General features: G+C 39.0%; 1 protein-coding gene across 2 annotated transcripts; it reads left to right on the top strand.

Annotated features, from left to right (window-relative positions):
* Positions 1-90787: 90787 nt before the first annotated feature.
* KLF12 (KLF transcription factor 12) lies at positions 90788-543744 on the top strand. 2 transcript variants are annotated; one of them, XM_081214998.1, is made up of 8 exons: positions 90788-91183; positions 232852-232915; positions 293571-293660; positions 388190-388736; positions 420028-420163; positions 464838-464900; positions 517084-517241; positions 533786-543744. In XM_081214998.1, exons 2-8 carry the CDS (start codon positions 232883-232885, stop codon positions 533965-533967), a joined length of 1209 nt encoding a protein of 402 aa, XP_081071124.1. In that variant the 5' UTR covers positions 90788-91183; positions 232852-232882; the 3' UTR covers positions 533968-543744. The 2 variants fall into 2 exon arrangements, with proteins under 2 accessions (XP_081071124.1, XP_081071125.1); XM_081214999.1 differs by lacking the exon at positions 90788-91183 and adding an exon at positions 91268-91452.
* The last annotated feature ends 32972 nt before the right edge of the window (positions 543745-576716 follow it).

Here is a 576716-nt window from a genome sequence, read left to right as displayed (position 1 = left end):
TCCTACCAGTTGAGTTGTATGTTTCCAAAAACCTGATAACATTTCTTCCAAACCAGTCGTCTTTGCTATTTTAATTACATAATTAAATTTTATGTTGGAACTAATGAAATACTCTATGAAAAGACAGTTGTTTTGTGATAACATATGTGAATACTTTTAAAAGACTGGATAAAGTTGAGTTGTTAAAAAATAATACTGTTGAATTAAGTATTAGCAAGAAAACTCAAATACTCATTTACAAAACTAATACAACCCCAGGAGGATCTGTGCTCATTACTTTGCATGTTTGTCTAGTTTCTCATTCCACTTTAAAAAATACAAACATTAAACCACATACCTTGCATTATGTATATGGTTTATATAAGAAAAATCATGAAAAGAAAAGGCTTTGACATATCAAAAGATCATTGAATGTACAATTTTATCTTTTAAATTAAAAGGCACTTTAAAATTCCCTCCTACAAGCACATTTTTATCTGGTTAATAAATCAATTTCTAGACCAAATTGCATTAGATAAAAGAGCTTCAACTGAATATAAAAAATCACTTATTTGTGTATCCGCCTCCCCTTCTGGAATGTTAGCTCCTTGAGAGCAAATATCACAACATCTTATTATTCTTTGTTCTCTAGGACTAATGAAATGCCTGGGCAATTAATAAATGTTTCCCTCTTAACAATTTTCAATGGATCTTCCTCAAATGAATACTGTGAAATTTTTTAGCTTTACATTCAAGTGTCCCATGAAATTTTTTAACTCCATAACCCAAATTGAAGCCCATAGGCCAACAGTTTTTGCTTGACTTCCTTCAAAAATAAAAAATTTAAAAAACAGCTATTTATCTGCCTCTCCTCATGTGGTTCTTCTACTTGGAATGCCCTCACCAACTTCAATATCCTATCCAACCCAAACCCTAATGGTGACAATCACCCAGTATGAATGATTCCTCCTCTTAGAGCACTTCTCTGACTCCTTCCAACGGACATGATGGTTGGCTATTTTCATATTTTAGTATTGAAGCACAAGTCATGATAAGTCAGGACCTGTCAAAAGTTTGGGGACTGGCTGATGACCCAAACACTGGACTGAGAGAACTGATAAGGCTCAGAGCTAAATACAGAAGTTCAGAGATGCCTGGCAGCATTATAAGTTAAATCATGTTTCAGACAAGAACCAGCCCAAGATGTCCAAAGATCCCAGAGCATAGCAAAGGCGTTCATAAACTAAGGAACACATAATGAACCTGGATGGAAGGCTACCGTCATCCCTTGGCTGCCTTGTGAGCTTACAGACCTCAATAGGAACTCAGACCCTCTTCAGGCTACAGGACCATGTAATAGGTGTGACCTCTCTCCTCCCAGCCTTCACTGGACAGGGTTACCGGCCCAACTTTGGTGCTTAGAGAGCAGTGCAAAAGCCAGATCAAAATAAGCTACACAGGCCTGTGAGCCGGCAGACAGCCAGGACTTGAAGGTAACATGGACACATAGTGGGATCCCAAGGGAACACTGGATTTCAGGTCTGGAGCCCAACAGAAATAACAATTATTATATGAGCTCAAAAAACCAACCAGATCACCAGGTCGCATGTCTGGAGTAGTGACTAAAGCATAAAACAGAAAGAATGGGGAACTAAAAAAGAGGCACTGAAGCTATAGATACTACTCTCTGTATCGGAAAATGCACAGGAAATGGCTGGATCATACCTTGCATGGAAGGTATCTTTCCTGCCAGATTTTATGACCTTGGAAGAGATATAGATGGAGAAAATAGCATTGCCTCACAGTTAAAAACACTTTAACCTAGAAATGGCTGATGTTATTTTGTAGCATAGTTAACCCAGAGATTAATGGGCAGGTCTTCTAAAGTATATTTTAAAATACAGAAGGTTTTAGAACCTTTGAAAGGTTTTGGTGGTAAGAAGTTGGGTGGAGGGAAGCATAATTCTACTGAGCTGAGCATCTTTCAAGAAGTTTCTTGATTCACCAAAATAACTTTTAAAAATTTGTCAGTTACCAAACCAGCAGGTTTTAGAACCATGTGTCTGGATTCCTAGAGAATGTAGTTTCCTGTGACTTGATAAAAACCTAAATCAACCACTTTCAGATTTTTTAGCTATTAGTTAAGAATGGAAAGGCAGGGCTTCCCTGATGGTGCAGTGGTTGAGAGTCCGCCTGCCAACGCAGGGGACACGGGTTCGTGCCCCGGTCCGGGAAGATCCCACATGCCGTGGAGTGGCTGGGCCCATGAGCCATGTCCGCTGAGCCTGCGCGTCCGGAGCCTGTGCTCCGCAATGGGAGAGGCCACAGCAGTGAGAGGCCCGCATACTGCAAAAAAAAAAAAAAAAAAAGAACGGGAAGGCAGTCTTTCTAAACTTATTGCACTAATGTTTTGAGTTTTTTCATTCTCAATTTTAGAATTTTGTCACCCCAAGTAATTTAGTAAAGGATAACTTTTAACACAATTCTTACATATGCAGCAAAAACCTACCTTCTTCCACAAAATACTATCTGGTTTGAGGCATGTTTTTAAGCGCTACAGATCAATTTCGCTTATTTAATCAAAGAATTGGAAAAAATGTATCAACACTACAGCTTGGTCCTTATCTTTTTATCTTGGTTTTATTATATCTGTTGCTTAGTGTTAGTTGCCTCAAATCTTTTTAAACATAGGCAGGTGGCAAATAAAAATGTAGTTAATAATTATTGAGCATTTATGTGCAAGAATTTATGCTGGGCACTTTATTTACATGATTCAATCTAATCTATACAAAATTTCATCAAATATGCACTCGTATATCTGCCATTTTGCAAATGAAGAAACGAAGGTCCATGTAGGTTAAGTAACTTGCCCAGGATCACACAGGTAGTAAAAGGTAGAGCTGGGATTTTTAACCCAGGTCTCAAATTTTTAACTTGTACATTTAACCACCGCAGGGCATGTGCGTGTGCGTGTGTGTGTGTGTGTGTGCAAGGTGCTAAACTGTTCTCTCTTTCCTTCATTTCTTTATGAAAAATTTATTTTCTCTCACAGAAGTTTACTGAGTATTTTGTGCACTAGCCAATATACAGGGTATTCAATAGGAGTCAGAAAAGGTTAAAAATCAATCTCAGTGCTCAGAAGCTTATAGTAGATATTAAATATTTTCCAATTAAAATGACCGCTTTTTAGTTGGAAAAAATAAAGAGGACTGCATGTTTGGCCCTCAGAGTTAGCCTAGGAGATTCAGATATCACAGGAAGGAAACTAAGTGGCTTTCACTGCACTTTACAGAGAATAACTTGAACATTGTAAAGAGCAGGATCCAGTATCTATTGAATACAAATGGGGTTTGTGTCATTATCCTTGGCTGTGGAACATATTTTTAATATGTTTGTGTGTGTGATAAGATTGTAAGTTCCTTAAGTGTTGAGCCTCTTTTTATTCTTCCACACTGCCACAAAGCCTGGTGTGCTGTTGTGTCACTCAAGATTGTATTTAATTAAGTTGAGATAGGATCTCTTATCAGTATTTAGTGCATTTTCATGAAATACTTGGGAAATTTCTCATCTTTCTTTCTTCCACAGCAAAGGCCACTGCAAAGATAACAAAGCTGGAGTTTGCCCACAATTCTCCTTCCCAAGGCAAAGTTAAACTCTGCCCCTCCTCTCTTTCTTAAGGAAGTGTTTCGTACACTTTTTTTTATATGACCCTTTGCCTGGATTATAACAGGCCTTTTCCATTACATTGAGAATTATGAATCCAAAAGATTTTCTGACAACCCATTTGGATAAGAAAGTAGACATTTGAAAGATTACTATTTGAATTTAGGGACTCTGCCTTTCAACAAAATGATATATAATCTCCTTACTGTTATAATATCACTACCAAAAATATTAACGTCAGAAAAATTCTCAAGCAAAATATGCATCGTTTTTTAAAATATACATTCAATTTTGTAGTGCTTTATTTTTCTTCCTTTGCTAATTACACGATTGGTGATAGATTGGCCACCAAGAGTTCAAATCCTTGAAGCACCATATTGCAGCACTCTGAATTATCTGTTTGCAAGATTGTTACAAGGTTTTAGAGCCAATTCTCTCCTGAGATTTCAACGATATACTCTGGACAGACTTTACAGCAAAGAGACAATCTCTTTAATGTATTTGATTCTACTAACCAAAACTTGTAGGATCACAATATTACTGTGAAAAATATATATATATATACTATATTGAAATATATACATATTTTTTTCAATGTGTCATACATCTTGACTTAACCAACGAGAGTCTTGAATTTGAACATTCATAGTGTCAAAAGAGAATTAACTTCTTTGAACTTAACTAATAGCTGCATTTTTTTCTTTTTCTTTTTCTTTATTCTATAAATTCTTTATCCTGTGTTTTTTGTTCATTGAACTTAAGGTAAAAAAACATCCGATTTGGGGGTTTGGTGATGGCGAAAGTGGGTGAAAGGTCAAAAGGTACAAACTTCCAGTTGTGACATAAATAAGTTCTGGGGGCATAATTTACCGCATGGTGACTATAGTTAACGATACTATACTGTATATTGGAAACTGGCTAAGAGAGAAAATCTTGAAAGTTCTCATCACAAGAAAAAAAGTGTAACTATATGAAGTAATGAATGTTAACTAAACTTATTGTGGTAATCATTTTGTAATATATACATATATCAAATCATTATGCTGTATACCTTAGACTAATTTAATATTATATGTCAATTATATCTCAATAATATTGTAAAAAAAAGAATGTCTAATTCAATGAGGAGTCAAGATCTGTAAATACCCCCGACAAACATACTTATAATTCACTTAATCTCTTGGAGGACAACAGAGCCGCATAGCAGGAATTATATTTTCTACTTTTCACCATAGGCTCAGATGGCAAAGTGATTGACTTTGAATTAAGAGATTCTTATAAAATAAGAAAAGAACAGTTAAATAAGCATATGCCCTAGTGGTATGAAAGTAAACAGGCTGTCACTTGATTTGAGGATGGATGGAAACCTCTTTCTAGCACTTCCTGCATGACCTGTCCTGAGGAACGAGGACCCTTGTACCTCCCTGTCCCATACTGTGTGCTGTGTATGACATATAAGGTTTGCAAAGAACAAAAGTTCATTAGTTCGTTATATTATTATTGGCAAAGAGGCAGATGCCAAATGTTTAGAAACTCTTGAAGACTGGCTTTAGATTCTTAACTGTTCTGGGTTTTGTTCTAACGCACAGGGTTAAATGAATGGCCAATGTGCTGTGTTGTACTTTGTTTTGTTTTCCGTAATCCTATGCATGGTGAGCCTGCTGTCTCCCAAGAAAAACAAAGTATAGCTTAAACTACCACTTCTTACCACAGGCTCTTTCATTCTCATTCTGGAATCCACACTATATTTTCCTTGCTAGGAAATTAGCAATGCAGCTCCTATCCCTTGGATCAGTGGATGAAGGGAAGAGAGCATGTGTATAGATTACTCAGTTTCCTGTGGGTGAATGCAAGCACAAAGAGAAGTGAAGAATACAGAAGGAAAATACCAGAGTAGCCAGAAATAAATGGGCCACTCAAAAGTGGTTGCCTGGAACGTGGGGAATGAAAGCCTGTGGTAATTGTTTGAAACTGAATAAGTCAATTGTTTGATACCATTTTAAAATATTTGAAAGTTCATAACCTCTAAGTAAAGTCAATGTTTTTATAACCAAGATAACCAGAGTAGTGCAAAGCCAACACTCCTTCTAAAAACATTTAAAATATAGTTATTATAGTTAGTTTATAAAATATGTTGTATCAAGCATCCATTGTCAATTTTTTAATGTATTCTAAAATAGGAAGTGGCCTCTAATGGGGAATGAAAACAGGTGAGACCTGCTTTCTTGACAACTATATCCTTAGGTTGTATCATGATTGGGTACCATTATATAAAGTTGAAGTTCTGGGTAATGAAATGGATCATAACCAAGAATAGGAAGAAAAGAAAGAGAGAAAATGATCTCTTCAGTATGACTATTTAATTCAGATGTCCTATGAACAAACCTGTATCTTGTGTCATCTCATATAAGACATTATCTATGAGATAACTAAAAGCCTGATCTACCACATTTGGAAGCCATTAATTTCTGGGGACAGAGTTCATATTTGACAGTTCTTTCCCACTACTGTAATATTAAAATCCCTACAGTCTTGAGGAAAGACTCACCCTTTTACAACCACCATGGCCCTTCATCCTTACTGTAAGCTTCAAATTCAGCTAAGCATGTCCTCACGTTCTGAGACCAGAGTTTCAGTCTCTAGAATTGTTTCAATTCTGTTCAGTTCTGCTATAAATGATATATAGAGAGAACCAAGGCCTTTCTCTCTGTCCACGTGAGGGTCAGGAAAGTTACATGGGCAGGTCAAAGGAAGTTAATCCTTAATCATACATGGTTAGCAAAGCTTTGTGTGTTTGCACAGGTCCAAGAACATGTTTGCTGAGTCAGAGCCAGTCAGCATAATTTTTTAGGTAATTTTTTTCTTTACTCAGTACACTTGGGTAGAAAGAAGGTCTCACAACTTAGAGCCCACATGACTGGCTGAACCTCTCGAAAACCTCGGTCTACATGTCACCTTCCCCAAAAGCCTAGTAAATCTCAGAAATAAAGATTCCAGTTGTCTGAAAGAGTTACTTTTCATTTCACACCATATTTGTTCCTAAAGAACTTCATCTGACGACATTTTCTGATGCAGTAAAATCTGCTGGTTGTCTTAATTATGAATTTATTACACTGGCTTAATTTGACAAACTGTATTTACTGTATTCATTCCACTCTGAGTAAATTTGCTGTCAGCCTATGCCCCTCAGGAATTTACCCTCTGGCTAGTGTAGATGACCACTAGGGAAACAACTTTATAGAATATTTACACAGCAAAATATAACCAAAGACCAAAAAATATAGGGCAGCTATGTCAAGGTCAAGGGAAGTTCACTTTCTAAATATAACAATAAAAGGTAAATGGGAAGATAACTCGATGGTCATTTTCTGTCATCAGCATATGCCCAGTGATTTATTTTAGACTGGCTCTGGCTTTGTAAAAAGCCCAACAGTCAAAGGGCTGGAGAGATTCCTGAAGTTTGCAATAGCAGTAATAAACTTTAAAGAAGTTGCTAGCAAGATGCTACAGAGACCAAAGTAGCCCAAATATCCCAAACACGCAGCAATGGTGGTGTAATCATCCACCCAACCACAAATTCCTGAAGTTCCTCCAGATGCCACACAGAAACCTGGGTTTCTGAATCATCCAAGTAATAGCCAGCCTCATACACAAAATAAGATCTTCAACATGTTTTTAAATCTGAAAATTGCTTAAGATTTAGAGAAAAATGGAAGGCATTCAATTTACTCCTCAAAACTACAGAGAATTCACCACAAATGGTAGGGTGAGATTTCTAAAAATCTAAATAATTTTAGTGGGAAGGATTTTGTGGTTGACAGACTTTCAAACTCAAGGGGAAATGAATTGAGAAGAATGATTTTATAATCATTTATAAGAAAACCAAGAAGAGTTCTTACAGGTATTTTTATATTTGCTAACAAAATGTTTTTAAAATGATAGCTATTATTTCAATGCTTTCCATGTGCCAGGCACTTTGCATACATTTTCTTGGTTTTTACAATGACACCAAGCAACACCCCTGTTGTCTGGATGAAGTTTTAAAACTTGCCCAAAGTCATACATATAGTAAATAATAAAACTAGAGTTGTATCACTTCAAAGCCCATTCTACAGGAGAGATGATGGGAGCACCGCAAAATTTCATATATTTCCCATAATATCTCCATGCTCTTCGAGAGTTTCTTCCCTAAGCTTTTCAGTAACAATGTCCATGTCGTCTCCATGTCTTCTTTTGAATGTCTTTCTGCATCCAGTCATTTAAGCTTTGCTTCTTCTGAGGCTCCACCTATGTGCTGTTCAAAGTAGAGTCTTCAGGGACTGAATATTGATAAAACTGTTTTAAAGTTGGCAACTGCCTCGTATATTGTTCAGTGGGAATGGCTGGGTGATACTGAAGCTCTCTGCCCCTGTAACCTGAGTGCTGGGTCGGCCCTCTACTTGGCAGTCGAGTTTCTCTGCCATAATTAATGTCCTGTGTCCTGTGGGTAGGAGAAGGGCATTTTAACTCTTTGCCAAGGAGAGTCACTTCCTGCTTATACTCCACCAAGCTGAATACAGATTCTCACATTACATAGAATCATAACACTTCCTGTTTTTCACCATTATACATCTCAATGGCAGCTGCAATTTATCAGCATTACCTTTAATTACTTTATCCTAATAACCAGCTTGCTTGGATCCTAACAGGAATCACAGTGAATCATAAAGGTCTTATTAAAACACTTTTTGTTGGGGAATTGAGGCTTGATTTTTACTACTGGTGCCATTAATTTGTAAATCTGAGGAGGGAAAATCTAAAAAGAAGTAGTGTTCCATCCAAAATTCATTTTGCCACCCTCTTTTTTTAATGTTAATTTCAGTATTGTTTAATACAGCACATTATAGAATCTCAATGAATCCTAATGAATCAGAGGATTTATTTCAGTCTAACAATGGCTAAGTACTTTTTTTTAAATTGAAGTATAGTTGCTGTACAATATTATATAAGTTACAGGGATACAATATAGTGATTCACAATTTTAAAGGTTGCGCTCCATTTATAGTTACTATAAAATATTGGCTATATTCCCCGTGTTGTACAATATATCCTTGTAGCTTATTTTATACCTAATAGTTTGTACCTCTTACTCCCCTACCCCTATATTGCTCCTCCTCCCTTCCCTCTCCCTACTGGTAACCACTAGTTTGTTCTCTATATCTGTGAGTCTGCTTCTTTTTTTGTTATATTCACTAGTTTGTTGTATTTTTTAGATTCTACATATAAGTGATATCATACAGTATTTGTCTTTCTCTGTCTGACTTATTTCACTTAGCACAATGCCCTCCAAGTCCATCCATATTGCTGCAAATGGCAAAACCTCATTCTTTTTATGGCTGAGTAGTATTCCATTGAATATTTATACCATATCTTCTTTATCCATCCATCTGTTGATGGACACTTAGATTGCTTCCATATCTTATTTTTACACCATCTTTTTGCATCTGGTCTTATTCCAGGGTGGAGAGAGCAGAGGTTCTCGAGAAATAGACTGAAATCTGCAACCTATGAACAATGACTCCCAAGCCAATTATCTCCAGCCAGATCTTACCCTCAGCTCTAGATTTGCATTAGTACTTGCAAAGGTATATCATCTCCCAGATACTGCCATGCATTCTTCAAACTAAATATACCGAGAAATAAATGCCAAAATCAACTACCTCTTGGTCTCTTAATAGAACCCCATCTAACCTATTAATGTAAACCAGAAACCTAAGTGTTTAAATCGATGATTAAGTTCTATTCTGTCATTCCCATCTCCTAAATAGCTTTCAGTTAAATCCCTTCCTACCTTCTGCCACTTCTTTTGTTGGCAATATCATTACTGAACATGCTAGTCATGCTGCCTGCCGTGCCCACACAGGCTTTTCCCACCTTGCCTCTTTTATGAAAGAAGTATTAGCCCCTATTTTGAACAAGGGCTGCCAGTAAATGGGCCAGAGCAGACACACCTGTGCCAAGAGTCTAGCAGGCGATTAATGAGGTCACTTAACTCAGAACACTCTGTTCAAAAAGAGGTAGCAGCATCTAGCAGATTAGTTCCTGCCATAATTTGGATGTGAACTATGGGAGGAACTGACCTATCAATAGAAAGAGGAGGGCAGAGCAGACATTTCTGAGTGAAGCCAAGAATTGTGTGTCAGAAGAACAGAGGGAGTTGTTGGTCCTTAGAGGTACTGTATCATAGACAGATTGCCGATTGCAAATCTGGCACACAAGAACACGTCAATGAGCACTCATTTGTATTAAGGTAATTAGTCTCTCTTATTAAGGAAATAGTTTCTCTGCCTTGCAACCAAAAGAAAGTAACTAACACAAATAGAGGGGTCAGGAGTATCCTTGCAGTCGCAGTCCCTTACAGGGGGTGCAGATCTGTTGGTAGGGTTGTGGAAGACTGTACAACCTGTTCCAGGATGGAGGAGCAAGCAATCCATGTGTGGCAAAGGTAAAGTGGATTCTGTCCTGGCCAAAGCAAGGCTTGGTGCTTTTGCTTTGGAGAAGTTCCAAGGAAATGGGAAATGCAAGTGAAATTCTTCCTCTCTCTGTATCTTTCTCCTTGTACTGCCTTTTCTAGAAGAATAGGCACCAAGTTGTTAAAAGTGGTTACTTTTGGATGATGGAAATATAAGAGGCTTTTAAGATCTTTCAAGTTACCTGTATTTTTCCCCAACAGTGTTCATGCTCTGATTTTTGATAAAGAAATAAGAAAGAAAAAATGAAAAAAAAAAGAGAAATGAAATTCAAGAATCCCAGAGCTGGACAACCGCCTCTCATACGATTAGACAGTTGCATTGGGAAAGCACATGCTCTGGTCCAAGGTTGCCTGGTTGAAAGCAGATAAAGAAACACAGGGCCACCACATAACTTGGCTTCAGGACACCCTTTCTATGTGTAACTGGTATTCTGAGACCACTTAAAATTAGATCCAAAGCTAACAGTACCCACTGCTGAATTGCAACGTCAAGCTGAATTGTCTGACTTGCCAGGTTTCTATGGTTAAAATTAATGCCCTGCTTGGCAAAGACTGTCATACGAGCAATTGGAACCATCTGAGAGGAGCCAACGCAGTCTGGATTTCCCGACTCCTGGGTCCCTTTGAATTATACCTCTGCATTCATCTGCTTCCCGCAAGAGTGGAATGAGGTGCAGGCCAGTCATAAGGATTCAAACACAGCATTAGATCCAGTGGTGTGCTAAATCCGAAGGTGGAGAAAAAAATACTATCAAAAATATTATAGGAGTTGTCTCAGGAGTATGGGGAAGAGCTTCATGAGAATACGTAGAGATGAATTTTACATTTGCTTAACCAAGGGGTGCAAAACATTGTCCGAGAAGATCTAGCCAAATTCATTCCAAGCAAATGGTTTCACCTCTTCAGGCACATGTGGAGCTCTGTGGTAGGTTGTGACCAGCACAGACAGAAGGCTGAAGTAGGCTTGCAGACAACAGATCTTTGGGGGAAATGTGAACTTGGTTGCAGGGTTGTGGAAGACTGAGGAATGTTGGGGACAGTGCCTCCCAAACATTAGGTTGGGATCTGCCATCTATAGTCAATGACTCTTAAGTCAACTACCTCCAGCCAGACTTCTACCCTGAGCAAACTTCTGTGGTTCCAAAGGTTGCTGGGATCAGCTGAGACCCAGCCAGTAACAGTGAAAAGCCAGACCACCAATGGTCCATGTGAAAAAGGTTTACAAATGATGCAGCAGATAGGAATATTTGAACGCTTCTCTATCTTTATGTCCTACTGAACTGCTCCAAACTAGGCTCTCCATTTGGGCTGGAAGACACACCCTTCTCTGGATCATTAAAAAGAGTATAATAAGAGAAACCATCTTGGCAGTGAAAACTACTTTCCTGATGAGGCTTCACAGACAGGGAAAGGAGACAGCTATTTAAAAAAACCAAATAGATATTGTGAGTAAATCTGCACTAAATAAAATAGTAGCACCCAAGTAGGTATGGCATTCTGGTGCTGTAGGATGAAGCCTAAATCTCATTTGTCTATGCTTTGAGATCCAGGACTATGAAGAAACCAAATTAAAAGAAAGTTCAATAAGGATCATCCTTGTAGGGAAAAGACTAATACGCAAAACATCTTCTAGAAATTGGAATAAAGAAAATGGGAAGAATGGGCTGTTCCATGGAGAGGGAGAGTGTATAACCACAGAGAGGAGAAACTTTCAATGAGATTGAACTCATGTCACAGACATGAGATTAGCCTGTCTTGATGGTTTCTGTGTTCAGTTTGCCTATTAAGACATCCCCCCCTTTTTTTGAAGAAGATCTGAGTGAGTTTGATTTGGACAAACCAAAGATCCAGGCTAGCATCTGTCATTAGGTCTTATGTAACCTAGTCTTATGTTCTTTTATCTTCAGTCTTTTCCCACTCTACCTGCCATGTAACTTCTAGAATAATATTCATCAAAAATAAAAATCCAGTCAGGTTATTCTGCCTTCAAACCTGTCTATGACACTCAGTTTGATCCTGCAGAATTTTCCCGTTCCTACTCTTCACACATCATCACAGAGGCTCTTGGCTCTAGTCACAGAACCACAGAACCATCTCAAATGGCTTAAGCGTATCAACTCTAGTGCCTTGGTAAACTTAGACCTAGCTTTTCTCCTCTCCTGGCTTCAGTTCCTGCCTGATTCTCCCAGCCATGCTTGGTGCACACTGCATGACACAACCCTCAGTCCAGAAGATCACTGCCTCCTTACGAAACCCTTCACTGACTAGGCCTAGAAATAGATGTTTCCCTTCTTCTGTTCTTCTAAAGCTCCCTTCACTCTGGTTAATGGCACCAATTCCATTGTGTCTTTGTTTACCCTCATGCTTCTCCCACTGGAATGTAATCTCCTTAAGAGTGGGAAGAATCTCTTTGAATCTGTAAATTATCTTTAAATATCTTGAAATGCCCAGCACTTGGCACAGTTACTAGGATGCTATAATGTTTATTGAAAGAATGACTAGTGATCATTACCTACCAGATGTCCCCAAAAGGCACTGGCAATGTCCTAGACAGAGCTTGGGATTGTTAAGATGAAGTCTCTGTGTGGAGTTCAGGGGCAAGTCATCCCCCCGCCTATTGTATCCCATCCTTTTGAGAAGCTCAGTGACTCCTTAAAAGTGGATTAAGTTTGACTCCCCTTTCCCAAGGCAGATTCCTGTGATTTGGAAAACTTCCTATCTGACCATTTACTCAGGGCTTTATTGTCAATCAACATGGTCATGACTCTCTTACCTAATTCATTTATTTAATCTAAAATATTGGCAATGGAACTGAAGTGCTTGAGCCACCGAGTGTGGAGTAGATTTGCAGGTCCTGTGCATCCTCTTTCTACTTATGTGTCTATTTTTGAAATGTGACATTTTTTAAAGTTCCCTTTAATATTTCAGTAAGCCTTTATTAAGAGTGTACTATATGCCAGGCATGATTTTTATTGTCACAATTTATTGGGCGTATGGCAGGGCCAATTTATGCACTACCAGTCAGGTGTGAAAGAAATGTAGTTTATTTTCTACATCTAACTTAATTTTGCTTCCAAGCTATCACACTGCTGGGTACTGAGAGAAAACATGACCGTTGAATGACAGTATATAATCTCTTTGGGGCAGTCATTTTAGAGTAAATCCTCAGTCCTTTTGTTCTCTACCCTCATTCCCAGGATGGTTTCTGAATGTATGGGGGATTTTCAAGGCCATGAGTTACTGGGACACAAGACACTTTGGGACTGCCCCCAGAGATCCTGGGAATGGATGACTTGTGGTCCTCATTAACTTCTACAGTAAAGTCTGCCAGTCATGGGATGTCCTATGGGCCCATGGTACTGATGTCTGGGTCTGGTGGAATCATGAATTTTTCTCATACTGGTTCCATGAGTTGTTCTCATACTGGTTGCCTCTCCCTGGCTTTGTGGACTCACCTGAGTGTCAGCCAAGCCCTTCCTCCTGCTCTGGTTTAAGCCATCTATCCTGCAGCCTGTGCAGTGGAGTCTGTTCTTGTTCACATTGCCAGCTCATGGATTCTCATTCCAGGGACTTCCTATGTCTCCTCCTGACCAAGCACACTTACTTCTGGATTTCTCCCATGGCCCATACATGCGGAAGGAGGTGGAGGAGAGTGAGGAGTCTGACCTCCAGCCCTCTATCTCACCCCTCGCTCAGCCACTTGTAATATTTCCTTCAGGACATCACTCCTCAAACTATAGTGGATTCCCACCCCTGCCCCCAATCCACAGCAGACCCATATTTTTGTAAAGTACAATAAAAATCAATTATTAGACAAATAAAATAGTAAAAAGGCACACAATACAAGCCCCAGTTTTTAAAAATAATTATTTGAGTCAACAGGTATAAAATCAGTTGTCTTAGTCCATCTGGGCTCCTAAAAGAAAAATATTATAGATTATGTAGCTTATAAACACCAGATATTTATTTCTCACATTTCTGGAGACTGGAAGTCCAAGATTAGGGTACCAGGAGGGTCAATTCTGGTGAAAGCCCCCTTCCAGGATGCAGACCTCCAGTGTCTCATGTTATCTTCACACGGAGGAAAGCAGAGTGGAAGCAAGCTCTCTCCTGACTCTTCCCAAGGACACTAACCCCACTCATGACCTCTCTACCCTCATGACCTGTCTCATCCTAATCACCTCCCAAAGGCCCCACCTCCTAGTGCCATCACGTTGGGGGATGGGATTTCAACCTATGAATTTTGGGGGACACAAACATTCAGTCCATAACATTAGTCTATCAAATTGGTATAAAATTTTCTAAATGCTTACTCCCCATTTCAGAACTGATCTCAGTGTGGACTGGAGGCCAGCACCTTCTCAGGACCACACTTTGAGTAGCACAGGCCTAGAATGTGCCACGTTGGGCCAAGAACTTGCTTAGGGTGGTCTTTAGTCTTAGGCAGTGCCCAGGAAAGGGAAGAGCAAGTCCCACTACACCAGAATTCTGTACAGTTTCTCTGTTTCATTTTGTCTAACAGCCTTCAAGCACCACGCCCAGCTATACTTACTTTCAACATGCCCCAGGGTTTAGCCTCAGGGGTAAGAGAGGACACCTTCTTTCCTGACCCCGGTTCCTCTCAGCATCTGCCTTTCTGACCAGGAGCCTCTCCATTTTCTCCCCTTGCTTTCCATCTACTTGGGGTTGATAGACAAAACCCTCTGTCTTTGCTTTTCATATGTGACCAGTAGGGGTTTTTTTCCCCTTCTCTTCTTCTTTCTTTCTTGTTTTCTTTCTCTCTCTCCCTTTTTTTCTTTTTGGCATTCTAGAAAACCCTTTTCAGTCTCTAAAAGGCTCAACCCTCTTGCTGGAATTTTTTTTAAGTTGGCTTTGGAACTCAAAGCTGATCAATGCCCTCTTTGTTCCAGCTGGTACCCGCCCTCCTTCTGAGAGGACAACTGCCATTGACAAAGTGGGTGGGGAGCCTCGGAGGCAACAACAAAAAAAGTACAGGGTATGAAAATATTTCATAAAATGCCTATTACACTGACATCTGGGTGATACAAATAGGAGTAATTAAGAAGGATTTTTAAACTCTTCATCAGATCAACATATACACACTACTATATATAAAATAGATAACTAATAAGGACCTACTGTATAGCACAGAGAATTCTACTCAATACTCTGTAATGACCTATATGGGAAAAGAATCTAAAAAGGAGAGGATATATGTATATGTATAACTGAATCACCTTGCTGTGCAGCAGAAACTAACACAACATTGTAAATCAACTATACTCCAATAAAAATTTTTTTTTAAATTAAAAAAAACTCTTCATCACTATTATGTGATACCTGATTGATAATTGCATAAAATGATGCTTTCGATGCAAACATTTATACATTCCTTTACTGTACCCTCATCTCACAACAAGATAGGAGGAGTTTTCAGGATACATATCTTTATACGTATGAAACCAAAAATAATGGCACTAGTAGAAAATACAGTAAAATTTTAAAAGTTATTCAGTGTGTGTGTGTGTGTGTGTGTGTGTGTGTGTGTGAACAACTGGCAAGAGAATTCATTTTTAACTGAGGGATCGTTATGCACTCTTGGGATTTTAACTTCACATACAAATTAACCTCTGCTTTACTCTCAGGAAAACTGAGTTGCCCAAAGAAAATTGGATGGTTCCTCCTGGATATTCTTATATTTCAAAAATTATAATTTTGTAAAGATGCCTGCAAACTTACTTTATAGAATTCAAAATAACCATCAAAAGAAACTAGACAATCTAGACAGTGTTTGTACATTTTTTTCTTCCTATTATCAATTATTTATTATGACCACATAAATAATTCTAGTCATTATTTCTATTTCAATAGCTATTACATACTTGAAAGTGTTGTAAAAACTAAATTCCAGTTTTCTGAGATCTTATCTCTTTAAGACTTAGAGATGAACACAGATCTCATTCACTGTACTATTTGAAATTTTTGCTCAGGGCCTGGAATAGCAAAGAAACCAAATAAATCTTCACCAAATTAATTAATTATTAGAAGCGAAACACCTTCCCCTAACTTCTACTGGAAACACTATCCTTCAATGTGCGCTCATTTTAAATTAAACTAACATTTTAAAAGATGTAGGAAACACAATTTAAAAAAAAATTCTAAACAAATGTTGCCACATATATCTACAGTATCTTTCAACAATGGTATTAGTCAGAGTCCAGGTAGGAAAGAGATGGCACAGTCAAACTGTTTATCTGGGGAGAGCTTAATTAAGGGATTACTTTCAAGGATGTGGTCTGGATTTAGGGAAACTACAAAACATAGTGCAGTACCACAGAGCTAGTTACCAGGAGCGTTGTTACCATCCTCAAGCTAAAGAACCCCAGGGGAGCTGAACCCCAAGACGGAGAAAGCTTCATAAACTGATCATCCTCTGAAGACTCCAGCAAAAAACGGAGAAACCAAGCTAAAGAACATAAACATACATTTCTGTTACAGATACAAGTAGCATTTTAAACAACATGAACATTTAGGTTGTTTAAATGTCCATCAACAGATTAATGGATAAAGACGATGTGGTCCCTATATTCAATGGAATAGTACTCAGCCATAAAAAAGAAGGAAATCATACCATTTGCAGCAACATGGACGGACCTAGAGACTATCATACTAAGTGAAGTAAGTCAGAGAAAGACAAATAACATATGACATCACTCATATGTGAAATCTAATTTTAAAAATGATACAAATGAACTAATTTACAAAACAGAAACAGACTTACAGATATCAAACACAAACTTATGGTTACCAAAGGGGAAATGTGGGGGGAGGGATAAATCAGGAGCTTGGGATTAACTTACACACACTACTATAGATAAGATGGATAACCAAGGACCTACTGTATAGCACAGGGAACTCTACTCAATATTCTGTGATAACCTATATGAGAAAAGAATCTGAAAAAGAATGAATATATGTATAGGTATAACTGAATCATTTTGCTGCACACTGGAAACAAACACAACATTGTAAATCAACTATACTCCAATAAAATTTTAAAAATAAAACAAACATGGAGTTTGTTCTTCTTTCCCACTACTTACTGTCACCTCTCATTGACAATATTGTAAACATTATGTGCCTTTGGATGGAGGGATGCAACCAACCCAAAGTGATCCCTGCACCCTGCAAGCAAAGAGCCTGGGAATAAATATCTGTCTTACTCCCCTTCTTCCCTCAGATGTCCTGCTGAGGGTTCCCACTGGAAAACTCGACCAGAAGTCAGAGGTTAAGGAAGCTGCTACCTTCAGTCAAAGTCCTAGTCTCCAGAGAAGGGTGGAGGAGAACAGAAAGTGAAGACTGAGGGAAAAACACAAGACATCTAACACACTCAGTGTGCTGTCTTGCAATGTACACATGGTTGTGTTTGTGCTCTTTAAAATATTTTGTACCTGATGTGTGCCTTAAAAAGTATGAAAGAGCTAACGAAAGGATATAGGAGTACTTATCAAGAGTAACCTAATTTATCTCATTTTCTTTTCATAATACCTGTGGTAACAATAGTAAATACATTTCTTGAGCTCTCATTAAGTCCCAGGTACCATACATTTTCGGATTGTAGTAGGTCTGTCATGCTTTGTGGTCACCAGCCATAAAAAATCTCCTTAAATTTATGGACTTTCCCTCCTCATGAGTCTTGCTTCCCATGGTCAAAACCAGGGCTGAGTTTCCCAGCCTCAGTCATGGAGCCTAGGTTAGGCTAATCAGACTCCTCCAAACAAGACTGGGTTTGGAAGAGAGCAAGGAGAGAAGGAGACTGCACAGGCCACCCCGTCCCTGGTGCTCATGGTGTGTCAGGGCACAGAGGCGAGAGGAACAGGGTTCATAGCAGTAAGTATCCTTTGCTCAGCCTTGTAGCATGGACTGCTGGGCCCTCGCCCAAGCTGGGAGTGAATTCAATATTTTTCTTGGCTATGAGGCCGCCATGTCTGATTTTCTGGCCTTTCCAAAGATTCTGTAAACCATCTTTAATAACTTTCTTCTCTACTAAAACTAGCTACATTAAGTTCTGGGTTTTGTAAACGTTTTTTTAAAACATCTGGCGGATACAAATTTTCAAAAACATTTTAGTACAGTCTTATGAAATGTCGTTGCCAATAAAGAAACAGGAGCTTGGAAAAGTTAAGATTATACAATTCATAAGCAGCCAAAGGGCTGACCACAGAAATCCACTCCCCACAGTGGCCTCTTTGCCCCCTGTGCCAGCTAATTCACCTGCAGAGTCAACGACAAACTCTGCAGAAGAAGGGAGTCCTGAAGGAAATGCTTTAGAAAGAGTTGAAGAAAGCAGATAATTATCAGCTGAGAGGCTTTTATAGATCAACTTGTCTATGAAAAGAAATAAACGAATCATTATTTTTCAATGGAAGTAGGAAAGGAATGTCATCCGGGAGTGACAGCTACCTCAACCTGAAAACATTAGAGTTTCTTTTGTCTGTTTGTTTGTTTGCTTTCCCCTCTCTTTGAGTATCTTAGATGTCATCCAGACTCCTTTTGGCCCTTGGAGCATAACATATATTTGGTGTCATCTCCATTAATTCAAATTGGCAAAATTGTCCCTAAAATTCTGTTCCATTCACTCTGTTCTTGTTCCTGAATTCATGCATGCTCGCTCGGTACACAGAAATCACCCCCCTTCACCTGTTTTCACTACTCCTTTTGTTAAAAAAAAAAAAGACTTTATTGGAGACCTGTGGGCACATTAAAGGGTTACATCGTGTATCTCGCAAATTTTTCACATCTTACCTCCTTTATTCTTGTCCTCCCTTCTTTCATCCTTCCTTCCCAGATTGCCCCCAGTTCTCCAAGTTATGTTCCCTTCAGGAAAAAAGAGAAATGAAGTCATTCCCTTACAATAAACATTTATATCCAGACCCATTAAAATGTTCAGCAGAACAAAAGATCATCATCCACTTAACGAAACCCATGTCCTCAGAAGGCTAGAACAGAAGTCAAAGAAGTCAAGCTGAAGAACACAAACATACATTTCTGTTACAAATACAAGTAGCCTTTTCAACTATTTAATAAGGATGCATTAGCAATCACCAGGATTTTCCCTCAGACAGAAGAGACCAGAAGAAAGGGAGAGAATCGAAATCCTAAGGGCACTCGGGCAAAGGGGGAAGTGGCCGGGATTGGAGGCAACAACTAAGCTTAAAATCCTGGCTTCCTTCCACATCTTTACTAGCTCTTTAAGAAGAAAGGTTCCTTAAAAGCGTTTTCAATCTGATTCTAACCTAGAAGCCTATCTATGTTGTGTGTGGGTCTGTGGTAACAAAATGTGAGAGGTGACACCAAGTTGTGGGAAATAAGAATAAACTCCATGTCAACAAAATTGGTTTTCTTTGAAAATCTATGTATTTTAAAATTTTTTCAAATTATATGGAGGAGTCCATAGATTTGTCTAGCTGCCCAAAATGTCCACGGCATGAAAATAATCTCGACATTGCAACTTTTTTTAATGAAAGGCATCCAAATGCAGATAATAGCTTTGCCATTGAATTGGCAACTTGGACCCATTTTATAAGTGTGTCAAACTACAGAAATACAAAGTAATGAAACCTAGCTCATGACACATACAAAAACCCACGTCATTACCTTGTAATCACATCTCACACTATGTGAAGCCAAAATATAATAAACATTCATAAATCATATTACAGAGCCTTGACACCTTACAAATTCATAATATCTTTTTAACGAAGTCAATGGGGATTTTAAGATATGCAGAAAGTGATTGTTGTAAAGTAAAACTAGGGGCTGTATTAATACTGGAAAGGGAAGAGCAGGCATCCTAGACTAGTTTAAACTGTAACTTCCACTCCTGGGAGTTTAGCATACTATGTTTTTAAAAATACATAATGTAGTTTGTAAAAGGAATTGAACTGGAACAACCAGTTAAAAGCAACATTTGGGGAGGAGAGAGGATACTGACTAACATATTACTTGGTTTAAGTTTCTTGTAAGTCCAGTGCTGGTAATTTGCTACTGTTTTCCTTTTTCAGAAAGAAAGGATTTTGTTTTGTACACTCATTTTAATAGCAGCAGTATTCACAATAGCCAAAAGGTGGAAGCAACCCAAGTGTTCGTCGACAGATAAATGGATAAATAAAAGATAAAAAGGACAGTTTTTAAAATAAAAAAGTAATTAATAAAATAATTCAAAAGAAAATGACACTGAAAATAAACAAAGAAGATCTAACAGAGATAATGGGAATCCCTGTAAACCACAAAACCAAGTAAAGAGAATCATGCTTAAAAATTATATTTCAAGAAATCTACCCCCCCCGCCAAAAAAAAGGGAAAGGATTTAAATGTAGTCAATATCCAAGGTTCTCTTCTTGATTTGTTCTTCTGCTCTCTGGGGAAGGACACGTTCCTCAAGTGCTCATCCGTTTGCTGCCTTCTGTTTACAAGTCTTAGTTGTCAGAAGTTTGAGTGTGTCTGTTGAGGTTTGAAAATGGACAATGAACTGAAAAGCCATGATGTCCAGTCAACATAGGTGATTTGAAGTGAAAGGAGAAAATCTCAGACCTTAACAATTTCTTTCAAAAAGTGAAATCATAAAAATTCAAAAGAGGGAATTTAAATCATTTGTTTCTCAAGTGGAACTGGTGAAGATAAAACTTATTATTCCTGGGGGGTAATATTTTACAGTTTCTATATACCAAATATCTGCCCTCAATTGGCCAGTCTGACACTCAAAGAAGTTCTGTCTCAAGGGTGTTAAGGCACGACCCCCTGGTGTGAGTCAGGGGCTCTGCGCCTCCTAGCCTGTCCTCTACACAGGCCTGTGGACAGAGCTGGCCAGCCCCCCAGTGAGAATTTCTTCAGGGCGATCCCAGGAAACTCCGAGAACACTTGTTTCCTTGTAGCAAGAGACCTCCTGAATCCCAGATGCAGAAAACATGTGCCTCTTCTTAATCTGAAAGGAATTTGGCTTTTTGTGAGGCAAGCATCTGCAGCTGGAGAAGCAAGAGGAGAAATGAGCCCCTCCCAGGACAGCATCACGATGCTCGGGAGCTAGATTGTTAAACACAAGTGGAAAGAAAACAAATTTAACCCAACCAAAGACAAAGGTTTTCAAAGCTTTGGGTATTTCTCTCCCGTGGCATTACGAGTGGACAAGAAGAAGGAAAATTCTGTCTCGTGATAAAGCAACAATAAAGGAACTTCAGAGGCGGCTGAGGCAGAGAGGAAATGATAAATCAGCCACCTGTATGCCCAGATGCCAAGCTCTTTGACTCTCCTTGCTAATTCCAAAACAGAATATACTGCTTGTCACATGCTTCACATAAAATCCTTTGAAAAGGGAATTCATTAGAGAGAAAGTTCACAATATAATGAAGCAGACATTTATTGCTAAAATGATTGCTGACCTGACTTTTCAGTTATTTTGGTTCACATTAAGATACTCCCAGCTTCTGGCTTCAAAAGCATATTGAGGGATTTTCTGGTGGCACAGTGCTTAAGAATCCGCCTGCCAATGCAGGGAACACGGGTTCGAGCCCTGGTCTGGGAAGATCCCACATGCCACAGAACAACTAAGCCCGTGAGCCACAACTGCTGATCCCGCATGCCACAACTACTGAAGCCCACACACCTAGAGCCCATGCTCCACAACAAAGAGGAGCCACCGCAATGAGAAGCCTGTGCACCTCAATGAAGAGTAGCCCCCGCTCGCCACAACTAGAGAAAGCCCACGCACAGCAACGAAGACCCAACACAGACAATAAATAAATAATAAATAAATTTATTTTTTTTTAAAAAAAAGCATATTGGGGCTTCCCTGGTGGCGCAGTGGTTGAGAGTCCACCTGCCGATGCAGGGGACATGGATTCGTGCCCCGGTGCGGGAAGATCCCACATGCCGCGGAGCGGCTGGGCCCGTGAGCCATGGCTGCTGAGCCTGCGCGTCCGGAGCCTGTGCTCCGCAACAGGAGAGGCCACAACAGTGAGAGGTCCGCGTACCGCAAAAAAAAAAAAAAAAAAAAAAGCATACTGAGTATAAAGTAATGGGCAGTGGTGCCATGTGCTTCCAGAGGTCACATACAGAGCAACCCCAGACCCCAAGAACACATCTGGGAATCTAAACATAAGTGGAGAAAAGGGTCTTTGAACAGTGAAGAAAATAGTTGTCACAAAGCTAGTACCTTTTCTTCTGGAGGTAGGAGAGAGTTGATATGGCCATTGGAACAGTGAATCCCAACTCTGCCATATATATATAGCCTATCAGTAAAATTTAACAGTAAGATGCAAGTCATAATATCTACCGCTAAGGTCTCTATAAAGATTTAATCAGATAACGCATACACACATCTACCTGAAACACAAAAGATACTTAATAAATGGGAGCTATTAGAAGTTAGTATTTTGAAGCCTAGGAACATCTTTCATGCCCTCCTTCAGTTGATAAAATGTTAATTAAGGAACCAGATTTAGAAGCCAAGAAGATATTCACGTACACAAAAAGCTACAGCTGAAAGAAATTAAGTAGCCAGAAAAACAATAGAGGCACAGTATTCAGAGACCAGTCCCACTTCTGGCAAAAAGCCTCTAGTCCTCACTACCATTTAATGTATCACCGCATTAGAGCACAAAATTCATGTCCATTATGATGACAGCTAAACGTCAAAGAACCATTAGAAGAATTAACTTGAATATAAGTTGTACAAGAGGGCAAGAGAAATATGCAATATATTCTTGAATGATTTCTATAAAATTTTTTCAATTAAAAAACCCTATTGCTTCTTCAAGGGATCAATTCCAAATTTATACTAAGATATCGTTTTCACCTATTAGATTTGCAAAGATCAAAAACTTTGGTACAGGGACTTCCCTGGTGGTGCAGTGGTTAGGAATCCGCCTGCCAGTGCTGGGGACAGGGGTTTGAGCCCTGGTCGGGGAAGATCCCACATGCCGCGGAGCAACTAAGCCCATGCGCCACAACTACTGAGCCTGTGCTCTGGAGCCCGCGAGCCACAACTACTGAGCTCACGCACCACAACTACTGAGCCAACGAGCCACAACTACTGAAGCCTAGAGCTTGTGCTCCGTAACAAGAGAAGCCACCACAATGAGAAGCCTGCGCACCTCAACGAAGAGTAGCCCCTGCTCGCCACAGCTAGAGAAAGCCCGTGCACAGCAACAAAGACCCAATGCAGCCAAAAATAAATAAATTAATTAATTAAAAAATTTTTTTTTTTTTTTTTTTTCCATTTTTTTAAAAAAATTTTTTTAAAGTTTGGTACAGTGCTGTCATGGGTGTAGGTGAAAGAAGCACTTTTAAATATTATTGGTGGGAGTGTGTATTGGTACAACTCCTGTTATTACCTTCCACAGGAAGAATTTGACAATATCTATGAAATTACTAATGCATATACTTTGACTGAAAAATGCTTTAAAATGCATACGGCCAACGTGCTCTCAAGGATGTGAGTTGATGAATGTGACCAGGTTACTCTTTGCAACAATAATTACATACATACAATAGCAAAATATTGGAAATAATGATGTTAATCAGTAGTGTACTAGTTAAATGACTTATGGCACGAAGTGTTTGGTGGAATATTTTGCACACAGTAAGCAAAAAAAGAATGAGGAAACTCCTCAGGGGCTGGTCAAAAATAATCTCTGATATAACTTGCTAAGGGAAAAAAAAAAGAGGTGTGAAAAGTATTATAATAGACATTGGTGGGTGGAGAAAATATACATGCATATGTTGCTTGTATATTGCTGGAAGGATACACCAGAAGTTAGCAACATTAATTGTACCGGGTATTTAGAGAACTGACGTGGAAGAGGGATTTTTCACTCTTCTGTACCTCTTGAATTTTGAACCATGTAAATATACTACCTATTCCAAAACAAAAGCAAAACAACTTTTTGTTTCAATAGTCTTCTGTGTGAACAAGCCTAGAAAAAGAGGATGACTGACATGGAGGAAGTTGAAAGGGGGCTGTTGAGTAGGGGTGGTTCCACATACAGGGTCAGGTCCATGGAGTAAGGGAGGTGCAGATGTGTCCGTTGCCATCAACAGAAAGAGAGAGGCATCTCACTGCTCTGAAGAAGAACGTGTGTCAAATACAGCCATTGTTTAGGAAGGAAAACTATTGATCTCAGGTGCATTTTTATTGTCCTGTCATTCATCTTACAAAACAAATGAAAAATTGGTTCCTCATTTTTTTTTCTCTTACAAGTCTACCATTGTCTATAATTCCATTATGCCCTGAAATTACAGAGGAGGCTTGGCAGATATTTTTTTTTTCCAAAATGTGTTCAGTAAAACAATTGTCCAACAAAAGGATCCACTAGAAAGAGGGTTCCATGATCAAATAGATTTGGGAAATCCTGAGTATTAGTCTTCATGCTTGGATATTCAGGAAGCACAGATATATTTTCAAAGTTATTTATGCAGGAAATTCACTTGTTGCTTTTAAACTGAATACCTATTAACAGTTCATGGAAAATAATATTCAAAATTCTGGTTTAGAGAAATCGGCCCCTGTTAACTTTCTCAGATTTTACCGTCATGTTTTTGACAGGCACGATAATTGAGCCACAATTTCATAGATATATTTTTCTAAAGAAATAATAAAATTTTTCAATTATATTTACAATTTAGTAAAGATTATGGGATTTAGAGCCATAGAACATTCCATTATTGAATTTATCAACTTCATGGTATTTTATGAAAAGTATTATGGCACTGAAGTAATGCAATTCTGATGTAAATTTTCTGTTGTGCAGCCTAGCTGATATAATTTTGATCTGTTTTGGTCACCAATGTGTCCTCAACTCCTAGAATAGTGCCTGGCATATAGTAGGGAGTTAATAAGTATTTGTTAGACAAATAAATGACAGCATGAATAGAATACACTAATTAATATACTTAGTAATGCACTAATTATCTAACAATTAAGTACACAAAACACCAAAACTATATTAAACCACTTTTTCTCTTCCTATTTTTGTTATTCCAAAGATACTCCCAGACCTTCTGCTACCTCAGAGGGACAGCACTGTAAACATTGTGTTTATTATATAGACTTTTTTTAAAGGAATTATTGTCATTTAGGAAGCTCATTAGAAAGTCACATGTATTGCATATTGTGAGCAATGTTAAATAACTGTATTTTCTTCTGGCTACGCCCCAATCTGCAGCAACTCTCAGCACCTTGGGACTGACCTGGCTTGGGTTTGTCAGTGTCTAAAACCATGAAATGTGTCAGAGTTGGGATCATGTCAAAGTCAGATGGTGCCCAAGCAGCTTAGCGTATCACTGTCAGATGCTGGAATGAGGGTTTGCTGAGTCATCCTGGCACCCTTCAGGGAGCAGGGAAATATTATACAACCTCTGTGGCCCCCAGTCATCCCTGGGGCAAATCAAACTTGGACAAATTAATTAAGTCATATGTCTATTCAGTCATTCGTTATTTACTTACTATCTACTGTATTCCCAATGGAATGCTGGGTATTAAATCATTCCGTATAAGCTCCCTACTAACAACAAAATTTCATCAGTGGTTACTATGTACCTAGACTTGTGCAAGAATTTTACATGATATCTCGTTTAACCCCACAGCAACCCTCTGAGATCACTACTCTGTAAAACCCATTTTACAAATGAGGATAGGAAGGTACACAGAGGTTTTATAGTTTTCACATGGTCACAGCTAGTAAGAGATGGCAGGATTTTACCCAGGTTGACTAACTGCTGAGCCTACAGTCTTAATCTCAGCAATAACGGACTCTGCCCTCCCTAGAAGTAAACATATACATCAACATTGTTTTAATTTTTATTTTATATTGGAGTATAGTTCATTAACAATGTTGTGTTAGTTTCAGGTGTACAGCAACATTTTAACTAAGGGGAACTAAAATTTGTTGAGCATCTTCTATGCGCAGTCCTGTGTTTTTCATTTTTTGTATGGTATCTCATTTAATAGACTTACACATTGAAACAGTAAAGAGCAGAAATTAAGAGGACAAGATCAGTTAGCTAAACTCCTGGGTTCAAATCTCAGCTCTTTCACTTACTGGCTATGTCCTTAAACAACCTCTTTCATCTCTCTGTGCCTCAGTTTCTTCATCTGTAAAAGAGGAAAGTACATACCTTATAGAATCAATATTATTAAGTGAGTTAATACATGAAAAAAAATACTTAGAACATGGCTGGCTCAAAATAAGCACTATACTTCTTAACTATTTTCCTTTTAATTTAGGTAAAATGTAATTTAAATAAACAAATAAAGGCACTTTAAAAAAAAGGTGGGAAATGCGTGGGTTGGTGGAAAACCAAAAGATAATTTCTCTGCTCTACACACCACCATGGGATGCTGCGTAGCCAATATCTCAGCTCCGACATCAACTAGATGATATGTCTCTAAACTTCAGGATGCTTTTTGTCTCCATGAAATGCACCCCCCACCATCACCCTTCTGAGAATTTCTAGCCACTTTGCCCCAAGCTGTCTCAGGATCCAGGGATACTGCTTGGTCTTTTGGGGAGGACTCTAGCCCAGGACCCACCTATTCATTCTATCACATCTGAAAATAAGGCTCTGGTTAAGTCTTCATGGTCTCGTATAAATATCTGGGAAGGGAAAGATGGCTAAGGAAGAAAAATTGAACCTACTAAGCTTTAAGTGAAATACTTTACAATTGCCACAGATTAAAATGAACATATGCCAGCAAAAGAAACTGTTTACAAATCTTAAAGCATTGTAGCTTCTTATATAGATATCTCAAGGGGAAAAAACTTTTTTGAAAATATGGTCATTAGGATTGTGTTTCTGAGTTATTTGTTGTGCTCATTTTTTGAAGAGTCTGGTGATCGCTGTATGGTTGCACACTTGAAAGAAACAATATCAATTAGTGTGTATAAAAACCTCAGTGCTTTAAAGTCCTTCATCAATCATGAGTCATAGCAACAATCTTAGCTCATCACTTTTCTGATTACAAAACTCCAGGCGACCTACAGCAAATTCAAGAGGTCTTATGAGTCCAAGACATTAGTCTGGCCAGTTAGCACCATTCCAAGCTGAAAGCTCCAAGGCTATCACTTGACTCTTGCTACCTTTTCCCACTGTTCTCTGCAACAGCTCAAACTTCTTTGGCCCTAAACTAAGCCTGTCAACTCACAATGCATAGTAAGCTGCCATATGAAGTTGATCAAGTCAGAAATATATATTGTTGCCTGACTGAAATGTTTGCTGATGAACTAGTTACTGCATTTGCCAGCCTCACTCCATCCTTGGTCTCGTTCGTTGTTTTTGAGGCCTCTCTGATTTAAGTTTATTGCTCTAAATTCTGAGACTATTTAGGAACACTGGGGGATGAGAGAGAAAGATTTCAATAAGGAATTTCTTAGTATATAATTGACTGCACAGGAACAAATATTTATTTTGTTGTATGCAGTTTGTTTCTCAATGTAGCTTAAAAAAAATATTGGCACACGTGTAGAATCTATTGGGAAACTTGACTCCATCTTGCCTGTCCTAGACTAGAATAGTAAAGATAAACATTACACAGTCGATAAGTTCCTAAGAGCATAGGGCCATATTTATCTACATCACTAGTACCTGATTAAAGAGGCACTTCAGACATACTTTTTTATGATGGTGAAGTGTTTACAACAAATCACTATGTAAAATTTGCACCCACGTTGTACTTCAGTAGTAAAATATCCAATCTTAAATAAATTTAGTAAAGTAAAAAATTACTGTATATTTTAGACAAATACTGTAGTTTTTCTACATGAAAACTAATTGCAAAGTTAACTATTGTTTAAAAACAGAGCCAATAAAAATATTTTTATTTCTAGTTTGGCCTTCTGGTCAACAGTATTCTATTGGTTATTGTGCTACTGAGTACTGTGTCTCCCAGCTCCAGTAGATTGTTGCAGCCTTCTGTGAATGCAAACATTAGCCTACTATGTATCGCACTAAGCTTGCATGCTAATTACAAAGTCTCCAGTAATTATGGTTTATCTCTGCATACTTTTGAACATTTTATAATGGAGAAAATATTTGCTGGGGGGAGTTCTCATCCAAACATTATTTGCAAAAATGCTGCTTACACAGTTCTTTCTCAATGCATATTACTGTGTTCCATAAATAACAGTGTTACATATTGCAGCATCCTTGGAAGGTAGTCAAATGGGAATATATTCATTTTTTTATGGTTTGGAAAAACTAAACCTTTTCCTGATTTACCATATTGAGTTAGCCACGCCCATTGCTGAGCTTTCATAGCAGTTTGTCATCCCTAAAAGAAATCATTATTTTTGAAGTACAAAATCTGACACAGAAGCTTTTCTGATAAGATTATTCTTCAACTAATACGCTTTGTCTCTGAATGAATAAAAGAAATGTACTGTATAAACCCATTTTACCACTTAGCATATTATGTATGTCTGTTATATATTTGAACAAAATGGAAGAATTAGTATATCAGTTGGAATAGTATAGATAATTTAAATATCAGTGTAAGAACTAGAAATAAAATAATTTACTCTTATTTATATTTAACAAGATCTATTAAGTATCTACTACGACCTGATAAGGCATTGGAGAGGTAAAGATGGGAAATTATGGTGTCTGTCTCTATAATCTAGCAAGGGAAGAGCTTCAGAAATAAATGAAAACAACAATGTAATAGCTGTGATGATACTACGGGCACATGAGAGGGGGAATGATCCCTCCCTCTTGGGAAGAATCAAGGGTGATGCCAAGATGGGTGACAGCTGATAAGTAACATGTGGATGACTATTACGATTCTGCTATAACTCAGGCATTGTGTTAAGAACTGCCGGAAATGGGATCGTAGAATGGAAAACTTTAATATCTATTCAACAAATGTTTATACTTTATTCACTGTAATGTAATAAGTTATAATCTCTATTTTCAGAAATTTACAGTCTAATTTAGGAGACAAGACATATACATCAGTGAGTGTGTTTGTGTGTGTGTGTGTGCATGGATGTTTGAACACAGAAGTATTTGAGTGCTAAATGAACATAGTGCAAATAAAGGAGGTAACGGAGGGAGGGAGCACTATGAACTCAGCTGATCCAGGAAGGATGCAGGGTGATGGCAGAGCTTGAGGAGGCCCTGGTCAGTGGAAAGGTGGCTATTTTCTTTTTTTTTTTTAAGAATTTTTAAAAAATTAATTAATTTATTTTTCGCTGCATTGGGTCTTCGTTGTTGCACGCAGGCTTTCTCTAGTTGCGGCGAGCGGGGGCTACTCTTTGTTGCGGTGCGTGGGCTTCTCATTGCAGTGGCTTCTCTTGTTGTGAAGCACAGGCTCTAGGCACACGGGCTTCAGTAGTTGTGGCACATGGACTTCAGTAGTTGTGGCTCATGGGCTCCAGAGCGCAGGCTCAGTAACTGTGGCATACAGGCTTAGTTGCTCCGCAGCATGTGGGATCTTCCCGGACCAGGGCTCGAACCCATGTACCCTGCCTTGGCAGGTGGATTCTTAACCACTGCGAAAGTGGCTACTTTCATTGGAGAGAAGGCCAAGGCAAAGACCTGGGCACAGGATTATATCACTTAGGATATTTCAAGCGCAAGAAACAGAAACTTAAGACAAATTGGCTTGAGCAACAAAGGAAATTTGTCCTCAGAGAACTGAAGAGTGAAAAGGTAGGGTAGGCTTTAATGCACTTGGTCCCAGGTCTTTGACTCATTTCCCTGTGCTTCTCTCAGTTCTGCCATCCTTTATATCCTGCTTTGTTCTGGGCTGGGTTTTCTCAGAGTGGCAGAAATGGCTACCGTATATCACCAGGCAAAACATTCCAGGCATAATTCCTGAGATTCGTCCTTCCTGGGCTGGCTCAGGCCATTCGCTGCTCCTGAACTTGTCCTTGTTCAGGGAGATGGAAGGTGCTGACTAGATTAACACTGGTAGAGTCAGCTTCCCAGGAAACACAAGAATTTTTTGATGCAGAAATAAGGGGACCGGGCTTCCCTGGTGGCGCAGTGGTTGAGAGTCTGCCTGCCAATGCAGGGGACACGGGTTCGAGCCCTGGTCTGGGAGGATCCCGCATGCCGCGGGGCAACTGGGCCCGTGGGCCACAGTTGCTGAGCCTGCACGTCTGGAGCCTGTGCTCCGCAACGGGGAAGGGCGCGATAGTGGGAGGCCCGCGTACCGCGATGAGGGGTGGCCCCCGCTTGCCACAGCTAGAGAAAGCCCTCGCACAGAAACGAGGACCCAACACAGCCATAAATAAATAAATAAATAAATTTTAAAAAAATAAGGGGACCATTGGCAAGTGAGGCATAGATATCAGATAGGCAGTCAATGAGTGGCAGCTACAGCTTGTTCACAGGATGTTTCCTTGACTTTGGGACACATTGTCACCATTCTTTGTGTCATCATTGCCAAGTGCCATGTCCATATGGCTTGGGAACCTGGAACCTGATCACTCGCATTGTGTCTGATTCCTCTGGTAGAGTAAGAACTTTCTGAGGGCGGTGACCATAAGTCCTGCTCATCTTTGTATCTCCAGCAGCAAGCAGAGGGTAGGCCCTCAGTAGGCCCTCAATAAATCAGTGCTATTCAATAAATCAATGTACCAAAGAATTTTAATATGGCTTTGGCAGGCACAAAAAGAAAGAGAGACCAAAACTAAGAGCCCGTCGTACACCTGAGGCTTGAGTTGAAAATGGTTTGCTCAAGGGCAGCGTTTTCCAAAGTGTGTTCCAAGAAATACGAGTCTCACATGATGTTCCTGGAAAAAAGAGTCAGTGGTCAAAACAGTTTGGGAATTACTGCATTCAGATTCTGACCCCTGCCCCAACACGCTTCCTAGGAGGCTTGTCATGTGTATTAAGGTATGACCTACATATTACATCATGTGGAAAAAAATGCTTAAGGCATTTAACCAAGCACTTCTCAAACTTATCTGACATATGCCCATTCCTCATGCTTCTCCACATAATGTCTATTAATGTTTGTGGAAGCAGTATCTTGGTTTCTATAAGGAAGTTTATCACCTGTTTCTTTACAGGAATGCCAAGAACATTTCTTTCCCTGTGCGTTCTTACCTGACAGCAAAAAGGAGGTGCTCTTCTTAGATGAACTGTCCATCACAGTTAGAGGGGATTCCTGGCTTCCCCCAGTGGCTGGTGAAGACAGAGAGGGGCTCCCGATCCCAGGCATTCCTTCCCCTCACCTTCCCCACCAAAAAAGGTAACAGAAAAACATTCTTCCCCTCACATCCTCACTGAGGTACCAGAAAGTGAAATAAACCCTGGCCTCTCCCCCGGGATCACTGCAGCCTGGGGCAGACCATGATATATACTAGGTTGCTTGAACAGATTCAAACCTAGTGAAACAGTACTACCATTAGCTCAGCCTCTAATTGCGTGCTAACCGTGGACAGAGAAAATAAAATTACCCATGGACAAAAGTGACTGCAGCTTTATGCGTGGGTCTCTAAAAGCGACCCCTTACTAAGAATGCCTAAACTAAACAACTAATGCAAGGAAAGGAAGTTCCCCATTCATGTATTTGCTCATTTCTAAGGCAATGAATTTAGATGATATTTTTTTTTTTTCTTTTTTTTCTTTTTGTGGTATGCGGGCCTCTCACTGTTGTGGCCTCTCCCGTTGCGGAGCACAGGCTCCGGACGCGCAGGCCCAGCGGCCACGGCTCACGGGCCCAGCCGCTCCGCGGCATATGGGATCCTCCCAGACCGGGGCACGAACCCGTATCCCCTGCATCGGCAGGCGGACTCTCAACCACTGCACCACCAGGGAGGCCCTAGATGATATTTTTTATTGTGGAAAATTTTCAAAAAAATAAAAACAGAAGGACAGTATTAAAAAAAAAAAACCACCTTTGTACTCATCACTCAGCTTGAACAAATATGACATTTGTCAATTTGTTTTTAGTGTTACCCTTCCACCCTTTTTGTTTGTTTCCTACACTATCTTAAAGCAAACTCTGAATATTATGCCATTTCCAGTGTAAATTCTTTGTTCTTCATCTCTGATTTATATAATTTATATAGTGGCATGATATCTATCTATCTATAGATAGATAGATATCATGCCACTATTAAATCTAACATAATTAATAGTAATTTCTTAATATCATCCGATAGCTAGTTCATATTCATGACCCCCAGATTATCTCAAAGATACATTTATACAGTGTGTGTAGTCAAATCAAATCAAGTCCCAAACACGGCTCTCATTCATTTGGTTGTTATTTCTTATGTCTCATTCTCAATTTTAAGTCCCCTTTGCCCTTTTTTCACCTTTGTCATTATTTTCTACATTTCTTTTATGCTAGATGCATTTTTAAGATATTGTTCATCACTTACCATTCTGACATACGTAGTCAAAGGACATGAAAAAATCAAATAGGTGATCATCTTTTAAATTGGGGCAGAGAACATACAAAATTAAATGTGCTTTATATTTTACCCTTTAGGTTGTGAATGTCCCTTATTTATCCTCAGATATTTCCGTGTAGGGGAAAAAAGCAATAAGCTCAGGAAGCATAGTTTCTGAGTAATAGTTATATTTTATGATTTTATATTTATAATTTATTTTATGATTTTATATTTACAATTTATAATTAATCATTCCTGGAGTTGAGAGAAGACTATGACCCAAATCTACTCATTTGTGGGATAACAACACCCATTCTTGATGAAATAAGACAAAATCTTGTGTTCTTCTCAAAAGATTTGTCTGTATGCATCTCAATTTCTTAATTTATTTTAAATTATTAGAGTTGTTTAACTCATGCATGTTTCAACTTTCTTATGCCATGATTGGGAAGAAACTCAAAAATCTGATAACGATTTTCAGAAACAAGATCCAGCCTTCTTAAGAGTTTTGCCAGTTAGTCACCTTTGTTTCAGAAAAGCTGCATGCTAAGTGGGTCACTTCATTGGCAAAGGCAGTAATTTCTGCGGCTTTATTTAGAAGAGATGAGGAAAGAAAGATAAATTGTGAAGAGAATTAGTAACACTATTTTTCAATTGCAAGTATTTCAATTGATTAACTGTCAGACCAAGCATTTCCCTAAACTCAGCAAACCAACTCAATCTGTCTTTTGACATATTCTTTGCAATTTGTTAAGGCTTTTGGCCCAATCGAGAACACCAACCACCAACTATTAGTTTAGGTTTGCTTTGTAGGTTGGAATTATTTTACTTGGAGAAATCTATATATTGCATGATAATTGCACAACCCAGTTAATCAAAATTCTTATAACAACAACAGCAACAAAAAACTCTTATAACATCCAAGGAATGTGCCAGAAAGTCTTATAAAAGCATACCAATGATTTGTAAAGATATCTTTATTACTTTCTTGCCCATTTGTTGCAACTATGATACTCTTTCATGCCCTGAACTTTTAATAGAATAACTCCCCTGTAAGCCATTCCTTTCCAACAAGGGTAAGAAACTTTCTCCTCCTTTAAGTACAAGCTAATTATATAATCATTCATCCTTACCAGATGCTGATTTGGGGGACTTTTTGGAAAAGAGAGGTTGTATACCTGCAGTCTCATTGCTTAGGACGTATTAAAGTAATTGAGTTAAAAGCTCTGTGCACTCACTGAAACAAAAAATAGGGATATAGCTATTGGTTTTCAAGTCACAGGGAATACGCTGTTCTCCAGTGTTGATCTTGATAAAGCAACCTCAGTTTCATAAACCACTGAAAAACCAGGATTTAACTAGCTGACAGAAGAACCATGGCATCAATATGTCTTTAAATGGAGGTCAGGGAGAAGTTAAATTACTGACCAAATGGGTAAAAATCTTTCCCCTGACATGTAGCCTAATTTTTTAGTACATCTCCAGGCAAGATCGTGTGGCTTCATTCGTTTAAATCATTTTGCTTCATACTAAAAGGAGGATGGGTAAGATGTGACATTGGTGCTCAAACAGGACAGTTATATATAAGTAAGAGCACCTTCCCTGACACAGTACTGTTTTCAGAGAAGCCACCATTTCTCCTGCAGGACAGATACAACCAATCAAGTTGACGGTATACATGAGTCACCTTATGGTTTTATTCATCTCTGCCAATAGGCATAGCTCTCAGCCTCTGCAGTTGAATGGCACCTGTTCAAATGGGCTCTCACTACACACATGAGGCTTTCTTGGCTCTCTTCCTCATAACCAGAGGCTTATGGGTCATGGAATCTAAAGTCTTTGGCAGGAGGGACCTGAGTGTTAGGTCTGATGGTCCAGGCTGGCAGCCTAGGTTTGCGCTGTGCCCAAAGGAAGGGAGATTCAAAGGACTAGAGAAGTTTGTAGCATATGGAGCATAGTAGACACTCAATAAATACTACTGACCAGCAACTGACTGTATATAGTATCTATAATCTCATTTTTTAAGAAAAAAGCAGAGGTTGTATTTTTTTTAATAAAAGGAAACACTAACTAAAGAGTAACAGATTATGTTCACACCACTGGTGGTGGGGCAAAAATGAGATACCAGTACTTCCAGTGGGTTACTAGTGAGCAAGGTATTGCAGGAAGACTCTGGGACCGGAGACGGTCAAGTGGAAGAACTTCCCCTCACACAGGGGTTGTCCTGGGCTCCGTTTCAACCTATAGATTGGGGTACATATAGGAATGAGACAACTGTCTTAAAACTAAGGAGATGGGGCTTCCCTGGTGGCGCAGTGGTTGAGAGTCCGCCTGCCGATGCAGGGGACGCGGGTTCGTGCCCCGGTCCAGGACGATCCCACGTGCCGCAGAGCGGCTGGGCCCGTGAGCCATGGCCACTGAGCCTGCGCGTCCGGAGCCTGTGCTCCGCAACGGGAGAGGCCACAACAGTGAGAGGCCCGTGTACTGCAAAAAAACAAAACAAAAACAAAAAACAAAAAAAAAACTAAGGATATGAACAAGCCTCTACCGATAAATGAAAGAAACACTTTTATAGTGAGATGATCTTTCTTCTGTGACATCTTCATTCAATTTTCTAAAATTTAATACTAACTTGAACCCTCTGTTCTTGTGAGTACCACAAAGAAGCACAAGGAAAACCTCTAATCTTTCTAAGGCAGAGATGCTCAGAACAATCAAGGTATAATGATATCACCTCCCTCCCTCATTTTTTTTTTTTTTTTGCACAGCAGGCCAGGTTCAGCCTGCTTGTACAGTTGGCAGCACTTGCTCTTGTACTGGGTGCTATTCAAGCAGAGCTTGCTCTCATGCTCTGTGGGTCCCACATTCCTTTGAGGAGCCTGTCAAAGCTGAGAACATCTTCCTGGAAAATTCCTCTCTCCACCGACAGACATTCACATAAAATCTCAAGGAGATCCTGGACCCTCCAAGCCCATGCATGGCCTTGAGTTAAGAACCTTTGGATAGGGTAGGTGATGCCAAAGGGCTTGCTCAGCTCTGCCCTTAGTGGAAAGGCAGTGTGAGGCAGTGGTGAGAGCATGGCTCTAGAGCCTGCAGCTTGGGCTCCAACCCCTGCTCAACCCACCTCCCTTTTCTAGATGCTATGGCAGACACTGCTAAGAGTTGCCCTCTCATGCTTGTTTGGCTCTTTTTCCTTTTAAGTGAACACTGATTGCTTTCTGGCTTGCAATGCGTGTAAAGAAAACACTGCTTTTCCCAGTCATACTTGCACCAGGGGACAACGTGATGAAGCAACAGTCCACTGGCTGGAGCTTTTGGGGAACTCCACACACAGGGACACAATTGGCCAGAGTACATCCTCTGCCCTTTGGTCCTCCTCTTTGACCTTTATGGAATATGCACCCAACTCTGGTTGGTGGCTCTGAGGTGAAAGCCATACTGTCTTATACTGGCTGCTATAACAACATATCACAGACTGGGTGGCTTATAAACAGCAGAAATGTATTGCTCACAGTTCTGGAGGCTGGATGTCCAAGATCATGGTGCCAGCATGGTAGGGTTCTGCTGAGAGCCCTCTTCCAAGTTGCAGACTGCCAACTTGTCATATCTTCACATGGTGGAAGATGGGAGGACGCTTTCTCAGGCCTCTTTTTTTTTTTTTTTTGCAGTACGCAGGCCTCTCACCGCTGTGGCCTCTCCCGTTGCAGAGCACAGTCTCCGGACACGCAGGCTCAGCGGCCATGGCTCACGGGCCCAGCTGCTCCGCGGCATGTGGGATCTTCCCAGGCCGGGGCACGAACCCATGTCCCCTGCATTGGCAGGCGGACTCTCAACCACTGCGCCACCAGGGAAGCCCCTCCCATTCTTGAGTGCTTTGCCTTCATGACCTAATCACCTCCCAAAGCCCCCACCTCCTAACAGCATCACCTTGGGCATTAGGTTTCAACATATGAATTTTGGGGACACACAAGTGTTCAGCCTGTAGCACATACATTAAGAAAAATTGCAGAACAGAAAGCCAGAAGGAACTGAAAGCCTGGTGGCATTATAAAATACTATATCATTAGTGATATAACAACTGACTCTAGCTTTCTTATGTTAGAAAATAAAAGTCCTAATGTATTTAAACCTAGGTTTTAGAGTTTTCTGTTGCCCACAGTCAAACACAATCCCCAAGTGTATTTCATTTGTTAATATAATGTACTGCATACATTACATCATTAACATTTGATGATCTAAAATCCTCTGGGGTAGGAATTATTATTACAAAACCAAAGTGAATTACCTGGCATCAAATCTGTTAGTTATCTTGAATTTTTCTCTCTCTCTTAAATCATGAATCTGATTTCCCGCAAGTCCTTCTGGCTTCTCTTCTCCACCTGCACCATCACAGTCTTAGATCAGACTTTCCTCACCTGAACTGCTGCAAAGACCTCTGGATTATTCTCTCTACTTCCAGTCTCATTCGTTCATTTACATCTGCAGCAACTCTTTATGAAATGTCAAGTGCAGTAGTAGATGCTGGGGGAAAAAGTAGTGAAGGAGGTGTGGCTCATGTCATTAAACATCTCAGATTCTTCCTACTTAGAGTCACCATTGATCCTCCAAAAATGTATATATGATCACATCATTCCCTGTTTAAAATCCTAAAATGACTACCCATAACCTATAGGTAAAATTAAAACTTTATATTTCATGTAAGATCTTTCAGAACCCTGCAACATGCTAACTTTCCAACCTCATCTTACCACCTTCCATCACCTTTTTTCTCCCAGGTTCCCTATTTTCAAGTTCACTGAACCGCTTGCTAGGTAATGTATTTAAAGCACCTTATGCAAGGCCGGCAAAAATAGGCACTTAGAAAATGTAGCTTGCTTTCCTCAGCCCTTCCTCAAGCACACCATACGCTTTCACACCTTCTGAGTTTGCCCATAATTTTGCCTGAAATTGTTCACCTTGTTCACTTTCCCTCCCAGAAGACTTTCTATTCAGAGTTCAAGGTTCAGCTTCAATACTATGAACTCTAGGTGTCCCTGATGATGTGGAGAATCAATTTTGATGCTTAGTACCTTCCTTCCACATCCTAGAACAGGAAAGTTATGAAAAATGTTTAAAAGAGTTACTGATAAGTGCACTTACTTCGCTTCAAATAAATTTGGTATTGATCATTGGTAGTAAAGCACTGTTAGATCAAGGAAGATTCTTTAGAGTTGGCTATCGTGGGAAGCTGATTGTATTAGATTCCCAGTAACCCAAAGGTGGCTAAAATGCTCAGCTCTACTATGGTCTTAGGCAATGATATCATCTAATACAGGAAGTGCAACTAATTAATTCTGTATTATTAAGTACCTAATGCGTGGACCTCAGTGGAGTTGTTGACAAAGTAGACAGATTGATATAAAGCGGGAGTTTTCCTGGAAAGTTGGGGAGGAAAAGGTGTAAGTATAGAGGCAAGAGAATGGAGAGTAAGATAAGAGAGCAAACTATCAAGTCCCCGAGTTTAGGTTAGATGTAGAAGGAAATGAACCTCCAAACAGACTGACAAAATTGGGAGAAAAATCGAGAGATTAAGCAGTTGAATGTCTGAATACAATCAAAGAATCCATTTAGTGGATGTAATAGGTGAAAATACTAGAAGAGGAGACAGCGATTAGAAAATAGAAAACAAACTTATGGTTACCAGGGGGTAAGGGGGAGGGAGGGACAAATTGGAAGATTGGGATTGAAATACACACAATACTATATATCGAATAGATAACTAATAAGGACCTACTCTACAGCACAGGGAACTCTACTCAATACTCTAATGGCCTATATGGGAAAAGGATCTAAAGAAGAGTGGATATATGTATATGTATAACTGACTCACTTTGCTGTACACCTGAAACTAACACAACATTGTAAAGCAACTATGCTCTAATAAAAAAATTTTAAAAAAAGAAAATGGGAAATCCAAGTTCAAGGTTTCAGTGCCGAAGTAGTCCCTGGGGATGACCAGTCAAGTGTATAGAGTGGAATAAGATTGCCAGACGTTGAGGTGAGGAAGACAAGGCACCATGATGTTAGAATGGTGAGCTTGTCCACATGGACAGCCAAGCCATCTAGAATAATGACTGGACAAGGGGTGAGGATGAAGAACTTAAGTCAGATGAAAGCTTCTAGATCATCTGTGAGGAAACATAGAGGGTACACGAGCTGAATGGTTTAACCCTCACAGAACAAAGGCTATTTACACAATGATGGGAGAACAATGCTTTCCAGCCATCCTCGGGGTTCCCTCCCCTTCCAATCACTCCCACGTATGCACCAAAGCCTAATGCTGAAAAGGAGTGATTGGTTTTAGTGAAAACAGCTAAGGGAAATTGTATTCTTGGGAGAAAACCAGGTTTAAATCAAATCAGGAAGGTGTAATGAGTCTTCTGTTGAAGATGATTAAAATGATGGAATTTTTCATCATCATGAAATGAGATTTCTTGAAAATGTAAAATATTGCAAGACAGTTTGATAGTAGGGGGCTGGCCAGGGGAAGGAAACACAGAAAATCAGCAATATAAAATATGTGAAAAGACCAGATGCCCCGAGGAGTTTCCTTTTTTAACAAGGATGCTGGGTTGTGAGGCACAGTGAATTAGCTGGCAGCAAGATTTTAAGGAAACAAGGGGACAGGTGCTTTGAGGGCTGGCTCAGGCTAAGCTTCATGTATGTCCTAGGACAGGTAGGGTAAGCCTTGCATGACTTTTGTTCTGGGTTCATATGTGAACACTGTTGAGAACTTGTGGTGGTGTCTTCTATAAGGAAATTCTAACCCAAGTGGTTTAGAACTGAAATCCCCTAAGGTCTGTATACTTACCTTCCAATGAGAGGGATGACTTAAGCTTTGGAAGGAATATTCTGTGGCCTGGATTGGATCTCATCTTGGGGATGCCCCCAGCAGCATCCGTCAGAGATGAAATCCAGGAAAAAGAGATCCTCATTCTCAGAGACATAAAAAGGTCAGAAAATCAACTAATCATGTGGCTGACACATGAGAAGGACAAAAAAGAGTTTGTTGAGTGAATTAATATGACTTAATTTAACAGTAAGTTTTAATGCTCTGTTAGAAAATAGAAGGTTTGATAGCACATTTTCAAACTGTTTAAAAGGACAGTAGGAAATACTTCTCATTCTTTCTGGCTGCTTCTCTACTTAGGGGAGTTCCCATTTTATGAGTTAGAGGTAGAAACTAATGACAGCTCCTCATTTATCCCAGCCTCCCTTGCAGGTCAAGAGCATGCATGAGACCTAGGCTCAGTCCAAAGAGATGCAACTTCCCAGGCTTTACCCTGGGATCTGGAATGTGGAATAGCATAAAAGTATTTCTTGTGGCAGGGGCTATGGCAGCAGATTAACCTCCTAGAGTAGTATTAGTAAGTGTGGGAGTGACAGCGTGTGTGCTCCATGCTGGTGACATCAGCAGGCTGAGCTGCAGGTTGTTTTCACCCAGCCAGTTCTGCATGTGCTTCATGCCATGTTCCTGACACATCCTCTCCTCCTGGTCTTGCATGCCCACATGACTCCTACCCGCTATTCATTCAGCAAATTCAATTTCTCCTTCAATCAGATAGATTTGGTTTATTATTATTCTGACAACTGAAAACTCTACCAATACAGACGTTTGATCCAGAACTGGGGTACTGAAAGCAACAGAACATAAAATGAGGAATTGGGTAAATGGTAGTGAGGAACCTAACTGGTAAGATAGTAACTCTTTGGGCTTCCCTGGTGGCGCAGTGGTTGAGAGTCCACCTGCCTGTGCAGGGGACGCGGGTTCGTGCCCCGGTCCGGGAAGATCCCACATGCCATGGAGCGGCTGGGTCCGTGAGCCATGGCCGCTGAGTCTGCATGCCCGGAGCCTGTGCTTCACAACGGGAGGGGCCACAACAGTGAGAGGCCCGTGTACAGCAAAACAAAACAAAAAAAAAAGATAGTAACTCTTTTTATGAGGCTGTGAAGCAATAGGTTAAATTATCCATTGCTCTTGAGCACAGATCATGGACCTAGGGAGATTTCGGTATTAGGGGAAATGGTAGGAAGATCAATGGATGCCTTTCAGTGAAGTTCCGTGGGAAAGAAACAAGTTAAAACTAAGGATGAACTATCTTAAAGAGGGAAGCAGGAGATTTAGCAACAGCTGGCAAATTTGAGCCAAAAGACAAGTGTAATCTTCCAGACCTGTCTTAAACAATTTTTATAAAGTTGTTTCTGCCTGATGAAGAGAAAAACCCAGATGGCCAAGACTGGATTATGAGTATTGCCTTTCTACCCAAGGTTATTGTTTTAAACTGCCTCGGGGCAGAGGTCATTAATCTGAGGTCTAGGAGGACTGGCATCATGTAGAAGTCCCTGGCATGGAGTCACGAATTCTCAGGCTCACAATCTATTTCTAGAAAAGATCTTTGGCTGTGTTATTAGCCCATGGAGTTGACTGGAAGCACCTGAAGCCTACTGAGTTCTTACAGGAATTGTATTACCAAAGAAAGTCCAAGGTTAATAAACAATGGCTTGTGACTGTTCTGTCTCTAAGGCAAATCCCTGAGCTCCTAAACTCCCACCAACAGGATGTAGAATAATACACTGTGTAGCCCCCAGTAAGAGCATTTTCCCCAATGTTCATCTCTAATGTCGCCATAAAGGAGAATTATATTGGTACAGGTAGGGTGACTGCCATAACAAATAGACCCAATATTTGCCATAACAAATAGACCCAATGGAAATTTTATTTCTCTTTTTTTTCTTTCACATCTTTATTGGAGTATAAATGCTTTACAATGTTGTGTTAGTTTCTGCTGTATAACAAAGTGAACCAGTTATATGTATACATATATCTCTATATCCTCTCTCTCTTGAGCCTCACTCCCATCCTCCCTATCCCATCCCTCTAGATTTTCACAAAGCACCCAAGCTGATCTCCCTGTGCTATGCAGCAGCTTCCCACTAGCCATCCATTCTACATTTGGTAGTGTATATACGTTGATGATACTCTCTCACTTCATTCCAGCTTCCCCTTCCCCCAACCCCATGCCCTCAAGTCCGTTCTCTACGTCAGCTTCTTTATTCCTGCCCTGCAATAGGTTCATCAGTACTGCTTTTTAGAATTCCATATATATACATTAGCGTACGGTATTTGTTTTTCTCTTTCTGACTTACTTCACTCTGTATGACAGACTCTAGGTCCATCCACCTCACTACAAATAGCACAATTTCATTCCTTTTTATGACTTAGTAATATTCTGTTGTATATATGTGCCACATCTTCTTTATCCAATCATCTGTTGATGGACATTTAGGTTGCTTCCATGGCTTGGCTATTGTAAATAGTGCTGCAGTGAGCATTGTGGTACATGTATCTTTTTGAATTATGGTTTTCTCAGGGTACATACCCAGTAGTGGGATTGCTGGATCATATGGTAGTTCTACTTTTATGTTTTTAAGGAACCTGCATACTGTTCTCCATAGTGGCTGTATCAATTTACATTCCCACCAACAGTGTAAGAGGGTTCCCTTTTCTCCACACCCTCTCCAGAATTTATTGTTTCTAGATTTTTTGATGATGGCCATTCTGACCAGTATGAGGTGATACCTCATTGTGGTTTTGATTTGCATTTCTCTAATGATTAGTGATGTTGAGGATCTTTTCATGCATTTGTTTGCCATCTGTATGTCTTCTTTGGAGAAATGTCTATTTAGGTCTTCTGCCCATTTTTGGACCGGGTTGTTTGTTTTTCTGATATTGAGCTCCATGAGCTGCTTGTATATTTTGGAGATTAATCCATTGCCAGTTGCTTCACTTGCAAATATTTTCTCCCATTCTGAGGGTTGTCTTTTCGTCTTGTTTATAGTTTCCTTTGCTCTGCAAAAGCTTTTTTTTTTTTTTGCAGTACAGGGACCTCTCACTGCTGTGGCCTCTCCTGTTGTGGAGCACAGTCTCTGGACACACAGGCTCAGTGGCCATGGCTCACGGGCCCAGCCGCTCCGTGGCAAGTGGGATCTTCCCGAACCGGGGCCCAAACCCATGTTCCCTGCTTTAGCAGGGAGACTCTCAACCACTGTGCCACCAGGGAAGCCCTCTGCAAAAGCTTTTATGTATCATCGGATCCCATTTGTTTATTTTTGTTTTTATTTCCATTTCTCTAGGAGGTGGGTCAAAAAGGACCTTGCTGTGATTTATGTCAAAGAGAGTTCTTCCTCTGTTTTCCTCTAATAGTTTTATAGTGTCTGGCCTTACATTTAGGTCTCTAATCCATTTTGAGTTTATTTTTGTCTATGGTGTTAGGGTGTATTCTAATTTCATTGTTTTACATGTAGCTGTCCAGTTTTCCCATCACCACTTATTAGAGGGGCTGTCTTTCCTCCCTTGTATATTCTTGCCTCCTTTGTCAAAGATAAGGTGACCATATGTGCGTGGGTTTATCTCTGGTCTTTCTGTCCTGTTTCATTGATATAGTTCTGTTTCTGTGCCATACCATATGGTCTTGATTACTGTAGCTTTGTAGTATAGTCTGAAGTCAGGAAACCTGATTCCTCCAGCTCCGTTTTTCTTTCTCAACATTGCTTTGACTATTCAGGGTCCTATGTGTTTCCACACAAATTGTAAAATTTCTTATTCTAGTTCTGTGAAAAATGCCATTGATAATTTGATAAGGATTGCATTGAACCTAGAAATTGCTTTGGTTAGTATAGTCATTTTCACAATATTGATTCTTCCAATCAAGGAGCATGGTATATGTCTCCATCTGTTTGTGTTACCTTTGATTTCTTTCATCGGTGTTTTATAGTTTTCTGAGTATAGGTCTTTTACCTCCTTAGGTAGGTTTATTCCTAGGTATTTTATTCTTTCTGTTGCAATGGTAAATGGGATTGTTTCCTTAATTTCTCTTTCTGATCTTTCGTTGTTAGTGTATAGGAATGCAAGAGATTTCTGTGCATTAATTTTGTATCCTGCAACCTTACCAAATTCATTGATTAGTTCTACTAGTTTTCTGGTGGCATCTTTAGGACTTTCTATGTATAGTATCATGTCATCAGCAAACAGTGACAGTTTTACTTCTTCTTTTCCAATTTGTATTCCTTTTATTTCTTTTACTTCTCTGATTGCTATGGCTAGGACTTCCAATACTATGTTGAATAACAGTGACGAGAGTGGACATCCTTGTCTTGTTCCTGATCTTAAAGGAAATGCTTTCAGTTTTTCACCATTGAGAATGATGTTTGCTGTGGGTTTGTTGTATATGGCCTTTATTATGTTGAGGTAGGTTCACTCTATGCCCACCTTATGGAGAGTTTTTTATCCTAAGTGGGTGTTGAATTTGTCAAAAGTTTTTCTTGCATCTATTGAGATGATCGTATGGTTTTTATTCTTTGTTAATATGGTGTATCACATTGATTGTTTTGTGTATATTGAAGAATTCTTGCATCCCTGGGATAAATCCCACCTGATCATGGTGTATGATCCTTTTAATGTGTTGTTGGATTCTGTTTGCTAGTATTTTGTTGAGGATTTTTTCATCTATGTTCATCAGTCATATTGTTCTGTAATTTTCTTTTTTTGTGATATCTTTGTCTGCTTTTGGTATCAGGGTGATGGTGGCCTTGTAAAACAAGTTTGGGAGTGTTCCTCCCTCTGCAAGTTTTTGGAAGAGTTTGAGAAGGATGGGTGTTAACTCTTCTCTAAATGTTTGATAGAATTTGCCTGTGATGCCATCTCGTCCTGGATTTTTGTTTGTTGAAGGATTTTTAATTACAGTTTCAATATCATTATCTGTGATTTGTCTGTTTATATTTTCTAATTCTTCCTGGTTCAGTCTTGGAAGGTTGTACTTTTCCAAGAATTTGTCCATTTCTTCCAGGTTGTCCATTTTATTGGCATATAGTTGCTTGTAATAATTTCTTATAAACTTTTGTATTTCTATGGTGTCAGTTGTAATCTCTTTATCTCTTTTTTCATTTCTAATTTTATTGATTTGAGTGCTCTCCCTTTTTTTCTTGATGAGTCTGGCTAAAGGTTTATCAATTTTGTTTATCTTCTCAAAGAACCAGCTTTTAGTTTTATTCATCTTTGCTATTGTTTTCTTTGTTTCTCTTTCATTTATTTCTGCTCTGATCTTTATGATTTCTTTCCTTCTACTAATTTTGGGTTTTCTCTGTTCTTTTTCTAATTGCTTTAGGTATAAGGTTAGATTGTTTATTTGAGATTTTTCTTGTTTCTTGAGGTGAGTTTGAATTGCTATGAAATTCCCTCTTAGAACTGCTTTTGCTGCATCCCATAGGTTTTGGATCATTGTGTTTTCATTATCATTTGTTTCTAGGTACTTTGTAGTTTCCTCTTTTATTTCTTTAGTGATCTCTTGGTTATTTAGCAGCACACTGTTTAGCCTCCATGTATTTGTGTTTTTTACTCTTTTCTTCCTGTAATTGATTTCTAATCTCATAGCTTTGTGGTCAGAAAAGATGCTTGATACGATTTCAATTTTCCTACAGTTTCCAAGGTTTGATTTGTGACCCAAAATTTGATCTATTCTGAAGAACGTTCCATGTGCACTTGAGAAGAAAGTGTATTCTGCTTTCTCGTGGAATGTCCTAAAAATATCAGTTAAGTCTATCTGGTCTATAGTGTCATTTAAAGCTTGTGTTTCATTATTTATTTTCTCTCTGGATGATCTGTCCATTGGTGTAAGTGGGGTGTTAAAGTCCCCCACTATTATTGTGTTACTGTTGATTTATCCTTTTATGGCTGTTAGCATTTGCCCTATGTATTGAGGTGCTCCTTTGTTGGGTGCATACATATTTATAATTGTTATGTTTTATTCTTGGATTGATCCCTTGATCATTATGGGTCTTTCCTTATCTCTTGTAACAGTCTTTATTTTAAAGTCTATTTTATGTGATATGGGTATTTCTCCTCCAGCTTTCTTGTGATTTCCATTTGCATGGACTATCTTTTTCCAGCCCCTCACTCAGTCTGTATGTGTCCCTAGGTCTGAAGTGGGTTTCTTGTAGACAGAATATATAAGGGTCTTGTTTTTCTATCCATTCAGCCAGTCTGTGTCTTTTGGTTGGAGCATTTAATCCATTTACATTCAAGGTGATTATCAATATGTATGTTCCTATTACCATTTTCTTAATTGATTTGAGTTTATTTTTGCGGGTCTTTTTCTTCTCTTGTGTTTCCTGCTTAGAGAAGTTCCATCAGCATTTGTTGTAAAGTTGGTTTGGTGGTGCTGAATTCTCTTGGCTTTTGCTTGTCTGTAAAGCTTTTGATTTCTCCCTCGAATTTGAATGAGATCCTTGTTGGGTAGAGTAATCTTGGTTGGAGGTTTTTCCCTTTCATCACTTTAAATAAGTCTTGCCACTCCCTCTGGCTTGCAGAGTTTCTGCTGAAAGATCACCTGTTAACCTTATGGGGATTCCCTTCTATGTTATTTGTTGCTTTTCCCTTACTGCTTTTAATATTTTTCTTTGTATTTAATTTTTGATAGTTTGATTAATATGTGTCTCAGCATGTTTCTCTTTGGGTTTATCCTGTATGGGACTCTCTGCACTTCCTGAACTTGATTGACTCTTTCCTTTCCCATTTTAGGGAAGTTTTTAACTATAATCTCAAGTCTTCAAATATTTTCTCGGACTCTTTCTTTTTCTCTTCTTCTTCTGGGACCCCTATACTTCGAATGTTGGTGCATTTAATGTTGTTCCAGAGGTCTCTGAGACTGTCCTCAATTCTTTTCATTCTTTTTTCTTTATTCTGCTCCCTGGCAGCTATTTCCATTTTATTTTCCATTTTATCTTCCAACTCACTTATCCATTCTTCTGCCTCAGTTTTTCTGCTATTGATTCCTTCTAAAATATTTTTAATTTCAGTTATTGTGTTGTTCATCACTGTTTGTTTGCTCTTTAGTTCTTCTCGATCCTTGTTAAATGTTTCTTGTACTTTCTCCATTCTCTTTCAGAGATTTTGGATCATCTTTACTATCATTACTCTGAATTTTTTGTCAGGTAGGTTTGCATATTTCACCTTCATTTGTTTGTTCTTGTAGGTTTTTACCTTGCTCTTTTGTCTGTAACATATTTTTTTGTAATTTCATTTTTTTTTTGATGGGTAGGGCTGTATGCCTGTCTTACTGATTGTAAGTAATGCCTGAGGCATTCAGCACTGGAGTTTGCAGGCAGATGGATAGAGCTGGGTCTTTGTTCTGAGATGAGAACCTCCTGGAGGCCTCACTCTGACATTCCCTGGGGTCTGAGGTTCTCTGTTAGTCCAGTGGTTTGAACTCGGAGCTCCCACCACAGGAGCTTGGGCCCAACCTCTGGCCTGGGAATCAAGATCCCACAAGCTGCGTGGTGTGCCAAAAAAATTTTTTTTTAAAGCAAGAAAGAAACAAAGGAGCAGTACAATAACAAAGAATAAAAAACAAAATAAAATTAGAAAGATAAAAAATATTTTAGGAAAAATAAAAATGTAATTGAAACAACTGCAACAAGGTAAAATAAAACCACAACAGAAAAAGGAAAAAAAAGAAAAAAAGGGAGGGGGGGGAAACAAGCCAAAAGGAGAGAACAATAACAAAGTATAAAGAATAAAATAAAATTAGAAAAATAAGAGATTGATTAGAAAAAATAAAAATATAAGTGAAGCAACAACAATGAATCAACAAGGTAAAACAGAACCCCAATCTAAAAGTGGAAAAAGAAAAAAAAAAAGCCTTGGCTATGGGGGCGGAGTTTAGGTGGGGGTGCAACTTAGGCAGGGATGGGGTTTAGGGTGGGGCAGGACCTAGGCGAGTTGGAGGGTGACATTTGAGTGCGGGGCAGGGCCTAGGCTCAGGACCCACACAGCCAGAAAAGGCCTTGTGTGCAGGGCCTAGGTGGGGCGACGTTCAATCAGGGGGCAGGACCTCTGCTTAGGACCTGCATGGAAGGGGAGAAGCAGCACGTGGAAAGGAGGGCCTCTGGAGTGTGGGGTTCCAGAGTTTGGAGGTAGGGCTCTGAGTGAGGGTGTGTGGGTTGGGTTTAGACCCAGCACGTTGGAGGGCATCTCAGAGGGGGGTCTCGAGTGTAGAGGTAGGGCCCTGGGTGGGGGGGTAGGGGTGGAGCTTGGGCTCTGCTCGGCAGGAGGGAGGCTCCAAGGGCAGAGGATTAGGCCCAGGAGCCCAACAGGCTCCCTGGTGCCTAAGTGGACAGGGAAAATGCTGGCTGCGTTCCCTTCTGTTCCTCTGCACGGCCCCCGTCTCTCCCAGCGTCTCCCCCATCACTGCTTGGGCCCCTAACAGTGCATGGGTCTTACTGGGTGTAGGAACTCCTCCCCTCCCCCAGCCACCCCTCAGGGGTGCCAGTCCCAGAGTTTCGGCCTTTTCATTTGCTCCCCCTTCCCTCCCTCCCACTCCCTCTGGACCCGCCTGGCTGGAGGGGGCCTAGGTGGGCAAAGGATCAGTCCCGGGATCTCAGCAGGTTCCTGGGGGCCCAAGTGGGCAGGGGAAACGTGGCCATGCTCCCTTTTGATCCTCTGCCCTCCCAATTTCCCCCTTTGGGTGTGGGATCCCTTCCCCTCCCCCAGCCATCCCTCAGGGATGCCAGTCCTGTCCTGCCTCCACTTCTCCTTCCCCTTCACTCCCCCCATGCCCCACATCCTACCCGGTTGCTGGGTGTTCCTCCTGTCCCGTTAGGTGTCCGTGGTCCCCCACTGGTGTTTGGTAGGTGTCCTAGTTGTGCAGAGACACAAATTCCACGTCCTCCTAGTCCACTATCTTGACTCCACCCTCTGGAAATTTTCTTTTTTTCTTTCTTTTTTAAATTTTTTAATTTAATTTTATTTATTTTTTTTTACAGCAGGTTCTTATTAGTTATCTATTTTATACATATTAGTGTATATATGTCAATCCCAATCTCTCTTCTAGGTGTTTGTTCTTTAATTCTTCTAGGTCTTTGTTAAACATTTCTTGCATCTTCTCGATCTTTGCCTCCATTCTTTTTCTGAGGTCCTCGATCATCTTCACTATCATTATTCTGAATTCTTTTTCTGGAAGGTTTCCTATTTCCACTTCATTTAGTTGTTTTTCTGGGGTTTTATCTTGTTCCTTCATCTGGTACATAACCCTCTGCCTTTTCATCTTGTCTATCTTTCTGTGATTGTGGTTTTTGTTCCACAGGCTGCAGGACTGTAGTTCTTCTTGCTTCTGCTGTCTGCCCTCTGGTGGATGAGACTATCTAAGAGGCTTGTGCAAGCTTCCTGATGGGAGGAACTGGTGGTGGGTAGAGCTGGGTGTTGCTCTGGTGGGCAGAGCTCAGTAAAACTTTAATCTGCTTGTCTGCTGATGGGTGGGGCTGGATTCCCTTCCTGTTGGTTGTTTGGCCTGAGGCAACCCAACACTGGAGCGTACCCGGCTCTTTGGTGGGGCTAATGGCAGACTCTGGGAGGGCTCACACCAAGGAGTACTTCCCAGAACTTCTGCTGCCAGTGTCCTTGTCTTCCTGGTGAGTCACAGCCACCCCCCCCACCTCTGCAGGAGACCCTCCAACACTAGCAGGTAGGTCTGGTTCAGTCTCCTATGGGGTCACTGCTCCTTTCCCTGTGTCCCAATGTGCACACTACTTTGTGTGTGCCCTCCAAGAGTGGAGTCTGTTTCCCCCAGTCCTGTTGGAGTCCTCCAGTCAAATCCCTCTAGATTTTAAAGTCTGATTCTCTAGGAATTCCTCTTCCCATTGCCAGACCTCCAGGTTGGGAAGCCTGACGTGGGGCTCAGAACCTTCACTCCAGTGGGTGGACTTCTGTGGTATAAGTGTTCTCCAGTTTGTGAGTCACCCACCCAGCTGTTATGGGATTTGATTTTATTGTGATTGCGCCCCTCCTACCATCTCCTTGTGGCTTCTCCTTTGTCTTTGGATGTGGGGTATCTTTTTTGGTGAGTTCCAGTGTCTTCCTGTCGATGATTGTTCAGCAGTTAGTTGTGGTTCCGGTGCTCTCGCAAGAGGGAGTGTGTGCAAGTCATTCTACTCCGCCATCTTGAACCAATCTATTTAAGTAACAGGACTGAGCAACTGAAGAAGTGGGTGGCACAGCTTTTACCTATGCAGTAATTTGGGGATCCAGGTTGAAAGAGGTTCTACCATATTCAACATCATCTTTTAAGCTTATCTTATCAGGTATCTCCACTTGAGATACTTGATAGTGAGCTGGAAGGAGGAAAAAAAAAAGACATGCAATCACACATGCTGGTGGTTTTATGAGCCCAGCCTGGAAGTGATGCATGGCACTTCCACTAATATTCTATGGGCTAGAATGCAGTCTACATGGCTACAACTAAGTGCAAGAAAGGCTGAAAAAGGTGTCCTAGTTGTGTGCCCAGGAAGAAGAAGAAGCAGGTGTTGGAGAGCAGCTAACCATCTCTGCCACAACAGAGGAAAGAAAGACGAGTCCTGAGAGTAACACTTGGGCTGTACAATTGTATGACCAAGTACCTCTCTCTACTGCCAGGATAAGAAGCCTTGCTACTCTCATCCAGCAGAATGTAAGTGCTAGGGACCAGTGACTATTGTCAGGTGTTTCTACTCTTTCCTTTTTAGAATTGGAGTTGATTTGGTGAGAGGATATGGGGAGAATTAATTGTATTTTACATTAGGTATTCTAGTGATGAACATTTGTTTTTAGCCGTATGTGCACAGATTATGATAGAAGAATAAAAGTCTAGAAATCCCAGATGTATATTGGGTGTATTGACAGATGAGATTTGGGGCTGTCTCCCATTCAGAAAGTAGTGGGTATATTTTATATAGGTCTGAGCATTTTTTACCAAGTGTGAATGGGACAAAGTGTATATATTTAACTGATGGTTGGGCAAAGGGTAAACCTGAGGAGACATTTTTTAAATTGCTAGCCCACCATCAATTCCCCTGTTTCCCCCATTTTTTACAGAGCTAAAATTTTGTTTGGGTAGCCCATTCTCTTCTTCTTTTTTTAAAATATTTATTTATTTGGCTGCTCCGTGTCTTAGTTGCGACACGCGGGATCTTTGAGTTGTGACATGCGGAATCTTTAGGTGTGGCATGCAAACTCTTCATTGCAGTATGTGGGATCTAGTTCCCTGACCAGGGATCAAACCCGGGCCCCCTGCACTGGGAGCATGGAGTCTTAGCCACTCGACCACCAGGGAAGTCCCTAGCCCATTCTCTTCTTGACTTCAATGAGTCAACTATGGTCATCTCATCCCCTTTTTCTGCAGTACAGCAAAGGATACGTGATGCAATTATAGTCGAAAGATTAGGAGAAATCTGCTGAATGGCTTCAGAAAAAAATTTTTCATTACTAATAAAAGGAGACTCATGGGGAAAAAGAAGTCTCTTTTTCCATTTGACCTTGCTCTGCATGTACGCAATACTTGGACCGATGCCAACACTGTGTGACCATGAAGGGAGTTGGACTGAGGCTAAGGCCACAGGAACAAAACAGAGCCAAAAGATGGAAAGAACCTCAGTTGCAATCCCAATGTCTTTAAGCCACTAAACTAACTGGGCTTGGAAACACCCAATAAGAGACTACAGACTTCTTATTACATAGAACAATACATTTTTATTAGTGTTTAAGATATTTTTGAGTCAGGTTTTTCTGTTACTTTTAGTTGAGAACTTCCTAACTAATAAAGATCCTTTGTGTTATCCAATCCAAACATCTCTCATCATACATGGGGAACCTAAGGTTTAATGCCTTGTCATAGAAAATACACTGTCTATATCTGATAAGTGTGTACTTTCCTTTGTGGACAAATATAGTCCTGGGAGCACATGTCAGTAAAGAATGTGTGTGTATGTGCGCTCATGTGTTTCATGAGGGTGATAAATTTGGATGGATCCATCTACATTTTCTCAACCAGTTCTCCTTGTAACTGAGAACATGTATTTGATATCCAGTTGACTGAGATCAATGGTAGAGTGCTTGTTTATGAAATGGATTGAAGTTATGTCAGCACAGAACACATGGTCCTGGACCCATTAGGATGTTGGGTTAAACATCAGAAGTTTATGCTCACTCTGAAAGTAAAAGAAAAAAAAGTGCATTATAAGCCCTGTAACATGGAAGGAATTGACAATTCTCCTTCAGATTCTATTTTACACTCACTCTATTTCTTTTTCTTTGAATTTTATTTTATTCATTTTTTTATATAGCAGGTTCTTATTAGTTATCCATTTTATACATATTAGGGTATATATGTCAATCCCAATCTCACTCTATTTCTTTGGACCAATAAGTAGCAGAAATAAAGCTTTGCAGATGTGGGTGGCTTAACATGGTATTTTAGGATCCATGTTTGTGTTGGGTTTTTTTTTAGCAGCTGAACATTTCCTATGAATGTTTTTGAAGTTACTGCAGATCAGTTTCTTCCCACTCTAGTATATTATACTCCACTTCCACCTTTCAATTATTGTGCATATGTAATGATGAAAATAACTACTATAAAGAATGCCTTGACTTTTTATATCTTCTTTCCAACAAAGAGAAAAATTCATGCTGAGCTGCAGGGAGACCAGGGTGGCATCTGCTGCCATTTCTCAATAGGCAGAGATGTATGGACCATTTGAAAAGAAGCAGTTTGTCCTCCTATTTCGGATGAAATGGGAGGGAATGTGGATAGTAACCATCTTGATGTTCCACAACTGCACCTTCACCCCCATTTTTAACATGGGGGTTCTCCTAACTGAAGGTGTAAAAAGCGGAGAATGACAAAAGCAGTGTTCCTTTGTTTTTCCTTCTTTCTCAGGAGTTAAGGATCTTCAAGAAGGTGATATTGGCAACAGCATGGATCTGCCCAGCCTTGGGCAGAAAATGCAATAGTTTTACTCTTTGAGACAGGGCAATCTTAGCTCACCTTATTCTCAAGAGATGGATCATTCTGGAAGCAACATGGAACTTGGAATCAGGAGACCCGGGACAAAGCCCCAACTCGGCCACGTATGAGCTTAATAACTTTGCTCAGGTAGCTTCACCTCTCTCTGAAATTAAGACAATAATAGCCAAATTATTCTTTCATTCATTTCTTTATTTTCTCATATGGATCCTCTTTAAGAACACTTGAAGCAGATTATGAAAAATTATATGTGCGATAATCACCTGAGGCTGATGAAACAGAAATAGAAAAGCAGAACAAAGAAAAAGGAGAAAACGTTCTAATACTAAAGGTTGATATAATAGCCATAAAGCTTCATTACATTAGAATCTGAGGTTCCTAGAAGCCAGGGCATGAAGGGAAAATGAGGGTACATGTACTGGGTTTTCATTAAGGAAAGTGAACATCAGTTCCTCTGAGGACATACAGCATTTTCCTGGCACTGCCTTCTCCAAGAAATTTAAACCATATAAGGAAAACAGTGCCAAACTCCCAGGGTTGTTAAGTGCATTAAGTATATATAAAAGCCTTTATAAATTGCAGACTATTATTTAACACTAATTAACACATAAATATTGATTAAACCTATTTCCAGAGATAAGTTGAAAGCAGAGAACAGAGTTTTTACCTCTTACTCTTTTTAGTGGAAAGAATTTCCATAACATACTCTATACTTTCTTATCTTCCTCTCTTCTAGAGCAGAACACACAGGGCATAATGTCACTTTCAGAAGGGATTTGAGAGTTCATGATTATAAATATCAAAGATAGTAATTTGCAGTACATATAGGTATAAATATAGATGTGAGAAAATTAGGTGGCATATAGGGATGAATGGAAAGGACTCCACCAACGAGTCTGACACTTGCTTTCTAGGGAAGAAATCACCAATCTTTGTTTGCTTTTAAACAATTTGACTCTCATAAAGGTGGAGTGAAAAATGTGCAGCTGTTGACCCTTTGGGCAGTGTAACACAGCTGCTTTTCTGTAAAACTAATTAGAGAACTAAAGTTGAAGCAACTTTAACTTTGGGGCCTTCTCCCCAGTGATTTTCTGACCCCCGCAGACAATCTTCACAGTCACTATGTCTCTTCCTCCTCAGTGACATTCAAAGCATCATTCTTAGTTTCTTGATCACAACTCTATGGTCCAGGAGTGTCTCCTTGTCAGCTCATCATTCCTCTTTTATCTCATGTACCCAGTTGGAGGATGCTGTGTGTACAAGGAGCATATCTTAGTACTTGAAGAAGTTGTCCAAGAGCAAAGGGTATAGTCTATTCCAAAGCCTGTTGACAATATTAACAATACCTAACAGTTGTATATCAGTTTAAAAGCTCACAGAATACTTCTGTTACTGAACTAAACTTGGGTCCACTCGCCCAAGTGCAATGTACTGACACTGAGTTGTGTGTGGTGAAGGAAAGTGCAGTGTTTATTGTAAGGTGCCAATACAAGCAGAACGGGTAGCTCAGCGGCTCGTGCTCAGAAACCCGAACTCCAGAAAGGGTTTCAGCAAAGCATTTTTAAAAGCCAGGTGAGGGAGGGGCATCGCGGGGTATGTGACCAGCTGGTGCCCAATTCTCTGACTGGTTGATGGTGAAGTAACAGGGTGGTGTCCCAGAGGTTAACATTCCCAATCCTTAGGCTCCAGTAGGTCTGGGAGCTACATACTCATGGCCATCAGGTAGTTAACTTCTTCCATTTGGTGGTGGTTTTAGCATATGTAAAACAACTCAGGAAATGTGTATCAGATACTATTATCTAGATACTTCAGAGAGGAATTAAAGCAGAGGACCTGGGGGGAGGCATCTGTCCCAGAAAGCCCCCATAGAACCCTACTCACTTACACTCCCTTATACGTAGTTCCATTTAATCTTCACAATTTCTCCATTTTGCAGATAGAGTAAGACATATCTGAATTTGAATCTTGTTTCTGCTCCTTATTAGCTATGGGAGCTCAGGCAAACTATTTAATATTTTTATGAATCTATGTCCTCACCTATAAAACAGGAATAAAGACTGAATTAGGTAATATCTGTGACATATCTTCAGAGAGTCAGACATAGAGTAGGTACATAATAATGGAGATTATTATTGTTGTGTTACCTGAACAGAACTCTTGTAGCCACAAAAAATTATAAGCTACATATTAAAATGCTACAATATTCTTGAAAGTCACAGTTGTGTTCTATTAAAATCTTTCCTCAGGTAATATAATTTTCCTAGTAATACTTTGATCCATAGTTTGAATTAATGGACAACACTGGTTTTAAAAGAGTCCCCAGGGCTTCCCTGGTGGGGCAGTGGTTGAGAGTCCACCTGCCGATGCAGGGGACACGGGTTCGTGCCCCGGTCTGGGAAGATCCCACATGCCGCGGAGCGGCTAGGCCCGTGAGCCACAACGACTGAGCCTGCACGTGCTGAGCCTGTGCTCCGTGGCGGGAGAGGCCACAGCAGTGAGAGGCCCGCGTACTGCAAAAAAAAAAGAGTCCCCAAACATAATCCTATTTCTTCAGAGTAAACCATAAAATCTTCTAGGACTCTTCCCATGAAGCTACCAAAAGGTGATTAAATCAGTGAGAAGAATTCCTGTCTAAAGCCAGGGTTGGTTTGTGCTCTGTACTCAGTAAATACAAGGCAGATACAATGCTCCTGGACTATGAATTTTAATCCCTAATATTTTCATATTATAAGAACCTCAACCATTGGTGCACAAAGATCTTTTCTTACTTGATTCACCCCAGAGACATCAGATTATTTTCTAGGTATCTTCTAGGTTAGAATTACCAAAATAGCCCAACCTCTTCAGGCTGGTAAATTGTGATTTATCTGAAAACAAGCCACAGTCATTTTTCAGCAGCCTCCTAATGTGCTAAGTCTTTGTCACTAGTTACTTCCATTTCTAATAGCACACCTCATTCTAAATGGCCAGCCCTGGCCTTGAGAAAGTGCACTAACTGTGGCCACCATGTCTGCTGATATAGCCCAGCTTTTCAGCCAGCACTGGGTCAGACTTGGGGAGCACTTTGATCTTTTCACTGAGAGACACATCGTCTGTTTGTCAAATATCACCAGTGGCACTATTTCATAAGATGTTGTGCCCAAGTTGGCATGAGGACTGGACAGGAGTTAAAACTCAAAGTCAAGGATAGGTGTACACAAACTAACACAGAGAGCCAAACACGCTGGTGCCAAAAGAGAGTTGTAATACAGGGAGCAATATAAGACACAGAGCCAGAGTCCAGTCCGGGGTGAGAGAGAAGAAACAGGCTGCACAGCAGCTAAAACTGCCATCCCCTTGCTAAAGCTGTTCATATTGGACCACCTGCAAGTATAGCGACTCACATAAAGGGACACACAGTGTCTCACAGACGCCACTTACAGCAGAGATGGTTCAGGATGCAAAGAATTTGAACTACCGTTTCAAAGCCTTGCTATGTTATCAGGTAAATACACCTAAAACTCGTTGGCTTAAGGCCAGCTCAGCCAATGATAAAGTCACTGATTTGTATATGAAATGAAATATTCATTTCATTTTTGATATAACCATTCCAACCAATTTTGGAAATTTTTGAATTCTAATAATTTTTTTTAATTACTGGTTTTGACTCATTTAAGGATGCTTAGTCAACTTGTCTAAGCGTTCTTTCGCTTTAATGTCATATTTTAAAAACATACTCATGGTAACTTTATAGATGATTCCATTAAATGCATCCTTTGTGAGTGTCTTGCATTCCTTAGTGAATACTTTTACAAACTGTATAAATTGATTAAGTAGATTAACAAATACCTTGCGTTTGCTCCCTTCTAATGAAGGATTGCTGTTTTGATGATAATAAAGAGAAGATCTGTTATGATTGTATTATGTAGATGTCAGGAAAAATGAAGTGCAATGGAGGATTAAATTCAATGGAGAATTAAATTAAATATGAGATGAAGTATAAAATCACAGTACCTGGCATATGTTAGTTACTTCGTTAATACTAGTTCTTTTTAGAGAAATGGGAAATTCATTCTCATTACCATATTGACTTGGTTGATATTTCATATACCTCAGACTCGCCAAGTACTACTAGTCTTGTTTTTTATGATATGAAGAAGTGTGAAAGTAGATAAAGAAATATTCTTTAAAATCTGTGTGGTTCCAGTTTTAAAAATTTATTTCCCTAACTCCAATTAGAAACAGCCTCTGGGTAAAGGAGCGATTTCCACTTGACCCTATACTGGTTCCAATGTTCCTAATACTAAACCTCTAACCTTCTGTCTTCTCCCTGCTGGCCTCTGTGAGCAAAAAAGGGAGGTATACCAGATGTTCCAAGGCTTGCCTCTCTCCATAGCCTGTGCTGTGGGCAAGGAAGCCAAATCAGTTATGCCCTAATGCATTCTTTGCTTGAGCACCTCTATGAGGTAGCTGGCCAGAGGAAGAGGCAGAGAATAAAGTGAAAAGAATTAACAAGACACAGGATCAGAGTGTGTGAATGTGGAAGAAGAAACTGGAATTTATTAGAATGAAAGCATTCAAGGTGAGCAGAGAGAAGGATTGAAACATAGTTCTAGTTTGGTGAAAGAAAAAAATATGGCTTTATTTGCCTACATTTGCTTCTGCATAATGACAAAGGTGCGACATATCGGCTGCAAATATCTATGAAGAGAAAGAATGGAGAGAATCAAAGTGTATGTTGGTCAGGGGAGCTTGGGTGATATAAATCAGTGAGATAACCTGGGCTTCAGTGGGAGAAGAGCCAACTGTTGGTGCATATATTTGAAAAAGGTTAAAGGCATGGAGGAATTCCAGTTAACTGTTGTTAAGTATCAAAAGTGCAGTACTGTGTATTCAATATTAGAACAAAGTCAATGGTGAGTCAGAGTCTAAAGGATGAAACAAATCTGAAAGGTAGTTAGTAGACACAGAAAAATGGGGGGAAAATCAGTGCAGAAATAGGATTAAAGATAAAATAAATAATGGAAACAAATGTTGGGGGAAAATGTATAAAAAGTGACATAAAGAGGACTTAACTACTATATTGTTTTCTCCAACAGAGATGAGCTTTTAGTTTTTAAGAAGAAAGTTTTATACCTTCTCTAGATTTTGCCCATATAGGTCTCTTAGACGTCACAAGTCTCTCTGTTAGTTGTCGACCCAATGGTCATTATGCCTTTCCACATACTAAGAGAAACACCATTTTGAGTGGCAGAGATCTGATATCAGGCAAGGTAGTATCCTGACTTGGCCCCAGGGAATGAGCCATTATTGGTCTAGGTCATTTATAATAATCTCGTTCCCTTCTGTTAGTGGGTCTGGTCCCAAAGTGGCATGTGAACCAGTTCTGGTCAATGAGACATCAAGGGAAACCTAGTATTTCCCTTCTCACCTCAAAAGTAGTGTACAGGAACTTACCCTTCCTGTTTGTGATACCAATGTAAAGACATAATGCCTGGAGATGTGGCAGCTATCTTGAAACCATGAGGCTACAAATACAAAAGGATGGCAAAGTAGAAGGGTGGAAAGAGTCAGACTCCTGGTTGATCCCATTTAATAGTTGAGTCTATTCTAGCAACTGCCAACTACCAGATGTGTTACATGCGTAAGCCATAATTTAGCTGGATTTTCTGTTATTTAAACCCAAAAGCATTTAGTCTCTCAATCATATCTGGACTGGGCAATCAAGCTATAACCGTCATTGCGTCTTTTAGGCTTTAAAAGAACACATTTGTTTAGTAGTTCAGGAAAGTATTTAAATAAGCCATCTCAAATTAACATATTAGCATATAACATAACATATAGCACATTCTCTTGTCACAGATCTAGAGAACTTAAGCATGACAAGTTGTTCTACCTATTTTCATGTGTTATCACCTTCTACTGGGGATACAAAAAGGAATATACAAGAAAATTGAAATATGAGTAAATTGAAGTAAAAACCTAAGTATATGAATAAATACAGATAAATAAAACAACATTGCCATGTTGACTCCTGATTAATCAAGTTAACTAAAATTTATTTAAGAATACATAAAGTCTTAGAGAGCAAGAAGGCCATAAACATACTTTTATTTTACCTTGGGAACAAAATAGAGGGTTTGAAAGAGCTAGCGGTGATCATTCAACTAGACAGTAGCAAGCAGGACTAGAATGTAACCCTTCTTTCAGGCCAAAGCCTTTCTGCTCCATCATACTGGCTTCCAAAGGAGACATAGAAACACTGTCATAATTATTAAAATCTGTTCACGAGAAAGCCATGGCCAGATGTGGCGTCTCCTGAAACGCACCTCTTCTTGGTCTTCAATTCTTTTTTTTTTTTTTTGCGGTATGCGGGCCTCTCACTGTTGTGGCCTCTCACGTTGCAGAGCACAGGCTCCGGACGTGTAGGCTCAGCAGCCATGGCTCACGGGCCCAGCCGCTCCACGGCATGTGGGATCTTCCCGGACCGGGGCACGAACCCGTGTCCCCTGCATCGGCAGGCGGACTCTCAACCACTGCGCCACCAGTGAAGCCCTTCAATTCTTTCCTTATTATTTCTTGCTCTTTTTCTTATGCATCATGCTGATATTTCTTCTTTTTTCATTTTTCTTTCTTATTTTTTCCTTATTTTATTTGTTTCTTCTATTCTGATGACCTCAAATTTCCCTTCCCTCTTCTTCTGATTACCCATTCTCATTTTATCTACTTCCTTTCACTCTTATCTCCACTCTTCCACCAAATCCTGGCATCAAGTCCCCTATCCACTCATCCACTTTCTCTTCTGAATATAAACTCATAGGACTTTAGCAGCTCATTTACTTTCCTTGGTTCTTTTTATTTATTTTTGCCCGGTTTCTTTGGTATAATCTATTTTTATTTGTAAGCCCTTCTTTTACACATGCTTTTAAAAATATAATTCTAACTTCATAATTATTATTTTATTCAGTATATCCTGTCATTTTCATATGTTAATAGAGCAGTAATAGTCATAAGGACCTGGACCTGGCACTCTAACCAGTGCCACTGTTGACCTATAATTCCACACTTGACCTGCAGACCTCTGCCAGGGATGGAAAATAAGGATTGAAAATGCTGACGAGTGCGGTGAGGAGAAGCAAGCAGAATCCAAAGAGGTAAGAGAGCAATGAGGAAGAGAAGCAAAAGAGAAGAGCAAATAAACAGCATTATACCCTACTATTTCAGAGCCCTATTATTTCACAAACACACACACACATAGGCAAGCTTCCAGGTTGTTAGGATGGACTTCAGGAGGAAGACACAGGGAAACCCAAAATTAAGCATCTGGCTTATTTTACAAACCAGATCTGAAGAGGTCAGTGCTAGGGCTGAAAGAACCTGGGTTAAAGGTTAAAGATAAAGGAGACATTGGTCAAGGTCTCTTCAGCGTTGATCAACCTGTGTTGCCAAACTAGAGGGTTCTTTTGTAGTGTCATTCATCCACTGTGTTTGAGGAGGAGGAGGACATTGGACAAACAGCAGGGAGAAGGAGAATGTTATTTTGTGAGATTAACAGATGACTTGAACACATAACTTACATCCTTTAGAAGAAAGGTTCAGTGCTCCTAACTTTGCCGTGATTACATGTTTCATTGGTTTGCAATTCTATAGCGGAAAACTCTCTCTTTTGAAAATGGAAGTAATGTCTTTTGCTGCCACTTTCCCTGTGTTCACTCCACCATGGAATTTGTGTACCTTATTATAATTAATTCTATTATAATTAATTCATGATAGGAAAAATATTTTCTTCTCAAAGAAGTTGCCAAAATGATAGAAATAAAAACACATTGATTTAAAGTAGAATAATTTAAAATTGTGTCTTCAGCTTAATCAGGGAATGAAAAGAGTTATTTTGAATATTTCTTATGACTCCTCCTGACCCTTGAGTCTTTATCTGTGGGTCCTTTTGGGTGTGTTGTTTGTTTATGTATAAGGAGTGCTTGAAGAAGGAGAGGTGAGGAAAAATGAAAACTAATCTCTATTCAGTTGCTAAGCAAATAACTATGCAGCCCATATTTCCATGGGCCACCCTTGCCTGGATCTAAAATTGAGGAATATGGTGATGTTAGTCTCCTAGGGAGGCTATGACAAATTGCTACAAATTTGGTGGCTTAAAACAAGAGAAATTGATTCTCTCACAGTCTGGAGGCCAAAAGTCTGAAATCATGGTGTTGGCAGGGTTGGTTCCTCCTGGAGGTTCTGAGGGAGAGTCATTCCTTGCCTCTCTTCCAGCTTCTGGTGGCTCCTGGCAACCCTTGGCATTCTTCGGCTTGTAGCTGCATCACTCCAATCTCTTTCTCACCTTCACATGGCTTTCTTCTCCTGTGTCTCTGTGTGTGTCTAAGGCGCACTCTCCTTTCTCTTATAAAAAGATAACCAGTTTTCGGATTTAGGGCCCATCCTAAATCCAGGATGATTTCACCTTAGAACTTTAACTAATTACATCTGCAAAGACCCTGTTTTCAAATACAGTCACACTCTGAGGTTCTGAGTGTACGTGAATTGGGGGGGACACTATACAACCCACTACAGGTTATAACAGCAGTTCTTAAAATATGGCTCAGCAAAGACTAACAAATTTGCAAAAACTTCAATTCAACCACCTTTCCCAAATCCTGCTAGTCCAGTTTAATGAAGCCTCACCAGAATGCATCCAAAACACTCTGGAATGTCCCAGACAGACACACTCACTCCATCCCACAGACGTCTCCCGCGTGAATGACGTGGCGTCCTATTTGTCCTGCCACCTGTGGTTCCATCGAGGCTGCTGCCCTGCTCTGCTCTGATGCATGCCTTGGTGAAGAGGGTAAGAAGGAGCTTTTCTGTCCTCATGTTGATCAGAACTTTAAAAATTTCCACAAACAGTGAGCTTTGTGTACTTGCACTTTAGGTTAATTAGAGCTGACCAAAACCTGACTGAAATTCAAACATTCTGGGTCAAAAGTTCTCTTGAGTCAACTACTCAGAATTATTCCTCCCACTGACCTCGTCCAGTGTGTCCCCCACTTTCCATTTCCCCCAACTTTCCTACATTTCTTCCCTTTCCAGTCCATATGCTCCTAAGACTAAGGAGTGAACCCAGTCACCTAATTTCTCAAGGTGGGGCTGCAAGGAAGGAGCCCAAAGCCTAAGTGTCCCCTCATTATTTTTTATCTCCCTCAGGTTCATTTGGCACTTACATAAAGAGATTTTGTTTGTTCTACTCTCTCTGCCCTCTGGAAAGCCCTGGGTAACTACATAGATTTAGGCTGAGACCTTCCATTAAAAAACAGAAACATCGCTGTAGACACATTTCCTAGTTCTCTTCTCTCTACAACAGAGAATATACAAGAATATATCCCACTTGTTTATATTTAGGGAGCATTTAGTAACAAGGTGGTGTAAATAAGATTGGTATAAGAGACCTACCAGCTGGCTATTTTAGACTGAGTTACATTGGGTGTTAGTGTATCAGTGAGGTCTCCATGGGTCCAGAATTTCATCTTCAGTGTTCAGAAGGAAAATATACACGCAAAGAGTACGGGAACATGTACCATCATGCCATGGTCCTACACTAAAGAAGACACTATGTTCCTTACATTTTTAAGTTCTGCAATTGGATTTTTTCCTATTCTTGTTTTGCTTTTTTTTTAAATTTATTTTGTTGAAGTATAATTGATTTACAATGTTGTGTTAGTTTCTGCTCTACAGCAAGCTGATTCGATTATACATATATACATGCATATATTCTTTTTCATATTCTTTTCCATTATGGTTTTCTACAGGATATGATATCACTTATATGTGGAATCTAAAATATGTGATTTTATATATGAACTTATTCACGAAAGTGGATGAACTTATCCACGAAACAGACAGACTCACAGATATAGAGATCAGACTTGTCGCCAAGGAAATGGGGGTGGGGGAGGGGTGGACTGGGAGTTTGGGGTTAGCAGATGTGAACAATTATATATAGAATGAATAGACAACAAGGTCCTACTGTATAGCACAGGGAACCATATTCAATATCCTGCAATTGGATTTTTAATTCTCTCTGCTGAGCTTATTCACATTAATCAAATTGCAAAGCATTGATAAGCCAAAATTCCAATTTATTAATTTACACTGAAAAATGTTACTGCCAGGTGGATTGCAATGCTCACTTGGGCTAGTTAGAGTAGTACCTTCTCAATAGAAATGTGTCCTTGAGAGATAAAATCAAAATTAGAGGATATCTTGGATTATTGAATGAGAGTAAAAGAAATGAATGACCTTAAGGCATATGGCAACTTCTCTACCTTGGGGTTACAGGCGCCATGCATCAAAACTTCTCAGTTGCTCCAGAGTATGTGCAAGTATTAATGGAATGTATGCCTTACCCGGCTCTCAAGTTTCAGTGTTCTTTATTATTGTGCAAAAGTTTCTGTGACTAAAATTGCACTTAGTGTCAGAATTTTCAGCATTATTACATCCATATCTCCCCCCTTGATCTTCAGAATGTTTTTAGTTTCGGGTTTCCCTGATGGGAATTCAGGAAGGTCGCATTGTTATCTTACCTGTGACACTCTCATATGACTTATCTTAATGTGACTTTACATTTTTAGAAAAATATCCTTTCCAAAAGGCTACACTCATTCCCTTGTGTGAACTGTTGTTATTTTAGTCAGACTGAAGGGTGCACCCTTTTTTGGAATCTGCAGTCCTTTGTTTTTGCCACACAAGGTCTCAAGGACACATGTGGACAAAGTGGTCCCCAATGTACTTAATTCCTAGAAAGAACATGGCCAGTGGGACGTGCAAAGAACTAAGCTTCAGGATATCTGGGCTCTGGTCTCAGATCTGCCTCGAAGTGCCTGAGGCATAGGAAACTCATGCCTGTTTCCTTGTATTTAGACATAGAACTGGGGTAGCTTATTTTCCAATCCCTCTGACTAGCACAGAATAGATACCCGTGCTGGTTAATCAACCAATCTTCTCTACTAGCTCTTTTAGCTCTAAAAATTTTACCAAACCTTAGTGAATTAAAATCCAGATTGGTGAATGACTTTTTACAAATTTGCTTTTTCTCTAATAGATTTTCATTTATTCATTCAGTGAACATTCATTGCAGGCAAGATCCCTGACCATGGAGAGCTTATCAAAATTAATGAGTTCAAGCTTTTTTCCTCATAGTCTACATCCTTCTTTCCCACACTCAATACTTGATATCCACACATGATCTTCTTTTTTTTTGCAAATAATCTGATCATCTCTCTTTACAACCAACTCCCTCTCTCCTCCGTGTTTCCCTTTCCCATGATCTCCACAAGATTTATGTTTCTCAGGGACTCACTTGCTTTGAACTCTTTTTCCTCAAGAAGTCCGCCGACGGCTTTGTAATCCAAGTTCAGAAGTTTAGGAAAAGCAGATTCTAACCAAAAAGCAGGAGTCTGAGTGAAGGATTCCAGTGGCCTTGCACTTACCTAATCCCGGAACGTGAATTGCTCACATCTGCAACACTGGAAGGTCACTCAGGCTTCTTCATCCTCGTGGAAGATTGCTCCAAGAACTCAGCACCTCCCAGGTTGCCTCCACCATACAACCCCCTTGAAAATCCCCTACAGGGTGGCTGGGAAGGAATCCAGCCCAACATCCTGCGGCCACACATGTGTCTTCACTCATACTCCAGCCCCCGCAGGTCGCCAGCCTCCCAAGGACCTCCCAGACCACCCACAGGGCCCTCCCCTGGAGTCCTGAACGTCTCCTCCCTCGCTCTCTCATCTCAGCCATGCCTGAACCTGCAAGGTCTGTGTCTGGGCTCCACTTATTTCCGCCAATGTCATTATGAAGATTTTAAAGAGAAACACGATTTTAAATGTCATAACACTTCATATTTGAATAAGAGCAAACCAACAAAGTGCTGCAGAAGCAGCAGCAACTCACACAGCAATGAATACAAGAATGAACCAACAAGGACCTACTGTATAGCACAGGAGAATATACTCAATATTTTTAAATAACCTATAAGGGAGAAGAATCTGAAAAAGAAAGGTATGTATGTATGTATAAGTAAATCACTGTGCTGTACACCTGAAATGAACATAACATTGTAAATCAACTATACTTCAATAAAAATTTAAAAAAAGAATGAAGAGGGGAGAGGCACAGGAAACTAAAAGGGTTCTGTCCCTAGGGCAGGGAAGGGGGTTGATTGTGAGTTTACTTGGTGAGTGCCATCAGAGACAGCAGAATGTCTACAGGCTCAGTAGGCATCTTCCCTCGTGGCAATTAACCAAGACCCAAGACAACCAGAATCCCAGATCCCCTGTTTAATGGTTTTCTCTGATCCAAAGAATTGGCCTATTCCAGCATGTTGACCTTCTCGGTCCAGTATTTTAGGACATGATTAATGACAAGTCTGGGGTAAAGTTCAGGATTTTGTAATGGAGCCACAGGAAGACTAAGGGACCAGGCAGAATATGGCCGTAATTTGACTATCTCTAGCAACCCCTCTGAGCGCCTCATTTGCTCTGTACTGGTATTTGTGTCCACCTTGTTGTGGGCTGCTGCTCTACATGGGGGGGTGGGGGGGGAACGCAATCAACTTCCATGCCCTCCCTGACAAAAGTAAAATCAGGGCTACAGGAAACATGTTTTTAAAAATTCAACAATTGTTTCTCTAAGTAATCAGCTCCTGAGCAGTAGAATAATGTGATTTTACAGATGCCTTCAGCCCTGCTCTGGGGCACTTGGCTATAGAATCAGGTAAACCGGTGTTTGATTAGATGAGTTCTGCAAATTCTGCAAGTTTTTTTTGTGACAAGAAATCTGTCATAAAAAGACAATTGGGGGGAAAAGGGTGCATGTATAAGAGTTTTATTATAGCATTTTATATATTTGCAAAATTTGATGGATAAACCAAATATCAGTTGATCCATAAATTGTCATGTATACATAGCACAGGACACTAGGCAATCATTAAAAGTGTATACCTTTATTCACTGATAAAGAAATCCCCTGTGATTCACTGTTAAATGCACAAAGAAAGTCAAAAAACAACATGTATGATGCCATTTATGATAAGTTTGTACTAACACACCCACCCCACACAGATACAGAAAGATATTAACCAAAATATTGAACACTCCCTGAGATATCCCCAAAGTGGAATTTCAGATGTTTCAAATGTTTTTATTTCTATTTTTCTGTATTCCTTGAATTTTCTACAGTAAAATAAATAGTTTTTTAGGATTGGGGGAAAAAACTTAATTAGCTATCTGTATTTTGAGGATAAGAAAATGGAAGTATATGGGCTTTAGAATCAGACTGAGGTGATTTCAAATCCTGACTCTCACTTACTTGTTATATGACCCTGGGCAAGTCATTTAACTACACTGAGCCTCTCGTGCTTCACTTAAATCGTTAGTTATTCCCTACCTACCATGAGGGTTGCTTCGGGATAGTATGAGAGAGAGTGCCAAAATGTTTTGAAATATTACCCGATGTATCTTTCTTTTAACTCTTTTTCAATGCTAGAGCCCTTCCGTCACTCAAATTAGATGAGGAAAGCAGAGACTCAGGAAAAAGAGGACATAAAAGAAAATAGTGAGAAAAATATGTTGGAATCAGCAGTCACATTTTTGTCTTTAAATTCTAAAATTATTGAAATTTTTAGAAGAGACAAAAGACTTGAAAAGCAAAGCGCCATTTAAACAATTCCTTTCATGCTTTTTTAATGTTCTCATATTGCAAGTACTACTCTTGAAATGAAATATCTTTAATTTTAAAAGAAAATAGTTGAATCTCGAACTTCCAGACAAATCTCCAAATAAACCAAGTTCAGTTACTTGTCACAGGACACAACACTTCATTCATTCATTCAGCAAATTATTCTTTTCCAGGCATTCTTCTAGGCATTGGGAATGTAGTTGTGAGTAAAGCAAACACAAATTCTGAATTTTTAAAATTTACTTTGTACAATAGGTAATATACTCTTATGATACATACGCACATAAAGGGGAAGGTATAGAGTGGATAGGATGGGAAGGAACTGGAACTGATGTATTGCTGATGGCTGATTCTAAATGGATTCAACTCCTGTGGAAGACAATTTAATATTATGCTGCAAGGTTGAATGTCTGGTACTCTATGACACAGCAATCCCGCTCCCAGGTATATGCTCAAGAGAGATAACTTGCACACATGTTATCAGGAGACTTATACAAGATTGTCTGCAGCAAGATGTTCACAAGAGCAAAAGACGGAAAACAATCCAAATGTTCACAAACAGAAGCATGGATTAGTAAAATGAATCAGACAATGATGAAAACAGATAAACCACAACTTACTTTTGAAAGGTAATTGTGGCAAAGGATATTTTTCAAAAATGGCCACAATATTAGTTCTGGCCCCAAATGTTCTTCCAGAACCTTCTCCACCCTCCCCTCCACTTCCCATTAAGAGGTGGAGTCTGTGTTTTCTCCCTTTGAATTTGGGTGGGTCTTTGTGACTGGCTCAACTCATACAAGACAGAAAATTTGTGACGTTTGAGGACTGGTCATAAAAAGGCATTGTAGTTTCCTCCTGGCCTTTGGAGCCCTAAGCTGCTCTGTAAAGGGTCTGATGACCCTACAGCCACCAAGCTGGAGAGACCCCATGGAAAGAATACATAGAGAAGGAGATAGAGGTAGCCCGAGAAGCTGGGCTTGTGTTACCAGCCCAGGCAGCAGGAATGTGAGTGAAGATGTCTCAGAGATGACTCTGGCTCTAGAAATCATTTGACTCCAAACACATAAGAGATCCTGAGCCAGAAACATGCTTCTCTCAAACTCCTGAATCCAGAGACAGCGTGAGATGTCTGTTTATGTCCATCAACTACAAATGACGTTTGTTGTTTTAAGCCACTGAGTTTTGGAGTGATGCATAAGGATAGATGACCAGAACGATGACAATGGGTGAAAACAAATAAAAGTCCCAGAAAAGTTCTTACTGTATAATATCATTTTCTTAGTGCTCAAAAATAAGTCAAACAAAACAATAAAACTACTCTTTAAATAATTGAAAAAATAAATGCAATATTTTTTAGATTTTGATATTTCTGATTTCATTGCAGTAGAATCAGAGAATATTCATATTATTTCTACTTCTCAAAATTCATTAAGGTTTTCTGTGTAGCATAATAGGTGATCAATTTTTGTGAATGCAACTTGAGCACTTGAACGTGTATTTGTTATTTTCAAGATATAATTTTTGATATATACATCTGTAGGTATAAATCAGATCTACCCTCCTAATTATACTATTTACATCTTTTAGTCACTTAATTTTGATCTGTGAGAAAGGTGAATTAAGGACTTGTAGTGCTAGTATGTTTCTGCCTCTTTTGTAATTTTTAAAATTTCTGCTTTATTGCTATACTGCTTTTGTTTTGGGTGGAGCACAAATATCCATACCTGTATCTCCCCTGTGAATTATAAAACTTCTTAGTTTTATTTAATGCTTATGGGCCTGAAAACCCATAACTGATACTAAGATCATGACTCTTGCTTTCTTTAATTTTTGTTTGTTGAAAGGCTGCCCAGCTTTTTATTTACAATCCTTTTTTTTTTTACATCTTTATTGGAGTATAATTGCTTTACAATGGTGTGTTAGTTTCTGCTTTATAACAAAGTGAATCAGTTATACATATACATATGTTCCCATATCTCTTCCCTCTTGTATCTCCCTCCCTCCCACCCTCCCTATCCCACCCCTCTAGGTGGTCACAAAGCACCGAGCTGATCTCCCTGTGCTATGTGGCTGCTTCCCACTAACGATCTATTTTACATTTGGTAGTGTATATATGTCCCTGCCACTCTCTCACTTTGTCACAACTTACCCTTCCCCCTCCCCATATCCTCAAATCCATTCTCTAGTAGGTCTGTGTCTTTATTACTGTCTTACCCCTAGGTTCTTCATGATATTTTTTTTTCTTAAATTCCATATATACGTGTTAGCATACGGTATCTATCTATCGGATGAATGGATAAAGCAGATGTGGCACATATATACAATGGAATATTACTCAGCCATAAAAAGAAACAAAATTGAGCTATTTGTAATGAGGTGCATGGACCTAGAGTCTGTCATACATAGTGAAGTAAGTCAGAAAGAGAAAGACAAATACCGTATTTACAATCCTTTTAAATCAGAATGTTTTAGGTATGGCTCACTCATAGCATAGCTTTGGCTTTTCTTTGAGATCGGTCTGAAATCCTTCTTTCATAGAGAATGAAACCTATTTATATCTATTAATGAGAGATATCCTAGTTCTGTCACTTATTCAGTCAGTTAATAATTTTTGAGTTCTTCTACTCCAGGTATATATAATAGGAGCTGGAAATACAGAAGTGATAGATGATAGAGAGATAGATAGATAGATAGATAGATAGATAGAGACACCATTATAGGCATCAGAAATGTGAGTGAAGGAGGATTATCTAACTATCTATCTACAATCACTTCTGTATTCCATTTCCATGTAGCTTGCAATCTAATGAGAGGAGAGAAACTAAACATAATATCATGTTTTCAGTTTTATAGGCTACTTATTTAAACCTTTAACTCTATGGTCTATATTCTTCATGTCTATGTGTTTGTGCAGTTCTTCTATTATTTAGAAATGTTTTATTCTTACACTAGCGGAACCTTTATAATTATAACGATATAATATCCTTAGTTTTTCATTTCTTTAGACAGTCCCTATTAACTTTCTATTATGAGCAATGATAAAATTAGCATGTTTCCTGTTTCCTCTCTCCTCTCCCTCTCTGTCTCTATTATCTTTATCAATGTTTAATAGTATGGTTACATGTGCTTAAATTTCTATCACTTGATCTGTCAACTTGAAATGACATCTCCTCACTCTCAACTATTATAGACGAAGCAATCAGCAAACTGACACTAACGCCCATTTTCCCTTTTCCTCTCCAAATTTTTATTAGTTAAATGCTTTTTAAACTGTTAGGGCATATAACCCATATGTCTGTTCTATCACCACGTTCCATCACACTTGGTTTAATCTTTGCCTGTAGTTAAACCAATTCAATGCTCCCTGCCATTGCATCAGCCAAAGTTTCCAAAGTCATCTCCAGGAATTTCATCAAGGGGAGTTAATTAGAACAATATTCCCTGTGTGCCTCATGTTCAAAACAGCCTGGACAGACTTTAGTCTTTATATTCGAAGGATAGTTTGGCTGGATATTTAATCTTTCACTTACACTTCCCTCTGGGAATATTGTAGAAGTATTCAAAATATTGGCAGTTTGATGCCTGCTCTTTGTCTGCTGGGAAGATTTGCTGTTCCTTTTTTTTTTTTTTTTTTGTTTTTTTTGCGGTACGCGGGCCTCTCACTATTGTGGCCTCTCCCATTGCGGAGCACAGGTTCCGGACGTGCAGGCTCAGCGGCCATGGCTCATGGGTCCAGCCACTCCGCGGCATGCAGGATCTTCCCAGATCAGGGCACGAACCCGTGTCCCCTGCATCGGCAGGCGGACTCTCAACCACTGCGCCACCAGGGAAGCCCTGATGTTCTTCTACATATTTTTCTTTCTTAGAATACCTTTTCATGATGCTGTAGCACTTGAGCTTTTTGCTGGAGGTCATGGAGTCTGGAAGGCTACCCTGGAGGATCTTCCCAGCAGGAACATTTCTTCCCCTGTTCTAGCACAGAGGGAAGCTAATTTCTGCAGTTATGGCTCATCTGTGTGGCTGTTTAACTCTACCTTTTCTGTTTATCTGAACCAAAAGGATCTAAAGGACCTCTACTACAGCCCTGCACACCCCAGTTCCTGACCCCTTCTTCTAAATAAATGAAGTAGTGTTTGCACTTTAGGAGAGCCCCTTATCTTCAGGAGGTGGCTCAATCCGAGTTCTGGAATTTTCTGGGCTTCTTGTCTCCACCTCCTCCTGTGACTTTTGGTCATTCTTACATGATTTGGAAGTCAGCAGATTTTAGTGGATTATATGTGTAATTTCATGAAAAATTAAGTTTGCAAGGTCCATTTTTAATGCCTTAGGCTTTTGCCTTTTTCCTAGGAGAAGGGGCAAAAAGCTGACTTATGCAACCCTTTTTTGTGTCAAATATTTCAAAGCACTTTTGGTTTGCCAGAATGGACTTAATGAGAAAGAACTGGATTTGTGGGTTCCAAAGATCCAGAGCTTGGCTCACTCAGAGCATAGATTTTATACCATAAACTATACTGTAGAAAACCCATATGATGATTACAGAGCAGGTTCCCTCATCCCAAATGTGATAAGAGAGGGCCTCCCTGGTGGCGCAGTGGTTGAGAGTCCGCCTGCCGATGCAGGGGATACGGGTTCGTGCCCCGGTCCGGGAGGATCCCATATGCCGCGGAGCGGCTGGGCCCGTGAGCCATGGCCGCTGAGCCTGCGCATCCGGAGCCTGTGCTCCGCAACGGGAGAGGCGACAACAGTGAGAGGCCCGCATACCGCAAAAAAAAAAAAAAAAAAAAAAAAAAAAAAAAAAAAAAATGTGATAAGAGAAAAATCAGATGGCTGGAATGAATTAATTTGGAGGAAACGTGACTAGATCATACAGAAGCCTCTAAGAAGTGCCCAGGACTCTGTCCCAATTTAAAATCTGAATTATGAATAGAGATAGCAGCATAAACTCTATATTTGGGGGAGATTCTCAGAGCAGAAGGACTATGGCATAGCTTCCCAAGATATAACTTGGGAAGGTGTGTTTTGGAGAAAGTCTCCAACATAGCACCTGAAGAATGGGAAAGAGGGGCTAAGGAGTTTGTCTCTGCAAAAAGTTCCCATTGGCACAGAAGTGGCACAACCAAGAAAGAAGCAAGAATGTATAGACTCTGAGACTAGAGGCCATGGAGGAACCACAGGTACCAGTAACAGATGCCACAGCACTACAACAGAGATCATTCAGGTGAGCTACATCTCCTTGGAGGCCAGCGAGCTCAGAAGACATCACTTGGACCGAGCACCTCTCCCCAGTGACAGAATGATGCAAAAGCAACAGCATTCCTCCCAGTGCAGATTATCCCAGAAAAGAAGGAAGGACAGGAAGGGAATATTCAAGTGCTGGATATTTAACTTGATTCGGCCACACAAAAGTTGTAAATGACTGAGTCGTCTTGAATTGCTCAGATTATCTTTCTATGACCTTTAAAAGGGGAGCTTTAGAACTGGATTAAGTTCACTTCTAGAAAAATAAATACTATTAGAGATTTGCAGCCATAGGTTAGTGAGTGTAAAACTTTAAATCTGCTACGTTTGGGGGCTTGCCTGAAATTCCAAGGAACATTCATGTAAGGCATACTTGCACCATGAACCTTAGACAAGAACTGGAGCAAGTCAGGACCATGATGCTGTGACAGAACTGTATGCAGAAAGCCAAAGTTTGGAGCCCCAAACTGTGATATTAATTGTGACTCGGAAACGCCAAAAGAATAAATCTCCTACTCATAGAAGGAAGGCTGATTCTAGGGATACCAGTTCAGGCCATAAATGTGATGATGGCGGATATTTGAAGAGTTTGACTTTGGAAGAAGAAACAAGCTGTGAGGAGAACTCATAGCTGGTGATGTAGAAACTCAATAAACTAGGGAGGGGGTCCTTGAGACCTGGAGAGTGGAGACACCATGATATTGCAAGAGCCAAGGATTGATTAGTCAGTGTCTATCATCCCTTTAACCAGATTGCCTGGACACAGTGATGGGAGAGTCATTATTCCCGGGAACCAGTGGGTATCCCAGGAGATTTAGACTGGGGGGGTCCTATACTTCATTTCGTATCACCCTAAGCAAAGACACCTTAGTTATCCCAGCATCATGATAGCACCTTTTGTAGTACAGACTACCTCGGAGGGGAAAGTGAGCAAAGAGAAATTCTTGAGAAAGCAGCGACGATCTTCCAGTGGAAACAAGTGACAACTTCACCCGTGATCCACATGTAGCTCCATAATCTCAGAGACTCTGGTGCGGAGATTATGGGTAAACAAAATTTGAACAGGGACTTAGTTATGATACTCTTAGCAAAATACTTTGCTTCATAGGAATGCAAATACTTATTAAGGGGATAAAAGAAAGAAGATAATATTTTTGAAAATTTAATTAATACAATGTATGTTTGTAGTTATTCTTTTTTTTTGGATGTTTGTATTTTATTTACATTTATAGAACTGTTTAAAATACAGAAAAACCCAAAGGATTAAACAATAAATACCTATATTCCCATCATCCAGAATTAAAACTTTAAAAAAAATTTTTAAATTTAATTTTATTTACTTTTTATACAGCAGGCTCTTATTAGTTATCTATTTTATTCATATTAGTGTATATATATCAATCCCAATCTCCCAATTCATCCCACTGTAGTCATTCTTAAGTTCTCAATAGTCTCAAGACTTTATTTACTGAATAAATAGTATTCATTGCTTTAGGAGAGGACCAGATCCAATTTAGAACAAAAAAGTCACCATTCCATTTGCTGGTAGAAACTTTAAAAAATCCCAAGTAGTCAAGCAAGAGGGTAAATTCAAGAGGGTCAATGATGTCTAGAAACCCAAGATGGGGGGCAATAGGTTCAGGGGTGAATCCTAGGAGAGCAATAGCTTAGCTTCGCCAGGTAAAGCCCACACACTGAAAATTTTCTAGAGGTTTAAATCCAACATCAAACCAAATGCTGTTAACTAACAGTGGTTGAATAAGATCTCTGAGTTCTTGGGCCTTTGAAGTCCCTGACCTGAGTGTGGTGTGGAGAAGGCCATTGGCAGCTTGCATTGAGAGAACAGGTGGACCAAAGGACACCTCATGTTTGGAACAAGGAAGATGAAGAAAGCATGGTTTGGGCTTCCCTGGTGGCGCAGTGGTTGAGAGTCTGCCTGCCAATGCAGGGGACATGGGTTCGTGCCCCTGGGCCCATGAGCCATGGCCACTGAGCCTGCATGTCCGGAGCCAAAAAAAAAAAAAAAAAAGAAAGCATGGTTTGACAACTGGGGGCCACTGGAGGGATATGGATCAACAGGGGATATACAGATACTTAAGTCCAGGCAGGACCAGCTATAGCTTGCTGGACCAAACAAGCACAGAGGATAACACCTGGATCAGATGACTCATCCCTAGGCCAGGACAACATCTTTACCAGTGTCTCCCTCGACCTCTTTCTGATCCAGGTCTTAGTTCACCTTCTCTCTTGAAACAGAATGAGGGAGAATCACGGACTGACTGATTTGAAGCTTTAAATTGACCACATTGAATTCAGGAGATTACTGAGTAAATTTGAATTGGCAATATGAAAATTTCCACCATCAGAGAGACCAGGAATTCTCAAGTTTAAGTAGGTTCAGTTATGGAGGAAAGAAAATCATTTTCATATTTAACACCCAGATTTTGTGACTATGTGAAAGTTAAACCCAATGTATGTGTTAAAAGTGACAGGTATACAGCAAACATTTAATAAATGATAGCTGCTAATAGCTATATTATTACATCTTTCCATTGTTATCTGAAATTTATGCTTTGGTGCTATCAACTTCTAGGTCTTAAGAGACCTCCATAAAAGCAAACATCTTTAAAATGTCCTGTTAGTTTATCAGGCAGCACAAAAGTACTGGCAAATAAAATCTTTGGTTCTTAGGGTGGAAATATAATTATGGGAACGGGGTGGAGTAAAAGGTAGAAGGTAAAGACGAACGTCTGAGAGGGGAGCATTCTAGAAATTTTGCCTGGATAGGAAAACAAGCTTATCTGGCCCCCAAGTCACACATGAATTATTTGTACCAGGATGACATTTAAATAATTAATAATGGGAAACTTAGCTTAATATTCTTGCCAACCAGCTGTATTGAGAAATCAAAATTTTTTAAATGGCTTGCTAAATCTGGGATCAGAGTAAATGTGTTGGGTGGTCTTGCAGGCTATTTTCAACACATTGTAGGAGCCCAGTGGCCTGCTTTTCTCTCCATTAAAGGACTGTACCACGGCATCTATTTATATTCCAAAGTCAAGCCACCCGCTTTCTTGGAAAATGCTGCCAAAAATGAAATACTGCCGTTATGAATTGCCTCTTCTTATACTTTAAGAGTGCCACCGCTTTTCACTTTGTATTTGTTCACCTCATCTTTTTCTTTTCAACATGTATTTTTAAAACACTGCAAATTAATTACAGATTTTTAAATTCCTAATATTTTTGGTTGGTTACATTGATCAGCAGATATAAAGAGCTATCTTTATTCTTCATGTTGTAACTCCAAGTCACACTGGTGGTAGGTTCCTTCTGTCAAGTCAAGTTCCTGAATCATGTATTTATAAGTTTCAATCATTTCCTGATCAGAATTTCTTACTGTTCCTTTGACTTGCTCCTAGGTTTAGGGATTCTCCTTAGTTTGGAGTTTGTATAGTTTTGCCTATTGACTATAAATGCCTAATCACATTTTATCTAGTTAGAATTCCAACTTTAAACGTAAATTATGATATGAAAATGCCCCCAAAATGCCATTTTTTCCTGCTCTCAAGACTTATTTTTCAGAACTATTAATCTTCAGTCTTCAGTCTTCTCTCAGACCCTAAAGCCAGTTCTCTATCCACACTTGTAATCGCCTAAACAAGTTTATATTCATGGAACTGACTGTGAAAAAAAAAAAAAAAAAAACCTCACCACCTGTTATAAATCCTAAAATTAGTTGTCAGGGATGGAGCACTACTATTTTCTTATGTTACAACTGATTAATAATGATAACAGAAATTTTGTCTTTTAATTCATGGAAACAAATTTCTCTTATTTAAAATACTAATGCTCCGTGTATGAGTGTTCACGGAGGGTGATATTTGGGTGGGAAGAATTCCTTCAACATGTATTAGAGAGGTATTCGTTAGTTCGTTCAATAATGAATTCAGTAGATATTTATTAAGTGCCAACTATGTTCCAGGCACTCTTCTAGGTAATGTGAATACATTAGTGAACAAAATAGACACAGATATCTGTCCTTCCTGAGATTACAACCTAGTGGGGAGGAGAAGAAAAAACAGAAAATAAATGAATTAATGTTTACCATTGGTGTTGATATATGGAGAGAAATAAAGCAGGGAAGCGAGGTGGGACAGGGTGGGGAAGAAGTGCTGTTTTTCAAAAGGTGCTCTAGGAAGGCCTCCGTGACTGGGTGAGCAGACACCAGAGGTGAGAATGCTTACCAAGCACGGATCTCAGGGCGGAGCATACCAGGCAGAGGGGGTAGCAAGTTCATGGTCCTGGGGCAGGGAGGCCTGGTGTGTTCAGGAACAACCAGGAGGCCAGAGTGGGTGGAAAAGTGTGAAGGAGAAAAGTGGGAGATGGGTTTTGGAGAGGCACCAGGGAGCCCTGACATAACCACTTTGGAAGCCTGTGTGAAGACTTTGCTTATAAAGAGTGAAAGGGGACACCACTGTGAGGGCATTGAGCCAAGGAGTGATAAGATCTGACTTATGTTTTAAGAAGTTCCCTCTGGATAGTGTCCTGAGAACTGTCCGTAAGGAGGGGAGGATGGAAGCAGAAAGTCCATTTAAGAGGCTTATGCAATGGGCTTCCCTGGTGGCGCAGTGGTTGAGAGTCCACCTGCCGATGCGGGGGACACAGGTTCGTGCCCCGGTCCACAAAAATCCCACATGCCGCGGAGCAGCTGGGCCCGTGAGCCATGGCCACTGAGCCTGCGCATCTGGAGCCTGTGCTCCGCAGTGAGAGAGGCCACAGCAGTGAGAAGCCAGCGTATCGCAAAAAGAAACAAAAAAAGGAAAAAAAGAGGCTTCCGCAATAACCTGGGTGAAAGGTGAAGGGTAGTAACAGAGGTGGTGGGATAGAACTTGAAAGAAGAATCAATAGGACTTGCTGGCTGATCATACATGAACCCTAAGAGAATGAGTCAAGAATGTTATTAAGTTTTTTACCCTAACAACTGGGGAATAGAAGTAATTGCTATCTACTGGGATGAAGAAGATGACTCGGAATGGTTAGGGTGGGGACAGGTAAGATCTGGAGTTCAGTTTTAGATAAGTTAATTTTAGGTACCCATCATACACATGAGTTTTTAGGTATCCATCATACACATGAGTGTAGCTATAGAATAGAGAGTAGACTATATAAATCTGGAGTGAAGTGCACCCTGAGATATACATTCGAGAATGATCAGCATAGAGATGCCATTTAAAGCCATCAGGACTGGATGAGATCACCAAGGGAGTGGGCAGAGACAGTTGAGAGACCAAACAGTGAAATGTGGGCACTCCAACACGAGGAAACTCAGGAAAACAAAAAAAGAATGAGATCATGTGGTGTTCTGGGAAGCAAGGGAGGAAAATGCTTCAAGGAGGAGAGGGTGTTTTACTATCTCTTCCACTTTTGTTTAGTGTTTGTGTTAAACTTCATCTTCTTGACCTCTCTGTGCCACGTGCTGCTGATAGGTCAAGATGATGCAGGCTGAGGATTTACTACCAGATTGAAACACCAGGTTTCATTTTTGTTGACCTTAAATGCAGCTTTGGTAGAGAGGTGGGGATCAAAGCCTTAACGGAATCGTTTTCAAGAGAGGGTGGGAGAAGAGAGATTGAGTACCGAAAAAAATCTCGGCGGGCTTTTGTTCTAACAAAGAATAGAGAAAGAGGGTAGGAGCTGGAGGGGACTGCGGTGGTCAGGAGAATGGTTTTAACATTCATTTCGAAGACTTGGTAAATTACAGGTCGTTGTATGCTAAAGAAATTGATTCATCGGAGAAGGAAAAACTGGTGATGCAGAAGTGAGGAAACAATTACGGAGCAATATACATGAGTAGGTGAGAAGAGAAGGAATTTCATGCTAAAGGGGGAGGAACTGGCTTTAGATATGAGCACCATGGTTTATCCATGGTACCAGGAGGGGAGGTGGAGCTGCAGGAAGATGGGTAGCTGGAGTGTGTAAGCCTACATGTGGAAAATTCATTCCTGAGGGCCTCTGTTTTCTCAGGGAAGTAAGAAGCAAGACTAGCAGTGGAGAGTGAGGATGGAAGAAGAGTATTCAAAGAGGTGAGACAGGAAGTGTAAACAGTCAACGGGCCAGGAAAGGTCCTAGGATTGGTGGGCAGGACTTACACCCCAGAGGAGCATTTTGGAACTCAGGTTGCTTGGGGAAATATTCCCAGAGTATTAAAAACATGTTTGAAAACCAGGTGATTAAATATTTTGGAGAGCTACTATATGCTCTGTCAGCCCTGTCTTCCAAAGTCACAATGTCAGTTACGAGGTGAATAGCAACTACAGCATCCTCTTCAAAGAAAGATGTTTAACACTGTATCATCAAAATTTTCCCAAATGTTTGAGAGCACAGAACTCTTTGTGTCCCATTACCTATTAGCATCCTTCAGAACAGTGTTCCATGGACTCCAGTTTGGAAGAATCACTGCCGTAACTACAGCATCGCCAAAGGTGTTCATTAATTCCCCGAGAGAGGCTCTTGCACTCACTGCTATGCCACCTATAAGGGGCAACATCTGAACCAGATGCAAAACTTGAGACTCCAGGTAAACAATTAGGGGAGAGCTCATTAACTTTTTCTGAAGTTCCTCACTCATGAACCCTAATGGGGTATAGAAAGCCTTCAAGGACAATTGAGTCTAACAGAAAGAACAATGTACTGGGATCCAGGAACTCAAAGCTGAAGTGCAGAGACGGGCGATTTCGGCAAGTATCCAGCACTCAAGTATCTAAATGTTGACTAGCAAGTTTCCTCCACCAGTTGTGAGTACAGAAGACACAGTGATTAAGAAGACTCATCTGCCATCCGTCAAACCAGGGACAAATCTTATTTCCATCTCCTACTAGCTGTGTCACCTTGGAAACAAGTTAATATACATGGATCTCAGTTTTCTTTTTTGCAAAACAGAGAAGACGGTATCACTTACCTCACTGGCTATTAGGAGCACTAAATGAGAAAAAAAACACCTCACTTAGCACATTGAACTTTTACCTGTCTATTGTAACAAGCAGTAACTGATAGGAAGCACCTGTCTAAATTGAAAGTCTTGTGAAATTGTAAAGCAGCGTTAGTTCTATATTAACAGTGTGGCAAAGGAAATTAAATTAAGAATGTTTTTAAAAGAAAACATATAAGTGGCTGATTTGGTTCTGAAAAGTATGAAGTCAACGCACTGCTCCTTCCTAATCTGTTTTCTCTTCAGTATTTTGACAAAAGTCTACATCAGAGGTTTATTGAACTTGTACTGCATTATTGCAGAAAGGAATGGCTTTTCTGTTGGGGATAATAATAGTAATAAAATAATATTATTTTAGATTTGTGGTCTAGCATTTCCTTTACAAGCAGGTATTGTTCCTAATGGGAAAATAAAGATTACGAAGGGTTAACTGACTTAGTGAAGGTCAACAAAAAGTCACAATCGGTCCACTCATAGAGCGGCAGGAAAGTCTGTATTTCTGACATATTTATAACTCTATGGTTAAGATGTTTGTTTAATGTTCTCTTTTATTCAAAGGTCTCTGACCATTTAAACCTTTCCCCCCTTTAACTTAGATGTGCTTTGTTAGTTATTAGCGTCCTTTAAGTACCTGCTTCATGCTCACTTTAAGATCTGGACCTACCAATTTTCAAAGACTTCTACTTTGACAAAATTCCAAGCTAATTACAGCAATTTTTAAAAACATGTTCTAGTGAAAAATAAAACCTTCCTTTAGATTTGAAATTTCAAAGAATTAAGTTTGCTTGCTTCTTGTAAGAAGATAATTCTTAGACTTTGTGATACTAAGACTAAAAAATATACTATATTTTGCATATAGGTTTAAAATGTATTTGAGTATGTTTGCTTTAACCATGGAACGTGATCCAAGACCAGGCTCGGAAGTAGGAGCTAAAAACCTGAAATCTAGGTTTTATTGTCAAATCCATGGAGGATTGCATATCTCCTTTCTAACTGATACTTCTAGATAAAATGGCAAAATATTTCATTGCTGCTTGGTTACATGTTACTAAATAAAAGTGGTATTTATAAGTATCGTTGGGGTGAAATTATATAAATATTTTTATTAGCACATGATTGTAAGAGATACAGATCCCAAATGTAGATGTGCATGAATGACACAAGTCAATACACACACACAAAAAGAGATAGAATTACGAATGGTGTGTGTCTAGATTTTCGCAGCCGACCCAGCCATATGTTTCTTGTCTAGGTGGCTGCCCAGGGAACTCAAGCATGTGGATAACAGTTCTAGTGGGCAAGAAGCCATATAAACAATGAACATAACTCAAAATGAAACAAAGAAGCATGCTAATAGCAAATTGTAACATTGTAGAATATTACTCAACCAAACTTTTTTGATGAGTGATAAACGGATAAATGGTATAGAATCATCCCAGTGAAAAAATAATTGTTTGATGGAAGAACCACATAGCATTTTGCACTGTAATATGTGACAGTCCCATTCTCTCTCTGATTTTTGTCTACACTTTTGCCTTCATTGTAACCCCCTCAGAGCCAGCCAGGACAAACACAATGCCTGATACCCAGTGGTTAAATTCTATGAAACATTTTGTTTATTTTGTCACTGTAATAGGAAAGATCTGCTTCCAGCTTCAAAGAAATAAATAATGGAATTTAAATTCTTTTTCCTTTTATGTAACAAATAGAATGTATACTTTCTGTTAGTTTGTGGGTGGGGTGGGTAGTGTAATAAAGTTATGGAATTTCTTTCACATGGGAACGTTTTGATACATTAAGAGTAAGCCTTATGTTTTACCTGATGCTTTTTCTGAGAAAATAGTCACCCTGCTTAATTCAATGAGAAAAATACTTAATAATTGATGAGGATTTGGGGAGTTGAAAGTTGTAAACAAGACAGTATTTCAATACAACAGCTCTAAAATAACTAAACAGACTTCCTCTGTTGAATTTATTTACCCTTTCTATAGCACCTATCATCTTAATACTTAGGCATAAAAGTACCAGGCATAATGTGAGAATGAAAATATTATGATTCTGTCTAATTTTTCTCTCTCAGTGAGTTAAAATACAGTGTTCAACCATACATTTATTCCCTTGTTACACTGCTTAGTTCCTGAGACTAAGGAATTCCTTATATACTACAAATATGCAGTGATTGATGTGAAAGAGAGATGAAGGCATGGCATTGTCTATTAATTCAAAAATCAGTCAGTAGTTTAACTACAAATAGTGTACAAATATGCAGGTATTGTAGCAGTAGCTAATGGCCATGTATTCAATTTTTTCTGTCCTGGTTTCATTCTCATTTTCGAAGAAACTCTCTCTCATGATCTTGTGATAACCAGTTAAGTTCCTGAGACCAATATTTATCTGCTGGGTCTGTTGAGAGGTTATCGAGCTCTTTCAAGTCAACAAGATATATGGAAAGGATTTATATCATAACAATTAATGACAAATTATACAACAAACTTATAATAGTTTTAAAGACAAAGTGATACTAAAGCATCAGATGCCTCAGAGTTCTCATCTATGCAATGGGAATTGTGTTAATACCCAAATGTTTGCTGAGTGCCTACTACATTCCAGGCACTTTTCTAACCCAATGGGCTGCCACTGTGAACATGTGAGAAAAATCCTCTGCTCTTGTGGAATTCCTACTCCAGTGGTGGGGCAGATAGACAGTAAGCAACAAAAATAAAGCAAAATATGTAGTGTGTTAGATGGTGATAAGTGCTGTATAGAGAAAGATAAAAGGAGAGGAGGATCAGAGTGCTCGTGGGGCTTGCAACTTAGTTGCAATAGTTGGTGATGCTTGCCCTGAGGAGGTAAAAACAGTAGTAGAGGTTCATAGAATTCTTGGTAAGATTGAATGAATTATATGCAAAATGCATTGAGCAGTGTATGGCACATAGCAGAGGGTGAATAAACGTCAGGTTGAAAAAGAGGGTGTGATGCTTAGGGTTATTTTGAGGAAGGTTTTTGTTTGTTCTGCAGACTTTCCTTTATGGGCCATGGCCATTTTTATCTGGACTTAAGAATGGAATTGTATTTGACTTTTGCATAAAACGTTCATAAAGCTAATTTGTAAACTGGATAAAAATAAAGAACTGGAAGACCTAGGTCTTCATGGATCAGTTATCCACAGTTTGTCTCTGTCTTAAAAAGAGAGAAAGAAGGAGGAAGGAGTGGGGGCATGGAGAGGGAGAAAGGGAAGGGGAGAGGGAGGAGAAGGAAAGAAGGAAGGGAGAAAGGAGAGGAGGAAAGAAAAGTTCTTTAAGAGTCCATCTTAAGAATAAAAATTTTTAAGGCATACAGTTTAAATTACTTTAACTTTATATGTGACTAACTTGAAAAACGGCTCAGTTAAAACAAATCTAGGGCTTCCCTGGTGGCGCAGTGGTTGAGTCCGCTTGCCGATGCAGGGAACACGGGTTCGTGCCCCGGTCCGCGAAGATCCCACGTGCCGTGGAACGGTTGGCCCTGTGAGCCATGGCCGCTGAGCCGGCGCGTCCGGAGCCTGTGCTCCGCAACGGGAGAGGCCACAACAGTGAGAGGCCCCCGTACAGCAAAACAAAAAACAGACCTAAATCCAAATCTAGGAAAGTACCAGTCTTTAGTAATTGGGTTCGAACCTTTTATGGAACTATATAAATAAAATCTATAGAAATCTCATATATTCCTTAAGATTATTTTTCTTGACAAACAACTTTATTATTCTAGAAGGTGACTATATTTAGGTGTATTTTAATAGTAAACAAGCAATGAGTTATTTGTATTAAAGAAGTTAACAGTTTTAGCTAATAGGAAAGAAAAATAAATACTCATAGGGCACCCACAATGTGCTAGGCAATTTGGAAGTTACTTTTATTTTTCCATGAAAAAGTTTTGAGGACTTACGTGTAGGGTGCTGAGTGAGGCATTGGTGAGATAACTAAGAAGTGGTCCCACACAATTCTTGCCAAGTTTCAGGGAGCTTACAGTCTTGAAGGAGAAGGTATATAAGACCTCATTCGTTCTCCACATCTTTGTAAAGAAGATGCCATCCCAGTGTACAGGGAGGAAAACTGAAATCAAGAAAAATTAAGCAAGCTGTCAATGGTCACTCAATCAAGTGATGAAAACCCATAATCAGTTCAGGACTTTTTGGTTAACAGGTACAAGCTCTTTCGCTGCTGATTCACTAGTATTTGAGTATGAAATACGAATGCAGTTTATATTTACCTTTCCGATTGTGACTTGCTTATCCAACTTTTAAAAATTAATGTTCATTTCTCAAAGACATGTAAATCGATAGACTAGAAAGATGAGCCACAACCAGACTATGTGACTGGGTGAAGCTAAACTGGGATTCACGTTTGCCTTAGGTAAATCACACATGGATTAATCTTAAATTGGCTACATTATGGTTTGTGTACTTTAATGATTTTTTAAAAATCACACTGTGGGGAAAAGTATATGTTAAGAAATATCACAGTCTTTTTTTTTTTTTGTCCTTTATGAAACGGTGTCCTTACAATGACTGTGTCAATAACTTGTCAGCCTACGATATGTTTTTCCTTTTTTTAGCTGCCATCCAGCAAGTATTCAATAGAGAGTCTCAGTAATATAATGGTTGGCAATTTAAAACATTATGCGAAATTATATAGCAAAAAGGTAGAGACTGTCAGTTGGCTGTCCCAAATTCCATCTAAGATGTTCTCTGTGTCCACTTTCCTGTGATGGATCTCTGGGAAGCCATGTGACCCAATCTTGGCCAATGAGATATAAGCAGATGATATGGGTGAGGGTTTGGGAAAAATTTCTAAAAGGAATAGATATGACCTTTATCTTTAGCCTTTCTCCCTCTTCCTACTGTGGAGGGAAAAAAGAGTTACACTTTCAGAAGGCAAGCAGGAAAAAAAAAATGGACTTGGAGGCCCTTGGACCCAGAGAGCAGCTTCACAGCCTTGAGCTCTGGCTGTGTACCTTTGGACTTCTTGCTTCATTGCAAGGGCATTGGGTGGGGGGGGGGCAGGGGAAAGGGTATGTATCCTAAGCAGACATTAGTTGGGTTTTCTGTTGTTTGCAGATGAAAGCAAAGCACTACTGATCAGTACAGTGATGTTTCTCCCTCGGTTTCCTCTTCCTTCCCTTTCTCTCCCCCTATTTTTTTGGGGGGGTGGTTCGCGGGCTTCTCACTGTTGCGGCCTCTCCCGTTGCGGAGCACAGACTCCCGACACGCAGGCTCAGCGGCCATGGCTCACGGGCCCAGCCGCTCCGCGGCATGTGGGATCTTCCCGGACCGGGGTACGAGCCCGTGTCCCCTGCATCGGCCGGCGGACTCTCAACCACTGCGTCACCAGGGAAGCCCATCTCGCCCCCTATTTTCATTTCATGTTATTTGATTCCCAAGTTTCTGGCTAAGTTTTAATTCTTTCTTTCTCTCTCTTCTTCTCTATCAGCTATCTAATTTGTTATTTTAGCTTCCAATGTGGTAGAACTAAATATCTATTTAGATGCCTTGAAAGTTTATCAAAAGTAAAAACAAGTATGAATTTCATAAAGACACTTTTTTTCTCTTATTACCAGGACTTGAAAATTGAGACAAAGTTTCCTATTTTCTTTCCTTTGTACCCCTTCCCCTAAATACTTAAGTTGTTGAAGTTCAGAGTCTGAATTTGTAATGTCAGCTGTTCCAATGTTGATTTCCTATTGTAGACGGAAAGGCATCCTCTTAGTCGGGCTGTGGCAACAGCAGTTTGACTCAGTCCCAGCGTCCTACCCACCAATTTCACATTTATATTCCTAGAGTAGAGTTCAATCTCTACTAATCAAACGATTAAAATTCAAGCTATTCTTGTTTACCAACCTAAGGTTTTTTTAAAACTTCAAAACACCACCCAATCTTAGCAAGACCACAGAAAAATAGCACTGTCATATATATGGTGTCATGGTAAACTGGTAAAATACTTTTGAAAAATAATTCAACAATATGTTTCTAGAATAATAAAAACAAATTCATAATCTTTGTTTCAGTAACACTATTGAAACTAGGGGAAACTATCTAAAAGTTATTTTTAAAAGAAAGAAGCCAAGGCGTTTACTCTAAAGTAAGTACAATTGCAAGTATTTGGAAAACTTCGAATGTGGGAGGGACAGTACCCTAAATAGATAATAGCAAATCACTATTAGGAAAAATAATGATATGAAGACTTTATGTCAAGATCAAAAATATTAATAATAAAAAACTGCAATGAAATTTTTCCCCCAAGTTGAAAAATAGTAACCCCTGAAGGGACAGGAGAGGGATGCAACTGGGATGACCACAGTGGGTGGCTTAGAAAGTACTGGAAACTGTATGTTTCTTAAGTGCGGGAGGAGGCACATATACCTGATATATACTATTTTACATACATGACACACTTCATGTTATTAAGAAATAAAAATACCCTTTCTATCTTTTAAGTGCAACCTTTTCCACAATGTTTCCAAAGAGATAACTTTATCCAGAGTATTTTAATTGTACCTCGTGTTATTGTTGTTCATTAGTTTTATCTGAGCTCATCTTCATAAGCTTATAATACTGAGGCTAGTCCCTTGCACTCAGCATGAAATTAAAGTGGTATTCTGTAAACGATCTATACTTTAGCTGAGCTAAATTGTTTCCATGAGGGTACAATTTTCATTTGTAAAATTTTAAAAGGCAAGGATAACTATAGTTCAAATCTGATATGCCTCAATTTGTTATATTTAAAATTGTAGATTATCTCTATCACAAAATTATAGATCCAATGTTTGTAACCTAAAAAGTTGCAAAGTGCCATTTTAAAAAACAAAGTTGCTGTGAATTTCCTCTCTGATATTGAAGAATTGAATTTTTATTCAATACAGTATAATTCTAATTCTAATAAGACAAAAAAGTAGTATAATTGATTGGATAACTTTTAAATGACTACATATGATAGGGACAATGAAATTAGGTAAAAATGCTTCAAATCTACTATATTCCTTTATGTAAAAACTTCTTAGAAGAAAGTTGATTGAAGAATGTTGCCAGGATTAATGTTCAGAAGGTATTCGTCAACATATGCCAGAATTTTATTTTCAATATATGTACACAAATGGAAACTCAGTTTTTCTTCTATTTTGTATTTTAATGATGTCATTCTAATTTTAATAATTGTTCAATAGATTCAACTAGTACTCATTAATTCCCTACTATGTGCAAAATAGTGTGACAGGTGAAAGGAAGGCTAAATAAATGGCTCAGGTGCTGCTCTTGTTCACAAAGGGTTATCTGTGATAGGACAGCCAACAATATTTAATGAAAGCAGAAAGGTGTAAGTACCTTAAGAATAAGTGAGGGAATTAACATTTGCTGGATGCCTGCTCAGGCTAAATATATCTCACATTGGTCCAAATAAGCGTACAATAAATGTTAATCCTTCAGTATGAGGGAAATATTATTTAAATAGGTAGAACAATTGAGGTTCAGAAAAAGGATGAAAAAACCATCTGGTCAGTGGCTGAGGCACTCTTTCCATTATACCAGAAGAAGCTCAAAGAAGGGAAAGATGAGTTTTTGGTGCGGGAATAAGAGATGCATACATGAGTATGGGGTGTCATGGCATCATTTGGCGATGATTCCACAGGAGGAAAAGGAGGGGGACTGTTAAGTAAAGGTATCCAGGATGGATGAGGCATTGTAAGATGTCCACATGTGCTGGGAGGGGAAGTATGAGATATGAAAAGCTAAGTGGGGCCCTTAAGTGTCATCGTATTGTATTGAAACAAATTTGTGCCACTTTGGGTTTCTAAATATAAGTATGCTATAATCAAGGTTTTGCTGTAGGAGAGGTGGACTGCATTTGAGAGGAGGGGCTAGAAGTTCAGAGCTGGGGTACCAGGAGGGCATGTGGTAGTGGGGGCAGGGAGAGACTTGAATGAAAGTGACTATGCAGGAGCTTGGAAAAGAAGAGACATATCTGAGGATGTGAGGAAGATACTGAAGCTAGAAGGACCCAAAACTGTATTGACCGCAACAAAACAAAGTTATGAAATGTCGTTTTCCCCTAATTTCTAGATAGCCCCTCACTCAAATCAAAATGTGTTGTTTACCAGGTAATCACATAATATCACCAGCTGTTTGCATTTGTAGTAAGGCTTTTAGATGCCTTTCTCATACAGGAAAATTTCCCTTTGCTGCACATTATTGCCAAAATATGACACAAGGGAAAAAAAAAATACCAGGCATTGAAAACCTAATAGCACATATTCACTTCAGGCCCTAGGAAAAATCAAGTTTTATTTTTTAATTTATTTAAAGCACCGGGAATCACCTTTCATTTTCACTTCTAGTCAGTTCTAGTCTTTCAACACAGCTTTTACTTCTGAAAATGGACTTCATCCGCCACCCCCCGCCCCCCCAAATTATACTAGTGTTAAATCATCCATGCAATCTTTGGCATCATGCAGCCAAAGGCTTAAGAACTTTACATGTACATAGATATTGAAGAGAGTCTTTACCTTAGAGAAATCAGGCTATGGGACAGGTAATACTCTTAATACTGTAAAAGAGTTCCTGTCACTGACACTAATTTTTCAGAGTATCACAACTGGTGAAGTATAAGAAGATCTGGCAAAAAATTTCTGGGTAGGTAACGTTTACATTAACAACTTAGCATCTCTAGTTGTAAATTTAGCTGTATATTTACATTGAATTAGGTATATTATTTGCTTCGAGGGTGCATGTGTATGGTGTTTTTTTGTTTTTTTGTTTTTCTGGCCAATGTTAGGGAAAAGAAATCCAACGTGTGTACTGTTTATGTATATAAGAATGTCAGAATACAAACCTTCATCCTCTTTAATTCATTCTTCTGGTATTTGCAATAATAAAGACTAAATAAATGAAGTATATAAACTTAGGAAAACAGGTCATTATCTTTGACCCAAATCATCTTGCTTTGAAACAGAACTACAGCATCATATAGAATTGGATTTGACAGATACTTTCAACACTGAAATTTTATGATTCTGTAATTTCAACACATTCTTTTATGCAGATAGAATTATGCATTCTTGGTAAAATAACTTTGCCATCTTTAGATTTTCTGCTTTTTCACATCCCCACATACACTTGGAAGTAGAAGAGAAAGGACTAAACATAAAAGATGTGCACATACTTTTGCCAGGGTATGTGGACTTTTTTCCTACCTCCTGCCAGCTGTTCACACCTTACTTTGTTTAAATCCAAGTTCTATGCAGAGATAGAATTATATGAACTGAATTGGAAATGTATACCTGTACACAGACACACACTCACATATAATTGTCTCCAGTATCCTAAGTGCCAATAATACCTTGCTTCATTATTTTCTTACTGTTTTTGCCCCTCCATATCCATCCCAACTCACACAATGAAGTGATTCTCTCTCTTAAACCTCTTCCTGTTTCTATCTGGGGAGTTGCCTTAATTTAACATTTCTATTCTTTCTTATGTCAACAATTTAACAAAATCTGCTAGTATTTTTTTTCTCTAATACTTGATATACTTCTCTCTTTTAACCACACTATACAGTTTCTAGATATTAACCTTGACCTATCTCTATTTTCGTTATCCCTCTGGAATGGATTCTTGTACTTTGTTTTCTTTTTTTAAAAAATAAATTTATTTATTTTAGGCTGCGTTGCGTCTTCATTGCTGCATGCAGGCTTTCTCTAGTCGCAGCGAGCGAGGCTATTCTGTGTCGGTGCGTGGGCTTCTCATCGTGGTGGCTTCTCTTGTTGCAGAGCAGGGGCTCGAGGCGAGTGGGCTCAGTAGTTGTGGCTCCCAGGCTCTAGAGCACAGGCGCAGTAGTTGTAGCATACGGGCTTACTTGCTCTGCGGCACGTGGGATCTTCCCGGACCAGGGCTCGAACCTGTGTCCCTTGCATTGGCAGGCGGATACTCAACCTCTGAGCCACGAGGGAAGCCAGGGAAGCCCTTTTGTTTTCTATCTTTCATCATTCTATTAACATGCCCATGGCTGGAGCCATAGGAAGGAAGTGCAGTCTGGAATACGTTTCCACGTGCAGAAGCACTTGCTCTAGAATATATTTATGGTAAGTCCGCCACTCAGCTCTGAGAAAGAGCTGTTAGTACAAGAACTGCCACGATGACATAATGTCTTATAGCATCCTTCCACTCTTGCAGTTAAACTCACTTCTTTCACTCCCTGCCCCACCTAGAGGAAAACTTTACAGTGTTTCCAGTAGAGGCAAGTTTTTCATTTAAAGGCTGTGCATCTGTTGATGTTCTACGGTTTTTCAAACTTGTCTTTTCATGTTGTTTTTATCCAGATGTAGAGGAATGTAAAGGGCTGTTTACCCGGCGCCCAGGATCAGGCCAGGGGGTGGGGTCCGGGGCTGCTTTCCCCGGAAGAGACCCCACCCCAAGGAGGGCCCCTCAGCCCCCAGTTTCCATCTTCCTTTGGGCTTCCTGATTCCCTTGCCGCACCCACGTCTTCGGATGTGGGCTTCCATCGCCTTCCCGCTAGCGCTGCTTTCCTAGTCTAAGGATACTTCGCTTAAGGAGTGGGGCACAATTTCCGGCCACCTTCACTTATTTGTTCTTCGACACCCTAACACCAGGACAGACCTCTCCTCTTAATTCTGATTTCTCAGACGCAGGCCCACTGATTCATCCCGTCAGGACCAGAAGTGGGCTGTGGAATCCTGCTCCGGTCTGGACCACCTTGCCCATCTTCCTCACCTACAGAATGTGGCAGGAGGTAGAGAGAACAGCAGGTAGTGCACTGCCTTTGTTTTCATTAATAACGCATTAATAACGGGCCTCTAGAAGTGTTTGGAAAATGCCACAGAAAATGTAGAACATGGCTTTTCCTGGCTAGAACTCGTCCCTTCACTCTCATTTCCTGTTTCTCGGCCTCTGCCTCTTTTTTCTTCCCACCCTACTTCGTGCCACACTTGCGAATCTTTCTTCCCTTAATGTAAACTTCCCCTTCGCTGCCTTCCCACGGCCGGGGCGGTTTCCCACGCGGGGCGGGCTCAGGGGCGCCGCGCCGGGGTGTCCGGCGGCCTGGGCGCCCCAGCGCGCTCACGCAGCTTTGCAAGAAAGTGGCGCACGCAATCGCCACCTCGGCCCGCCGCGCCCGGCCCGCCCGCTCCCAGCCCCGCGCTCCGGCTTCCGCCCCCGCCGACCCTCCAGCGCCGCGCTGACCCCGCGCCCTAGGGGCCACCGCGGGAACGCCGGGCCGCACGGGCTGCTTCCTCCCCCTCCCGCCCCAGAGTCGCGCCGGTCCGCTCTCCCGGGCGCGGAGGCGGGGAGGGAGGGGCCCCTGGGAAGGGCGTGAAGGACGCGGCTCCTGGCCGCCCGCATCTCGGGGCGCAGGGCGCAGGGCGGGGCGGGGCCGGGTGGGGTGGGAGGTGCTGGACTCCCCTCTCCCGCCGCTCCTCGCTCTGGGTCTGCAGCTCCTGCTTCCTGCTCCTCCCGCCCGCAAGTCCGCCCGCCTGCCTAAATTCCGAGCGAGGGCGGACGCCCCTTCTCCCCGGGTTCCCGAGCCGGCCGCGCGGCTCCGCCTCGCCCCCATTCATCCCGCCAAGGTGAACCGCTGGGAGGGAGGACGCCCCCGCCTAGCCCGCAACTTGCGTCGCTCCAGAACCCAAACAATGCTTCCCCCGCCTTCCGCGTGCGGCCCTCCGCCCAGCCCAGCCTCGCGCGCAGCCCCGCGCGCAGGGAACCGCCTGCCCGGGCCGGGACCCCATTGTTGCCCGGCGCGGGCGATGCCCGGCGTCCGGGGGCGGTCCCCGCGAGCGGTCCCGCAGCCTCCGCCGGCCGCCTGAGCCGGCTCCGCCCACACCTTTCCAAGTTAGCTGGTGGGTGAGCCGCGGGGACGGCTCGGGCCCCCGGCCCCCTCCCTGCACGCTTCCACCCGGGCGGGAGGGGAGGGGAGGGGAGAGGAGCGGCGGGGGCTGTGGGCCGAGCGGGCTCCGCGCTTTATTTGTCTCCGAATTCCCTTCCTAAGGCTGCCTAGCGCGCTGACACAAAAGAGGGGACTTTCTCGCGGCTCCGCGCGAGTCCTCCCCAGACGAGTTGAAATCGGGGGTTCCTCCCGCCGCGAGGCCCCGCGGGCACCCCTCGCCCCGCGGCTCCCAAAGCGGCGTTGGCCATGTGTAGGTTATTTTGGGTGCCGCAGCAAGGTGGTGCAGGTGATCGGGAGGCTCCGCCGCGGCCGAGGCCGGGGGGCGGGGGCAGGGGTGGGGCGGGGTGGAGGTTCCGCGGACCCACCCCCCAGCCGGCGGCCCGGGCGCCGAGGCGAGGGCCGGGCAGTGGGTGTTGCCTTCTACCTCTGCGAGCGGGGAGGGGTTAGTTTCCCACAGGGGATTTCAACCATCACACTCAGAGCCCGCCTCCTAATCCTCGGGCGGAGCGGCTCGGGGGCCCCATTTTATGGCAATAAAGCGACTTAGCGCCTGCTGAGCGAGCCCCTCCCCGCCGCCGCCCCCGCCCTCGGCCCCACCCCGGGGCTCGCCCGCAGCGGCGGGGCTTTGTTTCGGGGGAGGAGGACCCGGAGCTCTTTTGTTTGGGGGTTTGGTGTTTTCACCTCCACCCCCCCGCTCCCCCCAACCCTCCCCCCCCGCGCCTCTCCGGTTTCCTGAGCTGCGGGCTGCAAGGGAGGAGAAGCAGCGTCTTGCAACCCCCTCGGCTGGGCCCCGGGGTAATTCGATGCGGGCCTGGCGAGGCTCCCCCCGCTAGACCCGGGCTCGCGTCTCGGCAGCCTCCACCCACCGGCCCACCCTACATTTAGCGCATCATGTGATCCGGGTAAGTCATTTGCAAGTACAACAGTTCCCTGGGTTGCCCCCCATTCATTTCCTGAGAACTGCAGAGAGCAGCTGAGAGGCTCTGCCCGTGCGTGTGCGTGTGCGAGTGTGCGTGTGAGTGTGCGCGGGTGACGCCGTGTGTGTGTGTGTGTGTGTGAGAGTGTGTGCGCGCGCGCGCGCGTGTGAGAGCGAGAGAGAAAGGGAGAGAGAGAGGGGGACTCTGTGTGAGGGAAAGAAAACAATTTCTCCTGCTCTGCAGCTTCTGTTCAGGTCTGTGCCGATTCCGTTTCTTATCAAAATAAACAACCCCCTCCTCTTTTTTTTTTTTTTTGGTGCCATCCCAGATCAGACCGTATTCTCTTAACATGTTTTATTTTCCTTCTGTCATCTGCTCAAGTTAAATCATTTTGGTTGGTCTGTGTTCGTAAAGGGGGAAAGTGTTGGGAAGCGGGAGGGTGCCGAGGGAGGGCGATGCTACTGCAGAGCAAGTAGCGTCGGTTGGATTCGTGGAGAAGAAAGAAGGAGGTTTCTCTCCCCCCCCCAACCCCGCCTCGCAATTTTTTTAAAAAAGAACTTATCAAGTAGCGTGAATTAAGCAAATGTTTTTCTACCCCTAGTGGAATTGTTGGTTGCAGTGCTTGCCTGACAGTTGTCAAGGATGAGAAATAAAACACCAGGGCTGAATTTGGGGGGGGGGGCTTGTGGAAGTAGTGTGCCCCTAGGAAGAGAGCGAGTTGGGTGAAGAGCTGCCGCACCGGGCCTTGTGGGCTTGGGTGTGCACTGGAGAGAGCGGAGGGGAAGGGGTTAAGGCGGAGATGACACTGCTGGCATGAATAGTGGTCCTGGTGCTACATTCATTATTGTCTCTGGTCGTAATGATGTGTAACTGTCACTTGCTACAGTGCCTGGTCCCTGGAAGTAGCCAGGGGCTGGCCCGTGGCTCTTATTTTCAGTTATGGGGGGCCTGACCGGAGTTGACAAGGGGCAACTTTGCAGGGCCACCCGGGCCGGGAAGCCCGCGGAGACGGCCTGGGAGCCACTTCTTTCCTTAAGAGGCTCGCTCCGAGGACTCGGACTTGACCTCCGCGACATTAGTTGGTGTTCGCGTTAGATGCTTCCCTACGGGGAGAATCAATCCTGCTTTTGTTGGGTAGAGAACTGCCTATTAGAACTTTGAAAACTTTTATCTTTGGGGAAAAGGGTGGGGTGCACTCAACAGTTCTGTTTCGAAGTGCATTTGAGGCAAATGCTTGGAAAAAGTACCAATTCCTTTGTTACATGCCCTGCAGCTTCCCAACCCCCCTCACCCTGCGCTTCCAGTTTTGCATACTTTAATAGTAACAGCCTTTATTCAGCTGATAAAAGCTGACTGTGTTGAGTTAAAGAGTATTAGTACAACGGAATGTGTAATCTGGATAAACAGTTTGTGTGGTTAGTATTGTCGGCTCTCTCATTTAACTGTACAGATGGTTTAAGTGTCGTGCTGTATGGATTGTTTTAAGCAATTCCACTGGCTAATAGAATCCTCAGACGAGCACTCGAATATTTTATTTTAAATCAGCTTTAATATTCTCTCAGTTTCCCTGTAACACCAGGGAGAGGAGCAGCTCTATTTACGTTTAGTGCGTGTGCATCTAGTGGCTTCGGTAGACATCTGCCAATCAACGCACGTCATTCTGCAAATCCACCTAGACGCCTTCATGCCCTTTTCTTACTGGAGGATAGAGTTGTTTAGATAAGTTAACGCTTTGAAATAAATTTGGTGGCTTTGAACGGGCAGCAGCTTGTGATGGGGAATAGGAGTGGTCACTTGGAAGGGTGGGTGTATTCCATCTTCTAAGAAATGCTTTTTGGAATTGGCATTCAGTAAAAACAGTGACCCCTCACCTTAAAAAAAAAAAGCCTGGTTGTGCTATTTGCAGACCTCATTCAGATGTTGTTTACATTTTTCAAAACCACATAGAAATTGGTTGTGATAAAGGGGTATACTTTTAGGCTAGAAAATGTTTAACTTTAGAAGCTTAGAAATAGGTTGTTGAAGGACAAACATTCGGTTGCATAAGTTACATCTTTATGGCTGCAGCCTGGTCAATTAGAGTCCGAGTTGGGGAGAGGAGGTTTTGAACATACAAGAATTGACAGAAATTTGTAATGTAGTTAGGGAAGAGGTTTGTTATTTTTACCTTCTAATTCATAACTATTATGAAATATACTTGCGCTGGTAAAAGTTGGGATGTTTTCACATAAAATTTTAATCATTTATGCACTAAAACTACTATAGCTGTGTGAGGTAAAGAAACATCCTTGAGGGGTTTCTGTTTATTTTTGAAGTGCTTCAGTTATTTATCTATTACTTAGTAATGCATATTTGAAAGAAACTTCTGTCAGCTAAACTTTATTTTGGAATGCATTGAATTACTATTTACTGAATGAAAATTGTTGCGCTAATGGGCCCTTAATATTTTTTTTCCCTCTAGAAAATTCCTTTTCCACAACTGAATGTCATTTGGGAGAAAATTGGTCCTGGTATAGCATTTGAGACCTTGACCTTAGCAGCAACTCTAGGCTGGCGCTTGTTTACTACAGCTGCAGCCTATGTGTGTACAGAAAGGGAGGGACTGCAAACACTGGTGCTCTCTCTCTCCCCAGACCAAGGGAAAAACAAATCAGGATGCTTGACGGTCATTCTGAAGAGCACCCATCAGGCATGTGATAGCATTAGTGTTCTGGTCGTTTTTTAAAAAAACTATGTTCCTCAGGGATTACTTTCCGGCCTCCTGGGAAAGGTAAACATGCACTTCAACAGACTCAGAGTGAGTTTTAGATGTCATATCATGAAGCAGGCTGATATCAACATAATGAAATAATTTGTTCTTAAATATAGGTGTGTTTTCTATCCCCATAAAGATGACATAAGTGCTTAGGCCTCTAAGCCCACATGAGGGCATTTTGAACTCAAGCCAGTGTTGGTTAATCTAGAGTATTGAGTAACTTGACCAGTGAGGTGATGTTGTTAACTAGTTGAACATATAAACGTCTTGGATATTTTCATCATGGTACAAAATGGAAAGTGTGGCATTTCATATTTCTGCGAATTAATATGAGACTAATCACATTAAATTTGGGGCGTCAAATGGTTTGTTTTCTTTATATTGTGAGGGTAACAGTCCTCTTAGTGTCAACTTCATAAATCTAGCTGTAGATGATCTGTGTATTAACACAAAGAAGTTTGTATTCTGCAAAACTAGAAGTGGCACAAAGTTATTTTAAAAGTTATTCTTTTTTGGATAAATAAGTTTCCTCGCTTGTGCTTCCATGTTGACTAATGAACAAGAGCTAAAAATCTCCAAAGAGTTTTATTCAGAATCAACGCATGGTTATCTTTTTCTTTTAGAAAACAACTTTCATTTTTGTAAATAACTCCTAAAATAGATGGCAGTGGCTCACCTTTGTCATTTACATTTTGAAAATAACCATGTGGTACTGGAGTGAAAATATCTGTATTTTTGCCCAGTGTTCGTTTATTTTCCATTTTAAAATTCACGTTTATTTATTTTTTCAGCCTACACGTTATGCCCGCCTTTCATTCTTAAGTATGGACAAAATGTAAGGGTGAAAATATTCAGATTAAATCCCTGGCAACACCCTATAACCACAGCCTTAAGTCATCCACCGCAACCAGGGGTCCCCAAATCAAAAGGCAAGTAACCAGATGGACCTCCCCTGTGCCCAGAAGGGCAACAGCCTTAGGCTCTGTGAGACCTGCTTGGTTTCTAGATCCCAAGCCCTTCCAGAGAACTGTCTGACTTCAGCTGGCCAGAATTCATTGTCAGGCGGTGGAGCAGCGACACCCCATCTGATGTCAGGTTTTGAGTTCTTGCGGTAGGGAACACATGCTGTGGATTAAATGGTTACTTTCTCTATATATTCTCAGTAATTACGTTACAAAAGGATTTTTCGCTTTGGCGTGTTTATTGTCATAAAAGTGGCTACTTGAGTAGTCCTGTTGCTCCAATGAAAATTTGTTTGGGTCTGGCAGTAGATTATAGGATATTCACTCAAAGAATTCTGCTCTGGGATGGGCATTCCTCCTGTCTTTTTTTCCAACTCAAAGTCATACTTTTATTTTGTGGCTAATTTAATGGTATACATTTTTGAATTTTTACTAAAAGCATAGTAATTGGACTGGTCCAAACAGTGTTGCTTTTTAGGTACAGATGCAGTAGCAGAAAGCCCTTGCTGCTGTATTCCAGCGTGGAAGACAAGGGGGAAAAACTACAGAGCTTTGGGGTAGTTTTCCCACCCCCATCAGAGGCCATAGAAGCTGCCACTATCACAACTTGTTGGCCTCCACAGCCAGGAATTGTGTTTCACGTGCTACATGCACTGTGCTTAACAGTATATATGGCTTTTCACAATAATTGCTGGCATGATGTGTATGTATATACCTATATAAAAATATAGCCTCTATTTTAGGTATGTACATATATATGTGTACATACATAGTATTTATATTTATGAATGTGAGTTTTTATATTCTCTACCTGTATAGGTACATACCCCATACATAAACCGTGTACGTAATGACCACGAATTATGGTAAAAAGCCCCCTTCCCACTTGCATAAAAGAGGAGAAGAACAGGCAGAGTTTGTTTTTTCAAATTCTATGTTTAGTAATACTATTTTCACTTTAGTTTAACAAGCAGACTTAAAACATGAAAACAACCCTGCCCCAAGAAAACAAACCAACAGACTTAAATGACAACCAAGGTAAATGACTGTAGAAAATGAAATAAATAACTGTAAAGAAAACCTTCATTCATTTCATAATCGGGTGTCTGCTAAAATTATGCATCCTGGAATCAGGACTGATTTAAGCAGAGATGTTGCAGTTTGAGCCTGGATCTCTTGCTTACTAACTCTGGATGACCTTTGTTAAATTTCTTAACGCCTCTGAGTCTTTAAAATGGGAAAAATCATATGCAGTTTACAGGGCTGTGGTGAGGGTAAGATGAAATAATGTAGGTAAAAATCACTGTGTAAAACTGTAAAGCACTGGTGTGTCAACTGATTTGACAGGAAAACCACTACCTCCCCGTCCCCCCACCCCCTGCCCTAAAAGGGATGAACTTTCCAGCCTCTCAAAGTGAGCATATAAATTACGCTTATGGAGAAGGAATTTCCGAGTGTGGGTAGAAAACTCCTGGCAGTCAAAGGTCATGAATTCCATTCCTGTCTCACCAGAGATTTGCTCTATGACCTTGAGATCAAGTCACTCTTAAAAAGTTTTTATGTAGCTGGTATAAAAGTTACTGACTGTTAACATTTATATAATGCAGGTGAAGTATCTGAGCTTTTCCAAAGAAAAATACATGAAAATACAGTTTCCATGATCGTTTATAGAAAATAGAAAATAAAGATCAGCAAGGATTATTTAGAGATTATAAACCTCCAGGCTACTGCTTCAGTGAGTCAACTGAAACCTCTATCGACTGGTCATTGAAAATGCCCTTAATGTTTTTTTTTTTATGGAATCATTAAATTTGTGCCATTGTACTATAATTTAGAACAGCCTATTGAACTTCAAATCCCTAGTTAAGCCAAGATTCTGTTGATTAAGTTATGTCTGATTTATGGTTTAGTCTCTTGGTTAGACTCAGATGTTGCTGCAGTACAACATGTGAACAATAAAGGAAGGTAGATGATGGGGATTTTAAATGGGTATTTGCAAATTTATTGCACACATTTTTTTATATGCATACATTTCCGGCTGTGTACATTTTTAAAACACACACACACATTTTTGAGAAAATTAAGAACAATAATACTTTACATAATTTCTCCCCAGCTACATTTTCTCCAGTTAAGAAACAATTTTTTTTCACACTCTGCACACTGCTATGCTTGCAGTAGCAAAGAAACAGGCTCAGACTAGCTCATCAATATAACTCTTTCCGTGTCACACATACACCTTGCCTACCTCCTGTTCATGTTACAACTATCACTGTAAACATCACTTTCTGTGGGACTCTTATTTATCATCCCTTGCTTGAAGAATACACCAGGTTCCAGTCTGTAATCTATGGCCCCATAGCACACGATGTTCCTTCCGGTGTAATTGCTTGTTGATTTGTCTTGTCCCTTCCCAATAATAAGCCCCTTGAGAGCAGGAAATGAATCTTCTTCATAGTTACTTTCATGGCTTCTAACATAGTGGCTGATCATACAGTGCTAAAATACTTAATGAAGGAACAAATTGAGGAGTACAGTCCATATGACTGTCCTTTCAGTAGCTAAGTGCCAAGTATCATGGTCATTTCCCCTTGCCTTTTCATTTCTAGTCAATATATTCATATCTATTAACCATTCCACAATTCACTACATTTTCCTGAAAATTTTTTTCTCCTTGCCAAATGAAGCCTTGCAGTGGAGTTAAATACTACTGGATTTGAAACCTGAAGCTACCCAGTTTTTAGCCGTCTAACTGGGCAAGTTGCTTCTGCAAGTCTTAGTTTACTCACTGGTAAATAAAAACAAAAACAAGAACATATAATGTCAACATTGCAGAATGTTTTTGAGGATCAGAATTGTGGTAATCCCTACAAAGCATCCAGTATATAGAACCTTGTACATACTTAGTGCTCAGTAAATATTAGTCTGCTCGAAAGGTACAAACTTCCAGTTATAAGATAAATAAGTACTAGGGATGTAACATACAACACGATAAATATAATTAATACTGCTGTATGTTATATAGGAAAGTTAAGAGAGTAAATCCTAAGAGTTCTCATCACAAGGAAAAGATTTCTCTTTCTTATGTTTTTGTATCTATATGAGATGTTGGATGTTTACTAAATTTACTGTGGTAATCATTTCATGGTGTATGTTATACTTTAAACTTACACAGTGCTGTATATCAATTATATCTCAATAAAACTGGAAGAAAAAAACTTTCATCTATTCTAGTATATATATATATATTTTTTAGATGTTGGGGGTAGGAGTTTATTTATTTATTTATTTATTTTTGCTGTGTTGGGTCTTCGTTTCTGTGCGGGGGCTTTCTCCAGTTGTGGCAGGCGGGGGCCACTCTTCATCGCGGTGTGCGGGCCTCTCACTATCGTGGCCCCTCTTGTTGTGGAGCACAGGCTCCAGACGCGCAGGCTCAGCAGTTGTGGCCCGCGGGCCCAGTTGCACCGTGGCATGTGGTATCCTCCCAGACCAGGGCTCGAACCTGTGTCCCCTGCACTAGCTGGCAGATTCTCAACCACTGCGCCAGCAGGGAAGCCCTCTTCTAGTATATTGATGCCTCTCTTAAAAGCAGCCACTGAGAATGAATAGCAGCAACAAAACAACTATTCTTTATTGTGCAGCTACTATAATACAGAAATTAGGCACTGTGCTTTTCATTTCTTAGCTTATTTATTTACTGTAAAGATTTTTTTTGGATGTGAACCATTTTTTAAAGTCTTTATTGAATTTGTTACAGTATTGCTTCTGGTTTCTGTTTTTGGTGTTTTGGCTGAGAGGCATGTGGGATCTTAGCTCCCCGACCAGGGATCGAACCCACACCCTCTGCGTTGGAAGGCGAAGTCTTAACCACTGGACTGCCAGGGAAGTCCCTTAGGTTATTTAATATGTACTGTTTAGTAAACAGGCATGTCTAGTTGACTTTCAAATAATTGACACTTTGAATACTCTATGTGGAGACCGCCGAAGTACCTTTTTGTACCCTGGATTTTGACTTACGAACATCATCAGTTCACGAATGAATGAATTTTTTTAAGCTCTTGTAAGATGGGGCCACGTAACAGTCTTCCCCCTCCCCCCAGCCCTGATTTTGCCATTTTTGATAATAATTTCGAAAATTATTTGTGAATTTTACTGTTTTTTTGCTTTTCATTAACAAACTGAGTAGAAAAAGGGGAAAATGAAAATCTTGATTCTGGTTTTGAGAAATAGGGCTTATTATCCAGTTGAGACAAAGAAATCATTAGGTGTGCTGAAAATTGGTGAATCTTTATTGAAAGTGCTTAGTGGAGGTAAGCTAATGAATTGTAAAAAAATAATAAGATGACAGAACATACAAAATGCTATACATCTATTTTTAATGACACTAATAGATTGTGTATAATTACAGATTTTGCAATATTCCTTTGTCTCTGGGAACGGGTGTCCTTTAAAATGTAAGTCTAGTCCCTTGACTTACACATATTTGAGTTTTGTACAAGTTTGGAGTGCATTATATATTAGAAACATGAGATTCCTTCCTCCCTTCCTTTATTAAATATTCATTGAGTACATGTGTATGAGATTATGGTTTCTATTTTATAGATGTGGAAACTGATTTTCACAGAGTAGTGCCATCATTATCAATAACCAGTTAGCTTTAAAGCAAAGATTTGAAGACTGGAAAACCTTTGAACTGTTCTCTGTGTTACTCTTACCTCCCTTCAGCATTAAATACGCTATTCCAGTTAGTTTTGTCGTAGAGAATTAGAGCAAAAGAATGGGAGATTGTACAAATAAATATTGTCTTTAGAGGCTGTTTTATTTGTAGATTATATTGATATACATTTACTAGAATACCTTTACTAGAATATTTACTTCAGTGTAGAAGCCAATTCTGTGTTTAAGAGACTTAATCCAAAAAATTATTTGAGGCGGCAACTGCTACAGGATGTTCCATAATGTTAATAGTAGACCAATAAATTCTGGCCAGTATACATTCTGTTTGATAAAGCTATTAAAGTCAGAGACATAATAGAATTAATAAAAATATATTATCTGTATAAAAAATGCCTTACTTTCTCATTGGACTTATGCTTATTTAGCTCCTACCATGTATCTGGAATTATATATGAAAATGGGTAGGACATCACCAATGAGCTGAAAATCAAGTAGGAGAGGTAAAACTTCTGTAGAAAATTATATTTAAAAGTAATTTGTGATACATGGATCAAGTGCTATAAGATGCTTAAACAAAAGGCAGGGGAGAAAAATTGCTCCTAGCTGGGAAATCAAAGGTTTCAAGGTTTGAAAGTGGATAGGTGGCACAAATCCTTCGTGGAAAAAGTTTTACGTTTTATAGAACAGAAACAGCAAACCTGCAAGTGGAAGAGAGCAAATAAAAAACAGCTATTTTGGCATCTGTGGTGATTTCACACCTCTTTTTCTGTTATCTTTTAGAGCTGATGGCTTTATGGTGTTTTGGCAAACTTCTGTCATTTGCTGTATCACCAGAAAATTTTCTTTTCCAAAAATAGATCCCGGCATATGCTTGGCTAGTAGGGCACACAGTGTTACAGTGAATTTAGAGAAGGTTTATTTGGATAAACAAGAATAATGGTGGTTGATTAATAAAAATTTAAAAGTATACTTTATACGAAGTTATCTAATAAAAGTTTTGCATATTGCTGAAGAGGTTTGATATATGTTTTATTTATAAATGTTGGGAATTTTAGCCTTGACCAAAACCCTTTACATATAGGAATAAAGTCTTTTTTTTTCTGTGTAAGAACAATGGAAGGGAAAACTTGAAAATCGATCAGTTTTACAGAAGGTCAGAGTCAGTTGAAGGAATATTTAGAAAGGAACTTTACAGTAGAGTGGTTGAATGTTTAAAGAGTGATATCCTCTGGAATGTGCATTAGCTTTTCTGCTGTAGGTATAAATACAGGACACTTAAGCAAACACACGAAATACTTCATTTTGAGAGATTGTATAATAAGAAACAAATGAACTCTTAATGAGTCTATAAAGAGCATTGACGGTATTTTTATTGTACACTGAACTTTCTGTTGAGTATATTGGGACTCTACCAAGGCTCCAGGCTGAAACAGTTGTGTTTTATGTATAAGTAGCTTTGTAATTAAGACAGTTTAGAATTCTTGAGAAGTAGGGGCCAGCAAAAAAAGAATTTCTTAGTGCTTGGTGGTTTACAGAGTGGTTTTAGTTTCATCCTGACAATCCTATAATGTAGATTGGACACAGTGAAGGTAAAATAACTAGAAGGTAGCCAAGTCAAAACTAGAACCTTCATGTCCAACACCAGTAAAATAATTTGTTCCTATTTCATTCCACTGCTGTCTTCCTAACTTTCATTTAGTCTTAATAAGCCAACATTTTGAAAGTCCACATTGCGCAAAAGAGGTGCTGCTCAGTGAATATTATTGAATGAATTCTTATCTCCTTCCAAAATGTACTTTAAAGGGGTATATAGAACCCCAAATATAACAGCTCAGAGAGATCAACCCAATTAATCCTAGAAGAGACTGTGCAATTGGAATGCATCCATACTCTGAAGAAAATTAGGGAGATGCTTCATCACTTAGCACATAGCAGGGCTTATGTTAGGTGCTGAGAATACTAAGATAAATAGAACATGGGCTTTGTCCCAACGTATAGGCAGATTGGGGAAAAAAGCAGCACAGTTAAGCCCAAAGGAAGGGCCATGCTAGTGTGTTCTGCTTCAGTTTATTTTCTTCATGTAGATCTTTTATGTGCCTAAAAATAATACACTAGATATTCTTAGATTTATGTTATAGTCTCTTTTATTACCTTCAATCTTATCGGAAAACCTTTTTCCATTTAAACGTGGTTTTCTAAGTGTTTTCTCTTTCAAAAATTATGTTGCACATTTAGTGTACATAAAATGTGTGTATACATTTTAAAGGTATTATTTAATGTTTACAACCAACTCAAAGCTAGATATTTATAATATTTACATGTGAATTTATTCTTACCTTTATGACTTAGTTTTTCAAAGGATTACCACTTAAGATCTATAGGAAATAAGCTGTGTTTTGCAGAAACTCACTTGTTGGGCAGGGTTTACAAATCTCTCTCTCTCTGATAAAAGTAGGTACACGTGTGTGGAGACTTTAAACTTGATTTTATAGTGAACTCCTTTCTCTTTTTTTTTTTACTTAGCTTCCCTTCTTCCTCTAGCCAACAATAGCATTATATTCCCTCATAACCCTCATCATAACTATCAGCATTATGTGTCTTAATATTTTTCTCCATATCCATAAGTGTTATAGATGCATCTGCACACACGGTTTTTTGATCACGTTTACAAAAATGAGATTATTTTTTGGAGACTCTTTTTTTTTTCATTTCGTCCTGCCTAAGGGAATTCCTTCTACTTAGCTGCAACAACTCTAATCCATTAAAAACAAAACTGTTGCATATATTGCAAGGTATGGTTATTTTATAGTCTAACTGTTAACTTACTGATGGGCAATACTTTGTTTCCAGTTTTTGCTACTAAAACCAATATTGTAATAAATATCTTTATATTACAAACTTGTGGGATCGATCACCAGGGTGGCGTTATTGATTCAAAATGTTGCCACCAGCAATGCAGGGCAATACCCTTTCCCTTAAACTCCATCAGCAATAGATGACACTTTTCTAGTATGATAGTTGTGTAGTGGTATCTCATTGTTAACTTCAGTTATTATTTCCTGACTTCTAGTGACCTGGAGCATCTTTTCCTATGTTTGTAGGTAAATTGGTATTCTTCTAAGAGTTGCCCTTTATTCTTTTTTTTTTTTTTTTTTTTTTTTTTTTTTGTGGTACGTGGGCCTCTCACTGCTGTGGCCTCTCCCGTTGCGGAGCACAGGCTCCGGACGCGCAGGCTCGGCGGCCATGGCGCACGGGCCCAGCCGCTCCGCGGCATGTGGGATCCTCCCAGACCAGAGCACGAACCCGTCTCCCTGCATCGGCAGGCGGACTCTCAACCACTGCGCCACCAGGGAAGCCCAACCCTTTATTCTTCGTTCATTTTTCTATTTGGTTATTGTCCTTTTGTGAGAGTTATTTATATATTACAGCTGTTAACCGTTTGTCTGATGCCTGCATTGCAGATAATTTTTTCAAAAACTAATCTTTGGCCTCTTGTCTGTTTAAGAAGTATCTTTTGATATGTTAACATTTAAATTAAAAAAATTATTTATTTATTTTTGGCTTTGTTGGGTCTTCGTTGTTGCGCGCGGGCTTTCTCTAGTTGCGATGAGCAGAGGCTACTCTTCCTTGCGATGTGCAGCCTTCTCATTGCGGTGGCTTCTCTTGTTGTGGAGCACGGGCTCTAGGTGCGTGGGCTTCAATAGTTGTGGCACATGGGCTCAGTAGTTGTGGCACATGGGCTTAGTTGCTCCGCAGCATGTGGGATCTTCCCGGACCAGGGCTTGAACCCGTGTCCCCTGCATTGGCAGGTGGATACTTAACCACTGCACCACCAGGGAGGTCCCTAACATTTTAAATTTTAATATAATCATTTTTTTTCCTCTCTCTTTCTCTGGTTTACTGTTTTTGTTTTATGTTTTTAAAAGACTTTCTCCATTGATAAAATAGACATGTAATGTCCTATACTTAGATTTAATTTTTCTTTCCACTTTGATCTTATCTTTAGTCCATTTGGAATTTTTAGTTGTATATGTGGTATGAGAGGGGAGGGAGGGGGTCCACTTTTACTTACTTTCAGATGCCTATCCAGTCCATTGTCTCAGAACCATTTTTAAGGTAATGTATCCCTTTCCCAGTAAATATAAATTCCACAGTTGTTTTCGTATATCCTATGATAGTACTGGGTTTGTTTTTTTTTTAACATCTTTATTGGAGTATAATTGCTTTACCATGGTGTGTGAACTTTCTGCTGTATAACAAAGTGAATCAGCTGTATGTATACATATATCCCCATATCCCCTTCCTCTTGCGTCTGCCTCCCACCCTCCCTATCCCACCCCTCTAGGTGGTCACAAAGCACCGAGCTGATCTCCCTGTGCTCTGCGGCTGCTTCCCACTAGCTATCTATTTTACATTTGGTAGTGTATATATGTCCATGCCACTCTCTCCCTTCGTCCCAGCTTACCCTTCCCCCTCCCCGTGTCCTCAAGTCCATTCTCTACGTCTGCGTCTTTGTTCCTGTCCTGCCCCTAGGTTCTTCAGAACCGTTGTTTTTTTTTTTTTTTTTTTAGATTCCATATATATGTGTTAGCATATGGTGTTTGCTTTTCTCTTTCTGACTTACTTCACTCTGTATGACAGTCTCTAGGTCCATCCACCTCACTACAAATAACGTAATTTCGTTTCTTTTAATGGCTGAGTAGTATTCCATTGTATATATGTGTCACATCCTCTAGTACCAGGTTTTTTTCCTTTTAAAACTGATTTTCTTAGATATTCTCAGACATATAACTAGGGTTCATATCTTAGGAATATTGTATTCATTGTCCACCTCCCCTGGGCAAAAGATACACAAAAATCCTATTGTGATTTTAATTGCACTAAATTTATATATAATCTGGGGACAATTAATATTTTAATGTTATCTCTATTTCTAATGTTATTTCATTGTATCATCCCAATTCAAAAATATGGTTGTCTTTCCATTTGTTCAATCTTATTTTTTATACTTCAAATAGATTTTAATGTATTTTTGTAATGATTGTTTTCTCTTTAATTAAATTTAATTCTAAGTACATTATAGGTTTTTGGCTATTTTATATCTATTGGGATAATATAATTTCTTTTTTTAGTTTGTTGATACAGTGAATTAATTGCACTGCTTAAGTTTTGAACGTTGTACCAGACATTCCTTATTCCTTGTATAAGCCTTGCTTGGTCTTGATGCATTATCTTATTATGTATAGCTATATTTGATTTTCTAATATTTTGTTAAGAATTTTTTACAAGTTAGCTTTTATTCTTGTAGTGTCTTTATCTGATTTTTCTTTCAGGGTATTTGTAGCCTCTGAAAATAACTTGGAAAGTGTTCTGTCCTGTTCTTTTTTGGGATACTTTGTGTAGAATGGGTATTTTTTCTCCCTTGGAAGTGTGGACGAATTCACCAGAGAATTCATGTGGATTTAGAGGCTTATTTTTCTTTCTGGGAAGGTTTTCAATTTATTTAATGCATATAGGGCTATTCAGATTATAAATTAATTTTTGAGTGAGCCTTCTTAGTTTGTGATTTTGAAGGAATTTGGCTTTTTATATGTTATAGAATTTATTGGCATAAGGTTGTTCATATTACCTTATTCTTTTAATATTTGTAGGATCTGCACTGATAACACTTTATTCCTGATTTTGGTGACTTGTGACTTTTGTATTTTTGTCTTGATCAGTTTGGTTAGAGGTTTATCAATTTTATTGATGTTTTGAAAGAACCAGCTTTTGGTTTCATTAATTTTTTCCTCTAGTATTTTACTTTTTTCTAATTCATTGATTCCTGATCTTTATTATTTTCTTCTTTCTGCTTGTTATAGGTTTACTTTTTTCTTTTTGTAGTTTCTTAAGATGGAAGCTTAAAATATTTGTTTGAGACCTTTTTTTCTTATGTAATAATGTATGTAATGCTATACATTTTACTCTGAGCTCTGTTATTTTACATTTTTATTCAGTTCAAAAGATTTTCTAATTTCCATTGTGATTTCTTCTTTGATCTTGGATTATTTAGAAATATGTATTTTAATATTCAAATACTTGGGCATTTTGAGATATACTTCTTATATTGGTTTCTAGTTTAATTCCATGGTTTTCAGGGTATGTATGATTTTGGGTCTTTAAAAATTTGCTGAGGGGCTTCCCTGGTGGCGCAGTGGTTGAGAGTCTGCCTGCCGATGCAGGGGACACGGGTTCGAGCCCCGGTCTGGGAAGATCCCACATGCCGTGGAGTGGCTGGTCCCGTGAGCCACAACTACTGAGCCTGTGTATCTGGAGCCTGTGCTCCGCAACAAGACAGGCCGCAACAGTGAGAGGCCTGTGCCCCGCGATGAAGAGTGGGCCCCGCTTGCTGCAACTTGAGAAAGCCCTTGCACACATTCGAAGACCCAACACAGCCAAAAATAAATAAATAAATTAATTAATTAAAAAAAAATTTGCTGAGATTTGTTTTATGGCTCAGAATGTGGTCAGTATTGGTGAAGGTTACATGTACAATTGAAAACAGTGGATCCTGCATTGTTAGGTAGAGCAGTCTTATCCTACAAATGTCAGTTTGGAAAGTTGGTTAATGTTCTTCACATCTTCTACATTGTTAACTGGTTTTTCTTTTGTCTCCTTGTTCTGAAGGTTTTTGGGAGAGTGGGGTTTAAGTATTTAAATTCAATTGCGAATTATTCTAATTCTCTTTTCAGTTCTGTCAGCTTTTGTTTATGTACTTTGAAGCTCTGTTATTAGGTGCAAACAAATTTAGGATTGTTATGTTTTCTCCATGAATTGACCCCCTACATCATCATGTAGTATCCCCCTTTTTCTCGTGTAGACAACGTATAATTGGGTGTTACTGTTTTTAATACAATCTTACTGTCTCCAACTTTTACTTGGAATCATTTGATCATTTACATTAAACATTTTGATGTGATTAGGCTTCTATCTACTGACTTGCTCTTTGTTTTCTATTTGTCTCATATGTTCTTTGCTATTATTTTCCTGTGTCTTGCCTTCTTTAGGCTTGATTATTTTTTAATACTGTATTTTATCTTCCCTTTTGGCTTATTAATTACAGCTCTTTGTTTTATATTGTTAGTGGTTACTCTAGGGTTTACAACATACATCATTAACTTCTCACACTTCCTGTATGGTGTCAGAATTTTACAATGGTATACTGTCATTTTTTCCTCTCACTTTGCTTATGCTATTTTCTTAATATATTTTACTTATACATGTTATAAACCATAATTTCCTAGATACTATTTTTGCTTTAAAGAGTCAATTACATATATATACACATATATATATATATATATATATATATTTCGTGTGTGTGTTTGTTTACTGATGTCTTTTCTAGTTCCAGCGTTCTTTATTTGTTTGTTCTAAGTTTCTATCTAGTATCATGTTACTTTTGCCTAAAGAAATTTCTTTAGTATTTCTTGTAGAGCAGGTCTGCTGGCAATGACTGTTCTCAGCTCTTGCTGTCTGAAAAAGTCTATCTGCCTTTGTTTCTGAAATATTTTATTTGGGTTTTGAATTCTAGGCTGACAGTTTTCTCCCCATTACTTTAAAGATATTGCTCTATTATCCCATAGCTTACATAGTTTCTGAGAGATGTCTTTTATTATTCTGATCTTTGTTCTTCTATAAGTAATATTTCTCTTTTTCTCTGGCTGCCTTCAGGATTTTTTTTTAAACTTTTTTTTTTTTTTTTTTTTACCTTGGCTGTGAAGTGCATAGGTGTGTTATCATTTATAATTGTCCTGCTTGGGGTTCTCTAAGCTTCTTTGATCTGTAGCTTATTGTCCTTCCTAACTTTTCATTCATTATCTTTTAGAATATTTCTTCTGACTCCTTTCTGCTGCTTCTTGTAGACTATTTTGACAAGTACGTTAGTCTAATTGATATTGCTTCATAGGTCTTGGATTCTCTGCACTCCCCCCTTCAGTTTTCAGTCAGAATAATTTCTATTGATCTGTCCTCAAATTTACTAATTCTTCCTGCTGTGTCTAGTGTTTTGTAAGCTCAGTGAAAGCATTCTTCATCTTTGAGATAAAGTAATTTGTCTAGTATCTTCATAGAACTTAAAAATTTTTTCCACATCTTTGGTGAATTTTTGTTTATTCATGTTGTCTCTCTTTTTCTCTAGATTTTTAAACATCTTAAGTACAAAGTCTCTATTTGATAGTCTCAACATCTCTGACATCTCAGGGTCTGATTATGTTGATAGCTTTATCCCTTGACATTGGGTGTCTATTCTTTGTTTTGCTGTCTTGTAATTTTTGATTGGCTGCATGACATTATGTAAAAGAATAGTACGTAGTGAGATACAAAGTTATTATGCTAAGACATGGACGTGCCTCTTATTCTGCAAGGTGTTAGTGTCTGTCGGGGGGTAAATGAATCAGTTTGTTCAGTATACGTGCTGAGTTACTGCTTCGCTGCTGCTAGTGAACTGTCATGTCACCAGAGACTTCAAGTTTCTCCAGGAATGCATTGCTTTACCTGGAGACTTCTGTGAGACCTGGAGTGCCACAGAATTTTCCTTCTCAGTGTTGCTGCTATACCCTCAACTTTCCGCTAGTCCTGAACTCCAGTGACACAAGGGACCCCTTTCTGTGCTTTTTGCGTCTATCTTGGAAGTAGTCTGGGTGAAGTTGTGGATGGATGCGTGTGTGGGGTCTCAGCTTCCCTACACCAGATGCAGTTTTAGGCTGGCCTGGATGACTAAGTCTGAGCTGGGACTTTGTCAGCATGTCTGTCCCTTTCTCTTGTGGTAGCCAAACTCTGCCTTGTGTCAATGGTAGGCTTTTGTGCCAGTGAGTTTTCTATTCTTACATCAGTATGGCTGATGTCTTATATGTATCACTGTAGAATTCTGGGCCTCAGTGAGTTTCTTGCTTTACCCCAGGAGCAGATGAATTTTACCTAGTGTTCAGTGCAGGGCAGTTGTGTTCATGATTTTTGTTTCTCACCCAGTGGCTGCTATCCTTTGAACCTCGGAAGAGAGCTAGGCAGAGGGTCTCTCTCTCTCTCTCTCCCAGTGGCAGATAACTTCTCCTCCTCCTCTAGCACAGTCCACCTTTGCCTAGACGGGGCAGGAGTATTTACTGTCCCTTTCTCTGTGGCAGATGGCTTTTGCTTCATTTGATGTTAGAGTCTTGGGTGAAGCCAGTTTTTATGCTTGTCCCCAGTGGTCGCTGATCCCTACCTGCATGCCAACACTTCCAAGAGTAGCTCTCTTAGGTGTCCTGTTCTTTTTCTAGTCTTTTGTCTTAGCACCTGGAGGAGGATTATGCAGAAGAGTAGGTGAGTGGCTGTGGAGTGTCCTTGCATCTGGGGCTTCCTGGGGTACTAAGTGACTTTGCTAGCCCACATTCAGCTTTTAAAAATTTATTACTATTTTAGTGGTTTTATATTGCTTAAAAATTAAAAGAAAAGTTTTAATTGTAGTAAAAAAAAAAACCTAACATAAAATTTACCATCTTAACTATTTTTAAATTCACAGTTCAGTCATGTCAACTGTATTCACATTGTTGTGCTTCACATCTCAAACTTTTTCATCTTGCACAACTGAAACTCTGTACCCACTCAACAGCACCTCTCCATTACCCCCTCTCCTGGGACCCCGGCAACCACCCTTCTGTTTTGTGTTTCTTATCAGCTTTTATGACTGTTCACTCTTTTTCCATTATCATGGCCAAAGGCAATTCCTGTTTCTCTATGAAGGGTCAGTCCTATGAACTGGAACCTAGTTCACCTGGTTACCTGTGACTTAAACTTTTTGGTCTCAAAAACATTATGAATTTGTAGGGTGTTCATCTTACATAAGTATTTTCTTTCTATATCTGCTTAGCTTAAGTGTGCTTACATTTCATTCTTTTCCTCTGGTAATACCTGTTGGACTGTGTGTGTGTGTGTGTGTGTGTGTGTGTGTGTGTGTATGTATAATCTACTGATGGAAAAATTTTTTTCTCCTTTAGTTAACTGTTATCAAGCATTGGAGTATTTGCTAGTATTGAACTATCCTTGCACTAGGAGCAAACCCTTTTAAAAAATAATTTATTACTTTTTATAACTTTGCTTGATTCTATTTGATAACTTGGAAAGATATTTAGAATATGTACATCTGTATTCACAAGTGAGATTGGTCTTTAATATTTTTCTTGGTGCTGAATCAGATTTTTGTATAATAATTTTGGTGGATACATAAATTAACTTAGAAAGTATTCATGTCTTTCCTTGCACTGTAATTGGAACTGTCTCTTAAAGGCTAATACTCAGGTGTGAACCACTGGATCATAGTTTTTTTTGTGTGTGTGTGTTCCCCCAGTGGTACATATGTAATCTTTTTTCCAATTTCGTCTGTATATCTGCCCATTAAAGTTTTCAGCTTCTTTTTGGATCAAGTTTTGGCTAGGAAATATTCCATTTGCTTTTTAAAATTATTTATTTTATATTGAAATATAATTGACATGTATTACAGTGTATTAGTTTCAGGTGATTTCTGAATTGATTACCACAGTAAGCTTAGTTTACATCTGTCACCACACATAGTTACAATAGCTTTTTTCTTGTGAAGAGAACTTTTAAGATCTACTGTCTTAGCAACATTCAAATATCTGATACCTTACTGTTAACTGTAGTCACTACGCTTTACATTACATCCTCAGGACTTACTTATTCTATAACTGGAAGGCTGTACTTTCTGACCACTTTCACCCATTTTGCCTACCCCCATACTCAGCCTCTGGCAACCACCAGTCTCTTCTCTGTATCTGTGATCTCTGGATATCTGTATGTACCCATTTGCTTTATAGGCTTTTAAATGTGTTACCTTGGGATAACATGTATTATAGTATTCCCTAATGCATACTTACATTTCTACTGTAACACACTTTTTTCTTATTCCCAATATTGTCTTTTTTTTAAACTGTTCTTTCCATAAATGGTCCATGTGTTGCTTTGCTGTTTTATTAATTTTCTTTTACAAAAATTCTTTTGGTTTTCAAAAATCATTTCTACTCTGTTTTTTCCTTGTTTTCTTTTTCATGACTTTTTGCTTATATTTTTTCAATTTTCTATCCTCATCTATTTCTTTTTGCTTTGTCTTTCCTTCAAAAAAAAAAGAAAAAAGTCTTTAGCTATGAAGGCATTGACATTAGAAATATTGTTCTGAATATATCCTTTGCTATATTCTATGTGTTTTTATTGAGGAATTGCTCCCCTTTTCATTGTCTTTAGATAGTTGGTAATTTTATTTCTTCTTTGAATCAAGAGTTTCTAGGAATGTGTTTTTAAATTTCTGATTATTATTTTTGGGTCTTCAATTTTGTATTTCCATCTGAATTTTGATTTACATTCAGAGATTGTAATCTGTAAAACATTCTCATTTTTAAATCACTAAGTTTTTTTTAATGTCTAAGTATATGATTTACTTTTATGAATATTCCCGAGAGATTTGAATAGCGGTACCTTCTCTATTGAGGAATGTGATTTTCTATTTTTCATCTGCTAAATTGTTTGTTGATTTATTTTAAATTATTTTATGTTCTAACTTATATCTGTTCTGTTAAATTTGATTAATTCAAAAAGTGTGGTGTATTGAGTTTTACATTCTAATCATATTTTTACATCTTCATTAAACTTAAAATTTATTTTTTGTTATTTTAAATTGCTGTGAAATATAAGTGATGTAAAACTTAACCATCCCCATCCCCACAGCGCTTGGCAATCACCATCCTACTTTCTGGTTTTTTGAGTTTGACTATTTTATTTTATTTATTTATTTTTTTAATTTATTTATTTTTTTGGTACGCGGGCCTCTCTCTGTTGTGGCCTCTCCCGTTGCGGAGCACAGGCTCCGGACGCGCAGGCTCGGCGGCCATGGCTCACGGGCCTAGCCGCTCCGCAGCATGTGGGATCTTCCCGGACCGGGGCATGAACGCGTGTCCCCTGCATTGGCAGGCGGACTCTCAACCACTGCGCCACCAGGGAAGCCCAAGTTTGACTATTTTAGACACCTCATATAACTAGCATCATATATTATTTGTCTTTTTGTGTCTGGCTTATTTCAGTTAGCATGATGTCCTCAAAGTTCCTCTATATTATAGTATGTGTCAAGATTTCTTTCTTTTTTTGAGATTGAATAATATTACATTGTATGTATGATACATGAACATGGATGTTTGAATGTCTTTTGAGTCCCTGCGTTAAATTCTTTGGGGTATATAACTGGAAGTGGAATTGCTGTATATTGTTGTAATTCTTCATTTAATTTTTTGAGGACTTACTATACCATTTACCACAGTAGTTATACCACTTTGCATTTTCATCAGCAGTGCACAAGGGGTCCAGTTTCTCTGCATCCTGGCTAATACTTGTTATTTTCTGGACTTTTTAAAAAAGCCATTCTGATCGGTTTGAAGTAACATCTCATTGTGGTTTTCATTTGCATTTCTGTAATAATTAGTGATGTTGAGCATCTTTTCATGTGCTTACTGACCATTTGTGTATCTTCTTTGGAGGAATGTGTAAGTCCTTTGCGCATTTTTTAGTTGGATTTTTGTTGTTGTTGAATTGTAGGAGTTCTTTGTATATTCTGGATACAAACCTCTTAATCAAATACATGATTTGCAAATATTTTTCTTCCATTCTGTGGGTTGCCTTTTCACTCTGTTGATAGTATCCTTTCGATACACAAAAGCTCTCAGTTTTGCTTTAGTGCAGTTTATCTGTTTTTTCTTTTGTCACCTGTGCTTTTGGTGTCATACCCAAGAAATCATTGGCAAATCCATTATCATGAAGCTCTTCTTCTGTGTTTTATTTTAAGTTTTATAATTTTATGTCTTCATTAAATTTTGGTAGATTTGCTTGTATATTTACCTGTGGATTGTTAGGGACATATAACTCCGCAACTCTTTTTTTTTTTTGTTACGCGGGCCTCTCACTGTTGTGGCCTCTCCCCTTGCGGAGCACAGGCTTCGGACACGCAGGCTCAGCGGCTATGGCTCACAGGCCCAGCCGCTCCGCCACATGTGGGATCTTCCCGGACTGGGGCATGAACCCGTGTCCCCTGCATTGGTAGGTGGACTCTCAACCACTGTGCCACCAGGGAAGCCCCGTGACTCTTTTTAAAATTATCCTTCTTTTTTGTACTGAATGCCTTTAAAATTAAATTCATCCTAGACTGATGTTAATACTGCCATTCCTGTTTTTCTTTTTGAGAGAGTCTTTCAATATATATGATTTTACTGGACTAAATGACTTATTCTGTCATTAACTTTTCCTTTTTAATTTGTTTTAAGTTTGTTTTACAATATAAAGTAGTGTTTGTTTTCAGCATTTTGTTTTTTCTTTTACCCATTTTATTATCTCAGCTTTTTTTTTTTTTTTGCGGTACGTGGGCCTCTCACTGTTGTGGCCTCTCCCGTTGTGGAGCACAGGCTCCGGACGCACAGGCTCAGCGGCCATGGCTCACGGGCCCAGCCGCTCGGCAGCATGTGGGATCTTCCCGGACCGGGGCACGAACCCGTGTCCCCTGCATCGGCAGGTGGACTCTCAACCACTGCGCCACCAGGGAAGCCCTATCTCAGCTTTTTAATAGTCACATTAACATAATAACTGTCCCTGTGTTTTTCTTAATTATGATTTTTTATTCACTTCTTCATACTTTTGTGAATTTAATCAAATTGATATTTATATTCTTTTATTTCCTACATGACCCCAGTCAATTTGGAAGATAACGCTTCACTGTGCTGTTTGACTAATAGTATTCCAACCCCAACTTCATGTTTATAGCTCGTGTAGTGCTGATGTGTGAGAAAGAAAATGCACCATTTCCTTAAGAAAACTCTGTTTGACAAAAATTTTTTTTTTTTTTGGTGATGTACTGCCATTGCCAGAACATTTTAGTAACCGACATACAAATCTCTGGTGTCTGCAGTGTGAAGGGCCCCCTTTTAGATGTGATGCCATTGGTTGCCTGTTGCTTGCTGTGATAAGAGTTAGGAAATAACTTTTCCACTACATCTTACTGCAAGGTGATTGCCGTTTTTCTTAAATTCTCTCCTTTGTGAGTTTTCATTATATTGGCATCCTGATATCGTGGAGTACTAGGGATGTTTTATTCTAAGGTTAGGAGTCTACGGACACATTGTACTGTTCGCACTATTTTCATAATTTGCTAGAGGTTTTTATTTTAAGAATAGTTCCTTGATCTCTTCAAACCTTAGGCAGAAAAATTACTTTAGCCCTAATTTAGTTTTAAAAACATTTGAGATTGTCATCCCAGTTTCTAACCTTAACTTGGAAATCATAACAATCTTTGATCCCCATATAGTTAAAATATTTTCTGAAAAGTCTTGTTGTGAAGTCATAAACTGTGTACTGGGAACAATCACAGTCATGAAAATCAACTAATTCTCACTGAGTATGTATAATGCACATGGGGTTGTGTTTAGATCTTGCCTTAGTGTGGTTGGGCTGCCTTAACAAAATGCTGCAGACTCAGTAGCTTAAGCAACACAGATTTATCTCCTCACAGTTCTGGGTACTGACAGTCCCAGACCAGTGTTGGTTTGTAGTGAGGACTTTCCTCCTGGCTTGCAGATGGCCATCTTCTCCCTGTGACCTCACATGACAGAGGCAGTGTGCACTGGTGTCTCTTCTTATAAGGACACCAGCCCTATTGGATTAGAGCCCTACCTTATGTAACCTTATCACCTCCTCATAGGCCATATCTCCAAATACAGTCACATTGGGGGGTTAGGCTTCAACAAAAACATTTTGGGCAGACACACACATTCTGTCCATAGCAGATCAAAAGCCTGAATTCTTGAAAAATAAGGCTTTAACTCTTGGTTAACTTTCCTATCAGAGTGAGTTGTTACTAGTTTGACTTTCAACCACTCAAGTAAAATTACACATTCATGTCCTTATATAAATAATTTGAAGAGATCAAAACCTCACCCAGAGAAGGTCTTTGTAAAATTACCATGTGAACAAGTCCGTTGGTTTGTGAGAAAGGATATATAACTGGGTTTTTTTCCTCAGAATAAAGGAGGAAATCTCCAAAGATTTGTTGTTGGCACTATGTAGAGTAATTCTTAGGGATCAGCAAGAAAATGCTGCTTAGGCTTCTGGCTGTGCCTCGGTGGTTGCTTTTCAAGCAGGACATTAGCAAAGAAGGGAACAAAGTAGAGGCTATTCTTTATCCATTTTCCTCTTTTTGGGAAGATATTTATTTCATTTGGATCTAAGGCAAGAAAACACGTATCTAGTGAGTGCCTACTGCAGTGGGTTGAATGGTGGCTCTCAAAAAGATTTGTCCATTCCTGAATTTGTCGAACCTGTGAATGTTACCTTATTTGAAACAAGAGTTTTTGCAGATGCACTCAAATTAAGGACCTTGAGATGAGGTCATTCGGGATTACCTGGGTGAGCCCTAAATCCCATAAGTGTCCTTATAAGAGTCAGAAGAGAGGAAGGCAGTACAAAGACAGGGCCAGGTATTGGAGGAATGCTGCCACAAGCCAAGAAACACTGTATAATTCCAGCAGCCACCAGAAGCTTGAAGAGGCAAGGAATAGATTCTCTTCTAGAGCCTTCTGAGTGGTGTGTCCCTGTCACCACCTTAACTTTGGACTTCTGGCCTCCAGAAGTGTGAGAGCGGAACTTCGGTGTTAGCCACCAAGTTTGTGGTAATTTGTTAGGGCAGCTTCAGGAAACTAATCCCCGCCCCACCCCCCTGCCATGGGGAAGGCATTCTGCTAAATGCTAGGGGTGCAGAATTGAGCAAGACAAGGCCCTTATCACCAAGAAGTCAACGTTTTTTGAAATGTAAACAAAAACCTAGTAAAACATTACAATAAATTGTGTAGTAGAAGTTTGTACAGAGTGTACCGAGAGCATTGAAGGGTACAGCTAACTTTGCTAATCTGGAGAGTTTGGAGATTCATTGAGGATGAAACTTTCCGTCTGGGTTTGAATGAGGAGTAAGAGTGTGCCTGGCAGAAAGGGGATGAGGGAGAAACGTGGGGGAAATATCATGTCCTGCTCCTTTAACCTCCATCTGGGAGACAAGCAGCCCGTCTGAAAGCTCAGTATTTTCAAGTATTGAGAGGAGAGCTGTTTCTTGAAGTGACATTGTCAACTTGAAGCCGCCGGGCTCGAGTAGTTTGTCTCTGTGATAAATGTAAAAGATATTTAAAAAATCAGTCCCTTTGGCAGCTCAGAGAGTAGTATGAAGTCAGTGCCCTACGTGTCCTGAGGCCACAGCTATAAAGACTCTCTATGCTCTGTGATCGGGGGTCTGCAGACTTTTGCATCAAGAGCTAGAAAGTAAATATTCTAGACTTTGTTGGCCATGTAAGGTGTCTGGGGGTGTGTGCGTATATATATTTATTTTTCCAAACACACACACACACGTTTACAGCCATTTTGTGTGCGTGCGTGTGTGTGTGTGTAGATATAAAATAACCCTTTAAACACGTAAAAATTATTTTGGGGGAGCAGGCCTTACAAAAACAGGTCATGGGTTCTGTTTGGTCTGCTGACTCTTGTTCTATGATATAATAATATCTTAAATTAGGGGTCTTTTTTTCTTTTAAAAGCAGAGTCAAGTATTTCTGCTATAAAGAACAGATATTAAATATGAACAGCTTAAAATGTGAGCCAAGGTATGACTGATTGAACTTTATAGCTTTCTAACGTCAAACAAAGATTGAACGAGTGTAGAAACGGCCAGATAAATGCTTAAGTTTTATTTAATATCTTTGCTTTTTTTTTTATAAATGGAACTTAAAAAGTATATATTTCGAAGATCCGAAAAGAAGAGGAAGCATGCCATCTTGATGATTTCTTTAATAACACCACTTTAAAAGACTACATTTCTGTTTAGTAACTGACAGTACTTTTAAAAGACCATTTCTTTTTCGTCGGCACAGATGTTTCTCTATGTGAGACGTACTGTACTTTTCAAGATGCTTCAACAAGGTTGTGTTCTTTAGGATGAATGATTCAATGGACATTTCAGATCATCTCGTGAAAGGACTTTATCATTAGATTGTCTTCTCTTTTTTCACTCACAGCTCCTGAAACATCCCAAACCAAGTGCTTTTATCTTTAGAAGCTATCAACAAATTATTGTTTTGAATTCTTTCAAGGTAAGCTTGTATAGCTACCTCAGAGATGACTTATTTTTAGTTCCAACAGAACTGTTGCAAATTAGGTGTTATAAAATCATTATACTGAGCTTAAAATGAAAAGAATATTAAGGATATTTCAAAAGCTGTCTTACGGCTCAGGCTTTCGTTCAGACCATAGTACACTTCCCATTTGTTCTTCTTTCCCCCGCTGAGTACCTAGAGTTCAATGGAATCAATAAAAATTTCTAAAGCCAAAGGTAATTTTGGATACAAATTATATAAATCAATTTCAAATACAGAATTAGAATACTTAGTAGTCAGTCTTGTGCTTCATGTGGTACCCATATCCTGTTTCTAGGGTACAAACCCCTCCCCTACCAACACCACCAAGTCCTAACCTCAGTCTCCTTTTTCTTTTAGCCATTATCTCTCAGCCTTTCCTTCTTTCAGAGGAGACTACCAAGTCAGTTAAATTCAGACCAACTGTGATGTAGTTGGTGAAATCTGGCAAAAAGAATTAGCATCCTATTTCTTCCAGGGCCTCTTCAGTTATTTACACCCACTCATCTGTAAAACGGGGACAACGTTTATTCTGCATTTGTTGAGAGGATTGTAGAAGTTGTGTGCAAAGTTTCATCACAACGCTTGGCACAGATATGGCCAATAGATAGTAGTACATATTATTCTTAGACAATGTTCTACTCTCCAATCTAGAGGAAGAGAGAGAGATCCCATTGAATAACTTGTAATGTTAAAGCTGTGATAAGAACTGTAGCAGAGGGAAGTAACGGTAATTCCTTCTAGAGATTCTAAGAAGCTCTGTAGAGCAATGGCCTGTGAGCCACACCTTGTTGGGTGGGTTGCTTTGAATGGGTGGAGGGAGAGGAAAGGGCTGTCTAGACACAGGAAGCAGCTTGAGCTCAGGGTGAGGCAGGAAGTGCTGGGTGTGTATAGGGCTGAGGTCCACTGTGGCTCATTTAGCCCACAGCAGTGCTTTCTTTGGAAATATACAATGCTTTCAAAAATTTAAGGCAACAGAGTAACCTGAGAGATTTCACTTAAATCTGCATTTCCAATTTTTCTTGACAAATTTGTTTACAACTGTTGGTTGAAGCTTATCACCATTTCTTAGCCTCACATTGTTTTAATTAATATATTTTAGCATTTTAATATAGCTCAAATCTTCTTCCATTATTTTCAAAAATGTCTTGGTTATTATTGCTGCTTTATTCAGTGTGTTCTGGTAGGCAATCTCTGTTGGCTTGGATTGGTATTTTTATCATGTTAAGGAAGCATTCTTTTCTTTCTTCACTAAGAATTATCATTAAGAATAGACTTTGAATGTTATCAAGTATTTTGGGGCATGTTATATTATGATTTTTCTTTTTGACATGTTGATGCTTTGCATTATAGTATGTTTCTTTTCTATAGTAAATTAGTAAGTGTCCCGTGTTTTTCTGTACTCTAGAGCATCAGAATGATCTTTTCTTTTAAAAGTTACTGTAAAATATATTACCTGTTCTTTAAATGTTGAGAAACTTCATGTTTGTGTATATCTTTTTAAAATAATATTTTGTTTTTTTTCCCCCTGCAACCCCACTGAATAGGATCTGTAGTTATTGATTCAGCCAGATTTCCTACTTCTTTTTTTTTTTTTTTGGTAGTATTTATTTATTTATTTGGCTGCTCTGGGTCTTAGTTGTGGCACGTGGGATCTTTTAGTTGCAGCATTCAGGCTCTTAGTTGTAGCATGTGGGATCTAGTTCCCTGACCAGGGATCGAACCTGGGCCCCCTACGTTGGGAGCTCGGAGTCTTAACTACTGGACCGCCAGGGAAGTCCCCCTACTTCTTTTAGATCAATGTTGATTAATAGCCTTGGTTACCTCCAAAATTTAGTAGCATAAATTTAAACATAATATATTAAAAAAGTTTTTACTTGGTAGTTAAAAGCAATTCTTAATTTCATGATTTTTATATCTTATATCTTTGAAATAAACTAGTTTATGATTTATTCTTTTTAAATTTTTTCTTCATGTTTTATTGAGGTGTAACTGGCATACAGCACTGTATAAGTTTAAGGTGTACAGCATAATGATTTGACTTACATATATTATCATGTGATCACTACAAGTTTAGTGAACATCGTTTCATGTAGATACAAATATTTCCTTGTAATGAGAACTCTCAGGATTTATTCTCTTAACTTTCATATATAACATACAGCAGTGTTAATTAATCATGTTGTACATTGCATACCTAATACATATTTATCCTGTAACTGGAAGTTTGTACCCTTTGATCACCTTCATCCAAATCCCCCTCTCTTCTCCTCTTATCTCTTTTTCCATGAATTTGTTAGTTTGTTTTGAAGTATAATTGACCTACAACACTATGTTAGTTTCTGGTGCACAACACAGTAATTTGATATTTATGTACATTACAAAATGATCACCATGATAAGTCTAGTTTCCATCTGTCACCATACAAAGACATTACAGTACTATTGACTGTATTCCTCATGCTGTACATTTCATCTGCGTGACTCATTTATAACTGGAAGTTTGTACCTCTTAGGCGACCACCTGTTTGTTCTATTAATCTGTTTCTGTTTTATTATATTTGTTCATTTGTTTTTTAGATTCCACATGTAAGTAAAGTCATATGGTATTTCTCTTTCTCTGACTTATTTCACTTAGCATACTACCTTCTAGGTCCGTCCTTGTCACAGATGGCAGGGTTTCATTCTTTTGTATGGCTGAGTAATTTTCCATTTTATATATATCTTCTTTATCCACCCATCTATCAGTGAGCACTTAGGTTGCTTCCATATCTTGGCTATTGTAAATAATGCTCCTGTAAACATAGGGGTCCATGTATCTTTTTGAATCAGTGCTTTTGTTTCCTTTGGAAAAATATCCAGAAGTGGAATTGCTAGATCACATGAGAGTTCTATTTTTAATTTTTTGAGGAAACTCCATACTGTTTTCCATAGTGGCTGCACAATTTACATTCCCACCAACAGTGCACAAGGGTTCAATTTTCTCCACATCCTCCTAACACTTGTTTTTGTTGTCTTTTTGATAATAGCCTTTCTGACAGGTGTGGGGTGATAGCTCATTGTAGTTTGGATTTGCATTTTCCTGACGATTAGTGATGCTGAGCATATTTTCATGTGTCTGTTGGCTGTCTGTACGTCTTCCTTAGAAAAATGTCTGTTCAGTTTCTCTGCGCATTTTCTAACTGGGATTTTTTTTTTTTATGTTGAGTTGTATGAGTTTCTTTGTATATTTTGGATATTAGCCCCTCATCAGATATATTGTTTGCAGATATCTTCTCCCATTCAGTAGGTGGCCTTTTAATTTTGTTGATAGTTTCCTTCACTGTGCAAAAGCTTTTTAGTTTGATAACTCATTTTACCATTAAAAAAATATTCAAGTTTAGTACATTTTTTTCTGTTTTCTGTTGCATTTTCTAATTGGTTATTTCCAAGTGTTCGGATTTTACATTTAGTTATTTTTTAGTTAGAAAATCTGATTTACAATTTCTGCATTTTGGTATTTATTTAAAATTCTTTGTCATGGTGTATATGGTTAATTTAGATAAAATTTCTCTATATATTAAAAACAGAGTGTATTTACTCAGTATAAAATTTGACGTAAATATGCTAACTTTTGTCTTTTGCTCTTGAAGAGTTCTGCTTAGCTTCTTGAAGAAAGATAATATGTAAATGAACATTATTTAGAGTTTCTCAGAGTCGTAGAGCAATTGGAGTCAGTAGGAATTTGGTGAAAAAGTTGACCCCAAGAGATCCTAAGGAAGCCAAAATGACCTAGACATGGACAAATTATTATTGCTATTGCAGAGAACATATATATATATATATATATATGTATTTTCAAGGAGATGAGGGACATACTTTAAAGAGCCTTTTTTTTTGATCTTTATAGAGTATTATGCATCTATAATACATTCAGTTTCTTAGGTGAATAATGCCATGTGTGGGCATCTTCACTTTGGTTCTTTCTCTTTGTTCCTGCTCTGTAGGTGCACCATGCTTCAAGTACAGGGCAAGTAAGTCTTAATGTCTTAGCTTTACTTGATTTCTTGTTTCTGATATGTGGTTTATTTCTCTAATCTGCTTCTTATTCTTTAAATTGAGATATGTATACATATACCCAGAGACCTCAGATTGAGATATATATATACACACACACATACATATATATATATAATATACATATACCTAGAGACTTTATACTTAAACAAGTAGAACATAAAACGATCTAAAAAGTGATGAGTTAACATTTCTTTTTACTCTTATTTCTGTAGTGATATGATTATCTTGAAATTCAGCTTATTACTTTATTTTAGCGTAGTAACACTGTGATTTCAAATTTTGATTGGGAAGTTTGAAGAAAAATTTCACAGGGACTCTACCCAGGATATTTGCTCTTAGAAACTGAATCCTTTATACACGTGTGTCCCATAGAGGCGGCTTTATTCCTTTTTCCTTTGAGCTGTTTTGAAGTGGAACTAACTCCCTTGCCAAGACTTTACTATCATAATACAGAGGAAGAATAGGAAAGACTTTCTTGAATTGTTTGACTTGGCTGTATTTTGTGGTTAGTGGGAGATAGATTTGAGTTGCTAAACACCTTGCTATCTTTACAGACAAAGATACCTAACAATACTTGGGTTGGAGCTGGCATCTAAAATCATCTGTTTCACATAACACAATCATTTATTTTCTAGGCAGTTACATTTTTTGAATATAATTTAATTGATGGTCTTGATGACCCAATGAAAAAATGCACCATTTCTATCAACAGTTTTGTTGTGTTTATTTTCGTTCTCCAGAAAATGTCACTATTTTTTGAATGTGAATGTTTTGAAAGATTTTGAGCATTTGATAATTAAAAAAAAAAATTTATGTCTTGAAATGTAGTGTTGAGTAGGAGAAATGGGAATTCAATCATAAAGTGCCTTAAATTAGTCTGTTTTATTATGTTAGAAGCCATTAATTTCCCCTTATAGTGAAGTATAATCATGATTTCACCAATATTTAAAATAATAAATGAACTTTTCAGATAATTCTGTGGAAATTCTATTTTAAATATTTGATTTCAATTTTAATATCTAAGATGTCCAATTTAGAACAGAAATTGGTCCAGACAGCTGTTGAAATATCTGTATTGTCAAAACAGTCCTAAATATCAGTTTCGATAGATGCCGGTTTACGGGTCTGCAAACATTTCCTGTCTACAGGTAAAGCACAGATGAAGCGTTTAATAGCTAGGAAGCACCAAATGTGATTATGAAATATAATTGACTGTGAGTGCCTTGAGGACAGGGACAATGCTTTATAAATAGCCTTGAATTCCCAGTAACTGGGGTACAAGCTACATAGAGCAGAGGCTCAACCAAGTGTATAAAATTCAATTACATCATTTCTTTTTAAAGCTGACAAATTGCTATCTCGTAACCACCTTAATTTTATTACAATAAGAGATGATGCTGAGAGCATCAGTGTCTGGGCCTGAGTCTCTCTCTTTTTTCCCCCCTCTACACGCTTTCTCCTTACACGTAGTATGAAAGTCATTTTCCCCGCCTTTCTCTTTGCAAAAGCCTTCTTCCTCTTTTCCTTTGGAGATCATTAGGCACAATGTGTATTAGTTTTTCTCCTTTTATTGTCAGTGCTTGAGTATTACATTATTTGAACAAGCACTTCATCCTTTCGTGGAAAAAGTCCTTCAGAAGCTCTGTTTCTGTTAACACATTCAGGTTGGAAGCCAAGTAATGCTGTCTTCACTTGTACACTGATGAGAGAAGCCAAGAATTCAGCCCCTGCATTCCATTCCGTATGAATTTACTCTTTTACCAAAGATCCTTTTCCTTTCTTTTCTAACTTCTGTTCCCCTTTCTTGCCTTCTCAGTAACTTTTTTTTTTTTTTTTGCTCTGTGGATAAACCTTCAATAATGTCAAATTATTCTCTGTATTGTATGATGCTTCTAATTAAAGTATTTCAAATATAATAATGATGTGATTTTATTGTTCTTAGCTTTGCTTCCCCTTTTCCCTTCATCGATCAGATTGATATTTTCAAAATTTTAAACAAAGAGCCTGTGATAAAGTTAGAGATAATTAGGAACAAAACTCAGTTCTGTCGGGGATACAAAACTCAGGTAGTTGTATTTCTAGAAAATACTTGTCTCTTGAGAATTCTGAAATGGCTAAATAAGTCACTATTTCCTTTGACAGTTATCTCCTGATCTTTCTTATAGACCATCAAACTGCACAGTTTTGTCTTCAACTTTCTTAAGAGATTTATAAATACAGTCATCCAGTAAACCTTATATTTATTTAGTGAAAGAACAGATCTCTCTTATCAGCACTGAAATAATCATTGACTTATGTTGTACTTGGCCTTGATGATGTGTTAAATTTCATGGTGACCCGACCTGCTGTGAACTGTGCAGCTTATGGTCTTAAAAAAAAGACAATAAATAATTTCAGAAATTAATTAAATTAATAAAAGTGGCTGAAGAGCTATAGAGGAGAAGTATACAGAGCTACTGTGGAACCTATATGGAGTGTAAAGGGGGACCTAACCTACTTTAGTAGTGTTCACTCATCAAGTTTAAAATATGAGAGCCCCTCTACTCGGTATTTTATCTCCCAGTCACCATGGTTTCTTATGGCTGTTCTATTTCACATTGCTGGTCTGTTGCTTCCTAAACTAAATCTAATGAATTTAGAAGTTAATAGATTTAATTAGTAGCACTAATGGACTTATATACTAAACTAGGAAAATGTTTTCTTGATAGAACATGTTGACTCCTGAAATTGTATACTAGCTTTACTATATTATGTTTTCACTCTGTGAGACTGGGAAAATGGTGGCGTCACGAACAGAAATAAGGAGAAGCTGAGAGAAAGGTAGGGGGCTGGAGATAAACACAGTACAAACCATATCCGACTTAACCAGCAAAGTGGGGTTCTGGTCATTCAAAACATCGGGTACATGGATTCACTGAAACCATATGATATTGACCAAGCATTTAATCTTTAATGATTTGGAGGTCACGCAAGTCAGGAAATTTTAGTATCTTACTCATCTTTATGAATTTCATTTTATGTGAATGTGCAGAAATGTCAGTTTGTAAAGTTACAGTTGAATGAATGTGGTATAACACAGAGCATGAATATCATTCACTGAATATCTCTGCCTGTCCACAGAGGAATAATGATGCAGTACTCAAAACTGTCTAGAAACAAAGTGTACAAATCATTGAAGTATTAAAAATATGTTCAACTGTGATGACTCACAAGCCCAAAAAACACCTTATCTGGGAAATTTCCTTATCTGTATATGCCTCTTTATTTTTGTATGATGTGTGTGTGTGTGTGTGTGTGTGTATTTTAATAACAGGATAACATCAATTTTATGACCCCGTTTTAGAAAGGTAATTATTCCACTGGAAAACTGTTCTCACCTTTCTTGTATTAAATTAACTTTTTAGGATCTATTATAGCATCATATTTTAACTAATAACTTCACCAACCTTTAACAGAACTTCTATCGTCATCTCTAAATCACAGTGTAAACTGTGATGCTATGATAAAGTATGTCTTGTGTTGATGAGTTATTTGTGTAATCATTGTACTTATAGTATCATACTAGATTAAGCCTTTTGAAATTAGGCAGAATTGAATTATGGCTCATCAGTACATATTCATAGTGATTTTGATGTTGGCTTTTTCCTTTTGGATCATTTCAGTGACAATGAAACATTTCCTTAATTGTGATTATTTTTTTCCCTCAAAAAGATCTATAAAGTCAAATACAAATAGCATATAACTTAGCCAAATAATACCTCTAATTCAAGGTTGGACTTTGTTCTTCAGAATTCTCTGAGGGGTGTACTTGGGCTACTTTGGAGATTGTTTCTTGTTAGTGACTGTTAGTTTTGATCAGCTGGTCATGTGAGTGTATGTCGGATTTCCCTTCCAAAGTCACCATTCCCCCCTGTGTAATTGATTAGCACTGTCAAGGGAGGTAATCTGAGATTACACCAGGGTCCTTTCCCTCATCAAAGCACCATCCACCAGGCTTATTCTCCATTGACGGCTCTGCCTGAGTCAGCCAACACAGTGTTAGTTGCCAAATGGTGATTTTTGTTTTCTGTCATTCCTTCTACTGGTCATCTCCTTTATGGAAGAGCTTTCCCTTCTTCCTCATTTATTTCTTTTTTTTTTAATGTGTCACAGATTTCTAGTTTATTCAGGGCATTACGATTCGCTATTATCCTTATTTATGTTGATGCTCATATTGTCCCAGATTTGGCAAATGGGGACCCCCTTTAAAGTAGCTTATGTGTCTTTTGACACGTCCTCATCAATCTTGGAACACTTCCTTATTTTGTGACAGAATAAGTTGTTCCACGCTCATCTTGCCCTTTCCCTGCCCCATCCTTGCAATACGCTGTATCTCTTAAGGTAACTGTGGTTCCTTTTCTGTATGGTGTTCAGAAACTAAGATCTGGGCCCTCCCAACAGACGCCAGGAAACACGTCCATGTATGCACGTATGCAAGCATTTTTACCCACATATACACACCCATAAACACTTCATCTATAGCTATGCGTACATCTGTGTGTGTATATATATATATATTTTTTTTAAAACTAAGTTCGTAATATACTTCCAATTCTAAACCAACATGTCTTTCTAGCCGTTGCCCTTTCTATGTAAATACCTGCTCCAGCAGTGAGAAACCTGGCCCTGCTTAGCCTCAGCATACGCCCTTATTTGCTCAGTCATGTTACCTGTTTTCTCTATCGACTCTCTGTCACATTGTGTGCTGTCTCCTTACTGTCCACCTCCACTGCCCTGTGTCCTTAGTCACCGGTGGATAGCTGCCAACATGCACCAGCTGCTCCCCTCTGCCCTGGGCTTTCCGGGTGCTCAGGGCCAGCGGGCATGCTCACCTGCGTGTACCATCTTGTCTCCCCACCCCTGCAGCTCTCCATGTCCTTGGGGGCTTCTGGGCAAACAACACAGTAATACGTTATGGTCAGCTTTGTACCATTTCAGCACCTTTAGCACTGTTGTTAGACTGTGTTTTCAAAGAAATTTCCAGTTTAAATCAACCCTTTTTTTTTTTTTTTTCAATGAAGGCTTACCCTTTGTGAGGCACCACGCTGGGTGTATTACAAGAATGAAGATAGACACAGTCTCCACCCATTATGGGACCATGACTAGCGGGTGAAACAACTGAATTAAATATGATGAATTTGACAAAAAGGGAAGAACGAATGTTGTGGATGTACATTGAACATGCTTCCCTAGTACCCTGTATTAGTGTCTTCTTTCTCCTCCAACATTATTTGGTATTTGTGGTGTGAATATGATATGTGGCCAGGCTAGAGGAAAGGCTTGGAGAGTTGCAGACTCTGGGTATGAGACCAGCACCTTGGTTTGATGGTCTTTCATAGTCTTCCTCTTTTTCTTGGTCAGAGGAAAGGCTATTTTTATGACTCATTTTCTGCTTGGTGGGAGAGTGCCAGCTGACGTTTCTGAGCCAGGTAAGATTTGTATCGTAAAAGGCTTGTATGCTTATGACCCAGTGCAAAGAGATTTCTCTAAAGCCATTTATAGAATAATAATTAGGAATATAAGTCCAACAGTAGAAAAAGTCATAAAGATACCCTTTCCTAACCTTAGAAAGTAAACACCTGTTAATGAAACTTCACTCATTTGTGTTGTAAAACAAAGCCTGTAGCATATAACATGTTGTCTCTTTAAGGGTTTGAAAATATCCAGTGTCCCATGTGAACCTGTTTACTTGTTCGCTTAAATGTAAACCTTTTTACATCTTGAACATAATTGCTTAATAATAGTTCAGTGCTACATAAACAAGCTAGCAAAATATTTTCTAAAAATTGTTAAGCCTATGATGAAGACTCCTTGCGTAAAAATTTGAAAACAAAGGTTACCAAGGTCTGATTTATATAATGGCTCTTTCTTGTGGTATTGACTAAATATTTGGGAAGTATGCATTCCTGCCTTGTGGCAAAATCCATGTATGAGGTTTGATACGGCCATTCATTATTCAGTATACAGCTCTCCAGGGCATGAGGCCTAAAGAGTAATGGGAGCTTAAAGGAGCTTTAAATCATCTGTCTTCTGTAGATAAAGGTAAAGTGACTTGTACTAGGTTATAGAGCTTGAATGCAGTAAAGCCAGGGGCCCAGACAGAAATTTAGCTCTCATGGCTCTAAGTCAAAATCTATACCTGAGATTTTAGTGCTTCTGGATTTGGTGGTGATGGTAGTGGTGATAATAACAATGAATTTCATAATCATAACAATTTATATAAATAACTATATAAATAATATATTATAAAAATAAGTTACATAAATAATTTTATATTATATAACTATTATTTAAGAATAATTATAATAATTATTATTTGATTAGCCTAACGGTTTGTAACACCACGCTTTTGCCAGAAGGTAAGCAATACCGATGGTTAGTAATTACCCGGACCATTTTTAGCACTTAATTAAAATGGGAGCAATGTTCGCTTGTCAATGTTTAATTTCAAGAATCTGATCAGTGAGTTCAGCTTTATCTGTGACTGATAAGCTGAAAATCTGAATTGTCTTTGGTATTATGGCTGAAATGGTTACATTCCCGGGATCAGGATTTCTGGGCTATTAGGAGGTGAATGATACAGAGGGAAATATAGAGCTGTGGTGTCTGTCATTTGGTAGTAGATGCTGAATGTGGCCTATGAAACTTAGTTTAGCTAGTTGTTTCCATTTCTTAGTTTCTTTTTTGGATTTTTATGTATTTTAAAAGGGAGAGAAGAGAACATTGAATTTTGAATATCTGTGTGGTGGGCCAGTAGATGCACCTGTAAGTCAAAAGGAGTGTGTCAAAAAAGTATTTGGAGGAGCATTTTGTAGAGTTGCGGCTTGTAGTATGGAAAAATACTAAGTTGCTGCTTTAGAGAAAAGTTGCTTTGCAATTGCAGACATTTAAATCATCCAAGCACATGAATATATGTATAACATTTTAAAGTATGCTGTGTGGTTAAATGTTTGGAAAAATACTTAAAAATGTGTTAAAAATGTTGGGATATAGTGTCTGAATCTTGTTAAGCAGCAAATCTCAGCAGCATATGTAGTGTTTGGATCTTTGGGCCAGGGTTGTGATGCCTTACACATTACTGTGATTTAATAATGGCTTTTAGAAATTTGAAACTGTTTAAATAAGCTCTACAGTCGTGTTTAAAACTCATTTATGTTGTGATTTGTGCCTTAGTTTTCCTCCTGTATTTGGTTGTTGATTAAAGAAAAAAGTCCAGGTACTGTGGACCCAGCAAAGATGTACAATAAATACTAACCATATTCTCAGGGCTAAACAGTTCATTTGCCGATGTTTGTAGAAGTGATACTCCATTGTACTTTCCGTAAATGCCATGTCTCCCTGTAAACCCTTTAAGAGGAGAAAAAAAAAGCCCCCCCCGAAAAAAAAAATCACACCCTTATTTAACAATAGCATAAAGACTTTGAGAAACTACCAGTTTTGCCATCTTTGAATATAGCACTTGGAGACTCTTCAGAGACAAAATTGTTTCTGAACTTGGTATTTTGTAATCATTTTAAACCCAATTTATATTACCACAATACGAGCTAGGTATTTTTCCTTTTTTAAGAGTTAGAAACCATGGTTCAGAGTAGTGAAGTAACTTACCCGGGGAAAGAGATTTGGAATTTGAACTCAGAAATGTCTGACCCAGTGTTTCTAATAAATCCGGGTTTTAAACATTTTTTGTCTCGCCTTTCACATAGCGAGTTAAGCTAAATGCCACAAACTGTGTTGGGCACTTACTGAACTAGATCATAAACCGCTTTCCAGCTTTTTGGAGCTCTCTGGGCAGACTTTTCTTCTGTTTGTTCTTCCATCCACCCCAGGAGAAGAAGCAGGCTGGGAAAATGATATTCTAGCTCCCTTCTCATTTCATTGTGATTTCTTTGATACTGGGAGGTCATTTTTTTTCTTCTAATAGGCAGTAACCACATATGTGAGCTGAGGATAAAAGGGAAATGACACTGGTAGAGTTTCCTTGCCTTAGGTTAACCTGCTGAGTTTCCTAGGAAACAGACATGATTTACAAATATTGATTTGAAAAAGCTTGGAGGAAATCCTAGGCCATTGTTTCTGCCTTTAAAATTGTTTTTCTGAAGAGAGCAAGTTAAATAATTGGATCTTTAATAATCACATTTTATGGAGAATGCATCTTGCATAATAGGTGTTTCTGTGAAATTTGCGTTGAGGCTTGTGATTGTAATCTTTGCTGCCTGTGTGGTTTCTTTGTTGGAGAAATGGGGGACCTTTTTTTTTTTTCCTGTAGCTGCATACAGTCTAGTCAGTCACCCTTTGATTTTCTGAGCACTGTGCTGAGTGCCAGTGTGAAAGGGGCAGTGGGTACAAAGGAAGGTAAACGTAATTTAAGATGCAGCTTAGCGTTTAATTAGAATGATGAACTCTTGTAGTCTGTCTTATGGCAGCCACACTTTTGGAGTTGTTTGAACTTGGTACCTTTCTGTACCACCAATTCAGATGAAAATCTTTCGAGTTTTATAATTAAAAGGGGAAGAAGAAAACCTCCAGAAACAGCCTGTGAGCACTTGTCAGCAAATTGACATAACTGAAAGGAACTGCTCAGGATGTGTGTGTAAAAGTTGAGCCTCTTCAGACCAAAAGAGCGAGCTCATGACATGATGGAAGATGGTAGGAATCTGGGTGGGGAAACTACTACCTTCATTAGAGGATTTCATGAAGGTGTGAGAGATACCGTGTGTGTGTGTGTGTGTGTGTGTGTGTGTATGTGTATGTGTGGGGGAACTGTGTGTCCTTGATGGTATCACGATACCATGCTGAAGACAACCCAACACACCCAGTGTGATTCTGGAATCAGATATGAGGATTGGCAGAGGTCATCACTGTAACTCATGTTCAAAATGGTAACCCCAAGTCACTATGAATAGTTTTAAGTTTTCAGTACATTCTTTGTAAGGAATTGGAAATATGTAACTCAGCTTATAAACATGTCTTTTAAAAACTACAGTAAAAAATAATGGCACTGAAAATGTTCACTGTAACAAAAACTCAGTCATCTAGGAGGACTGATTCCTTGAGGAGTCTAGATAATTGAAGTTTCACTGACTGCAGTCATAACCCCCTGACACTTCTAATCTGAAATCCCACGTGGGGTTTTCAATCACATCTCAAGAAAAATATGGATTTGAAAACAGGGAAATGAACTGATTTTTGTTCTACCTGGGGATTTGAAAAACGTGAACTTTTCAGGCTGGAGGGTATATGATCAGAGCCTATAAAATGCCGACTTAACTGATCAAATCTCAGAAATCTGTAATAGAACTGAGTTTTCCTCTGAAATCTGGAAGATATTTAAGTATAAAACAAATGAAAGGAAAATAATACTGTACACAGTGAGTAGAATAATCGTAGAATATATTATTTACGCGGGGTATTTAACGCTGAAAGCAGGTAGCTTCAGAAATGCTTAAAAAATGTAGCCCAATCAGTAGAACAATAGATCTAAAAGCCTTTCTGGTTGTGGGAAAAAACATTTTTACTGAGTCCCTCCTATGTGCCAGCCCTGTGCTTCCTTCTGGGGATTCCTGGCCCAGTCCTTTCCCCTCAGAAGTGCACATCTCATGAAGGAGATGACCCACGTGATCTGTAAGGGAAAGTGCAGAGTGCTGGGGAAGCCAGTTGCGCTCGGATCATTTCTTCCCCGCCACAAAGGCACGCGCATTTGCTTTTTAAAGCCAGGAGCTGGAGTTTTCTAAATCCGTATATTTTAGAGTTATGAATAATAAAACCAGTGTCCTTTACTTTCCCAGCCCTCAAGGGGTTAAAGTATAAATAATTTGAATAAACAAGATTTTAAACTTTTTCTGCTGTGTATGTATGTATTTGTGTGTGTATGACAAATATTTATTAGTATACACGTGTAAGAGATGTGTCTAAAATATATAAAATTATATACATCAGAATCTATAAAACATACCGATTTAAATTTTTGAATACATGTTTGTGTAACTTAAATATGGACTATCCCCTAGCTTTTTAAAGAAATTGTTTTTCACTAGTACACCTAGTATACTTTGAAATATTTGGGAAAACTGGTTCTTCCTTAAGCATTGAAACAGAGTGGTTTAAATAGTGAATTGATATTTAAACCAAAGTAATGCTCCTTTATGTTAGTTTGTATTTTTCTTTATTTTACTTATCTAGAGAAATGGGTCTGAGGCGAATAGTCCCTCTCACTGTATATAATTTTACGGTCATTTCTTGACACTCTGTGTGTGTGTGTGTGTGTGTGTGTGTGTGTGTGTGTGTGTATTTATATATACATATATATGGCATACGATGATATATTTTCGAAAACCTTAGAATTATAACTTTAGAGCTGGGATTCTTTGAAAAGAATTCTTTGAAAATTAATGTAGTCTAATTCTTTAAAGTTATTTGTAAGCAAATGATAATGATTATATTATGGTGATTTATAGTTTACAGAGTTCTTTTTCATTAAATGGAGCTCCAGCTTTGCCTAAATCTACGACCTCTGTATTTTAATTTTTTTAGTCTTTGTGTCATGTTATTTTGGACATTAGTGTCAGCAAAGATGACTAAAAAAAGGACAGTGGAATTTCCATGAGAAGTGGGAGACTTTTTCGATTTGTGTAAGTGTCCATGTAAAATATATTGATTAATAACATGGGAAGTAGTTTTAAGAACTAAGGGACACTGGGTCTGATTTCTTCAAACAGGTGGTGGAAAGAAAAGGAAAGACCTGTTTTTGATAACGGAAGGGCAGGAGCGTGGGAAAAGTGAAGAAAATAACTGAATGTTTTCTTAAAGAAAAAGTAGGAGACAAGTGCCCTTTCTTTCCCAAGTATTGGGTTAACTGCCCCCAGTCTGTCCCCAAAGATGATTTAGCCACCTATGAAGATGTCCATGGTGACTTTTTTTTTTTTTTTTTTTTTTTGTGGTATGTGGGCCTCTCACTGTTGGGGCCTCTCACTGTTGTGGCCTCTCCCGTTGCGGAGCACAGGCTCCGGACGCGCAGGCTCAGTGGCCATGGCTCACGGGCCCAGCCGCTGCGCGGCATGTGGGATCTTCCTGGACCCGGGCATGAACCCATGTCCCCTGCATCGGCAGGTGGACTCTCAACCACTGCGCCACCAGGGAAGCCCCATGGTGACTTTTTTGTACCTCAGCAGAGCAAGTGAAACAGCCATTACCATTCCTACCACTATCTAGTTTAATCTTTGGCAGATGCTTAACTCGGGGTGGTGGTGGATTATGAAGCACTACTTTGCAGTCAGTGAGGGAACTTTTCGAGGAAGGCAGCAACGTGGTGAAAATAATGCGAAAAGCTTAATCTGAGCCGCATGCGGATTGGGTTTAATGAGGAGAAACTAGAATCAAGGAGACTAGGTAGAAAGTGAAAATTGTGGTCTAGAGTGAAATAAGGGAGTTTTGGAATGCAAGAAATAGGTAGAATTAAGAGCATTTCATGAAGGGTGTTTTGACTCCTGAGAATACAAACAAAGAGAAAGAGAAGGAGAGAGGAAAGAGGATTCTGAAGTTTCAGCGGTGGGTGATTGGGAGATGCCATTCACATGGGGAGATTGTGGGAGAGCTGATCTGGAGTTAGATTCTGAGCTCGGTAATGGTCAGATTATGTATGAGCTGATGGTAGGCATTTGAGTGGACCTATGCTCACATGGTTAGAATTCTGGAACTGGAGCTCAGGTAAGATCTTTGAGCTGGAAAAAGTTTGGAGGGTAGAGTTCTGAGTGAAGCTTTGAGACATGATTCAATACACTAGGGGGAAACATAGTTTGCCTTTCTTCAAAAATAGCTGTTTCAGCACTGGCCTCCAAGATTATATTTCTGCTCCACTTACCCACTAGCATTTCTTAACTCTGTGATTTAGTCAATTAAGATGTGTTTGATTAAGAGTAAAGAAAATGAACTCAAACTGGCTTTGATAATAAAGGAGACTTTGGTCTGATCATAGAAAGTCCAGAGGGAGGTAGGTCTTCAGGATTAGTTTGGTTTAATGTCTCAATGGTATCATCAAGGATGTATCCAGTTTCTTTCTGTCTTTCTGTGTCAGCTTTAACGTCATTCTGGCTCTTCCTCAAGTGTGCAGGAGTGAGAAGGAAGGTATCTGGTTTTTCACTTGTAGGATGAGAAGAAGTTGGCTCCTGGCAGCTCTCTCAGGTGAGGAAGCTTCTTTCTCAGATGCCACTTGTGACAAAGATGCTGTAATTCACCGTGACCATGGGATGTTTTTTTTTCATTCATTCAGATAGTCTTTAATTTCTTTCAATAGTATTTTCTAGTTTTCAGAGTGTAGGTTTTGTACTTCTTTTGTTAAATTTATTCTTAAGTATTTTATTATTTTTGATGCAATCGTAAATAGAATTGTTTTCTTTTTAATTGAGGTGTAATTGACATAACACTATATTAGTTTTAGATTTACAGCACAGTGATTTGATATTCGTATGTATTGTAAAATGATCACCACAGTAAGTCTAAACATCCATCACCACACATAGTTACAAAATTTTTTTTCCCTTGTGATGAGAACTTTGAAGATTTACTCTCTTAGCGACTTTCAAACGTGCAGTACAGTGTTATTAACTACCAGTAGACATGTTTTTTTTAAATTCACTTTAGGATTGTTCATGCAAGTATATAGAAACACAGTAGATTTTTGTATAATGATTTTTGTATCCTGCAACCTTGTTGAGCTCATTTATTCTAATTTTTAAAATGAATTCTTCAGGAATTTTTATATACAGGATCATGTCATCTGTGAATAGAGTTAGTTTTACTGCTTTCTTTCCAATCTGAATGGCTTTCATTTCTTTTTCTTGCCGAATTACTCTGGCTAGAACTTGCAGTACAGTGTTTAAGAGAAGTAGCAAGAGCAGACTTTCTTGTCTTCTTCCTGATTCGGGGGAAAGCGTCTAGTCTTTTGCCATTAAGTATGATGTGATGTAATGTGTGTGTGTGTTTTGTAGCTGCCTTTTAGCATGTGAAGAAGTTCTCTTCTATCCCTAGTTTGTTGAGTTTTTATCATGAAAGGGGATTGGGTTTTGTCAGATGCTTTTACTGTGTTTAGTGATATGATCGTGTGTTTTTTAGCTGCCTTTTAGCATGTGAAGAAGTTCTCTTCTATCCCTAGTTTGTTGAGTTTTTATCATGAAAGGGTATTGGGTTTTGTCAGATGCTTTTACTGTGTTTAGTGATATGATCATGTGTTTTGTGGGGTTTTTTAGTATTTTGATATGGTGTTATTACATTAATTGATTTTCATATATCAAACCAACCTTGCATACCTGAGATAAATCCGACTTGTCATGATATGTAATTCTTTTTATATGTTGCTGGATTTTGTTTGCTTGTATTCTGTTGATGATTTTGTATTCATATGCATAAAACATACCAGCCTATAGCTTTCTTGTAATGTCTTTGTTGGAAATAATTCATTTTTAAATGCCTAGTTTAGATTAGCTGGAATTTTTAACATGTCATTGATGACTAATACTTCTTTATGGGCTTATTTAAGTGCACACATTAAATAAAATGGCATATGAATTTGTCTCTATTATCATAATTTGAAGGTTTTTTTTCTAGGATTGGAAAGGGAGCACAGTAGCACCTATTTTTGCAGTGGAATGACAATTTATTGTATTCATGAACCTAGTGTGTTTTCTCTCCACAGTTTATTTGTTTTTTTGTTTGGTGGAAGTGTTTTTTGATTCTTTGTGTGTGTGTTTATAGGACTCATTTACCCCATCATTTACCTGAGTGTGTGTGTGTGTGTGTGTGTGTTTATAGCACTCATTTACCCCATCATTTACCTGAAAAGCAATGAATATATTATATTATGAATAAGATAAAGTAAATTTTATGGAAATTAAGCTTGGATTTGTATTTAGGGTTTTATTGCTCTTTTTGATGATTAGAACATGAGAATTTTACAAATGATAATTGCACAGTTCCACTGCAGGTAGCAGAATAATTTATTGCACAGGTTTCTTATTTCTTAGGAGCTTGGAACACAGTACAGTTGTTTATAATACAATGCAAAAAATTAAAGCTTATTGTCTTCAAACACCCCCGTATACGTGCAAGTTTGTTTCTTTAATCATAATTCCTTGTGAGTGATTTTAACACTTTAAAATGCTTTCACATTTGTCATCCTATCTGGCCATCATCAAAACCTTGTAAAAATGGTAGAGTTAATATTGTAATCTGAACTTGTCAGACAAACAAATTCAGTCATTTAGAGAGATTTTTTTTTTTTTTTTTTTTTTTTTGCGGTACACGGGCCTCTCACTGTTGGGGCCTCTCCCATTGCAGAGCACAGGCTCCGGACGCGCAGGCTCAGTGGCCACGGCTCATGGGCCCAGCCGCTCCGTGGCATGTGGGATCTTCCCGGACCGGGGCACGAACCCGTGTCCCCTGCATCGGCAGGCGGACTCTCAAGCACTGCACCACCAGGGAAACCCCATTTAGAGATCTTAAGTTTGCAGATCTATGAAGTGACATTAGAAACATAGTAACCTAGATGTTCAGAATCCCAGACATATGCTCTTTTTTATAAACCAAATTATTTGCATATAAGTACCATCTAACGATCATCTCTGATTTCTGAATGGCCTTTGTCTTTTTCTTTTTTTCCTTGGTGTGCTAGAGCAGAAAGAAAGCCGCAGCCAACAATGTCACCAGCACAGTAGTTTCTGTGGTAGATTAAATTCCTCTGAAGGATGGTATTTATCCTTAGTGGAATTTCTGAGCAGATGATTTACTAAGTAGTAAGAGTTGCTTGGCCTTTGGGCCTGATCTCACCATCTTTCATGGAGTTTTTAGCAGATTCCTATTTCTTAGGGTCCCCTGATGTTGAGAGAGAGAGAGCAGGACCATACTTTGTCCCCAGTCTGTAACAACCCCCCCTCCAATCACTCATCCCTGTGAAGTTGCTAAGAATAAGAGCATCTTGGTAAAAGCATCCTGGAACATGCCCTCATGAGTGCTCTCCTGCTTGAGGATGCACCTGGGTGCATCCTTTTCTGCTCATTAAATCTTTGTGTATTTGGTGGGGCTTCCTTGATAGCCCAGGTCTGGCTTCCTCTGTGCAATGCACTGAGGAACACCAATTCATTACGTGTTAGTACCTTACACTTTACAGAGATTCTCTCTTTTTTTTTTTTTTTTTTTTTTTTGCGGTACGCGGGCCTCTCACTGTTGTGGCCTCTCCTGTTGCGGAGCACAGGCTCCGGACGCGCAGGCTCAGCGGCCATGGCTCACGGGCCCAGCCACTCTGCGGCATGTGGGATCTTGCCGGACCGGGGCACGAACCCATGTCCCCTGCATTGGCAGGCGGACTCTCAACCACTGCGCCACCAGGGAAGCCCCAGAGAGATTCTCATTTAATGCTCACAATGGAAGAACTTTCTGTCTCTAATTTACAAATAAAAAACCCTCGAGGCTCAGGAACTTTAATGACAGGACCAGAAGCTGGTACAAACTGGGGCTAGGAACCTGACTTCTCTCAGATTTTAAGCTTCCTGAGAACAGGGAGTACATTTTAATCAGTGTTTTAGCCCTAGCACTCAGCATGTATCTTGGCTCATACTTGGATCCCCCAGATACGTGTTGTATAAATGTTGAGCCCCCACTCCATATTGTGTGGCTGCCCCCAACTCTGCTATTGTGAGATTGCTTATGTAGAAGATTCTAGACTCTTTGCAGGGAACCTGAGGCTCTCTTCTTAGGGCCCAGGGACACCAGCTGCTTTCAGAGGTGAGAAAAGCCTGCCAAGATTTTTTTTTTTGAAGCCATTCTGCTGTCTTGTCTGTGACCTACATAACTTCTGACAGAGGACCTGTGTCAACATTCACATCACGTGCTCTTGCTGATGGCCAAGCGTCTGTGCCTTGTGCTACTGATGGCAGAATTCATAGAGCTGCTGCTTTGGATCTGAACTTGCACATTGGGCCAGGCTTTCCGTTCCTTACTCACAAGTTGTGTTGTCAATTAACTCCAAGTGCAGTTGTTGCCAAAAACGTCATAGTTCTTCTCCAGCATCCTCAGGGGCACATAAGTAGAATGTTCTAGACAGTTTATGTTTTGGAAGATACAGGAGAGAGGTATAATGGGTTTGCGTCTGTCTTTAAAACAAAAGATTACCTGCTGGCAGGTGATCATCAGCCTCTCTCTGTGCTTAAAATACCAGTGATTTGTTTAGCTGATTTTTTGTTAAACAAAAACTTGTTTTTAAAATTTAAAGCACTTTTACATTTATATAAAATATTAAAAGCTCACTATAGTTTTCATAATTTTAATTCATAAAAAGATAGAAAGCAGGCCGAAAGTAAAATTTAGCCTGAAATCTACTGCAGCTTTTCATCATTGAGGCTAATCATCCACTTCAAGTATGGTTTTAGCGTTTTAGCAGGCACTCACAATCCCTATTCCAGTACAGATACTTGGCTTTTTGCTTGGAAAATGCATGGGATTGCAGTGTTTCTCAGGGTTGGTTCCACTGACAATTCGCACCAGACTTAACGAGAAGTATGTGTTCAAATGCAGAGTCCTGGGCCTAACCCCACATGACTAAATCAGAACCTTTTGGATGTGAGACCCAGGAATGGGCATTTTTTTTTTTTTTTTTTCAGTACGTGGGCCTCTCACTGTTGTGGCCTCCCCCGTTGCGGAGCACAGGCTCCGGACGCACAGGCTCAGTGGCCATGGCTCACGGGCCCAGCCGCTCCGCGGCATGTGGGATCCTCCTGGACCGGGGCACGAACCCGTGTCTCCTGCATCGGCAGGCGGACTCTCAACCACTGCACCACCAGGGAAGCCCAGGAATGGGCATTTTTACGAATTCCCCGTTGATTGTGGCGAGCTCTGAAGTTAGAAGCTGGTTGGCTAGTAGATGGCAGCAACGGATCAGAGTCACGGAGATCTTGGATTTAGTCGCCACAACATTTAAGGCTGCTGCCATGTCTGTATGTGGAAATAGGGATGATGTAGTTACCTCAAGTAGGTGCGCGGATCCAGCGAACTCAGTGTCTGGTCCACAGCAAGTGCTTAAGAAAGTCTGGGCAGGGCAGGCACAGCCATGCTCGTTAGTGTTATCATTGCACCCAAATGACATAATAGCTGCTAGGACTCATCGTCCCCCAAGCAAGGCTGTGAGAGCGTTACCAGAAAAATAACTTTGGAGCGTCATGAAGTCAATGCCAGACCCACGGCCCGTTTTTACGAAGAGCGTTATTGCTGCATGGCCACCCCGTTTGTTTAAGTATCGTCCGTGGCTGCTGTGGACCCTTTGGCTTACACAGCCAATGATATTTACTCTCTGGCTCTTGACAGGAGAAGTTCGCTGACTTCCGCTCTCCTCTCTGTGAATGTGGTTTTTCCGTGGAAGCTTCACTGACGTTCATCCGTGGTGCAGAGGCAGTCAGGCCTTGTGATAAGTCAGGCCTGGTGGCAGCGGTCAGTGCTCCTGTCCGGGCTCCAGTGCTCCCACCACCCCTGCTGCTTCACGTCTTTACGCAGCGCCAGCCCCTCTTCGGGCCTTTCTACCACCGCCTTCTCACTCGGCCTCCAAAGCAGTGACGGGGTCCGGGACCATTTCAGCATCCGGGAAGCTGGCTGCCTGAATGCTTTCAAGACCGCCCAGGACTCAGGCGTTAGGATCCCCACAAATAGCCACATGGGAAGGGGAACCAGTTTCCAGAGAACATGCAGACAGTCGAGTCATGTGCCCCGGTGGGCCTTCTCACTGCCAAGTTTGAGTTTACATTGAATTCTGGAAACGCGTTATCATTCATCTCCTGCCCCTCCTACGTTAGAAACCACAACCAAACCCAACTATCCGATGAGAAAAAACAATCCAAAATTGACGTAAAGCTGTAGAAGAATATTTTTATGGAAACAATTGCAGTCTCATTCTCTAAACCTAAAACTCCAAGTGAAGATACAATTGTCGAAATTTGTGGTTATATTTCACAAATTAAGGTCACCGCCTAGAAATTCTCTTCATATGGTATCAGGGTCAAGCGTACGCACGACAATTAATTTACAACATTTTGATATTTTCCAGCAGGTTTAATAACAGGAGTATCTTCTTTTTCCAAAAGTCCCAGTTCCATCCTTCTTGCTGGAGCCTCTAACGTTGTCATGGGCTTTCGTTGGGAAAGAACCTCTGCACTGTGGTTTTTACATTTATTCCTTAGCATAGTTCCTCATGCCCCTTGGGGTAGATGATGCGGTATCTCCATTTTTGCATATGTTCATGATAGTAAGACAGACATCTCTTAGTCGTCAGTAAAAATGTTTGGAGAGATTGAGAAATTAGAATGCTATTCTGTGTTCATGTGGGTTTGATTATAGGTGCTTTTCTCTTATATTTCTACTTCCTTGGTGTTTTGTGTCTTTCTCTGTGTGTGTCTCATTCCTCCTTTACTTGGTCCCCAAACTCCATTCTTCCTTTTGTCCTTTAACTAGTCATGATAGGTATGTATCCCTTGGGTCTTGCTTCTCTAACTAGTCATGATATATAGTATACCCCTTGGGTCCAGTGTTTATGAAGTATAACTAGCATAGCATTAAATGTTTCTCTTAAAAAAAAAAAGCTTCCTGCCAAACTATAATTAAAAGTCTTTTTATGTGTCTCTTGATTAATATTTGTATTCGCTCACAGACTCTCTAATAAGGAGAGTTCCCGTCCCCTGTTCTCTAGGCCTCTCTATGTTGCTGGCTCCGAGTGTTTGATTGCTTGATGGAGCCGATAAAATGCCCCTGATGTTTCCTACTTACTCTAAATTTGGAATCCACCTACAGTATTCTTTTAGGCCTTATTGTTTCCTAGACCATCTATTTAAATACAGTCCTAAAGCTTAAACGGAACACTGTCATTGTGGCTAAGAATAATATGTGTAATGGAGCAGTCGATGAGATTTCATTACCATCCCCATAACCATGCAAAAGCCGGCGCTCCCACAAAGCACTCAGTAAGTTCTCGTGATTATTAAATTTTGCCAGTACCATGGTGAGTTTATAATGGTTACTTGCAGTGATTTGTGAGTGGAGTAGAGGGAAGAACTTGGCCTTTAAATCCGATGGGGCCTCTCTAAAAACCCTGATGTTTGAAGCAGAAGCAGAGGCATCCATAAGGACAATAGTCAAGGGGAGATCTGTTGCCCATCACTGAACAGAAAACAGTATCATCTGATGCATGGTTTTGCTGCATCTGTGGCAGAGCAAGGAGCTTTTAGTGTGTTGTATTGTATTGAGACTTGTATGAACTTGAGAATGTTTGCAGCCCTTTCATAGGGAGTGACGGACTTGACGCTCTTCTTTCAACTTCCTTTTATTGTTTCTCAGAAAACCTTTATATTTGTTTCAGAATCCCAGATTTTCATTGGATTTTGAGACATAACGTCAGATTCATCAAGTGAATTGAACATAAATTATTTTTTAATAGTGAACCTTCTGTACATGTTCTGTGACATTAAAATACATGATTCTGTCATTTGAATTATTCTGTTACACTTTATGATCCTGTGCTTATGTTCTTGCTTTTCCTCAGCTTAAAATTCCCATCTGCTACTTCCGTCCCCACTCTATTCCCTCTTCTAACTATTCCAACTTTCAAAACCTGATTGCCTAGTTCATATGCCATCTGCTCCGAGAAGCTGTCCTGCTTTCCAAAGTCAAAAGTGAATGATTTCTTTTGTTTGCATTTTAATCTTTGTACTTTCTATATGTCAGAAAGAGGCATTTTGCCTAGACTTCTACTTCACAGCTATTTTGTTAATTTTCACTGATAGGTATCATATCAGGCTGAACCATATGAAATTACCATTATGCAACTATTTTTGAGCTACAGAACATCAAGTTAATAAGGTCAAACCTCATACGTATTTCATCATGAACTGCACAAACTTTTGAAAATAAATGATGATCTGAGTTACTTAAAACACATCTTGGACTTGGATTTACATATCTCTGTTCTAGAGCACTTGCTGAGTTATGGACATGACAAATGTATTCAAGAAATGTTTGTTGGGCTTCCCTGGTGGCGCAGTTGTTGAGAGTCCGCCTGCCGATGCAGGGGACACGGGTTCGAGCCCCGGTCCGGGAGGATCCCACGTGCCGCAGAGCGGCTGGGCCCGTGAGCCATGGCCGCTGAGCCTGTGCGTCCGGAGCCTGTGCTCTGCAGCGGGAGAGGCCACAGCAGTGAGAGGCCCGCATACCGCAAAAAAAAAAAAAAAAAAAGAAATGTTTGTTGAAATGAAATCAATTGGACTGTCTAAATTATCATTACTTTTTATAAACAGCTAATAATTGATTTAGAGATGAGACCTGTTCTGTGAGCCACACCCTTTTAATGCCAGCATATACAGGAGTCCACTGTATACTTTGGTGTACACTGTCCAAACCATTACAGTATTGTCACACACGTAAAGTTAAACTTCTTGTCTCAGTCACTGTTACTTATGTTTTAGTTTTATATTGTTACCTTGGTTGAAATATTTTTCTTTCCTTTGCCGATACTTGTCTTATTTTGCTTTACTTAATGCAAAAATAAGAATTCTTTTATTTTCTGATGTTCCTCTCAGAAAGTTCTTTACCCACCGAACTCTTAGGTGAAGGTCTGTCACTGTCCCCCACCTCAGAAAATCCTCCCTGGCTTGCTTTATTTAGCCATGGGGGAAAAAAAATCCTTTCCTTCCTTTGCAATATTTTTGTGCTTGCTAAAGGTCCAGTTAAATCACGGGAGATAAAAGTTGTACTGACAACCTTGGACATTCTCTGTCGTTTGCCAGAAATAGCAAACTAGATACTCATCTTGTACAAAAATATGTGCATGTTCATCCTCTCTAAAAACATCTTGTATTTGGTAGAGGGGTAGAAGTCTAAGGCAGCTCGTAGTGTGGAATCTTGGGCTGGGGCCCATGAGGTGGGGTTGGAGGGGAAGAAAGGATGGTGCTGAACAAATGGAGAAAATTATGCTTTTTTTCTTTATTGACAGATTCGTTAGTTTAATAACATGTAATCTCTTTCTTGGCTACTTGCAACACAGTGTGATTTCCTCAAGACATTTCTGTTTTAGCTCACTTATGCTTTTTTCCTAACTAGAAGAAATTTTACACGAGAAAAGGTGATTCTGGAATTGGAAAGAAAGCTCCATCTGTAAATATATTGAAATATTTTACAACATCATGCATAAATATGGTTTTGTGAATTTCTTTTGTTCTTGTATCAACAGTTTTGCCATATAATACTTTTAGTTAGGGTAAAAATTCTGATGGGCTCTTTTACAAGCTCTTGAGGCATGTATAGACATTTTTCATTTTTAGACAGATCCCAGTAGTTGAGGTTGCTGGAACATGAGATTCTATAATCTATATAGTTGAAATTAGTGTAACAATTAAATAAGGTGACTTATTCTCTGATAGGAGTGGAGTAAGGGAAAAGATTATTGTAAATACGTAGAAGGAGACTTTCCATGCCTGTATATATGTATGTGTTTCTGTTGTTCCAATGAATAATTCAGTAAAACGCACTAGATCTTGTTGAGCATGGATTGTAAACTCAGGGGTAGAGATCAGTGTATGTCCTATGCCTAGGACCGTGCCTTGCACATGGCAAATCCATAATGATTACCTGCTGAGTGAATGGTTGAGTTGAGAAAATACTTAGTTGCTTAATACCATGTGATGAGCTCTAAGGGACACAGAAAAAACATATTAAACATGGTCCTTGAGGTTGTAATTTAGAAGTAGAGACAAAAATCGGTGCATTCATGGAGAGTGATGTGTACTGAAATCTATAGTACTTAAAGTATTTTTTTTAATAAAAAAGGAGATGAGGCAACCGTAGAGATAGCGTCATTTACTAATGACCGAATACCTATTTTGCACTATTTATTGTGCTAAGTGGTTTACATATATCATCCCAGTGAATCTTCATAATAAATCTGTGATTATTATTCCTGTTATTCCTCCATGAAATAATCAAGGTTTAGTATCTTTCTCAAATCACCTAGCAGTTAAGGGGCAGAGCTAGGTTGTGAGACCTATTTTGTCTGCCTATTTTACTGCTTTGCTGTATAATTGCTTTTCTAGTTTTCTAGAACTGTCTGGACCAGGATTGGCCCACGATGGTAGCTGGGTACCAGGAGTTCTCTGGACTCCACAGATGCAAAAGAAGACTTGGGGCTCTTCCTAAACCAAAAGTGTAAAGCAGATACTGCTGTCAGTGGACTAGGGCTCCACCCATTGATATCAGGGCAGTGGTGGGCAGAGGGACTATTGTAGAGGGACTTGAAGGGACTACCTTTGTCTCTTCTGTCATAAGTGTCAGTATTAAAATTCATCCATTTTTAGTGACGTTTGTAAGATAATCAATTTCCATTATAAGAAATATTTTACATACACCTATAAACATTTGTTAAAAACAAACTGAAGGTTCAACATGGCTGCCATTGTCTTTGAGTCACTTTTGATTAGAAAACTGATAAAACTGATAGATCTCTGTCTGCTGGTTTTGGTCTCTAACCTGGGGAGCTTTTTACACATACTAGTATTTTAACCCAATCTCTGGAAAACCTATCAGTAGGTTTGTGATGGGGATCAGGAAGTCTATGGATTGATTACTTTTTAAAAACCATCTAACCATTTTTGAACATACAGTTCATAGTGTATATTCACATTGTCTGTGCAACAGATACCCAGAACTTTATTGTACAAAACTGAAACTATATCCATTAAAACAACTCCCAATTTCTTCCTCTTCTTAGGCCCTGGTAACCAGCAGTCTGTTTTCTGTTTCTATGAATTTACCTATTTTAGATTCTTCATATAAGTGAAATATACAGCATTTGTCTTTTTGTCATTGGCTTACTTCACTTAGCATAATGTCTTCAAGTTTCATCCATGTCGTAGCATGTGATAGGATTTCCTTTTTAAGGCTGAATAATATTCCATTGTATGTATATACTACATTTTGTGTATCTGTTCATCTGTCACTTTACATTTGGGGAGCTTTGACTTCTTGGCTGTTGTAAATAGTTCTGCCATGATCATAGGTGTGTAACCATCTCTTTGAGACCCTGTTTTCAATTCTTTTAGATATATACCCAGCAGTAGGATTGCTGGATAATATGGTAGTTCTTTTTTAATTTTGTGAGGAAATGTCATACTGTTTTCCATATCAGTTGCACCATTTTACACATTTTATATTTCTGCTAACAGTGCAGGGTTTCAGTTTCTCTATATCTTCACCAAAACTTAATTTTATTTAATTTTTTCTTTTTGTTTTTTTTTTTTTTTTGCATTGTGGCCTTTCCACTGGGTATGAAGTGTCAGAAAATCTTTTAAAAGCCCACTGGTGATTCTGATGGTAGATTAAATGTGTAAACCACTATCTGAGCACATCTTTGTGTTGCAGAGACTACAACAGTGCCAGCTTCAGGAATCAGTGTATAGAACTTTCTCTTTAGTCCAGTGAGAGATGACTCAATGTTTTTTCAAAAATAGAAGTTTTTCAGGAGAAGTTACCTTATCAAGTTAGCTAATTGGCTGGGTTGAATTTAGGTACTTCCTAGCTTAAGATTTTCATTGTCTTGTGATTTTGTTTTGCATACTGTTTTTTTCTTGTGGAGATATTTTTTATTATTATTTTTAATTGTGATAAAATACACATAAAATTTACCATCTTACCATCTTTTAATTGTTTAGATCAGTGGCATTAAGTATATTCAGATTTTGTGTAGTTATCACCGCCATCTTCAGAACTTCTTTCATCTTTCAAAACTAAAACTTTGTACCCTTAAACAATAATTCTCGGTTCCTTCCTCCTTCCAGCCCCTGGCAACTACCATTCTACTTTCTGTTGATGAGTTTGACTACTCTAGGTGTCTCACATAAGTGAAATCATAACAGTTTTTTGTGACTGGCCTATTTCAAATTAAAAAAATTTGAAAATATTTTGTTGCAACACTTTAAAAATGATTATTTAATTAACCTTTATTGAGTCCTTTGGGAATAGCATGCCATGTATCTGCACATTCCCTCCCCCAGGATCTTCCTCACACACCTTGTGACATCTCTGAAGGCAGCTTAGCATTGTATACTAGTTTAATTGACAGGGGTTTAGTTTCTTGCACATAAAATAATGGTACATTTTACAATTGATGGGAACTTGTTTTCGATGATGGTAGGGTAGGTGATTTCCGTAAGGTAAAATGATTACCTAGAAAACATTCATTTAGGGGATGCCCTTACGATTCCCAGTAAATGTTTTAATTTAACTGAAGAACAGAAAAGCTATCTGGTATCATTAATCAGCACATTCGAATCATTACTCTGAATGATTATGCTTCATTTATTTTGTGTCAGAATGTTTTCCACACGATAATAGAGAATAAAAGTGCATCATTAATTACAGTAGAGCAACTCACACATGTGTGGGTATATGTATTTCCATATCGTCACACAGTGAGGGAAATTTAATGTAAGAAATGATCAGTCCTTACCAGAGTTGAAGATTCAATTAAATAATATTACATTTAGGACCATTTATAATTATGCCTTATAAAAGTTTTCAGTAATGCTTGAAAAAGTTTGTAGAAACATTCCCATATACTTGTGTCTTCTATTTCTAAATGACAAGCATTTTTAATAATAATGTTCTTTCCAGCTCTTTCCCTTTCCCATAGCTGTCTGGACTCTTGTCAGAAAACCACAAAACAAACACACAAAACCCACTTGCAGTATATAATTGCACTATTATAAAAACACACAGTATTGTCCGAGGTCCAAAAGGCAGATGAAGGAAGTCAGCCCCTAGTTTGTTTCATCAGCTGCACTTACTTTCCAGAGTACAGGACTTAATTTATAGTTCAAAAACCTCTTAAAAGACATATGTCTCTCTTTTAGAGATGAGAAGATACATAGACAAGAAAAACTTAAGTAGTTTAAGTGATGCTACAGGAAAAAGGGGGTGGAGAACAAAGTTTGAAAGGTTCTTGGAGAAAGTTACAGCCTCTCACTGAACTCTGTCCTCTTTCTTTTTGTAAGAAAGCCAAAATAATTTCAACACTCTTTTTTTTGCGGTACGCAGGCCTCTCTCTGCCGTGGCCTCTCCCGTTGCGGAGCACCGGCTCCGGACGCGCAGGCTCAGCGGCCATGGCTCACGGGCCCAGCCGCTCCGCGGCACGCGGGATCCTCCCGGGCCGGGGCACGAAACCCGCGTCCCCCGCATCGGCAGGCGGACTCGCAACCACTGCGCCACCAGGGAAGCCCTGATGTATAATTTTTAAGGAAATTTTGAGTAATTTGTCCAAGAATACTCATTCTAGTCAGAGCTAGGATTTGGGACTTCTGACTCTTAGGACCATTTCATTTCCACCACATCACACTTAGTGATTCACTAATAACTTCATCACACTTTGTTGCCTGCTCCCTCCCTAATTATATCATTTGTTTCAGTATTTTAATGTTAATTTTTATAGTTAAAAATTTTTGCTGTAGGCTGTGAGTTTGAAAAGCTGTTGAAGCCAAAATTCTTCCAGTATGGAATGTACCTATGATTTTAGGAGAATATGAAAAAGAAACTAAGATTTATGCTCATATTTGTGGAATACCTATAGTCTGTATACAACTATGAAAAAACTCATTTTTAATGTAACTAAGAAAATAAACCTGCTTAAAAAATTTCTCTTTTTTAACAGCTTTCTTGAGATATAATTCACATACCATATAATTCACCTATTTAAAGGATACAACTCAGTGGTTTTTAGCATATTCACAGAGTTGTACAACCATAACCACAATCAATTTTAGAACATAGAATACCTACTTTTAAAAGTAGAAGTGTTCAGGGACATCCAGGTGGTTTTCAGTTTTGGGCTGTTAAGAATAGAGCTGCTTTAAAAGAAAAAGTATAGGCAATTTTAACAAAATAATCTTTAAATTAATGTCAGAATCGTATGTTTGAAAACCTTTAATTATATTGTAATTATTTCTCAGCTATTTAGAGACATTTTGTGCCAGTGTGCTGAGCTGAAAAACTTAAAAAAAATTTTTTTATTTTTGGTTATATCAGTGACTTAGTGTTTCTCTATTCCTGTTTTTGTAAGTTTTTGGTCAGGAAGGTGAAGTGAACGATGTTTGCTTAAACAAATGACTTTCATATATTACTGTAGGAGCTATAAACATACACATGGTTAGATTTCTGTTTTAGCTTATCAAGTTCACAGTGTATCGCAGGCAGAACATTTTATGTAGCGTTATTTATCAGGCAGTAGTTCTCAATCTAATGCAGATTAGGATCACATGAGTATTTAAAAATACTAGCACCTTTATTTACTCCTCAGAGATTGTAATTTAATTGATAATTTAATTCATCATGGGACCCAAGTGCCAGGAGCTGGCCAGTTTTAAGTTTCCTATATGATTCTCCTGTATGGCCAGGATTAAAAACCTGTTTTAGATTCTTGCTGTCAAAAACATTATTTGAAGATGTTTTACCTTTTGTCTGTCTGAAGCCTAAGAAAAAGAACTGATTAAATCAAGGCTAGATTAGAAAGTGGGAGAGGGAACCCTGAGTAAATCACTAGCAGCACCTCTGAAGCTCATTTGCCATACTGTTGGTCTTTGCATCCTCCGTACTTAGCAAATGCCTGCTCTGTAGAAGTTCCTTCCTTCTTTTCTTCCTTCCTTCGACATTTATTAAGTGCCTACTGTCTGTTCCAGCGCTCTTTTATACCCTGAGGATATAAATACAATTTGGAGTCCTTCTTACATTTGAGTTGGCAAAAGATGCATGATAAATATTTGTTGAGTTGAATAGAATCACAGCTGAGCCCTCTTGGCGTACTGCTGTGCAGTGCCTCAGATCCTTTGTAGAAATGATGCGTTTTTGATATCCAGGAACATTCCAAGCATTGTTTGTCATTTCCTCATTTGTCTGCTCAGGGATACCCCACATCTAGCCAGGCTTGAGTCATCAGGATAGAGTTGGTTAGGATGAGTAATTTAGGTCTCACTTCTCCATGTATCACAAACACTTGGGTCATACCAGCAACTGAGTTTTGGGGAAGTTCTATGTCAAGTTAGGTGACGGAGACAGGGAACACGGACTGGGGGTTGTAAATGAGAGAAGTCTGTCCCTGGAGGACTTGGTCTTAGAAGCCAGGCTTCCATTCAGCCCCATGGCACATTTTCTTTTCTGAGAGCAGGGGAGGAGGAGGAATGGTGTGTTTCTGTAGGAGTTTATACGTTCTGACTGGGTTGATCATCTCTCCTGTGCTTCCCTACAGTTGCTTGACTATTTTAGCGATGACTTTACTTATGGAAAAAAAGAGAGCTTAGAACAAAATAGTAAAATGTCCATGTGTGTGCATGTGAGCCCAGCACACACACACACACACACACACACACACACACATATTTAAGAGTGAGAAAACAGAAGCAGATGGGGCAATAGTTTTTTTTTTTTGTTTTTTTTTTAAGCAGTGATTTTTTTTTAAAACTCAGTTATTTTTAGCTTTTCCAGCCTTTCAGCATATAGCAAATACCTTCTGAATAAGAGTAAGTGGGTGTGTGTTGCTGGCTTTTGTATCTTGCTGTGGTGCTCCTGATGGAAATATAACACACGGGAAGAAAGAAAGATTGCAAGGTTTAACAAGGCTTTCCTCCTGGTTGAGTCTTTGCTACCACTATTGGCATTATTAAATTTATATATGCAATAGTGAGTAATAATATCTAGAGTCATAGCATGTCCCATGTTTTTGGGAAAATATTTTAACAAATACATTCTGCTTTTACTTTGTAAATGAAATATTTAGTTGTTGAGGTTTTTTTCCCTCACACTGCATTCCCCCCTCAACTCCTACACTTTTTATTGGGGCCGTTTGACTTGTTTATTTTGTTTTGCAAAGAATTTATTCTCTGGACATGTGTGGGTTGGCATGTGCCTTTTAAAGACTTTTGTTTGTTGGGGAGCTAGACGTATACCAAAGGAGATTCTGTGTGGCCACCATGCAAACAAAGCTTCCTAATTTCAGTGTCATTGAGTCAGCAGCTGGTGCAGCTGAATTCAGAGGAACAAGCATAGTTATCGACTGTTTTCTCTAAAAACAGCCTGAACAAAGCATTTCCTTAAGCAACGCTGAGCAGGATCTGGAACTTCCTATGCCTCAAAAAAGTCTTAGAAAGGTTTGAGGAAGTGCAGAGGTCAACATTACTGCATGTAATTCCTCTCCTCCACCCCCGATTCATGGTAATTGACTCCTTTAAAAAAAATCTCATATTTTAAAATCATAGGATCAGCATCTGTAAGCAAAAAACAAACAAACAGAAAAACAAGAAATAATCAGTTAAGTACATGGTCATATCAGCTAGATAATCGTTAGTAATGCCAGAGGAGTGTAAAACACAGATGCTGGTTAATTTAAGAAGAAAGTTTAAAAAACTGTAGCTTAGTTGTAGTGATTGTGTGCTATTTTTACATGTTATTTTTTTTTCTCGTAGATAGTTAAGGGGAGTAATCTTTTATATAATTTATGTTTCTTCTGTAGAGATCTTTGAAATGGTATAGATCAGGAGTTGGCAAGAATTCATTCATACATTTTATTTTTAAATTTTTAAAATAAATTTATTTATTTATTTTTGGCTGCATTGGGTCTTTGTTGCGGCGAGCAGGGGCTACTCTTCGTTGTGGTGCGTGGGCTTCTCATTGTGGTGGCTTCTCTTGTTGCGGAGCACGGGCTCTAGACGCGCGGGCTTCAGTAGTTGTGGCACGTGGGCTCAGTAGTTGCGGCTCGCGGGCTCTAGGGTGCAGGCTCAGTAGTTGTGGTGCACAGGCTTTGTTGCTCTGCGGCATGTGGGATCTTCCGGACCAGGGATCATACCCATGTCCTCTGCACTGGCAGGTGGATTCCTAACCACTGCGCCACCAGGGAAGACCCATTCATACATTTAAAAAAATAATCATGCTTTCATTATTTTTTATCATAATCATGCTTTCATTAATTTTTCTTTTTAGTGAGTATCTACCATATAGCAGACACTCTGTTAAGTACTCACAGGGACAAAAGAAATGCATGATAATATGCAAACAGTTAAGTAATAATAAAGGTGGAATATAATTTGGGGAGAAGGTAAGTGGCATAGATCTGCTTTCATTTGTTTTATTTCCAGATAAATTTGTATTTTCAGGTAAAAGTTTTTTTTTTTTTGGTAGCAATAACTTAAGGGTTCATAAAGAGGTTTGAATACTATCCCTGCTTTCTGTACTTTTGTGATTTAAGTGTCTATGAGATATTGCCTACTTGTTCCAGGGGGAAGGAAGATTAGGAAATGTTATTAGATTACATTGTGTTTTACATTTTTCTGGTAACACATGTAGAATTTCTCATTCTTTTCCATTGGCATCGATTTCAAATAAAAATCATTGTATAGGGTCAGACTCATGGCCAATCAAGGAGGGTCATGTTTCTGGGTTTTGCCCCTTAAAATAGTCCACTGACATCTTAATTTCTTTAAACTACTACTTGGTTCTGTTGAATCCACTTTAGTTTTCTATTCATTATTATTTTTTTTAACTTAATAAAATTTAGTCTCACAGATTAAGGAATTATTTTATGTAGGTCTACTGCCTGCCTTACCTGACAAAATAATGACTTTTTCTTTCCTAAACCTTATGTATATTCCTCTCAGGTTTTAATGAGGTAGACCTGAGTGTACTGCGGCCAGGATTAGATGGACAGGTTGTGTTATAAAATCATACCATGGGGCAGGTATGATTCCATAGATTATTTGGCTTCTGTTTCTAGACCAAGACATCACGTTATTTTTGTATGGCCCTCCCACATTCTCATGATCATTAAATTGTGAGTAGGTATCGCCTTTAACGTGCATTATTTAGTAAGGTCTGGTGGTTAACACTATGAAGGGCCTCACAGCTCTGTAAAGGTAATGTTGTGTGCTTTAGTTTTAGTTCTATTTGGGTCATGTTTAAATTTTAAAAATATTTTTGTGAGTGAAGAGTGTCCTAGAGAGATACCTTCGAGTTGTTCCTAGTGCCTTTGGGCACATTTCCTAAGTTTATTTATAACTTGCCACCCATGATGCTATAAACATCTAAAACTGATTTTTTTTTTCTCCTCATGAAATGAATTATCGGGGAAATGTTACAGACCCACTTCCAGAGTCTCAGGAGGGCCCCTGCATTGCACACAGGGGGCGTTTAAGACTTCGTTGCCTTCCTTTCTCATTCCTTTTCCCCAAACAATGCTACTCTCACCCTCATAGGTAATGTCTGTGTCACCGAGACTGTAGGTCTCTGTGTGAATAACTTTCTCAGCTTTTCACCTGATCAATGTGTGGGCTTACCACAGCCCAGTTCTCTACCTGTTCCTTCCTTCCCTTTCTGAGACAGGCGAGTTCTTTGAATTGGGTGTGTCCTGACGTTGGTCCTCTTAGAATCTGGGTCCTTCCTGGCTTTTGGGAAGTTGGGCCCCTCACCTTGTCTCCCATGACTGTTTTCATCGCCTCCCCCATTTATGAAAATCTCTCAGGTTATATCATCTTAAAAAAACCAACTTCTTCCTTTATATTGTTCCATTCTCTAAGAAGTACCTTCACTTTCTCTTTCACTTCAGTTGAAGGAATATTTCTTAAAAGAGCTCTTTTCCACTTCTTGATCTTCACACGCCAACTCAAGACCCTTGAGCTTATGTACCTGCTACCAAGCTCAAACTTCCTTTGCTAATGGTCTCGTAACTGCTAAATACAGTGGTGTCATAGTGATCTTATTTGACCTTGCTTTTGCAGTTGATGTGGCTGATCACTTGCTTCTTTAATTCCCTTCTCTTGGCTCCCATATCATTACCAAGCTCTTGCTCTTTCCTTTCTGACTGTTACTTCTAAGACTCCTGTATGGGTTTATCATTTCCTTCTTGCCTCTGGAGTTGGAATTTGGAATAACTGTCCAGTTATTTCTAGCCAGCTTTTAATTAAATATCTCCTTTTGGTTATATAGTAGCATTTCACACTCATCATGTCCACAGCTACATTCTTTATTTGTTCGTTTAGAATCCTGCATTTCCTGTTTTTATTTATTTATTTATTTATTTATTTATTTTATTTTATTTTTTTTATTTTTTTTTGCTGTACGCGGGCCTCTCACTGCTGTGGCCTCTCCCGTTGCGGAGCACAGGCTCCGGACACACAGGCTCCGCGGCCATGGCTCGCGGGCCCAGCCGCTCCGCGGCATGTGGGATCTTACGGGATAGGGGCACGAACCCGTGTCCCCTGCATCGGCAGGCGGACTCTCAACCACTGCGCCACCAGGGAAGCCCTATTTATTTTTTAAATTAATTTTTAGTGGAGTATAGTTGCTTTACAATGTTGTGTTAGTTTCTACTGTACAGCAAAGTGAATCTGCTATGTGTATGCATATATCCCCTCGTCTTTTGGATTATCTTCCCATTTGGGTCACTACAGAGCACTGAATAGAGTTCCCTGTGCTATACAGTAGGTTCTGAGTAGTTATCTGTTTCATACTTAATAGGGTATATATGTCAATCCCATTCTCCCAGTTCATCCCCCCTCCCCTCCCCCCGTATCCATACGTCCGTTTTCTACATCTGTGTCTCTTATTTCTGCTTTGCAAATTCCTGTTTTTATTAATGAATCTTTGACCACCAGGTGCTACATCCATCCCTAAACCTGGGACCCATACTTGACTCACCACTTATATCTCTCATCAGTCACCAAATCGGGCTGATTTTACCTCCTCAATATTGTTCTTCTGTTGTTTTATTTTTTTTAGTAGGCTGTTTTCATAACCTAGTGTCATAGCTGGTCTCTTTCTGTATTACCTCCATCCATTTGCTAAACTGGAAAGATACTTTGCTAACATACAAGTATGATGGTGTCATTCTTTTGTTTAACATATAATGATTCCCCATAATTTATAGTCTGAAACTTAAATAACCTGGTCCCTCGTGACGCGGCTCCCACCCTCCCTTTCCCACCTTTCCACAGTTTGGGAACTTCCGGTGTCTGGGACCGCTCTCGAATGCGGCTCTGCTTTGGCACACGGGCTCCGTCTGCATGTGCCTGAACTCACAGAACTATAGCGCCACTGACACTATCAACTCACACTACTGCTCTTCAGTCTAAATTATTTTCTTTTCGACACTTCGTGTTTATTTTCAGTGCTTGGTATAATGGGTAGCTATTCTTTGGTAGCACATCCATCTCCCCCATTAAATTGTGACTCACTGAAGAGCTTCTGAAACCTTCTTCTTCATTGTATTCACAGTCCCTGTTATACTGCCTGGCACGTAGTAGGCATACCGATAAGTACAGTAGAGCTTTCTCAACAAAAGAAGTAAGAATCAATAGTTGGTCAGTTAGTCAGAAAAGTTATTAAAATAGAGAAATATCAAAATGATGAATACGTATCTTAAATATTTTAAACATAAAACTTACAAACGCCTTTTTTGGCAACCCTTTGATATAAGGCCAAGACTGTTTCTTCCAGTTTCAGTTCACAGATGGGATGCAGTGTTATCTTTCGTACCAAAACCAATAGTGGATTATCTGTCATTTCCAATTTGTTTATTTTTAGAGCGAAACTAAAAACCTTAGAAACACTTTTGAAGATATTTTTGATTTATTTTTCTCATTGTACAATTATGATTGCACATGCCTTATTCAGTGACAGCTTTAAAAATTAGTATTTTATTACGGTCTAGTCTTTGCAAATCTTGAAAGCGTTCAACGTAGTTTTCATAGAAAGAGATACTGTGCTTCTTTTCGTACCCCAATTTCACTGCTTTAAGTAATATATCACTGAATAAAAATCACATTACGATAATAAAGTATAACTGCTTGAACAGGTTTAGGATCAGAACTACTCTTGCTACAGATAGGGCTCAGGTGATGGCAGCAGAGGCCCTTGCTCTGCTCAGGAAGGAGGCTGCTGGTTGAGAGCATTCCAGGTGCATCAGTCAATATGATTTACAAAGGGAGTGGAGATCCTTGGTTCATCTGGACAGTTGGTTAAGTGGAAGCTGGTTAAAAGCATTCTACCATGTTTGTCAGATTGACGCTAAAAGATGTTATCTTTGTTACTTGGCATTTTGGTAACTAAGAGACCTGGATAGAAACGTGCCTGCTTTCGTGTGCACTCTCTCTAGGTCATTTATAAAAATGTTAAATAAGACCGCGGTGAGCACCTGTCTCCTGGACGTCCTCACGTTTGTACGTCTGTTTCTCTGTCATTTGTCTCCTGCTTTAACCATGGCAAAATGTAATTTTTAAAACTGCTCTTTGGTTTGTTCCAGTCTGTTGGTTGCTCTCAAGTAGAATGAGTGCTCAGCAATATTCTACCATTAATTCCTGTTTAGTTTTGTCCCTCAACGTGTTCTTTTCTTCACTATTTAAAAGGCCTTCATTTTGAAAATTCTGCCTCGTCATCCTTGTTAGCAACTGCATCCTTCTGTCCAGTGGCCTAACTAGAATTTTACATTTGAGCCAACAGTTTACACATTCCACTTTGAATCTTTAACTCTGTGATAATGCCAATCGAATTTCTGTTACATCTTGTTTGATAATTAGGTTTAGACCCACCTTCGAACTAATGACTCTTTGATTAAGTCCTGCAAGCCTGTCTGTTTCAAAAGATAAGTTGGTATTTGCAATATTCTTAATACTTTTCCCAATAAAGACCAAAGAAACAGTTATTCAGTTTCTCTCTTTCTGTCTCTCATCTAAAGTACATGCTTTGCAGAAAATCTTACTTTACTTCCTGAGGTTTTATCTTTTTAAGCAACATTTTTTTTATTGGCTTTGGAGGACTTTGTAAGTAAGGTTACTGTCAAATTCTTTCTTGGCAGGCCTGATTAGTAGTTTGTCCTTGACCCTCTAATCTTTGAGGGTTTCCCTATATTCCTTGATAGGGCTCTCATTTCGTTTTTTGAAAAGCAGTTAGCTATATATGTCACCTCCGACCCTGTCCCTGTACCCTACGCCTCTACCCAGGGCCTAATCGTTTTGATCCTTGGCAGATGTTTATCTTGAGCTATGGATAATGTCTTTAAAATGGTCTTCAAAGTACCTAGGTTTATTTTCTTTAAGCTATGTGTTTCCTTTTTAGGAATAATGCCCCATTTTTAAGAGTTGGCTAGTGACCTGTTATAGCTGTCTTCCAAGTCTGGAGTGATGATGCTTTTTTTTTTTTTTTAATTTTATTGAAGTATAGATGACTTACAATGTTGTGTTAATTTCTGCTCTACAGCAAAGTGATACGGTTATATATATATACACACACACACACATATATATATATATATATATATATATATGTATATATATATTCTTTTCCATTACGGTTTATCACAGGATATTGGATATAGTTCCCTGTGCTACACAGTAGGACTTTGTTGTTTATCCATCCTATGTGTACTGGTTTGCATCTGCTAATCCTAAACTTACTCCTGCTCCTTGGCAACCACAAGTCTGTTTTCTATGTCTTTGAGTCTGTTTCTGTTTCGTAGATAATTTCATTTGTGTCATATTTTAGATTTCACATATAAGTGATATCATACGGTATTTGTCTTTCTCTTTCTGACTTACTTTGTATGGTAATCTCTGTTTTGGCAGGACTCCTGCCCAGTCTTTGATTTTCAGTGTTAGGTGAAACTCTCCTGCCTGACACCCAGAGGTGCACACTCATACTACATTACTGTTATTCTTGGTGTTTTCTTTTCACTGTCTTATTTAAAACTCTGAGACTGTTCTCTAAAAGGATCATAAAAGTAGGACCTGATAGTTGACTGTACGGGCTCTTTCAGTATAATGTATATATGAGTTGGAAATGGCCATATTTCATAATAAAGGAAAATTATTTATGGATAAAGAAAAGCATGCTAGACTGTTAGAGCAAGTAGCTTGAGAAGGCACGTGTTGCAAATATTCACCATCTGCTTCAGCAGACTTTTTGAGAATAACAGAGTACAGTCTAAAACCCCCCCACACAGGCGTTTCCATTTCCTCTTTACGTAAGTTTCACCTTCTCAGTATCACCTCTGTGTCCACTGGCCTTCCTAGAGTGTGGATGTGGATGGACCGTATCACCCACAGCAGCTCACATTTCCTGTTGAGGCACCCACCTGCTCCTGTAGCACTTCCAGTCTCCTTTAAAGTGTCCCCTGATCCTTCTGTGTCTGGGTGCCCAGGGACATCTTATATGTACTGATGAGTTATTCCATCCGCTGGTTACCACGAAGAGTCTTCTCCATTTTGATCTCTTGCTTGCTCACATCCTCTTTTCCTAAAATCCCTGAGAGGGCCTCATCATTGCTGGTTATAAATCTTGTAAGAAAGAACCCTAATTCTGTATGTCTAGAGACATCATTCAGAGCTCTCTAGATTGTCAGCCCTTGAACAGAGGGGAGAATGTCCCTTCAGGTAGCTGGGGTCCTAAGCCATGTTGATTATGTACTTCCTTCTTGTCACTCCTAACACTGCTTTATGGCTTAGAAACTGGGAATTTGTCTTGAAGCAGGTACATATAATAGTGTTCTCTGTTGCTGGTTGCCATACATATCCATTCCTTACCCCATATGATGGACAACTACAACACAAACAATACGAATACCCTCATCCTCCAGCCAAGAAACAAAAGTCTTCATGAAAATGGATAGGTATGGGCTCAGGGAGTTTCCACGTCATCATATTTACCTAGATATGTCTCTTCCTTTCAAGTTAGGAACTCCTATAGAGGTAAATAGGGTCCAGGTAAATTATGACACAGTATCAGTTACAGTAACTTTGAAATCATTACATGAGTGTCTGTTTCACATTTGAACTTCTCACATTGAAAAATAGGTATTTTGAATACGACCATGGTTTACTGCTTTAAATTTTAGTGTGTCTATATGCCAGTATGTAAGTGTGTGAATATAAATAACATACACAGTATTATAAGGTGTGTATGTGTGTATGGCACAAAGTAGTATGATACATATGAGTAAGTTGTATGTACAGATCAAACAGTAGTGTGATTGATGCACATATGTGTATGTGTGTGTGTATGCATATGAATCAACTGTGTAAGAGTCAAATAGAGTAGTGTAATGTATATGTGTGTATGTGTATATATGAGTCCAACACAGTGGTATAATGTGTTTGTGTGTGTGTGTGTGTTTGTGAATCAGACACAGAGTAATGTGTGTGTGTAAGAATCAGGGGCAGGCAGGCATGATACGTATGTGTGCATATGTATCTTTGTATAGAATTCAGACACGTAGTATAAAGTAAGTGTGTGTGTGAGAATCAGAGTAGAATAATTGGAAAAACACAGGATAAATAAAATTTATGATGATTCCAAAATGATAACACCTGCATGACTTTGTGTAACTCACACAACCTTTCTAGGCACGATTTAGGCGAGATTTTTACTAGATCTAACTGCAATCTTTTATGGTTCTAAAATGTGATGGTTAGTGCAGTCACTATCTGAAACTGCTTAGCCTGTTCCATCATTGTGTGAGTTATTCTGTCTATAATGACATTTATAACTGACCTTTCTGCATTCAGAATCTCTGTTGTATCTTTGTTTATTAGCTTCTGTGGGAGAGAGACATGGTAACTCTAATTTCACGGTTATTTTTCTGAACTATGCCCAAAATGGCCCCTGGTTTTATAATTAAGGGAACCCAGCACTTCCTTGGATGTACTGTCAAAACCACATTTTCTAAATCCTTGCATTAACATAAAGAAAATGTTGCAGCAATCTGTCTCATCTTGTTAAGGCTACCTGGCTATTTAATACCTAACTAAAAGGATTGAGTGAGTGAAAGCCTTGAAGGCAGTATTCATCATTGTAGGCAGTACATAGATAGCCTGTGCCACATGCTACATACTCAGCATATATTTATGGAATGAACAAATTATATGATAAAATACATTTAAATAATTCATTGTTATCTGTGTGCCCATGTGTTTTCTCAAGATTCCTTTGCAGTGTTTCGTTTGGAGATGGTGGAGAAGGGTGGTTTCCTACCATCATGGTTGCAAGATGGCAGTACTGTTTAGATGCTCTTGGTAACTGTGACAGACAGGGTGTGGAAGTGAGGGATGCTGGGAGTAGAATGTTACTGCTTTTCTCTCTTTTTTGGGAACAGTTATTGCACCCCTTTTAGAGGAACCATCTTAAATCAGTGAACCACTGATATAAGTAGCTCTGTGTCCATAGAATCATATGGGAGCTTTTCCTCTGGGCATAAATCTTGTGTCTATAGGGCACTGAAGCAGTTAATGTAAATGCTCTCTTTTGGAATCAAAGTTCAGTGTGGACATAGCACTGAGTTATGATACCGGAATGTCAGACAGTCCTACTTTTCTCTTAGAATATTCTCTTACTGCAAGGGAAGTGAAAAACTCTATAAGGGATAAGGGAAAATTATAAACAATAAAAGAAAACTTGGTAATCTAATACAAAAGAACACCTTTTTCATTGCATGAAATGCCTTGTACTTTTTTTTTTTTTTTAATTTCAAAATCCATTTGAGCATTCATCACTAAAGCTTGCTGTGATGGCAAAAAATGCCTTTAGAGGCCCTTAGTCAGCTTCGGCTGATTAGGCGTAGTGGTAATTAATTCTTACTTAGATACCTTGTCAGTCTTCTTATTTGTAGAAAAGGAGTAAACGTGAGAAATCGGACTTTAAAAATGTGGGTGATTATTAGTTATTGCAAATGTTCTTCAGGAAGCTTTGGCCCTGAAATGAATGAAATGAGAACATGTTATGTAAGGTTGGTTTCCCGAGCAGTTTTGATGTTCTTAAAGTTTAGCGTGAAAAATACTCATAGCCTCTGGATGTTTCATATTGGCTATCGGTGAGCTCTTTTCCTTCAGGCCTCCTTCCAGCATTTTGAAATTCTGGTGTTAGGTGTGTGCTGACTCTAACCTCAGCAAGAAGACTTCTTCCAGAGTCAAAATGAAACTAAATATTCATATTAGGGGGTGGTGGGGAAAGAAACACTGCCTTCCCCTCAGGAGCAGACCGCATGCGAGTTCTGCCAACTGGCCTGTTGCTGAGAATTAGTGAAGTCATCAGACCAGAGCTATTTTCATGCACTGACATGGTGCTCCAAGGCAGCTGGAGGTGCTGTATAGAGGAAGCTCTGAGAGAGAGGTTTTCAGAAGCAGAAAATTTCCCTGCTGACTGACAGCATCCGACATCTCCAGGAAGCATGAGGGCTTGTGTAACAGCCCAGGCTCAGGAGGACGGGGAGCGTTTCTAGCCTTTCCAGGTTATCTGAAGCGATGTCTCAATATCAAAGTGCCAGGATTGTCCAAAAGAATAGGTGGCCCTGGGTAAGGAAGATGGTGCTGGAGTTGAAATCTTTTGTTTATGGAGCAGCAAGACAGATTCCTTTTCCCCTCCCTCCCTTCCTCCCTTCCTTCCTTCTTTCTCTCTCTCTGTCTTTCTCTCTCTCCTTCCCTCTCTCTCTCTCTGCCTCTCTCCCTCTCCCCCCACCCCCAACCTTCTTTCTTTCTCAAAAAGGTCAGAAATGCAAAGGCTGCCCTTTTTGCTGGCACAGTCCTGTAGGAGATTATGAGCAAAGTAAAGGAAGTGGGACGTGCATCATGTATAATTTATCAGCATATTGAAAACAAGTTGGATACTATGCTGGACAGTAAATGACCTCAGAACAGCCCCATTGTGGGAGAAAATACTGTTCAGTTGTATTTCTTAAAGCTTAAGAAAAAGATCTATCACTTGGAAACAGTTTTTTTGTGTAACCTGAACTGCATTAAAATTTTGGGATTCTGAACTCTGCCTTGTGGGCTCTGTCGCTAAAGATCCTTCAGAAAAGCATAAATGAATATTTGATTAGAGAATCATCTACCGGATGCTGTTGTAACCACTTCCGAAATGATCTAAAAGTGTACACAGAGCTCTAGCCCTTCAGAGACTTAGAAAAAGTCCAGGGACATCAACCAAATGGAGATAAATTTAGAGATAATGAGATACTAAGCCTGAGCGTGAGAAATTCGCTCCTTTTCAGCTTCAGTGATGCAAGTATTTTCAATTCAGAAAGCAAGAGGTGTCCTCTGATAAGTAGTTTCCTACAATAGGAGTGAATCAAAGCAGACACTCTTTAGCATGAGTGCACTCAGGGGTCATGGCTGTGCAAGCTGCCATGATTCAACCCTGTTGAGCAATGGGACGTCAGAGACAGAAAGCTGCCTTGTTTATTAGAAGTAGGGTAACCACAGTCTCAGGCAAGTGAGGAAGGTTTTGCCGGCATTTTCATTCTGAATAGCAAGCCCTAGTGCAGGGAAATTAAAAAAAAGCCAAAGTGTTCGGTATAGGTGTTTATATACTACTAAAGCTTACAGAGCTCTTGTTTACTTCTTTATTTTTTAAATTAAAAAGCACAATCCTTACATTTCTTATTCAGTAACGGTTAACAGCTTAGCAAAGCTCTCATGTAAGTCAAGGATGACAGTGCATGGCCTGGATTTCTACAATATTTTACGAATTCGAAGTTAATGAAACCTTTGTTTAGGTGGGTGCTTTCTTCAAACTATTCCAGAAGACATGTATTCAGAGATTTCCATCATGTTTCAGCAGGAAAAAGATCATTATTGCCTTAGAATTTCTGGGAAGGTCGAGGAGGGTTTGCAGAGTAATTTTCTATTATTTGATAGAATTGGGGCCATCCTTTGGAACGTTTTCAATTACAGGTGAAGAAACTCGGACCCCAAAGTGTCTTCCTTACCTGAAATCTCGTAATCTAGGAAGTATTAATGGAAATTAGGTGAATGAGTCTAAATTGAGGGTTACTTTATGTTCAATATTAGACTTGCTATTTGGGTGGAAAATTAAGAAAAACTGTAATATGCTTATATTAAAGCTTTCCTGGCTATAATTTATTCTTTCTCTGGTACTTAGAAGGAACTTGAGAATCACGAAATTTGGTATAATTTTTAAAAGCCAGGCTTGAAGTCTAACTTCCCCCTTATTGCTGGGACCTTGGGCAAGTGACTTATATTTGGGGCCTCAGTTTCCTCATTTGTAAGATGAACTTAATAAAAGAACCTACCGAAAAGGATTGTTGTGACATTTTGAAAGAACAGATCTGAAATGCCTTAGTGTGGTGTCTGGTATGTAGAAAGAGCAAAATAAATCTGGCCTGTGCGGAAGATGACTAATAGCGTTATTTTGTTCTACAATACCTCAAGGCCCTCGTTTGAGGGATTCATTTTCATTTCCGTCTGAGTACTGGACCCCACGAGGGACCAAGGTCTACATTTGCCCTCACCCTTGTATACTGGAAAATAATTTTCTCTCTGGTGGGCTGAAATGAATGCTCTATCAGTAATAAAGTTCAAGAGATTAAAACCTGTGAATAGAGGTCAGTGAACATTTCGGAGTAGGTTGTAGGAACACCCCCAAGTTCACAATGGCAGGTTTCCTTCACGGTCATTTTATATATTAAGATCTCCTCTTTTTTGCTTCCACTTCTTACTCTTGACTGCATATGGGTATGCATTTTTATATGTGATTTTTGCATATATTATTTAAATGATGATGGTAAAGTTATGAGAGAGATTTCTTGGTACCCGTTCTATGGATGAGAAAACTGAGGCTCTGAGAAACTTGTGAAGAAGTGGTTGCATTAACTCTGTTTCACTTTTTGTTTTTCTCTCCCCCTGTGTCTCCATCTCTCTCTTCATCCGATTCTTCTCCTCACTGTACATTCTTGGCTTCCTTCCTTTTCACCCTTCATCTTATTCTTCTCCCTTTGTATTTTATTTTATTTTTCCCCATTTTATTTTTCTCTTGTTTTGTCTTTACTCATTTCTCTTATGTATGACAAAAACAACTTTTAAGAGTTGCTGTCTCTAACGATTTTTGAATTTTATACCCATTTTTAAAGGAGAGAATACATTTTCTTTTAAAGCTGTTAAATTAAGTTGCACTTTGTGGCCAGCAGTTTAACTCGCCTCGCCTGCATGTCCATGACTAGCTGACAGGAAAAGTAGTTTGTTATTCTTGTTCAAGAGATGGAGGCAACTCATAGATACATATCTTGAACATTTTCTTTTTCATTGACAGCCAAATCTACTTATACCAACAGATTGCTCTGGTTTTCAAAGGCATCCTATAGTAGCTACCATTTTGACTGCTTTAAATCTGTCTTCTCAGAGTACAAAACCTACTGTAACCTATTCTTTGAGAGTCCAGTGAATTTAGTTGGACCCTTTTCAAAAGCGACGGGAGGAGGTCAGAGCTCCCTCCCGGGCTCTGGGGCTGGGCAGAGGCTAGGGACAGCTGGCCCCAGCCCTGTCTCTGTCTCAGTGTCTCGAACCTGCTATCCTGTTGCACTTTGTACCTCTTCACCCAAGCACTCTCAACCCCTCGCCCTTGCTTTTTCCTTTTTATCAGAAGACCATGTAGAATTAGCTTTGTGAAGATAAGGGAAACGGAAAAGTTAGACCTCCAGAAACAAAAAGAAGCTTGGAATTGAATACTAGACCGTATTTTAAAAGTTCCCTTGTCAGGATCCAACAGCTTGTGCCTGGCCACCCATCATTCACCTGACCCTCCTTCTCTCGTCCCTTAATGGCTCCCAGTAAGTTAAAAAAATAATTCTGAGCTCTTATGTTATGCAGAGTACTACAGCTTTCCCTGACCCTGGTGCCCAGTTCTGAATCTCCTTTTGCTAATCTAAAGAATCATTAATAATTTCTAACTCCAAATCTTTGCTTTCCCCTTTCTCTTAGAGGCCTCACAATGGAAGGGGAAGTAGCAGATTTTTTCCCACTGAGTTGAATTTCATCCCCCCGCTTCCCTCCCAAAGAAGGCAGACATGGCTTTTATTTTTCCAGTCCTCTTTTACATGTAGAATTAAAGCCAAAACAAATTATGTTAATCTTGGCTTTTTGGTTGAGTAGATTTTGGATGCGTTGAAGTTTACTGTAACTTCGCAAAACGTTTTTCAGTTTGACAGTATCGTCGGGTAACACAGTTTTCATTTTCACAGATTACTTTTCTGAGCCTATTTGCAGACCAAAGCATGACAAATACACAAATAAGTTTCACTTCTTTTCTCTGCATAGGAAACTCTTCACGTTAAGTGGGATTCTTACACACTCAAAGGGATATACTGCAGAATTTTATACCTAGTGCCATATAAGTTGGATTTCTTATTCATCACACACCATATGCAGTGTTATTAATCTTTACTGTAAGTAGAATGACAAGTGAGCAATAAAAGCAGGCCTTAAAAAACTACCAGCAAACATACAGGAGAAAATAAAAAATCCCCTAACAGATGCTTCAGAAAGAAGTGAAATTTGGGTTACATGTATGTTGCATAACTGATGCCCTGGTGTGTACCCTCAATACGGTCCGTGGTTTTCACTTCAAATCCTAGCTTGGGCTCCATTCTTCTCTCTGTTTTTCCCTCCATCTCTCTCTTTTCTGTCCTCTCCCACACTTCCCACACCTCTTAACTCCTGTTAAAAACATCTTCTCTGGGTGGGAACCGCTTGCCCCTTTCCTCTTCCTTCCCACTCTTCAGGCAGGTGTTCCATTTGTCTGTATCCACGGTCCCAAGCATGCCCATCTTCCCTGCGGTGGGTTGAGAATAGCTTTTAAAGTGGTTGGGCCCGGGGCTTCCCTGGTGGTGCAGTGGTTGAGAGTCCGCCTGCCGATGCAGGGGACACGGGTTCGTGCCCCGGTCCGGGAAGATCCCACATGCCGCGGAGTGGCTGGGCCCGTGAGCCATGGCCGCTGAGCCTGCGCGTCCGGAGCCTGTGCTCCGCAACGGGAGAGGGCGCAGCAGTGAGAGGCCCGCGTACCGAAAAAAAAAAAAAAAAAAAAAAAAAAAAAAGGGGGTTGGGCCCCACTCACGCTTGATGCTTCCTGTCCCTGGGTCCTCTGCCTTCCTTGCCCATCTGTACAATCCACTGTTGCTCTTGGGGTGGTGGCTTTGGCTATTGTTATTCATGCCTGCTTTGCCAGCTGCACGTTGGACCCATTCCTGGGCCTTACCGTGCCTTACCGTGCCGCCGTTTATCCTGGTCCTGGGCTTGGTGCTTTATAGCCCTTGCTTCCTGGCCGCCTGCTGCCTGGAACAACTGTGTTTGGGGTGGATTGATACTGTTGTTTTTCTTCTGTCACTATTGCTTATCCATACCCTCCTACATTAAATGAAAACCCCTCTTTGGATGCATCTTGACTGTTTCATGTGCTGGGCCACAGTGGGCTTTGCCTGCAAAGAAGTTAAGACCTGCCCAAAGGCTGAAGGGCCTTGTAATATTACCATGGGAAGTAGGTTAAAGAATCTTGATTGTGCCTACAGTCTGTTTTTGAACTCTGGAGAGGAGCATCATATGTGCACAGTGGTATAGAACCATACTTAACTGGGGCAGCAAGCCTTGTTGCTTTCTGTTACATCTTGTTAAGAACCAAGAAAGTAAAATTTACAAGTATCCTCAGGTACTTTAATGGCAAAGTAAATGCCTTGCATTGATTTGTTATTGTGGCCCATTAGCACAAGCATCATGTATTCTTTTCTTCTAATAAATTGCTTTGCAGCCAGGGTTTTGCTTTTTAAAGCCATTTAAGTGAATGGAATGGATTTGAGAAGCAGAAGTCTAAATTTCCAACTTGCTTGATGCTAAGACTGCAAAGCATTTTGGTGAGAGAGTAAGGGGCAGAATTTGACTTACTAAAACTTCCAGTTAACTTTCTTTGGTAGTTTCTCTTGACATGACTTTCCTGGTGATTTCTATTTTTTTTTTCTCATTTTTAATTTATTATTATTATTTTTAACATCTTTATTGGAGTATAATTGCTTTACAATGGTGTGTTAGTTCCTGCTGTATAACAAAGCGAATCAGCTATACGTATGCATATATTCCCATATACCCTCCCTCCTGTGTCTCCCTCCCACCCTCCCTATCCTACCCCTCTAGGTGGTCACAAAGCACCGAGCTGATCTCCCTGTCCTCTGCGGCTGCTTCCCACGAGCTATCGATTTTACATTTGGTCCATGCCACTCTCTCACTTCGTCCCAGCTTACCCTTCCCCCCTCCCCATGTCCTCAAGTCCATTCTCTATGTCTGCATCTTTATTCCTGTCCTGCCCCTACATTCATCCGAACCATCTTTTTATTTTGATTCCATATATTTGTGTTAGCATACGGTATTTGTTTTTCTCTTTCTGACTTACTTCACTCTGTATGACAGACTCTAGGTCCATCCACACTACAAATAACTCAGTTTCGTTCCTTTTTATGGCTGAGTAATATTCCATTGTATATATGTGCCACATCTTCTTTATCCATTCATCTGTCGATGGACACTTAGGTTGTTAACATGTCCTGGCTATTGTAAATAGAGCTGCAGTGAACATTGTGGTACATGACTCTTTTTGAATTATGATTTTCTCAAGGTATGTGCCCAGTAGTGGGATTGCTGGGTCATATGGTAGTTCTATTTTTAGTTTTTTAAGGAACCTCCATACTGTTCTCCATAGTGGCTATATCAATTTACATTCCTACCAACAGTGCAAGAGGGTTCCCTTTTCTCCACACCCTCTCCAGCATTTATTGTTTGTAGATATTTTGATGATGGCCATTCTGACTGGTGTGAGGTGATACCTCATTGTAGTTTTGATTTACATTAATGATTAGTGATGTTGAGCATCCTTTCATGTGTTTGTTGGCAATCTGTAGATCTTCTTTGGAGAAATGTCTGTTTAGGTCTTCTGCCCATTTTTGGATTGGGTTGTTTTTTTTTTTGATATTGAGCTGCATGAACTGCTTGTAAATTTTGGAGATGAATCCTTTGTGAGTTGCTTCATTTGCAAATTTTTTCCCATTCTAAGGGCTGTCTTTTTATCTTGTTTATGGTTTCCTTTGCTGTGCAAAAGCTTTTAGGTTTCATTAGGTCCCATTTGTTTATTTTTGTTTTTATTTTCATTTCTCTAGGAGGTGGGTCAAAAAGGATCTTGTTGTGATTTATGTCATAGAGTGTTCTGCCTATGTTTTCCTCTAAGAGTTTTATAGTGTCTGGCCTTACATTTAGATATTTAATCCATTTTGAGTTTATTTTTGTGTATGGTGTTAGGAAGTGTTCTAATTTCATTCTTTTACCTGTAGCTGTCCAGTTTTTCCAGCATCTGGTGCTTTTTAAATATTTAGTAATGTCATCAATGGTTGCTTTCCTGGGGCATGAGAAGTTTTGTTCAGTGTTATCCATCCTGCTAGATGCTCTTGAGCAAGAAATTTAACTTCTCTTTCCCTGCCCATAAGATTTTAATTATTATAATTTTTCCCCACTTTTTTTTATAGGGATGTCGTGATGCTTTGGAGTAGAGGTCATGCGTAAATACAAAGTACAGTATAATGGATTTTTATTATTTTCTTTAAAGTCAGTCTTTGCTCACTAATTTTTAATTAGGACAGTGGTGAATTGAAGATGTTTAAGCTCGTGAGTCATTTTTCCTAATAAGATAGTAGGCATATTCCTTTTGCTTTTGTTTTTTTATTTGGAGTATAGTTGATTTACAGTGTTGTGTTAGTTTCAGGTGAACAGCAAACTGATTCACTTATACGTATGCATGTATCTATTCCTTTTTAGATTCTTTTCCCATATAGGTTATTAAAGTGTTGAGTAGAGTTTCCTGTGCTGTGCAGTAGGTCCTCGTGTATTCCTTTCGTTTTTACTTTGGGAAAAGAGGAACAAGCAGTTCTGTCAGGAATGGAAAGTACTGTACAGTGTCCAGAAAATGAAAACCCCTGAGGTAATGTAGTCAGTAAAATCTGTAGGCACACTACTATGTTCAGAACACCAAAAAATTCCATGAACAGTAAGGCAGCACAGCCGCGAGAATGGCCCTGGGCTCTGATCTTGAAGTTGTCTCTCATTAGCTCTGTGCTGCCGGGTAAGTCATGAGGTATTTTCCCATTTGTAAAATGAGTCATTTCAGTTTGCCAACCCCAAAGTTCCCTTGTGTTCTGTCATCTTAAAACCAGGTATCCACTTCCCTGCCTTTCCGTGCCCTTCCCTGCTTGCTTCTCCCGCCCGTCTCAGGTCTTGGACTTGGCCGCTGCAAGGGAGCTGATGCGGACCTCAGTGAGCTGAGTCTCTGTGGCACTAAAGTTGCTGATGAAGAAACTCCAGCTCCTGACAATAAGGCCCTCAACTTGTTTTGGGTTTTTTTTTGTATTCTGTATCATGTATACATTATTTCTGCCTAAAGCGTCTAGAAGTTTAAATGATCACTCTGAGTTAGTTGCTTTGACTTCTTTTTATGAATTGTCCTAGCTGTTTTGCCTAGCCTGGTGGTTGTAAGTCTTTGGAGTTAGGGATGGACTTTCTGTGTTTGGTTTTTAACCCCCTTGGGTCTAAGAATTTTGATGCTGTGAGTTGTCTGAAATACATGTTGAAGATAGGAGCAGTTTTAAATGTAACATATCTTAATCCTATTTTGTATGATGGAATACATGGAAAAGTTTACTGGGATTGGGATATCATATAAGAAATTATAAGTTAAATTACTTTTTTTTTTGGAAGTTTTGAATTTTAATTTTTTTATACATCAGGTTCTTATTAGTTATCTATTTTATACATATTAGTGTATATATGCCAATCCCAATCTCCCAATTCATCACACCCCACCCCACCCCAGAACTAATAAGCCTTGAAATGTTCCTAAAAATACTCTGTAGTCACTAGTCCCACAAAATGAGTTTGCTTTCCTGTTTTTCAGTGAATATGAGTCTCTAGTCCCCTTTACCCTTCTGAAGAGTCACAATGGTATGCCAAAAGATTTTCTGCTTTTCCTCCACCTCATCTTCCTTCTCAACAATGTAATAATATAATTTTAAAGCAATCTTTTTAGCACATTTTCTCATCCAGAGAGGTTCATGCAATAATTTAAGTTTTCACACATTCATTCTATACTTATTGAGCATCTGCAGTGTGTGAAGTCCAGTACCCACGTAGGGAAGCTCCACTGTTTATAAAGCATTGTTCTGGCTGTTTTTTTTTTTTTTTTTTTTTGCGGTACGCGGGCCTCTCACTGTTGTGGCCTCTCCCCTTGCGGAGCACAGTCTCCGGATGCACAGGCTCAGCGGCCATGGCTCACGGGCTCAGCCGCTCCGCGGCATGTGGGATCTTCCCGGACCGGGGCACGAACCCGTGTCCCCTGCATCGGCAGGCGGACTCTCCACCACTGTGCCACCAGGGAAGCCCTGTTCTGGCTGTTTTGAAGCCAGTGGGGGCAGTGTGTTGACTGGTGAACAGCTCTAGCCTCTGACTGCTTGGCTTTTCATCCTGCTCCACTGCTTGTGGGACTTTGGCCAGTCTTTACCTTCTCTCTATGCTGGTTTCCTCCTCTATGAAACAGGGATGTTAACTGTCTCACAGGGTTGCTGAGTGTTAAATGAATTAATACATGGAAAGGACTTACTATGGTGCCTGACACATGATAATCCTTATTGTTTATTATTATATTACTATCATTCATTAATGGTAGTAGTGGTACTGTTGAAAGTGGTAGGTGGTATTTCTTGCTATCATGATTCTTGCAGTTTCATGGGAAGTTGAGAGTTCTATTATAAGGAATATGTATTAAGTATAAATTCTCTTTGGAATACAGTTTTTCACCACAAATGGCAAATGAAATTTTTCTCTATAAATATTATATTTAATAGAATTAGGGGGCTTCCCTGGTGGCACAGTGGTTGAGAGTCCGCCTGCTGATGCAGGGGACACGGGTTTGTGCCCCGGTCCGGGAAGATCCCACATGCCGCGGAGCAGCTGGGCCTGTGAGCCATGGCCGGTGAGCCTGCACGTCCGGAGCCTGTGCTCCGCAACGGGAGAGTCCACAACAGTGAGAGGCCCACGTACCACAAAAAAAAAAAAAAGAAAAAAAAAAAGAATTAGGTTAGATAATAACCTACTCTGATACATAGTTCGTCCTTAATTATTTTGGATATTTCAGTTTATAATAGCAAGTATCTGAAGATGCTCATTGTAAACATATGGACAAAAAAATAATCTAGATAATAGAGTTTCCTGAAACAATGTTTTTCTACTGATGAGGTGTAGGTTAACATGCATGTGCCTTTAAAATTGTTGCTGGTATGACTGTGGTGGGTGGAGAGCACAGGGCAGCTGGGAAGACTGCACAGATTTTAGAGGGAAAGCAAGGTGTTAATTGTCAGAGCTGATGAGGAGAGGCCTAGCAGCTGAGGAGTGGAGTCTTGGAAATTTGAGGAAGAAATGAGCAGATTATATGCAAGGGAGAGGAGGCAGTTGCCCTGCAGCTTTTCCTCTCAGCTGTGGGAGAAAAGGACAGACACCAGGAAGGGTGACATTTTCTAGAAGGGATTATGTTTGGTTCTTCTTGATTCTTTACTCATGGCTGTGAGTGGCCTGCTCATGTCCAAGGTCCACTGCCTTTAAAATTTAGGGAACTGAAATATAATGGAAACTTGCTTCGGGGAGAGAATTCTCCCATTTGAATTGTGTGAGCTGTGATCCAGGCCCAGATGATGGGGTGTGATGTTGGGCAGGGTAGGTAGCCTGCTTCCTTGGCTATTAATGTGATTCTCAGGTTTGATAAATGGACCCTTTGTGATTTCCTTTCCACGGAGTGTCAGAAAACTTATTTTCAGTAGAAGTAGTCTTCCCAAGGTGGGGACCAGTAGAAAACTTACAAAAAGACACAACAATTGATTCAAAACTGTGATTCTCAGAATTATCTACTGGGCAGCAGGTGGGTACCATGAGACTGTGTGTCTATGGCACCGTATCCCAGAGATTGACACACTGTATACCACATTTGTGATGCCACATAAGGGCGACTTTTTTTTTTTTTTTTTTTTTGCGGTACGCGGGCCTCTCACTGTTGTGGCCTCTCCCGTTGCGGAGCACAGGCTCCGGACGCGCAGGCTCAGCGGCCATGGCTCACGGGCCCAGCCGCTCCGCGGCATGTGGGATCTTCCCAGACCGGGGCACGAACCCCTGTCCCCTGCATCGGCAGGTGGACTCTCAACCACTGCGAAGGGCGACTTTAAATTTGGACTGTCTTCCAGTTTCTGGGCTTAAAAGCAACCTGACATTTATAGAAAATTTTCTAGTTTAATTCTCACAGTTACTCTAAGGAGAAGTTACAGTATCTTCCTTTTTTATGCCTAAGGAAAATGAGGCATAGAAGGTAGAATATTTATTTTAGGCCATACACCTAGAAGATTTGGGAGTCAGACTTGAAATCCATGTCTTCTGATTCTAAATCCTCTTTTTTTTTTTTTGTACTTGACACCACTTATATTTCTCTCTACTTCATCCCAATTCTGTCCTGTCTTTCTTTGGGGGTGGGGTTTAGTGTTGAGCAGTGACGGTGTTTTTGATCCTCTGCTGTAGACAGTTGAATCCATCGTACTTTACCTCCCTTATTGCTACCTGGAAGGCTCCTCTCCTGTTTCAGTCATTTCACTTCCGTTGTCTTTGACGCCCTCTTGCACTCCTCTTCCCCTGGTCACGCCCTGCTTCTCACAACCAGCCAAGCACACATTCCGATGGGGCGTATGTCCCTCGATGTGCAGGAGCCCTTGCAGAGTTGTCAGTGGTGTTTGTAAGTGTGTGTGGTTGATTTTCATACATGGTTCTGTGTTATAAAGCTCATTTCTCTTTTTGACGGTTCTCACCTAACACTGTATTTTTAAGTTATATCTAATTTGGTATCAGTTCTTACTTCTGCATAGTATTCTGTAACATTCACCTACTATATTTTACTTTTCCATTCCCTAGTGTATACTTCCATGCCTTCAATGCCCATTACTACAGTGTTGCCTTCAACGTTCCCAAACATGTGTCTTTAAGATGAGTGATCGGATAGGGCTTAAACATACTTAAGTTCACTAATTACTGCCATATTTTTATTTTTTCCATAATGGCTCTACGAGTTTAAACATTCACCAGCTGTGTGTCAGATTTTCCCTTGTTCCAAATCACTGCAAAAACTTGATATTATTCTCCTTTCTCATTCTGCACCATTCTGATAGATATGAAGTAATAGGTTGTTGTTCTGATGTGTATTTCCGTGATTTCTAGGGAGTTTTAACCTCTCTCCGACTCTCTCGCCCTCATTATACTGTCCTTTGCCTTTTTATGGAAACTCATGCTCATTAACTCTTCTTGGACTGTTGACATTTCGTTCTAACTGGCGCCTCTGCCTCTCATTCCCCAGTGCCCCTTGCTCAGCACTACCAGATTCATCCCCCTAAACGTGTCACGTGGATCTTCTACCCCAAATCTCTTAATGGCTTTACATCCTCTGTGTATGAGGTCAGCTCTTCTTCTGTGAATCGCCCGCCCCCATCTGGCCTCGCCACCACAGTGTGGTTGGTCCATGGTGTTTTCTTAGTCGTGGCTCCTACAGCCCCCCGTGACCCCTGACACATGGTAGGGTCTCCTCAGTGTGCATTACTCCACGTGGAATGCCCTCCCACATCTGTCCGGGATCCTCATTTTGTTTCTTAGTTTCCATTAAAATTTTTTTTTTTTTTTTTTGCGGTACGCAGGCCTCTCACTGTTGTGGCCTCTCCCGTTGCGGAGCACAGGCTCCAGACGCGCAGGCTCAGCAGCCATGGCTCACGGGCCCAGCCGCTCCATGGCATGTGGGATCTTCCCGGACCGGGGCACGAACCCGTGTCCCCTGCATCGGCTGGTGGACTCTCAACCACTGCACCACCAGGGAAGCCCTTATTAAAATTTTGTTTGCACATAGCTTAAACAGTCAGATTGACCAATGCAGCTGGGTAAGAAGCAGCAGCAAGTCTTTGCTTGTTTTCTTCACCCTGTTTTTCTGTCCTCTGAGGAACCACTCTCTTTGTTTCCCTTAGTGTTAGCCCTTACCTGCCGACTTCCCAGTGTGTAATACAGGATTGAGCCCTTTTCCTCTCCACACCCCCCTGCCTGCCCCCAGCAAACCCACAGCTTTGCTGTCTCTCCAGTGTAGTTGTGTCAGCTTTGGTTCAATCCATATTAAGTGTTTACGTAATTAAACCTTTGGAGACACTACTCAAAGCTGTGCCGTGCTCAGCGTTTACTCTTCCTTTCTTATACATTGTGTCTGATTTTTTGTTTGTTTAGCGAGTTTTGCATATTCTTATCGTTGCTCCAGTCCCCGAGTTGTCCGATTCTCCTCTCTGTGCGTTTAGATGCCTGGGGTGTTGTGTCAGATCCTTCTTCTTGGGGCCCATAGTGCTGCCCTGCCTCGTGCACAGCTCTGGTCCTGGGGCCCCATAGCTGTCAGTTCTTTCGTCTCTCTTGAGCCCCCTATTCCCTTCTCTCATGGTTCCTCCTCCTTTGTTTACCTCCTTCTTTGCTGTGCATCTCCTCCTTCCTGAGAAGGGTCCTTGTAGGAGATGTCAATTTTTGACATCCCACATACCTTTACTTTTATATTTCATTGACAGTGTGGGTCGGTCTGGAATTCAAGGTTGGACATGATTTGCCTTTGGGATTTTGAAGGCATTCCTCCACTCCAGCTTCTGTTTGGATGCCGTCATGATTCCCAGTACTTTGGTTGATGACCTTTCCTCCCTCCCACCCCCCGCCCCCCTTGCTTCTTCTCTCTCTCTCTCTCTGGAGTCTTGTAGAAGTGTCTTCCTGTTGCAAGTGTTCTGAATTTCTCAATGATGTGCCTTTGTGTGATCGGTTTTCATCAGATTTTGCAGGTTCTGTCGTTTGCAGCTGGTTTTATAGTTCTGTCAACGTTTAAACCCTTGTTTTAGGGAAATTTCTTTTTTCAAATGCAGAAATCCCTTGTTATCCAAATTGATTCATTTGCTGAGTTCGGATAGCAAGCAACCAGAGCGGGACGTGTCAGAGGATCCAGGAATAGTGTTTCCTCCAGAGAGCACTGCCTCGGAATTTATTTCCATCATCTCTTCAGTTCAGGCAGCAGGAGTTTGGGGAGCAGGACGGTTGTGTTTGTTTGCTGTCGTCATCCCCATTTTCTGTTTTCTCTTTAACTCGCATATTCCCACGTTGAACATCCTGGACTTCAATTCCAATTTTCTTCAATTCCAGTTATTGTTTTGCTCCTCTTTTGTGTTTTGTTCTGTTTTCTGAAAGAGCATGTCATCATCATCTTCCCATCCTTTTATTTCATTTTTTTACTGTCACTTTTTTTTTTTTTTTTTGTGGTACGCGGGCCTCTCACTGCTGTGGCCTCTCCCGTTGCGGAGCACAGGCTCCGGATGCACAGGCCCAGCGGCCATGGCTCACGGGCCCAGCCGCTCCGCGGCATGTGGGATCTTCCCGGACCTGGGCACGAACCCGCGTCCCCTGCATCGGCAGGTGGACTCTCAACCACTGCGCCACCAGGGAAGCCCCAGGCGTTTTTAAAAATAAACTTTATTTTTGAAACACTTCAGATTTACAGAAAAAAATATGATGATAGTACAGAGAGTTCTCATATACCCATGCCCAGTTTCCCCTATTACAAACACTTTACGTTTCTATGGTATGTTTATTACAATTAGTGAATCAATATGGATACATTATTGTAAGTTCATACCTGATTCCCATCTTTGCAGTTTTTATCCACTGTCCTTTTCCTGTTCTAGGATCCCATCCAGCACCCCACACTACATTTTGGGGTCATGCCTCTTTGACCTCTCGCAGCTGTGGCAGTTTGTCAGACGTTCCTTATATTTGATGACTTGGACAGTTTGCAGAGTACTGGTCAAATATTTTGTAGAGTGAGTCTCAATTGGTATTTGTCTGATGTCCTTCTCATGGTTAGTCTGGGGTTATACCTCTTTAACAGGAGGATCACAGAGCTAAAGTGTCATTGTCATGACATCAGATCAACAGTATATGCTGTCAGAATGATTTATCACTGTTGATGCTGACCTTGGTTACCTGGCTGAGATAAGGTTGGTCAGCTTTCTCCACTGCAAAGCTATCCTCTTTCTTTCCTTACTGTTACTTCTTGGAAGGAAGTCGCCCTGTGTTCCCTACACTTGAAGAGTGGGGAGTTGTGTGCTTCCTCCTTGAGGGTGAAGTGTACACAAAGATTATTTGGACTACCTCAACTCATGAGATTTGTCTGTTGTCCCTTATTTATCTATCTGTTTGTCTATTTTTATCTATCTATCTAAACACATATTAATATAGACTTATGGTTACTGTACACGTTTGGGTTATAATGTAATATTACTTAATTTTCTTACTCACATTGTTCTAGCGTTGGCATTGGGGACTCTTTTAGTTGGTCCTTGTATCCCTTTGACAAACCCCCTTATTGTGTTTTTGTGTGGTTTGTTTGTTTGTTTGTTTTAGCCATGCCGCACAGCTTATGGGACCTTCAGTTCCCTTACCAGGGATTGAACCCGGGCCCTCTGCAGTGAAAGCGTGGAGTCCTAACCACTGGACGGCCAGGGAATTCCCTGTTCTTTTTTTTTTTTTCTCTTGTCTTTTCTTCCCTTTACCCTTGCCTTTCCCTCTCCCTCCTCTTCTTCCTTACTTTCTGTCACTACAGATGCTACATACTCATTTTATATATCTCCTGCCTCAGTCCTAGAATCAGTCATTTCTCCAAGGAGACCTGGTTCCTGTTATTAGAGAATGATACTAGAAACCGAGATCTGGGTACACGGTGTGCTTGTTGCTGCCGGGCGTTTTTATTATCCCATTTTACAGATGGAGAGTTGGAGATCCCAAATAAAAATGGTGGCAGTGGAAGAGGGTAGAAGTAGTTGTGGTCGCACTGTGGGATAAGAGGCCTTGTTTCTGGGTAGTTTTTCTTCCATTCCTCTGCAGTTGGGAACTAATAGGTTTTTCTCTCTCACTGATGTTGTTGTGAGGTGGTTTATTTTCCTGGGCCCTCTCATGAGTCCTTTATCTAAGGGCAAAGTGTAAGAGGGTTTTTATTAATGTTCTGACTGGAGGAGTTATTCATTTATTGACCACATCATTTTTTTGGTTTTTTTTTGTAGTTTGCCAAAAAGGCATAAAATGAAATATGATCTGCTCAGGAGTACTGTTTATTGTTTCTGACAATAAGACTAGAATCCTTACAGGATTATTGGGAAACATGGAACCCTTTAGGAGTGTTTAATGGATGTAATGCTCTCTCACTGCTTCTTTCAACCTAAGCAGCAGTTGCTCTGAGGACTTGCCTAATGTATTATAACTAGATCCATAGCCCAATTTTTACATTTCAGTCTTTATTGAAAACATAAATATTATCTGGAGTAGAGAAATGCAAACCTTCCTCAAGGAACGCTTCCTTAGAGAAAAATTTAAGCCCACTTAGTCTGTCTTTGTACAGCACATACTACTTTTGTCCCTTTTCGTTAATTAATTAATCAGTGCTCTTTAGAAATGGGAGAGTGGTAGCTTTAACTGGTTGTCCTGGCCAAGGACCAAGATACTTCTGTAATCCGGATTTACTGTATTTTAGTAAAATATCAAGAAACACTGAAGCCATTATGGAAGTAGAGAGCGTACACACAGTCATGCACACACAGAGGTTAATTTCCATTTTTCCATGAGACCTTCTCTGTGTCTTAGGAAGCTGGAGTGAGTTCTTTTGTCTCAGTTTCCTTACTGCTGTGTTAGCCCGGACAGAATGGCCCTCCATCAGGCCACAGTGAATTATCTTGTCCATGTCCTCCTTCCACAGACCCATATTTAGTCATCACTAAACATATTCTATTCATTCTGTTCTTTTGAAGCACGTGAATGCATTAATTTTTTTTTTTTTTTTTTGCCGTACGTGGGCCTCTCACTGTTGTGGCCTCTCCCGTTGCGGAGCACAGGCTCCGGACGCGCAGGCTCAGCGGCCATGGCTCACGGGCCCAGCTGCTCTGCGGCATGTGGGATCTTCCCGGACCAGGGCACGAACCCATGTCGCCTGCATCGGCAGGCGGACTCTCAACCACTGCGCCACCAGGGAAGCCCGAATGCATTAAGTTTTGATGTTTGAAATGGTTTAATTTGTCAAAGGATGAGGTTCTTAATTTTATTGTCCTTCCGGCCATTAGGGGACTAATTAGAAACGCTTGAGCAATGCTAGACCCCCATTTCATGCAATCTTTCACGTTTACATAGTTAATGAAAAAATAATATTTCACGAAGGGAATCTCAGTTTAACCTTGTGGAGAGGCTCTTCAGTCAGTTAGTCGGACGTTGCTTATCATGCATGGAATCTTATTTACACCTTTCTTCTTTTTTTTTTTTTTTTTTGTATTTGGATGATCTTGAGAAAGATCCCGATGAGTCTTTGCTGCTTTCTTGACACTCTGATTCCTATTTTACTCAGTTTCTCCCTACTTTGTTGTGTCTCCTGGGATATCTGGGTACTAGAAAGTCCCTGCCCATAGAGAGCATTGTGCTGTCTCGGTTTTAATTTGTGCCTCAGTTAATGCTTTTCTCATGTTCATTTAAGTGCTTTATGAGTTTCTGTTCCCTGAAGCATAGATCTTAACTGTTTGATTGAATGACATGTTGCAAATATTTAATGTTTCATATTTATGAGGTCCTTCTGAATTATTTTATTACCCTTTTGGACATACTTATCAGGTCTTACTTAATTGATGTAAAGACTTGGCAATGCATTAAGGCTTCTTCAGTCAATTCAAACTCAGGCTGTAACTAGGATTCCTGTAGCCCTAGCTCCTGCAGTGTTCAACGTAGCTGAATCAAAACAGAGATCCTGTTCTGGGTTTGCTTCTTTTTTAGCAGTCTTTAGGACCCTCTGACCTTTTGATTTCATTGTTACAGTAAAAAGCATGGAATATTGCCTGGCCCTGGGAGATGCTACCAGGTCAGATCCATTTTCAGGATTGGGTCCTTATGCTGTTAATTGCACATGAGATCTTATCTATTAAGAATCAGCCAGTAGATAATCTCATTCTAAATATTTAAGTAAATTATTAATGAATCATATACATTCCAGAAAATAGTAGTAGCAAACACCTATATACTGTAGCACTTACTTAGCATATACATGTTTTATATGAAGGAGGTACTATGTCTTAATCTTTATTTTGCAGATGATGAAATTATGGCGCAGGTAATTTATATACTTTGAATGCATTCACACAGTAACAAGGCAAGATTGGACCAAGGCATTCTGACTCCAGAGACTGCTATAAAAGCTTGACTGTCCTGCCCTGAGGTCCACCCCTTCCTTGGGGATGGGGGCAGGTGGGGAGAGAGAGAAGGAGTGGGGGGAGAGAGAGAGAGAGGGTGTGTGTGTGTGTGTGTGTGTGTGTGTGTGTGTGTGTGTGTGTGTGTTTGTAAAATTCAGAGGCCTGGGGAATTTTATTGCCATATCTTTGATGTTGGATTCCTTTTTCATGAAGTTGAGCCGTGGGTGTTGGTGATTTTGATAATGAGTTTTAGGAAATCACAGTTCCTGAGATCACTGGAACTGCCGGAGTTCCTGCCTCCCCACTCATCAACATTTTAGCCCCATTTACACAATGCTTGCATTTGAGAAGAAGCCAGCATTTTAACATGAATGGTCAAGGTCAGTTCCATTTGATAAATATTTATCAGTCATCTCCTGTGCACTGTGTTCACAGGATACGTCCTTGCACTGGGTGGGACAAGGCAAGCCTTACCCTTACATAAAATACGTCCATAATAAATACTCAGGCGAGTAACTGCATTGCAAGACATATGAATGGTACAAGGTATTCTGGGGGTTCAGAGATGGTAAAGAATTAGGACATAATTTCTTTGAGGAAGTGGCTTTCGAGCTAAGTTGTGAGATGGGATTTTTGTCAGATATTTGAGGTGGAGGGAACTAGGTGATCAGTGGTGCTCAGGAGGAAGGGTGTGCACGAGTAGTCACGTGTGGTTGTTGGGTCACATGTGTACGAGGTGGGGGATAATTCTGTGGTTTGGGGTCATAATGTGAATTTCATTTAATGGCACTCTGGATGATTGTTGTGGCAGTGAGAATGGAAGAGAAGGGATCAATTTGAGAGTCATTCTCAGGACCCATAGGACTTGACAACTATTAGAATGGAAAAGATCTGGGAGGAGGAAGTGGGGTTCAGGATGGTGTCAAGCTCTTAAGTCAAGCAGACTTGAGAGGGTGGATGGAGATCAGAAGAGCTGGTTTTCATTTTAGCCTGCTAGCCAAGGCAAGGATTATTTCGATATTCGGTATAAACATTTTTTGACCACCTCAGCTGTTGAAAACCTGGGTCATACGACCTAATATTGTTTAAAGGGAGAGGGGACAGGTCCCTAAAGGCGTTGTGGAGAAAATACCTCTTAATAACAACAGCTTTGTTATGTAGCACATTCACTGTTTCTGAATGAGGTATTCTAAGAGTCTCTTGTTCAATCTTAAGTGGCTTGAAAATAAGGGAGAGAAGCTGTAGGCATCCTGACGTTGGCACTGAGTTTATAGTACTGGAGTCCACTTCATTCCTGAGACTGTTCTTGGCCTGATGGAGGCTCCAGAGGTCTAGAGGTCTCTGGAATCCTGTGTCCCAGTCTAGGACTGTGGGTGTTCAGTGCAGCCACTTGGAGCATCAGTTTTTTCTCAGGAGTGGTGGGCGGTCTGCACGCACAGCCCTGTGTCTCATGCACAGGCTGCGGAAAGCATACCTTTCTCTCTTCCTTGTAGATGCTCTCCATGACGGCACGAATCCTGTCTGCTTTGGATGGCTGTTGCATTTTGGCACTTGGCTCCATGCCGGATACATGATAGAAAAATACAAGTGAGGAGATGATGAGTTGTTCCCATAGTCTGTGGCAGATTAAGTTTTCAAACGTGGTATTCTGATGGCTCTTTATTAGGGAAAGTGTGAACTAAGGAACCTATATGTCTGATTTACCATTTATGTATTTCAGTATGTGATACCTGTAGTTGAATTATTTCAACCAGAATATCTGTTTAACACTATACTCAATTTTTGACATTCATGAGTTTTTTTCCTGCCTGCAAGAGTGTCTTGCTTTTTATTGGCCCACTATACTTTTTTTTTTTGCTGTTCACGGGCCTCTCACTGTTGTGGCCTCTCCTGTTGCGGAGCACAGGCTCCGGACGCGCAGGCTCAGCGGCCATGGCTCACGGGCCCAGCCTCTCCGTGGCATGTGGGATCTTCCCAGACCGGGGCACGAACCCGTGTCCCCTGCATCGGCAGGCGGACTCTCAACCACTGAGCCACCAGGGAAGCCCCTAGCGCACTATACTTATGAATATATTTTTGATCAGCTTATAAGGGTCCACAAAACAAAGATAAATAAACCTTTCTGGATTATTATTGGGGTTGCATTGAATTGATATGACATGTTTTTGGAGAGAAATGACATCTTCAAAATAAAAAAAATATTTTCAGTCTCATAACTTGGTATCTTTAATCATTTATTTAGGTCTGTTTAATGTCTTGTGATAATTTTTTTTAGATAAGTATTTTATTTAATGGAAACAGTAAAAATTCTGTAACATGGTCTTATTAATTTTGCCTGCATATCATTTTTCTAGTTTTATTGAGATATAATTGACATACATCACTGTGTAAGTTTGTGTATAGCATAATGGTTTAACTTTACATATATTGTGAAATGATTATTGCTGTAAGTTTAGTTAGCATCCATCAACTCATGGATACAATAGAAAGAAATAGCAAAAAAAAAAAAGAGAGAGAGAGAAGAAGAAAGTTTTTTTCCTTGTGTTGAGAACTCTTAGGGTTTGGTCTCCTGAGTTTTGTTTTTTGTTTTTTTCCATAAATTTATTTATTTTATTTATTTTTTATTTTTGCGTTGGGTCTTCATTGCTGTGTGTGGGCTTTCTCTAGTTGCGGTGAGTGGGGGCTACTCTTCGTTATGGTGCGTGGGCTTCTATTGCAGTGGCTTCTCTTGTTGTGGAGCACGGGCTCTAGGCACGCATGTTCAGTAGTTGTGGCTCGTGGGCTCTAGAGCTTAGGCTCAGTAGTTGTAGGGCCTGGGCTTAGCTGCTCCGCGGCATGTGGGATCTTCCCAGACCAGGGCTCAAACCCGTGTCCTCTGCATTGGCAGGCGGATTCTTAACCACTGCGCCGCCAGGGAAGCCCCCTGAGTTTGGTTTTTGAACCAGCCGTACTGCGTACTTTACACAGTGACTGTAATACACTGTTTTATATTGATTTTTTGGACGATAGGTCATGTGTGAAAGTTTCGGGGCAATGCAGGTGGTACTGTGTGTAAGTCCGGAGTTTTGTGTAGTCAGCATTGGCACCTTTGCTTCTGCCCTCTTGAGTCCAGTGATCATTCAAGCTGAGGCTAGAGAGATTGGTAGAATTTCCATCTTTCTCTTAATTGCGTTCAGTTTTTGAAAGCTAATATTGGTCCTTTATTATTTTCTCCTATTTCCAAAAGTAAGATTTTTTTGTAGTAAATCTTTAATAAGGCCAAAGCACAATAGTGGCATTATTTCTTTATTTAAAATTTTTTTACAGAATTATGTTTTCCTGTGTAGCAGTTTCCAGATATAATATTAGAAGTATGAGGGAACCCAAGGATTTGATTAGGCCAGCTTGTGAGAGGGACTGATAAAGTTAAGATACTGACATATTGTTAATGGAAAATCAGAATCAGGGAGGAAGTACCTCTTAAATAAAACATCATATTGATTTAAAGTGAAATTGTTTGCTTTTACAAAACTTTTTCAGGAAAGCACATAACACACAAAGTGAATCCATAGCTGTGTTTTAAAGAATAGCAACTTCTCTTCCAAGTTAATATTCTTTCTTTATCACCCCTCAGTTTTACATGTTTTAAACTAAGCTGTAAATTTAACTTGAATAATTTTAACATTTCCAAAGACATATCTCAAAAAGCAATTTAAAGGAAACATTGACATTTTGAAGTCAAACACAACCCCCTTTCTTATGAAAGCAGTCAGCTTATTTTAACTGAACATTTATTTGCTCTTAAGATAGAAATACCTTTAGCAGAAACTTTTCTCCAGGATTGAGATTTTTTAATGATATGAACCTTACATTAATATGACCATTTAATTCTGGTCATACATAGTCATTTATTTTGTGAATGGAGTGGTGATTGGCAAATACATTTGCTTTCATGTAAAGCTTGACTATGACATGTACCAACTGAAGACCCTTATGTGACCTCTGTGCGTAGAGTACTGTTGTACCTTCTCTTCCCTCCATACGTTGCTTTCCTGTTGGATGACCAGGCTGTGAGTTTCTCAAGATCAAAGGTGATATCATTTCTGTGTCTGTAGCCCCAGCATGTGCAACAGTGCCAGGCAATAGTATGTGCTTAATAAATGTGGATTGAATGAATATGACTAAAAGTATGTCTGTATGTATAGCGAACAGTGTTTGCTACTGACAGGTTTTCTTTCTGAAAAATTTGTTTTTAAATAATTACAGGTTCCTAGGAATTCTCCCGGGTCTTGTACAAAGCAGATCTTGTACCCCTTTACCCAGTTTCCCTCGGTGGTAACGTTTTGCCTGACTGTAGTGCAAAATCAAAACCAAGACATCGGTCCAATCTGCAACGCTTGTTCAGATTTCACTAGTTTTACATGCAGTCATTTGTGTGTGCTTGCGTGTATAGTTCTGTGCAGTTTTGTCACATGTGCAGATTTATTTAACTGCTACCACAGGCAGAAGGCTTCCTTGTGCTACCCTTTTATTGTTCACCTCCCTACCCCCATGCAACAGGTTCTTAATAGTGCTGACTCTGCTTTGCATTCACTTACGCATTAACCGTGGCACGTAAAAGAATTACGTTTCTGTTCAAGAAAAGGGAGCAGCAGTGATAGCATTCGTGATTGTTCCCCAGTCTGTAGGTCATCTCTCACACACGAACAGTTTACATCTTTCCTGTTTTAAAGAAACATTACCTTAAAGTTGGCTTCCCCAAAGTTAGGAATCATCAACATTATCATCATGGGAGTCTACTTCCATTTGTTGGAATTTAGAGACCGCATGGTATTCATTATCCAGAAAATGCGTGAGGTTGCAAAACATAAATCGAATGCTAAAAATCGGGATCCACAGTGTTAATGAGTTAGATATTGACAAGTGAATCTTAGGAAATGATCTTGAGCCCGAAAACCTGATGCAATCTCATGTGCCCTGAATGGGTGTGTCCAGTGGGTTTTAGTTGATGTGACCACGGATTCCTTGTGCATGATGGAGGCTGTAAGGATGGACGCATGCAGTAGGCTTAGTGTGTCTAAACGTGTGACTTTATGTGTTGAAAGGGAATCTGTCCCTTGGGGTGAATATAGCAGGCCGGGTCGCAGATATGACCACCTATGTTCATATAAGTATGGAGGAAACTTTTGGTGTAGAAGGGAAAAAACAGATGCTTGTGGACGTTTTCCTTTAGGTAGTCGTTTGAAATTTTGAAAATGAATCTCTTTTACTCTCATGTCCTAAAGATACTATTGTATCTCGTGTCTGGAGATGAGAGAGAAGGCAGTGTCTCTCCTCCTTCCCTTGCCTACTTATTCTCTCACATTTCATTATGCTGGAAGGCAAAGTGGTGGAAGTGGCTTGGGAGTTTCATCCCTGGGAGTGAAAGGACCCTCCCCTGCTGACTCTGCTTCTTGCCTTTCTTCCTTCTCCAGCCTCTCCCTGGAGCACCTGCTGGGCCAGGAGCTATTGGGAAAGACCTGTTTTGTAAAGAAAAGCGTCCAGGTGACACTCCCCAGATCTGGGATCAGAAAAGTACTGCCACCTACTCAGGGTGAAAAACCTGCAACCTGTCTTGGGCCCACTGAGCCCCTGCTGGGCGTGGAATGTGGGTTTGTGCGTGCGCTCTGAGCAGATCTGGGAGTCTGCAGGTGGGCGTGGGGATACCACGTCTGGGTTAGTGTTTGGCTAAGCCTTTAAAAATAGCTTGTTTTTCGTTTTTTTGGAATATAACCTCCCTGTTCCAGTTTATTAACCAACAATTTTAAATTCTTACACTAGGTGCTGTGGGAAGTTTAAAAAAAAAAGGCTTTGTCTTTGAGGAGCTAACAATCTCTTCAGAGGATTTATCTACTAGTGGGAGAAAAAGAGATTTACCAGGAATGCAAAATAATAGGCCACGGACTATTTTAAGTTCTGAGAGAATACATTGTTAACCTGATGGAAGTGGTCTGGGTGCAATCTGTGAAGACTTAGAGAAGGGGCTTTTCCAGACAGTTCACAAGGAGTGGATGACTGCTGGGCATTGAAGAAGGGGGCCCTCGGCTAATATGTGCCCTGGTGTGGAGGTGAGCAGGTGTCCTGGGTTCAGGTCCTGCCACTTGCTGGACCTGTTAATTCAAGTTGAGTTCCTTCGCTGACTGTAAAATCCCTGCTGTCGACTGAAAAAAAAAAAAAAAAAAAAAGCACAACCTAAAAGACTTGTATTTTATTTGGTGGACAAAACTGAGGACTTGAGCCCCGGAGACAGCATCTCAGAGAACTCTGAGGGACCGCTCCCAAGAGGCAAGGAGGGAGCCGGGTGTATAGGAGTTTTTGCAGCAGAGACCAGAGAGTCGGAACATCAAAAGATAACTGTTAATTAAAGAAAACCAGACATCTCAGGTTAAAGAATTTAGCATTTTTCTATATATGGGAAGATGCAGGAGTCTGGGCTCACTGAAGTCATTCCTTTGCTATGCACCTCAGCTGTGTGTCGCCAGTATCCTGTACTTTCTCATCCTGAGTCCCCTGAGGGTGCATCCTCAGGGGTGGCTGTAGCATTTGACTGCTAGGCGGGCGGGCATCCTGTTTCTATCCTGAGTTCTCTCAAGACTCACTGTTGGGGACACTGTATGTGATGGCTTGATGGCTGCAACATCCTTTGTTTATTGATTCGGCAGGCAGTATTTTTCATTCATACTGTCCTGAAGTTGTGAATACTAAATAATGTTTACCAAAAAAGCTCTGTAAACTGCACAACCCTACACGGGTTTGAATTCTTGCTCTTTGATTATCAGTCTTAGAAATCAAAGGTTATTTATTTATTTATTTATTTTTTTTTTGGCGGTACGCGGGCCTCTCACTGTTGTGGCCTCTCCCGTTGCGGAGCACAGGCTCCGGACGTGCAGGCCCAGCGGCCATGGCTCATGGGCCCAGCCGCTCCGCGGCATGTGGGATCTTCCTGGACTGGGGCACGAACCCGTGTCCCATGCATCGGCAGGCAGACTCTCAACCACTGCGCCACCAGGAAAGCCCTTTATTTCTTTTGTCTACGCTTTAAAACTGCAGAGCATTGGAAAGTACACTGGTATTTACCTGTACTTAAAAGCATGAAATGGTACTGAAATAACCCAATTCAGCAGATCACTTTAGGATGAAATATGTTTTCCCCTTTCAACCCGTCAGGAATGAATTTTTAGAATGATTATACTCCTCTCCAGCTTTTCTAAATATGTGTGAGGGAAAGATGGATTACTTCCGAAGAAGGACTGTGGAAGGACAGCTTTTTGTTTGGCTTCAATCTGACTTTACATTTTTCCTAGGAAAACAAATGCCAACAAACAAGACAAAAAACTGTATGGAACTAAAGCTAAAGGAACTTGCCTTCCTCCCTCGAGGACCTGTTTATATGCCAGCTACTGCAGTGGGGATCAAAAATCCTCATCATTTCTGCCATGATTCAAGTAATCAAATTAATAAAAATAAATGTATCATTTCCAACCGAGATCTACTGTAGGATAGAGGGAAAAATCCCTGAGTGCTTTATAACAGGCACCTGTGAGGCCGTTCTCCCTGAGGAAGTAATTTGAGTACAGATGTGAAGTAAGCTGTGGGATCAACAAGCCTGGAAAGCAGAACAGAGGTATATGGATGGAGATAAAAATTAATTGCTAAAAATATGAAGCCACCGTGTATGACTTGCCTTTTTATAATATTCTGCTCTGGAAGCTTAGATAAAGCCGCTTCTATATCATCTTTAATACAGTGGTTTGGCTAAACATTATGCTTTGTCCAACCTGAGATATTTTCAGAAATAATTCTCTAAGATTTCAAATACATCTTCCTAATACTTTGCTTCATAAAACTGAATCAGAGTAACGTATAAAAGGTACTAAAGTAAGATTTAGATGAATACTTTTATAAATCTGTATGGGTGAAGAATTGCTAAAGGATGACACTGAATCCAGAAATCATAAATTGGAAATAGATGGGTATATTTGACTAAAAAAACTAAACACATCTTTATAATAAAAATTTGGTGAATTGAAATGACAGATTATAATGTGGAAGAAAACTATCTGAAATATATATAGCAGTGAAAATTCATATATATATATATATATATATATATATATATATACATATATATATATATATATATATATTGTGTGTGTGTGTGTGTGTGTGGTATGCGGGCCTCTCACTGCCGTGGCCTCTCCCGTTGCGGAGCACAGGCTCCGGACACGCAGGCTCAGTGGCCATGGCTCATGGGCCCAGCCACTCCGCGGCATGTGGGATCTTCCCAGACCGGGGCATGAACCCGTGTCCCCTGCATCGGCAGGCGGACTCTCAACCACTGCGCCACCAGGGAAGCCCGAAAATTCATATTTTTAAGGGAAGAAATCTCTTAACCAGAATAAGGCAACTGCCCTAGTATAAAGATGGGAAAAGATTTGAACAGGGATTTTACAGAAGACATACACGTGACCAGTGAACTGATGAATTCATGTTTAGTCTCATCGATAGTCCAAGAAGTTCAAATTAGAACCATTTTTTTCTGCTGTCAGATTGGGTAAGATGAAAATAGATGACCACACCGGGATTTCCCTGGTGGTTGGTCCAGTGACTTAGACTCCATGCCCCCAGTGCAGGGGTCCTGGGTTTGATCCCTGGTCAGGGCACTAGATCCCACGTGCTGCAACTAAGAGTTCGCATGCTGCAACTAAGACCTGGCGCAGCCAAACAAATAAATAAATAAATATTTAAAAAAGAAAGAACGAAAAGAAAAGAAAAAGATGGCCTTACCAAACGCTGGGGAGGATGTGGTAAATACTCATGCATGTGCATTGATGAAGCATGTGTAAATGTGTACTTTTCTGTGGAAATATGTATAAACATTTAAAATGTGAGTACCCTTTGGGCCAGAAATTTTACTTCTAGGAATTTATTCCAAAAATGTGATTATGAATATGTGCAAAGATCTGGCTACAATCATGCTCACCAGAGTATCGTTATCATTAAAAATTATGAAGCAATCAAAACGTCAGATAGAGATAGTTAAACAAATATGGTACATTGATAGAAGAAACACTAAGCTGCTGTTAAAAACAACATATTTTTGAATTTATTGATAGGGAAATTTGTCAGTGAAGTGTTGTCAACTGAAGGAAGCAGATTACAAAATGGCATTTATGTCAAGGATATATAGTAATGTTGAAAATGTGCTATATGTTAGATCCTTTGCTAAGTGCTTTACATTGATTATCTCCCTTAATAACCACAACATTCCTCCTACTAAATATTATTGGCCCCATTTTACAGATTAACAAACAGAAGCATCAGGAAGATAAATAGCTCAAGGTTGCAGCAGTAGGAGGTATAGAGCCAGGATTTAATGAGTAGTTTCTGGAGTTAAACTTTTGTGTGTGTGTGTGTGCATATATGAAAGGGCACAGCAAATATGGTAACAGTGCTTCCTGTTTGTTACTAGTATGTCAAGTGATTTAAATTTTCTTATTTGTACCTTTAGGCATTCTCTGAGGATTTTAGAATATGCACATTGTACTTTTCTCATCAGAAAAAGCAAAGCTATTTTTATTTTTTGATGTTTGTATTATAAGTAGCAGTTTTTAGATTTTTAGAAGTAGGTACACTAGCTCTAATTTGTATACAGTGTGTGTCAACTTTTACTTTAAGAGGAAGAGTTGAAGAAATCTATGAATGATGAGCATATATAGTTGGCATTTTTCATAACACCCATGGGACATTACATATTAGGAAATTAGTAAATGATGTTTTCTGTGGTACTTTTTAGGGTAGATACAACAAAAATTGAGTTTTATAGAATAAAAACAATTGAACATTGGACACCTTTATCAGTTTAAAATTTTAGGTACTATTTTGAAAAATCAAAAAAGGAAAGAGTTCATATAAAGGTAATTTTATTTTTATCAACAAGCCTTTAAGTATTTACTGAATATGGAGAATTTCCAGGAATAAAGAAGAAGTGTAAGATGCAGAATTAACAATCTAGTTATAGACACAAAACGTCAGAAACAGATAATCTGTATGTATTTAAAACAGTATGTCATTAGGTGGTAAATGATAAACTTCAGGTGAAAATACAGAAATAAAACTGAGTCATAAGGGTAGGGTTGTGTATAAGTATATACTTGTATATAAAGTACTATACAAGTATGCTTATAAAGTGTAAGATGGATAGGGTTGGATAATACTCATGTGTAATAGGGAAGGTACATGGAGAAAGTAAGGATTGGGTTGACACTGAACACTGGATGGGTGGCAGGTAGCCTGAGCAAGTGGTCGAAGCCAGAGTGAGCAGGATGGGAGCAGGCGTTTAGTTCAGTAAAGGTTGGCAGGAGGTGGGAAGTAAAGTAAGGTGAGGGCAGATTATAGAGATTCCAGTGTGAAGCATTTATGTAGAAAGTTTGACAGATTAAAAAAAAAAATTCGAGGGGGCTTCCCTGGTGGTGCGGTGGTCGAGAGTCCGCCTGCCGATGCAGGGGACATGGGTTCGTGCCCCGGTCCGGGAAGATCCCACATGCTGCGGAGCGGCTGGGCCCGTGAGCCATGGCTGCTGAGCCTGCGCGTCCGGAGCCTGTGCTCCGCAAGGGGAGAGGCCACAACAGTGAGAGCCCCGCGTACCGAAAAAAAAAAAAAAAATCGAGGCTGTCTACAGGCTTAATTATAATAGTTTTCCAAAAGTTTCTCTTCAGTTCGATAGATTTATTAAAGGAAGGTCCTTTAATCAAGAAGAGTCCATGCCTGGGACTTCCCTTGTGGCTCAGTGGTTGAGAATCTGCCTGGCCAGTGCAGGGGACACGGGTTCGAGCCCTGGTCCAGCAAGATCCCACATGCCGTGGAGCAACTAAGCCCGTGCGCCACAAGGACTGAGCCTGTGCTCTGGAGCCCGCAAGCCTCAACTACTGAGCCTGCATGCCACAACTACTGAAGCCTGTGCACCTAGAGCCCGTGCTCCACAACAGGAAAAGCCACCGCAATGAGAAGCCCATGCACCGCAACGAAGAGTAGTCCCTGCTCGCCGCAACTAGAGAAAGCCCGCGCACAACAATGAAGACCCAATGCAGCCATAAATAAATAGATAGATAGAGAGAGAGAGAGAGAGAGAGAGAGAGAGAGAGAGAGAGAAGAGTCCATGCCTAACAGATTTGGAAGTTCCTGTTATACACCACAGGGTTTTATTTTCAGTTTTCAAACTGTGCTTTTATGCTATATTAACATCCCATGGATATTACGTGAGAAGTAGTGTAGCTGATCAGCCTGATTGGAGCTCTTGTAAGTAGCGTTCTTAATTAAGAAACTCTGGTTGGATGGGGCTTTACACATCATTTAGTTTGACTTCTCACCTCAGTAAAGAGATTTCTTCTATGATAGTCCCCAGAGGGGATTATTTCTAGCTATTTGTTTAAAATGAATAGAAAGAGGAAGATGAAGACATGTTTGATGCTTAGGCCAAAATTTGAAGTAGCTTGTTTTATCTGTTGAAACATATTTATAACTGAAGAAAAATTTAAAAGCACACACCACATGTTTCTTTTTAGAAGATTTATACTTGGAAAGGATCATGTAGAATACTAAATTACCAGTTAAGTAATTTAATCTTTGAAATGCTTTTTTAAATTAATTAATTAATTAATTATATTTAGTTTTTGGCTGCTTTGGGTCTTTGTTGCTGCACGTGGGCTTTCTCTGGTTGTGGCGAGCGGGGGCTACTCTTCGTTGTGGTGCCCTCGATTCTCATTGTGGTCGCTTGTTGTGGAGCAGGGGCTCTAGGCATGTGGGCTTCAGTAGTTGTGGCATGCAGGCTCAGTAGTTGTGGCGTGCAGGCTCAGTAGCTGTGGCGCACGGGCTTAGTTGCTCCGCAGCATGTGGGATCTTCCCGGACAGGCCGATTCTTAACCACTGCACCACCAGGGAAGTCCCTGAAATGCTTTTTTAAAAACCATTTAATCTTTCATTGCAACGTGAAAGAGCATCTTTAAATCTCTTAAATTAATCTGGCAAATTGAATATTGTTTTTTGTCAGTGACTTCATAAATATTTTAATTAGCTTTCTCAAGTAACGAATAAAATGTCACTTGATCTTTTGGTGTGACTATAATGTATTAAGTATATCATGTTTATATTCTATAGATATTAACTATTTTATTTTATTGTCTTACAGTGTACTCTTTATAATACTGGACAGGTAGTAGCATATTAAGGGTGTATACAAAAAGTATTCACTTCCGGTTTGATAAAATATCAATTTCTTTGTTAGTAATAATTTAAATCAAGTTGATTGTATTTATTAATAAATTAACAAATGCTTGTGTGCCTCACACAAATACTAGCTTATTACCAGTAACACATACATCCTCTAAGTAAAAAAGAGACCTATGATGATGGTTTTTCATAAACCTAGAATTGAGATTAATCCAGTTCTTTGTTCCTGAGATACACCCCATCATTCCAGTTCTTTGTACCTGAGATACACCCCATCAAACTAAGTTGTATACTCTCCTTGATATTCAGTATACAGTGTATTGTAGGTATAGCTGGTCATTAAGAACAAAGTAGAAGACACCTTCTCTTTATTTGTTGAATGTAAATTTTATGTACCAAGCCATTCAAACAAAAGAAACTACAGGAATTGATTTTAAATCAAAGATAATATCATATACAATAGCATTGCTAGACTGATTGAATAAATAAGGAGAATTAGGGCTTCCCTGGTGGCGCAGTGGTTGAGAGTCCGCCTGCCGATGCAGGGGACATGGGTTCGTAGCCCGGTCTGGGAGGATCCCACATGCCGCGGAGCGGCTGGGCCCGTGAGCCATAGCCGCTGAGCCTGCACGTCCGGAGCCTGTGCTCTGCAAGGGAGAGGCCACAACAGTGAGAGGCCCGCGTACCACACAAAAAAAAAAAAAAAAAAGGAGAATTAGTTAAGAAAGACATTATGGAGAAAGGGAACAAGAATTTGAAAGAGCATAAATATGGGCATTAGTGGACCAAGGCAGGTTTACATACAGAAGGAATGGTGAATTGTTGGAGTCTGTGAACCCATCAAGACTTGGACTGTTTACCTAATCTTTACATTTCCAGGATACAGCATAGTGCCTTGTACATATTGGTGCTCAGTTCTTTTCTTCTTCTTCTTCTCCGTCATCTCCTCCTCCTCTACTTCCTCCTCCTCCTCCTTCTTATTAAATACAGTGCCTTTCAGCTATCAAAAAGGGTAGAAAGTAGATTTTAACAACTTACAGTATAATTTGGCAGTTCCGAATTCAGTTTGCAATTGGAGAGCTGGAAGTTGACTCCTGCCTTAATTACTTGCTCCCATTTTGTGATGTTGAGCAAGTTACAAGTTACCTTCAAGTTACAGTTTCCTCAAGTGTAAAGTGGTAAAGAGTACCTAACCACAAGTTCCTAAGTTGTGATTTTAGTGAGATAAATCTTGCAAGCCTTTAGCACTGTGTTAGCTTAAATGTTAACCTTAAATAAAAGAGATGTGGGATGAGGCAGAATGCTACTTTCGTGGTTTGCGTTAACATATAAATGTATTCTTTATGGCCTGCCGTAAGCTTCTAAGACATGATGCTTACTGGCTTGACTATTATCTGTAGAATATGATTATTTTCTTTTTAAATTATGTTGGTTGGATGTGGGCCAGAAATAGGGAGGGTGTGGGCAGTGAGCAAATGATGGCCAGGTTTTGCTGTGGAACAGTGGAGCTGTTCAAACTTTTTGTCCCTTCCCCATGTAGGTATTTAAAAATTGTGTTAAGGCCCATTTAAAGTAGGGTGCGAGATCACTGTGCTAATGCAAGGAATGGGTATTTCCCTGGGCCAGAGGTCGACATGAGTCAATACAGAGTCTGAAGCTGGGAGAGGAAAAGAGAGGCAGTGACATAGGAGGGAAGTCACACAGTGCTGGGCAGGGCCCTGCCCACTTCTCCCCACCTCTTCCCCAGTGACTGCTTTTCTGATCTCTTAATGCTTTTTCCCAAGAGGCAGCCCTTTTATCTCCAGTAGACTCTGTCGTCAGATGTCTTCTCTTTTGCCTCCTGTTTTCCAGTAAACCCTCTACCCTACGGGGTAAAGCAGAGCATGCGCTCCCCTCCCCCAACTCTCAGCCCCGGCTCTGCGTCATTCTCCTCTGGGATGTCCACATCTCCGAGGGCATCCTGACTTTCATGTTTGCCTGTCAACTTACTCAGGTAATTCAAGACAGGTGATGACTTAAAACGATTTAAATAAAATATAAAAGATCTACTGTGTAATTTTTTGAAGAAAATTCATGTCGAAAGAAAATACAGAATTTCAGGTACCTTAAGACCCATGTGAGGGTGAATCATGTTCTACCGGCAGTAGCAACTCACTCTCCTTCTTTCCCCATGGCCTTTCACTTGGCCCTGGTCTGCACTTAGCCACGGTCTAGAGGTAAGAGTTGATGAGGCAGTGCCTTAAGGAGATTACGTTACAGAACTTTACTCAGAGGGAACCAGACATGTTGTTTAGGAAGGAGGTAACTGTTCAGGAGATGATTGAAGGAGCTGTTAGTATTGGAATGCAAGGCTCCTTCTAGAGGCTGGGAGCTACCTGGTGTTTAGAATAAGCCATGCTTAGAAAAATACAGGACAACAAATTGGAAGAGTGATACTGGGTGCCCTAGATGCCCAAACCTGTTCACAGATCTTCCTAAATACTTACCTTAGAAATCATGAGTGACTTAGACGCCAAAGGAAAAAGTTAAAAACATATCTGATCCAGTGTATTCTGGCAAATTGTTCCCGGTGTAGCTAAGTCTGACCTAAACAGTAATATGATCAGGAAACATGCCTGTATTAATTTTGTGATCTTAAAGATAAAATTTCTATTTAGTTGGAAACATTTAATAGGAAACTGGTTGAAAATAAAGGAGATGACTAACCATGATGGATGAAGTTTTCTTATTGTACAGTTGAGGAGTTCTTCTATTTTAAGAAGAATAGATAAAAGCACCTGAGGAAAAAGCAAATCCAGTGGGATTATATAAAGAAATATAAGTAAAAGTGCTGTTTTTATATGGTTTATACATTTTTTTTCTTTTAAAGTCGTTGGAGAAAGCGTGCAATAAAGGATCAGAACATGGTTCAAGTCCTAGTTCTACTCGTTATTGTTGATTGGATGTCCTCCATATAAACTTGGCCAAGTTATATTTCCTAACTTAAGCTTCAGTTTCCTCATCTGTGAAATGCATTTACTAAACTTGTCTAGTCGGTAGTGTTGTACTGAGTGTGAAATGATAGCTATGTAGAACATCTGGCACGGTGTCTGGAAATTAGTACTCAATGAGTGATAACTTTTTTTTGTTTTTTTGCACCTTGAAGTTTCGTATGTAGGGGACTTACTGTACTTAAAAAGAAATAAAAGAAAATCCATTATAGTTTTCTTTTAATTTTTTTTTATTGGGGTCTAGTTGTTTTACAGTGTTGTGTCACTTTCTACTGTACAGTGAAGTGGAGTTCCCTGTGCTATACAGCATGTTCTTATTAGTTATCTATTTTATACATATTAGTGTATGTGTGTCAATCCCAATCTCCCAATTCCTCCCACCCCCCCAAGTGATAACTATTAATAATAATAATAATAAGCGATAATTGCAAATTCCTTTTTTTACGTTATACATTATTGCTGGTTGTTTCTCTAGAGTATTGTAATTGGTCATATCATGTATGTCCTTTTTAAACAAACTGAAAAGGCTCTTTTTCTTTATTTCTCTCTTATAGTGTAATCTTTCCATAATGATGTGATTCTCTTACCTTCTTTCTCTTACACACTGTCATTTCCTGCAGCACCTAGCAAAATGCTTTTTGGTAATCCTGTTAACACGAAGACTAATTGAACATTTTGAATCTTGAAGTGTTTTCCACTTAAGAGCCATGTTTATTGTATTATTCATCATGTTAAGACAAATGCTGGGAGTGACCTTGTTAATCTTTATAGTCTTTTCAATAAACACTGCTATTTGAAATCTGTTTATTAATATTTAAAAATAGTATCAGGAAATATACTTATAAAAATATATAGTGTGTGTAGTTTTTTTAAAAAACATTACGAAGGTATGTCAGTAATGCAAAGGTAAGGTAGGGAGGAAACCTTAGACCACCACACCATATTTATTCAACAAATACTTTTGTGTATTTTACTAATTCTTCATGTGCAGGTCATTTTTACTTAGTATTGCTCTTTTCCCCATCTTTCTTAAGCGTAGTTTATATTGGTAGCGTAATAGTTCATTACATTGTTTTACCGTAATTAAATCGGCCATTTCCTTGTGATGAACTGGAAAAGAACTGGAACTGTTTTTAGGTTACAAATGGTGTTTCAGTGAGCCTCTCATTTATTTGTTATTTATAACTTTATGTTATTTATTTATTTTTGGCTGCATCAGGTCTTAGCTGCAGCACATAGGATCTTCATTGAGGCATGCGGGCTTCTCTCTAGCTGTGGTGCACAGGCTTCAGGGCACACGGGCTCTGTAGCTGTGGTGCGTGGGTTCCAGAGCACGTGGGCTCTGTAGGTGGGGGCACGCAGGCTCTCTAGTTGAGGCGCACAAGCTCAGTAGTTGTGGTGTGTGGGCTTAGTTTCCCTGCGGCATGTGGGATCTTAGTTCCCTGACCAGGGATGGAACTTGCATCACCTGCGTTGGAAGGCGGATTCTTTACCACTGGACCACCAGGGAAGTCCCCCTCAATGAGCCTTTTATATGTGTAGTTTTCCTTCTTTTGTTTTTTCCTCCCTCCCTTCCCTTTTTTTTAGGGGGTAGGATTAATTCAGGAATATTATTACTGGGTCACAGATTATTAACTAGTGATATTTTGACTCTTAAGACATGAGTGCCTTTCAGAGGGTTCTGGTACTTGGTATTGTCATAGGCAATATACGAGTAAGATGGTTCTGCCATTTTCTAACAATGAATATAATAGGTATTCGTTTTAAATTGGCTAATTTAATTGATGCTTAGTGATATCTCACAGTTTCTTATGTCTTTACAAGGGGCAAAAGTGACCTTGTTGACATGTACTTTCTGATTTAAGACAAGACATCTGGTCATGTCTTGCAGTTTTCTGGAATTAGTTGTATAGTTGTAATAAAGCACATCTTGCTGGAACTAATTTAAAGAAAAACTCTTTAATGCAACTTGTTGACTTTTATGTGATGAATTTGTATGCTCACAGTTGAAACTACTTATAGGAAAAGTCTTTGAAGCTAAAAAAAGTACTTAAAAAATGTTTTTCCGGTTTATAGATCGAATTACTGATTATTTGACTTAATGAAACATTTGCTGTAACCTCTTTCTGTCTGCAGTCCCAGTCACTAAATGTAGGATTGGAAACCACTGTTTTGGTTTCATGGGTGGTTAAAAATAGCCTCAGGGGATCCTTATCTTGAGTTTTACTCTTCAGGCCAACTACTTACTCTTCTTAGCTTGCTCTCTTTCACGGGATTTGTAGGAGGACGGATCTTAGTATTTACTCACAGTACCCTCCCACCCCCTCCCCTCCCCTCCCCACAGCAGCTTGGACGAATAGACCTAAAGGGGCAAGGGAATGTCCGTGAGATGTATAATTGGAAGGAAATTAAAAAAAAAAAAAAAAAAAAAAGAAAGGAGGAAAGGGTGAGAACAAAAGAGGAGGACAAGGGGAAGAAACTTAGAAGGGAGAAAGACCTGGACATACAGAAGGGAATAGATTTGAATTTTCATTGCCTTCAAATTTCTTCACCATCTTTCCTCTGTAAGCCTTACGATAGGCTCAGTTGATTTGTATTTTTGGTCAAACTAATTCTGCGTCTCTTTCCCTTGCTCTTTTTTCTTTACTCTTCAGATTCTTTGCTTTATTTTTAAGAAATGCACAGTCTGAGTTTCTGGTTCTTTCTGCCCTGTTGTCAATGCACCTACAGCCCTGCCTCCGTGTGAATTTGTACTTCAGGGGAACCGTTTCCTGTCAGAGGCCCAAGGCAGGCCCCTGACATTTCTAGGTGGCAATTCACACAGGAAAGGACCTGAGAAGTTTCACAGGGCACATGACTTCACGGTGGGACGAACTGATCAACTTGGTGCACAAATGGGTCCCTTCTTTCCCACAACTTTTGGCCTCCCAGGGATCTGAGATTAGAGTGGCTAGAAAAGTTAAAAACTGATGTAACCATATTCCAGAATATAAATTATGGAAGGTTAGATTTGATGTTTAGATTCACCTGGATTGAAATCAAGGTGAATGATACTGATATGTGATTCCAAAATAAAGTGATTTTTTTTTGTGGTAGTAAAATTTGCATAACATAAAATTTACATTTTTAATCATTTAAAAAACGTGTCACTTATTTGACAAAGTTATAGCTTTTCACACTGTACAAAGAACTTTTCTAAATACAGGAAATTCAAAGATGAACCGAACCTGATTCTTGTCTTCAAACAGCAGAAGTAGAGTTAAATCCATGTAGTTTCAGATAACTGTATCTAACTTGGAAATATGTGTATGCATATGTAAGCTACAAAGATGAAAACCATTCCTTCCCTATTTTATTAATAGAAGAACCTCTAAATAGCACTTCATTTTAATTTTTTGATTGTGGTAAAATATACGTGACAATAAAATTGACCTTTTAGCCATTTTAAGTGGATATTTCAAGGTGATTTTTATTCACTGTATAATTTAAGCATCAGGGGGAATTATATAAAGTTTTATGACAGAAGCATGATGCTAAAAAAGAAGTTGATTTGCAAATCTTTTACTTTTTCTTTGAATTAAAATAACTGATTTTCTTTCCTCTTCCGCCTTTCTTCATTTTTTACACATATATTTTGGTAGCTGAACTATTGCCAAGTTATTTTAGACCTGTTTTTCCTCTAATGTGGAGATTTTTTTAAAATTCCCCATCAAGGTCTAAAAGAAAAGATAATTTTTTCATAGGATGGGTTTGCAATCCATGTTATTTACAATAATTTTATAATAATAAAAATATGAAATCGATAATTTTGGATGTGTTTCTCTTGGCATGAATTATATTTATTAATAAAGTTAAGCTTTGAGTAAGGTTACCTAAAATACAGCTGTTTTGCTGGGTAAACCTTAGCAAGTCTAAATTATTTAAGGAAGGTAACCTTTGCATTCTCCAAATAATATTTTCTTTGTATCATAAGGATGCTAGAGGTGTGATTATTTATGGCAGTAATCAAGTTAGATGCCTCACATATCTACTTGGTTTCTTCATTTAGCTGTATCTGCAGTCATTTGGTTATCTCATCAGATCAGTCTAATGCATTTCATTTTGCTTTATTGATTGATATAATCTCTATTATTTTGTATTTATGACAGTGACTGTTTATATAAAGGTAGAGCATAAACTTTTATGATTGTGAATTCCCTTTTGTATCTTTCATGCTCAGTGTATGTTAGTAAATTATTATTAGGGGCTAGATAGACCTATGGCAATGAAGCACCAGAGCCTTTGCATCTACTTAGATTGATTTTATAAAACTGTAAAAAAAAAAATGAAATGTCCACCATGTGTAATTTGCTAATGTTCATAGCTAAATTAGTAGCACAATTAAGAACCTTTAAATCGACTTTGAAGCTACAGCGGTAGTTGGGGCATCAGATGTATTTGGACACTTCACCTGAGTGGATTAGCAACTCTTCTCAGAAAGTAGAAGTAGTTGGAAAGGAATGACATTTGTATAAAGGCACTTCCTTTTGCCACCTTTGGAATTTTTTTTTTAGAAGTATGGTTTAATCTTACTCCGTTATTAAACCACTTTAAGCTTCTTTTCAAGTATCACAGCCAAACTGAAGGATTTATTTCCTTGCCTGTTTTTTAAAACACTGCTGTCAAACAGAGTAAAAAAAGGCAAGCAGTAGAGATACAGCCCCCTTGTGTTTTCAGTTTATTTGCATTTGTTCATGACTTCTAAGGTATTCTACATTCCCAAAGGAGTTTGCTTGCTCTGTTATATATAAATTGTTACCTGAAAGGGTCTGTAAGAGATCAAAGTAAATGTCAGCCTAGTAAATAGAAGAGAATTTTTTTTTTCTCTCTGAGCTACATTATAAAGGGAGATTTCTTTTGCCTTATTTTTGTTTAGAACTTAATGTAGTTAGGAAAACAGTGAGTTATTAAAGTTTGAAAAACGTCAGGAATCTCAAATATTTGAAATCTATTAAAAGCAAAAAACAATCAATAAAAATTTATTTGATTACTTGGAGTTTCTCCTAGTTTCCTACATTTTAGAGAGTTTTTGCTTTTTTCTTCCTTAATGTTGAAAAACAAAATTTGGCTGAAATAAATGATTCTGCCCATCTCCCTTAAAATAGTATTTAAGTGAACAGTACTAACTTGTTTATGTTGCCAGTTAATTTATAGGATGCTTAAGGCCGAAAAAGATGACCAGGGACCAAACTAATTTGTGTCCATGGGCTAATGATTTTCGTCAAAAAGTTTTTGCACTACATGTATTGATTATACCTTCTCACTCTCCTTTTCCCTCTCTTGGCAGAAGTCCAACTGATGGCTGCTAACATCATAGGGGCTCTTCTTAGTGTATCACAGAGAAGTTTTTGAGCATGACAAAATGACCCATATATTCTTTGATTTCTTTGGTTATTGGAAACAAAATGTCTGTGCTAACTATTGCTGGTGAGGACGATTAATATATAAACCATTTGATGGATAACCAAAGTGCAGAATCATGGAAAGTTTATTATTTTGCTGGGTATGTGTTAGAGTATGAAGTTGGAATTCTGAAAGTAGTGTCCCTGAAACATGATTGGGTGTGTGCTTGTTAGAGGTGGTTAATTCTACAAAGCACATTTCATCTATAATGCCTGCCTGATAAGAATGTGCTACTTCCATTATAACTATATATGACAGTGTATCTCTTGGGAATTGTTTGAATACTCATATCAGTTTTTAGGAACATTGCTGTAACTCTGACAACAGAAATAAGGAAAGTTATATGTCACAGGCAACTTGGTGTTTCAAAGGCTGGAAGTTGGAAGGGGTTCCATTGCATGGGTGGTGATAAACTCTTAGGGCTTGGAACCCCTTTCCAGGTTATCTTTTAGGGACACTCTTAACTCTAGCTCTGTTTCACATACCTCTTAGTTTTCTTCGAGATCCCCAGAAACTTGGCTGATCTACTACCTGTTTGCAGGCAACACCTGATGCTTCTGACCAGAGTTGCTGTTTTTTCCGCCTTTTTTCCTGCTGTGCTGGGTTGATTGGTGTCCTCCTAAAATTTATGTCCTTCATGGGACCTCAGAACGTGACTTATTTGGAAATAGAACTATTGCAGATGTAATTAACTAAGAAGCGGTCATACAGGAGTAGGGTGGGCCCTTAATCCAACATGACTGGTATCCTTAGAATGAGATATAGAGACACAGGCACACAGGGGGAATACCATGTACTGAGGGAAGCAAAGATTGAGGTGATGGAAGCAAAGACTGAGGTGATGAGTCTTCAAGCCAAGGAGCACCAAGGGTTGCTGGCAACACCAGAAACTAAGAGGAAGGCACGGGACAGATTCTCCCCTACAGCCTTCAGAGAGAGCATGGCCCTCCCGATACCTCTAGCCTCCAGAACTGAGAGACAATAAGTATCTATTATTATAAGCCACCTAGCCCTAGGAAACCCATAAACCTGCCAACAAGCTGCAAAGAATAGTCTCCGAGTTTATCAATTGCAAGTCTGGTTTTGAGACAAGTGCTTAAGTAATTTTAAAGTTTCGTAAGGGTTACTCCTACTGGAAATGGTACAAAAGTAGAATATAAAATAGGGAAACTTATAATAGTTCAAGGAATTCCAAAAACAAACCTGAGGATCTCTAGTTGGAAGAGCATTACTTTCAACCGCAGCTTTAGCTCAGTATCCTGTGGGAAAGTGTTTCCATGCCTCAGAGATTCTAATTTAGTTGGCTTAGGGTGGGGCTCCGGCATCTGTATGTTTAAGCTTCCCAAGGGAATCTGGGAACATGCGGCTTGCGGTGAGAATCACGAGCATAGAGCGTGGAGTAAGAATCATTCTGTCTAGAGCAGCGGTTCTCAGCCTTGGTTGCACCCTGGAATCACCTGGGTGACTTTGAAGACCCACTGATATCCAAGCACGGACCCCAGAGATTCTCTGGTCATTGGTCAGGGATTCCTGTGGCACAGAGGGACTTTAAAAGCTCCTAATGTGGGCTTCCCTGGTGGTGCAGTGGTTGAGAGTCCGCCTGCCGATGCAGGGGACGCGGGTTTGTGCCCCGGTCTGGGAAGATCCCACATGCCGTGGAGCGGCTGGACCCGTGAGCCATGACCGCTGGGCCTGCGCGTCCGGAGCCTGTGCTCCGCAACGGGAAAGGCCACAACAGTGAGAGGCCCGTGTACTGCAAAAAAAAAAAAAAGCTCCTAATGTATTCTGATGTGCAGCCAAAGTTGAGAAATACTGGTCTAAAGGTCTTTTTATCCCAGTGAATAGCAGGGATGCTTATTTTAAAATTTTTGAGATTATGGTGATGATGATTTTTGTTATGCAATGGATAGGTTTAGATTAATGTTAACTTTCAAGAAGACAGAAACAAATTTAGTATCTGATTCTTCCTCACAAGGCAAGATTTCCCAGACATCTCTGATAAAGGAGGCCAGTGAATTATGTGCTGGAAGGATTGGAATGGTCCCTGCTGGCTGCATCTTGGTTAGGGTGGGGCTTGGTGTTTTTTAGATTGACTCTTCTCTCTACCATTGCTTTTTCTGCTGTTTGAAAACCTGCTTTGGGCCCACATTAAAAGAGATGAGGATGAAAGTGTAGCGTTGAAAAAGTATGGAAGATACTTTTATCTAGTATCTAGTACTGATATTTAATCTAGCTAGGGAATGATTTTCTTTTGTGACATAGAAATGTGTGCATATAATGAATCACATTCTTTTTTTCTGAAATTCTGTTCGTCGTGAATGTTACCATTGTATCAAGTGATGGTTTCATGAGACGGCATTCCTCCTGATCTTGTGATCCCCCTTTTACTGTGTAGACTTGACAAGTGGGTTGTGCCTTTAGTGTTACGGACTGAGAGCTGGTTAATACTTCTCATGCTTCCTAGTGGCTTATTTCTAGTATTTCATTGTTGCTATTTCTTACACAGGGATGGTATATTTAAAATATCTAGGAAGACATAAAAATGACAAATTTAACCTGGGTCTGTTTCATGTAGAAGGCTCAGAATGAATGCCTTCGTGTTGACTTCTCATTTTGTGCTGGTTTCCTTGTCAAGCGTGCGTGCTTTGCTATTTCCCAGTGACCTTAACTATGTTCCTTTTTGTGTATTTGTTTCTAAACTCCGTGGCTGCTCTCACAGCTGCTGTTCAGCCACTGGAAGCCTGTGGTCTGAGCCAGCGCTACCATGAAGGAGACCTCATTACCGGTGAAATTCTTTGAGGTTGCTTTCTGTGATGTATACTTGATGGCTAATTCTTGAAAGTAATAATAGTCATAGCTATCTGAAGTTCTTGTGTCTACTAAGCACTCTTGTATTATTGTATTTAATTTTCATATGACGTTTTTGAGGAAGATGAGAGTACTTCTGTTTCATTGGTAGGAGACTGTCACTGAACATGGTAATTTGGAGCTAACCAGATATACTGATAAATAGCTTTCTGAATAAAAGCTCTGATTTGTTACCTTTGCTGATTTCCTTGATATAAATGTACTGACTGTGATGAATTCCAAGCTACAAAGTGTAGTCACAGGGTTGTGCAGAGATGTACACAGTCAGCTCTCATGTGCTTCTATGAGGCAGCTCCAACTCTTCTCTGGCTCTTACACCAAAGCTAATGTTTCTATTGTGTTTTCTGTTCTCCCTCCCTCCCTGCCTTCCTTTCTTCCTTCTCTCCTTCCCTCCTTCCCGTTCTTTCTCCCTCCTTGCTCCCCCAAGGCAGTTATTTTACAGAATCTCCTGTATCACTATCTCAAGAATATCGTGTCCTGTTCGTAGCTTCTTCTATTAAGAGTTTCTTAGGGACATGGAATTCTCATCAAATGTCAATGTCCAGGACCCTTATTGCCTTAAATTGAAGTCGAATTAATAGGATTTATTATATTAAGTTGTCTCTTTTTTATTCTTGATAAGAAAAGTGTTTGAGTATGCTGTCAAGTGAAATGCCTGATCATTCCAGATGTGAGCAGCAATTTTATGAACTTATCAGTAACAAATCAAACTGATTTTATTCATGACACCAACCGTTTTTTTTTTTTTTGAACATCTTTATTGGAGTATAATTGCTTTACAATGGTGTGTTAGTTTCTGCTTTATAACAAAGTGAATCAGTTATACATATACATATGTTCCCATATCTCTTCCCTCTTGCGTCTCCCTCCCTCCCCACCCTCCCTATCCCACCCCTCTAGGTGGTCACAGAGCACCGATCTGATCTCCCTGTGCAATGCGGCTGCTTCCCACTAGCTATCTATTTTACGTTTGGTAGTGTATATATGTCCATGCCACTCTCTCACTTCGTCCCAGCTTACCCTTCCCCCTCCCCATATCCTCAAGTCCATTCTCTAGTAGGTCTGTGTCTTTATTCCCGTCTTACCCCTAGGTTCTATGACCTTTTTTTCCCCCTTAGATTCCATATATATGTGTTAGCATACAGTATTTGCTTTTCTCTTTCTGACTTACTTCACTCTGCATGACAGACTCTAGGTCCATCCACCTCACTACAAATAACTCAATTTTGTTTCTTTTTATGGCTGAGTAATATTCCATTGTATATATGTGCCACATCTTCTTTATCCATTCATCTGTTGATGGGCACTTAGGTTACTTCCATGTCCTGGCTATTGTAAATAGAGCTGCAATGAACATATTGGTACATGACTCTTTTGGAATTATGGTTTTCTCAGGGTATATGCCCAGTAGTGGGATTGCTGGGTCGTATGGTAGTTCTATTTTTAGTTTCTTAAGGAACCTCCATACTGTTCGCCATAGTGGCTGTATCAATTTACATTCCCAGCAACAGTGCAAGAGGGTTCCTTTTTCTCCACACCCTCTCCAGCATTTATTGTTTGTAGATTTTTTGATGATGGCCATTCTGACAGGTGTGAGATGATATCTCATTGTAGTTTTGATTTGCATTTCTCTAATGATTAATGATGTTGAACATTCTTTCATTGCCAACAACTGTTCTTTTTGAGTTTGATTCAAAACGATTTTTTCTTTCCATGCCTCCTTTGCCTCTGCATAGCCATTACCTGAAACCCCTTTTTTCCGGGATAGGATTTGCCTGACACAGGTAAGGTAGGAGCAGACTTGGAAGGGTTCTGGATCTCAGTGGTCATGAAAACCCATGAGAAAAATCAGTCATCTTTCTTCATAATTGCAAAGGAAATGGCCGGTGCTAAAGTCTCCTTCCCATTGCATATATTGATGGAAAGTCTAAACACTTGTCTAATCTCCTTCCCCTTGTCGATTTCTACCTGATTATAAATCTCAGAAAACACGTGTCTTAGACTTTTCAGTTATCCTGTCTCTGGCTGTAACACTGACTTCCTTACACACTGGAGTGCATTCTAAATCATCGCATTTTGTCCAATGCCCGACCCTTGCTGAGACCTCGAGTTGGATGTATTAGGCGTGCGTGAAGTGCGGCCATCTCTTGAGGATTTGCCCTGTAGTGATTAGGGTCCCCATCTTCTTTGTTCAGCAGAGCTGTGATAGGTGGCTGGGAGTAGCGAGTGCTTGAATCCATCACTGGTATGGACTGTTTGCTTTTTCTTCATTACTTGACTATACAGAAGTTGCTTTAGTCCATGAGTCCTGTGTAATTTGAAAAAAAAATTGTTAAACAAAATTTCTAAAATTGCTTCTTGAAGTTTTATCTGTGCGTGAAAAAATACTTTAGCGAATATCAATACGAGGCTTGTAAAGTCCCCTTTATAACCAAATTCCGGGTAAGAATGACCTCGCTTTAAAGGCAGCCTGCATTTTTCTTTTCCATCATGTCAGACCTCTTGAAGACATGGCCACAGGCCATGGGATTTCCCATTCAACAGAATGTCATTTTATGTTTGATCCCCAAAGAATTTGGAATTGTTGAGATTTTATGACTGTCTGACACTTGTATTTAATGTGCAGGCCACGCCACTGAGTGATAAGAGCAGATGGGCATGGGGACCGTAGGCGGAGTTTATGTTTCTATAGTATTACAGAGGACTGTGAAAGAAAACCCCAGAGGGTTCCAGTGTGGTTTGCAGTGCGGGTAATTTATTTTGCTTTTGTTGAGGAAATAAATAGTTAAAGGAGTAGATTTTATCGTCTTAAATATTAAAATTGGAAGCGTTTTCCACAAGAAAAAGAAATTTCCCAGAAAAGAAAACATTTTATTTCTCAGTCTGATTACAAGAAGAGATGCAAAGTGAAATTGATCTGTTTCCTACTTTTATTCAAACATACAGATCTTTGATTGTAAGGGACTTCTAAGTTAAAAAGATCTATTACAAGTAAGCTTCTTGACAGTGAAATCTGGTTTTCTATGCGAACACGGTGAATGGAAACTGCTTTCTCTCTGTGATAGTTCTATAATAATTGTACTGATTTGTGAGGAATATATTTGTTATCCAAAGAGAGTTATTTCGAAACGGAATTAAAATCAAATACTTTAGAGCCAAAGAAACTCTAGGTTTGAAGTCTTCATATGGAGAGTTAATAGTATGCGAATGGAAATACATACACTCTATGTAATTTCTGTTAGTTGAATAAAGCATGCCTGACATTTGTTGTTTGCTTTCATCGGTAAAAAATAAAAACATATTGTAGCCTTTCAAACTAACAGGTCACCTTTGACAAGACTAGGATGTTGCCTAAAAATTTGAATATTATGGAGTTAGACATAATTTTTAATGAAACAGAAATGAAATGTCTGGTAAAAACTACATGTGTGAATGTTTTGAACAGTGACTCCTTCCCGAAGGTGAATTTGCCGTGTTGAAATTGTATGTGTGGATCTATTTTGTATAACTTTTCAGCAGTGGTGAGCTTGCTCTTAGGGCATTTCTGCATCTTAGGTCATGTCTGCAGGAGATAATTAGCTGTGTGTGTTATGCATGAGAAAGCAGGATACCTGGAGAGAGTGGGGAAGAGAAGTGGAGAGATCCTGGAAAATTTTTAGTGAGCAAGGGTTTGAAATGAAGAATTCATTGTTTAGCAACATAATTACTGAATTAAAATTGCATTGCAGTTTTTTTCCTTCTTGGGGATGTTGCCTTTATGCTTTTTCTTTAACTAAAAAAAAAATGTAGTAAAAACTATAATTATAAGGACTTTCAAATGTTTTCTCACGACTCTGGTTGTTCCAAGCCTAATTTCTCACCTTCTCTTTTTTTTTTTCTTTTTTAACATCTTTATTAGAGTATAATTGCTTTACAACGGTGTGTCATTTTCTGCTTTATAACAAAGTGAATCAGTTATACATATACATATGTCCCCATATCTCTTCCCTCTTGCGTCTCCCTCCCTCCCACCCTCCCTATCCCACGCCTCTAGGTGGTCACAAACCACCGAGCTGATCTCCCTGTGCTATGCGGCTGCTTGCCACTAGCTATCTATTTTACGCTTGGTAGTGTATATATGTCCGTGCCACTCTCTCACTTTGTCCCAGCTTACCCTTCCCCCTCCCTGTATCCTCAAGTCCATTCTCTACTAGGTCTGCATCTTTATTCCCATCTTGCCCCTAGGTTCTTCTGACCATTTTCTTTCTTTCTTTTTTTTTCTTAGATTCCATATACATGTGTTAGCATACGGTATTTGTTTTTCTCTTTCTGACTTACTTCACCCTGTATGATAGTCTCTAGGTCCATCCACCTCACTACAAATAACTCAGTTTCGTTCCTTTTTATGGCTGAGTAATATTCCATTGTATATATGTGCCACATCTTCTTTATCCATTCATCTTTTGATGGACACTTAGGTTGCTTCCATGTCCTGGCTATTATAAATAGAGCTGCAATGAACATTTTGGTACATGACTCTTTTGGAATTATGGTTTTCTCAGGGTATATGCCCAGTAGTGGGATTGCTGGGTCATATGGTGGTTCTATTTATAGTTTTTTAAGGAACCTCCATACTGTTCTCCATAGTGGCTGTATCAATTTACATTCCCAGCAACAGTGCAAGAGGGTTCCCTTTTCTCCACACCCTCTCCAGCATTTATTGTTTGTAGATTTTTTGATGATGGCCATTCTGACTGGTGTGAGATGATATCTCAGTGTAGTTTTTTCTTTTTTTTCGAGGTACGCAGGCCTATCACTGTTGTGGCCTCTCCCATTGCAGAGCACAGGCTCCGGATGCGCAGGCTCAGTGGCCATTGCTCACGGACCTAGCCGCTCCGTGGCATGTGAGATCATCCCGGACTGGGGCACGAACCCGCATCCCCTGCATTGGCAGGCGGACTCTCAACCACTGCGCCACTAGGGAAGCCCTCATTGTAGTTTTGATTTCCATTTCTCTAATGATTAGTGATGTTGAGCATTCTTTCATGTGTTTGTTGGCAATCTGTATATCTTCTTCGGAGAAATGTCTGTTTAGGTCTTCTGCCCATTTTTGGATTGGGTTGTTTGTTTTTTTGCTATTGAGCTGCATGAGCTGCTTATAAATTTTGGAGATTAATCCTTTGTTAGTTGCTTCATTTGCAAATATTTTCTCCCTGTCTGAGGGTTGTCTTTTGTTCTTGTTTATGGTTTCCTTTGCTGTGCAAAAGATTTTAAGTTTCATTAGGTCCCATTTGTTTATTTTTGTTTTTATTTCCATTTCTGTAGGAGGTGGGTCAAAAAGGATGTTGCTGTTATTTATGTCATAGAGTGTTCTGCCTATGTTTTCCTCTAAGAGTTTGATGGTGTCTGGCCTTACATTTAGGTCTTTAATCCATTTTGAGCTTATTTTCCTGTGTGGTGTTAGGGAGTGTTCTAATTTCATTCTTTTACATGTAGCTGTCCAGTTTTCCCAGCACCACTTATTGATGAGGCTGTCCTTTCTCCACTGTATATTCTTGCCTTCTTGATCAAAGATAAGGTGACCATATGTGCATGGGTTTATGTCTGAGCTTTCTAACCTGTTCCATTGATCTATATATATATATTTTGTGCCAGTACCATACTGTCTTGTTTACTGTAGCTTTGTAGTATAGTCTGAAGTCAGGGAGCCTGATTCCTCCAGCTCTGTTTTTCTTTCTCAAGATTGCTTTGGCTATTCGGGTCTTTTGTGTTTCCATACAAATTGTGAAATTTTTTGTTCTAGTTCTGTGAAAAATACCAGTGGTAATTTGATAGAGATTGCACTGAATCTGTAGATTGCTTTGGGTAGTAGAGTCATTTTCACAATGTTGATTCTTCCAGTCCAAGAACGTGGTATATCTCTCCATCTGTTGGTATCATCTTTAATTTGTTTCACAGTGTCTTATAATTTTCTGCATATAGGTCTTTTGTCTCCTTAGGTAGGTTTATTCCTAGATATTTTATTCTTTTTGTTGCAATGGTAAATGGGAGTACTTTCTTGATTTCACTTTCAGATTTTTCATCATTAGTGTAGAGGAATGCAAGAGTTTTCTGTGCATTAATTTTGTATCCTGCTACTTTACCAAATTCATTGATTAGCTCTAGTAGTTTTCTGGTAGCACCTTTAGGATTCTCTATGTATAATATCATGTCACCTGTAGTGACAGCTTTACTTCTTCTTTTCCGATTTGAATTCCTTTTATTTCTTTTTCTTCTCTGATTGCTGTGGCTAAAAGTTCCAAAACTATGTTGAATAATAGTGGTGAGAGTGGGCAATCTTGTTTTGTTCCTGATGTTAGTGGAAATGGTGTCAGTTTTTCACCATTGAGGACGATGTTGGCTGTGGGTTTGTCATATATGGCCTTTATTATGTTGAGGAAAATTCCCTCTATGCCTACTTTCTGGTGGGTTTTTATCATAAATGTGTGTTGAATTTTGTTGAAAGCTTTCTCTGCATCTGTTGAGATGATCATATGGTTTTTCTCCTTCAATTTGTTAATATGGTGTATCACGTTGATTGATTTGCATATATTGAAGAATCCTTGCATTCCTGGGATAAACCCCACTTGATCATAGTGTATGATCCTTTTAATGTGCTGTTGGATTCTGTTTGCTAGTATTTTGCTGAGGATTTTTACATCTGTGTTCATTAGTGATATTGGCCTGTAGTTTTCTTTCTTTGTGACATCTTTGTCTGGTTTTGGTATCAGAGTGATGGTGGCCTCGTAGAATGAGTTTGGGAGTGTTCCTCCCTCTGCTATATTTTGGAAGAGTTTGAGACGGATAGGTGTTAGCTCTTCTCTAAATGTTTGATAGAATTCGCCTGTTAAGGCATCTGGCCCTGGGCTTTTGTTTGTTGGAAGATTTTTTAATCACAGTTTCAATTTCAGTGCTTGTGATTGGTCTGTTCATATTTTCTGTTTCTTCCTGGTTCAGTCTCGGAAGGTTGTGCATTTCTAAGAATTTGTTCAGTTCTTCCAGGTTGTCCATTTTATTGTCATATAGTTGCTTGTAGTAATCTCTCATGATCGTTTGTATTTCTGAGGTGTCTGTTTTAACTTCTCCTTTTTTATTTCTTATTTTATTTATTTGAGTCCTCTCCCTCTTTTGCTTGATGAGGCTTGCTAATGGTTTATCAATTTTGTTTATCTTTTCAAAGAACCAGCTTTTAGTTTTACTGATCTTTGCTATTGTTTCCTTAATTTCTTTTTCATTTATTTCTGATCTGATCTTTATGATTTCTTTCCTTCTGCTAACTTTGGGGTTTTTTTGTTCTTTTTTCGCTAATTGCTTTAGGTGTAAGCTTAGGTTGTTTATTTGAGATGTTTCTTGTTTCTTAAGGTAGGCTTGTATAGCTATAAACTTCCCTCTTAGAACTGCTTTTGCTGCATCCCATAGGTTTTCGGTAGTTGTGTTTTCATTGTCATTTGTTTCTAGGTATTTTTTGATTTCCTCTTTGATTGCTTCAGTGATCTCTTGCTTATTAAGTAGTGTGTTGTTTAGCCTCCATGTGTTTGTATTTCTTACCGATTTTTTCCTATAATTGATATCTAGTCTCATAACGTTGTGGTTGGAAAAGATACTTGATACAATTTCAATTTTATTAAATTTACCAAGGCTAGATTTGTGACCGAAGATATCCATCCTGGAGAATGTTCCATGATCACTTGAGAAGAATGTGTATTCTGTTGTTTTTGGATGGAATGTCCTATAAATATTAATTAAGTCCATCTTGTTTAATGTATCATTTAAAGCTTATGTTTCCTTCTTTATTTTCATTTTGGATGATCTGCCCTTTGGTGAAAGTGGGGTGTTAAAGTCCCCAACTATGATTGTGTTACTGTTGATTTCCCCTTTTATGGCTGTTAGTATTTTCCTTATGTATTGACGTGCTCCTATTTTCGGTGCATAAATATTTACAATTGTTATATCTTCTTCTTGCATTGATCCCTTTATCATTATGTAGTGTCCTTCCTTGTCTCTTGTAACATTCTTTATTGTAAAGTCTATTTTATCTGATATGAGTATTGCTACTCTAGCTTTCTTTTGATTTCCATTTGCATGGAATATCTTTTTCCATCCCCTCACTTTCAGTCTGTATGTGTCCCTAGGTCTGAAGTGGGTCTCTTGTAGACTGCATATATATGGGTCTTGTTTTTGTGACCATTCAGCCGGTCTGTGTCTTTTGGTTGGAGCATTTAATCCGTTTACATTTAAGGTAATTATTGATATGTATGTTCCTATTACCGTTTCCTTAATTGTTTTGGGTTTATTATTGTAGGTCTTTTCCTCCTCTTGTGTTTCCTGCCTAGAGAAGTTCCTTTAGCATTTGTTGTAAAGCTGGTTTGGTGGTGGTGAATTCTCTTACCTTTTGCTTGTCTGTAAAGCTTTTAATTTCTCTGTGAAATGAGATACTTGCTGGGTAGAGTAATCTTGGTTTTAGGTTTTTCCCTTTCATCACTTTAAATATGTCCTGCCACTCCCTTTTGGCTTGCAGAGTTTCTGCTGAAAGATCAGCTGTTAACCTTATGGAGATTCCCTATGTGTTACTTGTTTTTCCCTTGCTGCTTTTAATATTTGTTCTTTGTATATAATATTTGATAGTTTGATTAATTTGTGTCTTGGTGTGTTTCTCCTTGTATTTATCCTGTATGGGACTCTCTGTGCTTCCTGGAGTTCATTAACTATTTCCTTTCCCATATTAGGGAAATTTTCAGCTGTAATCTCTTCAAATATTTTCTCAGTCCCTTTCTTTTTCTCTTCTTCTGAGACCCGTATAATTCTAATGTTGGTGAGTTTAGTGTTGTCCCAGAGGTCTCTGAGACTGTCCTCAATTCTTTTCATTCTTTTTTCTTTATTCTGCTCTGCAGTGGTTATTTCCACTGTTTTATCTTCCAGGTCACCTATCCGTTCTTCTGCCTCAGTTATTCTACTATTGATCCCTTCTAGAGAATTTTTAATTTCATTTATTGTGTTGTTCATCTCTGTTTGTTTGCTCTTTAGTTCTTCTAGGTCCTTGTTAAACGTTTCTTGTATTTTCTCCATTCTATTTCCAAGATTTTGTATCATCTTTACTATCAGTATTCTGAATTCTTTTTTAGGTAGACTGCCTATTTCCTCTTCATTTGTTAGGTGGTGGGTTTTTGCCTTGCTCCTTCATCTCCTGTGTGTTTCTCTGTCTTCTCATTTTGCTTAACTTACTATGTTTGCGGTCTCCTTTTTGTAGGCTGCACGTTCGTAGTTTCCGTTGTTTTGGTGTCTGTTCCCAGTGGCTAAGGTTGGTTCAGTGGGTTGTGTAGGTTTCCTAGTGGAGGGGAGTAGTGCCTGTGTTTTGTTGGATGAGGCTGCATCTTCTCTTTCTTGTGGGCAGGTCCACGTCTGGTGGTGTGTTTTGGGGTGTCTGTGGCCTTATTATGATTTTGTGCAGCCTCTCTGCTAATGGATGGGGCTATGTTTCTGTCTTGCTAGTTGTTTGGCGTAGGGTGTGCAGCACTGTTGCTTGCTGGTCATTGAGTGGAGCTGTGTCTTGGCGTTGAGATGGAGATCTCTGGGAGATTTTCACCGTTTGATATTACGTGGAGTTGGGAGGTCTCTCGTGGACCAGTGTCCTTAACTTGGCTCTCCCACCTCAGAGGCACAGCCCTGATGCCTGGCTGGAGCACCAAGAGCCTGTCATACACATGCCTCAGAATAAAAGGGAGAAAAAGTAGAAAGAAAGAAAGAAGAAGATAAAATAAAGTTCGTAAAATAAAGAATTATTAAGAAAAAAAATTTTTAAGTAAAAAAAAAAAAAAAGAAATGGACAGACAGAACCCTGGCACAAATGGTAAAAGCAAAGCTATACAGACAAAATCACACACAGAAGCACACATACACACTCACAAAAAGAAGAAAAGGGAAAGAAATATATATATCGTTTCTCCCAAAGTCCACCTCTTCAATTTGGGATGATTCGTTGTCTATTCAGGTACTCCACAGATGCAGGGTACATCAAGTTGATTGTGGAGATTTAATCCGCTGCTTCTGAGGCTGCTGGGAGAGATTTCCCTTTCTCTTCTTTGTTCGCACAGCTCCCGGGGCTCAGCTTTGCATTTGGACCCGCCTCTGCGTGTATGTCGCCGGAGGGCGTCTGTTCTTCGCTCAGACAGGATGGGGTTAAAAGAGCCGCTGATTTGGGGGCTCTGGCTCACTCAGGCCGGGGGGAGGGAGGGGTACGGATGCGGGGCTAGCCTGCGGCGGCAGAGGCCAGCGTGACATTGCACCAGCCTGAGGCGTACCGTACGTTCTCCCGGGGACGTTGTCCCTGGATCACGGGACCCTGGCAGTGGCGGGCTGCACAGGGTCCCGGGAGGGGAGGTGTGGATAGTGACCTGTACTCGCACACAGGCTTCTGGGTGGCGGCAGCAGCAGCTTAGTGTCTCATGCCCGTCTCTGGGGTCCGCGCTTTTAGCCGCGGCTCGCGCCCGTCTCTGGAGCTCCTTTAAGCAGCGCTCTTAATCCCCTCTCCTCAGGCACCAGGAAACAAAGAGGGAAGAAAAAGTCTCTTGCCTCTTCGGCAGCTCCAGACTTTTTCCCGGACTCCCTCCTGGCTAGCCGTGGTGCACTAACCCCTTCAGTCTGTGTTCACGCAGCCAACCCCAGTCCTCTCCCTGGGATCCGACTGAAACCTGAAACCCGAGCCTCAGCTCCCAGCCCCGCCCGCCCCGGCGCATAAGCAGACAAGCCTCTCGGGCTGGTGAGTGCTGGTCGGCACCGATCCTCTGTGCGGGAATCTCACCGCTTTGCCCTCCGCAGCCCTGTTGCTGCGCTCTCCTCCGCTGCTCCGAAGCTTCCCCCCTCCGCCACCCGCAGTCTGCGCCCGCGAAGGGGCTTGTAGTGTGTAGAAACCTTTCCTCCTTCACGGCTCCCTCCCACTGGTGTGGGTCCCGTCCCTATTCTTTTGTCTATGTTTATTCTTTTTTCTTTTGCCCTACCCAGGTGCGTGGGGAGTTTCTTGTCTTTTGGGAGGTCTGAGGTCTTCTGCCAGCGTTCGGTAGGTCTTCTGTAGGAGTTGTTGCACATGTAGATGTATTTCTGATGTATTTGCGGGGAGGAAGGTGATCTCTGCGTTTTGCTCTTCCGCTATCTTGAAGCTCCCTCTCACTTTCTCTTATAGTGTGCTGGTAGGTAGCACAGAGCGGTCAGGCACCTCTGAATAATCCGGTGCCCCCTGTACTCTCCCAGTCTGTACAGAGTTGGCAGTGCCCACGGCTCTGGACCTGTCTGCTCTGATGCTTTCTTACCCCCTTTTGCTTCATCCCTGAGGGTGGCCAATGGTTCATATGCCCAGACCTCTGCTTTTCTGTGTCTTTTCACTGCCCTTTGCCAATTACTTTCAATTCAGACCATTTGACAGCTATGTCTTGCTATAAATATAAGTACATGGAGTGTGTATGTATCATTTCTATCTCTTGACAGTTGCCAACTTATCTCAGGAAAACCGCTTTCCTTCTTTTTCTTCCATTTGTAATAAAAAGACCATGACCCCATTTCAGCTGTTCCATCCCTTTTTATGGCAATGTTAAACCTGTGTATACATAGTCTATATTTAGCAAATAGGTTAAAATAGAATTTCCCAGTAAAGAGAAGAGTTAGAAATAAGACCAAGATGAGATCTCAAATAGAATCAAGTGACTGGTCAGGCTTAGAGGATTTCAGACTTCCTGGAGTTGTGTGAATCATCTCTGTTGACTTTTTTTTTTTTTTTAAGGTTGAATGCATTTACTTATTCATTTATTTTTGGCTCACCTTTTCACCAGAGTGCAGTTCACATGCAGAAAAGTGCACATACCACTGGTGTACAAATGGGTGAACTCCCGCAAAGTGAACATAACACACTCCACAGCCCCTGGGATCAAGTCATGAAACATGACCAGCAGCTGCTCACGCACCAGTCGGCGGCTGTCTCACCTCCATCACCGTAGACGACTGTCTGTCCCTGATGCTGCCCAATACACGTGCTCTTTTGAGTCTGGATTCTTTTGTGCAACATTATGTTTTGAAGAAAAAAATTTTTAATTCAAGTACAGTGCTGTACAGTATTATATGTTACAGGTGTGCATTATAGTGATTCACAATTTTTAAAGGTTATACTCCATTTATAGTTATTATAAAATATTGGCTATATTCTCTTTGCTGTACTGTATGTCTTTGTAGCTTATTTTTTATACATACTAGTTTATACCTCTTAATCCCGAGCCCCCCCTAGCCCTCCCCTGTCTCTCCACCCTCCTTTCTCCCCAGTGGTAACCACCAGTTTGTTCTCGGTATCTGTGAGTCTCCTTCCTTTTGGCTGTCTTCACTAGTTTGTTGTATTTTTTAGATTCCACATATAAGTGACATCATACAGTATTTGTCTCAACATTATGTTTTTAGATTCATTCCTATTGTTCTTTTTTTCATTGCTATATAATATTCTGTTATAGGGATTTATCAGAAGCCTTCCACAGACTTATTTATCCATTTTACTGTTGATGGACATCTCGGTTGTTTCCAGTTTTCAGCTGTTAGGAATATATTGCTATGAATATTCTTGTGCATGCCTTTTGGCACGTGTATGTACATACGTCTACATAGCATAGTAGTAGGAATGGAATTGCTGAATCTTCAGGAATGTATTTTCATTTTAGTAGATACTGCCAAACAGTTTTCCTTAGTGACTATATCAATTTAGACTTTATGAAAGTTCCAGATGCCCCATATCTCACTACTCTGTATTTTCTCACTCTTTTTGCCATTCTGATGGATGTGTGTTGATGTCTTAGAGGTGACTTTCATATACGTTTTCCTAATGATTAATAACCGTGCATACCTTTCATATGTTAATGGCCATTTGGCCATCTCTGGGGAAAAACTTGTCCACGTTTCTTTGGTCCATTAAAAAAACTGGCTTATCTGTCTTTTCCGTTTTTGTTCATTTCTAAAATTGAACCATATCCTAAATCCAGTGTGACTTTTGGTGGGGAGGGTGAGGATCATGGAGAGGTTATTCAGGTAGAAATATGTATGTGTTCATTCATTTAACAAAAGGTTTATTGAACATCTCTTACGTTCTATACCTTTACAATGGTATAAAGGTAGTGTCTGCCTTTGCAGTCTAGTGGGGTATTAAGGCATGTCAAAGACATCAGGAAGACTGAGGGTTAAGTGCTTTGCTAATTAGGGACAAGGAGAAAGCCCAATGAGAAAGCATAAGCAGGGCACATAATAGACTCAGAGTTTTTAAGAAAAGACTTCCCAGGAGAGAAGAAAGGGAACCAAAATTTAGATGAAAAATAGGAGTTAGACAGATGAAAATGAAGATGGGGAATAGTGTTTTAGGTGGAAGAAGCAAAATCATATTTGAGAAATGGCAGTGCCTGTGGAGAGGAAGGATGTGTTTGCATGTAGATAGGGGGGATGTTGAAAGAAGTATTCACTGATTTATTTAATTATTGTTTGCTGAGCACCTCTCATGTGCCAAACCCTGTGTAAGTTGCAAGGACACAAGGGTGGATAAAGTTATTAACCACAATGATAATATCTAATATTTCCTGAGTGCTTCCTGTGCTGTGCACTGTGCTAAGCTCTGTACCTGCATTATTTCAGTGAACTCCCATAGCCGTTCTGTGACATAGGCACAGCTGTTATTCCTGTTTTATATTTGAGAAAACAGGGTCCTCCAGAGCTTAAATAACTTCAGTAAACCTAGAAAGCCTCTATGCCCACTGAAAATAAATCTGTCGGGGACTTCAGAAATTACACAAAGAACTACACATACCAATTGTAATTGCATTGGAGGGTTACAGTAACAATAAGTTAGATATGGGTCTGTATATGATAACCAGAGTAGATTATAAGAATATTTTTTAGTGTTTTTAAAAAATTAGAGGTATATAATATAATACTATATGTATATTATATGTACTATACTAATACTGTATATAAATTATAGTGTATAAAATATTTCTTTCCACTTATGATAAGAAACAGGTAATAAACTGTACTACCTGAGAGCACAGACTCTGGACTGGAAATCCTTGGTTTGATTCCTGACTCTGCCATTTATTATTAAACTAAGCATGGCAAACTCTTAACCTGTGTGCTTCACTTGGAAAAATATTTTTTTTTGAAAAATATTGTTTTAAATCCCTACTATTCATTTCAAAATTTGGTGGTCCTGTGGGGAAAAATATTCAAATTTGCCTTTGGTCTTCTTCTTTAAAGTTTCAATGTGTTGCACGCTAACAAAAAAATCATTTGCCAACAGAGACCTTGTAAAGTACATTAGTTTGGGGACTGCAGACAGTTTTTGGATTGAGCTGAAGGCATTGAAAATAGAAGGTTATAATTGAAATGTCAGCAAATATGACTTTAACAATTCTAGTTGATGCCCTTGGAATATTAAATATACCTGTTAAATACATTTTTCCTTTTCAATATTTAAATTTTAATATGCATCTCCTGTCGCTGCAGCCTGTTTCCTATATCAGTAGTCCCCCGTGGCAACTTTATCTTTGAATACAAACTATTCTTGTTCAATATTTGAGTAACGATAATGAGTTTTATTCTGTAAATAACAGCCTTGGGTACTCTAAACTACAGCCCAGCGTAACTTTACCGTTTGCAAGAACTACAAATATTTTTTATTTGTTTTGTATTTTTCATTTGTTTTATAAAATGTTTTATATTCCAAATAGCCATTTTAATGTTTTATTCATTACAGTAAACAAATGCAGAACACACGAAGAAAACTGTTGATGAATGTAGAATGGGTAAATCTGTTGTGTTTGTGGGGTACCCTCTCTCCACTGGGCTGGAAAACCTGAGCTGCTGAAATGCAGTGTTCCAGGAGCCTTCTAGAACAATTTGACAATATGAATTATATTTGAATTAGCAATCTAAGTGGCCCAGAGCTGATACAAACTCCAAACTATGGAAGAATCCTTGAAAAATCTTATTTTGTTCAGAGCTCATTTAAGGGGTTCTTGTCCCCTCTGAGGGTTGCCCAGTAGTTTACTTTTCAAACTTTTCCTCAGAAAGGGAAAATCATTCCAGGTGTGTGGTTGAAAGTAGCCTGCTGCAAGCAGTGAATTTATTCTGACTCTCTTATTTTACATGAAATCATGTGATTTTTGAACTGTGCTCATAATATACTCAGTTTGTTTTAATACGGTTTCTCCAAAAAAATCTAAAAAGTGAAATTGATGCTTCCGTTAGAAACACCATGTTTATTATGTGAATTTATGTTCTTCCTGGCACACCAGTGCAAAGGCCCAGACAAATCTAGGGTGTCCATAGTTTGTAGTTTCCTTGGCCTCCTAGATGTTTTGAATCTGAAGGTCAGGCCAGTGCAGAACATATCATGAACTGATTGATGTGTGGATGGTGTTTTGTTTGTTTTTTGTCAGTACAGCAGTACTGTGTTTATAAATTAGGAGATCTCCTAAACGGGGATAGAGGCTTCATTTCATTTGAATATAACTACGCGGGAACCACTGTCAGAAGTTAAGGACCAGCGACCCTCTGCAGAGAGGACATCCCTTCAGTGTCCCACTCTCAGCCTTCTTTTGGGTGGCTCCACTGTTTCAGCCTCTTGGCTCCTGGGAGCATGGAGATTTGTACCTCCCTCAGTAAATCAGCCCAGAGCTGCCCAACTGATGTGCTGGGGGTTGGTTCCAGGTGTGTTGAGATACTGATTTCCTTAAACGGTTGAGGATGCCCTGAAAAGGGTTGGGAAGCACTGAGTTAGCCTTTGGGAACTTCACGTGTGTGGCCTGGCACCCTCACCCCTAAGATGCCCCAAGGGTTGTGGGTTCTGAGTAGTTTTTTCACAGGAGGGCCTCTCTGTGTTTATACCACCGTGTGGAGTATGGTCAACTCTTAAAGACCTGCAGAATTAGAAGAAAGAAATGCATGTGCTCGTTGCCAAGTAGATCCTCTCTCTCAAGTCAAAGGTTTTATCGCCAGCGAACCAGTGTCTTCTGAGTCTAGCCCTTCCCACGTTGCCTGGCATCACACTTACTCATAAAGTTATCATCGGGCGGGAACTGACCCACCAGAGATATTTGGTAGAAATCATACGATTGAAAACATGACTTCACACGTAACTCCGTGAAAATAATGAGGGTTGGTATGAGTTATAATATGTGATTGTTTTTTAGGTACTGCTACTTGTCAATAAAAGTGCTGGAAAAATTCCTTAAATGTACAATGAATTCTTTCACCACTTTTACACATTATGAAAATGAGAAACTCTGTTAATCAAATTTGTTTACTCAGAAGAATGCCTAAGGAGAAACATAAAGAGCAACATTGAGACACAGAAAGGATGAAAATGTTACTGTCAGTAGTTTTGACATTTAGGAATTTTGGAGGATTGTTTGGCCTGAGTTTCCAAATGATGCTGTAACATAATATACTTGGCTGTGTTCAGTTTAACGATGTATATACTGTCCAGTGTATTTCCCATCAGCAGCAGAGTGGATATGTGATGCGGAATATGTTACATTTTATTTTATCAATTTAAATACAGCTGTGCTTCAGGACACAAAGTGGATGTTGGGTTGTATTTCTGGTCCTCTGGGAATCTTTTAGTTTTAATAGGCTATGAGGATTAAGGAAAGCCCTCGACACTTGAATTCAGGCATGGCTGTGCGTGAATGACCGTGCTTTTGGAAGATACACACAACACTTTTGAGATCACTTTGCAGAGTTTTCAAAGATCTGAAGATTGATAATCTGGTGAGATAAAAATCAGGTACCAACAAGCATCAAATACATTCTTCACAATTATAGCTTTCCAAGGAGCTGAAGACTGTGCTCAATTAACAGTACATGTTGGGCTATATCCACATCCAGATACATTAAATGCTAGATTAAACAAGAAAACATATCTTTAGGGAATTCAGTGGAAGACAAGTCTTTAAGGTCTCTATAAAATACAATTAGAGGCCAAGAAAATTCCCAGTGTGTTGTACAAGGCTTTGAAATGTAGGACCTTGACCCGTGCTGTTTAATAGAAATATAATGCGAGCTGCTTCAGTAATTGTAGAGTTCCTGATTGCCATGTTAGAACGTAAAAAGAAATAGGTGAAATTAATTTTAATAATATATTTTATTTAACCCAGTATGTCCAAAGTATTGCCATTTCAGCACATAATCAATATAAAATGATAAATGAAGTATTTTAAATTATGCTTTTTGGTAAAAGGTCTTCAAGATCTGGTGTGTATTTCACACTTGCAGAGCAGCTTGATTTGGACCAGTCACGTTTCAGATGCTCAGCAGCTACAACTGGTGGCTATTGGAGCAACCACTAGGAATGCGTGGCTTTTAGTTTCCTTAGTACTGTGGGTAGAGATTTTATGCTGTTCCGGTGTATGTCTTCATGGTAATTAAAAACAAAATTCTGAGGGGCTTCCCTGGTGGCGCAGTGGTTGAGAGTCCGCATGCCGATGCACGGGACGCAGGTTTGTTCCCCGGTCCGGGAAGATCCCACATGCCGCAGAGCGGCTGGGCCTGTGAGCCATGGCCGCTGAGCCTGCGCATCCGGAGCCTGTGCTCCACAACGGGAGGGGCCACAACAGTGAGAGGCCCGCATACCGCAAAAAACAAAAACAAAAACCAAAAAACAAAATTCTGAAATCAGTGCTTTCTGAAACCTAGAGCCCTCCTTTATTTTTAACTCGACGAGGGATGTAGTTGGAAAGAGGAGGAAGGAGAAGCAGTACTTGTTGATCCCGTGAATGAGTGATTAAAGTTCATAGGACAGAGATCAAGGGGTGGATTTCCGAATAATTACAGGGATAAGATAGATGACATTAGAGAGGCAGTAAAACAGAGGGTGTAGAAGTTACTGAAAATCAACGTCTAAGTCTGGAATAGATATAATATTAAGTTTTAGAAGATGGAGCCAAATAATCTCCATAAACAGGAATTCTGGATGATGGATTTCCAGGATGATCTTTACTTCTGTGGGTTTTAGTTTATTTGGGTCATACTACTATGAAAAATTGTAAACCCATCTCCTGTTGCCTTGTTCCCTGTATAAGAAGAGTATCGTATACTCATGCATGTTTTCTGGAAATCTGGCTGTCTTTAGTAACTCTTTCTCTTTTCTTAAATTAGTATCATTTAATAAGACAGGATACCCAGAGAGGTTCATGTGGCTTTTTTTCTGATCTCTTTCTGGCTCCAGCAGATTCTGTGGCTTAGTAGTGTTGCTTAGTTCTGTGTTTTAAAACCAAAGTAGTACTTATAATTGTGAAAAATAATAATTTAATAATAACTACTCTTTTTATTGAGTGCCTTCTGCAAATTGCACTTCTTAGATTCTCTAGACATAACAAACATGCTGCAAGGTAGGCATTATTTTAGCCATTCTTGTGGATGTTGAAAACCTGAATTCTAGAGAGATTGTGATCGGGCCATGGCCATTTAAGTTGGAAATAGAAAAGCTGAGTTTCGAATTCAGGCCTCTAGGATGTTAAATGTCATCCAGCTCTGAAGAACTCTGCAGTTACTGTTCATGGTCTTGTAAAAATGGGAGGGTTAACTTTCCAGTAACTTCTGAGGCTCCTGGGACTTCTGGCTATATGGGGGAGTGTTCTTGCATAATATCTCTGAGAAAAGCTACATTAAAAACAAAATGCATTGGCAAAAGGAGCTCTGATGTCTTCTGTTTATTATAGACCGCATTCCATCCACAGAACATACATGGAGAAATGCTGCCCAAGTGTAGCAATAGCAACACTGGGGCCATCAGTGGCTCCTGATCATAATTGAGGATGACAACAGCAGTCTCTTCAGTGGCTGCCCGGATCCACAAAGTGAGTGTTGCAGTGCCTGAAAGCTGGCCATATCTGTACCTGGATAAATTTGTCCTGGCATAGCGCTTTCATCAAGCTCACACCTCAGGAGCTTCTATTGAGGGGCACTGTGGTGTGAGGAAAAGAGTATGGACTTTGGAATCAGACAGAAGAGTGTTCAAATCCCCACTGTGCAGTTCAGGAGCCATGAAGCTTTCTTCACTGGTAAAGTGGAGGTTAATATCCCTCCTTCGTGGTGAGGACTACCTAAGATAATGTGTATGAAGTACCTGCAACGCTGCCTGGTGCATACCTGGTATATAGAGTACATTTTTGCTGCTGATATGCTGTTGGAAATAACATATTCCTTTCATTTACACAAAACAATGTCGCAGATATGTTTCTGAGCCTTCCAAGTGGCCATCGTAAAACCCTAGGGAAAGAAATTACTTATAGTCACAGATGAGCACTACTGTAATGCAGTGCTTCACGGAACTGTGCTTAGAAAAGGAATTCTCCCTCCTCACCTTTGGAATTGTTCAAGGCCACCTCTAGAGGATCGTTCAGCTACTGGTGTGTCCACAGGCTCAGCTTTGGAAATAGTGACAATATTTCACTTCATGGTCCCCTCTTTACCTCCTGAGCATTTCTCTTCAGAGTGGCACATAGTAAAGAGATGTGGTGTGCTAAGTTACCATTGACCTATTAGTCATCCATTATATTCTGCCAGGTTATGAGCCACTGGGAAGGAGAAGTTTTGATAAATTTCACTGAGTTCATCAATTCAGAGATAGAACTCAAACTCCGTTAACCAATATGAATGTATTCCAGCTCATAGCATATGCCTTGCAGGCTTGTGCATTTTTTTTTCAACAACAGCTGTTTATTCCACTTTAAAAGGATTTCAGAGAATTGGACTCTCCAAGTAATTCCTGTGTTCTAATATAAATACCTTCTTTTACAGTAGGAACTCAATAAATTGCATTCCATAAATTATTTTTGGTGACTTCATATGATCCTTTTCTTTCTCATTTTTTGTGCATTTTTGAAATAGAGGATTTGTAGATTCCACAACTTTATAAGTGAAAGGAAACTTGAAGACATTTCAGCTCCTTAATTTCATAGATAAGGGAGCCGAGGCCCAGAACTGTTAGCTAATCACTAGCACACAGTAGATAATGGTAGTATTGCCATATGCCGTAGTATTGTTTACTCTATCTAATGTGACACGAATCTCACCAAATAATGTTTAGTGGTCAGCTACAGGAATTCAGCATTTCTTAGCATATTGCTAAGAAACATAGAAACTCCAAACAAAATGTATCATACAATTTGCTTGCATTAAAAACTGATGCTGAGGGCTTCCCTGATGGCGCAGTGGTTGAGAGTCCGCCTGCCGATGCGGGGGACACGGGTTCATGCCGCGGAACGGCTGGGCCCGTGAGCCATGGCCGCTGAGCCTGCCCGTCCGGAGCCTGTGCTCCGCAACGGGAGAGGCCACAACAGTGAGAGGCCCACATACCGCAAAAAAACCCGAAAAACAAAAAACAAAAACAAAAAAAACGGATGCTGGGTAGTTGAAGAGAGTTGGAGCACTAGATGTGTTTGCCCCTCTGTAATCAAGAGTAGCTCGTGTAGCCTCCTCTTGATAACTGATTGATTGGTCCATGGGTGATAGCTAGCTTTGGAGTGACTCATGCATACACTGGACACGATTCTATAATATCTATGTGGAAAAAAAAGTAGAGCAAGATTTTAGGCTTAGAGATGTTCATTTGAGAGGTAATAATCAAATCTCTGGTGGGTGAACTTCCTAAGAGATCAAAGCCCATTGTAAAATTAAGGAGAGTTTTGGAAGATACCCCTCTGTAGGGAGGTAGACTATTTAAAAGACATCCAGTGGTAGTAGAGAGACTGGAGAAAAGAATCAGAGACATCATTGAAACAGGGGAGGGGAATTTTCTTTCCAGGTGCAGGTTATCTGTAATGCTAAATATACATCTGTCATCAAAGAGACCGTTTCACGGTCCGGGGAGGTGGATCACCGTAGAGTTAATGAGTTGTGATCACATGTCTGAGGAAGGATAGAAATTGTTCTGTAGTTACCTGAAGGTACATGTAGTAGTAGAGCTGGCTGACCGTTAGCATTGAGACAGAGATTATCTGAATATTTGGAAGGTAGGAGAGAAGATGCATATGCTGGAGAAGAGTACAGAATGAGAACCCAGATGTGGTGAGGGAACTTTAAAGCCCCTCAACCAAATAAAACACCTTTAAAAAGGAGAGCTAGGGTAGGCCTGTATGTCATAAAGCATTTTATGAACCTGAAGGTGGAAGCATGTTGAACATAGTATACATACTATCTATGGGCATATTTTCATTGCTTTGTATTTGACTAATAAATATTTTGAAATATTTGATCCATGAGGGTCAGAAATGTCAGAAATACCTTCAATCATGGACCATAGCGCAGTTCATGAGAAAGCACTTTTAAAGTCATTTTTTCTATAGAATTAGCTTCTTTAAACCATATTTTAATGTTCTTGGTTTAGCATATATAATATAAATCCCTTTATACTGTAAGACAGATGTGCACCTAAGACACTAGAAGTTATGCTTTCAGGATTGTTTTGATTATTTATTTGAAATGGACCTTCTCTCCACATTACAGATTTCTATATTAGAGCCCCTCGGTGGGTGACATGGGCTGGCTGGTGTAGGTATGCCGATTCTTAGGACGCTCGGTCTATATGTGTGTGTAAATTTTATGTGTCTGTACATATATGTGTGAGCGTTCTCAGACTCAGATTTAAATGTACTCATTCCTAGTACATCCCCTTTCCCTGAAATGTCTTTTCTTCCTCACTTTTCAAGACTCAGCTTTGTTTCACCTTGCTGTGGGTTCCCTCAACTTCCTGCTCTATTTTATTCTTTTCACCAGACCTCCTATGATGTTATTAGTTCTTCAACTTGATATAAGTTAGAGAATATGGACTTTAATTACAGTTACTTGCATTGTAAAATGTGAGTATTCATTCTAGGTCATTAGAATAGCTATGCCTTGTACATGCATTTATTAACTAATATATATAATAATATCTAGTTCATGTTAAATGTATGGTAAACATTCAGTAGATGGTATCTATTACTGTTATAATTATTTTACTTATTTATATTTGGCTCACCTTTGTAGTCTATGAGCTTCTTTAAATTAGGCATTGTGGCATATAATTTGTAATTCCCTCAACTTCTGGCATATAGGTGATTCACAGATGAATTAATAACAGAATATATGTACCATGTAATAAATGTCAGTGGACCTTCATCAATAAACTGCTTGGATTGTACTTCAGTTGAGGTCCAGTTTCAGTATTTTTCAGTTTTTCAAGTTGTCTTTTGTTTTTTGGTTTTTTTTTTTTTTGAGGTATGCGTGCCTCTCACTGTTGTGGCCTCTCCCGTTGCGGAGCACAGGCTCCGGATGCACAGGCTCAGCGGCCATGGCTCACGGGCCCAGCCGCTCCGCGGCATGTGGGATCCTCCTGGACCGGGGCACGAACCCGCATCCCCTGCATCGGCAGGCCGACTCTCAACCACTGCGCCACCAGGGAAGCCCTCAAGTGGTCTTTCTGATCCTTCTGAACAAGAATCAACCTCATATATCATTTGTCATTCTCAGCAAAATAGTATTTTGATATTTTGATATTAATTAATTATGAGAGAAGCATACGGTTATGTAATACATTTGACAGTCTACTAATTTGCTCATCATTGAGAAATACTTATTGATTATGTACTTGCTATGACAGCCAGCTATCTGTTATGGACCAAATTATGAACTACATGGGGCAATGATTATGATGTCTGAATATGCACACTAGATTAATGAGTTCAGCTGGTCAAAACCATCGTTCAGTAAGGCAAGGTTTTCATTAAAAATATCAAATAAACCCTCTTGTTTCTGTATCATTATGTCAAAATGTCACCGAAACAAATCTACTTACTTCATTGATCCATCTTCAAATTATATTTTAAAATCTGCCTGCGTTAAAACTTCTTTGCATCCAGATACGTGAAGAGATTGAACATAAAAGTATCCTAAAAATACCTCAAGTCTGATGTTTTCTAATTCTTGTTAAATATTTCGAGATTGCAGATTTCATTTAAATGTCAACTGTAATTGTGTGCCATTTGTTTTTCTACTCAGGTTTTACAGTTTGATAGAGTGTTTTCCCCACGATTTAATAAATATTTGTTTTATTTCACATGAATTAATTCAAAACTGGATAAGAGCAACATATTTTAATCAACTATTGTTGTGATGGACTAGAAAATAAATTTACTCCCTACGCAAACAGTTTACTATGCATTTCAGTGGGATTTATCTTGCTTAGCATTGGCAAGCTAAACATAGAAAGCAATAATTAATAGGAAAGCCAAATATGTATACTGAATGAGGCATTTGTTTATTTATATTTTAAATTTATTTATTTATTTATTTATGTTTGGCTGTGTCGGGTCTTTGTTGCTGTGCGTGGGCTTTCTCTAGTTGCGGCGAGCGGGGGCTGCTCTTTCTTGCGGTGCGCGGGCTTCTCATTGCGGTGGCTTCTCTTGTTGCGGAGCACGGGCTCTAGGTTCACGGGCTTCAGTAGTTGTGGCTTGTGGGCTCAGTAGTTGTGGCTCGCGGGCTCTAGAGCACAGGATAGGTAGTTGTGGCGCAGGGGCTTAGTTGCTCCGCGGCATGTGGGATCTTCCCGGACCAGGGCTCGAACCTATGTCCACTGCATTGGCGGGCGGGTTCTCAATCACTGCACCACCAGGGAAGCCCGAGGCATTTATTTTTCTTGACTATGTCATAACTCTTTAGTGTATAAAATTTTAATTACCCAATAATATATACACCCAGTTATGTTCAGATAACACCCATTGAAGTAAAGTAGTGAAGAAGTTCTTAGACTGTGTGAATTATGCATTTATAAGTGGTACCAAATGTGTGTTTACCATGATTTTATTTTCATTTGTTTTCAAAACTTGAAGTTTGCTTTTCTATATATAAGTCACACAACCACATTATATTTAACACAACCACATCATATTTATAGAAAGTGCTGGGAAGTGAACTGGAGATTAATAAGTAGCTGGGTACCCTGTGACTCCTTTTCTCCTACCAGCCTCTTAAAAACCCCAAAGATTTTTAACATCTTTGGCATGATGGTTTAAGACACATCCTGACAGGGTTAGGGGAAGGATGTTAGGGTCCCCCACGTGGCAGTGCAGACTCGTGTGTGGCCAAGTTACTTTTGGCAGAACGTAGTGTTGTTACATGCAGTAGCTTTCCATGCAAGTACAAATTGCACATGCTCATATTTGTGTTGCAATCTAAATCACATAAATTAGACATACGAAGACAAGATTTAATCATCTTGTCAGTCCTTTGCAATACAAATCAGATTCTTGACTATGCAGTCCCAGTAAAATGGCAATTACACTGGAAGACGAGCATAGCATACATTACTTTTCAAACCATTATATTGAGCACAATATGTGTAAAAGAAAGGCTTAATTCATTGGCTATGGTTGCTTTCTTTTAAGGGTTTATTTGTTCTCTGCGCAGAATGATGGGGTGTAACGGAAGCCGCAAACAGATTGAGAGAGTAATTTCCACGTCCGTGTGCTTTGGCTCCGCCTCCTCCCGCAGAGAATGGGCTGTTCATTCAGAGAACTCTGTTCGTAAATGATTGTGCAAAGCGTATCTTACTCTACATGGGACCTTAGTTCCTTATTTTTTATTTTTTTGCGGTACGCGGGCCTCTCACTGCTGTGGCCTCTCCCGTTGCGGAGCACAGGCTCCAGCCGCGCAGGCTCAGTGGCCATGGCTCACGGGCCCAGCCACTCCGCGGCATGTGGGATCTTCCCGGACCGGGGCACGAACCAGTGTCCCCTGCATCGGCAGGCCAACTCTCAACCACTGCACCACCAGGGAATCCTGGGACCTTAGTTCTTAAAGTTTGCTCTTTCTGTATTGTCTGTTTTTCTTAATAGGGAAGAATTCCCGGGTGGAAACATAATTTCAGAGAAACAGAGCTGGAAATAGGGAAGAACTGTTTTGTAAATGGAGAATTTTCAAAGGATTTGTATTCCAAGGGGATTTTATGGGTTATGGGTTATTAATAACCTTCAATTCCCTTTCTCCTATTTCTGTTAGCTGTTACATCATTGAACTCTCTTAATGGGTGCATTATAGACACTGTACTGTGACACCCTAGAGTGGAGATCCTGTCGTCTTTGTATTCCCAGGATCTTCCTGTAAGAGACACACTCTCATGGTTGCAGGTGGTATCGAGGAAGTGTAACTTGGGCCAGAGTAGGTCATTGCTGGTTCCTAGTTCTCGGGAAAGTTTAAGTGGAAATAGGAGATTGGACACTTGATTATAAATGTAGCGAGTAGGGGCGGGACTGACATTTGCTGAGTAACTAGTATGTGCCAGGTAGTGTGGTAGATACATTGTCTACATTCTCCTTTTCAGTGCACCCCACAAGGTTTTATGTTACCAGTTTAATAAATTAGGGAAAGGGAGTACATAAGCTGAAGCAACCTCCCCCAAGTTATATGACCCCAAATGTTAAAGCTGGTGTTCATTCTGTCTGGCGTTCATGCCTGGATCTTTTTCGTGACCATCAGTACCACCTTTCTTATGGGAGTGGAACATACCATTCATTTATGTGAGGTCCCAATTCTGGGCATAAAAGCGTCCTTGGCGTTACCATATCATCATTTGGATTGCCTGATGAGTAAAGGAGGAGTGTGGAACTTGGTGCCTGGGTTTTTGTCTCAAGGAAGGGAGGTAATGCTACAAAGTAGGTGTGTAATTATAAAATATGTCCAGGAAATAATCTACATTGAGGCTTTTTGTGCTTTTCTTTTTGCATTCATCAGATCTTTGCTATGATGTTCTTGTATTAATAAATTTAATACAAATTGGGTTCCTTTTTATCAGGATATGCTTTCTCTATGGATTCTGCCTACCGTAGTTGAAGTGCTTTCTATTAAAAGTGTGAAAATTCCGAAGTGGGATACAAAGAAGAATTATCACTCTTTGATTTTTATTCACGAGTCCTGAAAATTATATGTATTTCATATGTATATGTTATTTAGATTATAGAGCCACATCTACTCAAAATAGAAAATAAAGAGCTATCCTTTTCTGTTTATTGTGAGAGGCATATCTAAAATCACATATTCATATAGATGTAATTTCCTGACTACCTGTGGCCTATATTTAAAAATACCTGAACATTAGTTTGCTTCTCTACAGAGAATGATGTGTGTGCCATGGAAATCCGTGTGTCTTTTCTCAGCAGTAAGATGTCTCATGCTGTACAGGTTCAGAAGAGATACTGTAGGTGTCACCTGTCACCTAGCAACAAGCTTACTGCTTTGTGTCTTTAGTGTCTCTTTTCATTTTAAGTCAAAATAGTTATGAAAATGTAGCACTTAGATTTGCATTTATCTCCTGAAATATTTAGATTAACCTTCAAACATTTTTAGTTCCCAAGATAACTCACCACGACAGATGAAACAGAAATAACTTTCAACAAAAAAAGGCAACTTATATATCAGAAACCTTGGTACAGAGTAAGGCCAACATGGATCCTGTTATATAATATCTCAGACTGAAATGCACAGGCCTGCCTGTGAGTTCCCTAATCAGCTTTAAAAGTTGTGGTAACTGAATTGAATAGGTATGTTACACCTTTATTACTTGGATTCTTTTTAAAATCAGCACTTGAAAACACAAGATCACAACTAATGAAGTAGTGATTTGTAAAGTTGAATCCAGAAGACGGAATTCCAAATGGGATTGCTATACCGGCATCAGGATTCAATTATTTGAAACAGCAAACTAAATTACCTGTGGGCAGAGTGGTATATACCCTGACTAGTCAGATGTGTGTAAACACTTTAAAAATGTGTTTCTGTGTCTCTGCTTAAAGATACATAAAGGGATTATCAGAGGAACCAGCAACAAGTGTCCTTATGGGTCCTGAAGTATTTTGAATGTGTTAAACACTAGCCTTTAAAGATTGAGAACATAATAGATCATTTAAGATGTGATGAAGAGCCAGCAGCCTGTTACTAGAGGGTAATGTAATGCCTGTACTCTGAGGTAGTTATTCCGAAGTAACTCCTTATTCATTAAGGAGGATAGCATCCACTTTCATTCTGGCCAAGGTCATTTCTGTTATCCAGAATACTCTCTGAATTCTTACGGAAGCTGGCTGACCAAGTGGAAATTTTAGGGAAGAAAACAAGAGTTAGAAAGTGAAGAATTTGGACAATCATTCTCTATTGCTTATAGCTACTGAAGAGAGAAACAGGTGTAAGTAGAATTTCTCCAGACTATCCACTAAAAGAAAAACAAACCAGCATTTACCAGTGGTTCCAGGCAGCAATATTTTTGTTTAAAAGTAAATCTAAAATTCTTTCTAAAATACAATACTTTATGCCTTTTGTTATTTCTCATGTTTTTCATATTGCAATAAGTGACTAACTAACCCTTTGATTTTCTTTACCTGACAATTGAGAATCATTTTTGGAGCCAGGAAAGTGAGGACCAAAACATGTGTGATGAGTTTTTTGATGAGGACAGTGCCCTTTAAAACTTCGGTACTTAGGGAAGATTTACTGGATAATTTCACAAACCTATTTGGCAGAGTTAAATAATCTTTTAATTAGAAAATTGATGAGATAATAACTGTTATTGGAAATGTGCCAATTTCCTATTTTATATCATGGTTTGGTTTTGATGGGGATTTGGGGACAACCCAAAGGTCCCTTAGCATGAATAAAATTGGAGCTTCATCTATTCTATCTTGTGGTCTCAATTTGGGGAAATTCTGTTGTTTTCCTGTTTAATATCTGTCCATTGATTAAAGAGTGATAATTCTTATGTGTGCTTACGTATATGTTAGTGCAGATTGTTGTATAGACATTACTTCAGTTAGGGTATATGGGGTAGGTAAAACAGGTATTATCCTTGCTTCTGTGGAGAAGGAAGTTGGGCCTCAGAGAGGTTGATTGAGGTTTTTAAGGTCACACAGCCAGTAGATGACAGAGGTGAAACTAGGGACAGGTCTTCTCAATCCTAAACTGTGTCTTCGTTTTCTGTGGGGTGGGTGCTACAGAGCAAAAGATGACCTTGAGTGCTCTTTGAACAGCTTCAATTGAGTGGAAAACAGAAGTTAGCATTGTACCAAGCTGTCCCCAGGTTTAAAGCATACTGAGGTGTACATTTAAATTATAGGTAGTTACAGAGATATATACAAAGAGCCGTCCACTAACGTGTGGGACTAACTCAGGGGTTTTAAAAGGACCCCACCATTATCTGACTTGTTGCATAGGAAATTGACCTCTGATCATCATTGTCAAATGGATCTTAAAATGCTCATGTGCTCAACTCAGAGAACTACTTTCAGAACAAATATTATCATTAGGATACTTGGTAAATCCCCAAATGCTGTAAAAATGTGTGATGTTGTATTATGTATAGTTCACAAAATTTAATGTTTATTGTGGTCTGTAGCTTAATTGCATCAAAAAAAATACAAATTATATAATTAAGGCCCTAGTTACTTGGTTAAGAAATATCCACACACTTGATGTAAAGGGGAGTTTATTTTTCTTTTGTTTTTATCATCAGCTTCTCTTATTCATTTGACAAACCTTTATTTTATCTTCTAAAGTTTGCTGGGCAATGGGCTGTATATTGGATAATAGATGGTAATAGAACTAGGTTAGCAGGTACAGCTTCTTCTGGTGGGAATATAAATTGATGTAGTCTGTATAAAAAGCAATTTGGGGGCTCCCCTGGTGGTGCAGTGGTTGGGAGTTCGCCTGCCGATGCAGGGGACACAGGTTTGTGTCCCGGTCCAGCAAGATCCCACATGCCGCGGAGTGGCTAGGCCTGTGAGCCATGGCCGCTAAGCCTGCGCGTCCGGAGCCTGTGCTCCGCAATGGGAGAGGCCACAACAGTGAGAGGCCCACATACTGCAAAAAAAAAAAAAAGCAATTTGAGTAATATATTTTGAAAGAGTGAAAAAAGTTCATATTATTATGATCCAGTAATTATACTTATATAACTATATTCTAAGGCAATTAAGGCAATTAAAGGTGCAGACAGGGCAGCTAAGTACAGTGGTGTAGGATATGGATGCTTGGCTGAGGGGTGAGTTGTGGAAATCTACACTAGGCTTCCCTGGCCAGGCCCCACCTCCTGATTAGAGTCTGTCTGTGTCTTCCCAGAGAGGGCATCCTTTCTAGTTGTCCAAAGGCATCCTCCAGGCTAGCAGAGGTCTTTGTGTCCAAGATTTACGTAGAAGGATGTGTGTTATCAGTAATAGTAAAAAATCATAAACTAGTAGACAAAAATGAGGGAGTAAATAATACTGTATCCCTACAATGGAGTATTATGAATTTAGGGAGAAGCATTAATAAGTGGAATGTCATGTAAAAATTCTCATGGTTTATTAAAGTGTAAAAAAAAATTATAGAACCAGAATGTAGGATTGAAACCAGTTTTGAAGTACCTGGTACATTCTGCTGAGAAGTGGGAACTGATGGATTGAGATATATTTTGAAGAATAGAAAGGACAAGACATATTTTGATAAGAACATGTTTTAGATGACTTTTTAGTTCTTTCAAGGGGTACCCTATTATGGTTTCATAATGTAAAGTAGAAGAATTATCCTCTGAACTTCAAGAGAATATTTCACCACTGTCATATTAAAATATTGTATTTATGTTCCATTGCTTCTTAGTGGCATTTCTAGTAGTGGTGAAAGCTGTACTATGTATTAGGGGATGTATTTTGAGTCATAAGAGACATATCTATATCAATATAGACATAGAGGGAGAGATGGAAGGAGGGACGGAGGGAGGGAGGAAGAGTCATTGACTTGACTGATCAATTGATTGGGTTAAAACTGGAATAAAATGAAAGACCGCTTCATCTTACAGGCCAAGCCCATGGAACATGTACATTCTGGTACATTTCATTTAAGGCTTTATGAGTGAGTGAACTCTTTTTTCTGTTCAGATGTATGGAAACACATACAAAGGAGACCTGGCTGGATACTGCCTGTGTAGACATTGGCACAGAATGGGTGCTGCTAAGAACTCCAAGGCGTGTCCCCTCTTGAGTGTAATTCCAAATGAAAAAAAAAAAAAAAAAGTCAACTGTGCCTAATAAGCTGGCTTAACTGAATGCCAAAGAAAATTTGCCTCATGAAATGGAAATTCTGAAGCAAGTTACATAATACTGAGAGAGAATAAATAGGAGGACTTTTAAGATCTCTCCAAATGGGGCAAATGGTGTATTGTAATCAGAACTCTCCAATCCAGCAATATTTAACTCTATTTGGTGAGATCCAAATGGTGTTGGGGATTTGGAAGCTTTTAGAAATCACATAAATATTTACTTGGTATTTGTTTAATTTTTAAGGAGTGACATATCTTAGATCAGTTTTTAAAAAGTTACTTGGGTATTGGGTAACATGGAGCCACCCAAAAGTATTCATGTTAGTTGCTCTGCACATTTGTATCAACTATAAAGAGGGAAAACAGCATTTCTTTAACAATCTCTTAGTTGCTAAGAATAATAGAGCCAACTGCTCCAGCCAGAACATTTGTGACTTCTCTTTATTTTTTATTTTTTATTTTTTTTTGCCGTACGTGGGCCTCTCACTGTTGTGGCCTCTCCCATTGCGGAGCACAGGCTCCAGACGCGCAGGCTTATTGGCCATGGCTCACGGGCCCAGCCGCTCCGCGGCATGTGGGATCTTCCCGGACCGGGGCACGAACCCGCGTCCCCTCCATTGGCAGGTGGACTCTCAACCACTGCGCCATCAGGGCAGCCCTGTGACTTCTCTTTCTTATATTAAATTTCCTTCTAAAGCAGTTTCTGCCATTTTCTCCCCAGCCTTCTCTCCCTGTTGCATGCCTTTCTTTTTCTCTCCTCCTTCCCTTATCTTTATACAGATTTTCATATCTTGTGCCCAGGATCTGTCATAGTGTCATAGCTGGAGTTTCTGCCTCTGTTTCTTCATTTCTCCATTTTGCCCTTCACATGGCTGCTAAAGAGGAAGCAAAAACCAAAACTGTTCATCAGCTATTATTTTTATTGTGTCACTCCACTAATCAAGAGCTTCCAAAATTGCAGAATTAAGGTTTTCTTTTTCTTTCCTCCAGTGGAAGAATGTTACCAACATGTGGAGCTTTTTTCTCATTTTTTAAAATTGAAGTATAGTTGATGTACAATATTACATAAGTTACAGGTGTAGAATATAGTGATGCACAATTTTTAAAGGTTACAATCCATTTATAGTTATAACATATTGGCTATTTTCCCTGCGTTCTACAACATATCCTTGTAGCTTATTGTATACATAATAGTTTGTACCTCTTACTCCCCTACTTCCTACGTTGCCTCTCCCTACTTCCCTCTCCCTACTGGTAACCGCTAGTTTGTTCTCTTTATCTGCGAGTCTGCTTCTTTTTTCTTATCTTCACTAGATTGTTGTATCATTTAGATTCCACATGTAAGTGATATCATACAGTCTTTCTCTGTGTGATTTATTTCACTTAGCATAATAGCCTCCAAGTCCATCCATGTTGTTACAAATGACAAAATTCCATTCTTTATGGCTGAGTAGTATTCCATTGTATATGTATACCACATCTTCTTTATCCATTCATCTGTTGTTGGACACTTAGGTTGCTTCCACATCTTAGCAATTGTAAATAATGCTGCTATGAACATTGGGGTTCATGTATCTTTTTGAATTAGTGTTTTTCTTTTTTTTTAGATATATATCCAGGAGTGGAATTACTGGGTCATATGGTAGTTCTATTTTTAGTTTTTTGGGGAACCTCCATGCTGTTTTCCACAGTGGCTGCACCAATTTACATTCCCACCAACAGTGTATGAGGGTTCCCTTTTCTCCACATCCTTGCCAACATTTGTTATTTGTGTTCTTTTTGATGATAGTCATTCTGACAGGCGTGAGGTGATATTTCATTGTGGTTTTGATTTGCATTTCCCTGGTGATTAGCGATGTTGAGCATCTTTTTATGTGCCTGTTGGCCATCTGCATGTCCTCTTAGGAAAAATGTCTAATCAGATCTTCTGCCCATTTTTTAATTGGGTTATTTTTTGATGTTGAGTTGTATGAGCTGTTTATATATTTTGGATATTAACCCCTTATTGGTTCTAATTATTTGTTTTTTGTGTGTGTGCTTTTCTTGCAGGATCAATGTGACTGTGGAAACAAATGGATGAATGAATATCCATATGAAGAGGAAAACAATAAAGGTTGGTTAGTCAAACTGTATAATTGCATTGGCAGTCCTATTTTGAACATTAATTTTGGGCAGTTATTCTCATTAGAACACTTCTTTGTCTGACTGTGAGACAGAAGTCAATGGTTAGAGACATTCATCTATCTATAAAGTGTAATTTTTGTTTTAAACCCTTAAATATAAAAAAAATTATAAAGAGGCAACCCTTCTTTGTGCAAGTCTAGCTGTCGTCAGTTTCCGGAACTGAAGCTGGTTTAAGAATCAACTTTCAGATGATAATTAAAAAATGGAAAACCACTTGATACAACTGATCACTGGGACAAAAAAAAAAAGCCAGATTTTGTTTAATATATATCAATTCCTACCACAAACATAATCCTAATCCTAGTGCTCTATGGCATATGATTGCTGTCAATGCTATCCTCTTTGCACCTGCAGTCTTGGCTTTCATCAAGGGCACAGGATGATTATGAAAGGCTTTTAACTTTGGTTTTTCACAGACAAATACTGGTGTAAATTAGAGGGTAAAAAAATCCTGGGAATTTCAACAGTAATCAAGTGCTGGCTATCACTTTGTAGTATTTATTTGAACTTTTTGTGTACTTCATACTGGTCATAATATAAACATCATAAATTAATACTAAGAAAATGACAATATGTTAAACCATTTCTATTTCATAAAGTCTAATACAGAGGCATGTGCCTCATAACTCTTTATATAGCTGCACAACACATACAGTTTCATATTTTCCTTCCCCCATTGCTCCTGCTACCTTCAAATAAATGTACATCATGTCTTTTTCTGCCAGCCCACCTTCACAGATACTTACAAATGATTTTCCAGATTATATCTTTCACTTGAAATTGCCTTCTTCCAATTCAGCATCCATTCATGATAAAAAATCTTAACAAGTTGGGCCTAGAAGGAACATATCTCAATATAATAAAGGCCATATGTGACAAGCCCACAGCTAATATACTCAATGGTGGAAGTACAAAAGCTTTTCCTCTAAGATCAAGAACAAGAGAAGAGTGTCCACTCTCACCACTTCTATTCAACATAGTACTGGAAGTCCTAGCTAGAGCAATCATGTAAGAAAAAGAAAAGTTATCAGAATTGCAGAGGAAGATGTAAAATTGTCTTTATTTGCAGATGGCATGATTTTATATATAGAAAATTTTAAAGACTCAACCAAAAAAACTGATAGATATGATTAATGAATTCAGTAAAGTTGCAAGATACAAAATCAACATAACAAAAATCAGTAGCGTTTCTATATGCTAACAACAAAGTTTCTGAAAAAGGAATAAATTGATTCAATTTACAGTAGCATTAAACACAGTAAAATCCTTAGGAATAAATTTAAGGAGATGAAAAGGAATAAATTTTAGGAGATCTCTATGCTGAAAACTGCAGGACATTGATGAAAGAAATTGAAGAAAACACAAATAAATGGAGAGGTACCTCATGTTCATGGATTGGAAGAATTAATATTGTTAAAATGTTAATATGACTGAAAGCCATCTATAGATTCAGTGCAATCCATATCAAGATTCCAATTATGTATTTTACAGAAGTAGGAAAAAACATTTCTAAAATTTATATGGAACCACAAACGACCTTGAATAGCCAAAGAAATCCTGAGAAACAAAAAATGGGAGATGTCGCATCACACTTTCTGCTTTCAAGCTATACTATAAAGTTATAGTCATCAAAACAGTATGGTACTGGTAGAAAAAAAAAAACCCAACAAATAGACCAATGGAACAGAATCGAGAGCCCAGAAATAAACCCAAACATATGTGGTCAACTAATATTTGACAAGGGAGCCAATAATACTCAATGGAGAAAAGGCAGTCTCTTCAATAAATTGTACTGGGATAACTGGATATACATGTATGAAAGAATGAAATTGGACCCATATCTTACACCACTTGCAAAACTTATGTCAACATAGATTAAAGACTTAAATGTAAGACCTGATACCATGAAACTACTACAAGAAAGTACAGGAACAAAGCTTCTTGACATAGGTCTTGGTAATGATGTTTCGGATATGAAACCTAAAGTATAAGCAACAAAATAAAAAATAAGTGGGACTACATCAAGCTAAAAAGTTTCTTCACAGCAAAGGACACCATCAACAAAATGAAAAGACAACCTACAGAATGGGAAAAAAATATTTGCAAACTGTGTATCTGATAAGGGGTTAATATCCCCAAATAGAAGGTGCCCGTACTACTCAATAGCAAAACCCCCCAAATAACTGAATAAAATAATGGTCCTAAGTCTGAATAGACAAGGCCAGGAACATAAAAAGATGCTCAATATCACTAGTCATCAGAGAAATGACATATCACCTCATGCTTTTTAGAATGGCCACAATTAAAAAGATAAGAGATAATGCTGACATGGATGTGGAGAAAAGGGAATCCTTGTGCACTGGATTGTGGGATTGTAAATTGGTACAGCCACTATGGAAAACATTATGGAAGATCCTCAAAAAATTAAAAACAGAACTACCATATGATCCAGCAGTTCCACTTCTGGCAGTATATCCAAAGGTAATGAAAACACTAACTTGAAGAGATACCTGTACCCACATGATCATTGCAGCATTATTTATAGTAGCCAAGACATGGAAACAACCTGTCTGTCAACAGATGAAAAGATAAATAAGATGTGATATATATACACAGTGGAGTATTATTCAGTCATAAAAAATGAGGAACTCCTACCGTTTGTGACAACGTGGATGGACCTTGAAGGCACTATACTAAGTGAAATAAAGACAAAGGCAAATACTGTATGATTTTACATGTATGGGGCATCTTAAAAAAAAAAAAAGCCTTCCTTTTTTCCTTGATAAAATTTATCCTTTGTAGTATTTGTTTCTGGAAAGTTTTTGGCCCTCTAGAGGGAGTTTTGGTTCAGCGATGATATAAGGTAGATTTCTAGGTAATGTTCTTTTTTATGATCTCAGTATTACCTATATGGGTGCATTTACTTTGTGAGAATTAATTGTACTGTGTACTTATTTGTATATGGATTAATGGTGTGCTAGTAAACTGGCTCTAGGGCATGGGGTGGGGAGGCCTGATCTGTAATATTTGTCAATTCCCATGGTGTAAATATTCCCACTATGGCTGGTTTCAATGGTTTAACAAAGAGCTTGCAAGATTCCTTAAAATTTCACAATTGGCTCTCATGAGCTGGAGATGAGCTAGCTCCAGCAAACCACTGATAATTTCATGTATAATGTAACGTTAAACAATTTTCTATACTCCTTAAGACAAATAGGGCAAGTGTAGTAAATTCAAATTTTCCTGACTCATCGCTGCGTAAACATGGAAACCTTCACTCATTATCATGCAGAAAGTACTTATCCCTTGTCTTATGTATGATGTTGATCTTATATTTATGTTTTTCTTCATTTGTAATTAAATTTTTATGTTTGAATGGATCAGTGTCAGCTTTGTAAGTTTATACATTTTGACAGTGTCATTGCTCTGTAACTAATTTTATGACAACTGAAGATTATCGCAAAGAGAATCTTTGTGTTAATACTTACACTGAGGGTAGACTGAAAATATTATCTTGATTAAGTGTAATATATTATGTGTGATTCATTCTAAATGATCATGCCTCATAGCTCATAATTCATGAGTTCAGAAGTCTTTATAGAGGAAGGAGCAGTGAGTATTTCACTTAATGTGTTTGTCCCAATGAATTATGTTTTTCTTCTTACTGTTCCTTATATTTCTCAATCTGTGTTTTCAGTTATAGATGCCTTAGAACAAAGAGTACATTGATGCTTGTTTTTAAACCTGCTTGAATCAGGTGTTGTTAGTTTTAATAAGGTCTGATTCAGAGAGAAAATTGCAGTTTGGAAATGTATCTTTTCTATATTTCACATATATTCCCAAGGTCAGTTTTAAGATGACGTTTTTAAAATGTCAGCAGTGGATGCAACATTGCCACTGTCTACATAATTGAAAAGGGATTTGAATATGGCTCTTAAAACTATTTTGTACATTTCCAGTTTGCCAGCGGTGATAAAATCTTGCCAAGAGCCACAGAATATCATGCTATGCCTTCCTGCTTCTGTTCTAATATTTAAACAGCCTAAATAGCATTTGTAAAATTTCTTTTGTGACCATATCAATAGTCTTATTTTCAGGTGCTGTCTTCATCTCCTCTTTCAACCAGTCAGTCAATCAATTAATCAATAATATATAAATATATTTATATCAAAATATATGTGTGTGTATGTATTCACATTAAGTTCTTTACTCAGTTTTTAAGTTCTTTCTTTTACTCCATTTCATTGCACTTGAATTTGTCACTTTACCGTTTGCCATTAGATAACATTAAATAAATTCTAAAAAGATTCCAGTTATCCATTATTTTCTATTCACATACATCAGCCTAAAACGTTGTCTGTGTGCTCTTTAACATATTTTAGCAGTTGCTCTCATCGTGAATGTTTGTGGACCTGACTCCACAAACCTGGCTTTGCTCCATTGTTTTCCAGCCATTTCAGTATGCTTCCTAAGTGCTCTCAACAGCTGGTTTAGAGCAGGTGTCCAAAACATATGCATGCATATACATTAGTCCAGCTTATCAGAGTTCATGTTCAAACTTTTGCTCTGTGACTACCTCTGATGAACAGCTGCTTAAACCATTCAGCGTTAACAGTGGGTAAGTTTTCGTTTTTTGGATTTGGAAAGCAAGAGGACAATAGCAGGCCTTTCTGGGAAAGCTTTAATTCCCTACAGAGAAAAAGCTTGCTTCATAGCGATGGGCATATATAGGGTGGTTACTTTAAATTTCTTTTCCATGAAGTTTCAATGCTCTTTCTTCACACAAGGTAGAAAGACTGTAATAGCAACAGTCCAGCCTTTCCTCCATTTTGAGCTAAGTAGGCATAGTTGTTGAGAAAGCCCCAGTTGATGTAAGTGAAATATATTGTCAGCGCTAGGCCACTGTACATTTATGTAGAGTAGCTGCCTGGGCAGTAAACATGGAATCACAAAAAGTCAAGTCTTCGCTCTGCAATTCTCTGCCTGTATGATCTTGGACAAGTGACTTCTTTCTGAATTTTAATTTTCTCAAGTGCCAAGTGGAACTAATAACACCTGTCCTACCTATTTCAAGAGTTGTTATGGGGTGAAAGAAAATATGACATATTTATGAAAGTAATTCAGAGCTGTAGAGTTCTAAAAGTATGGGTCGTGCTTGCTACTATTATTTATACAGCATAAGACAGAGATTCATGACTTTGTTGTATGACGTCACATCACAAAGTCAAGTATTTTCAGAATTGGAAGTGCCCACAAAGGTCACTGATTCTAATCTGTGCTTGGTACATGGCTGTCTTTCCATAAGATTTGGTTGGTTACTTTAGCGCTATATCTTGAGTACTCCTTGGAATTTCCTACTGCATGTGGCGGTTCATCCTGTTTCCAGGCATATCTAGTTATATTAAAAGTTATTCCTTTTATTGAGCCTAATCAGTAGATTTGATAATGATCCAAACTAGTAGGTGTATAGCATATTTATTAAAATATAGTCCTGCATGAGGTCATTCTTCGGTCAAGTCCCATCACCCTTGGGTGTCTGATTTCTTAGACCTGGGATATGAGAACAAAATGATATACAGGGATTTGAGAAAGATTATGCAGTTATTGAAGTAGAATAATGGCTTTATTCTTTGAAAAGATGATGTATTGCTCATTTTAAAACATTAATGCATGCAAAGTCCCATCACCTCCCTGTCTCACACCTATCAGCATTTGGTGAGCATTATTTGCAGCATCTCTGTGTACATATATACAAGTAAAGAGGGATGGTTTTACAAAAATAGGATCATATTTATACTTTGTATTTCTAATATAGAGTTATTTTTGTTTGCTTCTGATGTAATGGAAGAAATAGAAGCTGAGTTTAAACCAAAGGAATTTATTATTTTCAAGTTAACGTCCTTTCACCAAAGTGATGGTATCATTTGAGAGTTAAGAGAAAAAGAAAATAAAAAACTTTGAGTTCTGATAATTCTGTGGGTTTTTTTAATGACTGAATTTAACTTCAAACAACATCTTTTGACTTGTTGCTATGAAAGATGGGTAAATTAATGACATTTCTAACTCTTTTCCCTCTTCTTGTTTTACTATCTTCTTAAAACTTAGGTTACTAACATTTATTTTCTGATTGTTCACTGTAATTATCAAAGCCAATTAGTATTCTTATTTTTCTCAGAAATATGGAAACACTTACTTTACTGTCATCTGGTATTTGGTGTCACTGTGAAGGCTGAAGCAAACTGGTCTTTGCACTTGTTCTTGTCTTGCTTTTTGTTCAGATGTCCATGGACTATTTTTAGTAAGCTAGAAGTTCAGTAACTTCATCAATTTTGCTTCTTGGTTTTTATCATTCTGTGTCAGTTTTTCTTGGATCCTGCCATTCAACTCTGAGAAGTAGACTCTGTTTTTATGTCTTCAGATTTAAATATTATATTTAAGGTGTCTTTTCTATTTGTTCTCTTGTTTAGTAACCCTGAAGATAGGTATAATGTTTCTCCTTGGTTTTTTGTATCTGTGGTCTTCACCTTTAACGTTTTTATTTCACTTAACTGTGCTTTCCCATTCAACATTTCTTCTTACTATCTTTTCAGTCAAATTCTTTGTTACTTTTTAGTTCCTGGAGTTAATTATCATCTCTGTAGTATTTCATAACTCTGTCTACTTACTTTCATCTGTTTCACATATCCTGTATTTTATCATTTGAGCCCTGTACTTTCCTGAATATTATTTTCTTTTAAAGCAAGACCCTTTTGTTTGAACTATTATTATTTTTGAGTCTGTGAAGTGGTGCTATTTATCCAAATTCTTCATCTGTTTCCTTGGGTAATTCTTCCTGTGGTGTTTGTTCTTCACTGGCCTCTTGCTTACCTTTCTCTCTGGCTTTTAATATTTGCTGCTTTCATGCACAGTTCCCTTGTGGCCTCTCTCTGGTTTTTACCCATCTTTGAATGGGGCCGGTAGTTTCCAGTATGGCAGGTAGTATTGTGGACAGGGGCACCAACAGTTTTGGGCATGTGCTAGATGAGTCCAAATCTTTGTCTTGCGTTTCTTATTTCAGATACTCTAAATAAGGGTGTTACTTCCAGAGTCCTTCCTCAATTGCCCTTGTACAGCAGAGCCTCTGGAGACAAAGGCTCTGTACTTCTGGCACTTCAGTGACCCCCTGGATGATGGAGCTAGACTCTAGAAAATGCTGCATCTGTGTGTTTGCTCTCTAAGCACCACCTTCTCTGCTTTCACTGGATAGGCCTTTCATCGCTGTGATTTTCACTTTTAGGAAATTGCTCCAGGTCTGAGGAGGTATGTATCCGCTCCCCGAGGACTCTGAGATTTCACAGTCTTTGATGAGTATGTTTTGATTGGCAGTCTGAGTTTCTGACTGTTTTTACTTTCACTTAAGATGGAGTTTTTCTGTTTTGTTTTTTTTTTTCTAAATTGGCTTTAAAAGTTGTCAGTGAGTTTTAAAGGAAGGGTATAAAAATGCCTTAACATCACCATTTTTAATAGGTAGTATTTTAGGTACATATAAGGGACCCATGGAGACTGCTGAACTTGCTGACGTGTTTAAGAGCTTGGCTCTATGTGCAGGCCTCCTGGCCTTCAATCCCAGCTCTGCCAGGGCTTCACCTGCTTCTGTAGCTCATTGTCACACCAGTGCTATGTGGATGATGATGATGATGATGGTAATGTCTCGTCCATACAGTTGTCATGAAAGTTAAGTGAGTTAAATGCTGAAGCGTTCACATATTGTCTGGTAGTTACTAAGTGCTCGTTGAGATGGCCATTTCATTATTTTAAGTCATGTTAATTATGTCCATTTGGCTTTAGGAAAATTTGCTGTTCAGGCCAGTAATTGTATCTATATTGTTTCCTTGGACTGAGGGTACTGCTGGAACATACCTGCATACCAGGGTGTACCGGGTCTCTGACTTAATATGTCAGCTTCCAGTTGCAGGATCTGACTGGGGACTTGTAAGTTGTTGCTCTGTATTGATAAGAAATAGATACCTCTGGCTTTCTCTTGGAGGAAATAAAATCCTTGCACTCACTGGAGATACTCTAGTGGTTTGTACACATGCTATTCATTTCCCTCACAGAATGTTGACAGCTTATTTTGTATTAGGCAGGGTTCTCCAGAGAAACAGAACTAATAGGATATATATATATGCATACACACATATATATGTGTGTGTATATATACATATATATATATAATATATGTAATTTATTGTAAAAGTTGGCTCATGTGATTATGGAGACTGAGAAGTCTCATGATCTGCCATCTGTAAGCTGGAGACCTGGGAAATCCAGTGGTGTAGTTCCAGTCCAAGTCCAAAGGCCTGAGAACCAGGGGAGCCGGTGGTGTGAATCCAAGTCCAGGAGAAGTCCAGTGTCCCAGCTTTAGCAGGTAAGAAAGGACTCATCCTCCCTTTCTCCACTTTTTGTTCTATTCAGACCCTCAACAGATTTGACGATGGCCACCCACACTGGGGAGGGCCATCTGCTTTCCTGAGTCCACTGATTCAAATGCCAATCTCATCTAGAAACACCCTCCCAGGCACACTCAGAAATAATGTTTAATGTGGGCACCCTGTGGCCCAGTCAAGTTGATACATTCAATTAATCATGACACCTATGCTGTAGTCTGATTGAATCTAGTAATCATATACTTAGAGTATGTTATTTGTTAGACACAGGCCTCCAAAGCCAAATTATATTTAGACCCTGTTTTCAAGGCTTCATCATCTCACGGACAGGCAAATGAGTTACTACTATTTGATATGATTAGTGCTACAATATATGTAATGAAACCTAGGGAGCTGGTGATGTCTTCACTTGTGAAGTGACCTTTGACCTGGGCCTTGAATGATGGTGTCACATTTTCTGGAAGAAATAGGAGTTAAAGTCACATTTTTTTTGTTCAAAAAAAAATTCTAAGTAAACACAAAAGTATATTTTCTTTCTCTTGGGCACAAAAGTGCCCTGCAAATTTTCCTTTTGGAGTTAAGGACAAATGTAATATTCAGTGATACCATTAAATATTTCAGCTAAAATCTGTTGAGGCTCGTTTATGTGTCCAAATGATTTTCTGTTTGCTTCCTCCTCTGTCTCTCTCCCCTTTTATGTGTGTCTCTCTCTCTGTCTCACATGCTCTGGTGTACTTTTGTGTTCTCTCTCTCTCTCTCTCATTTTCATTCTCTGGCCCTTTGATTATAGTGGATCTTCAGCTAAGCTTTATGTCATCCTATTTAGAGTACATTACCAAAGTAGTTTATATAATGTGCTTTACTAGAAGTTTTCAGGAGTGATCATAAAAATGATATGAGCATCTTTTAAACATAACCATTTTAGTTAACCGGTTTTGATTTAATGAGAACATCAGAGTATTAAAGCAACGTAGTGATTGATGATTAAAAGCATTTGTTGAAATATAATATCTATCTGGTTAATTTTGTTATTATCAACATCTGTGCATTAAAAAAAAATAATGTAACCTCTTTCCCCTCTCTCCAGTTGATGTTAGCTGAGAATTAATCTCTTACTGTTCTCCAAAGAGACTTTTGTTTAATAAAATCATGAATAATTATTGACTCAACAATGAGTATGATTCTTTATCTTATAGTTTAGTCCTTAGTATACCTTAAGGCCTAATGGAAGTAAGACTCACAAATATTCCAATTTAAGAATCAGTTGGTTATTCATATTCAACATGCTTTTCTTCCTGGAGCTAGGGTTGGCTCAGAGGAACAGAACCATGGGAGTGGTAGAGAATGTGGAATTTAGTATCAGGATTTGACCTCATCCGATTTTAGGAGCTAGTTAGGCAAGTTCGGTGTGGTTGTTGCTTCTGTATTTTGGGTGCTAGGCCTGAAGTCAGCAGGGCACGCAGTCAGGAAGAGAGGGTGACAGGAGGTGCTGGAGAGCAGGGATGAACGGAAGCCGTGAGGGTGAGCTGAGTCCACACAGACGCCTCACTGCTCACCAGCCTCCAACCTCGAGGATGCTGCGAACGGCAGGGGAAGCTGGCGCCTTCTCTGAGTCAGCAGTATCTCGTGTGAGAGTCAGAGAAGCTGATGGAGATTTTGTGGGCTCGTTCCACGCCTGAGCCAGCATGGTGTGCAAGCACAGAGTGACAGCGGGCATGGGCTGCACCCGTCCCTGAGCCCTGCATTGATCTTCTGAGTGTGGTGAGAACATGAGGGCTGCTGCACTTCTGCCTTCTGAGTCTCACCACGGTGTCCCTTATAACCCAGGAGCTGTGGAACCCTGCAGGGAAGACAGTGCTGGGCAATGCAGATGGAGCTCAGCTGAGCTGTGACATTTCATACCCAGCACTGAGTCCCACGTTGCCTATTCTCCCCATTTTCCTGCTAGAGTCTTCCCTCCACCTGAGTATTGTATGTCATACCTTTGCTTTTCTTTCTTTTTTTTTTTTTTGGCGGTACGCAGGCCTCTCACTGTTGTGGCCTCTCCCGTTGCGGAGCGAAGACTCCAGACGCGCAGGCTCAGCGGCCATGGCTCACGGGCCCAGCCGCTCCGCGGCATGTGGGATCTTCCCGGACCGGGACACGAACCCGTGTCCCCTGCATCGGCAGGCAGACTCTCAACCACTGCGCCACCAGGGAAGCCCCATCATACCTTTTCTGATCCATGCCCTCTTTCCTTGATCCTTCCATTCTTGTCTGAGGACCAGAAGCACTGCCTTTGCAACCCAGGCTTGTAGTGGAGATGATGTCCCACACAGAGAAGTCTCACCTGCTCTGGACAACCACCTGCCTGGCTTCACTGTTTTTGAGCTCTGCTCATCTCTTGAGGAACGGCAGGATCGTTTGTGGCCTCATGTGGTACTTGACTAGTTTTTGGTGCCAGTAGTAGCTGAGATCACTCTGCTCCCTGGATTTTGACTGTCCGTCTATAATGTTCTAGAATGGTCAGGCTCAGGCCAGGGCCGTGTGGCCATGGGGAGCTTTGAGAGCATAGGAAGATCAAACATAGCACGAGAAGAGGGGAGATTCTGATTTTATGCATGGTGGAAATAGGTGGGTCATCTGGATGTTAGGGGCTTATCCAGCTAGTAAAGTTCAGAGTAAAATTATGAGCAAGAATGAGATTGAGAGATTATATCCAGAGTAAGAATGAATGATGCCAGGGCCAGTGAACATTAGAGGTGAGGGTGACAGGCTGTAACTGAACGGGATCGCCGGAGAGCAGCTAACGAGGAGGCGTGTGTTAATTCACACTGGGTTCCGGACAGGAGGCGCTAATACTGGAGGGGAGGATTGGGGGGGCGGGCGTTAGAGGGCAAAGGGCAACACCAGCGGGACTGCCGAAGTAGGAGCATGCTGGCACCAAGAAAGGTGAGGCCTGTGCAACAGGCTGGAAGGGCAAGTGGCTCGTTATCTCACAAGTCGACTCTCCTGTGCTGGGAGGTTGGTTTCCCGGAGGTCAGTGTCGAGCCCCGGTGATACAGGAAATCCTGTATGATGGGCCTTCCTGGAACAGAGGTAAAGGAGAGCATTTGGAGAGGTGGGTGAAGGTAGACAGGGAGAGGTTATTAGCCCTTTACTGGGTTCGAGGGGAAGAAGAAGAAAAGCTTTTGAAGGTAACCTGCCTTCAGTTCCCAGAATTCCATGCATAACCCCAGAAAGGACTTGACTCTGATTTGTGATTTAGAGTAAATTCAGAAATAGCATTCTAATCAGATAGAGAGTAAGAACAATTAGGTTGCTAAAAAAAAAAAAGTTCAGATACTGGTAGAATATACCAGTTTATATTTTTACATTTACATTTGGGTGTGTGTGTGTGTGGAAAAGAAAGAGAGAGGTTGATTGATTCTAGTTTATGGGTAATGCTTGCTAGATTTTTCTGAGTTTTAATTACTTTTTAAATTTAATTACTCCATTCCTTTTAAATTGAATTGCAGATCGAATTCACAGTCCTTAAACACCAGGATCACATGAATTGAAACACTTTACCTGGTTATTCCCTTTGTGGACTCAGTTCTTTCCAGTGGTGACTACTTCTCATGGAGATGAATGTCGCCAACCTATAGATATGAAGGACAGAGTATCTTATTTATGCTTGTAAACTCTTCTCTCCTCCAGAATATGCTCATTCTAAAAAGGAGAAAATGATGGAAATAGGTGGGTGTCTGGCTTCTGGCTAGATATGTTATTTCCATCCGTGACAACCTTTATCATTCTCTGAGATCCTGAGGGACTTGTGTAAGGTTGCACTGCAGTTAGTAGAGCTGCATACATTTAATCTTTGTTTCGTAACATTTATTTGTACATCATTTCTAAAAGTGCCATTTAGAAAGGCCCCAGTAGAGAAGTAATTGTGGGGGCGCTACTTGTGATGATATTTATGTGGGAGGAGGAGAGGCTGAGTGATTACAGGTAGAGGAGAGTAAGCAGAATTTATTGTTTTAAGCAACTAAATGACTTCCATTTATAATGTCTTCTGGTTCTACTCTAGGACATTTATGCATCTGAAATGCTTGCTTGTCTAACTAGGTAATCATTGTATCCCCACCTCACTTCTTTTTTTTTTTTTTTTTACGGTACGCGGGCCTCTCACTGTTGTGGCCTCTCCTGTTGCTGAGCACAGGCTCCGGATGCACAGGCTCAGCGGCCATGGCTCATGGGCCCAGCCACTCTGCGGCATGTGGGATCCTCCCGGACCGGGGCACGAACCTGTGTCCCCTGCATCGGCAGGCGGACTCTCAACCACTGCGCCACCAGGGAAGCCCCCCACCTCACTTCTTAATTCTCCTCATAGAGTTTGAAGAAAACTGAGTTATCAGATATTCAGAGGTGGCGCGGGCATGCAGTTTGGCAATTTCCCAGCCCACTTCTGGCCAGCTTGGTGTAAATAATCAAGGGGCGGCAAAGAGAGAAAAGGCCAAGAGATTTCTGTGTTGCAACCCAGTATGAATTGAGGTCTCTTCCCCGGTTCTAATCAATTATGCAACAGCATTTATTTTTTGTTCTGCCAGAAACAATATACATTGTTGTAATGTAAGAATTTAATTACAGTGGAGAAGTCTCTAGTGCTTTTTGAATGAGAAATTAAGTCTCCATCTTACTTTGCCTCTAACTGTGAAACAGATACTACTAAAGCCCCAGCAGAAACTGCTGGTAACGTTAGTTGCTCTTTCCATGTTGAAATATGTTGACCGGGTGAGAGGGGAGACTAAATGGGACCAGTGGGTTAGCGAATTGTTATTCTTTTTATGTTGGCTCAGTCTTGTTCAGTCTTGTTCAGTAGTTCAGGATGCAGGGTCTGTGCTTCAAAGGGATGATGTTATTGCTGCCCTCAAGAGCAGCTTCTTTCCAGACTCACAGATGCAGAGAATAAATTAGTGCTTACCAGTCGGCCGGGGGGAGGGGGCAGTACAGGGATGGGGGAGTGGAAGGTACAAACGATTGGATGTAAGATAGGCCCAAGGATGTACTTACAACATGAGGAATATAGTCAATATTTTATAATAACTGTAAATGGAAAGTAACCTTTAAAATTATATAAAAATTTTAAAAATTAAAAAATAAAAATAAATTAAAAAAAGAATAGCTGTTTTCTAGATTTTTCTTCTCAAGCAATGTTGAAAATTTCAAACATATGTCTTAGAAATGTAGAAATTTGGAGTTGGATGTTTCTATAAGAAATATCTCATTCAAGTGGATTAATGTAAATAGGAGGAAAAAATCAATAAAAATGAAGCAACTTGCTCAAGGTTACATAGCCCAGTATAGAGGGGTAGGTTTGGGAGAAAGGAAGGCATAAAGGGAACGTGGTTACTTGTAGTTCACAGATTTTTAAAACCCAGTTTAAGCAAGCAGGTTTAACTTTTGTCTATTTTTGATTTTAAAGCAAAATGGATGGATATCTTTTTAATGGACGTTTGAATAAACAGATGGGTGGAGGATGAATGAGGACAAAAGAAAGAGAATGAGAAAGAAAATGAGTCTGATCTCTCACTTTTTCCTTCTTTGAAAAAAGTGTTAAAGAATGTCATCATGTGATCATGTGTAATGGAAGAGAGACAAAGATGAGGCCCTGAAAAGTTGGCAAATGGGTCACACAAAACCTGAAACACTGAAAATTTATTAAGGTTGACTTTTCCAGTAAGTGGAAAAGTGGTTGAGGGAAAAGGTCTCGTTTACAGGAGCTAACTATGTGGAAAATGGCAAGGCAGGATTTTCCTAAACAGTTACCCTACACAACTATGCTGATGACATGGCAAAAATATTCTGAATTTACTGCTCAGACTATGGTTAAATAAAATAACAAATATGAAGAGGGTACTTTCCTATACTAAATATTTATGATTGTTAGTCTATGCATCTGTGATAGCCCCAAAATTTTATATTAATGCATCTAGCAGCATGATTTTTTTTTAATGGATAATATGCTTTTTTTTTTTTTTTTTTTTTTTTTAGTTTGGTAAGTTGAGTGTTCTGAGGATTTCCCCTCTACTCTTCTTCTTATGCTTTGGTGTTGCAAATTAAATTTTGATTCTTAAAATAATTGCTTGTGTTGTGTGATGACTATGTAGTCTTAACAAAGCAAATTCTAGCTAACAGTCATTTTATTTCAGAATCAATAACTTTGAAAATTCTTATTTAATCAATTTAAACAATGTGTTTCTAGTTGAAAGAGTAGGGGTAGATGCTTTCTTGAAGTTATTAAGTTTTTGGTAGATGTAAAAGATATATGTGATGGATGTATATATAAGTTATAAGACATAATGATAAAGAGAAACCCAACTTAAGAAATAGAATGTTTCCAATATTTTTAAAGACCCCTTTTAGTCCCAGGCATGAGCATTATCCTGCATTTTTTAATTGTATTTTCCTTGCTTTTTATAATGCTTGTCATCATATATAAGTATGTATTCAGGAACTATATATTGTTTACTTTTACTTGTCTTGGGACATCAGATGAGTAGTGCTGTACTCTTTTCCTTTGTAACTTGCTTTTCTTACTCAAATTTTGTGCTTTGATATTCTTCCACATTGATACATGTAGGTAAAATTATTCATTTCCACAACTGAATAGAACTATATTATCTGACCATACTGTAATTTATCCATTCTTCAGCAATAGACATTTTTATCCTTTCTAGCTTTTTTGCTATTTTAAACAATACTGCTGTGTACAGTCACTTAAATGTGTCCTGGTGCACAAGTAGAAGGGTTTCTCTGGAGTATATCTCTAGGGGTAGAATTGCTGGATTGTAGAGTATGCACATTTTCAACTCTACTAGATAATGCCCAGTTGTTTTCTCATATTGTTGCAACACTTAAATAGCACTGTTTGTTGGTTCCATTTCTCCACATCCTACTGACTCTTCGTTTCTGCTGACATTTAGAGTTTTGTCAGTCAGGTGTGTGTTAAACAGTGTTTCCTTGCGGCCTTAATTGCACTTTTCTATTACTAATGGTTTATGTGTTTACTGGTTATTTAGTTTCATCTGTGGATTTCCTTTTCATGTGTTTTTGCCTATTTTTCTATTGAATGGTAGTCAATTTTTTTCTCACCTTGAAGTAGATATTCAGGGCTAATTAAATATGTTGAAAATATTTTCTCTAAGATTGTGGACTGTCTTTTCACTTTTATAATATTGCTTTAATTTTTGATTTGGCTGAATATATATTTATTATATAATTAGTGTTTTTCTATGCACTTTTTCATGATAGTTTTATATAGGATGTTTGTATCTACTTTACTAAGTGAGATTGGCCTGTAGTTTTCTTTTCTCGTAATATTCTGACTGGGTTTTGGTATCAATGTTAGAATCTTTTTTCTCTGTTCTTTGAGATCATGTGAATAACTAGAATAATCTTATCTTTACGTATTTGGTAGAACTCACTTGTAAAGCTATTTGGGACTAGAGTTTTCTTTGAGGGTAAAATTTGAACTTGAAATTCATTTCCATTAGTGGTAATAAGACTATATAGGTTTTCAGTTTCTTCTTCAGTCAGTTTTGGTAAGTTGTGTATTCTATAAAGTTGTTCATTTATTTTAAGTTTTCAAATTTATTGGCATAAAGATTTTATTAGTTTGCCAGAACTGCCATTCCAAAGGACCATAGACTGGATGGCTTAAACAACAGAAATTTATTTTCTTACATTCTGGAGGCTAGAAGTCCTAGATAAGGTGTTGATGGAGTAGATTTTTTCTGAGGCCTTTTTCCTTTGCTCATAGATGGCTTTCTTCTCCCTGTGCCTTCACATGGTCTTTCCTCTGTGTACCGATCATATTGGATTAAAACCTACCCATCTGACCTCATTTTACCTTAACTACCTCTATAAAGGCTCTATCTCCAAATACAGTCACTTTCTGAGATACTGGGACTTCAACATAAGAAATTTATGGGGGACACAATTCAGCCCATAGCAAGGATGTTTACAGTTGTCCATTAATTATATCTTTAATCTTGCTCTATCTGTACTTATGTCTCTCTTTTCATTTTATTTGTTTCAAAATGATTGTTTTTGTTTTTTACTTCTCTTTTTATTTCCTTTGGTAAGTCTTGCCAGGGATTTGTCAATTTTATAGTCTTTTCAAAGAGCTCCTTTTGTTGTTGTTTCCTTCTATTGTATTTTTGTTTTATATGTATTCTTAGTTTTTATTTGTCTTTAATTTTCTCTTGAGTTTCTTCTCATAGTCGTTGTCTGATACATTTAGTTACTGAACTAATTAATTTTTAACTTTATACTCTAAGGATTTCAGTATAGAATTTCTCTCTAAACACGGCATTAACTGTATTTCATGAGTTTTGATATGAAGTATTTTCTATATCATTTAGACATTTATTTTCTGTATTCCACTATAATTCTTTTCTGAGAGTCTTGAGTTATTTACAGATCTTCTTTGACTTATGATGAGATTATGTCCTGATAAACCCATAATAAGTTGAAAATATCCTCGGGAATTCCCTGGTGGTCCAGTGATTAGGACTCAGTGCTTCCACTGAGGGGGCCCGGGTTTGATCCCTCGTCAGGGAACTAAGGTCCCACAAGCCAAGTGGCATGGCCAAAAAAGAAAAAAAAAAATACCCTAAGTCAAAAATGCACTTAATATATCAATACCTAACTAACCAAACATCATAACTTAGCCTAGCCTACCTTAAACGTGCCCAGAACACTTAACGTTTTACCCACCTGGGCACAAACGTGCCCGAGTTGGGTAAAATCATCTAACACAAATTCTGTTTTATAATAAAGTGTCGAATGTCTCATGTAATTTATTGAAGACTGTTACTGAAAGTGAAAAACAGAATGGTTGTCTGGGTACAGAAAGCTTGTGTGTTAATTGTTTACCCTCCTGTGTATGTGGTTGACTGGGAGCTGTGATGGCTGCCATGACCCAGCATCACCAGAGGATCGTACTGCATATCACTAACCTGGGAAAAGGTCACAATTCAGAATTCAGAGTACGGTTTCTAGAGAATGCATATTGCTTTCACACCATTCATAAAGTTGAAAACTCGCAGGTTGAACCATTGTAAGCTGGGGACCCTCTGTAGAAGTTTTAATTTCCAAATGTACTTTTAGTTCATTTTGAATTACCAAACATTAACTTCACTATGTTGTATTTATAGCATGTTGTCTGCTTGATATTAATTATTTATAGTATTACTATATGGCCTACTTCAAGGACAATTTTTGTAAATGCTTTGGATTTGAAAGAATGTATGTTCTCTTATTGTTATGTATATCATTTTATATTTGTCCAGATAAAACTTTTTAATTATTTTGCTCAAAATCTTTGTAGCCTTACTGATTTTTGCTTGGCTAATCTATCCATGACTGAAAGAATGGGTTATAATCTCCATTTCTTGGCTAATCTATCCATGACTGAAAGAATGGGTTAAAAATCATGACTCTCTTAGTTTCTTGTTATTTCTATAAATTTTGGCTGTGTATATTTTGAATTATGCTAATAGAGGCATAGTCATTTAGAATTTTATAATACTCTTAGGAAATACATCCTGTGTCTCATTACTTAGTCACTTTCCTTTCCTTTCATAATGCATTTTGTCTGTATGCTTCTTTTGTCTGAATTTACATATTCCAGCTACTTAGTTATTACTGTCTTTCAGCATTGTGAGGACATTATTCCATTTCACTTTAAATGCAGTCAGAGTCTTTGAAAGATTGCAAGCAGGAGGTTCATATGGTCAAGAGTTCTGAGAAGGGCTTCCCTGGTGGCACAGTGGTTGAGAGTCTGCCTGCGATGCAGGGGACACAGGTTTGTGCCCCAGTCTGGGAAGATGCCACATGCCGCAGAGCAGCTGGGCCCGTGAGCCATGGCCGCTGAGCCTGCGCGTCTGGAGCCTGTGCTCCGCAACGGGAGAGGCCACAGCAGTGAGACACCCGCGTACTGCAAAAAAAAAAAAAAAGAGTTCTGAGAAAATGGCATGGACTTCTGTATGGAAAAGTCATTGGAAGGTTGCAAAAACCTAGAGTTGGGCTATTATAGGGCAGCATGAGATGGTGGTGGCTTGGCTTGGAGTCTTAGCCCCTGAGATGGAGATAAAGAGAATGTATATGATTCAGAGGGAGAATTAATTGACAGATGTTGGTGATGGATGTCAAGGGTGATGTGAAAGAGAATGTATGAATGATGAAGCTTCAGTTTCTACCTTGAGCAACTCATTCCTTGAAATTATTTATCAATTTCAAAGTAGTAGTGTGCTCCTTCAATTCATTTTTGTACATGTTCCATTTATTTTTCAAAAAAATGTTGAGGGTCTCTGAAGAATAATTTTCATACTTGCTGCTTTAGAAAGAATAAAAATAAGCCTATTCGTGTATGGGGATGCTATGAAAGAGCTTTCTGTCTAGTCCTATTTATTAATTCCTTAACTTTTTTTTTTGATGACTCAGTGTGTGCCAGGCACAGTGCCAGTTTTTCTGGGCTTGCAGCAGTAAATACGGTGAGTATAGTGTGTGTCCATGCTGAGTTTAGTAGTAAATGCAGATCAGCACAGTCATGTATCAACACAATGTGGGAGGAGCTTTGGTGAGAGAAGTGTTTGGTTCTGTGACAGCACGTGGCAGGGACACCCACCTCCATATGGTCCAGTGAGTATGGTGAAGATTTTCAGATGAAAATGAAGCTTAGACTAAAAGAGACCTAAAGATGGGTAGGGACACACCAGAGAAAATTTAAGAACTTTGGAGAAAGAACATAGGCGAGAAGGAGATTATGACAAAGTTGAGGAACTGTTAAAAAAAAAAAAAAGGGGGCTTCCCTGGTGGCACAGTGGTTGAGAGTCCACCTGCTGATGCAGGGGACACAGGTTCGTGCCCTGGTCCGGGAAGATCCCACATGCTGCAGAGCGGCTGGGTCCGTGAGCCATGGCCGCTGAGCCTGCACATCCAGAGCCCGTGCTCCTCAACGGGAGAGGCCACAACAGTGAGAGGCCCGTGAACCGCAAAAAAAAAAAATCATTAGGATTTGAGAGTAGAGTTCCAAGGGATATAGTACCTGTTTGAGGGAAGGAGGACTCAAATTATGTTAGTGCCTTATAACTTAAAAGTTTGGTATTTATTGTGAAAACAGTGAGGAGCTTGTGAAGAGGTTTAGGAAAGAAATCGACATGACCAGCTTTGCATTTTAGTGAACTCGAGTATATATAAAAAGGATTGGGTTGGGAAGTAAGGGTGGACCACCAGATAAAGGACTGATGATGATACTGTCTTCTTGACCTGGCTTTAGACTTGGCTGTGGAGGTGGAGAAAACTGGATAGATTTGGAGGATATTTAGGAGATAAAGTGATAGATTTAGTTATTCAGTGTATGTGATGTTGAAGAAATGAAGGAAGTCAGAAATGGTCGCAAGATGGGGCTTGGGTCACTGGGTGGATGGTGCTACTGGGAGGATCAGGTTTGCAAAACATGATGAGATCTTTTAAACTTCTGAGATTGGAATGTCCTGGGAGAAATCCAAAGGGATTTTCCAGTGGGTATATATTTGGGGTGTTGCTCAGTAGAGAGTTCTGGGCTAGGAACTTAGGAAGTCAGTGATATATTGATGGCACTTGAAGCGGTTGGAGTGAACGAGATCAGCCAAGTAATGTTTATGGAAAGAGAAGAGAAAAGTGGGCGGGTCAGCATGGAGAGAATTGATATAAAACAAGTACAGAAGGGTATAATGTAATAATATGATGAAATGCAGTAAGAAGATATAAACCGTTGATGGGATTTTAAAGGGGGTAGTTGCTGTTAGGAGAACAGAAAAGTCTTCAAGTGAGATGATCATTGAAGTATGATGGCTAATATTGAATAATTGTGAAAGAGAATGATTCAACCAGAAGGGGTTATACAAGCAGTCACACAGAGGGAGAAAAAAAGAGCATAACTTTAGAAACCAAAGAATAATTTAGTTTAGGACAGAACAGACAGGTCAGTTGGGGCCATTTTATAAAATATCTAATGCATTATAATGTTAGAGTATAGTTCAAGGTGTTTGAATGAATTCCATTAGTGTGCCTTGTAAAAATGTCTGTCTCTTATTTATTTGATTAACCATGAGGTCACAGTTAACAGTTTGTAGGTGTTTTTTATTCTTAATGTATTTCCCCTTGATGTGATTAATTGAAGTTCTTTTGAGATGCTTTTTGAAAATCTGTTTCTTTTTTAAAAGAAATACTCAGGTTGTATTTAAGGAAATTTATGAACACTGAATTCACTCATCTGATTTCACTCATTATGTTATATAAGTAAGCATGCATTAATTATTAAACTCTAGTGTTTAGAGGAAAAAAAAAGTGGTTGAAATGATGAAAGGTAATTTTAGACATACTGTGTTGGCAGGTCTCAAATAGTAACAAAAAACTGAGGGTGAATAAGTGGGATAAACTTTTGTCTTTCCAAACTTTCTGTATACATTTTTATTAGGACTTCTAGAGTTACAAGTGTACTTTTGAATTACATAGTAGATATGTAGGTGATTGGAATTTTAGATTTTTGGATGAAAACACTTGTTTTATTAATGGAATAATTAATATTTTTAATGAGTATACAGTGATAATGTTGCAGTTGAAAATTCAGTTCTTAAGTGTCAAGATTGCCTTTTCCTGAATCAGTTGAACAATTAGCAAACTTTATTGACTGTGTAGAGCTCTCTACCTGAGCCTCTGGAAAAGTAGGACACCTGTACTGTGTTCTTAAAAGTTCATCAACTAGTTAAGCAGCAAAAGATTTAAATCATTTAAATTAGTTTGATGTTCATCCTGGTCCTTTTCCATGGCTTTTTCATCCTGAGTTGTTTCTTTCAGTTTATCTCTTGGTCGACTCGATTTCATTGTCAAGTAATTTTAAGAAAATATCATAACACCCTGAATTCCCTAAGATAGTTTATGTTTGAGCACATTAAACAGCTGCTTTAATACCCTAAGGTCAGATTGATTTAATGAAAGAATTGGATCATACTTTCCCTCAGAACTTCGTAAAACTTGAGCGCCGAAGTAATCCTTTTGCCATAGCGTCTGTTAATATCTTGTTTGGCTAGATTCTACTATTGAATAGTTTATTTTATGAAGGACTCATGGATGCTGTGTTCCCTGACTTCTTGCATGTTTCAATATCTGTTTCTTTTATATTCAAAGGATATTTTGCTTTGTTGTAAAATTTTGGGGTCCTACTAAGAAATCTGTAGACATGGCTTCTTTGTCTTCCAGCATTGAGCGTTCCTCCTATAGAACAGTGAGGCTAGTCTGACCTCCTCACCACGCCATGGGGGTGAATTGCTCTTTTCTGCCTGAACACCTGCATAACGTTTTTTGGGTTTTTTTTGTTTTTTTGTTTTTGCGGTACGTGGGCCTCTCACTGTTGTGGCCTCTCCTGCCGTGGAGCACAGGCTCAGCGGCCATGGCTCACGGGCCCAGCTGCTCCGCGGCATGTGGGATCCTCCTGGACCGGGGCACGAACCCGTGTCCCCTGCATTGGCAGGCGGACTCCCAACCACTGCGCCACCAGGGAAGCCCAGAACGTTTTTTCTTTATCTTGAAGTTCAGTGACTCAAGGATATAATTCTTTTGGATCGTTCTGTATCAATTTTTAACTGTTATTGCAATCTGTTCTTCCTTCATATTATGGAAAATTCATACTATCATTACTTGAAATATTTCTCTAGCTAGTTTTTGGGTTCTTTTCTACAGAGTCAGCAGTTTTCAGTTTGTTTTTCATGCTTATTATCTTTTCTCCATTAAAAAGAAATGTATTTGTCTTTCTCCTCTGTATTCTTTGGAATTAAGTCCTTTTTAAAAAAATCAATAATTCAGTTTTTAGCCATATCTTGTGATTTCTAGCCATGTCGCCTCATTCCCTTGCTGTTTTTATTTTATTAGAACGGAATTGATACATTTTTGATCTTCTGTTTGTTTTGATGGCTCTACAACATCTTTTTTTTTTCTTTTTTCTTTTTGTGGTACGCGGGCCTCTCACTGTGGTGGCCTCTCCCGTTGCGGGGCACAGGCTCAGCGGCCATGGCTCACGGGCCCAGCTGCTCTGCGGCATGTGGGATCTTCCCGGACCGGGGCACGAACCTGTGTCCCCTGCATCGGCAGGCGGACTCTCAACCAGTGCGCCACCAAGGAAGCCCATCTGCAGCATCTTTTTAATTTCTATTATTTCATCATTTCATCTTTGATCCCCTCTTCACTGATAATCCTTTAAAAAAATCCTGCTATAATGGGAAGCTTTTGGTTTTAGGTTGTGTTTTCTTTTGGAATGAGTGTTTTTTCCCTCCTTCCTTTCCTCTCTTTCTCTCCCATTCTTTCCTTTTTTACTTCCTTTATTCTATGATATGTTTACATATTTCCTGTTTTGCTTCATCGTGTCATGTAAGCAGATGGTCTGTTTGCTGAGATGCGGTGTTGGTGAATCTTTCTTTCCTTCCTTCCTTCTGTGGTTGAGACCTATCTGTTTTCCCTTGGTTGCTACGTATTGAGAATTAGTTGTCCCTTTCATTTTGCTCTAATTCCAGGTGAGGAGTGGGATGGCCTTATTGTGGGGAATGAAAGAAGGGAAGGGCTTGGCAGTGTGAGCTGTGTCAGAATGTTCTGTGACTTCTCTCCCCAGATGGCCATGCGTGTACAATGATGCCCTTCAAAGGAGATCTCAGATACAATACTTCCTTACGAAAGCATGCAAACTATTTCTGCACCTTTCAGCTAAGGGGCACGGAGCTGGTCTTTAGGGAGCGTGGTGGTGTTCTGTTTCATCCTGTGGCTTTCCTGTTTACATGTATGAGCCCTGTTGCATACATCGTTATTTATTCAAGAGCTGAAAAATCTCTCCACAGGGTAATTATTTTAAGTATTGAAGATTACTTTGGGCCCTGTAGGAACATCATCAGCTTTAAATAACAATGTCATCTTATACATTTTCTAGAGCAAAACATCTTCCGAAATACTGAAAGGGCTTTGCATTTCTCCTGTATGTATTGCTGTTGCACCATTTCCTGTTGCCAACATAGAAACAACTTACTCTAAAGTGCATACCATTTTAAATTGTTAGCTCGTTAGGCATCCTGGTTTTCTGTCATTCTTGGTGTTTCAACTTAAAATGAAGTATTTATAAAATAGGTACATAAGCTGTATTAAGTCATTATGTCCGGCACCTCGTAGAAACTTTTTCTCAAGGAAAGGAATGATCCTTTTTTTGGTGCTGACATAAATCCATTCTCGCACAGGCAAAACACAACCTCCAGTGTGCTCCTGGTGATTCATTAAGTCTTTGGAGTTCAGAAGGGCAGTGGTGGGTCACACTAGGGTGAGATTTCAGCTGGGAGTCTGTCACCTCCTATCGATCTACTAGTTATTTGTTTCATTTATGTTTGAAGATGCTCCACTGCAGCTGTGGTTACTGTGAATTCCATATGAGTCATACAAGATGAGAAAATAGACTGAAATGTATACAGTTTACCAAAAAAAAAAAAGAAAAAGGAAGTCAAGCTTCATGTGCAGTTTATTATAGTTACGTTTAAATGCAATTGATGTTATACTCCCTTCTATTGAGATGGCCCGTAAGGAAATTATTTGTCATATGTCATAAAGATTGACTCTCTGTGACTGAGGAACCACCATGCTGTTCTAAATGATGATTACTAATCAATCGTATTGATAATGTTATTGATTGGATTAATTATAGGGAATCAAACTTTGAAGACTATTTTAAAGACTGTCCATACTTCTTTAAAGGTACATTCACAATGAAACTGTATCAGGATAATGGGGAAGGTTTCATTTATTGTCAGTGTTTCTTCATCCCGATTACTCAAAACTCAGTGTTAGAACAGTCATAAACTCTCAAGCTATAATTATGTTATCTTTAACAGGTTGCTGTGATTTTACATACTCATGCATTAAAAATTTTTTTCTCTTCTTTTTCTCAGAGTAAAGATTTCAGAATTTCAAAGTTTTCTTTGGCCTGATAACTTTGCATCATTCTTTTCCCGAAAGTATTTTTGTACCATGAACTTTGATTTAATACACATTGATTGATTGCATAGTACCAAAAAATATGATTGATTTGGCCAGTGGAGTTGTGCAACCAGTTAATTTGTGAGTGGGAAACTAGCAAACAGACAAAAAAACTTCTAAAACTCCTATCAGTTCAGCTAGGAAAAAAAATCTATTAGCTGTATTTATTTGTAGTTCATATTGCCACCACGAACGTATGTCATCAGTAGTTATACACAAAATCTAGAAAATTGGTGGTGATGAAACCTATTTAGCCACTGTTAATGAGAAGAAGTTTCTTTGTTTTGAGTCTCAGGAGAAATATTCATCATGCGTTTCTTAATCTGAGGCCTTAAAGGAATCAACTTCATAGTTTACAGTTTCGTAACTTTTTCTGTCTTGGAGCATATCATCATATAGGTGAACTAACCTGGAAAAGGGTGCTGTAGCCCAGATAAATTATATATGCATCACAGTGTTGCCTAAGAACAGGGGTCAATAGTTCTCCGGTCTCTTATGGTATATTATTGTGTCTTTATGGAGTCTGGCAGCTTATCAGAGCCTCTGTCTAGCTTTTGGTCCCAGAGTTTTATTTTGTTAAGGAAGTGTATGTATTTGGATTGCATTATGTCTCTCTCCCAAATTATTAACTTCGGTATAAGAACCCTTAAATGTGTTTGTAATTGATTGCTTACTAAAAAGATCTGGCAAGTGAATGGTTTAACTTATAATGCTTATTAACTTCTTGACTCCCTGCTTGATTTTATCTTTTTTTGGCATCTATTTTTATTGATATATTACATATTTTAAAAAATAGCCCAGTTTTTTATCCCTTGCCAAGTTCTGGTAACTTTCTCATTTTGTGATATTAATGTTTATAAATTTTTACCATTTGCAGTTGGTATAAACTTAACTTTGAAAACCACTAACAACTCTTTTGTTTTTCATGGACGCCCTCCCACAGTTGACATTAACATTTTTTCTGCAGCTTATGAAATTTTGTTTAAAAAACATTCCCTGCCCTTCTGCTACTTCTAGCCCTTGATTTAACCCACAAAAATGGGTATTTTTGATAGCATCTGTACTGGGAAATGATTTCCAAATAAAACATTTGTTAGAACACACAAACGATTTATTTAGGTACATCTCAGAGCCTAAATATTCGCTTCGGCTGCCAGTATGTGCTTTATTGGCTAATGTTTCTGCAGTGTTTCCGCAGTTTTATAGGCTGGCAGCCAAGTTGTCCAACAGTCTGGTACCTCTCAGGGAGTGCAAGTGGGTGTGTCTATGGGGAGTTGGTGGCACTAGAATGCTTTTTTGTGTAGCCAGTTGGCATATGTTAGAACCAGCAGAAGTTGACCAGAAGGAACCTGGAAGCATCTGTCTATAACCTGGAAGCATATAAATACTAATGAGCTTCCCCTACCTGTCCAAAGTGGCTTGAGGAAGCCTGCTTAGATCCCCGGTGATGTTGATCCAAGGAAATCAGAACTCTTAGAACAACTTGTTCAGTCATGTTGGATCTAAAGTAGTTAAAACATTTAGTACAACTGAGGTCTAATATGTCATTTTTGTACGAAGATATATTATGGTAAAAAATACTTCTGTAGTGCTCTGTGGTTTATAAAGTGCACTGTCATGTGTTTTCTCATTTGATCAGCCAAAAAAAAAAAAAAACTTGTGAAGTAGATGGTGTTATACCCATTTTACAGATACAAAATCAGTCAGTCACACAAGCTGGAAATGCTGACATTGTGGGTTTAAATCCTTGTCACTGGATCCCATCTTCTGTATTCTCTCACTGTGCCACACAGGAAATAAGGGTTGGCCAATGGAAGATGGACTGAGCTAGTATAATACAAGATTGCGTCAAACAGATATCAAATTAAGGACCCAAGAATGCTGCTTGTACCACCAACCTCCGGTGGTCAATTGGCAACAAGGTGTTTGTTGTTGATCATAACTAAGCACTATGGGATTTGTAAAGTTTTGATTAGATGAGATCTAAAACTATAAGTAGGTCTCTATATGATAAGAACACAAACTGGATGAGTGAGGATGCAGATTTGTATCTATCTAATAGATAGACGTAAATAATATGTTTTCTGGGTGTGTGTGTCTTTACTGCGTTAAAAGGAAGAAGATTTGATATAATCCCTTGGGGGAAGTTTTGAGAATGGCATATTGTTAGTTAACTGGGATCAGTGGAAGAGCTTCTGTCCCGTGTATGTACTGAGCGCTTTCTATGGATGTGCTTGGTGTCAAGCAATATGCCGGGTACTGGGGTACAAAGATTATGAACACAAAGGGTTGAGGAAACGACTCCTTCACTTTGGTAGATGCTGTGGACTGAAATGTCTCCCCCACATCCACGTGTTGAAGACCTAATCCCAGTGTGACAGTATTTTCAGGTGGGGTCTTTAGACGGTAAGTAGATTACGAGGCTTGAACCCTCATGATGAATTAGTGCCCTTGGAAGAAGAGATGTGGCAGATGAGCAATCTCTCTTCCCGTGTGCGGACACAGCCAGAAGGTGGCCTCTTGCAGGCCGAGAAGGGAGGCCTCACCAGGGACCAAATAGACCAGCACCTTGATCTTAGACTTCTCAGCCCCCCAAAACTATGAGAAATGAGTTTCTGCTGTTTTAAGTCAACCAGTCTGTGATAGTTTGTTGTAGCAGCCTGTGCTGACTAATACAGCAGAGTTAGAGCACTCTGTATAGACCCACATTTGAGCAAGGGCTTGAAGGATGAGTAAAAGTTCTGTTACCAAATGAGGAGGAAAGGTATTCCTCCCAAGATAAGAACTAAGTGTGGGCATGTCCTAATGTGTGGAAGGGAATGTAAAAAATTCTAGTGGTTGTATGTTGTTGGGAGGATTGAAGGAGAAGTTAGAAGCTAAGCTTGGGCCTGTTGGCCAGCCGTCCTCTCGAATGTAGGATGTACTGGAGGCCATTGCACATAACATCCAGTCTAGTGGCTTTTACCCCTTTTTTATACTTCTGTATCTTCATATGTTCAATTTACTGCAGGCAGTATAAAATGTCATTATTCACAGTAGTTGTCTATGATATGTTTTAGAACCTCTGAGAAGATAGGTTTTGTATTCTGATCCTTCATCATTCCTTCATCATTTTGGATCCATATTTTTTGGCTATACGTCTCCTCCCTCTTTTTTTCCTACACATGCGCGTGTATGTGTGTGCGTGTGCACACACACACACACATTCACACACAATGTGAGGCCAAACTCAGCAGCAGCCTACTATTTCCCTTGGATTAGTATCATTTAGCTCCAATATGGCAGAAAAAATTGAGAATAGGTGTCATGAACAATAAGAAGATATATATATATATATAATATATATATATATATGCATGTAAGTTGATTTTTTTACATATATGTGTATGTATGCATATGTAAAAAATCAACCTGTATGTTTTATAGAAATATAATTCATTGCTGATCTATACATAGACTGGAAGGGAAACTGTTGGCAACTGAGAAGGCAGTTAGGGGCTATTTAATAATCATAAAGAGATGATGACCTGAATTAAGCCTGCAACAGTAGAGTTAGGAAGCATGGGTGGTGTGGAGAGGTCTTTTTTTTTTTTTTTTGTGGTATGCGGGCCTCCCACTGTTGTGGCCTCTCCCATTGCGGAGCACAGGCTCCGGACACGCAGGCTCAGCGGCCATGGCTCACGGGCCCAGCCGCTCCGCGGCATGTGGGATCCTCCCAGACCAGAGCTCGAACCCGTGTCCCCTGCACCGGCAGGCGGACTCTCAACCACTGCGCCACCAGGGAAGCCCTGGAGAGGTCTTTCAGAGGTGGCATCAATACAACTTTGTAATTGATCCTGCACCGGCAGGCGGACTCTCAACCACTGCGCCACCAGGGAAGCCCTGGAGAGGTCTTTCAGAGGTGGCATCAATACAACTTTGTAATTGATCCTGAAGTCAGAAAAAGTGGGCTCCTAGATTTCTCATTTGGTGCATGTTGATGTTATTAACATGAATAGAGAATAATGGAGAAGAAAGTAGGTTTTTGAAAGTATGAGGTAGGGAGAGAAATAAGTGAGATGAGCCTTTATAAACTTCCTTGGACAATTTTAAACTTATGACAATCCAAGTAGAGGTTATGATAGGGAATAGGGATCTAGAACTCAGGAGGAGGTGGGAGCTGGAGGTGGGAGCTGGTGATGGATCACCCATATAGAGATGGAATGATGGTGGTGAGCATGACTTGGATCACTCAGGGAAAAATGTGTAGAAGGAGAAAGAGATATAGACTGAGGTATGGGTTTTTCAGGCTCCTGATGGTGACACTGAAGTGTGTAATAGAAATCATGTGCGAGGCACTCCTGAAAAATAAAAGATGAATAAATTACTTTCCTTTGCGTTTGCAGAAATATCCTTTACATTTGCACTTTATTTTAGATTAAGTGTTTTCACAAAACCGTCTTTTAGAAAGCTTCCTAAGTAATTCTGTCATCCAAACACATAAGGCAAAGAAAGTCTCAAAACTGAGTACTCATTTAGCAGTTAGTTTACTGACAGGCATGGATGATGACATATACAGATTCTGCTCTTGGGTGACCCGAAAAAGAGCCCTCTCAAATAATCAGTTATTTGCATTGAGAATACTAGGCCAAGTAGAGACATACAGAAGTATAGTGGCGTATCATTGGTAGGGTCTTAGTTATCCAGAAACCATAGCTGTACTAGACCCCACCAACTACTGGGAATTATATAGTAAGACATCTGAGAAGACAAGTAGACATTACAAGGTATATTCACTTTGCTTGTGTGAGAGTATATTGCACGCTTAAGTATCTGTATTACTTTCCATCTAACTTCAGCTGGCTTATTTTTAAAACATATAAAACAAATGAGAAGCAGCAAGTTTGCATTAAGCATTTTAGCAAAGAAAAGGACTGAAAGAGTTACCTAGTTAAATTTCCTCGTCTTACTTAGGCCCAAAGATGTTAAGTGACATATCCAAGGTCATTTAGCTAAATAATAGCCTAAATCAACTTAACTCTTAGTCTGATATTCTTTCTGTTCTACCATAGGGCAGAAGGAGCATTCATTTTTACTAAAAAAAAATAATACTGAGAAGTAAAAGCCTGACAGACTATAAAATGCAGATACAAGAACTCAAGGAGCACAGGAGTTTCAGGTCATTTAGTGTAGACACACTTCAGTGGGCCCTGAAGTTACCTCTTTATGCAGCATTGCATAGTCATTGAGGTTCATAGTTATTGGTCTGAGTCCTCAAGAGAATGTTATATCCCTTATTACCTTCTACGTAAAATATATTAGGAATATTTCCATCCCAAGTAGTTCGTATTTTTTCCTTTTAAATTTGAAGTTAAAAGAGATACACTCTCGCGCATCCAGAAAACGAAACTCTCCAGACCACAGTATTCTAAGAATGCTGTGTAAGGGAGGCTTATTGCTGAAAGGATAGATCTCTCTTGCATGGTGCTTGCTCCCTCATTAAAATGACAAGACTTACACGTTCGGTGCAGAGAGTAAAACACCTTAAAGAGTGCATGACCTTATTTAGAACTGAAGCCTTCAAATATTTAGAGGGAGGAGGGATCTCTGTTCGATTCCTTGTTTACCAAGCTCATGGTTTAAGGCTCATCCTGGGCAGGAGGCATGAGAACCTCAGGAGAAGGTCCCGCCCCCCTGCCCCCCACCTGAGTTTGTCTTACAAACTCCCATCACACATTAATTACCTCAGTCTTCTGTCCTTGAACACCACCGTGCTTGAGTTGTGTTAGGTGGTTGTGTATTCCAGTCTTGGCTGAGTCCTTCATCTTGACGTTTCTGTGGCGCTCTCATTGATTCAAACTCATTTTCTCAGTTTCGGCGACCAGCGTAACCCTATTTTAACTGGTCATTCTTGGTTCCACCCTTTCACCTTTGGCTGTCAACCATTCCACCTGCTACCCCTTTCGCTAGTCTAGGAAACTGATTCCCAAGACAAAAATGCATTTAATTATGGACTTGGGAAATGTTACATTTGTCTTCATAGAAAGTTATCAGAAAACAAAATTAGTGGCCTTTCTCAGTAAAGGAGCTTGTCAGAATTGATCATTTTTATGTGTCTTTAATCATATCCTGGCATCTATTTTGGTCATTATTTATAATACTTTTGTCTGTAAAACTTAGAGAGAAACACACATTAAGATTTTAAATAGGGCTATCATTTTCTTTGTCTCAGTTTGGCATATATGTGTGGCTGAAATTAGAATTAAATTAATGTGGAAAAGTCAGATGTTATTTGTGCATTGCCGAATGTTAGCTAACATTTTACTGTACTTCCTGAGTAAAGCGCTGGCAAGTGGCTGGGCGTGTAAATTCAAGGTCATTGAGTGTCAGTGCTGGGTGTAAGACCTTAGGGGTTAAGTTCCCTTGAATAGGGTAAAGGATTGTGGGGGATCGGGGGCATTGTATGGAATGGACTACTTTGTGTGTCACCGAGTGCAAATTGTATTTTGGCTCAATCCTTCTGCACATGGAGGCGCGAGAGGCCACAGAGGTTACGCCTGCATTCAAGCTGTCCTCAAATGAAAGTTGGCTACCCTTTTCTTACAAATCCCCAAGGAAAAGAGATTCCATGACCTTGGTTGACTGCACATTTCAGAGCTTCTCAATCACACTTGTAAGGAGTTCTTCCTAAAGCACATTCCTAGTCCTTCCTCTTTCAGTTAGTTTCTTTTCTCTGGCATATTACAGAAAAAAAAAAATCTTTTACTGTTTTCTGTCCCCCCTTTAAGTTTCTCTTTATCAAAACAATACATGCTCTTTATGTACTCATTAGAGAAATAGCAGAAAATGTAAGAAGAACTCAGAGACAAGAAAAGTAAACCTACATCGTTTTCATTACACTTGTAATGAGATGACTTCTTATATGCTATTTGTGTTTTGATTTTTATACTTAAGAATATGTAGTACAAACCTTTGTGTGTCAGTGGGCCTATTTCTATATCTTTTGCAATGACCCTTTATGGTATTTTATTTTACAGCTCTATGATAATTTATTTAACCACCATCCTATTTTTGGACATTTAGTTTGCTTCCAAGATTTAGTAATTACAAATAGCAGAGAAATAAATATTCTTTTTGCACGCTCTTAATTATTACCTTAGGATGAATTCCAAGAGTTAGAATGGCTAGAACGAAAGGCATATGCATTTTATGGCTTTTAATATTTTCTGCCAAATTGCCCTGTAGTTAACAGCCCCACCCACTAGATTATGAGAGTAGCCTGCTCTTAATTAATTTACATTGCAGCTGTATCTCAAGAACTCGGAAAAGCTAGTTTGCTGGCCTGAATGGTTATTTTCTAGGTTGAAGAGCAGGCTATAATAGGTGCTCAATAACCATCCTCCTTTTTTTCTACTGAAATTCTTGTCACCTCATGCCTTTTGGTTAGAGTGGGAAATTTTAATATAGTCATTCTATTTTAAAAAGGAAAGATGAGTACTAAAAAGGGAACAGGAGTTTTGGAGCAGTGTGCAGTCGTGTGCGTGAATGGTCTCTGCATTTCCTACCCTAGGGACATTGAATCAGCTTCCAGAATGTACCTTTGTGGACTGTGGGCAGTGGGATCATAAACAGCCACGTAGATATGAGTGCAAGGTCTCCGAATGGGTGACAACTAGGATTCCCATCTATCCCATCCCGATCTGCAAACCCGATCAGTCTCTCTCTGTATAGGACTGAAACAGAGGTAATTAGAGACTGGAAACTCTGTATATGTTAGAAAAATCAGGCTAATAGACAATTTCCACATTTTGTGGAAGAACAAAGAAATGGCCTATCAAAAATAAATTGTGCTTTTAAAATACAGTATTTCTTATGGAGACTTTATTAAAATACTGTCCCCTAAGGAGTCTTTCATCTGAAGCAAATATGTTAGAAATTAATTTTCTTAGGAAATGGACTTTTAATGGTGGCAACATTTATCTATGTAGATATCTATAATATCTACAATATTAAACTGTAAAGATGTTGATGGTGCTTTGATTCATAGCACTATTTTCTTAAATTAAAAAATTTATTCTTTTACTGAGGTAGAGTTGCTGTACAATATTATATAAGTTACAGGTATACAGTATAGTGATTCACAATTTTTAAAGGTTATATTCCATGGGTAGTTATTATAAAATAGCGGCTGTATTCCCTGTATTATACAATGTGTCCTAATAGTTTGTATCTGTTACTCCCCTCCCCCCATCTCGCCCCTCCCCCCTTCCCTCTCCCCACTGGTAACCACTAGTTTGCTCTTATATCTGTGAGTCTCGTAGCACTGTTCCTTATTATTGTTTTGTCTATAACCTAGCCATGCTGAGGGTATTTGATCCTAAGGCAAAGCCTTTCAACTAGTATGGTATCAAGTCACATGGATATGCCACAGATGGGTTACAGGTATCCATCCCTTGAGCGTCTGAGACTGTCTGCCAAGGCCAGCCTTGTCTGATTAACCCACTGTGCGGTAGAGCCATGAATTGTTCTTTGTATTCCATAATGTAAAAACAGTTGGGAAACACTGCTTTATAGATCTGTTTTGACTTTTGGCTTCCTTGAAACACTTTATTCTAGGTTCAGATCAGCACAGATGTGTCTGAGCATCCTTATTCAGTCTCCTATAGATTACTCTGATACCATTTGGGGGAGAATTGAGGGATCCAAAAACTTTTGAGGTATTCACTAGAACTAGAGTAGAACGAGAGTTACCTAAGATTCTCAGAGAGTGATGCTGAAATTCAAGAGGTAGTTTTGGTATCTTCAGTGCCCTTTGCCCTGGAAAAATGACCTAGATAGGCTTAATTTTGCAGTCCTGTGTTCTATGAACTGTACTACAAACAGTGGGAGTTGCAGAGATAATCAGCCATGGTTAAGAGCTATTGAGGAGCTTACCATTGCACAGACCTTCTTAATGTCAGTATTTGTACTTCCTTGCAGACTGTGTATCCCTGCATCCTTGGCTGTAATTTTTGTACGTGTGAAAAAGTACTGAATACCTAGGTTTGCTCTTAAAAGTTGTACCATAGCACAGATCACGTTCTCATTGTCTAAGTTTTGAATGGAAGATTCTGAATGGTATAAAATTAGACATTAGGCATTTGTAATAATACTTTAGGAAGGACCTGTCAGTTCTTTCAGCCATATTTGTTGGCTTCACTGGTAATAAATTATAAAAGTAGGCCCATAAGTTGAATCTCAGACTCTTTTGTTTTTCTGGATTTTATTTTATTTTTTTTATACAGCAGTCTCTTATTAGTTATCCATTTTATACATATTAGTGTATACATGTCAATCCCAATCACCCAATGCATCACACCACCACCTCCCTGACCCCGCTTTCCCCCCTTGGTGTCCATACGTTTGTTCTCTACATCTGTGTCTCTATTTCTGCCTTGCAAACCGGTTCATCTGAACCATTTTTCTAGATTCCATATATATGCGTTAATATACGATATTTGTATTTCCCTTTCTGACTTACTTCACTCTGTATGAGAGTCTCTAGGTCTATCCATGTCTCTACAGATGACCCAATTTTGTTCCTTTTTACTGCTGAGTAACATTCCATTGAATATATGTACCACATCTTCTTTATCCATTCGTCTGTCGATGGGCATTTAGGTTGCTTCCATGACCTGGCTATTGTAAATAGTGCTGCAATGAACATTACGGTGCATGTGTCTTTTTGAATTATGGTTTTCTCTGGGTATATGCCCAGTAGTGGGATTGCTGGGTCATATGGTAATGCTATTTTTAGTTTCTTAAGGAACCTCCATACTGTTCTCCATAGTGGCTGTATCAACTTACATTCCCACCAACAGTGCAGGAGGGTTCCCTTTTCTCTACACCCTCTCCAGCATTTGTTGTTTGTAGATTTTCTGATGATGGCCATTCTGACTGGTGTGAGTTGATACCTCATTGTAGTTTTGATTTTCATTTCTCTAATAATTAGTGATGTTGAGCAGCTTTTCATGTGCCTTTTGGCCATCTGTATGTCTTCTTTGGAGAGATGTCTGTTTAGGTCTTCTGCCCATTTTTGGATTGGGTTTTTTTTTTTTTAGTATTCAGCTACATGAGTTGTTTATATATTTTGGAGATTAATCCTTTGTCCGTTGATTCGTTTGCAAATATTTTCTCCCATTCTGAGGGTTGTCTTTTTGTCTTGTTTATGTTTTCCTTTGCTGTGAAAAAGCTTTTAACTTTCATTAGGTCCCATTTGTTTATTTTTGTTTTTATTTCCATTTCTCTAGCAGGTGAGTCAAAAATATCTTGCTGTGATTTATGTCAAAGAGTGTTCTTCCTATGTTTTCCTCTAAGAGTTTTATAGTGTGCAGTCGTACCTTTAGGTCTTTAATCCATTTTGAGTTTATTTTTATGTGTGGTATTAGGGAGGGCTCTAATTTCATTCTTTTACATGTAGCTGTGCAGTTTTCCCAGCACCACTTATTGAAGAGATTGTCTTTTCTCCATTGTATATCCTTGCGTCCTTTGTCATAGGTTAGTTGACCATAGGTGCGTGGGTTTATCTCTGGGCTTTCTATCCTGTTCCATTGATCTATATTTCTGTTTTTGTGCCAGTACGATACTGTCTTGATTACTGTAGCTTTGTAGTATAGTCTGAAGTCAGGGAGTCTGATTCCTCCAGCTCTGTTTTTTTCCTTCAAGACTGCTCTAGTTCTGTAAAAAATGCCATTGGTAATTTGATAGGGATTGAATTGAATCTGTAGATTGCTTTGGGTAGTATAGTCAATTTCACAATACAGATTCTTCCAATCCAAAAACATGGTTTATCTCTCCATCTGTTTGTGTCATCTTTGATTTCTTTTGTCAGTGTCTTATACTTTTCTGGATACAGACAGGTCTTTTACCTCCTTAGGTAGGTTTATTCCTAAGTATTTTATTCTTTCTGTTGCAGTGGTGAATGGGATTGTTTTCTTCTCTTTCTGATCTATTGTGTTTAGTGTATAGGAATGCAAGAGATTTCTGTGCATTAATTTTGTATCCTGCAACTTTACCAAATTCATTGATTAGCTCTAGTAGTTTTCTGGTGGCATCTTTCAGATTCTCTATGTATAGTATCGTGTCATCTGCAAGCAGTGACAGTTTTTCTTCTTTTTCAATTTGTATTCCTTTTATTTCATTTGCTTCTGTAATTGCCTTGGCTAGGACTTCCAAAACTATGTTAAATAATAGTGGCGAGAGTGGACATCCTTGTCTCTGTCCTGATCTTAGAGGAAATGCTTTCAGTTTTTCACCATTGAGAATGATGTTTGCTGTGGGTTTGTCATATATGGCCTTTATTATGTTGAGTTAGGTTCCCTCTATGCCCACTTTCTGGAGAGTTTTTATCATAAATGGGGGTTGAATTTTGTCAGAAGTTTTTTCTGCATCTATTGAGATGATCATACGGTTTTTATTCTTCAGTTTGTTATTATGATGTATCACATTGATTGATTTGTGTATATTGAAGAATCCTTGCATCTCTGGGATAAATCCCACTTGATCGTGTTGTATGATCCTTTTAATGTGTTGTTGGATTCTGTTTGCTAGTATTTTGTTGAGGATTTTTGCATCTGTATTCATCAGTGAAATTGGTTTGCAATTTTCTTTTTTTGTAGTATCTTTGTCTGGTTTTGGTATTAGAGTGATGGTGGCCTTGTAGAATGAGTTTGGCAGTGTTCCTTACTTTACAGTTTTTTGGAAGACTGAGAAGGGTGGGTGTTAGGTCTTCTCTAAACATTTGATAGAATTCACCTGTGAAGCCACCTCATCCTGGACTTTTGTTTGTTGGAAGATTTTTTTTTCTTTTTTTTTTTTTTTGCGCTACGTGGGACTCTCACTGTTGTGGCCTCTCCCGTTGCAGAGCACAGGCTCCGGACGCGCAGGCTCAGCGGCCATGGCTCACGGGCCCAGCCACTCTGCGGCATGTGGGATGTTCCCGGACCGGGGCACGAACCCATGCATCAGCAGGCAGACTCTCAACCACTGCGCCACCAGGGAAGCCCCCAATCAAGTATTTTAAAATGAAAAATATATCTCTTGGTGCTTATTGTATTATACCAAGGACTAAATCATCACAAAACTTTTCCATATAGAGAAATAGAATTATTTTGTTTAACTCTTTTTAAAATTAAAGGATAATTGGTAGAAAGAAACATTCTAACCATAAGCTCTTTTAAAAAAAATTATTTATTTTTGCCTGCATTGGGTCTTTGTTGCTGCGTGTGGGCTTTTTCTAGTTGCGGCGAGCGGGGCCTACTCTTTATTGAGGTATGCAGGCTTTTCCTTGTGGTGGCTTCTCTTGTTGCAGAGCACAGGCTCTAGGCATGCAGGCTTCAGTAGTTGTAGCATGTGGGCCCAGTAGTTGTGGCTCGTGGGCTCTAGAGCGCTGGCTCAGTAGTTGTGGCACACGGGCTTAGTTGCTCCGTGACATGTGGGATCTTCCCAGGCCAGGGCTCGAACCCGTGTTCCCTGCATTGGCAGGCAGATTCTTAACCACTGTGCCACCCGGGAAGCCCAGAAAGAAACATTCTAAAAGCATTGTTTACTGACCTGTCCTATTTGTTAGAAGTAGTAGGACTTACTACCTAAAACTATTTTTTTAATTTATTTTTATTTTTTATTTTTTGCTTTATAACAAATTTAATCAGTTATACATATACATATGTTCCCTAAAACTATTTTTTTCATGTTCATATAATGCGTTCAAGAATTGGAAACAGATTGAAAAGTTAAGGTTAGCCAAGGCAGAGTGTTGTGACTCAAAATCTCCAGTTGTTTTTCCCCCTGGACATTTTTCAGGGACATGCAAATCAAAGTCATATATATATATAACAGATATAACTTACATACAAACACACTCAGACGTACATATACTTATATCCTTCTATCTTCTGGCATAATAATGACAATTGTATTGCTTTATTCAATTGCATTTTAGTGTAATATATAACAAATAAACTGGGTAACAAATTTCTTTACTGCCGGGAGAAAAATGATTAAATGCAGAATGATATATTTGCCCACATTGCCTCATATTTCAGATGATTAACCAATCCCTTCTATTGGTCTTGACAAAATGTGTTTATAATTAATGTAAAGTAATAGACTAACATTTGAGTCACTGTTATAAGTATGCTTAACTAATATACAATATTGTTGGAGACTGGTCTGTTTCTTCATAATTCTTATGATAGTACCTTGCAACTTTTGATAGTTTTATAGACTTGGTAGTAATGGTTGCCTTTAGGAATCATTATTCTTTTCTGTGTATAAATATTATTTCTGATGTCCTCTGAATGAAGTAAGAAATGCGTGTTTGAGTTGCCCATTTATTTTTTAACTGCTTTTTGAGACCACTTTAAAGAATGTATTCTTTTTTAATTAAAAAAATGGAATTTGTGATTAAACATACAGCAGAGAATTTTTTTATTTAATAAACTTTTTTTTTTAGAGCCGTTTAGGTTCACAGCAAAACTGAGCAGAGAGTATAGAGTGTCTGTGTACCCCCTGTCCCTACTCATGCACAACCCACACCACAAGGTATATTTGTTACAATAGATGAACCGACATTGACACGTCATCATAACCCAAAGTCCACAGTTTACATTAGAGTTTGCTTTTGGTGCTGTAAATCCTGTGGGTTTGGACAAATATATAAGTTCCATGTGCTCACCATTGTAGCAATAGAATAGTTTCACTCCCCTAAAAATCCTTTATGTTCTCCCTGTTCATTCCTCCCTCCCCCTTAACTCCTAGCAACCAGTTATCTTTTTGCTGTCTCTGCAGTTTTACCTTTTCTGGAATACCATATAGTTGGAATCATGCAGTATATAGCCTTTTCAGATAGCTTTCTTTCACTCAGTAATACGCATTTAAGTTTCTTCTATGTCTTTTCATGGCCTGTTAGCTCTTTTTAGTGCTGTTTAATATTCCATTGTCTGGATGTAGCACAATTTATTTATTCACCTACTGAAGGACATCTTGGTTGCTTTTAAGTTTTGTTAGTTATGAATATAACACTACTGTAGACATCCATGTGTAGGTTTTTGTATGGACCTAAATTTTTAATTCATTTAGGTGAATTCCAAGGATTGTGATTGTGGACACTATAGTAAAAGTATGTTTTGTTTTGGAAGAAATCCCTAAACTATCTTCTAAAGTGGCTGTACCAGTTTGCATTCCAAACAGCAATGTATCAGAGTTCTGTTGCCCCACATTCTTGCCAGCATTTGATGTTGTCAGTGTTTTGGATTTTGGCCATTCTAATAGGTGTGTAGTGGTATCTCATTGTTTCAATTTGCATTTCTCTAATGATATATGATATTGAACATCTTTTCGTATGCTTAATTGCCATCTGTATATGTTCTTTGGTGAGGTGTCTGTTAAGGTCTTTGACCCATTTTTTAACCAGGTTGTGTATTTTCTTATTGTTGAGTTTTAAGAATTCTTTGTATATTTTGGGTAACAGTCTTATATCAGATGTGTTTTTTGCAAGTACTTTCTCCTATTCTGCGGTTTCTCTTCTCATTCCCTTGAATGAAACTTAATGAAGTCCAAGTTATGAATTATTTCTTTAATGGGTCATGCCTTTGGTGTTATATCTATAAAGTTATCTCCATACCCAGTGTCATCTAGGTTTTCTCTTGTCTTCTAGGAGTTTTATAGTTGGGTATTTTATATTTAGGCCTGTGATCCATTTTGAGTTAATTTTTTGTGAAGGGTATAAGGTCTGTATCTAGACTGATTTTTTTTTTTTAACATGTGGATGTCCAGCTTTCCAGTAGTGTTTGTTGAAAATACTGTGTTTTCTCTGCTCAATTGTCTTGCCTTGCTCTTCTGTTGACTATATTTATGTGGGTCTATTTTTATGCTCTCTATTCTGTTCCATGATCTGTTTGTCTCTTCTTTTGCCAATACCACACTTTCTTGATTACTGAAGCTTTATAGTAAGTCTTGAAGTTGGGTGTTGTCAGTCCTCCTTCAATATTGAGTTAGCTCTTCTAGATCTTTTGCCTCTCCATATAAATCTAGAGTCAGTTTGTCGACACCCACAAAATAATTTGCTAGAAGCTTGATTGGGATTGGGTTGAATCTGAAGATCAAGTGGGAAAAACTGATATCTTAACAATATTAAGTGTCCCTATCCATGAATGTGGGGCATTTCTCCATTTATCTAGTGCTTTGATTTTTTTTGTCAGAGTTTTGTGGTTTTCTTCATGTAGACCTTGTACATTTTTTGTTAGATTTATATCTGTGTTTAATTTTGGGGAGCACTAATGTAAATGATAATATGTTTTAAAATTCAAATTGACTTGTTTATTGCTGGTTTATAGGAAAATGCTTGACTTTTGTGTATTAACCTTGTATCTTGCAACCTTATAATAATTGTTCATTAGTTTCAGGAATATTTGGTTGATTCTTTGGAATTTCTACATGGAATTTACGAGCAATGATAGCTTTCTTTCTTTCCAGTCTGTATACTTTTTATTTCCCTTTCTTATCTTTACTAGATCATGGGCTAGGATTTCCAGTATGATGTTGAAAAGTAGTGGTGAGCGTTGACATTCTTGCCTAGTTCCTAATCTTAGTGCAGAGCTTCTGGTTTCTCATCATTAAGTATGATGTTAGGTATAGGTTACTTGTAGATATTTGTATAAGTCAGGGTTCTCCAGAGAAATAGAACCAGTAGGATACATATATAGCTAAGAAGATTTATTATGAGAATTGTCTCAGACAATAATGGAGGCTGAGATATGCCATAATATGCCATCTGCAAGCTGGAGAACCAGGAAAACTGTTGATATAATTCAGTCCACGTCTGAAGGCCTGAGAACCAGGGGAGCTGATGGTGTTAAATCCTGGAGACCAAAGGTCGAATAATGAGGATCTTTGATGTCTCAGACCAGGAGAAGATGGATGTCCCAAATGAAGGAGAGAGAGAGAGAATTTGCCCTTCCTCTTCATTTTTGTTCTGTTTGGACCCTCAATGGATTGGTTGATGCCTGCCAACAGGTGAGGGTGGATCTTCTTTACTCAGTCTACTGATTCAAATGCTGACCTCTTCTGGAAACATCCTCATAGGCATACCTAGAAATAATGTTTTACCAGCTATCTAGGTATGCTCTTTAGTCAAGTGAAGATGACATATAAAATTAATTATCACAATGTTCTTTGTCATGTTGAGGAAGTCCCCCTCTAATCCTAGTTTACAGAGAGTTTTTATCATGAATGAGTATTAGATTTTGTGAAATGCTATTTTTGCATGTATTGGTATGATCATGTGATTTTTTTTCTACTTTAGCTTGTTGATGTGAGGGATTGTTTTCATTGATTTTCTAGTTTTGAATCAGTCTTACATACCTTGGATAAATCCTACTTGTCTGTGGTGTATAATTCTTTTTATACATTGTTGCATTCAGTTTGCTAATGTTCTGTTGAGAATTTTGACAGCTGTGTTTATTAGAAAGATTGGTCTGTAGTTTTCTTGAAATGTTTTTGTCTGGTTTTGGTAATATGGTAATACTGGCCTCAGTGAGTTAGGAAGCCTTCCCTCTGATTCTGTCTTCTGGAAGAGGATAGAAAATTGGTATAATTTCTTTTTTAAATACTTGGTAGAATTCACCAATGTACTTATCTGGACCTGGTACTTTAAGTTTTGGAAGGATAACTATTAGGTATAAAATAAACTACAAGGAAACATTGTACAACACAGGGAATATAGCCAATATTTTATAATAACTATAAATGTTTTATAGTAATATAAATTATTATTAAAATTAACTAAATTATTAAGTTAAAATTTTAATTATAAATTATATAGTTTTATAACTATAAATAACTATAACTATAACTACACCTTTAAAAATTGTGCAATCACCTGTAACATATAATATATATGGCAAGTATACTTAAATAAAAACAAAAACCAAAACAAACAAACAAACAAAACCCAGCAAAACATTTTTTTCTTTAATGGATACGGGCCTATTCATATTGTCTGTATCTTCTTGTGTGGGTTTTGGCAGATTGTGTCTTTCAAGGTAGTGATCTATTTCATCTAGGTTATCAAATCTGTGGGCATAGAATTGTTCATAATATTCTTTATTCTTTTATCGTCCATGGGATCTGTATTGATGTCTCCTCTTTTGCTTCTGATATTATTAATTTGAGTCTTCTCTCTTTTTCCCTTAGTTAGCCTGGCTAGAGGTTTACCAGTTTTATTCATCTTTTCAAAAAGCCAGCTTTTGGTTTTGTTGATTTTCTCTATTGATTTCCTGTTTTCAATTTCATTAATTTCTGCTCCAATGTTTATTATTTCTTTTCTTCTGCTTACTTTGGATTTAATTAGCTCTTTTTAGTTTCCTAAGGTGGAATGTTCGATTATTGATTTTTTATATTTCTTTTTTATAATACATTCAGTGCTCTAAATGTCCCTCTAAGTACTTCTTCTGCAGCATCCGACAAGTTTTAATAAGTTGTATTTTCATTGTCATTTAGTTCAAAATGTTTTAAAATTTCTCTTGAGATTTCTTTTTTGACTCATTTGCTGTTTAGAAGTGTGTTATTTTGAATTCCCAGCTATCTTTCTGTTACTGATTTCTAGTTTAGTTCCAGTGTGGTCTGAGAGTAGACCTTGTAAGATTTCTTTTTTAGGAACTAATTAAGGTGTATTTTATGGTCCAGGGTATGGTCTATTTTGGTGGATGATCCATGGGAGCTTGAAAAGGATGTGTAATCTACTGTTGTTGGATAAAGTAGGCTACAGTATGAATTATATCCAGTTTATTAATGGTGCTTTTGAGTTCAGCTATGTCCTTACTGATTTCCTGTTCACTGGATCTGTTCATTTCTGATACAGAGATGTCAAGTCCCCAACTGTAATGGTGGATTCATTTATTTCTCCTTGAAGTTCTATCTATGTTTTTGTCTTGCATATTTTGACGTTTTGTTAGACAAATACATGTTAAGGGTTGTTATGTCTTCTTGGAGTATTGACCCCCTTATCATTGTATAATGTCCTTCTTTATCACTGATAACTTTTCTTGCTTTGGAGTCTGATCTGCTTGAAATAATATAGCTACTTATGCTTTCTTCTGATTAATGTTAGTATGGTATATCTTCCTCTATCCCATGACTTCTAACCTATATGTCTTTATATTTAAACTGGGTTTCCTATAGACAACATATAGTTGGGTCTTATTTTTTTGGTCCACTATGACAAACTCTGTCTTAATTGGTGTATTTATATCATTGATGTGTAAAGTAATTATTTCAGTTGGATTAATATCCACCATATTTATTATTTTCTATCTATTGCCATTGTTTTTTGTTCTTGTCTTTCACACTTTTTCTACCTTTTGTGGTTTTAACTGAACATTTTATATAATTCTGTTTTCTCTCCTTTCTTAGTATATTGGTTATATCTCTTTATTTACTTTTCTTAGTAGTTGCCCTAGAGTTTGCAATGTATATGTTGATGACTAATCCATGTCCACTTTTAAATAACACTGTCCTGTGTCATGGATAATGCAAAGTACCTTATAATACAAAAAAAATTCTGATTGCTCTCTCCTTTTTCTGCCCATAAAAGGCATTCCTCATTTCTGTTACAATGTTTTTGATCACTTGTATTTCTTTTTTTTTTTCTTCCTTTTTTTCTTTTTGCGGTATGCGGGCCCCTCACTGCTGTGGCCTCTCCCGCCACAGAGCACAGGCTCCGTATGCACAGGCCCAGCGGCCATGGCCCACGGGCCCAGCCGCTCCGCGGCATGTGGGATCCTCCCGGACCAGGGCACAAACCCGCATCCCCCACACTGGCAGGCGGACTCCCAACCACTGCGCCACCAGGGAAGCCCACTTGTATTTCTTTTTGAGTCTTTCTCAGCATTTCCATTTCTCTACTTACATTCCTCATCTGTTTTTCCATGTGTCTACTTTTAAAATTGAAGTTCTTAGCATATTAATTGTAGTTTTTAAAATTCCTGGTCTGGTTATTTCAACATTCCTGCCACATCTGACTCTGGTTCTGATGTTTGTTCAGTCTCTTCAAACTGTGTTTTTTGCCTGTTAGTATGCCTTGTAATTTTTTGTTGAAAGGTAGACATGAGATACTGGATAAAATGAACTACAGTTAATAGGCTGTTAGTAATTTAGTGGTAAGGTATAGTCCTATGGTCAGGTCTTAGTCTTTTGGAGAGCCTATGCCTCTCAGCTGTGTAAATCACCAGTGCTTCTGAGTCCTCTCCATCCCCTTACATGGGACAGGTTGGCTAGAGGGGGCTGGAGTTGTGTATTCCCCTCCCTGCAGGTAGGTTAGGTGCTTATAAGACCCAGCAGGTTAGGCTTTGGTAAGAGTTTCTCCTAGGGGAAGTTCTTGTTAAGAAGAATTTAGTGCTCCAACATGTTTTTCAAATGGAAATCCTCCCCTTGATGGAAGTATTAGAGGATTTTTCTCCAATATTCACTGTAAGGACATGGTACAACTCCCAGAGAATAAAACTCAAAAAGTGTGCAGACACCCTATAAATGGAGTTTTTAATTCTCCGGTTTGTCTATCCTGAGCTGCCACTAATTCTTCAATTACAGTTCAGGTTTCTCTACCCGAGCACTGCTTCCCAAAGAGGTTTTGGTTCAGGGGCTTTTGATCTGGCAAGTTGGGGTTCTGTGTACCCTTTTGTCTTTCCAGTTTTTGGAACAGCAGTTTGCCTTATGACTTTACTTCTCTGATGGATCTAACAAAAGTTGTGGTGTCTGTTTATTGAGCTTTTTACTTGTTGTCATGATGGGTTGATGACTTTAAGCTTCTTACATGGTGGACCGGAAACTGAAAGTCCCCGAGGTTATTTTTAGTTCTTCCAAAACTGCATTGTTTAGTACCTAGTTCTTTTATTTCTTTTCCTCATAACTCTCTAGGAATTTTCTCAAATAACAATTCCAACATTGTTATGTAATCAGAGAATGTGGCCTTAACATTTAAAGGTCCAGGGAAGTGGGAGATCTACACAAAGGGCAGAGAGTATAGTAGTTTGTGGTTATTATAAAATAGAATATTTTGTTTAAAAACCTGACAAGTATAAATCTTTTCGCTCCAGTACTTTTTCAGACAAGAACAGAAAGAATTGATTTTTCCATAAGACTAAAATCTTGTAAAATACACTCACCGACTGCTCGATGTCGTTGAAAAAACAAAAGTATTTGGCACATAGTTTCCTTTTTCAGGATGCTAAATTCTTAGCTCAAGATAGTAGTGTAATGTGCCCATTTTTTTTGTGTGTGTGTGGAATTGAATAGAACTGAAAAAAGATAATAGATTTTGCAAATTAGATAGCAATGTATCATAGCTCTTTGCATAATAAAAATATTTGCAAATATCAGTTGCTTGCCCACTTGAAGCAATATAACAGAATTCAGTGAGTCAATTACAAATATAACGTAGACAATAAGTTCCTTTCAATTTCACCTACATATTTTTTTTAGATTTGTAGTAGTTAAATTTTAACTGCAGCATAAATATACATGCAGCTCTGTGTGTGTGTGCACTTTCCTTGTTAGAAAATTGATATGACTTTTTTATACTTTATGAAAGTTAATCTGGATTAAAACCTGATTTCTCCCATCTGTTTTTCTTTTAACCTGTTTGGCTCTTTTTAACCTCAAAATTTGAATGCCCAATTATTTCTTTTAATTACACAGATAGTATATGAAATTCATAAAAAGTGAGAAAATTTGTCAAAATGTGAAGAAAATCAGTCCATGTCTTGTCAGGTCCAGTTTTGAAATGTATATCCTTTTAGCTCCCTCTCTTCCCTCTCTCCCATTCTTCCTTCCTTCCCCCCACCCTACTTTTCTCTCTGTCTCTCTGTCTGTTATAAGCATTGTTTTTAAAGGTACAGGAACATATTCTTCTGTCATTTCTTTTTCACTTAATTATGATCATTCATCTACTTTAAGACAGAAAGCTGCATATCATAAATTCAGTGAATAAATAGTATTCACTGGTTTGTATGTCCCATAGTCCATTCAACCAATTATCTGTGGTTTGGCATTTAGATCGATTCCTTTTGGTTCTTTTAATACTATATGCAGGGCACTGTTGTACATGCTTAAGTATGTGCTTGTTCAGTCATTTTCTTAGAATAGCATTTTCTGTTAATTTCATTATTTTTACCAGGATACTAGTAGGCCTTGATGTTTCTCTTCCATTTGTGTATCTCCAGGCTTTTTTAGTTTAGTAGACTTTCAAGCTAATGTTAAAAGAAAAACCTACATTTTGCAGTATCTGAGGCTGTTGTTCCAGTAATTTTATGCATTCAAAAGGTGGTTAATGGGTCATCATGGTCTGATCTTTAGGAATAAACCATGTAGTTATGAGCAAGATAAACTTTACCATTTTTTTTGTCCTTTTAAAATCTAGCAGAGATATTTTTGTTTTTAAAGATAGCATTTATCTGATATTATGTTGAAAAATACTGTGCCTAAAATAAATCTCTTTATTTTTAGTCCAAATAACCATACATGCTAATTATATATTATGTAAATTTATTACATATAGTACATAATCATATACGTGTGTTATATATAGACACATATAGAATATATAACCATATGTAATATGTAACCATATATAATACTTAAACTGCTTTATAAGTTACTTTTAATTCTTATGTAGTAATATACTTAATTTATTATTTTTCCCTTATTTGACCTTTTTTGCTTAAAATGAAGTCAAATTTCTAAGGCTTCCTTGTGACCTTAAATTTTATTTACCATCAAAGATCAGGGAAGTTTTCCCTCTGATCTGGCTAAGTTTAAGTTAGTTAAGCCTTAGACCTAGTTAGGGGAATATTTCCCCTCTGTCCCAAGATGTCTCTGGCAACAGAATAGAAGAAAGGTGTAGCAAGACTGTCACTTATTGGACAAAGACTAATGGGGACTGAGAGTAAAGGCTGGCTGTGATGGCTAAGGGTTCTGGTAGCACGGTTCATGAAAGGTTTCTAGCCTGAGAAGCAGGGTTGATTATGAAGTCATCCCTTGAGGGACAGTTCATTAAGCAGAGTAAGATTTTCCTGTTCCCTCCCTCCCTCCTTTCCTTCCTTTCCTTCCTTCCTTTTTTTGGGAAGGGGTGTATGGAGATCAGAGTTACTGTATTTGGTTTGGATTAGTAAATCATGGCCTACTCAGGGAATGTCCAGTTGGAGATGCTGACCAGTCAGTTGGAATATAGTCTTAAGTAAAAGAAGTCAGAGCTGAAAATAGAAATTTGGGTCCCAGCAATTAGCTGCTGCCATTTGGCTGGCCGATTATATCACCTGCCCCTTTTTCAATGGAGACACAACTGTAGCTAGGTGAATTCTTCATTTTACGGGGATGACTCCTGCACTGAGGAATTTTAGCATCCCCGGGCATTAAAGGCCAGTGACGCTCCTCCAATTCTGTGACATTCAAAACTTCTCACTTCTCTACCCACCCTGCCCCTGCCCCACTTCCCAAAAGGACTGGGTAGAAGCTGGAGGGAAGATCATGATCCCAGTAGAGGTTGAGGTCGATTGAAGTGATGGCATAGAACAACTTTGTCCAGTAGGCATGGAATGAAATCCATATGTGTAGTTCTGAATTTTCTACTAGACACATTAAAAATTACAAAACTAACTTTAATAATATATTTTATGTATCCCAATGTAACCAAAATGTCATTTCAACATGTAATCAGTTAAGTTAATGAGATGTTCTGCATTCTCTTTTTCATACGAAGTTTTCCACATCCAGTGTGTATCTTATATATAAAGCACCTCTACATTTGGACTAGTCACATTACAGCTGCTCCATAGCTGCATATGGCTAGTGACTACCCAGGCACCATAGGTGTAGACTGTGTGTATCCTAATGGAAATGAATTTGTGGTTTTCCTTTCCAGCATGTTCTCCGACCTTCTAAAAAGAAGTCCTTCTTTTATTCCTATGACTCTGAATCAGCAGTGAGATGCTCTAAGAACCTACTAGCCCTCAAAAATTTTCATTTTTCATGAGAGGGCACCCTTCCTCTTCTTCTTTAGCAGGGACATTGTGACAGTTTAATTTACATAACCTGGGTCATGATTGGAATTTGTTTGGTCCAGTACAACTAGATGGAACTAACTCCTGTATTTCCACAAGGGTATATTGAATTCTATGTTACTTAAAAAGTAACATTACTAATACAATTGAGAAAATATAGACAGGTTTGTATTTTAGTTCATAATTGTGAAATACTTTGTTCTTGATAGAGGGGTCAGTCCTGGTTTCTATGAGAAAAGCCACGTATCCATCATCCAGCAAATTAGATACAGTGACAAAAATGAAAACTTTATCTTCTAGTTTCTTATTGAAAGTTAAGTCAGCATATTCATTTAGGTGATTACAGTTTCTTACTTTGGGGGTTTTCTAGGCTAATTTGGTAGATACTCAATGGCCATGTCTAGGAATGAGGTGAGAGATCTCCCCTGAGTTGTTATATTAATATTGACTCTATTAATTAATTAATATACATTAATATATTATATAAATAAATTAATTAATATATTAATGTTAATATTAATATTGAAATCCTATAGGTTTCTTTCAGTTGCCGTAGATTGAACTAATGAGCAAATTCTTGCAGCTCCTTTCTGGAATTTTTGCCCTTGTCTGTGGGAAAATTTGGATATGCAGAAAGAGGAGAAGAAATTCGAACAAAATAGTAAAGCCATCTTGTAAAATGTTTCTCATTTCCCGGTTAGGTGTATTTTAAGGTAAACTGTAAATATTCTTTATAATCAGATATTACTTTCTTTTAATATTCAGGTTGTATCTATACTCTTGGGCAATATAATTCAACAGAAAATTAAGATTCTTTTCTAATGCGTTCATAATATCAATAATTATAAAATAGTGCTTCTTAGATGGGGCACCCTCCTTTGCCTCTCCTTCCTCTGCCCCTCTCCCTTGACATTTGGCCATTTCTCACGGGTTTTTTTTCTTTGCCGCACCGTGCAGCATGTAGAATCTTACTTCCCTAACCAGGGATCAAATCCACGTCCCCTGCATTGGAAGCATGGAGTCTTACCGCTGGATCACCAGGGAAGCCCCTGATGGCATTTTGGATTGCCACAACTATGGGGGTGAAGGAATGTTCCTGGGATCTAGTGGTAGAAGGCAGGGATGCTACTGAACGTCCTACAATGTACAGGACAAGCCCCCAGAACAAGCAACTATCTGGTCTAAATGTCGTAGTACAGATGTTGAAAAGCCCTGGTCTAAAAGAATGCTGGAGTTATGACAATGGACTTCCTTAACAGAACCTATTTCCTCTCTCTATGAGCAGAATTTAATTTAGACATATTGACTATGAAGTAGCAGAAAAAGGTATTAGAAACTTCGTGGATACAGTAAGTTATACAGGTTGAAAATTATCCTGTTTCTGGTTTTATGGGGCAGGTTTATTAAGAGGCTGGAGGAAGTAACAAAGCCTGAGTAAATGCCGTGTAGTTATTTAATTCCTTAATAAAAAGTGTGCTTCAGATTTCTGTTGAATAAATTTTCCTCCCTGAATTGCATTGCATCGCATTTTAGAATTTTAGATGTACCGCTCTGGGGAAAAAATAGCCCTAGATTTAATTTTTCTACACACACACACACACACACACACACACCCCTTACAGAAATTCTAAGAAGGCATAAGGATGGTTGATAAAATGAGGGAGGTGCAGAGATGGGGGAAAGTCATTCAGGGTGACAACAGCATGGGTAAGGGCATGGCGGTGTTGATGTCACTGGCATTGTATTGTCCTGAGTCCAGACAGAGTTTAAACTTTTAGCCCCTTGGATTTATTTTACCTCCTGTGTAGTTTTTCTGGTTTCCTCAAATAATTTTGCAAGTTTTCCACAGCTCAAATAACAGGGCACTCTGTAGGTATCTTCTCCTACAGAGAATATGTTGTGGTAGTGAATATCTTTCTTTAAAACAGTGTATTTCTGGGTAATCATGTGAAGGGGAACCATAGAAAAGGCTTTGAGCACTGCATCAAATAACATTTGATTGCTAGGAAGGGCTATCAGACACTTCACAGCTGTGCCCGGCAGTCGGAGAATATTAACTGTCCTAGAGATGTCCATGGAGAGGTGAGCTGGGTCTCTTTTATTGGTGTTCATCCTCACAGTTTTTTTTTTTTTTTTTTGCGGTACGCAGGCTTCTCACTGTTGTGGCCTCTCCCGTTGCGGAGCACAGGCTCCGGACGCGCAGGCCCAGCGGCCATGGCTCACGGGCCCAGCCGCTCCGCGGCATGTGGGATCTTCCCGGACCGGGGCACGAACCCATGTCCCCTGCATCGGCAGGCGGACTCTCAACCACTGAGCCACCAGGGAAGCCCCATCCTCACAGTTTTAAACAGATAAAATAGCTCACTGTTGCCATGCATCATGAGAAATATATGTTAATTGTGTAGATCAATCTTCTATCAATTCCTTTCATTAATATTTTTATCAAATCTACCATTTCCATTCTAGTTATATAATAGTTCACATAGAGAAATCTCACACATAAAACCAAGAGGGTTCTGCAAAGAGTCAAAAATCAGAGTAGGACATCCATTCTTAGAAGTAAGTTTAGTAAACTGGGTGAAATAGTATACCATTACTACTATTAATTAAAATTACTTAATATTAACAATATAAAATACTTTGTGCTGAAGTATATTATGTGCATGATCTCATCAAATCCGTAAAATAATTCTGTGAAATAGAATGTTATCTGCATTTTACAGATAAGAAAACTGAAACCATGAGAAGGTCATAACCCAGGAAATCTGTTCATTGGGCCCATGTTCTGGGAAATATTCTATTCTAACTTACACTTCTATATAGTCATGAAAGTGTACAGAAAAAAAGCATAGACTTGGAAGATAGAATGCTTTTAAAAAGGTAAAAGATAAAGTAGTCAGAATTCTTGGAGATGGTACTGGATAAAATGAAAGTAGATGTGTAATAGCATTGCCAATAAAAATGTCAAATTAGTACAGGATTTGGATTATACATAAAATTTAATTATTACAACTAAAGACATCATTTGGGGAATCTGGAGAGATCACAGCTAGAGGTGGGTATACTTGGAAGCTGACAGATTACATTTTGGGTTGAGCCAATGCATTTGGCCATTTGGCAGCCAACTACTAATGTCTTTCTCCACTGCAGTCCCAGGACCCAGAGTGTTGAGGAAAAAAGAGAGGGGAAAGGCCATTCCAGTGATGTGTCTTACATGATTGTCCAGGCAGTGCAAACAATTGCACCTTTGTATTTTTGATATAGTCTTTTTAAAGCACTTTTGTTACACCTTTTAATAACAGGACAAACACTACCTAGCGCTCTTACATGCTTTGACAATCCTTTTTAGATGAAATAAACTGTAAAGGTCATTTGTTCTAGCTTTACTTTTTCAAAACATACATTAAAAACTAGTATCATGCCTAGGGTTTTCAAGGAATGTGATATTTTATATTTGTTACAAAATCTTAACTAAATAATATGTGTAAAATAAGAAGACATTGAATATAAGACCTAGTTTACCAGTTTACATATTTTTCTGGCAACTGAGGAGACCCATGAGGTTGATCTTTTCTTTTTGTTTTCATTAGAATAGTTCTAACTAAAAAAAAAGTTAACTTGGATTTTTATTTCTCCTCAAAACTTTTTTGCATATTCCCAACTCTTCAGTGCTATTTCTTCAGGCTGTACAGGAGACAGATACTCAACAGCTCATGTTCTAATAAGATAATCCATTTTAGGTTTGATAAGGAGCCACTTGACATCATTGTAGGTCAGGAAAGGTGGAAATATAGGTCAATAGTCATTTCCTTTGTTTCCTACAGAAAATAAATGACTTAACTTTTGATAGTAATCTTCATTGTCTCCAGGCACAGAGGACCGGTGATGTTAGTTATTTCATTACATATTCCATTCAGTGTTCTGCATATTTTTTTTCATTACTATCCAAATGACTTTTCATAAAGGGAAACAGTGATGAATATGTTAATGTACAGTACTCTTAAACTCGTACTTTGGCAAATATTTATTTTGTTTTAAGTTTTGATAACCATGAAAGTCTGTAAAATGATAAATCCCGGGAAAAATGATAGTGAAGACAGAGTTAATTCTTGTCTTGAAAATGCAGCGAACAAGATGACTTCTTTATATCTAGTTTTTTTCCTTATTTCAACCAAACCTGTGTTTCCAAGTTTGAATAAATTTGACTCTATTAGTATCTGTTATAATATTCGAATGTACTTGGCTTGAGAGCAATTCTCTTCGACGCATAACAGATCCTGAGTAAGCAAAAATGTATTGAACTTAAATAATATACCGAAATATTCATGTATCCCAGAGTGCAATAGGTCCTTTACGGGATATTGGAGGAATATATGACACGTTTCGCTTTTCCTGCTGGGTTTCCTGCCTCAAGGTTCATGTACAGTGTAGAAAATCAGTGCCATCCTTGACAGTCCTCTCAGCTCTTACCCCACACTTCCTCCTTCTTGTCAGTCATCAAAAGCTGTTCATGGGCTTCCCTGGTGGCACAGTGGTTGAGAGTCCACCTGCCGATGCAGGGGACATGGTTTCGTGCCCCGGTCCGAGAAGATCCCGCATGTCGTGGAGCGGCTGGACCCGTGAGCTATGGCCGCTGAGCCTGCGCGTCCGGAGCCTGTTCTCCGCAACGGGAGAGGCCACAACAGTGAGAGGCCTGCGTACCGCAAAAAAAAAAAAAAAAAAAAGCTGTTCATTCTTCCTGTGTACTCTCTCTCAAATAATTTTCCTCCTCTCTATTCCCACTGCCACTGTTTTGGGTCAAGCTCTCCCCAGCTCTCCCCTGAGTTGTTGCAGTAGCCTGTGAACTGGTGGCTTTTCCCTCTGCATCAAATTCTGTTTATAAGCCATCTTCCAAAGCAAGTCCAGTGCTAGCTTTCTAAACACAAAGCTTAAACACATTATGCTTTTGCTTCATGATGCCCCATCACCTGCTGTGTGATACCCAAACACATTTCTTTCCCATTTACCTCAAGTTTTCTTGGGGCTGGGAGTCTTTCTCTCTTATCCACTTGGGCCCCTAGCAACTAGCCCATTGCAGGCATGAAAGAAACATTTTTGAATGAATAAATGAATTACCATAACATATAAGACCTTTTGCCACCTAACACCAAGTTACTTATATGGTCTCATCTCCAGTTTCTCCTCCAATAAGTCATGTGTTCCAGCCACATGAAATCCTTTATTATTGTTCACAAACATGGAGAATTTCATTGCCCTATGATTTTGCTTATGCTCTTCTTCCCATCTGTTTCTCAACAATCAGTTATCACCTGGGTCAAGTGAACCCAGGGAATGAACTGCTTTTAGATTTATTTACATTTATTCTTTTCATCAGCCCAGCAAACATCTACCGAGCACATACTATGTGTTAGACACAGTTATAAGTTTGGGGATAGGGACTTACGAACAAAAAGACAATGTCATGGCCCTCCTGGAACTTACGTTCTAGTGTAATAACAGATAAAGAATTTGTCAGGTAGTGATGAATACAAGGGTGGAATCAAATATACAGAGGCCTGGAGGAGAGAGCGTTTTTCACAGGGTTGAGATGTACCCTGAGCGGAATGGTGGAAAACAGGGTTGGGTAACTGGTTAGAGGCACATTGGATAAATAGTTCGAGGTACCCACTATAGGACAGGGTAAAGACTTCAGAATGACCTTAACACCATCTCCCTTCAGTGTGTCTGTGATGAGCCTGCCCTTGCCTTGCTGCTCCCACTTCAGCCCTGGTTCCCAGCCTTTTGATATAACAACAGCTTGAAGCGCACTAGCCAGAGTGGCTTGGACACTTCTGGGCTCATCCAAACTTTGCAGCCAATGTCAGAGTACCCAGCAGTTGAGAATCTCTAGCCCAGGTAACAATGGAAAATAGGTATTAGCCCCAGAGTTAGACTGCCGACCATTTTCATAACCTTGGGCAGATTACTTAATCTCTCTCAACCTGAACTTTCTTGTCTAAAATGGACATAGTAAAAAAGAAAAGAATGAAACACTGTACGTTTCCCTGTTTTGTTCACCGACGTTTCCTAAATAGCGAGACAGTGCCTGGTACTCAGGAAGTATTTTTTGAATGAATGAATGATATAACAAATGTAAAGCCCATGAAACAACACTTGGTACATAAGTGTTTAGTAAATGGTAGTTATTATCATTGTTCGTATATGGTTATATATATTGTTATTATAATTGTTGTATAATTATTTTTAAAATTTTGAGACCCTGTGGTCATACTGTGGTTGTATTGCAAGTGTTAATTGTCCATGTGTGGGTCCTGTGTACTGCATCGGCCTTTCTGCCCAGCCTCATGGTGCCTGGTTTTTGTGCCCATGTGTGTGCCTGGGCTTGGGCACATGGCTAGCTCTCTGACTCTTGTCTGCACCTGTTACCCAGTTCTGGCTTCTCCTGGGGCTAGGCACTCAGAATTAGTTTCTGCTAGCCCTGCTCCCTTCAGAGAATCTTGTTTCTGGCTTCCTTTTCCAGGACTGAACTCACTTCTCTCTTTTCTTTCTCATCCTCTTTTTTGGGGGGGAGGTGGGAGCTATAATTGACATATACTGTTAATAGAGTCACCATGCTGTACATTACATCCCCATGACTTGTTTATTTCATAAATGGGAATCTGTACCTTTTGATCACCTTCACTCACTACACACACACCCCTCTGGCAATCACCAGTCTATTCTCTGTATCTGTGAGCTCGCTCGCTCTCTCTCTCTTTTTTTTTTTTTTGGTATTTTGTGTGTGTGTCTGTGTGTGTGTGTGTGTGTATGCGTTTAAGATCTTACCTCTAAGCGAGATGTGGCATTTGTCTTTCTTTGTCTGACTTATTTCACTTAGCATAATGCCCTCAGGGTCCATCCATGTTGTTGCAGATGGCAAGACTTCCTTCATTTTTATGACTGAATAATTCCCTTATCTTTACCTGACATCCAGACCACTTGTTAGCCCATCCTGATACCTGTTCCCACACATTTGATCTCTCCCTGGGATGTTAATATCTGCCCAGCTGAGCTGAAGTTTTGCGCTCCCTCTCTAGGGTTTGGCTGGTGGTCAGTTGGCACGTCTCTTGCCATGATATTTTCCTGGTTTTTGACCTGGTTTCTGTTCTCCAGTCCTGGCTCTGCCCGTTAACCTCCCGTAGTGCCTCATGGTTCATGAGTGTGGCGCGGATAGAATGACATGACTGCCATAGCAGAGACCCGTCACTGCGTGTTGAAGGAGAAATTGGGCCAACTCATGACCTCCAAGAGTGTGCAGCTCTTCAGAATACGAATGACAAAATAATTTTTATTTCAATCTGTATTAATGCTGGGGTGGAAGACTTATTTAGAAAAGCTCAGTTGACATTTCTAAAACTAATAGTGTAAACGATCCATTGTTGTGGTAGTTTAGCGCTTTACCAACATAGAAAACAATGATTCTTGCTATCAGGAAAATATAAGTTGCTGCATTGCATGTACAGTTTTTACCAATTCTTATGAAAGACACAATTCCATGTTTCAATGTGAGGTGATTATGGAAGGGTTTTGTTTTTGAGACTGATGACAGATATTTCAGAATAATGTATATATGGATCATTGAAACCACTGAAGGGGATGTAAGTTGTAAGTCCCAGTAGGTCTATAGTTTGGATCCTAGTTCTCCCAGTAAAATATGATCATCAGTGTGGTATCCACTCTCCTGTGCTGCAAAGCAAGGGAAGATGAAAGCCTGGGCCAGAACTGCAAAGTCAACATTTGAACTAATATTTATTTTGTACCATCGGAGGTACTTTAATTATGCATATGCCCTCTACAGAACTGACTTACCAGTTTGAGGGTATGTGAATTTAGAAAAATATAATTTCACACTTAATATAAGCACTTATAAATTGAATGTGAGGCCCGAATGTATCTCTTTTGAGTATAAAAGGTCGAAGATGAAGTTCCTGTATAATCCAAGTACTTGAAACTATTGTGAAAATATTGAATGAGCCATCTAGGATATGAATATTTTCAAAACGCTGGGTAGCAGATGAGATTACCATAGATTTTTCTGGATGTTGAACTCAGGATGGGACTGACTTGCTAAATTAATTACGAGATGTTTCTACGATAGGAATGTATAATTTTATCAAGCTAAGGAAGTATGTTGAAAGATTGATTTAAAGAAAGAAAAGTGAAATAGCTTTGAAACCAGGGGCTTATTTGATCTTTTATTGTTATTCCCCAAACTGTTGATACTCACCGGTGACCAGAAGTTGCTAATTCCTTTCAGTGACTAAATCAGTTCAGCCCTGAGAGGAACCATCGACTGAGATTCCAGAGCTCCTCTGTTGGGGCCTTCAATAAGGTGCTCATGGGGCTTCCCTGGTGGCGCAGTGGTTGAGAGTCCGCCTGCTGATGCAGGGGACACGGGTTCATGCCCCGGTCTGGGAAGATCCCACATGCCACGGAGCGGCTGGGCCCGTGAGCCATGGCCGCTGAGCCTGCGCGTCCGGAGCCTGTGCTCCGCAACGGGGGAGGCCACAGCAGTGAGAGGCCCATGTACCGCAAAAAAAAAAAATAATAATAAGGTGCTCATGTTTTTTTCCATGCCGATTTAGGGAGCGCACAGAGGAAGATAGAGAGAGAAGGAGAGGGAGAGGAAGGGAGAGAGGGGTGTAGTGGTTGGGAGCTTAGCTTGTGCTCAGGCTCCTTTGGTTTGGAATCGAGCCGCACCACTTACTAATCGTGTGACCTTGGACAGTTTAACCTCCTTGTGCATCTTCGGATGATAAAGCCTTGACCTCTTGGGTTTCTGTAAGGACTGAATGAGTACACGTCTCTTAGCACAGGGTCCAGTCCATAGTAAATATGCAAATAGTAGGTATTGTTATTATGTTTGTTAGCAAAATAATAATAAAATGGTAGTTGTGTTATGCTACCTATTGTTGCATAACAATAGATAATGGAAGCTGTTGGCTGGGCATAATTCTAATCTCTTAGGTGTGTCGATCCTTATGAAGAGCAGGGATTCACTCGTTCTTTTGCATTTCAGCACAAATTTGGGGGTAGTATACAACACTTATGTTTTCTCTGAAGAAAGGACCTATTGGTTGAACTGGCATACAGGCTTGGAAAACAATTGTTATTTTTGTTGGTTTTTATTGTTGTTATGGTAGAAGTGAGTCAAGAAGGGAGAGATTGACTTCTCTATGAAGTGGTTTTCAAGCAAAAGGCGAGTTTCCTTATGATCTGATTCTTCTGCTTTTTCTGTAGGAAAAAGTACTCAGAGGATGATGCATTTAACCAATTGGTATGCCTGCATTATAACCCATTAAGAATCTTTTCTGAACATGCCTTAATCAATTCGATGCAGTGAATCCTGAATTGCTTCTCATATGTCCCTTTGATCACTGTTGAACATAACACGGGTAAGGGTGAGGGCAGTTCATATTTTTCATTACCTGTAGCCAAACATGGAGATTCAAGATGGAAATATGTTTAAGTGAATATGTCCTGTATCTTGAGAAATCAGAACAAATCCCAGTAGATATTTTTGGCTTATGAAGGGAAGCCTTGTTGAAAACTTTGGTCTGTTGAATGTTCACTAGCTGGCTCTTTATTACCCCGGCTGTGCAAAGTGGATGACGTACAGTCTGGAGGAGGGAGAGGAAAGAGACTTGCATTCTGGGAGTAGGAGGGCGGATTGTAGTAGTTGCCCTGGAAAGTCACCCACACCCTGTTCTATGTTTTTATGAGAGAGGATTATTGAGCATCAGTCCTTTTCCTTCCTGCAGGTTCCATTCAGAATATTGTGAGATGCTAGGATTGATGACCGTTGTGTTTACATGTAGATGTATTTCTGATGTATTTATGGGGAGGAAGGTGATCTCCACGTCTTACTCTTCCGCCATCTTGAAGGTCTCTTGACAGTTGTGTTTATACTGCTTTTGACTGGGGGAGCTACTATCAGCTGGACTGCTGTGTTGCCAAATCTTATTTGGGAAATAGGAATATCCAGAGTACCATTTTCATCCAGTGCACATGTAATTGATCAACAGCCAGCTAATAAATCTGATGATAAATTTGGCTGTAATTGATACAGTTTACTCATATGAAATAAGTAACATAGGTGTATAGATACATGTACATGAATATAAACACATATACATAAATTATATAGGGTTGTATAATACCAAAATATTTGTTACAACATAAAGAGTACCATGTTACTAAAATTGATGACTAATCTTATTTGCCTCTTGGGAATCAATTGAGCTATTGGATTCCCAGCAAATGCGTTTTGAACAAGATCACAACAAGATATGTTTGACAGCAATTTTAAATTATTAGAGTTTATTACATATTTAAAGTCTGAAGTCAGTTGAGATTGTATGTATCTGATTTTTAGCTTAGAGAGATAAATCTATCCATATTTTGTTCCAAGGACTATGTCCTCAATGCTGTACAATTACCATGTGCTCTGTAAAAACCACACACCTTCTTGGATGGTCTGAAATATGGTGTGATGCTCAGCCCTTCTCTTTATGCTAAACAAGGTCAGAATCAGGAATGCAGAGATTACTATGCTTCATGTATATACAGTATAACTTTCAGGCATATGTACCGATCGAATCTGCACTAGTTGCAAGAGTTTAATAATTAAGGATTGGGTTCCTTAGCTGTGAACATTGTTATTTATGGTGTTTATTATGGCTGTGCTGCGCTGATCCTGGAAAAATCAGGGAAAGAGAAATATTTCCCGGGCAAATTCCATTTCTTAAAAAAAATGCTTGAAAATGTGTTTAATTATTTCACTTTTACATGAAACTGAAGTGTAACCCTGTCTTTTACACATCTAGAATTATTCCAGTACAACAACAACAAAAATTATAATGAAAACAGTGATATTTAAGTGTACTAAATAGCATGGGAACCCAGTCAGCTTTTTATGATCTATCTGTTTTTAACTTCAAAGACTCTGGTTAGCTTGCATTTTTTTTTTTAATGAATGGGTTGATCACAGCCAGCGAGGAAAACGGCTGAAGTCTATCAGCTGTAAATTGGTACAAAGCACTAAAAGGGACATTAGCCTCTAATCAGATTCTAACAGTTCATTAAACCTGCCTTTCCAGAATCGCTCTTTGTCCTTTCCCCTCCTTTGCAAGGCATCTTCTTCCCTTTCCATCTGGGCAAGACCTCCTCCGGGGTAGGAAGCAGTATCAACTCATCCTTCATTGTCTACCAACCAAACAGCCTACAGGAGGCTTTGTTAGGGTGGATTCCATGCTGCTGTGAAAGGCCAGGCAGTTGAGGGCTGCTGGCAGCCGGAAGGCTTTCCTGAGGTTGGGAGGTGGCAAACCAAGCTGGCTGCTTCCAAGCATGGAAGCAAGTGACACATTGGGATTTGAGGTCCATGCCTGATAGGTAAACAACCCACCAGCCTCCGTGAAAGGATTTTAAGCTTGGAACAAATGCACTGAGCTCACCAGTAATACCATAGTTCCTTGTGTTCTAAGCTATTAGGATGCAAAAATCCCCCCCAAATATGGACAAGTCAAAAGCAAACATGTAAAAACAATGATGTATCCTGCCAGTTTTAATAATATTGTACATTTCTAAGAGAGGAACATGACAGTAATTTTTCTTCTTTTTATTACCTAACGGACTAGGTAGCATGGGATTTCTAAATGCTCTCATTAGTTAGCTCTGGCGTAAATTTGCTTTTCCTTCTTGCCGTTGATTTCTCTGAGCAAATATTTGTGATAAGAAGCCCCATACATTGTATTTCTCAGAGTATTTTTCTTAAACAAAAAGGAGAGTCAAGAAATGGGAGAAATAATTAGAGCTTCACTATACTGCACTCTGTTGGTATTATTTGGTAATAAAGACGTTTAATTTATGATGTGTTGAAATGAGAGTTGTTTTTATTTAACCGTCTGTTGGGGAGAAAAGCAACTCTATGAATGGCGAAAACTTGAAGGTTTAGAGGTGATATTAAGCTTTGTCACCATGTAGGCAAAACATTTAGAAATGTCTCTCTTTTTCTTTTAATAAGACCACCTTAGTGTCATGTGGTTACATTCTATAACAGCAAAGACACTCTTCTAAAAACTCAGTCAAACTTAGTCATTTTGATTTCTTGGTTTAGTCAGTATTTGAGGGTAAAGTTGGCATTCTCAACACATTTTAAAACATGAGCCTGATTTTGGCCCGAAGTAAGCACTGATGTGTGTCTTTCTGACTCCCTTCCTAGGTTGTTGACTTCAGAAAATCCCCGAAGCTGTGGAAATTAGTCAAAAAATAACCCTGATTTCATCTTTTTATAGATGTTTGAAATTCCATTGAGCCACAATAGAAGTAAGGTTTTCCCTTCAAGAGGTGTTAAATGGAGTTTATTCTTTGATTATGGCTTCAGCTTAAGAATTCACTCTTAATCCAAAATTGATGTTAGTTCTTTTTAAAGGAGATGTTTGCCGTTGAAAGGTAGAAATTTTCATTTGATGAGATAAACCATGCTACCGGGATTCACTGTCCAGCATTATATCTTGTATTTAAAATTATTTCGACTTTGACAGTAATATGAGAGTATATAAATTATTTTGATCTGTCTTTTCCTCTGTGGATTTCTGTATACAGTACAACCTCCAGAGCTAAGGAAGAAAGAAACTTGCCTTGTATTTCCTTCCGCGACTGCAAGTGTGATGAGTTATTCTGGCCTCGTATAAATTAATGTAAGGTGGCCTTACTCCAGTTTATTACCGTCTGACCTCCAACCCGGGGATCATAGAAACAGACTGATTAATTCAAGTTCTTGGTCATTATTTCAAATGAAATTTCAGAAGGGGGGGATAATTGGTTATGCTGATGTTCTCCTTTAATTATACTATATTGTTAAAAAAATTAGGTTAGCAGTACTAAATGTACTACAGTGAAGGCAGACGCTACCAGCTGTCCTCTTCTGAACGCTTTATAGCTGAATTTCCCTCTCTCTCTTTTTTATTCTCAGAATATCAACACCTTTGAGAGCAGAATGCTAATGCTTGATGGGATGCCGGCAGTCAGAGTCAAGACAGAGCTTCTGGAATCTGAACAAGGGGTAAGCAGAAGCTTCCGACCATGCCCCACCCCCTTCTCTTTAGGAGAGTGGCAGTGTTTACCTCCAGAGTGTTCTAAGGTTTGCAGAACACTTCTGATTTTTCACTTGCTTCAGCTTTTCTCTCTTGAGTAAAAATCATCTGAGACCATGGTTGATTCTCACCCACTGGCAACCTCAAATCTTACTAACTTAGAAAAGAGAAGTTCTTGAATTTAGGAAGGCATAGGGACCCTACGGCTTTATTTGATTTGGTGAATGTTTTGGAAAGCTAATTCAAATCCAACTCACAGAGGAAGTATTAAAAAAATAAGATGGGTCTCTAACCTCAGTGTCAAGATAGTTTGGTTCTTCCTGAGTTAGGAAATTACAGAGTACAGGTATGAGAATGTTACTGTTTTGGGATGGATTTCTCTTTTGACATTTGTTTTTACCTTTTTTATAGTTGATGAAATTTAGGTCAGTGAGTTTGAAAAGCACATAAAAGCAGAAGAAAGCTTATTGAGCAATAACGTAGCCAAATTGACCATCTATGGCTACTGAAAGTGTAAGGACTTAAGAACACAGCTAGATTTTTTAAAAAGGATGTGGGTGACTTTATAGTGGTTAACATCTATAGCTTCACTAGTAAAAATCATAATCAGCGCGATGTGATTCCTTGCAGCATTGGCTGACCACCTTTTGTATTTAAGGAAGAAAGCACTGCCTACCTGTCTTACTAAACCAGCATCACGGAGGCAAGTACACGTGACCGCAAAAAGGACATCAATTAAATACATATTTAATCTTAATCTTCTTTGTGTATCCCTTATTCCAAAAAACCAAAACAAAACATTAGCAGTGTTTTCTAATTGAGTAATCAAATTTAAGTGTTAATAAACTCTCACTCTTACAACAATCAGTACGCATGAGTTCTTCTGGGACCCCATTCAAGAGGTTAGGATACTGATGTACCAAAATTATTTTGTAATGAGGACACTCGAGGGCAGGGATCTCAATGGTTGCATTTAGAGGGCTCTCCAGTAATGTCCCCATTCCTGAGCACTGTGTGGCAGGGTGTATGGCATCTCATAATATATTCCTCTTCCGTGTAAGTCAGTGTCTGAAACAGAGCCCCATCACGTAGAGCATATCATTTCATCTTTATGTTCAGCGTAGACTGTGGTAGCTCTGAAATGCACATTGTGGAGTATGTCAACCGAAAACATAACCCCACAGTCTGCGTGACATAATGACTGATTCACAGAGATTCAACCCCAAACTTAGGCAGTAGAGCATCATGAAAGAAAAGACTATGTGTTCGTTATTAATAATTGCTTGTTCATTGTAGACAAACCTTCAGAAAAAGTCATGTGTTCACCTGGATTTTCTAGCCTGACACTCATCAAGTTAAACTCTATATCCTCCAAACTAAGTGGTTCTTTACCTTTGTTTTTTAACCAAACCACAGAAGGATGTGTTTTATGTCTTAGGAGTTCTGTTTTCTTAATCTAAATGCATTAGCCTCAGTTTAATAAAATAAATTCCTACATACCCCGTGTTTAAGTTTAACAAAACATACAGACTGTAACATCTTATTTGGAGAAGGCAGCCTGATGGAAAAGTGAAAACGGTATATTTCACAATGTCGCTTTTATTTCACAGTATGTTCTTCAACTTAAATAACAGTAAATCTGTTCAAGTCATACATGTTGGAGGGAGGCAGAAGAGTACAGAAAACCAGTCAGAATGTGTTACCGCGGCTATTAGGCAAAGCCAGGATAGTGCATTGTTGTCACCAGTCCTGGGAATCTTTAAGAATATCTAGGTACTTCTCTCTCCTTTACTATCATTTTTCAGTTTTAAGGTAAGGTTTGCATGAAAGATTTAAGTATACAAAAAACAAAAGCCAATATTCCCAGGGGTTTTACAGTGTGAATAAGAAACTCGTGTCACATTATTTATAGAAAGTATTTTTCTGTCCTCAGATAGGGACAGGAAAAATTGTAGGTTCTAGGTTTTACTTAATGCCTGTTCATTAAAATCAGTTTTCTTCTTTGTGAATGGAGCTGATGTTGGTACTGTAACCCTAATTTAGAATGTGTATGTTGGAGGGGAATAGAAACTTCATTAATTCTTTTCCTTAGTCTCGTATATACTTTTCTTAAGTATATGACACGCAAACTTTTGTTCTCTTTTACAGCAAAGCGTTAAGAGAAGCAGACCACAGTGTTTAATGAAATGTATTATGATTTAACTATTTATAGAATACAATTCATTTGTACTTAGTCATTTGTAATACTTTAAAATCAACTCTTCTTTAAACAGCTGAAATCTTGAATTTTAGTGAACTTTATTTTTGGTCCCTTTACTGGAGTTTTTTATTGGGGATGATGGGATGGGTGATAATACTGTGTAATTTCAGAATCTCAGAACTATTTTTAGATAAGGAGTGCTAGGATTCTGAAGATTTCTTGTTTTCCGTCTTACAGAACTCTTTCCTCATTGAGTATTAAAGGCTGTTTGAAGTTTGATTCTTCATAAGAAAATGTGAACATATTGGTGACATTAAAATCATCACATGTGTGATTACGGGCTTTTGAAAAAGACGAGATGTTAGTTACAGTGGACAAAACAATATAGAAATGTATCTGTGCATCACAACAGTGAATGGGAAAGCCTGAAGCTTGTGCATCAGTGGGATTCTGTAATCACTCTGGAAACCTAGTTTTGAGACTCTTCCATCAGCGTTAAGGGGAAAAAAAGTTAGTCTGCCTTTCAGGCTACAGGCAGTATTGTAAAGATCTGCTACTTTACATGGACCTCCTGTCTCAGGGCACCATGAAGGTATCTGCTCCTTCTCTCTTTCTTGTCCTAAATAGTCCCTTAGGTCTTCAGCTGTCAGCTGGTCTCTGCATGTGCCCCCTCCTCTCCAAGGAATTCAGGACTGGATGAGCACATTTCAGAGCTTAAAGAAAGACTATGGAACAGGCGGAGGTTGGCCACTCTGCTTTCTCTTCTCTGAAAAGTTTTGGCTGCCTTGCCTCATCCTCTAAATAGTTCTGTGGTGTGTGTATGTGGTCCTATCTCTTTAATCAGATTATAAGCTCTCAGAGGGCAAGAACTATTCCTTGTGTTTTTCTCGTAGTTCCCGGCACATGGTAAGTGCTCAGAAAATACGTGCTTTATTAAACTTGTCCAGGCATTGTAACTGGCATGGTGCAAAATATGAAACCAGTCAATAGCTACTTATAAGCCTGCTCTGTCTAACTCATAGGGCTGTTGTGAACCTAAAAATAAGAATTGGAAATATTGGAAATAATAGATTCCCTTTGGTGGTGGTCTTCATCTTGTAAGCCATGTGAACTGGATAGATAAGTGGCTGATTCAGACCATCTCTGTGTGCCTTACTTCTCTTTGGAACCCTTAGTTTTGTGGTATTGAAGTCAATCATTATTGCAGTCTCCTGAAATGTGACTTAAGTTTTCTTCAGCCTTCTTGGTAATACAGCGCATGCTGCTATGTGGTCCATGGCAAGATCATGTGCTCTTGTGATATACATCAGGGGCACAGCATGGAGTGGTGGAGTGACTTTGTCTGTGACCTTTGGTGCTTGTGTCCTGCTGTTATAAGAGCTTCTCATATGTGCTCTCAGCCTTTGGATGTTCTAAGGTGTTATTAAGCCCAGGACTAAAGCAGGAAGAGGAATGCTAGAATTTGTAAACCCAGAGATAAGGCGGTGTGCAGAGAACAGGCACCACTTCAAAGACATAAAACATGATTTTATTCCTGGCCCTGCAGCTCCCTAGCTGGAACGGCATTGGGAAGGAACTGCCCATCTCCAGGCCTCTATGTCTTCATCTGTGCAGTGGGGATGTTAGAGACAAGACCTTCCAAATTCAGTCTGACGGTCTTTGATTCTGGTAACAGGCATGGAGTGAGAGAACGCATTTCCAGTGATGAGTCTAAAAGTGATACTGCAATGAAACTGCCTGTGTGTGGAAGTAGAAATGCCCAGACTTTAAAGTGAGACAGACCTGAGTTAAGATACTTCCTCAGCTGTCTCTGTCCACCTATTCCTCCTTACCTGGGAAGTGAAGCGAACCATCCAGCCTCACAGGGGCCTGACTGCATGTGGTGGGTGCTCAAGAAATGTTCTCCTTTTGAGGAAAAATAGGATGATAAAGGGCCCCGTTGCTTCACTTTCCATTGCTGCAGTTCTCATAGGTACTTAGTAGAGGTTTCAACATCTGCATTCATTTATAATGCTAAGAGAGGACTTCAGGTAGATCTTAAATCTTAAGCTTTGTTTTTTTATTTTAATTTTTATTTAAGCATATCTGGAGAAATGTTGCAAATTCTGCTTAGATTTTATCACATAAAAAAATAGAATGATGAAGCCAGAAATCAGTTATTATTTTAACACAGGAGTGGTACCGCTTGGTGTGATAATGCTATTTGGCCATAATTTTTAAAAAAAGGAGTCTGAGTTCGCATACTTTAAAGACTTGTTGGTATATTTCCAGATGAAATAATTCGATGTCTGGGATTTGCTGCAAAATAAAAGGGGAGGGTGGAATGTATGGGGATAGAGATGCGGTAAGATTGGTCATGGTTCCATCATTACTGAAGCTGGATGATGGGTGCAAGGGGGCTTGTTTAACTCTTCTGCCTAATATATATGTTTGAAATTCTTTAAAGTAAAATGTTTAAAAAAGCACTCTCAATAAAAATATGAAAAATAGGTAGGTGTCAGAGGGAGACGGGAAAGAATCATTCCTCACTCAGTCACCCTCGCTCTTCGTGTTCTAAGGCCTGAGGGGTCTGCCACAGGGATGGAGCGGACCTCCTCCAACCACAAGGGTGTTGGAGCCCTTGGCTTCTCCTCCTCTCTCTCCTCTTGTAGAGGCAGGTGCAGTCCTGATCCGCGGGCTTGTAGGCACAGGGAAGTGGCAATAGCGTGGCTGAGAGAGAGAAGGAGATGGGATATTCTGCCCATTTTAAGTGTTCCGAGCAGTTGGTAATTTGGGTGATAAAAGACCCCTCTGTGTTACACTGTGGGAGACGGCCTAAGGTCGCTTACCACAGCCCGGAAGCTGGGGAGGGGACAGGTATGGCAGCGGATAGGTATGGTTCCATGGCTTCCTAGCAGAAAATATCAGCCCTGGTCGGACCAGAGATCTCTGAGCACTCTAATTTTAGAGGTAGGACAAAAGAGAATAGTGGTTCTTTCCCCTGGAGGCTTGCAGTGCTTTTGCACACCGTTCAGTAGGACATTCATAGCAAGGTGTTGAAGGCGTTTCTGTATCATGGAGAACTAGCGCCGTTCAGGCGACTATATTGTCACGTCCTTAAGAGCAGAGCTAATGCTTTTTGTTTCTCGTTATTCCTCATCCTCCCAGCGCAGGGAGCTGATGCTTAGGCAGAGCTCAGCAAAGAGCGATCAATTCAGATGCTCTTTATTGTATGTGGGAGCCAGTGTCAATGGCAGAATTGAGATTTCGAGACAGGTGCCATTTTGGAAAAGCCGCCAATCCTTAGGTTTGATAAACAAAGAGAAACAGGTGCAAGCGTTGTAGCTGAACCTACATGTGTGCTATGCAGTGCTGATTGGAGACAGGCAGGTACATTAAAATTCAGTGGCTTTAGAGAAAAAAACTCCACAACACGTCTAACTTCTTTTTCCTCAGTAAACCACTGTGTTTAACTTAACATAGAAGATTTAATATACATTAGCGTGTCAAGGCTTAGTAAGACAGTGTTACTTTAATGACTATCAGAAGAGCACGAGAAGGCATTATAAAAAATGCCACTTGCGTTTCCCTTCCACAGCGCCTCACTGTGGGAACAGGGGCCAGCATAGCTAGTAAATCGGTAGAATTATCTTAGACATTCGATGTTGCTTATCACTTAATATTCTCTGATGACCCACTACTTGAGATCTTTTGATCTGTAGTCCAATCTTTGCATGTCACTACCTGGCTTCAAAGAAAAGCATACGGCAGAAGCTATGTTATTGCTAATACAAGAAGACCATTATTTTTTTTGAAAGCAGGAAAAAATATCTGCACTTGCAAAACTCATATTTTAGGGCAGAGCTGTCCTCCTCTGTAGAAGCAGAGTTGGACTGATTTTAATAATGTCAGAATGGCCAGTAAATGTATTAATAGAAAGAATTGAAAATCAATGAACTGTGATAGTAATTACAGATAGTACCCAAGGGAAATATAGCAGGCAGGCAGATCCTTTCCCTCGGGGCCTGCCCTGGGCAAAGCTATGAAGCTGATAATTCTGCCCTCCTGCTTTCCCATTAGTGATGTACTTTCTCCTTCAACTTTATTCCCTTCCGCCTGCCATCCAGACACACTTGACCCTCTGTGCAGCGTTAGTTCTTGGTATCCACAGATGCCCAGTTCTAACTGCAGTCGTATTAATTGAGGAGAATGTGAAATGCTGTTCTTTCCAAGCATTATTTGCATTTGCACAGGGTCAGGGCTTTGTAAAAAGGAACATTTTTGAAAGAAATTTCATGCTCTGAGTAATTTTGATTTGGGGGAAATTAACCTTTGCAAAATATTTCAGCTTATGAATGATTGTGTTCTCCTTCATGTCCTAGTCATTGTAGTAGAATCAGGAAAAGAAATCTGGAGCATGAGGTGTATATTTCTCTATGTCTAGGTGTGTTTTCTTATACTGATATTTATATACTGATTCATAGTCTATAAAGTGCCTCACAAAAATATCTTATGGGGCTTCCCTGGTGGCGCAGTGGTTGAGAGTCCGCCTGCCGATGCAGGGGACACGGGTTCGTGCCCCGGTCCGGGAAGATCCCACATGCCGTGGAGCGGCTGGGCCTGTAAGCCATGGCCGCTGAGCCTGTGCGTCCGGAGCCTGTGCTCCGCAATGGGAGAGGCCACAGCGGTGGGAGGCCCGCGTACCGCAAAAAAAAAAAAAATCTTATGTAGCCCTTGGAGGACTTTTTGCTCCTGACTGTTAGGGATTAACTGCTGTGGGTATCAGTCTCCCACCATAAACACTAGAAAACCAGACAAAGTACATTAAATGTTTTTCACATATTGGACAATAGGCAGTTAAGGACTGTGATCCTTGGGATGTGGGACGAGAAAGGGGGTGATGCTACTATTGCCTCAACCTCCTGCCTGGAGGCAAACAGGGAGGGCGGACCCAGAGAGGGTCTAACAGTCACACCGAGCTAGGCAGGCAGGGTTTGGAATTTGGAGAGGTCAAGGCAATTAATTTTTAAAGAGAACAATAACAGAGAGGATGGGGTTGTACAAAGAGAGGGCTCTGGGCATCTTCAAACTGGTCCCTTTAAGGGTTTTGCTAAGTAATGATCTGCCTGTGTGAGGAGGAAGGCAAGGAAAGAACAAGGATGACAACGGGTGGAACAATTCTTGGATTTCACATAAAACTCACAAAAACCATATGGGAGAGACCTCTTCATACATGGGCATTTGGTAGAGGTCTCAGAAGGGCCACAGCTTAGTAATAGGGCTGAATTAGTTCCATGACAGAAAGGATCAGACTGATCTGCCAGTTACTTATTTGTGCCAGAACAAAATCCAACAGTCTCAGAGGAAGACAGATCTAGCCTTCAATAATGTAAAAGTAACAATGTCTTGGCATTTGATCAAAATTGATCATATAGAAAAAAAATTTAAAAAACGGAACAGAGTCTCAGTGACCTATGGAACCAATCCCAAGTTGTCTAATATATGTACAATTGGACTCTCAGGAGGAGGGGAGGCCAGAAAAAATATTTGAACAAAGAAATGGCTGGACATGACCCAAACGTGATGAAAACTATAAACCCACAAATCCAAGTTCAGCCCCAAGCAAAAGAAATCACGCCAAAGCATATAATAATCAAATTGCTGAAAACAGGTAATGAAGAGTAGTCTTAACAGCAGCCAGGGGAGAAGGAGGAAATATACCTGACATCAGTGGAACAAAAATCAGACTTCTTATCAGGCACCATTCAGGGCAGAAGAAAGAACTTGCTTAGGTAGCAGTAAAAGGACACTAGATAGGAATTTGGGTCAACGCAAGGAAATGAAGAGCATTCAACATGGCAGATACCTAGGCAAATAGAAAAGATGAAAAAAATTTTTAGAAGAAAATTGCTCAAAGCAAACATAATAACAATACATTATAACATATATTGAAGGAAAATGAGTAACAACAGTAGCACAGAAATGGGAGGATGGAAGGAAGGATACTGTTGTGTGTGTGAAGAGTTGTGGTATCATTTGAAGGTAGTCTGTGTTAAGTTAAAGGTGTAACACTGTAAATCCTAGAGCAACCCCCCTACACACACACACACACACACACACACACACACACACACACGAAAGCAGCCAGATAGTAGCTAATAAATCAATGGTAGAGATGAATTGGAAACATTTGAAAAGGTACTCAGCTGTATTTAAAAGAGAGCAAGAAAAGAGGAAAAATGAACAAAGAACAGATAGGAGAAATAGAAAACAAATAGCAAGGTAGTGCCTTTAAACACAACACCTTGATTATTGTGTGAAATGCAAATGGTTTAAGCACTTCATCTAAAAGACAGATTGTCAGATTAGAAATAAAAGTAAGACCCAACTACATGCTATCTACAGGAAACTCCCTTTAAAGATACAGATAGGTTAAAAGTAAAAAGAATCAAGAGTCGTCAAAATTATGAAACAGAAAATGGAATGGTGGTTGTTAGGTGTTGGGTGGAGGTGGACATGGGGAGTAGTTTGATGAGGAGAGAGTTTCCGTTTTGTGAGATGAACAAACTGTAGAGCTCTGTTACAACAACAGTGTGAATACAGTTGACACTACTGAACTGCACAGATAAAAATGGTTAAGAGGGTAAATTTTATAGTATGTATTCATTACCACAATGAAAAATAAAAAAAAAAAACATTTAAAACCCCAGGTAGCTGATGTTTACAATTGTCCAAGAGACAGTTTAGTATGGATTACTAAACTGAATGGCTGAAGGAGAACTTCAGCAGAAATTGCTTCAGGTAGTTCAAATGGGAAGTGACGTTTTAAAAAATCTGTTTGTTATAGCAGCAACTATGTGTGAGTAAATGGCCCTAGTTTTACTTAAAACGGCCACTTCTTAAATGAATGTTGGCTTTGACAACACTCTTCTTCTGACTCTGAAGGAAGAAGTTTTATATGAAAAGTGAGGTTACAGTTGAGGAACCAGGCAGTGGTTATGAGTGCCAAGCCTCTGAGCAGCTGAACATTTAAGTATAGCTTGTATTCAGCCCTCCGTATCTGGCGTTCCTCCATATCTGTGTTCCGCATCCGCAGATTCAAGCAAGGTGGATCATGTAGTATTTACTGTTGCAAACAGTTGACGCGGAAGAGGACTCATGTTGTTCCAGAGTCAGCTGTGTCTGTGTTTAGTCATCCCAGTCCTGTTGATTGCGGGTCCTGTCGATCATCCAGATCAGAAACATAATTCTTATGTCTGGTAACATTTTTATCATTGAAAAATTCAAATATATAAAAAAGCCATCAAGAAGAAAATAAAAGGCATGATCACACTACCTTGAAATAAAAGCTGTTAATAGTTTAGAATTTTTTCTTCCAGGAAATTAATAATTCTGTAATAGACATTCTTTTAAACAAACAAAAAGTAAAAGGATGGGAAAAGATGTATCACGTATACACCAAATAATTACAAAAAAACAAAACTGCCGTGCCTGTGTTATTATTCAAGAAAACAGACTTAGGGACAAGGGGAACCAGAGATGAAACATCTCATAAGATAAGGGAGTCAATTCATTAAGAGGACATAACAGTCCAAGTTGCTTTTTTACCTTAGTAAACCCTTGAGTCAATATAATATTATCCCTATTAGTCATTAAAATTGCAGAGATAATTGTACGTCCAAGGTCACATCACCAGTAAGTAACAGGCATGTAACTGGAGTTCATGTATTCTGAATCAGAATCTTTTCCTACTGCAAGCTATCCTTGACAGTATTATCACTAGTCATCACACTGGAAATGATCTGACTTCAAATAGTTTCCACTACAATATTAATGTTTAAGAAAACTTTTAGATCTTATGAAAAGTTTTAATTCAGTACTCCAATAAATGCAGATTTACCAACAGAGGTTCAATGCCCAGTGCCCACAGTAGCATGACATAAATATGAACTCTTGGAATCTCTCTTCTACCTTAATTACACAGGATTAAAAAATAGTTTACTACTTAGTATATGTTTGTTTTAATATACAATAATGGTTTCAAAAGTTTAATACTAAGTAAACATGTGCAAAACTACTCCCTGCTCCTCACATTGGCAAACCTTTATTTCACTGTGTGTCTCTCAATGCTAGAAACCAACCAACCGAGCAGAGCTGACAGCGCGTACCAGACGCCCCTTCCGGAAACCTCTGTCTCTGTCATAGAGTTGGAGAACCCAGAATTTCATAAATACCCAGCATCAGCATGCCAACAGTTGTGTTTGTTCCATTGCTTTACAAATTATGTCAGACTCGTCACTGAGGAAAATATACACTTTGCTACCAAGGCACATTCGACCTGCTGATAATTTTGATCCGTTTAGCGTCTTGCTGAATGGTCGGGTCTGTGGCCTGTGGAAAAATGAATTGGTCTCTAATCTGCTGGTCAGTCCTTTCTCTTCACTTAAGGGCATATTGTCAGAAGACTTTCTTAATGAAGAGATATGTACTTCTCGTCAGTCACAAATGAGCTGTGAAGTTCAGATGACTCCTAGTCCCCATGACCAATTCTATTTCCCATTGTAATTTCACTGTTATGCTCTTGTCATGACTAGTTATATCTTTTTCAATAACGCCATGCAGATAATGATTGAGATTATTTAGTCTTAAAGCCTGTATCTGCTAAACAAGACAATCTTATTGTTCTTTACAATTAAGATAAAGAATGTACTGTTCTTAGGTTCGTTTTTTAAAGACCTCAGTTATATACCTTTTTTACCTTCAGATGGAAAGACATTAATACAACTGTGGGTTTAAAATCTGCAACCTCCCTTGGCTAAGTCAGTTATAACAAGGTAGTAGGGTAAGTCTCTTGGGTCACTTCAAGTGATAAATTTCATATAAAGATGAGTATTCAAACCATTTTCAAATGAATCATCAATATATTACTCTATTTACTGAAAAAAATAAAGAGGGAAAGTGCTTGAGGTGAAGTATTTTCTATGAACAATGCAGTGGCTACTGGCACCTTTTAGGGACCTGACACTCTGGACACTATTTTCCCACCCATACGTATGACCTTCTCAGGTATAAGATCATATATGTTTTTCCCCAAGTGAATATTGTACTTACTAAAAATGTATATATCTTGCTGAAAATTTCTTCAGTCTTTACCATCAACTATTTTGCAAAGGAACGTGATTCTCATACCCATCATCATTATTGATATGGTAAATAAATACCAATGATATGACAAAACCCTTGATGTCTATTGTTTTATCAAGTCATAAAATAGATGTAGAGACAGTTATCTCTCCATTCACCTTGCATGACTGTATACCCTCAATTTGCTTTCATTTCCCTCCCACCAAATTTTATTTGCCACAGTGACTTCTGATTTCCACCTTGACATTCCATAAATGTGTAGAAGTGGAGATTTTGCCTTTGTCCTCTTTGGATTATTGTTCTTGGGGTATATTCACATTTCTGTGCAGTGTTTTTTTTTTTTTTTTTTGCGGTACGCGGGCCTCTCACTGTTGTGGCCTCTCCCGTTGCGGAGCACAGGCTTCGGATACGCAGGCTCAGTGGCCATGGCTCACGGGCCCAGCTGCTCCGCGGCATGTGGGATCTTCCTGGACCGGGGCACGAACCCGTGTCCCCTGCATCAGCAGGCAGACTCTCAACCACTTGTGCAGTGTTTTTGAATGACTGAAATGTTTCTGAGAAGGATGTGAAACATTTTCCTATATTTAAATTCAGGTGTAACAAAGGGTATAGAGTTCAGCTAGGTTAATGAAATTATATACATAATGCTTAGCATAGTACACTATGTATTAAGTAATCAATAAAAAGCAACTGCTCTTGGAATTGTTATTGTTAAGTCTGAATTTCTCCTTAATTTCATTATGTAAAGTACATTGCATGTGTAAATTAAAATATATGCTCATTTATTCACATGGATTTTGGTGATGCTCCAAAGTCACACTGTTTCATACGACACCAATATCAATTAAAAAATGGAACTGTCAATTGATGTTTACACAATAGAAATAATGTATATTGTGTTATTAATCCTGCCTTTATGCATAATTCACATTTAAAAATAAATCTTTAGTTCTGTATTCTTGAATTTTACTCTGAAATACTATATCTTATTGTATGCAGCTAACTTTCCTTAAGCATAAAGAACAAGAAACAATTGTTACTGTAGAAAGCACTTGAAATTTTATTCAGAAACACATGTGGCCATGATAGTTAAAGGAGTAGTGGTTTAAAAATAACTTTCTATTTTGTAAAACAAAACTAACTCTTTTCTAGTGAATATTTATAAAGTATTTTATTTCAAACTCCTATTTCCACAAAGACAAAGTTATATTGCCACCATTCAAAATCTCCATTGTCTTGGAAAATGTTTCTTCTACAGAAGTATAGGAGAACTATAAGAGGCAAAAATAGTACATGCTATGTAATGTGACCAGTTTCCTAAATTAGTATCTTTTGCTTTTTCTTATAGGAAAAATGATACATATTGTTATGCTATAACATTCTGAAATCACTGGGGAAAAAAGTCACCAAGTAGTTGACATTATTAGTTTTTGAATTACATGAGTTATTGTCTTTATGCCTTGTGAAATGTCTTGCTATTATAAGAGACCTGTGGCCTTTGCTAGAAAATAGTAAATTGTTCCCAGATGAAATGAAGTTATACCTACATGATCTGACTCTCCTTTATGTAGCTGACATTATTCACAAAAACTTCTCAGCCTGCCCATTATCAGAATGTGTAGTGGCCCTTATTGTGATTGCCTGACATCTTTTGTTTATCATCTTGACTTCCTGTTAGCTTCCCATATTGTGATTCCAGTTCCCCTGATAGAATCTTTAAAAATAGCAAAAACACAACCAAAACACCCTGCAGTTCCTAGACTCTCTTGCAGCTAGGACTTGTTGCCAGTGAGTTGCACCACCCACTAGAGGGACACAAGAAGGAGGCAGTGCAAGGCTGCTGCTCTTTGGGTGAGTGCAGTGGCAAGAACTTCTGGCTTTTGGGGGAGGTTGTAACAGACTTTTTGGCATCAGATGCTGGAGGACAGTCGTGGAATTTTCACTGGAGGAGACCTGAGGTGTGCTTGGGCTTTCTTCCACCCACATTGTTCCTGGCTATGTAGTATTTAAGCCTGGTTCTCTGACGTACCAAGAGCTTTTCTGAACTGATATTTTAAAAAATATATTTCTCTCCACTGAAACTACTCCGAGTGGGTTCTGTTTACAGCTGATACAATGAAGTCTACTCACTTTCCTGCTTAAATATTTTGGGACTTACCTCAGTGACTCTCCATGGTTAAGTGTGTGGGCTCTAGAGTGAGACTGGCTGTACTTATGTCCTGTCTCTAACATTTTTTCTGTGACCTGAGCAAGCTACTTAATCTCTGTCTTATTTTCTGCATCTGTAGAATGGGAATTATAAGAGTACCTACCTACTGGAGTTTGGGGGAAGATAAAGGACTTAATGTATATTATATCCATTTGCTGCCAGCTGTTGCTTCAACCTAATACCCTCTCTGTTCCTGTAGTTTGTTTAGGTCATGGTTATCCTCCAAGTCCCAGGACAAAAATCTCTCTTCCATAAAGCATTCCCATTGATCTCTCTCTTCTCTGCACTTTTACTGAATCTATCTGTAGTCACTACCCACCCAATTTAGCACTTAATTGAGCTCAAATTGCATGATGCATATTAACTCTCAGCTTGATTTCAAGCACATTTATTTGTTAATTCAGTCTCAGAACAATCATTTCTGGTGCTGGCTGTTAGGGATCAAGGTATATAGCCTGACTTGAAAGAGCCCCATGGTTTATTAGGAAGACAATCCTAGTATTAAGTTTCCCCAAAAGTCTAGTTGTGGAGGGTGCCATTTACAGGTACTTCTGAGGACCTGGGTCCTTTATATCATCTCGTCTCACATTCCTGGTTGTCCACAGTGATCATCTCCACTTCACCAGCGAGGGCAGAGTAAGAGAGGTGTAATTCATCCCTTTGTTTGGACCACAGAACTTTGTTACTTGTACTATGAAGGAAGGATGCTGGTGTAGTACTGATTTTGGGGGTGATCCATGCTCTTTGGGACTCTCCCACTCTTAGCTGACCTACTGGCTTCTCCCCTTCTCTTCCTCACCTTCTCATTTATGTTACTCCCCACTTTTGCTGTGGTACTGAACTTTCAAGCCTGTTTGGCTGTGCCAGAATTCATTGAGATACATTGGGAAGTATCGATACTCATTCACATAAAAGCTGTGTTATAGTTAAGTGGCTAGACGTTTGAGTTTCATGCTTCACACCCTTTCAAATTCTTGATGCCATTTCATTTATCCAGTATGATTTCATTATAAGTCTGTGTAACACTTTGGGAATCATCTATGGGATTGCCTTGTGTCCATTATTTTTATGGACCCAGAGTGCTGCTCTGTCATGTTCTCATCTGGAGTCTTAAAATGGTGTGAGTGTGATTCTGGAGACGCTCCTTTTGACTGAAATCATACAGTACTGTAGATGGGCAGTGAATTTAGCCTGATTCTGCATAGCTACAATTACTTGGGTAATTCAAGCAGAGAAACCACATGCACTTGAAACCGAACCATTTGTTGTGTCTTTCACGAGTTAGAGTGATTTAGTCTGATTAGTTTTGCAAAAGAAGTTACCCTTCTGCAACACCTTTGGTTCTCAGTTATTTATTTATTCATTCATTAAAAAAAATACTGGGGGAGGGCACTGAGTAGATATACCTGGGAGAAGCCTGAAAATATGAAGTTAATGTGTATACATCAAGTTTTAGGAGATTACACTTTGTTATGTACTGATGTACTTTGCTGGTTTAACGAGCTGGTCATGCTGTCCCTGAGTACCACTTCACATCTGTGAATGTCCTTTTCATGCTTCAGAGCAGCTTCCTATGCATTATACCTTGATGTCTATATCAATTCAGTGAGGAGGTCAAATAGGAGGAGCTTTGCAATCACCATTTTCCACAATGGAAAACTGAGAAATTAAGTTGGTACACTCAGGAGCAGTGTGGTTTGTTAATCCCAAGGGACGGCCAGAGATTGCAGGGTTCTTGTATGACACTGATGGTGAGATTGTGAGCCGTGTTGAATTGGTGGGAGGTTACGCCCATCTCTGGATTCAGAAAGCTAGGGCACGGAAAGCAGCATTTTTCAAAGTCTGGTCTGCTGCCCATGGCTTCAAAGCCTCCTGCGTTCCTACCCCAGACCTACCAAATCAGGATCTCTGGAAATAGGAAAAAAACAACCTGGGTGTTCAGCTGATTCCCCAGGTGATTGTTATGCTTTTTTTATAGCCTTTAGAGAACCGCTGATAGAGAGTGAGGTAATAGGGTCTCTGGTTCATTAGACTACTTGTGACTATGACTTCTGAGGTGCTATCATCTAAATCACAGAACCACCCTTTGTCTTGGAGCAAAGGAAGGCCTCAGATGGCTGCTGTGACCCTCTGGGAAAGTCTGCCTGGCTGACGCACTGGGTTTGTTAGAGAAGCCAGTGGGTGTTGCAGTCTGGAGACAGCTTAGGAATTTCTAATACCTGAAATTGAGTAGTGGATGCATGTAAACTCACAAATGATTCCTTTAAAACTCAGTGAGGGTTGTGAGGACGTTGCATGAGAAGTATAGTGAGCAGGATACGGATAGTTCTGGGCCCACTTTCTGCAGCAGCCTTTGAGTTCCTGTGGAGCCCCATGAATTCCCATTGTCAGGTTCCAGCACTGTATTTTCAAGTTCTAAGCCAATTACCGTTGAATTGTGAGAAATGTACTTAACTGTGCCTTTGAAGAAGTGGTTCACATTTCAGGCATTGACATTTTATTTTACATCTTCTCTACTAAGAGAGGGAATGACTCATTTGGAAGTTAAAAAATATTTGAACTTTTTAAAATATTGATTTTATAGTTGCCATAACTTAGAAGAGGAGGCATGAACATTGCCATTTAAATGACGTCTCCAAAGGTTCCACCTCTTTTGTACAGAATGAGACTCGCTATTGGAGTGAAGCGGCGGTGTCAGATTCTGAATTCACCCCTGAGAGCCTGGTGGTGGGGGCTGCAGAGGCTGAGGGGCTTCACATAAAGCCACCCTGCAGAGGGGCCATGGGTGAATATTCACTCTGTGCTCTCCGGGCCAGTCAGGAGCCCCAGCACATGATTTTTCTAGGGTAAATTTTTCTAGTTACTCATCTGAATAGGTGTCTTTTTCTGATTTTTTTTTTTCAAACAACAAAGGGCTTTGGGGTTAGCCGAAGTCTTGCACAATACTTAATGATAATGCATGAAATAGGTTCTTGACAAATGTTTATTTCGTTTTATTTTATTGAGCCTGACTACAAGTCTGAGGTTCTGTGTTTATGTTCCTGTGACACGGTTTTTGAGGTTTTGCTGTGTAGAATCCTGATTCTGTCACCTCTGACATGGATGGTCCAAGAGTCTGCCTTTCTCTTGGCTGTAAGAAGAGGTGGATCACATGCCCCTGACCTGAACAAATAAATGAACAAATTTTATCAAGTCTTAAAAGACCCATGTCACACTATTCCCCTTTCTCCCTTTCCCTCTCATTTTCTAAAATCCAGTTTCTGATGTCCCTTTGGCAGTGCAGTTTATCTGCCTTTGTCACTCCTTAGGAATCAGAGATGAGCGTAGGTGACAGTTGAATGTTAGCATGAGAATCAACACAAGTACCCCAGTGTCTGTTTTTTTTTTTTTTATTAATTTTTAAAATTAGTTTCTGCTTTATAACAAAGTGAATCAGTCATACATATACATCTGTTCCCACATCCTTTCCCTCATGCATCTCCCTCCCTCCCACCCTCCCCATCCCACCCCTCCAGGCGGTCACAAAGCACCGAGCTGATCTCCCTGTGCTATGCGGCTGCTTCCCACTAGCTATCTACCTTACGTTTGGTAGTGTATATATGTCCATGCCTCTCTTTCGCTTTGTCACAGCTTACCCTTCCCCCTCCCCATATCCTCAAGTCCATTCTCAAGTAGGTCTGTGTCTTTATTCCCGTTTTACCCCTAGGTTCTTCATGACGTTTTTTTTTTTTTTTTTTAAATTCCGTATATATGTGTTAGCATACGGTATTTGTCTTTCTCTTTCTGACTTACTTCACTCTGTATGACAGACTCTAGGTCTATCCACCTCATTACAAATAGCTCAGTTTCGTTTCTTTTTATGGCTGAGTAATATTCCATTGTATATATGTGCCACATCTTCTTTATCCATTCATCCGATGATGGACCCAGTGTCTGTTTTTTTTTTTTTTTTTTTTTTGCTGTATGCGGGCCTCTCACTGCTGTGGCCTCTCCCGTTGCGGAGCACAGGCTCCGGACACACAGGCTCCGCGGCCATGGCTCGCGGGCCCAGCCGCTGCGCGGCATGTGGGATCTTCCGGGATAGGGGCACGAACCCGTGTCCCCTGCATCGGCAGGCGGACTCTCAACCACTGCGCCACCAGGGAAGCCCCCAGTGTCTGTTTTTTTAAGTTGACGTTTTATTTTTTTAAGATGGAAAATAATTGTCTCATAAATACTGTGTGTGTATGTGTGTGTGTGTGTGTGTGAGAGAGAGAGAGAAAAAGAGTGAGAGAGAGAGAGAGAGAGAGAGAGGGAGCGCAAGCAAGAAGAGACGGAGAAGTCTAGGACACCTTAGCTGAAGGAAAGGAGAATAATGACATTTATTTAAATAATCATGGTTTCAGAAAAATCTGCCAGAACTACTGAGAACATGGTTGTTTTAACTTTTCTGAATAATAGAAATAATATTGATAGTAATAACTTAATTCTCTATTTTCCTTTTTCTTTTAATACCTGGCAGGTGACTTTTTGTTTAGCCGCAGTAGAACAACCCTGACTTGTGAACACTCTTTGGAGACGTGTGATAACTGGTGAACTATTTCTCTTGTTGGCAAAACAGCAGCAGTCACTTATAATTTCTATCACTGGTATTAAGTCTGGCTGAAATAATCTTGAGGTGAGAACAGTACTGCTGTTGTCTGGAGTTTTTAGGAAAATTAGAATCATTGAAGAAAAAACTGGCAAAGCCTTTGTTAATCAAATGTCTCAAAACTTTTTACACAATAGGCTACCTTCGTGATTTTTCTGGGTCTTTTCCATGGATACAGAGATGTTAAGCTCATCTTCAGACCTGTAGTGAACTTGAAATACACAAATGATCTATTTATGACACCAGGAGAGTATCTGTAGGGTTTCCAGTATAGCCCATTGAAGAGGGAGGAAGGAAAAAGGCAAACACAGCTTTGACCCTCAATTCATATGTACAATCTTTAAGGCAAAGACAAGAATCAAGTAATTTTCAGTATATATAAAATATGAAGACTTTACTCCTTGGAGGTAATGTCGATATAAATGGAAAACAATTCAGTTGAAACTAGACAATAAATTCATTCAGTTAAATGGAAAGTAGGTGCCAAAAAACATCATCCAATAGTAGAAATTAGATTATTTGTCCTGCTCGAAGCATAGGACTTCCCTATGAAAAAAAAGAGATTTTGTGCAGTGTTATTTATTGGTCCTGCAAGCGCACAGTAGCACGTCCACAGTTTCCGAAGCTCCTGTTTTCTTTATAACTTTTGGGTGTGATAATAGAGTTTTAATACTTCTTTTGATCCATATCAGATGAAGAGGATTCTTCCTTTTACCTGAAAGTAGGGTACGGAAGATAACTGAAATAATTTCAAAAGACGTGGTATCCAGAAAGCTTACCACATGGCTTTTCAATATGTGTGCTATTTATTTACTCCATAAGGGAAGTACTTTTAAAATACTTGAGTTACTCTAACACTAATCAAGCTAAAAAAAATTGAGTTTATCTTAGGAGATATTATTGAATTAACAGGGCAGGTGAGACCAGTGTTTATTAAGATATTTGTTTTAGTCTTTTAACGTGTATGATTACATTTGATTCTTCCAGTGACATCTTCAGTTGAGGAAATCAAGTCTCCGAATGTATAAGTGTCCCATCTAGCATCAAATCTTAGGAGTGTTCTTTCAACTATACACAGAAAATGAAAAAGTGCTATCTTAAGTGTGTTCTCTGATAGACATGTGAGGTAGAGAAACATAATGTGTAAGTATTCATTGCCTCCCCTTTTTGCCAGCTTCTTTTTTGTTGTGGGCCTTTGTTATACAAAATCTGGATAAGCAGAGAAAGAGGACTTTTGGGGGTGTGGGTAGAAGAGATAGAACAGGGAAACCGGCATGCTTTCATTTATTCTGGAAAGGTCAGAGCATTGTTGCTGAGGGAGAGAATAATTGATTTTGAAGGCGTGTGCAGAGATCAGGGTAGGGAGGTGGGGCATAAGAGCCAAGAAGAAAGCTTTGGTGAGTTTGGATAGAGAGTTAAAAAGTAGTGGGCAGGGAGGGATAGATCTGCCAAGTGTTTCATTTTTTGAAAATGGAGGAAAGGGCATTTTGCTAGTTTGTGTATTATGATCACATTTTAACTTTTAATTTTTTGTCCAGAGACTTGACTACGCATCTAAATTGTTTATTGAATATCAGATTGGAATTTCCTTAAAGAGCAGATGGCCATCCCTGGCCCATGCAGTAGCTCACCTCCACATGGGTTACAATGTATATTTAAAAGTAAACGCACACATGTCTACACACACACTCATACACACTACATATATACATGTATGTATATAGTTATACATATGTAAATATATGTTATATATTTATGCATACACACAGAAAATACAAATATATATGTGCACATATAAATTCGTATGCACAAACACCAAATTCTTCTCACAGTATTGGCAGTGTTGTATTGTTTAGAACAGGCTTTTCAACCTACTTTACATTTTTCCAAATTTGAAGGGGAAAAGGTGCCAACATTGGAGCCCCTGATAGGAGATGGAGAAGATGCTGACAGTGAAAACCCTCAGTGGAATCTGGGATAACTGCTGCTGCTGGCTGGACTTCCTTTCTTGCCATATAGTGAGAAAATTTAGGGGAGAAAGATTTGTAGGAGATAAAGCATTGAGAGTAGCAATCAGCTTGGATGTCTCTCAGATGAAGTTTGAGAATCTAAGGATACAACAAAGTCAGTTGGAGGGCAACCCTGATGTACTAGAATACACCTCATATGAAGAATGAAAACATTTGCTTTTCAACACTGCAAATCCTTGGGGAGTTATTTTTGCTTTTCATGGTGTATTGATTATAATACCCAGAATTCTGGACGCATTCAAATGGGATGCTAAGGATTAATTCATGACAGCATGGTGTATTATGTTAATGTTGATAATGTAGTTAGAAATTGAAGATTAGTAAAATGCAACAATAAAATAAGCAGGATCATTTGACCCATTAGGACAAACTGCAGAGTAATGTAGCCAGTTTTTTTTTTGTTGAGGGAATTTTAAATGTTTATGCAATGTAGGCAAAAAAAAAAAAAGTTTCATTTAGTTTTCTATCTACGCTGTTCTATTGATGGATTTAGGATTTAGAGAATGACAGCTTTCTTCCATATGTCAAGATAAGCAAAGTCAACAGAGAAAATCCACGTTGCCTCTGCAGTCTAGAGAGATCATACCCTTGAGTCGTCATGGTAGAGTCAGTGCTAGGTCTTGCTGTCGCAGTCAAAATTCTATCATGGGGGTCAGCAACTTTTCTGGGGTATTGATCCCATTTGTGGATAACCATTCTAGAAATGTTCATGACAATTCTTGAGTGGCTCAAATTTTAGTTAGGAGCTCCCCGCATTAGAATTCTTGAAGAAACACCAGGACTTGTTCTTTGAGTTCTGTATCAATTTTGAGGGTTTTTAAAGCAACTGTTTGGCATCTGGGGGCCTCCTTCAGCCTGGGCTGCACTCCTGGGGTAGTTAACAAGGACTTCCGTTGGCTCTCGAAGCCCAGGGTAAGACCTGCTCTATGAGTTACGACCCACAGTTTGATCGCAGGGCACCCATTTTGCTTGTGGCATTTGGCGGGTGTTCTCCAGAATCTGACTGGTTTTCAGAAGAGTCAAGTCGACCATCCATTCAGAGGTAATGCTGTGTTTCAGACCTTCAGGACTTTGACAGCACAACTCAAAACAGAGGAATTAGGAGTAAATTAGGCAACATTAAAGAGTCTAATAGGAGTAGGGTTTAGAGCACATCAGTGGAAAAGCTCAATAGCAAATAGGGTTCCCTTAACAATTCTGAGGTTCTGGCAGGAGAAATCCAGTGTCTAGCCAAACTCAGCATCAGGTGGTAGGAAACAAGTCCTTGATGAATAATTCTTTTACTGGCAGTCTTTCTTTTTTTCTGCTTTTGATTGTTAAGTAGCTCTCTAAAGGTTCTCTTTGCATTGGGTAAAGGGCTTAAATCTGAACATGCTTGGATTCTATGTAGTTCATATCACAGGGTCTGTGTTTGTTTCTTTTGTTATCAAGTATTAAAATGTGTCAAGTATTGGGACTTCCGTGGCGGTCCAGTGATTAAGATTTCGCTTTCCAGTGTAGAGGGTACGGGTTTGATTTACTGGTGGAAGAGCTCAGATCCCAAGTGGCCAAAAAACCGAAACATAAAAAGAAAACAGAAGCAATATTTCAACAAATTCAATAAAGACTTTAAAAATGGTCCGCATCAAAAAAATCTTTTAAAAAATGTATCAAGTATTAAAAGTATTAATATAGTCCTGTGTAAGAACTCTTGTGTAGTACAAGGGGATGAGATGAGAAATGTGCCTTAAGTTGGTAGGCATTTATGTATTTCATCTACATCATAGAGGGGAGAATTGGGCTTTTCTAGGAGCAGTTTAAGAGAGAGAGCAGTAGAAATACTGTAGACTGAATGTAGTCATTCCAGTGATGGAATTTCAGGGTAGAAACATATTGCCATGGAAACAAAGATTTGAGTAGGAGTGAGAAGAGGTAAGGATTGAAGAGGGAAGTATATTTGGAAAAAATGAAGGAAGGAAAAATAAGTTTTCAGTTTAACTCACTTATAATTGTTTGCCGAGTCAGCACTCGCCTTTGTACTGCCCGCCTGGTCCTTTTCACTCACAGTCTTGTATGTAAAATATATATATACGTGTATATGTTTAACTAGACTAAACACTTAAAAGATTAACTGCTCTTTAACTAGACTCAGCTTTTTTACTAGACTCCGTTTTTTAACTACACTAAGCCCTTAAAGACGTAAATAAAGGTCAGGAATGATGTCTTTTTCATTTCTTGCTGTGCCTTCACAATGGAAAAGCTCAACAAATGTTTGATCACTATTTTTCATTTAATTTCAGGGTAAAAGTGCCTTCTGATCACCAGTTGTGTATAAGGCATTGTCCTAGGTGCTGTAGGCACACCAAGTACATAATGCATAATCTCTGATATGAAGAGAGTTTGTACTCAGAAAACAGAACGAGGTTGTAGCAGGAAGAAGAATATTAGCTAATGTGTATTTATTACTGATGTGCTACATTTAGCACTTTACATATATTATTTCATTCAGTTCTTCTGGTAAACCTGAGGGTTAGATATGATTATCCTCTTCTTCCTTAAAGAAATCGAGTCTCAAGAAAGATATGCCAATCATTGTGATATCTACAAGTGGATGGCAGGGTTCACCTTGGTGCCTGGTGTAAACCAAAGCCAGGCTCATAAATATACCTCTGTGGTGCCATCATATATGTAGGTGATAAGCAGTATGGGCAAGTACAAATATATGGGTTTTAGGGCTTCCCTGGTGGCGCAGTAGTTGAGAGTCCACCTGCTGATGCAGGGGACACGGGTTCGTGCCCTGGTCCGGGAGGATCCCACATGCCACGGAGCGGCTAGGCCCGTGAGCCATGGCCGCTGAGCCTGCGCGTCCGGAGCCTGTGCTCCACAACGGGAGAGGCCACAACAGTGAGAGGCCTGCGTACTGAAAAAAAAAAAGAAAAAAAAAATATATATGGGTTTTAAAAACTATTAAGAGATTTCTGAGCATGGAGTGATAGTTTAGAAGATCTGGAAAAGCTCCAAAATGCTGACAACTGATATACACCAGGAAAAGGTTAGTACAGGCATGAGAGGAATCAGTCTCAGTAGAGAGAACAGCATGAAGAAGGGTGTTGAAATTTATTAGTGTAAGTGTCTGCCTCCGAGTACGAATGATATGTACCAACTGTTTTAGTATCTCTTATAAAAATAATCATTTTTCTAACATATAAAATGGACACTAAGAAAATGGAGTGTTCTCCCAAGTCAGGGCCAGTCAGACACTTAGTATGCAACACATACTGGACCTCGGATGGTATATGTTTGGTGATGCTTCCTCAAATTTGGACAGTAATTAGTTACAGAGTTTCACTTAAAGACAGGATTGTTGTTTGACTTAGCTGGGTACATTAGTGGCCCAGGAAATACCAATGTTCACGTTCCTACCTTCAAAATAATTGTTTACAACATTTTATTTCCTTGAAAGTGTTTTATACCTGTTAATTGGGGGCAGATGAAGTTAACAATTAAATGAAAACAGTTATATCACTGTAAGATCTCAAAGCCAGTCGTAGAGTACTAAGAGCAAGATGCAGACATTCTGCTTCCTTATCTCCCATTTCTTTGTTAAATATTAATACATTAATTTATACGACCACAGTCAGCCACTGGAACTTCTGCTTCATCTCCCCATACATCAGAGTTACATGACAGTACTTAAGCCTTCATTTACAAAGTAACTTGCACATTCTGGCTAATTCGTCAAAACACTTCCTAATGGTTCTCATTTAAATATTAGGTTTGCTATCTTATAGGCAGAGAAGAGGTGGCAAAGACATGGACAGTCTTTATTTACGTTGAGTATAAAGCATTATACCTAGAATGTTTCATTCAACATAATGACATGAATTGCATTCTGGATTTTTAAAATTTTGGGGTTCTGCCATGGTTGGAGGGTAGTTTATTGCAGAGGAGACAGTCTGTTGTGGCTCTTCTGCCATAGGCAGCTAGAGATATTTACTAGATTTGACAGCTCTGGTCCTTGTGGTCTATGCCAGTTCTGGAATTAAATAAGTCCATAGTTTAATTAGTTGTTATTTCTCTGAGTTACTATAAAAAATAGTAGCCATTATGTTAGATTATTAACTTTTTAAAGCCTTTTTTTGTGTAAGTAACAGATCGTCACCAAATTGGAATACTGTTTATTTGTCTGTTTCACACGGGATTTATACTTCTTAATTATCACAGTCACATCACTCCAAACATCATCTAAAAAAAAATCTATGCAGATCAGCAAGAACAGATGAAACCATAAAACCTCATGCTTTAGATGTAATAGGAAGACAGAACACTACAAACGTCAAATTATCTGCAGTAGGAAGGTAAACACCAATGTCTAGAAAAGATATTTCTTATTTCCCTTCTCAAGCCTTTGTGGAGGACTGGGTTTTTCGTAAAATTGTACAGAAAAGCGAAGATGTAATTGAGCTACAGTCAACCCTCAAGAGAGAAAATCAGTCCTAAATTCAAAAACACTGCACAAGCGGCCTGGGTAGCTCAGAGCACTGACTGCAGGGAAAGGATTTAAAATGCGTGTGACCCATGCCAGCAGTCTTGGAAAGGGAACACATCTGGGGAGAAGAAGCGGGAGGCTGAATAATGGCCCCTAAAGCTATCCATGTCAGAATCCTTGGAACCTTTGAATTTTACCGTGTTTTCTGAAAAAGGGACTTTGTATATATGATTACGCGATGGGGAGATTATCGTGGATTATCTGGGGGGACCCTAAGTGACAGCATGAGTGCTCTTATTAGAGGGAGGCAGGATGGGATGGGACCACAGAAGAGAAGGCAATGTGAGGACATGGACCTGGAGTGATGCCCACGCAGGCCCAGGAACACTGGCAGCCACCAGAAGCTGGAGGACGAAGAATAAATTCTCACCTAGAGCCTCCCCAAAAGCAACCAGCTCTGCTGACACCTTGATTTTAGCTACATATGACTTATTTTAAACTTCTGGATTCCGGAACTATAAGAGAATATACATTTCTGTTATTTTTATGCCATTAAATTTCTGGTCATTTGTTATAGCATCAAAAGGAAATGAATACAGAGATTAAATGGGAAATTTGCCTTTGGGAACTCCCTGGTGAAAGCATGAAGAGCAGAGGGGAATTTAGGCTCCTGAAAGACACAACACACCAGAAAGTAGATGGAAAGCACACAGCACCCACAGCCCATCATCTGCACAAACCATTTCTTGGAGAAATGTTTGTATGTTTTACAGTGTACACGTTTTGTACAGTTTGTACAAATTAAAGTACATTTTTCCTACACTAACAGAAGAGGGCACTCTTAATCTAAAATTGTATTAATCACTCCAAACTACCACCATCGTTCATGAAATGGAGTTATAAACAGTCTTCAGAACTATTCTAAGATGAAAACAAAATGAGAATCAGAACCTGTTAGTTGATGAAAATTCCCCTCATAGTGCCAGCCATAAAGTAGGAGAAGACTGTAACGCAGCACTGCAAACTGAATTAAACATTCCTAAACAATTATTTGGGACTCTAAGGGGGAAAACCTTTATGTCAAAACTTTAAGAACAGAAATGGACTAAAAACAGGAAGAAGTGAAACACAACTTAATTGAACCTAGGAAAGCAACAGAAATAGGTAAAATTATAAGCAATATAGTAAAGACTAAATTATAAGATGTGCAAGGTGGGGAATGGATTAATATAGGAAAACTTAATAAGGAGCATTGAAGACATAGGCAGATAACTAAGAGAATGAAAATAAGATAAAGGTAAAATTAGTCTCACAGAAAGTTGTTGAAATATACAGGCAGAGAAGATCTAGCCTATGGATAGAGAAGAGAAGCAAAACAGTGACGCAGAACTAACATTTAAACTATAACCCAAGAAAACTTTCTTGAATTAAAAGACGACCTGAAGGTACACATACTGGAAGGGATTTCCAAGTAACTAGGAAAATTGACAAAGAATGGTCAACTCTTATATATTTCCTAGTAAAAGTAGTGAACTTTAAAGCAAATAATCTTATAATCTATAGCAGGGGTTGGCAAACTACATTTAATGGCCAGTTTTTATGTAGAATTCAAGCTAAGAACTGTCTCTGTGTGTATTTTCAAAGGGTTACAAAACAAAAATATGTGACAGATAATATATGTGGCCCACAATGCCTAGAAGAATTTATTACTTGGTTCCTCACAGAAAATGCTTGCTGACTTCTGGCTTACAGGCAAAAACAAACAAATAAAAAACCAACCAAATAATTCAGAAGTACTTAGGAGGGCATCAGACATCTGTAAAGAACATGCAAAAAGTAGCAGCAATTCAAGAAATTCAAGTGTGAATTCAAACTGTGAACCATGAGTTTTATATCCAGCCAAGCTCTTCATCAAGTATAAAGCTATAGAAAAACTGTTCTAAACATGCAAAAGCTCAAGGACTTCAGCATCCAGTGAGCTCTTCTTGAAATGTTAAGAGAATGAGTTTTGGCAACCAAGAGATGACTGGGAAAATTTTGGCAAAATGATATGAGAGTGAACATTTATATTTACTTGTAGTGCTAAGCCTGAAAGAAAAGGTGGGTCCATGCGTGGGAGAATAATACATAGATGTTCTGACAGTGTTGAAGGAAAGCGTTCATTAAATTTGAACATGGACTGTGGATTAGATGCAGTTATTGACTTTGGTAATTAGATTATGGTTGTGTACGAGTGTACTCATTCTTAGTGTATACATGCTGACATATTAAGGATAAAGGGGCAGTATATCTGAAACTTACTCTGAAATGTTCAGGAAAAAATGGATATGTTTGTACACATGTATGTAATTGTGTGTGTACGTACCTGTATACACATTTATGTGCGTGTATGTCTGCAAATGCTTTTAGATAGATATAAATATATAAAGAGATGGATGGTTAAGCAAATGGGTATAGTCATGCACAAATGCATGTAAAAAGAGTGACATTTTAAAACCCAGGTTGAAGGGTATGTGGGACTTTTTTTGTATCTTGTTGTAATTTTCATGTAAGTTTAAAATGATTTCAAAGTAAGATGTACCCAAAAAGACGACACAGAGGGGGTCATGAGAGAGTGTGCTCTCATAGCCTTGTGTAATGTCTCCTGTATTTTTTTCCCCTGGAAGAAAGAACATGAAAGTGGAGGCCCTTCTCTGTGGCATCCGCCAACCTTATTCTGGTTTTCCAGTCTCACACTTATAGTCAAAAGCCAGCCAGAGAATTTAGCTATTTTGATATTTATAACTTTGTAGGTGCTCATTTCTTTTTGGAGGAAAAAATTCATTTGCTCATTCAACGTATGTTTATTGGGTGCACTATTCTAAGTGCATTGGAGGTAGGAGTTAGTGAAAATGTCTCATTTTAGTGAAACTCGTAAGCCTGAAACATACCCTACAACCCTCCAGCAGTGAGGCTCTGTACCACCGGGCTTAAGGTCCCAGAGGATGAGTGGATGGGTCTTCTTGTGGCTGCCAGGACTCTCGGGAGGATGAGCTGCACGGGAAAAGTGGGCTTGTGAGAGGTGGACAAGGAGGACACAGCCAGGGCTTTGTGCTGGTGGATCTAAGAGAGTCATCACAGCCGGGGTGCAAGAGAAAGACCTTCTTCAATGGGAAACCCAAGGGATGAGGAACAGCTATCAGACGTAAGTCAAAAATGGGATTTAAAGTTGGTTGAAGTAAAGTGGTTTGGGATATTCACTGGGAAAATCAAGGTCCACGGGCCATTTGTTGATGTTGGCAAGAACAAGCTAGTCGGCTTACAGACCCAGGGCTGGGCTGGCCAGGGTCCAGCGAAGATGAAAAATCAATTCATTTAATTCATAGAGATGCAGTGCAAATGGTTTCTTACAAAACTGACTGTGCTCATCCTTTTTCACTGACATTTTTCTTTCAACAAGAAAAATACTTATAAAGCTGTTTCAGATGCCATTATAGTGTGTATTGCCGTGTTTAGAAGTTTGGCATATACTGCTTATATTATATCATTTTTAAATTTTTTTTATTATTTATTTCTTTATTTATTTTGCGGTACGCGGGCCTCTCACTGCTGTGCCCCCCCCCCACCTTGCGGAGCACAGGCTCCGGGCACGCAGGCTCAGCGGCCATGGCTCTTGGGCCCAGCTGCTCCGCGGCACGTGGGATCTTCCCAGACCGGGGCATGAACCCGTGTCCCCTGCATCGGCAGGCGGACTCTCAACCACTGCGCCACTGGGGAAGCCCATATTGTATCATTTTTAAAGTGCTATAGTTAAAACAAGAACAGATGAAAATATGCTGATGGTAATATTCATTTATACATAAAAGTGCTTTTAAAATATAAATAAATTTTAACAACGTGTGTTTTATTTGAAAGGTATGAAAAGCTTCTTTTGTTTTTGTGTGTGCTAAGTTCAAATCTGCTCTTTTGGTCACCGCCAGCATCAATGCTTGCTTTTATTTGCTGAGCCATCCAGTTCCATTCCATCACAAAGGGTGAAAATCCACTCCTGGTCACTTATATCAATAGAAGGAAAGGGTTCTCGTATTCGTGCTTAGACTCGCACAGTGCTGCTTCTGCTGGTCCGCCTGCTGATCAACAGAACAGACAGCCAGGCTGGACAGAATGCAGACCATGACTTACAGGTGATGATTAAAATGATGGCAAATCTGAGGAATAGCCCAGGTCCCTGTAGCTGGGCTGTGGCTCCCAAGTGCCGCATCAGCTGGTTTTGTCCTAGAATCACATCTCAGGATTTTCTCGAAGGAAGCCCTAAAATTACCTGCTAAATTCTAAATGGAGGATTACGTGATGCATGAGCCGAAGGGGATCTAAAGAGAGGAAAGCATAGGATAATTCAAGATAGGAGTAGTTCAACTGTGCAGCAAATACTCTGAGGCTAGTACTAAGTTCGGTCCTGGGGGTGCAATGGTGAGAAACAGTCAGTGTGAGTTCAGAGCCGACAGTCGTTGGGGAAGGCAGAGGTGTGTCACAGATTTGTTTGTTATGCTTGGGGGAAACAGAAGCTCAGCACAAAACCCAGCCTGGGAAGAGATCAGGTGAGGTTACATGGAGAAAGTAACTCGGAGATGAGTTTGAAAGGTTCGTTAATGACATGAAGAAGTGTGGGGAAAGAGAGTCAAGAGAGAGAGAATGTTCCAAGCAAAACGGAGGAAGCATAAGGCTGCATGCCGTGAGTGAGGGCAGTGTACGTAGCTTGCAGTATAGGAGGAATATAACACACTGAAGAAAGAGAAGAAAGATTAACTTAAGAAAGACATGTGGTATATGTCAGATTACCACAAACTTTGTTTCTTCAAATAACACAAATGGATTCTCTCACACCTTTGGAGAAGTCCAAAATTAAGCGTTGGGAGAGCCATGGCTCATCCTCTGAAACCTGTACGGGAGAATCCTTTCTTACTTCTTTTAGCTTTTGGTGTTTGCCAACAATCCTTGGTGGTCCTTGGCCATTTAGATGCGTCACCCCAATCCCGGTCCCCTTTTGTATTTCTGTCTCTGTGTCTCTTCTTCTCTGAAGGACCCCTGTCATACTCGACTGAGGTCTCATGCTACTCCAGCACTACTTCATCTTAACTAGTTACATCTGGAACAACCCTAGCTGCAAATAAGGTCACAGTCTGAGGTTCTGGAGGTTAGGACTTACACATATCATTTTGGAGGACATAGTTCACCCAGCACAGTATCCACAAAGGAATGTTCAAGTTTCTGTTTTCTCCTGGGGGTTGCTTAAAGGAAGGCCACTCAGTGGGAACCTACACCTGTGGCCTGATAAACTGTGGTGTTTTTTTTAGACAACATATGGAGGACAAATAAGCAAACTTTGACGTAATGAACTTAGAAAAAGAACAGTAACCATTAAATTAGCTCTAGTAGCCCTTGTTAAGTAAACAATCGGTAGCATTTTTCTGAGAAGGTATTTTAGAACCTACCTTCTGGGAGCTATTGTGAAGGAGCAGTAAGTAGTTAGGCCTTCAGCAGAGCCTTACCTGGGGCAAAACAAAACAAACCCAAAACCACAGAACCCTGGACGCATCCTAACGTAAATCATTGTACCTTATAGAAGCATAAAAGGAGCAGAAACATTGGAGAAAACCATGGGGCCTCTGGCCTATGAAACAGTTTTATTTAAAAGGTTATGTTTGCTTTGAAATAAACAGAGTCACAGAATGAAAGCACAAAGACACCGTGTATGTTTCTGTGGTTCAGAATACAGGGAATGTAAGTTTTGGTCTAATGTTTGTACTGTTTCTCATCTGAATATTTTTCTTATTTCTGTAACTCCTGATATATTTATTCTAGGTACATTAAAATAATTAATTCTTTGATTAGAACAAGTGAGTATATATCCTCTGCTTTATAGAAATTTGTGCATTTTTTCAGGAACACGTCTTTTCTGTGAACTTAAAAACCACTGTTCTGTGTTTCTCTGTTGCTGACTGTAGGAACGTGTTTGGTTGTTAACCTCCCGGGTGCATGGGCAGTATTGAGGTTTTGAATTGCACTGAATTGTACCTTTAAAGATTATCCTGAAATTCCACTAAATTTATATTATTAGATGGGGCCATTACTTCATATCATCTTTTTTTTTAAATAGATCTTTACTGGAGTATAATTGCTTCACAATACTGTGTTAGTTTCTCTTATACAACAAAGTGAATCAGCCATATGCATACATATATTCCCATAGCCCCTCCCTCTTGACCTTATGAAAAAAAGCTGAAATAGCTTCCTGATGTGACTTTTTCATTTTAATAAGCTAAGAGATTTTTAAAAATTGTTTTCATTCACTCATATACTACCATACCTTATCCTCTTGTCTCATAATTACTGTAAGGTTATTTTTTTAAGAGTCATGAGTTTGAATTCATTACTATATAGCTCAGTATTCCCATTAGCTAAAAATTTTGTGGCTAAGATTCAAGTTGCCTTAATACAGGTAGCAGAATAACCTGTAGCTTTAGTTTATTATATAATGTTACATTCATGTTTAGATTAGAAAATTTTGTCCAATATATTTAGGTGTTTTGTCTGTTAGAACACATGAAGACTGAAAAAGCAGGATTAAATCTGCTTTTATTTCTATCAAATGTTCAACCTTTAAATATAGAGCAAATACATAAGTGCCAAAAGCTATAGAATGTTACAGTAATTGTAAAACGCCCCCCCCCCAGTTTTTATGGAGAATATTAAATAGATTGTTTGTGTTAACATGGAGTGAACATGGATATTTCCTAAAAGCAGAGCTCAGAAGCTGGGCAGGGTGCAGGAGACCTAGTACAAATGAGCACTCAAAAGCCTTGGTACTTAATACCAGCCCTACACCTAACATGCTGCAAGCTCTGAGCTCCTGATTACCCTTTTATAACAGGGGCTAATAATTGCTATCCTCTTCATATTGCTGAGCCATTGGATGCATCCAAAAAAATTAAGGTTGGAAATTATTGTAAATTTAAAAATTTATAAATTATAAGGAACTGTACCACTCTAGGGTGATGGTGTACAAAATAACCTAAAGGTAAAGCTTATTGGAATAGTGGATCAAGGAAAAACCAAAGACTTTTTTGATTTCAGCAATTTAAGAAAATGGTAAAGGAATCTTCCATTAAGTTATTTAGATAAGATGGGAAAATGTGGACTGAATGAGAGTAATGCAGAGTAGATTCATAGGCAGTGAAACGTCAATACTCAGAGATTTTTTTTTTAAATTTAAGTCATGTCTAGGACATAATGGATGTTCTCTTACCATCCATTGTAGATTGATGGTGAATGGCTGGCTGGATATCACAACTCTTAAAATTTCTTTGACTTTGTGCTGGAAATTCTACACTTGTCCTATTAGGGCGACAAACTTTGAGAAAATGGAATCTCTTTAGATGCAAGTGGTCAGAATGGTGAGAGATTTGAAGTCATCCCACATAAACATAACTGAGGTAGCAAAGAGAGATTTAGCCCACAGAGCAACAGACATAGGAGGAGACTCAATAGACTTTCAGGTTTTTGAAAGTTTCTTATAGATGATGTATATGTAATTAACTTTAGTTCAGAAGGTGGTGTTAGTACAAACCAGAAGTTATAGGAAGTCAGGATTGATATGTTTGAGGAAGCAAGAGCTTAGTAACAAGTAGAATTGTTTGAAAAATGAGATCCTCTTTCTGATGAGTGCTTTGTGCCCTGTCACTGGTAGCGTGGGAACAGAATTTTGTTGAATACTTCGCACAGATTTTACTTGGGATTTCTTGGTCTGGGAAGGTTGATCTTTATCTTCCAAAGATTTTGTAAATCCATGAAAGATCTCACATATAAGTCATGGGTCTACTGATCAATTGTAGGAAGTTGAGATGAAATAATTGTGGGGGAAAGAGGTGCCTGATTTTAGGTAAATTAATTAAATTTGGGGGGATGATGGCATAATGCAAGGAAAATTTCATGAAGGGAACCCATCCTTATGAACATTAAAAATTTTTCTGATGTTTAATCTGAAGAAAAATGTATTACACAACCACAAAGATTTATTTTCTTATATATTGAGAGTTAAAATGATCAGAATCACTTTTAGTACAGTATTTCAGGATGTTCCCTGCTTTTATGTATGTATTCCGAGGATATAATGAAAAGGAGACAATACAATGTAAGATCAGCTACTAAATTAATTGGGAATTAAATCTCTGGAATTGACATTTTCTTGTTAACACAAGTTAATAATGGCAAAAGTACAGGAACTAATGCTTGTAGAAATTCTTGGACTTGGGCACAGATATGCTGATTTTACTCTGAAATATGTATTTTTAAAGCTATTGTACTGTTACTTACCCAGGGTACTAATTTAGCAATGGAATGATTAACCATGATGGTAACATTTCAACAGAGTCTCACGAAAATTTAAAAAGGTCATTGCTGCCTCAGATTTCAGCGAGGCAGAAAAAACCAAAAACCTTTCACTTGCGCAAGTAAAACAATAATTTGAAAGTTAAGAGGTAACTGAAGAACAAGAGTAATGGTAAACTGCAGGTTAAATATGGGTAATGAAAGGATTCTTTCTAAAAAAGGAAAAAAAACTTCAATACCTCTAAAATTGTATATGATTTTTTTTGTTGTTTATGATACTGCATTAAATAGATATATCAGCTTGGCCAAAAAGTGCCTTTGGGTTTTTCTGTGCACTGATATGGAAAAAACCCGAACAAACTTTTTGGCCAATCCAACAGTAGCCATACAAACTAAACAGATATGCAGGTTAAATTGAATTGACAATTCAGGAATCTATAAAATTCAAATTAATATCCATCTGTGATGGATGATGATTTTTTGCTGAGTGTGTAAATTGCCATCAATGTGAATGGCTTCTGACTGTTAAAGCACAGGTTTTTTGAGTCTGGCCATCCTGATCTGCTGAGTTCTGTGTCTTCTTGCTATGTTTCTCAGTTGGAACTACCGGGTAACCATCATCATGACTCCCAGTGCTGCCATTTCGTCTAAGCTTGAGTCACAGGCATCATTACTAAGTCCACCTCCATTCCTTTTCCACTGCTAGGATTTCTGACATTGTTGTGTCCTTTGGCCTGTTTGGACCTAAATTTCACAGTGAGCTAATGGAATCAAAATTCAGTTTGTAATTAAAAAATACACATGAGAAAATACCTTTCCATCTCTTAGTAAAGTTGATAAAGTTAAATAGTGCATTATTCTGTTCTCTAATGAAAATTGCATTTGCTATAGATCGAATGATCCAAGGAAACAGAATTCAGAAATTTGGGGGAAATGATTGTTACGTAAGTCAGCCTATACATCACAGAAAACAAATGTGTTGCATCAGTGTTAGGAAGAACTGTAGGGTGGTAGGTTTTATTAATGACCCTCAATAGCTATAATTAGCATGTAGAACCTTTGAACCTGATTGGCTTTTTTTTCCCTGAAGTCTGTGGTTGAGATGACTTTGATTGCTTATTTCTGATCTATTGAGTATGCATTTGTAGCCTTGTCTTTGCCTAGAACTGCTACCCAGGAGTTTACTTTAAGGTTGTTGATTGCCATTAAAAAGTATTTGGTTATGGTCCTCCTTGACGCAGACCACTTTCTTATATTCTCTTGTGTATCTTTAGCTTGGCTTTGTTGCAGACTAAGCACAAGAGCAGAGGAAAAATTTGAAATTTCTGGGGCATTAACTTTCCCACATGCCCATTTATTAAAATTCAGTTGACCTACCCTACCTATTTGAAAATGGACTTGATATGTGGATAGGGAAGCTTTCAGAAAACAATTACACAGTCCTATTCTTGAATTTGGTTTTAGATTCAAACCCTGTTATTCTTCATAGTAATATGAATTTCTTAAAAGATGGCCAGATTTTTATTCTTTTAGTATATTTTCAAATATCATGTCAAATTTATCAATCCCTTATATTTTCCTTGTACTGTTGAAGTTACAGGCTTATCATGTATTTGTGGGTTGCCATAATTAATAAGACTTTAGACACTGTGGTTAATTTTAGTGTTTATTGCCCATCTTCTGTGGTGAAGATCACTTTGTCACTGTCTCAGCATGTTCTGGCACACACAAGTGTCACACACAGACAGCATCTTTATTAATAAAAAAAAATGGTACTGCTTTAGAAATTAAGCTATCAATGAGACATAGACCAAGTGAGATGATATCTTCTATTAGATCACATTACATAAAAACTCTCGGTAGCACATATAAAAAAGTATAATGTCTTGATTTGTGGGCTAACTTTTTAGTTTAAAAATTATAAAGAAAAATTTTCAGTGGCACATGCAGAGGAAGTGATCTGAATAAAGCAGCTGTATCCTTTTAGGATAAACTAATGAAGACGGTACAGATGGATGCCTTCACGATTCTCCAAAAGAAACGGCATAAAAAAAAATGAACTAAACCCAACTCAGGGTCATATTGCTGGACAGCACTTATTTTTAGTCTTTTTAGTAAGACTTTTACTAATCTTAGTTATATCATCATCTCATTGAAGCTAACAGAGGGCTATTGATGGATTGAATCTTGAGTACTTTGAGAATAAAAGGATAGAAAGAAAGCTTAAATATTCTTGATTTAACAATGAATCATTACTGTGTGCTGAGAAAGTTTCTTCATTGTTTGTGTAAAGAACATTTTAGAATGTATTGTGTGGCTACTGTGCTAAATAAAGTGACACCGAAAGTAATACCATAATGAAGTGTTGGAAAGCTCCCTGGTTTTCGAGTTATGTTTGCTTCCTGGGAGCCCTGTGAAGCACGTCTGTGAACTTGGGCAAATCATTTAATCTTCCTGAGCTTTGGTATCCGCTTCGGTAAAGATGGCAAGACACTCTGCTTCCACTTCCTCCCTTGGTAGTATTTTAGAAATAATTGAGAGAACAGATGTCAGAGGGCCTCATCTAATGCCAGGAATTCTTGAATTAAACAAATTGCCTATGTAAAGTGACCAAGAAATAGAATACCTACCTCAAAGTAGTTGAGCATTAAAACTTTTTGTAGCCCTGTCTGCTGTTTCTGAATCTCTTACCCTTCTAACACACATCTCCATGCCTTCCCTTCTTACCTGCTCCCTGATAGACACCATAAGCACTTGGGGACAGTAGAAGTCCAAGTAATTACATTTTTGTAATTTTACTTTTTAAACTATCCTCCATATTTAGTTAAGATTTTGTGTTTAAGTGGCCCGATAAGTAAGCACATTAAAATATAAGCAATAGAGATGACTAAATTCTGTCTCGTTCCTCTGGTCCCAAATGGTATACTGTGGATTTCCACTGAAAGTTATTTACAGATACATGAAATGATCATGTACTTTTAAGCCATTAATATGCCTCAGGGAAGTTCATTTGATTCTTTTAAAAACAACCTTTAAAATAATTTATTAAACAGTATTCCAGGCTCCCCACCCTGAATTAATGATTCCTAAAATGTTTTTCATGTTTGGGTTGACATGGTGAGATTTATTTCCCCATTTCAAGGCAGCTGCTGATACCTTTTCTTTCGGAAGCCGCTGACCCCAGAGCTTAGAATGAAGAAAAGGGATACGGAGAATTATTTGCTGAATTATTGCTTTGCTGCATTATGGAGGTTTTCAACTGAACCAAGGGAGCAAGAACCCATCAATCAGGGCCTGCTGTCACTGAGAAGGTTTGTGTTCTCCATTTTGGGGGATGTTTTAGAACTAAGGAGCACATATTATTTCTAACCATCAGGACAGGGTAAATTATCCTCTAATTTGGGCTAATATATGCCCCCAACCCACCCAAACACGTGTGCGTGCACACATGCACACACACACACACACATATACACATGCACACACGGCATTAATAGCAGGCTAATGTGAAGGTGATGTTTCATGCTGAGGACAAGGTGGCTTGAGGATATTTCTATGGCAACAGAAAGGCCCCTACAGATATCTGTCTTCTAAACTTGATGCTGTTTATCAGAGGCTGCCTGTTTCACAGACTGTAATTATCATTAGGTAGAGAAAGGTTGTGGAATGTGGGTGGACTGCTTGGCTGAGGCTTTCTGACTGATTTTCTTAGCATAGCTTTGAAAAATTTCAAAGGAATATTAAGAACCTGAGATCGTTGTGCTCCTTGTCTCTGGAGGTGAAGCCATAGCTAATTATAGGATGTTTGCTGAATGTGGATGAAGTTTTTGAACCGACAACATAAATAGCAACACAAAAGCACAATTAAGAGTGATGGGTCTATGTTAAATGATTTTAGTGTGTATGCAGTTACACTGTTTAGAGAGTCTATTATATCTTCACTTCAGTCAAAATGGCCATTGAATTAATCAAGTTGTCATTGAAGTGTTTTTCCAGTCTATGATTCCAAATTTATCTTCTGTTTTTACAACTGGGACTCAGAACTTCCAAGACTTTTCTTGGTTCTTGGCATACAATTTAAAGCAGATGGGCCAACAAGAATCCCACTCTGATTGGGATGTGTGTGAAGTGTTTAGTATGCCTGCATTTATAGCCATGAGCAGTATACCGAGTAAGCCAATACAATGTTTTTACAAAAGGAAAAACATGTAGAAATTTGGCTAATTTTGGCAACACAATTGAATGTTTTCATTTTTTTCAAGCATGAGATTTCAGTTGTAGTGTTGCAAAAACCAGTTTCTTACTATGTATGATTAGTTTTTTAGAAGTTAAAAACTATAGTTTTCAATTACAGTTTGAGTCCTTAAGTCTATGTACTTAGTGAGATTTTTCATGAGTAATAATGTAGTTGCATAAGACTTTATTTGGAAATCATGTAATCATCCCATTAAGATGAAGAACTCTGAATGAATTTCACTGACGTTTGCATCATTCGATAATGTATTAAATTGAAAAAATGTATTAAAAGGCTTAAGATAGGTTCTTGTATTTTGTAAACACCTATTTTGATAGTTATTGTAACTAGCAGTTAATAAAACTTATTGAAGATAGAGGTGGTTAGGAGCAGAATGATTTGTCTATTGGGTATTATGGAATAGCTTAAAAAAATTTGTCCTTAATATGTAGTCTAATTAGGTGCCAGTTCTACTCTAGCAAATTGTTGTCTCATTTGGATGGTTTTTCTTGTATGATGACTGAGATCGCTCATCAGTTTATTGAAAAATCTGAATTTGGTAAAGTATAAACTTGAAATTTTATATTTTTCCTGAGTCTTTAGAAGTTCCCATTTGTATCCCTTAATTGACATCTCATCTCAAATGTTTTCTATACCTTATTAGTGACTTTCGGTCATTTAAAGAAAAACTTTCAGTCCAGCTTCATACTTCAACCTCATGTCCAACTGTAAGCTCTTGTGCAGATGGCTCAGAGGAGGGAAGGAAATTCTATTTTTGGTTTTGTTTTTTAACTTCATCTTCTTATTCCTCAACTTGGAATGTGTCTCAGGGAGTGGGGAGGAGGGCAGTGTTGGTTTCTGGGTCATTTTCCTCCCCTCCTTCTAATAGGTGAGAATAGGAGGTGAGAGGGGAGAGAAGACGGTAATGAGAGACACTCTACAGTTTGATCTGGCTTGATCTAGTTCTTTACCACTGGTGGCCTCAGTGATGCAGTGTTCTCCATATAGATGGCATTCACTTTTATTTCACTTTCTCAGAGGACCTGTCAAAGCAGGGCAGCCATGTTTCCTTTCAGTCTTCCAGTGGTCCATGCCTCCATCCCCCTCTCTGGGCAGGGTGCCCCTCGCTGGTAGCCTCCTGGGCAGCCCCATTGTACGGTTCCCTAATGGGGGACATCTGATGCTACTAGCATGATCTTTTCTCACCCACCTCCCTCAATTGTTGCCATCAGAAGCATACCTTATGGCTGTTTTCTCCTGCAGTTGGCTTTCATTGCTAAACATTCTTCTGAGGTATGAGCCCAAATTCCTTCTGCAATGTTCCTTAATTCATGGGACTCTCAGCTATTACAGTGCCAAAAGGTGGGAGTGTAGGCTGTGTGCTCATTCCTCCACCCTTCACTACCTGTTGGTCTCTAATTTCTCTTTTCACACTTTTGGATAGGTAGAAGGATAATAAGTGTATTGCCAAAGTTCATGTCCAGCCAAGGGTTGAGATATAAAATTTCCCCTTCTTATAAGTATTATATTCATAATAGACTTGGTCGCTGTCCATCGCATTCACCTTTGGTTGGGGTAAGCTCCTAATCCCCCTCGTCCCCTGTCCTGACAACCAGGCAGAGGACACATGATTCCACAGTTCTCTCCTTCTCCTCCCTAGTCTCTTTCTTAAGGACTTCAGAAGTGGGCCAGACTTGGATGATGGTCATGAGTAGCAGAACTTTTTTCAGCTGCAATTTTAAAAGTCCCGAGGGAATTGTCTGGTGCTAGATATTTATGAACCTCTTTAAATATTAAGTGGTTTATCTCTCTGTCTTCAGCTTCGTATTAGTGGACAAATTGAGGACAATTGAGAAGAGCCTACAAGTCTCCTGCAATAAGGTTTTCTTTAAGAAGGAAAGGGAGGGAGGGGGCAGATAAAATATGTATTGCTGCCCTTTGTATCTGAAATTATCAACCTGAAGATCACTTTCTAAGATAGGTTAATTTACTTCTTGAACATTGTTTTAGGAGTGTATTGTGTGTCAGGCAGAGAAAGATTTTAGTTAAGAGAAAGATAAAAGCTTTAATAGGAAGCTGACATTAAGGAGGGTTGCTTAGCCCAGAATTTTGGAGGTTGTTCTCGCTCCTGCAGGAAGTGAAATCTAAGTAAATGATTAAAGGAGATGTAGGGATTAGGCAGGTGACAGGAGCAAGGGAAAAAAGTGTTCCCTGACAGGCATAATAACTATCTTTACAAGGTCCCAGAATGAAGAGAGGACTTGCAACCTTGAGGTCCTGAAGGTCTAGAATATGCAGTACTTATAGGCCAAGTAGGGACTGATTGGAGTGGTCTTACATGACTGTAGAGAAATAAACAGAAACCAGATCATAAGAATTTTTTTAAAAGGTATCCTAAGCGGGCTTCCCCGGTGGCACAGTGGTTAAGAATCCTCCTGCCAATGCAGGGGACACGGGTTTGAGCCCTGGTCTGGGAAGATCCCACCTGCCGCGGAGCCGCTAAGCCCGTGCACCACAACTACTGAGCCCAAGTGCCACAACTACTGAAGCCCGCACGCCTAGAGCCCATGCTCCGCAACAAGAGAAGCCACGATAATGAGAAGCCTGTGCGCCGCAATGAAGAGTAGCTCACCGCAACTAGAGAAAGCCCACACACAGCAACGAGGACCCAACACAGCCAAAAATAAATTAAAAAAAAAAAAAAGTATCCTAAGAGAATTGGAGAACTAGTGAAACATTTTAAGTGTGGGCGTGGCATCATGAGATTTGTATTTTAGAAGGACCACTGTTATGTTGGGTTCAGTGGATTGAAGAGGGCATGAGGAATGCAGGTAGATTGGTTAAAAAGCCATTGCAGTGATCCATGTAGGATATGATTGATGGTGGCCTGGAATAGAGTGGGGTAGCTGGTGTGAAGAGAAATAGACAAATTAGAGAGCAGTTTGGCATGTGAAGTAGTCAGCATTTGAAGACCGATGGCAAGTAGGGGTTGAAGAAGAGGAAGGAGTCAAGAAGAAGGTACCAGTGTCTGTCCTGAGATGCCAGGTAGTTTGATATTGGTCTGTCCTGGGATAGAGGACACTGTTGGAAGGAAGACGTGATCAGGATGAAGAAGATGATGGATTGAGTTTTATACATCAACAGGGTCTGAAGTGCCCAAAGGCCAAAAATATGGAGATGTCAGGTAGGCATTTGAGGTATCAGGAGGTATTTGGCCTGCAAAGGCAGATTGTGTTTGGAATGCTGAATTCATTACCTAAGCTGTTAGCTCATTCAAAATAAGAATAAGCAGACTGTTCTATCCTTGGGTTGCAGTGCTTGGGTTAGCAAACTCAACTTTTTCATTTGAGGCTGTTTTTCGCCCTATGATAATGATTTATTAGATGTTTTCAATATGCTATAAATTTTATATTCCCTCTTTCTACCATAACTTGAAAAGTTTAAGGTGATTTTTGCCATGGGAACCAAATTTAGAGCACAAGTGTGAGTGTACATAATGTGGCTACCGTGTCCAAGATAGAAGTGCTGGACCTGGGACTTCCCTGGTGGTGCAGTGGTTAAGAATCCACCTGCCAATGCAGTGGACATAGATTCGAGCCCTGCTCTGGGAAGATCCCACATGCCGCAGAGCAACTAAGCCCATGCACCACAACTACTGAGCCCAAGTGCCACAACTACTGAAGCCTGCGTGCCTAGAGCCTGTGCTCCGCAAAAAGAGAAGCCACCGCAATGAGAAGCCCGTGAACCGCAACGATGAGGAGCCCCCGCTGGCTGCAACTAGAGAAAGCCCGTGCACAGCAATGAAGACCCAGCATAGCCAAAAATCAATAAATAAATAAATTAAAAAAAAAAAAGAAAAAGTGCTGGACCTAAAAGTAACCATTAGTTTTGCAGGCCTGTTGCCTGGTTGAGACTGGATATGAAATATGACAAAAACCTTTGCCCAGGAAAAGAACTGTTAGTATTATGAGTTTAGAATTTTTAGCATGATAAAACACAGAAATAATAAAGCACAAGTCTTCAATATTCCAGTCTCTCATTCTCTTGGAGGGGACCAACTGTTAGCCGTTATATTACAGCAGAAAACTTGAGTCCATCATTTAGCGCTCATACATATGGATTTAATGAATCTCTATCAACAAAAAATTTTTTTAAGTTTTAGGGTAAAGAACAAAACATGAAGAGAATTGCTAATTCTGGAGAAGAAAGCCTAGATTTAGAGAATAGACATTAAAACACTTTAAGGAAGAAGTGAATTAGGTGGGGATGAAAACTCAGACTAGTTTATGCTCGTCTGATGATTTTTATTTTTATATGAGCTACTCCTTCATAGATGAAGCTGAATATGCCACACTGTTACTGTCAGCTTGTTATTATGTCCTGGGGAAAGACTTAGAGGCTCCCCGACCCTGTAGCTGACTTCAGTGGTCACCCTCAGCATACTGCTGGCACATAGTGGACATTCAGAAAGTATTCATTCCCTTCCCTCACATTTGCATTGCTTTTGGGAAAAAAACATAGTTTTCAGTGTGAGTTTGATTTCATCAGGAACTTTCTTATCCAAAGATTTAAAATCAGTTAATTGGGGCTTCCCTGGTGGCAGAGTGGTTAAGAATCCTCCTGCCAATGTGGGGGACACGGGTTCAAGCCCTGGTCCAGGGAAGATCCCACATGCCACAGGGCAACTAAGCCCGTGCACCACAACCACTGACCCTGCGTTCTAGAGCCTGCGAGCCACGACTACTGAGCCCACGTGTCACAACTACTGAATCCCGCGTGCCTAGAGCCCATGCTGTGCAACAAGAGAAGCCACCACAATGAGAAACCCACGCACCGCAACGAAGAATAGCCCCTGCTCACTGCAACAAGAGAAAGCCCGTGCGCAGCAACGAAGATCCAACGCAGCCAAAAATAAATAATAAATAAATAAATAAATAAAGTCAGTTAATTGGGAACTCTTTGTTCGACATAACTTACTATCTGAGTTATAATGGACATAAAAGAGGCAGCGTGTCTTGCTTTATAACAGATAATTTTGATATCAGCTTCTTCTGAATGGGAAGCATGCTTGGGACAGGATTCCTCAAAAACTCATCTTCTGTCATAGCCACTTTGTTTTCTTCCCATCTGTAAGACCTGTGGTGGTTTCTCTTTGACCTGTTCATTATGATCAAACTTCCGATCTAGGGCAGCAAAACTTAAACCTAATATCAAACTACCTAACTGTCCAACCCTTCCATTCCAGTGAGGTCAGTCCTTTGTTGTTCCCCATCATTCGTTCCTCCTGGTGTATCCCCTACACTCCTCTGTGCCCTAGGTACTGCCATCCACTCTTCGACATGTGGCTCGTAATTCACTCTGTAACCTTCTCTTTGATGTCAGCATTGCTAACCACCCACTAGGAAGATATTAGAATGGCTGGCATAGATCAAAGCCCCTCATTTCCTTTTCTAATGTTTCAAGTCTTAAATATAATTTCATATGGGAAAAGTCCTACCCAAACTAAATGGACAAGAGGAAAATTATGGTAAGTGAAAAATATTGTGTTACCTGGTTGGCAGGCTGAGATCTTAGCCTAAGACTACTAGATACTTCTGTATATTCTTGGAAAAAATTACTTAACTCTCTGGGCTTTAGGTGATTGGTTTCTTTGTTTTCACTGTTTCTAAGTTCTTTAGCAGTTCTAAGATCTATAAAAATAAATTCCTTTATGACACAGAAGTTAGGCCTTACGTAAGCTCAGCCATCTAGAATCTGGCAACTGGATAAAAACAAGGATTTGGCGGAAAAGAAGTTTCTTGTTTTCCACTCATGATAAAACTAGTGAAGAAATGTTGAACCACAGATATAACTCAGACTGTGATTGTGTGGTTCCTGAACAGAAGAATAACCACAGAGAAAGAAATACTTTTGTTGGCTGGCTTTTTTATAACGCCAAGGCATTTTGTGTATAAGCCAAGAAATATAGGAGGTTTAAGAGGAAAAAGAAGATAGAATGAATAAAAAGGAAATCTGTTGTTAAATGTGAAGAACTATTACTCTGTAATTGTCACAATAAATTCTGACATTTAATAGAATTCAACTGCCATTCCTTAGAAAAATACTAAAAAATAAAACTTAATAGGTATTTCTTCTAACCAATAGTCAACAGTATATTTAATGGAAAAAACCAAGAGTTTCCATTAAAATCAGAAAAGAAGCAACCTGCTAACACAATCATCATTATTTTGTTTTAGAAAATCTACTCAGTGTGTACCTGGAACACAAATAAAAAGAGTAAGCACTAGATAAACTTAGATAAAAACATTATTTCGAGAGAGTGTGATTGAATACCTCAAATTAGAGAAAAATGTTGTTAAGTTAGGATTACATAACTTGAGTTTAGTAAAGTAGGGGTGCTAAAGTAAATATCATATCTATGCTTCATTAATAACTAAATTAAAAATGTAATGGTATTCATGGTGGCAACTTATTATGAACTACCTAGAGATAAATTGTGATGATGAAAGAAAGAAAAAGTCAGTGAGACTGGGGGAGTCAAGAGAGTCTCTTTGATCCCCGGGCTGTGCTCTCTGTATACTCATGGGCATCATTTCATTGTCACTGTGACTGAGCACATATTATATAGCACATATGTGCACTGGTGTGCATGTGTACGTATGTCTGTGGTTTGTGGATATCTGGAAAGTGAAACGTTTTATAGACTAATTAATCATTAAGTAATCATTACTGAAGTCTCAGTGTCTCTTTGCATTATCCATTCTCTTGCAAGCTGTGTTTTCCAAATTCCCTTACCCACTGGCTTGTCAAGAAGTTCAGCTAGTGGGAAGCATTAGCAGACAACTATGAAGTTTAAAGGAATGGGGAAAACCAGGGTTTTAGCTCTCTTCCTAGCCATTTTCCAGTGGCTGTGTCTCTTGTACCCAGCTCCTCAGGCAGCCCTCGCTGTGGATCTAGCTCCCTTTGGATGGAGCCAGCCTCCATTCTTATAACATCCTCTCTGACCTTTGTCTTTCCAGTTCTAGAGATGAGAGGGGCTTTTTGGAGTTTTGCTGTTGCTGTTACTTCACTATTCCCCTTTTGGCTTCTCAGTCACCTGTGTTAAATTTCCTCTGTTTGAATATCCAGCATGGCACCTGTTTCTTGACTGGGTCCTGATTTAGAGAAGCACACAGTTTTTCTTCCTCCCTCCCTCCCTCCCTCTGTGCCTCCCTTCATTCCTTCCTTCCTTTCAGAAAATCTATACAGGACAATATCTGGCACATAGTAAACTCTCAGTATTGTTGATTGAACATACTCTAAAACAATGAGGCTGAGGAAAAATGATCAAATTGTTTTCAGATATTCAGTCAACTAAAGCTAATGAAAAGATCTGCATCACTCACATAATTAAATTAGATCACATGGATTGTGCTTACTTAGTCATTAGAGAAGAGATTGGAGGGTGCCCCTCTCTCTGACCCAGTGCTAATTGGAAGAGTAATGCAGAGGTGTGGGTCATGGATTTTTTGAAGAGTGCCTTTTCAAAATATGATGTTAGGGCATCAGGTTTGGGGCTGATAAGCAGTCATCAAAACAGGAAATGGCTAGGGTTTTTCTGTTTTTGTCTTTACTTCCAAAGCTTTCTTTCTGAACACAGTATATTATCATCTGAACACATTTACATTGCCGGCAAAGTGGTTGATTTTAATTATCCCTTTATTTTTATTTTAACAAAAGTGATATATTCTTGTGACAAAAAAAAATTTACAGAAGGTTGTGGCTAAAAAGTAGTAGCTTCATCCCACACATCTCCATCCCTACAAATGTAGCCAAGGTGAATGGTGCATTGTAACCACCATACAGTGGTCTCTGCATATATTAAGAATATGCAAATTGCATTTGCAAGGTATACTGTTTTACAGCTTCTTTTCTTTACTAAAGAGAATAACTTAGACATCTCTCTCTAGCAATCCAGAGCTCTTTGCCTTTCATGTTAATAGCTGCATAGTGCTCTGTTATATGGATGTAGCCCAGTTTAATTGTCAGATTCCTTATTTGTTGGCATTGGATTTTGGGCAATGGCTTCTACCCTAGCAGATAGGCAACTTTTAACAAAATAAGAAGAGTTTGACTTTTTTTTTTGTCCATATTCTCATAATGTTCCTGTTTTATATAAACATCTGCGAGAATTGATAAAAACCATAGTAGCTGTGAAATCTCTACAGCTTTCAAATACACTTGAATATATATGTGGACCTTTGATTCTGGCGTCTTTTAAAATCTTCACTATAAATTTTTTATTACTTGAGAAGAGGAATACTGTTCTATTGCTGTAAGGAGTTAGAGTTCATCCTGAAGAAGTGAGATCACTATTTCTTAATAGTTTACTCTCTTTACTTCCATTGTTGTCCTGTTATTTTCATGGGTTATTACAGAGTAATGTTTATATTACAAAATATTTCAGAAGAGATTTCTGATGATGAAGAAGAATTTTTAGATTTAAAATAAGGCCTTTGTAAAATATTCAAATCCAAAGTCTTTGAATTTATAAGTTAATACCATTAAAATAACAAACTGGGGCGATAAGATAAATTCTTGTAACAAAGTTGCTTCCTGTAGTAACAGAAGTAACATTGTGAATGAATGCTATTGACGAATCAGCCATACACAGCAGTAGCTAGGAAGGTTGGTGACTACTTAGGAAATTATATTACTTTGGCTTTTGAATCAGTATTTTAATTCAGTAATTCAATATTTTAACTTTCTGTTGGAAGATAATCATATTATATTGATTAGGAGTTTGTACACGACTACTCTGCCTTACTAATAAGAAAGAGATAAATGATCTACAAATGCAAGCTTATCAGCAGAAACTTCTTTAGACATAAAAATTATAAGAAAACTGTAGAGTGTGTCAATTTCAGTGCAACAACTACATCTTTAGAAGAAGACATAAATTGATGTAGGCTCTGCCCAGAAAAGACCGTAATATCTCCATTTTGGTTAAGAAGGTAAGGAAATGCATAATTATCTTAGAAATGTTTTTTTCCCAAACCAGCTTTGATTATAACTGTTTTGAAAGTATACTTGTCCAGAACTCATTATTCCCCATGGTTCTTGAAAACTATATTTCTAGACCTTCATTTAATTTTTGTTTCGTTTTTAGGGCAGAAGTAATTCAGTTACTGAATGTATTAATATTAAAAATTTTATTAAAAAAGTGACCTTTCTTTGTCCCAACTGTAATGCATTCAGCTGTTCAGAGGAGAGGAGATAGTTCTTACTCTGGGTCATTCTAGACACATGGGATTTTTGTCCTTATATAGCAACAGTGTGAGAGGCAATCTACATTTCTGAAATACATGAAAATATATTTTAAATAACATTTGATTTTTAATATAAAAATGTAAGTTTTTTGACCAAAGTTTTTTCTTGTGGTCTTTTCTAACTTAGCCATACTCATGAAAATTTATTTGTGCATATGTGCGTATCTCCTAAAAAAGTAGAATGCTGTAGCACAATGTTTTCTGCTTTCAGCTTTCTATTGTAAATACTTCTGTTTTTTTGTTCTTGTTTTTGACCTTTCAATTTTTTTCCTTATTCAGATGAAAAGAAGTGTTAGAATAGCCTAGGAAAATTCATTCCATATTTTGAGGTTTCAGCTAAAAAGTTGGAGTTCAGATTCTTTGAGACATTTACAGAGGTTTTAAGCACTTTCCAATAAATATGTATTTTTGTTTGTTTCCATCTTCAACATTTACATTGTCTTTAAAAGTATAAAATAATTAGTTTCTTTTAAATTCTTTATATAGAACAGACCATTGGATTGTACATGGTTAAAATCTATTGAAGTGTGTGTCTGTTAATTTTTTAAAGCTCTCACTAGAAAAGTAAAATTTGTTCCCCTTTAGTCATCATTGTTTCAAATTATACAAAAACAATTCCACTTACAAGTATGTAAAGTGATTTTTTTTTTTTTTTGCGGTGCGCGGGCCTCTCACTGCTGTGGCCTCCCCCGTTGCGGAGCACAGGCTCCGGACGCGCAGGCTCAGCGGCCATGGCTCACGGGCCCAGCTGCTCTGCGGCATGTGGGATCTTCCCGGACCGGGGCACGAACTCGAGCCCCCTGCATCGGCAGGCTGACTCTCAACCACTGCGCCACCAGCGAAGCCCCGTAAAGTGATTTTTAAAAATAACACTTAATGGGATAAAAAGGATTATTTTCCCTTATGGGAAAATCCTCACATCAAATGAATTTATTTTTGCTTTTTTTTTTTTATGGTAAGAGTATTTGGGATTTCTGATCAGAAAGTTTAAGCAAACACAAAGAACCTTTATAAGGTTAATTTCTCATTCCTTGGTAGAAAGAGTCATTTTGGGTGATAAATTTTTGAATTATAGCCCAAAGTAAGGCTTGTAAAATTCATGGCCCTTAACACTTGCAAGGCAGAAGATAAAGAATACCCTTTAGTGGGTGGGAATGAGTCAAAGGAATTTATCATTACTTATCTGATAATAAACTACAAATAACACTAGGTACTCTCCTACTATGGATATGTTCAGTTTAAAGACAATATCCTTGTGTGTTCTCTGCTTCAAATATATTTAAGGTCAATATACGTGTGATAAATCAAATTATATCTTAAGAATATTCTTAATTTTATCTCATAAACCATTACTTAGAGGAAATCTTGTAAAAAGTAGGCCCAGAACTTCACTGTTTTAATTAATTCTTTACTCTTTTTATTTGAAAAAAATTCAAAACCTATCTTGTACTTGAAAGATATTCTCACAACTTACTATTTGAAAATGTGATTATATTTAGTTCCTTTTATCTTGCAATATTCTACACAAAAGTAGAAGCACAGTGATATTTTGCTTAAATATTTAAAAAAATTATTTACCCAACTTTTCTAGATATTTTTTTACTGTATAAACCCCTTATTTTACATTATCCTTGCTCATACATTTAAATGTATGAAGTGCTTCAGAAACTTAGTGATACTCTTGGGTTCTCTTAGTTGAAAACTAGTCTTTCAAAACTGGATTTCTAAATGCATGTATATATTTATTTTTTTAACAAGAGAAAAATGAATAAGTTTATTAACATGTATACTTTGTGTATATATGGGAGATGCCTAGGGAAAATGAGTAAATTCCTTTTTTTTTTTTTTAGATTTAAACCACATATCTGTCATTGGGTTTTCTATAGATATGCTTTAGTAATCAAGCATTAAAATCATAGTACTTGGGACTTTCTGTATTTTTTTCTATATCATATCATCTGCAGATAGTGACAGTTGTACTTCTTCCTTTCTAATTTGTATTGTTTACATTTCTTTTTATCTGATTGCTGTAGCTAGGACTTCCAAAACTACATTGAATAAAAGTGGTGAGAGTGGACATCCTTGCCTTATTCCTAATCTTAGAGGAAATACTTTTCAGCTTTTCACCACTGAGTATGATGTTGGCTATGGGTTTGTCATAGATGACCTTTATTATGTTGAGGTGTGTTTCTTCTATACCCACTTTGTTGAGACTTTTTGACATAAATGGATGCTGAATTTTGTCAAAAGCTTTTGCTGTATCTATTGAGGTGATTATATGATTTTCTTGCATTTGTTAATGTGGTATATCACATTGATTGATTTGTGGATATCCTTACATACCTGGAATAAATCCCACTTGATCATGGTATATGATCCTTTTAGTGTATTTTAAAATTTGGTTTGCTAGTATTTTATTGAGGATTTTTGCATCTATGTTCATCAGGGATACTGACCTGTAATTTTCTTTTCTTGCAGTGTCCTTGTCTGGTTTTGGTATCAGGGTAATGTTAAAGGCCTCATAGAAAGAGTTTGGTAGCATTTTTTCCTCTTCAATTTTTGGGAATAGACTCTTCTGTAAATGTTTGGTGGAATTTACCTGTGAAGCTGTCTGGTCCTGATTTTTGTTTGCTGGGAGTTTTTTGATTGCTGATTCTGTTTAATTACTAGTGATCAGTCTGTTCAGATTTTCTATTTCTTCCTGATTCAGTCTTGGAAGATTGTATGTTTCTAGGAATTAGTTCATTTCTTCTTGGTAGAAATAAGCATTTTGGGGGTGATAAATTTTTGAATTACAGCCCAAAGGGAACATAAATTTGTATAGCCACTATGGAAAACACTATGGAGGTTTCCTCAAAAAATTGAAAATAGAACTACCGTACAATCCAGCAATTCTACTTGTGGGTATTTTTCCAAAGAAAACAAAAACACTAATTTTAAAAGATATTTGCACTCCTATGTTCATTACAGTGTTATTCACAATAGCCAAGAAGTGGAAGCAACCTAAGTGCCCACTGATAGATGAATGGATAAAGAAGATGTGGTACATATATACAATGGAATATTAGCCATAAAAAAGAACGAAATCTTGCCATTTGTGACAACATGGACGGACCAAAAGGGTATTTTGCTGACTGAAATAAGTCAGCCAGAGAAAGACAAATACCATATGATTTTACTTATAGTTGGAATCTAAGCAAAAACAAAAACAAAGGATCAAACATAACAAAACAGAAACAGTCTTAGAGACAAAGAACACACAGGTGGTTGCCAGAGAGGAAGGGGTTTGGGCGGGAGTGAGTGAATTAGGTGAGGGAAATTAAAAGGTTTTAACTTCCAGTTACAAAATAAATGAGTGACGGGTATGAAGTGTACAGTGTGGGGCATATAGTCAATAATTATGTAATATCTATGCATGGTGACAGATGGTAACTAGATTTATCGTGGGGGTCATTTTTAATGTATAGAAATAATCGAATCACTATGTTGCACACGAGGAACTAACGTAGTGTTGTAGGTCAGTTGTACTTCAAACAAACAAGCTCGTAGAAAAAGAGATCAGATTTGTGGTTACCAGAGACAGGAGTGGTGGGGAGAGGAAATTGGATGAAGGCAATCAAAAGATACAAACTGCCAGTTATAAGATAAATAACTACTAGGTAGGCAGTGCATAACATGATTAATATATTTAACACTGCTGTATGTTATGTGTAGAAGTTAAGAGAGTAAATCCTGTAGTTCTCATCACAGGAAAAAATATATTTTTTCTTTTTCATTTATTTTGTATCTATACGAGGTGATGGATGTTCACTAAAGTTACTGGGATAGTCATTTCATGATGTGTGTAAGTCGAATCATTACGCTGTACACCTTAAACTTACATAATAGTACCTCAATCATATCTCAATAAAACTTGAAGAAAAAAATCCTACTACATGGTCACTGAGAAAAACAAAGCATGGTTGCCTGGATTCTAAATTTATATGGTGGGAAATTAAAGATTTCCAGTTTCTCAATGTGTGTAGCGAACGTAATAATTCTCACATTATAGATGTTAGGAGCTATTATACGGCTTGTGTGCCTACCCAGGTGTTCAAAGACACTATTATCACTGCTTCTTAGTGTAATTTGAACTTTAGACTCATAATGCCATAAGTCACTGTAAAAGGAGGGGAGGGAGGGAGGGAGGGAGGGAGGAAGGAAAGAAGCAAGGAAGGGAGGAAGGAAGGAAAGGAGATTTGACTCGAATACATATCATATGTGCATAGGTATGTGCATTTATATGCATATATATTTTATACATAAATGTAGCTTCTGCCTATCCTGCAGCATTCTGTGCCTTTACCCAACCCTCCAACTCCCTTCTAAAAGTAGGGGAGAGGTGCATGCATTTGGATTTCATTAGACACTAGAATGAAAGAAGACTCATGATATGAAAAGATTCTGGCAGTTCTAAGTAAATCACTCTGGATCTAAAATAATCTGTAAAGACCCATTAGCTTACATGATCAGTGTGGTTCCTATCCTGCAGGAGATTTATAGGAACACAATTCTAGAATTTTTAGTGTTTTCTTAGACGTTGAGCATATTTTCTCAGTGACTCTTCCAAATGCAGTGCAGCCTGCACAGTTAAGCTCTTTGAAGATAAAGGAAGAGTACAAAGCATGACAGACAGTAGCAAAGAATCAAGTTTTGAGTCTCACAAGTCCCCTAAAATCTGAGGAGATTTCTTACTTTTCAAATGACATTTCATTCTTGTAAGAAAGGTTCATAAGCATAAAAACATTGATTTTCTGTAGAATGATTGTTTCTTTCTTGACAATTTAGTAAGATATGTGCGTATCTCTTTTCCATTCTCCTTTTTTTTGGGGACAATTACTTACCATATTGTTTTTAAGAAACTGAAGCACAATAACCTTCTCTTTTTAACTAACACAGATGAAAGGCAAAGAGTTTTCATGAAATAATGAAGGATAGAATTATGCATGCTGAGATTTGTTGTTAGATCTTGATGCTATTCAGAGCACTAATGTGCCCACCAAAAACCTTCATAATTAAAAGACAGTCAATGATTTAACAAAACTTTTATAATGAAAATATTAAAAGAGGTAACCTAAATGCATTTTAGTCTAAATTATTTTCATCTAAAAATTATAAGGTTTTTTATCAGATATTTAAATGTCATGATCAATAATCAGTGTTTCTCTTATAAATAAAGCAAACTTAGAAATGGCCATCATAGTCATGTATTCAGTCACTTCTTATCATGCAATCCTTTATCTTGGTTTCCCTAAGAAAGCTCATTCAGGATTCTTTTTTTTTTTTTTTTTAATTCATGGGGATAATATTTGACCAACTTCAGATAAATGTTTATTTTTTGGAGCTTACAAAAATTTTAAAGGTGGTTTAGAAGAATAGATGGATAAGAAGTCTTTTTAAAGAAAACAGTTTAAACAAAATGAACTTTTTAAAGAAAATGGTACTTTTATTAGCTTTGCTGTCTTTAATTTTTTTATATTATTTATTGTATTTATGGATGGCTTGAGCAGTATACCTAGATTAGACTATGTAGATTAAAATTGGGCAGTTGTGGGCTTCCCTGGTGGCTCAGCGGTTGGGAGTCTGCCTGCCGATGCAGGGGACGCGGGTTCGTGCTCCGGTCCGGGAAGATCCCACGTGCCGCGGAGCGGCTGGGCCCGTGAGCCATGGCTGCTGAGCCTGCGCGTCCGGAGCCTGTGCTCCGCAACGGGAGAGGCCACAGCAGTGGGAGGCCCGCGTACCGCAAAAAAAAAAAAAAAATTGGGCAATTATGCTTACTCAGTAGCACATATGCACATAGCACAGTTTCTATTTTTGAAGATATTTGATGTTTCCAGTGATGATTAACTGTGAGAGTGTGTGTGATCAGAGCTAGTGAGTAAGCAGTTTTGATCTGACTGTATACATTAACAACAATTATACTTTAATTTTTTTTAACATTTTGGTATTTTTGACATATCCAATAGATTTGATTCTCTGTCTTGTGAGATGGCTATGCCCTTTCACAAAAAAAGCCCTTGCTGTGTGCCACATTGCTACTTCCTAGTTAACTTTGTTATTTGGTTATTATTGAAGTAGCACAGATCTTCTGTCACTGAGCACAGATTTCATGCAGAATTAAAGGATGTCCTGGATGGCAGCTGGAGAGAATCAGAGAGATTCTGTGTGTTCCATGCTCATGAATAAAACTGGCTTCTCTACTTAACTAGTAGGAATGGCAAACCTCCGGTATACAAAATATCAGTGGGCATATTGTGCGTAAATGGCATCTGGAGGTTAGAATTTTCAGGGTTCCATCTTTGTAGCACTCTTCTCCTAGATTTGTGCCAACTGACCTTTGTTGTCCATTTTTGGAACCTACCTATGTGATGTCCCTGCAGAACCTCCACCACCAGCATTCACCTCAATGGTGGGTTCCATAGCGCACCTTCCTTATCTCAGTAGGGAGCACCAATCTTCATCAGGTTTCTGAAGCCAAAGCCAAAGGAGCCAAAGCCATCCTTGCTAGCCTTCATTCCTTCATCCTTCACATTCAATTAATAACTTCTAAATATGCCTTTTATCTGAATTTATCTCCACCTCCCCAAATGCTCACCCCAGCTACACTAATAGCCTCCCAACAGGTTTCTCTAACTTCCATTACCACCCCGTCAGCCCATTCTCCACATGGCAGGTTTCTCTTCCCAACTTACAACCTTTCAGCATCGTTTCATTTCCCTAACAATAAGACCTATTTTTCATTCATAGCTTAAGGCTCTTGCTTGTCTTCCTTTCTAGACTTCTCTTTCTCTAGGTATCTGCCTAGCTCACTCCTTCTCTTATCTCAAGTCTTGATTCAGATGGCCACTGTCACTAAAGCCTTCCATTACCACCTGTTTAAAAGTGCAGCTGCTTCATTGGGTGAAGAGTTGTAGGGATGGGTGGTAATGAAAGCAAACGTGGATGCAAGAAGACAAGTTTGCAGACTTCTTTAATAGTCAAGACTAGTTGGTGGTGACTTGGAGTAGGTTTGTGGTATTAGAGATAAAGTAGCGTAAACCAATTTGCGATGTATTTGGAGGTTTAGTTAAAAGATCCCACTGGGCCTCCCTGGTGGCGCAGTGGTTGAGAGTCCGCCTGCCGATGCAGAGGACACGGGTTCGTGCCCCGGTCTGGGAAGATCCCACATGCCGCGGAGCGGCTGGGCCCGTGAGCCATGGCTGCTGAACCTGCGCGTCCGGAGCCTGTGCTCTGCAACGGGAGAAGCCACAGCAGTGAGAGGCCCACGTACCGCAAAAAATAAAAAATAAAATAAATAAAAAAAGATCCCACTTATGGATTGGATTTTGGAGCTGATGAAAGACAGAGGAATCAAGGATAACCCCTTAGTTTTGTCTTGAGCTACTAGGTAGATGTTGATGCTATACAGTGACAGGGGGAAAGAGTAGATTAGGAGATGTCTTTTTGCAGAAGAGAGAAACTGAGTTACATTTAGATGCTAAGTGAAGATTTCAGGAACATCATTGGCTATGAGAATCTGTATTTTGAGGTGAAGGTTTCATAGTGATTGACATATTGATGTAAGAGATTACCTAAAAGATTGTAAATAGAATAGAAGGTACAGGACTAGGCCCCGAGGAATTTTAGTACTGAAAATTTGAGCACTCTAAGTGGAGCCAGCAAAGCAGCCTAAGAAGACTGCCAATGAAATAGGCAGAAAACCAGGAAAGTGTGCCTTAGAGGTCAAAAGAAGCAGGTACTTAATGAAGAGGTGATTGCTCAGCAGTGTTGAATGTTACTGAAACATCAAAGAAGATGAAAATAAACAAGTAAATAACAGATTGGCAGCAAGGTCATGGGTGGTCTTGATAAGAGAATTCTTAGCGGCCAGTGTTGTGGCTACTAGTCCAATGTGGCTTTTTAAGTTTAAATGTACATTAATTCAAATTAAATAAAATTAAATATTCCTCAATCACACTAATCATATGTCATGTATATAATAGCTACAGGGGACTAGTAGCTAGACATTGGACATTGTAGCTATCTAGCATTTCCATCGTTGCAGAAAGTTGTTGAATACTGCCAGACTAGAAGGCAAGTGCAGCTCTGAGTGACCATGTCCTCTTTTGGCCTGACAAACTCCTTTCCCTGTGAGAAAGGGTGTGGCCAGAGAAAGACTAGAGCAGAGTCCTTGAGGCACTGGATCCGGTGTACCTGGTCTTACCTAAGGGGATAGTGCCCAGTAGAGTAGTGAAGATGAAAGCATGATTGGAGTGGTCCAGAAGAGTTGAAGAAGTGCAGACAGGCTGTAGATCTCTCTGGTTTAGGAGACAGTGGACGTGATTACCACAGATCTTTTCTTGTATTGACTATAAGTGTTACACTGTTTTGTGCAGTTGCACTCCTGGGTGGTCAAGGACACCTGAGGAGGTGATTGCGAAGCGTGTTGTCTGGGAAAATTTGATTCCATAGACAGTACTTTATGCTAGGCTGCAGATGAATAAAACTCAGATCCACAAAGGAGTATTGATATGCCCTTCAACTGAGGGAAGAGAAAAATACAAGTAAGGTTGTGTTTTAGACATATTGACATATTGAATCCTCAGAACAACCTTAGGAGGGAGGTATTGTTAATATCCTTGTTATCCAGATGAGAAAAGAGTTCCATTTTATTCTGACAAATGAGATCGATAGGAAGCCAACTGAGATCTGTAGATCTCTGAAAACCAAGTAGGGGACTTAACTTTTAACACAGTGTACAAAAAAGACTTTGTTTTTTCAACTGTATTAAATTTGGGGAAGTTGCCCCAGAAAGGCTATTGTTTTCTCTCATAACATATATGTGTAATTAAGTTGGCTGTCATTCCATTTTATCTGTTTGTCCTTTATAGTAGAATAGCTAGTCACCGTGGTACAGGAATGTGGTTTATCTCACACATTGTCATATAGCACATGCCCAAATTCTAACTTTTCTAACAAAAATTAACACTTTTTAAAAATATGAGTTAATTATTTTATCAACTGTCTGTCAGAGGCAAATGTCCTACCTTTTGTCACATTGTGCCTTACAGTGGGATTTGCTATGTGCATGCCTGTTTTTCAGACTGGGTTATAAATTCCTTGAGGTAAAAATGGGTGTGTATTTGTTTTACCCTGGAGGGCCCTGCTCAAAGCTTTGCAGATAGTTAGATGTTGAATAGATGCAGGTTGGGTTGAATTAAGTACCGTGTTACTTCTGTTGAATCAGTTTCCGAGCAGAATTATTTCCTATTCTCTTTCCACATCTCTCCAATGTACAATAAAAGAAACATCCCTAACTATACTACCTTGTAGTCTTCCCCACTGAATGTCATCCTGTTTATGTAATTAGCAAGTTATCAATGTGGCAAGGACATTTAAATTTATATGTCTTCTAGAGCAGGAGTCCCCAACCCCTGCTCTAGAACCGGGCCGCACAGCGGGAGGTGAGCGAGCGAAACTTCATCTGTATCTACAGCCACGCCCCATCGCTCGCATTACCGCCTGAGCCCCGCCTCCTGTCAGATCAGCGGCAGCATTAGATTCTCATAGGAGCGTGAACTCTACTGTGAACTGCGCATGCACGAAGGATGTAGGTTGTGCGCTCCTTAGGAGAATCTACTGCCTGATGATGGGAGGTGGAGCTGAGTCGGCGATGCTAGCGCTGGGGAGTGGCTGCAAATACAGATTAACATTAGCAGAGAGGTTTGAGTGCACAGAGACCATAATTAATCGATTGCTTGCAGACGCATATCGAAACACTCTCAGTGAGTGGCAAGTGAAAACAAGCTCAGGGCTCCCACTGGTTATGCATTATGGTGAGTTGTATAATTATTTCATTACATATTACAATGTAATAATAATAGAAATAAAGTACACAATAGATGTAATGTGCTTGAATCATCCCCAAACCATCCCCACCCCACCCCTGTCCCGGTCCATGGAAAAATTGTCTTCCACGAAACCGGCCCCTGGTGCCAAAAAGGTTGGGGACCGCTGTTCTAAAGGACTCTGCCACATATTCGTAAGGGTTATACGATAAGAATTGGTGCTCTCTCGTTTTCAACGAAGAGAAACTTTTCAAACTTTGATAGAATCACTCATTTTTTTCTCATGCAAGTAACTTAGTTTTTAATGAACTTACTGCTTTTCTCATTAAAGTTGTTTATTTATTTTAAAAGATGTGTAATAAGGCATAATTTAATTTTATTTAATAGCTAACAACAAACTTCAGAATGTGTACAAATAAGGAGGCAATATAATCTAGATATTAGCCATAGTAATTATTTGGAAAAGGGTCTTTTCTTTTTTTTTTTTAGAGAATGTATTCTTAATTTAGCAGTCATCCTCAAAATTACTGGGCTAATAAATTTCATATTCAGGGATGATTGTTTTCATTTCACAGAAGACAGTTTACAAAGGCACCAATGTGACAATTCAGTAAACAGAAAACTGAAGAATGAGTACGACTCCATCCATAAATGCTGTTTGCCGAGCATGAGATAGTTCCCTAAGACAGTCTATACGTGCTCCAGATATTTGTCTCCTTTGATAGATTGCTTTATTGTATGTAATGATGGACTCTGTTAATGTATATTAATTTGTACTGCTTCTGGTTCGAAATAATTGCAGTTGTTTTAAAATGCTTATAAGATAAAATATCAGACATTAGCAGCATTTATTTTGGGTTTTAGTATTGGCTGTTATGGTTTAAGCACTATAATTCTTATTTGAGTCCCTTCTTAGCAATAAAATATGGGCTGATGGAATATGATTACGTAAGTATCCTTTTTTTTTAACATCTTTATTGGAGTATAATTGCTTTACAATGGTGTGTTAGTTTCTGCTTTATAAAAAAGTGAATCAGCTATACATATACATATATCCCCATATCTCTTCCCTCTTGCATCTCCCTCCCTCCCACCCTCCCTATCCCACCTCTCTAGGTGGTCTCAAAGCGTGGAGGTGATCTCCCTGTGCTATGTGACTGCTTCCCTCTAGCTATCTATTTTACGTTTGGTAGTGTATATATGTCTGTGCCACTCTCTTATTTTGTCCCAGCTTCTCTTCTCCTTCCCCCTCCCCGTATCCTCAAGTCCATTCTCTAGTAGGTCTGCATCTTTATTCCCGTCTTGCCCCTAGGTTCCTGATGACCTTTTTTTTTTTCTTTTTAGATTCCATATATATGTGTTAGAATACGGTATTTGTTTTTCTCTTTCTGACTTACTTCACTCTGTATGACAGTCTCTACGTCCATCCACCTCATTACAAATAACTCAGTTTCGTTCCTTTTTATGGCTGAGTAATATTCCATTGTATATATGTGCCACATCTTCTTTATCCATTCATCTGTTGATGGACACTTAGGTTGCTTCCATGTCCTGGCTATTGTAAATAGAGCTGCAGTGAACATTTTGACATATGACTCTTTTTGAATTATGGTTTTCTCAGACTATACTAGACTTCAGACTAGTATAGTCTGAAGTCAGGGAGCCTGATTCCTCCAGCTCCGGTTATCTTCCTCAAGATTGCTTTGGCTATTTGGGGTCTTTTGTGTTTCCATTGTTTTGCCCAGTAGTGGGATTGCTGGGTCGTAGGGTAGTTCTATTTTTAGTTTTTTAAGGAACCTCCATACTGTCCTCCATAGTGGCTGTATCATTGTACATTCCCACCAACAGTGCAAGAGAGTTCCCTTTTCTCCACACCCTCTCCAGCATTTATTGTTTCTAGATTTTTTGATGATGGTCATTCTGACTGGTGTGAGATGATATCTCATTGTAGTTTTGATTTGCATTTCTCTAGTGATTAATGATGTTGAGCATTCTTTCATGTGTCTGTTGACAATCTGTATATCTTCTTTGGAGAAATGTCTATTTAGGTCTTCTGCCCATTTTTGGATTGGGTTGTTTGTTTTTTTTGGTATTGAGCGCATGAGCTGCTTGTAAATTTTGGAGATTAATCCTTTGTCAGTTAATTCATTTGCAAATATTTTCTCCCATTCTGAGGGTTGTCTTCTGGTCTTGTTTATGGTTTCCTCTGCTGTGCAAAAGCTTTTAAGTTTCATTAGGTCCCATTTCTTTATTTTTGTTTTTATTTCCTTTTCTCTAGGAGGTGGTTCAAAAAGGATCTTGCTGTGATTTATGTCATAGAGTGTTCTGCCTATGTTTTTCTCTAAGAGTTTGATGGTGTCTGGCCTTACATTTACGTCTTTAATCCATTTTGAGTTTATTTTTCTGTATGGTGTTAGAGAGTCTTCTAATTTCATTCCTTTACATGTAGCTGTCCAGTTTTCCCAGCACCACTTATTGAAGAGGCTGTCTTTTTTCCACTGTATATTCTTGCTGACTTTATCAAAGATAAGGTGACCATATGTGAATGGGTTTATCTCTGGGCTTTCTATCCTGTTCCATTGATCTATATTTCTGTTTTTGTGCCAGTACCATACTGTCTTGATTACTGTAGCTTTGTAGTATAGTCTGAAGTCAGGGAGCCTGATTCCTCCAGCTCTGGTTATCTTTCTCAAGATTGCTTTGGCTATTTGGGGTCTTTTGTGTTTCCATATGAGTTGTGAAATTTTTTGTTCTAGTTCTGTGAAAAATACCATTGGTAGTTTGATAGGGATTGCATTGAATCTGTAGATTGCTTTGGGTAGTAGAGTCATTTTCACAATGTTGATCCTTCCAATCCAAGAACATGGTATGTCTTTCCATGTATTTGTATCATCTTTAATTTCTTTCATCAGTGTCTTATAATTTTCTGCATACAGGTCTTTTGTCTCCTTAGGTAGGTTTATTCCTAGATATTTTATTCTTTTTGTTGCAATGGTAAACGGGAATATTTCTTGATTTCACTTTCAGATTTTTCATCATTAGTGTATAGGAATGCAAGAGATTTCTGTGTATTAATTTTGTATCCTGCTACTTTACCTGATTCATTGATTAGCTCTAGGAGTTTTCTGGTAGCATCTTTAGGATTCTCTATGTATAGTATCATGTCATCTGCAAACAGTGACAGCTTTACTTCTTCTTTCCCGATTTGGATTCCTTTTATTTCTTTTTCTTCTCTGATTGCTGTGGCTAAAAGTTCCAAAACTATGTTGAATAATAGTGGTGAGAGTGGGCAACCTTGTCTTTTTCCTGATCTTAGTGGAAATGGTTTCAGTTTTTCACCGTTGAGGACAATGTTGGCTGTGGGTTTGTCATATATGGCCTTTATTATGTTGAGGAAAGTTCCCTCTATGCCTACTTTCTGCAGGGTTTTTATCATAAATGGGTGTTGAATTTTGTATAAAGCTTTCTCTGCATCTGTTGAGATGATCATATGGTTTTTCTCCTTCGGTTTCTTAATATGGTGTTCCACATTGATTGATTTGCGTATATTGAAGAATCCTTGCATTCCTGGGATAAACCCCACTTGATCATGGTGTATGATCCTTTTAATGTGCTGTTGGATTCTGTTTGCTAGTATTTTGTTGAGGATTTTTGCATCTGTGTTCATCAGTGATATTGGCCTGTAGTTTTCTTTCTTTGTGACATCTTTGTCTGGTTTTGGTATCAGGGTGCTGGTGGCCTCATAGAATGAGTTTGGGAGTGTTCCTCCCTCTGCTATATTTTGGAAGAGTTTGAAAAGGATAGGTGTTAGCTCTTCTCTAAATATTTGTTGGAATTTGCCTGTGAAGCCATCTGGTCCTGGGCTTTTGTTTGTTGGAAGATTTTTAATCACAGTTTCAATTTCAGTGCTTGTGATTGGTCTGTTCATAAGTATCCTTCTGTCAGTAAAACAAAAATTCAAAGTTTATAAGATTGTTTTGCACTTGATATTCCTCATACAGACTGTACTTTGAAAATTAAAGTTTTATTTGTTAGTGATTTACATATATCTTCATGCTTACTCATGAAATTCATGTACTTGTTTTAAAATTCAGAATTATTTAAATCCACATCTCTCTGGTATAATTAATTAAAATCTAAGCACAAATTTCTTCCCCTATTTTAGTATATTCGGTGTGTGAATATATTCTGTGTGACTCTAATTTGGATAAAATTAAAACATGACCCTAATGAAAATGACATTGGAAGGTATGGTTCTGAGACAGTGTAGTGTGTTTGTGTATATATAAGAATATTGTTCAGTCGTAAAAAAAGGAGGAAATCCTGCTATTTGTGACAATGTGGATGTGGATGAAGCTTGGGGGCATTATGTTAAATGAAATAAGTCAGACAGAGAAAGACAAATACTGTTTGATCTTACTTATATGTGGAATTTAAAAAACCAAACTCATAGATAAAGAGAACAGATTGGTGGTTGCCATAGGTGGTGTGTGTATGTGTGTGTGTGTGTGTGTGTGTACACGTGTGTAGTAGGTGAAGGTGGTTAAAAAGGTACAAACTTCCTGTTAGAATATAAATAAGTTCTGGGGTTGTAATATACAGCATGGTGACTGTGGTTAACAGTACTGTGCTGTATATTGGAATGCTGCTAAAAGAGTAGATCTTAAATGCTCTTATCAGAAGGAAAAAAAATTGTAGCTGTGTGAGGTGATGTTTGTTAACTAAGCTCATTGTGGTGATCTTTTTGCAGTATATGTAATACATATATAAAATCATTACCTCGTACACCTAAAACTAATACGGTATTGTATGTCAATTATATCTCAATAAAACTGGGAAAAAAATAAAGTTCTGAAAACTCCAAAAAGGTGGGTCCTTCAGACGTTAAAGAACAGGAGCTTTTTAAACTTCTGGCTTTATCTGCAGTGGTCAGTATTTCTAATGCCTGTGACTGATGTGTAGGCGGCAAAAATCGGAAAGGCTTTATTCCCATCTTGCCCCTAGGTTCTTCATGACCTTTTTTTTTTTTCCTTAGATTCCATATATATGTGTTAGCGTACAGTATTTGCTTTTCTCTTTCTGACTTACTTCACTCTGTATGACAGACTCTAGGTCCATCCACCTCACTACAAATAGCTCAATTTCGTTTCTTTTTATGGCTGAGTAATATTCCATTGTATATATGTGCCACATCTTCTTTATCCATTCATCTGTTGATGGACACTTAGGTTGCTTCCATGTCCTGGCTATTGTAAATAGAGCTGCAATGAACATTTTAGTTCATGACTCTATTTGAACTAGAGAATGGACTTGAGGACAAGGGGAGGGGAAGGGTAAGCTGCGACAAAGTGAGAGAGTGGCATGGACATATATACACTACCAAACGTAAAATAGATAGCTAGTGGGAAGCAGCCGCTTAGCACAGGGAGATCAGCTCGGTGCTTTGTGACCACCTAGAGGGGTGGGATAGGGAGGGTGGGAGGGAGGGAGATGCAAGAGGGAAGAGATATGGGGACATATGTATATGTATAACTGATTCACTTTGTTATAAAGCAGAAACTAACACACCATTGTAAAGCAATTATACTCCAATAAAGATGTTAAAAAAATTAATGACATCCATATGAAATATAAATATATAAACATATTTAAAAACCCTGTTAATTTTTGGAACATCCTAAAAAAAAAAACATCGGAAAGGCTGAGCAAGTAAACGACAAGGAGAGCGAAGCAGCTGCTGTTCTAGTCAAGCAGAACACGTCCTCACTTTACCTTTAAAAATGTAGTGAAGGCAAGATTAAATGAGCCAACAAAACATTCCATAAGCCCTTAGTTTTTAATTTTTATTCACTTTTTGGACAAAGCCATAAATCATGCTGATTATTTCAAGTTATACTGATGTAAAAGACCTGGTTACCTGACTTATTTTTATAATGAATTTTATTAGTGTCATATAAACAACATAATGCCACATTACTCGAGTTAAGATTTCATTCCACACCTTCATTAGCACTAACAGTAAAAAATGGGAGTAGAAAATTCATGATCTTGTGCCAGGACCAGATTTCTAAAGTTACTAATGAACTGGAATGGCAGAGCTGGTGTGGACACTTGTTTTAAGTTTGTCAGTCTAAACTAGGTCTTGTATGCAGTGGATTCTTTTTAGCTCCATCTATAAACAACATAGTTTGCTTTTTTAAAAAATCTTAAAGAAAAGCACCATGGTGTGCCAAAAGCAAACAAACAAAAACCCACCTATCCAGTGTCTACAGAGGAGGAAGAGTTTATATGAGAGCAAAACTCTGTTTGAAAAACTTTTCATATGGGACAGTAGTTCTGTGCCAAAGCTTAAAAATGAAATTCCCTCGAGCTTGCCAAACTATAATTAAACCTGTATTATCCTATTTTTGTATTAAATATTTTGTTTCCTTAGATTTATAAATCAGGAGAACTTTGACTAGATCTTAGTTGTTTTGTGTGTGTGAATAAGTTGGTTGAAATTTTTTTACCTCTCATACTAAATATAAGAAAGTAATGTTCCTTGCTAAATAGATGAAAGCAGTTATTTTACCGCTTTAAGACTTTAGGAAAGTTTAAAGAAAAAATGTTACTTTATGTGTTTTTTATCTTCTATAAAAAAATAACACTTACTGACTCTATGTTGGTGCCAAAATACAGACATCAAAATGAAATCTATGGCTTTGTAAATAATGATTTATAAATCTGAGTTATAAAAATGGAATTGTTTCCGCTAATTTGGCCTTCATTTCCAGAACTCTGTCCCCTTAATTTCTGTTTAGGTTTGATTGGCAATGACTCCTGAAATGTGATTTTTGTTTCATTGTCTCTAGAGAGCATGTTTAGGAATTAATGACTGTAAATAGGTACATAAAAGAGTTCTAATCTGTCTTGAGCATTAACATTTTTAGGTGTCAGTCTTGCTTAAAGTTGGGTACATGCTTTATTTTTTAACAGAATAATAATATAACATCAAGTTTACTCTTTGTAAAAGCAGTAGGTCTTTATAAAACAAGGTGTAGTTTTCCATTCCATAATAGTTCAAGTAATTGTACTAGGTTTCTGATTCAAGAAAAACACCCATTTAGAACACAGCCAAGAATCTGGAATTTAGAAAAATTATCTTGGAAGAGCAGCCCTGTTCATGCACCTGTAGAAAAAAAAAATCCTATAGATCCTTAAAAGCCTATTTATTCTAATTTTAGATACCAGTTTTACCCCATGTTCGTTTTGTTTTCCAGCTCTAAAAGTAGTTTTAAAGCAGCAAATTAGGAAGGGAATGGTTGAGTCATGGCTAGAGGCATCTGGAAGCCACTGAATATGACAGAGGAACCTTCATCACAGGTTGGAAGCAATTCCTCAGAAGGACCAAAGACCCTATACATTTTATAGGAATAATCCTTTATAAACATTTTTCCTAAACTTACAGCATGTGACAAATTTACCATGCTGACTTGTAGGATGAGGCAGTAAAGTGAATGTGAATTTCTTTCTGGCCCATTTAACTCTCTCTCAGTCTGGGTCTAATGCCAACCACATAAGTTGAAAAGTTGAATATTTGTTCATTTGGAGAATAAATGCAAAGTCCACAAGACATTTCCTGTTCTCAGCCATCTGATATTTAATTAGGGTGGCAAGAATATGAATAATGAAAAGCAAAAAAGCTATGTGTGGGCTTCCCTGGTGGCGCGGTGGTTGGGAGTCCGCCTGCCAATGCAGGGGGCACGGGTTTGTGCCCTGGTCTGGGAGGATCCCACGTGCCGCGGAGTGGCTGGGCCCGTGAGCCATGGCCGCTGAGCCTGCACGTCTGGAGCCTGTGCTCCTCAAAGGGAGAGGCCACAACAGTGAGAGGCCCGTGTACCGCAAAAAAAAAAAAAACTATGTGTGAAGTTCCAGGTATGCATTAGTCGATAGGGACCTGAGAGGAGGACTCTTAGCATGTTGGACAGTGAAGAGCCTTCTGTTAGAGAGATGGCCTGAGTTGAGTCTTAAAGGAGACATGGACTTAGCCAGGCAGAGGAGGTGGAGAACCCTGCTCCAGGCAGCAAAATTAGCACTGACAGTCACTGAGAACAAAGGAACAGGATTTGAGTAGTACCCTAAGTCTTGAGGAGCTTCTGGTGAAGTGTGTCAGAGCAGGGGTCAGCAAACTCTTTCTGTGAAGGGCCAAATAGTAAATATTTTAGACTGTGCAAATCTTATGGACCATATGATCTGATGCAGTGGCTCCATAAATAGTATGTAAATGAGTGGGCATGGCTGTCTGTGTTCTATGATGACAGTTTCAAAAAATTGTCATGTTGGATTGGCCCTAAGACTCCAGCTGGCCAGACCGCTGGTGTAGAGGTTGTATAAGCGCCACAACCCTCTACTGCTTTGAGTAATTTTCTTGTTGCTTTTGTTAATATCTTCATAAGATTGGTCTGAATGGCATAGTGTAGATAGAATTAAGGAAAACTTTTATATACTTCCCCTTTAAAACTTTTTTTTTTCCTTGTGTTTTAAGTATTGTAGTTTTACTGTGTGTTTTAGTATCTGATATTTGCTTTCCATTCTGGAGATTCTAACATTTATTAGCATACTTACATATAGTAATTGCTCACAGTGTCTCATTACCTTCATATCTTTTGTTCTGTTTTCTTTTTGTTTCTTAAGTTTGTGTCACACTGAAAGTGTCACAGTAGAAGAGTAGCAGAAAACACATTGAATATCCAAGGGTCATAGACATAGGCTTTACAAAGCAATAACATTGGAGCTCGCCCTTGAGGGATAAGTATAATTTTGCCAAGCAGTGAAAAAAAGAAGCGATATTTTGGGCATGTGAAATAGCATCAGCAGAAATGAAAAGTCGTGAAAGGCAGTGCAGTACTCAGTGAGCATCACGTAGTCCAGAACATCAGAAAACCTGGAGGATATAGATCTATCCTCTGTTTTAAAGTATCTTAATTGACCGTCTTAGTTGTTTGGGTTTTTCTTGCAGCCTGTGGAATGTTCTTGCCCTTCTGCAGAGTCTGTTTTCCCTCTCACAGCCAAAATGATTGCTTTTAAATGTAAATCAGATGGTATCACACCTCTGGTCAAAGACTTTCCTACTTAAAAAATAAAATAAGAACTCCTTGCCATCTCCTAAAAGAGCCTACATGACCTGACTCCTTACTTCCCTGTATGAACTCATTTTCTCACATGTTTCCTGTTCTACCTCCACGGGCCTCCTTGAGATCTCTCAAGTGTACCCGGCACACTGCCGGCTCATAGATCCTCTGGAGCACTCTTCTCAAGGATGTTCTCCCTTATTTTATGTGGGTTTCAGATCCAATCTCACTTCATCAGACGAGCCTTCTGTTAACACCCAATCTAAGTAGAAGCTTCTTCCATGAAACTCTCTGGCCTCTTTCTTTTTTTTTTAATTTATTTTATTTTTATTTATTTTTTTATTTTTTTTGCGGTACGCGGGCCTCTCACTGTTGTGGCATGTTCCATTGCGGAGCACAGGCTCTGGACGCGCAGGCTCAGCAGGCATGGCTCACGGGCCCAGCCGCTCCATGGCATGTGGGATCTTCCCAGACCGGGGCACGAACACGTGTCCCCTGCATCAGCAGGCGGACTCTCAACCACTGTGCCACCAGGGAAGCCCCTCCTGTCTCCGTCTTGTTAGAAAAGCTCTTAAAAACTTAACTCCGATGTCACTGTGGAAGTGGGACTGCAAAATAGTTGAAGACCTTGGCTGAGGATTTAGGAGAAAAATGTAACACAGAGTAAATTCTGGATATTCCAGGCCAGAAATACTTTTAAATAACTAATAGAAGTTTTGCACCTTCTTTACCAGTTCTTCGTTCCTCTTTTAATTTTGCCTTCTTAGAACAGCCCCCAAAGCATGTCAAAATGAGAAAGTCTATTTTTAGGTGAGAAACATCAAATCTCTAAGGTTAAATTTTATGTCTGTGTGGCCTCTATAGGAAAATGTAAAAAGAACTTTCCCTTTTTATTAGCCTCTGTATGATTTTATGTCATTATTCATATAGAATGTAATTTTCTATTGTGAATAGAAATAGTACATAATTTAATTAAATTTACTTTGAATTTATGCTTTTCCAAAACCAGCTATAAAGTCAGTGTTACTCTTATAATCCATGAAGAGTCTAAGATTCATGAGAGAGATCCATTAGCACCTTTTCAAATTTGAAGGTCAAGAGAAAATGCCAGTAGAGTTATTACTATATTATCGTGAAGTTCTTTATGACAGCTAAAACACTAAGAAAAGTACAACTAAATTATATGTAATAAGGATTTATTAACTAGATACACATCTCTCTGAGATAAAAATACTCCAGATCCAGGAAAGGATACATCAAAAAACTATTTTATATCAACTGAGCTGTTATATGTTCCATACGAGGCTCCCTGACTTTTTCTGGGGCACAGGATAAGGTGTGAGAATTCTTTAGGGAGAAGTGAATAAACACAGGAGTATTCATAGTCATTCCTGGTTAACAGCTTAGCCAACATTTTCACTCCCCTCCCCACCCCACCTCTCCCCTCCCCTCCACTCCCCTCCCCTCCCCTCCCCTCCCCTCCCCACCCCTCCCCACCCCACCCCTCCCCTCCCCTCCCCTCCCCACCCCTCCCCTCCCCTCCCCTCCCCACCCCTCCCCTCCCCACCTCCTTGCCCTGTGGCTTGTGGGATCTTAGTTCCATGACCAGGGATTGAACCCAGGCCCTCAGCAGTGAGAGCACAGAGTACTAACCACTGGGCCACCAGGGAATTCCCAAACTCTTTCCTTTTTTAATCTTTATCTCTATATTCACATGTCAAACAGTGAACCATGATAGGGAAATGTTTGAGGGAAAATATGTCAGCAGTGTATCACTGAGCATGAAGTAGTATTTTTTTTCCAATTTTATTGCCTAAATTACATAATTATGCCTAAAGAAAAGTACTCTGGTCACTTTAGTTGTGTGCAAGTGTTGCTCTTTTGGCCTATTTAACTCTCTCAGGTGAGATTTAGTGTGCTGGGTCACCTGGATTTTATATTTGGCATGCACTTTATTCAAAATATGGGACATAACTTAGCATTATAAGAAATTGTATTACTTATGATGGTACAGGTTGTAGTAATAGAACAAATCTCCAAGAGCAATGAAGGAAACAACTTAAAAAAAAACATGATTAATCTAAATGATTTGATGTTTTGTTCTTTCTAGACAATGATACTTCCAGTAGTATGGAGGAGTAAATACTCTGAAAAGTCATCCTACTGCAAAACAATTAGAGAAGAGAAAAAATAGGGGAGATTTTTCAGGTCCTTCCACCATTCCTAGTTGTTCCCTTCCCAGTCAACACAATGACATACACATACACATGCACACTAAAATATCAAGAGGTCATAATTGGAATTACCCTGGGAACAATGTGAGTATTAGACTAGGGCTGACTGAGATCAAGAAACAAATAGAATTGTTAAAAATAAGAAGTATAATTGACTCAATGGATAAACTACAATGTCAAAACTGAAAAGAAGACAAAGCAATTCATAAAAATAGCAAGAAAAAATATCACTTACAAAGGAAATACCAATAGAGACATCCAACTTTTCAGTATCAGCAATGGCAGCTAGAAGACAGTGGGATAGTATTTTCAAAATGCTGAGAGAACATGTCAACATAAAGTCGTGTTATGACTCACTATAATTCTGTGAAATAGCTTCCGAAAATATGAGCAAAACTCAGGACATTTTTGAGTGAACAAAAACCAAGAGCCTAAAGTAAAGGACTTCCTAAAGTATTCAACTAAAAGATTCTGACATATAAGTACTTGAGGAAGAAATAGAATGATCCCAAAAGGATGATCTGAAATCTAAAAAGGAATGATGACCAAAGAAGTTGGTGAACATTACATAAATTTACACACACATTTTCTTCTTGAGATACTACTACTAATATTTAATTTGTAGGATTTTTATATAATGACAACTGAAATGTTGGACTATCATAACATTTAAGTTTAGAGAGGATATTGGGAATTAGTTTCCTAAGGTCCTTATGTTATATCTCTATGACACTGTTAATTATGCTTGGTAAAAATTCAAGAGTAACTACTAAAAGAATAGAAGTACAGTACATAATTTCCAAACCCAGTAGAATGGAAAAAAATGTATAAGACAAGAAGCAAACAAAAAAGTATAGGCATCTTTTTTTTTCTGTGTTTTTTTAACATCAGAAATGATAACAGATAGGTAAGAAAGGCAGAACAAATGGAAAGGCAAAAGTAAGATGATAAAAATAATGCCACATATCACTAGTTATAATAAATGTAAATGAATGTGATAAGCTGCATTCTGGCCAACCTCCAAGTTTTCCTGTCTGCCCCACCCAAGGGTACATGGTAATCCAACCTCCAGAAAAGGACTTGACTAGCTGAAATCTTGATTTTAGCCTGTGAGACCCTGTGCAGAGCACCCAGCTAAAATGTGCTAGATTCCTGACCCACAAAAAAGGTGAGGTAATAAATTTGTGTTGTTTTGAGCCACTAAGTTTGCAGTAATGTGTTATTCAGCAATAGAACACTAATTCATTGGACTAAGCATGAAAGCCAAAAGATGGAGATTGTTAGTTTGATTTTAAAAGTGTAATTATATATGGTTTACAAGAGAAATACCTAAACATATAAAGATTAAAAGTAAAGGAATGATGACAAGGTTACCATGGAAATGTATCCATTTTATTTTAGATCATTCAGACTTAAGTACCGAAAATATAATTAGGTAGTGATAGAGTTTCACTACATATATTACATGTTATCAGGATTATATAACAATTATAAACCTGTAGGCAGCTAAAAAAAGTAGCATGAAAATACATAAAGCAAAATTGATTTAAACATAAAAAATGGAAAGTTCTCATACAGAGGGAGATTTTAGTATACCTTTGTCAATTATTTTCATGTCAGAAAAAACTAGTAAAGATAATGATGAATTCTAAAACATAATTCATAAGGTAAATGGAATAGAATATATAGATCCTTGCATCAATAATTTAGAAAATAAGCATTCTTTCAAAATTTCAAAATTGTAAAAATATACCAAAAAAAATGCCATAAAAGCAAGCCTCATTAAAGTTCTGAAATTCCTATCACACACCCCACATTTTCTGACCACTGCATTTAATTAGAAGTCAATAATGTAAAAAAAAATGGAAATTTAACATCTCTATAAATAACTCATGAATTAGGCAAATTATAATGGAAATTTTAAAAATAATTAGAATTGTATGTTAATGAAAATACTATATATCAAAATTTGTAGGATGCTGTAAAACTGGTACTTATAACCTTAAAAGAGAATAAAGGCATATATTAGACAAGAAACTAATTATGGATGTTCATTTTCTTATGGTTCATATAAATTTAATATTTATTTATTATACCTACCTATATTAATTGCATTATTTTGCATATTTCAAATATTATAAAAATAAATCTGATACAATTCTTTTTTTAATATTGAGTGGTCTTTCTAATTTGGCAATAATTACTGTGTTCTCTTCTAATAAGTGTTCTTTTGCAGATGATATATGAAAAATTAAGATGACCAGTGTTGAAACAGAGATGACCAGTGCTGTTGAAACAGTGTAGTAAACAACATTTAAGCTGCTCTTAATCATGTCTTTATTTTATATCTCATCATTGAAATTCCTAATTAAAATCTGATATATAGCAATGACTAGATATTTGCAACATACTAAGGACAAGGAACTATCGTTCTTAAAATTTCTCTTAGATAATATCTAATCCAAAGGATAGTGTTTGTAAGTTCTTACTTAAAAGAAAGCTTTCACTGAAAACTTCATTATCACTTGATAATAAAGAAAATAAAATAATATAATTACTAAGTTGTGACAGTCAATTGTCCCACGTCTCTTAGTTCTGATGACTTGAACTGGTAATGGTTTCACTTGAGGGAGGCTATTGCCAAGTTGGTGGGTAGTGTAATAGGATGTCCTTGTCTGCTTCCCAAGCCTGTTCAAGCACTTACTTCACTTTGGTATAAAGTCAGTGCCCTGTGCTAAAGAAAATACAAGTTCATTATTGGGCATATTATAATTCAGAATAGACTGACATTGCTGCAGTTACATTTTCCTAAATAACTGAATTTGTCAGTATTGAATTTTATTGTAAAAAGGGCATCATGTCATTTATTTTACATGACATTATGGCTCCTAGTAAGATTGACTGATTTATAATTTATTCTAATTTACTGTAGTGCATAATTGCTTAAACTTATTGAACAGGCATCAAATATTTCACAGGGGATGTTTCCCCTCTTTTCTCTTTCAATAATCTGAATGATTTACCTTCATAGAACTGTCTATTTTCCCCCATAAAAAGCGGTATATCTAGTGTCCATAAAAGTCCCAAGGTCAAATATTCAGAGAATTCATAAATAACCTTATCTGAAATCATCACAGTGTGAGCAAAGCTCAGTAATAAAAATTCAGAGCTGCTACTTCCTTAATAAGTCGTCCGCAGCTCCGGAGGCTGCACTTGACCTCATCAGAATTCTCCCCAGTGAACAGTCCTCAACCTTGCTTTTTCCACTTCCATAGTAACCTTTCTAACCAAGTTCACTTGTATTCATTTGCATTTTTAATGAATTATTTGCTTCAATGCCTTCTTTTGAGTGGTGCCATATGTTTACTACCCTCATTATAAATTCTGAATGCCTTCTTAATTTAAATGCTATAGGAAAGCTTTTGAAAACATCATCAATGTGAATTATTTTTAGATATTTTGAAACATATTAATACATATTACTGATATTTCATAACCCTACACTTCTTTCCTCTGAGAATTACTAAAGAGTATTAAATCTTTTCATTTCACATATCTTTACTTGGAGCAGAAATAAAACACATTCAAGTAAATGTATTATTATAATTTTTAAAATAGTTCACTAAAGAGTTCAGGCTGAGCAAAAGTTTTCAGAAAAATCCACAGAAACAAATATGGACATAGGGAAAGAATAATAAAGTTGGGTTTTAATAGCTCATTTCCCAGTGCTTTGATTACATAATATACTTTTGTTTGGGAACTTACGATGTAAATTGATTTTAAGCTGTGTTATATATAAGTTGCATGTTGTTTCTAGAAGTAAAAACACAACAGTCATACCAAAAGTAAAGTAAAAGAAAATTTGACAAACAATATTTTGAGCATCATCATCTATTTAAAATTAGGCTAATGGTAAAATGATAGAAATCTCAGACCACATTTAATAAAGCTTACTTAGGAAGCCTCTCTCTTCTCAGTGTCTGACAGATGATTCTCTTGTCTCATTTCCTGTTTAGGCTTATCCTCCCTTTTATTTACTTTTAGAGGTTAAATCTACTAAAGTGATTTCTCTGACTATTTATGGAAGTTCTTACTTAATAGGGAAGCAGAGATGAGAGCAAACCAGGTCAAATTGATCATTGATTAGGTTGTTTTAACAGGCTATTATCAAATGGCCAAGGCTAATAAAATCATTCATTTAGATCAGTTGCTGAATTCGTTGTAATGTTCTATGGTAAAATTAGGTGATTAGTTTTTCACCTTTGATTTTAATGTGATTCAGCTTATATTTGTTATTACCCATGTGCAAACTTGACATTAATAAAGTATAAACACACAAACTTGACATAATGAAAGTCTTGCTTTAGGCTTAAAACCGTGAAAATATGGTAGGTGCAATGGTCAATTCTCAGTGACCAAAGGAGATACCAAGAGAGAAATAAGCAAATGGGATAAAGGAAAGCATATAACAGCACCAGCCTCATTCCACTCATTTTTTTCAGCAGACATTCCAGATATTGGGAACATATGAGTGAAGGAAGTAAAAATCTCTACTCTCATGAAGGTTCAGTCATTTCTTCTGATTATTTTGGTTCCCACAGCTGAGCCTTGAGACCTCTACTCCTAAAAGCTTGACTGTTTTCCTGATTGTTTCAAAAATTTATCAGACAATACTTCCCTCTTTTCCTCATTCCATTCACCTCTCCCGTACCCACTTATGAGGATGTCTTAGCCAAGTGAGATATCAAAACTATTTAAGAACAGGTAGAACAATGATTGATCAGTCAAAAAGGGTTCTGGCCATAAAGAACCAAATACTGTACTAATCCAGAGCTTGGCAAGATCCAGCAATGGCTGGTGGCTTCCTAGGTGCTCCCAGATTTAATCCCCTTTCTTCTATTCAGTGGAGTCTGACTCCCATTCCCTGTTCTGTTTTGGACAGTGGTCCAGCTTCCTGGCAGAGTCCATCTCTCCAGTCCCAGTTCTAGCATGATTGCCTGCCCGCCTTACACCTGTCCTCAGATAAGGACTGAGGAGTCTCGTAATCCATAAACTGTCTGCAGACACTTGAGTTCAAAATACTGAATGAAACTTATAGTTTTCATTTTTCATTTCTATTTTTGTGTTTATATATGTCATTATACTGAAAGGGATTTGAAGACCTAAGTGAGAAATTTTGGCCACTAAATGAGTTTATACAGGGTGAAGGTGGGTGATGCTGACATAAGGTGTGTAGATTAAATTTTGAAATGTATTTGTAGTGTGAATGGCCAGACATAAAACCTGGACAAAAAAAATGCCATCATTTACCACAAAGAGGACTTGTTAGAATCGTTTCCCTTTCTATAGGGTGCAGGACCTAAGTACGTAGTCTTCCATACTTAGGGAAATAGCTTACGGGGAGAATTGAAAGTTTCTCTGGGAAATCTTGCTTTGACTCAAGCCCTGATGAAATCCATTCCATGGATTTTTCCTCATTCCCTTTAAAAACTGAACCCTACAAAAATGTAAACTTCCACTGTACCAAATGGGGGATGTATTTTTTAACTGATATAATTAGCCTCTTCAGGCAGATAGAGCAATGAAAAATATAGACTCACTCTCTTTTATTCATTTGACAAATATTTATTGAATGTAGTCCCACACTGCAAGGACTCAACAGTCTTCTAAGAGGGATATATACATGGGCAGATAATTTTAATACAGCATGGTAGGTGGAAAAATTGGTTGGACACAAGAAGAAAGCTCCTAATAGGACTAGAGTGAGTTTCAGAGAAAGCTTCCTGGAAGAGGGGACATCTGAATTTAATCTTAAAGATGTCTAGAAGTTAGGGAAAAGTTGAGGGTGGAGAAAAAGTGGTTGGGAGAGAATTGTGTACTTCTTTTCAGAGGTAACAGAATGTGTGAAGGGGCCCAGAATTTTCAATAATGTGAAACTCCATGCACTTTGTGACAGAGAGAGTAGAGGGATATGAGAGGTGGGTGTGGGACTATCAAAGGTTATCATTTATGCTGTGTTAAAGAACCTAGAATGCATATGCTTGGTGATGGGTAACCGTGCATTTTACACCTTCCTTTATATTTCTTATCTATATTCATATATTTTTTTCTAATCTCCTAACAGGTTTGCAGACTATAACATAGGAAACGGTAGCCACTCTAGGAATTGAGTGGAATTTCAAGCAGCCAGGAATTTAATGTAGAGAATTAGATGTTTATGTAATCCATTGAAGAGAGGGAGGGGTTGAAGGTGGGTTTGCCTCTCTACCGTTGATTTCAGGACACACCATCATAGCTGTAAAGCAGAGACTGGGAAGCTCCTGGTATTGCCATTACTGCTATGGACACAAATGCTTCTCACACAAATTATTCAACCCTACAACGTGGAACATTGTTGTCAGCAGCCACCCCAGACAGAAGATGACCTCCAGCTCACTTCTGACTTCTGATACTTGCATGAGGGCATCTCACTGGCAGAATCTAGAACCTTACCATGTAAGAGAGTTTGATGTTCCACCCCTGTGTTTCAGGGAGATATAAGTGAGCAGTAGTAATAGATGATAAGCAAAATCTAATCACATCAGATACAATATTCTGTCTTGTACTTGTTTATATAGTGTGTAAAGTGCTGAATATGGTTTTTCCCCGACCCCCTAAAGAATCTACCTTTAGTATGAAGGTGACCAGAAAGGAAATAAAAAGGTTATCAACAAGGGAGTGAAAAGAAGTCTGGAGAAGAAAAGACTCTGGCTAGGATAGTGGGGGGAAAAGTACATCTGACGGACCAAAAGGGTGGCAAGGTTTAGAGGGAAACCTTCTTTGTAGGTAATTTTAGGTGGTTTTCAGTGAACATCCCTTCACACTAATTTCTACTTTAACCTTATGTTTTTCTCTACTGAGACCTCCTCAGAGCTCTGAAGGCAAATGTTCTGACATTATGCATTTCATAAAGCTGAATGATCATATAGGCATGAGGACAAAGGATCACTTTAAGATTGTGTTTAAGACCACTGATCTACACACACACCCACACACACACATGCACGCGCATGCGCACACACACACACACACACACACACACACTTCTAGTTACCTTTAAGTACTTCTGAGAATATCTTTCCTCTATACCAGAATAAAAAGCAAGCTGTGGACTTCAAAATGGGAAATATTTGAAAAGTGATGACTATAGAATGGAACCACATTTGTGTTGACATGTGTTTTACAATGTTATTATAAAATCAATGATATAATATGTAAATTGTTTAACTCGTATAAGTGAAGTATTGTTGGAGTGTAGTGTTAGGACATCTGGTAAATCTCTGACTTGCTACAGTTATAGGAAAAGGAAGCAATGAGGTGAAACTGATGATGCTCTGATTAGGTTCTGAATAAAAAGGGATGTCAAAAAGATGGCAACCTGGGGAGAATGGAAATTTATATTGAATTTTGTAAACGTTGGAAAAGAAATACTGGACATGGTAGTGGGGGGAGAATGTAGAAAGCTGGAGTTTTAGAATGCTGCAAACAGCAAAAAAAGTTACTCTGGTTCAAAATAAATGAGAAGTTCTGTGACTCATAGAGTAATCAGTGTGGCTCTACTAGGAGCTTTTTTATTTCAGTTTTAAAAGATAGGTTAGTCAGGGACAGGGAAGAGATAGAACTGTTCAATACTTGTTCCATCAAAGAAGAATTCTCTAACTTTTAGAAAGGGAGGGACCAGTTTTCTTCAGAGGAAATTGAAGTCTTCAATGGAAGATAAATTGTTAAGAGACTGTCTGCTTTGTCATGAAGTCCATTCCTTAATTTAATGACTGTTAATGAGTACCTATAAGGACAAGGTGCCAGGAACTATGTTAAGTGCTGAATACATTACATATATGTATACTGATAAATCTTACCTATGTAATTGCAGGATGATTATGGAAAATCTAAGAAAAGTTTAGGAGAAATTGGACAGAAGATTGGACAGATATTTCTTTTATAATTTTCAAAATGTAAAATTAAACTCTGGAAAGACGTACTGCTATATTTGTTGAAATTGACATTGTATTATTAAACGCATAGTTTAGGTTGGTGTTTAGAAAGAATATTGATATCCATATAAACTTAAATGGATTTCCTGAGAAATCACATCAAATTTTCACATTTTTGACATTGGAAAAATGCCATCAGTGTAGTTGGGTTTGATTTCAGCAAGGCATTCTCTTTTTCTTATAATTGTTTTCATGGACATGTGCAGAAAAAATACTCTGAATAATAGTGTATCAAGGTAACAACTTTATCCTTCAGACAATTCACACATAATGTTTTATGGATTATTGTTGACCTGCAGTGAGGTCTAATCTAAGGACTTGGCTCTTTCATTTATTTTTCTAGGTCTGTTTCTTCTTTTAAATTTGATATATAACATACATACAGAAAAGTTCACAAATTACAAGTGTGCTGTTTGTGAAATTTTCACAAAGTGACACAGACACGTAACTACCACCCAGGTCAAAAAAGAGGAATTTATGTGTCCCATTCATGTTGCATCACAGTCACTACCCAATTTCAAAATAATGACTCTCTTGGCTTCTAAAGCTATAGCTTAGTTTTGCCTGTTCTTGAATTTTGTTAGGTTTTGATCACAAGTATACCAACCTCATAATAACATTTAAAATGTGTTCCTTTTTTTTAATTCTGGAAGATTTTGCATATGATTTGGGTTATTTTTAAATTATTTCATCATAATATGTTTGAAATAATTCACGAAGCAAAATCTGCGCCTAGAGTTTTTAAGTCAGAAGGTTAAATCAATTTCTGAAATAGATATAAGATACTTTGATTTTCCTTTTTTTTTTTTTTTTTTTTTGTGGTACGCGGGCCTCTCACTGTTGTGGCCTCTCCCGTTGCGGAGCACAGGCTCCAGACACGCAGGCTCAGCGGCCATGGCTCACGGGCCCAGCCGCTCCGCGGCATGTGGGATCTTCCCGGACCGGGGCACGAACCCGTGTCCCCTGCATCGACAGGTGGACTCTCACCCACTGCGCCACCAGGGAAGCCCTGATTTTCCATTTTTTTGGTGTCAGTTTTGGTAAATTGTACTTATTAAACAATTTCTCTATTTTATCAGAATTTTTAAATCTGTTAGCATAAATCCATTCTTAACATTCTCTTATGTTTTTAATTGAGACATCCCCATTTCTTAATCCTGATATTGGTAATGACTGCCTTTTCTCTCTTTTTTTCTTTAACAGTTTTACTGTGAGTTTATTAGTTTATTGGTCTATTGAAATAACAGGTTTCGGGTTTTGTTTAGGTTCTCTGTTGTGCATTTGTTTTCTATTTAATTAATTCTGTTATACTAAATGTTTTCTTCCTATCCTTTATTTAAAATAAATTTGCTTTCTTTTTCTAACTCCTTTAGATAGATATTTAGATCATTGCTTATCAACCTTTCTTCTTTTGTAATTATGTTTTAGCATAAGTTTTCATCTAATCACACTTTTAGCTATATGCCACAGATTTCACATATCATATTTTTATTCTTATTTGAATCAAATTGTTTTCTTTTTATTGTGATAGTTTTTCAACCCACAGGCTGACTTTAAGGTGTACTGCTTAATTTCTTAGTGTTTTGGAATTTTCTAGGTATCTTTTTGTAATTGATACCTAGCCTAATTCTGCTGTGGTCAGAGAACATATGCTGAATAATTTTAACTCTTTAGATTTATTAAGACTTAGTTTACAGCTTACCCTGTGGTCAAATTCTGGTAAAAGGTTCAGAGTACTTGAAAAGCACTGTTTATTGGGGAGATACCAGGTATATTGTTGTAAACAGATCAACTAAGGTAGGTTTGTTAATTGTGTTGGGTTTTTTTTTTTTCATCATCTATACTTTTGGCTCCCTGTTTATCAGCTATTAAGAGAGGTGTGCTAAGATCTCACACTATAATTATGGATTTGTCTATTTCTCATTTTTAGCCCTTTATGTTTTTAAGGCTGTTTTCAGGTGGTTATAAATTGAGAACAATTACATGTATTCCTGTTTGTGAGGTCATTTTGTCAAAATGAAATGTCCCTCTTATAGTAATTATTTGAGTTTACAGTATACTTTTTCTGGTATTCATATAGCTATGTGAGTCTGTTTTCATTATTTCAGTTTCAACTTCTATATTCTTATATTCAAGATTTGTCAGTTTTAAGGTATTAACAAAATCTAAAATATGAAAAGATTTTAAAGCCATAAAAAACTAGACGACTTAATTGCAGAATGTAGAATCTTTTACATTTAAATATAGTCTTATTGTATGGTTTTTGTTACCTTTGTTCTGTTACCTTTCCACTTCATCTTGGGGAATTATTTACAGTCTGATATAATTTGTGTGTATTTGTAGGAAAAGTATAAATCAGTGTTTTCTCTTGAGACCCCACCCCCTTTTCATATGGTATTGCTTAGGTTCTATCTCATCTACTGACCAGGGAAAGTATCAAAAAATGTTCCAGCATATTAAAACTCAAATCTAATAATTTAATCTAGCTAACCAGTAAAGTATAATGAAAGAAATCAATTCCTAATTGAAATAAAGGGGAAAGGGATAATGTCATCTACATGTCACCTTTCTGCAAATCAGGATATCTGCCATATCCTTTATACAATTAAGGAGTCATCATAAAAGCTGGAATTACTGTTTAGAGCTGCTCTAGCAAGAAATTATCCAGCACCATTTTATGCAAACCAAGAGAAGGATGTTTTTATTCTTCAATTATCTGAACCTATAATTCTGTGATGTGCAACACAGCTTTAATTTAAAAAATGTAGAATTGATATTATCAGTATCATTTAATCCAGTTTCACAATCTCTTATCTGTTAAAAGTTAGGAAAATTTAACATTAAAAAAAAACTCCTTTAGGGCTTCCCTGGTGGTGCAGTGGTTAAGTATCTGCCTGCCATTGCAGGAGACACGGGTTCAAGCCCTGGTCCGCGAAGGTCTCACGTGCTGCAGAGCAACTAAGCCCGTGTGCCACAGCTACTGAGCCTGTGTGCCTAGAGCCCATGCTCCGCAACAAGAGAAGCCACCTCAATGAGAAGCCTGCGCACCACAATGAAGAGTAGCCCCCGCTCACCACAGCTAGAGAAAGCCCATGCGCAACAATGAAGACCCAATGCATAAATAAATAAGATAAATACATTTTTTAAAAAATTAAAAAAACTCATTTAGAATTAAAATCTGGACCTAACCAATGTGCAGATATTTATAGTCCTTATTCCTAACTCGATGTAAATGCTCATATTAATATGTCTGAGAATGCAGTTCCACTCCGAACCCTCTTGGCGATGTGCTATTACCTTCCTAAAATCCTAAAAGTTTTAACGTATATGGCCCCAAGCGTTGAAGACAAGAAATTGTGTGTTTCTAGTATTTTCCACTTGGTTTTGGTAGTTATATCATAAATATGTCCAACTGTCTTCTGCAGAAGATAATGAACCAATTTCAACATTTGACCCTATCGTGTGCTAATATAATTTATTGGATAATCAAGGCAGTGTCATTTTATGGAAGCTAAACTGTTACAGACTATCAGATATAGTCATCTCTAGCTTTAGCACTAGAGTAAAGTAGATAAAAATAATAGCTACAGCCAAAAATACAACCACAATTTTAATTGAGTACTTTGTGTCAGGCAGTGTACATTCAATAATTTAATCTTCAGAACTCCTTTCAAATGTAGGTAGAAATATTAGCACCATTCGTAAGTGAGGAACTGCGGTTTAGAAGATAAGCAACTTGCTCTGTGGTCACAGAACTGGAGCAGAACCAGGGCACAAACCTAAGCCTCTTAGTGTTTATAGCCCGTGCCCTTCACACCTCTGCTGTAGTGTTATAATATATCCTTTTTAATTAATCATATAAGACATTTAATAAATATGAAATGCAATTTCACAACCAACTCTTGATTATCTTCATGTCAATTACCTATGGGGAAAACATGCTAATAGCAAATCAACTTCCTTCTGTCATCCAGCATGTATCTGGGATCCTCCCTTCTGCTGACAGTTGGCTTGTGCTCAAGAAATACAAATGAATTTTAAATATGAGCCTGAGAAAAAGAATATCATTATGGCGGTAAATCTGCTGGAATCATATAATGAATTTAAAACCCAACATAAATGCTTTTTGGATTATCTGTCATTTGGGATTACTTATACTGCAATCCCTTATAAGACGGTAGATAATTGAACATTGGCTATTTTACTGCAGCTGAAGGTACTGATGCTAAGGAGAAAATGAACTATGTAAATGTGAGTTTGCTTATTTATTTAATAATGTGCTTGAGATTTCATCACAGGAATCATATAAAGCCAGAAACACAGGGTAACTTTATCTCATGGGAATTAAAGTTCTATTATTTAAATCAAAGAAGTGATTAATATGCCTGATTCTTTTCTTTTTCTTATATACTCAGTAATGCATAATTGAATAATGTACACGGAAACCAATGAAGGAAAAACAATTCTGTTAATACGTGTTTGTGAAGTCCATGAAAGCTTTTACTTAACCTTTTTAGCCTCTTCTTTATGAAACATAGTCATCTTTAAATTGCATGAAATTAAAGGAGAATGTTCTGTGGCACTAATACAGTGATTTCAGTCTTTCCTGATCCGCTGGAGGCATACAGTATAGAATCAGACGTGGAGATCAGTGTTGCATTACAGTCGAGGCAATGGGTTTTGTTGTCAGGGGTCACTCAAAATTGTGTCTTGACATTGCCACTTCCCACTGTAGAGCCACTGGCACATTTCTTAACCTCTCCAAGTCTCTCTTTTGTATCTGTAAAGTGTGATTAGTAATAGTTTCCTATATTGGGATGTGAGGATTAAATGGATATATCACAATGTGTACACATGTCGGTAAGTGTTAGATACATGTCATTTCACCTTTAAGTATGGTGAAGATGATTCAGGTTTGAGGCCTAGACAGGGTAGCCATCCTTTGGCTGATACCAAAAGCCTCAGTAGAAGGGCAGATGCTTAATGGAGCTCAGATCATCAACCGTACTTGTTACTTCAGCTCTCTGACTCAACCCCAGTCCCCCCTTGACTTTTACACAGAACAAATATTTCTGCCTTCTTCTATTTATGCACCTAAGCACAAATATGAGAGGTAAACAGTAAACACTTATAAAATCAAGGCACGTGAACACATACACATACACACACATCTGCATATATAGATCATAAACTCCTCAAGTTATTTTTTGTGCACATTCTCACTACACACACAACACACACACACACACACACACACACGTACGTACGTAACCCTCCTGTAATTTTTAAGTGTACCGTATGGTAAAAGTCACAAGAATGTATGCATGTTAACTAACATTCATATTAATATATAAACCATACCCAGTTGCCCACAGACATGCATCTACTGATGTTTTAACTGTATAGATGGATTTACCTGATTAATACATATGGAGGAAGTTGAGGAGGGAAAAATGAGAGGAAAATAATGTAAATTTTTTTAAAAAAGGGAAAAATAGGATGGTAGAGGGAAAAAGATAGAAGGAAAGGGATGGTAGCTCAGTGCATGGCTTCTCAACCTCAGTCCTATTGATCTTTCATCTTTCTTGTAGAGAAGGGCCTGTCACCCTTGCCCTCAGTTGTGATAATGAAAAATGTCTTCAGACATTCAGTGCTGTGTCCCCTGGGGGAAAAATTACCCAGGCTGAGAACTGCGCCCTTAGCTGTAAGAAAGAATATCAGATATGCAGATGAAACTGTTCTTTTGTGAGAGGTATTAATAAAATGGCAATCAATCAATTAAATTCTTTGTAAATGAAGGGATGGGCAGATGGAAACTTACAATGCTAATTTTTATATGTTACAGTTAAGTTAATAAGTGTATTTACTGTTTGTTAAGTTTCATGGATTTATTGAATTTTAGAATTAGTAAGGGCTTCAGAGAGCAACTGGGGCTTATTCCAGGGACTCTGATAGGTGCTAGGTAACAAGAGTGTAATAAAAAGACACACAAGCCTGGAGTGCTTTGGAAGCATGGAAGAGTGGTATCTCATCAGGGCAGGTAGAATCTGGTAAAGGTCGAGGTGGTAACAGACATGTGACTGTGCAAAAGCATAATCAAAGTCATTTTCAGTTAGAAATTAAAGGAAGAGAGATGATGAGTAAGCTACCTGCATAAAATAGAACCTCTACTAAAACTCAGGCAAGCACTCGTTTTACAAAACCGTGTTGCTTCTCGCTGTGTTCCATTTACCAGATTTACACTTTATTACGCTACTTTTATCAAGGAACATGCATCATTGGCCAAAAATGAAGCATTTTTTTTTTTCATTTCTGAGTGTCTGGTTTACAAGAAAAGGAACAAAAGAAGTTAAATAGATGGTGAGCTGGTTGTTTTTCACTTACATTTCTAATGTGTTGCTTACAAATCTAATTAGGCTTTGGTTTTTCCATTTTTTTCCCCCATCTTTTCTCATTCCTTTCAAACTTACATCTTTTCTCATTTCTTTCAAACTTACATCACATACAGTTTGGCCAGAGCACCAAATGCAGGATGCTGTTCCTAAGAATGATGTTTCTAGTTGTGGTTATCCTAAAACTTAATGTGAAAACAAATTGGAAATAAACATGAAATAGACATTAAATGTGGGTTACTGATACCTGCCTCATGCCCTTAAATTTGCTGTGTGCTAGGTATGTTGGGAAAGTGAGTTGGTGCCCACCAGACAGCTATCCAAGCAGTGCTCATTTTTATACTCTCTTCAGTTTAATATTGCCGGATACTAATTTCACATGAACTGCAAGAAAATATTTCTCAAAGTCACAGGTTCTCACTCTTTGTCCGTCTTTCAGGGCTGATAAGGGCAGCATGGGGGGTAAGTTCAGTCTTAGGAATCACTCTTAGGTTTAGATCACAGATCCATATTACACTGTGGCCCTGGACAGTTCTTTCAAATCCTGGGAGATGATATTTCTTTATTTATAAAACTGGAGGAGAAAATTCTAACAGATAATGTTGTAGTAAATATTAAGTATATTTACTTTTCCTGTATTTTAAAAATCAATCATTATTATTCAATTAATTAGTATTGAATTAACTAATTTATGATTGCAAGTTCTCTGTAATACTTATTTGAATGTTTACTTGTTGATTTAAAGAGCACAATTTTGTTTTCTCAAATTCATTTAAAATGTCCTCCATTCTTTATAGCACAAGGTTGAGTGAAACATTCCCCATTGTTCATACCATTTCATGTTTTCTAAATGCAGTTCATTAGAAAAGTGGTGAAACTCTCATTAAAGCTCTGGGGGACGGGGGTGGGGGAAGAGTTGCTTCTATCATGGTCAAGATTAAAATCCTTCTTCAGTATCCTCAGATTTTGCATGAAAGCTTTTCATCAGAAACATACAAAGCTTTGTAGTACCCATACATTGTTATATAATTGTTGACATTAGCTTCTCAAGTATGAGAATGTTTTCCTAGTAAACTGTGTTGCGGAAGCTTGAGGTTTCCAGAAGAATTCATAGTTTTAACCCACTAGGGTTACTACAATTGCATACTATTAGTTACCAGTTACATTTAACTTTTTTCTTAGTTTAATTGCAAGGTATATAGGTAGATACGTTAATTTATGTAGAATAACCATGCCAACAGTCTAGGACTGATAGTAGTAACACCCTTGGCAAATTGAGATTTTAAGAGAATTTGCTGTTTTCTTCTAATAACAGTATATTATAGTGATTTGCTTCTAATAACATTACGGTTCACTAGCATCTTGGAAAAGCCAGATTGAAAATTATAAAGCACCTCCATTCACTTTCTAGGTTCTTTTTCTTTAAAATATATTTTGTACACTACTCATTTTTATCTTTCTGAAAATGTAACTTATTACTTTTTATTTTAAAAGTAGTGGGACTTCCCTGGCGATCCAGTGGTTAAGACTTCGCCTTCCAATGCAGGGGTTGCAGGTTCGATCCCTGGTCAGGGAGCTAAGATCCCACATGCCTCGCGGCCAAAAAACCAAAGCATAAAACAAAAGTGATATTGTGACAAATTCAGTAAAGACTTTAAAAATATTCCACATCAAAAAAATCTTAAGGGCTTCCCCGGTGGCGCAGTGGTTGGGAGTCCGCCTGCCGATGCCAGGGGACGCGGGTTCGTGCCCCAGTCCAGGAAGATCCCACATGCTGCGGAGTGACTGGGCCCGTGAGCCATGGCCGCTGAGCCTACGCGTCCGGAGCGTGTGCTCTGCAATGGGAGAGGCCACAACAGTGAGAGGCCCGCGTACCGCAAAAAAAAAAAAAAAAAAAAAAAAATCTTAAAAAAAATAGAAAAAGTAGTAGGTTCACTGTAGAAAATATGGAAAACAGGAAAAAAGTTAAAAAGGAAACGTGGATCACCCACAAATTCACCAAATGGAGAAGTTATTATTACCATTCTGGAGTATTTTTTCTAGCCTTTTTTTATTATTTTCATGTATAAAAATATTTTGGTGGAACAAAGTTAAACTCATTTATTATAGGCAGTTTTATATCCTAACATTTTTAAACTTAACATTACATAGATAATAGTTCCCCATGCCACTGAGTATTGTTTCTCAAACTTGGCTGATCATTGTAGTCGCATGTGATGCATTTTAAACTATTGGTGCCTACACCATATCCCAGACCTATTTCATCTCTGGCCTGTGTACCTTTAAAATGTTCCATGTATGATTCTGGTTCATAGTTAGGGTTAAAATCATTGTTCCAAATTTTATTTTGTTTTTATGACCACTTTGTTGTTTCTAACTTTTATTCCTTGAATAAGGCAAAGTTAAATATTTGTGTATACATCTTTGTCAAAATCCCAAATTGCCCTCTATGTTTAAAGGCAAGTCCCTGCATTAAGTTATGCCCGGTATCCCAGAAGGAAAGTTTTATAACCAACTTGAATATATAAACTTGTAGATAATTTAACTTTAATAGTTATAATATTTTAATATACTAATTAGTTGCAAAACAAATTCAAAATCACATTTTATGTAAAATGTACTTACTTGCATAAAATTGAAATGGTTGATACATGTCATCTTCCTAACAGAATGACCATCTTTTGAAAGTTTCTTCACAGTGGCAACACTTGAAATTATGAGGTCATTTCGCAGGAATCATGACTAAATCTGTGTTAACATTCCTTGACTTTTTTTTTTTAAGCATATTCTCTTTGGTGATTTCTTTTCTTTCTTTCTTTTTTCGTTTTTTTTTTTTTTGCGGTATGCGGACCTCTCACTATTGTGGCCTCTCCCGTTGCGGAGCACAGGCTCCGGACGCACAGGCTCAGTGGCCATGGCTCACGGGCCCAGCCGCTCCGCGGCATGTGGGATCTTCCCGGACTGGGGCACGAACCCGTGTCCCCTGCATCGACAGGCGGACTCCCAACAACTTGGCCACCAGGGAAGCCCTCTTTGGTGATTTCTAAAAGTCAACACTGGTGTTGATTGAGAATTTGCTTATCAAAATAGCATTTTGTTTTTCAAAATAGAATGATTAGGGATAGACTTTGAATAGACGTATTTACATATATATGGAGAGGGGAGAGAGGGAAGAAGAGAGAGAGGGAGATGGCAGTGCCCTAGATTCTTTTTTTAAAAAAATTTTATTGGAGTATAGCTGATTTATAATGTTGTGAGAGTTTCAGCTGTACAGCATAGCAATTCAGTTATACATACACATATATTCATACTTTTTCTGATTCTTTTCCAATATAGGTTATTACACAATATTTAGTAGAGTCCCCTGTGCTATACAATAGGTCCTGGTTGGTTAATCTGTTTTAGAGATAGTAGTGTGTGTATGTTAATCCCAAACTCCTAATTTATCCCTCCCCACCTTTGCCCTTTGGTAACCATAAGTTTTGCTTTTGAAATCTGTGAGTCCATTTCTGTTTTGTAAATAAGTTCATTTATATCATTCTTAAAAATGTTATTACTTGTATTAAGGTATTCTAAGACTCTTGAGACACAGCTCACCAGCATTCCTGAAAGTGTGTATCCATCTACACTGCTGTCCTGCAGCATAATGAAGTGTCTGTTTTACTACAAGCTTGTCAGCATTACTAGTATCATTTTTTAAATCTTTATTTCTTAGAATTCTGTGTCCCAGCCAGGAGGAATACTGAGCTATTTCCCCTGTCACTGTAAATCATAGCTGGTTAGCAGGAGTCTTGTCTGGCTGGCAAGTCCTCTTTTGCAATCAGATCAGTTGTCCTCCGTTCTGCCTTCCTGTTCCTGCCTTTGTCTTCCCTGAGGCTCCAGCCTGCCCCTTCTCCCCTTTTGCTCAGACGCTCATCTCCATGGGGAAAATCAACAGGGGCTTGATTTGTACAGTTAAGTCTACACCTAAACGTATTAATTACGTACGCCTATGTGTGCCTTGTGGCAGTTGTACCTTAACAGGGGACCACTTTAAAAAACCTTTAGACAGTTTCTCCCTCTCAGATCCTTAGAAAGACCTGCGTGCATCTCTACCCCATTTACCAGGAAGCCAAAAGATGAAGCTAAAAGAGTTAGTTTGCATGAGGGCATTTTGCTGATTTGTAGCGGGCTGGGATGGAATTAAATCCACTGCTTGTGAACAAGTTCTGGAGCATTTAAACACTATTGCGTTTCTACTTCTGCCACATTCCCATGGTAGCTCCCTCTGATTCCAGGGGTAGGTGAGAGAAGGTGGATTTCTCTCAACTTTGCTACATGTCTTGTTTTGGCTTGGTTGTTGATCTCTCTTTAAAGGCATTTTCTATGAGTAGAGAAGCATATACAGCCTTCTCTGGACTACTTGCTTGCTTTAAATATCCAAAAAGTAAAACCTACCTTTTGCAAATATACCTCCCTTTACATAAAAAGATTGTGTTATTGCTTTATATGTTTGTAATATGTTAGGGTTTCCAGTTGTATCATTTGGGTATCTCAGCCTCTCTGGGATCATCTTCTAGTCTCTGAAATTTGATGTATTCCAGTACTATGGAAAATATCATTATAAAAATAACTCTTTATGGTGAATATTTTGTGAAATCAAAAGCACAGTCCATCTGGTAGCAGACAAGATTAATCTGTTTGAGAATGGTAAACATTATTGCATATTTTAAAATATGTAACTAGCACAGAACATTTGCCTCAGGCGCTTGACTAAGACTGTGGCTTAGGGTGAAGATTCAAATGAACTTTTTATCCCTAAAAGTCTGTAAGACACGTTCCTCTCACGTATAGTGAAACTTTAATATCTTACATCAGTCACTGAAAAATAATACCAATTTAAAACCAAAAGAAGAAAAAAATTAACCATGATGTAGTCAAGATAAGTCTATAACAGTTCCCTCTTTTTTAAAAAATGTGCAAGTGTTATGATAATAGTTTTGGTTTATGAATTTGGCAAAGAATTATAAACAAAATAATAGATAAAATTGAATCTTATCAGTAGCATTAATATTACATTCAAGTTAATTTAAAATCATTAGGGGACTTTACTTTTTTAGTAGAGATTTATACTTTGAGAATAACTTGGCAGATTGTACGTAAGAATTCCATATACCCACCCTACCCCTCCCCTTCACAGTCTCCCCTATTATTAAAGTCTTGCATTCGTGTAATACTTTGTTAGATTTAATGATTTAATGAACCTATATTGATACATTATTGTTTAGTATCGTCCATAGTTTACATTAAGGTTCATTCTTTGTGTTGTACACTTCTGTGGGTTTTGATAAATGCGTAGTGACATGTAACCACCATTTCAGTAACATACAGAAGAGTTTCACTGCCCTAAAAATCCCCTGTGCTTCTCTTTTTCATCCCTCCCCTCCCTTCCCCCAAGCCCCTGGCAACCACTGATCTTTTTACTGTCTCTATAGTTTTGCCTTTTCCAAAATGTCATTTAGTTGGATTCATAAAATTTATTTTTAAGACATATTTGCATGCTCTTGTGAAGTTCAGTTTGACAGTAATTATAAGAAAATAGGAACAAAACTACCTTCTTATACTGCCTTTTTGGACATTTATTGTTGTGACACTATTTCGTTATCTCATTTGACCAGGTAAATGGGATTTAAGTGGCTTAACATCTTGAACACAAATATTCTCATCTAACAAATGCGTTTGAGTCTTCAATGATCATGTTATGTGTTAGAACACAATATTAATTTACATGTAACACATTATATTTACGTTCAAACAAGTTTGTTAGTCTTTTCGTTGGTTAGGAATGTCTGCTATTAATTTTTTAAATGCCTCTGTCCTCTGCCACCCTGTAGGAGAATCCTCCCCACCTCAGGTATGACCCTAACTTTACAACACATAAGTGCCAAACCAGAATTTCAGATGTGCAGTCAACTGTTAACATAAATTCTGATTGCTTTGGGTAAATAATATGATTCATGAAAGCCCTGGGAAATAAATAGGTCATGGAAAAATATAATAACTAGGAAGTAAGGAAAATTTAGGATAAATTTAAATGCCTGTATTGAATCCTTTTAGAAGGCTGGCATTTTCAATTTGAATGTGAAAGCATAAAAACACAAATGTAAAGCACAGAGAGTCCATTATGTTATGCATATGTTCTGAATTTTCTTAAGGAATCAATCATTTCTTAAACCAGCGCTTGAGAGATTGAGATAAAGCAGTTGAATTAAATATTCATTGAAATATCTTCCTCTTTAACTCATTCAGTACTTTTGAAAACAAGTTCCAGATTGTAAACATAGGCTATTTCTACTTGTTGCCTTTTATTCTCTCATCCGTACTTTTAGAAAAATTACAATTTGTTTTTCCTTTTTTGAGTATACTTTGCATTAATTTTTTCTTGGTCAGGTTTACAAATTCACACTTTTACAGCAACTGTAGTTAAGAGTTTGCTCTTAACATGAAGAATAAAGAAGGAAAATCACTAGGCTTGAAAGAAAGGTGAATGATGACCATCAGGGCCCATGCGAGACAAATTTTGAAAAATAGGCCTTCCTTTTTAGTAAAATAACACAATAGAGAGGAAAGCGAAGTACTTGTTTCTTCACAAATTGATGTTTGGTGCCTTTCACACTTTGAGCAAAAATGCCCTGTCAGAGTTGAGCAGGTTGCTTGCTTGAACCATGGTGCTCATATTTTTAAATTTTCATTTACTAATGTGGAAAACTAAGACGTGTACCTATTGTGCATTTCATGTACAAAGAGGAATTCTACTCTTTAAATAAAGTGTATTTGCATTTAAAATAATGCAGTATAACAAAAGCTCAATGATAACAGGGTATGGAGTCATAGTTTATTCCCTTTTTTACATGAAGTGCACAGTAAGTTTCTTTAAGCACCTCCCATAGAAAGTGCACATTCAACTACTCACCAAGTCAGTGAAACTTACATAAACTAAATTTCTACCGAGACGCAAGAAACAAATAAAGCTCTACTGTTTCATCTCATGATAAGACTGTTGAAGAATAGCCAACATCCCAAAACAATTATTTTAATATAGTTATGTATTATTGTCATAATGGATACAAACTGAACTATGGATTGATAGGCGATATTTATATAGTGGAATTAACAAATCAGACCAGTCAATTAAAATGTATTCCGTCAACTGTTACATGCTCATCCTGTGGGCCAATCTAATTAAGCTAAAAAAAATAGAGAAAAAAAATTTAAATAATGTCAAATGACTGTCTTGTGCATTTTAAGAGAGGATGTGTTTGTTTAAAATTTTATGTGGAACCTGAAAATGCTTACAATATTTCTACATGTTCAGCTTACTTTTGTAACATATATCTGTTTGGTTGTTTAGCAAACACTGCCCCTCTACAGTGGCTGTATTATGCCATCCTGCCTCAGAATATATCTTATGCTGAGTTCATGGAGCTATAGTAATAGATGAGGTTCTGTTGGGAATTTTAGTTCTAAAAGGGGAAGCTCATTTACTTCTGTTCCACAATTCTCAGAATTACTTAAAAGCACTTAATGACCTAAATTCAATCTTTACAACAGTTGTGTGAGTTTGGAAGTAATATTACTCTTTTATAGGTGGATAAACGCAGACCTAGAGAATTTTAATGATGACACCATGACTCTACAGCTAATAAGTAACAGGGCAGGTCATGAATTCAAGTCTTTTGTGTCCAAATCAAATTTTCTGTCTCTAATAACCACATAACAGGCTATAAAGCACAGATTCTTATAACCGTGAAGCCATGAGCTTTGTAACAGAAGGCAAGTCACTCTACAATCTTCTAAACGCTGCCATGAAATGATTTCTCGAAAAACTTTTATAAAGTTGGAAAGATAACATGAAACATAATCTTTTTAGGCTTTAAATGCTGCTTGCTGGCCTGCTGGCTTCCTGGCTGGCTGGATGAGTAGATGAATGGAGAGATGGAAGGATGGGTATAGATAGTTGGGCACATCCTGTTTGTGTGTGTGTCTGTGTGTGCACGTGTGTATGTGCATAAATATTATGCTAGTTCTCTGACAATCCCTGATGCCTTTAAAGATGAAACAGCTTATAAATCTTGGATAACATTTAGCAGGATATTACCCAAGTGGTCCTCAACCAAACGTAGGAGTCTCTGGAGGGCTTTCCAGAGATGAGGTGGTGTTCATATATATTTTTTCTCCTTTTAAGATTACCAGGTGATCAAAATACATGACAAGCCTTAAAAACCCATATTCACGTGAGGACTGTAATAAGATTCAGCTGATGGCAGTGGCTGACTGTAGGAAACCCATCAGGTGCTCTGAGTTCTCACACAGAGAAAGTTTTAGGTACATTTTTGCATTTATTCAACAAAATGCCTAAAGCTGAAGTTACATTTCAAAACGTTTATTCAGGAAAAAGATGATCTCATTAGAACAGCTCACATGTAATCCCCAGATCACTGAAGGGAATATGTTCACTGGAATACTGTGCATTATATTTTATTGAGTGGATTATTTTGAATCAAACTGGCCTTCACACTTTTGAAGAAATATTATTAGGCAGCAGTATAATCCTATTTATATTTATCTTTAGGTTTTTCACACACCTTTTTTAAATGAAGTATATTGTTACATTTACCTTGTCAGACTTTTGTGTGTGTTTATGCATTTATTTCTCAAGGTATATGTGAAAGGCTAAAAAATTACTTTATTGTGGACCCCCTCCAAGAAACATTATATCATTTCTTGGAAAATGAAATTAATTACTCTCATTCTCTTTGACAGAAATGCAGCGTGCCCTTCAATCTTCACATCCTTAGAAGGAATTCTGTTTCTGTTGATAATATTAAATATAGTTTAAATGTTTGATCATCTTTTCCACCCCAGGGTCATCAACAGGAAAAATTCAGCTAAAGTCATTGCTCCCAGGCAAAAATCTTGATGGGCTTTTATTTAAAACAAACAAACAACAAAACAACAGCAATGCTTAGCGGATGCTGCTGTGAGTCGTCCATCAATGTGGTATCAAGAATTGAGTAGTTAGTGACCAAGGGCAGAATTTTAGTATGAACTCCTTTCTTTGTTCTTTCTTACAAAATTTTCTTGTCCTAATTGTGCATACAACTTTTCTTTGTGATATCTGGTCTTTTCAGTGTCCCTGCCTCTTAGAGGCTGTTTCCTGGTAACACAGCCATATCTTTTCTCACTTTCTCAAATCTGTGTAGTCCTTTTATTTAATTTCTAACTGCTATAAGTGCTGCTTGTTTGGTGTTTTCCCATGGTTTCCCCAGCTTTCCTTCTCTCTCTTGGCTGCTCTCCCATTGCTACACGTTTATGCATTCATATCTCGGAATCAATATGTTTCCATTTTCCAGTGTCCAAAAGCCAAGAAATGAATTCTAATAATGACTTCAGGATCAAGCCTTTCAGGTCTTTTCTTTTTCCTAAAAGGAGGAGGAAGCGTATACCTCAACTGTTTGGGAAACATATTTATGCAGTGTTGCTGGTCTTACATGTACGTATGTGCAGCTTGAAGCTGGAATTATGGATGGTTTACTGGCCACATTATCACAGTAGAAGTGATTGGTATGGGCTATGAGAATATGTTATGTCAACACTGTAAACGGATGAATGGTATGATCAGGGTTTTGTCCTCTTTATACTGATGAGGCATTGTTTTTGGATATGCTGGCTGCATTTCAACTGCTACGTGTGAAATAGGAACCAGCATGTGCCTCTGTGATGTTTACACTTATAAATTTATGCATAACATGTCTAACGTTCCCAAATAAGATACATCTGTTGTCCAAAGGTTTGAGTGATCCTTCCTAATTTTTATGAGCATTTTCTGTATTTTGGTTTGAGCTCATGCAAAAGCTATGTAGTTCTCAAGTATTTGAAAGCACCTAGGGGCTCTTAGTATTGGGTCTTCCTAGCTTTCTGGTATGTACAGCAGTATTACAAGAGGAATGCTCTTCCTCTATTGTTGTAAAACAGCTTAAGGAGTAAAATTTTTTTTTAGTGAGGGATTAAGCAGATACCTACAAAGTATGGACTCATGTTCATAATCTACAGAAGTCTTAAGCAGTTTGCAAATCTCAGTGAAGCTTGATGCCTCAGAAGCCCTCTATTTACAGATAAGCTCCATGTTTACCTCCTGTATTGTCGTAGTCTACGAAAGCACTCTTTCATTTACTTTATGAAAAGTTTCTACAATGATGAATTGCACCTCAGCCTTTGGTTTATAAACCTATGTTAGAACCTTGTGTCTAAGTGTAATTGGGAAGAAAAAAATTCGTGATGGAAATAGTCACTATTTCCAAAATTAGAATTTTGGAGAGAAATTAATCAAGGCTATATTTGAAAGCAAACTATGTTTGATAATTTGTGCTTTATGACATATTTTGTAATTTTAATGACAAACCAACTGGGATATTTTATGAAAGCAGCCTCAACAAAGAATTTCTATATGGGTATGACATACTAATAAGAAACATCCTACATTGTTCTACAGAGAAATTAAATGATAATACTGGGTACAAATTGAAATAGTGTTCTAGTTAGAAGAGTAGATAATGCTAATAGCTTTTTATAAAAGTTGCTCTGTTTATGGTGTTTCTTTTCTTTTGTTTCTTAATATCTGAGAATATTTAAATTCTTATTTCTCAATTTCAGCACATGAAATGAAATCTTGTCATTTAGAATTTTATGCAGTAGATATTTTGGATACTTCATTTTGATATTTTCTAATTCTTTTCTTTTGGTGGGTAAGTAACCATGTTAGCTTAGAAGCAAAAAAGAAAAAACCAATAAAACATCAACCCATTTTCCTGTTTAGTTGATCTGGTACCATTGTTTAGCTTATTTTCTTTCTTTTCTCATTGTTGCTAAATAAAATGCCCTTGCACTATTGTATTTCCTGAATGGAGCTATAATTTATATTCTATAAAGAAAGATTTGAAGAAGCATGTTGTTTTGTTCCTTTAAGTGTATGCTCAAGCTTTGAGGGGACTAGCAAACCAAAATCTTTTATTAAACAAAGAATGAAATGAACCAATTTAATATAATTTTAGGCATTGTTGTTCTCATACCATAGTGAAGCTGGAAAAAAAAGGTTTTGGTCTTCATATATTAGAACAATAATGTCTACGTTAGCCTGGTCAAATTAGATATAACCAAAAATAATCTTTTGTAGTCTAACTCTCTGTTAAGGCTAGACGGACACCTGCTAATTTGGGGGCCATTTTAGGCCTTGGAAATAGACATTTAGTGACTATTTCTTGAATTTATGAGTGAATAGGTATAAAAATAAATTATATTCATGCTCAGTAATAACACACTGAGCCCATTAGTCTGGGTGGAATCTTGGATTCTTTATTATTCTTTATTATTAAATTTTGCTCATTAAAACTTGAAAGCATGAAAACAAACTTGGACAAAATTATTATCATTGCCTTAAATTACACAGCACAAGCATAGGCAGCTTAAGATTTACAGAATAAGCTTTTCCTAAAATTATTTCCTAAAAAAATGTCTGTTGTATTTCTGTATATTATTTTGAGAAAAACTTTTTCATTGCTATGAGCTCAGTTATAATCCAGTTATTAGAAATAGTTTGTATTCAATAATTTAGCAAACGGGTGTGGGAGGTTGGAGAATTGTATGCCCTGTTTTAATGCTCCAAATGAGAATGGTACGATGGCTCTTGCACCAAATATGAAAGTTGAAATGTCGTGGTGAGTTTCCCCCGTGTTGTTGCCAGGTAATATTATGCCTGCAGATTATTAGAGTGTTGAGTAAAGGGTTAGAATCATGAAATTGTAGAATTTTAGAGTGGAAAGGCTATCTAAGCTTATCTAATCAAAATTCCCGTTAGTTTATAACCAAGGAAACTGAGACTCTTAAGTGCAGTGATGGGTCAGACAAACAGAGCAAATGTTTTTAATTGAAGAGGTTGTATTTATGCTGTCTTAAGAAGATGATATTTTGCATTCTGAACTGGTCTTTCAGAAGATTTTATGTAAAATCACTGTTCATTTTGAGGTTCCTGTGGCTTCTTTTCTCCTCCGTAGTGTATTTCCCTGGATTTTGACAATGATGTCTGTCGCCCTCCCAATCGTCTTACTCTGTTGTGCTTTTGTACTCTCCACTTTAATTATGACGACTGTCCGAGCGGTTCTTCAGATATTTGGAGAGCGAATTAATGTTCTGTAGCAATAAGAGAAAAATTAAAAAACATTCAAGTCATCAATCATCCCTCTATTTTTCTCCCCACAGTCTCCAAACGTCCACAACTACCCCGATATGGAAGCTGTTCCCCTGTTGCTAAATAATGTGAAAGGGGAACCCCCGGAGGACCCGTTATGCGTAGATCACTTCCAGACACAAACTGAGCCAGTGGACTTGTCCATCAACAAAGCCAGGACATCCCCCACAGCCGTTTCCTCCTCCCCCGTTTCCATGACAGCGTCCGCCTCCTCCCCTTCTTCAACTTCAACCTCTTCGTCGTCTTCTAGTCGTCCAGCCTCATCCCCAACTGTTATAACATCAGTATCTTCAGCATCATCATCGTCAACGGTATTAACTCCAGGGCCCCTTGTTGCCTCTGCCTCTGGTGTGGGAGGCCAGCAGTTTTTGCACATTATCCATCCCGTTCCGCCTTCAAGTCCCATGAATTTACAGTCTAACAAACTGAGTCACGTTCACCGCATCCCCGTGGTGGTCCAGTCGGTGCCTGTTGTCTACACAGCTGTGCGGTCACCTGGAAATGTGAACAACACTATCGTCGTACCACTTTTGGAGGATGGGAGAAGCCATGGCAAAGGTAAGAGACACAAGCAAGCCTTGATTTATTTCAGCAATAACTCTTCATTTATTCATTTATTAGCGGACCCTAAGTCGTAGGCAAACACACTATATCCAAGGAAGTTCTGTGCAGAACGACACAGGAGCCAGCTGATCCACTGCTGAGTAGAGCACAGTTTAGTAGAAACTAACCTCATATTTATATAGGTATATGCTTCAGTATTACTTAGTCCATATTTCTATATATCAAGTCATTTAATGTCAGAATTCAAATACCTAAATTTGCAAAATATTTTTACCTTCAAGTGCTCAAATAGAAAGTTCAGTCTATAGTCAGTGTAACAGCTTGTGAGATGTAAATGTGTAAATCCCTCGTAGAGGTTAACCACTGTGAAATTTTTAAAAAGGGTGTCAGGATGTTTCTTCTTTCAGTTGTTCAGTCTGGAACTTACATGTCTGGCAATAATATAAAATTCCATGAAGTTCAGTGGTTGGAACCTGATCATTCACTTTTGAGTAACTTGTAAATTAAGTTGCCATTAAAGTAATTCTAAAGTTAGGTGTTTGGCTACAAATGTGTTACGTAGCTTGAGTTCTTATCTTCATCCAAGTCTAAGTTTTTATTTTAAATAGCAGGAAGCCTCCATATGATAGAAATGATTCAAAATGCAGTATTAATATTTCCTTCTGGGGGTTAGAAGGCAGAAAGATACTTTGTTACATGACTATGTAATAATACCAAGTTAACTATATGTGATAGCTGATCATGAAGTTGTTTCTTCTTCTAAGTTCTTTTTGTTTCATTTTTAAATAGAAGGAATTATAATAATATCATGGTGTTGATCTTTCTTCCCTTTCTATGAATCTAAAAAAATAAGCCACCCTTCTATAGAGATGTAAAATGCCTATAATCATCAACTCATATGTGTGTATTTTGTCTTCAGAGTCTAGAAATGACGATGGATTAAGACTTAGATTGCATTACTTTTTGCTTTGATACCATATTACTTCCGAGGCCCTTAATTAAAATATGATGGGTGAATACATAAAACACTGCCTTCGTGTAAAATACTAGTAAACATAGTTGTTCTGGTTCTTGTACCAGGTAGGATTCAGTGCATAGGAATAACATTTGGTCATGAACTTGGAGATTTTTTGCAAACATACATTACAAAATTGTGCATTCATCTTTTGCAAGTTACTATTTTATCTGCAGTGAGTTTCTTCATAGCACATGACAAGTTTCATCTTCCCAGTTTTACCACCTGAAAAATCTTGTGCTTTACAGCAGTCAGAGGTTTAAACTGCAAACTTGAGATCCAGACGCTCTGCTTACCTGACAACCTTTTTTTTTCTTTTTTTTTTTTTTTTTTGGTGCTTTTATGGGCAAGGGCCAGGAAGTAGTCCCACCACCATCTTTGTGAGCAGGTAGAAGAAAAAGAGGAAGAAGTGAGTCTTTACATGGATTTTTCTTGAGTCGAACCTTCTTTGATATTACTAATACTTCTGATCCAAATGAGCTAATTGATTCGAATAATAATAACATAACTAAAGGCCATATTAGGTATTTATTTTCCCTTATAATTTACAGATGTGCTTTAAGTTTTTTAAGAATTAGGAATTAACAACTAGAAAAATTATAACCTTGTGTATTACATTATATATGTGTACACCATAGAACCCAATCTTTTTGCAATAATACTTATGAAAAATATTGCTTTCATTGTGAAGGTGATTGATAAGGATTTTAACACTGTTCACGACCTGTTTTTACAATTTTCATGCTCTAAAGAAGGAAACAAAAGAGATATCTCTTTTATTTGCCATTATTTTATGGGAGAGATTACTTTTATTTAAAGTTTACTACCAAAATTTAATTTTCTGGAAAATTTATCTTTGCAGAAGAACTGTGTTAAGTAAGACTCATGCTGTAATTTGTTCTCTACATGAGTATATTTGTTATTTTCATGCAGTGTTTTCTAAGTAGTTTCCTCATATCAAGAGTAAACATTTATATAACCATAAACACACTAAACTATAATGTGGATGTTAACAGCATGAGATTTGGAATCAAGGTTGTATGGGTTAGAATCCTGGTTCCCTCACTTCCAGCTTTGGGCTGGGCAATAACTGGGCAAAGTTATTTAATTTCACTAATCTTCATTTTCTTCAGTGATAAAATGGGAATTTTATCATCTTTGAATATATATATCTTTGAAGGTATATATCTTTGAAGATTATTGGGAAGATAAAATAAGAGCTTATGTGTAAATGTCTAGCACTGATTAACTATCAATAAATGTTTGCAGTTATTTATCATTATTATATCCCCCCCAAAAAAATACCTGAAGCAATAATGTTCAGAAATTTTTACTCTGTCTTATAAAAACAGAAAGTTGGAGGAAAAAAGACTTACTGAATTTAAAAGTGAAAAACTGCTTCCAAGAAGTTGGTATAGAAATGCTTCTCAAAGTTGTTACAACAAATTATAAGGGATGAGAGTTTAGGATGAGAAATTGTCTGGAAAATCCCATACTTTCTATGTTTATTAGTTTATATTAAGTTTTTATAATCCCCACGTTCTACAAATATTGCTACAGCATTTTATGGTTTTTTATTGTTTAATTGATTAATTAGATTATGGTAAAATTGTCTAATGGAGGCCTGCCTACATCACAGAATGGATAAAGGAGAGGGCATTTCAGTGATTCCTCACGTCTTTATTTTGGACATATGCACTGGGCACTGGGCCAGCAATGAAATGGCTGGGTGATAAAGGGAGCCCTATTTCCATTCTCAAACAGGACTTGTATATCTGGTAAGGATGAGCAAAAGAAAATACAATAGGGGAGTTGGTTTTTCAAAATGCTACTAATAAAAATACAAAACTCTTATAAATGTAGGTGATTGTACTAGCTAATTACCTTTAAAGTTGGTATAACATATCTGGTCTGTGGTAGAGAAATAGATTACCTTACATCACACTACACAAGGGACTGTGAATGAATACATCTGTATCTAAAATAACATGAATTGAGTCATTTGTCCATTCAAGTATTTATTGAGCATCTCTTATGGATCAGGCATTTTATTGGCACCAGAGACATAGTGTTGAGGGAAACAGATGCTGTTTCTATCTGAGTGCTTGTAGTCTACTGGGAGATTTTGACGTCAAACAGAAAAATCGTACAATTAACTGATAACTGTGGACAGAGTTGGGTTAAAATGTAGACCAGCCATGGATGTGCCTAGGGCAAAGAGTTTGATTATTACTGCAGGGAGAGAAAGTTGTATATGACAAAAGTGTTTTCATACAGGGTGTTATATGTGGTTGGAAAAAATGTTTTTGCTGTGATGCTCAGAAGGGGGTGTTCGGGGCTTGGGAGTGTGGTGGGCTGGAACTTCCGCACGGTATGCTTGGATGTGAAAAAGCATTCTAATGAGGAGAGAACTCCAGCCTATCCAGTATTTATGGAATATGGTCTAAAGGAATGGCAAGTCGTCAGCTAGCCCAGGGCACCAACAGATCTCAGTTGGGTCTTGAATGTAATCTGTGATAGGAGGGAAAATGGCATGATGTTCTGGAAGGCACAGTAAACACAGTGTAGACTAGGGCCATCAGAGGGATGCTGTCAGAGAAGTTCTCCAGAGGAAGACATTTTTCTGCTTGATACAGGACAAAGTAGCAGTTAGCCCCTCAAAGTGATAGTGCTGAGGGGTGGAAGGCTCTCCACGGAACCTGAGACCTGTTATTTATAAACAAGACCCTAAAGGGGTTATTTGACCTTGTAAAGGAATTTCAGTTCAGCCTGGGGAAGTTTTTGGTAGATTTCCCAGGAGATTTTCATTCGGTTTTTACAGATATTTAGCAGCAGGAAGCATAGAAGGTCAAAACAAATCACAGGCGAAGTGATTGGTTTGTTATTGCCTTGATGGAAAAGTAGGCAGTGTGTGTGTGTGTGTGTGTGTGTTACGTGGGCCTCTCACTGCTGTGGCCTCTCCCGTTGTGGAGCACAGGCTCCGGACGCGCAGGCCCAGCGCCCATGGCTCACAGGCCCAGCCGCTCCGCGGCACGTGGGATCTTCCCGGACCAGGGCACGAACCCATGTTCCCTGCATCGGCAGGCGGACCCCCAACCACTGCGCCACCAGGGAAGCCCAAAAGTAGGCACTTTTATGGTTCTCTTTTCCTTCCTTCCTTTTGAGCCACTATTAAGATGAGGGAAAGATGTTTAAGAGAATGCAAGTGAAGAGAGTGTTTCACCGAGGGACTCATCAAATGTATCAAAAGCTTCTAAGGGGCCAAATAAAATAAGGACTAAGAATGGAGCCTTTCGGGAGGATGGAGTTTACTGGTGACACTGTGTCAGTGGAGTGGTGGGGACAAAGGGTGGACTGAAGTGAGTTCGTGTTCAGATGGGAGGTGAGGCAGGGGTGACAAAGTCTAGACAACTCTTTGGAGTAGTTTTGCTGGAAGAGTTTTGGAGAAATGGCATGATAGCTGGAGAGGCATTTACGCTCTCAAGGGAGGAATTTTAAAAGAGGCAGAAAGTATAGCATATTTGTATTCTGTCAAGAATAATCCAGTAGACAGTTGAAAAATGGGTAATTCTAGAGAGGGAAGAATTACAGAAGCAAAATTGTTAATTGCTCATTAGTTGCTTATATAATTTTGTGGAAGTAACCTGCATCTTGCAGTAATTAACCCAAATTCTAAAGTCAATTTATTAGATTGACACAAGTTTTAGGAAAAAAGATACATAATGGAAGAGGAAAGAAAATGCAAAAAACAGCAGATAATGATCTAGGATTGATGATGAAAAGCAAACAGAAGTTCAGCAAAATGTGGGTTCCACTGAGAATTATAAAAACGAAACCAGCATTAATATGAATATAAGATGAAACATTTCTCATTCACCACATACTGGAATGTACAGAATAATTAAAAGAAAAAGGTAACCCCCAAATAATTTGTTGTTTAAAGACATTTTTATAATTGAATATTAATAGATATTACATTTCAGAAACGCAGAACACTTAAAGAGCAAGGCCGTAAGCAGTCTGACCATCCAACTAAAGAGCTAAAAAAAAAAAAAAAAAAAAAAAATGGATTTACTTTCTCCCTCCCATATGTGAGCTAGTCCTTTCTCCATGTAGCTAAAGGAACAGGTAATATCACCTTGATGCCCAGGAATGAGGCTCGAGCCAAGGTGTGATTGACCGGTGGCTTTGAAACAGCCAGAACTGAAAAGCCAGCTGGGTAATTCACTGTTGCCCAGTTTTCTTCCCTGACCACTATTGCATCCTTCTTTACTACGTTATATAGATGATCTGTTGGTCTGTCTTCTCCCCCTTTCCCCATATTGTCTTCTCCTTAGCCACCCAAACCCACCGGATGTCCCCATGACTGTAAAAAAGGAGATTGCCCAGCAGAAAAAGCTCAGTTCATTTCCTATGCAGCCACATTCTTTTTCCTGAAAATGCAACCCTGGCAGCCCAGCCTACCAGAAGTTTTACAAAACATATTTCTTGCATCAAGACTTTTTATTATAATGGTGTCATACTTGAAAAATAACTCATTATGGGTCATAAGTGCATTATTCCTGACCATATATCTATAGGATAAAATCCTTGAGTTTAAAGTACTTTTTCCCCCAGATGTCTGACTAGAGCATGTTGTTACTGCTGTTAAGCAACCAGCAGCCATTTGAGCATGTCATTTCTTTCGTCATCTCCTTTAATAAAAGCGTGTTGTTTTTGTCTTATTTTTAGATGAAGTGAGGAATCCTCCAAAATGATACGTTATTCCCATAGCACTGGTTCAGGAATTTCAAAGGGCCGTGGCTGTGAGCAAATTTGAAACACTCAAACCCCATTTCTTCCTATAGGCTTTTGCTTTTCTCAGCAGCCCACAGAAAGAAGCCACAAGTGTATTTTTAGTCCTAGGCCATTTATACTTGTGAAGGGAAATCTGGTCATTGCAGTGATTGCTGCAGAGCTGGTTGGAGGTTGTGACTGACCATCTAATGCAACTGGAGTTTTGCTCCCATGAAACTCTGCATTTCAGATCTCTTTATTTTGCCAGTTTTCTTCTGCTGTCAGCTTTCCCAACGTTGACGTTTGTGGTATCTTATTTCAGGTCCAGGTTCATTTTGTCACAGACTTGCTTCTCCTGTCTACCTTACACATGACTGTCCTCTTTTAGTTCACCATTCAATGGATTCCTGGTGTCCTCTGTCCATAGAACCAGAATAGTCCAGGGCAGCTGACTTATGCTCATATATATGGTTGTCTTGGCTTCTTGAGTGATTGAACTACCACAGCTTCCTTTGGTAAATGTATTCTTCTACTTATGCTTAATTAAGTATGATAACTACTAGATAGAGATTCCTATTTTAAATCTGAATTTAATGTTTATTGACAAACCATCTAGTTACTCAATCTTATTGTTAATTTTTTAATGTTGCTTATTGGGAAGCAGGACTGGATGGTTGCTGACTTTTGGCTTATTATTCTTGAATTTAGACTTTGATGGGACTTGAGTGTTTTATTACTGTCATGATAAGACAGGAACATGTCAAATAGAAAGGCAGCCAATATTTATGAAAAACTGAATTTTAAATAGGAGGTCAGAATATTTTATATAGATACGTTGGTCATTTGTTGTTTGTTTTTACCTGACTTTCAACAAGGAGTAGAAACTTATCTGTATTTTTTCACTTCTGGGCACCCATAGGAAGTTGAATGGATTCCATCAAAAAAAAAATGGCTTCTTATGCTCTTGTTTATCTGAAATACCCACAATCTGTCGACTCCTCTGTTTTATCTGGCATAGACTGGGTTGGGTCTAAAATTTGATGATAATCACTGTCTTGAGAGAGGAGACAGAAATTGTGTGTACTGTTCTAAGAGAATTAGCAGAAATGAGAAAACTGTAAATGTAAACTGTAAAATGTCAAGGAATGAGTTTGGCTTTTCCCCCGCACAGTTAAATAGTCAATAAAAAAAAGAAGAGAAAAAAGTATGGCCTGCAGAGGGGATCCACATTAAGAGAGAGGTGATACTTCATTCAGAGATAGATATTATGTAAGGAAGCAAAGATAATAGACGGAGACAAACCCATTCAATAGATAAAGTAGCTAAAGCAAGGGGTTACCAAAGTGGAATTTGTGTCCATTCTGTTATAAAGTGATACCTAGCACACCATTTTAATTTGTTAGGTCAAGTGCCTCCTATGATAAAGTGGTCTAATTTATATTTAAATAGATAGATGCTTAAATGTGATATATTACTAGTATTTAGTCTAAGGTTAGTCTCTATATTCATTTTTCACCACACCTGAAAAGTTTTCTCTGATAATATTTAACACACTGAACATTAACATACTGGATCTTGAAATATAATATCTTTCCTTTCCTCTATAGTTTCCTTTTTTAAGAACAAGTTTTTTCTCTCCTGAAGTCATGTTCTATTTAAATATAAAGCTTCTAATTTCAAATAGTACAGGTGCTGTTATGCTGCAAGGAAATTCTTATTTTACATATCAGATTGCAGATATTTATAGGATTCTTTCGATGACGTTTGGACTTATATACTCATTGCAAGAAACCTTTGGGTATTGGATGGATGTATCTATATAGAGAGAGATATAGAGATCTATCCTTATCTGGATATATCTATATAGATATAGTTATTTTTTGCAAATGGGCATTTTACCTAGTGACTCTTAAGACCTGGAAAGAACAAATGAAAGAAGGAAGAATATAAGATCCAAAAGGGAAACTTGGTCTTAGAATCCTTGCCAGCACTGTTTTAAATTGGCTTTTTAATTATTCATAACCCTCTGGCTGTGGTTTCTGTCTCCCGACTTTTTCTCACTCCCTCAACAATAATTCTTTTTCTATTCCAAGCTCTGTTACTATTTTCTCAGTCCCTTCTCTCTGCCCGTTCTCCATTGTTAATGGAGAATTTGATTAACTGTTCTTCCACTTTGTGTTCTTTAGAAAAGAACAAATTGATATTTGTCTTTCTGTCTAATAAATAAAAGAAGAGCTACCAATTTACAGAGTTATCATTATGTACTCCATCTTTCTTCCAGCCACCTTCATGTGGGGGAAATGCTACTTTGATCATTGGCCAGTTGTATGTGTTTTTCATGACCAGATGTCTTCACCATCGTTTTTCTTCATTTTATCAACAAATGTTTTATCGACCAATTATATGGCCAGAAATGTCACTATGGCGATTTTTTTTTTTTTTTTTTTTTTTTGCAGTACACGGGCCTCTCACTGTTGTGGCCTCTCCCGTTGCGGAGCACAGGCTCCGGACGCACAGGCTCAGTGGCCATGGCTCACGGGCCCAGCCGCTCCGCGGCATGTGGGATCCTCCCGGACCGGGGCACGAACCCGCGTCCCCTGCATCAGCAGGCGGACTCTCAACCACTGCGCCACCAGGGAAGCCCCACTATGGCGACTTTTTAAATAACTTCTCTTAAAAGCCTGCTTTTTAGTGTACAATACACTAAAATTATACTGTCCACACTGAGTCATTTTCCTGTTGATGAATCTTGAAATCAGTTTATTAGCTTATAATCATTTTAAAGAAATTAAATAGGATGGAATTGATTAAGAAATATGAGAGTATCACCCAAATAAGTATTATATCATGAAACTTTTACTTCCATATATGCAAATGCAGTACTGGGTGTGTCTGTATACTGTCTGTGTACTGAGTCATATTGAAATACGTATTTCTTACGGTAGTTCCTCTCTCAAAAGTTTGAACGACACTACATGGAGTTCCGTCACCTTTAATTCAGATTTTTCCCTCTTCCTTTCTCTTTCTTTCCATCTCCCTCGAATACCCTCCTTGATTCCACCTTCTTTTCTCTACCCTCTCACTCTCCCATCTCCCCTCCCTTTCTGTCTTCTTTCTTCTCCCAGGTGTCCTTCTGCATCTCCCTCTACCCTTCACCATTCTACCTTTTCTTGAAGCTTGATTCTTCTTTCTCTTCTATATGTCACCAAATCACCTATCCCAGAAGTGATGTATTATGGAACTAAGCAACCTATATTGAAAATGATAGCCTTTGTACTGCCATCTAGTGGTAGGATTTTAAAATATTGTGAACGGAAAGAGTTGGAGGAACTCTACGGAATCAAGTTATTTCTTCTATGATTGCTCTAGGGTTTTCCCAGCTGGTGTAGGGTTGTCAGGGAGTGCAGTGAATATGCTCGTTTAAAGTGAAACCTGAACATGGATTCGAAACCTAACTTATCTACTTTGTTTTAAGAAGCATCCCTTCTACTCACTTGTCCTACTTCCCATCCTGCACATTTGTATGTGACTTCTGTTTAGTAGAAATAAAAGGCTACTTTCTATGTACCTTTGCTTAGTTTTTTTTGTAACTATGGATTGTGTTTGTTGGGTTAGTGGACACACGTATATGCTGACTTGTGAACTATTAAGTTTTATTGAATGTCATAGAGAAAAAATAAAAAGAGAGTTATGTCTGGGACAGCAGGACTGCAGGAAGACAGAAAATAGGAGAATTGGGTGAAACTGATAACTGGGAGTAGGCCTTGGAGAATTCATCAGAGAACCGCCTTCTCAATAGCTAGGGACTTAGGAAAAGCGCAGTAGAAACGGAGTAGAATTCGAAAGATATTCCCATGGTATATGGGTTTCTCAGTTTCTCAGTGCGAGAGAGATCTAGTGGGACTGGGGTGACCTACAATAAGAATAAACTTTTCTGTTGACAAAAACTGTAGTTGCTTATATAATGCAGTATATATTATTAAAAATCCTCACTCACAGGTTAAAATAGGCTGACATCTCCCAAAATCCATCTGGGCCTCATTAGCTACAATTTTTTCAACACATTGTGTTGTGCCTGATGCTAGTAAATGTTCAATAAATACTTAGTGAATGAACAAATGAATTAATTAATGTAAGTGCAGTGTTTTATATGAGGTGCTCAGTTAGAATGCCATGGCCAGTGCTGGTCTCTAGTCCTAAACCCTAAACATAAAAGGAACCTTCCCCTGTATGGTGAAGTAGAAGAAGCAACAACATAAAGTGGAAACCAGCAGGGTTCCTCATATACTCACAGCGTGGATCCTACCACCCCTCCCCGCCAGGCTGTTGCCATTCCACCGAATATGTCTCATGTCTCAGCCACCATTTCTATGGCTTTTCATGATGACAACTCTCCCTTTATCCATGTAGTTTCCTTTTCTTGGACAGCCTTTTCTTTCTCTGGAAAAAGACCCGGTTCAGATGCCTTCTTTTCTAGAAAGACACATACCAAATTGTATTACAATTTATGCCATACATATACACATATACATACACATACACATAGATATACATATATGTAAAATATATTCTCTTGGCTCAATATATTTGGCTCAAATATATTATATATAATATAAAATTTTATTATAATGATATCTATATCATGGCCTTACTGCTTTGTCCAGTGTCTGGCACACAATGAGCAATAAATGTTTGCAGGATGAATGAATATCATTCCCAGAGCTGTTACTCTCTTACGTCAGTGGGCCATCTGTAATTCCTTGGTGTTTTTGAGTATATTGTTTCTACTGTTTCCCAGGTTTGTTTTATTTCATTGCATTTAATATTGAAGAATAATATTTGGTGGTACATTATAGATGCTTGATATGATTTAGGTTTTAATGGTTTCTGGAGTTGAACCCCTGTGGGTGAGACATATTCTTATGGCTTCTGAACAGTCTTAATGAAAAGATATTGCTGTATGAAAATTACAGCCAGTTCTTATTTATTGTTTTACTCTCAGGTAAAATAGTTTACCTGTGAAACTAGGATAAATAATGGCTTTGATTGGATCCAGGCAATTAATAGAGTCTGTGAGGTTTCTTATGTAATAGTAATGCCAATTTCATTTCCCAGTCAAGGTGAAACAAATTACACCTCCTATCCCATTGCAGTTAACTGTGTCAGCATCACGGTACCATAAAATCTCAATAAAATCTGAAAACTGTGGAGTATGGATAATCCCACTATAAATTGTAATAAAAATTACCCCTCCAGACTCTGTATTCTCTCCATGAAGTTCATAGACACTGTCTCTTTGTACATAAAGTTTTATGAAATAAATCGACCAGTTCTCCTGTCCTTACCAGATAGCAAGCTGTTTTGATTTAAAAGCTGATAACGGTATAATCAGTTTTTGGTGTTTGCAGTGCATTTTAAAAACATAAGTTTCATCTAACAAACCTTAAGTGGAAGGAAAATGCTACTTTTATTTGCACTATGCACCAAATGTCTCTTTGTGAGAAAGAATAATGACATTTTTACCATGGTGGGGCCCGTTTGCTGCAGCCATAAAACAAAGATTTCGTTTCCTTCCACCAATCTCTAATTTTAAAGGTATCTTAAGCACACCCAAGCACAAATCTAAAAGAGCTTTGCCAACGGCTTCAAGTTTTCTGCGTTTAAAGGAATTGTCAGTTTCGTGATTGCATTTTTGTCTCATCCGTGCTAAATCCAAGAGCTCCCTAATCATCTTTGGTGTGGCCTTTGTTGGGAGTAGATGTTTTGTCAGTCCTGTATAAACACAGAGCCCTTTAAAACAGAGGAAACCCTCCAGAGACTTAGGTTGTAAATCTGCAAAGAACATGAACTAGACTCTGGAGGAAGTCATGTGTTATAATGAAGGTAAAGTAGGTAGCATTTGACGTGAGAGTTAAAGAAGCATAAGGCTTTGCTACTTGGAGTAAGTAGGCAGAAGTATTCCAGCCAAGGAAAAGAGTGAACAATGTGGGCAGAGATCGAAGGGTACGTAAAAAATGAAGAGTAGTGGAGCTTTATTGAATCTTAGGCTATAAGGCACACACACACACATACACATGGCATAGGGTATAACATATACATTGCATATGTGATATATACTATGAAGTACTTATAGGGGAGGACCTGAGGTTCTCCTTCTCTGAAACAGAAAGCCTTTTAACTCTTAGTTTAGATGTACTTCTTTACATCCTTTGTGAAGATGACGCTTCCTGCTGTGTGTAGAGACGAAATAGTGAATAAAAATGGCAAAAGAAAAAGAGAGGAGAGGTATATTTCTCAATGTTTATTTTTGTAACTCATGTCCCCTGAAATGTTATCTCAACAGATTTTTTTATGTATTCCCAATAGCCACAAAAACTGTAGCATTTCACTTTCTGTAGTTTTCCTTCGGAAAAGAAGTTACTGATTTTGCATTACCAATCTACAGATGCTCGAAACCCTCTGAGATTCTCATCTGCCAACCCCCCTGTCCAAATAGGAAATTCCCTTCATCTGTATGTGGACTAAGGGCAAAAGAGTGGCAGCTAACAAAGGAGGTGTCAAAATTATTATTAAGAAAAGAACTTGAAAAATCACAGCAAGGTCTTTCGGGATTGCAGTAAATAGGCTTACACAGCTCTTTAGACCTTGGAGGTAATACTTTATTACAGCATAATAATTACTTTTGAAATAATGACCATTAGTAATGAAGGAAAGGCTGAATTATGGTCAGTCTATTTGAAGTAGGAGACAAAGTATGTAATAAATCTTGTATTTACTAAAAATCATTTAAATAATTAACCTTTATTGAATGCTTATATGTTCTCTGTGCTTTACATACATCAATCATCTTTAAGTCTTACAGTATAACCAGTGTATAGGTATTATTGCCTGTCTTTTACAGATAAGAAAACTGAGACTCATGTACCTTCCTCTACTTCTTATAAGGTTACAGCTTATTAGTGATAGAGCCTTGAATAAAATCACAACTTTTTAATACTTTTGCCATACTTTGCCATAATTAAAAAGGTATGCCTTAGTTATCTAGAGAATTTGTCAATATTAAATAGCCCAATTTCATATTTTTTCAAATTAGGTACATTGTATTTTTAAATCATTTTATTTCTGTCAAGGTGTAAAGTATTACATATGAAATTATCTATATATAAAACCAAGTATGGGCTTCCCTGGTGGTACAGTGGTTGAGAATCTGCCTGCCAATGCAGGGGACACGGGTTCGAGCCCTGGTCTGGGAATATCCCACATGCCGCGGAGCAACTGGGCCCATGAGGCACAACTACTGAGCCTGCGCGTCTGGAGCCTGTGCTCGGCAACAAGAGAGGCCGCGATAGTGAGAGGCCCGCGCACCGCGATGAAGAGAAAGCCCTCGCACAGAAACGAAGACCCAACACAGCCATAAATAAATAAATAAATAAATAAATTTAAGAAAGAAACAGACAATGCTATACACTCTTAAACTTTAAAAAAACATAAAATAAAATAAAGTATGTATATGAATTGCATGAGGTAATTTCATGTTGCTAAATATTGACATTATGGTACCATATTATGTACTTCCATTTTCTCCAGCATCTCGCAGCATTGAAAACAACAGCCTCGAGCTATAGGTTAACATTTCCTAGGTGCAGGGAAATTCTGTCAAAGTGTGGTTCACTGAGTTTCAGAGATCGACATCTGTGTCATTTTTCGACATATCTGGTTCCTGCCTGGAGCTCTCGTGAGCAGGGAATTGGTTAGACAGACATATACAACACAGATGTGCCTGTTCTGTCTTGCCTCGCTCTGGTAGTGGTTATTTTCTGAAAAACACAAGGGGAAACTACAAAATAAAGATACAGCCAGCGTTTATTAGTATCGTTATAATTATATTTATTTTTCTTAGATTAATGAGTTCAATAAAATTCTGAGCACTAGCCAATAGCTAATAACCATTACAACATTACAGCTTTAGAATTATCCTAGTTTATGTAGCAGATGTTCCAAAATGCCTTCTTTAGAATTGGAAAATAAATTCCATAAAATGTGAGTTTTGGTTACAGAGAATAGCTTCAAAGTAAGATCTGACATTTTCCAGTTTTTGTGTCAGTTTCTCTTCAGAGTCTCCTATACTATTTTTCTATGTTTTTGTTTCAGTAGTTCTCTTACTATTTTATGAAGTTCAGTAGAGAGTAAAATATCTTGTATGCTTTCCAAGATTGATCGGTATCATGATACGTGATAGCAAGTAAATATTAAATATTTTCCAGCATATTCTCGAAGTCTTGGTTGTCATGGAACATGACCCATTTCTCATCTAACAAATGGGCACTAACTGGTGAGCCCTTGCTTCCTGGCATCGTTGTGCCCATTGGTATGATCTACAGTAATCAAGGTACTATATACCTCCAATTTATTACCTCATTATTTACCTTGCAAGTAGGACAACTTATTAACAGGCCCCTTTATTTCCTTCCTTGGCCAGTTGTGATCATTTTTTATGTGAATCACCACAATAAGCCCCTCACACTTAAAAAGTAAGCCCTTTTTCAGCTGTAACTTAAACTACTTTTACCTGTAGAATTTTGCATGATCTGATATAAGTGGAAAGTTACAACTTTTTCAGTTCATAAGTCTAAATAAGCCACTGAATGGTTTATAGTGATCTTTCAGTGTCGTGCTCTGTATTTTTAATGATGGTAAAGACTGAGACTAGAGTTATGCTTAATCAGCAGGAGTAAGCTGTCACACTCAGACTCTACTTATTAACACTACTTATTCCATACCTCATTCCAGAGACCATATAAGGAATACTGGCCATGTTATTACTTTTCAGCCAGTGGGTGGTTTATTTAGAGGGGCTTTGCATATTTGTAAGGTACAGGGTGCAGTGGTCATCTCTTATCTGGGCATGTTAGAATGCACTCAAAGAAGAGCTTGGAACTGTACCTTATTTAAGCATGTATATATAGATATAAATACATGAGACGTATGCATGTATATATATTCATATTATAAAATGATACCACCTAGAAACTGCTGTATTTAATACTTTGTAAACTAAATGAAATTAGTTGACTCATTATATAAACTTCTTGAATTTTTTTCCCTATGTTGTACCATTTAAATAGGGGAAAATGTCTTCATATTTATGAATGATTGACTGAATACGATGAGTATAAAAACCATTTATTTTCTTTCTTGCTTTCTTATTCTTTTACCAAAACTAAATAAATTTGAACTACCAGATTAAAATTTTAAAAAAATATTTAATTCTTATTTATGTAAACTTTTGCCTTACCCAGGAATTATCCAATGTATTCCTTTCCGTTCACTTACTCATTTCATTAATGCACATTTATGATTCAGCCACAAGTTCAATGCACAGACAATGCCCACAAGAAGTGCATAGTCAAGTGGATGAAGGAGACAACTATAGTGAGACGAGTGCTGTAATACAGATAAGTGTAGACTTAGTGATATATCATAAAGGAGCACAAAGCTGGGGGGTTGGAAGGGGGTGGTTGTGACTTCAGGAGAAGGGTGTTTCTCAGAGGAAAGTGTTACTTATATTATCCACATAAATGAGGAAGGAAAGGCAATTAAAAAAAAAAAAGATGCAACGTCCTAGAAATATGAAAGAACATACTGCGTCCTGGTAGATAGGGAGATTATACAAGGAGATAGGTTGGTATGGTTCAAGTGAAGGGTGTTTATCAGAAATGGAAATGGGGTTCCAGGGGTATCCATGGATCTGGTCCTCACAGCCCTGGTATATCCAACTAAAGAGTTTGTATTTACCAAACACTATAGGGAGAGAGACTTGTAAGTAGATGGGAGTAACATGGTAATATTCAAATTTGTGGATGAAGGACTGAATATAGTGACAGTAAAGGAAAGGATAAAAGTTAGGAGGCTATTTTGGGAAGCCAGGTAAGAATTCCCAAAGGCCGTTGCAGAGGCAGTATGAATTGGACATCTGATGGACAGAACTCATTGCCCAAATGGATGTCAAGGATGAAGGAAAAACTAAATCTAGGCTAGTTCCCAGGTTCTTGTTTTGGCAATGTTGACAAAGTTCTTCAGTGGAAGAATATATGAATTAAAAGATTGTAGTGAGAATTTTACCCAGAAAACAAGGCAAAGTAAAAAAAAAATTGACAAAAATATAAAAGAAAAGTTAAGGGCATGAATTGAAGTATTCCAACATTTATCTAAAACGACTTCCATAAAATAGGAATAGATAGAATATGATATTCAGAAAAGCACTATTCAGAGGAAGATCTGAGAACTTTGGAGAATTAAGGGATGACATGAATCCTAGACTATAGACAAGTCAGTAAAAATAAATCCACATCTAGACACATAGGGAAACTCTCAAGCATGAGTCATAAAGAAAATCTCAAAAGCTTTTCTACAAAGGAATTAAAGAATGACAGAGGGTGTCAACAACAACAAATGCTGGAAAGCAATGCCCGTAGTCTCTTCAAAGCACGGAGTGAGGGATCCTAGAATTCTCTTCTCAACAAAAGTCAATTCAACTGACAGTAAAATGAAAAAAATTTTCAAACATATATTGACTAAGTTTACCACCCACACAAATATGCTGAAAGAACTAAAGGGTATGGTTTTGAAAGAAGAAAAAAACCTGAAAGGGAAGGTGAACTTAGAACTGGTTTTAAAAATATAGATAAATATCTGCATGAAGAGATAAATTTTAATTAACTCCTAACAGTGAAACATGAACCAGAATTTTGGACTATGATGAAAAAGAACTTGGGGAAGGTGGGAATGTTCACTGGGCAGAGTCCTTCTTGTGTTTAGGAGAAGATATACATGGAATGACTTTAGACTAGCAGAATTTTAAATGAAGAGACTATAAATAAATCTCAAATGTAATGTGAAATTGTAGAATATGATATTGTATATGGTTTTTATAGAGCAAAACTGCATTGGTGGTTGTTCATTGATATATACAGAGTTAAAGCATTAAAACTTATATACACTAGGACACTATGGAAGAGGGAAATGAAATAGGGGAAAAAATGCAAAGAGTCAACTCTTTCTGTGATATTTTACTTTTTTTAATGATCTGAAAGAAATACTGTGAATGTTGAGATTTTTTAATCTTTTGGGAGAATAAATAGGTGATTATCATATATGTGTGTGGAATTTCTTAAATAAAAATGGCATCAAAGAAAAGCCATAAATAATTTAACTCAATTTTATAAGTAAGTGTATGAGAGAGCAACTGTTGGGTCATATGTGAGATGGCTCTTCCTATTTTATCTTCCTTTTTAAAAAAAATTTTGTTTTTTTTTTTAACATCTTTATTGGAGTGTAATTGCTTTACAATGGTGTGTTAGTTTCTGCTGTATAACAAAGCGAATCAGCTATACGTATACATATATCCCCATATACCCTCCCTCTTGCGTCTCCCTCCCACCCTACCTATCCCACCCCTCTAGGTGGTCACAAAGCACTGAGCTGATCTCCCTGTGCTATGTGGCTGCTTCCCACTAGCTATCTATTTTACATTTGGTAGTGTATATATGTCATGCCACTCTCTTACTTTGTCCCAGTTTACCCTTCCCCCTCCCCGTGTCCTCAAGTCCATTCTCTACGTCTGCATCTTTATCCTTTATTCCTTTTTTCATCAGAACCATTTTTTTTTAGATTCCATATATATGTGTTAGCATACGGTGTTTGTTTTTCTCTTTCTGAATTACTTCAGTCTGTATGACAGACTATTTGTCATGAGGTCCATCCACCTCACTACAGATAACTCAGTTTTGTTTCTTTTTATGGCCAATATTCCATTGTCTGTATGTGCCACATCTTCTTTATCCATTCATCTGTCGATGGACACTTAGGTTGCTTCCATGTCCTGGCTATTGTAAATAGAGCTGCAATGAACATTGGGGTGCATGTGTCTTTTTGAATTATGGTTTTCTTTCGGTATATGCCCAGTAGTGGGATTGCTGGGTCGTATGGTAGTTCTATTTTTAGTTTTTTAAGGAACATCCATACTGTTCTCCATAGTGGCTGTATCAATTTACATTCCCACCAACAGTGCAAGAGGGTTCCCTTTTCTCCACACCCTCTCCAGCATTTATTGTTTGTAGATTTTTTGATAGTGGCCATTCTGACCAGTGTGAGGTGATACCTCATTGTGGTTTTGATTTGCATTTCTCTAATATTGATCATCTTTTTATGTGTTTGTTGGCAATCTGTATATCTTCTTTGGAGAAATGTCTGTTTAGGTCTTCAGCCCATTTTTGGATTGGGTTGTTTCTTTTTTTGATATTGAGCTGCATGAGCGGCTTGTAAATTTTGGAGATTAATCCTTTGTCAGTTGCTTCATTTGCAAATATTTTCTCCCATTCTGAGGGTTGTCTTTTTGTCTTGTTTATGGTTTCCTTTGCTGTGCAAAAGCTTTTAAGTTTCATTACGGCCCATTTGTTTATTTTTGTTTTTATTTCTATTTCTCTAGGAGGTGGGTCAAAAAGGATCTTGCTGTGATTTTTATGTCAAAGATGGTTGGATGGGAGAGACAGTGGGAGGAAACAGTTTTCAGGATTTGGAGTGGTTGAGGGAGAAAAAAGGAATAACAATACTGTATAGTTGCTTTGGTCCTTGACATCTTATTTAATTGATAGTGTGAATGGGGTAGACACAGAGGAAGAGCTCTATTTTTAGCATACTAATGTGCATGGATTATAATGAGCCATCCGGGCTTCCCAGATCTCTGCTTGGCCTCAGGGCCAGCTAATGCTTAGTGCTGAGGAGGTGACTTTGGCAGCTTTGGTGAAGGAAATCAGGGTAGATGATGTTCAGAATGCATACTGTTAGAGCATTATACATTTTAGAAGTCATCCAAACATAAACGTCAGTAGTTTTTACCAAAAAGAAAAATCTATTTTTCTTTATTACTATATTCAAAGAAAACAATATCAAATATTTGTGTTTGTTTAACATCTAAGCATACTGACCTCAAGCACCACACAATCTACCAGACATTGGCTTGGGAAAGTCCGAGACCTCACCCTCCACGATAGCCCTTATCTTCTTCTCCTCACAGAACCGAGATGGGTTTTCCTAAAGAAGTTAGTGTAAACCCAGTTGAAAGTTAAGAAAGCTAAAAAGACAAGTGTATGCCTTTTATGCCCTCTCCCAATATAGCATGTATTAATTAGCATATATTGTTTCACCTGGCCTGTCTCTAGGTAGAATTATGAGTTTGACCTTGTTCTTGGAGTCATTTCTGGAGAGAGCGCCACCTGCCTGTATGGGCTCCTTCCCTGACCATGTTTGAGGGTAGAGTCCCTGCGCTCAGGAAGGGGTCCGTGCAAATGAGCCCCAAAGTAGTGGTTGTACCCGAAGCTAAAGGAAGTTATGATTCCATTTCCAGATGAGAGGGATCTCAGTGGCATTCTCAGAGACTAGGTGATTTATCATCCCCAAGGGGGGCTTTTAGGCAAAGCATCAAAATAACATCTCTTTAAAAACAAACAAAGCTCCCAAACAGAGAATGCATGCTTCTTAGGGGTTGAGGGGAACTAATAGAATTGTCCTTTCTTCTAAAAGCATATCAAACATAGAATTGATATGGAAAACACCTTTAATCCAGTTTTGCAGAGCAAATATTTCTCTTTGGAGTTTGCATAAAATGAGAATGTGAGCAAACACATCCTTCAGCCTAGGTTGAAACAGAGGAAGAAAATGTAACAATACTTGCTTTTTGGCCCAAAGATATTTACAGGTCATTTTCGAGTAGTTATTCATCCCAGGTTAGGATGAAGTCAAACAATGCACTGCAAAGAGAAGAGTTAGCACTGACTTTTGCCCTCATAAAAAAAATTATTTTTCGGGATTTTAACACAGTAGACCCTGGCATTGACAGGTAGGCCATCTAAGATGTTGGCTTTTCACAAGTGTCCCTACAAGTCTGTTATGTGCTACCTATATTTTGCTAAGTCACAAGTTAAAACTTTTTCTAACAAGTCACGTGAACATGGGAGTCAGTTAATGCCTGAGCCTCCAAACTACAGGACTCATTTCAGCGATGCTTTGTGCTCTCTACCTGTGGCCCACACAGTAATGCTAGTGAGTTGCTGCGGGGAGAGGCATGTGTGTGGGTGTGTGGGTAAATTGCTAAATGAAAAGGAAAACTTTAATAAAATTTTTTAAAATATGATGGGGAGGTGTGCACAAGAGATATATAACTCTGGATGGACAAGTGTGCCCATTCCCAAAGCCAAGGGTGGAGAGAGTTTTAAGAAGAGGATGGAAGTGAAAGTGAAGAGGCGTAACCAATCGTCTTGAAAGCTGTAGAGAGACCCAACAGTGTGTGTCAGTAATTTACAAATTTGAGGATTTTTAATAGTCTTGGAACAAATCTTCAGGAATTCCAAAGGTCTACTGTATGTCTAATAGGATGAATTAAATCACTATTACATATCATGACTTACTTTTAATCTGGCAGGTTTAAGTATATTGTAAAATGAGGCACGGAAAGCAAACCATTTGAAGAGGGGTAAAAGCAATAGCAACATTGATTCGAAACATGCCATGGTACTTTTATGTGCCAACTTTTTTAACCTTTTTACTTTGAAACTAGCAAAGAATCTTCCTTTGTAAGTGTAAGTCATTTCCATGCCAACGAACTATACAGAGCTTAGTTGATATAGAAACAGAACTATTAAGTTCAAGGTAGATTTTCTGCCATTTCTGAAGTATTTCTTTTCTTGTATCTAAGCACCTTATATTTAAATCGAGGATCATGATTTAGTGGTATTAAAATCGTTATAGCAGATCTTGATCTGTTTCTTGCAGGATTCAATTGTACCCAGGTGACGAACCAGAAAACACAGAGCAGAAAGACCAACTAAGTGAAATAAGAAAAGTGAATTAAAATGCCATGGATTAATGCCTAAAATCATCTTCTTTGTGCCTTACAGATGAAAATGATTTTGACGATCTCATTATGCACCATATGTACTCACCACAAATTCACTTTATTATTAAGTATTCTAAATCATCTCTGACTAAAGTAGATTCAGTTTTGAATAAATCAATTGGAGCTGATTAGGTTGGGTTTTGAGCAGTTGTAATGAATTGAGAAAATGGAAAGGTAGTGGGAAATAGTGGTATAGTGATATCTCAGAGGACTCCTTGAGTTCAGGGCTCTTGGCTGACTCTGGAGAGTTACATAAGGTTAGTGTAAGTAAAACCCCACTTATTAATGGAAAATTTTATGAATTCTTTTTAATCACAAAAGCCTTTTGTGTGCTAAGGCATACTTCCAGTGAACACAAGACAATTGGAAATCTCTATTCATTTTCTTTTTATAAATAAGAAAAGTAGTTTTAGTCATGATTCTTTAGAAAATGAAACCCTAGTTGCTGTTGTGATAATCTCAACAAGCATTAACTTTAAGCTGTATTTTAAAGCATTGAATTCCTTTATTGCAGTTTCCAAGCAGTAACTCATATTATAGAAATGATAGGTATGTTGATGTATTTAAAATATTTTCCTGAAAGGAAAGAAGAGCCTGTTAAATGTAATTTAGCTTAAAAAGTGAAGAAAAACTAAAAACATTTTCATTCCCATGTTACCCTGTGACCTATACAAACCAAAAAATATATAGAATTATCTAAGACTTCATAGAGGAATAGAAATTTAATGATTGTGACTTTCCCACCCACAAATGTTAATATTAGAATATAAGCCAGAATGTAATTTTTAAAATAAAATGTGAAATATACATTTTTATCATTATACTGCCTCATCTTTTGCCAGCTGGGAACCACTGTGATCATTTCAAGTAGAGATCTGCATTTATTACCATCATCTTCATCAGTAAATGTTACTTTTGACTGTGTACAAGGGAATGTAATCAATATGGTCTCTCCTTTCAAGGAGTAGATGGAATAAAAAGGGATGTGGGCTTCCCTGGTGGCGCAGTGGTTGAGAGTCCGCCTGCCGATGCAGGGGACACGGGTTCGTGCCCCGGTCCGGGAAGATCCCACATGCCGCGGAGCGGCTGGGCCCGTGAGCCATGGCCGCTGAGCCTGCGCGTCCAGAGCCTGTGCTCCGCAACGGGAGAGGCCACAACAGTGAGAGGCCCGCGTACCGCAAAAAAAAATAAAAATAAGAAAAAGGGATGTAGAATAAGTACATGCTTAAGTATAATTGAAAATGGGAAGTGCAAGAGTGCCATGAAAATATTTAAGTACAAAATATGGGTATTTTTTAAAAAGGAAAGTTTACATTTTTTTAGAAAATGAAAAGAAGGTTGATGAAGGAAGGTTTTTTGTTGACTGAATTGTGGGTAGAAGGGAATACCCATATGGAGCTGGATTCAGGGGCTTTGCAGATAAGACACATAAGCATTCCAAATGAAAAATGAAATTATAGAATGGTTAGTGGGCGCTGCTGAACCTTCTTTGTTGACGTGGTGGGGAAAATTCAAGGCTTTCAAATGAAGAGTGATTTGAGGAAAGTCTTGCATTCATTTAATTACTAGAGAAATACTATAGAAGACAAATGTATGTAGCAGTACTTTGAAGGAGTTTATTGAGTTTATTATGAAAAGAAAGGAGGGGGCTCCAGAAAAATTGTGGGGTAAAAGCAATAGCAATTAGCAGCTGGTTGAATGAAGGGGACACACATGAAATGATGAGAGCTCTGAACCTGGGTGACCAGGAGAATGATGGGTCTTTCCATTGACACTTGAAAGAGGTATAGGACCGGAGTTTGAAATGACTTTCCGACAGTCAGGTGAAGTAGGATGCTGGAAATATAAATGTAAATAAACTGGGGTTTAGGGCAGAGGTTAGAGACAGGAACATGAATTTGGTGTTCATCTCCACTGAGATAGTAATTGAAATTGTGGAATTGTCTGGAATTACTGAGAAGGTCACCAATAAAGAGAGGCAGAAATAAGAAGGTAGATAGTGGAGTCTGAAGGGGAAACTGACATTTAGGTATATGCAGAGCGAGGAGATGAAGAAGGTAAGAGGGAGAGAGACCCAAGAGAATTAAACAGGCTACAGCAGAGTCAGCAAATGCTTTCTCCAAAAGGCCAGGTGGTAGTTTACGGTGAGCCATATGGTTTCTGTGACAACTACTCAACTCTGCCGTTTGAGCCCTAAAACGGCCAGAGACAAAATCATGAGCATGATGGAATAAAACTTTATTTATAAAAGCAGGTGGCAAGCTTCAGTGTGCCCACCCCTGAAGTCAAGGGAGGAGAGAGATTCAAGAAGAGGCTGCGAGTGAAAATGAAGAGAGATAACCAACAGTCTTGAAAGGTGCAGAGAGGTCCGATGGCATTATCACTGAGAAGGGGACCTTGCACTAGGGAATTATAAGAACATTATGAGGTTATTTTTTAATATAATGGGGGCAGAAGCCACAACACTGACAAATGTGCAGAGAGGAATTGGGGAAAAAATGAGTAAGTTGCGTATTGTATCTGAAGAGTACCAACATCCCAGGATTTGCATAATGGACTGGATCTTTAAATCTCCACTGGGGGTTATCTAAACAATCACAGTTACTACTATGTAGAGGCATAGTCACATTAGCAGTAACAAAAGTAAAGAAAGTAAGAAACAAAGCATAGTGGAAACATCAGTAAGTAGAGTGGGACCCAGGAGAGCTGCTTCTAATCTTGGAGTCCACCATCCTTTGAGCCAAGCTTTATTTACTTATGCGTTTTTCTCTCATCATCTATCTTCATATTGCTAGAAAAATCAAGTATGTATTTGAGCAACTGATACTCTGAAACCAAATGAGGTCAGAACATCAGTTGTACAAATGTATTATGAAAAGTGTGCTTCATAGCCCTGCAGGTAATAAAGTTCTACCTAAGTTTTTTGGTTTTTTTGTTTTGTTTTTTTAGCGGTACGCTGGCCTCTCCCGTTGCGGAGCACAGGCTCCGGACGCTCAGACTCAGTGGCCATGGCTCACGGGCCCAGCCTCTCCGCGGCATGTAGGATCTTCCCGGACCGGGGCACGAACCCACGTCCCCTGCATCGGCAGGCAGACTCTCTCAACCACTGCGCCACCAGGGGAGCCCTCTACCTAAGTTTTAATTGACTATGTGTGGCCAGCATGAGGTGACCAAAGAGAGAAAAGCTAGTGCAGTTTTTAGGGAATATTAATATCACTGATGGTTCTCCTGCACGTATCTCCATCCGGATCTCCCCCTGTGCTTGTATAGCCAGGGTGATCCTGATCAAATGACATAACGTAGATCCTGTCATCCTTTTACTTAATCTTTCCCAGTGGCTTCCTTTCCCACCCAGAACAAAACTCAAAATCCTTCCACTGGCCATCAAGGCCTCCGTGCCCACCCTCCTCTGTCTGGCCTCATGCACTTTGCCCTCCATGTCTCAGCTCCAGCTATAACCTCCTTGCAGGTCCTCAGGCACGTAAAACCTGCTCCCACCTCAGAGCCTTTGCACCTGTTGTTTGTTCTACCTGGAATATCCTACCCCCATCCACCGAAATAAATAAGCCACATCTGCAAGCCTCCCTCAGTCCCCCCAGGTCCTGGCTCAGGTGTCACCTTCTCCGTGAGACCTTCCTGGCCACCCTGTCTGAAATTGTCCACCTGCCTCTCAGCGACCCCTACCCTCCCTTCCCTGTTTTATTTGCTCCATGGCACTTACTGTCTAACAGAGGATGTGGTTTTCTTATCTATTTATTTTTCTTATCTGTCTCCCCCGCCCCGGCCCCAGTACGAAACCAGGAATTTTTATCTACCTTATTCTCTCCTTTCTCCCCAACACTCAGAAGAGTGCTTGGTACCTCATAGGTACCCAATAAATATCTGTTGACTGAATACAAATCTTCCTTGACTTAAGATGGGGTTACATCCCGATAAACCCACCATAAGCTGAAGATATCTTAAGTCAAAAATGCATTTAATGCACCTTACGTACTGGCCATCATAGCTTAACCTTGCCTACCTTAAACGTGCTGAGAGCACTTACGTTAGCCTTCAGTTGGGCAGAATCATCTAACACAAAGCCTACTTTATAATAAAGTGTGGAATACCTCATGTAGTTTGTTGAATACTGTACTGAAAGTGAAAACCAGGATGATTGTAAGTGTATTGGCTGTGAACAGTTGTGATTGGGTGGCTGACTGGGGCTCACCGCCCTCCACAGCATCCTGAGAGAGTCTGGTAGGGCATATTGCTAGCCCGGGAAAAGAGCAAAATTCAAAGTGCAGTTTCTAATGAACGTATATCACTTTCACTCCATTGTAAAGTTGAAAAATCGTAACTCAAACCGTCTTAAGTATGGAATGTTTGGATTAAAAGAAGTAGTGGTTTTAGGTATTATTCAATATATATGCTCTAGTAGTATTTTCAGCTTAGGTACATTTAAAAAGAAAAATGCTTGATTTGGATAAGTCCAGGGGAAGATGAGGGCTTTGTAAATAGTATTATATCGATATAAGGGAAGGCTGAAGTAGTAGTGCTAAACTACAGAACGATGACTGACTGCTAAGTGCCAGGCAGGGTACTAAACACTTTGCATATATTATCTGATTTATTCCTCACAGCAGCAATGGCACGGGAAGAAAACTGAGGGTTAGTGGTGGGAAATCAGTTGCCCAAGGCCAGATGGCTGTCAATGACAAGTGGCGGGGCCAGAAGTCTCACCCATGCTCTCTGAAGCCAGAGCCAGAGTTTTTATTCTAAAAAAACTCTCTGACTGTCATTTTTGGAGCACTCCTACATTGAAAGTGCTGAAGGAGACTCTTCTACTCTGGGATGCTAGGAATTCTCCCCCGCCCATACATTTATTTTCCATTTTCCCCCCCTCATCCTCCCACTGCCCTTGTTTCTAGGGAAGCAACGGCCCTCCTGGAAACCAAGGTTTCTGTAACTGGGGCACGCTTCAGCCTTGGCAGGGCGAGCAATGAGGACATCTGCAGGTAGCAGGCAGCCTGACAGTGGCCGACGGGGGAAGAGAAAGGCTGGCAGCGCTGCCGCTGCCCACACGACTGCCTCACCCTGCTTCCATCCACGTGCACCCCTCTCCCCGCCAGCCCTGATGGGTGGAGGTGAAGGCGATTGAATGCATTCCTTCTGGTTAGGAAGTGTTAGTCTGTAAATTTCCATGTGTGTTCAAAGATGATTGTATTATACATAGTAAATATGGTGACTTAACGGGAAAGTTTCCTTTCCTTTAAGAATAGCTGAATGGACCAGTTCCTTTCTAAGGAAGTTAGAAGAGCACCTCGCCTGAGGTGACGGAGGTGAGAATGGATGCTGATGCCACTGCGTCTGTGTCAGTCCACTGTTATATGGGGGGAAAGTAAAGTTTACATGTTTCATGTGAGTTCTAGAAAGGCAAACATAGGAAGTGTAGCTTTGGGCGATCATGTACCTGGGAGTTCTGCCCATCTGAGCCTCCTGTGAACTATGAACTTGGGGAGAAAAGCTTTGTTCACCATAGCAATAATGCCAACTCATGGCCCCTTTCCCATAGAAGCCTGTATGAGGCACGGTCAAGGATCAAAGAAGACGCTTCTAAAGACAAAATACCTGTAAATCCAGTTTTCACATTTTGGATTAAGAAGTAAATAATGTAAAATAACATGTGGCATTTATTTTCCTTTATTGTATTAATAGCCCACTTAAATATATGCCACTGAAGGCCAGATTACCTCTTGGGAGGGAAATAGAGAGGAGTGTCATAGGCTGACTATAATTGTACCAGAAGTTTCTCTACATCGTTGCCAGGAAATCACTGGAAGGAACTGGGAGAGTAGCTGGTATTGAAACCGTGCACCTCAGGTTGGGACTTGAACCCAAATGCCGGGACTCGAACCCATGTGACTGGGACCCGAACCCGGCCAAAACCCACAGTCTTCCAACTGAGATCACACACCTGGTTTCAGGACTTAATGAAGCTCAGGTTCTTGGTGTCTCATCACAGAAAGAATTCAGCGAGAGACAAAGTGATGGGTAAGGAGTGGATTTATTTAGAGAGAAACACACTCCACAGACAGTGTGGGCCATCTCAGAAGGTGAGAAAGGCACCAGAGTATGGGGTTGTCAGTTTTTATAGAAGAGGGTAATTTCATAGGCTAATGAGTGTGAGGAGTATTCCAGCTGTTTTGTGAAGGGGCGGGGATTTCCAGGAATTGGGACACCGCCCACTTTTTGATCCTTGTGATCGGTCTTGGAACTGTCGTGGTGCCTGTGGGTGTGTCACTTAGCTTGCTGATGCGTTACAGTGAGTGTATACTGAGGCTCAAGGTCTAGTGGACGTTGGCTTGTCCACCATCTTGGACCCATTTTGTTCTAATCAGTTTATGTCATGTCCTCGGGGTGTGTCATTCTTTCAAAGGCTGTGCCCTGCCCCCTTCCCTTCTATTTCAGTACATTGATTTTGTATTGCTGTGTAACAAATCACTCCCAAATTTAGTAGATTAAAACAGCCACTATTGGGCTTCCCTGGTGGCGCAGTGGTTGAGAGTCCTCCTGCCGACGCAGGAGACACGGGTTCATGCCCCGGTTCTTGAAGATCCCACATGCCGCGGAGCGGCTGGGCCCGTGAGCCATGGCCACTGACCCTGTGCGTCCGGAACCTGTGCTCCACAGCGGGAGAGGCCACAGCAGTGAGAGACCCGCATACCGCAAAAAAAAAAAAAAAGTATTTTATTTGCTCACAGTTCTGTGAGTCAAACATTTGGAATGGTTTAGCCGGGCTGTTCTCACGCTAGTCACTCCTATGATCATGGTCATCTAGTGTCTGGAATGTGTCCACTCAGTCTAAAGTGACGTCAAGTCATCGAGCCAAGGCCAGAGTCACTGTGGGAAGGAGCCCTACGAGAGCATGGCTACAGGGAGACAAGACTCATTGGGATGATCTTTACAGTTCATTGACAATAGGTGGGTGTTTGAAAGGGTAGATAGGTTCAGCTTCAGGTTTTGGGGGTTCCGCAGTTATCTTCCCAAGGTTGTGTGACATGTGAAGGTCACACTGTGTTCCCCAGTACCTCCACCTCGGGGATGACACTTCCACCAGCAATGAGCTGGAGTACCCACTAGTGTCTGATCCCTTTTTCATTTAAGAGGAATAAAATCTCAAATGTCAATTCTTTTCAGATGCTTATAGTTCTCCGGCTGCTCTCTTAGTTCGGGAAATAGGTACGTTTTTGTTTCTGGTGCCCAGGTAACTTTTCCATTTTCTCTGCATGGGCACCCCAAAGAATTGGTGTTCCCTAAATGAGCTGAGAAACTCAAAGACTAATGGAGGTTAACTAGGAGAAATGTCCCTACCCCACATTTAATAAAAATAGAGTGTAATTATGCGAGTATGTAGATAAGCTGACCTAATCAGCAATGCACTTTTTTTTTTTTTTTTTTTTTCGCGGTACGCGGGCCTCTCACTGTTGTGGCCTCTCCCGTTGCGGAGCACAGGCTCCGGACGCGCAGGCTCAGTGGCCATGGCTCACGGGCCCAGCCGCTCCGCGGCATGTGGGATCTTCCCGGACCGGGGCACGAACCCGTGTCCCCTGCATCGGCAGGCGGACTCTCAACCACTGCGCCACCAGGGAAGCCCAGCAATGCACATTTTAAGAAGCTTTTCTAATTACTTCCTCGACTTGGCTGAAGGTACCGGTAAAAAGAGTTTCCCAGCATGATGGCAGCAGATGCATTTCATAATATTTATTGAAACTATTGGAAAGAAATCCTCAATTATAATGTTCCTGAAAAGTACATCAAAAAAGACATCATATTTAACATATTTTAAACTCTCATTAAGATAGAAACATAACATAATTTAGATGATCAACTCTCACACCAGTTATTTGGAATCTCTCATACAGCGAGACTAACTTTCACAGCCAAATTGCTTATTGGTTAACTGCCTGTGTCTTCCTTGAGTTGTATTACTTACCTGTGAGAGCTCTAGTTGTCTTGCTCAAAATGGGACCAAAATATTCTCTTTTCTCTGGCTATTTGTTAATTTGATATCTTGGCAAAGGAGTCTTCGTGCATGGTGTTTCAGGAACTTTAAATGTTAAATTGTTGATGTTTACAGGTGTACGTAACACCACACAGTATGAGATTTGGAAGCCTAGATAGGTCTATTACTCATTTTCTTGGTTGAATTTGAGCAGTTGTGAACGATTGGTAAATGAATCTTTTTACAGTGAGATGGGCCCAGAGGAAACTTATCTATGAATTCCTGGTTGAAATGCCTGTATCATCTCTGTGTCTTGGGCTCCTTGTGTGCTGGTTGTTCATCTTTACCTTCCGTTCTGTGAGCTGCTCAGTATCTTTCCAGTACACTCATTTAGTATAAGTTAGCCAGAGCCAGTTTCTGTTGCCTGTAGCCAAAATAAATCTTAAATGATCTGATGCCTTCAGTGCCTTTGGAATGACTGAATACTTAAGTAGCTCTCTGTTATTGCATAAGTGTGGAGCTGGTTACTTTCCTCTACAAAGAGTTTCTCCAACATCCCTCTCCTAAGAAATCGCTAGAGATCAGATGGAAAAGAAACTCTTTGTCCCACCATGTGGTAAAAAGACAACATTCAATGACTCTTAATGTGCATCACTGCATAATTCATTCCTGGCGTTGGAGTGAGTGAGCGCTGTACTGGTGGAAGTTACGAATGCTGAGTCACATGACAGTGAATTGTTTTATTTGAGGATAGAACCAGAAAAGATGGATAATCGAATGTGTGATTTAACTTCATTGCTAGTGACTTTGAAACTGGAACATAGTTGTGCAATTGAAAGTCATCAGATGTAACACCATTATGTCCAAACTCTTAAATCTCTAGGTCAAAGTTCCTCAGCCTGGTGCTATTGACGTTTTAGACTGGCTCATTCTTTGTCATGGGGCACCGACTGTCCTGTGTTTTGTAGGATGTCTAGCAGCATCCTTGGCTTCTGCCTTCTGGGTGCCAGGAGCAACCCCCTTCCTTCAAGTTAGGACAAATCAGTGTGTCTCTAGACATTGCCAGATGTCTTTTGCAGGGGGCACATTTGTCATCAGCAAAGGACCCCTGCTTTAGATTAGTTTCATTATTTTCTCTTTAATTTAGCCAACATTTACCAAACACTTCCACGATTCAAAGTACATGTTTGTGTTTATACTTACAGGCAGAATGTATGTCAAGTACACTCACACCCTAGGTTCAACAGATATTCGCTCCTTCCTAACTAGGTTTAGTTAGAAATATATCAAAACTCTCTAGGTATAGTTTTTCTATTCATATGGTAAGTATTAGGTAGAATCATGAGAAATTGTCTTTTGTGGTTTAAAAAATGGGAAAATATCAGCATTTTCCTGTGGCTCTACCTAATGTATGATGCACAGTAACAACAAGAAAAAAAAATTATTTGAGAAAAAAAAATGAGACTGTAAATGTACCCAAATGTCATTGTAACCACGATTTTAAGTGCATTTTGCTTTTCTTTACAGCTAGTGGTGGTTTCAGAAATCTTTTGTAGGCAGCTTGGAAGAGCAGGCTGAGGGAGCTGGCTGAGGGTTGAAGTCATATATTTTAGCAATGCAATTATGTAGCTAGCGCAGTACTTTTAAATTAGAAGGTGTGGTTCTTCTGTGCCTGAGGTGAGAGGGCTGATGGAAATCCTAGGCGGTGGTGGCTAAAGCTGTTCATAAAGAGAAGGAGGTGGGAATGAAATCTATTTTTTAAAATATACATTAATATATTAAATGTTGATGGTGATCCTCTCATTTAAAAGGATGTGATGGTCCCAATCAACAGGAGTCAGAACATCAGGCTATTTCCTGCTTTGGCAAGTTTGCAGTGGGAGGAGGGATCTTATCTAGAAATGCATTTTTGGAAAATGAGATCAGCATAGAGATGAAGGGCACTTTCTAGCACATGTAAACACAGTTAAAATGCTACTACTTCAGTCATTTTCCTGCCCTCAGATCTCCACTTAGAGCAACAGTGAACTGTGGACAAGGATTCACTGTAGTATGAAGAATACCTAAACCTTTCTGTTAGTCTTGTAAACCTTGTTGTTCTTTAAGCTTCTGAGGGGAGCTATAAGCAAATAAAACCTCCTCTCCCTCCTGCTCTCCACCTTCCAGGGAAAGTGCTAATGTGCAATGAAATGGCCAGAACTCTGATAGCAGAAGCAAGAAGAAGCCAGAGGGTAGAACAGTAACTCATGAGCTACCTAATCAGCTTCTGACCACTCAGAAGTTGGTAATATTGTGGATTTTACAGTTTCTATTCCATAATCATCCCCTGAAACGACCGAGAGCTGATGGAGGGTTTATAAATCAGATGAACAAGGGAAAAGAGTCAGTGCGTGCTCAGTCCATAAAATACGTCGCTTTCACTAATTCCTGGGATTTCTGGAGAATTCCATGTGTGTGACATACACAGAAGAGACATTCCATGCTTGATGTTGGTCCAGGACAAGGTTAACTTTCTGCACACTAATTTTAATTCATTATATATGCCTTTTCTTCCCAGCACAAATGGACCCCCGAGGCCTATCTCCCAGACAAAGTAAAAGTGACAGTGATGATGATGACCTGCCAAATGTGACCTTAGATAGCGTTAATGAAACTGGATCTACGGCCCTTTCCATAGCCAGAGCAGTACAAGAGTAAGTATCACATTCTCAGGATGAAATAAGAATTGCCAAGGTGTTCAATGGATAATGGAAACAGCAGCATCTCCTGTTCCCCAGACCTGTCATTCTAGCTCTGAACGGGCACACGTGTCAGCATCTTTCCATTCAGCCTTGTGTTCTTTGGGAGGAGATTAGGGGAAACATGGAGTGTTTGACGTAGTTGAAAATTTGTATTTTGCATAGAAATGAGACTTCTTTTTTAATACTTCCCGCCCCTTCTCCTTAACTCTGAAAAAAAAAGATTATTCTTTTCGAGTGTCACTATCTAATTATCATCATTGTTTTCATTATTCATATAGAACAGTCAAGAGAAGTAAAATATGACAGGCAGTATTATCTTGTGTTGATAGGGAAGTACAGAACAGCTTTTTTGAAATTTAAAATTTGGAAGATACTGTGTTACCTCTTTGAAAAATTCAAATCATATGTAATTTTTATTTTTTATTTTTTATTATTTATTTTTTTGTTTGTTTTTTTGCGGTATGCGGTCCTCTCACTGTTGTGGCCTCTCCCGTTGCGGAGCACAGGCTCCGGACGCGCAGGCTCAGCGGCCATGGCTCACGGGCCCAGCCACTCCGCGGCATGTGGGATCTTCCCGGACCGGGGCACGAACCTGCGTCCCCTGCACCGGCAGGCAGACTCTCAACCACTGCGCCACCAGGGAAGCCCCATATGTAATTTTTAAAGGGATCGTTTCTCACTCCCTTAACTGTAACACAGGGTTAGAGTTTAGCCCTTTTTCATTGAAAATAGCTGCTTTTTCATCATTGTCAATTCTGTGTCTAGAATTGCACCTGTGACTAGTCCATGTGTATTTTTTCTCTAGCATAATTTTTAATAACATAATTTTAGAGAAGAGGAAGATTTAAATTAAGCCACTGTTACTGCCAACACAAAAGTTAATTAACACTTTACTTAAAATGATCTTAGTTACCTCCCATATATTAATTCTTTTTTCCCAGGTATTGACTAATTATCTACTCTGTTTCATGAATTAGGCCTTGAAATTAAAAAAAAAATTAGTAGGGCATTTTAGAATTTAAAGCCTATGTGTGTGTATATGTGAGGGTGTATAAAATGAATAATACACCTCTATGCTAAATAGGTACTAGGTATATTATATATTAGAGGAAACAGGATATGGCAAATCTAATGAAACTGCAGTCAGAAAGATTTGGATTCAAGTTCACATTCAGTCACTTAATAGCCATGTGACATCTGGCAAGTTAACTAACCACTCTGAGATGTTTCTTCCTCTGTAGTAAGAAAGAATACGTACCTTACAGGACCATTGTGAGGGTGTGATATAGTTACAAGGCATGAAAATTGAATTGCAAAGTTTTGACAGATGAGAGCCTCAAGGGTGAAATGAACATTATTATTAATGGTAGTAGTAACAATAATGGTAATAGTGTGGAGTATAAGTACATGACAACTAGGAAATATAAATATTGCCAGTGTCGTGCTGATTTTACACATGAAGATACTGAGGAGGAGAGAAGTTCAGTGTCTTCTCCAGAGTCATATAATAAGTGGTGACGAGACAAAGTTTAGGACTTCTAACTCCCCAAACGTATCTTTTTCTCAAGAGTGCCTGTAATGTCTGTTACCAGTCATATTCTTCCACTTGAACATGTATAAAAACACTTTTTTCTCTCATTTGTTCCAGTAACTGGTTGTAGGAACTTAGTTTCTCCAAAGCGTTGGATCAGAAGGGGGGCTGAAATCATATTTAAATGCTAGCATGCCCAGTCACTTCGTCACCAGTTCAGTGATCAGCACAGTGATTGTGGTTTTGTGGGAGCTAAATCTTAAGGTCAAGGATTCCATGTTCTCACCTGCAAAATTAGACTAAATGATGACAAAGTTCAATTCTGAGATAAATCATAAGTTTCATAGACATTTTAATCACACTGTTTTCCTGCACCATATAATATATACATAATTTGTGTGTATGTATTATAGATATGTGGGTTTCTGTAAGTTTGGCCCTGTGATTACGAAAATCTAAGTTATGCTTACTCCATTTCGGGCTTATAGAGCAAATCATGGTATTAACATCTTAAACATAAACATTTTTTGTGCTTTTAATATTATGTGCTGAGAATATGATAGTATGTTTTAATATGAAACTTTTAATAGCAGCCTTAGGAACTGGAGCTTCATTTTCAACATAACCTCTCCGATTTGCTTTGTGAAAACATTTGTAAGCCCCACAATATTTTGTTCTGACTGTGCATACCCCTGCTTTTATTACTATTACAAAAGTTGCATGTGTATCTAGGCAAGTGCCAGATTCATTATTCATGTAAGTGTTTTCATTAAACGATTAGTAAAGAATACTGAGCTGTCACTTGGGAAGCCCTAGAATGCCAGGACCCATCAATAGTTAATTAACCATCATTCAAGAAGGAGTATGTGTGTGTAAACGCTGAGAAGCGCTAAGATACTGTTAGATGAAGCGAAAAGAATGTTCTTCAGAGACCTCTTAAATATAGGTGTATTTCAAAACGGAAAACAATATGTTGAGGAAAATTTTATTCTGGGACAAATAAGTATATAGTCCTTGTTAGAGAATTTTTTTTTTAAATCTGTACTTAGGTTTACCCAAAGTTAACTTTCGGTGGGTATGTCTTCCTGCTGTTAATTTCTCTGATTCTTAATGCACGTCTCACTATTTCACTATTAATTTCCCTTTCCTCATTTTTCTGTTTGCCTTTGGATCTTGATGGCTTCTATTAACTCAAAAGCTGTCCAACAAACAAAAATATTCCAGTATACTATGATCAATAAAATAATGCTTCAAATCGTAGGAGGATTGAATATCATCTTGGCGTGTACGAGACAAGAGGATTTCAAAAGACCTCCGTGCATCTGTTTCTGGCACTTGCAGAACCTCGAGTTAGGTGAGAAGGATGTCTGCAGGTAGAGAGGTGGTAACATCAAGGGTTTGTGTGCAATAGAGGGAGCACATTTCAGAAGCCCTGGGCAACCAAAACACGTCTCTCCAATTAAAGCCATGGTTTAGGAGGGGTTTGAAGTCATGCCTCTTATCTCATTGGCTACCACTGCAGTGTCAAGGAAGAAAGCAGGAAGATGAGAAAGGAAGATATGAGGAAAGACTGACACTAGAGAGGGACGAAACTGCCTTGTCCTAGGCCAGCCCTTCAGACAAGATAGTAACCCACAAGGTGACTCTCTCCAACTGAATCTCTTCTTTGTCTCCTTTCCCATTCGGGTTCATAGCCTTGCCTCATGCAGTCATCACCATAGTTTGAATTTTTAATTTGGTGGCTTACTTTGCTGACATTATTATATTTACATAGCATAAACCTTAATATGCTAATAAATGCTGTTTTTAAATATTTGGTATTATGCATTTTACTGGTTTTTAAAATGAACGTTTATTAAATCTTCAGTTCAAGAAATTTTCCTTTGATTTGAAATGCAGAAGTTGTTAGCCAAAATTGCACCTCTCCCCACCCCAATATATAATATTTAGATATTCTTGTCTTTGAATAAAAAGGAACAATTCTTGGTGGCTAGAGCTGCAACCTAAGTTCACTTCCATTTAAATAGATTTTTATAGCAAGGCTCCTGAACTGTGCTTGAACCAATCGTTGCAACTAGTTTCATTGATTCACTTGCTTCTCGTTTATCAGCTCAGCCTCAGTGAATTCAGATAACTGGGAAGAACTGGCCATAGCGAGGCCTACAGACAGGCTCTACCCTTCTTGTATTTCAACTGTAGAGATACTGTCCGAGCCAGAGACAATGTATTCAAGTAATTCTGACAAAGCCAACTTCCAGCAATTCATAGAACATCTGTTTTGCTTAGGTCTGTGTTGTTTTTTTTTTTCCCCCTCTGATGCTATAATAGGATCATTACCCTTAACTACTTTACAAACATAATTATGAAATAAGTGTTTGGAAAAAGAGAGGTACAGGCACGCGATTAGAGCAAATTATTATAATTAACTTTACCCCTAGGCAAAACAATGATATTTTTGAAATAGGTAAAATCTGGCTCTCTTACCCAGAGCCTCTAACTTTTGTACCCCTTTTTCTTCTTTTTCCTCTAACTCCAAACCTTCCTACTCCTCATTTGTTGACGCTGGTAGAATAATCAACTTCCTTCAAAGTACAGTGTAAATGAATAAGAATATCTGAAAGAGGGCCCTCCTCAGAGGAATTCGTGTTTAACCAGGAACAAGCCTTAAACTCAAAGACTTAAACTCAAAGAATAAAGGTCTAGACATGCTACTTTCAGTAAGAGTGAAGTGGGAAAGGGTGAAGTAGAGGGTGGGGGAAGCCGAGGAAGATTTTAAGGAGATGGACCAGCTTTCCTCGGTGTCCGTTTTCGCAGAATTGGTAAATGCACGTGATTGTTTAACTCACACCGTATCTGAGTTCTCCACCCTCTCTGATCTTGATTGTAACTGTCAGAGTGGAAAAGAAGCAACATACATTAGTAGCATGAGTAGCCTTTTGCTTTGGTTAGCATCCCTAAAATTTGAACCTGTTAAAAGGATATTCTTTTTAAATAGTTCCTTGTCAATCACATTTAAGCGAATTAAAACACTGCCTTCCTCCCCCTGTTTTTATTATATTGCCTGTGTCAAGGGCCCTTCTTCTTAAAGGAAAACACTTTGTGAATTCTGGAAATGAAGAGTCCCATCTTTGTTTGCACTTAGATGCTCTTTGAAAGAACAGATATGGTAACAAGTTGGATATCCTGTTCCTTCAGATTCTGCTGCTGGCTCAAACATCATGGGTTTTTTTGTTTGTTTGTTTGTTTGTTTTTACGTGGGCCTCTCACCGCCGCGGCCCCTCCCACCCCGGAGCACAGGCTCCGGACGCGCAGGCCCAGCGGCCACGGCTCACGGGCCCAGCCGCTCCGCGGCACGTGGGATCCTCCTGGACCGGGGCATGAACGCGCGCCCCCCGCATCAGCAGGCAGACTCCCAACCACTGCGCCACCAGGGAAGCCTAAACATCATGGTTTTTAATTTAGAAGGTTGCATCTGATGATCAGAGAGGGGTCAGAAATCTTGGAGGTTTTCGGTTTGGGTTTTTTTGTGTGTGTTTTTCATTTTCCTTATTTTAAAATTCTTGATCCTTATTTCTGAATCTCCTCATGTATAACTTTGTTAATGTCTTTTAAATTACAGTAGAGAACAGTCCTAGAGATAAGGAAGAAAGGGAAAACAAAACTGTTACTGACTGACTTCTTTCAGGCAGGTTCTGTGAGAATTTACATAGTTTTCATTTAATTTGCCTTATGCTCCTGTTTTTATGCACAAATAAACGGAAGCCCAGAGAGGTTTACTCTATCCCCAGAGGTCCTATAGCTGATAATTTGCAGAGCTCATATTGAAATCAAAGTTTGTCTGAGTATAAACCCATATTCCTTTATGAAGGCGGCTCTTGTTTTTATGTTGTGGCTTTAATACCTCTAAACCATAACTTTCTAAAATTAGCAAAGCTTTTTGAGACCTGAATCCCAATAAGAATATAAGTTTTATGAGATAATTTCAGATTTTTTTTCGTCTTTAAACTTGCTGTCACTTTAAATATAATCTGACTTAGGGAGAGATAATTCTATCAGATGCCTTCTCAGAAATGGTTCTTAAAAAGGTGTTCCACTTCTGTAAATCACACACAGCGTTATATTGATATGTGAAGAAATAAAGTACAGATACATTAGAGCGTTCTTTCTATAAACTTCACTGTTGCTATTATTTTAAGAAATTATTGTTTCAGTATATACATATGTGCTGACATTCCCAAAATGAGCATCCTTTTTAGAATTGCTTTCTGTCAATCTATAAAAGGAAATGTTTGTCCAAGGGTTGAAATGGTACTGTGTCATCTAATTTTGCAGCCCTTGACTGAAAGATTTGAGGGTATTTGGATCATGCCTCTTCCCTTGTCTGCTGATTAGAACAAACCCAGCTGAGCTGATTGTGCCCAGAGAAGAAGCCAGAGAGCTCAGTATGTCAGACAATTTCAGGGTTTATTTTCTTTTAAATCTTTCCCAGTTTCTTGTCTCATTATAAAAGAAGCTATACTTTTTTTTTTAAATAAGCCTGATGTGTTTGGGACGCCTTCAAATCCCCACTTCATGCCTTAACAAAGAAATAGCTTTGATTCAGTTCTGTAGGTGGAAGTCTAGCTCTCTAATAGACTAATAATAGACATCATGGCTGATGGGTAAATCCGAGAGGTGTTTGCTGTCTTGCCAAGGAGATAAACACTTTTACGTTGCTCTTCTTCTAAAACAGGTCAGAAAAAGCTCCTGATTTGATGTGAACGAACATAGGTAAAGTCTAAAGTGTATACTTAGCCTGCATCAACCCAACATTCTAGCAATACTAAAAGAAAAATATATAATGATCACTGAGTAACTCAGTCCCTGGGTATTTAATAGCAAGATGAAGACTGTACACCCATACACAGTCATTTTTATTGTTTTGATGGGATCGTGTTGGACCCACTTTCGTTTAAAGAAAGTCTGATCAGTTTTTGATAATAATTTGATATTTGAACTGTTTTGTGAATTAGCAAATTAAGTCATGTCTGTATTTGGTAGATAATTAATTCGTTTACTCAGCCCTGTGTTACATGCTGGGGATACAGGATGAATGATTCATAGAACCTTACCACAGGGAGCTCGGAATCAACATATATGAGGCGAATCAAAGCCCAATGGGATAAAAGCGTGAAAGGCTGCAGTGAGGAAAGGGGGGAAGGTCACGTAGCTCAGTCTGGAGTAGAGGAAAGCGTTGACACGCGGTAGGAAGGTGTGAGTTCATAGTAACTGGCGCGGAAGTGAGTGTGGCGGAGAGCTGGGAGATGCAGCTGCTTGGGGAGGTGGGTAGGGACCTGATCAGGAAGGATGAATTTATTCTGTAGACAGTGGGGAGACATCAATAGGTTTTAAATGGCAGTGGCGTCATCAGCTTTGTGTTTTACAGATTTCAGTCTCAAGGAAGCTGGGTATGGTGGTGCGGGTTGAACACTGTACATCCCAAAGGGTGCCATTTATATGACTAGTGCTGCCTAGCTGTCCACAGCTTCCACAGTTAGACACAGGAGCATGTGGTATATATATATATATATATATATATATATATATATATATATATATAAATCTTTATATATATGCATATATGTATATGTACACATACATATGCATATACATATATGTATAGACACCCCTGTGTCCATACATGTCAGACTCCAATATATTGAGCTGTTCAGAGGGTAGATAACGTGTTCTAGTCTTCCATGTATCTCCAGGGTTGCTAGCACAGAGCCTGGCCAGGTACTTTTTTAAACACTAGAACAGCATTGAATAAAATAGACAAAATCACTGATTTCATGGTGCTTATATTCCAGTGGAGGAGGTGGGAGGGAAACAGACAGTAAGCACATGGTACCTCTGAAGAAGGTAAGTGCTCTGGAGGTGAGGGAGACAGGGTGTGGGTGCTGAGTGAGCTGCGATGGTAGACAGCATTTACTCTTTCACGTAAGGCATTTAAAGAACTCTGATAAGATTGTATGTTAGGAGAGACCTAAAGAGGCATGAGGTCAAGTCCCCAGGAACCGCGCTCCAGGCAGAGGGAATAACAAGTGCAGAGACCTTAAGGCAGGAATATTCTGGAATGAATAAACAAACTCACTGACCAATAGAGAACATTAATTTTACAGAAGAAACTGAGCTCTGTTGATGCCAAGTAATGATTCTCCCATTACATCCCTAGGGAGAGGGATTCAGGACTGAATCTCTTTATCCACTCATACTTTTCCCTCTATGCTGTGATACAAGTTCTTTTCTTTTTTCTAAGGGAATCTGCAGTTATTTAACCCATACAAGAATCAATAAACAAAAACAAAAAATAAATGCAAAACAAAATTTTTCTTTCAAGGGGCGTCCCTGGTGGCGCAGTGGTTGAGAGTCCGCCTGCCGATGCAGGGGATGCGTCTTCGTGCCCCGGTCCGGGAAGATCCCACATGCCGCGGAGCGGCTGGGCCCGTAAGCCATGGCCGCTGAGCCTGTGCATACGGAGCCTGTGCTCCGCAACGGGAGAGGCCACAACAGTGAGAGGCCTGCGTACAGTAATAAAAAACAAAAAAAAAACAAAAACAAATTTTTCTTTCAAAATTTCTTTCAAAGAAGTACTTACTTCTTTTGGGCCTGGGTTCTTGAAATCTAATTTTGTATCCCCTGATGAGTCAAAAATATTTATTATCCTAGGAAGTTTTTTTTTCGTATATTGTTACTATATCTTCTAGGATACAGAAACATTCGTACTTCTTCCCTAAAAATGATGCAGCTGTCGTTCCAAGTGAGAGCTTACCCTCAGAATTTTTTATGCCTGAATCTTTTTGATCATTAAAAAGTAAAATAAAATGCATCAGAATTCCCTGGCGGTCCAGTGGTTAGGACTCTGCGCTTTCACTGTTGAGAGCCCGGGTTCAATCCCTGGTCAGGGAACTAAGATCCCACAAGCCACGTGGCACAGCCAAAGAGAGAGAGAGAGAGAGAGAGAAGAAAAAGAATACAAGTAATACAATTTGTTCTAGAAATGCCAGAAAATACAAAAACAAACAAACAAAACAAGCAAAAAAGAGCAAAGAAAATAAAAGGCACCATATATGAAAGCTACTACACAGGTGTTGCTGTTTGTTTGTTTTTTTTGCGGTACGCGGGCCTCTCACTGCTGTGGCCTCTCCCGTTGCGGAGCACAGGCTCCGGACGCACAGACTCAGCAGCCATGGCTCACGGGCCCAGCCACTCCGCGGCATGTGGGATCCTCCCGGACCGGGACGCGAACCCGCGTCCCCTGCATCGGCAGGCAGACTCTCAACCACTGCGCCAGCAGGGAAGCCCAGGTGTTGCTGTTTTGAGAGTGATTTGTATCTCGTCTCTTTGGTAGGCATTTGATACTCCATACATAATGCTAAACAGTGAGTTTGACCTTCCCCCTCCCCAACTGAATTGAACATCATCTTTCTATATACTACAGATATAAACAGATTATTTGTTTAGCCTTCCTAACCACTTGGAAGTTATTGTTAACTGAGTGTTGATTTGTTTTTCAAACTGCCATGCCTCATTCTGATGTGAATTTATTACTTCTAGGTGATCAATTTTAAAATAGATAGAAATCAAACTTTTTAAAGCCAAACTTTTGTTTTTATATTTATTTTTAAACAAGGGGATTCCAAAGCTACATCATAGAGTGAAGAGCCGCTTTTGTTTGACAGTGGCTACTTATTTTTGCTACTTCTACATTTTAAAAAAATTTTAGTGCTAATAATTACTGAGATGACTCATAATTTAAAACAAAGTGGTATTGAATGTGGTCATACAGTATACTCCAAACTGATTGCCAGTGTTAACTAGCTGTCAATTGCTTGACATACTTCTCTGTGTGAGATCTTTGTGTAGCCTTTTTCTTTCTATATGTTCTACCTGTAATTGCATTGCAAATTTATGTATACCATTTATACTTCTCATCCATATATTCTTAATGAGTGTAACTAGTGAGTACAGGTAGTCATTTCTCATGCATTTTTGATGTGTGTTGACATAGATACTCAACGATGATGTTGAAATATTAATGTTTCGCTACAAGTTCCCGGAACTATTCATCACTCTTTCATTTATTAATATAGTCAGAGAGAGTACATATGATAGAAAACCATACTGTAATATATTTGAAATTAACTCAACTCACCAGGATATAATCTCTTCCATTTGCAGTCAAATGCTCTAGGCACTCTCTTCTTACTACTCTTCATGAGTTATTGCCATTGTACCATAATTTTCCTTCACTTTATAACACTCTCCCATACTTGAATCTCATTGAATGTGTTTACTTACATGTGTCAAATGGAAGTAGAAAATTGAAGGATACGTTTTCATGGAGAACCTGCTGCTATAAAGAAAACTCTGACATAGATAGAAAAAGATAGCTTGGATCAGAGTGAATCTTATCAGGTTGACATTTTACCATGATTTTGTGCCATCTACTTTCACAGTCACAAAGTTGAGGGTTGCCCTCAGTTGAAATCTAGTACATCACACATTATGGCTTATCCTAAAAGTTAAAGCCCAAACCATGTGCAGTTAGTGTAGTAAAAATGCCAGCAAATTTCTGGGTACAATTTTGGATCTTTTTTGTTAATTTGAATAAAGTTCTATCTATTTACCTACCTATCTACATATCCTTTCAAATATCAATTGATGTTACTCTTGGTTGCAAATAATAATAAATGTTACAAGAGAACTTAAACATGGAATTATTTTTCTGGTATAACAAGAAGTCTGGAGTAAGCAGGACAGGCTGATGGAGTGTCCTAAGGTTTGTCCTAGGGTTTCTTCTCTCTTCCTGTTTTGTTTCCTTCAGTTGTGGCTTTCCAATGGTTATATGAAGTCAACTGCATCTCCAGGTATCCCGCCCTTATAATAGTCAGAAGAGAAGGAGTAAAAGCAAAACAAACTAACCAGAAGAACATAGCAACCAACTGTGTCACTTTTAAAAAGCTTTCCCAGGACACCCACCATGTGATTTCTGCTTATATTTCATTGGCCAAAACTAATTTACATGTTCCCAATTATTGGAGTATGGCTAAGGAAAAGAAAAACATGGACAGGACTGATTCAATTAATCAGTAATGTCTGCCACCAAATATTAATTTAATACCTAAGAAAAATATGGCACCACTCCAAATTCAATATCAAGGTGTTTTTTTTTTTTTCCTAATCATATATTGCCACTATAATGCTGTGTAGCCAGTCATTCCAGAACTCAGTGGAATACCGTCATAAAACATTTACTTCTCTTCCATGTATCAGCTGGTCATTTGGAGTAGGTCTGCAGGTTCTTGGAGCAGTACTGTTCACTCATTTTTCTTAACCCAAAGGACAGCCCAGGGCATGTATATCTCACAGCAGTGGCTAGAACACAAGAGGACAAGCCCTATAGTACAAACAAATTTTAAGCCTTTGCTCATATCATTCATCTACTAGCATCCCATTGGCCAAAGTAAGGCACATGACCAAGCCCAGCATCAATGGGGTGGGGAAATATATTCCTCCCATGGAATATCACTTTAGGAGAGTGATAACTAGTGTACTAATATTTCGGGAAAAAATGGCTGTTGTTTCTAGAAGCAATTGAAATTAATTTACCTATTTTTGAAATCTTCTTTTCTAAGTTTTAGCAAATTTTAGTCATGTTCTCATGAAATTTCTAGATGGCCCTGGTAGATCTCATAAATTCTTCTTTCTATATCTACTTAATGATGTATGTTTTAAAATGAATAACAAGTACATTTATTGAGTCTTGATATCTGGATTTCATAGTGTAAACTCTTATCTCCAGGGCTTACACCCTCAGAAGTGTTTTATTTTGCCAAGTGTAATAGAGTGGTATTACAAAAGATGTAGCATTTAGCAAGAGGCTGATTCTAGCTGAATAAGCAAAATCTGTGAAATGTAGTTATTTTCAGTCTCTAAGCTCAAATTAATATTGATTAACCTCTTATGGTGCACAAAATGACAAAAAAATTAACACTAGCTAACATGCCTATTCCCCTGATTTCTGGAATTAGTTAGCTGTGTACTATGAGAGTGACAAAATACAAAACATCAAATTGAAACTATTACACAGATAAGAGAAGATAAAATCTTTGAGCTAAAATTTTGTGACCTTTCAGCAAAAAATGTTTGGGTCTTCATTTCTACATCCCTTCTCCATTTTGTTTTGCATATGTAATCACTGTTACAAGTGATAGAAAACATGGAATTGATTCTTGTAGTTTCCATTTTCTAATGTAAATATAAAACTCGTTTTAAATTGTACATTTAGAGAAACTTTTCCTAGTATATAATAGTAAAGTGCAAACAAGGAAATTGATTAGAAAAAATAAATGTCTTTCTTAAAATCAAGAAATCAGAATATCTTCTTGTCTACTTGGGTGGATTACATTGTGGGGTTAAGATATTAATTTTTCACTGTAGCTTTTTATGAGGCTTATTATTCAAGTGAAGTCAGTAGACCAGTAAAGGTTTTACAATATGAGAATATCCAGCAAAAGTATTGTCAAGAAAACAAACAAAGTAATTGTTGAATTAAAAGCATGTAATCTCTTCATAGACTAAAATCAACCTGGTTTTTTAAAAATATATTGATAGCCTTGGCTTTTTACTCCTACATTTTTACCAAAGCTTCCAGATTGACAGCTACTTTGAAAACAAATGAGGAGTTTCATAAATCCTGCCATGTGTATCTTTAAAAGACCAAGATTATCCTAGTGTTTTAAAAGGGATTGCGTGATAAATTATTAGTCATGAAGATGAGTAACAAGTTGGTCACATGCCCAAAAAACTCAGGAAGACAATATCGGAAGTTATTGAAGTAGTTCAGACACGAGCACCTCTGGGCCTGGGCCAGGGCTCCAGTGGTGGCTTTTGAACCAGTAACAATAACCCTAAGTATTGTATTAAAAATATAGTGCTTTATAAGTCTCAGTTTATTTTTATTATGTATCTCACCATGTTCCTAATGTAGCAGTGAATGAATTATCTCATTTTACAGATGAGGACAATATAACTCAGGAAAGTTAAGTACTTAGTAGGCATCATAAAACTAATAAGTAGTGATGCTAATGATGCCCGATCAGGTATATTTTACAGTACATGTTAAAAGTGCTCCTTCCTGCATTCTGTCTTGAAGGGAAAGGATTTATGATTTATGTTTTAAAGGAATAATTGACAGTTTTAGTGATAACTAGACTCTAAAGGATAATATAAAGGCAAAGGAATGGCCATGCCTTTGAACTGAATAATGTAATTGAGTAGAGTGGGTGGAATTTGATAAAATGGTGAAACATACAAACGGAACCATCCTGTTGGAATTTTGATATCTGGAACTGGAACCGGTTAGAGAAGGCTGGAAATGTAGAAAGGCAGTCATTGGCATAAGAATGATTTTTGAGGTTTATTTTTTCTTTTTGAGGTATTATTTACATACAATAAAACACACATATTTTAAAAATACAGTTCAACAAATATATATTAACGCATATATGTGGAACCTAGAAAAATGGTACAGATGAACCGGTTTGCAGGGCAGAAATAGAGACACAGATGTAGAGAACAAACGTATGGACACCAAGGGGGGAAAGTGGCGGAGGGGGTGTGGGGTGGGATGAATTGGGAGACTGGGATTGGCAAATATATGCTAATATGTATAAAATGGATAACTAATAAGAACCTGCTATATAAAAAAATAAATAAAATAAAATTCAAAAAAAAAATACAGTTCAAAGGGTTTAACAATTGTATATACAGTTGCCTCTTGGTATCCATGGGGGTTGTGTTCCAGGACCCACGTGGATACAAAAATCCGAGGATGCTAAAGTCCCTTATGAAAATGGCTTAGTATTGGCATATAACCTACACAACATCCTCCCTTATACTTACTTTAAATCATCTCTAGATTGCTTATAATACTAACATAATGTAAATGTTATGTAAATAGTTGTAAATACAATGTAAATGTTATGTAAATAGTTACCAGCTCCTGGCACATTCAAGTTTTGCTTTTTGGAACTTTATGGAAAAAAAAAATTTTTTTTTTTTTCAATCCACGATTGGTTGTATCCACAAATGCAGAACCCTTGGATGGGGTGGGCATGGGGCCGGGGTTGGGCCTGGCGGGGAGGGGGGCGACTGTACTCATACATCTGCAACTTTTTTTTTTTTTTTTAATTAATGTTAGAGTAGAAGTATGTGTATGAGATGGGTAGAGAGAAATGGTGTTGGGGGTTGTTGAATATGCCCTGCTTAACTAGGTTTATTTTATTTTATTTTTTTAATTAATTTATTTTGGGCCGCATTGGGTCTTCGTTGCTGCGTCCAGGCTTTCTCTAGTTGCGGCAAGCTGGGGCTACTCTTCATTGCGGTGCGCGGGCTTCTCACTGCGGTGGCTTCTCTTGTGGAGCACGGGCTCTAGGCGCGCAGGCTTCAGTAGTTGTGCTGTGAATCAAGATACAGAACGTTTCCATCGCCTAAAAAGTTACCTTCGCCCCCTGCACCCACCAGTAAATTCAGTACCTCCCCCTAACCCCCAGCCAGTCACTTTCTGATGTCTGTCTGTGGAGTAGTTCTAGACCTTCCTTTATGGAATCATATACTATGTATTCTTTGTTTCAGTCTTCTTTCACTCAGCATGATGTTTTTGAGATTCTTGCATGTTGTTACATTGCTAAGTAGTACTCCATTACTTGAATGTAATATAATTTGTTTATTCTTTCACTCATTGATGAACATTTGGGTTGTTTGCAGTTTGGGTTTATTATATTAGGGCTGTATGAACATTCTGTGCAACTCTTCTGTGGACATGTTTTCATTTCTCTTAGGTAGCTACCTAGAAGAGGAATTGCTGGGTCAAGGGAACATGTATGTTTATCTTTGTAAGAAACTACACAACCGTTTTCCAAAGTAGCTGTATCCTTTTACATTCCCGCCAGCAGTGTGCAAGAGTTCCAGTCAGTCCACATCTCCAGCTACCTTTGGTATTCATAGTCTTTTTTTAAGGCATTCTCTTGGTTACTTAATCTTTAAAAGAAGATCTATTCACTCCTTCTCAGTGAAGAACAAGCTGCCAAGGACCAGTTTTGGAGGAAGACCCGTGGTGAGGAGACAGATAAAGAAAGTTACACAGACAGAAGGGCTAAGAGAAGCATCAAGAAAATAGGGAGGAGTGATTTTCAGCCAGATCCTGTCCCTTTGAGGTTTCAGGAGAGTGAAAAGTGAGAACTCTAACCAATTCAGCAAAAAATGAACTAGAGACAGTACAGATCTCATTGAGTTGTGGAAAGGACTTATAAGCCTGGATGCAGCAAGTTAATAGGAAGGAATCATGAGTGCTGAAGGGGTAGGAGCCTAAGATTCGACGAAGCAAACATATACATGTAACTGTGAGGGAGATGAGAAAAATAAGATGACAGCCAGAGGAGTGATGTTCATTTCTGTAGACTAGAGATCAACCCAGAGTGAAAAGAAAGCTTGGGACAGTTATTCACATAACTGTGTTTGGGGGAAAAAAAAAAAAAAACTTAATTACAACATGTTTTTGTCTGAATATATAAATTTGATTATCTGATAACTATCGGAGAAATCAGTGTAGGTAGCAATTATGAATTTTTATCCATTCAAAATGTACTGATTAAAGGCCCAGTAAATGCCATAGTCATTTGTATCTCCCCCTCTCTGTTTTCATTCTGGGTACATCTTTGTCTTCTTATCCACATGAACTTTGAAATTCTTCCTCTGATCTCTTAACTTCAAACGTGAATAAGTATTTGTAAGCTTTAAACCCCAAATGAGGTTGGGTCTTGGCTTATTCCAATGAGAAAATAAGGAGCTTTTCTTTTAGTAATAGCTCTTCCATTTGCTAACTCCATAATAGTTTATAACTCTCCAACCTTTCCATTTCTTATCCATTAAAGATAGGGAGAGTCTCAAGTATTTTCCAGATTTCTGTGCTTGTAAAGTGCCTAGGAACTATAGTTACCTCTTTATATTACATAACTAAAATTATAAAGTCAAAATTGCAGGTAAATGTTACTGATTCATCCAGATACCCCTACCAGATCATTTGAATGACTGTTTATTGTTGTTTATTGTTCTACTTAATGACATGACGGACACCAGAAGGGGATTACTTCCTTCTTACACTTCATTCATTCAGTACTTACTGAACGCTTGGCATGTGTAAAGACCTCACCCTCAGCTTCGTGAAGGAGAGAAGTAGAGAATGTCATCTCTAACACGCCAAGAGTGGTTTTATTTTCTGTCCACCACAGTATCTAGGCTATTTGTAGTCAAAGAAAATTTCTAGTGAACTTAAGTTCTTCCATGCATTGCAGTAATTTCTGTTGTCTTTCATGGAAGCTCACATTTCTTGAGCATCGAATATATGCCAGAAATCACCAGTCATTGGGGAAGGTCTGCATGGGTCAGGCAAACCCATCTTTATCACAGGGGAAAAAAAAGATTCAAGATTGTTTCACACGTCTTCCCAATTTAAGGGGGAAAAAAGTTTGTCCATACGTCCTTTTTAGCAAATCCGATGCTTGTAAAACCCAGTCGTTATTGATTTTAAAACCAGTTTAAGAGGGAGGCGATAATGTGGATATATGTATATGTATAGCTGATTCACTTTTTTATACAGCAGAAACTAACACACCATTGTAAAGCAATTACACTCCAATAAAGATGTTAAAAAAAATTACTTGAATTTAAGTAATCAAGTAAGAGTTTGGAATTTAGAGTTTTAGAATTGAAATTTCAATAAGATTTAATGTAATGATAATAGATGATTTATACGAGATCCAATAAAAAAATGTCACGAACCTGCTTTACATATGAAAAATATTAATCACGAAGACAATAGTTGTTTAGGAAAGGAGTTCTAAGCCAGGAAATTCATTCCCATCATGTCTCCAAGCTTATTCACTGCTCTTGCGGGCTAAGGAAAGGAGTTTGTGAGCTATAAACTCTTCGAATGACAAGATATGCATCTGGTGTCAGAAAAGTTCCTTTGATGATGCTTTTCAAGATGACACCTATAGAATGCTAGATTTTAAATGCTTAAGGTTCATTTTAATGAAATTCAATAAATTTTAAAATTGCAGTTATAATACAATCACGTATAAGACTTGCCAAACAACTTTTTTTTTTTTTTTTTACAAACTTGGAGCCTATAATTGCATTAATTTGTACTGCCATATTATCTTATTTTAGGGGCAGATTGCAAAACAGATCTCCTGCCGTCTCCGTTCATATGTTTAAAAATCCTGTCAATGCAATTCTTGAGGTGCTGAAGGCAGGAACTCGGCACAGTGCTTGTAATGTAGTAAAACCTCCATAAATGTTAGTTGTTGCTGCTTCTCTTTATGACCTTTTTTATCATACATTGCTAGTTATAAAGGTTGTCACTTTGCACGAATTCTTTTCAAATTCATGTCTACAGATGTCCACTCACATAAAATTGCACAGCTGAGTACATTACTAAAGCACACATGTGCCAGGCTCAATTAAATGTCAGGCAAAGTCAGGCGCATGTGTTCAACATGTGACTTCACCATGGCTTAGCAGTCATTTGTATCAAGTGAATCTTTATAGCATGTGTGGCCAAGATAATATATTAGAAATCATTTTGGTTCTTATCTTCTAACTCTAATAATAATGATAAACAATATACACTTTCATTAGACATTTTTCTTAACTAACTTAAAAACAAAAGTTTCCTTTACTGTTTTTCAGGCTTCTGGGTCATTGTTTTATTATTAAGATGTGACATGTACATTGTTAAGTATACAGATCTTAAGTGTACAGCTGAGTGATGAACACACTCATGTGACCTTCGCATAGATCAAAATATAGAATATTTCAAATACCTCAGAGGGTTCCTTTATATCCTTCCACTCAGTACAAATTTAAATTATTCAAGTACTTCTCCACCCAGTGAAAATCGACATGATCCTAATGGTAGAGGATACGGAGACTGCAGAATGGCCTGTTAAACAGTCTGACCATTTTTAACTATGAATTTCAGTGGTTCCAGATTCTTTTAGACTCACTCACTGAAACGAAATACAAGGTCATTTGGATGCTGCCATTGATCTTAGAAAAACCCTCACATTTTGGTATTTATATTAAAACACCTAATTGTTCTTTTCATATCCATTTTGTAATAATTATTAAGAACTTCTATTCATAAAATAAGTTTATTATAGCTACATATTGCTTTTGTCTCTTCTATGCTTTGAGATTCTGTGTTCAATTTCATTGTAAAATGCTGCCTTGTAGCAGTTTTCATCTAAGATGTGGACACAGATTGGTGGGTTAGGACTCACTGGTGTATTGTAATCGGTTCAAAGAGTGGAGTTGCAGCTAACTGGAAATATCATTTAACCTGCTGTCTGTACCATAGCCATAATGAGCGACCTTCAAAATCTGGGTTTATTTGTGTCTATTTTCTGGTGTCTGTTTGACTGTGTATATAAACATGAGAATTACATGTCTATGAATATTGGGGGAAAAGCAGTTAAAAACAGCTGATTTAGGTCGGTGGCTTGCCATATTTAGTGCATTCTGCAGACCAGGATAGCACATTGTGGGGAACAATTTTTGAGACTACTCCAGCATGATGCCAGTGAACTGGATTCCTGTTTTGATGATTGTGTTCTTTGGCCCACAGGGATCATAATCCCAGGACAGAAGCCATGACAACAAGTCCGAATACTGTATTTCTTTACTTATTCCCTTTCCCATTTCAAAAGAACTTTTGCCATAATTTATACAAATGTACCTAGTAGAGTGGAATTGAAAAATTAACAACTGGGCTAACAAATCAACATACAGGAAAAATAATGCAACAACAGTTAGATAAAGCTAGGGAACTGTTAATACCTAGACACGCAGAGCATGAGATTCTGCATAATAAATACAGGTAGGATGCTGGTGTCATCCATATATACTTAAAGGTCACTTCTATAATAAGGCTTTATTCTAGGAGAAGAGCCACAGAAGTATTGCTCTTAAAGAAGACAGTGATTTTTTTTGACCTGACAACTTATCTGGAATGACAAACAGGTAATGTGACAGAAAAAAAGTGGCAACTCAATGAGGAAGAATGACAAATTGCATTGAAATTCTGCTACAGTATTATTTATAGAAAAATACTTTCAACTGCATCATTAGATAATAGTGTAATAATGATTTTTAGCTTTTACTATGTCTAAGTAGTCACATGAATATATACTTCTACTACTAAATCTGGTAAATATTTCTACTCTTTGTCTTTATAAAATGTATAGACTGCACATATCTATTCACTCTGATTATCATATTTTGAGTCCATTTAACTTTCAGATAACTTTAAGAAAATGAAAGAAGTCCTAGGAAGCTTTTTTAGGGATCTTGAGAGGAATGCAAAAGAATTTTTTTGGTAATTTATTTCTGGTGAGTTTGAAATGCAGAACATGTTTTCCAAGGGTTAGTTCCCCCTATTATCAAAAATTTCAAGATCAGAATAGATAATGTTCTGTTCACTCAATGTGTTACTTTTTTTTTTTTTTTTTTTTTTTTTTTTTTGCGGTACGCGGGCCTCTCACTGCTGTGGCCTCTCCCGTTGCGGAGCACAGGCTCCGGACACGCAGGCTCAGCGGTCATGGCTCACGGGCCCAGCTGCTCCGCAGCATGTGGGATCTTTCCGGACCGGGGCACGAACCCGTGTCCCCTGCATCGGCAGGCGGACTCTCAGCCACTGCGCCACCAGGGAAGCTCAATGTGTTACTTCTATTTCCTGGAAGGACAGGAGGGACTTTCATGGAAGAAGAATTATGATTTGTGGAAGCCCAGAGCTGTGAGTCCTTGGTCCTGAATTTCACTTCCCCTCTGTGTTCTGCTGGCCCTGTTTGCAGGTTGCCCAGCCTCAGCAGTCACTCACATCTGCAGGATGGAGATGAGGAGACCAGCTCCTTCCTCTGTTATTAGACCACGAGGAGGGAAACACCAGGATTAGCTGGAGAGTTCTTGCACCTTCTTTGTAAACTTGTTCCTAAATGTGCTGTGGCATCCCCAGAAAATTCTCCAAGGATGCTTTCTAAGCAGTATTTTGACTCCAGGACCATGCTCAGCACTGCATGCAGTAGATAGGATGCAATATAAAATTCTATGTATCTCTATTAATTGGTTTTGAGTACCACCCCAGAGAGTCTTGACTTTTATTGCTGCAAAGTAGTGTCAGCATGGGTCACTTCACAAAATACTTGATCATTGGAAGGATTAACTTCCATTCTAAGCACAAAACGGTGTGATTTTAAAAAGAAATTACAAAAATAAATATAAAACAAATGTGTTGTCCAGAGCAGACTGATGTGGGTTTTTGACTTACATTTTAAAATAAATTATAATCAGAATAGTATGCTTACTGTTTGGTCTAGTATTTTAAGGGAAAGGGCTATATATAATAAAGATTGAACAATGAATTAAAAGAAACATAAGGATTACCTGCAAAAGTCAGAAACAGATACATTTAAAACCAGGTTTTGTAAGCAGGTATGGATTGCTGAGATGTTTAGTTTGTGAAATAAAATGTGAAAGCTGGGTACCATTATGTAAACAGTGAGTTGAAAAGAGGGCAAGAAAAGAATGTGTTCTGAGCAGTGGTCATGAGACAGGCACACCACAGCTCTTATCTCTTTTCATTCCCACAGCTACAGAAAATCGGTGTTAATGTTCCCACTTAAGCGATGAAGAACCAAAAGTCAAATGAATGTAGGTAACTTGCACAAGATCACAGAGAGTGTATTTTGGAAATGGGGTCCAACCTAGCTATGTCTGACTCTGAAGCCTTCCTTTTCATTGCATTGGGGACGAACGGGGGCGTCCTTAGTCCCTGTGTGGCTAGAGCCCCACTCTGGGCAAATCGTATGGTCTTATCCTCACCATTGGGGGATGAGGGAGATCTCCACATTGCTTTCTGGCTCTGAGTTCTGTCTGGTTAGGAGAAAAAAGAAACGTTTAGAACTTGTGCTTATTTCTTACTGACTGGTACCATGGTGACACCCAGCAAGTCCCCGAATGCCATAGGGTGCTCATTTACAGAATGCAGATCTAGTAATGCCTGTGTCCTGACGCAGGCTTTTGTGAGGATCGAATGAGAAAGCAGTGTTTTGTGCACTCTAAGGCACTTCCCAAATGGAGAGTATCACTGATCCAGCACTCATGGCCCCGCTTAAAGACCAATGGATGAAAATATCTGTAGGAAAACAAGGGTGCGCAAACCTTCCCTTATAGGATGCGATTTATGAGACCATTATGTGTCCCCAAGAGCGTTTATACGCTTAACTCACCAGAGTAAAATGAAACTTTATTCTCAGTAGTTTTGAGTTTTATTAATGACTCAAACTGTTATAGTTCGGAAAAAAAGTGGAGTCTCTTAATAGCTTTCAGAAGTAACAATAAACTATTTTGAAATGTATACAGAACTCAGCAGTTTGCTGAGATGACAGATATATAGGACTCCAGGCAGGAAAGCTAGTCAGTTTTCACTAGACTGTGACTTTTATTCATATCATAATTAGAAGAATGTGTAGGTGCAAGTTTCACACTTTATAAGAAAATGAATTGCGGAGAACTCCATTTGCCCAGCTGTTTACTTAATTTGAAAGTTAATATGTAAGGTTGAAATGTTCTGAAACAAAAACGCAAAAAGAGATGAAAGCAATTTCATTTTAAACATAACTAGAGAGCAGACGTGTAAACAAAGGGAACATGACATGTGTTTGATATAAGAGCAGAGAAGTGGTTTCCGCATGCCCAGTGCAGAGCTGTCCTTTACAGACTTGTCTTAGCAGTCACTGGGAATCACCCTGTATTACTGAACGGAAGGTTTGCTCCTGAAACAAATCTGCGTTCAAGTGCATTTGGCGCGTGGGTATACTTGTCATTTTCTATAGGCCATCATTTTACCTCTTCACTGACTTCCTGAATGACAAATGAATGTGGAGAAAGGAACAAAAAGACCCTCATGGAAGGATGACAAATTTGGGTTGAACTAGAATTACCCGCTCAGATTCAGTTGCTTTGAAACCCAAGATTTGAAATAAGTAATGTATGAGTTCTTTAAGGAGACAAAATTATGCACATTTGCCAAATTTAATATGGTGATAATTTTACAAGGGAAAAGTATTATAAAAAACTAATAAACTACAAATTTGCATATTAAGAGTAAGTTAACATAAGGAAAGGATCAGTCAAAGAAGAGCATCGTATTCAGCAAGGAAAGTTAACAAGAGAACCCTAAGAGATTTAGTCAGTAATTATTTTTTTAAAATAAAATATATGTGGGCTACTATGGGGAGGACTAACATGTCAGGTGACATCCTCTCAAACTTTGAGATTATTTTTTCCCCAGGTTCTTCTTTTTTTTTTTTTTTTTGCGGTACGCAGGCCTCTCACTGTCGTGGCCTCTCCCGTTGTGGAGCACAGGCTCCGGACGCGCAGGCTCAGCGACCATGGCTCACGGGCCCAGCCGCTCCGCGGCATGTGGGATCTTCCCGGACCGGGGCACAAACCCACGTGCCCTGCATCGGCAGACGGACTCTCACCCACTGCGCCACCAGGGAAGCCCCCCCAGGTTCTTCTTGCCCTGCCTGTTCTTCTCTTTTCCCTGACTCTTCAATTTTCAAATGTTAGGGTACTTCCATATCCTGCAAACTAGAAGATTTAAATTGTCACAGTAATCATGACTCTTGTAATAAAGAAAATGTGCTATGATGTACCTTATTTTTATTATTTTTTGCTTAAAAACAAAAGATTTCATTGAATGGTCTCCCAGTCAAATCATTGTATCCTTCAGACCAGAAGTGTTTGTTCTAAGATGCAATGCATGCATTCTGGAGTCAAATGCTTGGGTTCCAAGTGCCGTGTATTGATTGGCACTGAGATCTTGGCAAGTTACTTAATTTCTCTTGGTGGCAATGTGTTTTCTTCATCTGTAAAACATGTAAAGTATCTAAATCTTGAGGTGGTTGAGTAGATTAAATAAAACATCACTTGTAACGTCGTGCTCAGCATAGAGCATGGCAAATAGTAAGTGCTCAAGAAATGTTTCTTTGAAAAAATAATTTCCTGATTATTCAGTTGGTAGTTGGATAAAATATCTATTGAGCACCATCTTTTCTCTAACTCCATGACCCTGGACAAGCTATATAACTTCCCAGAACTTGTTTCTGTTTCAGCATCCATTAAATGAACAAGGTTGTCACGTGGTGGGTGTCCAGGGATGGGACATAAAAAGTGCCTACAGCAGCACCTGGCTGTAGTAGGTGCTCAGTAAATTAGCTATTTAGTTGTTATTATGGATGATATAATGTAGGTTCCTCATGAATGAATATTAGAGAAACCTTATGAACTTGTATAAGAAAATTATCAAGAATATACAAAGCCATAAGTGAAAAATATATAGTCTGACAATATAATATGCCCTGTCTGTCTAGAGGAGGCAGAAGAGAAAAATCACTCCCACATGAGGTGGTCAAGGAGGGCTTCAGGGAAGAGGTGGGGCTTATTCTGTGCTTTGAAAGTTAACTAGAGTTTATGTCAGAGGCAGGGAGAAAGGCATTTCCAGTAAATGAAATGGGGTAAGCCCTATAACAAAAAAAGAGAAACCTAGACGGAAAGGTTCTTATAGAAAAGTCATGTGAAATAGTACCTAGTTGGTTAAGGCCAGAATATCAATGTCTTTAACGTGATGATAAGGAGTTAGGGCTTCATACTGTAGACATTAGGGACCCCTTTGGTGGTTATTGAACTGAGGGTTGATATAATGAGGAGAGTGGTTTAGGAAAGTGTTTCAGGCTTTTTAGTTGCTGATAATAGAATCCACTCTAACAATTTATGGTGAAAGGGAGTTATTACATGATACACCAACAGAGCAACCAGAGGGCACTTCTAGCAAAATACCTCCGATAACTCCCCACCCACCATTTGCACCTTTAAAGTGGACCTGGATGCCAGGATCTCCTCCCAGCTGGCCCAGAAGAACTTAAGCCTCTACTGTCAGCCTTGTTGGGAGAGAAACAAGGGTCTCTGCTCAGGGTTGCTTCCTTAAATTGCTCACATCTGCCTTGTTCGGGGGCTTGGTGGAAACAGCTGATACACAGAAAGGTGACAAGGGCCTCTGGGAAATGTCGCTTTTCGCTTTCTAGACTCTTCTTTAGGAAGTCAAAAAACAAGAGGCTGGCACAGTGCTGAGTGAACCAATGTCCGTATCTGCCCAGATAGCTCATCTCGTAGCAGGATGTCCCATGGATTGGCAGGGACAGAGATTGATGCATGCCATCCAGTGGAAACAAATGTGCAAAGTGTAAGATAATAACCATCTGCCTCATTTAGAGGGCTTGCAAGAACATAGAAAATAAAGGCCAGTGGAGACAGTTCAGAGTCAATCAACAACAGTTATTGGCTCTAAGGGGTAAGAAAGAAGAGATCCACAATACTTACACAGCTCTGCACTCTGGTATCTTGAAAAACACTCATTTTACTAATAAAAATATGAGTGGAGAATTGGTAATGGAGAGAAGATAAATGCTGAGTTTGTATTAATAGTGAGATATACAAGCGGACAGATCTAGTAAAGAGTTGGAAATGCAGAATTAGAATTTGGGCAAGGTTAGAACTAAGAATGTAACTGTGAGAGATACCAGCATGACGTACCTTAATGAAGTCTATGGAAACTAAGGGAAGAGGCAGGAGAGGAGGAGAAAAAGAAGGTGATGGGGGTGTGTCAGAGGTGTCCTGAGACGTGGCCGTCAAGAGAAGTACAAGTTTCTGTTGATGGGAATGGAAATTGGTGCAGCCACTGTGGAAAACAGTATGGAGGTTTCTCAAGAAACTAAAAATAGAACTAGCATATGATCCAGCAGTTCCACTCCTGAGTATATAATGAAAAAAATGAAAACACTAATTCAAAAAGATACATGCATCTCTATGTTCAGAGCAGCATTATTTACAGTAGCCAAGATGTGGAAGCAACTGAAGTGTCCATCGACAGATGAATGGATAAAGATGTGGTAAAAAAAAAAAAAAAAAAAAAAAAGTGATGTATATACAATGGAATACTACCCAGCCATAAAAAAAGAATGAAGTTTTCCATTTGCAGCAACATGGATGGCCTTAGAGGGCATTATGCTGAGTGAAATGTCAGAGAAGGATAAGTACCATATGATATCACTTTATATAGAATCTAAAAACGAGTGAATATAACAAAAAAGAAGCAGACTTGCAGATACAGAGAACAAACTAGTGGTTACCATGGGAGGGGGCAACATAGGGGTGGGGATTAAAAGGTACAAACTATTGTGTATAAAATAAGCTACAAGAATATATTGTACAACATGGGGAATATAGCCAGTATTTTATAATAATATAAATGGAGTATAACCTTTAACAAAAAGAAAAGAGAAGTGCAGGTTTCAGGCCTGTTGTGAGGGAAGTGAGGGCTTAGCCTGGCTAATTACTAAAGTGAATTTATACTGACTTAAAACCAATTCCCAAGTAGTGGAGGTAGACGCCAGATCACAAGAGGTTAAAAAAAAAAATGTAATGCCTAAGAACTAGGGTCAGATGCTAATTAACCACTTGTCACAGAGGGTAAGTTGTAAAGAAGCAGCAGAAGTTGTGTTTTTTTTCACCCTCTTTTTATTTAATAGAAAGCCTATTCTGCATATTCTTGAGGTTCAGGGGAGAAAAGGTAATACAGACATACTTCATTCCGTTGTGCTTCGCTGTATCGTGCTCCACAGATACTGCGTTTTTACACACTGAAGGTTTGTGCCAACCTGACTCAAGCATGTCTGTTGGTGCCGTTTTTCTAACAGCATTTGCTCACTTTTGCCTGTATCACATTTTGGTAATTCTCGCAATATTTCAAACTTTTTCATTATTATTGTTATGGTGATCTGTGGTCAGTGATCTTTAATGTTGCTATTGCAAAAAGATTACGACTCAAGACTCAGATGACGGTCAGCGTTTTTTAGCAATAAAGTATTTTTTAATTAAGGTATGTACATTGTTTCAGACATAATAAAATTGCACACTTAGTAGACTACAGTATAGTGTAAACATAACTTTTATGTGCACTGGGAAACCCCAAAATTTGTGTCACTCGCTTTATTGCAATATGAAGCACAGGATGGCATAATTGAATTTAAGACTGCAAATATATTTCCAAACTGTGTACTTGTGGATTAATTCATGGTCAAGGTGAAAAAAAAAAAAAAAGTAGAGTGTATACAGGCTCTTACGTGACTTACAACTGGCATTCCGCAGTAATTCACATTGGCAAAATAGAAATATTCTCTCTTTGAAGCCCTTGAACCCTTATGTTGGTAATGCTGTTACCTAAAAAAAAAAAAAGCGTAATTTAATCCATCCATGATTTGCTTCCCGTGGTGTGAATGAATCAAATGGGGGAGCAAGCGTGTGTTTAGCATAATGATACATGTCTGAGCAGAAGCGAATCTCAGGATCCCTGCTATTCAGTACTACTCAGCATACAGAAAGCAGTAAATCAGTCTGACTGACTGTCCTGCTTTGCCCTGCCCAGAATGGTGCTGCTTTTATAAACACAGCCACAATTAGTAGATGACTTAGCAAATTAGAGCCCCTGACACCACTACAGTAAACTTTCTTGACTCTCATGACAGCCATTCCTCTGATATGCAGTCAACAGCAAATTTGAATATGGATAAACTCAGAAGAAACTAAAGTCACCTCACAGCCACTGGGTCATACTTCCTAATCAGCAGAGAATTTGTCTAGTTAGTTTCACATTTAATTTCCAAAATACCCGTTACTCTGGGATTCTAACAGAATGCTGTCTACTACAGCTAAACTGATTTGAATTTGTCTTGCTATATTTAACAGGTTGTTGCAATACTCTGGTGACTTTTTATTCAAAAATGAAGCTTTTACATTTCTTCATGATGAATTTCCCTAGTTATGGACAAATTGAGAGCTGGCTGTTTTGAGATAGTCTTTATTGTTGTCTCCTAGCATTTAGACTGTACCTAATACCCAGAGACGTAGCATCCTCTTATTATTGCCCTTGCTTCAGACGAAAGTGAGACACAGAAACAGGGCAGTCCTGAGCAGACATCAGCACTGCAACGTGGGACTCTCCTAGGGAAGGTCAGGATGGTCACCGTAGCTAAGACTTGTCCAGCACATGCTGTGCTCCAAGCATTGTTCTGAGTGAGAGGATGTAATTACCCTCACTATAAAGATGGGAGAACTGAGATAGATAGATACCTAAAAGATTAGGTATCTTATCCATAGACCAAACAACCAGGAAGTGCTAGAACCTCACAGTGAGTGAACCCAGGCAGCCTGGTCCAGAGTCCGTACTCTTAACCATGCACTATGCAGCCCTGCTATGAAATTTCTGTGATGTTTGAACTCTTGAGCCTGGAAAGTTTTTCAGGGCAGGAGCAATATTTTATGGATTTGTACATCACCAATGTCTAGCACAAGGCCTGGCAAACAGTAGAAACTAAGAAATTCTTTCAGTTCGTTAATTATTATTTTTGAATGTTGAATTGTCATTTTATCCCTTGTACAACTAGCTGAATCATATTGCTTTCTTTCTCAGATCTCCAGGGCTGATTCTATTTCAATTTTATCAATTCTTTAAAAAAAAAAAATCACGATAGTTCTGTTTTACTGTTTGTTAATATGCAGTTTTTAGGCCTATGTACTTTGTATGGTATTGTTTAGTACATGTATGGAATTTTTTTTTCTAGGTTGGTTCTTCTCATTTCTGCAGATTTTGCAGGGACTCTATAAAAACTCTTGCTTTCTTTTCTTCAAAGAAAAAATAATGCTAAATAGTAAGGATGCATTTGTGAGCAGTTTCCAGACCCAGCCTATTTTGCATAACACCTGTATTTAATCAGGGACTACAAATTTAAGCAAACTGCTCTAATCATATTTTGTAAATTCAGTTTGTCTGATTATTTAAAAGAGACTATCAGGATTGGTAGATTTAAATATGGGTTAATTCTGTTTAATGGCTATTCATGCTTCCACATTTTCTAATAAGGAGATTGAGGGAAAATAGTCCCCCAAAATTTTGCAGAATTTTTTAAAGATCTTTTAACTTACAGACTTAAAATCATAATTTCACTTTTTGGCAATGGTGTTATGTGCATTATTCTCATGTTTGGCCAGACCACATGGGAAATTTAAGTACTATGAAAGCTCAATATAAAATTGTTTGAAATATATATATACATACACACACATACATACATATATAAATTATATGTTGTTTCCCAAACAGCAACCAATTATCCAATCCTCTGACACCAGCAGTGTGTCCAACAATTCAGTTCAGTTCTGACACTAATTACCCACAGCTAGCAAAGACCCACAGGTCAAGGGCTCAGTCCTATAGGACTGCCCCCCCTTTAGATGCCAGCCACATATGGGGTCCCCAGGCTGTCTGGTCAACTACAAATTTGAGGGTTCCTAAGATCCCCTCTCAAGCTCAAAAATTCATTAGGATGATTCACAGAACTTAGAAAAGTGCTTTACTCAAGATTACCAGTGTATTATAACAGATGCAACTCAGGAACAGTGAAATGAAAGAGATGCAAAGGGCAGGGTATCAGGGAGAGGGGTGTGGAGCTACCATGCCCCCTCCAGGCACACCACCCTCCTTACCCACTGTTATGTTTACCAGCTTGGTAGCTCTCTGAATCCCATCATTTAGGGGCTTTTATGGCGGTTTCATTACATAAGCATGATTGCTGAAATTGTTGGCCATTGGTGATTGAACTCAATCCCCAACCCCTCCCCCCTCCATGGGGGTAGGTCTGAAAGTTCTAACCCTCTAATCATTGCTTGGTCTTTCTGGTGACCAGCCCTCCTGCAGAAGCTACCTGGGAGCCTGACCCTGAGTCACCTCATTACCATAAACTCAGTTGTAGTCAAAAGGGGCTTGTGAGGAATAACAAGAGACACGCTATCACTTAGGAAATTGCAAGGGTTTTAGGAGCTCTATGCAAGCACCTGGGGCAAAGACCAAATATATATCTTTTCTTATACCAGGTATATGTGGACCACTGTATGTATTATAAGCAATATTTTGAGGTTAGATGGTCATTTAAAGAGTTCAGACGACTTCATGACTACTTATAAACATAATTCTCAATTTCAAGCAACATTGTTTGGTAAACACGAAACTATAAGCAAGAAAATTTTGCAACGTGTTCTACTATTCTAGCTGTTCTCCACTTGACATTTTTTTTTAAAAAATAGAGTTACTTCTTTGCTCATAAAATAAACAGAGTGGGACATTGTTTAAGAGCATGGCATGGAGTCTGTGCGGCTTGGACTTGAGTTTCAGCACTGTTGTGTGACCCTGGGCTAGGTATATCACAGCTCTCTAAGCTTGCCTTTTCCTTACTACAAAGTGGGAATGATGATGTCTATGTCATGGGCTGCTGTGTGGAGAAGTGAAACTGTCCAGTAAAACTCTGACCATGTACCCAGTTCACGGTAAGCTCACTTTTAAGAAAATCTTTGTGTATGTATCACTGCTGTGTGTCAGGGACACTTTGTTTTCCATTGTGCTTTCTTCGTAACATACAGAATGATAGCTTCCCTTTTCTTAAGAGAAAAAAAAAACACAACTGACTTATTTTGGTCCCAACTGGCTGTTCCAGCTATTTCTCTTCTTTCATGGGAAAGCTCCTCAAACAGAAGTCGTTTTCCAATATTCTTTTATCCCCATTTTTTAAACTTTTTAAAAGAAGCTTTATTTTTTTTACAGAAGTTTTATGTTCATGGCAAAATTGAGTGAAAAGAATGACAGTTCCCGTGTACTCCCTGTACCCCCAACCTCCTCCGCTATTAACGTCCCACACCAGAGCGGTACATTTGTTACAACTGATGAACCTATACTGATACATCATCATCACCCAAAGTCCACAGTTTACATTCACGCTTGCTGTTGTACAGTCTATGGATTTTGACAAATGTATAATGATATGTGTCCCCCATTGTAGTATCATGCAGAATAATTTTACTGCCCTAAAATCCTCTGTGCTCTGCCAATTCATCCATTCCTCCCTCCCCCCTGCAACCACTAATCTTTTCAGTGTCTCCATAGTTCTGCCTTTTCCAGAATGTCATATTGTTGGAATCATACCATTTTGTAGCCTTTTTAGATTGGTTTCTTTCTCTTAGTAAGATGCACTTAAAGATCATCCATGTGTTTTCATGGCTTGATAGTTCACTTCTTATTAACACTGAATAATATTCCACAGTCTGGATGTACCACAGTTTATTTATCCACTCACCTACTAAAGGGCATCTTGATTGTTTCCAAGTTTTGGTAATTATCAATAAAGCTGCTATAAACAACAGTGTGCAGGGTTTTGTGTGGACATATGTTCTCTCTCTTTTTTAAAATTTTTATTGGAGTACAGTTGATTTACAAGGTTGTGTTAGTTTCTGCTGTACAGCAAAGTGAATCAGTTATACATACACATATATCCACTCTTTTTTACATTCATTTCCCATATAGGTCATTACAGAGTATTGAGTGGAGTTCTCTGTGCTATACAGTAGGTCCTTACTACTTATCTATTTTATATATAGTAGTGTGTATATGTCAATCCCAGTCTCCCAATTTAGCCCTCCCCCCCTTACCACCCTGGTAACCATAAGTTTGTTTCCTATATCTGTGACTCTATTTCTGTTTTGTAAATAAATTCATTTTTACCATTATTTTAGATTCCACATATAGGCAATATCACATGATATTTGTCTTTCTTGGTCTGACTTATTTCACTCATTATGACAATCTCTGGGTCCATCCATGTTGCTGCAAATAGGACCTAATTAAACTAAAAGCTTTTGTACAGCAAAGGAAGCCATAAACGAAACAAAAAGACAACCCACAGAATGGGAGAAAATATTTGCAAATGAAGCAATTGGCAAGGAATTAATCTCCAAAATATACAAACAGTTCATGCAACTTAATATCATAAAAACAAACAATCCAATCAAAAAATGGGCGGAAGATCTAAATAGACATTTCTCCAAAGAAGACACACAGGTGGCCAAAAAGCACATGAAAAGATGCTCAACATCACTAATTACTAGAGAAATGCAAATCAAAACTACAATTAGGTATCACCTCACACCAGTCAGAATGGCCATCATCAAAACAATCTACAATCAAAAAATGCTGGAGAGGGTGTGGAGAAAAGGCAACTCTCCTACACTGTTGGTGGGAATGTAAATTGGTACGGCCACCATGGAGAACAGTCTGGAGGTTCCTTAAAAAACTAAAAATAGAGCTACCATATGATCCAGCAATCCCACTCCTGGGCATATATCAGAGAAAACCATAATTCAAAAAGATACGTGCACCCCAGTGTTCGTTGAAGTACTATTTACAATTGCCAAGACATGGAAGCAGCCTAAATGCCCATGGACAGAGGAATGGATAAAGAAGATGTGGTACATATATACAATGGAATATTAGTCATAAAAAAGAATGAAATAATGCCATTTGCAGCAACATGGATGGACCTAGAGATTGTTATCCCCATTTTGAGGCTTTAACGCTCTAGAGCCTGGTGCTCATTCCTTCTGTAGCTTTACCGAGAAAACTATTCTTAGGATGGTTACCTGTTGACCATGTAATGGGCCTTTCCCATTTCGCACTCTCATTCCTTTTAGACGATTTGACAAAGGGCCTGTGTTTACTTCTCACAGGATCTTTTTTTTTTTTTGGCGGTACGTGGGCCTCTCACTGTTGTGGCCTCTCCCGTTGCAGAGCACAGGCTCCGGATGCGCAGGCTCAGCAGCCATGGCTCACGGGCCCAGCTCCGTGGCATGTGGGATGTTCCTGGACCGGGGCACGAACCCGCGTCCCCTGCATCGACAGGCGGACTCTCAACCACTGCGCCACCAGGGAGGCCCCACAGGATCTTTTTATATTAGTTTTCCTCTTATCTGTCTTAGTCCTTCTAACTCCTTGATTCTTCCTTTTCCTCTTGCCCTCAGCTGTAAGATATCTCAGAGTCAGTGCCTCCGAACTCCTCTGCCTTTGTAGTTTTCCTTTAGAAATCTCACCCACTTTTTCAGCTACAGTTTTCTGCACTATGTTGATGAAAATCAGATCCATTCCTGCAAGTCTGCCCTCTAGCTGCCTAAAATTAAAACCGTGTTTCCCACCATTCCTCTAGTCTCTCAGAACTCGAGTCTTGCCTTTATCAATTGTCAACAGATCATGTGGCTACTGCTTGTTATCGCATCAGTTCTTTTCTCCCTGTTCCCTCAGGACCTCTTTGGGTTTGACTTCTGTCCCTTTCTATCTGAACGTTGCAACATCATCCAGATTATCTTCATATTAGTCATCTGTGCACCACGGGCAGATGAATTCTTACGTGATACCATTTCTCCTGTGAAATGAAGTCTTCCATCCGTTTTGCACGTTCTAGGGAGAAAAATCCCAAAACATCTATCACCAGTCATCAAAGACATTCCACCTTCTGGGCTGCTCTCCCTTGCATGAACTCCTGCTTCTGCCTAAGGTAACCGCATGCTCTTCTCGTCTCCCACCTCTTTCTGTTTGTTCCTCTTTTATCTCCTCATCTGCACACCTGCACGCCTGGGGGCTTCTCCACGCCTGCTCAGGAGATGGAGACGGGGAGACCCAACCCCATCTCATACCCTTAGCTTGAAGTGATTTTTCTCTCCACTGCCCTCTTGAAGTAATCAGTGCTTCCATTTTTTCATCATCTACTGTCTTGCACCAACTCTTCTGTTTGGAGAACGGATGTTCTTAATCTTATACTATTATTTAACCTTTCTGAGGTGATTGTATACTCACCCAGTTGAACTACAGTCTGTTTTTAAGGTCAGAGGCCATATCTTGGATTACTTTAATATCACCTGAATTGGTTGGCAGGTGCACAGTGCTTAATACACTTTAATCAGTTCTTTCTTCTTTATCCTTTTTTCAATCACAGTAATGGTTGGGTGCTTCATAAGCAGCCAGAACAACAATGTTGCAATCTGTATTAAACTTAGAAATAACCAAAATAGCGAAATTAGCGGTGCTTAGGTTCGCCTATTTTGTTAATATAATAACATCCCATAGGTGTTTCTGCAGGAAATCTCTGTAACCTCTTGGGTCAGTGCTACATGAAGCAGTGGAAAAAGAAAATACCAGTGGCTGGCGGTGGGAGAGGAGGGAATGGTGAATGTGAATGCAATTAATGTAAATGATGGTGTTCAATGGTAGAAGGCCTGGTGCATTTTGGAAGTGCTTATATGGTGGGTGCATTGCTCTTTGTCCAATTCTGTTGGTAAGTGGGTGTGTGATATTTCATATATTCCTTGCCAGTCTCCACAGGCACCTTTAGCCCTGTGGGTACCGATTGATGTGTTTGGCAGCTCTTGGCCTGCGATGCTAAGTTCTAAAATAATGTGTCTCTGCATAAGCCAGTAAGTCATTTCCTGGCTCTTTTGCCTTAAAGTTCTGCAAGCTTCTTGGCCGTCCGTTTCGGCAGTGAAAGGACAGCCTCTACAGCCGTCTACAGATCAGACTGCTCTCTGATTCAGTACTGAGTCCATCTCTTGGATACCATTCCTTTTGATTTATTTGGTGTCTACTTAAAGAAAGACAAATCGGGCTTTATACACACATACAAATCCATAAATCCATTTCTTTTAAGCACATTATTAAAATAGAGATAACAGTTAACATTTAATTACCAGGTTGAAGTTTTTCTAGCATTTGAAGTTTTACTCTAAGGGAAATATAAGCTACATTTTCTCCTTAGCAATTGCTTGTCGCCTTTGGGGTCTACTTTATGCCATTTTCATTATGCCCGTGAACCGAACGATGTAAAATTTTGTCCTACTCAAAGGAAAAATGGTGCAGGCCAGTGAGCTATAACCCCTTCTTGAGAGAACGCTGAATTGAAATAGGTCCAATTTGGGGTGACAGAATGCCCATATTACATACTTTAACTTTGCCTCTTTTTTCAGCCTAAATGAGGCATCTCAAAATTAATGCAGCCAGAGGCAGTAAAAGCATTTGAAGTAATTCTTCCAATACTCCAATTTCTCCACAGAGCGCACCAAATAAAAGGCATTAGCAGTGTGACTAATAGAATAACTACCAATCAGAATGTTTGTCAATTCATGAAGTTTTCAGCACCATCCATACTAACAACTAAATCAAAGTATTTCAGTTCACATATTAAAAGTTGGGAACCTTAACGCACCATATACTGAATGCTGAAGAATAATATGTCAGACTTATGTAGATGCAAAATGAAGTGAAAAATTTAAGCAACTATCAGGGTAGCTCAGGTCAGAGCAGGCATGTGGAATCTATATTACCTGGATGAATATCAGTTCCACAATATAGGCTGTTGCTCTGTAGACATGATCTAAACTCCCCCCCACCGTAGCATTATTTTTATTAATCTTTTATTTTTTTAATTTTTTAATTTTTAATTTTTATTATTATTTTTAAATTTATTTATTTTGGGCTGTATTGGGTCTTCGTTCCTTCACATGGGCTTTCTCTTGTTGCGTGAGCGGGGACTACTCTTGGTTGTGGTGCGCGAGCTTCTCCTTGCAGTGGCTTCTCTTGTTGTGGAGCACGGGCTCTAGGCCCGCGGGCTTCAGTAGTTGTGGCACGTGGGGTCAGTAGTTGTGGCTCGTGGGATCTAGAGCGCAGGCTCACTAGTTGTGGCGCACGGGCTTAGTTGCTCCGCGGCATGTGGGATCTTCCTGGACCAGGGCTCGAACCCGTGTTCCCGGCATTGGCAGGCAGATTCTTAACCACGGCACCACCAGAGAAGCCCTTTGTTAACCTTTTAAAATGACTTCATCTTTTTTTCTTCTACTCCTTTCTACCACTTCTTAGCACACCTGTTATTAGTAATTCTCTACCCAATGCATGGAAAGATGATGGTGAAAGCATTAGAATTGTTGATTGATGAGTTTAATTACTAAAAAAAAGTGTGAGAGAGAATGTACACACACAGATATACTCATATTTATAAACTTATAAAATGAATGCTATCAACTATAACTAACTGTTGAAAAGCATGAAATAAAATAGGGAAAAAGGAGTTCCTAGAAGATCTGTATTGCTTATATTCTTATCCCAGCAAAGAAATAGCACTTTAAAAATGTTTTATTTTTAAATAATTTTAGTCTTAAATAACTTTAATATTTAAAAGTTGCAAAAATACTATAGAGAGTTCACAGATCCCTTTCACTCAGCTTCTGTATGCTTTATATCTTAAATAATAATAGTACAGTTGTCCAAACCAAAAAATTATCATTGGTTCAACACTATTAATTGAACTGTAGACCTCATTTAAATTTCACCAGTGTCTCCACAATGTCCACTAATTTTCCACGAATTTCTCCAGAGATGAGGAAGTGATAGACACATCTGCTTTGGCATCCTGGCCCTGGATGGGTCCTATCCTCAGACTGTGCTGGGCATGGGCTAATGCAGGGTCCAAAGAACCCATCTCCTGTGGGACCAGGAGACAACACCCAGGCCCATTCCATTTTCATTCACCTTCTCTTCCACTTTATATTTTATCATATAAATACATATTAAATATAAAAATAAATGCATATTAAATCTGTGTATAAAATTATTATGTACATTTACTTTTTTATCTTTCCAGATTATTGCAAGAGCAAATCTCAGGGAAAATAAAAAGGCTACTATTGCTTGTTCTCATCATCTCCTTCTCTTTAAATAGCAATATTTAATTGTATCAGATGTAGGGTCCAATTCGGGGCATATAGTGGAGAGCTAAGGAGGAAATTGTTTCTGCTTCTCATTGAATGATTGCATCTGTGTATAACCACAAGCCTGATGAGAAGGATAAATGCAGAGAAGAATGAGTCTGTCGTATGGACATGATGTAGGTTGGTGAGTCAGGGAAGGTGCCCTGAGAGGCACTCTTTGAGCTGAGAGCTGAGGATGAGTAAGAGTTAACCAGATGACGGGGCAGAGGTCCTTTTGGGGGTTCTACAGAAAAGGAAGAACATAGGCAAAGGCACCAAAACTGAAAGGAGACCAGGGTGATGGGATCACAGAAAGCACAGATATTGTTGGAAAGTGAAGCTAGAGAGGTAGACAGGGGCCCGATCGTAGGCATTTAGGCTGTGTTGAGATCTGGGTCTATTTGAAGAGCAATGAAAAGCCACTAAAGGGATAACAGAGCGAGGAAAACACAGGTTTGCCTCTTAAAAAGATCACTATGGTGCTAGTGTAAAGAATGGATTGGGGGAGGAGCTTTAGGGAGTAGTGCTGGTAGGAGAGAAGAGTGGGTTAAAATAGGTTGATGGCTGTGGAAATGAAAAGTGGGTAGGATGTAGCAGACGGGCCTGAAAGTGGGTTGGATGTGGGGAGAGAGGTTCCGTCAAGGATGATTCCTGGGCTGCTGGGTTCTTTGACGCTCTTGTGGTTGGTGCCATTTACTGCCCAAGGTAATACTGAAGGAGAAACAGATTATTTTTGGCTTTTCTGGCATTGGGGGAAGGGTAGAGAAGATCAGGTCTCTTAATCTTGGTCGTGAGATCACATGAGCCTAAATTGAGTCATGAAACTCCAACTTCCCATCCATATGTGGGGAATCTCCAGGGTTCCCTGTTATTACATAATCTCCTGCCCCTCCAGACCTGCCAGCCCTTGGCACCCTGAACAATTTGTAGTTTTGCTGTGGCTATTTCTACCCTTCCATGCCTCTTTGTATCTTTGGATTCCCCTTTCCTCTTCCATAGCTGAAAACATTTCCTTTAAAACTTACCCGTATTTATAATCCAAGGAAAAGTCTTTGTCTGCTCCAAAGCTTAATTCTGATGCCCTTTTATCTGCTCCCATGACCAGCTATTACACTGCACCCTGATGGCCAATCATTTGTCTAAACTCATGCCATGCTATACGCTTCCTGATGTCAGGAATCACGTTTTAATAGATGTAATATCCTCTCCCCTAACACAGTTCCCCACGCTTAAGAGCCTAGAAGAGTGTCTGGCATAATAGATGCTCAAGTAATATTTGAATTCATGAGTAAATACTAGGTATGCAATAAATGTTGCTTAAATTAAAAATATACACGAAAGGGCTTCCCTGGTGGCGCAGTGGTTGGGGGTCCGCCTGCCGATGCAGGGGACGCGGGTTCGTGGCCCGGTCCGGGGGGGTCCCACGTGCCGCGGAGCGGCTGGGCCCGTGGGCCATGGCCGCTGGGCCTGCGCGTCCGGAGCCTGTGCTCCGCAATGGGAGTGGCCGCAACAGTGAGAGGCCCGCGTACCGCAAAAAAAAAAAAAAAAAAAAAAAAAAAAATATACACGAAGTATATACATTGCTTTGTCCAGTAGAGGAAAGATTGGTATTGTTCCACAACTGACTGTCCTGATTACTGATTCCTTTTCAGACATTCATTTATTGATCTGTGTTCTACACCTGCCTTAACATTCTAACTCATCTTTCCCCAATTTTTCTAAGAAACTCTCCCTTCCAGGCACATCTTTTTATTCACCTCACACCTTCAATTCACGCTTCTCTTCTTGGAGTATCTTCCTACCATCATTCACTTCTGATGATGAAATTTTTACTTTTCCTTCATGCCCAGCTTAAAGGTCTTCTCCTCAAAACCTTCTCTGTTATTTTACAGTTTGAATTAATTCTAACCTCTTCTTTCCTCCAATAAAACTTGAAATCCCTTTTAATTTTTCTACCCTATTTTATGGTAGTTGCTCCCTCTTTATTTCAACTAGACTGCACGCTGCCTGAGGGGAGAGATCCTGTCTTAGCCCACAATGCAAGACTTCATGGGTAGTAACTGTTAAGGAAAATGTGTTGGATTTAGTTAATATTGATCAATTATTGAAGCTCTAGGTGCTCTGGAGGTGCTCAGTAAAATAGCTCAGATTTGTAAATCTAACATGTTTTATCCTTTTTCTACATCTCATTGCTTAACAAGTATTTATTATATGCCTGCTCTGTATTATGCATTTTGCTAAGCTCTGAGGATGCAGTGGTGACTTAGACATAGCCATTGCCACCCATCCTAGAAGTTCTGGTCTAGTAGGGAAATAGGGCTAATGCTCCAACAGTTATTTATTGGGTGCCCACTTTGTGGCAGGTAAAGGAGTTAATGACAGTGAGTGAAAAGAGAAAAGCTCCCTTGTCCCCTTAGAGCATATCATCTACTTGGAGAGGCAGACAAAATGAACTAAACGTACAAACAACTGTAATCTTTAGTTAATGTGTGCTAAGTATCCCGGGCTGTGAGAACTTGGAGCAAGTTGGCCTAGACCTAGAGGTTGGGGACGGCTTCTTAGAGTTGAGCATTCCCTAACCAGGGGACAAGGGAAGAAGAGGATCTTCAGTGTCACTGCCACAGAGAGAGCAAGTGGGGATGCTGGGAGATGAACCTGGCATAAATTAATGTGATGTAATTATACCAACCAAATTTCCCTTTTTAGAATTTCTCATTCTGTTGATGTGTAGCAGAAATACATGTTTTTCCTTTCAAAGCACTATATTTTTAACAAAATTTATACTGTTAAAGTTAACTGTGAAGAAATGATCACATTAATTCTGTATGATGTTTAAATTCAGCCTACTCTTCTGAAAATAACATCAATGGCTCTGCATAGAGAGAATTAAATATAATGGGAGGGGGAAAGAACTCTTAGAAAATATATGGCATTCCTAATGGTCATCTAGTCACTGACTTGATGAAAACTGAGAATAAAAAGGGCCCACTTAGTTTAAATACTGGAGTCATGCTTATATTTTTATTTGGTCAAGTGTAGTGTGTGTGTGTGTGTGTGTGTGTGTGTATTATGATAAAAACATCCAAACCGACCTGAATAATCATGAGAACTTGTATTCAATACAACTGTGTGTAAGAAGGCAGCAATACCAAGAATTACTTTAAAATTATCTTTCATGTGATTCTATATAGGAAAATTCTGCTTCTTAAGAATAATCGTGGAGTTATTTAGAGATTAATCTTTTCCTCCCCAAATGTAGTAAACTGAGTTGTTAAAGTGTGTATTTTGTCAAATAATTGGATCAATTTATGGATGAAAGTATGGGCTACTCATTTTATTACATAACAGAAGCAAGTGGATTTAAGAATAGGAAATATGTATATATAATAATTTCTTATGATCTTGTAATGAAAATCTCTAATCTTACTAGATGAATAATTTGTTACAATAACTATTTTATTGGTCTTTGAAATAATAATTTACTCTGATTTTTCTCACTTACACAGCCTCTCTAACATATGGGGCATGAGAGCAGGAAACGGCTCAAATGTTATTTCAGGGTTGCAACTGGGTGAATGTTGTGCCACTTTTGAGCCTGGGAAGATAAGACAAGGAACACCTTTTATTTTTAAGGGAAAGCTTGGTCGGGGCTGAAAACCCTAAGTCTGGTGTTGATATGGGGCTAGGGCTGGAGATAGAAATCTGGGAGTCATTGTTATATGGATGGTATCTAAGGCCTGTGGATGGGATGAAGTCATCAAGGGGGTGAGGGGAGCTATTTTGGAGACTCCTTCATCTAGGGAGTGAGCTGAAACAGGGCAGAGAAAGGTCATGGGAAAATGATCCCCAGGCCATACCAATATTTAGAGCTCAAAAGAATGAGAGGAAGAGGCTTAGGCAAAGGGAAAAAAAAAAAAAAAGAGGAGTAAGAAGGCTGGAAAAATGTCACTGATGCCGAGTAGAGAAAGTTTTTCAAGGATGGAGTGATCAGTTCTGTGAGTCACTGTGGAGAATTTGAGAAGATAAGGACTGAGACTTAACCAGTAGATTTGAAAACATGGAGGCCATTGATGACCGTGACATCGATGGTTTCATCAGACATGTGTGGCCCCAAACTGGATTGGTTTGGGTTCTAGAAAAAATGGGAAGTGAGGAGGTAGATTGATTTTACCATCAAAAACTTACATGTGTTATACATTATGTGTTTAAATGGTAACACAAATAATGCGGAATTTTCATAAAGAGTTCAAGGGAGAACAAAGTATATGACTGTGACTCTATTTCTGGTGAGTCCCCAAGGCTTAATATTTAGCCCGGTGCCAATTTTAGGCCAGGAAAACCAGTACATTCACTTTGCATCTATTTATACTATAGAATGGTCGGTTGGGCTTAAATAAATGCTAAGTCTCGTTAAGGCCCCTGGTGCTAATTCACTTTATTGCATCCTCTGGGGTAGTGGGGGGAGGGAATATACATGAGTTTATAAGTATTGGATGATAATCTGCAGGAAGACAGGTCAGACATACCTGTGTCCAAGTTCTGAGTTTGCTTTTTTCCGTGCAACTCTGGCAACTTATCTAACTCTTCTAAACCTATTTTTCTCAAAGGTAAAATGTGGGTACTAATGATACGAGGAGAAAATAAGGTAATGTGGCTAAAGAACTAAGCATGGTGTCTGGCACCTAGTAAAGGCTTAGTAATGGGGATGACTTTATTCATAACTATGATCCCTGACTTGTTCTTGAATGGGATACAGCTGAAATACTATCCAATTTAGTAAACAGGAGATAGGTCTTCTAATAAAGAAGACAAAATGAGGTGCCAGAGAGGAAGTCATACCTTAGAAACCACAGTATTTGGTTCATGTTACGCTATGGGTGTTGATTTCTCTTTGCTATTTCCTCGCCTTTAGTGAAGTCATATAAGCATAGTAGTCAAGACTGCAGGCTCTGTAGAGCACACTGATCTCAATCCCCTGGAATTCACTGGATATTCCAGTTCCATCTTCCCATCCTTTCCAATCCAATTGGCACTGCTCATGATAATAGCTAACATGTATTAACTGCTTCCTGGGTACCAAGCACTGTTCTAAACACTTTAAAACTATGAACTCATTTAAATCTCACGGACCTGGGAGGTGGCCACTATCATTACCTCCATTTGTGCAGAAATGAGAAAACAGCAGGGCAGACAGGTTAAGTAACTTGCCCTAAGATGACACTGTTGGTAAATGGTGGAGCCGGAATTCAATGCCAGGCAGCTACACAGTTTGTACTCTTTACCACTTCATCCTGATTCCACTGGGGGCTCTAAGATTGGATTTAAATTGTCACAGTTTTTCTGCGGTGGGGATAGTAAAAAGGTAGGATGGGTGCCCTTCCCAGCAGTTCGTCCGTGATCAATAATTTGCATTGGGGATCGAGATATCACATCCCACCGCCGGCCACCAGCCATTCGGGTAGGTTCAGGAAAACATTGAAAAAAACCAGACCGGTCATATTCTCTTGATTAACTATAAATGTTAGTCATTAAAATACAAGATTTGAGGGTCGGGTCCTTTAGTGCTTATACCCAGAGAAGGAAGAATCATTTTTGTATGAAGGTATCTAAAAAGTTCTCACATGCTAAGCAAAAAAGCTAAATTAAGCCTTGTGTTGGGGAAAATTATAAACATGCTGTCTGCCTCAGATGAGTAAGTGTATATAAATAGAACAGTTGGTGTACATGGCCTTAATGTTATAGCTTCCTTTTTTCTGTGTAATGTAAATTACCAAATGCGAGCATTTCCATCTGACCTAAACTGTCAGTCTCAGAAGAGCACACTGTAGGATTGAATACATGTTATACAACAACCAAGATTGCCCTTTTCTTCAGCCTGGTGATTTTTTTTTTCTTTCCGTATCCAGCGGTTAGTACTAAGGCCTGAAACCCTTACTTACAGAACAAAGTGGCTTAGCAGTAATCAAGCCTGTGTGAGGCTAAGAGAAGAATAATGAACATTCCCTGCAAGCTTCCTGCCTAGATGCAGGTGCAGGAATCAGGAGGTCATGAATAATGCATGACATGCAGATTAGATGGTGGTTTCTCCTACTGGGGTTTTGACTTTGCTACCTGCCTAGCTGCTATATGTGGAAAGAAGGTAGACGAAGGCAAAAAGTGTCACAATTTAAAGACAGCTCACAGAAACACTGCATATTCTTTTGCAGAAATGAAATTGGGGAGAAGCTGAAATACAAACCTTCACGGTCTACTTTATCAGATAAAGTAAGCTCCAGGTTATCAATTTACTCACTTTGGGAAGGGGAAAAACCTTTCTTGTTTTACCATTTCAAGAAACCTTATAATTATTTGGTCATACTTACACAATCAGGAATTCTTTGAAGACTGTTGAACAATTACAGAAATTATCAACTTACAATATTTGATCTATGGATCAATGAAGTTTTGCTAAAAGATAGTTACTTAGAGAATATTGTAATTACAGGTTAAACAGACCCATTTTTTCCCACTGATATATGCAGTGAGAAGCATCAAACTTCACCTGGTGGAATTATCGTGATGACTAGAAATAGGGTTAAGGAGGAAGCAACATTAGGTAAACATTTAAAGGATGCAGAGTGAATTAAAGAACTGCGAATATGTGGGCTATTACTCCTTCACATCTTATTTAGGCAGTAGGATTCTGACATCCCAGGGGGTATGCAGGCAAGGTTCAAGAGGATTTCCTGCATTTTCCCTTAGGTCAGGGAACTTTAACTGGAGCGACAGTTTTTGGCTCACAATTCCATTTTGATGACTGTGTTTCAAACAGACAGACTGAAAGCAAAAAGAAAGCAAAAAGAATGAGACTTGCTACCTTGTGTATAATTCTTACGCATTTTTATTGGGTGTTTGTTCTCTCTCTCTCTCCCCAAATTGGGGTACTGGAATATGAGCTGGCTTTCATTTCTAGCTGAGTCTGTCATTTCCGATAGGCCCCCCTGTGGCCGGATGCCAAGACCAACAGGTGATCCTTGTAGCTGCAAAACAGCAGGAAGTGGGCCGAGCTTGAATGAGACAGTTCACCAGAGGGGCTGTCTGGCCTCTCTCCATCTTTCTGCATCATCAACAACCCCTCCCCCATACGGAGCAGAAAATCTGTGCTGAGCAGCTCAGCTGCAGAATCCATTGAGAAGTGCTGTGAGGAAAAGAATGTTAATAAGGGATGTTGGAAGAAATAAACCTTCTGAGTGCAAAGTGCAGCCTGGCTCTGGATTTATGGAAAGACTGCATTTGGCCCTTCTGAGGGGCTAGAGCTGCACTGCCCGTTTTGAAATGATGCTCACTCGCTGAACAACTATGGAGAACTGGGATTCTAATCAACCTTGGGGCTCTTGGTTCTAAGTGGATTTTTTATTTTTATTTTTATTTTTGCGGTACGCGGGCCTCTCACTGCTGTGGCCTCTCCCGTTGCGGAGCACAGGCTCCGGACGCGCAGGCTCAGCAGCCATGGCTCACGGGCCCAGCCGCTCCGCGGCATGTGGGATCTTCCCGGACCGGGGCACGAACCCGTGTCCCCTGCATCGGCAGGCGGACTCTCAACCACTGCGCCACCAGGGAAGCCCTAAGTGGACTTTAAGACCAATTTAAAATCCCCATTTTGCTTCTTGTCTTGTAAATGGAATAATGTCGGAGACATAAAGGGTAAAGATAACACAAGCTTAACGACTGCCTAAGATCTCACAAGTACCTAGTAAAGAAAGAGGTACTTTAGTAGGAAGCCGGCAGGTGTCCACAAGGACAGGAAGTAGAGCAAATTGTGCTGCCAGTAAGTGACCCACAAAGAGGTGGAGGTTCATGGAGTTTCAGCAGCTAGCTCCTGATTGGAAGATATTAGCAGTTCCTAGAAATTTCAGCTATTTCCAGTGGATGACTTCAACCCCGGAAGCTTGGAAAACAATATACTCTTTACTATCTTTTCCCCATAATTTAGCTAAAGGTTTGAAATGACTTTGTTTTCTTTAAAGCCCGGCTGGAGAGTATCACATCTAGCAGACCTTCCTCCTAGAAATAACTATTCACCTTTCCTTTCTCCTCCAGTCCCACAGATTCTGTGCCTGGACATTTGGATGAAGTTATTGTAGGGGAGGAAAACAATTTTTTTCCCTCTACCCTCTTCTGTTTAGGGTCTGGGGGCCTGCAAATTAAACTGACAAAAGATAGATTAGCAAGAGGAAAAAAAACCAAAAGTTTATTTACACATAAAACATGCATGCAGGAATACTCAGTGGTGAGTAACTCAAAAGGGTGGTTAAAATTTGAAGCTTATATACCATTCTAACAAAGGGTAATAAATTGTAGAGAAGTGCCTTGTCAAAAGAAAAGGGGGTCTGGGTGTTTGGGGGGGGCTAAATTTTAGGAAGGTGACTAGGCAGTGTGTGGGGGAAACTAATGGTACATAAGGGTTGTTTATGCCAGCTCATCTCAATACCATTTTTGGTGATAAGAGTTGTACATTGTACTCTACTTCCTGGTATGGGGGGAGGGGAGGAGGGAACGCCTCTAAAAATGAAAATTTCCTTTACAAAAGGGAAATGTATGCCCTGTTTTTAGGTATATAAAGGGAAGGTAGAGAGTTCCTCCTCCTGTTTGTGTTTGTGGTTGCCTTCAAATGAAAATCATCCTTATGCCTCAGTAGCGTATTTTGGGGTGGCGTATACTGATCCCCTTCGTTATCTTGCTTTTCAGGGCTTTAAATCTGGAAGTTGACTGAGGGAGTGTATACTTAGACTGTCTCTTCGTGTCCTCCTTATGGAAACAGGTAGCAGAAAGAGCTCACTGAGGGCCAGCACCAGACCTTACATTACCTTTATGCACTCCTAAACCTGGCAAGGATTAGATAGGCAGCAGTAACTTTTTGTTGGACTGAATGAATGAATCAACTTACTAAAACTGCTCCTGCCTTTGGGGGGGTCTTCACAGTGAACATTGTGACAAGCACTTTGTATGTTAAAAGTGGTGCAGAAGGAAAGAGAGAGACTGACTGCTGGTCTGTAGGCATAGGAATTTAACTGCATCCATTTACTAAGAGGTGCTCAAGTTCTGGGGCATTTTATATTAAGCAAATCTAAAAGAGATCATTTATAAGCCAGATCACTTTTTATTTGTTCATTTATAATCAGGAAAATGCTTTTTCAATGACTGGATTACTCTCACCTCCTACAGGGTACATCCGTCCCCAGTATCAAGGGTCCGGGGAAATCGAATGAATAATCAGAAGTTTGCTTGGTGAGTATACAGTCTATGTGATGAGAATTTATAAGTCTCATGGGAATTTTTAATAGGACTGTGTTAAAAGAGAATTATTCCTGCTTTCTCTGTAGAGAATACATTTCTACTGACTGAACTACATTATTTCCCTTTCCTTTGGAAAATTCTAAACAAACACGAATAGAGTTCCTTTCCAGCCAAATCGTCTTCACTCACCAAAAACTGAGTGCAACATTTTTTTCCTAACAGATATGGCGTATTTCCAAGGATTATCAACTGTTACGTTTTTAAAGAATGTTTCCCGTTTTTAGAAGACACTCACTTTTTTAGTAAGATTTAGATAACAACTCGGATTTTTCTCAGGTACCAGCTTCTACTTCTCATGAAGATTTTCATAGTAAATTAATCTATTAAATTAATTCTGGTGATTACTGTTTAGATGCCCTTTTTATGACCTTAACCTTAAATATCAAGGGATTTGTTTTTTAATTTGGGGAATACAAAGATCTTCTTTCACTGACTACTTTTTTTTTTTAACCATCATTATTGGAGTATAATTGCTTTACAATGGTGTGTTAGTTTCTGCTTTATAACAAAGTGAATCAGCTATACATATACATGTATCCCCATATCTCCTCCCTCTTGCATCTCCCTCCCACCCTCCGTATCCCACCCCTGTAGGTGGACTGACTAGTTCTTGAACAAAAATAGAGATGGAACTTGTCAGATATGACCTGAAGAGTTATTTCAACCACAGAACATTGATTACTGATTCCTTAAAGAGGGAATTTAAAGTGTTTCACAAATGTTTCATATGAAACAAACGAACAAAAATCAATGTAGATTTAAAATCTATATTTGTTTGCGTTACTCCATTCTCCAAAATTAACCTTTCCACACGTAGTGTATCTTCAAAAAAAGGAAGGAAGGAGCAAAGGAAGGGAGGGAGAGAAGTAGGGAAAAGAAAAAAGAAAAAGAAAGAACTGATCTATGTACTGCCTTACTTCAAAGGTGAATGGACATTCACAGGTCTCCATTCTTTTACTTCATTGAATTGCGCTTAGAATGGGATTTTGATTAAAAACTATGGCATTTTTTTTTTTAGGTATGGGAAGATGATTACCAAAGATTGAGCTTCCAAATTAATTTCACTCCTAAATTAGGATTATTTTTAGACACAAAATAATGATTCTTTGAATTTGAATAGTGCCTAATCAGCTTGCCTCCCTTCCCGCATTAAATCTAATTAACCCTCACAGTAGCTTGGTGATGTTAAATATTATGCTTTTCTTCTTCACAGAGTGGGAAATGGAGTACAGAGGAAACAGCCATTTGCTTACACACTCCCTAAAAGCTGGGGCATCCCTCATGGTTTCTCACAGTCACTAAAGCATACCGTTCCCTGTCAAACCTGGGAAGCTGAGAGGATAATAATGCTGATTGCCATTACATAAAAGGAAAGGGAGAAATCAGGCCCTTTTTTGACTGCGTGGAACTGATATTCCTTCTTAGTCCAAAGCATATTGTGCTAAAGAAACTTTATTACAAAATAGAGAATATGAGCTGTGCAAGTGAGTGACATAAGCTAATGGGTAGAGTACCACGTTGTCAGGTATGAAATCCAGTTTCTACACCTTATTTCTCAGTGGCTATATGTGGAACACCAAGTACATAACACATTTTCTTTCCTTCACTTTTCCTTTCTGGAGTGTTAGAATAACAGTAACTTGTTCCTACATAATTCATAGCACAGTATTTGGTTAGTAAGTTTAAACCACTTTTATCTCCAGAGAAATAATCCATGAAAAACAAAAGGGATCTTTACTACTAGGCTTGAGAAAATTCAACATTTATTTATTCAGCAACATTTATTTACACTCTCAGGCACTAGATTACAAAGATAAATAAAATGTGCTTTCTGTCTTTACGGGGCTCACTGTCTTGTAGGAGAGGGGTGTGTGTGATGCCTCACATATATAATATACAATATTACATCATACAAATAATATATAATAAAATGTGGATAATGCTCTAAGAGATACATTCATAGTATAGTGTTCAGAGGAGAATGTTATCAGCTCTGTTTAAGACTAGTTTGGGAGTGAGCAGTTGGGGAGGGGAAAAGTATAGGGGAAGGAAGAGGATTGTCAGAAAACCCATCCCCAAGAAGAAGGTTTTTGAGTAAAGACCCAGAATTAATAGGAAAAGCAGAGGGTTGACACAGCGCTTCCTTTATTGATTGAAACACATATACAAAGACCTGGAGACATTTCTAAATTATTTGGTCATGTGTTTAGTTAAAAATCCTATTGCATATGCTACCTTTAATTTTTTCTTACGTAAATACTATGAGGCTGGTGTAGGGAAATAAATCACCCAGCTAGGAAGAAGCCCAGTGAATCACCCAGCATCTACATCTACTTAAGTGATAAACTCTTGCTATTTCTTTGTGAAATATTGACTCTGAAAATCTAGAACTTTTAAATACTCATGCTAGCCATGGATATGAAAGTGATAGTTGCTCTTCGCAAAATAGAAGTTTGGGATAGTTTATAGAATTAGATGGCAAATTCAGCACTAACTTGGTTCCGGCTTGAGTTAGATCTGCAGACATTATATGTGAGTGATGCTGGGTGATTCTGTGTAGCCAGAAAGTGGTGCAATCAGTTAAAAAATATTGTTCATCACATACAGCCTTAAACCTCAGTAAAAGATGAAAAAGCTTGAACTTGTAAGTTATGCCTAGGAAACGCATGACAGTTGGTTGTAAATGTAACAGCTGTGGTTGAACTATCAACCCACGGTTTATTATTGAGTAAAGACGGCTTAAAATTGTAAGTAGTGTTTTTCTTTGCACAATGTCAGTACAAGAGGCAGCATCCATCCACTGGCCTCATTCCTGTGGCAGCATTTCCTTTGGAGCTGAAGGAAGGTGTGGGAAAGAATATCTGTTCAAGACAAACAAACCTGCTGGAATGGAAAGAAAATGTGGTTCAAAAAATATACCTAAGCAGAAAGGAGCTGAAACCACCAGACTGTAAAAGGGTCCAGTGACGGATGTTAGGATAGAGCCAGGTCTGTTATAACTATCTGCTAACTTTTAGGATTAAGAAAGGGCAGTAAGAACCTCGTGCAAGATCTATTAGCACCCCCGTAGAGAACACGAGATCACTGGACAACTCATTTAATATTCAGTTAATCAGAGGTAGCGATCCAGACCAGACATAAACTCTATCAGAATGGCTCTCCCCTGGCTCCCCTCCCGCTCTAGTAATATTTGTTGATTTGAGGATTGATGAAGCCTTTGAGGTTCCGCACATGAGCTTCATTCTCAATGTCACGTGTCACAGCTCTCTTCTTTCACACTTTCCTTTGTCCAATGTGAACCTTTTCAAGAGCATTTGGTATTTTTTCTTACATATGATAATGACAGGAAAAAAATATTTTGCTCCATGGTGGGGGGGACAAATGGGGCAAGTCTTATTAGAGAGTTGAATGTACAGATAGGCTTTTCTTCTTCACAGATCTTTTTGCTTGAAGCTCTTGTATTCTGATACCAAACCCACAGAGCGTGGCTGTTTCCAAGTCGTCTTTCAGCTCTTTTATTCCTAAAGCTATTCTAGAAATCTGGAACCTGTGTTTGCTGTGTAGGTTGAACCAGGACAGGGATGGGCTTGGTGGGGAATATCTCTGAACTGAACGTCGAAGTTGATTTAAGGCTCCAAGCTTGCCAGGATCAGTGGGAGGATTCCAAAAACATACAAGTAGTATATGCTCATTTATAGCTTTTCGTTCGTTCTTCTCTTTATTTCTCCTTCCAGCCTGCTCCAGTCCCAAAGTTTTCAAAGACTCGGGTGTATGTGGTTGTTTGATGATGGTGTAGTCATGGTTGTACTATGCACCCAAAGCATCCATGTAGGGCTATTATGTGACAGAGGTATGTGTCACATAATAGACACTGTGGACTATTCATAAGATAATGGAGAAAATCAGGCATTGTGAATAGGAATTGCCATTAGTAAAAGAGGATTAATTTTCTCTAACCAACCGGATGCTGCCACCGCCAGTCTCAGTCATGATTCCTTTCTTACCAACATGCCTGAGATGTTACGTAGCTGTCTGCAAAAGAAGCTCCAGTTTTAATAGCGTATCCATGCAAATTATGACACATTCTGGGTGTGAATCACATTTCACATTCGGAAGTGAAAAAATTCTGTGTCACCAATTTTGGGGAGGGCAGGAAGAGCCTTTGCACACTTTGATGTTTTATTGTTTGATATGCTGTGCTACAATGAACTTAAATATTTATACGCATATAGTTGCAAATGTTAGACATGACTTCATTGAGACTTTTTGAAGGGTATAACCAGTATGGATTTTTGTCATAAAAATAAGGACTTTCCTTCTTGCTTAAACTTTTTGCCTTAAAAGAGGAAGGTGCTCAAGTTGTTGATATTGGAAACCTTTCAGAAAGCTGAGGTAGAACTAACCCATGTTCTACATATCCAAATGCGGTAGTTTTCAGCTGTGCGGCTGAAAAGAAACCGTAAGCATTATCAGGTTCAGTTCAACCTCTCACTTTTACAAACGTAGAAATGGAGGTCCAAAGACAGAAATGTGTTCCATGTCGGATGTGGGCATAAAACCAGTACACTGCACTCCTGTCCAGTCAGCTTTCTGCTACGTGGCAGTTAGTTACCTGTGGGCAGAGCAAGAGAAATGCTAAAGATTAAATCAGATGGATGTTTAATTCATTACAAGCTAAGCAGAAGGCTTTTGTCTGGGAAATTCCCATGAGATTGATGTGACGGGGGAGAGAAAGAAGGAGGAGAGAGAGGCCTGATAAAGACATTGCTTTCCATTCCAATATGTAGCAGTTGCTCCCTGCCAAAATGTTTACTCATCATCCTGCAGATCCTTGCATGCTCATTATTTATAGATAATATTGACTATGTTATTTTAATTACCAGAGCATTTCACTGCTTCTTGGTTTTTTTTTAATTCCTTTTTTTTTTTTTTTTTTTTTTGCGGTACGCAGGCCTCTCACTGCTGTGGCCTCTCCTGTTGCGGAGCACAGGCTCCGGACACGCAGGCTCAGCGGCCATGGCTCACGGGCCCAGCCGCTCCACGGCATGTGGGATCTTCCCGGACCGGGGCACGATCCCGTGTCCCCTGTATCGGCAGGCGGACTCTCAACCACTGCGCCACCAGGGAAGCCCCTGCTTCTTGACTTACGGGGCATAAATTATGATACTGTGTCTGAACTTTAATATGTGAAAATTCTAGTTCCCAGAGTGCCTGCCTGGCCTTCATTTTTTTTTTTTTCTTTTTAAATCCATACGTGTTGGCAAATAAGTAACAGCAGGTTGCCTTTAGATTTAGTTTGGAAGCATGGTCTCTCCAGTGTTTGATAACAGATTCAGAAAATGGGCCGTGGTTTATATAATCATAGACCGGTTTGCGAGTTCTGTGTATCCTGAATTACAATGAAAAGTACTTCCACAGTGTTGCCACATTTAAAATCCCTCCAAATCCATATCTTTTCTTATGTTATAATCCAGTGCCAGCTAGTAAATTCGTTACTTCCACCACCTCCTCACATGTAGCTTGGTGACAGTTATGTATCCTTTAAACTTGTATGCTGTCTTTCAGATTGCCCTTCTTAACGACCTTTGGTCTAATTTTCTTCAATTCTCTATTACCCAGAATTTCAGCAAGAACAGTAGATAAAAGTGTTTCACATTCCTGTAATATCAGCTGATTTTTGTGTCTAGTATTACTTCAATCACAATAAAGATGATTTGGGAAAAAAGTTAAAGTAAGTTATTTTCTATAATTATTTTCTAATTATGGGAGAATTAAGGCTATAAGATCATGCTGAGCTAAAAGGTCACCACTTCTGAGACAGTTTTCTATTAAAAGTTCATTAGTAATTTGTTTTTACCAACCCGCTGCTCAGGACCATGTTAGTGTCTTATTGGGCGTGTCAATATATTCCTTGTTCTTTGTGGCATCGTCTCAGCACTGTAGCTAGGTGTGGTACTATTGTGTATTAAAACATCTCTGTTGTATTAACTAATTTTAGCATGACCAAGAAATATTAGTTCAGTATTCAAAAGGACTTGTTTGGAAAAATCTAAAAATACACGGAGACTTAGCAACATACTTCTATGTAATACAGGGGTCAAAGAAGAAATTTCAAGAGAAATTTAAAAATACTTTTAACTACAGTAGACCCCTGAACAAGCAGGGTTTAGGGGCACTGACCCTGTGTAGTTGAAAGTCTGTGTATAACTTTACAGTCAGCCCTCCATATCCATGCTTCCCCATACACAGGTTCAACCAACCTCTGATCGTGTAGTACTGTAGTACATACTTAATGAAAAAAATCTGCATATACGTGGACCCACACAGTTCAAACCTGTGTTGTTTAAGGGTTAGCTGTAAATGAAAATGAAAACACAACTTATCAAACTTTGTAGGTTGCATCAAAAAGCAGTGCTTAGGAGGAAATTTATTGCACTGAAAGCATATGTTAGAAAAGAAGAAGAATCTAAAGTCAGTAATCTTTTTTATTTTATTTTATTTTATTTATTTTTTTATACAGCAGGTTCTTATTAGTCATCCATTTTATACATATTAGTGTATACATGTCAATCCCAATCTCCCAATTCATCACAGCACCACCCCCCCTCCACTTTCCCCCCTTGGTGTCCATATGTTTGTTCTCTACATCTGTGTCTCTATAGAATCAATCATCTTTAAGTTTTTACCTTAGGACACCAGAAAAAGATGAGCAAATCAAATCCAAAGTAAGCAGCAGAAAAGAAAAAAAAAATGACTTGTTTGTAATTCTGGGATTTGTAGCGTATTTTTTCGTATAATTGTTGTTTCTTAGCTTGGTTTTATATAGCTTAAGGGTATTTAAAATCCACACAATCAGGAATCATGATTTTACTGGGAAAGCTACTTAAACTACAGCTTTTTATAGTTTTAAAGTGTGCAGTGTGCATTATCCTCCGTCACAGTCCCCTCCCTGTTAAACTTGTTCAGATGTAGACCTTTAAAATAATGGTTGTGTTGTAATGAAACAGGCAGAATAAGGGGATTTAGGGAGTCATTAATGAATAATGCAAGGAAAAAAACTGTCCCAATATGAAAAAAAAATGATGTACCTACTGTTAGCACCAGTACAAGTTCTGTTATAATTAATGTATGAAATTAACACAATGAAAGATCTTATTTTATATATCTCTAGAGGAGCCTCAGTCTTTCTTAGCCTTTTACAGTATTTTTCAGTGGATATTTTTGGGCTAAAGAATTAGCTAACCAAAGCTGACTTCTAAATATATATATTTGAAAGAATAATGACTTAATATTGGGACCAAATCAAAAATCCTAATGTGTTCTTGAATGTGCTGGGAATACCACTCAGGATCATAAATCTTAAGAGAATGCTTGGGGTACCAGCGGTTTTGTTTTGATTTGGGTTTTTCAGTCATATTTCCAATATAATCCTTCTAGACATGGAGATATATCTGTATACACATGGAGAGTGAACTAGCAATTTTAAAATTAAATAATGTATCCTCATCTTACTATAATTTTTCTCAGCTGACCCCTAGATTTTCATAGTTTCTTAACAATTTCCTTCAAATTGGCTATTTATTACATTTCTTGGTACAGTACTAGGTTACCTAAGGAAGGACCAATATCCTCATAATGAATATATTTCTTTTAATCGGTTCTAAGAGAGCAGTAGATAGCGTGTGACCTATTTACCCCCCCCAATTAAAACCAACCCATATCACACGGGTTTTAGTCACAGTTGCTGCACATAAACCCTCAGCTAATAAGTAGCAGGAGAGCTGAGGACCCTGCAGGAATCCACTGTCTGTAGCCATTACCTCTGTCTCAATTTTCATTCAGTTTAGTCTCCTTTATCAGGTGAGTTTCTTGTGTCAGAAGTAATGGAAACTGAGTCTGTTTACCTTAAGCAAACGGTAATTTTGTCGAAGGACATGAGGTGGGTTACGGGAGTCAAAGGAAAAAAGAGGAGCCGGGGGCTTCCCTGGTGGCGCAGTGGTTGAGAGTCCGCCTGCCGACGCAGGGGACACGGGTTCGTGCCCCGGTCCAGGAGGATCCCACGTGCCGCGGAGCGGCTGGGCCCGTGAGCCATGGCCACTGAACCTGCGCGTCCAGAGCCTGTGCCCCGCAACGGGAGAGGCCACAGCAGTGAGAGGCCCGCGTACCGCAAACAAACAAACAAATGAATGAATGAATAAATGAACAAATGAATGAATAAATAAATAAATAAAAGAGGAGCCGGTCCTCAGGACACACAGGGAGCAGGACAGCACCCGGGAGCGAGATTGAATAAGCAGGTGCAGGCCCAGAACGAGGGGGGCTGGACTCGTTTTCCAGCTCCCCGATCTCAGCCAAGGAGGCCAGTCTGATGAGCCCCAGCCTGGCGCATGTGCCCAGCCCTTGGCCGAGGTGGTTGACAGTCCTGTTACGACCACACGTAAGGAGGAATGTCCCAGCGGAAGAGGAGCTGCTGGTTACCAAACGGTGATGGGAAAGAGGGTGCTGCATAAACCAGCACCGTCCACTTGCCCTGTTATCCAGAGAACTAGAAGCGACCAGTAAAGGCAGTTCCTGAACTTCACTGTTAGGCCTTGGAGGCAGTCTTTTCTTATATTTTGGATGATGATGGCGCCCCTGCAATTAGTAACTAGAATAAGTGGCTTCTCTCCGGCCTCACTCTTGAATGTTCAAAGCCCAAGAAGAGTGTTTAGTCAAAATAGACTTCATTCTTGAAACTTAAGTTTTTGATCCTAATCCCCTCAGACTCTCCATTTTCCCAGAAATCCTGCTTTAAATCATGGATTGTCAAAAGCAGCTTTTAAAACCAAACACACTGGGACTTCCCTGGCTGTCCTGTGGTTAAGATTCTGCACTTCCACTGCAGGGGGCGTGGGTTTAATCCCTGGTCAGGGAACTAAGATCCCGCATGCCACGAGGTGCAGCCAAAAAAGTAAAAAATAAACAAATAAAACCAAACACACTTAGGGCTTTCCTGGTGGCTCAGTGGTTAAGAATCTGCCTGCCAATGCTGGAGAAAACGGGTTTGATCCCTAGTCCTGGAAGATCCCACATGCCGCAGAGCAACTAAACCCATGTGCCACAACTACTGAGCCTGCGCTCTAGAGCCCGCGAGCCACAACTACTGAGCCTGCGAGCCACAACTGGTGAAGCCTGCATGCTCTAGAGCCTGTGCTCCACAACAAGAGAAGTCACCGCAATGAGAAGCCCGCGCACCACAACAAAGAGTAGCCCCAGCTCACCGCAACTAAAGAAAGCCCGCGCATGGCAAGAAAGACCCAGCTCAGCCATAGATAAATAAATAAAAATAAATTTATGAAAAAAAACAAACACAGTTATTGTGAAAAGATATAAAATAGAGGAAGCTCCTATGAAATCAGTAGGGCTTGAAATCTGCAGGCTTGGGTTCTAGTATAAATTTGTCACTTACACTAAATCGATCTTTCTGCTCCTTTCACCCCAGTATTTCTGTTAAGTGAACGAATGAATGGTGTTTGACCCAAACTATTCAAATTCCGTCTTGGGAAGAGTGCAACAGAGATAATACTCGTCATAGTATCACCTTGAAAGAAAGTGCTTCATAAACGCTAGGTATTAGCCCACAATTAAATGTCAACTTCACATGAAAGGAATCTTTTTCTACCACCTGGGTGATTTTTTTGACATACCCAGCAGTTATTATAATCTCAAATGAGGCTATAAGTTACTTCGACTCTCCTGGGTCCTTCTTAACTGTAACAGCTTAGAATCCTGAGCAGGTGAGTATAGGTAGGTAGGACTGCGGTTTGATACATGAGGTGAATACATGTTCCAGGAAGGGCAGGTGGTACATCCAAGCAGAAATGATAGCTTTTTAGGTTACAGATGGAGCCGCTTTACTTCAGTTTCTGTGAAGGCCAAATAAACAGAAGGGTGACGAACACTCTGTATGTTACTAATTCTGTGTGACTAGTAAATATTCTCTTCCGCCCTATATTTGGAATGCCTTCATACATAAGACATACTGGGTTATATCCTTTAGAGAGCAATGACTTAAATTACCCATGGGATTAAATTAATGTTCTTATTTTTATTTTTTTTTATTTATTTATTTTTTTAAATTTATTTATTTTATTTATTATTTATTTTTGGCTGTATTGGGTCTTCGCTGCTGCATGCGGTTCTCTCTAGTTGCAATGAGCGGGGGCTCGTGTTAGTTGCAGTGCGCAGGCCTCTCATTGCAGTGGATTCTCTTGTTGTGGAGCACGGGCTCCAGGCACGCGGGCTTCAGTAGTTGTGGCACTCAAGCTTAGTAGTTGTGGCACACGGGCCCAGTCGCTCCTCAGCATGTGGGATCCTCCCGGACCAGGGCTCGAACCCGCGTCCCCTGCCCTGGCAGGCGGATTCCCAACCACCGCGCCACCAGGGAAGCCCTAATGTTCTTATAAAACAGAAATCTCTCCAATTCCATCTATTTTCCCATTCCTCTACTCATTGCCTTCTTTCCTTAGAGGACTATAAAGAAGAAGAAACATAGCTTTCCTTAGATTTTGTAGTTGATAGGTCTGGAGAAGGAAAGAAAATAGCTTTCTATTATTTTTCACTTTAGACCTGAATTATTTCGTACTTTTTTTTTTTTACATCTTTATTGGAGTATAATTGCTTTACAATGGTGTTACTCTCTGCTTTATAACAGAGTGAATCAGCTATATGTATACATATATCCCCATATCCCCTCCCTCTTGCATCTCCCTCCCACCCTCCCTATCCCACCCTTCTAGGTGGTCACAAAGCATTGAGCTGATCTCCCTGTGCTATGCAGCTGCTTCCCATTAGCTATCTGTTTTACACTTGGTAGTGTATATATGTCCATGCCACTCTCTCACTTCATCCCAGCTTCCCCTTCCCCCACCCCGTGTCCTCAAGTCCATTCTCTACGTCTGTGTCTTTATCCCTGTCCTGCCCCTAGGTTCTTCAGAACCTTTTTTTTTTTTTTTTTTAGATTCCATATATATGTGTGTTAGCATATGGTATTTGTTTTTCTTATTTCGTACTCTTTGAAGAACCCTGTAGCTTAACCGAAAGAGTGGACTGATTTCTTACAGTGCAAGTGGCTTACAGTAATCTTCCCCAAACTTTACAGGCTGTGCAGTGTTTTTTTGAGAAAGAGAAGGAAGGGTGGAATTGTATTGAAGGAAGGAAGCAAAGGCCAAAGGCGAGGGTGTTGAGAACAGAAAGAAGTTGCTGCCACCTAGAGGTAGAAGTTGGTAAATGGAGGGTGTAACTGTGAAAGCTCATGGAGGGATCTTGAGAAGAGACTTTGAGGTAGAATCATCATGAAGCTGAGATGCTGCCAGTTGACTCCGTCTCTACCTCTAAGTGGGACTAGACTCATTCCCTCCCCTTCCCGTTGGTAGTGCGCCAATATTTCCTATGAGATTTTGCTGACCCCCGTGGGTTTTTCTATTTGTGTGGACAGTAGCCTTGTTATTGGTCATGAAACCATCTGTTAAGTCTTTGGAAGTCATTGGAAGTCCTCTGTACCATGCAATCTCAGTTATTTGGAGGAGTCCTTATTATCTTGGCTAATAGAGAATGTCTTTTCCATAATCTATGCCATGTATTTCAAATATTACCTTGGGAGCTCTTCAAAGACTACATTTTCATTGAATTTTGTGGCTGACGCTCTCCTGTGTCTCAAGAAAGCTCAGGTAGCAGGGAGACCGTTGAGATGGGAGCAGAGAGCCCCGGGAATACCATTGAGAGGAAGGGACCCAGAGATTCCCCAGAGTTACGCCAAAACCTAAAACCAATGCAGCACCAGCCTCAAGAATAATGTACAATGTAGCCCATTTTCATTTTGGTTATTAGAAACTCGTTGTACATAGCAGTGACAATTTCTTTTGTCTTGCCAGGACATTTTTAACGGAAAATCCTCCCTCATAAAGAAGCCTAGGCAGCCAGGAATGTTGTGCTGCCACACTTGGCTGGCGATTCTCTCTTTCCAGGACGGCCATATTGCACAAACCCAGGGGGCACTCTTCACACGGTAGCCTATGTGGAGGATACCTCCTGGGGCACTAAAGCAAAGCATATTGGCATGGAAAGGTGAGAAAAGACGAAGAGAATACCTATGTGAGTTTATACATCAGCCCCTCTCTCCTCTCCTGAATGGGAGACTTGATTGATTGTTGTGGATCATTGTGATGATGGTTTTCAGGGGGAAAAAAAGGCTTCAGAAAATACCAGAAGACATCAGCAAGATCTTTTAGAAAATGAGGATAGCAAGCAGAGTGTTCCTGTGTTCCTTGTTTATTTTAAACCCAACTGCTGCCCTAGAACGCACTAGCTGAATCTCTTTTCTGCCTACCTGCCTGGTGGGGCTTGACGTACCTGCTTGCCATTTTTGTTCTCTTTCTTAGCTTGAATTTAATTTTAAGTTACAATTTAAGCATTTACATTCTATGTCACTTGCAAACCTGATCACTTTGGAAACTGCCAGAAGTTTTGTGGTTTTTTTGTTTTGTACTCAATAGCATCATCACTTTTCTAGAATATTTGTGTTCATTCATTTGTTCCCTTATTCAGTGAAATTATGGCACCTGCAATGATCTGGCCACTTTTCTGCACTCTGGGGACACTGTATTTAATAAGACAAACGGGCCTGTGATCTCACAGAGCTTACCATGGAGTCGAGTAAGATAGATAGCTAACAAATGTCTGGAGGTGATAAGTGCTCTGATGAAAGTGTAACTGGGGGATGATTGGAGACAACTGGAAAGCCACCCCAGGGGCTTGGTCAGAAAAAAACCTCTTGAAAGAAGGAGACACACAAGCTGGAAGATGCCTGAAAAGGAGCCAGCTGTGTGAGCCTCTGGGGGAAATGGTCCAGGTGCTCGAAACAACTCACACAAAGGCCCTAGGATGGGAACACATTTGGAAAATCCAAGGCACATAAAAAAGTGAGTGGGGAGCAGGTGAAACAAGGTAAGGGCGGAGAGGTTGGCTGGGACAGACGCCTGCAGCCTGTGGTCTGAGTGTAACGGGACCACGGGAGGAGAATGAAATGACCAGATATGTGTCTATTTGCAAGGCTCTCTCTGGCTACTCTCTGGAGAAAGGATTATTAAGAGTGAGTAGCCACACACACCCACAGGTAAATCAGACAGAAACTATCACGGGACACCTAAAGGGAGCCTGCCGTGTCCTCAGCGCACAAACTTACTACTGTGAGTTTCTGTCACTTTCTTTGCCCCACCTCTGTATGCTATCAACAGCCCATCATAAAATGATGCCACTTGCCCCGGTATATGTCCAGCCCAGGGCTGCTTGGTGAGACACTCAACCTCAACTAAATAAATAGATCTTAATACCCAAAGGCGTCTTTTCCCAAAACACCGAGTACCCTGACCCCTTTCTTCCATGAAAAGACTTAGCACTGGAAAAGAATCTATCTGTTCAGCTCCTCCAGGCCCAGTTTTCTTCCTGTTCTCCACCCACACAATCACCCAAGCCAGAAGCCTCACAGTAACTTCAACTCTGTCAAAACCAACATCTATTTGATCACCCACTCTAGCATTCCTCTTTCGAAATATTTCTTGGCTGTGTTGGGTCTTCTTCATCCCATCTCTTGCCTGAAGTATTAACCTGAGCTCCTAATGGCCTCCTTGGATTCTGATTCTTTCTACTCCCTGCTGTATTCAGTCTTCACCGTGCCTACAATGATGTTTGTAAAATGCAAAGGGGATTGCTCTTCTGTACAACTCTGCCAGTGCCTTGCCATCGTTAACATGTCCCAAGCCCTTAGAGCAACTTATGAGACCCTTTGCAAGATGACTCTTTTCCTCCTTTTCCACTCGGCTTTCCCTAAATGTTGCCCATCAGCCTTGGACCCTACATTCCAGCCACACTGAACTTATGTTTTTCAAAACACCTTGATCACAAAAGAAACTCTTTCTGAAAGACTCAGATTAAGAAATCTCTTCTGTGCAAAGTCTTCCCTACAGTCTCCCATCCCAGCAGCCTCTTCTTCCTCCCTGATCCAGTGCCACTATATGAACTGAATTACCATCCTCATCATTTGGTTTACTGTCCTCATCTGTTTGCCTGTGTGTAATGATCTTCCCACCTTTTCATCTGCAGATGGCAAACCCTCCGTTGTGAGGACCATCATTTCCTGGCTTCCCTCACAGTACATGGGACAGTCAGCCCAGGGCATATGGATCCATGAAATGAGTAATCTCAACATCCTTGTATTATTTGTGGGAAAACTGAGGCCCAGAGAGTTTAAAGAATGTTGTCCAAATTTGCACAGCGAATTTGAGCTGGGATTAGACCTTCTGTCTCCTGACTTTGATGGTTTCCCTTCCACCTTTTCATGCCTGTTTCCTATTCCTTATTCAGTATTTTTTAAAAAGTAGAAATACTCAGATTCAGAGAGCAACAAGAATTATTTTCATGTTAGAAACATCTTTAGACATTACTTACATCATCTCTACCGTTCTCTGCTTATAATTATTATACTCAACAAAATATTTGAAGGATAATTGTAGAATACTGACCTGAATTTCAGAGATTGGGGGCCTCATCTGTCACTCTCTTAATTATCTGATCTGGGGCAAGACTGAGTCCCTCATGCCTGCTCTTGCCTATATATTTCACAGAGATGATATGAAAATAAATAGAAGAGATTTTGTAGGAAAGGACTTAATGCTCTGGAAGGCAAGATGCTCCAAAATGCCTCGGTGGTATTTTTTGGTCACTGTTCACTTTTCTCTTAAATGTAACCTCCTTTATTGGTACTTTAAAAATACATATATTTGGGCTTCCCTGGTGGCGCAGTGGTTGAGAGTCCACCTGCTGATGCAGGGGACACGGGTTCGTGCCCCGGTCCGGGAAGATCCCACGTGCCACGGAGCAGCTGGGCCCGTGAGCCATGGCCGCTGAGCCTGTGCGTCCGGAGCCTGTGCTCCGCAATGGGAGAGGCCACAACAGTGAGAGGCCCGTGTACCTCAAAAAAAAAAAACCAAAAAACCAAAAAAACAAAAAAAAACACATATATTTGACAGCTTTCCATTTCTCTTTTTGTTTCCACCATCATGTGGTTTTATAAAGGATTAAGATTCCACTTGTTACCTCCACCTGACTTTTCCATTTACACCCTTCCCTCTGATCTACTTGATTCTGAATTTAATTATTAGGCTTACATTAACACCCTGTCTCTTTGCTTTCTTCCTGCCTAGTAGAGTGAAAAGAGCTTGATTAATAAAAGCTTGCCCTTTTATATTTCCTCGTAATTAGTCCAATAAAAAGGGGTCACCTCCTGGATGGGCTTTGTGTGGGTAATTTTTAAAAATTCTTTGTCCTTTGGGTGTGCTAATTCCATGGCTTTTTGTTTCTTGTGTATATTGATGGATTTGAAAATCAAGCTTCTGGTTTTTATTACCACACCTTCAAAGACACAGGCACCCACAAACATCACAACTCTGGAAATAGGATTTGGAACGAGATTTAAATGGTGGCTCTGTGGTTTAACAGGATTAAGGCATGGGACATTGTCAGATGAACAAAGAATAAAATCTTTTCTCTTTTTAATCGATTAGCTAACTCAACAGGTCCTGCATTTTAAGTGGCACTGTGCAAGAATATCAAATCCATGTTGGTGTGAAGAGTTCAATCACTTATCTTCCCAAGGGCTAAGAAGCTGGACCTCCCCAGGATCATAGCAGTTGTGGATCCATGGTCCCAGAGCACACACCAAAAAGGGCCTCCTGATGATAATAAGAGAGGATCATTTACTCTATAGGAAATGTCCATCAAAGCAAAACTAGGGGTGTAATTGGCCACAGAGGGAGATGTGGCCTCGGAAGTACTGAATGTAGATTTCTATTCTCCAGTAATTTTTTAAGGCCTTTAAAATTGACCTGGGGTGAATAAATATAAAAATAAAAATCCAAGCAACTCAATGGAAAAAAGCACAGGCTTTAAGATCAGGGGATGTTAGTTCAGATCGTGTCCTCTGCATTTATTGGTTGTTTGGCCTTGGGTTTGTGCCCTGGTCTGGGGAGTCATCAAATTCCTCACCACCGTTTTCCTCAGGGGTAAAAATATAACAAGAATATCTCTTTCCTAGAGCTCAGCAGGTTAAAATTTAAATGTGTGGATTCAGGTTAAAGATCCAGCTGGAGCAGGATCGTGTGTGTTAGTTATTATTTTTATCAAAATGCCAACTCCTAATTATGTACTCCCTCAAAAACAATCGTCTAGGGGCTTCCCTGGTGGCACAGTGGTTGAGAGTCTGCCTGCCGATGCAGGGGACACGGGTTCATGCCCCAGTCTGGGAAGATCCCACATGCCGCGGAGCGGCTGGGCCCATGAGCCATGGCCGCTGAGCCTGCGCGTCCGGAGCCTGTGCTCAGCAACAGGAGAGGCCACAACCGTGAGAGGCCCGCGTACCGTAAAAAAAAAAAAAAAAAAAAAAACAATCGTCTAAACATCATTTGTGTCTGACTCTGCCTTCCGTGTGGGTTACGTACTACCTCCTGACAAAGGGGACCTGATACAGAATTAGAAATGGGCCCTGAAATCAATAATTTGCTCTCAGGCATGCCTGGTTATATTGCTGGTAAAGAATTCATCCTTTGGTGGTAGAAGGTAGGTCTCCAAAGTGATTCTCCACAAACTCCTCATTTTTAACACTTCTCTCCAAATGGGAGCAATGAAGTCTGATTTCCTCAGGAAATGGACTGTGTACTTGGTTAAACCACCTTTCAGTGATATTTTACGTTCTTAAGCTTTTTATAGTTTTACACATTTTCATACGTATCATTCCATTTAGTCTTCATAACAATTCTAGGAGATATCTTAAAAGATATTACTATCTTCATCTTTAAAATGAAGAAGGGCAGAACAGAGTGGGGATTAAAGCATCCGTCTACTTATTTTCATGTTGCAGTTACCACATACTGTGTAACCTTAAGGCAAATGTTTTAATATCTCTGTGCCTCAGTTTCCTAATCTATAAAATGGGAGTTGCTATCAATCCTCGTGCCATGGTTATTGTGAGGATTAAATGTACTAATGCCTAGGAAACTGTAAGAACAGTGTTTGGCAGACTCAATAAATAATGACTATTCGTATTTTAAGGGAAAGCAAACCTCATTTATGCAGGACCACAGCTAATATATAGCTGGCATTAGTTATCTCATTAATGTCTAGAAAGTATTTTGACCCTCTTACAGATAACAAAATGGAGACCTAGGTTAACTGATCCCAATATGATACACTCAGCTGACCTCAGTGTTTCCACGACATCCCTCCTGTTCACTCCTCTTCCTTTACCTCCTTTTTAAATGTTCATGTTTTCCAAAGTTCCATCTCATTTTGCATAATCTTTTTTTTTTTTTCGACGCGGGCCTCTCACTGTTGTAGCCTCTCCCGTTGCGGAGCACAGGCTCTGGACGCGCAGGCTCAGCGGCCATGGCTCACGGGCCCAGCCACTCCACGGCATGTGGGATCTTCCCAGACCGGGGCACGAACCCGTGTCCCCTGCATTAGCAGGCGGACTCTCAACCACTGTGCCACCAGGGAAGCCCTGCATAATCTTTCTTAATGATAACAGTCTTCTCCACAGTCCCCACCCTTTTGCCAGTGACAGCTTGGATTGACCACTTCCTCCTGTGTGTGCCCACCAAGTCTTTCTGTCAAAACCCTTGAGTGTGTGTGTGCACGCGCACACGCGTGCACGCCTCTCTCTTTTAGACTCCTAAGTCTCCATTACCTTTCAAAAGGTCTGGCCCATACATAGCAGGCACTTTGGAAATCTTAGAAGAAGGAAGAAAAAAAAGGATGGGGCATGGTTTTAAACTGAAGTGTTCTAATCCTCCTAGAATACTTTCCAGAATATTCTGGAATGTTTTAAGAGTTTTTCCAAGATTTGCTCAATTAAAATAATCTGCTTATCAGAAGTCTGACTTATCTTGAGTATGTACTCTGTGCTAGTCACTGTGCGAATCCTGGGACTATAAAGGTATCCTCAAGGAATGTCTGTCTTTGGGGGAGATTTCAAACTTTCCAGAATGAGTTAGCAAAATTACGTTGTTGCTGTGTGTTGATGGTCTTTTGTAAAAACCATGTTTACGCCTCAGCAATTTAACATATTTAGATATTGCATCATGTGTTGGCCCTGGGCGTCAGCACTGTTTGAGCTAGTGGAATTCATGCATAGAAATTATTTGCACTTTTTCATTTCATTTAAAGGTTTTTTTAAAAGTGTCTCCATTGTCTCCTTTTCCTAGTGTGCTTTACCATGTTTGTAAACTGAAAAATAATTGAACTAGTACAGTTCCATCACTGTTTGCCCATATGCATATATACACACTCCTGATTGTGGTAATGCAGTATTTTTGTTTGTGGGTTTTTTTTTTTTTTTTTTTTTGCGGTACGCAGGCCTCTCACTATTGTGGCCTCTCCCGTTGCGGAGCACAGGCTCCGGACGCGCAGGCTCAGTGGCCATGGCTCACGGGCCCAGCCGCTCCGCAGCATGTGGGATCTTCCTGGACTGGGGCACGAACCTGTGTCCCCTGCATCGGCAGATGGACTCTCAGCCACTGCGCCACCAGGGAAGCCCCTGCGCCACCAGGGAAGTCCCTGTCTGTGGGTTTTATCTGTGGATCTTTGCCAGCCTGATACTACTCCACTGTATTGACATTGGAATGTCATTAGAATGCTGATTTCTCTCTGGGTTTAAAGACCCATTTTAAAGGTGTCAGGCATTCAGTAATAGACTTTTACCTGGTGTAGACTGCCTGCGTTACCTACGTAATCGGACATTACTATCCTTGAAACGTAAAAGTGACACATCATTTATCTCATGACCACTAATGTTGTTCCGCTGTTATCGATTCAGCTGTGTAGTGGCATGCCCTTGACTTGCGTGCTTTCAAACTGTTGGGTATCTTGAACATAGCATTAAGTGAAAGCAGAATCGTGGCTGTTATTGCCCAGCATTGTCTGAAACAGCATTTGCTTTTCCAAGTCGGTGCTTATCAGTAGATCGGGAGGCCTCTGATTGTGGAGATTGTAGATGTGAAGCACAGGTGTTGACAGAGGAGCATTTCCTTCTCTTCTTGCAGTTGGTACTTTGCCTTAGTGTGTGAAATATAGTAATTCTTGCATGCAATACTTTCATAAAATATGGAACCACTCATTGTCACAATCTGGATGTAATATGTCCTTTGTTAGATACATGTTGGGGATAATAATAATTACAGTTAATATGTATCAATCTGCATGATTAGGATTAGATTGGTCAGAGTATGTCCTTCAGCCCTCATTCCAGTTGACCTGAATGTCACATGATTTAGTCACTGGAAGAGGAAAACCAAAGCCTGCTCCCTGGCTCCTGACCCAGACCCCTTTATGGTGAGCTCCTTCACACCTTCACGATTTTAGTCACAATGAGACAGGAGTAGTGACTTTCCTACATGAAACATATCCTTTAAACGAACGTGCGTTTGCAGTGTGCATTCTTTTATGTCCCCAGGGGCTCAAGAACACGTGTCCAAAAATAACTCCATACTGCAGATGATTTATGGTAATGAGCCATATTTTTTAAATGAATACAAATGTAGTAACCGCAACTTCTCCTAACTACAGAAGGAGTAAAATGCTTTTTCTCACTGATAAATAATAACTATCATTTTAAGCAGTCCTAAAAGTGACTGATTCTCTTATCAGGCCTTGGTCCAAAGGGTGTAGCCGCCTAAAGCTGGAAGGCTCTGTGCCTCTCGGTGCAGCTGTCATCTGTGGGTTTAACACCAGGATGCAGAAACATCAGCATTCTTCTTTTTTTTTAAGTAATTAATTTATTTTATTGAAGTCTAGTTGACTTTCAATGTTGTATTAATTTCTGCTGTACAACAAAGTGATTCAGTTATACATATATATGTTCTTTTTCATATTCTTTTCTATTATGGTTTATCACAGGATATTGAATATAGTTCCCTGTGCTACACAGTAGGACCTTGTTATTTTTCCATTCTGTATATAATAGTTTGCATCTGCTAATCCCAAACTCCCGATCCTTCCCTCTCCCACCCCCCTCCCCCTTGGAAACCACAAGTCTGTTCTCTATATCTGTGAGTCTGTTTCTGTTACGTAGATAAGTTCATTAGTGTCATATTTTAGATTCCACATATAAGTGACATCATATGGTGTTCGCTTTTCTCTGTCTGACTTGCTTCACTTAGTATGATCATCTCTGGGTCCGTCCATGTTGCTGCAAATGGCATCATTTCATTCTTTTTTATGATTGAGTAATATTCCATTACACACACACACACACACACACACACACACACACACACACCACATCTTCTTTATCCACTCATCTGTTGATGGACATTTAGGTTGTTTCCGTGTCTTGCCTATTGTAAATAGTGCTGCAGTGAACATAGGGGTGCATGTATCTTTTTGAATTGTAGTTTTCTCTGGATATATGCCCAGGAGTGGGATGTCAGCATTCTTTATTTCTGAAACACTAGCCTTCGTTGAAGGTAAACCTCAACCAGCTACATTCAGGAAATAACAAACTCTAATAATGTAGAGAGACACATGCACACATTCACATATATGTGTATATCCATACCTGTATGTATATTGATCTCACCCTGCAGTTTTATTTCTTAATATCCTGGTACAGATTTTACATGTGATGATCATCCTGTCGTCACACTAGCCTTAAGCCGCACATACTGCTGGACTTTCCATTCTTGCATTGCTCTTCGATGCCTACACACCTGCTCCTGCAGCCCTGGGACGTTATAGCAGTTCTTCCTGTGCTCCCTGCTCTGGTGTAACTACCATTGCTGCCACCACTGGACCAGCTCCCGTGTAGCTGACTCAGGCTCCAGGTGGTCCAGCACAAAGACCCCCGCCACCGGGTCTCCTCTCCTACCACTGATTTGCCAAAAAGGGTTTTATAAAAACTTGTCTTGAGAAGATCCCTACTGCAGGGGGCCTATGCTTATCCTTTTAAATCCTTTTTCACCCATTCTCTCATGGGAAACTCACAGTCAACCTTTGGGACATTAACATTTGGTATCACTGACCACATTTCGTCAGTGATGAAATTAAGGGTCCAAAATAGAGATTCAGTGATTTGTTCTCTGTAACAAGCCACTGTGGAACAGAGCCGGCACATTGAGATCTCAGTCTAAATTTAGCACTGGATCTCCTAACCCATGCTGCCTAGAGTCAGCTGGAACTCTTATTTGTGGAAGGAGAATTTCAAAGCAGACACATCAGCTCTATTTTATTTCAGTACAAAGATGCCACAGATCTTGGCATTTGGCTTTGTTTGAAGTATGGAAAAATATTTTGTAGAAGTGGGAAAGATGAGCTTCCAGATAAACATGAGAGGTCACAGAGGTTCTTGAAATGGATTTTCAAAACCTTTTTAAAGGTATAGGTTAGTTTTCTTTCTGAAATGCTTGACATACAATCCTGCCTCAAGGAACTAGGGAATTACAAGAACTCTCAATGTACTCTATAGTCATCTGATTTTTCTCCTTTTTTTTTGGACACCACAACTTCCTAGAAACCACCGTCATGGTTTTTCTCATCAACACAATGGGACTTTAAAACTAAGGTGATTATTCTGAAATTATTCATGGTTCCGAAGCACACTGTTACCAAAATGATTTTTAAGATGTACTTCTTGGATCGACTTTTCTAAATAGAAATAAATGCACATAAACCTATGCATATAACAACATACATATCTCTTGGTAGTTTTTCAGAAGCCATTTCAAAAGAAGTTTCCATGTAACTTTAATGGAATGAGAAAACATTTCTTCTAGTACTTCTCCCCCGCCACCCCTCTTGATTTCTAAAAATATTCAACTTGTTAAATAATCGTATAGTAAGTCTTTTGGCAAAGCTAAATTCTCGGGTGCTTTCTGGATCTTAAAACAGAGGGCTATTTTAAGGAACATAGCACTGATCAGACAACAGAATTTAAGACTGCATAAGAAGAGTTGATCCTGCAGGAAGTCAGGATAAACCCCTTCCGCCAACATTTGGCAAGAAGGAGTAGTTGTAACAGCACATGCAGTACTTAGGTAATTCATAGATGAATATGCATCCTCCAAATTTGTTCATTTTCTTTTTTTTATGTCTATCTATCTATCTATCTATCTATCTATCTATCTATCTATCTATCTATCTTGGCTACGCCGGGTCTTAATTGCGGCACGCAGGGTCTTCTTTGCCACGTGCGAGATCTTCATTGTCGCATGCGGGATCTTTCAGTTGTGGCATGTGGGATCTAGTTCCCTGACCAGGGATCCAACCCGTGCCCCCTGCATTGAGAGGGTAGAGTCTTAACCACCAGGGAAGTCCCCAGATTTGCTCATATTCTAAGCTCAGATTTTGGAAACGGAGTGTAGCCAGAGCTGAAGAAATCAAGACGGATGTCCTCAACCCATCTGAAATGTAACAGGCCTGCCTCGTTTAGCAACTTTTCTTATAAGTGGAGAAACTAATGGAAAGATGTGGGATTTTCTTATGTAAGAGAATGAAAGACCAGAGGAGGGTTGGGACTCAAGGCTAACTTTTTTCTTTATGCTCAGGAGACTTAAGGCGGTGATGGACAGAACTGAGAAACAGTCACTCCTTTGAGCAGGGGGAAGCTGAGCCATTTCAGTCCCTCACAGGGAGAGGTGCCTATTGTTTCTTCTGGATGAACTGTTTTCTTAAGGGAAAAGCAGATTGGAATGCTGAGCTCTCAGTTGAAAGTATACGCGCTGCCATTTCATATCTTCAGTGCTAAGAGGGTTGATGTTACTCACATTCTACTGTTTGACCTCTTTAAGGTTGTTTAATCTGCCTAAGCTTTATTTTACTCATCTGTAAAATGGGAGTGGTAATGCCATCATCTTAGAGTATTGGAAGAACTAAATAAAATTATACACGTAAAAGAATTAACAGAGCATCCAGCAAACCTTAATTTGTTCTATAAATGTTAGCTATTGTGAGCTATTATGATTTGAATACACAAAAGTTCAGCGAAAGGAAAATTCCTATTTGTGATGCTCTAAGTAGAGACTAAAATCCATATACTCTCTGTCTTCTGAGCTCAGGTTTGACTGGAGTAAAGCTATCAAGTAATTTCAGAGATTTGGTTCCGTTCTTTAAATTTTCTGCTTTTCCAAGTGAAAAATTGTGCATGTTTCACAGAATACCTTAAATATTCAGAAATCTTCCCTGAGTCTAATGACTGTAGCAAGAATCTGAAATAATAAGCACTGCCCTTTGCTTCTGTCACTTTTTTTTTGCTTCTCTTATACCTCTAAATATCCAGCATTTTATTAAATTGTTGGCTCTGCTCAAAAGCCACAAAATGAGAGAACCGTCAGCAGGTTGGGCTTGAAACTCACCATGTCAGTAGGCTTTACAGCCACTTTTCAGAGGTCATTGTGCATGGCTGCAGGAACGTGAAGGCTCTCGTCCCTTGGTGGCCTGGGGTAGGTGTGCAGCAGATGACAGAAGGAGACTGTCACAACCCCACTTGCTTCTGAACCCCCAGAACTCAGAGCTGTGCTCACACATAGTAGGTGCTCAGGAAATGTTTGTGAAATACTGAAGTGACTGATCTCACAATGACATCTTGAGATTTTTTTCAAAGCAACTAAACTGTATTTTTTAAAACTTTAAAACTAAACTTCATATGGAATATTTAGAGAAGAGTGGTAATTGGTTAGTATAAACTTATTTTCTGTAAATTTAGATTTCTTTTTTTTAAATTGAAGTATCGTTGATTTACAAAGTTGCATTAGTTTCTGGTGTACAGCAAAGCGATTCAGCTTTATATGTATATACATATATATTCTTGTTCATATTCTTTTCCATTATAGTTTATTACAAGATACTGAATATAGTTCCCTGTGCTATACAGTAGAACCTTATTGTTTATCTATTTTATATATAGTAGTTTGGATCTGCTAATCCCAGACTCCAAATTTATTCCTCCCCTACTTTCTTTTCCCCTTTGGGCCTATTGGCCATCTGTGTGTCTTTGGAGAAATGTCTGATTTCTTGTTTTAAAGTCAGCCACTGAGAACAGTGAACTTGTTGAAATTCATCACTGGAGAGACAAAGGTGAGAGTTTTAGTCTTATTATATTAGCCTTACATACTTGAAATTAAAATAATTCAAAACAGTGACACTGAAGCTCTGCAGGTTCCATGGTACATGGTTTAAGACAACTGTCATGGAGCTAAGAGAGAATGTGGCATTGGCCTAAGGATTATAAGAAGTACGGTGATCCAGGGGATCACAATAGAAGTCTTTGCTGTTACTCCTTGTAAATCTGAAGGCAAGATTCTTATCCCACAAGGAAACCGGAATTTAGGGCTTTGAAACGCCAGCTATGTCTGACCAACCCAAAGCTTTTGTGGGTCTTGGGAGCACTGTTGGTGCCACCCACTCCTGTGGGCAGGGACCAACCCTGATAGGCTCTCTTGTGCTTGGGAGGCATCGTGGCTCCATGGCAGAGCACACCTGAGCTTTTGTCGCTCTCCTTCTGTGCTCGACTTAACTGTGCTTTGCTTTTTCTCTCTAAGATGCAGGAAAGTTTCTGTTCCATGGAAACATTGTCAGGATGAACTGGAACTTCAAAAATGAATAAAACATTTTAGAGGAAGTTTAACTGCTCCAAGGAAAGATGCTATAGGAATGGAAGGAGTTATTATAAACTTTGTAAAAAATGGGTATGTAAAAATGCTCTTAGCACTTTGAGGAGAATGCGTCCCGTTTTACTCCTTATGTTTTTGCCTTTGCTCCTGGAATTTTTAGGCCTGTCTTCTGGATGCGTAGATCACATTGCGGGGGGTGGGGCAGGGGGAGGGCTTTTCATACATGAGTTGCACTGTCTGTCAGAGCAGATTGCTCTGTTGTTTCTCCTGATTTTCCTCAAAGTCTGCCCCACGCTGGTAGACACACACTTAATATATGCCAGAGCACAAAATGCTTTCACCTTGGGACACGTAGAGGGTGTATCAAGAATGCTTTCCCTGATTCCTGCTTCTTGAGGTAAAAGAACATATGGCAAAGAAAATCTTAACTAGTTGCTCTGAAATGATAAATCAAGAATTGAACTCATTTAAGCAAACTAAAGGATGCATGATGTGGCTAGTTCTAAATCATCTTCCATGACGAGGCTTAAGCAGGTTTACCCTGCAGCGCTCAACTGTGATTCACTCTCTCCTGTAACTATTTCTGGGAACGCTTCTTGGTACTTGGAGAGCATGCAAACAGGTCACAGGCTCTAGCTCACACAGTCCACAAAATTGAATAATTTTACAAGGTCTGCCCTTGCAGCCCACCAGATCAGCTCTGAAAAAAATAGCTGAGTGCATATTCCTGTGTACCACCTTACCGATTTTTAATTATCACACCTCACAAGGTGATATGTTTCTGCTAAAAGGAAAAATTATTATTTGGATTTGAAAACTAGACAGCTCACTTAAAAAATACAATTATCCAAGAATGTGCTAACCCCAGGTAAATTTACAAATGTTTTGACCATTGTCAAAGAGAGTGTAATATGTTTTCTGATTATTTATCATTATCTCTATGTAAATATGAGAATGATTCAGAAATTATTAATAGTCCGCAGTGGTGCAAAAGTCTCTTGAGGATATCAGATAACAATAATGAAAAGAGGCATAAGTGGTGTGTTCATTTCCCCAACCTCTGCCCCTGAGCACTTTGAACTTTCTTAGAGACTTAAAACTTCTTACTTTTTTTTTTTTTTTTTCTTTTTTTTGCGGTACGCGGGCCTCTCACTGCTGTGGCCTCTCCCGTTGCGGAGCACAGGCTCCAGACGCGCAGGCTCAGCGGCCATGGCTCACGGGCCCAGCTGCTCCGCGGCATGTGGGATCTTCCCGGACCGGGGCACAAACCCGTGTCCCCTGCATCGGCAGGCGGACTCTCAACCACTGCGCCACCAGGGAAGCCCACTTCTTACTTTTTTTATTGACATTATGCCTTCACTTCTACATCCTATATGGGCTATGTGACACATATTTTACTACTTTTAATTGAGATATAATTGACATATATTAGGTGTTGGTTTGATACATTTACATATTGCAGTATGACTACCACCTTAACACTGACACCGCCATCACATTCCATAATTCTCTCTTCTCTTTTTGTGTGAGAACAATTCAGATCTAGTCTCCTAACAACTTCGAAGTTTCTAATACAGTATCGTTGACTATATTGACATGTGTTTTTCTAACTGAAGTTTGTTTGTGCACTTTTGTAATTGTCTTTGAGGTTAACATCAATACTTAATCCATTCCCAGCCCAAAATTAGGGGACGGCGTGAGGTAAGATTTATTGAGGCTAACCCAGTAGCAAAGGCTAACCAAGTAGTAGGCACTGTCTTAAATGCCTTACATGTATGAATTTATTTACTCCTTATAACAACCCTGTAAGTCTGCTTATTTGTCCCATTTTATAGAAAAGAAACTGAGGCATTGAGGCCTTGTCCACAGCTGTACAGTTAGATGAATGAGGCTGGGTGATCTGACTCCCATACAGCCCCAAGCACTTAACAACAGAACTTCTCCCATAAGGGATGGCCAACAGACCAGAGTTTACAAATAATATAATCATAAGTGAAAGCTTCATGAAATCATCTTGGCTATGTTTATCATGGTCCTTTCAGCTATACAGCCCTTTAAGGGTAATCTTACACCCTGGTTAACTCCCTCAGCACTCGTAGATTCTGTTTTAATCACTCCATAGCTGCTTACATTTGGTCTTCTATTGTTTTTTCATAAACATAATGCACATTGACTTACCCATATTTTAAGTTCTAAAGATCAGAGACAATGTCTTTTACTATTTGTCTATTTTCCACAAGAAAAGACATGGAAAAACAAGGATAGAGTAAGCACTGAAAAATGTATACTGAATGAGGTGGATTTAAGAAAGTTAAATAATTGGGTTTTTATTAAGCTATTTTTTACATCTGCCAAAATGTGTAATCTTCAGATAATTTGGTATCATTGGTTTTCAGTCACATATTCATGCCAACATGCATTTGTCCAATTTGGTCATCTTCTGAGAGACTCACAGAAATTTCTCCAAAGAAGATGCTTAATACGTTCTCACTGATAATATATATATTCTTTAACTAACTTCTTGCTGAAAAAAAAACAAAAACAAAAAACCCAGGTTCCAGATAAAGCTAAATGAGACAGTTGCAGATATTTCCACAAACGCCTAATATTCATGCACAGAATTAGGAAAAGTCAAAGCCTTGCTATTCTACATTAAAGTATATTTTTATTACCCAATAAACAAGGAAAATTAAGCTGGTAATTAGTATGAACTTTGTATCTGATTCACAGATGTCTTCTGATAACTCATATTTAATCCTGCAGTGTCATTGCCAGTAATACATTGAATACTTATTAGGTTTATAGGCACATCATCTTTTTGAAGGGTCTCAGAAGTTGCCCTCAGGTAATCTAGATAGGAGTCAAAAGAATAAATACATTGCGTTGTTTGGAAAATAGGATAAGAAATCTTAGAAACCAGTGATACATAATCCTTTTTGTTAGAACATGAATTTAATCTTAGAAGTTAGTATGTAATGAAGAGAACTAAAAAATCAAACAGATAATGTTTCATCTGTTGCTCTAAAAATTTTTTTAATAAATGAAAGCTAGAAACTCTAAATGTCATACGCTGGAGTATAGCTATTAATATGTAATTTTCCCCTGGGAAGCCCTTCTGTTTTGGTCACTGTCTTCATCATAGGCATCAACACTTTATTTTTCTGCTTTACTTTCTCTTTGAATGAACCCAAATTTGCACCAGTGATGTCAAACAAGTTTGAACAGTGGATCACAACATACCAGTTAATCCTGCATGGCAACAAGCCATCTGATAACCAGCCCCTCTGTTGTTCTTCGGAAGCCGTAATACACATCACGTGGAGATTTGCACCTTCCCTGTAACATAAGCGCCACTAACACTTAGTAATATAAAAAAAAAGTTTCTTCTTGACAATGTGATCTTTAACATACAGGCACTTATATTACCTGGTACTATGTAAACCTGTGGAAAATATGAGATAATGAGAGAAATCTTAAAATGGTAAATTTCCTAGTGTTTGAATCGTTTTACTGACTCTTGGAGTCAGACAGTCTTAAAGTATTATAGTTTATATTGGCAGCTGGAAGAATCAAATATTTATTATATTGATAATTAACTCTCTGAGTTAGGAGGAATAGATTGTAATTCACAGAGGCTCCAGGCTTTCTGGAGACATTATCCTTAATTAATATCTCTAGATTATGAAACAGTTCTCACACTACACATCCGTTTTCCCTATAAATGAGTTGCATTATGTAGGTTTTGATGGCTGAAAGTAGGTCCTTGAATGGAGGATCCAGGGGACGTGTTAGGGGCAACTAAGGAATTTCAGTTAGTAGGGCTTAAGTAGACTAGCAGGCTAGTAGACTTGTCTTGATGCATGCATGCTTGGAAGCATGCGTCATGCTCAGGATAGCTTTGGGAAGAGAGGAGGTGATTTTTTTTTTTTTTCGGTATGCGGACCTCTCACTGTTGTGGCCTTTCCCGTTGTGGAGCACAGGCTCCGGATGCGCAGGCTCAGTGGCCATGGCTCACGGGCCTAGCCACTCTGCGGCATGTGGGATCTTCCCGGACCGGGGCACGAACCCGTGTCCCCTGCATCGGCAGGCGGACTCTCAACAACTGCACCACCAGGGAAGCCCGAGGAGGTGATTTTTAAGTAGCACCACTGGTGGTTATTAAGATGGGAGTAGAACTTCACGGGGGAGGGACCCAAAAAACTCGGTGCATACAGACCAAAGACAAGTAATTTGTCTTAGCGTTCAAAATCTTTACCAAGACTGCCTACCCATCCTTACCTCTTACTATGTGTCCTTACCTCACCCTTAGTCTCAGTTTTCCCATCTGTTAAATGGGGCTAGTAGTGTTAATCTCATAGGGTTGTTCTGAAAATTAAACAGATAATCCATACATAGTACAGTGCTTAGCATCATTTATTAAGTGCTCAATAAATATCAGCCAGCATTATTCTTCTTCTTCCACTCCTCCAGAAGTAAACTCTGAATTTCTAGTAGACTGCTTTATCCACATTTGACCAAATACCCCCTCATTCCTTTTTATCCCTGGGCCAATGCTCAGGTGATTCATCCTGTCTAGAGTGTGACCCTCTCCACTTCACCCTACGCCTCCCTTCTCGAATTCCCACTCAAAGTCAGGGTCCTGCTCAAACCTCACTTTTCCCAGGATGACGTCCTAACCACCACAGCCCCCAGGGGTGGCTCCCATCTCTGAATTCCTCTAATGACCACGAACAGTCTTTGGAACACCAGTTTGTTGTCCCTTATATTGTCGGGTGTCTTAAATTATATGTATAGATATGTGCCTTGTCATACCACTTACTAAGCAGCATGTGCCTTAAAGTAGAGATTGTTGGGTCTAATGCTCTTGGGCCCCCAAATCGCTGAGTAGGAGGTCTTGCGGAGTGGCCTGGTGGAATAAGTAATCAGCTTTGGAGCCTGACAGCGCCTGGTTGGGATTCTTGGCCTGCCACTTCCTTGCCATGTGATCTTGGGCAGTTTACCTTTCCTGAGCCTTAATTTTCTCTTCTGTAAAGTGCAGATACCCTATAGAATTTTTTGAAAATTAGTAGTAATATGTATCACGCACCTAGCACAGTTCTGGGCACAAGTAAATGCTTCATGATATTGCTGTTATTACACAGAATATATATCAGTAGATACTTCTTAACTGATCAATAGAGAACAGCAAATGCCTACCCTTCTCCCCACCCCCAAAAGAGGAAAAGACATATATGTTTGAAATTTCAAAGAATATTTTGCCATTTCTAATGAAAATAACAAAACAAGTAGATTAACCTTCTTTATCTTAACTATCCCAAAGTATTACACCTCTGTGAACATATAACCATGCATTCCTTCAATAATTAATGCCATGATTTGTATGGCACTGTTCTAGGTACTTCAGATGACAAAGTGATTAAGAAAAATCTAAAAGATACAACAAACTAGTGAATATAACAAAAAAGAAGCAGACACACATATAGAGAACACACTAGTGGTTGCCAGTGGGGAGAGGGAAGGGGGGAGGGGCGAGATGGGGGCAGGGGAGTAAGAGGTACAACTATTAGGTATAAAATAAGCTACAAGGATATATTGTAGAACACAGGGAATACAGCCAATATTTTATAACTATAAATGGAGTATAACCTTTAAAAATTGGGAATCACTATATTGTACACCTGTGACTTACATAATATTGTACAGCAGCTATACATCAATTTTTTAAGTCTTTAATTAAAAAAAAAAAGAAAAAGTCCCCACGCACATCTCTGCTGAGAGAGATGGATGATAGATAAATATACTACATAATGTTAGGAGTGATAAGCGACACGAAGGAAAATAAAGCAATAGACAGTGAGAGGGTGGGGGGAAAGGGGGTGGGAGGGGACATGTATGCCCTCTCTGAAGAAGTGACATTTGATTAGAGCCGTGAATTCAATGAGGCCAGAAGCCATATGGTGAGAAATAGTTCTAGGCAGAAGAATAGCAAGAGTGAAAGCCCTGAGTTGAAATGAGTTTGACATATTCTAAGAACAGTTAGAAGGCCACGGTGGCTAGAGCAGAGTTGAGCTGGAGAAGGAATGATAAGGTCTGAGGGGTCCTAGAGGGCCTTGTGGGTGATAATAAAGACTTTGCGCTTTGTTTTCAGTGAAATGGGAAACCACTGGCGTTTTTTGTTTTGTTTTGTTTTGCGGTACGCGGGCCTCTCACTGCTGTGGCCTCTCCCGTTGCAGAGCACAGGCTCCGGACGCGCAGGCTCAGCGTCCATGGCTCACGGGCCCAGCCGCTCCGCGGCATGTGGGATCTTCCCGGACCGGGGCACGAACCCGTGTCCCTTGCATCGGCAGGCAGACTCTCAACCACTGCGCCACCAGGGAAGCCCTCTCTGCTGTTTTTTAAACATAAATCTATTGTTTATACATAGATTAATTTTAATCAGCGCCTCCTGTCTTGCCACTCTTCCTGGGGACTCTAGGATGGTTAAGGACATTATTATTATCCTGGTCACCCAGGCTAAGCTGCTGGGGTCATTCCTCTCTCTCCCTTATCTGCCATCATCCAGTCAGTTACCAAGAACTGACAGATCTACTTCTGAAATGTCTTGGAATTGGTCCCCTCTGATTCAGATTTAAAGACAGTACTTTGGTTCGGCTTAGGATCCACTGCTTAGATGATGGCAGTAAATAGCTCTCAAACTGATAAAGGCTGATTCACTAATGAATCCTATTTTTATAAACCAGAATTTTCCTCCTAAAACTAAAAAAAAATAAATCCTGACACTTCCAGGACCTACAAAATACGGTTCCTTATAAGGGAACACTCAAAGCCCGTGGTATCTGGCTCTGGTCATCCTGTTCTTGTCTCTTCTACTTTTTCTTTACCACTCACATATTCTTTTAAGACCCACAAGTCGGTGTCCTACATTAAGCTTGCCCTGATCTTCTCAGAATTAGACACTTTCTCCCTTTACTCCCATAGTGCTTTATTATTCCTCTCTTTATGACATATCATTTCTACGGCTTTTATAATTATGATTCACATACATAAGTTGGAGCAATTTTTTATTATCTTAACAGCTGGCACCAAGTTCCTGCAGGAAAAACTCCTGTGGTGTAGAAAATGTGCTTTTAGGAATGCTTGGAGGTAGACTGACAGCTGAACCCCACTCCTACTTCCCGGCCAAGGATTTGGATGTAACCTTAGCCCCAGGGTTTTTAGTAGGGGAAATCTGCCCCGCGTGTGCCAAGGGAAGGAGTTTGTTGTTTTTCTCTTGAATAAAGATGAGATGGGGGTAGAAGAAACCAGAGAAGAGATGAAGGAGAGAGAGAGTGCCAGCAAGATGTACACTTGCCTGAGGCTAGAGGGGACCAGTGAGCAGCACAAAAGTAGCCAAAAGCATTTTATAAATACAGGAACACTAGGAAGGGAAAGACAAAGCTCCAGGAGTGCCTCAACATCTGTAGTAAAAAGGGCTACTGAACTCAGATGAGCGTTTGTGGTTGTTCTTGATGTGAAGATTGAAGAATGTGCTGATTTTTACATCCGGATTAATGATAGAGGCCAAGATAGCCCTGAGAATATAAACCTCCCAGAAATTTACATACATCTTTTGGGAGTGAGGGTTGGACTTCCACATGTCATATAATTGGTAAATATTTGAGTCCCTTGTCACCTGTCTGAGGCAGATAAATATCCAAATCCTACACCTCACCAGATTATAAACTCTCTGAGGATACTTTTTTATGCCCACTTGCTTTCCTATGGTGAACCCACAGAAAATATTTGTTGTTTTATTTGATTGAATAAGTAGTGTTAAGATGAAAAATACCTATACACCTGACTGCTATTTATTTAAACTCTCATCTTATAGATTTTCTCAGCAGGAAAAAGCCAAGTAAAAAAATACCAACAGTGCAAATTATATTTAATCATCAATGAATATGGTGCACGAGACTCAGTGTTATCATCTTGATATATTATAAGTTTTCCATCTTACTCTAGGACAGATGTGATGTAGGAGGAAGTGTAGACTGGAGGTCTTAAGTCTATCATTTCCCAGGCATTTAACCATTCTGAGCATCTATTTTCTCAGCTGTTTCTCAGCTCTTAGACTGCCAATAACAATATCTACCCTGCCAAGCTTTCTGTAATTTTTGTGATGATCTTCTAAGTTTATGTATGGTGATATAAAAGTCATTCTTATGCCATCTGCAGTATTTGATAGTACACGGTAAGTTTACTATAAACAGCACAGTACACATTGAAAGGCTACCAATCGTATCTAAGAATACTCTGGTCCTGAGAGCTGTGGACAGCGTTTTACCAATAATGGAGAAGAGTGACGTTAGGAAAGTAAGTGATATTTACGTGATGCTTGAAAGCTTGCCAAGTTTTTATCTAACCCTTCTTCTTAAGTGAAGAAAGATGGGCCAGGGCTGTACTCTTGGTGGATAGTCTGGCTCCGAAATTTTAGTGATATATGAAGTTCTAGGTGAGAAGTTCTAGGCAAATAGCATAGAAATGACAGAAACATCAGCTCCATAGAAGCAGGCTAAGAGCAAAGCTGAAGTTGGAAAGAAAGTGTAAGTATCAGCAAATAGGAACTTAGTAAGGAATGGCTCTTGGTATAAACATGGTTTCATGGAACCCAAGGTAAAGAAGGAGCTCAAAATGCTTCTCAACCTCTTCTATGAGACCATCATTCCCCTGATACCAAAACCAGATACAGATGAAAGAAAACTACACAATATCCCTTATGAATATAGGCTCAAGAGCCCTTAACAAAATACAAGCAAACTGAATCTAGCCACACATACAGAAGATTATATACCATGACCAAGAAGGATTTAACCCAGGAATGAAGCTGGTTTGACACATGAAAATCAATCAATATAATACATTATATTAATAGATTTAAACACAAGACCACATGATTATCTCAATTGATGCAGAAAAGGTATTTGATGAAATTCAACATCTTTTCATGATAAAAGCACTCAGCAAACTAGGAATAGTAGGGAATTTCTTTAATCTTATAAAGAGCATCTATGAAAAACCCGTATCTAACATCCTTAATGGGTGACTGAATAGTTTTTCTAAGATCAGGAGCAAGACAAGGATGTTTATACTCACCAATTTCATTCAATGTTCTAGCCAGGGCAATTAAGAAAAAGAAATTAAAAAAATCCAGATTGGAACAGAGAAGTAAAATTATCTCTATTTGCAGTTGGCATGATCTTGTATATAGAAAACACAAATGAATCCCTTCAAAAACTATTAGAACTAATAAACGAGTTCCGCATGGTTGCTGGGCATAAGATCAGTATACACAAATCAACTGTATTTATATCCACTAACAATGAACTATCTGAAAATAAAATTCATAAAATAACTCCAACACAGCATTATAAATCAACTATACTTCAATGAAAAAGAAAATAATTCCATTTACAATAACATGAAAAAAAAAAAGAAAAATACCTTGGAATAAATGTAGCCAAAGCAGTACAAGATTGGAACACTAAAAAATATAAAGCGTTATTTTTAAAACAATTAACTCTTAAAAGACATTCCATGTTCATAGATTGAAAGACTTACTGCTGTGTAAAATGGTAGCATTCCACAAAATGGTAAATAAATCAATGTAATTTCTATCTGAATTCCAACTGCATTTTCTTTTGAGGAAATTGACAAACTGATCCTAAAATTCATATGGAAGTAATCTTGAAAAAACAATCTTGAAAAACAATAAATTTGAAGGACTAACACTTGGCAATTTCAAAGTTTACCTCAAAACTATAAAGTCAAGACAGTGTGGTTCTAGGCCAGGTATGCACATATCGATCAATGGAATAGAAATGAGAGTCTAGAAATAAACCCTTACATTTATGGTCAATTGCTTTCTTCACAAAGTTGCCAAGACAATTCAATGAAGAAAATCTTTTTAACAAACAATGTTGGAATAACTGTATCCACGTGTAAAAGAATGGTATTAGACTCCTTCCTTTTTTTTTATACCATACACAAACTCAAAATAGATCATAGATCTAAATGTAAGAGCTAAATCTGTAAAGATCTTAGGAGAAAGCTATAGGAGTAAATCTTTGAGCCTGAGGTTAGCTAAAGCCTTCTTAGATATAACAGTGAACACACATACAACTAAATAAATATTAAATTGGACCTAACCAAAATTTAAAACTTTTGTGCTTTAAGGATACAAGAAAGTAAAAAGACAACCCATGGATTGGGAGAAAATATTGGCAAATTTTATATCTGATAAGGGACTTGTATCCAGGATATATAGAAATTTTATAACTCAACAATAAAAAGACAACACAATTTATAAATAGGCAAAGTATTTGAATAGACATTTCTCCAAAGAAGGTATACAAATGGCCTATGAGCATATGAAAAGATTCCCAACTTCATTAGTCATTAGGGAAATTACAAATCAAAACCACAATGAGATACCACTTTACATGCACTAAGATGGCTAAAATCAAAAAGGCATAATGTGTTGGTGAGGATAAAAAGAAATTACAAGTTTCTCAGTGCTGGTGAAATTATAAAATGGTGTAGCCACTTTGAAGAACAGTTTGAAAATTCCTCAAATATTAGATATAGAATTACCATATCATCTAGTAATTCCACTCCTAGGTGTATGCTTGAGAGAATTTAAAATATATGTCCACACAAAAACTTGTACAGATATTCATAGCAGCATTATTCTTAATAATCAAAAAGTGGAATCAACCCAAATGTCTGTCAACTAATGAATAAAATGTGATGTATCTGTTTAATGCAATATTATCCATTAAAAAGAATGAAGTATTAATCATTTCATGATGTACATAAATCATTATTCTGTGCACCTTAAACTTACACAGTGCTGTATGTCAATTATATTTAAATAAAACTGGAAGAAAACAGGAATGAAGTATTGATGCATGCTACAACGTGGATAAACTTTAAGGACTTTATGCTTAAGTAAATGAAGCCAGACACAAAAAGCCACATATCGTATGATTCTACTTCTGTTAAATATCCAGACTAGCCAAATCCATAAAGACAGAGAGTTGGATTAGTAGTTGCCAGGAGCTGGGAGGAGGGGGTGTGTGGAATGATGGTTAAAGAGTATGGAGTTTCCTTTTGAGGTGATGAAAATATTTTGAAACTAGATAGAGAAGATGGTTCCACAACATTGTGAATATAATGAATTCTACTGAGTCGTACACTTTATAGGGTGATTTTTATGGTATGTGAATTATATCTTAATAAAGTTATTATTAACCAAAAAAAGGAAGAAGGAGCCCAAGGCTAAGAACTGTTGGCAGTATATTGGACATTGAGTCAGGTCTGCATTACTCTAGGTTAATCTTCCTGACAGCTCCACATTTGAAATATGGGAATCTGAAAATCCAAAAGATTAAATGTCTAAGATACCATAACTAATAAATTATAATAAGCTATAATTCATGCATAGATTTCAGATTACAGTCTATGCTTTTCTCTAGGGACTACAACAAAAAATAGGTTTCTTGGTTTTTTTTTTCTTAAAGATAATAATATAAACTTATTGATCACAAAACTTTAATTTAGAAGTCTGCATATTAAAATGCAGATTCAAATTTCACATGTTTTTCTCCATTTTTAAAACCAGCATGTTCTGGGTTTTTTTGTTTTGTTTTGTTTTCCTCGTGTACCACGAGTACTTGACCTAGTTCAGAAAGAACTTTATAAGACATACATTTAAGAATGACTTTATAGGGCTTCCCTGGTGGCGCAGTGGTTGAGAGTCTGCCTGCCGATGCAGGGGACACAGGTTCGTGCCCCGGTCTGGGAAGATCCCACATGCCGCGGAGTGGCTAGGCCCATGAGCCATGGCCGCTGAGCCTGCGCGTCCGGAGCCTGTGCTCTGCAACGGGAGAGGCCACAACAGTGAGAGGCCTGCATACCGCAAAAAAAAAAAAAAAAGAATGACTTTATAAAGTTAAAACTATATTCTTTTGGGTTGGGAGTTGTATAAATAAAGTGGAGAATAAACACACCAGATTTTAGGCTATTGTGGCTGAGTTTCCTGGTAGCCAAAGCAAAAAAGTAAATAGAGTGGGTATTTTACTTCTAACTATCTGATGAAAAAAATATATATACATCAGTGTTACCAAGCACATTTTCTTCCATACCAAATAAAAATTATAACATAGCTCTTTCTCTTTTTCTCCAATGTCATTGGAGAGTGAAAGAGTCCTAGCTTGAGGGATCAGGAAACAGTGTCTGGTTCCACCTCTGCTACTGTTAGCTGTATGGGCTTGGCATAGGTTAGTTTAATTAATTTTCTGAGCCTTGGTTTCCTCATCTTCTAAATGTCTTTCAAATATGAATTTGGGTCACAGTAATATACCTTCTAACTTTTCCAACATTAATTTGGCAAAGTATTCAAAGATTAAGTTGAGTTTTCAAGACAGAAATAAAAAACAGGTAAAATATTCCCTCCGTTAGATGGGAAGATTTTTGGTTTTCTCCAAAATTCAAATACAGCCACATTTTATGGTAGGAGAAATGCCTATTTGTGGCACCAGATAGCCCTTCTGGTCAACAAAAACTCAAGTGGGACATTACTAATGAGTTCTACTTGGCCTTGTTATTTTTTTTCTTTTTTAAATTTTAGATGTTTTTCCAAAAATTCAAGTGAATGGTAACCAAATTATTTCAGATAATAGTCACTTTTAGGTAAGAATGGCTAATGATACATTTTTTTTTGAATTTTTAATTTTTTTTATTTTTTTATACAGCAGATTCTTATTAGTTGTCCATTTTATACATATTAGTGTATATATGTCAATCCCAGTCTCCCAATTCATCCCACCATACACCCCCTCCACCACTTTCCCCCCTTGGTGTCCATACATTTGTTCTCTACATCTGTGTCTCTATCTCTGCCCTGCAAACTGGTTCATCTGTACCATTTTTCTAGTTTCCACATATATGCATTAATATACGATATTTGTTTTTCTCTTTCTGACTTACTTCACTCATCATGACACTCTCTAGATCCATCCACGTCTCTACAAATGACCCAATTTCATTCCTTTTATGGCTGAATAATATTCCATTGTATATATGTACCATATCTTCATTATCCATTCATCTCTTGATGGGCATTCAGGTTGCCTCAATGAACTGGCTATTGTAAATAGTGCTGCAGTGATCATTGGGGTGCATGTGTCTTTTTGAATTATGGTTTTCTCTGGGTATATGCCCAGTAGTAGGATTGCTGGGTCATATGGTAATTCTATTTTTACTTTTTAAGGAACCTCCATACTGTTTTCCATAGTGGCTGTATCAATTTACCTTCCCACCAACAGTGCAACAGTGTTCCCTTTTCTCCACACCCTCTCCAGCACTTATTGTTTGTAGATTTTCTGATGATGCCCATTCTAACTAGTGTGAGGTGAAACCTCACTGTAGTTTTGATTTGCATTTCTCTAATAATTAGTGCTGCTGAGCAGCTTTTCATGTGCTTCTTAGCCATCTGTATGTCTTCTTTGGAGAAATGTCTATTTAGGTCTTCTGCCCATTTTTGGATTGGGTTGTTTGTTTCTATAATATTGAGCTGCATGAGCTATTTGTATATTTTGGAGATTAATCCTTTGTCCGTTGATTCATTTGCAAATATTTTCTCCCATTCTGAGGGTTGTCTTTTCATCTTGTTTGTAGTTTCCTTTGCTTTGCAAAAGCTTTTAAGTTTCATTAGATCCCATTTGTTTATTTTTCTTTTTATTTCCATTACTCTAGGAGGTGGATCAAAAAAGATCTTGCTGTGATTTATGTCAAAAAGTGTTCTTCCTATGTTTTCCTCTAGGAGTTTTATAGTGTCTGGTCTTCCATGTAGGTCTCTAATCCATTTTGAGTTTATTTTTGTGTATGTGTTAGGGAGTGTTCTAATTTCATTCTTTTACATGTAGCTGTCCAGTTTTCCCAGCACCACTTATTGAAGACACTGTCTTTTCTCCATTGTATATCCTTGCCTCCTTTGTCATAGATTAGTTGACCATAGGTGTGTGGGTTTATCTCTGGGCTTTCTATACTGCTCCATTGATCTGTGTTTTTGTGCCAGTACCATATTGTCTTGATTACTGTAGCTTTGTAGTATATTCTGAAGTCAGGGAGTCTGATTCCTCCAGCTCAGTTTTTTTCCCTCAAGACTGCTTTGGCTATTCAGGGTCTTGTGTCTCCATACAACTTTTAAGATTTTTTGTTCTAGTTCTGTAAAAAATGCCATTGGTAATTGGTTAGGGATTGCACTGAATCTGTAGATTGCTTTGGGTAGTATAGTCATTTCACAATATTGATTCTTCCAATCCAAGAACACGGCATATCTCTCCATCTGTTTATATCATCTTTAATTTCTTTCATTAGTGTCTTACAGTTTTCTGCATACAGGTCTTTTGTCTTCCTAGGTAGGTTTATTTCTAGGTATTTTATTCTTTTTGTTGCAGTGGTAAATGGAAGTGTTTCCTTAATTTCTTTTTCAGATTTTTCATCATTAGTGTGTAGGAATGCAAGAGATTTCTGTGCATTAATTTTGTATCCTGCAACTTTACCAAATTCATTGTTTAGCTCTAGTAGTTTTCTGGTGGCATCTTTAGGATTCTCTATGTATAGTATCAAGTCATCTGCAAACAGTGACAGTTTTACTTCTTCTTTTCCAATTTGTGTTTCTTTTATTTCTCTTTCTTCTCTGATTGCTGTGGCTAGGACTTCCAAAACTATGTTGAATAATAGTGGTGAGAGTGGACATCCTTGTATTGTTCCTGATCTTAGAGGAAATGCTTCCAGTTTTTCACCATTGAGAATGATGTTTGCTGTGGGTTTGTTGTATATGGCCTTTATTATGTTGACATAGGTTCCCTCTATGCCCACTTTCTGGAGGGTTTTTTATCATAAATGGGTGTTGAATTTTGTCAAAAGCTTTTTCTGCATCTATTGAGATGATCATGTGGTTTTTATTCTACAGTTTGTTAATATGGTGTATCACATTTATTGATTTGCATACACTGAAGAATCCTTGCATCCCTGGGATAAATCCCACTTGATCATGGTGTATGATCCTTTTAATGTGTTGTTGGATTCTGTTTGCTACTATTTTGCTGAGGATTTTTGCATCTATATTCATCAGTGATATTGGTCGGTAATTTCCTTTTTTTGTGGTACCTTTGTCTGGTTTTGGTATCCGGGTGCTGGTGGCCTCATAGAATGAGTTTGAGAGTGTTCCTTCCTCTGCAGTTTTTTGGAAGAGTTTGAGAAGGATAAGTGTTAGCTCTTCTCTAAATGTTTGATAGAATTCACCTGTGAAGCCATCTGGTCCTGGACTTTTTTTTATTGGAAGACTTAATCACAATTTCAATTTCATTACTTGTGATTTGTCTGTTCCTATTTTCTATTTCTTCCTGGTTCAGTCTTGGAAGGTTATACCTTTCTAAGAATTTGTCCATTTCTTCCAGGTTGTCCATTTTATTGGCATAGAGTTGCTTGTAGTAGTCTCTTAGGATGCTTTGTATTTCTGCGGTGTCTGTTGTAATGTCTCCTTTTTCATTTCTAATTTTATTGAGTCCTCTCCCTCTTTTTCTTGATGAGTATGGCTAATGGTTTATCAACTTTGTTTATCTTCTCAAAGAACCAGCTTTTAGTTTTATTGATCTTTGCTATTGTTTTCTTTGTTTCTATTTCATTTATTTCTGCTCTGATCTTTATGATTTCTTCCCTTCTATTAACTTTGGGTTTTGTTTGTTCTTCTTTGTCTAGTTCCTTTATGTGTAAGGTTAGATTGTTTATTTGAATTTTCTTGTTTCTTGAGGTAGACTTGTATTGCTATAAACTTCCCTCTTAGAACTGCCTTTGCTGCATCCCATAGGTTTTGGATCATCCTGTTTTCATTGTCATTTGTCTCTAGATATTTTTTTGATTTCCTTTGATTTCTCCAGTGATCTCTTGGTTGTTTAATAATGTATTGTTTAGACTCCATGTGTTTGTGTTTTTAGGCTATTTTTTCCCCTGTAATTTATTTCTAATCTCATAACGCTGTGGTGGGAAAAGATGCCTGATATGATTTCAGTTTTCTTAAAATTACTCAGGCTTGATTTGTGACCCAAGATGTGATCTATCCTGGAGAAGGTGCCATTTGCACTTGAGAAGAAAGTGTAATCTGCTGTTTTCAGATGGCATGTCCTATAAATATCAATTAAATCTATCTGGTCTATTGTGTCATTTAAAGCTTGTGTTTCCGTATTAATTTTCTGTCTGGATGATCTGTCCATTGATGTAAGTGAGGTGTTAAAGTCCCCCACTATTATTGTGTTATTGTCGATTTCCTCTTTTATAGCTGTTAGCATTTGCCTTATGTATTGAGGTGCTCCTATGTTGGGTGCATATAAGATACAATTGTTATGTCTTCTTCTTGGATTGATCCCTTGATCATTATGTAGTGTCCTTCCTTTTCTCTTGTAACATTCTTTAACTTAAAGTCTATTTTATCTGATATGAGTATTGCTACTCTAGCTTTCTTTTGATTTCCATTTGCATGGAATATCTTTTTCCATCCCCTCACTTTCAGTCTGTATGTGTCCCTAGGTCTGAAGTGGGTCTTTTGTAGACCGCATATATATGGGTCTTGTTTGTTTATCCATTCAGTGAGCCTGTGTCTTTTGGTTCGTGCATTTAATCCATTCATGTTTAAGGTAATTATCGATATGTATGTTCCTATTACCATTTTCTTAATTGTTTTGGATTTGTTCTTGTAGGTCCTTTTCTTCTCTTGTGTCTCCCACTTAGAGAAGTTCCTTTAGCATTTGTTGTAGAGCTGGTTTTGTGGTGCTGAATTCTCTTAGCTTTTGCTTGTCTGTAAAGCTTTTGATTTCTCTGTCAAATCTGAATGAGATCCTTGCTGGGTAGAGTAATCTTGGTTGTAGGTTCTTCCCTTTCATCACTTTAAATATATCATGCCACTCCCTTCTGGCTTGTAGGGTTTCTGCTGAGAAATCAGCTGTTAACCTTATGGGAGTTCCCTTGTATGTTATTTGTTGTTTTTCCCTTGTTGCTTTCAATAATTTTTCTTTGTCTTTAATATTTGTCAATTTGATTACTGTGTGTCTCAGCGTGTTTCTCCTTGGGTTTGTCCTGCCTGGGACTCTCTGCGCTTCCTGGACTTGGGTGGATATTTCCTTTCCCACGTTAGGGAAGTTTTCAACTATAATCTCTTCAAATATTTTCTCTGGTCCTTTCTCTCTCTCTTCTCCTTCTGGAACCCCATAATGTGAATGTTGTGTTTAATGTTTTCCCAGAGGTCTCTTAGGCTGTCTTCATTTCTTTTCATTCTTTCTTCTTTATTCTGTTCTGTGGCAGTGAATTCCACCTTTCTGTCTTCCAGGTCACTTATCTGTTCTTCTGCCTCAGTTATTCTGATGTTGATTCCTTCTAGCGTATTTTTCATTTCAGTTATTGTATTGTTCATCTCTGTTTGTTTGTTCTTTAATTCTTCTAGGTCTTTGTTAAGCATTTCTTGCATCTTCTCGATCTTTGCTTCCATTCTTTTTCTGTGGTCCTGGATCATCTTCACTATCATTATTCTGAATTCTTTTTCTGGAAGGTTTCCTATCTCCACTTCATTTAGTTGTTTTTCTGGGGTTTTATCTTGTTCCTTCATCTGGTACATAGCCCTCTGCCTTTTCATCTTGTCTATCTTTCTGTGATTGTGGTTTTTGTTCCACAGGCTGCAGGATTGTAGTTCTTCTTGCTTCTGCTGTCTGCCCTCTGCTGGATGACGCTATCTAAGAGGCTTGTGCAAGCTTCCTGATGAGAGGGACTGGTGGTGGGTAGAGCTGGCTGCTGCTCTGGTGGGCAGAGCTCAGTAAACTTTAGTCCATTTGTCTTCTGATGGGTGGGGCTGGGTTCCCTCCCTGCTGGTTCTTTGGCCTGAGATGACCCAACACTGGAGCCTACCCGGGCTCTTTTGTGGGGCTGACGGCAGACTCTGGGAGGGCTCATGCCAAGGAATACTTCCCAGGACTTCTGCTGCCAGTGTCCTTGTCCTCATGGTGAGCCACAGCCACCCCCTGCCTCTGCAGGAGACCCTCCAACACTAGCAGGTAGGTCTGGTTCAGTCTCCATTGGGGTCACTGCTCCTTCCCCTGGGTCCTGATGCGCACAGTACTTCATGTGTGCCCTCCAAGAATGGAGTCTCTGTTTCCCCCAGTCCTGTCAAAGTCCTGCAATAAAGTCCCGCTAGCCTTCAAAGTCTGATTCTTTAGGAATTCCTCCTGTTGCCGGACCCCCAGGATGGGAAGCCTGATGTGGGGCTCAGAAGCAGTCCAGTGAGTGGACTTATGTGGTATAAATGTTCTACAGTTTGTGAGTCACCCACCCGGCAGTTATGGGATTTGCTTTTATTGTGATTGTGCCCCTCCTACCATCTCACTGTGGCTTCACCTTTGTCTTTGGATGTGGGGTATCTTTTTTGGTGAGTTCCAGTGTCTTCCTGTCGATGATTGTTCAGCAGCTAGTTGTGATTCCGGTGCTCTCACAAGAGGGAATGAGCTCAAGTCCTTCTACTCCGCCATCTTGAACCAATCTGGCCTTGTTATTTATATATACCTGTATTGAGCAATTAAAAACTGTTTCAATAATTTATGTAAGTACCAGATAGTTATCTGATATAACTTCAGTGCTCTTTAATAAAACAAATCTCTAGTGGAACATAGACCTGGTTAATGACAAACATAAAATAGATGGAGGCTGTGTGGATGGTCATTTAAAAAGTTTATTTATGGTTCCCTTACAATATCTCATTAGAACTGTATATTTGGAACAATTTATATATGTTTTAATATTTAAGACACAGAGTCTTATTATATACTGTCCTTGCCTAGGGTATATCCAAACAACTACCTTAAGACTGAATCTGCCTTATAAGAAGATCCTTCTGATATGGAAAAATTAACCTGTTTATATCAAATTCTGCCCTAGAGCAGTGTTATGGTGAGACTCCAGTGTGTGCCCCTGGGAACGTCCTCATGAGGTAGACTGTGTTTCCCAAGTTCCTTTCTCTCTTCCTTTCCCATCACCCTTTCCAGCATCTACTGATATGCCAGCTTCTAGAGAGGCATGCATGTGACCACATCTTCATTTTTAAGGAGTTTAAAGTTTATCTTTAATGAAATAAGGAGAACTTATTTTTCTAACTTAGCACAATTCTAGAGGGTCTCAAAATCAGATGGGTTCAAGGGCCACACCAATAAAATAAATGCATAGTGCTGTCCTTATAAGGCAACAGGGAGTTGTAGGGCTCATGCCAACCTGAGGAGGACAGCGTCTGCCTTAAAGGCATTCTGATTAATTAATTCCGTTCAGACCTAGAAAGTATTTTTTTTAGGTTTAAATGATCCATCAAGCTATATCTCCTGGCATGAAACATAATTTAAACCCCAACGTTCCCTAAAGAAATTCTGTGGAAACGTTCTTCTGAATATTTCAGTAGGTTATATGTCTTCTGTTCCATGTCCAGTGTAATTCAGAAATCCACACTTGTGGGAATTCCCTGGCATCCAATGGTTAGGACGCCATGCTTTCACTGCTGTGGACCCAGGTTTGATCCCTGTTTGGGGAACTAAGATCCCACAAGCCGCAAGGTACAGCCAAAAAAAAAAAGAAATCCGCACTTGTTTCAGGACCCTTGTTCCATTCGGCATTATGAATTGATTTTGTGGGGAAAAGTCTTTACAATGCCTACAGTGTTCCCCCAAAAGAAACTTTTGAATAGATATCGCATATCTTAAATGGATCTTTTTTGTTAACAAATAATCCTCTCTCAACTTGTAATATCAATTCATCATAAAAGTTTGATAGTATAAGCAATCACAGCAAATGCCATTAATGATTCATTTTTGTCTGTTTATCTATTTTACTTTTTGCTTGCACAGCTTATGATTTTACTTATTTGCTAAAATATGATGAATCAGGAAAACAGCAGAGCCTGTAACAGTTCTGAGTATTTTAGTGGTCCTAGATAGTAATGAAAAATACTTAGTATCAGCTGTTATTTTTAAGGAAAATCATGATATACTATGAATCTATCTGCAGACCCACCTAAAAAAACTTCGTTGGTAAACCCATTATATTTTAATTAGTAGGAGATTTCATATATTAGAATAATAATTAGAAATACACTTTGACACGTTCTATTCATATGAAAAAGTGTCAAATTCTAGTGGAATGTATGCCAGGATTGAGCTTTGGGACATGTTTCAGCAAATGTATTACTCTTGATTTATACATTTTGTGAAATGGATTTATTTTTATTGAATCCAGATTTCAATGTAAAGTGGTGTATAATGTTTTAGTCACAGCTTCTGGAGAGATTGGCAACTACTAATCTTACAATTTCAAATCTGCTCAAAAATCATTTTCTGTAGGAAACTATGGGCAGGAATGAAAGAGGTGCATCTGTGAATCAGTGAATCTGTGCTGCCTTGGAATGTAGCTTCTGGGGACTGGAGGGTGAATGCATCTAACGCCTTTTCCCCAATTCATGTCATAGAAAAGGCACCGACATGGTTTGATAGAAGCTAGATAGAGTCTGTGATAGTATGGAAGAGAAATATAAAGATCCCTGCTTCTGAGAGCCATCTGCTGGCTAAGAGAAAGCCGGCAAAAAACCCACAAATGTCTGGCTTGTCCGCGTGAATAGAATCTCAGTTACTAAGATTTATGTAACTCCGGTTTAACTGAAATTCTCGTCAATTCTTTTTTTGGCATGTGGCCTCGATTTTTTTTTTTTGTATATTTATTGGAGTATAACTGCTTTACAATGTTGTGTTAGTTTCTGCTGTACAACAAAGTGAATCAGCTATATGTATACATATATCCCCATATCCCCTCCCTCTTGAGCCTCCCTCCCACCCTCCCCATCCCACCCCTCTAGGTCTTCACAAAGCATCGAGTTGATCTCCCTGTGCTATGCAGCAGGTTTCCACTAGCCATCCATTTTAATTTGGAAGTGTATATATGTCAATGCTACTCTCTCACTTCGTCCCAGCTTCCCCGTCCCCCGCTGTGTCCTCAAGTCTGTTCTCTACGTCTGTGTCTTTATTTCTGCCAAGCCACTAGGTTCATCAGTACCGTTTTTTCAGATTCCATATATATGTATTAGCATATGGTATTTGTTTTTCTCTTTCTGACTTACTTCACTCTGTATGACAGACTCTAGGTCCATCCACCTCATTAAAAATAACTCAATTTCATTCCTTTTTATGGCTGAGTAGTATTCCATTGTATATATGTGCCACATCTTCTTTATCCATTCATCTGTCGATGGACATTTAGGTTGCTTCCATGTCCTGGCTATTGTAAATAGTGCTGCAATGAACATTGTGGTACATGTAGCTTTTTGAATTATGTTTTTTTCAGGGTATGTGCCCAGTAGTGGGATTGCTTGGTCATACGGTAATTCTATTTTTAGTTTTTTAAGGAACCTCCATACTGTTCTCCATAGTGGTTGTATCAATTTACCTTCCCACCACCAGTGCAGGAAGGTTCCCTTTTCTCCACACCCTCTCCAGCATTTATTGTTTCTAGACTTTTTGATGGCGTGGGCTCGATATTTCATTCTCAACATGGTGTTTGATTTACTAACAAGGAAGTAGTTCTTGCTTCCATCTCTTCTGTGGCAGAAGCTGATTCAGAATTCCCATAGGTGATATTTATGTCCTGTTGAAAACGATTTTAAAGCAAACTTTGGAAAACAGTACAAAATATACTCTTAAAACTGAATGTTCCCCCTTCCCTTAAGGTAACTCTGTCATGCAACCAACTCTAAATGCTTTTTGGTACAATTGTAAATAAGCTAAAATGGCAGGGAAGGAGCTAGTTCTGTGGTCTTGATGGTCAAGGAAGACTTAATCGCTTACCACTGCCAAACTCAGTCTTCTAAAAACATGTCCCTGGAAAGAAATACATATTTTACAACAACCTTAAGACAGTATTTTTTAAGGTAGATTAATAGTAAGTAATTATACTGAGTACCTCTACTGGCAGTATTAATAAAACAGTTTACCTTAAAATTCTCAAGAGAAAAGTATATTATAGCAGGCTATATTTAAGAATGCTTTTATGTGCTGTTGTTTTCTATAATAGGATTAGAGGGGAAATTTAAATGATACAGATTATTTTGTTGCTTTTTCATATTGTGTTATATGCTGGTTTATATTCCTGTTTACGTGAGTCCATAGAACATATTAACTAGGATTGGGTTCTGGAGTCAATCAACCACTTGGGTTCAAATCCTGGTGTGGTCACCAACTTTGTTTTGGCCTCGGTCTTAACCTCTGTTTGCCTCAGTTTCCTCATCTGTAAACTAGAGGTACTAATAATGTTGACCTTCGTGAGTTGCTTTAAGCTTAAAGCATCTAGAGCAGTGCCTGGCACATGCTAAGCATTCTGTAAATGTCAGCCGTCCTGGTTATCCTCAGCCATCCTCCTTGACGTTCTGTTGAGATGATATATGTGAATTTGCTGAAGCACCTTCTATCCCTCTGTTTTCTGCTCTTGTTTTAAATTTTAGGATGCGTGTGTCCTCCCTTCCCAGCCTTAAACGAATGTCCTGGCTTTTTTTTTTTTTTCTAACTCCTATAGAAACTCCAATTTCAGTGAAGGGTGTCTCATCACACTCAGGTCACACGTGACAAATGGCCTTTTATTACATGCTGATTACAGTTAACCTTCATTTCTTTCATGGCAGCCGTGTGGTGCCTTCTATTTAAATAGAGCTGTTCCTGGATATGACTTTTCGAGCCTCTCTGGGTTTAATTCTAATTTAACTTGCCATTCCAAGTGGGACTGTTGTGTAACTGAAGGCGTGATGCCCTCATTTGTTTTCTCTACGTCTAATTATTACAACGCAGTGCCTGTGAGGCCCCCTCGGGCATTCGTTCACTTTTCTAAATGGTGGAACCTTCTGGGGAAGGGAATGGGCCTTTAGTGATTGTTCTTTTGAACTGCACAGATATGTTTATTAGTGCAGTGTCTGGGAACACACTAGCAACTCTTTTACCCTGACCATTTTCATCATACCGGGCTTATTACCAAGGATTATTGGAAGAATCCTCTGCTGGCGTAGGCAGTAGTTTCTTGCGCATTTCCATTCTTCAGAACAAGGCCAACTTTTGAAGCACACAAGTCAGTGTGTGTGCCTTTGAGGATACCTGAAGTGCTTTGGAAACGAAAGGCACATGGCTTTCAGAAAACATAGGAAGGGCAGAACAGAGACACCCAACATGTAATTATAGCTGTTCTGTTACCAAATACCGGGCTTTTGAGCCCCAGAGTGAGATGGGGCAGGATGAGTTAGAATCATTCCTTCACCCTTTCGCACTCACCTAGATGCTTACCTAGGATCAAAGGGAAGCTTTTTCTTTCATTCACCATTGTCTTATACGTGTTCAGAGGGATCTCAGCAGTCTCCCACTGAGGATTTTAATTGTAAGCCATGCTTTAGAATGCCATTCTCTTGAACTTAGAGCAAAGAACCAAGGCACTTATATGTACATGTGGTTTTAATGGTTACCCAGAATCCCAGATATTCAGTAGCCACTTTGTATACTATAGCATTTAAAACATGAAATTTAGGGAAATGAGAGTAAGAATGAGGAATTGAGTGACCATTATTGGAAGATTTGCAGTCAAAGGATCCTGGTAAGGATTAATTAACCAATTAAAGATTCATTAATTAGTTGATTATATTAAATTAAAAATCAGGAATACCTGACTTAATACACTCTTCCATTCATCCATCTATTCATTCATTCTATTTAGCAAACATTTCTTATATGCCCACAATGTTCTGGGCTCCAGAGACACAAAAATACTTGGTACCAGCACCGTGACTATCAGATTTCCTGCCATGGACTTGGCATGGCCAAACATGCAACACACAATTGTCTTCCACCTACAGTGCCCCCTAACTGTAGGATCATGCCGTGGGCCCCAGTACAGCAGCAGTCCTCTGTGGAGTTGGGTTGTCCTCTCCTCTTCCTGTGTTCTTTAAGCTCTTCTGCACTTTTTATTCTTTTTCACTTCAGCCCCACTTACCTTCCTGCCTTTCCACAAAGAGATCAAAATAAGTTCTGAAAGGTACAGGCTAGCCTAAGTTTCTTTGATGTCTTCTGAGGATGTCTCTACCAGTTAAAAAGGGGAACCAGGGAAGATTTTACCCACTGAATATCATTTTAAAGCTAGTTTTTGCTGGGTCCAGCTATTCATTGCACATAACTTTTTAAACGTTATTTTTATCATCATCATCATCTTTACGCAGATACCTTTAGGTGGTGGTACTTCATAATGTCCTAAAACATTTCACTTTAAAATGAGGAAAACCAGGGTATGAAGTTTTGTAGAACATTAAGGCCATCCACCTAACCTGTCTTCATTTAATGTAAATTCAGAAATCTGAGTGCAGTATTTTTTTTTTTCTTTTTTGCGGTACACGGGCCTCTCACTGTTGTGGCCTCTCCCATTGCGGAGCACAGGCTCCGGACGCGCAGGCTCAGCGGCCATGGCTCACGGGCCTAGCAGCTCCGTGGCACGTGGGATCTTCCCGGACCGGGGCACGAACCCGTGTCCCCTGCATCGGCAGGCAGACTCTCAACCACTGCACCACCAGGGAAGCTCTGAGTGCAGTAATTTTATACCATTCTATAGCCCTTACTTCCCCTTCTCTGCCTGCCATGTAGTTCAGTAGTTGATTGACTATATAGCAGCATTACTTCAGTCCCTTAAAGACCTACTTAGTAGTTACTCAGTTTTTTATTTCAGATTTATGTTTCACTTTTCTCTGTATACATGTATACATAGCAAGATAAATAGCTAAAGTCAACTATGGGCAAACAATATGTGTGTGTGATTATGCTTAGTTACATTTAGACTTCTGCATACTAGTGTGTAGAAATTATTGTACAAAACAAAGCGTTCTTACTATAGACTTTAAGTTATAATTTGAAGGAAACAAATACCATATCATATTCTCAATTTGAAAGATGTCAAACATACCACAACGTGAAAGTTTCTATTTTTGAGGGCCCCCAGTGACAAGGTCCATATTTGTTTTTATGACTAGATATTCAAGAAGTGAATTACTGTTGCCCTATTATCACACACACACAGTCTTAATTATTTGCAAAAATCACAGCCTATGCCAGAACATATCTTGTTAGGAGTGACTAAAGCTGTTCTCTCACGGGCAGACCTGTCACACTATTTTGACTCTTTTCACAATAGGCTCCAATCCCTACAACTGAGTCAGTGGTGTGGAAAACCACAAATCCATATTGAGTGATAAGAAGGCTGAAAAAGTGTCTTAGCTGTCCCGTATGTTCTTCCTTCAACTACTAGAAACCTTGCACAAAACTGTTTAAGATACTAGTAGATAAACATCATTTATATTTGATCTTATCTAATAACATGAAGCTTTGGCTACTGAATCTGTTATTCATACAAGTGAAAAGATGCACTGAAAACCTAAAAGGCGAGTACATGGAAGGAGACATTCAAAACAAGTTCACTGGAGCAATGTCATAGTGAAATATTAGAAATAATTTATATGTCCGTCACCTAGGAAATGGATTTTAAAATGCTGGGATGATATTCTTTGGACTACTCCCGTATTTCATCTGAGTCAAGTATCAACCATCTACAGCCCATGGATCAATTACAGCCCACTATTTGTTTTGTAAATAAAGTTTTATCGGAACATAGCCATACTTGTTTGTTTATATATTTATCTATAGCTACTTTCATGCAACAATTGAAGGGTTGATTTGTTACAACATAGACTGTATGACTCTCAGTCAAAATAAAATATTCACTATCTAGCCCTTTACAGAAACAATTTACCAACTCCTGATCTAGGTTAAAACACCATCTATTGTAAAATACAACATTACTTTATATACCACTAAGAAAGAAAAAAAAATATGTCAAACTATGACAAGCTGTCAAATGTCAGAAGCATCCTGCTTTTAGAGACATTAAAATATTCATCTTAGAATCAATGAATTGTAGTATATAGCATTTCAAATAAACAATACAGTGTATCAGTATGAACAGATCTCAGATCCTTGGTGTCAAATGAACAAAAGTCGAGTGGAGAACAATTTGCAGAATGATGTGAACAGCATATTATTTATATGTCTCTTAAAAAACACCAAACAATATAATGACTTTCCATGAATGCAGATATATATCAGTGAGTATGATTTTAAAGAATTGGAAGAATTTAAAGAAAGCTGATGATAGAGGTTTTCCCTCGGAGGAGAAGGGACCAGGATAATGATATGATAGAAGGGGGGAGGGGTATCTTTATCTGTTGTGTTCAGGTTTTTCAAGGATTGATTTATTAATAGGAATTTTAAACCCCATCAAAGCATGGAAAACCTGGAAGAAAGTAATGTCAAAGTATTAATAGTGGTAGATTTTTTATAATAGGAATATGGGTGATTTCTTTTTTTTAGTGTATTTCACTGTAATTTTCAAGAACTTCATGAATAACTAAAGAAGATGAGTCATGTTCTTCATTTCTATCTCAATCAAAAGACATTAAGGTTGGAAGAAGTACATGTTAATCAGTTACCTGACATTACAAACTAATCCTGTTTTTCTACTGTGGCATTAAGGTTAAACAATGTAAAAGTCAGGGCTAAATCTCATAGTGAAAACTTTTTTTCATAATGTGGTACAGCTAATCTTTCAATACAGTGAACTTTACTCCTCACCGTGAAAAACCACCAACGAGAAAAGTCAAATGTCAGGTGCATTTTACAGAACTGAAATAGCTTGTCATGAGTCATGTTATTGATGTACTGATGTCATTTCTTTCAACCCGACCTTACTTGTTTTGAAATTACGTTGTGATTTTACATGATTGTATATGTTGTCACATGCAATTCAGACCCTCATGTTACTTATTAAATGCATTCATTTTGTCATTTGTCTATGGCAGGTCTTCCTAAAATATTCTCTGTAAGTGTCTTCACAAGTTCAAAACTTTGAGGGATAGTTCTAACACTGCCAGATTATTTCTTTTGATGATAGAGATCTACTCACTCACCACTGCTTTCATTTAGTTTTTGTTTTTGTCATTTTGTTGTTATTTTAAGCATGTCTTTCTCTCCCTAAGAGTGCTTCATCAAAAATAGGTCTAGCGGCCTGCCTTCAAGATTAAGAAATGAAATGTGTCCCAGAAGGTGACAGCGGGAAATGTGGACATGGGACCCTGAGTCTGTATGAAGTTGCAGACTATGAGCCTCAGGTCTCATGGCACTGGAACCAGACAGAGTGCTGTATTGCTCACCATTTAAATCTACTTTTTCTTTTTCCAGTTCAATCTCACCATTTAGTATTGAGAGCACAAGACGCCAGAGAAGGTCTGAATCCCCAGACTCCAGAAAACGGCGTATCCACAGATGTGATTTTGAGGGATGCAACAAAGTGTACACAAAAAGTTCTCACCTGAAGGCTCATCGAAGGACACATACAGGTACAGCTCTGCAGGGCGTCTCACCTGAGGGTCGCTGAGAGTCCAGAAAGGGCCAGCTGCTTGGCTTTGGAGCCATGAGTGTGCTGGAATGTTCTGTGCTCACCCATCATATGTGCATCATATGTTCCTTTCTGAGTGGAGTACATTCCCTCTCTCAGTTGAAAAAAGGCCTAAGCCTTCGTGAAGTTTAGCAAGCGAAGAAGTATTTCTTCTGTGTCTTAAGGACTTTTAAAATAAGAGTATGAACACAGTGGTCTAGTCTTTTTCATAATCAGCGTTGCCACTTAATCGTTGTCTAGTTATTAGGTTTTATTTTTTGCTTTTTGGGGTTTTTTTTGCGGTACGCGGGCCTCTCACTGTTGTGGCCTCTCCCGTTGTGGAGCACAGGCTCCGGACGCGCAGGCTCAGCAGCCATGGCTCACGGGCCCAGCCGCTCCGCGGCATGTGGGATCTTCCCGGACCGGGGCACGAACCCGTGTCCCCTGCATCGGCAGGCGGACTCTCAACCACTGCGCCACCAGGGAAGCCCTAGTTATTAGGTTTTAAAATGTCCACATAACATACCAAACAAGCTGAACAAAATCATTCTCTTAAAGTTATCATTTTCACCACCACTTAGATCATGTTTTTCTCCCCTTGATCTCATCCCTCAAATTGGAACCAAACAGATAAACCCCCCCCAAAAAATGAAATAAGATTGACATATACATAGCACTGTGGGGAGTTTAAAACAATACTTCCACATGATTCCATTTGATTCTCACTGGTATTTTTTTGTATAAGGAGAGGATTTTGCGTATTCACAGTTTGCAAAGAAGGAAATTGAGATCACAAGTGACCCACTGACTTTGTCACCATCCATTCACCCATGCCCCTACCCAGGAAAGAAGGCAGTGACTCTTCACTTAGCTCCCTACCCACCCCATCAATCCTCTACCCTGTGTGTCCCTCACCTGGCATCCCCTGGCTTCCTTGGCTTCTGGATCCCATTGGGTACCATCAATGGGAGGCTCTGGGAAGAGACCAAAAGGTGGAAGGAGGCACCCCCAATTACAGAACCTTTTGGTCAGAAAAGTGACTGGTGACTGGAATGTGTGAACCTCAAAGAAGCAGAGAGAAGAGAGAAATTCATTCACACGCATTCCTGATAGCAACGTGCTATAGAGCCAGTAACTATCCTCGACAGGAATCAGCCTCCAGCACCTGCCTCTATCTGGGAGCTTCACGTGTAATAGACTCCTGTGGGGCTACGTAAATCATGCTCCCATCTCAGATACATTGAGATAGCCACACTGTATAAACTCTCTCTCAGCTGAGGTAGCAAAATCATTTAAATCGTCATTCTTTGCCATTTATTGAGTCATGTTCTTATATCAGATTATTTGAAAGCTGCTTTACAGAGACTTTCATGACTCTGATCGTTAAGATGGGACATCTTTTTGTGTGTGTGATGAAGTTATAGCACGGGATGCTTGCCTGAGTCAGAAAAGCTTTATAGAATCTGGAGTTTACTTCTGCTTATATAATACATTAATACTATTACTATTTCTAAGGGAATTCAACGCAGTGTGAAAACCGTCGCTTCCATCTTTCCTCCCTATTCCCAGTCCTTATCCCTTTTCTACTTACTTCCAAATTCCAAATTCTTTCCAAAGAATTCCAAATTCTTTCCTCTCCACTGATCCAGAGCTTTCCCAGGAGAGGTTTTCATCTATTTCTTTGGCACTATTTTTGAATCAATTTTCTTTCTTTTTGGGGGGGGATCTGAAAAATTAAGCCATTTAATATTTAAGTTAAGTTTTTATTAAAGTTAGTTGATTTACAATGTTGTGTTAGTTTCAGGTGTACAGCAAAGTGATTCCGTTTTTACATATACATATATCTTTTTTTTTCAGATTCTTTTCCCTTAAAGGTTATTACAAAATATTGAGTATAGTTCCCTTGCTATATAGTAGGTCCTTGTTGGTTATCTATTTTACATAGAAGAGTGTGTCTTCGATTTTCTCATTAAGGCCAAGAATGCCTATAAAGACATGAAAGTTGAATAAGCATGTTTCATCTTATCAGTAGACAGTGAACACAAATCAGAGGAGTAAGTATGATCAGCTCATATTACTGACTTCTTATGGGAGCATTTCAGTTAAAGAAAAAAAAGAATGACCTTCTGCAGTGAATCCTTATATATTTTGAGTTACTCCTATTTTCCTTGAACTTTCCAAAATACTTATTATCCCCGCTTTCACACAGGCACCCTCTATTTCATTTATGCAAGTGATGAACAGTGAAAGAGAGGAAAAGGTTTCATGAGGTACTATTAAAGGATTTAATGTTATGGCGCGATAGGATTGGATCTTATAGGTTTTAATATAGATTGTGAAAGTGGGGGAGATGTGATGTATGCATTATAATTCGAAGCAATATAAACCTTTAATGCTGAAGCAGAAGTAATTAGTTTGGCTTATTAATAAGATGAAATCATCGACTCATAGGGTCCGAATGGACCTTATTTGTCACCAAGTCTAGTTCATTTCCTAATTAGAGGGATCCTTGGGTGTCATCTTTCACAGAGAACCAGTCCCTATACTATGCAGTATTCTGCACACTTAACACTTTTTCTTTCATTTGATCCACACAATAACCAGTGTCATTATCTCCTTGGTATGAGTGTGACTCCCGGTCAAGTATTATTTCCCATCTCTCCTTAAATGCCTCGCGTGACAGAGAGCTTTTTCTTGTGCAAGACAAGTTGGGTGACATTTCTGAGGGCGGAGTCTTCATCTCTTACAGCATTGAATTGTCTCGTATGGCGTTGTTTGGCTCCCGTTGTCCAAGGGAATCGCTCCAGCCATCACAGTGTAAATTTCACTTCCGGGACCCTGGTGCCCCTCTCAGCACTGTCATGAACCACTGGTATCTTCATCTCCCCAAACCAGACACCCGCCGTTCTCTCAGCCACGTTTTCCTAGGTATATGCCAACATATCACAGTATCTTTTAAAGTTTTCACACCACAAATTGAGGGAAGAGCTCTTGTTAATGGACGTCTCTTAATAGATGTAAAGATAATGTTAATTCTTTTAGCAGTTGACTCTGTGAGGTCATCTTAATCAAAAACTGCTGAAAACTGGATCTTCCCACCCCCTGTACCTAGAACGGATTTCTTTTCAACTTAAACGTGCAGTGTTGTATTTGTCATTGAACCTGTCCCTCAGATGGTGGCTCCCTTGGGAATAGTGGGTTTCCCGTCACTGAGGTGTTTTGCCCCAGGCTGGATGACCTCTTGTGGGAGATACAGGACAGATCATTACTATGAGGGCTGCACATACCCTTTCAAGTCTGGGAAATAATTATACTGCATCCATTTTATTGACTTGGGCTCATTATTCTAATAAATTGAAAAGATTTTGGAGCTCTCCCTGCCCCCCTTGCTTTTACTTTTTTAGCTTTCTCCTTCAACTTCTCCATTTTTCCAAGTACTAAGTAGAACAGGTTCAAGGAAAAAGCCCTGAGATGTGATGTTGGAGACTTCCATCCAAGTGGGTCTTAATTTATGAACTTAAAGCTAGGAATCCACTTAGTTGTCCTGCTCCAATCCATGTTTCTTGATCTCACAGCTGCATCCAAAAGTCCTTGTGAAATTCCTGTTCCAAAGCCAGATATGCCAAATTCATCCATCCACTTAGCAGAGAAATACTTACTCTGCTCAAGGCAGAGTCTCCTAAACTACCAGTCAAATAACAGTACTTTTAAAAAGAAAGAATGAAATTTGCTTGATTTGCTGCCACTGGTTCAAAGTGAGCCCATACTGGTTTCTGATTTATAATTACATGCAAGATTTCATAACTTCGGGTTCAAAGTAAAATCAACACTAGTTCTATAGGGATTCAGGTTGACTTGCTTTGATTTTAATAAATATCTTCTTAGCCTTACCTTTGCTTCAGGCATATTGCGTAAGTTATTTGTGTGTGACCAGTAATAATGAATGTGAAGTTTGGGATTATAACAGATGACTTATGAGAACTACACACGCGATGGGAGGTGAGCAAGGGACAACAAGACACTTTCTTTGAGAAAGTCACGTTAATTCTACCTTTAACACTTGATCTTTTGTGCTTTATTAGTACATGATCAGTCATCTCTTTAGGACTTATACGTACAGTAAATTAAACATTTGTAGGAGCATGAAAGAGGATCATTTTCTATATATTAACAAGGAATTTAGAGTAAAAAAAAAAAGACGTGCTGAAGAGTACCTTTTAAAAATAATTAAATATCGTTTCATAAATGTGCAGTTTAGATAATAACATAAAGGTTTGACCAAATATTTTTAAATGCCTACTAACACCTGTCTGTGGTAAGTTGTTTAAGTCACGTTCAATAGAAGGAAAAAAATATATCTCGGTCATCTCATCCACCCCTTTGTCAGCAGGTACGTTATTCCTACTCACTGGTCTAAATTGTGTGTTTCCTCTGCATGAAGCAGTGTGCAGTGTATTTAAATGAATATGCAGTGTATTGAAATTAAAGGTCATTTAAATCTGTGCTAAACATAACTACTATGTATTAATACAATGAGTTTCCCTCACTTTAAGAATTTCATTACTTATTAAGTGATCTAAATATGAATTTTAGAAAAAAATGGTTTTATGAGTGTGGTATTGCCGTTTAGAATTCTTATTACTTCTTAAAATGTATGCCATTGTGTTTTCTAAAATGCAGTTCAAGCAAATAACACTCAGGCACCAGTGATTCTTACAACCACTAGATGGCGCACTACAACCAGATGTTGGGTCTAGTCTAAGAGGGTCCAAGGAAGAGTCAGCTAGAACCCTCTAGTGGTACGTTTGACACGGCATGATGATCACTGCTCTGCAGAATATTATAATTTAATGATGAACAAGGAAACGGCAAGATAAAGATTTAAAACCGGATTTTTAAATAAGTAGTTTTGACCTATAAAAATGTTGTTTCAGATGAATCGGAATTTGAAAATTTCAACTTGGTATCCTGCTCTCTAATAAATCTGAGGCTCATTTAGCCAATCTTGTCTAATAGTCATTTGTATTCATATGAAAGCGGTACAGCAAAGTTTTAAAAATTAGTAAATATAGAGCAGCCACATTTCTTATGTCTAGCTTTAGCAAGAATAATTCATATCTGAATTTTACACATCAAGGAAGTTAACTCATATGGATGCTTTAAAATTTTTAACTGATTTTGATTTAAACGTCTCGAAAATATGTCCTTCCCTACCTTTACAAATGAAAGAAATGATGTATTATTTAGCCCTTCCCTTGAGGAATGAAGACTTTGTAAGTAATATCATGTGCTATAATTAATATCAGATAATGACTATGCGTGCACATGCGCGCGCGCACACACACACACCCCAGTCCAAAATGCTTGTGGATTCCATGTTTTTTCACTTTCTTTCTTGTCTCATTACTTCTCATTGCTATTCCTATATTTCTTGCTTCTAATTTGACGTCTTATTTTATTGGATGAGATTCTGAAATGATTTGATGATATCCTACAAAGAAAATCATGAGCTATGTGACAGCTGTGCATCTTGGTGGCCTTTTGTTCACAAGTCTCGGGGTTGCTAGATCTTACCTTCAGGCGAGGGGGTGCTGCTTATACTTTCACATCTATCTTCATTAATTAAATAACTCGTTCCATATAAAGCTCCACGTCAGACCCTCCGTCTAGATTCATTGTTAGATAAAGCACAGGGCTTAGTGATGCCAGGATAATGAATCACTTAAGAACAAACTGACGTTTTTCAAGTAAAACTCCTCAGCAAATAAGCTGTTTGCGGATCTTGGCTAGAGAGCTCACAGATACGCCCCATATTGGTAACGGCGAAGAAATAGGAAACTATCATAGAAATAGCACTAAATTTGAAGTCAGGCGACAGAAATTTGTCTTTGGCCCCTAACTGGCTTGTGAGCTTAGACAAGCTACTTAACTCTATGTATCTCAGGTTTTCTATTTTTTTAACTTTGAACATAAATATAGCAAGTTGTTGCATAATTACCACAGGGGGCCTCATTTTTATATCCCCAGTGAATACAGTGACTAACACATTTTAAGGACCCAGTTCATTATTTGTTGAATTGAAATTGTGTATGTCTGGATATTGATGTGGATATATATTATTAATATGAGCAGTAGGTTCAAGGCAAAAAAGTTTGGATAATTTAATGTATTGTCACAATCAGCTCTAATTATATAATCTCTTTACTTCAGACTCAACTAATTTAATATTTATATAATGCAGAAGAAGTTGGAGTAAAAGTATTATTTTATCAGCCCTTTGTCATCATTTTTATAATGATAGTATAAATAATCTTTTCAAGAACGTATTTTAAATACTTAGTAAAACGTAGTCTTTTATTTGAAAGGACCTATTCATAGACAAATTCGACAAGACAGATATTTACTGAGCATTTTCCATGTCTAAGGCACTATAGATTTTTCTTGAAAAAGGCAGAAAGAGGCAGAACCCCCATCTTCAATGAACTTGTCCATAAGTATACTAGGTAAGATCCATTGAACAGTCACAACGAAGGCCAAGTCTACCAAGTCATATAATAAAGATACAAGCAGAATAACAAAAGAACACCATGAGAGTTGTCTGTTATGGCCAGGGAATTTGGGGACACCTTTCTAAGCTGGGCGTGCAAGGCCCTTCTCATTGGACTCCTTTTCATCTGTCAAACCTCATTTGCTGACCCCATCCCAATTTCTCCCATTCCCCACCCACACAAATGAAGCAACCTCCAAACATGCCCAGCTGTATGGAGTTCATTTGTACATTCTTGCCCCTACCTGAAATGGCCTGCCTGGGCACCTCCATTTTTCCTTCTTGAGTTGGTAAACTTCTATTTATTTTTGGAAACTGCCTCAGTGTCACCTTGTCTGTGAAGCTCTCTGACCACCCTCCTTCCCTAGGCAGGTAGCATTTTTTCCTCCGTGACCCTGGAACACTTGGACGTTTCCTTGTTGCAGCAGCACAGTGGGCAGAGAGGAAAGCGTGTGGGAAACAGTGGAGCAATAGAGACAGGAGGGCATGGTATCTGCTTGGGCGTGAGGGCAGGGGAAGGGAAGACTTTGAAGACAACTGGCGTGCATGGTTAGGAGGAAGGAATGCTGGGAACAGACGTGGAGACCAGCAGTGAGAGAGAACTGCTATTTCCTGAGGACCTGCCAGGTCCCAGGCACAGTGCCCCGCTCTGCTAGTGCTTTACATATTTTAATCGCATCTGTAAATCCCCTGAAAGGTTAGAGCACTTGTCCACGGTCATGGAATGAACAAGGAAGGAGTGGAGCTGAGACGCAGACTCTGGTTTCTCTAGAACCTGTGCTGCTGTCGTTACACCTGGTCTCAGACAAGTTTGCTCATAACCTGCCAGTCTCTCCCACTAGGACCACACTCCATGCAGGTCTAGCTAGCGGTTCCTACCTGTTTAGCGTTGGTCATTAAGGTACTTGGAAGTATCAAGATAGCAAGTGATTGGTAAATGGCCTGTTTTTAAGGTTTTTCATCATAATGTGAACTAATCTTTTTTTGTTTGTTTGTTTTTTGGTTTTGGGGGGGTGGGTTTCGGCCATGCTGTGTGACTTGTGGGATCTTAGTTCCCTGACCAGGGATCAAACCTGGGCCCCCTGCAGTGGAAGCGTGGAGTCCTAACCACTGGACCACCAGGGAATTCCCAGTCTTTCTTGAAAGTCGACTGAAGTTTTGCTTTGTTAGAAAGCCAGTGAGAAGATGAGGACCAGGAGCATTAATAATTAAACTGGAGGTAACAGGACATAAGACAGGGAAACAGAGCAGTAGAAGTTGGTATTGGTGAAAGATGGTGAAACTCTAAAAAGAGGCAGACCATCTTCATGGAGATGAACTGCAGAGGACATTGGGAAGGCAGAACTGGCAAATGTAATAATCGGGTTGGGGCAGGTAGAGAATAACCGATAGGAAAGAGTCCAAGAAATCTCGCCAACTGGACAGATGTATGACTTGATACCTGAACAGATGGGCTTGTCTTTTTCCCAGATATCAAAATAGAAGGAGGAACATGTCTCGTCTAAGTGGTAGATGCTGAATAGCGTTTTGGTCACGTGGGGTTGCTTTCGGGCTGCCAACTGGCAATGTTGTCTCCCCTTCCTTCCGTGGTGCTTGGGAAAGAGACGGAGGTGTAGACGCTTGGGAATCTTTCCTTTATAAGTTGTGGTAGAAGCTGTGGAAACCAAGCAGAACCTATGCAAGTGACAAGATGTCAAAGCCCAAATCTCAGTAAACATTTATGTCAGCGTCCCCAGCCTTTTTGGCACCAGGGACTGGTTTCGTGGAAGATAATTTTTCCACTGACCAGGGCGGGGGACGGTTTGGGGATGATTCAAGCGCATTACACTTATTGTGCACTTTATTTCTATTATTATTATATTGTAATATATAATGAAATAATTACGCAACTCACCATAATGCCGACAGGAGGCGGGGCTTAGGCGGTAATGTGAGGGATGGGGAGCGGCTCCAAATACAGAGGAAGCTTTGCTCGCTCTCCCACCACGCACTTCCCACTGTGCGGCCCGGTTCCTAACAGGCCACGGACCGGTACTGGTTGGGGGTTGGGGACCCCTGATTTATGTGACAGGTAAAGGAAGGCGTCTACAAAAGAAACTGAGGAAAAGGTAACCAGAAACAGGAAGATAAACGTTGTCCCTACATAGAAATATAAACTCAGCCACGTAGAGTATTATCCTGAGACCTTGAACTTTTTACTTCCAGTAAAGTACATTTTTATTATAGGGTATTTTCTTTGTTTGTTTTTTTGTTTTTTTGTGTGTGTTTTTTTGCGGTACGCGGGCCTCTCACTGTTGTGGCCTCTCCCGTTGCGGAGCACAGGCTCCGGACGCGCAGGCTCAGCGGCCATGGCTCACGGGCCCAGCTGCTCCGCGGCATGTGGGATCTTCCCGGACCGGGGCACGAACCTGCGTCCCCTACATCGGCAGGCGGACTCTCAACCACTGCGCCACCAGGGACGCCCTTTAGGGTATTTTTAACTTCATTTACATTTGATTTCTAGAGGAGAGGGGCTAGCCTCTGGGTTAACACAGTGTTTGTCCTGTAAGTACTAGTTCATATTCTCTCAGTCTGCTTGGCCATTTCTGACTGGATATCCTGGTTTACGAAAGCAGTGATTTAAGATGTTGAGAGGCATTGTAGGGTAGTGGTTAGGATTGTGACCTTGGGTGTCAGGCTCCCTGGGTTGAAATCCCTCCTGCATCCACCACATACTAACTCTGGGTGAAGTGGGGTTGGTTACAGCAACTACAGTTAGGGTCGAAGTTAAATGAGTTCAGATCCATAAAACTCTTAGAGCTAAGTGTGGTAGATGGAAGACGCTATATGCTGTAGCAAATATTATTTTTATCAAAGAAATCCTCTATATAATTGCATGAAAAGAAAGACCCACTTGGTCTTGTTTACACATAATGAAAAGGAGAATTAATTCAGTCCAGACAGTTACATAGGGCAGATACTAACATACTGATGACTTGTTTGATTGAATTGACAAGACCAAACGGATCAAACAAATTATAGAATAGATTGGTCTACTTGGCCTATAAAGGAGTTTTATACTTAAAACGTTAGAAAAAATCAGGATCAGGGTCGGCATCCATTTTACCTGCAAATCTTAATTCCTTCCCTAAGAATAACAAATGGGATTTATTTTTAACTTTATGTTATTTATATTTCTTAGCAGAAACAGAAAAACCTTGAATTTCATAATTTAGAATTCAATATCCTTTATTAAGCACCTATCATGTGCCAGGCACATGGCATGTGTATTTCTAAGTTTCACCGTGGGAACAGTGTTCCCATTTTACAGACGGGGAACAGAGTTTCAGAAAGCTTAACTCTCTAGCCTGAGATCCAGTCGCAGATTGGAGACTGAGCCTCATTTGACCGCGCATTCCACTTGATTTCAAAGCCTGTGCTGTTTTCTGCCCCCTTAACACCAGCAAGAAGGAAGGCAGCCTTGTCTACCCCTGGACAAGTCAAGGGCCTTGTAATCTCAGCTCTAGGTTTCTGTTTCCTCATTTTCAAAGGACCTAATTTCCTTCCAGATCTAAAATTCTGTGAACTTTTATGAACTAATGTAACAGAAACCAGAAAACAAGATAGGAATCTTGATTCTGGGGTTTTTTTTCCCCTCATATGCAAATACCATTCCTCAAGTGAAACAGATTGTCACAGCAAATATGTTGAGCCTTGAGTGTAATGAAGCTCATTTGTCAGTGTCTGGGGCCCCCTGACTTTATAAAAGTTAAACAGGGACACATTTCAGAAATGCACTTCTGAACTGAAGAAAATGCCTATGTTTCCTGTTGCCAAAGGTGGTTTTTTTTTTTTTCGGTTGCTTGAGAGAATAATAGAGAGAAGCTGATGTGAGGACATGGGCGTTTTGTTTGACCGGGAGCTTTTGCAAACTGCACATTCCTTTTCTGGTGTTGCTCACACGTCATTTTAATATGAAAGGGCACCTGTCTTTTGTCTCAGGACACATTTACCTTTCAGCGTTTCAGATGGTGAAATGGGAGGTACCCGAAAAAGTTATTTTTGTTTCGTGGGTTTTGGGAATCCATTCAATACCTGATGTTTTCTTTAGACTTTATTATGCCTTCTGCTGGGTAAATGTCATGGAAATGCACTGAGTGACTCTTAATCCTTTTCTTTAACCAAAATTGAAAGAGACAGCCGTTCTCATAATAAATCAGTTTCTTGACTGTTTCAAGAAAAAAACCCTGATGAGAGTTTTCATTTTCCCAGGACACTTAATTAGAATACTTAGAATACTATTTAAATAATGCCTGTGAATACACACACACACACACACACACACACACACACGGGCCAGTGTGCATATGAAACTGTTTCTAACATGAACCCCAAATGAGGAGTTAAAAAGTGTTTTCGAACAAAAATTAACAAACCCTCTTTTTTTGGTATGTTCTCTTTTTAATCTTTGCAGGACTCTTTCACTTTAAAAGAATAGGAGGGCTTGCTATTAGTTTCAGTTAACATTTTTCTTTTTCAGAGGTTTCGTAGTTTAGTTCAGGTTTTATAAAGAACTGAAAGAGGACAGATTGTGCTGAAAAATGGTCCAAATGTGGAAATGGCTTACGGGTTTTTCATGGGACATAGAGACCTTCACTTCAGAATTGAAAGTCTAAAAGTTAATAACTACACCCCAAGGTGAGTGTAGTGTTAAGCTACCAATTACCCAGCTCACGTCCTTTGATTTTTTTCCTATACATTAGCAACTTGATGTCTCGACTTAATCACTTACTAAGACTTATTGGTAAGGACGTATACCACACCATTCCCTATCATTTTATTATTTCACAGGATTAATGTAAGAAACAAAAATCAAAGGTGATCTGACGGTGGAGTCAAAACTTCTGATTCTTTTGAAAAATATTTAAATACATTTTCAAAGACTTTTCTACCGAGGATTCTAAGTGTATTTGTGGGTTAGACGAAACAAACAAACAAAAAAAGGTGGGCATGCTTTTTTTTAATTTTTAGCTTATTTCTAGTGAAAACAGTGTTGAATAACACATGTGCAGAATTCTAATTCAAATGAGTTTAAGGACCATTCACTGTTCCTGAAGAAATCACTGGAAATAGGGTTTACTGTCACCCCCATTCAGCCTGGCACAGAGCAGCTGTGCACAAAAGCCGCACAGACCCTGGGAGATGCTTGACCGCTATTCGTGTCCAAGCCAACTCTTCCCACAGGAAAACGTTCGTGGAAAATCCACCCACCGTTCTGTCCCCTCCACTGGCTTTTTTAACTTTAAAGTGAGCTTTCTGTTTTCTAGCAAGATTTGAAGGAGAGAAGGGGGGATGGAGGAAGGATTCTGTCCGTTCTTTATTATATCCTTTCAGGGCTCATTTATACATATTACAGTGTATCTTACAAACTTATTTATCGTCTTTTTTTATTTATTTATTTTTTTTGCGGTACGCGGGCCTCTCACTGCTGTGGCCTCTCCCGTTGCGGAGCACAGGCTCCGGACGCGCAGGCTCAGCGGCCGTGGCTCACGGGCCCAGCCGCTCTGCGGCACGTGGGATCTTCCCGGACCGGGGCACGAACCCGTGTTCCCTGCATCGGCAGGCGGACTCTCAACCACTGCGCCACCAGGGGAGCCCTATTTATCATCTTAATTAGTTTTTACTCACATCATGAAGTTAGTGTCTCTTAATTTGTTTATAAGATTGTACCCTTTAAATAGCTTCAAAGCACAAGCATAAAATATAACGTGCAGTTTTAACATAATGTAGCAGCCACTAGCATTGTATCCACTTCTAAAACTTAACTAGTCCAGTGAGAGAATTTATTGACTTTTTGTAATGAAATGCTAGGCACGAGGTGGATATAAGGGAAACCGAGGTCCCTCTTGAGGGAGGGGGAGAAGCCTGCTCTCTGCCTGGTCCAAGCAGCCATCTCATCTCCATAGACAGGAGCCACCCCCAGAGCTCAGTCTCTAGCTGTGAAGAGAGATTTGAAGATCTTATTTTCTTTCTTCCCCTCTTCTTTCTTCTGAGTATGGAGAGAGAATACCCAAACTCTGGTTTTATTTGCGAGGAAATGGGGGCAAGAAATATTGTACAAGAAATATTGGGGGATATTAAAAAGAAAGCATATATTTTTGTAAGAAAAGCTTCAAGGAAAACTCATCGATCACTCAGATAATGAAGTTTATTATTTTCTGATAGAGGTCCTCCCTCCCCCGACCCCCTAGATGAGACTGTGTTCATTCTTTTTTACCTGCCTTCCTTAATCACTTAGCCCCTAATGGTTTATAAGCTTATATATCATTTTCACTGGTTTTACTCATGAGGTAGGGACGTATCTGCATCTTGCATTTTGGAGGCACTTACTGAACCTGATTTCACCTCACAGAATACTTTTCACGTTCTGCACTGAGTTTCCTGTTGCTTTCTCTGCCTCTCCGCCTTTAAGACATCCACCTTAGAAATGATGCCAGACATCTGAGCTCCTCTTTTCTGATTCTTCCTTCCTTATGTCCTCCTCCTCAGACTAAGTAGAATTAATTGTAGCTCATCACTGAGCACGGTGGCCATGGTAACACAACCGTATTGAAAGGGTGGGTTGGAGTGGAGTAGGGAAGGGTCGGGCTCCATCACTGTAGAATCAGTGCTCTTTTGGTTACCAGGTAAAGTGTACAGAGACGTTCCTGACCCCTCTCACCCTCATAGTGAAGGCCTTACTCATTACTGTGCTTTTCTAATGAGCAGAGGAGATCCCGAAGACTTTTAAAACCCTGACTGAATTGGGTGAGCCTTTTCAGAGAGTCCCTTATTTCTCCTTGTCCAGAACTCTCTGTTTAAAGCATCGGACATGAAATATCACGTGTATTCGTTACCAAGAGGACAGCTCGAATTGTAATCGAGGAGCCTGAGTTAAGAATAAGTGATTATCTTATAGCCAAAATATTCCCTCACCCACCCATCCCAAACTAACAAGGTGTGTTATATATGCTGATTAAGTTAACATAATCAGGAAGCCTGCCAAAAGCTGCGGTGCCCGTCCCTTACATCAAGAGTTGGCCAAGCTTCTATAGTAAATGTTTTAGGTATTGCAGGCCATACATTCTCTATTGCAGTGCTCAATGCCTCCATCCCTGGAAAACAGCCATAAACAATATGCAAACAAATGAGTGTGGCTGTGTTCCAATAAAGACTTATTTATGGCCACTAAAATTTGAATTTCATGAAAAGTATATACTTTGCACATGCCACGAGAGAGCCTTCTTTTGGGTTTGTTTTTTTTTTTTTTCCAACCATTTAAAAGTGTGAAAACTACTCTTAGCTTGCGGCTTGCACAGAAAACAAACCACAGACTAGATTTGTCCTGGGGGCCACAGTTTACCACCCCTGCTATAGATTTTCAAGTGAAAAGGGCACAGCTACCATTATTAAACAGCCAAAGTGAAAGTAAAAGTATGTCTATTATAATTTGGAGGAAGAAACTGCAGAATATTAAGTGCCAAAATTGGGTGTACAAGGAAATTCAGAGAACCCCTGAGACAACAGGCCGTCCCTACGGTGGCCATGCCAGCCTCCAGCATCCTTCTTGAGGTGAGACTGAAGCCCCGTCTCCTTCTATGGCCTCTCTTTACTTCCGGGCCCATCCCAGTTATGGAGCCCCTTCCTGTCTCTCCATCTGCAATGCCAAGGTGAGGGTCCAGCAGCTTTTCTAACCCCAGTCATACTCAGATGACACTTCCCCACCAAGATAGAAACAGACGTCCTCCTAACACACAACTGAGCAATGCTTTTCCCCAATTAAGAAAATCTTTTATTTTTTCCTTCTTAGGCCTATACTCTCTGTGGCTGGTTCCTTAGTAACACAGGAGATAACTAGGAGATGCCTGTTGGTGACAAGGAGTCAACTGGCTGAGCTCAGTGCCCCAAAGATGGATGTGTTTTTGAAGATATGATTTATATCAATGTCAGCTTATTAAAACCCATGCTCATGTTGTAAATTTCAAGGAAAAAAAAATATGATGATGACATGTAAATAAAACATATGGTGATGAAATGTAAATAAAAGCATTTTAACAGTTGTCATGGATATACTGTATAGTAGATTGCCATTCTTTTTAAGTTAGGGGTTTTGCTGATTTTTAAAATTTTCTGTTAAATTTCTGTTAAATTCTGATCAGTAGACACCTGTAAATGCAGATTTTTGTCTCCATAGAGCATCCAGAATGAGTCGGAAGTTGAGGTTTTGGATTAATCCAGTCAGTAGGCTGGATGTAGGCTGGATGTCAGAGTAACCTGGAGCTTTCTGTGGGCCACAGTTAGTGTGTCCGTATCTCTAGATTTAACTGGGCTGTACTATTCAGTCACTTCTGTGAAAGGGCCACTTGATCCTAAAAGGACCCCTGTAGTTAACATTTAGTTAACAGTTGAACAAAAACTGCTGGATCTGGTTCAGTCTAGTTTTCCCATCACTTGTACATCTCATTTACAGGGCTTAGTACACTCCTGTGTACACGCCTTTGTGTGAGCACGTCTGTGTGTGCTGCAGTTTTATTAATTTATTCAAACACTGTTTGGCACATACTTTTAAGCTCTGAGGATAGTGAAATAGTAGAGGCGTGATTCTTGATCTCTGCGTATTCAGAAACTGGTAAAGGGGAAAGACGTCTAGACAAAACCTGTATGATCTACTGTGGTAGGCAAGTTAATAGAAGTAGGAGTTGAACAATTCGCAAGTGTCTAAGACGGTGGAATCAGTGTTGGCTAAGGATTTGACAGAGTTTAGATGGGGAAAGACTTATCCACTCCCCTAGAACACAGTGAAAAGCGCTGCATTTGGAGCCAAACACATCTATTGACTGGCCTCAGGCAAGTTACTTTACTCCATTGAACCTCCGTTGTCTCATCTGTAAAGTGGATTTAACAAAAGTCACTTTGCAACTCCGTCCATTGGGACCAGCAAATAGCTCCTTTCCCAGTCTTAGGCCCTTTCGCCAGACACCAAGTGTGGCTAAGCAGCACGTTGTTGACTATTGGATGGAAGCAGCAGAGGAGAGATCAGCTCTTCTGGGGTTGCCTGAGGACAGCGCTTCCATTCTGAATGAGAGCCAGGAAAAAGCACACCTAGGTCAACTATTGTCCCATTCCCCCAGGGAGCTCTTTTGGACAATGGATAGCATATCTTTTCCCAGCAAAGCCTTTGCATATTTTACTGTCTTTACGAGTTGACTGAGGGATCTGGTCAAATTACATACTTCTTCAGACTGTTTTTTACTGTGGCTCTCAACACTGGGACCAACTTGATGATTCCTTAGGGCTTGCCCTCATTCTTAAGTCACTGAAGAAGATATTGAAACTTGCACTATTAAGGTATCTAGGATTCTTTCCCAGGAGACAAACAAACAGTAGATGTTTATAAATAATAAGTACTTAATACCTAATTTCTGGGGGGTGGTAGAGTGCTTACCTTTTAATGAAATTTTGTGTGACGGATAAAAGGACATTGTACCCTAAAATAGCCTTTAAACATCTAAGTGATACCCTGTTGGGAGGAGTATTGCAACAAAACATACAAATCACTACGCTTTATATTTCTTTGTGAGTTTTAGCCCTCGAGCCAGTCAACCTAGGTAGAGCCCCCTAACACGCCTTTCCGGTCTACCATGGTGATTATATCCAGTAGCAATCAGTCTATGCCTTTTGATATTTTGACTGCAAAGTAACTTACCCATAACTCAGGATGCAAGTGTTAACTAACCCGCCCAGTGTCACAGCAAGAGAGACGAACTTGAAACGCCACCTGTCTGACTCAACCCCAGCTGGTGGGGTGATTAGGTTTCCCAACAAAGGATTACCAAATGGAAAATCCACTGAGAACAGTCACTTCCCCAAATATCATGTTGGGATGGTTTTTCTGGAGAAATGATGGAGCACCAAAGCGTGTGTCCCTTTGTTTCTTCCAGGAGAGAAACCCTACAAGTGTACCTGGGAAGGCTGCACCTGGAAATTCGCTCGTTCGGATGAACTGACGAGGCATTACCGCAAACACACGGGAGTGAAGCCATTCAAGTGCGCAGACTGTGATCGCAGCTTTTCCCGGTCAGATCACTTGGCACTGCACCGCCGGAGGCATATGCTGGTGTGAGGAAGGCTACCTGTCCAGCTGAGTGTAAGAGCTGGATCTCTTAGCGGCACCCAATTCAGCAGGGCTGAATCCCCTTCACAGTGTTAACACAAAAGGGCATCACCATCCCACGATGTCTGAAAGCAGAGCAGGAAAAAGAAGTAGTAACACTTCTCCTTTCGGTCTGAAGGTAACCCCCATCATGACTACACGAGAAACAACTTCATGCTGGCCTGGGAGATCGGTGACACAAATGCTGAAGAGACAGGCATTGTTTTCCGTGCGGTGTCCTCTGCCATTTCAAGATGTTTGTAGTTTGTACATTTTCTGAGCTGTCAGACGTTTTGTTCTTGATACTTTAAAGGTCATCTACCACAAATTGATGGCTAGAGCAAGACCTTGTAAATTTGAATTATTCTCCCATCATCCCACCCCTGAGCCCGTTTTTACAAAAGTTTGAGTTACTGTCTAAGTAAGATAGAACCCACTTCCAATCTGTTACCAGCAAGCAGCCTGAAAGTAGAAAAGAAGAAGCTGTTGGAGAGGTTCCATTACCTGAAAAGAAAGGAGCGCTCAGGCAGCCCTTTGCAATAGTGATGGCAGCCACTAGATATCACCCGCAACTTGTCATTATGCCATCCATGCCCTGGAGAAAACCAACATTGATTCTTTCATTTGTTTGTTGTTGATCGTTTTTGTTTTGTTCTGCTTCTGTTTTGTTCATCTGTTCGAGCAGAGGGACAGCGACATTTCAGTTGGAGTCTAGTCCTGGTGTCTGCCCTGGCATGGACGGGCACAGAGCCGTTTTGTAGTTGAATAGGAAGAGCCTGTCTAAAAAAACTACTGCCCCACTTCAAATTGCAGTGTTCTGTCACCTAGGCATCATCTCTTCCTGCCCCTAGTATTTGATTACAAGGAATCGGGGGGAGGGGGGAAACTTTCTTAGACACACTGGCACCAAGGTAAGAGGTGGGGCTGACCAGGCAGTCAGTGAACATGAAAAAATCAGACAAAGCAGAGATGGAAATAATGCGCCTCTTGAGGAGAAAAGCAATAACGAATAAAAGGACTTGCCTACAATAACTTCACTGAGGACTCATGTTACCAATTTTCATACTTACTAAAGGGATTGCAAAAAACACCCCAGCATTTTAGAGGTCTTGGTTACATTTGCAGCACTGAGGTAATCTTTCTGCTGTTTGTTGTCCTGCTTGGTTGAGTACCACAATTAAAGATTATGCTCCCCCTTTTCTTGTTTGAAAACAGTTATTTGGTGACTAGAAAGGCCACGGAGGCATAGCAGGGAATTAACTCTTGGGTGAATGGGTCAGTTCTTGGAACCAAGTCAGTGGGAAAGGAATGCTCCCCAAGGAAAGCCTGACATGGTGCTAGTTTCCTCCCTTGGAGAGCCAAGGATAAGTGACTCTCCAATAGGTTCTTCTCTACAGATTTCATTTTCTAAACTCACCCAGTGGTTCTGCAATGGCATCTGCAGGGATATTTGAACCCACTCATCCCGTCCTGAGGGTGAGAGGAAATTATAGTCCCGTCAGCCCCCCAAAATTATGAGCCTTTTTTGCAACTAGCAAAGTGTGTAGTAAACAAAGCAATACATCACCAACGAGCATTCTTTCAGAAAAATTATCATATTTTTTCCCCACTAAAAGCTGGGTTTTTTCAGCTTTCTGTGGCTAAGGGGCTTGGTGAGGTTTTTTTGTCATTGTTGTTGTTGTTGTTATTATTAAGATTTTTTTTATAGCTTAGGTATAAGAAGTTGCCAGCATAGACCTTTGCAATATATTTTAATTACAAACACTTGATTTGGAGAATTGCACAAATCAACCTCACAATATTACTAGCTCATTTTTAAAGGTGTGAACATTCTGAAATAATTTCTGGTTCTAGGATTATCCTTTTTAGGATTATCTTCTAATTCAGATAATCTTATTTTGGTGAAGCAAAAACTATAAACGTTGAAAAAAGGATGATTTGTGTTGGATGGCATTAAAAAGAATTTTTTTTTTTTAATATTCAAGCAACAGCATAATGATTTTCAGGTCAAATTCTATCTTCAAAAATATGTGCTCTACATTTCCTGCCAGGTCTGAAAAATTCATTGGCAGTGTCCCTCCAACAAGGGCTGCAATTCTATGGATAAATAGCTTCTTTAGCTACAACAGTGTACTACCCACCAAGCACTGGGTTTTTGTGGGTTTTTTTACCAACTGGAAAGGTTTTTTATCTGTACTGTATGCAACTCCTCCTTCTCATTGCCTGTGACTATTTTGAATAGAAAGGCCAGTGTTGGTTACTGGTCAGTGGCAAAGAACACAGAGCATGATGAACACAGAGCATGGTGAACACAGCTGTGAAGCCATCTATGCTAGTCCTGGAACCAAGTTGGCAGATAGTAGGTGAATCACTGAGGTGAAGGGCCGACGTGATTTAATTCTGCCTGCTCTCGTAAGAAGGGCCAATCCCGTTCTCTGCTGAGAGATCTTGAGAGCATTACAGGTAGAAGTGGTTTTCAGAATTCATAGAACTGACAGGCAGTGGGAGCCTCCTGAGTGACAGCTAGATTTAAATTTAGCACAGAACGAAATGAGCTGCTCCTCTGTAATAACATAGGAAAAATTCAGGGACGTGAACTTGTCTGCTCACCCCCTGAAAGTGGCAACCCAACTGAGACAGTAAGTTTACCGATAGAACCTGTCGGCATTTTGCCATTTCCCCCTTTTGATGTATTGATACTTCTAAGGAGGGATCCAAGCACAAATAGTGAATGAGTCGCTGATCTAGTCGCAGGACTGAAATTTACCTGGGACTTGTCTTGGGACATGACAAATTCTCCTTGGTGGATTTTCTACAGGTGTTTCCCTGCGGAAAGGAAGGTGGTTTGGGAGAGAAGGAATTACATTTTTAAGTAAGAATATCTTCAGGCATAGAAAAGCCTACTCTATTTTATCTTATGTCCATTCTAGACTCTTTTTAAAAGCACAGTAGGTGATTAACAACAGAAAAGGAGTAGAATCCAAAGGACTTCTCAGTTGTTCTCTAACTAGAAGCATTCTTTGGTTTCAAATTTGAAGCTATTCAGTTTGCAGCTGGGCGTATGTGCACGTTTGGGAACTTAGACACAGGTAGCTGCAATGGCTTGAGAAGCTACAGTTGACCTGTCTCTTTGCATTTTAGAGATTGATTTCAAGGAAGTTAAGGTTATTTGAAAAGTTAAGAGGTACAGACTTTGAGGTTTCAATAGATTCCCTCCTTGTATCCTGATCTTAGGTTGTTTGGGAAAAGATTCACACTTCCCCATCCACTTCCAGCCCCATCCCATCAATTGTGTGTGGACTTTGAGAAGCCTGCTTGATAACTTGTCTTAAGTTCTATTAAGGCATTTGGACTGAAATTCCTAATGGCTTTACCATAAAATTTATACTGTTGCCTGGCATTAGTTTTACAAAACACTATAGGACATTTATTTTCAAAGGCAGTTCAATAACAATAACATAAACCACATTTTTTTTTTAAAGAGCACTTTTTATTCACTTTAAAGTTTAAGTGGAAAATAGGAAGAGGAATGTCAGGGGGGGAAAACTTGCAAAATGCTACAGTGTTTACAAATGCCAGTTCTAGATGATTGAAAAGGCCATTCTCATTATGGTTGAAATTTGGAATAGCTTATACAAAGATTGTGTTCATTTTTATACAGTTGTTTTAACTTCAAATTGCTATTTGTGTTTTAAACATAAATATAATTCTGCACTTTGAAATCAGTTCATTAGAATGATAACATGTATATGGATAAAGATGCAGTATTCCTTATTCTGTACTTTATTATACTTATCAAAGCTGCAATTGAATAAATCTGGTGAGGTGAGGCCTTCAAATGTATTAATACGCCTTTGTTACATTGTTACAACTGCTTAGAAATGTAGCCATGATGTTGTTGTAAAGGTGTCTTAACATTTACAGTAAGGATTGACAGAATTTAAGCAGTGTTAAGAATACCAGCATTCATTATACATTGAGTTACAATCTTTGTGTAAGGGATTGAACGTGAGATAACTCTTATGAATCATAATAGGCCCAGGAAGCCTTAATACTCATAGTCCATAATCCAATCTCAGATTTTGCTCCTTACTAATTAATGCCTGTAAATTTAGTAGGTAAATGTATTCTGCAACTTCACTGATCAGATCTCTGCCTTCCACTTTGCTGAGGTAGTGCATCTCACGAAAAAATCTTTCAACTTGATTTGGTTTTGTTTAGAAAAGGGATTTGGTAAGCCACGTGTCTTCCATATCACATTTCTCCTTATCTCCACACTGCCTTCCACTTAACTTGTACAGGCCCCCCGACAGATGCACACCTGTATACACACCCGTATATGCAGCAGCCAGGGGGCTAATAAATATCAACAGAGAACTTTTTTAAAAGAATGAATTTGTAATAATCCATGCTGTCTAGAAATGTAAGTTATTTACCTTACTAGGGAATCAGCTTATAATGCTATATATGACTTTGCCTGCATTTTATAGTTAAGAAGTGTACATAAAAGTTTAAAATGCTATATTTTCACAGTTTCATTATAGAATAATGTCTGTTTAGCAACCCATGTCCATTGGTACTTTAAATATGCTAAATACTGTGCAACTGCAATAGAAATTCAGATTTTCGTAAGAAAATGAAACAGGAGGATACTGCATCTTAAAGAAATAGAGTGAAGATATTTTACTGTATTCGTAACATGTGTGATAGTGGAAAAAGTATTTTCAAACTCACAAATTTTACAGAGGTTGTAAATAGTTTGATGAAGTATGTTGGGAAAAAGAGCTTCTAGTTTTCATCACAATAAAAAAAAAAAAACTTGTTCAGATATGCCTTGTGTATCTTACACACGATTAGTGATACTGCCATGGGTACTCTGTTCTGCTTTGTCAGAGCACAGTCCTTGTGCTTCCTGACAAAATGGAGTGGCCACTTGTCTCAATTTAGCCAGGATGGTTTAGAATGCAATGAAGTCATTTTAAGTTGCAGCCAACTGATTCCAAACTCAAAATGTCTTTGCCTGAAAAGAGAAAAACAGCTGCAAAGGATTTTACTTGTGCTAAAATAGAAGCATCTAGCAATTATTCTCTTTTCTCAGTTACTTTCCTCCTCCATGAAGTAGTTCTCTATCAGAAGAAACAAACACCCTCTACAGGTGTTTATTCTTGTTGAATCCCAGAGGGGATACTTTTAGCAGTAGCTACCTGTTGACAAGATGAGTGCTATGGATATGGCCACATGTGAAATGAATCTGTACTGGCAATGGGAATAAGCTAATGCCAGTTTTCAGAAATGAATTAAAAGCTGAAAGTGCCTGTCAATAAACATTATGACCAATGAGATATTCCTATACTTTTACACAGCAATAATTCTTCATCAGACTGGGTTTTTCCTCCACCTTTGCGAAACACATGCACACAGAGTAAATATATATGCACACAGTAAATTGAATCTGTTCACATACCCCCTCAAAAATTATTTGGTGTGCTTTAAATATACCTAATCTTGTTTATGTTAGCATTTCTTAATTTAATCTTTCTTAACTACAGAACGTAAGAATGCAAATCTGAACTTTATCTCCAATATATACTCTGGCACACGGCATATATAATTTTGAGGTGAAAACTTCACTGTGATTTGCCCCAATCTTATGAAGCACTTGTGTGTGGCTCAAAAAGTTTTGCTTGGTTAAGAAAAGCCAATTTATTTAGAGCAAAACAGTAGAGATGTTTGCTTGTTTTCCTTTATTTTATTCACTAATATCAACTGCACAAATCCATCTTTACATTTCTTCATATCCTTTTCCCCTAATATTTCCTGTTACCATCTAAGAACCATTTTGGAGTGAATATTGACACAATCATTTCTCCCCAAAAAGCCTACAAAGGTATGACTGGCATTGAGTAAGCCTAGTCTTTGACTAAGCTTTACAGTTAGTCCTGGAAATGACCAGATTTACATTCAGAACTTCACACTATTTTCCTATCATTATTTCACTGCTAAAAGTGGAGTCGTGAATAGAAATATATGAGGAGATGATATGAATAGACAAGAGCCCTGGAAATTCACCGGCCTCACCATCTCAGAGCACAAATCCACCCAAACAAGCTACTGAGAGGTATCAGTAAAATCATATTCTTTCAGAGCCAAACGTTTGGGAAGAGCAATTTTAAAAGTATAATTGTGATTAAACACTCAGGCTTTAGACAGTGAAGACTACCACGATGGACAGTGTTCTCCAAAACCAGATCATAGGCCTGGAGAAAACCATCTCCCGTTTCCTCCTCTGCATTTCAGAAAAAAAGGGAAAGAAGGAAATATGCCAGGTTAGGGTATAAAATAACCATTTAAGTGTCAAAGGAAAGCTGCTGGGTTCCATAATCTCACTGAAGGCAAGTCTTCTGACTGGGCTGTTTTCTGCAAGTTGTCTGAAAGAACTAAAAGAACTTGAAAGGTCAAAAGTTCAGCAAACCATGAAAATCATAGCTGTTCTTTAGTAAACCCTTACTACGTGCCAAGCGCTATACTAGGCAATTTTTAGACATATTACCTCTGATCTGTACAACAGTACCAGATTTTATGGGTGGCTGAGTTGTCCACAAACAGAAATAGTGAGTGACAGAGTGGGAATGTGACATTACCTCTCTCTGGCTCTGAAGCCTGTATTCTTCCCAGTGCACCACAGCACGTGTGTTCCCAGAAGCCACCTTTCCATAGCTAACTCTTCAGTAGTTTATTGTTTTTGTTTTTGTTTTTGTTTTTGTTTGCGGTACACGGGCCTCTCTCTTTTGTGGCCTCTCCCGTTGCGGAGCACAGGCTCCGGACGCGCAGGCTCAGCGGCCGTGGCTCACGGGCCCAGCTGCTCCGCAGCATGTGGGGTCTTCCCGGACCGGGGCACGAACCCGTGTCCTCTGCATCAGCCGGCGGACTCTCAACCACTGCGCCACCAGGGAAGCCCCTTAAGTAGTTTTATTATAGATGTGTATCATCTATTTTCCAAATAAGATATAGGGACATGATACAACACGTGACTTAACAGTGGTACATAATATTTGAAATCAGTCTTCTCCTGGAAAGTCACACGTGGAGGATTATTATAAACAAACAGCACCAGCCCGCTGTCTCCCTGAACTTGTCACTTGCCTCTTAAAATGTTTGGCCTGGAGATCCAAAATCCTCAAAACTCTTCCCTACTGTGTAGCATTTTCGACAGAGCAGGTTTTCTCAATTCTGCATATTTCTTTGTAGGTTTACTAGAAGGCTTTCCACCTGTATAGACCTTCTAGAGTATGTTTAAGTTACATTTGAAATGTTCACCTCCATGGAATTAGTCGTTAATAACAGAGCCCCCTCTTGGCGGTGGTGAATGGGGAGACCATCTTGAACATTCAGATGATGAGCAAGAAGAGAGAACGGGTAATTCCTTTTCAGATTTCTCACCTAACAGTACCACATTGGAATGTTTTCAGTAGCCTTATAAATAATTTGTTTGTAGTATTGTTGTTAGTTTAATTGAATTTTACGTAGGAAGCTGTCCAACCTCAGAGAAATGACCCCGACCCCCCTTTTCTATGTAGAACAAGGTCTCTGACAGTATTGATTTATGGAAGTACTAATGGACTTAGAAAACATTAAGAGAATGTCATTTCTCATGGTATTTCTTTTTCTGAAAATGAATCTCCTGAATTATGAGCTTTTTCCATGTTACTTGGCTGAGGGAAGAGATAAAACCTGTATAAACAAATTCCCTTCCATGCTGAAAGCAAGTGTTCCGTGTGCACACAACCCACTGCGGAAAGGGGCTTTCTCCTCAGTTAATTGGGTTTCACAAGCAATAATTTCTCAACAAAAAACCACAACTTTAAGTGAGTTGAAAAGAGGTGAATGGTGAAAATAGTCACATCGGTACTTTTTCTTTCTGGATTATTTCTCTAGAAATTTTAAATGTTTGAGGCAACAGTCTGCCCTTTGTGCAAAGCAAGAACCAATGAATGGACTCCTTGTGTGAATTACTATATCTTGCTTTTTCCAAGTGAGGGTGAAGAGGAGGGTAGAATTTGGGTCAAATTCTAGTCAAAATGCTCAAGTAATCAAAAAGTAGGATATTTTAGGGATATACCAATATCTTCCCTTTCTGCTACTTTCATACTCCTAAGATATAGCATAAAAAATGCTTTTGTCCTACTTGTGTTTGCCCTGCTAGTCTTCCCATAACAGAATTTTGTAATTACATCCAGACTACAGGATATATTTCGTCCCCCAGACTTGATTACATTGGATGGGTATTGTTGAACTGGGGCACTGGTGCCTATATTCAAGGCTCTTTCCTATCAACTTGTCTGTCCACACTTTGTTGTGTTTAAAACTTCATTTTAAAAAATTACCATCACCGCCCCTGACCCATGGAATGGTGGCTGTATTGTTTTGTTCATGTCTGTGTGGGACACATTGCATCACGTGGCAAACCAACTCCCCGTGGATGTGAGATAACTACTTACAAAACCAGCTTAAAAACATCGTCTTCTGTATTATGTCATCCTGTATCATAATGCAATTATGTGTATCATAACATGCTCATTTAAAAAAAAAGAGAGAGAAACCAGCAAATTCATGTTTGTCCATAGAAGAATGTACTCAGAACTTTGTGTTGTGAAACGATGAGAACAGACCACGTTTAAGGTACCCACCTGCCACTTAAAATGACTTAGTTATAATTAGTAGTAGTCTAGACGTTGCTCTTGGTGTGTGGGATTCAATTCAAACGTCATCTTCTTTTGAACAAATCTCTTGGTGGTATTTGAAAAAACACATGAGAATAAAGAAAAATATCATCTTTGACCAAATCAAGCAGGCATCTTCTTCCTTCTCCTTGACACTTAGCTCATTATACATGGTGATTGGATTACAAGAGCCGTGTAAAAATACAAAAACATCCTTTCGTTTACAAAACAGTTATTCTAGGCTTGAAGCCTCTGAACAGCAAATTGAATAGATGTGCTGCGTCTGATTCACTTTACAGGTGTAATTTTACAAAGGCTCCTGGGTCTCTGACCCCAGAGAGTTAGAATGCCCAGAGGAGGTCCTCCGAATTAAAGGATACCCCCCCCCAATAATGCTGGCAAGCAAATGTGTTAATTTCTTGAATCTTCATTTGGTTTTCTGTTCAGAGTTTTAATTGCAAATGAATTTATTTCTCCAGCTTATCTAAAGATCTAATTTCCCAATAGTTTCCTCTGCATTTATATACTCTGTAGTGTTTAGGCAACCCCTGTTATAAGTTTATTAATATTATGTAAGTGTTGTTCTTGTATTTATGTATAGTGTATGTATTGTAAATATACTCAGAGCTTTTTTCCTTTTACTGTAAAATGGTGATTTTTTTTTTTTTTTGCCCTATGATAACGTAAAGGGAGACCCTCCTAATGAGATTCTCTCAGAGGATGATTATTCCAGTCTATTCTCAGAGATGTAAATGAACAAGTGTTACCGTTTTTAATGGTGTCTCAGACATATTCTGTTGGTGCATTGCTTTTCTGTATTCAACTTTCCTATGAATTGAGCTGTGAACCGAAATAGAGTTTAAACCTTTAACTGTATGCATTTGTATAATTATCTGAATGAAGGCATGAAGGTTAAATAAAGCATTTTGTATTGAACGAAACTCCCTAATTATTACTAAGGCTGATCCAGACACTTTGGAAATCATAGTTATTAACCATTCTAATTAAACCTTTGTTATGAAAAGTTTTACCATTTGTGTATAGTAATTTAAAACACAGAACAAGATAGCCTCTATACTAAAAAATGAACAGGGTTTTATTTCATGACAACCAGGACCTAGAGAGGGATTCCTAACAATATTTTAACGAATGTAAAGCTAAAAAGTGGTCCAGAAATGTGAAGTGATATGAAAAAAAAAGATATTTTTCAAAGCCTAAAGTTAAATCTCTATAATTGAATGAATTATAATATTTTTCAGACTTTGTGGATCATTTAAGTGTAGAATGATCCATTTAACACATGCCAACGCTAGTTTATTTCCATAAATTTTTTAAGAAAACAATTATAAGGCTTTTGAAAATAAGACCATTAATGAGTAGACTATCTTTTAAGTAATTGCTAAAAAAGCACTTGAAAAATCTAAGTACAGTAAGTCTCCTACATACGAACAAGTTCCGTTCCAAGAGCACATTCGTAAATCTAATTTGTTCTTGAGTCCAACAAAGTTAGCCTAGGTACCCAACTAACACAATCAGCTATATAGTGCTGTACTGTAATAGATTTATAATATTTTTCCCACATATAATACCAAACACAAAAAATAAAACATTTTTAATCTTACAGTACAGTACCCTGAAAAGTACAGTAGTACCAGCTATATCACCGCTGCTTTTACGCTTGCTTCCAGAGATCCTGGGTTTGGAATAAAGATACTGTACTACTGTACTCTATTCAGTACTGTACAATAAAGTACACAAAAGCACAACCACGTGTAGAGAATGCACACACGTGACAACATACGCCAGACACGGTGATTCAACATGCGAACGCATGTTCCCATCTTTGAAAGTTCACAACTTAAAGGTTCATATGTAGGGGACTTACTGTATCCTCCTATTAGTGTCCTTCAATTGGAGACCTACTAGAAAAATCCATTCAACAATGAGAATGGTAGTAAATGCTTCTAACCATTATATAAGAAGATGACAATTAAAACAATATTTGAGTACTTCCTAGATGGCCAGGCAGTGTTCTAAGTATTATATTTGTTCCCTTTATTCATTACAAAAATCCTGAGTTAGGTTCTGTTATTATCCTAATTTTACAGAGGTAAAAGTAAGGTAATGAGTTCAGGCAACTTTCCCAGTCTGGTTCCAGGATTGGTGTCTTAGGCTACTGAAGGGTTAAGGGGATGAGAAAGGATGGAAGGCGGGGAGCAGGGGGTCCAGGTGATAGAGAGAATAAGTAGTGATGAATATCATAGAAGTGTTCGACAAATACCTTTGATTATGTATGTACAAATGAATAAAAATAAATCCAATAAATGCTATTCTTCATACTTGGCAAACTGTAGTGTAGTTTAATAACTCATAAAAATCAGAGATTGAAATTGATTTTGACTCACTTTATTCCTGACTCAAATCCATTTGTAAATGAACTTTGAGTTCTGTGAAATCACTGGGTTCCACTCAGAGACGCTGTGCAAGGAGAGCCATGAGGGCTGCACATCACGCTCCACTCCATCCAGGCCGCTCCTTCCATGTAGGTTGGAAGGCTCAATGCACTGTATATTTGACTTTCCCAAGCCTGGTTGCTTTGAGCATCTGAAGGGCTCCTAAGGGAGTGACTCCCCTCCCAGGGCGAGCTTCCTTGGCACTTTCATGGTGACCACAACACCAACTCTACAGAAGAAATCACTCACTAAATGATGATAAGATTCTTTGACAATTGAGGCAACAAACTGTAAGTACATTTTTTCCTAATCTATTTATGAATATTTTAGTCGTGCCATTTTAGAAATAACCCATTCAGGCAAAAGCCAATAAGTTAGGATAGTCTATGTTGTTTAACACTCTGGTGAAGCATGGTAGTAACTTGTAAGGCTGAACCTAATTCATTCACTTACTTCATTTTTGGATGTGACTTTGTAACAAAGTGGGAACTTGGACATTAGATTTACATGTCTTTGGCCTGATTTCCTGAGCGTTCTCTTTAGGCCACACAAGCAGCTAAGCCAGCTCTACAGCTTTGTTCTTGTTTGTTTTGCAGTCTGCCTTAGGAAACTTTGTCATAAGCATAGACCAATGAAGCAAATCTCATGGAATAGATCACCCGATACTACTATTCTACGTTCAAGGTAATTTATTTGTCAGTGTTTCTTCTACCAAGTGATTCCTGGATACTTCAACAATAGGTGGAATTATATGGGTGCTAGATAATTCTGAAACTTCCTCAGTTCTTACATCTACTCTGGATGTTTTGCCATAGCTGAGATTTCTAATCTGAACATTGATGGTTTCGCTGTTTCTGTTTCTCTCCACGTCAATGACTACAAAGCAACAGCATGAAAGAGTTAAAAGTATAGAAATAGCAATGTGATTAAGATTAGAATACCTTGGAGCTTTATCAAAAAGGAAAAATATTTCAGTGCTAGAATAAAGTTATACTCCCTAAAAAATTTTCAGTCCCAAAAGGCCACTGATGGTTTTCATACCATATACTACATTGTCTTCCCACCAAAGTTGCACAGTGAGTTCCCTGTGCTTTGTCCGAGCGCTGCCTGGATTTAATATATTTCTCTCCCAGTAGTGCAATAAGTATAATTTACGTCACTTCCTGTTTAGTCTAAATTCACCAATGAACACCTACACAGCCCATACACTTGAATGATTGTCTATTTCTAAAATAAAATACATTTTCCTTATACAGGAACAACTTTTACATGATCTTTCCCTTTGACAGTTTCACTGTGGTAAATTCATGTGTGTGTGTGTGTGTGTGTGTGTGTGTGTGTGTGTAACTCAGTTTTATGAGGCCATGATAATATCAATAACATCAGACTTAAGCAGGTATGCTAAAAACAGGTTCACTCAGGGACTACTCCAGAATTGCTTAAAAATATGTATAGCCATCATGATGCCCCCTTTTATTAGAGCTACAGTTTACATGCATATATTGTAACCTATTACCTTGGAGAGGATTGCAAGGCACTGTAAGTCTGTGCCTTGAGCTACTGTGACGTCCAGATCCCTTAGAGCTTTCAGACTCTACCAAAGACTCAGGTCGGTTCAAACATCTCAAGGGCAGCCTTGCTGTGCCCCAGACTCCTCTGAGCTCTTCAGCTTGACCAGAGACCAATTCATGAGGTAGATGTGGTCATGAAGGTTTAGCATAATTGATCATCCTCAGGGCCCTTCAAGCTTACATTAGCACGGACTGTACATTCCATTGCTGAACCTACCTCACCTTTCATGGCTAATTTGGAGCCACTGCTTTGTAATATGTTCAGTATGAATCCACACAGTCACTTGGGCATGGATGTTGATTCTTTTGTAATATATATATATATATATATATATATATATATATATATGTTATATATATAACAATATTTTGTAACTTAAGTGAGAAATTATATTTGCTATATCTAAAACATAGGAGAATGGTTAGGAGATTTCATATAGTTTATTTATTCAGCCACCCATAACAAGTCATTGTTATGGTTACTAGTAAAAAGTTTTACATGCGTAAAATAAAGCACACATTTGAGTTATTACTCCGTGTAGGTATTATACTAATCAATATGGGATATAAAAATTGTACCTCAGACATGATCCCTGACTGAAACTAGGTTACAACCTATTGGAGTAGATAAATACAGTTTCTATAGTATAAAATATAAATGGATAAGCACCACCAGAACTGGCTAAGGTGCTGTGAAAGGTTAAATGTAGAGAGAATAGCTTCTGTAACACAGGTAATCAGCGGGGCTTTCATGTCCCCTGAGATCTCTCTTGCATGCAGTTGCTCAGGTCCCTAATTCCATGCCCAGTGAAAGACCAAAGCCCTCCCCAGGATTTCCGTGAACTTTGGGGGCATGTGCAGCCCCGGGGGTAAAGGAGGCAAGGCTGCTCGCATCATCACAATCACCTCATTCTCTTGGTTTATGGATCATTTCAAGGTCTAAAGTGTGCTGTCTCTGTTTTCTGACCTGTCAGCTTCTTCTTTGATTTACTACACACATGCACGTGTGCATGCACACACACACGTGTAAATTATACATTCATTTGTTTGCACACTGAAGTTTTGTGACCCATTAAGTGGCAATGAAATCCATTTACTGGGTCAAGATGAAAATTTTCAAAAATTAAATAAAGAATAGTATGGGATGGTATAGGACAGGATGGAATGGAGTAGAATGGAATGCAAGAAAAGGGAAGAGAAGAAAGAGCAGAGGAGATGAAGAGTAGCTTTTGTTTCAGTTATGTACACAAGAGCATGCATGTGACAAGGCACAATGTAAAAAATACAGTTTGAAAGCCTCTAGTTGGCTGGTCTCTCTCTCTCTTTTTCTCCTGTCCAGCATCTCCCATGGCAAATCCAGGAGCGCTAATTTTTCACACTGAGCAATTTATCCATTGTGGTGGTTAATTTTATGTGTCAACTTGGCTGGGCCATTGTGCCTAGATATTTGGTCAGACATTATTGAGGATGTTTCTGTGAGGTGTTTTTTGGATGAGATTAACAGTTAAATAAGTGGACTTTGAGTAAAGCAGATTAACCTCCATAATGTGGATGGGCCTCTTTCAATCAGCTAAAGGCCTTAATAAAACAAAGACTGTCCCTAAGAAAGAAGGAATTCTGCCAGCAAACACATTTACACTTGAACTGCAACTTTTCCCTGATTCTCTAATTTGCCAGCCCACCCCGTCAGATTTTGGATTCACCAGACTTCTACAATCCTTTCATCAGTCTTTTCTGACTACAGGTCTTTTACCTCCTTGGTTAGATTTAATCCTAGGCATTTTACTCTTTCTGATGCAACTGTAAATGGGGTTGTTTTCTTAATTCCTCTTTCTGGTAGTTCACTCTTGGTGTATTATTTATTTATTTATTTTTGCTGTGTTGGGTCTTCGTTTCTGTGCAAGGGCTTTCTCTAGTTATGACAAGCGGGGGCCACTCTTCATCGCAGTGCGCGGGCCTCTCACTATCGCGGCCTCTCTTGTTGCGGAGCACAGGCCTCAGGCGCGCAGGCTCAGTAGTTGTGGCTCACAGGCCTAGTTGTTCTGCGGCATGTGGCATCCTCCCAGACCAGGGCTTGAACCCGTGTCCCCTGCATTAGCAGGCAGATTCCCAACCACTGCACCACCAGGGAAGCCCCACTGTTGGTGTATAGAAGCACAACAGATTCCTGTATATTAATTTTGTATCCTGCAACTTTACTGAATTCATTTATTAGTTCTAATGGGTTTTTTTTAATATAAATTTATTTATTTTTGGCTGTGTTGAGTCTTCATTGCTGTGGGTGGACTTTTTCTAGTTGTGGCGAGCAGGGGCTACTCTTCGTTGTGGTGTGCGGGCTTCTCATTGCGGTGGCTTCTCTTGTTGCAGAGCATGGGCTCTAGGCGCATGGGCTTCAGTAGTTGTGGCTCACCGGCTTTAGAGTGCAGGCTCAGTAGTTGTGGCATATGGGCTTAGTTGCCCCGCGGCATGTGGGATCTTCCCAGACCAGGGCTCGAACCCGTGTCCCCTGCATTGGCAGGCAGATTCTTAACCACTGCGCCACCAGGGATGTCCCTCTAATAGTTTTTTGATGGTGTCTTTCTATATATAGTATCATGGCATCTGCAAATCGTGACAGTTTTATTTCTTCTTTTCTAATTTGAATTCCTTTTATTTCTTTTTCTCATCTGATTACTGTGGCTAGGACTTCCAATACTGTATTGAGTAGAATGAGAGAGAGTGGGCATCTTTGTCTTATTACTAATATTAGAGGAAATGCTTTCAGCTTTTCACCATCAAGTATGATGTTGTCTGTAAGTCTGTCATAATTGGCCTTTATTATGTTGAGGTATGTTCCCTCTATACCCACTTTGTTGAGAGTTTTTATCATAAATGGATGTTGAATTTTATCAAAAGCTTTTTCTACATCTATTGAGATGATCATATGATTTTTATTCTTCAGTTTGTTAACGTGGTGTGGTGTAGCACATTTATTGATTTGCAGTTATTGAAACATCCTTGTATCCCTGGGATAAATCCCACTTGATCATGGTGTGTGATCCTTTTAATGTGTTGTTGGATTAGGTTTGCTAATATTTTGTTGAGGATTTTTGCATCTATGTTCATCAGTGTTATTGGTCTGTAATTTCCTTTTTTGTGATATCTTTGTCTGGTTTTGGTATCAGGGTGATGATACCTTGTAGGATGAGTTCAAAAGCAATACTTCCTCTGAATTTTTTAGAATAGTTTGAGAAAGATAGGTGATAACTCTTCTGTAAAAGTTTGATTGAATTCACCTGTGAAGCCATCTGGTCCTGGACTTTTGCTTTGGAGGAGTTTTTTTTTTTTTAATTAGTGATTCAATTTCATTACTGGTAATTAGTCTGTTCATATTTTATATTTCTTCCTGGCTCAGTCTTGGAAGATTGTACATTTCTAGGAATTTGTTCATATCTTCCAGGTTGTCCATTTTATTGGCATATATTTGTTCACAGCAATCACTTTTGATCCTTTGTATTTCTGTGATGTTGGTTGTACCTTTTCCTTTTTCATTTCTGATTTTATTGATTTGGGCCCTCTCTTTTTTTCTTGATGAGTCTAGCTAAAGGTTATCTATTTTGTTTATCTTTTCAAAGAAACTGCTCTGAGTTTCATTGATCTTTTCTATTCTTTTTTTAGTTTCTATTTCATTTATTTCTGTTCTGATCTTTATAATTTCTTTCCTTTTACTAACCTTGGGTTTTATTTGTTCTTTTTCTCGTTCCTTTAGGTATAAAGTTAGGTTGTTTACAGTCCTAAAGACTTTTGAATGTGATGATTTTTTTTCTTATAATCATTCCTATCTAGTAGGGTTATAGTCCTTACCAATTTTAAAGTGATTATGTAGACACACAAATCTAAGACAGTGATTCTCAACTGAGGACAATTTTTTTCCCCCACATGACATTTAGCAATGACTGGAGACACTTCTGATGATCACAACTGGGAGTGAGGATGCTACTGGCAGGTAGTGGTTAGAATCCCAGAATGCTACTAAACATCCTACAATGTTCAGGACAGTCCCCCATAACAAAGTATTCTGTCCAAACTCTCAACAGTACCAAGTTTGAACAACTCTGGTCCAAGGTCATGTCATAGTTATTAGGCTCCCATAAGCAACCGACATTGTCTACTCTAGTCTGCAGAAATGGCAGGATGAGCCATAAACAAAGGATTTCATGGATAAATGGCATTTGGAAGATGGTGAACCCCTGCACTCTTTGTTCCAGAAATAGTCAAACATCTGTACTTGAACAGATCTACATTCCCATCTCAGACTTGTGTGCCTGTGTACAGAGCATCTTTTTCTGTGTGTCAGTTTGGTGAATTCTAATTTACTCATTACGTCCCCTATATAATATTCCCCAAGTCTGTTATCTATCCAGCCAGGAAGTAACTGGCATTTCATTTTGTGCCTTTAACACACGACAAATATTGCACTTTTAATACTGTAAGTAGCTGATTACATATCTTCTTCTTTGCTAGACTGCGAGCTGTTTGAAAGTAGAAATTGTGCCTTATTGATCTTTGGGTCTCAAAGCTTGGAACATGGTAAGCACTCGATAAATATTTGATGGCTACATAAATGATCCAGTTTACAAATAGGATTTTAATGAGGGAATAGAAACAGTAAAATTGAAAGTGTATTTTTGAACTAGATCACAGAGGGCCATAAAGGCTAAATTGTGGACTTCGGCTTTTATTATTTAGGTAGTAGGGAGTAATATTATTATTCCTAAAAATGAATGTTTTGATAAATCTTTTGAAAATTAGGTCATATTTTAAATGCACTCCCTTATACACACTTCCACACACACTTTAAGGTTTTCCATTAAAGAAGGAACATAATAAAATAACTGATCATTTAAAACTTATTCACATGTCAAAATTAACATCAGTGGAGGCTTATCAAATTGTATTCTGTAATCTTTCACTGGAATTTATATATATATATATATATATATATATATATATGGGCTTAATGGTAAAGTATAAGTATAAAATTATAAAGCATAAAATTCCTTTTTTCAATAATTAGAAAATAGAATTTTATCAACTCACCAAGCACTTTATAAGGAGAGAATATTTTGAAATTTTCAAATATTGTGCAAATTACAAGGTGCCAATTTACCTAAAAGTTTCTGCTCAGACTCTCTGCCAGTGCCCATGCTTATTAGCATCTGATTACCTTTTCATTATTTCAATCCACAGAGTCTTATGACAATAAAAAAAAAGTCTTTTAATTCTGTGACTTTAATACTTTTGCACCTTTCCAAAGAAATCCTTTAAGAAAATGCACATTCGGTAAGCCCTAGATTGATATTATACCTCATGTATGAGTCTCTGTTTAGAAATAGCTTTCACTTGATCATTTGATTAGGGTTGGGTTTTAAAAACATATTATATAATAAAGGATTTTGAAACTCGGAATGACAGCTGGTATACAGAATTCACTGCAATCACAGAATAAATTGTTTTCTTCAAGTGAAAAAAATGCGTTGACTATAATGCTGTCGCTGAGCAGGTAGAACTGTAGCTGAGAAACAATTTTCTAGTCAGAAATGTTGTTTACCTTCAAGTCATAGCATTCAGGTGGCTTGGTAGCTTGCCCCTGTGACAGTAGACAACTCAGGAGCATGAAGGCCCGAGCATACACAGTACTTCCTCATAGCCAGGGCAAGTAGGATCAGGCCACCTCTTCACATTGTTAATGGATGTTTTCTTTCTTCTTCCAATATTAACGTATTTTATGCTAACATTGTCATTTCCTATCTTTTGTGAAAGATTCTGTAATATTAGAATCATTCAGCCCAGATGGGGTCTAAAAATTTTGCATTTCCTTTTTTAAAAATTCATTTTCTACACTGATGTGGCTGTCTTTATTCACATAAAGCCATAACCATAGTCACTTTTTTAATGATATGTAACTATGATATATTATTTACCAATGTGCTGACTGTATCATATAAAGTATTTAATTTGATTTTGTGCCTATGCAGTGAATTGCTAATCAGAGACTAGATATTTTCCACCATAACCCTGGAGAGCTACTATTTTAACATTTTCTTTACCTTTATTTGTGGAGACTGATTTATGAAAATTTTGTCACCCATGCAGGGGAGATGGGTGGCACTTTCTATAGATCTCTAACTGGTGGAAGGTGCATCTCTCTATCAAGACCTTTAATACATCAAAGATGACAAAGGAAACCTTTTGACTCCTTTTCACTGCTTAATCTCTTGGCATTCTGTGTATATAAAGACTATCACTGGACAGAAAGAAGTAATAAAATCCAGAAGTAGATAAAAGCACAAACAGTGAAACCAAGGTATTTATAAAGCTCTATAAATCTGCTAACCAGAAATTGCAGTTTAATCTTTACATACAGTGAAGTCTCAAGGTTACTGCTCCATAAAGCTTCACATAGGCACTGGTGTTTGGCATCTCTTCACTTCCTTATCAACTAAAGGACCCTCCGATCATATTTCTTAGAGTCCTGCTTCCTTTGAATGTATTATCAATGAAAGATTCCTCTACCTTAGATTGAAAATAATGCCATTGGCTGTTGGAATCAATTCACAAATAGGACATGTTTGATATAAATGTAAAGAAGACTGAGATTGGCCTCAGTCGGTTGTTGATAAATGGTGTTAATGATGGCATTTTCGATTCCATGATGAGAAAAAAAAAAGACTTCCTACCAAAATTGGATGAATTCTTCTCCATTTGTGCCAGAGGATCTAGGTAGAAGTTTGGAACTGTGAGTGTTTTGAGGACAGAGGTTAAGAAAGAAACTTTTGATAAAATATACTGGTGGAGCTATGACCTTAGTCTTTGTTACAGAAGGTTGAAGGCTTTTTAAAATTTATTTTATCGAAGTGGAGTTGATTTACAATGTTGCATTTACTTCTGCTGTACAGCCAAGTGATTCAGTTATACATATATACACACTCCTTTTCATATTCTTTTCCATTATGGTTTGTCACGGGATATTGAATCTAGCTCCCTGTGCTACACAGTAGGACCTTGTTGTCTATCCATTCCCTATATAATAGCTTGCATCTGCTAATCTCAAACTCCCAATCCATCCCTTCCCCCTCCCCCTCCCCCCTCCCCCTGTTCTCTATGTCTGTGAGTCTGTTTCTGTTTTGTAGATGAGTTCATTTGTGTCACAGAGGTTGAAGATATTTAAAATATTGGCACGGTGGAAAGAGTGTTCGTGTTAAGGTCAGACGGGAGTGTTTTTAGATAGTGGTTATTCAGTTTACCGGCAGAGTGATGCCTGCAAGCTCCTTGCCTAAGGAGACACATCTTAACACTGGGGGTAAAGAAAACACCGCCTTCTCGGGTGTTGTGAGGTATAAACAGGATCACATATACAAAATGACAGCGCAGAGCCTGCCCAAAGTCAGCCTTTGTTGTCATTCCCCGTTCCTCAAGTTCATAAAGGGAAGAAATTTCCACTTTACTCCACAGGAAGGAAAGTTCAGCAAGATTGACTCCAGCCATTCTCCACCCCTCTGTGTTTCCTCCCCAGAGGAGTGGGAGTAACGTATCCGTTTTGTGAACTTTAAAAGAGAGAACACACGGCGGCTCAGTCCCTCGCCCTCTCTCAGGATACCCTGCCCTTAGAACGCCCATGTTCTCAATCAGACCTACAGCAAAGATCCCTTTATCATTTTCATTGTCTTCTGCAGAGTTTGGGGCCATCTCCCTGTGATCTCCAGGAAGGTAAAGGCGATATTTTATTTTGTGAGTGTGGGCTTTAAATGTTGGAACAAAGGAGATCACAACTACTTAAGTATGAAAGGATATCTGCCTTAAGCATACACAGATGATTAGCTACTTTATTTGAGGGTCAGCTAAAAATACCCCTTCTAGCCCACCTCCTCAGTAAGTATATTCTCTACTTATGCACTCGATGTTTGAAATTACCCATTAGACTTCATTTATTTCCCTAAGGCTTCTAATCACTTACCCAATAAGCCTGAAGAGCAAAAGTGGTAGCCTTATCAACAGTCACACCTTAATATTAATGAGTCTGGAGATGTATTTACAAGAGCAGGTTTAGATTAAGAAGGAGAATGAAGTTAGTACAAACACCTCCCTCGTGTGATTGTGTGCTTTTTGTGGTGGTCATTGTGGTTGCTTGCAGTGGCTGGGAGTTACAGAAGTGTCAAGGGGTAAGGAGAGAATTGTGCAGAGGTTCACGAAGGAGAGACAAGAGCCCTGGAAAATAATCTTTTTCTGGCTTATAATTTTGCTCAGGGTGAGTCTGCCTAAGAAGTAAAGGACGGGTCACTCATCTGCTTAGTCCCTGTTGAGTAGGGGGATTTGTCAAAATACACTTTCATTTACTGGAGTCCAAGCAATCTAATACCCAGGTGGGTTATTCCATCCAACACACAGATGGAAAATGTTTAGAAAAACAGTTTTCTACAAATTACTTCACTGAAAGTATGTCTCTTATTTGAGAGTTCTGGGCAAATCAAATCTGATTTGATAGTTTTCACTACTCAGTCTGCTATTTGATTGCAAACTGCTCTCAAATGCCTTTTTTTTTTTTAAACAAAAGAGCCAATGGGAGGAAGACTAGAAATGCAAAAGCATAGGTTAGGAGAACTGTACTTTTTTTTCCTGTAAACTCCCGTTCTTTTTTCTAGGAGAATTGAATGCCCCTCAGGGGGCTGAGAACTGGTCAAAGCACAAAAGGATTATTAAAAACTTTTTTTAAAAATTGCTAATATCTTGCCAGGAATATTTACATTAGGAACGTTGCATCACAAAACAGATTTCAGATTTTATATATATGAAGAATTAAGTCATATTTATGAGTTTATGAATAAATTCATTCAGTGTCCTTTTTAACTTCCCTAACCACTCAGTGTCTGTCATTTGGGAAACACAGGTTTTTTTTTTCCATCCTTGAACAGAATGTTCAGTGTGATAATATTAATATGCTGAAATTCAGTGGGATGAATTTTCATGCTGTAGAGCTGTAGAAAATTTTTTCAGGTATGTCAAACACATTTATTCAGCTTACAAAATCCAATACCCCCAAACGCCTCTTCTCTGTATTTAAAAAAAAAGATGTTGAGTTGTACGATGATTAAAGAAAACACACACACATACTCACAACATTTTTTTTCCTGAAGAAACAAAAAAAATCACATTATAGAGGAAAATTCAGGATTTGATAAGGCTGAATAACCCAGACTTGGTGACCAGCCCTGTGGCTTGCTAGCCATGTGAGTCTTACGCAGGTATATCTGGCTTGCTGATCTTCAGGTTCTTTATCTGTAAAATGGGGATAACACATAGTAACAACTTCATAGGATGCTAGATCATTTAAATAAAATACGATGTCTGAAGTTTGGGGTTCTGTTTGTTTTCACCTCACTCTACTTATCCCCTTTTACCCACTATATCCACACAAAGGTACCTCTCTGTGGCTCTAATGAAAGCTGAGGGCACTATTTAGGGTATTGTTTTTGTTGGTATTGTTGCTTGCCTCATTGAAATGTCTGATTTTTTTATTTGCACTATGAGAAGCCATGTCTTGTTTAGAGACAATGGATTTTTAAGAAAATATTGAAATAAGTTGGTATGTACACACTGAGCAAAACTTCCCATCCCTCTCTTGTTTTAGATTGGTTCCTGATTTTTACCAGTGACCTTTTATTCAACATAAGAGTGAATAAGCCCTGGACTTTCCCAGATTAAAGATACACATAAACCTGGAAGCAGCTACCACAAAATATCACTGTGTAAACATGATAAAATGCAGAAGTAGATCATTTACATTCAATGAGTAACAAGGTATTTGCAGGAATTAGCTGCCCTTGACCAGCCCAATTCTGTCCATACAGCTTATGCTTTCACTTTACTGATGCCTATAAGTAAACATTTCTTGTCTAAATGTGCCCTGGTTCAGCATTTAACACATGTACGGCTATATTTTATAGCTGTGGGTTACACAGCTCAACCTCCAGGTAAATTGTGATTCCTTTCCTCCTACATAAGCTGGTGTCTGCTGTGAAGGTCTTCATTTCTGGGACTTTCAGTTAGAATCATAATCTGTTGCTTGCGGGCCAATCATCCACAAATAAGCCCTCCCATCCTTCTGTTCCTCTGGGCCATCTTTTGGGGATTTTCATTACTTTTTTTTGAATTTTTATTGGAGTATAGTTGCTTTACAATATTGTTTTAATTTCTACTGTACAGCAAAGTGAATCAACTACACGTATACATAGATCCCCTCTTTTTTTTGGATTTCCTTCTCATTTAGGTCACCACAGAGTATTGAGTAGAATTCCCTGTGCTATACAGTAGGTTCTCATTAGTTATCTATTCTATACATAATATCAGTAGTGTATATATGTCAACCCCCATCTCCCAATTCATCCCACCTCACCCCTCTTCTTGGGAGTTTTCATTACTTTGTAATGCAGCTATTGTTCGGGAGAAAGAAGTAATATCCATAAGAGGATATTTGTGAGGATGGCAGGGAAGGAGCAGGTGTGGAAACAGTTTCTGTTTTTGTCCCTGGGTAATCAAGAGTTCAATATAAAATACAAAGATTCTGAAGAGACCAAGCTTATATTTGAAAAATAGTTTGGTCAGCAAAGATGGCACCAAACTCTACCCACAAGTCTAAATGGAATTTAGAAATACCCTCTTAACTCTTAGCTCCCACTCATGGAGCACTTATTATGTACCAGGTATTGTGCTACGTGCCTGAAAAATGTTGTCTCATTTAAGCTTTCCATATCCCTGTGAGGCAAACATTACTCATCTTAGAGGTAAAGACTGTAAGGCTTAAAAAAGGCAAGCAGCTGCCCAGAGACACACCATGAGTAAGTGGCCAAGCTGGAATTTTCTGCCCCCAAACCAGCTCTTAATCACGTCGATGCTGTATATAGTCATCATGGTAATCCAGTCTTAGTCAAAATCCACATCCCAGGCCCAGTGAAAAATAACTAATTTTACACAATGTCCAGACCTCATTCAGCAGTAAATCAATGGTGTTAACCAAGTTTCCCTAGTTTTATTTTCCCCTAGTTTTCCTACATCTATGGCATTTTCTATTTGGAGGTTTTTAAATGGAAAGAGTTCCTTTAAGAAGTAATTATAAAAATTCTATAAATATTTTCTTGAAGAGCTATGACCATCACCAAGGAACTTGAAGACAAAATTCCTGCCCTAATGTGTATTATTCAACAAACGCTTACTGAGTACCCATTTTTGTCAAGGTCTTGTTAAACACAGGAATAGAACAGTGTCTATGGCTGAGTTACTGCACTCAGAATGACTGTTAATTCCATGAGGAAGATAGGCCAGAAGAAACAAAGTGGACTACCGTGTGACAATTGCTCTGGCTGCCACGTAAGTATATGGCCAAAGCACTTAATCTAAACTTGGCCATCAGGGAAATCTTCCTGCAAGAGGAGATACGTGCACAGAGTTGTAAAAGGCATATACAAGTCAGTCGGGTAAAGAATGGAAAGGTGAGATGGGAGAAACAAGGGATTTGGTTCAGCAAAAAGAAAGTTTTGTGGTTTTGGAGAAACAGCAGAAGTAGTTCAGTATGGTTAGAGTGTAGATCAGTGGTCTCAAATTTGCTGAAAATTAGAGTCACCTGGGGAGCTTTGACAGCTCCCCAATGACCAGGTTGTACTCCATATCTATTACACAGATTCTCTGGGTGTGTCATGCAGACATCAGTAAGTTGTAAAGCTCTTTAAGTGATTTCAACGTGCAGCCAAGTTTAGGAAACAGTAGTGTAGACCAGTAGTTCTCAAAGAGTGGTCTAGAGACAGACAGTATCAGCATCACCTAAAAATACAAATCCTATGCATGGTATTGGAGAAGTGACAAAGTCATTAAAACACATATTGCTGGAAATACCACCACCAGAGTTTCTTATTCAGTAGGTCTGGGGGCCTGCGCATTGGTATTCCAAATAAGTTCCCAGGGGATATTGATCCTGATGCTGCTGGTCTGGGAGCTGCACTTTGAGAACCACTGGCAAAGGCAGTGCTTCTCAAACTCTCATGTGCATATGGTCACCTAGGAAAATTATTAAATTGCAAATTTTGATTCCGTAGGTCTAGGGTAGGACCTAAAGTTCCCTATATCTAACCAATTCTCTGGTTATGCCAATGCTGTTGGTCCTCAGATGACACACTGAGTGTAAGAAGACAGATAAGAAGAGGTGAAGCTGGAAAGGTAGTTAGGGACTAGGTCATGAATAGCCTTATAATGTTTAGGATGATTTCATATCAGCTTTAAAAAAGTAAGTTATAGTATGTTCATGGCTGGTTGGTTTCTTCCATCATTTTGCTTTGTCTTCCACAGCATCAACTTTAGCTTCTTAAGATAGCAGCCAAGAGTAATCAAGGTTATACCCTTTTACTGTTTACCTCAATATGGGAAGAGAGAACTCTCCTATTTGTGGAATAAAACTTCCTCACTTCAGTCTTAGAGTGGACCAACTTAGTCACCATATCCACAGTTCCATCAATAAATGTCAGCAGTGGAATGTCCAGCATCAATTTTCTCAGCCCTGGGTTCCAAAATCCATTATTGGCGAGGGGGGTGGGATCATCATGACTGGCTAGTCTAAGCAAGATCTGCCTCTGAAGCAAATGTCAATTCCTAAAATTATTTTTCTGCATAGTAGGAGGATAGGACTGGGAATGGATGGGGTCAATCACAATTAGCACTACAAACCATGATGTCTTGCTAAAGTATTTTTTTCTGAAGACTTTCAGGAATCATTGAAAAATTTTAAGTAGAAAGGTTGCAACATCAGATGTGCCTTTGAACAAGAACACTAGATTTTGGAGGTAAGTAACTTGTAGTGTAGTGCAAGAAAGCCAATGAGGAAGATATTGCATTCATCAAAAGTTAATGGTGGCTTCATCTTAGGCCATAGTAGGGCAAATGGAAGAGTCTGAGAGACTAGGTGATGATTTGCTGTGGGTTAGGGAAACAGAGGACTTGAAAGCCACTCACATGTTTCTGGTTTTGATAAGGAACATATGAGGGGGAGAAGGTTTTGGCTTGGGATAGTGGAAGAGGGAGGGGGGTGAATCAAGGAGTAAGGTGGGCGGAAGATGACAGGTTTAGTTTTAAGCATATCATCTGAAGTTCCAAGAAGACGTCCAGATAAAATTACCCAAAGGCAGTTTGAACTACCTGTATAGGTCTGGACCTCAAAGGAAAGGACAGGGCTGAAGATATAGAATCAGGAATCTCTATATGGTCAAAAAGTTCGTTCGGGTTTTCCCATAATATCTTGTGGAAAAACCTGAATGAACTTTTCAGCCAACCCAATAGATGGTGGTGTAGAGTATGAAGAGAGGTCAAGACAGAGCCATAGGGGAATTAGGGAATCCTGACATTCAAGGGGAGGACAGACAAAAAGATGTTTATAAACGAGACTGAGAAAGATCAGGTTGGTTATCAGACAGACCACAGAAGAATGCGGTATTGCAGACTCTAATGTTCATGGTAGACACAAAAGTTCATGGTAGAGATTGCCCCAAAAGTACAGGAAAGTGTTCAGGGAATTAAGCTGCCACAGGCTAATTAGATAATATATATCAGAGTGTATGGACTTAGAGCAGAGATGAAGAATGAATGATTTAAGGTGGTGGGGTTAGCAGGTGTAGACAATCCTTCCATGACAATCATCTGTGGAGGCCTGTAACTAAAGGGGAACTTGGGATTTTTTTTCTTTGTTATTGTTAAGGAGAAATCAAACTTATAACAATCGTTATACTTGTTGCAATTTTGTCCAGGAGCAGGCTCATAGCAGCTCTTGAGAGAGGATTGAGTTCATCACTCTCCAACTCTATGTTAAGAAACATCACAGTGATAGCTTTAAATTTGTTATAGTGGGATACATACACCCCAGAAATTGACAAATGCTCCAAATCAATGCTTCTTCCCCCTAGAGTGCCAGTTAAATATTTACTAGCATGTTACTGTCTTTAGTTAAATTTTAGAAGCTACAATGGATTTTTTCATGTTTTTGGCTGCTCAGCATCTAAATTCCCCTTGCTGTTTGGGGAGTTTCTGATTTCAAAAGTTCTGGTGAAGAGCAGAGCCCATTTTCCACTTCCAAAGCTGAAAAGATCCATGCCCCTGGCAGCCAGGATTAGAACACATGACACTCCTTTCTGGACTTTAATTCTGAAGAAAGTGATATGAATTAAAAAAAAAAAAGGCAGTGAAATCCATATGAAAGAGGAAAATTCTAAGAATAGTCAATTCCAATTATACAAAAGAACAATTTAACAGAAGCTATGGAGCTGTAAACTGAACTTAGGCAGCATCACTCAAACCCCACAAGTTTTAAAAGCTAGCAACACACTTGGAGAAGATACTTTGCACATATAGAAAAAAGATTATTACACAGAATATATTTTGAACCTCACCTATAAATCAATAAGAAAAAGACAAATCACCACCAGAAAAATAGAAAAGAGATATGAGCAGGTAATTTACAGAAGAAAGAACCAGGATGGAAAAATTCACAAAAAGATGATCCAACTTGCTAATAATTGGGATAGATCAAAATAAAAATAATTTGAAATCCAATTTCATACTTGGATTGGCAAAAATGAAAAAGTCTGGCAATACCACATGGTAGCAAGCAAGAAGAAAAAAAATCTTACCATACTAATAGGATAGAAAATAGATACAATTACATTGGGAAGTAACTGTGCAATATGTAATAAAGTGTAAAGTGTGCATACCTTCCTACCCAGATTTTCTACTTCTCATTCTAGAGCTGTAGTTCTCAACTGAAAGCTGCTCATTAGAATTATCTGCAAGGCTTTTAAGAGACAGGCTTGGAGATCTTATCTTAATAAGTCTGGGATATGACCCTTGAGGACCATTGTCCCAGAGAAACGGTCACACTTGTGTGCAAGGAGACAGGGAAATGTTTATGTTTATAAAGACAAAAATTTGGTAACAAACTAAATGGCTATCAACAAGGGAATGTCTAAATACAATGTGACATATGTGTTTGTAAATGTAATAAAGGTGTATATACATGTACAGAGACACACAGACACACACATTAGAGAAAAGAAAGCTGAAGCATGTTTCCTTGTTAATGGAAAAATGCAAAGGTAACAGAAAAGAACAAACTTGACTCCACATTGGATCTATTCCTTTAGCTCTAAGCCTTGTGCTCTGTTGCCTATGCTTAGTCGTGCTGGCTCTGCACCTTTTGTAAAAGAATGTTGCCTCTAGCCTGAAATATACATTTCAGAGCCATACTCAAGCCTCTGACCTTTAAAAGTATAACACTTTTCCATTCACATAGAGATAAATAGTTGTAGAACAGAGAATGACATTTGTCTTGTTGAAGGTTTACAGGAACATGATGAACAGGCCTACATGGACAGCTGCAAGAACAAAGGATTCCTGCAGCAAGAAATTTGCAGCAACCAGCCACACCCTCTCCCCTTTTACTATAAAAGAAGCCTAAATTCTACCTCAGGTAATGTGGTTCTTTGGGACACTAGTCCACCTTCTTCTCAGTCTGCTGGCTTTCTGAATAAAGTCACTATTGTTTGCCCCAACAACTTGTATCTTGATTTATTAGCCTGTCATACGGCAAGCAGTATGAGCTTGGACTTGGTAATAGAAAGATCCAGGAGAGATGGAAGGTATATAAGAGAAGGATTGACTGATGCAGCCAGGTAGGTCCTTGATGAGGGAGGATCCAAGAACTTCTTTGGAGGATGGAGCCAAAAAAACAGGAGGAGGACTTGGTCTTCAGAAGATTTAGTTAAGTAACAGGAGAGGATCTCTTCTACTTGACAAAAGTAAAGGAGTCAAGAATGAAGATCTGCACTCATCCATCCATTCCTCTCCCAACAGCCATTCATGAAGTGCCTGCAGGTAAGTGTGCAGTGAAGTTTTGGGAAGTGAATTTGAAGGGATTCTGCCTGGAAATTGAAGGGGTGGTCTATTTTCTCAGTGAAGGAGATAAATCATCTGCTGAGGGGTGGAGAGTTAGACAGTAAGGCAGTTAGTAACTGTATTTCTAGAATGCGAAAGTGTTTTAAGTAATCTTTATTGTTTTTCAATTTACTTGTTGGTTAATCCAGTAAAAGTGTTTTCATTTTTAGAACTAACCTTCTGTTTCTAATTTTTCCAAGACCAGAGCAAGTTTTAAAAAAAAAAAAAATTTTTTTTTACTTAAGCAATTGGCATTTTATAAACTATTGAAAGGACAATCATTTACAAAGGAATCCATTTCTGCATGTGGTTTATCACATCAGAGACAGATCTTTGAATAACGTCAACTAGACTTTATAATCCTAATACAAGGACTTCACAATTATTTGTGGACAAAAATAAATTTATTTTTGGAACACTATTGATATTTTCAGCTTTATTGGCATTTAAAAATTGAACCAAATCAATTGAACATAAGTCAGAGTCAAGTTGAGAAACTGCACTTCCTGATTAGAAATTGAGGCCACACATCTTTTCCCAAGGGCATACACAAAGGTTTGAGCTCTCTGAATAGGCCAGCCAGCAGCATATGGATAGAATGTATTAAACAAAAGAACCAATAATGTGACTGCAGTGTTTGAAGGCTTCCAAAAAGAGCAATTGAACTAATTTTGGCATTAGCTATTTCACAAGAAAAGAAACTATGAGAAAATGGAGATCTAAAAATGTTCTTTCACTGGAGACCTATTATCAATTGCACATACAGTTATTGAAGTTGCTCTTACATTCTACACCTGCAGCACTGAGTGAGATAGTTATTTTATTCTTTGCTCATTAGAACAAGCAGACCTCCCAGAAAGCAATGTGCATTCTTATTTTTTTAATGGATTTATGGACTCAAAGTATTGAATACCAAATTTTCTGTGGGTTACTAAAAAGGCACAGAGGGATTCTAGAACAGACTGGTTGTCAGAGTCCAGGCGCCTTGTATCCAAGGAAATAGACTTAATTTAATCCAGGTGACTGGCTATTCAACACAATCTTTTCTTAATTAGTGGTACCTTGACCTCTTCTTGTGGAGTCCCTTTCATGATCTACATTTCTTGCAACTAACTAGTCTTATTTTCCCACATGACTTCCCACAGTTTAATTGTCATAGAAAAATTTTTTTTAATTCCTTCAATTTGAAGTATATCCAAGTAGCTAAGAAGAGGCAACTGTTCTTTGCACTAGTTTTGTGGAGGTAATTTTTTTCCCAAAGAATGAAAATTGTGAAAGGCAATTCTTGTATCCTCAAGAATCTTAGCAGCAACACTAGTGATAACAGATATTTAAACAGGGATATGTTTTCCATTTCAAGTGTGGAAAGCAAAATTCTAAGAGAGCCCCAAGATTCTTCACTCTAAGTATGTACATTATCCCAGTTATTCAGCCAAACGATAATCTAGGGTACTGCTGTAAAGGGATTTTGTAGATATAAAAAAGTCCCCAATCAGTTGACTTTAAATTAGGGAGATTATCCTGCGCCTAACTTTATCAGGTGAGCCCTTAAAGAAGTCAGAGAGATTCTCCTGTCAGTCTTGAAGAAGCAAACTGGCATCATATGGAGAGGGCTTTGTGGCACGGAACTGTGGGGGCTCTAGTTGCTGAATACCTCAGTCCTAGACCCACAAGGAACCTAACTCTGTCAATAACCAGTGAGCTTGGAAGAGGACCCAGAGCCTCAGACAGGATCAGAGCTCTGGCTGACACCTTGATTTCAGCCTGGGGATACCCTGAGCAAGGACCCAGCTAAGCCATTCCCACACTGTTAACCCTCCAACACTTTGAGGTAAAAAATTTGTGTTGTTTTAAGCCACTAAGTTTTTAGGGTTTCCACAGAAAACTAATACGCTAAGGGAGTGCTGATCTAGCTTCTTGACTTGAAGGTAGAATATTAACTTTTTACTTGTCTTCTAGTTTCTAGAGCATGGGGATCCAGCTTCTGTATGAAATACAGTTTTAGAGAGTGTAACTTCCAGGTGTTATTGGCATAATACTTTCAAATGTCCGAGTGAGAGAAATGGTAGAGAAGATAATCTAAAACAGAATTATCCACATTTTTTGACCTTCATGCACTTGCTGGATGAAGCTCATCTTAATGATACTCTCCCATGACTGTATCCTGTTTAATTCCCATTCACAGACTGTAACTATATCCTTTTCTCTCCACAGTTAACAAAGCAAATGATTGAAAGTGACACTATAATAGTGATAATCGTGAATCCACTCTGATTTATTTTAAAAAGCAATTTGCTTTCAATATTTGGAACTTTAGTTACTAATACACTTGTGACAAACCTCACTACTATTGTTTCTTCATCAAAGAGGAAAGCATCTTCCTTTTCTTCCCCTCCCCTTCCCCTCCCTCTCTGCCTCCTCCTTCTTTTTCTTCAGATTCAGTGAAGACTGATAGAGAATTTATTGTGTAAAAGACAGTGTAAGTATTATAAAATTGGCTTCCTATGTCTGCTACTCCAAAGTAATTCTATTAATTGGATCAAGAAGATCTGTGATAACCAAGTCTTCTTCCACCTATCAGCCCCTGACTATACCTTCCTTAACTTTCTAGTAAGTACCATACTGTTTTGATTACTGTAGCTTTGTAATATATTTTGAAATCAGGAAGTGTGATGTCTCCAGCTTTGTTCTTCTTGTTCAAAATTGCATTGCTATTCAGGGTTTTTTTGTGTGTGTGGTTCAGATGAATTTTGGACTTTTTTTCTATTTCTGTAAAAAATACCATTAAACATTTGGTAAGGATTGCATGCAATCTGTAGAACACTTTGGATAGTATGGACATGTTAACTATATTAATTTTTCCAATCCATGAATATGAAATATCTTTCCATTTTTGTGTCTTTTTAAATTTCTTTCATCAATGCCTTATAGTTTTCATCTATAAGGGTCACCTATATAGTTTTCTCCTTCTGAAAGACCACGAAGTCTCTCACCTTCCTGGTTAAGTTTATTCCTAAGTATTTTCAGAGATTTCTGAACAGGGAAGAAAGCTGGTCATAACCTCTTCATAGTTTTCTTGTAAAACCAGAGTTGAAAATGGAAGGAGTAAGGATATCAGAATAATCTCAGAGCTCAGGCTGCAACCAGAGGATCAGTTTAAGTGCAGTGTTGTCTTGACAGGTCTTAGACAGCAACAGGACACTAGGTGCCTAGGAAAGGTCATCTAGGAGACTCAGGGAGTAGAGGTGTGTGCTTACCCTATGCATCTGCTTAGCATTTAGGGTCCACTACAGAGCTGGAAGGAACACACGTTGGGTTAGGAAAGATGAAACCTGGCTGGAAGGAACATGGTGTTCATGGATATGAAAAATCGCTGGATAAAACACAGTCCACAACCCATCCACCGTTGTCCGCACTGACTGATGAAGTTACCAATCAAGTGGTGGTCTTTGGAGCTGGGAGAAACCTGAAGAAAGTCATTTTTTAAGCAAAGATCATGGGTCCACAAGCCTCAACTCACTCCATGAATGTCGCTGGACCTAAGCTCTGGTTTGAGTGGGTTTCTCAGGAGACTCTTCCCCCTACAGGGTTTTTGAGAAAAACAAGGCATGGCCCTTTACAGTAGGGCTTGAGCTGGGACAGAGCTCACCTACTGTATATGTGTGGCCAGGACAGATTGCAGGGATAGGGCATTGATGAAGTGGGAGGTGGTGGGTGGGGAGAGAAGGGAATGGTCCTGGCTGGAGAAGTGTGGCAGAGACTAGGGAAGGGGCATGCTGTCTGAGAGAAGCACTACCAGGCCAAGTGAACAGGATGTGGTTCTGGTGGGAGGGGAGTGACCATGGACTAACACAGGGCCCAACCAGCAAAGTGGCCTTGGAGGGAAAGGAATGGTGGGTGAGGGAGGAGACGAGGTTAGAACAGAGTGTATTTGCCAAGACCCAATGGATAGAGGCATGGCCTTGTGGAAGGGGTGTGGTGGGTTGGAGGGGACATGGTTACAGTGGAGCACAAGGAGTGAGGCCCAAGGGACATGGATATTCAGAGGACCCAGTCTGGCCACAGGAGAGTAATACAAGGTAGGCAGCATACTGTAAGGAACAAAAAGAACTTCACTGGGAGCTTGTGGCAGAATCAAGGCAAAGCACAGAGGATTAGTCTGGAAAGGAAAAGCATGATATACAGGAGAGAAGGAATGTGTCCTGCGAGAAAACACATGGCCCTGTGGAGCCAAGAGACATGGCCTCAGAAAGTTGGGTGTGGCCATAAAGAAGCATGGGTACATGACTGGCAGTGGCCACGGCCAGAGGGGAGTAGAATTAAGGACATGAGGGAGCATGGTCCAGCGGGAGTGTGGAGGTGGGCATAGCCATAACTGAGGGGATATGGCTCCTACCAGACCACGAGAAGCACAAAAGTCCATTAATTTATACCTAGCACAATTCCTTGTCTCTCCTCAAAGCCCTTCCTCCTTCCATAATTCTTTGTTCTTATTGACAATTCTCTCCCACAAGTCTCTGTTCTCTTCCACAGTTCTCTCTTTCCTCAAAGCCTCTGTTTTCTCCCATAATTCCAGGTCTCAACTACAATTCTCAGCAGCTATGATGAAGCACTGGATATGGCCATGGATAACCACTGTGTGTGGCCCCAGCAGGAGTTGTGGGGCAGGAGGGGGAGGATCATGAAGGAGTAAAGGTGGCTTGGCTTTGGAGGGAGGGGCTTGACTCAGACAGACAGTGAAGGCAGTGGCCAGAAGTGACGGGGGTGGACCCTGTGGGAAACGCTGGTAGAAGAGCAGTTGTGAATTACTTCTATCTCCCCACATTATCTTCTTTCCAGTAATTCCCTCTACCATAATTTTCTGTTCTCATTCACATTTCTTTCTCTCACAGTGCCTTGTGGGCACTCATATTCCTCTGTGCTCTCCCACAATCCTCCATGTTCTCCCACATTTCTCTTTTCTCCCCCAGAATTCTCCACTCTCTCCCCAAATTCTGTCTGTCCCAGGATTCTCTGTTTTCTCCCACAATTCTCTGCAGTGCCTCAGTAGGGGGAGTAGCTTCACTAGTGACCCTGAATGGGAAGTGTGACCATGGAAAGCCTAGGGTGGACTTAGCGGGAAAGGTAGGTTTGCACCATTTGGGGACACGATGGTCAATGAAGGTGGGGTGGCCAGTGCAGGAGAAGCAGGTCAAAGTGCCCAAAGCTAAAAGGATCTCATTCAGGAATGCTTCCTTCCTCCCTCCCTCCCTTCCTTCTAAAGTGTACCCTTTTTGTATTTGCTCTAGAAAGGCTACACAGTTGAAGCAATATGATCACTTCCATATTTAATGTAATTGGGCCCAGAGTTTACAGAGGAATTGAGGTTATTCTTCAAATCAGCTATACAGAACTGCTTCTGTATTTGTTGGGAATACTGTTGTTGAAAGCAATTATTCTTTCTCTCCACAAATACTTATTGAAGGAATCTCTGTGCCAGACACTGAGCTAAGAGCTAGGGACAAACTGATGAATAAGACACACCCTCTTTCTCAAGAAAGTATGACGTGGTATATAGCACAAGTTTTAACAAAGGCACAGATTCAGCCTGGAAATCTCAGAGGTGTTTGAGCTGTCTTGAAGTAGCAGTATTAACAAGGAAGAATTGAGTGGCAAGTGAGGAGTGAGAAATAATAAAAGGAATTGGGACCGCAGAGCATGAAGAAATAGAGCTGGTGACTAACCAGGGACTGGCAAGGAGTCAGTATGGCTGGAAAATGGGGGAAGCCTAGTGGTGTTGGTGGGAAATGAGACTCCAGACATGGATAGAGGACTGTGGTCTTCAAGATAATGGGAAGCCATTGAAAAACTATTCAGGAGCTCAACACAATCATAACTGAGTTTTAGAAAGGTCATTCTTACAAAAGTGTAGAGGATAAGTAGGAGGGGGTAAGACTGGATTCAGAGAAACTGGTTATAAGGTGAGCCCAACGGTATATTGTAGGAAATGATGGGATCTTGAACTAAGACAGTAATTAATATTTGAAGAAGAGAGATATTTAAGAGATTTAGAGTATCCTTCATTGTCCCCTATATAAAATGTTAGAAAATGTCTTGTCTTCCCTGAGTTGGAAAGGGCATGGATTTTAGAATCAGATAATCCTCAGTTTAAATCTCAGCTCTCCACATATTAGCTGAGTAGAGAAATATCTCAAGTCTTCAAGTTCCTTATCCATCAAATGGGAATAGCAATATCTAGCTCACAAAGCTGTAAACATTAGTAAACATACATAAAGTGCTAGCGTATAACTCGAACTTTGTGGTTGACCTTTATGTTACTCACATATTTTAATTTTTTTCTTTAGATTGCAGGAAGTTCAGAGTTAAATATAATACGAATCAACAGAAATCCTATTACACCTCATGACCAGCATATATGCTTTCACTATCTTCTAATATTTTTATTATATTAACTTTATTGAATAGTTGGTCCTTTACTGTAAACAATCTTATGTTCCTTTTGGAAAAAAAAAGTGAATACGAAATATGTAGATGGATGGATAGACAAATGGATGCATGGATGGATCTATGGATGTCGATCAGTATAACCTTGACCTTGATTATAAACCAACCCCAAATTTAGTGGTTTAAAACAACAACCCTTTTTTAGCTCACAATTCAGTGGGTCAGCTGGAATGACTTCAGCTGGGACAGCTCAGTTTTGTTCCATTTGGTATTAGCTAGAGTCAATCATGCTTTGTTGTCAGTTGGAAGCCAATGACCCCACTCACATTTTCGGTTGCCTGTTGGCTATTGGCAGGGACGAAGAAGGTAACTGAGCTAGCCTAGGTTGTAGGGTTCTCGAGAGCAGTGTAACAGGGCTACTTGCACTGAAAGCACTTTTTAGTTCCCTTCATCAGGTTTGCTAATGTGACACTGACCAAAGCAAGTACCATGGACAATTCCAGACTCAAGGACCAGAGAAACTGAACTCCACTTTTGATGGGAGGAGCTCAAAGTCATATCGCAAATGGATGGAAAGAATTTGTGGCCATTTTTTTGTAATCTTCCACCACCTGAGCTAGCTTAGTATCTTTCATATGGTAATTGTTTCAGAGTTCTTTGACTAAGTTTCCACGGCTATAATGCAATAATCCTTTACCATTCACATTCTTGCTATTTGAGGATCTCCAGCTCCCTGTAAAGTCCTGAGGGTGCATCCTGGGGGTCCCCCAAAGAGTGTCTCATTATTCTCAGTTGCTTCCAACCTGAAGATATTTTCCCTTTTGCACCAGCCTCCTTCCCCCTCATTGGATATCCCAGACCTACCAGATGCTGCTCTCCTCATGGGCATTTAATCTGCTTGCTAATCTAACTCCTTTATCACTGGTGCAGCAGAGTCTTTCAGGCATAAACCTACCCAGTGTCTTGTGGCACTGCTGGGAGAAGGCCATCCTTCCCTTTTCACAATTCCACTCTTGGTTAGTGGAATACCAAGTGTCTCATAGTGTTTTTGTATGTTTGTTTGTTTTGTTTGTTTGTTTTTTGCGGTACGTGGGCCTCTCACTCTTGTGGCCGCTCCTGTTGCGGAGCACAAGCTCCAGACGCGCAGGCTCAGCGGCCATGGCTCACGGGCCCAGGCGCTCCGCGGCATGCGGGATCTTCCCAGACCAGGGCACGAACCTGTGTCCCCTGCATCGGCAGGCGGACTCTCAACCACTGCACCACCAGGGAAGCCCTCTCATAGTGTTTTGAGAACACACTTGTACATTTTCCATATGGATTGCCTCCCATTCCCACCAATCATGGTTCCACTGGTTGTAGAGGTGTTGTGAGCAACACTGAATCAGAAGACGAATCCAAGTTTATAATCAATTCATCTTCAGGATGCTCCAACCAGTGACTAAATCTTGTTCACCTGACTCCTTCCTTCGTTGTGAGGTTTTTTTTTCCCCCAAGACTCCTTGGGACAATATCACCAGTTCAACGAACATAATCAGATATGTCTGAATCTCAGATAAGTGCTATTACTGTCCCCAATTTGTAGATGGGGAAACTGAGGCTTAGAAGGAAATTCAGAAAATTGCCCTTGGTCTCATAGCAAGTACATAGCACAGCTGCGATTTGAACTCAGGCACTCTGACCCCAAAGCTCATTCACTTAGTAGCCTCACTATAGTCTATCCCCTAAATGTAAATTATTCCACTAGGTATATACATTTCAGCATTTCTGCTTAAAATTTAGGTGTTGTGAATACAATGCACAAGAGCTGTTTTCTTTGTGCTAAAAGAGGACAATTGAAGCCAACCTGAGTAAAGACAGGAAAGTTTCTCCTTTTAGGAGAAATTCCAGTGTAGTCGTGGTAATAAGATACTAGCTGTCTGGTTTGTGGCTCTGTACTTTGCAATATAATATAGTATTGTACTTTTAAGTATGCTACTCTGTGAAGCCATGGACATGATGGCTTTGCCAGAGAAGAAAGAGAAGAAAAAGGAACTGTGGTAGAAACAGAAGAAGGAACTACTCAGGACATGCCTCCAAATTTCAAGGGTGTCGTGGTGTGATAAAAAGAGCAGGAAACATGCATTCAGATTGTCATGGGTCCCCAAACCGATTTCCCCTTTACCAGCTGTGATGTTGAGCAAATAATTTAAACCTCATTTTTCTCTACTGAAAAAAAGGGTTACATCACCTCCCATATAATGTTGTGAGTGTTAAATAAGCTAATGTATGCAAAGCATCTTAGGCAAGTAGCTGGCCCAGAAATATGTCCACTTAAGAAACTGCATCTACTATTATAAACTTTAAACCTTTTGAAACAAGGTAGAAAAATCAGTAATTATTATGAGAAAAGGAAAACGGAAAAGTTGCCAGCCAACAAACACAGCTTTTGTTCAGTATCAGTTCTCTTATAGTCAACATGTTCTTAGTCTGTTTCTTATATCCTTTTCCATGTTTTTTTTCAATCCTGGCTCCATGGATGGGTTAGTTCTCATTTGCCCTAAGATCAGTAGACTTATTCTTTTTACTTTCCCTTTTCTTTTCTTTTTTTTTTTTTTTTTTTTGCCGTACGCAGGCCTCTCACTGTTATGGCCTCTCCCGTTGCGGAGCACAGGCTCCGGACGCGCAGGCTCAGCGGCCACGGCTCACGGGCCCAGCCGCTCCGCGGTATGTGGGATCTTCCTGGACCAGGGCACGAATCCGTGTCCCCTGCATCGGCAGGCGGACTCCCAACCAGTGCGCCACCAAGGAAGCCCTCCCTTTTCTTTTCTTTTTCTTCAAATATTATCCCATAACGTCCTTCTTTGCCGGGGCGGCGGGGTGGGGGGTGGGGGCGTTGACTTTGCACTGGTTCTTGAAGAATTTTAACGGGTAGAGAATGCAACAAATCTGACCATCTATGATATTTGCAAAGACTAGTGAGCAGCTTGGTGTGTCTGGAACACAGCATATTACTGGGGGAATTTTTTGTAAAGGGAATTAGAGGGAAAGTGATAGAGCACTATGAATCCCAAAGTAAGAAATGCAGATTTTACTGTAGGCAGTGGAGGCTTTTGAAGGTCTCTGAAGAGGCAAATGACATTTCAGATCTGTATAATAGGAAGATAACTGTGACACCAGTATAAAATTAGATAAAAGTGAATAATGGATTCAAGTGAACAGAGACTGGAGGTGGGGAGATCATTTAAGATCATTTAGAGTCATGGCAAGAACCCTGAAAAGCTATGAGGATGACCTGACCCAACCAGAACCATGGGAATGAGAAGATAGGATAAGGTCCAAGAGGCATTTGCCTAGCTGAATCTGCATTTGTTCCATATAAAGTGTCCACTCCATGGCAATAACTCTTCTAGGTACCAGAGACACAAAGTGAACACAGTTACCAAAGGTAACTGTGCCTTGGGGGAAATTTTAGGTGGTGAGGAATGTGCTGTAGAATAATATAGCTGAGAAGGAAAAAGGGAGCCCTGGGTGAGAACCGCTGTCTCAGAGAGAGAACTCAGTGGGGGTCTTTAATACAGTGGCACAAAGAGTCCATGATGGAGCAAGCTTGGGGACCCAGCAGGGAGATATTTCCAGGATGAGTAGCCAGCAGGCACCAAGTCAGGAGCTTCAGTGTGAATTCTCAGACCAGCAAAATGGTTAGACTCTGGAACAGGGAGCAGGAAGGTGAAAGCAGTAGGAGATAAGCAAGCAGGGGCGTCTAGAGGGCTAGTTCTTGGAGGTCACTTAAAAGATCTTTTGGCTTTTACTCTGAGTACGATGGAAGCTCTTTTGCATGTTTTGTGATTCATTTATTACTAATTAACTTAGCCATACTTAGGCATGTAACTGAAACCTTTCTGCATCTCAATTTCCTCATCTTTAAAATGGGTAGAAGAACTGTAAGCCATATGTGGTTGGTGTGAGCATTAAATGCCTGTTGAAAGGCACTTGAGTGTTGACCAGGTATGTGGATTGAATGGGTGGGAGAGTGACCTTTCGGGTCAACACAACTAGATCATGGTGGCATTTTCTGGAAACATAGGAAGAGAGCCAGACTGGTGAACAAGGTGCTGTGTGACATCCAGGTGGTTGTCCTGGTGTGGCTGGTTCTATGGGCGTGGACTCCGGAAAGAGGTGTCGCCTGGAGACATGGATTTCAGAGAAGGAAGGCGGAGAAGTAGGGTAGTCACTACATTTTTACATAAGTTGCTGTTAAGCCTTCAAAAATCTTTCGTCCACTACTGCCACACATTGTCATTGTCTCCTAATGTTGAAGGAGAGTCTCATTAAACTAAATTGTAAAACAATTCTGTAATCATCATTCTTAATCCTCCTTCTCCTGGCACAGGCACACAAACCTCCTTCTAATGGTTTGCCTTTAACTCTAGATGTCATAAAACAGGTGTCCAGTGGAGACCTGGCACCAGAAAAGGCTTGACGGCCTTGCCCTCTTTTCTACAGCAACTTCCAAGTTCAGAATGGAACACACCTGCACACACACACCTTCCACCATTAGGTACTTTTCCCATTTGTTTGTTTCTGCTTTCCCGATTCTTTTTGTGTCTTCTTCCCTTTTAAAGTATATGTCCAGGCTATATACACATCCTCACATCCTCCATTTTTCCATTTGCAATATTATTATCACTCACTTTGATGGATTTACCTAGGTTTAACTGATTCCTGATCTCACTAGTCAGTGTCATTCAGATACACACCCATATGTATTTAAGCATTATGCATAATGACATCACCTGCCAAAGATACAAGGGGGTGGTGTCCATGAGAGAAGGCCTTTCTTTTCTTTTCCTTCCCTTCCCTTTCCTTTCCTTTCCTTTCTTTCCTTTCCTTTCCTTTCCTCTCCTTTCCTTTCCTTTCCTTTCCTTCCCTTTCCTTCCCTTTCTTTTCCTTTCCTTTCTTTCCTTTCCTTTCCTCCCTTCTCCTCTCCTCTCCTCTCCTTTCCTCTCCTCTCCTTTCCTCTCCTTTCCTTTCCTTCCCTTCCCTTCCCTTTCCTTTCCTTCCCTTTCCTTCCCTTTCTTTTCCTTTCCTTTCTTTCCTTTCCTTTCCTCCCTTCTCCTCTCCTCTCCTCTCCTTTCCTCTCCTCTCCTTTCCTCTCCTTTCCTTTCCTTCCCTTCCCTTCCCTTTCCTTTCCTTTCCTTTCCTTTCCTTTCCTTTCCTTTCCTTTCCTTTCCTTTCCTTCCCTTTCCTTCCCTTTCTTTCCTTTCCTTTCCTCCCTTCTCTCCTCTCCTCTCCTCTCCTCTCCTTTCCTTTCCTCTCCTCTCTTCTCCTCTCCTCTCCTCTCCTCCCTTCTCCTCTCATTTCCTCCTTTCCTTTCCTTTCCCAAACAGTGTTCTTAGGATTGAAACAAAGTAGGACCCTGTGGGGCACTGCCGGGTGCAGATCCTTTCCATGTCCCCCGTTTTCTGTTTGTAGGAAATAGGCTTCATTCAGTCCCCTTGACCTTCCCTGAGTTCCAAAGGGCAAATTCAAACAGTTGCTAATCAGAAAAGGGAGAAAAGGCAGATACTCAGAGGAGCAATCAAGAAAAAATAAATAGTACAGTGATAAAGCAGGGTCCTGGTTCCTCCTCAAAGGATATATATATATATATATATATATATATATATATATATATATATATATATATATATATATATAATCTTTGAGTTCTTCTGCAGGAACTAAGGTCCCCCCCCCCTCAGGTGGAGGATGGTAAAGTCAGGCTGAGCACAAGATTCCTGGAACACCATCCTGCTACCTCACCACCAAACTATCAGAAGAAAGCCTGTACACAGTGGAAGATAACGAAGACTCTCTCCCTCTCCCCAAATGATTAACTGTGATTAACTTCCCCTTTCTCCCTTTACAAACTTTCATGGTGGGGCAGAATCTTTGGAGTTGGTTATTGGATATGAGTCCACCTTCTCCCCAGGTTGCCAGCCTCTTGAATAAGGCAAACTTTCCTGTCCGACCAACACTTTTCTCTCAAGTATTGACTTTCGAACATCAAGTTTGGTAACAGAATGGCTCTGGGGGGATCCATGGAGCCCAGAGTTGAGAGCTGAGAGGGCCACCTTGTGCATGCCCGCATTTCTTACTCTGAGAAGGGAGATGCCATACCCACTGCCATGTCTAACATCCTCCGTACTCCTACAGGTTTAGACCCTCTACATGGAAAACCTTAGTTTGCCTTCTTGCTTGAACCATATTATTCCCCACACCTTTCTTATTTAAGCAGATCCCATGATTTTCCCTAAGCCTCCATTCCTTAAAGTCACATGTCACATGATTTTGTAACCAATATCTATCTGTTTCTACTATCTTCCTTCTGTCTTTTTTCTAACCCTCACCCCCTTACATTAGGAGACTGGTAATTTCCATCTTTTTCCCATTGCAGTTGAAAAGAACTGCTGAAGGTGTGGGCAGGCAGGCAACCCTTCAGAAGGAATTCAGCCATGGTGTCAGCCAACCCAGGAGGCTGCTCTTCTGCTGGAATTTCTGCTCCCAAGTCATTTGCTTTCTCTGATCTGCGTGACTTTGTACCTAGTTGAATACTGTGAACCACTTTCCTCCACCCCAAGCGTGCCTTAACCTTCCCCCATTTTTGTTGGGCTAACTCCTCCTTGTTCTTAGGTTTTGTAACCTCTGCTTTTGTTGGTAAGTATAACACCCATTTCGCCCCAAGGCTACAATAGGTGTTTCTGTCTGTGTGTGCAGATCAATGTGTGTGTGTGTGTGTGTGTGTGTATACATATCCTCCATAGTCACCCAATATTGTATGGTCATTGTCCTGGGGCTTTTCTGCCTTCCCATTTAGATTGTGACCCCTGCTGAGGTCACTTCAGTCTCACTGACACCAGTATTGAGCCTGAGCGGATTCTGGAAAGATGCTTATTAAATGAATATGTGCATTTCTTCATTCTTTCATCGTCATGCTAACATTAAATAAGATGATGTATATTACTTTACCCACATAAAACCTTTTTTTATTCTCACTTTTACCTTCTCTTGATGTCTTTTTTCCCTCCTAAAATCATTTCTTAAAAGATTATCTATTATATGAAATTTCTCCTTCAATGTCACCAGAATCTATTTTTATAGCATCACCCTTTTTCTTTTTTCTTGCATACTTTGAAGTGTTTTGAGGTTTGCCTTTATTTTCACCTGTATCAATCATCTTACCATCCTGAGACTAGTATTCTCAAGCAGTATAGCAAGTTGTCTCAAAATCATTAAACTTTTTTCAAACTACATATCCTCATCAAGAGAGTCTATGGGATTCCCATTTTCCCACCCTACACAACTTTATTTTAGAACTAGCCACCATTTCAGATGGATGATTTTTATATCTATCAAGTGTGTTGGGACTAAAAAAGTAAATAGTTGAAAACTACTCAGTACTATATAAATATGTTTCAACTGAACTTTGATTTTATTTATGAGTGATTATGAAATGAATCACAACTCGGATTTGCAAGAGAAAAAAGGATTTATTTATCTTAAGTCTATTA

This window comes from Mesoplodon bidens (assembly GCF_964165515.1).
Source record: "Mesoplodon bidens genome assembly, chromosome: 17".
NCBI lineage: Eukaryota > Metazoa > Chordata > Mammalia > Artiodactyla > Ziphiidae > Mesoplodon > Mesoplodon bidens.
The sequence above is the reverse complement of the archived record's forward strand: the minus strand, read 5'-3'. Positions and strand labels throughout refer to the sequence as shown.

Bases quoted from the DNA above. Each gene is read 5' to 3' on its own strand.
- KLF12 (XM_081214998.1), top strand. From the start codon at position 232,883: ATGAATATCCATATGAAGAGGAAAACAATAAAG. The intron at 293,661-388,189 runs GTAAGCAGAAGC...TTCTCCCCACAG, and splicing joins TTCTGGAATCTGAACAAGGG to TCTCCAAACGTCCACAACTA. The intron at 388,737-420,027 runs GTAAGAGACACA...TTTTCTTCCCAG, and splicing joins TGGGAGAAGCCATGGCAAAG to CACAAATGGACCCCCGAGGC.